This window comes from Ursus arctos, unplaced genomic scaffold, assembly GCF_023065955.2.
Source record: "Ursus arctos isolate Adak ecotype North America unplaced genomic scaffold, UrsArc2.0 scaffold_20, whole genome shotgun sequence".
In the NCBI taxonomy this organism is placed as follows: Eukaryota; Metazoa; Chordata; class Mammalia; order Carnivora; family Ursidae; genus Ursus; species Ursus arctos.
In genome coordinates, this window is record NW_026622875.1 from 23,754,821 (window position 1) to 24,308,433 (window position 553,613).

Genomic DNA, 553,613 nt, shown 5'->3' on the forward strand with positions numbered 1-553,613 from the left:
CGGACACTGCTAAACCCAGCCACTGGTGGTTCTCAGAGAGCAGCACTCCCTCCCTCAGCTCTGGGCCTTTATATACATACTTCCTACTGGAATGCCCTCCCACACCTTCCCTGGCTCTAACTCATCCCTCAAGACTTAGCCCCAGCATCACCTTCTCCAGAAAGACTTCCCCCAAACTCTCGAAGCCTTGACCTTCCCTGATCATAGTTCTTATCAGCCATATTTTCATTCGTCTGTTTACCCATCCAACTCCCCACTAAACTGCTCTCCCCCAAGGGCAAGAACAAAGCTTTCTTCTCTAGATCCCCAGGCCTAGCTAAGGGCCAGTTCAGAGAAGGTGCCTAGATAAGTTCCTCTGAATGCATGAATAAATGAATGACAAATTCTACCAACCACAGAGCAGCACCTAAGGGCAGTCTTTGGGGGGCAAACCTACATATGTGGCAGAAGCCTCCTTCTCCCAGATGGCTCCTATAGTTTAAAATTAGAAAACAAAACAAAACAAAAAACAAAAAAACTTTGCCCCAAAGCCCAGGAGCCAAAGAAAATCTGGTGAGATCTTAACAGAAATATCCTTCCCAGACCTGAAAAATGACGAACTATCAGGAAGCATTCAGTAAACACAGACTGCCATATATAATAGGCATTCTATATGGACAGATTTACTGAGACTCAACCTGGACACAAAAGGGTTGTGTGTGTGTGTGTGTGCGCACGCGTACGCATGCATCCTGCACATAAACAAGGGAAAACACACATATATCTGTGTGTACTACTGCATGTACATGTGTGAGCACACAAGTATGCAGAATGAACGTGCAACTGTGTGCCATGGGCACACCCAAGCCTACATGATTGTGTTTTCTATTCAAATACTATTCAAATTAAGGAAAGACCATCCCTTGACATATAAATAATGCCCTAGAAGCCTTTGCCCAGTCCCACAACCCCTGGGCACCCATTTCTCATTGAAAACTAGGGCCACGGCGCCTGGGAGGCTCAGCCAATGAAGCCCTGGACTCTTAATTTCCACTGAGGTCATAACCTCAGGGTCCTGGAATCCAGCCAACATAGGGCTCCATACTCAGCAGAGAGTCTGCTTGAGGTTTCTCTCCCTCTCTCTCTGCCCCTGGCACATGCCAGCTCTCTCTCGAATGGAATGGGATGGAAAGGAAAGGAAAGGAAAGGAAAGGAAAGGAGGAAGAAAGAAAGGGGGAGAGAGAGAAAGGGGAAGGAAGGAGAGAAGGAAGGAAGGAAGGAAGGAAGGAAGGAAGGAAGGAAGGAAGGAAAAGAGAAAGAAAGAAAGAAAGAAAGAAAGAAAGAAAGAAAGAAAGAAAGAAAGAAAGAAAGAAAGAAAGAAAGAAAACCAAAAAAAAACTAGGGCCAAGGCAGTCGTGGGGCTGTCCTTAATGAAGTGCCAGCCATTCTTACACAAGGTGTTCCCTCCATGTGGACTTCACCTTGTCTCCAGTGGTGCCCCTACCTAAAGAATGCCTTAGCTACACTTCCTTTGGGCCTTAAAAGCCCCCGTTAAAATGCCTCCGGAAGCGGCCACAACGAAGCTGCAGTCAGACCCCCGATCTCAGGACCGATGCTCTGTCCCCTTCCTGGGACAGGCATCTGAAGCAGGGCTTAGCAGTGGGAGGCAGTGAGAGCTGGCCGGTCTTAACGGTAGGAAAGTCAGAGGCCGCCTGGTCTCGCTGAAGGCATCAAGGAGGCAGGGTGATGACGAGGCGACCGCAGTGCAGAACCCCTAGCCCGTCCGGGCCGCCCCTTGTGCACGGTGTGCGCGTTGTGCGCTCCTGCGCCCTGTTGCCCAGGCGCCAGGCCTGGATGGTAAAGTGCTGCGTGCTGGGCTCGGGCTCCTGCGGCCTTCCTGCGCGCCGCGGGGAAAGATAACACCCGCCCCGCTCCGAACGCCGGCCGCCGCTTCCGGCGGGGGAAGTGGCGCGGTACAAAGCGAGGAAGCCCCCCACACTCGGACGAGCCCCGTTTCCGGCCCGATGGGACGCGCTGCGCTTGGTCAGCGACCTGCACCCCAGCGCGCCGTCAGGCCTGGCACACCCGGACGCTGTGCCTTACTTCCCACACTCAAGAGCCTATGGAGGCTGCTGACTGCCTTTGCCCTAGAGACTTCCAGGACCCTCTCCTATCCTGAATTCCCCTCCTCTTTATGCTGACTCCTCACTATCATCGAACACGTACATTTGGACCCGTGACACTTGTCCTAGATTCCTTCCCACTCCCAGTTTCTACCTCTTACAAAACTATAATTAAATCCTGGAGCAATTCATACTGAAGTGTCAATGACTTACAACATTTGAATATCTAATCTTTTCTCAGACTAATCTTCACCTGAAAGAAAGAAGCACTAAGTATGGTATTACAGACACTCATTTAACATTTTCTGCCAGACACACAGATACATCAGGCACTAAGTATTCAAAGATATTAAGAACATAACCACTGCCCTCAGGGAGTTTACAGTCTAGCAGAAGACGGAAAAAATCAATTAAAACATATATACATATAGGGTGCCTGGGCGACTCAGCTGGTTAAGCCTCCAACTCTTGATCTCAGCTCAGGTCTTGATCTCAGGGTCGTGAGTTCAAGCCCTGTGTTGGGCTCCACACTGAGCGTGGAGCCTACTTTAAAAAGAAAAAAAAAGAAAAATATATATATATCAGTAAATAAATTACAAAAGAGGGTAATAATTGCTGCGATCAAGGAAGCACAAAGTGCCATGGGAGCTCTAACCCCCAACGCCGCCCGCTGATGTAGGGGAACGAGCCAGGGAAGACCTCCAAGAGGTGATGACCCAACCTGAAGGGTGAACAGCAAGCAGCTGAGGAGATGCAGATAGGCAAGTCACCACTACCATGCCCTAGTAGGGCAGCCGGAGGGCCCACATGACTAAGGACACACCTCTAGTTTGGGGTGAGAGGAGGGGTGTACAGAGCACCGAGAACACGAAGCTGCTGAGATGATCAAACGGCCTGTTGGAGGTAGGGGTCATATCCAGCTCACCTTCGGAGCCGGCTTCTGGAGTCGACAATAAACATCCAAAAACGTGTTGAATTACACCCAGTGCTTGCCGATCTGTTGTGGGTCAAATGTGTGTTTCTTCTTCCCAATCAGACTGAAGAAAACCGTTCAAGGGTGGAAATAAGGTTGTTTCTTATACCTGCCAGAGCACTTGGCATTTCCCCGGGCAGATGACAGGTACGCGGCTGAAAGCATCCCTTGTTTAGAGCAGTACCATGCTGTCCTCTGGCCCTGCAGCTGCAGTGGCATCGCCAGGCAGCTCAGCCCTACTATGGCCTCTCCTGGGGGACCTGACCTTTACCCATCCGGCCTTCCCAGATTATCCAGCCAGAACTCCTGCCTTTTTTCATTTTCCATCCCATGGCGCCTGTGTCTTGGTTTGGGGGAGCTGTGTTCAGGCTGAGCGCTTGTCACCTGGAGCTCCCCATGGGCAGAAATCATGCATTACTCCTCTCAGCATCCCCACGCCCGAAAGAGCCACTGCATAGAAAAGGGTCCAACAAATGTGTGTGAAGAAACAAATGATGTGATTAGGGTGCATTCGTTCACTTCTTTTTTCTTTTCTTCCTTTCTGCTTTTGAATGGAAGACACTGCCTAACATCTTTCAGGACCCACAAAACCAGCCGTGTGCTAAATGATCACTTACAGTCCCACTGTCACTGTCATCAAATATAAGAAGACTCTATTATTCACCCTGCCTGTCCTTGAAGGACTCTACGTCAGGGAAGGCAAATGGTTGATAAGGAGAAGTTTCTCTTCATGGAATAGTCCAGCTAATCAATAAAGAAGAAACGACAGAATTAGGATATCACCATTCTGCTAATGAACTCTAATGAATAATGGCTCTAAACAGTGGTCATCAATGGCTGTTAAAATCCAAAAGAGAAAAAAAAAAAAAAACAGGCATTGGTGTCCCCTGATGGAACTACAGAACACTGTTAGTGAAGTGTTCTTGCCAAAATATCAAACTTGACCTAACAAAGCCTCTAGATCCACAATGCACTGGAAATAGAGGACAGGCGAGCATGCTAGAAGATGCCACAGGGATGAAATTAGCAAAATCCAGGCTGGGAGAAACTCTGGAGGACAAATGCCCCACTATTGTTAAGAGACATATTGCAAGGATGAAAAAGAGAGAGGGGAGATAGCTATAGATTAAAAGACACTAGAGATATATTAACCAAATGTAATGTATGGATCTTGTCTGGATCCTGACTCAAACAAACCAGGGGTAAAATCCTTTTGAGATTATTGAGAAGAATATTTGAATATATGAAGAATATTTGAATGTTAACTGTGAATTTGCTATACTAAAAAAATCCCTCTCAATTTTTAGGTATGGTGATGGTATAGTAGCTATGCTTTTAAGTGCTCATATTTTAGGAATATAAATTTATATATTTATGAGTGAAGTAATAGATGGGATCTCTGGGATTCGCTTCAAAAGAATCTCATCAAGGATGGGTGAAGAAGAGAGTAGAGACATAGAGGAAAGCAAATGAGGGTTCATTGTACTATCCTCTCTCCTATTTTTTAGGTTTGAAATCTACCATAATAACAAGTTAAACAAAGAGATCAAAGACATCATCATCATCATCATCACTGGGGCACCTGGCTGGCTCAGTCAGTAGAGCAGGCAACTTTTTTTTTTTTTAAGATTTTATTTACCTATTTGGCAGAGAGAGAGGGCACACAAGCAGGAGGTTGTGGTAGAGGGAGAGGAAGAAGCAGGCTCCCCACTGAGCAGGGCTCCATCCCAAGACCCTAGGATCATGACCTGAGCCAAAGGCAGAAGCTTAACCGACTGAGCCACCCAGGTACCCCAAGCATGTCACTCTTGATCTTGGGGTCGTGAGTTTGATGCCCATACCAGGGGTGGAGTTTACTTAATAAAAAATAAATATAATAATAATGATAATTGCTGAGATTTTTTAGTGCCTCCTCTGTCAGACCCTGTGTTACTTTTCACACCGAATCCTATTTAGTCTTCTCAGGAACCCTGTGACCTAGATACTATCATTACTGTTTTGCAGATGAGGAAACTGAAGCACAGGGAGGCTAAATAACAGGCCCAAAGTCACACAGCAAATAAATCACAGAGCCAGGATTTAAGTCTAGATCTTCTGAAATCCAAACCCAGATTCTCTCCAACTCTACCATCTCACTCATTGACACTGACTTCCCAGGGTACAGGCATCACTCTCTCTGATTTACAGATGAAGAAGCTGTTCAACAATAGCTAGTAACGTTTGAAGATGTCTGTGCCCTTTGATCCAGCGGTCCCATCTTTCAGTAACTGCAGCACATGAGCACTAGCAGACATAGAGAAGAATGTTCATAGAAGGACTACTGGTAACAGAGTAAAGAATAGTAAATAACCCAACCGTCCCTCAACGGGAACGTGGATAAATAAACGGTGGTGTGTGCACACAATGGAAGGGTGCATGGTGAAAATGAATGGAGCTTGTCTTTGTGTATCAACTAGGAACTTTTCACAAACATAAGGTTGAATGAAACAGCAAGCACGTGTCTTTCTACAACAGCAGGATACCATTTATATAAAGTTTGAAACACAGAACAATACTAAGTATTGCCTAGAAGTGAATACACATATAGTATAAGTATAAAAACAGTTACGGGATTATTAAGTACCAAGTTTACCTGGTGATCACCTCAGGAGAGGGTGGGGCAGAGAGGAATCAAGGAAAGGTACAGGAGGGTCCTCAACTATATATGTAAGATTTATTTCTTAAAAAGAAAGATGTGTATTAGTGAGGCTGTGGAGAAACAGGAATCCCATACACTTCTTATGGGAGTATACAGCAGTTCCATTAATAAGAAGGGTAATTGGTAATATCCCAAAGTTACGAATGCACACACCCTTTGACACCCTTTGACCTAACTCTTTACTTGTAGAATTTTTTTTACAGCTATATGCACATAGCTACAAAATTAGATGTATACAAAATTATACATTACAGTATTGTTTATAAAAGCAAAAGATTGGTGCCTGGCTGGCTCAGTCAGTTAAGCCTCTGACTCTTGGCTTTAGCTCAGGTCATGATCTCAGGGTCCTGGGATTGAGTCTGCATGGGGGCTCCATGCTCAGCAGGGAGTCTACTTCTTTGCCTCTCTCTCCCTCTCTCTCTGCCCCTCCGCCTCCCCCTGCTTGCACAAGCTCTCTCTCTAAAATAAATAAATAAATCTTAAAAAAAAAAAGGCAAAAGATTGGAAGAAACCTAATACTCTAAAGTCTAATGCTCTAAAAAAATGCATTGATGTGGAAAGATTTCTAAGGTATAGAACACTGTGCATTCCATGCCGCCATGTGCAAAAGGTGAAGGAGGGCAGGAGAGTGTATGCGCATGTGTTCGAATATGCATAAAATATGTCTGGAAAGATATACGTAAAACCAGAGTCACTGGCTACCTGTGAAATGGGTGACCTGGGGACAGGGGTGGAAGGGAGACTTTTCCCTGTAAGCCTTCTATATTTTTAAATTTTGGTATGTGTGACTATATTGCCTAATTAAAAATGATAAAATTGGGGGCACCTGGGTGGCTCAGTTGGTTAAGCATCTGCCCTCAGCTCAGGTCATGGTCTCAGGGTCCTGGGATGGAGCCCAATGTAGGGCTTCCTGCTCAGTGGAGAGTCTGCTTCTCCCTTTTCTTCTCCCTCTGCCCCTCCCCCCACTCATGTGCACGTGCTCTCTCTCTCAAATAAATAAAATCTTTTTTAAAAAATTAAAAATGATAAAATTCTAAAACTCAGCAAGTTTCCACAATTTTCCAGGCTGATATCCAGAAGAATTGGGGCAGAGGTCTGTGTTAACCACTCCACCATGGTGCCTCCCAGCCTGTGGGGGTTTTGCATCAATTATAGTACCAGGACCTCCCTTCCATCTGCACTACCTCTATGGCCTTAAGCAGACCTTGTATATTTCCGGACCTCAGTTCCCGTCACCTAAATGAGTGGGCCCCTTCCTGTTCAAACAGGCTACCAGTCCCCATTCCTCAGAAATGTTGCCTCCTAGCAAAAGGCTTGGTACCAAGAAGTACCTGGAACAGAGCACACCAGAACGCTGGACTGTTCCCACTCAAAGCACCAAAATCCTGACCACTGTTTCCCCAACAAAAGCCTGCTTGTACCACCACAGCAGCCTGTCAGCAATTACCCCCAATTACAAACCCAGAGCCCAGCAAGCCCTCAATTAGTCTAAAAAGGAGCCTGAGGGGGAGCCAGCTGCACAGTGTAGTGCCCATATCTCGCCTCCACCCACAGGGCCAGCACACTCCTCTTACTCAAGCCCAGGGGCTTGGATACTTGGGAACAACGTCCTTAGGACCACAAGAAGGCTGTTGGCTCTCCTTCAAGTGACCATTGCCTGCAGGGCCGGGTCAAATCCTCTCGCCAGAAGTGCAGTTCTCCAGACTTCATGCTTTCTCCCAACTCAGACCACACAATTCTGCCTCCCTACTTCACACTTTCCCAGGCAAGGTGCAACATCCCCAGGTTTTCATCTCCTTCTAGAAGATGAACATTCCTGGACAAACCCTGCAGATGGAGAGATACCCAGGCTAAAGCCCCTAAAGGTTCATGGTCATGGGCTTAGCTCAGCATTTGGGAGGAGGACCAAATGCCCATCTCTTCTCAGAAGGACGGCCTCTGAATTCTGCTCTGTACCATCCAGAAGCAGAACTGTCCCTGGGCCAATCTTCTGCAAATTCCCTAACCTAAGAGGCACACCATTAGGTTGCTGAGCCCAGGGCTTGGTGTTTTTCACTGAATTGGCCCACATGCCCTTGTTCACAGTGAGTGTGTGTGGCTATGAGAAAGACTGTGTGCATGTGTGTGTACATAGATCTCAGGCCTGGGTGTGACAATGTACATGGGGAAGACCAGAGGTTATAGGAAATGGATCTCACAAATAACAGCTAGATTTGGTCAGATGGAAGGAAGGACTTCCTGACCTTGCACCAGCAAATAGAGGCTCAGGGCTCAAGGGCTCAGAATGCAGGGCTCCAGAGTCAAGCTGCCATTTATTGACTGGAGGCCTTTGGCAAGTTACTTAACTTCCTGCACCTCAGTTTCTTCATCTGCAAAATGGGAATAGTACCAACACCTTGGATTTGTCATAAAAATGAAATGAGAGCATGCATGTAAATTTCCTGGCTCAAAATAAATGCTTAATAAAGGGTATCTATTTTATTCCTTTATAATGATGCTGATGATAATAGCTGGAGGTACACAGTGGTCTTTAGAGAATGTTATCTATAAAGAAAAGGCCCTGTTACAGTCTGTCTGTCTGTCTGCCTGTACAGTGCTGTGGTTTGTTCTACTTTGGAAAACCGTTGGGCAATATCTTCTAAAACTAAACATATGCCTATTCTCCTAGGTATTCACTCAAGAATAATAAAATGCCCTTCACAAAAAGACATGTACAAAAATATTGACAGCAGCTTTATTTCTGATACATCATACCTGGAAACAACACCAATGTCCATTAATGGGCGAGCAGATAAGCAAATTATGGAATATTATACAGCAATAAAGAGAAATTAATGTCTGATGTATGCAACAAGATGAATGGATATCAAAAATATGTTATGCAGAAGAAACCAGACGCAAAAGAGTACATGTTGCATGCCCCATTTACATACAGGCAAAGTTAATCTACGGTGATAGAAATCAGAATACGGTTATTCTTGGGAGTGGGTATTGAAGAGGAAAAAAGAAGGGGACCTTCTGAGGTGAAAAAATGTTAACATTCCCTATATTTTTTAAAAGATTTATTTATTTTAAAGAAAGAGAGAAAGAGTGCAGTGGGGAGGGGCAGAGCGAGATGGAGAGAGAGAATCTCAGGCAGACTCCCTGCTGAGTGTGAAGCCCAACTTCAGAGCTTGATCTCACCACCCTGAGATCGTGACCTGAGCGGAAACCAAGAGTCAGATGTTCAAGTGACTGAGGCACCCAGGTGCCCTAACAGTCCATATCTTGATCAGGGCAGTGGTTACATGGTGTACTGTATATAAAAACACATCAAGCTGTACACTTGAGATGCATATTGTTTACATATGCAAGTTATACAGCACACACACACATACACACACACACACACACACACACCATTTTGGCATGAGGGAAATCTTCAGAAGGCCAGGAGTACAAAACACAAAACCCCGCCCTTCTCTTCCCCTTCCTTTGGACTTCACCAAAGATAGGCATCTAAAACTGCCCTCCTGCACGGAGGCCCTTTACACGGTGTCCATTCATGGAGAGAAACTTGAGCGGGGAAGGAGGACCAAGAGGAAGGGCTCTTTCGGCCACCCCCTCATGGGCCCTCTTGGGGCTCCAGACAGCAGGCCTTACCTGATAAGCTGGCTGTTGCAGATGCAAAGACCACTCTATTTCTAGTAAAATTAGTGTCTCACACAGGCCCTCAGCATGAGGAAGGTGACCTGTGTCCTTGCCTAAGGTTCAGCATCATGGCTGTTCAGCCTTAATGAGAAGATCATCCCAAATGCCTGGGGACTCTCAGATCCTGAGCTGGCTCTCCATGGTCTGGCTACTCTTCCCTACCTGCAATCCCTTTCTTGGAAATTCCAGCTTTATGACAAGGAAAGGGGCATCTCTCAATTCTATCTGTGGAGTGGAGGCATTTTCCAATGCCATTAGAATGCATTAAGTCAATCCTGGTGGGAAGCACTGAGTGACAAGTGGAGGACAGAATCTCTACCCATCAAGACTTACAGTCTGGGTGTGGAGAAAGGCAACAAGGCAACTTTAAACAACAACACATCACACTTTCAAGCATGGGGGGGGCGGCACAGAAAATGGCTTTGGGTCATGGGAGTCATGGCCACAAGATACCAAAGCTGGTCAGCAGTTCCTGTCACCCTAGGATTGTCTTTCTGAGAGCATCCCAAAAGTCTTTGGAGAGGGAAGGTCCCACAATCCAGGAACCAGCCCCCCTGCCTTTTCTCCCTGAGTTAGGCTCAACCAGGAGAAATGCCTACAACTGCCCTGCAGTCTGCCTGGTAAAGGGTAGGACACACACTCCTTGGGGCAAAGAGGTGATAGTGAACTTGAGGGGCAACATCAGTGAGGCAAGGAGCCCAGAACTCTAGCCTACTACTCCCAGCCCAGCCCACCCACAGGGTGTGGGCGGTAGGATTCACTAAGATACCAACTGGAAACAGCTCTCATCTGAGTTTTTCCCCAGAATGGGTAGTAGCTTCTCCCCTCTTTCTCTCTCTCTCTCCTTCTCCACTTCCCTATTCTCTCACTCTTTCTCCCAAGCACATACTTGGGTAAGTGTCTCTGCTAATCCCAACCAGGCAGAAGAATAATGCCAGCTGGCCTGGGGCCTGGGGCTGTGTGGGCATGTGCAGAAGAACCAAGCCCCCACTCAGGCTGCAGCCTGTCAGAGTGGCAGGGAGTTCAGCTATGAAACAGAGAGGAAGCCTGTGTGAACGGCCTGTGTGTATTCAAGTGTCTCGGGATATGCACCTGAGTTTTGCAAAGAACTGAGCAGCAACCTGGCCAAGGAACATCCAGGTGGCAGCCCAATCACCCTAACCCTGGGCCAAAGATATCGAAGAATCAACAGGCTTCTGGGAGTCAGATCGCAGAGAAGAGGTCAGTCTGTGTCTTGAGATAGCTGAATGCCTGAGTGTGTAAAGAGGCTTAAAGTCCAGGCATCAGAGTGACCCATTTTCCACAAAAATGTGCAGTATCTGAACTAGTATGCCTAACAGGTGAGTGTGTGAGGGCAGTGCAGGGGATACAGGCTTGACTGGAGAGAAGTGGATGGAGGAATGGACCTGGAGTCCATGGGGGTGTAGGAGGAGCTGGGAGTAGTGCTGACAGTTGAGGTGTGCAGTTGTGTAGGGATGTGCTAAGGAACGCATCCAGGCTTCCCTTTTCCCGCCGCGCGCGCCGCAGAGGCAGTACCCACACGGAGAGGGCTGCAGCAGGCTCAGTTCCTCTGTTCTCGCGCAGTGCGGGAAGCCCGTGGGTGTTTCAGGGCCCCGCCAGGAAAGGGCACCTCGGCACCTGGTTCGAGCAGCCGGCGACGCGGGGCCAGGCGAGTCGTGCCCGGGAAGCGCTGCCTGCATCGGGGCCGCTGGGCAGCTCACCTGGCAGGACCCGGCCGCCGGGATCCCGAGAGACGCGGGCGCTTCCGCGGCTGCTGAAGGATTCCCGGCGGTAAGAAGAGAAGTGTCTCCCTCTACTCCTCCCTCAGGGCCGAGTGAATTGCTCGCGGCGGCTGTCGGGGCCTCGCGGGTGCGGGGCAGGCACAGGAGCGGGGCCGCGCCGGGGCCGCGGGACTCCGGCACCACGTCAGCCCGCGGCGCCCACGCGAGAGGACCGGCAGAAGGCACGGGCTGCTCCTGAGCTGCAACTGCAGGCCCCGGGAAACCCGGGCGGAGAGGCTAGGAGCTCCGCCCGGCCCTCGGAGGTGGGCACCGCCCGGAGGTCACCGAGCTGGGGCTCGGCGTGGCCGCAGTGCCACGGGGAAAGAGGATGCCCCCACACACACAAGCCTCGACGCGGTCTGCCTGCCGGACGGGATCCCCACCTCGCCAGGAAGCGGGGCCCTACCCAGCCCGCCCTAGAGGGTTGAGAAGTAAACCAAGGCGCGCCCCACCGCTTCCTGGAGAGATCAATACCTGAAAGTAGCAGGACTCCTCTTCTGTCCACTCAGAAAATCCTTTAGAGGAACTCCTTCCTTTACCCCCACTCCCTACACACGCGCGCGCGCGCGCGCGCACACACACACACACACACACACACACTCACACACTCTTTAAAGGCTGAAAAGGGAGCCGAGTTTGGAATTCAGGGAAGTGATGACACACAAAACAATGCTGTTACACCTGGCTGCTGCAGGCCAGCAGCGGAAATGCCTGTGAGGGTGAGAGAGACAGAGAGCCAGCCTGGGTGGTCAGAAAAAAAGAGGAGAGGAGAGAGCACACACACACACACACACACACACAGGTTGGGGCCAGACCCAGCTGTTTTTTTTTCCCCTTCCCGGGCGGAGGGGGAGGATGGGCGCTAGGGTCAATCTGCAGCAGCCCCAAACCTCACACACACCACTTCCACCCCTAGCCTGGGCATGGATGGGTGTGAGAAAGAAGAAAAACACCTGCACTCCTGCTCAGGAGACAGCCACAGAGGTTTTGAAGAGGTGCTGCTTACCCCGGTGTATATTGGGAGCAGAGGGAGAAAACAATCAAGCTACTTAGATATTTTCAATGGTGGGTAGAGGAGGGTATTTACTGAGGTGAGTTTAGGAGAGCCCTGTTCTCTCTTACTGTGATGGTCAGACCAGACTGCCCTGCTGACCTCTCTGGAATCATTTTCAAGATGCTGAATTCCAAAGAGCCCCATCACCCTGTTCTCCTTTCCTTTAATCTCAGAATGTAGATCAGAGAGCTGCGTGGGAAGCAGGCAACACTTGCAGGTGGCCGTGGGTGCTGGGCCCATAGGCCACTAAGGGCTCTTCAGGCTTCCTCAGGCAGCCTAGGAAGAAGTGGTAGTAATGAGCATTGGGGCGGCCACTCAAGCCATGCCAATCCAGACATAGGACACACCCCTGCATGGCACCCATGCAGTCCACCTTCCTCCCCCAAGTATCCTGGCCCCATTCAGTACCAAGCAGTTTGGGGCATGAGGATTCAAAACACCGGACAGACATCTCTCTCACACTTTACAGTTGCAGACCTTTTGTTAAGGCTAAGTTAACTGTTAAAAAGCACAGCTGCCTTTCCTGCCAGCATTAATTTCCCCTGAGACAATCTCCCGGCATGCAGGTGTGACTGGGCACCATTCAGACTTCTACTGAAGGTAGGCAAGCACTCACCCCTCAGCCCTGGAGAAAGATCGGAGCAAATGTCTTGTCAGGAGAGAGATTTGAACAAATGCCTCCCTCACAGCCTCTTGTTTTTCTTCCCAGTCTGTGACAGAATATTGACAAAGAAAGAGGGAAAGGGAAGAAGGAAGAAAGGAGAGAGGGGAGGAGAGTGGAGAGGGAGGATAAAGAAAGAAGATGCTCATCCCTGAACCACATTAACTGACAGGTGACACACATGTACCATTACATATCTGTAACTATATATGTTTTACCCCGTAAATAAAAATCTCACCTTGTACGTGTGCATACCTATGTTTTTGCACCAGCACGTGTGCACCTGGGCAGCTGGTATCTCACGTGTCTCAAGGACAGACCCTCCCCATGATTTCTACATGTGATACCGGTGCACATACAAATAAAGTTCCCCCAAAGCCCCACAGCAACATTCGCGCCCGTGTTGGAGCAGGACTGGAGTGGGTTCTATTTGTCGTTAAAGCACACATCCAAGTCGTAGGATTACAACGCGAATTCTGAGGAGGTGGTCTGGTCCCTAGGTCCAGGGGCAGCGCAAGGAAGGGCAGAGGGGCTTCAGGCCGAGCTCCTGGGCGCCTCTTCCCCTATCGTCTCCCCAGCCCCATCCGGCCCAGCCACTCTGGAAGCGCGACGGACAGGCTAGGCCAGGCCGAGGTTTCTTGGTTCAGTGACACGCGTTTCTGGGCTGATTTTCCCAAAGCCATCGCGCAGCTCTCTCCACCCCACCGCGGTCCGGCCCCCTCGCCGTCCCGCCCCTCCCCCAGCCCCAAGCCAGAAGTTTAGCCCCAAGACAGCAGCGAAGGGCAGAGCAGGGGAGTCGTTTTCTTTCACCTGAAAGCCGCGAGGAGGCTTGGCGCGCCTCTCCTCGCTAGGGCCCGAGCTCCCTGGGCACTGGCCGAGTGAGGACGGACCTCGCCGGGGCCCTCGGCATCTCCCGGCCCAGTCCGCAGAGCGAGCACCCGCGGATTGCAAGGGCTTTGAGAGAGCGTGAGCCCGGTCGTCCGCCGGGCCCCCTCAGCTCGCTGGGAGGGGCAGGCCGGTCCGGGCTGTGCGGGGCGTTTACAAAAAGTGACTTGGAGATGAACTCGCCCGTGCGCGACTGGCCGCCCCGCTATAGGGGCGAAGGCGCCTGACGCAAGCGGAACTCGGCGGAGCCCATACGAATCAGAACTGAGCGAGGCTCCTGGCGCACTAGGGACTCCAGAAGGCAGCTCCGCCAGAGACGCGGGTCGTGCCTCGGGAAACCGGAGGGTGGGGGGAGGGGAAGAGCGCGGAAAGAAAACCCACCGAGGCGGGGACTGGCCTGGGCGGGGTGGGGCGGCGGGGCCGGAGCCCCTCTCTGCTGGGCGGACTCCCCATGGCCAGAGGCTGAGCTCCACTCCCGCCGGCCGCTCCCTAGGGGAAGGGAAAGAGGAGAGGAGCGGAGCGAGAGGCCGCCAGCGAGCGAGCGCGGGCGGCATCGGCAGTCTCCAGAAGTTTGAGACTCGGCCGTGAGCAGACTTGTGCGCCCGGACTCTGCCGCCCCAGCGCCAAGGGAAAACAGCAGGGGCTGCCTGGCCGCGGCGCGCCGGCTTTGTCATGATGGCCAGCTACCCCGAGCCCGAGGACGCCGCAGGGGCCCTGCTGGCGCCGGAGACCGGCCGCGCAGCCAAGGAGCCCGAGGCGCCGCCGCCGCCGAGCCCCGGCAAGGGAGGAGGCGGCGGCGCCGGGACAGCCCCGGAGAAGCCCGACCCGGCGCAGAAGCCCCCGTACTCGTACGTGGCGCTCATCGCCATGGCGATCCGCGAGAGCGCGGAGAAAAGGCTCACTCTGTCCGGCATCTACCAATACATTATCGCCAAGTTCCCGTTCTACGAGAAGAACAAGAAGGGCTGGCAGAATAGCATCCGCCACAATCTCAGCCTCAACGAGTGCTTCATCAAGGTGCCGCGCGAGGGCGGCGGCGAGCGCAAGGGCAACTACTGGACGCTGGACCCGGCCTGCGAGGACATGTTCGAGAAGGGCAACTACCGGCGCCGCCGCCGCATGAAGCGGCCCTTCCGGCCGCCGCCCGCGCACTTCCAGCCGGGCAAGGGGCTCTTCGGGGCCGGAGGCGCCGCGGGCGGCTGCGGCGTAGCGGGAGCGGGGGCCGACGGCTATGGCTACCTGGCGCCCCCCAAGTACCTGCAGTCCGGCTTCCTCAACAACTCCTGGCCGCTACCGCAGCCGCCCTCACCCATGCCCTACGCCTCCTGCCAGATGGCGGCGGCTGCTGCGGCGGCGGCGGCGGCCGCTGCCGCCGCGGGCCCGGGCAGCCCAGGCGCGGCCGCGGTGGTCAAGGGGCTGGGTGGCCCGGGCGCCTCGTATGGGCCGTACTCACGCGTGCAGAGCATGGCGCTGCCTCCCGGTGTGGTGAACTCGTACAACGGCCTGGGAGGCCCGCCGGCCGCGCCCCCGCCGCCGCCGCACCCCCACTCACACCCGCACGCACACCATCTGCACGCGGCCGCCGCACCCCCGCCAGCCCCGCCGCACCACGGGGCCGCCGCACCGCCCCCGGGCCAGCTCAGCCCAGCCAGCCCGGCTACCGCCGCGCCCCCGGCGCCCGCGCCCACCAACGCACCGGGCCTGCAGTTCGCCTGCGCCCGGCAGCCCGAGCTCGCCATGATGCATTGCTCTTACTGGGACCACGACAGCAAGACCGGCGCGCTGCACTCGCGCCTCGATCTCTGAGAGCCCAGCGCACGCCGGCTTTGAGGATGCAGGGACGTGCGACGCCGGCCTTAGCCTCAGCCACCGCCGCCGGCCGGCCGGACCACGCGCCCTCTGGGGCCATCTTCTGAGCCAGCGTCCAAGGCCCTCTGCGCCTCCTCGCTCCCCTCAGCTCCTCTCGCCCCTCTTTTGTCTCCTCCGCTTCTCCTCTTGTTGCTCGCCTCCCTGCCCTCTCTGCCCTCTCGCTCCCCCAGCCTCCTGGCCGCCTCTCCGCGCGCCTTCTGCAGGCCTCGTCTCCTCCCGGTGTCCCAGCGTCCGGGCTGGACACCCCATGCCAAAATTCAGAGCGGAGAGGAAGTGCCGGGGCCGAGGTGCAGCCGGGCGTCGGCGGTGCAGACCTCTTGGCCTTCTCACACAGGTCGGTGCGCTCGCGCTCGGCTTTCCCCGCCCGGCAGCCGCTCAATCCGTGGCTGGAAGCGCCGGTCCGGGCGGGCAACGAGACCCGCGCCGCCCGAGAAAAGGACGAACGTGTGTTTGCTCCACGTAACCTCTTGAAGCGGTTCAGAAGCCGCTTGCCGGGGCCCACTGGATGGGGCGGGGGGTTGGGCCCGAGCGGGGAGCCCGGCTGCCTCGCTCGGCGGCCTGCGCTGGGGTTTACAGCACATCCCCGCTCCGAGACAGGCTGCGTGTCCTCCGCTCTCCGTCTCGGCGCTTCGGGCACCTCCAGGCCCGCGGAGGCTAGCTAATGTTTCTCCCAAAAGATCGGGAGGGCTGTTTTAAATAACATTTAAAAATATTTTTTAAGAAAAAAAAACTAACCGGGAAAACCGGTGAAGTATGGTGGCCTTGGAGTTTGCTAAAGTAAAACATGAAAATCTCTTCCAGGAGATTTGAAGCAGAATTCCTGCCGGGCCTTCAAAAAGCTATGTTCAGAGAGGTAGGAGAATATGCTCAGTAAAAGTTGGTTTCCTTTACGAATTGGGGGGTTTCCCCCTCTATCTGTCTAAAAACAAACAAATCAAAAACAAATTTCCCCGGATCTTCCAATGCAAGCCCAGAGTGCCCGGAGATCACTGACTGCCCGGTGGACACTGTGCAGAGACGGCTCGTTCTCTTTCTGATTTTTGTTTTTGCAAACGTCTTGCTTCTCCCACCTTGGGCAGGAGAAATGTGAAACCTGGCAGCAGTTGGACCAGGCGGGCTTGTGGCCCGGAGCCGGCTGGCCCAAAAACCCTAGACCTGGTTGTTCTGTAGTGTGTTGTTTGGAGGACCAAATTTTCTAGAAAGAACTAGAGCACTTTTGTTGTTTTGTTTGTTTGTTGTTATCGTCTTGTCAATTCCAAAATAAATTTTTTGTTCTTTCTTTTAACACGGACTTATATTATTTCTGCCTCGCCTAAGTTTGTTCAGCAGCTGGTTAAAAGAGGGAGATTTCCAGCCGAGTTTTATCCTTTTTCAGATAAATAAGGGTTGAGGGCAGCCCGAGTGGAGGGCATTTGTGGTTGTTGCTGCTGCTCTGTTTTCCGGGGGATTGTTTGTTTTCTGTGTCATCGCTGGTCTGTAGTGGCTGTCTAACGTCATCAAAGAGACTTTATCAGTCGTCGTTCGTTCACAAGGCATGAGTGTAGGTAGGATTTGTTCAATTTTTGCACCTATTCAAGTTTGTATTTTACCTCTTACACAGTCGTACTAGGTGTATGGACTGTGTGTTCATTATATTGAACTCATACGTTTCTATTTTTCCAGACAAATATAATAACCAGAAGAGTTTATTCTAAATAGATAAAAATCTTGTTTGGGGAAATGCTCTGTAGGCTGCAAACCTCTATACAAATGTAAGGAGCAACTTACATTGATTGCCTTATTATTTTTAATAATCAGAATTCATTTACCTTGAGATATGTGTAAGAGATTTAGGAATATCAGAGAGGAATGAACATACTGCGTGGCTGTAAAAATCTGTTTTGTTTTGTTTTGTTTTGTTTCCTTCTTTGACTCTTCCAATAACGAATTCAGACCAGTGCTTCCTCAGAGGCACACGGGCATTTGACCGTATGACAGCCCCGGGAGCTCAAGGGGTCTTAGGGGTGGTGGCCTTCAATGTGCTGATGAGATGACAGGTATCAGCCAGCTCTCCCCTCCACCGAGGTGCAGCTTGGGCTGGACCCCACTCCAGCCATGTGTCCCTCACTGCCCCCACTCTGGGCCTGGACAGCAGGGGCCACAGGTCCAGGCTGACCAGCGGTGAGAGGAACCATGGCTGCAGGCCTCCCACTACAGCCTATACTGGTGGTCATGCTATGGGATCATCATAGTGGGATCCCTGTTACGTGTAGTTGGGCCCAAGGGGAAGTGGCTCTGACTCAGGACACCTTTCCTCCCTTGGGCATCCCTAGGGAGACTGGAAGGTGGAAGATGAAGCTGCGGCTGTTCTGAGAAGCATCACCTTGCGACCTCCACTGGAGCCTGCGAATGCCAGGGAGCCAGAAGGAGCAGGCTGGAGAGGGAGGTTCAGCTGGGGTGGGAAGCCCAAGAGACTGGTCAGGCCTAGTATCTGGGTGCTTCTAATGAACCACTGCACCATTGTCTGGTTAAGAGGAGTTGCAAAAAAGAAAGTGGACTGCTGTGTGTATGTTTGTGCTTTCTGGGGTGTGAACATATATCCCATGGGCGGTTGTGTAGTCTATGCCTGCTGCAAATATGTGTGTACAGTGTAAGTCGTGTCCTGGCGACAGGATGGGAGGTGTGTATGTCTGTCATTCGCCTTCGGAGAGAGCATATATTTTGGGCATTGTAATAATGAAATGCCTAATACTGAAGGAGTGCTTACTGGTACCACAGTGTGTGTTGTGTTCATAAGTCATTGGTAATGTGTGCACTTATGTTCTTGGTATATAATCCTGGCTTGCTGAATGATAACAAACAATACATATACAGCCTTTGCTTCAGCTGGTTGAGGCTATCTGTTCCAGGGTTGGTCCTTGGCACCCCCTAACTGCTATCCCAAGCAGAGAAAGCAAAAGAAGAAAGTCTCCAGGGCAGAGGCTTCAGGGAAATAGGGGAAGTTGGCCTAGGCCAGCACTGGAGGACAGCCTCTGTCTGTCCCCAAGAGCTGAAAGGCAAGAGACACCCAAAGCTGAGTGGCAGTTTCATCAAGTATGGAGGATGAAATGAAAGAATCGGTGAGGGAGTCCTGCTCTACACAGGAATTGGAGGAGAGATCCCACACAGAGAAGGGAGACAGATTATACCCCACTTCCCAATGGATGCCCACAGGAAGACATCTGTCTCTAATTCCAACCCTAGGGGTTTCTCCATAACTCTATAGTTTGGTCATTTCCCCCAGTGCTAAAAGTTTGAGGCAATGGCTGAGTTTCTTCATCTCTCATTTCCTTTCTCTCCTCTCCTTCTTTGCCCTTTTGAGTTTCTATTAGAGAAGATGATTTAAGGAATTTCCTAAGTGAGGGCAAAAGTGTTTAAGAGAGTTCCTGATATATAGCAATTATACCTTAGCATAGTCTGTTCTAGATGGCTGGACCATGTGGGTGTACGTATTTACGTTTGTCACGGTATACTATAAATACAACTTAGAGATTGATGCAAATACCCTGCCAATTTCTGCATGTCCTGGATAATGAGTTGCTACATATGGTATTGAATGAGGAGTGTGTATGTGCTTGTATGCATGTAAACATCCTCACACTCATCACTGACAATATGAATCCCCCTCCTCACATTTACACACAAATTCTTGGTCATCCCTGCCCCCTAAGGCTGCCCAGACAAAATTCTTGGGTTGAAGGGGCTAAGGTGTCCTGTTGGGGGGGGGGGGGGTGCGGGAAAAATCCTTGCCAGTGCAGTACATGCACCAAGGAACTGCGGAATGGGGGGACCTAGGGTGTTTTCTGGGATAGCCTCGCTCTCTACTCCAGAGGGTGTCCTGGGCCTGCTTTCCCTTTGCATAAGAGTTCACTGCCCCCACATCCCCAGTTTGGGTGGGCATGAAGCTCAGGACATTTCACCTGAGGTTAGGTGCCCTCCAGCCCTTTGCCTGGCTCTCCCACTAGAGGAGGCTGGAGCTTCAGGTTTCTAAAAGCCCCCTAGCGGTGTGCAAAAATCAGGGGCAGACCAGGGCTGCTTGCAGTCAGTGGAGCAGGAGAGGATGGGCCAGGAAAGTGGGTCAGACCCAAGACAGCCTGCCCATGAATAAGCTCTTCCCTTAATGGAGGCTTGGTGCACCACAACCGCTGGGCCAGGGAGGGTGTCAGGGCCAGGAAGCTGCTTGGTCAGGCTCAGGAGCCCTGCAGTGCCCCACTCTGTGGATCTAAGCTGGTGGTGACCATGCCTTGTTGGTCCAGGTACCTCCATAGGCCTGGCTTTGTTTCTTGGAGTAGGTCTGTGGGACCTATAGGAAAGGATGGGACCAGAAAGCACATCTCTCCTGTGTGGTGGGGACCAGAGGCATGGAGCGGTTGGGCGTAACCTTCATGCCCCAGTTCTGCCTTAGGGACAACAAGAAATTAAGGATTCCTGAAACCAGGCAGTCTTATCTGCTTTCTACTTTCTTGAGACAGGGGGCCATTCTGTCACAAAAGAATGGACCCCAACTCTCTTAGCTTACATTTAAGGAACCAGAGGTCCTGAGAAGAGAAGGGGCCATCCAGGGGTCAGCTAGTTATCTGTGGGGCAAACAGCCTTGGAAGTTTTATAGAGAGATCTGAAAGCACTGAGCCCAACTGCCCATTGGGCTCTCAGAGTGGCACAGGCCCTGCAGGCCAATGTTTGATGTTCGGGGAGCTGGGCAAAGGGGCAGCCAGCCAGAGGAGAAGGAAGCACAGGACTGAGCTGCGTGCAGATTGTTCCCCCAGAACATTTTGCTGTGCCTGCTTTTTGCTACACAGGCTCCAGCTTGTTGACAAGCTCTGATAAGGTGGTTCTGAGACCGTGTCAGCCCAGGGAAGTGGCCTGTGCAGGATGGGGCAAGGCCCGCTCAGCCTGAAAGAACTAGTATAGAACCCAGCAACCTACTTTAGTAACTGTGTGACCTTGAGCAAAACACACATTCTGAATTTCAGTTTTCTCATCTATAAAATAGAAATAATTATACCTACCTCGCAGGGTTATTAAAGTAATTAAGGGTTCTAATGACAAAGTGCCCATTTTGTAGTAGATGGTCAATATGGTTTTCCGTCTGGTACCGAAAAAAGGAGGAAAGAAGAGAAGGAGGGTAGGAAAGGGAGGGAAAGAGGGGAAGAAGGGAGGGAGGGAAGGAGGAAAGGAGGAAAGGAGGGAGGCCTTGGGTTATAATCCCATAGGGTCTGACGTTCTAGCCCAGTGGCCACAGTCACCCCTGTGCCCCCAAGAGCCCAGACCATGGAACACTTTCCAAGTCGGAACGCAGGCGATTGCGTCTACCCTGCCTCAGCCCCCTGGCCCTTAGCAAGAGGGCATCCTGTTGTCGTGGCGGTGAATACCCAAGCCCTGGGGACACAGACAGCGGGCCTAGCCCAGGGCTCCACCAATCGCCCTCTCTCTTCTCCTAAGGCAATTTTCACCGTTAGTCCAGGTTTTCTCTGACAAAGGCCCGGCTGACCTGCGGAGTGACACCCAGCCTGGCGCTTGAGTCCAGGCGCAGCCGCCACTCTCAGGCTCCTGGGCCGGCGCCTCCCGCCCTCAGGCGCCTCCCTGTGGAACGCGGCGCTGTTTGAATGTTTTCCCCCCTTTTTTCAGAAAAGCAGTAGGTAGCGACAGGGCGGGAGGTGGCGGAGGTCAGCTTGTGGGAGAGGCCCCCCTCGGTCTTTGTGGCGAAACGGGAAACCTGAGGGGCAAACGCAGGAAGCGGGTTGGGCCGAGCTGCGGCGAGCAGAGGCGCCGCCGGCGGGTGGGGAGCGGGGGCCGTGTGGGGCCAGTGGCTCCGAAGACCGGGGCCTGGGCCGCCGGAGCCTCCCGTTTGCCGGCGTGGTGGCGGCGCTGCAAGCGCAGAGCAGCGGGAGCGGGGTGGTCGCTCCCCGGCAGCTCTCAACAAAATTCGGGAGAAATGACTGGGCCCGTGTGAGCCCCGGGTGCTCCCGCCCGCGGGGCGGGCCGAGGAAGCGCAGGAGACCCTGAACGTCCCCAGCGATGCCGAGCGCAGAGGGCAGAGGCCACCCGAGCCCCCGCCACGCCGGGAGGCCAACTCCGGTTCTCCGAGTTGGGAGCTCAGCCTGACTTTTGTTGGTAATAATGCTAACAAGCCGAATCAAACAAAACCTTTCCCGGGATTTTCCTCTATGTCCGAAGGAAAATTCCTTCTCTAGGCAGGCAAAGAAAAGGAAAGGGCAGGATCCCAGGAAACTTTCATCTCTGTGGACGAGGAGGAAAGGCGAATACGCTTTTTGCTTTTTCTTTGTTTCGGGGAGGGGGGGAAGGAAATTGGACACATATTTTTTAAAAATCTCCCCCCCGCCAACGCTAAAGGCTGTGAGTGTGAGCAGAGAGTCAGGAAACCGAGCCCCCGCCTGCAGTGACACCGGGCCTTTGTCTTCTTTCCTGAAGCCCCCACGACTGCTGACCGCGCCGAGATAAAGGCCGGGTCAGAGCCCTGCGGAATCCCGAGGGAGGGGGCCGCGGGGCCGTGCCACTGGCCGCTTGCAACAGGCCGGCCTTGCCGGACCCGGGCGACCAGGTCAGGGGTTGCTCCCCCAACCCCAGGCCCGGCCCCGGTACCGAGCCGAGTTGCCCGACTTTCCCCGAAAGCCTTCCGCCACTAAATTCCTTCTGCCACTGAGTTCCCACCAGCATGACGTTCTCCTGCTTCAAGGCTCTCAGAGGGTGAGCGGCCGTGGTTCCCCGCCGGACCTCGCCAGACGTGGTCCTCAGAAGTGGCACCGTGCGCCAGTGTTGCGGAGACTCGCGTTCGCGGCGGCTGGGCTCGGTTGGCCAACAGGATCCGAACCCGTGCGGTGTCTGTCGCCGCTGCGCCTCTGTGCCTTCTCGCGGCCCCAGAGACTCCCCCAGCGTTTGGCCTCAACTTTTCTGCGTGATGCTGTCCTGTCCGCCGGAAGGGTCTGCGGAGACGACGGGAGAGCGTTTGTGACCCTATCCTATCGCTTTCTGTGATTTAGAAACACCGGTCGCCGCGGAACTGAAGTCTCCGCGGCGTTGCCTTTGCATGGCTGCGGCCTTGGCTTCCCAGAGTACGCGTGTTTCGTTTTCTCCGCAGGCACACCCAGGTGATGCGAGGGCCGCGCGGCTTAAATCCTACGCAAGACGGAAGAACGAGCCCGGCGACCTGCGGGGGAGGAGGTGGAGCGACCTCCCGCAGCCACGCTGCGCGCCTCGCACGCACACCACCGCGGGCCCTGGCGCCCAGGTCGGCGCTGCGGCCGCTCATCTAACTCAACCAAGGGCGAATCTTCCTCAACGGAGGCCGAACCCTCGGTTCGCCTCTCTTCTTAATGCGTAGGGGGCCCAAGCCGTCTTTCCTGAGCTGAAGGAGGATCAGGGTACCTCTTTTGTCTTCCTTGGGGACGCAACCTAGGGAGGTAAAGAAAAAGCGACAGACCTGAGGAGTGAGGCCCTGCAGCCTCGGGTGTCTGGAGTGCCCTCCACCTCGTCCTTTTCTTGCCCCTTGCCCCCACCAGCCGGTTCGGGGATCTTGGTCCCTACTGAAACTGGAGCTGCCCACTGGCCGGCAGATGAGAGATAAAGGAGCTCGGCGGCGCCGAGTCGCTGACCGGATCCGGGCTTTCCCGCACCCTGGAGCGGCACGTTTCACCCATGGCAGTGACCCAGTTCGAGAGAAAAAGGGCAGCTGAGCAGCGCGCGCACTCTGACTCTAGGCACCTACAGCAGAGTTCTCACGCGGCATGTGCATGCACACGTCTGCACGAGGGTGTCCCGTATCTCTGTGCATGTACGGTAGATGCATACATGTGTGCATTTGCCATGCATCCAGGGAGACAGGCATACACATTTTCACACGAGTGATGTGCGTGTGCACACGGTTGGATACTGTTCTTGTATGTATCCTGTTCACACGCTGTGCAAACACTGACGAAGTTGGCTGTTCTTGAGTGGTAATCACGTCTCACGTTTACACAGGCCTATCCAATTTTCAATCACGATTTTCACAACTACCCTGGGAAATGCTCTCCTTTCGAATTATAGATGGAGAAACAAACCAAGAGAACGTAATGGATGCCCGTATGCACACAGCCCGTAAGAGACCAAGGCCAGGCAAAGACTGCCTGCTGTGGAGCGTAGATATGTTTGCCCAGTGCACTCCGAGGTCGGCCTGGTTAGCGCCAAGCAACCCCAGGCCCAACTGGCTTTGGCCCTTCGCCAGGCTTGCCGAGAGTCTCAACGCGCCCGGTGCTGGGCTTCATTTCGTTGGCCGATAATTGAGCTCTGCCGGAGCTCGGTGACCCCGGTGCCGAAGACGGGGGAATTCAGGGCTCTCTGGAGGGCGGAGATAGAGCGCCCAAGATTCCAGGCCGGCCACCAGCAACTTGGTCCTGCGTCTCCAATACAACCACTCAGGCAAACGGCGCTGTGACAGGATCTTTTCAACTGAGCAGCTAACCCAGGAGCCCTGTGTTGTGCCAGAGCCGGGGCACGGATGAAACTTGAATTCATTGAGTTTCTGCTCTCTCGAATCTCTCAAGACCCTACAAGACCCCGACCCACCATTTTACAGAAGTGTATAGTCGGGGTTGGAATCCCGTTATCTCTGTCGGGATCGCTAGACCACAGTTCCTCTGTCCCCAGCATTGAGCTCCAGATCCCTGCTGGATCCACGTCTCCGGCAGCCACCCAGCTCCTAGCCTCTGACTTCACTCCCCAAAGACATGAATATCCTAGCTCTCACTAGCATCGTTTAAAAGGTTCCTACATGCTTGGAATCTGTTGTGTGTATATATGTACACGTGTGTGTGTGTGTGTGTGTGTGTGTGTGTGCGCGCGCGCGCGCGCGTATTCCGTGTGTGTGTAGGGTTTTGCTTCTTGCTTCTCCTGGCGCATTTGGTTACCACCGACCCCAAGCCCTTGTCTCCGAAACTGAGATTGCCGGAGGGGTGTAATTGACCACAACTTGCCAGGTGCCCTTGGGCCTTGGCGCCCGACTCCTGCAGACTGAGGTCGCTCGTCTCCGGGCTCCAAGGCCGCCCTCACCCAGCAAAGCCTGGGCGCTGGAAGGGAGCCCGCTGCATGGCGAGGTCGCCAGTCTGCCGCATAGCCTCGAGGCTGCCCTCTGCTGGCACCAAGAGACATCATCGCCACCTCCCTCAGCGGCCCAGAACCTGAGCCCACGAGGGGTTCAGGGCAGGGCGATCCATTCTCGCTGGATCCTGGGAGTGGCTGCCCCACTTTCAACCACTGTCGAGATCCTCCGGTATTTCTCAATTTCTGGCCCCTGCCCGCGCCGGCACCAGAGACTCTGAGTCTCTGGGACTAGGGGGCGGCTTGGAGAGCCAAAGCTCTACGCTGGCAATCCAGCTGCTCTGCGGCTTCCGCCGGGATCCCCAGCCGACTGGCCCTCAGGGAGGAGCGGGACGGGGCGTGGGAAGCCGCAACCCACAGACGTCCGTCAGGCGTTTCCCTGCAGGCTACTGACCGGCTCTGGGGACCCCAGGGAGAGCCCCGGGCTGTGCTCAAGCCCCATTATTCCAGCACCATAGCACTGATTCGTATCCCGAGGGTTATAGCCTACGCCAAGAAAATCCTGCCCTCCCGCTCCGATTGACTTCCAACCCCGTTTAACAGTAGCCTTGGCGCTTGGATGCCTCCGTTGTAGTAGTGCACTTGTCTCCCCCACCAAACTAAGAGCGCTCAAGAACCGGCAGGGGCCAGTTTCCGACCTGGCCCACACAGAAAGACCTCTCTCAGGTTCTGCCAGTGCTGACGGAACTGGTTCCAAGTGCCCCCATCCTCGCTCTTGAAAAGAGCCTAAGCAGTGAGTCGAAAGACATTTCTATGGGATGAAATCCAAGCTGAGATACAAATCAAACAATAATCATACCTGTGTACTTCCAATGCTATATATTAGGACTTCTCGCGTTTTCACATTTTTCCTCCTTTACAAAGATAATTCAGATTGAGAAAATAAAACATTAAAATTCATAAAGAAAACAAAACTTACAGGAAATCCTATCCCTCCCTCATGAGGTTACCACAGTTAACATGTTGGTGACTTTCCTCTGTTATTTATATATTTTATACACTGCTACATCATTAAAGACATATTTTATATAGAATTTGCAACTTTGTATCCTGCATCTTTTAACCTTCCACCATGAGGGTTTCTCCATATCTTATTCTTTGAAATACGATTTTCTCTTTTAAGAGCTTATTTATTTAAATAATCTCTACACCCAACATAAGGCTCAAACTTACAACAACGAGATCAAGAGTCGCATGCTCTTCCAACTGAGCCAGCCAGGCGCCCCTGAAACATGATTTTCAACGAATGCTTAATAATCCATATGGATGAACAACAATTTTTTATATAACAGAACAGATCTCTTTGTTTTGGGTCCAGGAAAGTCTTAGTCTCACTCCCTGGGTCACTAAATAATCTAGTCATTGATCAATAAATCTTGAGTCCTTTGTTAGCCCAAAAAGGAGAGTCATTCCACCCGCAGGGCACAAAGGATCCACTCCAAAATTTGGGACTGCCTGGAGCTGGGAAAGAGCCTTCCAGTCCCTGCAGGAGACCAGTGGAGCTGGAGTGCTGGGAGAAATGTCTTGAAAGAAAGCAGGGACCAGCATTGTATCGGAAGAGCTGCCCTGGACTACTGCTTCTAGGACCGAAGCCCTATACCCACAGCTGGCACACAGGATGGTGTCTGTGACCTGGGCTTCTGTGTGCAGTATCTTGGGTTTGTTTTTAAAGATTTTATTTATTTGAGAGAGAGAGAGAGAGAGAGAGAGAGCAGGAGCAGGGGGAGGGGGAGAGGGAGAGGGAGAAGCAGACTCCCCACTGAGCACAGAGCCTGACTCAGAGCTCCATCCCGACCCTGAGATCACTACCTGAACTGATGTCAGATGCTAACCAAGGAAGCCACCCAGGCACCCCTGTGTGCAGTATCTTGTAATAGTTAGGAGACAAACATGCCTTCATTTGTATCCTGAATCTTCCCCTTAGAGCTGTGTGACCTCAGAAAAGCTGCTCAACCTCTCTGAATCTCATTCTTAGAATTGGAAAAATAACGCTACCATTGAACTTTTAAAGTGTTCAAAAAAATAATTACATCACTTAGCCTGGTGCCTGTACAAAGAAATCCTCAATACATGGTAGTTACTGCTCCTACTGCCTCTGCTGTTGCTTCTGGCATTAGCTTTGGTCTTGGAGATCACTGCAATTGCCCTCTCCCTCAACTCCTGACCCCATTGCTACTGTTAAACACAAACCCAAATCCTGGCACCAAGCCGGGTCCAGGTTCTCAGGGCTGAAGAAGTCATTTCCAGCACTCTGGTTGGGCTGCTCAGGACCTTCTGACAATCAGGCCTGGGCTTGGACTGTTTATACTAGAACCGTTAAAACAGGAAAATATGCAAACCCTTCATTCACAGGGATCCGGCTATTGTTGGGTCAGAAATGATATTTTTGTTTCTAAAATAAAAGGTACATTTGCTGCTTTACACACACACACTTTTTTTTTCTTTTTTTCTTTTCTTTTCTTTCTTTTTTTTTTTTTTTTTTTGGTTGTGTCTACAAAGCTGAGAGGGCAGAGCAAATGACCTGGCTCATTTGACCAGCTCAAGCAGTCAATCTGGAGGGGTCCCTTTGGCCTGATTGCTTGTGTATATGGGCTCCAACAAGCCTGAACGTCACTGAGTCCTATTTTGCATGTCCTCAGACTGGGCTCTTATCCATCTCCCAAACAAAATACCATCTCCCAAATTAGATAGGGATACCAGCTCCATCTAGAAATGAGACTAAAGAGGAATTTCATAAATTACATTAATTTACCTACTCTGATCCCAAGTAGACTCAACGGCATATCAAAATCTCATGGAGAAAGTTTTTAAGGTGTAGATTTCAGGATCCAATTCAAATGGGCCACTCTGCCTTTCTGGGGCTGGTGCCTGGCAATCTATGTATGTGTGTATCTGTAGGTCAGTTCTTCCAGGTGATTCTGATGAAGCCTATGGCACCACAGTAGGGAACCACTGCTGTTCCCAATTGAATTGAAAGCTGAGGTTTCTCCAAGCCAGCTCCAGAAAATACAGATTCCAAAGAATCTTCCATTGGGACCACATGGAGTCACAAAGAGCCTGGTTCAAACACCGGATGTGTGTGTGGGGGGGGGGGGAGTGAATGCATGTTTGTTTTTGTGTGCTTTTGTTGTGCTGTTGTCTGTATACACATCAGGCCTCCTGGTCACCAATAACATAAATCCACTAGAGCTGGCTCAAACCGAACAGTGGGGGTGTAGGGTTGTTATAAGGACCTGTAGGTGAGCCCTGGAGCCCTGAGTGGGGTGGCAGCCAGACTTCCTGAAGGGCTCGAACGGGGGGCTGAGGTGATGACAGGAACCCAGTTAGCTTCCCTCTGCAGACTAACTTTTCCTGATGCTCTGACCAGGCCTCTCCTCTGCTCTGTTCAGGGCAGGACTGCAGGTATAGCTATAATCCCTGAGTCCCGATTCATTTTCCTGTGAGAGAGAAACTGGCTGACTTGGGTCAGAACTTGTCCTGGAGGTCCACCCCTGGTCTTGTCAAATGGAGCTATTGGCAGGGTGGAGGGTCCTGTAATTACTTCTGATGGTCTCTTCCTGTGGGGAGAGAGCAGTCATGGCACTCATTGAAGGCTAAGCAGACACCCCCCCAAACTCTGATTTGTCTCAGTTTGGCCCCTCCAACAATGCAATAAGTAGCTAGCTGTGCTCCAAAAATCACCTGGGGAGTCAGAAAAAGTGCACTTGGATGCTACATCTGGGGTGTAGCCAGGGCATCAGGAGTTTTCAAAGCAACCCAGGTGAATCCAATATACAGCTAGGGTGGAGAATCACAGCAATAACCAAATAAGAAACCTACAGCCAATTTAGCCATTTCCTAAATACACAGCCTCAAAGTACAAGTAATTACGAGGAAAATTATTAAAACCTAATGGGATGCATATGGCTGATTTTCATCAAAATTGGAGATTGACATCCTAATCCAAATTTCAAATGCCATGATTTTAAAAAAAGAAAATGTTAAATGTGAATAAAGACTTTATTTATATTTGAGAGAGAGAGAGCAAACAACCGGGGGAGAGGCTGAAGCAGAGGGAGAAGCAGACTCTCCGCTGAGCAGGAAACCTGACTTGGGGCTCAATCCCAGGACCCTGAAATCATAACCTGAGCCGAAGGCAGACGCTTAACCCACTGAGGCACCCGGGTGTCCCTCACGTTTAACATTTTCTAAACCTCTTGGTGTAAATGTTTGGTTACGTTCCTAAAGAAACTTGCCTTTTCTAAAGATCCTGAGCCACTAGAACACAGATGCCTCCCCATGGCCTTGATTGACCCCAGTCCCCCGAAGACCTTCTGCCCCTTCTTTTCCAAGGTCTCTAGCTTGCTGGGTCAGTCTCAAAGCTCCCAACACTGAATCCCACTGACCTTGTCTGCTCATGCCCACAGGCCTGTGCTTGCTGATTCCCACGCAGAAGCCTGCAACACAGGAGACCAAAGTCTGTGCCTCCTTCGCCCAGCTGGCTAACAACGACCAAAACCTTTTCCTAGTCTATGGCAGGCTTGAGGAGTGTCTTCATTTTGTTTTGCTTTATTTCCCCTCCCTAGTAAATTCCCAAACAATTTATCAGCCAAACAGCAAATATTTCCCAGATAGCTATGATGTGCAAGGTACAGAGTAAAAAGAGAAGTATCATCCCAGAGACATCCTGTTACTGGCAGAAGTGCAACAGCGACCCCTCTAGGCCTGGCCTTGCATGAATCCTAAGAGCATATGAAAGGGATCCCTTTCTCAACTTCCTGTTCTTTGCAGCTGGACGCGGGGCTGAGACTCAAGCAAATGCGAGAGGATAAGGGATGACAGGAAGGAGAAGGGAACTGTCATGCCTGGTTGAGTGCAGGAATGGGGATGGGAGTCTGGGGATGCTGCCCTTCCCAAGCTTAAACGACCCTGGGAGCTGTTCCCTGGCCCCAGTACCAGGTGGACAGACAGCAAGACCAAATCACCTTCAGAAAACTGGGTAAGGCAGTCATAAAAGGCCGGTGGCTGATGCAGGATGTACAGTCTGGGCACACGTACCATGACCACTTTAAGCGTACAGAAAGGGCTTGGAGATGCCAAATATAGCCTAAGCTAGCAGTTTTCAAAATGCGGAAAATGGACCATCAGTATCACCTGGGATCTTGTTAGAAATGCAAACTCTCAGCCCCACCTCAGACATACTGAATCAGCAACTCTGGGGGTGGGGACAGCCCAAGGCCTCCAGGTGATTCTGATGCACATTCAAGTTTGAGAACTACTGGTCTACTCTAGGGAATGCAGGGAGGGGAGGCAGTTACTTATCCCAGACAGCCCCCTCCTGAAACATCCAATAAGTCTAACCTCTTCCAGGTTCTTAGATCTCGAAACAGTTTCCATGACCTCAGATGTCACCCCAGCAAGAATTACTGCCACTGTCCTCCCCCCAACCGCCCACTCCCTATAACACCCCCTCCTCCCCAACACACAGACTCTCCCTGCCAGAGAAGACTTCTGGCCCAAACACGGTGACACAGAGCCAGGGGCCTCTCTAGAGGCCAGGGGTCTGAACAGAAGCATCACACTGCATGGAGTCCTAAGGTGGCTACCAGTGTTCTTCAAAGGCCTTTGGCTCTTGCCTCCTTACCTACACAGGCTGCTGGGAAATTCCAGTCCCTGAGCTTTGGAGTGGGGCTTGCTTGGTTCACTGTTGGACAAAGGTGGTCAATCAAAAACAGGCTCCAAAGGAAAGTGAAGCTAAGCATATTCATCAGTTGGTGGGTCCTGCGAGCAGTTACTGGCTAGTTTACCCCTGTGGACCTCTCTGAGGCTCAGCCAGCTGAAGGTCAGAGCAGTGCAGCCAAGCTTGCTCCCGCCTACATGTGATTCTCAGTCTAGTCTCCCCGGACCAGCAGCACCAGCATTACCTGGAAATGGAAATTATGAGACCCCACCCCACCTTCAGAATCAGAAATTCTAGGGGTGGGGCTCAGCAATTTGTGCTTTAACAAGTCCTCCGGGAGATTCTGAGGCTCCCTCACCCAAGTTTGAGGATCACTGGCAGGGAGGTGATTCTGGCTCACTGAGGAGCCAGCCCAGCAGCTGGGTGCCTAACTGATTTACAGGATTAGGACGCCCGGGCGCGCGCCAGAGACCGGGGGGCTCCAACCTCCCCGCCCGCGGAGCCGGGCAGCCCCCCAGGATACGGTCCCCGCCGAGTGTCGCGGGGTCTGCAGGCCCGGGGCCGCCTGCAGTGGCCTGGCGGGGAGGAATGACGGCCATGAGACTCCACTCTGACTTATTTTGTTCCATTCCGGGAGGAATAATTTGTTTCGTATTGGAATCAAAGCGCCTCTCGCGGCGCTTCCGTTTTATCTCAGCCGCTCTGGGGCCGGTTGGGAGGAAGAGGCTCGGCCGGGCGCCGCGGCTGCTTCCCATTAGCGCGGGCATGGTCCCCATTACGCGGCGGAGCCTGTCCCCGCTAACGCGACGCAGCTGACCCGCCCCTGCGCCGCGACACCCAGAGACCCCCCTCCCCGCCCTGGTTACAGATGGCCCCAGAGAAAAGCGGCACTCGGTGGCCGGAGCCCGCCCGGGCCGTCCAAAGAGCTCACCTCTGCTGCTTGGCAGGCACGGTACCTGCCATTAGATCGTTGGTGGTGCTCCTTGGGGTCAGGCACTGCCCTTCTTCAAAGGGCACTTCCAGACCCCATCGCTTCAGTGGAAGTTAGTTCAGGGGGCGCTCGGCTGTAGGACCTCAGCCTACCAAACGCAGCACCTAAGGAGGAAAGCATCACAGGAATTCCCCAGAACCCTAGAAAATGTTTCCGTTTTACCTGTTTACATAGCGCCTGAGTCCAGGTCCCTCACAGCTGCTCAGGGGAACGTGCTACATCTGTCTTTCTCCTAGTTTGGCACCCATTTTACGAATAGTACCGAACATCAGTGAAGAGAATACTAAAACAGAAAAGCCACACCCAGTCTCCCTGCCTTACTATATCCTGCAGACAAGGGGATGCTGAAAGCAGACCACCACCCTGGCCAAATCAAGGAGCTGTGCCTTCCACATCCTAGCTTCCCCAGAGTGGTAAAGGTTCTGTGTGGGGGCCCTGCCATGGCTTGGAGAACCAGGAGACACCCCTACAACCACCAGGGTAAAGAATGTAACACAATAGGCCCTAATGTTCCTGTGAAACTTCACACTCACTTTCCTTGACTTCATTCATTTTTTTTCTTATTGCACAAACAATATTCCAGTAATCACGGCAACTTAAAAATACAATGGAAAGGGGCGCCTGGATGGCTCAGTCAGTTGAGTGGCAGGCTCTTGATTTCAGCTCAGGTCATGATCTCAGGATCGTGGGATCCAGCCACACATCAGCTCCGGGCTGGGTATGGAGCCTGCTTAAGATTCTCTCTCTCTCTCCCCGCTCTCTTTCACTCTTTCTTTCTCTCTCTCTCTCTCTCTCAAAAAAAAATTGCAATGGAAAACCAAGAATCATTCAAAGTTCGACCACTGACAAAGCAAGTATTTTCATTTGTCCCCATTACTACACAGTTTATAACTATTTAACAACTGCATCATATTCGGCCATGTGGATGTGGCCTAATTTATTTAATTCCCCCATTTAGAATGTTCCCAAGTTTTTCACTTTTTTTTTTAAAGATTTTTTATTTATTTATTTATTCGACAGAGATAGAGACAGCCAGCAAGAAGGGAACACAAGCAGGGGGAGTGGGAGAGGAAGAAGCAGGCTCATAGTGGAGGAGCCTGATGTGGGGCTCGATCCCATAACGCCGGGATCACGCCCTGAGCCGAAGGCAGACGCTTAACCGTTGTGCCACCCAGGCGCCCCTACCAAGTTTTTCACTTTTAAAAAAGAACACATTGAAGTGGGGATCTTCGATATTGACTGTTTCTTTCCTTTAAATTGTTTGTTGAGGAAAAATAAATATAAATTGTTGAGAAGTGTATATTATATTTTAATAACTTTATTTTTAAAGATTTTATTTATGTATTAGAAAGAGAGAGCACAAGCAGGGAGCGCGGCAGGCAGAGGGAAAAGCAGGTTCCCCATTGAGCAAGGAGCCGGATGCGGGACTTGATCCCAGGACCCTGGGGATCATGACCTGAGCAGAAGGCAGAGGCTTAATCGACTGAGCCACCCAGGTGTCCCAGCACTTCTGGATTATTTTAAATTGAATTTAAACAGTGAGGGCTTTATTAGCTCACAAAAGAAAAGACAGAGATTAGTGGCTTTAAGCTATGGATACAGTCACTCAGAGATTTGAGCATGAGACCTTCTACTTATTGGCTTTTAACTCTGTGGACCATAGCAGGTCCAAGCATCACATTCAGATTTTAAAATATCCAATGGGAAAAGGATCCATTTCTTCCAGGCTTTTTCTTAGGAGTCCGGACCACTTTCCCAGAATCCCTCAGCAGACCTCCCCACTCATCTCATGGGCCCCGGGCTGAGCTGCACACTTGTTCCTATTTGCTGGCAAAAAGATGAGACCACCACGGACGCCTGGGTGGCTCAGTTGGTTGAGCATCCGACTCTTGATCTCAGCTCAGGTGGTGATCTCAGGGTCATGAGATTGAGCCCTGCATCAGGCTCTGAGTCCAGTGTGGAGTCTGCTTGTCCCTTTCCCTCTGCTCCCCCACGCACACCCTCAACCTCCACTCTCACTCTCTCTTTTTCTGTAAAATAGAAAAATATACCATTTGCAATGACATGGATGGACCTAGAGTGTATTATGTTTTGCTAAGCAAAATAAGTCAGTCAGAGAAAGACAATTATCATATGATTTCACTCATATGTGGTATTTAAGAAACAAAACAGAGGGTCATAGAGGAAGGGAGGGAAAAACAAAATAAGACAAAATCAGAGAGGGAGACAAACCATAAGAGACTCTTAACTATAGGAAACAAACTGAGGGTTGCTGGAGGGGGAGGTAGGTATAGGGATGCGGTAACTGGGTGATGGGTATTAAGGAGGGCACGTGATGTAATGAGCACTGGGTGTTACATGCAACTGATGAATCACTGAATCTACCTCTGAAACTAATAATACACTATATATTAATTAATTGAATTTAAATAAAATAAAATTTGAAAAAATGAAATAAAATAAATAAAATCTTAATTAAAAAAAAAAAGATGAGAACACTGTGGCTGGCTCAGACAAAGTAGAATCTGGTCCAGAGTGGAGCCAGGGTCTCTGCAGTATTTGAGTGGCATCCCTGAACAAGATTAGGGTTCTCTGAAGAAGGAAGAGGAGGGAATGACTGAGGGAATGTGCCAAAGGGAAATGTACCAAATCAGTAATGTATATGAGCTAAAGTGAAAGCAGTTTGAAAATTTCCTCCCTGCCACCCACACACACTTGGAATATTATTACTCTTCTTTAAATCTGTCTATAGTCTTAAGTAAATCAGTTAAATGTAAATTGTCAAATGATACCATCTTAGACTGCAGTTTCTTTGGGAAAAGAAAAAGAAAAAGGGACTCAAAGCCTCAGTAATCAGACAACAAAAAGAAGTAAAAGGCATTCAAATTGGCAAAAAAGAAGGCAAACTCTCTCTCTTTGCAGATGACATGATACTTTATGTGGAAAACCCAAAAGACTCCACCCCCAAATTGCTAGAACTCATACAGCAATTCAGCAATGTGGCAAGATACAAAATCAATGCACAGAAATCAGTTGCATTTCTATACACTAATGATGTGTCTGAAGAAAGAGAAATTAAGGACTCGATCCCATTTACAATAGCACCCAAAAGATACCTGGGAATAAATCTAACCATAAAGATAAAGGATCTGTACTCTAGAAACTGCAAACACTTATGAAGGAAATTAAGGAAGACACGAAGAGATGGAAAAACATTCCATGCTCATGGATGGAAAGCAAAAACATTGTTAAAATGTCTATGCTGCCCAGAGCAATCTACACGTTCAATGCAATCCCTATCAAATACCATCGACATTTTTCACAGAGCTGGAACACACAACCCTAAAATTTGTATGGAACCAGAAAGGACCCCAAATCACCAGGGGAATGCTGAAAAAGAAAACCAAAGCTGGGGGCATCACAATGCCTGACTTCAAGCTCCATTACAAAGTTGTGATCATCAAGACAGCATGGAATTGGCACAAAAACAGACACATAGGTCAATGGAGCAGAATAGAAAACCCAGAAATGGACCCTCAACTCTATGGTCAACTAATCTTCAACAAAGCAGGAAAGAATATCCAATGGAAAAAAGACAGTCTCTTCAATAAATGGTGCTGGGAAAATTGGACAGCCACATGCAGAAGAATGAAACTGGACCACTCTCTTACACCATACACAAAGATAAACTCCAAATGGATGAAAGACCTCGATGTGAGACAGGAATCCATCAAAATTCTGGAGGAGAACACAGGAAGTAACCTCTTCGACCTTGGCCACAGCAACTTCCTCCAAGACACATCTCCAAAAACAAGGGAAACAAAAGCAAAAATGATCTATTGGGACTTCATCAGAATAAAAAGCTTCTGCGCAGAGCAAAGTAAACAGTCAACAAAACTAAAAGGCAAACTACGGAATGGAAGAAGACATAACAGATAAAGGGCTGGTGTCCAAGATCTATAAAGAACTTCTCAAACTCAGCACCCAAAAAACAAATAATCCAGTCAAGAAATGGGCAGAAGACATGAACAGACACTTCTCCAAAGAAGACATACAAATGGCCAACAGACACATGAAAAAATGCTCCACATCACCTGGCATCAGGGAAATACAAATCAAAACCACAATGAGATGTGGTTGGGATCTTTACACAGTTAGAATGGCCACAATTAACAAGACAGGAAACAACATATGTTGTCGAGGATTCAGAGAAAGGGGAACTCTCTTATACTGTTGGTGGGAATGCAAGCTGGTACAGCCACTCTGGAAAACAGTATGGAGATTCCACAAGAAGTTAAAAATAGAGCTACCCTAAGACCCAACAATTGCACTACTGGGTATTTACTCCACAGATACAGATGTAGTGAAAAGAAGGGGCACATGCACCCCAATGTTCATAGCAGCAATGTCCACAACAGCCAAACTGTGGAAGAAGCTGAGATGTCCTTCAACAGATGAATGGTTAAAGAAGATGTGGTTCATATATACAGTGGAATATTACTCAGCCATCAGAAAGGATGAATACCTACCATTTGCATCAACATGGAAGGAACTGGAGGGGATGATACTAAGTGAAATAAGTGAAGCAGAGAAAAACAATTATCAAAAGGTTTCACTCATATGTGGAACATAAGGAATAGTATGGAGGACCATAGGGGAAAGGAGGAAAAATTGAATGGGAAGAAATCAGAGAGGGAGACAAACCATGAGAGACTCTGGACCCCGGGAAACAAACTGAGGGTTTCAGAGGGGAGGGAGGTGGGGGGATGAGGTAACTGGGTGATGGGCATTAAGGAGGGCACATGATCTGATGAGCCCTGGGTGTTATACACAACTAATGAATCACTGAACACTACATCAAAAACTAATGATGTGGGATGCCTGGGTGGCTCAGTCGTTAAGCGTCTGCCTTCGGCTCAGGTCATGAGCCTAGGGTCCTGGGATCAAGACCTGCGTCGGGCTCCCTGCTCAGCAGGAAGCCTGCTTCTCCCTCTCCCACTCCCCCTTGCTTGTGTTCCCTCTCTCGCTCTGGCTCTCTCTGTCAAATAAATAAATAAATAATCTTAAAATTTTTTTTAAAAAACACCTAATGATGTACTTACATGTTGGCTAATTGAACTTAATAAAAAAGAAAGAAAAAGAAAAGAAAGAAAAAAGAAAAAGAGACCCATGTCCATGGACTTGAGACCAGACTGCTGTCAAGATCAGACCTTTCTCTGTGGTCTGGCCTTGTTTCTCTTGGACTTCCTGGTATCACCCAGTGCCTCCCTGCTTCCCACATGTCCTCCTGGTCTCTGTCTCTACTTTCTCAAATGCTCCCTCAAACCACTGGGTCCCCCCTCCATTTGGTGGCCTCCAAGACCCCTCCAACCCCCCAACTCCTCTGCAAATTAACAACCTCTCTTGAAATTCCTAATTCCAATCGCCAAGAGCAGTGAGTCTGTTTGGGGCTGCTTATCCTGTCAAGACAAGCCACCTGAGAGGTTGCTGGCCTGGCCAGCCTCTGGAGTGGCTGCCTTGAAGAAATGAGCTAGCTACCCCAGCTCCAATCAGCTCTGACCAAGGAAAGGGGCAGGGTCACTTGTCATGAAACCTGACTGCTGAAATCTGCCCCTTTGGGAAGTCCCAGTGGGGACGGGGCAGGGCACTTCCCATTAGAAGATCTGACATCTGGAATTCATTTTGCTTTTCTATAACCAAATGTGTACTCCAGGTAAGTCAACTCTTTATCTAATTCAAATCTGAGCACATAGTAGGTGCTCAAATAAATAAAAGCTAATTGGTCAACTCATCCTAACCAGTTGTTATAGACCAGTGTTTATTCAACTTTAACATGCATGCAAATCAACTGGATCTTGTTAAAATGGAGATTTAAAAAAAATTTTTTTTATTTAAAATTCAATTTAAGGGGTACCTGGGTGGCTCAGTCAGTTAAGCAGTTAAGCGTCTGCCTTTGGTTCAAGTCATGATCCCAGGGTCCTTGGGATGGAACCCCTTGTTGGGCTTCCTGCTTCTCCCTCTGCCTGTCACTCCCCTTGCTTGTGCACTCTCTCTCTCTTTCTCAAATCAATAAATAAAATCTTTTTTAAAAATAAAGTAAAATTCAACTTAATTAACATAGAGTGTATTCTTAGTTTCAGAGGCAGAGCTCAGTGATTCATTGGTTGCATGTAACACCCAGTGCTCATTACATCACATGCCCTCCTTAATGTCCATCCCCCAGTTACCCCGTCCCTCCCTCCCCTCCCCTCCAGCACCCTCAGTTTGTTTCCTAGAGTTAAGAGTCTCTTATGGTCTGTCTCCCTGTCTGATTAAAAGGGAGATTTTAATTCAGAAGATCGAGGATGGGGCCCGAGCTCTGCATTTCTAAAACACAGGCCACACATCTGCAGCTCTTCTGGAGCACACATCCAACAGCAAAGTTGTAGGTCACCCTCAGACTTTCTACCAAGCCAGGATGGATAAGGTTTTAAGATTCCATCAGCAGGCACCCTCCCCTCCTGCCAGGCTGCCTAAGACTTGCCCCCATCCACCAGACACTTTCCTCCTTCAGTTCCTTTGCTTGGACATTTCCTCTGCTTCAAAGGTCCTCCCCTAGTTCCACGCTCTCCAGATGACTGCAGCACTATTGGCATTTTGGACCAGATCATTCTTTGTTACAAAGGGCTGTCCTGTATGCCAGAAGATGTTTAGCAACATTCCTGGTGTTACAAAGAAAACCACAGGTCCAAAATGGCATCACCTGGACCAGGCCAAGTCACCAAACCCGGGGCTTACTACTTAACCTAACTGTAGTTTCAATCTCCCCTAGAAATCTAAGTCCCAGCCAGTCAGGAATTTTCTGAAAAGCACTAATGAGGTAATCTGTCACATAGGCCCTCTCCATCCCCCAAAGGACGATGAGGTAATCCACCTAATAAGACCCCCTGTTGGGACGCCTGGGTGGCTCAGTCGGTTAAGGTTAAACGTCTGCCTTCAGCTCAGGTCATGATCCCAGGGTCCTGGGATCGAGTCCCACATCGGGCTCCTTCCTCAGCAGGGAGCCTGTTTCTCCCTCTGCCTGCAGCTCTCCCTGCTTGTGCTCTCTCTGACAAATACATAAAATCTTTAATACAAAAACACCCCCTGTCTTTCCCTGTAAGGGAAGCTAACTTTGCTGTGACCAATCCTTTCTTTTCATTCACTAATAATTTCTTATGTCACCGTCCTTCCTATAAAAACGCTCCATTTTGCACAGCCCCCTAGAACTCCCCTCTGCTTGATAGACGAAATGCTGCCTAGTGCATGACTCACTTAATAAAGCCAATTAGATCTTCATACTCACTCGGTTGAATTTTTGTTCTTTAACAGTGGTCTGTACCCATTAGACGCCAGTAGCTCCTGTCCTCAGTTGTTATAAACAAAAATGTCTCCAGACACTGCCCAGTGTCCCCTGGGGGACAAAATCACCCCTACTTGAGAACCACTGCTCTAAGACTTTGAACCAGAATCTACATTTTAACAAGATCCTAGGTGATTCGCATGCATATCAAAATTTGAGAAGCCCTTCTCTTATGATACAGCTGCAATCCAAACACTCACCCTCTCCTCTGAACTCTCACAGCCTTTGCTACCTGTGCCTCTTACCTGACAGGTCATCACACCTCTCCTGTACTGGCATTTAGCTGTAGCTGGGAGCCCAGCTCAAGCCTCACGTGTTCTCAGTGCAGGGAGGCAGATGTGCCTGGTGTGAAACACGCCTGAAAGTTTGTTTCTACCTGCATCTCTTTCTCCTTCCTTCTTCAAAGGGAACCTTGATGTTCTTGAGAGAATGACCTCCCCTCACTCTTATTCCAGTAGCTGAGATGGGCCATCTCCAGTCTCCTGGGAGAGGACATCTATTTCACCCTGCCTTCCACACGGATTGCTTCAGTAGCAGGCAATGAATTAAGCCAGGGAGACCCAATTTCAGAACTTGTGTAGGGACTAAAGACAAAAGATCCCTCTTCACCAAGACTGATAGTTATAAGGAAGATAGAAGCCTGGAACTTTTGGGATCAGCCAAGTGGAAACAGTCAGCCTGAGTGAAGACAACACGAAAGGAAACAGGACAGGAGAGAGATTGAGTTCTGACCACATTCTTTGAGCTCTTGGTTCCAGCCATATTTGAAGACTTGCCATGAGTTTTCAGTAATATAAAATAATAAATTTCCTTAAAAAAAAACAACAACAAACAAAAAACCATGAGGAGCTTAAGCTGAGTTTCCCTCACTGCAAAAAGCACTGTGCTGACTAACACGTGGGGACTGAGGAGTTAGGTCATCAGGGTTATATGCTGGGGTCCTCTGCAGCCACGGGCTGAGACAGAAGTCCTCCTCAGGGGGGTTCTAAGAGCCCCTGGCCACAAGCAGGGCCGCATCCGTGCCCAGGTCACCAGATGCCACCCCGATTCAAGGGAGGTCACGGCGTGGCAGCAGGGAGACCACAACAGTATGGTCCCTCTGGATCCTTGAGGACTGCAGCTTTGCCAGCCAGGGTCATGCCCCCTGGACAGGGAAATAGCCTCACAGCCAGGACAGTGAGGAGCCACCACCCTCAAGTGACTTCACAGGCAGCAAAATTCCACAAGGGGGCGGGGCAGTCCCGAGTAGATCAAGGTGAGAGCCATATGAGCTCTCCGAACACTTCCCTGGCAACTCCGGCAGCAATGAGGGGACAGGGTAGTTTCGCAGCAAGTTGAGGTCTTGCATTCTGCAGATGGAGACTGAAGTCAAGGTTAGAGCTGGGTACACTTACCCATTGACAGGAAAGGCTCGGTGGACCTACGTGTCAGTAAGCTTTCCTGAGGATTCCCCGGGGAGGAGGCAAATGCTCAGAGGAAGTAGCCACAGGCTACCCTGGGGTTCCCAGCTTCACCAGCAGAAGGTGCAACAGCAGCGATGCCAGGCCAAGGGGACCACGCAGCCCGGGACAGCAAACAACTTGGCAGCAAGGTCTGGCCCCTGACATCAAGTGAGATGGATATTAGTCAGAATCAGGATTACTTGAAGAGGACCACAGCTGTGCTATTTCTTTCACATGCCTGTTTGCAGAACAGCATTAGGTCCTCTGTGTGTGGTCCCTGACCTCTCAGAGCACGCTGGAGGGGGAGAAAGGTCCGGTGTGCCTGAGCAGACGTGGAAGGGAATTCCAGCGGCAGAGACCTGTAGGGGCCTGGCTTTGCCATGTCCTGGAGCCTCCTAGCCCCTAGGGGCACAGGGACAGCTGGGGGTGAGGTCTGAGGCATCCTCTCAAGCCAGGATGTGAGAGCCACAATTCAGCCCTGTGGCGTCTCTCCTGAGCATAAATACAAGTGCCCCAACCTGCAACCACTTAGGAAGCAGAAACCAAACTCCAGCAGGTAAACAAACAAACTGGTGGGAAATCTGCTTTGCAAGTCAAAGCAACAGAGGAAACTCTAGACTCAGAGGCTCTGACACAGAAAGCTCCTTCCACATGGCCCAGCCCAAGTCCCTCAGGAAGCCAAAAACCAAAGAAGGCAGGGGCTTGCCCAAGGTCACACAGTAAGTTAGTGACCCAGTCAGGAGCCAAAGCCAGGCCTCCAGACCCCGGGTCTGTGCCATGTGCCACAGGACTCCCCTCCTGAGGGAAATCGCCATATTTCAGACGAAGAAAGAGACAAGGATTTCTGCACCGTGCATTTGTCACTGCATCTGGACTTCACACTCTGGAATGTTACAGCGGGAGCTCATTGCTATCACTTCCTTAAAATAATGCCCATTGCCCTGACCTATAAAGCCACAGCCTTATTAATCCAAAGCAGCTTGAGCCAAGAGTTAGATGAGAACAATAGCCATCATTTACTGAGTACCACTCAAAGTTCTCCAGAGCAGAAGGAGAGAGACTTTAAGGAATTGGCTCATGCAATTATGCGGGCTGGCCAGTCTGAAATCCTAAAGCCTGCAAGGCATGCCAGCGGGCTAGAAATTGCAGCAGGAGTCCGTGTTCCAGGCTCAAGTCCTAAGGCAGTCCAGAAGCAGAAGTCCATCCTCTTCAGAGGACCTCAGTCTTTTCATCCTCTTTAGAGGTTCTCTCACATTATTGGATGGTAATCTGCTTTACTCAAAGTCTACTGATTTTGATGTCAAGAACCTCTGAAAAATAGGGGTGCCTGGGTAGCGCAGTCCTTAACCATCTGCCTTCGGCTCAGGGCGTGATCCCGGCGTTCTGAGATCGAGCCCCACATCAGGCTCCTCCACTGGAAGCCTGCTTCTTCCTCTCCCGCTCCCTCTGCTTGTGTTCCCTCTCTCGGTGGCTGTCTCTCTCTGTCAAATAAATAAATAAAATCTTAAAAAAAAAAAAACCTCTGAAAAATAACCAGAGAACAACATCTAGACTGATGATTGACCAAACAATTGGGCATCGTAGCCTAGACCAGTGACACATAAAAATAACCACCGCAGGGGCACCTGTCTGGCTCAGTTGGTAGAGCATGCGACTTTTTTAAAAAACAAATTTATTTATTTACTTATTCATTTATTTTTAAGGTGGGTTTTTTTTTTTAAAGTAATCTCTATGCCCAACATGGGGCTCGAACTCATGACCCTGAGATCAAGAGTCGCATGCTCTTCCAACTGAGCCAGCCAGGCACCCCAGCATGTGACTCTTGATCTCAGAGTCATGAGTTGAAGCCCCCCATTAGGCATGGAGCCTACTCAAAATATAAAATAAATAAATAAAATAACCATCGCAAGCATTAACTCAGTGCCAGGCACTCAGATATTCCAAACAACAATCCTATAGACAGCCATCATCATCCCCACTTCACAAAAGATTAAACCAAGGGCTTAAACCACAGCAAGTGGGGGACCAGGCCTGCAACCCCAGTCTCCCTTCCTTGTCCACAGCTTCCTCCTACTACATCCCCTCGTCTCTCTCAGTTGCTAGAGCACCAAAAGATACTTCTAGGCTACAGGTTCTCAGTCACTGATGCACATCAGAATTGCTGGTAAAAGTGATTTAAAAAACGACCAAAAACCAACATTCAGACCCCACCTCACCTCTGTTGGTCAGAGGTCCACTGAGCATCAGTATTATAACCTCTCCCCCTCCTAATGTGCAGTGAGGCTGAGATCCCTGTTCTAGAAGGTGGGGCCGTGAAAGGCAGGACCTCTCTTTTGTGGAGTGTAGATTGCCCAACAGAAAACACACAACCTAAAGGAAATCAAGTGGCTATAAAATAGCCTGTGGGAAAACTAGCAAGTATTTTTCCTCTCTCAGCATGAAATTAGCCATTTCCCCTCTCATTTTAAAGTAGCTTACAATGAGTACTTCCTTAATTATTTAATTGGAAATACAAAAGGGTGAAAGTGAATGTAATTCATTCTGGCAATAAGCATTTCATAAGCACCTGCTGAGTACTGGGCACTGTGCTGGGCAGCCAAGCAGTCATATCTATGGAGGTTCCCATCTTTAGCCAGCTAGCCTTTGGGTGGGCAGTCAGAACCACAGAACAATGTGGGAAGTGCAATGACAGAGATCTGCCCCAAAAGTCCCAGAGTCCAGAGATGGTGACCAGCTACAGACCAGAGAGGTGAAACACTGAGCTCAATACTGTGAAGTCTCTGTTTTCAGAGACTTACATTCCAAATGGATGTCCCTCCTTGGTCACTAAGGGACAATAAAATTGTCTTTGAGGGGGCAAGAACCTTATAAGGACAAAAAAGGCAAAAAAAAATTAATCAAATTATGCAAAAAGAGAATTGAGAAACCTCAGGGGAAGCCCCTGGCCTCCCCTCCGGCTGCTCCCCTCCCCCCTCCACTGGTTCTAATGCTGCCTGCATCATGGTTCCGGCCCTGGTGCTGGGTGGGCCAATCCTGCCAACATCAGGAAGGGTGTGGATTTGACCCTTAACCAACGGTCCTGCCAGGATCAAGTAAAGAGAACTAGGAAACCTGCACTCCCAGGGAGCACAAGCCTATGTTCAAGTGAAGGGGAGGACTTCCAACAGAAACCATATTTCCACTTTTTCTTTTTTTACAATGACTGTGCATTCTTTTTTTTTTTTTTTTTTTTTTTAAGATTCTGTTTATTTATTTGAGAGAGAAAGTGCGCGCACATGAGCGGGGGCGGGGGGGGGGGGTGGGCAGAGGGAGAAGCCGACTCCTCGATGAGCAGGGAACCCCAGACGGGGATGGATCCCAGGAGCCCGGGATCCTGACGAGCCAAAGGCAGCCACTTAACCGACTCAGCCACCCAGGTGCCCCCTCTTTTTTGTTTTTAATGCATTCTTTTTATAATCACACATGCCCTTTCAAGACCAGAATAAAAGGAACAATACAGAAGGGGTGGCGGGGAAGACTACAGAGGAGGGAGGGCCACTACACCATCCACAAAGGGAAAAAAATTTGAGTTTCAACACCAAGAACTATCCTACTTTTGTCATTTCTCAGCTCTTCAAAACCTGATCCCACCGCATCGTGCACATTTCCAATGATCCAGGACCCCAACCACTAAGTGAAATGGACCGGGGATCCCGTGTTTAGGGGCAGGCCTAGAAGGAGACGCCCAGCACCAGGATCCCCTAGCCAAGTGACCTTAAAGTCACGTCTGGACCGCGGGCTGCAGCCGCCAGGTGGCACCCTAACCTCTGCTCCGGCTGCCGTCGGCCCGTCCCTCTCCAAAGGTCGCGGGGCAGGACGGGCACCCACTGGGCGCTCGACGGGGCGCGCCTGGTGCCCGTGGACCGTGGAGCTCGACCCCACACACAGAGACACCAACTGCTTTGACTCCCAAACCCTAGTACAGGGCCGAGGGACGTCGGGTCCCGAGGACATTGGCACGGCCCTCGCCACCGCCTTCTGACCTCGCTGCCCCTGGAGAAGGGCCGGAAGATGAGACCTGAGCTGGGCCGGGGTAAAGCAAGGCCGTCCAAAACTGAGGGGACCTCGCACTTGAAAAGACAACGTCTTGCGGATGACGCGGTGGGAGAAGACGCCAGAACCCCGACCTCCCTCCCCCCTTCCCCGCCAGCCTCGCCCTGCGCTCCGCCTTCCTTTTGCCCTCCTTCCTCTTCCCGCTCCGGGCAAAAGCAGAAGTGTCTGAAGGTCTGGAGGAAACGAGCCGGGAGCTCCCGGGGTTCCCCGCGCCGCAGCCTGTGGGGAGGTCTGCGCGCCGCCGAGCGACGGGCGCACTCACGCCGCAGGGACGCCCGGCCAACGAGGCCCGCCAGGGGGCGCTGCGGGGCGGGCTGGACGCCGGGGGCGTGGCCGGCAGACCCCGGGAGCGTCGCTACCGTCGCGCTTCCTTAGATAGGCGGCGAGAGACCTCATTGAGCTCAGGGTGGGGAGAACCTCCCCCGGCTGCTACCGCCAGCAGGATTCCTGTCGGGCACCGAGGGCAGGTCCTCTGTCTTGCTGGCTGCTGCACCTTCACTTCCTGGAACAGTGAATAGTAAGTGCCATATTCACCAAATACTGATTGAGCGCCTGCTAATGCCAGGAAATGGCCTTGGCACTCGGGATAAATGAGCGAACAAAACAGACAAAGCCCCTGCCCTTGTGAGGTTTATATTCTGCTGCGGAGGCAGCGAGGGGAGGCAGGGAAGACAGGCAATAAACAAGCTAGAAGTAGTGAAAAGCAGTATGTGGATGTCAGAAGGGGATAAATGCTACGGGGGAAACTGAGGTAGAGTAAGAGGAATAAGGAGTTGTCGAGTGAGGTGAGGATTCTTGCTTTCTGCAGTGTGGTCAGGGAAGGCTTCTCAGAAGGAGACACTTCAGCAGATACCTAAACGAAGGGGCAAGGGAGGCCAAGCAGCTAGCTGCGGTAAGAGCAGAAGAATAAACGCTTCACACTGTGTTAAATGAATGAGTTTTCAAGGCAGGACCCTGCCCTGGGCAGTGGTTGCTCTGATGCACCCAGGCACCCTCGCCCTACACTTGTCTGCCCCCTCCCTTCATCCAGCCAGCCAGCCAGCCAGCCAGCCCTTTACTCAGCAGTCCAGGGCACCCAGCTGGTTTATGCTGGACCTTCTGCTGTGTGTATCTCATTTTCATATCCCCTACACCCAGGTTATGGGAATGAAAAAGATACACTGCTCGGAGGAAAAAAGGGCCTTCACCTTCACTCCGGTGGGCCTGGAGAATGCCACAACCTTCCTGGAGAGTAATTCAACAGCAGCTCTCTTTTAAACGTACTTACCCTTTGAGCCAAATGCCTCAATCTGAAACCATTGACTGGAGCTAGATTGACTGGGTTTGTTTTAGTTTTGTTTTCTTTATTAACTCATGCCCAACGTGGGACTTGAACTCATAACCCCAAGAACAAGAGTATGCTCTTATCGACTGAGCCAGTCAGGTGCCCCTAGATTGACTGGGTTGTAACTCCAGTCCCATCCCTTATAAGGCCTAGGGCCCTGGAAATATTTTTTACCTGTATGCCTGAGCTTTCACATCTATAAAATTAAGCTAATAATAATGATATCCAACTTACAGGATTTTTGAGAAAATACATCACAAAGGTTTAGAGCAGGGCCTGGCTCATAGCAAGTGCTCAATAAGCATTAGCCATTATTATTGGCTTGGGCAAATATTTGACAAAAACATGAGCTGACCTGTTCACCAAAATGCTCTTTGCAAGATTATCTGCATAACTCTGTTTTGGAGCCACCTCAATAAAGATCCAACAATAGGGAGTTGACGAAGCAGATTGTGGGGCATCCATTCTATAAAATAAAAAGTAATTTTAGAAAGATCGTGCCAATGAGAGACATCTTGAGACCCATATGAGCAAGTCAGACCAAATGTCCAAAAGTGGTGAGCCCTTCGGAATGCTGGGATGAGTGACATGACTGGACTAGGGAGGAATGGCTCTAGGAGCCTCAGTTCTTCCCAGGAGAGCTAATTTGACCTGTTATCTGAATAGTCTAAGTCGATATCAATCAAAATCTTAGAATGCACCTATTTTTTGACCCAGCAATTCTACTTCTAAGAGCTTAAACTAAAGATATACTTAGACATTTGAACAAAGACTCATGAACAAGAAGGTTTGTGGCAGTCTTGTCAAAGATGGAAACAGCCTAAATGTCCATCAAAAGAGGACTAGTTCGGGGTGCCTGGGTGGTGCAGTCGTTAAGCGTCTGCCTTAGGCTCAGGGCGTGATCCCAGCGTTCTGGGATCCAGCCCCACATCAGGCTCCTCCGCTGGGAGCCTGCTTCTTCCTCTCCCACTCCCCCTGCTTGTGTTCCCTCTCTCGCTGGCTGTCTCTATCTCTGTCAAATAAATAAATAAAATCTTTAAAAAAAAAAAAAAGAGGACTGTGTTAAATAAATTATGATGCATTTATCCAGTGAAAGATTGTATAGCCATTGAAGTTAGTGAAGCAAATCTATATGTGCCAATGTGGAAAAATCTACAAGATGCATTAAACTAAAAACACAAATTAATTATACTTCAAGAAAAAATAAAATAAGATAGGGGTCCTGGGATCAAGTCCCACATGGGGCTCCCAGCTCAACAGGGAATCTACTTCTTCCTCTACCCTTCTCTCCCGCTCCTGATCTCTCTCACTCTCTCTCTCTCTCATTCTCACTCAAATAAATAAATAAAATCTTTATAAATAAACAAACAAATAGATAAATAAATAAATAAATAAAATAAGATTGGAAATACCAAAAAGGGGGCGCCTGGGTGGCTCAGTTGGTTGGGCATTCAACTCTTGATTTTGGCTCAGGTTATGATCTCAGGGTTGTGGGATCAAGCCCTGTGTAGGGCTCTGCACTCTGCATAGAGTCTGCTTGACCCTCTCCTCCTTCTCCAACCTCCCCCCCCCAACCTGTTGTCTCTCTAAAATAAATCAATAAAACCTTAAAAAAAAGAGATTGAGAAAAGAAATGCCAAAAAGGAGTGCCTGCCTGGCTCAATCAGCGAAGCATGAGACTCTTGATTTCAGGGTCATGAGTTCAAGCCCCAAGTTGGGTCTGGAGCCTACCAAAAAAAATCTTTTTTTAATTAAAAACGATGTTTTAAATGCCAAAAAAAGTAGATGTAAAAACACACATACACACAACATGACCACAATCAGATACCACTTTATACCCATTAAAATGACTAAAATATAATAAGCGCCTGGATAGCTCAGTCAGTTGACCGTCTCTCAAGTTCCGCTCAGGTCATGATCTTGGGGGCCATGGGGTAGAGCCCCAAAACGGGCTCTGCACTCAGCAGCGAATTTGCTTGGGATTCTCTCTCTCTGCCCCTCCCACTTGTGTGCACGGGTGCTCTCTCAAAAAAAAAGGAAGGAAGGAAATGACTAAAATTTAAAAGACTGACAACACCAGGGGCACCTGGCTGGCTGAGTCAGAGCATGTGACTCTTGATCTCGGGGTTGTGTTTGAACACCATGTTGGGTATAAAGATTACTTACAAATAAAATCTTTAGGGGTGCCTGGGTGGCTCAGTTAGTTAAATGTCTGGGTCTTGATCTCAGGGTTGTGAATTCAAGCCCAGTATGGAGCCTACTGAAAAAAAAAATCTTTAAAATAAAAAATAAAACAATAAAGTACTGACAACACTGAACATTGGTATAAATGTGGAGCAATTGAAATTCTCATACACTGCCAGGGGTTCTGTAAAATGGCACAACCATTTTGGGAAACAGCTTGGCAGGTTTTATTTTGTTTTGTTTTGTGTAAGTAGGCTCTACATGGGGACAAGCTCATGACCCTGAGATCAAGACCTGGGCTGAGATTAAGAGTTGGACGCTTAACTGCCTGAGCCACGCAGGCACCCCTGTTTTGGTTTTTAATAAAGTTAAACATACACTTAGGTGAAGCCCTAGCAAATCCATTCCTAGGTATTACCCAAGAGAACTAAAAATATAGGTCCTCATATATTGTACACAAATGCTGATAGCATATTTGTAACAGCTCAAAACTAGAGATAAATGTCCATCAGCAGATAAGTGAATAAGCAAATTGTGGTAGAACTATTTGACTATCCCCATTGGGTTCTGCTTCCAAGAACTCACCACTATGAGTTTACATCTCCCAATCAACAATAAGAAGGAATGAGCTACTAACATGCTACCACATGAATGAACCTCAAAAATCTCATTTTGAGTGAAAGAAACACAAGAAGTTCCATTGTTTGAAGTCTTAGGGTAGGCAAAACTAAGCTAAGGTGATAGAAAGCAGACCAGTGGAGTGGTTGGGGGGATGAATAAGTGAAAGGGGTTACCAGAGAACTTTCTGAGGTGATTGAAACATTCCATATCTTGATTGGAGTTTGGGTTATAAGGGTGTATGCATTATGAAAAGTCAGAAAACCCATAAGATTTGTGCATTTTATTGTGTGTAAAATACTCTTCAACTTAATAAAGGGAAGGAAGGAAGGAAGGAAGGAAGGAAGGAAGGAAGGAAGGAAGGAAGGAAGGAAGTCGGTCACCTGGGTGTCTCAGTTGGTTAACCGTCTGCCTTCGGCTCAGGTCATAATCTCAGGGTCCTGGGAATGAGCCCCACATCAGGTTCCCTGCTCTGCAGGGAGTCTGCCTCTTTCTCTCCCTCTGCCCCTCTCCCCTGCTCATGCTCTCTCTCTGTGTCTCAAATAAATTTTAAAAATCTTAAAAAAAAAAAAAAGGAAGAAAGAAAGAAAGAGGGGAAGGAAGGAAGAAAGAAAGGAAGGAAGGCAGGAAGGCAGGCAGGCTAGCCTGGTCCCTTATCGTAAGAGGCATGAAAAATTTGAGATGGGTGGGGCTGCTCTGAGGACCCCAGGAACAGATGCGCTCTCACAGTGGTGAGCTCCTGGAGGCAGAACCACACTGGACTCTGCTTTGCTCTCTCCAGCCTCAGTGCCCAGTACAAGATAGAACATGGCAAGTGTTTACTGAGCACTGCAGAAAAAGAGGAGACAAGGCTCTCAGTCCTGTGCAGCTCACAACAAGCAGAACAGACAGGATGTGATGGGGCAGACCCTTAGAGTGATACCAAGTCAGAGCCCAGGGGTGGGGAGCTCTGTTCAATACTCATGGATGTGCAGAACCCAGGGCTCCCATCATTTGTTCCCCACTAGTGCTCTGGGCTGGGATGCAGCACCTTGATTTGGTAGATCTGAAACAAACACAAGCTCTTGGAGGTGGCCTAGTAAGACACACTGATTTCATGGCTAGCTGAGCCCAAGGGCTTCCTGGCTTTGTCCCATCACACATACCCTTTGATGCTTCTTATCTGGTTCCTGTAAGTCTTGGCCCCTAGCCCATCCCAGGGCAGAGGATCATCTTAATACCAAACATCCAAAACCTCCTCCTTCAATATCCTGAAGTCCCTAGAGTTTCAGTGAAGAGAGGCGGACTGTTGCTGCCGAGTCCTTCCATTCCAGAGCAACCTGTTCCTGAGATAACTTACAGTCAACCTGACTTCGCCTACTATACCTGCCCCAGCAGAAGAAGAAATCACAACAAAGTTCCTATGTAATCTTGGGGCGGTGGGCGAAGGCATTTCTTTTTCCCAATTAAGTTTTTTTTAACACTTTTTTGTTTGTTTTAAGTAATCTCTATGCCCAGCGTGGGGCTCAAACTCACAACCCCAATGTCAAGAGCTGCACACTCTACTGACTGAACCAGACAGGCACCCCTATTTTATTCAGTTTTTAAATTTTAATTCCAGTATAGTTAACATAGAGTGTTATATTAATTTCAGATGTACAATATAGTGATTCAACAATTCTACACATTCCTCAGTGCTCATGATGTTAAGTGTGCTCTTTAATCCCATCATCTATTTCACCCAAACACCCCACCCACCAAAAACAGCGTTTCTAATTATGCCTGAATCTCGACGACATAAAATAAAAGACTGATAAGTTTAACTAAATACATTTTTTTAAAATTCTTGATTATAAAAACCACTGTAAGTAAATTCAGAAAACAAATAATGAACCAGAGAAACATTTTTCAAGTCATGTAACAGAAAATGAGCTTAACTTGTCTAATGTAAAAGAGCTCCTATAAATCAATAAAGACCAACCTCCAGATTAAAAAATGACAAAAGCTTTGAAAAGAAAGTTATAGGTAAATGACTTTTTCTTAAGTTTGTATTTATTTATTTATTTATTTATTTATTTATTTTTCAGTAATCTCTACATCCAACATTGTGCTAGAACTCCCAACCCCCAGATCAAGACTCTCATGCTCTTCCAACTGAGCCAGTCAGGCACCCATAGGTAAGTGGCTCTTTTTTTTTTTTTTAAGATTTTATTTATTTATTTGTGTGTGTGTGAGAGAGAGAGAGAGCACAAGAAGAGGGAGAGTTAGGCAGAGGGAGAAGCAGGCTCCCCCCTGAGCAGGGAACTCGATATGGGACTCAATCCCAGGACCCCAGGATCACGACCCCAGCCGAAGGCAGACGCTTAACTGGCTGAGCCACCCAGGCGTCCAGGTAAGTGACTCTTAAGCTTAAAGAAAATTCTTTGGGGCAACTGGGTGGCTCAGTCAGTTAAGCATCCAACTCTTAATTTTGGCTCAGGTCATGATCTCAGGGTTGGGCATGAGATGGAGCCTGACTTGGGGTCCATGCTGGACATGGAGACTGTTTAAGATTCTCTCTCTCAGGGCGCCTGGGTGGCAAAGTGGTTAAGCGTCTGCCTTCGGCTCAGGGCGTGATCCCGGCGTTACGGGATCGAGCCCCACATCAGGCTCCTCTGCTATGAGCCTGCTTCTTCCTCTCCCACTCCCCCTGCTTGTGTTCCCTCTCTCGCTGGCTGTCTCTATCTCTGTCAACTAAATAAATAAAATCTTTAAAAAAAAAAAAAAGAAAAAAGATTCTCTCTCTCCCTCTCCCTCTGCCCCTCCCCACCCTGTGTGTGTGTGCCGTGTGCTCTCTCTCTCCTCAAATAAATAAATAAATAAATAAATAAATAAATAAATTCTCAATCTCACAGTGAAAGAAATAAACCATATAAAATTGCTGATATTCAACAATTATTTTTACCTAAAAAACCCAGCAATTTCATATAGCTAATATTAACACAAATTGAAACAACATTGAGATACTACTTTTATCCTTTCATATTGGCAAAGATTAAAAAGGTTTGTTAACACCTTGTGTTGGCAGAACTCTGGAGGAACAGATATAGTGAGCAGAAGGCTAATTTGTTCAATCTCTATGGAAGGTGATTTGGGAGTTGTTTCTCAACAGGAAGGTACTGTGCTAAGTGAAATAATTCACACAGAAAGAGACAAAAACCATATGATTTCACTTATATATGTAATCTAAAAAACAAAACAAACAAACCAGAAAACAGACTCTTAAATACAGAGAACAAATTGGTGGTTGTCAGAAGGGAGGTGGGTGGGGGGATGGATGAAACAGATAAAGGCGATTAAGAGATAGAAACTTCTAGTTATAAAATAAGTAAGTTGTGGCAATGAAAAGTACAGCATAGGGAATATGTACCGAAAAAAAAAAATCAAATGACAGATGTAAATACTCTTTGACCCAGCTATTATCCTACAGATACACTCCCACTCCTAGAATGTACATAGGTATTCATGCAGCATTGTTTGTAATCTCAGACGATTAGAAAAAAACTGAATGCCCATCAATTTGTTGATAAGTTAAATAAATTATTACATTCGCAAACACACACACACACACAGGAACAACAAAGGATGAGTAAAAATAGAACGAGGAAATAGGCTATAAGATACACTGTTAGATTTTCAAAAACCATATACACCAGCTTCTAAACAATTGTATAGTACATTACCATGTGGCTAAACAAATATAAATGTGTGTTATGGCATCTGGAAAAACTGAAAACATTTGTTGTGCTTAGAACGGGGAACTTGGGTGGCTGGAAAATAGAGGTAGGAGGGAAACGTTTCATTGAATACTGTTTTGTGCCTTTTGAACTTTGAACATTGTGAATAATTACCCATTCAAAAGAAACAACAATGACAACAAAAAAACCAACCAGCTCTGGCAGGGCTCGGAGTATATCCTATGAAATACCCCATTCTAACCAAAGCATTGATATAACAAGAATTAGGTATATAAACTTAGCAGTAAGCAGTCCTCCTCCAAAGTCTGCCCTATTCTTCATAAATGTACTGCCTCAGGACATTGTATCTGGGCAAAGATCTGTGGGGCCCTTCAGTAGCAGGAGAACTAACGTCTTAGGCAGGTGCTGGTCCGAACTTCCTGAGCGCCTGAGGAATCAGTAAAGGCTCCCAGAGGGAGAAGCCAGGGACCTGGTGGCAGGAGCTTAAAGGCAATCTGAGGAGACAAAACTAATCCATGTGGGAGACAGAGTTAGGAGATAGGGCAGGAGAGCTGCAAAGTGAGACTGGAGTGTAGGCAGCCAACAGACCACCCGTAAGCTAAGCCAGAAAAGGTAACCTGGGTCTGGGAACCAAAGCATGGAAGCAGGAGTGGCCCATTTGCCGTCTCTCCCATGACCCAGTTTGTGCTTCCTGTGCCTGCAACTCTAAACTCTGCAAGGTAGGAGGTTCTGGTCCCCAAGGGGACATGACAAGTTCCCTTTGAACTACAAGCTACAGCTCTTCACCAGCTCCCTGCCAACGAAAGTAGTTGCCATACTGGAAAAGGCAATTGACCCTGATCAGCAGAAGGAGATAGAGCTGCTTTTACACAGTGGACACAGGGAACACATGTGGAACTACTGACACTTAGGATCAGATAACTCTTGGCAGTGGAGGACAGTAGTATATATTGTAGGATGTTCAGCAACATCACCAGCCTCTACCTACTGCTAGACACCAGTAACACTCCCACAGTTAGGACAATAAAAATGTCTCCAGGCATTGCCAGATGTCACCTAGGAAGCAAAATCATTGTCACTTCAGAACCACTAATGTAACTAATAACCACAAAAATTTTCTTCAAAAAGAGATGAAGTTGGGGTAACTGGATTGTGCAGTCAGTTAGGGATCTGACTCTTGGTTTCGGCTCAGGTCATGATTTCAGGGTCATGAGATCGAGCCTGTGTCAGGCTCCGTGCTCAGTGTGGAGTCTGCTTAAGACTCTTTCCCTCTCTCTCTGTGCCCCTCCCCCAACTCTCTTTCTCTCTCTCTCTCTCTAAAATAAATAAATAGAATCTTTTTTAAAAAAAGAGAGAGAGAGACAGCCAGTGAGAGAGGGAACACAAGCAGGGAGAGTGGGAGAGGAAGAAGCAGGCTCCCAGCAGAGCAGGGAGCCTGATGCAGGGCTCTATCCCAGGACTCTGGGATCACGCCCTGAGCCGAAGGCAGACGCTTAACGAATGAGCCACCCAGGCGCCCCATAAATGAATCGTTAAAAAAAAGAGAGATCAAGTTTAGAATGGAATCATATAAAAATCGTCAATTAAAACCAGAGAAGGCAGAAAAAAGAGAGAAGAAAAGAAATAAAGAACAAGAAAGACAAATAGGAAACAGTTACAAGCATGGTGAATATTAATCACTTTAAATGTTAATTGTCTCAAGAGAATCATAAGACAAGCCACAAAGTGAGAGAAAATATCTGGGAACTCTCTTTCTGCTCAATTTTGCTGTAGTCCTAAAACGTCTCTAAAAAACCAAGTATATTTTACAAATAGTTTTAAAATGTGAATTTTCTAAATACACAGATTAAAAAACAGATATTGTGACAACACAAAGAAATGGAAAGGCATCCCATGCTCATGGATTGGAAGAACAAATGTTCAAATCTTCATACTACTCAAAGCAATCTACACATCCAATGCAATCCCTATCAAAATACCAACAGCATTTTTTACAGTGCTAGAACAAACAATCCTAACATGGGGCATGAACTCACAACCCTGAGATCAAGAGTTACATGCTCCTCTGACTGAGCCAGCTGGGCACCCCAATAATCCTAAAATTTGTATGGAACAATAAAAGACCTTGCGGGCAACCCTCTCAGGTCCCCTCCCTCTTTGCGAGTTTTGTACTATCACTCAATAACTATGAGTGATTTGCTTTGCTGCCCACTGAAAAACAAAACAAAACAAAGAAACAAACAAAAATGAAAAAAAGAAACAAACAAAAAAAAAGACCTCAAATAGCCAAAGCCTCTGGAAAAAGAAATGCAAAGCTGGAGGCATCACAGTTGACCGACTTCAAGTTATATTTCAAAGCTGTAGTAATCAAAACAGGATAGTACTGGCACAAAAATAGACACAGATCAACAGAACAGAATAGAAAACCCATAAATAAACCCACAGTTATATAGTCAACTAATCTTCAACAAAGCAGGAAAGAATATGCAATGGGAAAAAGACAGTCTCTTCAATGAATGAATGGTGTTAGGAAAACTGGGAACATGTAAAACATGTAAAAGCAACATGTAAAGAATGAAACTGGACCACTTTCTTACACTATATACAAAAGTAAATTCAAAATGGATTAAAGACCTAAATGTGAGACAGAAGAACCATAAAAATCCTAGAAGAGAGCACAGGCAGTAATAACTTCTCTGACATTGGCCATAGCAAATTTTTTCTAGATAGATCCCCTGAGGCAAGGGAAACAAAAGCAAAAATAAACTATTGAGACTACCTCAAAATAAAAAGCTTCTACACAGCAAAGGAAACAACAAAACTAAAAGGCAACCTACAAAATGGGAGAAGATATTTGCAAATGACATACCTGATAAAGGGTTAGTATCCAAAATATATAAAGAACTGATAAAACTCAACACCCAAAGAACAAATAATCCAATTAAAAAATGGGCAGAAGACAGGAACAGTAATTTCTCCCAAGAAGACATCCAGATGGCCAATAGACACATGAAAAGATGCTTAACATCACTCATCATCAGGGAAATGCAAATCAAACCCACGATGAGATATCACCTCACACCTGTCAGAATAGCTAAAATCAACAACACAAGAAACAAGAGTTGGCAAGGATAGGGAGAATAGGAACCCTCGTGCACTGTTGGTGGGAATCCAAACTGGTACATCCACTTCCGGAAAATGGTATGGAGGTTCCTCAAAAAGTTTAAAATAGAACTACCCCATGATTCAGCAATAGCACTACTGGGTATTTACCCAAAATACAAAAACACTAATTCAAAGGGATACATGCACCCCCATGTTTATAGCAGCATGATTTACAATAGCCAAAATATGGCAGCAGCCCAAGTGTCCTCTGATAGATGAATAGATAAGAGGTGGTAGATTATAAAATGGAGTATTATTCAGCCATAAAAAAGAATGAAATCTTGCCATTTCCAACAACATGGAGATACAGAGTATAATGCTAAGCAAATAAGTCAGTCAGAGAAAGACAAAAACCATATGATTTCACTCACATGTGGATGGACTTTAAGAAAAAAACAAACGACACCTGGGTGGCTCAGTCAGTTGAGCGTCCGACTCTTTATTTCAGCTCAGGTCAGGATCTCAGGGTCATAGAATTGAGCCCCGTGTTGGGCCCTGTGCTTAGCAGGGAGCCTGCTTGAGGATTCTCTCTTTCCCTCTCCCTCTGGCCCTCCCCCTGCTCTCATGCTCTCTCTAGCTCTCTATCTCAAATAAATAAATACATCTTTAAAAAGTATATATGATAGTATTAAAGTCTAAGAGATATTGGACTTGGCTGGCCCTTATGTGGTTTCTAGTGCTTTGGCGGAGACAGAACTGAGTCCCAAGGAATATGAAAGCATTATCTCAGAAAGACAGTGTAGCTACTGTGCCAAGTTTGAGAGCCTAAGTTACACCCGGGCCATATACATAGCTGTGTGGCAGGGCTTGGGCTCTAGGTTTTGGGGAAGAATGGAGATGAAAACTGCTTTGAGACAACTGAGCGAAGGAGGAGCCAGCACAGAAGGGGAGGGTCTGGTGAGAGAAATGGGGAAGGTGAAGGAAAGGGATCTTCCTCTCCTTTCTCCTAGGACCTAAGGACAGGTGTATGACCCCAGCAAGGGGTCAAAGTAGGTAGTAGCTACTTGGATCCCATTAGAGAGAGGCCCAGACCACTCCAGCACTGGTGAACTGGCATTGCCAGGCAGTGGCACACTAGCCAGAAGACTAGAGACAAACTGTTCCAATTTCTCAGCAGCTTGTTTCCTGGCCTCTCATACTTCCTCATGATTAGTCTTCTCCTGGCTTTCCTAATCCAGGATGACTCTGTTAGTGTTGAGGGAGAAGCCAAGGACTCAAGTCCACAACACCTTGCAGCTATAACTTCTGGTTCTGTGCTCGTGCCAACAGCACCTGCCCCCAGCTCCTGCGGTAGGTGAGACTCTGCCAGTCTCCTAGCTGGGGCCTGCCACTATCACACAGGTGCCTTTCTGTCGTTCTCTCCACTCCCCCATCTGTTTCCAGGCACTGTGAGCCTTCTGCCTCATATCCCGGTTGTAGGCGTCAGTCATGACAGGGAAACAAACTCCAAAGCTTTTATCACCGGGCCTTCTGAGAGGGCTCAAACCAAAGAAACCAGGTATGTTGATATGATCATGGATCAGAAGGATATCTCCAACCTCAAACTTGGGGTTGAGCCCTCCAGCTGCATTAGTGACCACTAGGGTGTCCACACCCAGAAGGCAAAAAACCCTCCCTGGGAATGTCACCTTCGAGAGTGGGTCACCTTCATACATGTGGCACCTGCCTGCATCATCACACAGCCTCTGCCATTCAGGAACCCAGACACCAGTTGACCAGCATGACCTGGCCCTGGACTTGGGGGAAAGTTTGGTATCTCACTGTAGTCACACATCTGGGCCTGAGTTAATTTATTGGCCAGACCTCCTAACCCAGAACCACTGATCACTGCCACTTGAAGTTGGGGCTTGGTGTGGCACAGAAGCCATTTTGCAGTGTTCTGATAATCTTCGTGTGTAAATCCATTCTCCATGGTCCCGCTGTGGGACCTCTCAAGGAGCCTACCCTTCTGCACTAGGATCTGCACTCTGCTGAGCTGTCATGGCCGGGGATGGTGCACTCAGTCCTTCTCCCACCACTTTTAACATTGTCTAGGAGTCCTAGTGACCATAATGAGACAAGGAAAGGAAATAAAAGATATGCTGATTGGGGGCGCCTGGCTGGCTCAGTGGATAGAGCATGCAACTCCTGATCTCAGGGTGGTGAGTTCAAGTCCCACATTGGGTGTAGAGCTTACTTTAAAAAAAAAAATTATATATATATATATATATATATATATATATACACACACATACATACACACAGATTGGGAAGGACTTACAGGCAACATGATTACCTATGTAGAAAAATCCCAGGGACACCTGGGTGACTCAGTTGGTTAGGCATCTGTCTCTTGATTTTGGCTCAGGTCATAATCTTGGGGTTATGGGATAGAGCCCTGTGTAGGACTCTGCACTCAGTGGGGAGTCTGCTTGGGATTCTCTCCCCTTCCCTCCCCCCCCCATATGTCTCTCTCTCTCTCTTTCAAATAAATAAATAAATCTTTAGAAAAGTTGGGGGGCACCTGGGTGGCTCAGTCAGTTAATCGTCTGCCTTCGGCTCAGATCATGATCCCTGAGTCCTGGGATCGAGTCCCACATCAGGCTCTCTGCTCAGTGGGGAGCCTGCTTCTCCCTCTGCCTCTGCCCCTTCCTCTAGCTCTCTCTCTTTTTTTTCCTCTCTCTCTCAAATAAATAAATAAAATCTTTAAAAAAGAGAGAGAAAAAAAAGAAAAACCCCAAAACAACTTCCAGAGTTAATAAATAAATATAGCAAAGTAGCAGTTTATACTGATATAAATAAATGATTAAATAAATATATATATAAATGGGGAGAAATCTATGCAGAAGAACTGCAAATAATTTATGTTAAAGTCCTAAACCCTGGTACTTGTGACTGTGACCTTCTTTGGAAACAGTCTTCACAGATGGAATCAAGTTCAAATGAGATCACTAGGTTGGGCCCCAATCCAATATAATTGGTATTCTTATAAGAGGGACACAGGGGTGCCTGGGTGGCTCAGTCAGTTAAGCGTCTGCCTTCAGCTCAGGTCGTGATCTTAGGTCCTGGGATCGAGCCCCACGTCAGGCTGCTTCTTCCTGGGGCAAGCCTGCTTCTCCCTTTCCCTCTGCCTGCCACTCCCCCTGCTTGTGCTCTCTGTCAAATAAATAAATAAAATCTTAAAAAAAAAAAAAAGAGAGAGAGAGAGAGAATGGTACAAAAGGGACTAGTGCTCCTCAAAATTGTCAAGGTCATCAAAACCTAGAGAATCTGAGAAACTCTCATAGCCAAGCAGAGCCTTAAGAGGCATAACAACTCAAGGTAATATGGGGTCCCAAATCAGAAAAAGGACGTTAGGTAAAAATTAAAGTCTATTTAAAACGTCTAGGGGCGCCTGGGTGGCGCAGTCGTTAAGCGTCTGCCTTCGGCTCAGGGCGTGATCCCAGCGTTCTGGGATCAAGCCCCACATCAGGCTCATCCGCTAGGAGCCTGCTTCTTCCTCTCCCATTCCCCCTGCTTGTGTTCCCTCTCTCGCTGGCTGTCTCTCTCTGTCAAATAAATAAATAAAATCTTTAAAAAAAAAAAAACTTCTAAAAAGATGATAAAACATGAATGCTGCAAAAATGTCAATATTCTTCAAAAAATGCTATAAAAGTTAACAGAATTTTTTTAAAAAGGGATCAAGTTTATTGTGGGATTTGCTCTAAGAAAATTTGTCATTGGATCTTCATACCAACTCTATCGGTCACTATAATAGGTCAATTGTTTTCCATTGAAGTTTTGTGTTCTTTGTGGCAAGACTGTTCCAAGTGACTGCTTTACCTGGTGACGGTGGATGAAAGATGAGAGCCAGAAAGCCAGTCTGGCCAGGTGACCCCTTAGGAACATACAGAAAGACTAAAATCCTGGCTAACACATAGCAGTTGCCATGTAAGGGTTTTACTATTATTTCATTAACACATTACATTATGGAAAATGAGAGAAATTTAATAATTTGCCCAAATCATAGCAAGTAAGTGGTTTAGCTGAGATTTGAGCCCAAGCTCCAGACTCTGGATCTAGACACTCTATTTAGCATGCTGTGGGAAGCCAAATTGTAATCGAGAATTTCATGATACCTTATGAAATCAGAGGAAGAGGGAGCAGGAGGGATGTTTTATGCAAGTCATAATAAACTATCCCAACCCCACAACTCAGTACATTTTTAGAGAAAGCAGAGTAAAGGGATTAAAAATGTGGGCTCTGGAACCAGACTGCCAGATCCCAAATCCTAGCTCTGCTGCTGTCTTGCTGTGTGATCAAGGCAAGTTACTTACCTTCTATGGTAGGCAGAATAATGGTTTCTCTAATGATGCCCATGTCCCGATCCCCAAACCTGGGAATATGTTAGGTTACGTAGCAAAGGAGAATTAAGGTTGCAGATGGAATTAAGGCAACTAATGAGCTGACCTTAAGATAGGGAGATTGTTCTGGGTTACCTAAGTAGGAATGGAATCACAAGGGTCCTTAAAAGTGGATAAAGAAGCAGAGTCAGAGAAGGAGATGTGATAGTCGGTGCAAGATCAGAGTGGCAACAGGGCGTCTGGGTGGCTTAGTTGGTTAAGCATCTGCCTTTGGCTCAGGTCATGATCCCAGGGTCCTGGGATCGAGTACCCCATCGGGCTCCCTGCTCCCAGGGAGCTGGCTTCTCCTTCTGCCTCTGCCTCTCTCTCTCTCATGAATAAATAAATAAAATCCTCAAAAAAAGAAAAAAAAAGATCATAGTGTTAACATATGAGAAGAACTCAGCCCACCAATTCTGGCTTTAAAGCTGGAAGGGGACCATGAGTCAAGGAATGCAGGCAGCCTCTAAAAGCTGCAAGGAACAGATTTTTCCCAAAAGGCCTCCAAGGGAAAGCAGCCTTGCCTTCACCTTCATTTCAGTCCAGTGAGACTGAGATTAGGCATCTGGGTGGCTCAGTCGGTTAAGCGTCTGATTTCAGCTCAGGTCATGATCTGGGTCCTGGGATCCAGCCCCCTGTTGGCTTTCCTGCTGAGTAGGGAGTCAGCTTCTCCCTCTCCCTTTGCTGCTCCCCCTGCTCATGTGCTCTCTCTCTCAAATAAATAAATAAAATTCTTTAAAAAAAAAAATTCAGTCCAGTGAGACCCATTTCAAACCTCTGGCCTAAGATAAATTTATGTTGTTTTAAGTCACTGAGTTTGTGGTGTTTTATTATATAGCAGCAGTGGGAAATTAATACACCTTCTCTGTTTCAGTCTTCACTTATAAGGTTATCTCAGGTGCCTCTGTGGCTCAGTCAGTAGAACGCGCAGCTCTTGATCTCAGGATCGTAAGTTTGAGCTCCACTTGGGGATAAAGTTTACTTTTAAAAAGTATAAAAATAACAATAATAAAATAAAGTTATCTCATAAGGTTATTGTGATGATTAAAAAAGAAAATATACTGACTGGCTGGCTTAGTCAGTAGAGCATGCAACTCTTGAACTCAGAGTGGTGAGTTCAAGACCCAAGATGGGTGTAGAGCTTACTTTAAAAGAAAGAAAGAGGGCACCTGGGTGGTGCAGTCGGTTAAGAATCTGACTCTTGGTTTCTGCTCAGGTCGTGATCTCAGGATTGTGAGATCAAGCCCCATGTCAGGCTCTGTGCTCAGCCCAGAGTCTGCTTGTGATCCTCTCTCTCCCTCTCCCCCTGCCTCGCCCCCCGCACCCCCCACCCTGCAAGTGTGCACGCTTTCTCTCAAATAAATAAATAAATCTTTAGAAAAGAAAAAAAGAAAGAAACAAGAAAGGAAGAAAAGAAAGGAAGGGAGAAAGAAAGAAAGAAAGAAAGAAAGAAAGAAAGAAAGAAAGAAAGAAAGAAAGAAGAAATGAAGGAAGAAAATACAGGCTGAACCCTGAGAAGAGTGCTCAGCACCTAGTAAGTTGCTTAATAAATGCTAGAAAAATAGTAAAAGTAAACAATTGAGGGAAGAAACCACAACGGATGCTAAAAAGATTAGATGAAATGTTGTTCAGGAACAGGATGTTAGAATTGTGACCAAGGGTTACCTCATAGTTTACATACTAATTGCAAAAAGGGGAAGTGCCTTTACAATGGATAAATCTAACAACCACCATCTAAACTCAGTCTTCAAACATACCATGACCAGAGGTGGGACCACCTAACACTGATGTCCCTCCAGATAGGGTGCAATGTAAAGTACATCATCTGTGAAGTATTTCTTACCAAAAAAGTTAACCTGAAGCTAATCAAGCTAGAGAGCTGACTTTTAGTTGGCAGAAAATACAAAGAACAGAGGAAGAAGTTACATAACAGCAAGAAGAAACGTTGAGATCAATCCTGAACGTGGGGACACCACGGCTGTCCTTGTCTCTTCAAAAATTTGGTGTCATGAAATAAAAAAGGTGGTGAGGGAGTGGTTTTCTACTCCACATGGTCTTTCAGGAAGCCAGGCCTGCCCTCTCTGTGATGCTGCCATCCTTAACACATCTCCTATAGGGAAGGGAAAGGGGGCATACAGAATCTCACAGGGTGGCATCCAATAGGCCACCCCAGAGAGTGGTACACATCAGCTTCTACTTACATTTCTTTGACATAGCTTTACCTGGCCCCCACCTAACTGCAGGAGGCCTGGGAAATGTGGCCAGAAGCTTGGGAAAAAGAGAAAAGGGATTTGGGTCTCAGCATGTCCTCTGCCAGGGAATCCTGAGCCATGCACACCCTCAGTTCCGTGCCCTTTCTCCATCTGAGATGGACCAGCAACCCAATGTCCTCCTTTTTCTCCTCATCCCCCGTAGTCAGTCAGTCTGAACACCAACGTCTCCACCCTTACATATCTCTAAATAGCCGTCACCTCTGTGACTGCAACTGCCAGGGCTTAGTGCATCAGCTGCCCGTCTGGCCTCTCTTCTTGCAAGGCTCTTGTTCTCAGAGGATGTATATTCTTAAGTAAGGCTGAAAGTGAGCAAATAAATAGACAAGATCATTCTTTTCATTTATTTATTTGAGAGAAAGAAAGAGAGAGCACGTGCAAGTGCTCACACGAATGGAGTGGCAGGAGAGACAGAGGGAGAGAATCTTCCAGCAGACTCCCTGCTGAGTGCAGAGCCCCATCCCATGACCCATGAGATCATGACCTAAGCCAAAACCAAGAGTTGGACCCTTAACTGGCTGAGCCACCCAAGTGCCCCATTCAAGATAATTTAAGATAATGGTAGGTACTATGAAGGGACCAGAGGCTAAAATGATAAAGAATGGCTATTTGTGGTGGCTAATTTATATAGAGTGGTCAGTGAAAGTCACACTGAGGACATAGCTGTGGCAGATAGCATTACCCAGAATTATCCAGAAGAGCAATCTTTCCATTTCCGTATGAACCCTGACACCCCTCTTCAAGTGGTAGAGTCCACGATTCCTCCACTTGAACTTGGACAGGCCTTTTGACTTGCTGAACTAATAAAGTACAACAGAAGTGATGCTATGTGACTTCTGAGGTCATAAGAGACAATATAGTTCCTGCCTGAGTCTTTTGGGGCACTTTTCTAGAACCCAAGCTACAGAAACAACCAAGGCTCCCATGCTTCTACCCTGGCTTACCTCATGGACCACTGCCAGCACCAACATGCCAGCCAGGTGAGTGAGCCACCTTAGAAGCAGATCCCCATTCTTGGGTGATTTGCCCCAGCTGATGCTGCATGGAGCAAAAATGCATCTTTCCCATCAAGCCCTGCCCAAATTACAGCTATACAAACAAAATGAATAACTGCTGTTTTGAAGCCACTGAATTTTGGAAGGTTTCATTATGGAGCAACAGTACTGAGCTGAGGCCTAAATACTAAAGAGCCAGCCATGAGGAAATCTTCATGGAGCATTTTAAGCATTGCCAGCAACAAATCCTGTGGCGCTGAGACAGGAACAAGCTTGGCACACTGAAGGAACAGACAAGACCACACGGCTGAGGGAGAGAACGGGAGATGCGTGACTGGAGACAAAGGCTGGAGCCACAGTGTGCAGAGTCTCAGGCACCATGGTAAGAAGTTAGAAATGAATCAGGAGTGCCTGGGTGGCTCAGTCAGTTAAGCAACCAACTCTTGATTTCGGCTCAGGTCATGATCTCAGGGTCATGAGATGGAGCCCCGTGTAGGGCTCCGCTCAGTGGGGAGTCTGCTTAAGATTCTCTCTCTCTCTCACTTTGCCCTTCCCCCCACAGTGTGCTCGTTCTTGAAGAAGAAGAAGAAGAAGAAGAAGAAGAAGAAGAAGAAGAAGAAGAAGAAGAAGAAGGAGAAGAGGAAGAGGAGGAGGAGGGGGAAAGGGGATGAAGAAGTTAGAAATGAATCAAAAGTTCAAAAGTTCAGTGGGAGCTGCTTTTGGAGTGATGTGAAAGGGGATTTGGCTCGTCCTTGAAAGATGGCTAGGGCTGCTGTGAGGAGGGTAGTCTGTATCAGGACAAGAGTGAGCAGGGAGACCAGTTAGCAGACACTGCAATTGCCTAAGATGAAGACGATCGCCAGTAAGTGGTGGAGAGAAGATAGATTCTGGACATATTTTGTAGAGGTGACAGGCCTTGCTGATAGAAAGGATGAGGAATGAGGGATAGCGAGCAATAAAGGCAAACTTCTAGCTTTTTCTCTCAAGCAGCCAGGTGAATAACAGTGTTACTGGCTGGATGGGGAAGGCTGGAGGAAGAGCAAGGTAGGGGTGGGGGAAACTTCCCTTTCCCTCAGGATGTCTGATTTCAATGTGGTTATTGAGAGCAGCCCATGCTGGTTAAATACTTCTCACTAAACAGTTATGGACAGGCTAGTACAGAGCTTCTGGGTCTGATGGAAGTGGAAATCCTGATAACTGCTTGTCTTTTCTTAAGAATTCCTTTCTGTTTTTTTTTTTTGTCTGCCTATATGGCTTTAAGAACCTCCATGCAGATTGTGGTGGTTATAATTGCTGTGGCAAAGATCCCAGTTGGAAGCTGAAACACACCCAAAGGAGGAAATTGAACTCAACATGCAGGGGACCCAGCCAGGCACTTTCCCCAAACCATACTCCATTAGCCAGTCTGGAAAAGAGCCCCTGGTGACCGAAACGAGGGAACCAGGCTTTAGGTGTTCACTGAAAGAATGACTAAAAAGAGTCAGGGCAAATAACAATGAATGAGCTTCTGGAAGGACTCTCAAAGCAGGCAGAAGACCTAAGCTGTTGGAAGCAGCTGCTGGATTTCCTATGGGGAGAGGGAGAAGGAGAGGAATGGGTGGCACAGGAGGAAAAGGAGAGATCCTAGGCCAGGCCACACCTCCATGACTTCCTTACCTCTCCCTTCCAGCCCCAGTTCCAGGAGCTTTCCCAATCCACTCAATTCCCTCCCTCCACAGGATGCATCACCCCCAAAGCTCAGAAAGAAAACTTCTCTCTTCACGTGGTGTTCAGCAAAGGTCATTCATCTGCCTGGACTTCTTGAAGATCACCTCACAGGATCCAGGTTAGACTGGTCAGTGGAAGGAAGCAAGGTATCCAACCAGGCTCTATATGGGGAAAGAATGGGCAATCACAATGGCAGGGACAGGGAACTCAGTGCCCGGGAGCACCTTTGCTGATTCCCACTCAGAGTTCCAATTCCATTAACTCCTCTCTCCTGTATTTTTCATGTTTGTTTCAACTTTCCCCATTGTGTCCATGAGCCCACAGTACTTGCTGCCCAAATATTACTTCTTCCCACTCTATCTCCAAAATATGGCAAGGGGTCTCAAGTTTAACCACGAATCACCAGAGAGCCAATGATAACCCATACCCGGGCATTGCTCCATGTATTCATTCAATAATTATTTATTGAGCTCCTGCCACACGTGATTATTAAGGATGCTATTACAGTGATCCATGTGAAAGATACTGGAGACTTGGACCAGTATGGAGGTAATGAGAAATGGTTGGATTGTAGATATATTTTGAAAGAAAGAGCCAACAGGATTCCCTGGTGGACAGGACATGAGGTATGAAGGAAGAAGGGAAGGATGCATGGGGTGTTTGGTTGGCTCAGTCAGTGGAGCATGTGATTCTTGATCTCAGGGTGGTGAGTTTAAGCCCCATATTGGCCATAGAGTTTACTTAAATGAAAATCTTTTCAAAAAAAGAAGGATGCTTCCAACTTTTTGGCCTCTGCCTCTGAAAGGGTGGTATTGCCATTTTCCGCAATAAGAAAGACTGCAAGACAAGTAAATTGAAAGAACTAAATCAAGAGCTTGATTTGGGGACATATTAAGATTGAGATGCTTATCTAGACAGTCCAGTGGTAATATTCAGATAGCAGTCCAGAGTTCCTGAGAAAGGTCCAGGCTGTAGGTAAAAATTTTTGAAACCTTAGCCTGCCTTTCTCTGCTAGTAAGCAAAAAGAAACATATTGGAATGAGAGGGGGCCTACAGAATTTCAACCAATAAATATCAGGAAGTATAAGATTAACCAAGATAGGGGCACCTGAGTGACTCAGTTGTTTGAGCATCTGCCTTCAGCTCGGCCATGATCCCAGGGTCCTGGGATGGAGCCCTGCGTTGGGCTCTCTGCTCAGCAGGGAGCCTGCATCTCGCTCTCCCTCTGCCTGCCATTCCCCCTGCTTGTGCTTGCTCTCTCTCTCTGTTGAATAAATAAATAAAATCTTTAAAAAAAAAAAGATTAACCAAGATATCTAGAAATGTTGAGTATATCTAGAAATATCTAAAAATTGCCTGACAGAGTTGGAGAGTGACCTCTCTCAGAGACTAAATGAGATGATATATCTAAGTATACATTACAGCTTCCAAGTTCCTTTGCAGATGGGCACCATCATTGAAAACGTCTACAGTGGGCAACCCTCTGGGGTCCTCTCCCTCTTTAGGAGCTTCGTACTCTATCATTCAATAAACTTTATCGCTCAACTAAAAAAAAAGTCTACAGTAGTCTCCTACCCCATAGAGACTAATGTGGGAATAATCTTATCCCCCTAAAATGGAAATAGACCAATGGCCTTTCTAGATCCCTCCCTCACAAGGTTAATATCACTATTAAAAACCAAATACCCTTTCTTCCCTCAATAAACTTCCTTTTTCCTCCCTTTACCTTGTCCTACCCATTTCCTATTCGCAAAAATAAAAGCTGCCATGCAAATTAATGAAAACAAATGGAGAGCAGGGGGAAGGGAGAGGGGACAGAGCAAGACCATATCTAGCAATAACCAACCTTAAATTTCTTATTATGTGTATTTTTTTTAAGATTTATTTATTTATTTGAGAGAGAGAGAAAGAGAGAGAGAGAGCATGAGCAGGAGGGGCTGAAGGAGGGGGAGAGAGAATCTCAAGCAGTCTCCCTGCTCCACACAGAACCTGTGCAGGGTTCCATCCCATGACCCTGAGATCAGGACCTGAGCCGAAACCAAGAGTCAGATGCTTAACTGACTGCCCCAGCCAATCGTCCCTGTGCGTATTGCTTTTAGTTTTTAAAAAATTTGTTGTGGGGCACCTGGATGGCTCAGTCAGAAAAGCATTCAACTCTTAATCTTGGGGTTATGAATTCAAGCCCCACATTGGGTGTAGAAATTACTAAAGAAAATCTATAATTTTTTTTTTAATTTTTAATTTGCTCTTTTGTTTTTAGATGTTTGCTGTCAGTGTAATTATTGTTCTTTTGTTAGCTGTTTGTTTTTTCTCTTTGGATGTTTGGGTAGGTTTTTTTTTCTTCCCACTTTGGGTTGATTTTTTTGTTTTTGTTTTAATAGACTTCTCTTTTTAGAGTACTCTTAGATTCATAGCAGAATGGAGTGGAAAGTACAGAAAACTCCTATTTACCTCCTATGATATAATGATTTATAAGAAATATGTATTTGGTCATATATTTCTCAAATATATTTGGTCTTCCTCCAATACCCTGAAAATGCTTCGGAGCCATAAAAGTGAAATAGGTATCTTATTATTGAAGGTGACTTTTGGACCCCGCCGAAGGGTAAGGTCTGATTGCTAGATGGACAAACCTTGGGATTAAATGGTTGGGACTTTCAGTCCCATCCCTGACCTCCAGGGAGAGGAGATGGAGATTGAATCAGCCAATGGCCAATCACTTAGTCAATCATGATTATGTAATGAAACCTTCATAAAAACCCAAGAGGACAGCTTTTTGGTCTTTTTTTCCAGAAAGCTTTCACAATTGGAGAACCAGGTGCTTCCACATGCCACTGGGCCAGGCCCCACGCTTCACAAGGACAGAAGCTCCTTTTTTAGGGAACGTGCCCTATGTATCTCTTCATCTGACTATTAATTCATATCCTATATCATATCTTTTTCTTTATCATATCCTTTAACAAATTGGAAAACATAAGCAAGTATTTCCCTGAGTTCTGTGAGCCACTTTAGCAAATTAATCCAACCTAAGGAGGAAGTTGTTGGAATTTGTGGTCTGTAGACAGTAGGTTAGAAGTACAGGTAATAGCCTGGGGCTTGTGACTCGGGTCTGAAGTGGGAGGTGGGGGGAATCTTGTAGGACTGAACCCTTAACCCGTGGAATCTGATTCTATCTCTGGGTGATAGTGTCAGAGTTGAGTTAAATTTTTGGATACCCTGCTGGTATCCAAGTATTGCCTGGTGTTTTGTTGGGGGGAACCCCTCCACGTTGTGTCTGGGAACCCTAAAAGACCCCCTGACACCTAAACACAGACTCTAACAAACATCCCATACCAGAGTGGTACATTTATTACAATCAATGAACCTATATGAACATTATTATCACTCAGAGTTCATCAGATTCACTCTTGGTATTGTACGTTATATGGATTTGGACGAATATATAATGCTATTTATCCACCATTACAGGATCATACAGAATAGTTTCACTCTCTTAAAAACCCTGTGCTCCACCTATTCATCCTTTTCTCCCCAATAATCCCTGCCAATCACTGATCTTTTTACTATCTCCATAGTTTTGTGGAATTTTCTTGCATTTTTCCAGAATGTCATACACTAGTTGGAATCACACAGTATGTTGCCTTTTCAAGATTAGTTTCTTTCACCTAGTAACATGCATTTAAATTTCTTCCATATCTTTTCATGACTTGATAGCTCATTTCTTTTTAGCTCTGAATCGTTCATGTATTGATGTACAATGTTTGTTTACCCATTTCACCTACTGCCTTCAGTCATTGGTTGTTCATCTGGGTTGCTCTCTGGATATGTGGATACTTTTTTTCTTTTTTTAGAGAGAGAGAGAGAGAGAGCAGGGAGGGGGAGTGGCAGAGGGAGAGGGAGAGAGAGAATCCCAAGCAGGCTCCACACCTAGCACAGAGTACAATGCAGGGCTCCATCTCACAACCCTGAGACCACGATCTGAGCTGAAATCAAGAGTTGGATGCTGAAACAACTGAGCCACCCAGGTGCCCCTGGATACTTTTAATATAGTCTCCCTGTCTTTGATCTTCTGTAGTTTCCCTAAAAAGAGTGTAGGGTAAATTTATTTTTATTTTTTTATTTGTTTTTATTTCTGGGATTCATTCTGATTTCTGAATCAAAGGACTCATATTTTTCATCAATTCTGGGAAATTTCTCAGGCACTTTATCTTTGAATAATATCTCTTTTCCATCTTCTCCATTCTTTTCTTCTTGAAACCAGTTGTCTGTATGTTAGACCTTTTCATTGTATCATTCCTATTTCCTAACATCTCTTTGTTTCTCTGTATTATATTTGAATAATTTCTACAGATCTAACTTCTAGTTTATTAACTTCCTCTAATTTGTTTTTTGACCTGTTCGCATAGTGTTTTAAATATTTTACGTATTCTGGGGTACCTGGGTGGTTCAGTCAGTTAAGTGTCTGCCTTCAGCTCAGGTCGTGATCCCAGGGTCCTGGGATCAAGTCCCTCATTGAGTTCCCTGCTTCACAGGGAGCCTGCTTCTCACTCTGCATCTCCCACTCTCTCTATCTCTCTCTCTCTGTCTCTCATAAATAGATAAATAAAATTAAAAAAAAAAGTCTTGGGGCGCCTGGGTGGCTCAGACAGTTAGGCATCTGCTTTCAGTTTAGGTCATGATCCCAGGGTTTTGGGATCAAGTCCCGCATCGCCTCCCTGCTTGGTGGGGAGCCTGCTTCTCCCTCTCCCGCTGCCTGCTGCTTCCCCTGCTTGTACTCTCTCTCTCTCTGTGTCAAATAAGTGAATAAAATCTTAAAAAAAAAAAGTCTTGAAATATTTTACTTATTTTGAAGGATAGTTGAGATACAATGTTATAGTTTATATTTTTTAATTGTAAAAAACATGTAACATAAAATCTACCACCCTATCCATTTTTAAGTGTACATTTCAGGAGTGAAAAGTATATTTACACTGTTGTGCAACTGATCCAGAACTTTTTCATCTTACAAAACTGAAACTCTGTACCCATGAAACAGCAACTCCCCATTTTCCCTTCCCCCTGGTAACTAACCACCATCCAACTTTCTGTTTCTATGAATTTGACTCTTTTAGATACCTCATGCAAGTGGGATCATACAGGGCACTCACCTGGCTCAGTGAGAGGAGCATGCAACGTTTGATCTCAGGGTTGTGAGTTTGAGCCCCATGTTGGGTGTAGAGATAACTAAAAAAATAAACATTTTTTTACATGGGGGAGGGGATCAGTCAGTATTTGTCTTCTTGCAACTGTCTTATTTCACATATAGTGTTCTCAAAGTTCATCCATGTTGTAGCATGTAATATTTTTTTTATCCATTCATCCATCAATGGACATTTGGATCATGTCTACATTTTAGCTATTGTAAATAATGCTGCTATAAACATAAATGTGAAAATATATCTTTGAGACCCTGCTTTCAGTTTTGGGGGGTATCCCTAGAAGTGGGAACTGCCATACTGTTTTCCACAGCACCTGTAACATTTTACATTCCCACCAATAACACATAAAGCTTCCAACTTCCCCACTTCCTGATCAACCCTTGTTATTTTCTGCATTTAGGGTTGCATGAGGTTTGTTTGGGACAGAACAAAGCACAGTTGTCCTGGATCAACAAGCATAGACTCCTCAATTTTGAAGTTCCTCATTTTTGAGGGAAGTATCCAACCACCCCACTTGTGGTTCATTGTTCATTGGCCAGCCTAAGATACCAACTTCTGAATGGGGAGTTTCATGGATGTGTGAGAATAAGGTGGGACAGGGTTTCCCCACAACTTCTAGAGATCAGTCCCCAGAGAAACTTGAAAATAGAACTCTGGAGAAAAGTGGGGCAGGAAGGGACGCCTGAGTAGCTGAGGACCACAGCTATTTCCTCAGGGTGACCACAGACTAGCAGGTCCTTTGAACAGACTTCCCTTCTCCCTTTCCCTCCAAGGACAAGAATTTCTGTGCCCTAGTTAGAGAATAGAGGTCTGCTGTGCCCATCTAGAGGATGATCCTAAGCAGAAAATAGAGTCAGCCTTTAGAAAATGATGATTTTAATTTTTGGAGAGAATGCTGGGCTGGGCCTCTGGAGTTCAGAACCCTGGGTTTCACTTCTGGCACTTTGGCTCAGAGGCTTCGTGATATTAAACAAACTTCCTCCGGGAATTCCCTTTTATGGGGAATACAACTAACTCATCTCTGGTACAATGGCTGTCACAGTTCTCCGAACACCTGTTCTGGCTCAACTGTACTTTGGTGTTTTGTGTTGCTTTGTTTTGTTTTATCATGTTTTTAGGGCAGTGGAAAATCCACCTTTATGAGAAGTCTTTGCATTACTTTGTGGTTCTTTGCACTACATCAAGCCAGGCAAAAACATGACTGTGTGACTCCCACTCAGGGAAGTATGTAGAAATGAAATGACTCTTGCTACGGTAGTGAGACTACTGGATGGGAAGAAAGGTGTACAAGGCACCAGGGTTTCTTTTTTAAAGTTAGCTCAACATAAGGGGGCACCTGACTGGCTCTGTTGATAGAACATGCAACTCTCAGTCTTGGGGTTGTGAGTTCTAGCCCCCCCATTAAGTGTAGAGATTAAAAAAAAAAAACAACTTAGGACAACATGATTATATTTCCTATTCAGTGGGAGTATTTATTTTTTTATTTTTTCTTAAGACCTTTTTGGGGCGCCTGGGTGGCACAGTTGTTAAGTGTTCGCCTTCAGCTCAGGGCGTGATCCCAGCGTTCTGGGATCGAGCCCCACATCGGGCTCTTCCGCTATGAGCCTGCTTCTCCCTCTCCCACTCCCCCTGCTTGTGTTCCCTCTCTCGCTGGCTGTCTCTCTCTGTCGAATGAATAAATAAAATCTTTAAAAAAAAATTAAAAATTAAAAAAAGACCTTTTTAATATATCATTTTTTAAAAAGTTTTATTTAGGGGTGCATGGCTGGCTCAGTCTGTGGAGCTTACCACTCTTGATCTCGAGGTTGTGAGTTTGAGCCCCATGTTGGGTGAAGAGATTACTTTTTAAAAAGTCTTAAAAAAATAAAATAAAATCTGGGGTGCCTGAGTGGCTCAGTCGTTAAGCGTCTGCCTTCGGCTCAGGGCGTGATCCCGGCGTTCTGGGATCGAGCCCCACATCGGGCTCCTCCACTAGGAGCCTGCTTCTTCCTCTCCCACTCCCCCTGCTTGTGTTCCCTCTCTCACTGGCTGTCTCTCTCTGTCAAATAAATAAATAAAATCTTTAAAAAAATAAAATAAAATCTTATAAATAAGTAAATAAATAAATAAATAAATAAATCACTCACGTTTTCATTAGAGAGTAAAATATAAAAGGCCCTCCCACCTATTCTCCACCTACAATAGTTTTTTTCTTTTTTAAAAAAGATTTTATTTATTTATTTGAGAGTGAGATAACAAGCAAAGGGGAGAGAGAGAGGTGGGTTTTCTGCTGAGCAGGGAGCCCGACATGGGGCTCAATCCCAGGGTCCTGGAATCATGTTGTGAGCTGAAGACAGATACTTAACTGATTGAGCCACCCAGGTGCCCTTCCACCTACAATAATTTATTACCCATTATTGTAGGCCAGGTTCCACAGGAAATAGACTCTAAGACAAATTCGTGTGCAGGTGGTTTATTGAGAACTATGCTCAGAAACAACTGGAAGGGATGAGAGAAGCGATAATAGGCAATATCTTGGGGAACTCTGAAGCTAGTGTGGTCCTTCAGAACTATCCCAAACTGGGGCAAAGGGAACATATGTTTTTACTGCAAAATAACCAGTCATTGGATGCAACTTGGCATTGGGACTTAAACTTGGCAAAGCAGCTATAGGCAGCTGAGTGTAATGCTTCTAAAGGCACTCTCTGCTTCAGCTGTCAGCAGGCAACCTTCCTGGCAACTGTCTACAGTGCCTTGTCCTAAAAAGCATGTGGATAACACCCCACAGTACCCAGTACAGCCCTACACTCCTTTTCCCTTCTCCAGAAACAAAAACCATGACATGTCGGTATCCCTCCAGATCTATGTTTTTAAACTCATGTACATATGTATTTTCATACACAGGTGTATATGTATAGACCTTTTCTTTTTCTAATTCAAGTGATTCATAAGATATGCTTTATTCACTTGTGTTGGAGATCTTTCCATTCCAGTACAAATAACTCTCTTTTTTGGTTAACAATGGCATAATATTCCATATTGTGGATGTCAGTTTCATCAAATGCTTTCTTTTGACATCTACTGGAGTGATCATATAGTAATCCTCAAGCTTATCTAATTCTCAAGATGTTTGAAAAAAATGCATGTACACAGCAAAGAACATTTATTTATTTATTTATTTAATAAGTAAAGTTTATGCCCAACTTGGGGCTCAAACTCACAACCTCAAGATCAAGAGTTGCATACTCTACTGACTGACCCACTCAGGCATCCCACAGCAAAGGACATTTTAAAAAATGATCAGTAATAAGGAGAGTTGCCATATCAGTTAGCAAATCACAGTAAAAGGCAATAGTAATCGATACAATATGGTATCATTCCAGGAATACAAATAGATGAATGAAATGAATAGAAAATCCAATAACAGGCTTCATGTATATATAAAAATATATTTAGTTTATTATAAATGTGCAGTGCAAGGAATTGGCCAACTGAATTTAGAAATAAAGTTACACTCTACCTCATACCTTATACAAATAGAAATTCCAGACAGACTTAAAATTGTAATATAAGGGGCACCTGGGTAGCTCAGTTGGTTAAGCATCTGCCTTCTGTTCAGGTCATGATCCCAAGGTCCTGGGATCGAGTCCTGGGGCCGGGTTCTCTGCTCAGCAGGAAGCCTGCTTCTCCCTCTCTCTCTGCCTGTTGCTCCCCCTGCTTGTGCCCACTCTCTCTCTCTGTCAAATAAATAAATAAAACCTTTAAAAAATTTTAAAAATAAAGTCTTTGTCTCATTACTACATTTAAAAGAATTGTAATATAAAAAGGCCATAGAACTATTAGAGGAAAATATGAAAATATTACCATAAACTCAATTTATTAATGGAAACTTTTTGAAAGCATGAAATGAAACCCAGAAACCATGAAGGAAATATTTGAGTTTTTATTGCATAAAATTCAAAAACTTCTATGGAACTAAACACTCACATAAAACAAAAAACAGTATTATAAGACAAATGATAAATTAGGAAAATATATTTGAGATGTGTACAATCAGGGCACCTGGGTGGCTCAGTTAAACGTTGGACTCTTGATTCAGCTCAGGTCATGAGTCATGAGATGTAGCTTGGTCAGCTCTGAGCTGGGTATGGAGTCTGCCTGAGATCCTCTCCCCTCCCTCCCCCTACCCCTCCCCAACCTTGTTCAAACGTGATCTCGCTCTAAAAAAGAAAAAAAAAGAAGTGCATATAATCATCCAAACCACTAATAAGATATATAATAAAGAAGAGACAGTGACAAATCATAAGAAATAATAAAGATGTAATTTATAGAAGAGATTAAACATCCAATACAGATATAAAAAGTTACTCAACCTTACTAGTAATCACAAAAATGTGAATTAAAACAACAAAATACAGGGGCGCCTGCGTGGCTCAGTTGTTAAGCATCTGCCTTCGGCTCAGGGCGTGATCCCGGCGTTCTGGGATTGAGCCCCGCATCAGGCTCCTCGCTGGGAGCCTGCTTCTTCCTCTCCCACTCCCCCTGCTTGTGTTCCCTCTCTGGCTGGCTGTCTCTCTGTCTGTCAAATAAATAAATAAAATCTTTTTTAAAAAATAACAAAATACAGAGGTGGGAAGAGAGAATTATCAAGAATTTAAATATCAGGGGTGCCTGGCTGGCTCAATCAGAAGAGCATTTGACTCTTGATCTTGGGGTTATGAGTTCCAGCCCCACACTGGGTATAGAGATTACTTAAAAATAAACAAATAAACTTGAAAAAATAGATATGTATACAGGGAAATGCATCCAATAATCTTGAATGCAGTATAGTTTGTAATTGCAAAAGATTTGAAATGACCTAAATATCAATTGATGAGAACATTTAGCCAAATACAATACATTCATGGTATAAAATACAAAACAGGAATTTATTTTTTTAATTATTTTTAAATATTTTGTTTATTTGAGAGAGAGAGAGAGCACGAGTGGGGGCGGGAGAGGGAGGCAGAGGGAGAGGGAGGAGAGGGAGCCAGACGGGACTCCATCCCAGGACCCTGGGATCCTGACCTGAGCTGAAGGCAGACGCTTAACCAACTGAGCCACCCAGGCGCCCTATTTTTTTTATTTTTTTAAAGAATTATTTATTTGAGGGGGGAGGGGCAGAGGGAGAGGGAGGGACAGAGAGAATCTCAAGCAGACTCCCCGCTGAGCACCAAGCCCATTGCTCAATCTCACAACCCTGAGATCATGACCTGAGCCAAAGAAGTCACGACGCCTAACCAACTGAGCCACCCCTAAACAGCAGTTTAAAAGAATGAGATAGAGCTGACACTGAAAAGTCTCCTCAATACATGCACAGTATTGATGTAGTTTTGGAGTGTTGCTGAGATTCGGAACCCACACCAAGAAAGAATTCTTGAGACATCTTCAGTGGAAAAAAGTGGTTTTATTAAAGCATGGGGACAGGACCCGTGGGCAGAAAGAGGGGGGTCATGACGTGTGGCCGAATGTATACTTTCAAGTTGGGCGGGAGTTGGGGACAGCACAAGCCTCCAAGGTATTTTGGAAACAAGGTTTCCAGGACCTTGAGGGGCTAGCTATTGTTAGGGAAAGGTCATTTATTACTGTCTAGTAAAAACTCAATCATGAGACTCTTCGGATGTCTATCGGTGGGTCATATGCTTGGGGGATGATTGCCAGCATATATCTTGGGGGGTAGAGATAAAAGAAGTTTCCAAAGGAATTTTTATACATTAAAGTAGACTTACAGGATCCTGGGGGCCAGGCTAAGATTGCCTTTTGCCCTCAGCAAAGTGTTAACATTGAGGCAGCTGGGTTCCTGGAGGAATGTCACTCTGCCTGTTTTAAGGAATCATCAGTGAGCTATAGGTAGTGAGGAAATTTAATTTTTCTTTTGACTTTGTTTCCCACATCAGTATTAAGGAAAAAAAACCCGATCATCTGTTTAAATATACATATCCTTATTTAAACATATATACACATGCATGTAGACACATAAAATAAACTCTTATCAGTGGCTATAAACTTGGGAGGGCACTGGAAATGATCCTTGGGTAAAGTGGCACTTCCACTTCTCATATGAATTGTTCTGTGTGATTTGAAATTATTACAATGAGCCTACATTATTTTTGTGATTTAAAACACAATTTCAAAAAGGAAAAGGCAATACTGACTGATAGCATAGTACAACAGAATATAAAAAACCAGCTGTCATTCCATCATTTAAAAAAAAATCTTTTTGCATGGTGTACTGGGTGTTATATGCAAGTAATGAATCATGGAACATTACATCAAAAACTAAGGATATACTGTATGGTGACTAACATAACATAATAAAAAATTATTATTAAAAAAAAACTAAAAAAAATCTTTTTAAATTTTTTAAAGTAAACTCTACCCCCAAAGTGGGGCTCAAACTCATGATTCTGAGATCAAGAGTCCCATGCTCTATGGACTGGGCCAGCCAGGCACCCCTGTAATCCCATCATTAAGAGAAAATTTGTTGACATTTCTTTTTAAGATTTTATTTATTTTATTAAAGATCTTATTTATTTATTTGCCAGAGAGAGAGAGCACAAGCAGGGGGAGCGGCAGGCAGAGGGAGAGGGAGAAGCAGGCTCCCCGCTGAGCAGGGAGCCTGATGCGGAACTTGATTCCAGGACTCTGCGACCATGACCTGAGCCCACGGCAGACCCTTACCCGACTGAGCCACCCAGGCGTCCCTAAAATTTTATTTTTAAGTTATCTCTTCACCCAATGTGGGGCTCGAACTTGCAACCCCGAGATCAAGAGTCACATGCTCCACCGACAGAGCCAGCCAGGTGCCCCAAAACTGTCAACATTTTAATATAAATCTTTTTAGGTCCTTTTCTTTGTATAACTAATTTTTTAACCTAGTTGAGATACAGACTGAACAGTATTGAAATTCTATTTATCTTTCTTTCTTCACTTTAATTTTCCCTAGAAGTTATCGAGTGTGGAATTCTCCCTCTTCCATTAAAGTTACTATTTTCATTCAAGTTCTGCTTCTGGGTGAACAGTCAAAGCCACTTGCTCAGGAAGGACTCTCCCCTGCTGATCGCTAAGCCAGAAACTCCAGATCCTAGCCCCGAGGCCCAGGAATGGCTTAGCCACTACCACGGGTGCGATGAGCTTTAGGCTACTTCCGGGGGTCAGCTGGTAAGCTAAAGGTACACTGAGGTGTAGGGCTGAGGGCTGCGGGATCAGACTAGGATGCTGAGGAGCCCCTTCTTGGAAAGAACTGCTCAAACACAATAAAGGAAGTATAGCCAAGGTGAGGCTCCACACAGACTGAACTTTGCTCCCTCGGCTGGGTTGCAGGGCATGAGTTGGAAAGAGGGAATTTCTGTTAAGGTGCTTTCTGCAGTGGGAGACTTGACACTTGAGCCTAGTTCAATAGGGACAGTATTTACCTAGACATCAAGAGTAAATCCACACTTGCAGTTTACAGAGGACCCTTGAACAAGGCTCCTATTAGATTTAAACAACGACCAGCAGGAGCAGGCCAAGCATGGGTGTGGGTCTTGCCAGGAAACTGCTCAGGGCATCCTTCGGGCCCCAGCTGCACCTGCGAAGAACTTCAGGGAGAAGCAGCAGCATGTGGGTGAGCTGGGCCTGGCATTATGGGGGGTGGGAAGCAGACCACCAGTTGCATTAGCATTTGAATATAATCTACTTGTAACTGGGCACAGGATGGGATAAGAATCTATGGGTAAGTTTATAATCAGAGGAAATAAACATTTAATATCCGAGAGTCAAGGAGGAGGTAAAAGAACTGATTACAGAACGGAAAAGGAAAGTTACCAAGATTGTGAAGTGTTTTAAAATCTCTTTCCAGTAACCATTTTGCAATATATACATATCAGATAATTATGTTGTACACTTTATTTTTCTTAGGTTTATCTTTAAATGAATACAATATTATATATCAATTATATCCCCATAAAACTTGGAAAAATTGTAAATGCAATCCCTTTCCATAAAGTAAAATGATCCTCTGCTCTCCCAATCTAGACCCTAAAAGATTTTAGCAGTTCCTTTAGTAAACATACTTGCTGATTTGTAAATGAACACTAGTGCAGTAAGGTTGTCTTTGGCATGGCCAAGGTCTTCAGGATTCAGTTCTGTACCTACCACCTTCTTATTTCCCCATTTTTCTACCACAGGGAGTAGCTTCATAAATGTGGTCGATGGCAAAGCTGTTGAGTATCTGTTGTCACTTCTGATAATTCTCCCCCAAGGAGTGGGGAAAAGGCACAGATAATCCAAAAATAATCGACCCCATGAATATACACCTATAATTTTGGGGGGTAAGCTCTATGCCCAATGTAGGGCTCAAGAGTGGCACACTAGCCAGGTGCCCTCCACGAATATATTTGATTTTGAAGTATATTGTGATAATTTTATGATAAATTAGCCTTTTTTAAAAAAGATTTTATTCGTTCATTTGAGAGAGAGAAAGAGCATGAGCAGGGGGAGGTGTAGAGAGAGAAGCAGAAGCCCCCCTGAGCAGGGAGCCTGACTCAGAGCCGAATCCTGGATCCCGAGATTATGACCTGAGCCAAAGGCAGATGCTTAACCGACTGAGCTACCCAGGCATCCCTAATTTGGCCTTTATTAGTAGTCTCCCCGCATGAATTAATTAGTTAATGCAGGAATCTGTCTTCTCACTACAGAAGCTGTAAGTGTCCCTAGAAGATCCTTCCAGTAGAAGCTTCCTCTCACTGCCTGCATGGTGCGTGTGACATAAAGTCTGCCAATCAAATGCTCTCTTTTAGGGCTTTGACATTTTGATCAAACTGAGATGAGGGGTATGGCCTTTGATCTCAGTGGGCTAAGAAATGGGGTAGAGCTCTAAAGACCAAAGGGAACTTATTGTCCATATGGTAGATTCAAAATGGGATACTGTGATCCTGCGTTACATTATTCTTTTAACAAACATTTACTGAGCAAGCACTGTGTCCCAGGCACTGTATGAAATGCTTGCACATATTCATTTAACAGATGAGGACAAATTCAGAAACCTTCAAGAAATTTGCTCAGGGTCACGCAGTCAGACTAAAAGAGCTAGGCTTTGGGGAGCCTGCCTGGCTCAGTTGGAAGAACGAGCAACTCTTGATCTCAGGATTGTGAATTCAAGCCCCACGCTGGGTGTAGACATTACTTTAAAAATAAATAAATAAGCAAACAAACCTTAAAATAAAATAAAAATAAAAATAAAATAAAAGGCTTCAAGCCCCTTTGTCCAGACGCCAGTTCTGGCGCTTTATTGACTGCTCCCCAGTTGACTCCAAGTCTTGCCCACATCCAATTTTAGGGGTGAATTGAAAGAAAAGAAAACATTATTTTTAAACAGATGAAGTCGACTTAAAAAGTAAAACTAACTTTGTTTCAACAAAGTGAGCACGAAACTTATTTATAGTCCCTGAGAACAGATCACTGGTGAGGGCAGAGCCTGGAAGGGAAGATTTCTTAGGAGAATATGGATGAGGACAAACACATACCAACCCACACAGAACAGAATTCTCCCTAAATCAGAGGGCATGAAATTCAAATAGCCAACAGAAAGCTGATGGATGAGGTGTTTGGAATGGATAAAGTTAACAGTCCGACTCTTGGCTGCAGGTGAAAGAAACCCAACTCAACTAGCTTAGACAACCACAGAAAGAGCCTTAAGGGCAAGTGCAACTAACACTGGCTCTCTCTCTTCCTCTTCTTCTTTCTCTTGTCTGCACATCTCTCCACATGTCAACTCCACTCTCCCTCAGACAAGTTCCTACAAGTGAATTCAAGAATAGCTGTTGGCAGTTTCCAGACCGCTTCTCCCAACTACCCCACCCAAGAACTCCACTCCTTCTCTTACTGCCAATTCAAACATCCTGGTGCAGGACAGGGGGCTTAGAGAGGGGGGAGGGAGAGGCAGCCAGTGGCTTTGATTATCCAGAAGAAATGGGAAGATGTGAGCAGGGAATTAAATAATTTAATGTCCTCCACATGGAAGTCTAATTTTCATTGGTCTCTGTTCTTTCTCGTTACAATTGCATCATTGTTTCCACAAATTCAGGAACAATATGGATAAAACAGGAGGTTAATGAGCTTAACTGTATCTTTCATGTATATTAACAGCATCATTATTTTCCTTTATGGGTATATTCTATTGATTAGCTTTAATGCTTATTAGTTCTTGATGGACTGTGACACACGGAAATTTTGAGTATGCTGATCATGTCTGATAACCACCATAGATATTTTGGTACATTTTTTTCTTTTTACATGGACTCATCTTCTATTTCTGTTATGTTAACAAGAGTAATTCCAAAGACTTAAATATAACATTTCAGAATTGATTAAGCATTGTGTACCCTACTAGACAGATTCAAATCAACGTTTGCTTGCAAAAGAATTCACCAGAGCCCTAGATTTACGTTGTTTTTCTCACTTAGCATAGAAAAAAAAAAGGAGGGGAGCCTAAACTGGGGTAGAGGGCCTGGATTGACTCCCCGCCTTATCACACACCCTGTGACCTTGGGCAGGTCCTTTAGTCATTTAAGTTTCCGTGTCATTCTCTCTGAAGTGGATAATATTTCCTATTTAGCAGGGGTTTTAGGAGGAGTAGAGATAACAGATGCCTAGCAGAAGGTATGGGAGGCTTAATAAATGGTGCTTATTGATTTTGGTCAAACCCACATCCTGCAGATGCCCTGAGAAATCCTTATCCCAGGTTGGGAGGACTCAGCCATGCTCCATACACATTTGCCTGCCCAAGTTACACAGAAAACAATTCCCAGTTTATAGGGATCTTTCTTCTCTGAGTCCCAATTGCCCCACACAGCTCAAGCTCATGGTTCATTTGATCTTCCTATTACTCTACCATGGGCCGTATCTGACATGGTTAACTCAGACCATGAACTCCCACATTGTTCACATGTTTCACCATCAGTTGCCAAACTGACCTCATTTCCTGCCAAGCTAACTTCATTTCCGTTTTTGATAGGGTTACTAAACTGGATGGGTTCCGAGAATACTGCTGACACAGTATATCTGTATTCTGCAAAGGGGATGATAAGGTCCCGTGGTCTCTCTGTGGCCAGGATGGCCAAAAAAAGTAATAGACAGGGTAGATAGCAGAAGTTGTAACTGCTATGAAGCACATTCACTCATTCACAGAGCAAATAGTTATTGAGGGCCTGTGTGGGACACTGAATAAGGCTCTATGGACAGAAGAGAACAAAACAGACAAGACTTTCAGAGCTTACATTCTAGTGGTGGGGAAAGAGACAATGAACACACAGATCATAGGGAAATTTCTAAAGCTGATAAGTGTTACCAAGAGAATAGCATGACTTGGGGCAGAAGAGGGGTGCTCCTTTAGGTATAGTATTTAGTGATCTAAAGACTGAAGAGTAGGGGTACCTGGCTGGCTCAGTCAGTGGGGCATGCAACTTCTGACTTGGGGGTCATAAGTTCAAGCCCCATCTTTGATGTAGAGCTTACTTAAAAAAAAAGATGAAGAATGAAGAGCCAGCTGTCTGAACTTCTGGAGCTATTACACTCTAGGCAGAAGGAACAGCAAATGCAAACCCCTTTTAGAGAATGTGTTTTGTATATTTAAGGTATAGGAAAGAAAAGCAGGTCCTGGAAGCTCAAATGAAGTGAGAAAGGCATAGATGGGCAAGGAGTGGACCCTCTTGTGAAGAGCCCCCCAGATGATGTTCCCCACGGGAATTTCACATAACCCCAGCTATTGATCCTGTCAACCCTCCACTAGGCAGAAGCAGGACCTGGGGCAACCTGATTCCCTCCCTACCACCATTACCTTAGACTACAAAAAGTTCCATCTACCTACCTGTGTTCTGTGCACAAATAATTTCCTTTGTGTTCCATGATTTGGAAGGTTGGGAAACACCAAAGTAAGTTTTTGTAAATCATGTTAAACATTTTACATATTAACTCGTTGAGTTAATATGTAAACTATAGTTTCAAGGTACAACATTAGAACCATTTCCTAAATACACAGAAAGACATGCACTTCAAAATAAGGAGGAACATTAAAAATTAGCAGAACCATCCAATGATGGAATACGTTGGCTCAAAAAAATTGTCTGGTTGGAGGAAGAAAATATACATATTAGATAGGAAGACTCAATATTATAAAGATGTCAATCCACAATAAATTAATCTATATATTTAACATAACCAGGATTAAAATATGAATTTTTTTGAGGGCACCTGAGTGGCTCAGTTGGTTGAGTGTCCAACTCTTGATTTTGGCTCAGGTTCTGATCTCAGAGTTGTGAGATCAAGCCTCATATCTGGATCCCCACTCAACAGGGAGTCTACTTGGGATTCTCTCTCTCCTCTCCCTCTGTCCCTCCCCCCACCCACTCTCTCTTTCTCTCTCAGATAAATAAATCTTTAAAAAATAAATAAAATAAAGATAGTATTCTGGGAGTGGGGCTCCTGGTTGGTCCAGTCCGTAGAGCATGCGACTCTTGAATCTCAGGGTGGTGAGCAAAAAAAAAAGTATTCTAAATCAGTTGGGAAAAAATGGATTATTCAATAAAAGGTTTGGGAAAACTGAAGAGCAACCTTGAAAAAAATAAAATTGGATCACTGCCTTGTACTTTATAGCAAAATAAATTCTAGATGGAGGAAAGGCTGAAATGTGAAAAGTGAAAGAAAAAAAAGTACCAGAAGAAAACACCACAGAATTTTTGTATATATATAATCTTGCTGTGGACAAGCCTTCCTCAGAATGATAAAACAGACACTCAAATAAATAAAAGAAGAAGCTCTAGAAGAAAATACTAATAAACACCAGGTTTTTTACCCCAGCTTTATTAAACTATGATTGAAAATCGAAATTGTATATATACCATGTGATAGTTTGATATACATTGTGAAATGATTACCACAATCAAGCCAATTAACATATTCATCACATCATCTTATTACCCTTTTTTAGGTAGTGGTGAGGACCCTTGAGATCTACTCTCAGCAAATTTCAAGGATACAATATATTATTATGAACTCTAGTCACCATGGTATACATTAGGTCTCCAGAACTTACCTTATAGCTGAAAATTTGTACCCTTTGACCAACATCACCCCATTTTTCCCACTCTCAGCCTCTAGTAATTACCATTCTTTAAGAAAAAAAAAAAGATTTTAGGGGCACCTGGGTGGCTCAGTCATTTAAACTTCTGCCTTCAGCTCAGATCATGATCCCAGAGTCCTATGACCCAGCCCTGTGTCAGGCTCCCTGCTCCATGGGGAGCCTGCTTCTCCCTCTCCCTCTGCCTGCCACTCCCCCTGCTTGTGCTCTCTCTCTCTCTCTGTCAAATAAATAAATAAGATGTCTTAAAAAGTAAATAAATAAAAATTTTAAAAATTTTTAAAGATTTTATTTTATTTTAAAGATTTATTTATTTATTTTAGAGAGAGCGAGAGCACCAATGGGAGAGGCAGAGGCAGAGGGAGAATCTCAAGGAGACTACACTGAGTGCGGAGCCTGATGCAGGGGTTGATCTCAAAAGCCTGAGATCATGGGGCACCTGGGTGGCACAGTGGTTAAGCGTCTGCCTTCGGCTCAGGGCGTGATCCCAGCGTTCTGGGATCGAGCCCCACATCAGGCTCCTCCGCTATGAGCCTGCTTCTTCCTCTCCCACTCCCCCTGCTTGTGTTCCTGCTCACGCTGGCTGTCTCTATCTCTGTCAAATAAATAAATAAAATCTTTAAAAAAAAAAAAACAAAAAAACCCTGAGATCATGACCCCAGCTGAAACCAAGAATCCGACGCTTAACTTACTGTGCCACCCAGGCACCCCAAAGATTTTATTTTTTTTTTTAAGTAATCTCTACACCCATCCTGGAACTTGAACCCACAACCCTGAGATCAAGAGTAACATGCTCCACTGACTGAGCCAGGCAGGCACTCCTCACCATTCTTACCTCTGTTACTATGTGCTCTACTTTTACAGATTCCATATATAGGTAATATCATGTTGTATTTATCTTTTTGTGTTAAATTAAGCTAACTAAAAACATATACATTATAGAGGGGCGCCTGGGTGGTGCAGTCGTTAAGCGTCTGCCTTCGGCTCAGGGCGTGATCCCGGCGTTGTGGGATCGAGCCCCACATCAGGCTCCTCCGCTGGGAGCCTGCTTCTTCCTCTCCCACTCCCCCTGCTTGTGTTCCCTCTCTCGCTGGCTGTCTGTTAAATAAATAAAATCTTTAAAAAAAAATAATAAAAACATATACATTATAGAGACACCTGGGTGGTTTGGTTAGGTGTCCAACTCTTGATCTCTGCTCAGATCTTGATTTTATATATATATATTTAAAGTCTAAATATTGACAAGAAAAGCAACAAAAAGAAAAAAATGCATAGGTAAAGGATATAAACAGACTACACACAGAAAAATAAATACAAATGGCCCTCATATATATGAAAGGATGCACTACTTCATTCATAATAAAAAAAGTACAAATGAAAACAGCTGGGGTAACAATTTTTGATCTAGCAAATTGGCAGAATTTTTTTAAAAAGTCATTAATATCTGGGACACCCAGGTGGCTCAGTCGGTTAAGCATCCAATTCTTGATTTTGGCTCAGGTCATGAGCTCAGGGTCCTGGGATGGAGCCCCACATCAGACTCTTCTCTCAGTGCAGAGTCTGCTTGTCCCTCTCCCTCTGCTCCTGTTACCCACTACCCTTCTTGTGGGTGCACATGCACTCTCTCTCTCTCTCTCCTTAAAATAAATACATAAAACCCTTTTAATATAAATAAATAAACAAACATAAATAAATAAATGTCATTAATATCTTGGTAACTGCATGGGGAAAAATATGCTCATAATTGAAGAAAGGAATGCAAGTTAATACAGCCTTTACTGAGAATAACTGACAGTGTCTCTCAAAATCACAAATGCATCTGCCCTTTGATCCAAAAGTTCTGCTTTTAGGTATTTATCTTACAATTTGCCTACATACATGAAAAAAGGGGTATAGTCAAAGTTATTCATTGCAGCCTTGTTTGCAATAACAAAAGATTGGAAACACCAAAATATTCATAAATTGGTAGATTTAATAAATTATGACATATCTGTACAAAGAAATGCTATGCACCTGTTCAAAAGAATAAAACACCTCCAAGTAATGATATGGTATAATGTCTAAGATATGTTATTACAGGGAAAATATTGTATATTGTATGTTAACACTTACGTTTATTTTTTTTTTTAAGATTTTATTTATTTATTTGAGAGAGAAAGTGAGAGAGCAGCAGAGGGAGAGAGAGAAGCAGGCTCCCTGCCCGATGTGGGATTTGATCCCAGGACCCTGGGATCATGACCTGAGCTGAAGGCAGACGCTTAACCAGCTGAGCCACCCAGGCACCCCAACACTGATGTTTAAAAAAAGAATATTAAGGGGCACTTGGCTGTATTTGTCGGCAGAGCATATGACTTGATCTCAGAGTTGTGAGTTCAAGCCCCACATTGGGTATAGAGCTTACTTTAAAAAAAATATTTAACATGTGCATGTATCTCTGGAAGGCTATGCTTACCAATGGTTGCCTCTGGGGAGGAGAAGTGAGGGGCCGGAAGCAGAGGGACGGGGATAGAAGAAGAGAGACTTTCTCTTCATTGTATATTCTTTCTTTTTTCCTTCGGTGCCCACAGCTCTTGGTCAGGTTCTTGGTCACACCACTTTCCACTTCGAACAATGAAGAGCGAGAACAGAGGAAGAGTGGTAGGCAGCAAAGCAAAGTTTATTGAGCGACAGTAAAGTGATAGTACAAAGCTCCCGAAGAGGGAGGGGACCCAAGAGAGTTACCCTCTTCATTGTAATTCTTTTATACCATTTGATTTTTATATGGTACAGATGTTCTCTAATTTTTTTAGATGTTATCTAATTTAAAAAATAGATTACGATCGGATGTATGGGGTGAAAATACTTATCTATGTGTTAGTACACATATAGAAATATAGCCATCCTTACCGTTCTGTAACAGTCCTTACCAGAAGGTGGGAAGATGGGAGATTCCAGGTGAAGATCAGCTTCTTACTTTTATACTCTGCCATATTGTTTCAATGTGTTACATTAAGCACATATTACTTTTCCAATTTAAAGACACATTAATAATAATAATTAAAAAATAAAAATAAAATAAAACAAATTAATAGCCCGTTCTTCACCAGAGAAGTGTTGGTACAAAGCTGAAAAGACCATGTGCAGTGTACTTTGTAGGGAGAGTTCCACCTTGGTAGGGAATTTCAGACCGGATGGCAGCCTTCAGTAAAAAGCATTCGTAAGTTCTATGATCTATAACTCTGGCTGGACTTGCCTCATGACACCAGCTGGATAATAAACTTCTTAAGGACAGGGAGTCTGAATTTTGCTTTAAAAAAAAAAAATTCCCCTCAACCTTTAAAAGCACAAAGGTGCATACACTTGCCAAAAACAGAATGCAGGGACATCTGTTTTTTTCAGAGCTGACATGGTGCAGAATCAGTGCCCGGAGCTGTAGGTCACATACTGTTGTTCTAACCTTTCCTATCACAAAGAGAAATGTAATACCATTTTCCTGGGAAAGAAGGTTCAGTCAGCACATTTTGGTTTCGGAGTGGTAAAACAAGAGTTTATTTGTCCAAAGTTAATGGACCAGGCAGTGCCCTGCCAGGATCTCAATTTACACACCACCACCAACTGCAGGTCTGGAGCCTAGGACCTTTCCCTGGGCACCCACTTAGGTCTCAAATTAGTTATCACTGATCCCACTGGCAAAAACCTTGACCTTAATAAATGTGTAGCGAATGAATGAATGAATAATGAATAAATACACGCCCAAATGAATAGACAAGTTATTGGATAAACAGATGCATAAATTCATTAATGAATGAATGAATGAGACCCTTTCTCGTAGGGCAGACAGACATGCTATGGGTCAAGGACACTGATCCTGCCCTTACTGACTTAGAAAGTAGAAATAGGGGGGCGCCTGGGTGGCACAGCGGTTAAGTGTCTGCCTTCGGCTCAGGGCGTGATCCCGGCGTTATGGGATCGAGCCCCACATCAGGCTCCTCCGCTATGAGCCTGCTTCTTCCTCTCTCACTCCCCTTGCTTGTGTTCCCTCTCTCGCTGGCTGTCTCTATCTCTGTCAAATAAATAAATAAAATCTTAAAAAAAAAGAAAAAAAAGAAAAAAGAAAGTAGAAATAGGGGCGCCTGGGTGGCTCAGCTGGTTAAGCGTCCAACTCTTGATTCTGGCTTAGGTCAAGATATCAGGGTTGTGGCATAGAGCCCCCCCCACCATGGGGCTCTTCACTCAGCGTGGAGTCTGCTTGTACCTCTCCCTCTGCTCTTCCCCCTGCTTGCTCATTCTCTCTCTCTCTCTCAAATAAATAAATAAATAAATAAAATATTTTTTTAAAAAAGGAAAGTAGAAATAGACACAAAGAGGGGCGCCTGGGTTAGTTAAACAGTTCAGTTGGTTAAACATCTGCCTTTGGCTCAGGTCATGATCCCGGGGTCCTGGGATCGAGTCCCAGCCCAGCATCGGGCTCCCTGCTCCGAGGGGAGTCTGCCTCTCCCTCTCCCTCTGCCTGCCGCTCCCCCGTGCTTGTGCTCTCTCTCTCTCTCTCTCTCAAATTAATGCATAAAATCTTAAAAAAAGAAAAAGAAAGAAAGAAAGAAATAGACACAAGGGCCCAAGACTGATGTTCTTCTCACCAAAAGGGGCCCCGCCTCCTGGTCAGTGTCAAGAGTGCTCAACCAAGCAGAGCACATAGCACAGGGTCAGAACCACACATTCCCGGATGGGCCCCTGCCAAGGAACCTTTTATCCCTCTTCAGGGCCAAGATACAGCTGCTACTCAAAAAAATACCTACCTAAGTTCCCTAATTAAAAGTATTTGGTTTCCTCTGTGTTTAGCCCTTTATAATTCCAGGTTTATTTTATTCCTGATTTTTTTTCCACAACAGGAAACATATATCAAAGTGTGATCCTACCCGTGTCTGTGTGTGCATGTGCCACGTAATATCTCTTCCCCCCCACACACACCGTAGAGCAACAGAAAACAGCAATTACAGCTCAAAAGCTAAAGTGCAAAAGATTGAAGTAGGTCAAGATGAAAGGCTGCAGGGGTGCCTGGCTGGCTCAGTCAGTAGAGCTTGCAACTCTTGATCTGGGGTCTAGAGTTCAAGCCCCACATTGGGTGTAGAGCTTACTTTTTAAAAAGGTGGGGGGTGCCTGGGTGGTTCAGTCCTTTAAGCCTCTGACTCTTGATTTCAGATGAGGTCATGATCCCAGGATCCTGGGATCAAGTCCCACATTGGGCTCTCTGCCCAGCAGGGAGTCTGCTTCTCCCTTTCCATCTGTGCTCTTTCCCTCTCTCTCTCAAATAAATAAATAAATAAATAAAATCTTTAAAAAAAAACAAATAAAGGTTCCCTTTATTTGTTTAAGCCATTTTTTAAAAGTAATGTCTACCCCCACTGTGGGGCTCAGACTCATGACCCAGAGATCAAAAGTTGGATGTTCTACTCACTGAACCGGCCAGGTGCCCCCCCCCAAACATTTTTAAACAGACCCAAAATAGCAAAACCCCCCCCCACTTCTCTTGAGGATCTAATCTCCCTTCCCGACTTTCTCTCCATAGTGCATATTACCTATTCACGTTTGTCTGAATTTCTCCTGAAAAAAATCTAAGTAAACAGGTGTCCTTAGCATTCATGAATAATTCCTTATACATAGTGGTTACTCAATAAATATCTGTTTAATGACTTATTCTTTTTTAAAGAACAAGAAATGTATTTAAATGAGGTGCTTGACTGGAAGGGAGAACTATCTAGGTTTCATTTGTTTTAGAGTAACTTATTCCTGCTTAAAGACAAAGCTCCCGGTGGCTTGGTACCTCAGTCGGTTAGCGTCTGCCTTTGGCTCAGGCCATGATCCCGGTGTTCTGGGATGGAGCCCCACGTCTGGCTCCCTGCTCCGCGGGATCCTGCTTCTCCCTCTCCCTCTGCCTGCCGCTCCCCCTGCTTGGGCGCGGGCATGTGCGCTCGCACTCTCTGTTTCTCTGTCAAATAAATAAATAAATAAATAATCTTAAATTAAAAAAAAAAAAGTGCACTACGTGTAACAGCTATGCACAAAAAAGTTATAAAATTGTCCTTGCTGGAAGCAATCTCATCTCCTAAAGCTCTTTTCTTTTGGCTGCTATGATTCAGTGACCCCCTTACACTTGGCTTTCTATGATGTGTGCGTTTGCCTCACCTCTTTGACGATGTTTTAATCACTTTTGTATCTCCCTAGCTGCTCAATAAATATTTTAACAAATCAAAAAAAAAAAAACTGTCCTTGGTTTTACAATGATAAATTAAAAACATTAAAATTCTCCAACTGAAGAAGGAATGCAAGGATTTTATGTTGTCCTTTTTTTTTGTTAAACAATGAGAGCAAAATACCTTACTGGAATATAAAGATCAGAGCTGTATGAGCATGCCATTAATGGAGAAAGGGGATATATTCATAGAACTAGTATTTTCCCCATCCCATCTCCATTTGATGTCCATCAAAACATACCATTGGCCATTTAGTTTTTTAAAAATGTAATGTGCTTGTACATATCCACAATTACTTTATATACAATAAAGGAATGCAGAAAGGGGAAAATGAGAGAATGGAGAAAACTATACAGTATTAGTCCGGATGTGATGGAACCAAATTTTGGTTTTCTCATTGAGAATGTCTTCTTGGTCTGGAGGAACAGAGTTCCGGAGTAAAGTAGCAGGTCCCCCCCCCCCCTTTTTTTTAAAGATTTTATTTTTAAGTAATCTCTACACTCAACATAGGGTTGGGGCTCAAACTCACAACCCTGAGATGAAGAGTCACATGCTCCATTGACTGAGCCAGCCAGGCCCCTCAGGTTCCCTTTGTAGTACACACCCTCCCATCTGCTGCTGGAACACATCTATTGTGTCTTCATGACCCATTTCCAAATGTGCAGGTGTGTCTGCTTCATTGATTGGCTGCCCTTCAAATCAGAATCTGATCTTCCTCACTGACAAATGCCACCGCTCACAATAGGCTCTCGTGAGTTATACTAAGAGGTATATACCTCTTAATCTTACATTGCACCCAGAACCATCCTGCCCACGACCTTCAAATTAATATGATCATTGTTCTCGCCCTTGACTCCTTCCTTAGGCCTTGGGCTGGCCATGGAAAGTGCCGGAGTCTCCTCAGGGGCTGCTTCACAAAAGAGGTACCAGGTCTGCACAAAGGAGCACACGAGTAGCACCAGGAGCGGCAGAAGGAGGAGGTGGCAGTCATGGAGGAGGGAGAGCTTAATGATTTATTTATAACAGTGAAAATTAAAACGAACCACAAAAAAATAAAGTAATAATGATCAGGCACATTTTGGCATAGTCCTTTGATTGACTATTGTGTAGTTATTACAAACGTAATTATGATAATTTTATCAACTTGGAAAATAGATACACTGTTAAGGGGGAAAGCAAAATGCAAAATGTAGGTGTGGCCCCAAAGAACCACACCAGATGTATCCAGATTTCATAAAGTCCCCTCCACACAGACTCTGGGTTTGGCCATGTGACTTGCTTTGGACAATGGGACATTGGCAAATGATGAGTCAGATTGCGGCTTGAAAACCGTGTGCACAGAGGGGTCTTAACCTTTCTCTCTTGCTGCTTTTGGAACCCTACTGCCCAGGTAACATGTTGGAAATATATCACCCAAGCCCACAGCCAGCTGCCAACATACGAAGGAGGCCATATTATACCACCCAGCCCCAGCTGAACCACCAGAAGACTGCAGTGGCATAAATGGCCCTAGTTAACTCTAAGAAGAAATGCCCAGTTGATTCCTACCCAACTTGATGACTCACAGAATTGCAAGCAGGTAAAAGAGTTGTAGTATTAAGCACTAAGCTTTGGGTAGTTTGATATTATTTCTACTTTGTTAAAGGAAGCGTGTGTATATAGAAGGAAAGCAGCAATGCTGTTTACACAGAAAAGAGCTCACGGCAATCCTGTGACAAAAGAAACGCAGGTGAAGAAATCTGTTGATTCTATATAACTTTTTTTTTTTCTAAGATTTTATTTATTTATTTATTTGACAGAGACAGCCAGCGAGAGAGGGAACACAAGCAGGGGGAGTGGGAGAGGAAGAAGCAGGCTCCCAGCGGAGGAGCCTGATGCGGGGCTCGACCCCAAAACGCTGGGATCACGCCCTGAGCCGAAGGCAGCCGCTTAACGACTGAGCCACCCAGGCGCTCCATGATTCTACATAACTTGACCTGACTCCAGCTATCACCAGAGACCAACATATTCTAGAGAAAAAGTTATTTAAATAATAACCACAAAAATAAGCACACAAATGAGTACAGACAACATTTCGGAAATAGTGGTGCTGGTTGTACAACATTGTGGTTTTACTTAGTGTCATTGTATTTGTGTATTTTAAAATGGTTAAGGGGAGCCGGGCTGGCTCAGTCGGTAGACAACATGACTCTTGATCTCAGGGTTGTGAGTCCGAGCCCCAACCTTACGTGAACCTTAATGAAATATTAGGAAAAAAATAGTTAAGATGGCAAATTTCATGATGTCTATATCTTGCCACAAAGCAAGCACGAAACCATCTCATCGAAGTCACCTATCACAAACTTCCTCTCCCAAAAGGGGCTCCTTCTCTAACATGCTGTTGCAGGGGCTGCTCAGCCACCGGGAACTACTAACAGCTCATTCAGGGGCCAGTATGTGCTCTAGGTCATTTTCTGTTTCTATATAGACTTAGGCTGAGTGATGCAACCCGGTCCTGCCATCCTTTCAACTGCCACGAATGTCAGGATAGTGGTGGACCTTACCTTCCTCAAAGAAACCAGCCCATAGTTGGCCAGATCCCCACACAGCTCCTAGTTCTCTCCCACGAAGCATCAAGGTGCAGAAGCATTTCCAGCCACACCCATAACCAAGAATTCTTGTTTCAAAACGCCCTTCCCTGCCTCCTGTAGCAAGAGGTGACATTCACAACCATAATCTGGCACTTACCCCTTCACCTTCCACTCTAAGCCAACCCTGCTTTTAGACAACGCCATGAAATCAAACAAAGGGTGGCAAATCTGGTAGGAACTTCCGGGGAGAGGAAGGGAAGGTAGTTTAAAACACTTCACTCTCAGTCTCCATGCAAATGAGCCCTTCCAGCAGGTCCAGGACCTCCTTGGTGTCCTGTATGGGTGGGGATCCCACTTCAGAATGGTCACTAGCCCTCTCACACGAAGGTGTTTGCTGAGTGCCTTCCTACCGGCTCTTTAATCCTAAACTTGGATCTGCTGGGACTGACTCATCCCTCCCTCGCGGCACCAATACTCAGTATCAGGGCACAGCAGCTGCTGCAAAATCCCCGCCTGGCTTGGAGCTTGCTTTCTTCCTCCTTCCCATCTACTGTAGCCCAGGCCTCGCTGCCTACCTCAGGTTTCTGCAGTGCCTGGCCAATTCGGCACTGAGGTTTTATTTTTTTTGCTTCCCTGCACAAGCGAATATTTGGCTGCATACTAATTTCTCCACTCGTCAGCCTCATAGGCCTGTCTTTAGCCCCTTCTTTCTGGGAGGTACTTTCCCTCCGCTCCAGGGTCCTGGTAATTACCCCTTCTAACTCAGTTACATGACCTTATTTTTTCCCACTTCCTCTTTCCTTCCATTGTTATGCAGAGGGAGGGGAGGCTGCTGAGTGTGCAAGGAGAATTGGATTAGGTAGCTGAGTGTCTCAGCAGCTCGCTTCCTGCTTCTGCCTCTGCCCTGGAGGTCTCACTTAAACAGCCGCACAGCCGCTCCACGCTGTCTTCCCACCTCCAAAACCCCGTGTGTAAGAGAAATCAGTTAAGGGTGCATTAGCGGAGGTGACAAAGGGGAGGTTCTGGGAGATTGCAAAGGGTGATGGTATTGTAGGGGAGGAAGAAGTTTCCCGCGACCCTTACAGTGTCCTTGGCTTGGTCAGAAAATGAAACTGACAAAGACAGATGAACAGGAGAAAAGCATGTACGTTTTCAAAAAATTTTACATGTACATGGGAGCCTCCCAAGAGAATGAAGACCTGAGGAAGGGACCAGAGCAGGTAGCTTTTATACCTTTTAGGGAAATAACAATTTGTGAAGAATTGACAAGACAAGGGGGTTTGGGCTGGGGGTAGTAAATGGTGAAGAAGTAACTAAGAAGATAAAGGTTAGTTTAACAAGTCTTGTTTACACAGCCTTCTCGGCCCTAAGTTCTCTGTCCCTGGTAACAAGACTATCTTGCTTCCTCCTGGTGCAGGGAGAGTACCATTCACAGGGGAGTTTTAAGACCTGTTTAAAGGAAGAAGGTGGGGTAATGGAGGTCAGAGTGACCCTCCTGCTTCTGTGGCTTTTAACAATTCCTTCAGCTAGGGCACCTGGCCGGCTCAGTCCATAGAGCCTGTGACTCTTGATCTCCGGGTTATAGGTTTGAGCCCTACTCTGGGTGTAGAGATTACTTAAAAATAAAATCTTAAAAAAAAAAAAATTCCTTCAGCTTAAAATATTTAGTAAGTCAAGGTGGCCCGCGTGTCCTGGCCCCCATCAGCATCTTGTTACCATTTACTCAGGTGAACGGATGATTCTGACATTACAAAATAAACTCAAGAGATTATAGACAGGAAGAAAAGAAAAGTAATTTTGTTCAGAGAAATGAATGCTGAGAGAACTTACATAAAATCTCCATCCTGGAACTATTTTCTCAATGATTACTCTCCGTCTTTGGGAGGGACAGACGCCTCTTTGAAAACCTGATAAATTATGTAGAATCTTATCCCCAGGAGAATGCACATCAACACAGAAACCAAAGCTTAGGGGTTCACTGCCTCCTTGAATCCCGGAGGCACATGAACGCCTGGTGAAGTGATGTAAAGAATCCGGAGCAGCGATCAGGCCTTTCGTTCTTTGTAAATCCCATCGAGAGTTCAGAGTGGTTGGGAGAAAGCATTCATTTGTTCATTCATTCAACAAGTAACTCTTTGAGAAACTTCCAAGTGTCAGGCCCCACGCTGGGCCACATTGTGAGGCAGAAAGAGGTGAATCGGACACAGTGCCTGCTCCCGGGACGCTCACGTCTGGCGGGGGGAGACCCACAGAGAACAGACAATGAGTGTACAGTGATGGAGGAGGGACGGTGGGAGCCCCGAGGGGAGGGGCAGAACTATTTCCCACAGCCCCCCCTAACCACAGCAGTCAGTTCCTATACCTCTGACTACAAAGCAAAGTGGTTTTAAAAGCCCAAGTATTCCCCGAGGGGCTGGCAGAGCAGCTGGGGTCGGAGCTCTCACCCCGCCCCTACCCCCACCCCGGCCTCATCCAGCTTTCACACCTCCACTGGGATGGGGCTGGCTTCCGTGTCTCTTCCCGTAGGCTCCCAGGGTGCTGCTGTATCCCTCCCCCGCACCCGTCCCAACACACACATACCTCCCCATTAGGGGCTGCTCCCTACTCCCCTGGCCGGCTTTTAAATAAGTAACCAATACCCCTCGCACCTCCTCCTTTCTTTGCTTAAACCCTTATTCATTTTACTAGTTGAGCTGCCTGGAAACAAGGAGTAACGAAAATAGCTTACAGATTTTCGAGAAACCTGGGGAGTCCTGGTATGAGCTGGTCTTTATTCACAGGCCCTAAGGCTGGGCTGGACTGGGCTGGGCTGGACCTGGGCCTGGCCATGCTTCCTCTCACCTCTTCTCTGAATTCTCCCATCCTTGGAGGCCTCAGGGAGAAGTCTCCTGCTCCAGGTTTGGGTGTCCGCAATCCTGAGGCTCTGGGTTGGATCTGCTTATCCTAGCTGCTTCCCTATCACCCTCTGGCCAGCGGCCCCTGTGAAGCACTCCTTTGCAGGCTCTGGCTGGCCCTCTTCCCTTCCTGGGTTCAGCTCCTGATTCCCAAGGGAGAACGTCCCTCTCCTCTTAGGTCTTTGAAAAGTAATCCCCAGGGCTCTGGGCCCTCTTGTCCTGACTAGCTTTCATCATTCCCAGAGGTTTCTCTGGCTTGGATACATTGTCCTACTGTAATGTGCCTTTGCTTTGTACACCAGTCTATTCCAGTTTAGAAAATGAATGAGTTTATGATTTGTAAGATAATGCAAAACCTTTCATAAATTTGTTAAGGAAAGATAAATAATACAAGATGTGTGTGTCAAACATAGAAAGGGTGGAAGGACCAAATGATACCTGATATTTTTTTTTATTTTTATTTATTTATTTGAGAGACAGAGAGAGATAGAGAGAATGAGTGGGAGAGGGAGAAGCAGACTCCCCCAGGACCCTGGGTTCATGACCTGAGCTGAAGGCAGACGCTTAACTGACTGAGCCACCCAGGCACCCCAAATACCTAACATTTTTGAGGTACTAAGAGAATATGAGACACTGGAACTCTAAGTATTCATGATATCCTAAAGATACATGAGACACTAAATATTCACACATGAAGTCATCTTTTTAAAGATCTATTTATTTATTTTAGAGAGAGAGGGGTAGGGAGGGGCAGAGGGAGAGGGAGGAGAGAAGCAGACGCCCTGCTGAGGAAGGAGCCCGGAAGGAAGCGGGGCTCTATCTCATGACCCTGAGATCGTGACCTGAGCCAAAACCAGGAGTCGGACGCTTAACCCACGGAGACACCCATGTGGCCCTCATGCATGGAGGCTTAATGCAGAAGATGACAACCAGTCTGGCCCCATCCTCTGACCAAAATACGCGGGTAAAACCCGTAGTTGTTCACCTGGCTAACTGATAAGCTACATCCGTGGCCAGGTGTACTGGCCTGTGCATTTCTTTGGTGTCAGCGTGTGTCACTGATCCAGGGAAACTTCTGTCTGTGGGTGGCACGCCTTTGCTCGAACCTCCCCTCTGGTCCTTGTAACTGCACCATTAGTGGGGAAGGCTGATGTAGCCAAGAGACAGATCACGCAAACATTATGTGCCCCCAGGCTTCAGGTACCGTCGTGCTTCCACCCCATTCCGTCTTATCTTAAATGTGTCAACCTATCCCACCTTTCCCCTTGCTTCTCCTTCTTTGTGTTTTTCCTTGATTTAATAATATTTTGAGCATTTAACCTGGTCTGAGACCCTTTCTGTTCCATGCCCTCTGAGACAGTTGGCCTGATAGTGCTCTTGGAAGCTACCATTCCATCACTATATAACACCTCCTCTCATACCCCCTGTTTCTCCAAATCCTATTTTGCAGGCTATGATAATGGAGCTCAGCATGGGCTCCCATCTTGCATATATTTGTCCCCATCTTTTTTCCTTCCCCTCACCCACTGCCCTCTCAATAGCAGTCCTTCCCCTAATCCCCACAATGGCCTGGGTGTGGGGGGCTAGGGGCTAGGTTACCACAGTGAGCACAAGTCCTGTCTTACAAAGGCAAGGCTCAGGCCTCCCATGTCTAGAAGGAAGACAAAGCCCATTCTCTCAACTGCAGGTGAGATCTTTGCTACTCCTGTTGTTGTTTGTCTTTCCTGAACGTTAGGAGCTCCTCTGCTGTAAACTCCTTGAAGGCAGAGACTGTTCCTCATCTTCCCTGTCCCGGCTCTTACCACAAGGTCTAAGACATACACCTGCTCTGTGACTGCTGAACTCAATGAATATTAATTTATCCATTTTATTCATTCATTTTGACAGTTCAGTCCCTTACATCTGTCTAGTCCCTGACCCAATCCTAGCAGCTCCGCCAAAATTATTCTGAAGTCTGCTTCTCTTCATCTCTTTCGCCACCATGACACTCGGGTCTAAACTACTTTACCTAGGTTTTTTTCTAGCTAGGAATATATCAGAGCTTCCCTGCTTTCTCTATAAACTCCCCTAAACTTTCTCCACACAGCTGATATGGTGATCTTAGATAGAGAGATGAAAGAAAGGAAGAGGGAAAGAAGAAGGTAAGGAAGGAAAGAAATCAGCCAGCTTCATAACTCTGGAACCCTTGAGACCTGACATATTCTGGGCAAATTTCCCAATCACGGGAAAAGTGTGTCTGTGATCCCACAAATATATTTGTTCTTTTTTTTTTTTCTTCCCCTTAAGTAAGCTGTATGCCCAATGTGGGGCTTGAACTCAAGTGACTCCTGAGATCATGACTTGCCTGCTCTACCCACCGAGCCAGCCAGGCACCCCCCTTTCTATTCTTTAAAAAAAAAGAAAGAAAGAAAGAAATTAGGGGCATTAGGCTGGCTTGTGGATGGAGCATGAGACTCTTGATCTTGGGGCTGTGAGTTTGAGCCCCACGATGGGTGCAGAGATTACTTAAATAAATAAAACTTAAATAACAAAGTGAAGAGCTTTCAAAAAAATAAAAAATCTTAAAATAAATAAATAAAAGAAACTAATTGGCTTTCTACCCTTCCTTTCACAGTTATAGTTAGCTACAAATAACAGAGATCCATCCACCTTAGACCAGCAGTAGGGAAAAGTGGAGTTATTAGCTCAAATAGTTGTGAGGTGTTGCTGACCTGCCGGCTCTAGGCCTCTCTTAGACTGACAGTTTCAAATGGTGATCTTTCTTCTCTTGCTTCTGCTCTTAGCTATCTTTTTCTGCGTATTTCAGTTTCGTTTTCTAACCTGTTCTCTTTATATAATGGAAGAGAGCTCTAGCTTCATTTGATCTTATATTTATAGTCCCAGAGAAAAAGAGCCCCTTTCTATGTACTGATTATAATGATGACTTTAGTTGGTTCACTTGAAGTCACCTGTTGCTCCCTGAACCAATCATATTCATCACTGTGGCCAGGCCCCCCACTCATGCCAGGGGGTAGGGCAGAGCTCTCATAAGGAGTCTTGCCAGGCCCCTGTGGAATGGGCAGATTGGGGCTTCCAAAGGAAAAATGGGGACAGAAACAATAGAGTTCCAGGCGCTTTTTGTAGAGTAGAGGTGGGAAGAGATTTTTACATGTGCTGAACTCCTTGTCTCTGTTTATTGATGGTGGGTTGGTGGGTGCTTTTCCCCTTCCTCAATAGGCTGTAAGCTCTGCCAGGGCAAGGATCTCTACAGTTTTAGCTCTCAGTATCGGTTATCTTGCACTCCTAGCACATGGTAGATATTCACTTCCTCATTTGTTCAGGACAAAAAAAAAAAGGTGGTAGGTGCTAAAGACACAGGCAAAAAGATGCGTGTCCCTGCACTCAAGAAGCAGCGATTTATATGTATGCATTGGGCCAGTGTTTTTCAAATTGGACGACTCAGTGGGTGGTGAAATTAACTTGGTGGATTGCAGCTACAATTTTTAAAATGCAAAATAGAATAGAAAACAGAAATGGACCAACCAACGTCAGAGTGCATCACACATAATGGGGGTATTCCATCACATTTTTATTTCAGTACAAATATTATAAAGACAGAGACAGACAATATACTCAGTTGCAGTGTGAAAAGCATTTCTTACTGGGAGTTGGTTAAAAGTTTCAAAAAGCCTGCCTTTAGGCTGCCTGGACTGAAGTGCGATAAGATAGTATCCTTCCAGTTCAGAGCAACCCAGAGCTCCAGAGACTGAGTCCTGTCATCCCTGGGAAGTAACACCTGGGAAGCTCGTTCACAGACCCCGGGTGGAAGCGGAGACACAATTTCAGGATGCTGTTGCAGCGTGAACTCTGGATTTCTGTGCTTTGGTTGGCTTGAGTTACATCCTCAAGGCCATTTTATCATATGTACATTCAGATGTGTTTTCTCTCTCTGTCTTTTTCCCCCAAATAACAGATGACTTAACAGTTTTCAAAGTTGAATACAAAATTAGTTTCGTTTTTTTTTTCTGTTGTGTATGGTTGGATCATAAATTATATATTCCTAGAAAAAAAAATACTGAATTAACTAAATTATTGCTGGAAGAATAGAACTCAGGGAGGCTGGAGGACAGCAGTTTGTATGGTGTGGAAGGACCAGGGGCTATTGCCCTGAACAGAATCTCTACTTCAGCATTTGCTGGCTCTGGGGATTCAGAAGAAGGGACCTAGTCCACGTTTGCTGAAAACTGACTCATCAAGGCCGTGTGTCAACTGTGGAAGGTATAAAAATAAACACTGTATCTCTATTTTTAGAAAACCGCAGGCCCCCCTTCCATTTTGTACAACTCCTCAGAGTTCCCCTCCACCTACTTGATGCAATGCTGCCCAATGCATGACTTGTTTAAAAAAGCCAATTAGATCTTTAAAATGGACTCAGTTGGGGTTTTGTTACTTACCAATACCCTGTCCCCAAAGAGTTTACCATCTGGTAAAGTTATAAGTGCATAAATAAATAGCCAAAATATAATCCCTAGAGGTTAATGCACTTTATCAGTAATAAACTCATTTATGTTTTTCAATGTCATTTGATACTTCCAAAAATATGCTTTGAGGATATCTAGGTGGCCAGCTCTGCTGGGGGTGCAAAGACAAATCAGACATTGTCCTTACCATGAGGGAATTCAATCCAATAGAGTTTTCAGTCTCAAGATACACACAATATTTCATAGAAGTTAGGCTCATTTGTTAAAGAGCCAGGCATATCTGGGTTCCATTTTAAGTACATCACTTCCCAGCTATTGTTAAACCTTTCTGAGCCTTGCTTATATGCATCTGAAATAATATTATATGCCTCTGGAAAGTGCATTTGTCATAGACCCACTTCCTTGGCTGTTAGGAAAATTAAATGAACAAATTCAGATACTTAACCCGGTGCTAGTGCATAGTAGAGAGGCACTTGATAAATGTTTTCTATTCAACTTTATTATTTTTTTTATCAATTCAACTTTATAAAATAAAACACTCTTCAGTGTTTAAGACTTCATAGAGAAAATCAGATGCAGTTTTGAAAAACTAGGTATTGAAATTCATGACTCAGTGAATAAATACCTATAAATGCAGATGTGATGTAGATAATAGCTGTGGATATGAGGAATTCTTTATGTTTAAATTCTGTATTTTAGATTTTTTTCCCTTTACGTTATGCGATTCCTCTATGGAGTTTCTCAAACTTGGGTCTATATCAATAGGATAGGCTAGGTTTTGGGGTGCCAGGGTGGCTCAGTTGGTGAAGCATCTGCTTTCTGCTCAGGTCATGATCCCAGGGTTCTGGGATTGAGCCCCACATTGGGCTCCTTACTCAGTAGGGAACCTGCTTCTCCCTCTCCCTCTACCTGCTGCTCCCCCCACCCCGCCCTGCTTGTGCTCATTCTCTCTCTGTGTCAAATAAATAAATAAAATCTTTGAAGAAGAAAAAAGGATAGGCTGGGTTTGCTGCAATTACAAACAGCTCCTAAACCTCAGTGGTTTAACATGGCAAAGGTTTTGTTCTAGATCTTGCATGGTCTGCGTCAGCTCCTCTTGGCTCTCCAGGACAGCTGTCCTTCTTGTGTTGGCTCAGAGATCCTGCTCCTTTCCTGTGGTGCCTTCATATTAGCTAGGAGGAAAGAGAGAAAAACCTATTCTATCTCTTAAATGCTTCCACAGAGAGGCTAAGAGGTAACAGATGCCACTTTCGCTCACGTTTCATTGGCTAAAGCAAGTCTCAGGGCTCTGCTCAACTTCAGGAGTTTCACCTAACTTCAAAGGAGCAGGGAAATACAATCCTCTCAAGTGTTCTGGAGGGGAAGGGAACTGGAAATATTGTCGAGTGATGGTAATGTCTACCTAGGGCATCCCATGTTTTCTGGTCTTTTTTGGTTTTTAAATGGCCATGTTTCCTCCTGCCACAGGACCCTTGCCTTGGCTCTTTTCTATGTGGCACTTTTTGCTCCCACTCTTTGCCTGGTCTAATCTTCCTTTAGACTGAGGCAAGTTTTCCCTTCCTTAGGGAAACTTTTGCTTTCCCCTCCCATTATTATTTACTTTCATAGCACCAGGCACCCCCACCTTATGGCACTTAATTGTAATTTGCAGTTAATCATGTGATGACTTCATTAACGACTGTTTCTTCCTCTACAACATCTGCTGTAGGAATCATGTTGTTTTGTTCAGGCCCCTATCTCCACCACTTATCCCAGTGCCTGGGACAGTTGCTGAGTGAATGAAGACGTGAATATTCTCAAGGGTCTGTGAAACATTTTTTTACTCTCCAAAATGTATGTGTGTATTATTGGATTTGAAAAACACAGCCTTGTATGAAATTCTCTTGGCAGCTGTTAAGGAGATACTTGACAATACTTACTGATTTCATCCTGAAAGCTGAGTCTGGATGCAACATCTCTAAACCCTCTGAGTGTGTAAGTCTTGATCTCACAAGAGAAACAATATTTATCTGCCCTTTGACCAGTCTGGGGGATTGAGGACTAGGGAAGTCATCTCACATTTCCCTCTGGTCCCCACCCTTTCAAATTGAGCAATCCAGGTTTTTGTTTTCAAGACCCATCCTACACCGGCAAGTTTCCCCATTCATTTGCATAGGTATTTCAAGACTGCTCTAGACCTGTGAGCCCAGCCTGACTTCAGTATCAAAAGTTGGTGTAAGGGGTACCTGGGTGGCTCAGTCAGTTAAGCATCTACCTTCTGGTTAGGTCATGATCCCGGGGTCCTCTGCTTCTCCCTCTACCCCCCACCCCCCGCTTGCGTGCTCGTGCACGCTCTCTTTTGCTCACTCTCTTTCAAATAAATACAATCTTTAAAAAAAAAAGTTGGTGTAAAAAGGAGTTAAAGTAAACCAACTCTTCACTTTGGTGCTTCCTTAAGGCAAAATAATGTGATGGAGCCCACGTTTTAGCTTAAGTAATTCCCTTTGAAGTTAAGGCTTTGTTTTGCAAATATACGGCCTTTGAGCTGCCTGAGGAGTTGAAAATAAGCTGCCCAATAAAAATTCAGTAGTGGATGAATCAGGGTGAAACTACAAATAGGCCATTGGCATTGGAGTTTGAGACATTTCTGCCTCTGATGCCTTCCTAATGGGCTAGAAAATTCTTGATTCAATGTGTTCAAGGTAACAGATTATTTTTTAATGTTAATGTTAATTACATTATCTTCCTTACATATAAAAACAGGTTAAATTGGAGTCCTGGGTAGCTTATCCAAAGCAACAAACAGGGCAGCGCCTTTGTTGATAAATAGTTTTCATTCCAGAAGAAAGAGTCACACCCAAACCCCCTGGGAACTAGGGCTACAATCTTTGATCTAGCTGACTCTGCATACCAGCCCTAACTGGTTTTAAAAATGCCTGATTTATTGTTTTTCAGCATTCAATTTACATTTCTTCAGTGCTTGACTTCATTCAAGAGTTGCAAGTTAATAGGATTGGAGACCGATTGCATTTAAAACACAGTGTTATCAGCCTTCTCAGTTTGCAAGGCTAGTCCCTGAACCTACTTCCTGTCCTTCTAGTGCCCTCATTGCCACACCAACTCCCTCACTAGGCTCCACCCCTTCCTCTCTTGCTTTTTGCCTCTTCTTCAGTGATAGGCATTATCTCTACCTAAATTATACTCTTCTTACATATTTTCTTTATATATATGTATTAAATATATATTGATTGTATGTGTAAACTCTATAAATTATATATAATAAGTGATATGATATGTGAACATGATAAAAATTTCAAATAGCATAAAAGAGAATAACCATAAAAACTAATTCTTCCTTCCACCCTTGTTTCCCAGCCTCTAGTTATCTTCCTTCCAGGCAACCACTGTTAGTTTCTTTTCTTTTCTTTTTTTTTTTTTAAGATTGATTGATTGATTTATAGGGGTGGGCGAAGAAAGAGAGAGCACAAGCAGGGGAAGCGGCAGGCAGGGCAGGCAGAGGGAGAAGCAGGCTCCCCACTGAGCAAGAAGCCTGATGCAGGACTTGATCCCAGGACCCTGGGATCACGACCTGAGCCAAAACCAAGAGTCCGATGCTTAACCAACTGAGTAACCCAGGCACCTCTTATGCTGGTCTTTGAAGGCAGATGAGGAAAAGAAAGAGAGGCAGCATGCACATAGTTGTGAGCAGACAGGATGTTTGAGGCTTTGTTGGTTCTCTGTTATGTGAGCTCAGCATCCAGGCCTCCTTCAGAATTTAGGAATGATAACTAACTTGCTCTATGGCTTTGTGCAATTATTTTTACCTTTAAGGGTTTTGATTTCTCTCTGGATAAGATGAGTGGGCCATATAATGTGATTTCTAAGTCTCCAGGCTCCAAGCTCTAAAATTCTAAGAGAATAGGGGCGCCTGGGTGGCACAATCACTAAGCGTCTGCCTTCGGCTCAGGGCGTGATCCCGGCATTGTGGGATCGAGCTCCACATCAGGCTCCTCCGCTATGAGCCTGCTTCTTCCTCTCCCACTCCCCCTGCTTGTGTTCCCTCTCTCACTGGCTGTCTCTATCTCTGTCGAATAAATAAATAAAATCTTTAAAAAAAAATAAAATAAAATTCTAAGAGAATAAACTTTCAAATACTCTGCTGGTGGCAGTGTTAAAAGTATACCCTTTAAGGGGCACTTGGCTGGCTCAGTCGGTTAAGCATCTGCCTTCGGCTCAGGTCATGATCCCGGAGTCCTGGGATAGAGCCCCACATCAGGTTCCCTGCTCAGCGGGGAGTCAGCTTCTCCCTCTGCCCTTCACCCTGCTTGTGCTCTCTCTCTCTCTCTCTCTCTCGCTCTCGCTCTCTCGCTCTCATTCTCTCTCAGATGAATAAATAAAATCTTAAAAAAAAAAAGACTATATCCCTTAAGATGGTAATTGGTCAATATCCTCCAAAATTACAAATATCTATACCTATTGATCCAGTAATTCTACTTCTAGCAATTTCTTTTATAGTTACATTTGGATATGCACAAAGTGATATAAATTCAAGATTGTTCATTGTAGCATTGTTTGTATAGCAAAAGACTGGAAACAGTCTAAATATCCATTAATAAGTGACCAGATAAATAAATTATAATATATCCTCACTACAGAACATTATGTAGCCACGAAAAAGAATGCAGATACAATGAAATACTATTTAGCAACAAGAATGAGCAAAGTATTGTGACATGCAGTAGTGTATAAATATCAAAACAAGATAGGGGAAATATAGAGTAAAAGAAGCTAAACACAGAAAGAGTACACCTCTGGCACCTGGCTGGCTTAGCTGGTGGAGCGTGCAACTCAAGGAGCACACTAGGGGCACTTGGGTGGCTAGGTCAGTTGGGCACATGACTCTTGGTTTTGGCTGGGGTCGTGATTTTGGAGTCATGGAATTGTGCCCTGCATTGGGCTCCATGCTTAGCAGAGTCTGCTTGAGAGATTCTCTCCCTCCCTCTGCCTTCTTCTCTGCTCCTCCCCCTATGCGTGCTCATGTTCTCTCTCTCTCTCAAATAAATAAATTAAATCTTAAAAAAGAGCACACCAAATCTTTTCTAAAAAAAAGTTTTTATTTATTGGAGAGAGAGCGAGCGAGAGCAAGCGAGAGCGGGCATGAGCAGGGGCAGGGGCGAGGGAGAAGCAGGCTCCCCACTGAGAAGCCTGATGCAGGGCTCTATCCCAGGACTCTGGGATCATGACCTGAGCTGAAGGCAGACATTTGACTGACTGAGCCACCCCGGTGCCCCCAAATGAATCTATTTGAATAAAAGTTCAAAAACAATAATATCAACAAAAGTTCAAAACAGAAAAAAGAAATCTCCAGTGTTAGAAGCTGGGATACTGGTTGTCCTTGGGGATAGGGCTATGACAAGAAGGGGTTCAGAGAAGTGGATTTTGAGACGTTCCTTATGGGGCACCTGGCTGGCTCAGTTGGTAGAACATGTGACTTTTGATCTTGGGATTGTGAGTTTGAGCCGCACATTGTGTGTAGAGATACCTTAAAAAAAAAACAAAATAAAGGGGCTACTAGGGGGCTCAGTGGGTTAAGTATCTGACTGCAGCTCAGGTCATGCTCTCAGGGTCCTGGGATCAAACCCGGCATCAGGGAGTCTGCTTGTCCCTCTGCCCCTCCCCCTGCTCGTGTTCTTTCTAATAAACAAATAGAACCTTTTAAAAAATAAAAAATAAATAAAGATGTTCCTCATGTTCTCTTTATTGATTTGGGAACCAGTTACACAGGTGTGTTCAGTTTGTGAAAATTTAGGACACGTATAGTTTTTTGTGAGTATTCTAAACACCAACAAATGTTTAAAAGAACAGAAACTCTATATGCCCTGATATAAGACAATATATTATGTCAAAAAAACAAGCATGAGTCAAACACTTCCATTTATGTAAAAAAAAAGTAGGAAAATATATCTGTATTTGCTTATATATGCATACAATACCTCTGGAAGGGTGCTCAAGAAACTGACAACATCGTTGTTTTTTTTTTTTTAAAGATTTTATTTATTTGACAGAGATAGAAACAGCCAGTGAGAGAGTGAACACAAGCAGGGGGAGTGGGAGAGGAAGAAGCAGGCTCATAGCGGAGGAGCCTGATGTGGGGCTCAATCCCATAACGCCGGGATCACGCCCTGAGCCGAAGGCAGACGCGTAACCGCTGTGCCACCCAGGCGCCCCTGTTTTTTTTTTTTTTTTAAAGATTTTTATTATTTTTTATTTTTTTAAAGATTTTATTTATTTATTTGACAGACAGAGACAGCAAGAGAGAGAGCACAAGCAGGGGGAGTGGGAGAGGGAGAAGCAGGCATCGGGCCGAGCAGGGAGTCCGATATGGGGCTCAATCCCAGGACCCTGGGATCATGACCTGAGCCAAAGGCAGATGCTTAACTACTGAGCCACCCAGGCACCCCAACATCGGTTTTCTGAAGAGAGCTTTATAGCCGAGAGACTTATTGCCCATTCGGTTGTACATTTTGGATCTCAAATCTGTGAATATATTACTTATACAATGGGAAGAAAGCACTCAAATTCTAAAAAGAAAAATAAAAGAAATTCTGTGATCTTAGGAAATACTCAGAAGTACTTAGAAAGAAAGAAAATAGGGAAAAAACACCAAAAGATTATATATTGAAACTATAACACAGAAGTCAGTGATGGGAAAGTGGGGGACATGGGGAACATTTGAGTCTTCTAAAGTTGGACAGATAACACTTTCTCTTTACGTTCACAACTTTATTTTTTTTAAGTTTGTTTATCTTTTTTAGTAATCTCTATACCCAATATGAGGCTTGAATTCATGACCCCAAGATCAAGAGTCTTATGCTCTTCTGACTGAACCAGCCAGGCATCTTTACATTCACATCTTTAACTATGATTTAAGAACTAGTCACAAATTGTTTTTTCCTTTAAAACTGTTATTAGGGGTGCCTCGCTGGCTCGGTTGATAAAGTATGAGACTCTTGATCTTGGGGTCGTGAATTCATGCTCTATGTTGGCTGTAGAGCTTATTTAAAAAAATAAAAGTGGGGCATTTGTGTGGCTTAGCCAGTTAAGCATCTGACTCTTGGTTTTGGTTCAGGTCATAATGTCAACGTTGTGAGATCAAACCCTGCATAGGGCTATGCACTTAGTGGGGAGTCTGCTTGAGATTCTCTCTCTCCCTCTGCTCCCCACACTGCATTCTCTCTCTCTATATATATAATAGATAAATAAATCTTTTTTTTTTAAAGATTTTATTTGTTTATTTGAGAGAGAGAGCTTGGGCGGGGGAGGGACAGGGACAGAGGCAGAGGGAGAGGGACAATCCCGGGGGCTCAATCCCAGGACCCCGAGACCATGACCTGAGCTGAAGTCAGATGCTTAACCAACTGGAGTGACCCAGGTCTCCCATTAAATAAATCTTTAGAAAATAAATAAGACAAAACTATTTATTTGATTAAAAGAATAAGTTGATACATATACTGGTTATAATAAGTAAGATAATTAAAAGATCTATGTATATTAAAAAGAGATCGGGATGTCTGGGTGGCTTAGTCAGTTAACTATCTGCCTTCAGCTTGGATTCTGGGGTTCTGGGATTGAGTCCTGCATCAGGCTCCTCGCTCAGCAGGAAGCCTGCTTCTCCCCCTGCCTGCTGTTTCTCCTGCTCCTGCTCTCTCTCTCTCTGACAAATAAATAGATAAAATCTAAAAAAAAAAAAAAAAAAGTTTAACTCCTTCCCACCTAAGTCTTCCTCTTTCAGCCCTCTGAGGTAGCCAATATGATCAGCCTAATATAAATCCTTCCACCCCTTTCTTTATGCTCATATAAACATATATATAAATGGTCAGCAATATACTAAAAGGGTATAACACTCTTTATCACTCTACAATTTGCATATCCACTGTAGCAATATATCTGAACATCCCTCTGGGTCAATATAAATAGGTCTAACTCATCTTCATCATCACATAATACTCCATGGTATGGAGGTAGTACAACTGATTCCTGGATTCCATTACCCGTGGACAATCAGGTGGTTCCCAGCTTTTTGTGTTTGTTAAAACCACAAACAATAAAAGCATCTGTCCTAGTTTCCTGTGGCTACTTAACACATTACCACAAATGACAGAAATCTCTTTTCTGAGTTGCTGAGTCTAGAAAGCTGAAATCAAGGAGTTGTCAGGGTCGTTTCCTTCTAGATGCTCTGAGGGAGACTCTGTTCTATGCCCCTCTTCTAGTTTCTAGTAGCTGCCAGTGATCCTTGGCAGTCTGGCTTGTAGATGCATCACTCTCTTCTCTGCCTCATTCTTCACATCACATTTGTCTCTGTGTCGCAAATCTCCCTCTGCCTTTCTCTTACAAGGACATCTGTCACTGGATTTAGGGCCCATCCTAAGTCTAAGATGATCTCATTTCAAGATCCTTAACTTAATTACATATGCAAAGATCCATTTTCTAAATAAGACTATATTCACAGGTTTTGGGTGGACATATCTGTAGGAGGGCCAACATTCAACCCACTACAGCATTCTTGTGTATATCCTTACAACTGGTATTTTCTTTAGCTTTTCCATAGGGCAGAGTTTGTGTAATTTTTTGGTCAATGAGTAGGTATGCGTATTTTGAATGTTAATAAACATTCCCAGATTACTCCTAGAAAGTTTGTGGCTATTTATACTCCTACCAGAGATGTACCAGGGCTCCTTTCCCTGTGTATCACTGATTGCTCTTTTTAATCTTTTTTTTTTTTTTTTTAATTTTTATTTATTTATTCGACAGAGAGAGACAGCCAGCGAGAGAGGGAACACAAGCAGGGGGAGAGGGAGAGGAAGAAGCAGGCTCATAGCGGAAGAGCCTGATGTGGGACTCGATCCCGGAACGCCGGGATCACGCCCTGAGCTGAAGGCAGACGATTAACCGCTGTGCCACCCAGGCGTCCCTGATTGCTCTTTTTAATGTTTGCCAATCTTATGAGTGAAAAATGGATTATCGTTTTATTTTTCCATAACTATTAGTGAAATAAGCATCTTTTTAATAGACCACTTGGATTTTCTCTTCCATTAACTGCCTGCTTGTATACCTTGCCCATATTTTTATAACATGGATCCAGCTGGCTTTTAAAAAAATTTATTTATAGGGGCATCTGGCTGGCTCAGTTGGTAGAGCATGTTACTCTTAATCTCCAGGTTGTGAGTTCAAGCTCCACCCTGGGCAGTAGAGTTTACTTAAAAAAAAAAAAAAGTCCATTTATAGAAACTCTTTTATGGTAGAGATACAATGTGCTTGCCATATGTTCTGTTGTTCTTTTTTAAAACTTGTCATTGTGATGTCATGCAAAACTTTCAAAATATTTATGTAGACAAATGTTTTTATTTTTTCATTAATGATTCTTGGCTTCCTGTCTTGCTTAAAATTTCCCCCTCACGAAAGTCATATTACTATTCTTTAAAAATTTTCCTCTAAGTTTTTTTCGATTACTCAGCTCTTTCCCTGAGCCTATTATAAGAGCAGTGAGTTACAGTAATTCTACAATATAGCAGCTTTACAATAAGTTAAGAATTCAGCAAGTGAGATTCAAGTGTGCCACTAAGGAAGAGGGCCATAAAATTTCCTGGTTGAGGTCAAAAGATAACAGGAGATAAGGTGTACAAAAAGGGTTGAGTAAACTATAAGGCACTGCACACAAACGTTAGCTATTATTATCGCAAAAGTGAACACACAGAAAACTAACCTTGGGCTTGGAGGGCTGGACTTTTGCTTTTATGACCATTACCATTGCAGAAATTGATGGACCGGCTGTGAAGCAGAGTGACAGAGGAGAAGGGGGGAAAAGCAAAAGGCTGTGCCCAATGAGTCTGTTTCAAGTTCCAGAAACGGAGAGAAGGCCAACAAGAAAACCTAGGAACAGAGGGGTGTCTCGGGAGGGGGCTACGAAAGCAGGGGCAGGCTGCTGAAGGCGGCCTGTTGGAGAATCCCGATCCCACGGTCCTTGCGAAGCCACGAAGAGGAGCCGGACGCGCTTCAGGCAGCGCCGGGCCCGGTAGGCAGCCCGAGAAGACGAGGCGACGGTGCGGCCTCTTCCCTTGCCTGGCCCGGCCAGTCCCGCAGGTCTGGCGGGGGCCGCTGTGGCCCCGGGGATTGGTCGGAGTGGCGCACGGGGCGGGGCGAAGGCTGCCGGGAGGCCGCCCAGGGAGGTGCGCGCGCGCGCGGGCACGGCGGCGGCGCGCGCGTGCTCCGTCGGTCGGTGCGGCGGCGGCGGCTGTGGTGGAGCGGGCCATGGCTGTGGGTGGCGGGCCGGTGTAACGCCGCGCAGGGCAGGCGGGAGGTGACCGTGAGAGGCGGGGATGGGGGCGCCGCAGCTGGATGGTCGCGGTGGCCTGGGCTGCTGACCGCGTACCCGGAGCCAGGAGTCGGCGGCGGCGGAGCACCGGGCAGGTGAGAGCGGGACCCGGATGCGGCGCAGCTGAGTGGCGGCGCGGTCGCGGCGGCGGGTGAGCTGCCCCCGCGCGGGCGGGCGGCGCGCTCTTGCCCGCCACAGCCTGCGGCGCCGCCGAGTTGTGTACCCGCTGCGCGCTTCCTGCCGGCGCGGAGGACACCCGTCCGCCGGCCTGCGGGGGCGCCTCGCTCTACTGCGGCCCTCCCCGGGCTCTCTTAGGTGAGAGGCGCTTCCCGGCCTCTCTGCGGCCGGGACACGACCGGGGGCCCCGGGCCGCTGGCGCCTTTGGTGGCGTTCCTGAGGGGCCCTCTGTGGAGAGGCGGCGCCCTCGCCCTCTGTCTCTCCTCAACCTGTGTGGACACCCCCAGGGCTCTCAGACCCTCAGGTGCCTTTTTGCGTAGAAGTGCATTTTAGGGGCGGAGATCCTGGACTGTTGGGGTGCGGGCGTGTTTTCAAATCCCAGCGCTTGTCTTGGGCCTTGGGCCCGAGTATCCTGATTTGTTAATGGGAATAATAATACGTACTTCACAGGGTTGTTTTGAGGCTAGTACAGGATGATGTGCATGACCGATCAGCCAGCGCTCGGTAAGTGGTAGGCTATTAGGAGCAACCCTGGCGCAGCATCTTTTCTTGTTAGCTATTGCTGATTCCTGGCTGCGGGTGTACATTTGGGGGGCACATTTATTTCCGAACTGCTCTGGTGTTGGTAGCAGTAACCCTCCACTGGAGTTGCTTAATATTGGATCCTGTTCTCTTATAGGGACCAAAATAGAATCCTGTATTTCTCATGCAAGAATCTTGTAGTCTCTTTTTTGCTAAGGCTTGCTTTGGGATACCTGTCTCAGGCGCTGAGTGGGAATTGTAGTAAATAAGACCGAACGAATTTTAGGATTCGCCTCGGATGAAAGATGGTGGGACACATACACTGGAAGTGCTTTGCTGTTTAAATAATCTTAAGTGACACTTAACTGTCACTTGTTACATAGTATAAACACACGAGGAATCTGGAAACAGACTCCTTTTTCTGCATTGCTACATCCGAAGGGAGTGACAAGTGCTTTTGTAAACATCATTGTGGGCAGTGTTAGTGTCTGGTGAAGTCATCATAATTAAGTTAGATGAGTACTTATTTTGAAGCCCTGAATGGATGTTTGGAAATATGATTCCTAATAAAATCATCTTTAACGAGTCAGAATTCTCAGCAGTTCATTAATCATTTGGGGATTTTTATGCAACGCTGTTAAGATTTTTATGGTAAAAGCAGAACTGTTTAAGTCATGATAATATAGCTTAGGAGAGAGTGGTCAGGATAAAGATCTTAGCTTCAGAAGGCAAGTGTGAAAACAAGTAAAAATCTTAAACTTTAAAAACTAAGTAGGGGCACCTGGGTGGCTCGGTTGAGCGTCCCACTCTTGATTTCCTCTCAGGTCATGGTCTCAAGCCTGGGGTCAGGCCCCCCTTTCGGGCTCTGCGCTCAGCACGGATTTTGCTGGTTCCTCTCCCTCTGCTGCTCCTCGTCTCTCTCTCTCTCTCTCTCTCTCTCAAATAACAGCTTAAAAAAAAAACCCACTGAAATTGTATTCACTAAAGCAAAAATGACTGCAAAAAACTCCTTGTTTTACACATCCCGATTCATTCTTTGATGAGGGTCTTCACCTTCTGGGTGTTTTTTAGAACATAGAAAATTGAGTTGGCTTTTAATTTATAGCCATTTTGTACTTCTCGCGTATGTTTCCTAGTTTCTTTAAGAGACTCATCCATAAAGGCTTTTTTGTTTTCTTTTTAAAATATATTATTTGTTTATTTATTTGAGAGAGAGAGAGAGAGACACTGATTGCTCACAGAAGCACAGGCAGGGGGAGTGGGAGCAGGAGAGGGAGAAGCTGGCTCTCCCGCTGAGTAGGGAGCCCAGTGCAGGGCTCCATCCCAGGACTAGTCAGGATCATGACCTGAGCCAAAGACAGAGGCTTAACCTACTGAGCCTCCCAGGCGCCCCTCATAAAGGCTTTTGATCCAACTTGTTTTTGAATGTGAACAAAATACATAGGAAAAAATTAAAATTAAGCCTTGTAAGTGACGTTGTTCCTAAATTGTGATCTTTCCTTGTCTAACTTCAGACTGCTAGCTGCTGTGAAAAGGCTAGGGGTCAGAAGTCAGATCTTGCTTCGTTCTAGGCCTGGACCTAGAGTGTCACTCAGTCTTTCTTGGGCCTCAGTGTTTTTATTTATAGAGTGTGAGTGGATGTGTGTCACAAGGTTTGGGAGGGTAGTGGTGGACTAGAGAATCACATCCTAATGCGTGGGGGTATAGCTCAGGGATAGAGCATTTGACTATAAAACATCCTGCTGCTTTAATGCTTCAAAGCCATTAGCTCTACTTTTTTTTTTTTTTTTTGAAGTAATCTCTATGCCCTATGTGGGGTTTGAACTCATGAAGCTGAGATCAAGAGCTGCATGCTCTAGGGGTGCCTGGGTGGCTCAGCTGGTTAAGCATCTCCCTTCAGTCATGATCGCGGGGTCCTGGGATCGAGCCTCGCATGGGGCTCTCTGCTCAGCGGCAGTCGGCTTCTCTCCTGCCTCTGTGATATGTCTCGCTCTCACTCTCTCTCAAATAAATAAATAAAATCTTTTAAAAAAGTTGCATGCTCTACCAACTAAGCTAGCCCAGTGCCCCCATTCCCTCTACTTTTTTTTTCTTTAAAAAAACAAAAAAATTTTTTGATTGTAGTTGACACACAGTGTTACATTAGTTTCAGGTGTACAACATAATGATTGAACAAGTTTATATATTATGCTATGCTCACTACAAGTGTAGCTAACATCTGTCGCCATTCAGTTCTATTACAGTATCATTGACTATGTTCCTTGTGTTCCCTCTGCTTTTTTCTACTTGCACTCTCTTTGGGTGATCTCATGTCCACTGTCAATGCTGTTGACTGTCACATTTTTATCTTCAGTCTTGAACTTCAGATTTCTTTTACTGCTTGTATGGTATCTTCACTCCTGTCTGTAGGCATCTTAAATTGAACATGTTCAGAGTGGAGCTCTTGATTTCTCTACCTCAACCCATTCCTTCGTCAGAAGTCTCCATTTCATAAGAGCACCCTTCTGTCCCTAGTCTCCACTCTCAAGTGAAAAATACGATGGTCATCCTTAATTCATCCCCTTGCCTCACTGCTCCCCATCCCCACACACAGTCAGTTCTTCAGCAAACGCTGTCAATTTTACCTCCAAAATGCCTTTTTTTTTTTGAGAGATTGATAGAGAACATTAGAGTGTGTGAGCCTGGGGAGGGACAGAGAGAGAGAGAGAGAATCTTAAGCAGGCTCCATGATCAGCGGGAGCTCCATGTGGGCTCTATCTCAGGACCTTGAGATCCTGACCTGAAATCAAGTGTTGGACCCTTAACTGACTGAGCCACCCAGACGCCCCCAAAATACATTTCAAGTATATGTACTTCACTTTGTTTTTATTGCAACCACCCCAGTTCTTGTTGGACAGTAGCTTCCTAACTGGTGTCCTTGCCTCTGGTCTTGCTTTCCTATTTCAAACAGCTGTCAGAGTGATCTTTACTAACTTTCCTGCCTTAGTGGCTTTTCATTATACGAAGAAGTAAATCCACACTCTTTACATGTATTATCCACTGATTATCTTGCTTATTTTCTTATTTGTTTGTTTATAGTCTTTTTTCCTCCAGCATACTCTAAACTCTCTTGAGGGCGAGGTTCTTGTCTGTCTTCCCTATGGTTTTTTTTTTTTTTTTTTTAACGTAGGCTCCACGCCCAGCAGTGCTGAAACTCAGGAGCCTGATATCAAGACCTGAGCTGAGATCAGGAGTCTCAGTCCCTTAACCGACTGAGTCACCCAACCCCCCCCCCCCCCCCCCGTATTCTTGGTTACCAGATCAGTGTCTGGAACATTTAACTAATGTTGAATGAATGAATGCGTGAATGAAATAAGTCACAATCTTCTGATTCCAAGTACAGTTATGTACTGAACAAACTACCCTTTTTGGTCCCAGATTTGTGCAAATGAGGAAGTAATCAGAAGGCCTAGAGTTATTCTGTTAGGTATCCTTATTCTGTCAGTTTTGGTTTAGATGTGGTACCTCCTGAGAAGGCTAAGCATTTAGACATTAAGCTATTGATAGCAAATGTGAATTTTATTCATTGTGTCCTGATTCATTAATAATTTTGTAAATAAAGAACCAAATAAGCTTAACAGGCTTGTTTCGTTCTTTTGAAACATTAAATTTTGGCCTTGACTGGAGGGGATTGGCTCTAGAGTGTGGTAGTTTCATCCAGTATTACATACCAAATCCTATAGAGTAGCAATTTGGAATTTTTACAGAGAACAGGTGTTTTTATTTCAATTACAGTATTTTAAAAAAAATCTGAAGCCCCGCTCCTGCACGTGTGTGTGTTTGTATCCATCCTGTGAACCATTTGATTTGGAATTATTACATCTGGAGGATAGGTCCCTTATCATTTGATTTCTTTTTTTTTTCTTTTTTTTTAAGATTTATTTATTTATTTGAGACAGAGAGGGAGAGAGCGTGAGCATGCCTGGGGGCTGGAAGAGAGACAGAGGGCGAGAGAGAGGGAGAATCCCGAGCAGACTCCCTGCTCTGTGTGGAGCCCCACACAGGGCTTGATCCCACGGCCCTGAGATCGTGACCTGAGCCAAAATCAAGAGTCGGACGCTTAACTGACTGAGCCACCCAGGCACCCCTCTTTTTTTTTTTTTAAGATTTTATTTTAAGTACTTTCTGTTGGGGCATAAACTCACAACCCTGAGATCAGAAGTCGCATGCTCCTCCAACCGAGCCAGCCAGGTGCCCCTCATTTGATTTCTGTTAACTGCTCATTTGAGAACTTTGTCACGTTGTAGAAGGAGGGAAATAAACTTAGCATTTTTACCCCCATCTGAGACCTGAGTCTGTAGCCCTAAACACTTGGAGGTATGTGAACAAAGAAGGGTATGGAAAAGTTGGAGGTGTCCAATTCCATTTTCAGAGTAGAAATACTGGAAAAAAAAAATGTTCGAGGAGAAAATACTAGACTAGAAGAATGATACTGACTGAACATTTAGTAGAAGAGCAGAAGAAAAGGAATGTCATCGATTTTTAGGCTTGCGTGGGACAACTTCTCTTATCACTCCTCTTCTTACTTCCCTTCCCAAATTTTGTCACTTGGATTTTTTCCCTCCGCTGCCTCTCCATTCCGTGATTGGTATAGGCTGTTTTTCTAAGGAGTGCCTATGAGCCTTCAGTAGTCCAATGTCTGCTAGAATGCTTTGTGAGAGGAAACTGTCCTTTTCTTGAAGAGGCCTTTTTCCTTACTCCCTGGATTTTCTAGCCATTGGGTCCAGCTTTCCCTTTAGAGTGGCTCCAGACTGGTGTATTTCCTTTTTAAGTTGTTGTTCTACCATATATTCCATGGTAGCTTTTATGTTATCTCCAGATTAAATAGTTCTGAGTCACAAGCTTCTAGTTGAGAGAGGGAAAATGAAAGGGATTAGATGTGTGTTTGGGTGTGTATAGTGTGTTTGCTCCAGTTGCTCTGATAATGCAGATCGTGTATCTGATTTAGACCTTTCTTTTTCAATAGACTTATTTTTTTAGATGACTAAAGAGATTTTGATAAAAAGACATTTCTAAAAGGGGGTGCCATTGAATTTAAAAAATTTTGTATACAGTAAAACTCAAAAGTTTTAAATTAGTTTTTAAAAAATTCCAGTACAGTTAATGTACAGTGTTATATTAGTTTTGGGTGTACAATATAAAGTATTCAACAATTCTATACATTGCTCTGTGTTCATCTTGGTAAGTTAGTTTACTCTTTTTTTTTTTTTTTTTTTAGTTCGTTTACTCTTTAATCCCCTTCACCTATTTCACCCATCCCCAACCCCCTCCCCTCTGATAACCATCAGTTTGGTCTCCATAGTTAAAAATCTGTTTCTTGGTTTGTCAAAACTCAATTTCTTTCATGTATAGTCCTGAGTTTTAACACGTGCATAGATTTTTGTAATTACAACCACCGCTAACAGTATACAGAACAATTCCAACACCCCAGAGAATTCCCTTGTGTTACCCCTTTGTGGTCCCCTCCTTCCCCATTTTTAACACTTGGGGTTATTTGTTTTTTGTTTTATTTATTTATTTATTTATTTTAAAAAAGATTTTATTTATTCATTTGTCAGAGAGAGAGGGTGCACAAACAGGGAGAGCAGCAGATAGAGGGAGAAGCAGGCTCTCTGCTGAGCAAGGAGCCAATGCGGGACTCCATCCCAGGACGCTGGGATCATGACCTGAGTCAAAGGCAGACTCTTAACCGACTGAGCCACCCAGGCGTCCTGGGGTTATTTGTGTTTTAAAGAGAAAATTTTTCATGGCTAGAATATGTTAGAACTGGAATGAGTGGATAACTGATCACCCTAATTGTTGGTTTTCTTCTGGAAATATAAATTGGTTAATTCCAGTCTTCAACATGCAATAAAGTAATTATCTTTGTAGGTAGAGGAATGTTTATAAAGGCTTTAAATTAAAAAAAAATTATTGTATAACTGCTGGAACCTGTAAAGGGAGACTAATCCCATAATGTCAGGTTATAATAGAGACCATCTAACAAAGAATTTGGGGGCTGTGTCTGTGATAAAATCATAATGGGTGGCATCACATAGCCACTTCAGGGTTAGCTAAAGATTAATTTTGCCAAGGATTATGTTATAAACCCTCAGTTTTTCTCCCTAGTTCTCTCTAGCATTGTCACTTTCTGCTAACCTATCTATTTTTTCCCAGCACTTAAAAGTTGTTTTAGCTATTCAACTCTCCTAGGGATTGAGGGGAGGATATGCTATCTGTATAACTGAGGTATATTGCTAATGTAGCTTTCAGTCATCTTACTACATTAGTTCCAGCCTAAAGCAGTTAATAATCTAAAAACTCCATCATTTCTGTACAAAATTCACAAATTCTTACTCTTGAGTCCTGGCTCCAGGATCTGTTTTCCCCCCACCTCTTTACCAAGAATGTATACCTCCTTATTTCCTGCATATTGAAAGCAGCTCACTTGAGGTTATTATCAGTTGACCCTTTAACTGGTGTTTTTACTGCTGAAAGAAAGAATGTTAATCTGGATAGTCCCTTATACTGTGGTATTGCTAGAGCCAGGTGTGCAGCTCACAGTCCTCTAGTGCAAACTTGGGAAGAACTGCTGGACTTGTCCCTGACTCTAGGTTGTCCTCCCGAGGTGCTGTAGTCACTTGGGAGACCACCAGTCAAATGCTCATTTGCCTTCAAGGGAAATGGGATCCTGATTATCCGCGCCTTCAGGAGGAGGATTATGTGGATTAAAAGAAATCCATGAGTAATCCAGAAGCTTTATTTAAACTGCAGTTTAACCACATTCCTGACCATAGTTTTTCCTTGCATTTCTAATAATTTATAATATTTACTGATTTCATATCTATCTCCTTCTACCATTTAGAAGTATTGGCAGTTGAGAAGTAAGGAAAGCATAGAAGGGGTCAAAGGAGCTAGATAATGAACAGCCATTGCCCTACATAATTTGGTGTTGACTGGGTGGTTTAACCACAATGCTTACTAGACCCTGAAGACCTGAATTCCATGAATTCCTTACCTGCTGAGCCACTGGAAGAAATTTGAGGTGACTGTCAGCAAGAGGTCAAACTCCATTTTGAGATATTTGCACTTTCCTAGTTTAAATGATTGAGCTTTCATGATTTAAATAATAAGTATTTCAGATCACCAGAATTACAAGTTTAATGCAGTTTGAAGTTTTCCTTAATGTTTATTTAATAATTTAAGCTACCGACAATTTTCTTTTTTTTTTAAGATTATTTATTTATTTATTTGACAGAGAGACAGCCAGCGAGAGAGGGAACACAAGCAGGGGGAGTGGGAGAGGAAGAAGCAGGCTCCCAGGAGAGGAGCCTGACGTGGGGCTCGATCCCGGAATTCCGGGATCACGCCCTGAGCCGAAGGCAGATGCTTAGCGACTGCGCCACCCAGGCGCCCCTGTTGTGGAATAATTTTACCACATAAATGGGCAAAGTTAAAAAAACAAAAAAGATATGGTCATGGTATGTGTAGAATCCTACCATTACTAGTTTTTATTTATATATTTATTTATTTATTTATTTATTATTTTTATTTTTAAAGGATTTTTTATTTATTTGACAGAGAGAGAGATTGCGTGCATGTTGGAGCGCACAAGCAGGGGGAGTGGCGGGCAGAGGGAGCGGGAGAAGCAGAAGCAGGCTCCTTGTGGTTATAAATGCAGTATTTCTGAAAGGATACCCAACAAACTGCTATATGTTGGTTGCCTCTGGGGAGAGGAACCTGGGTTACTGAGGACATGAATGGTAGTGATACTTTATTGTATGTCCTTGTGGTTTTAAATTTCTTTTGTGCTTTCCCCCCCTTTTGTACTTTTTAAAAAATTCTAGTTGACACACAGCCTTACATGCTTTTGAATTTTGTATAACATAACATATTCATCACAAAGGGTGAATACATATATTTATAAAGTAGAGAAATTCAACTAGTGTGAAGATTAAAAAGATAACCTTCTATAAGGCATTATAAAATTAAACAAAATGGACACTAATCATAATGTTTAGTTTAAGTATTGTTAAGACTCTAAAATATTGTATTTATTCTGTTTTCTACATTGGAATTATATAGTGTTACACCTGTACTGCAGTTACTGCATAGGTGGGTAAATGGAGGCCAGTATTCACATGCATTTCATCATGGGTTGAAAACTACACCTCCACCACCTCCCCCCTACTGGAAGTTTTTACATTGTAGAAATAGCTCTGAGTTTAGCATCAAAAACAAAACAAAACAATGGGTTATCTTAGCTTTAACATTTACCAGTCACTATATGATTTTGAGCAAGGAATTGAACACTGGAAGTGAAGTAATATTAGTTGAGCACCTGCTTTAGGTACAACCCTGTGGTAGGCATATAAATAATGATAGCCAAAATTACAGACACACACAGTCTACATACTTTTCTGCACAGTGCTTCTTTGACAGTTTTATAAATTTGTAATTAAGGACCAATTTTGAAGAAGTGCTTGTAAAATTTGCAGGTGACACAACTGGGAATCATAGTTGAGATTACTTCTGTATGTTGAATAATGGGATCTAAGTTCTAAAAGTGTTCAAAAGGCCAGACTAAAACTATAAAATGAAATTTAACACTTATTTTTATTTTTTTATTTTTATTTTTTTAAAGATTTTATTTATTTATTTGACAGAGAGAGAGACACAGCCAGGGAGAGAGGAAACACAAGCAGGGGGAGTGGGAGAGAAAGAAGCAGGCTCTCAGCGGAGGAACCCGATGTGGGGCTTGATCCCAGACCGCCGGGATCACGCCCTGAGCCAAAGGCAGACACTTAACCACTGCACCACCCAGGCGCCCCTACCACTTACTTTTAAAAAAGATTCTTTTTTATTTGAGAGAGAGAGAGTGCACATGAGTGGGGGGAAGGGCAGAGGGAGAGGAAGAAATACACTCCCCACAGAGCAGGGAGCCAAATCTCAGGACCCTGAGATCATGACCCAAGCGAAAGGCAGATGCTTAACTGAGCCACCAAGGTGCCCCAACGGTCTTTTTTTTTTTTCTTTATTTGATTTATTTTTAAGTACTCTACACCCAGTGTCGGACTTGAGCTCACAACCCCGAAGTCAAGAGTAACATGCTCTACCAACTGAGCCAGCCAGGTGCCTTAAAAGTTAACACTCCTAACTTTTTTTTTTTTTTTTTTGAGAGAGAGGGGAGCGAGAGAGAAAGTGCGCACACATGTGTCCGCATTTTGAGTGGCGGGGGAGGGGCAGAGGGAGAGGAGGGGAGAGAATCTTAAGCAGGCTCTACACCCAGTGCAGAGCCCAGTGCAGGGCTTGATCTCATGATCCTGAGATCATGACCTGAGCTGAAACCAAGAGTCAGACAGATGCTCAACTGACTGTGCCACCCAGGTGCCCTCTCTGCCCATTTTTAAATTGGATTGTTTGTTTTTTGGTGTTGAGTTGTGGAAGGTCTTTATATGTTTTCTTTTTTAAAATTTTTACTAATTTTTTATTTTTTAAAGTAAGGTCTGTGCCCAATATGGGGCTTGAACTCATGACCTGAGATCAGGAATCACTGCTTCACGGACTGAGCCAGCCAGTGCCCAATGTTCTTTATATATATTGGAGATTAACCCCTTATCAGATACATAATTTGCAGGTGTCTTTCCCACTCATTATGTTGCTTTTTTGTTTAGTTGATGGTTTCATTTGCTGCGCAAAAACTTTTTAGTTTGATGTAGGTCCTAGTTGTTTATTTTGCTTTTGTCTCCCTTGCCTGGGGAGACAGATCAGAAAAACACTTCCAATGTCGATGTCCAAGAGATTACTGCTTATGTTTAGTTTTATGGTTTCAGGTCTCACATTTACATCTTTAATCCATTTTGAATTTGTTTTTGTGTATGATGTAAGAAAGTGGGTTGGTTTCATTTTTTGTATAGCTATCCAGTTTTTGAACAGGCTGTCTTTCCCCTAGTGTATATTTTTGTGTTCTTTGTTGTACATTAATTGACCATATAGGTGTGGGTTTATTTGTGGGCTTTCTGGTCTATTCCATTGATCTATAGGTATGTTTTTGTGCCAGTACCATGTTGTTTTGATTACTATAGCTTTGTAGTATAGTTTGATGTCTGGGATTTTGATACCTCCAGCTTTATTCTTTCTCAAGATTGCCTTGGCTATTTGGGTTCTCTTGTGGTTCTCTGCAAATACTAGGGTTATTGTTCATGTTCTGTGAGAAATACTATTGGTATTTTGATGGGATCACATTGACTCTGTAGATTCCTGTGGGTAGTATGGGTAGTATGGACATTTTAACAATATTCTTCTGGTCTGTGAGCAGGTGTATCTTTCCATTTATTTGTGTCATCTGATTTCTTTTTCAGTGTCTTATAGTTTTGAGAGTATAGGTCTTTTCATCTCTTTGATTAAGTTTATTCCTATTTTATTCTTTTTCATGTACTTGTAAATGGGATTGTTTTCTTAATTTTCCTTTCTGCTATTTTTAAAAAGGTTTTATTTGTCAGAAAGTGCACAAGCAGGGGGAGCGGCAGGCAGAGGGAGAAGCAGTCTCCTCACTGAGAAAGGAGCCCGATGTGATGCAGGACCACGACCCTGATCTGAAGGCAGATGCTTAACCGACTGAGCCACCCACTGAGCCACCCACGTGTCCCTCCTTTCTGCTCTTTTGTTGCTCGTGTATAGAAATGCAACAGATTTTCATATCTTGATTTTGTATCTTGCAACTTTACTGAATTTATCAGTTTTAATAGTTTTTTTGGTGGAGTCTTTATGGTTTTCTATATGTCCTATCTTGTCATCTGCAAATAGTGACAGTTTTCCTTCTTCCTTACCAGTTTGGATGCCTTTTATTTCTTTTTGTTGTCTGATTGCTGTGGCTAGAAGTTCCAGTACTATGTTGAATAAAAGTGGTGAGTTTTTCTCAATTTTGGGGGGAACAGCTTTGTTGATTTTATTTATATGCACACATATATATATATATATAGTTACATACCATACAATTCATCCATTGAAAATGAACAGTTCAGTGGTTTTTTGTATATTACTATACCAATTTAAAAAGAAATCAATTTTAGAAAATTTTTTATCCCTACAAAAAATTAACCTTTTAGCTATCATTGTTCAGTCCCATCCATGTCCCCAGCCCTAAACAATGACTGATCTACTTTATTTTCCTATTCTGGACATTTCATATAAATGGAACCATATAATACGAAGTCTTTTGTGATGGGCTTCTTTTACTTAGCATAATATTTTGAAGGTTCATGTATATTGTAGCAGGTATCATTACTTTCTTTTTGCTGAATAATTCTGTTTTCTTTTTAAAATCCATTACTAAATGTGTTTTGCTAAGTATTAGGGTTGTTAATTAGGAGATGGTCCGTGACCTAGGTTTTCCTTTTGTATATCATCCTTTTGTATATCATCTGGTTGTTAACATTTTGCTACATATTTATTGAACTGTAGAAGTATTGGCAGAGAGAGGGAAATGGTGTAAATTTTAAAGCGAGTTTAGCTGTTAGTATCAGTGGCAAGAATTTTAAAAGGAGTTTGAAATTATGGGATAAATTAAGGGAAATTTGGAAATTAGTCCTAGATTTTACTTTTTATGGTTTTTCTTAATCCCTATTGTATCTTACATTCATTTGAACTAATACGGTGTATTATTTCTACACTTGAACTTAAATTAAGGAGAAAGGTAATCAGATGTAGAATTGGAGTGTTGGAGAAGAGATGGTTTCATATTCAGAGCACTTCTATCCTGAAATCCAGCCCAGACTAGTCTCCCACAGTTTCACAGAACACCTTGAGTTGCCTTACTTTAATCTCGGGTATTTTGCCGTGTGTATGTTTTAAAGAGTGATTTCTCAGTTAATCTATGAGGTTTAAAAGAACATTAAACTTTCATGTATTGTCTTTTAGAAAGAGGTTGGTTCCTGAAGTGTTCTGTTTGTTTTTTGGCTCCAATCAACTTTTTTTTTTTTGATTGTTTAGATTGGATTTGGATTGTTTTCAGTTTTGGGCTGTTATGAATAAAGCAAGTATGAAGATTTATTTTTTGTGTGAACAGAAATTTTCCTTTCTCTGGTAAATGCCTAAGAGTGCAATTGCTGCATTGTCTGCTAATTACATGTTTAGTTTTATAAGAAACTGCCACAGTCCCTTTTATCATACAAGGAGTCACAGAGAAGCCTTATATAAACAGAAGCTAGCTGCAGTATGTAAACAAATCCTAACTGAGCTGCTGTTCTGGTTGAAGTAAGCTTGGGAGTTCCACCTGCTTGATCACTGCCTAGTGACTGTGCCAGCCTGTGTGCAGTCTTCACCCAGACTGGAACTGAGGGCCAAACAGGTGAAGTGACATTAATTTTTTTTTTTTTTTTTTTTTTTGGCGGGCAGCAAAGCAGAGTTTACTGAGTGATAGTAAAGTTTATTGAGGGATAGTACCAAGCTCCCGAGAGGGTTGCCTGACATTAAAAAATTTTTGGAAAAGGGATACCTGGCTGGCTTAGTTGGAAAGCATGCAACTCTTGATCTCAGAGTCATGAGTTCCAGCCCTACGTTGGGTGTAGAGATTACCTAAGTAAAAACTTAAAAAACAATATTTAGGAGTGATTTTAGGCTTATTACTGGCAAAGCTGTTACTGACACTCAGGTTTCTTGATTACTAGTTTTTTGTTGTTTTTATAAATTAGGCTAGTCTTTCATATGTATGTTTTAAATGGTCAAATAGTCCTCCAAGGTTTGTTACGAAAAATAATAGTAGTATGCTGTTCTACTCCTTTCTAATATAATTGTACCAGAGCATTTACCATTGGCATATACATTATTTTGTACTAAATTATGTTCCTTTTTTTCTCCTTTATAATATAGTTAGGACTCTATGTAACATGTACCTACATGTAATTATTTAAAATTAATGTTTTGTTTGTGTTGTCTATAAATTTTATTTCAGTGGGTAAAGGGGTTGTTACGAAATACTTCTTATTTTAAAAAAGGGACCATTGGGTCTGACATGACTGAGCACCTCTAGAATAGGTGGGATTTGGTGGTACAGTGCATGGGAAAACTCTTTGGTCTGAAGGTGGCTGGCATCTTGGAGAAACTGAAAGGAGGCTATATATAGTTTGAGAGGAGAGAGTGAGTGGGGCAGATGTGTAGAATGGGTTCCAATAGGGAGGGAGGGGCCATGTGGTTCCTTGTAGGAAGAAGCTTGGAGAGCTGTTTGACTAGAACTAAAGCTGAGGAGTTTCGAGGTATGAATTGCTTGACCAAGTGCAGTTTATAGCTGAAGTGGACTTAAAGATCATATAACTTAACCATTCCACTTTGTAAGTCAGAAAATGGAAGTTAAGGGAATTTTCCCAAGGTTAGACAAATAATGGTTGAGCTAGAGCTATAACTTGACCTTGCTAGTTCATTGATTCACTGGACTGCCAGGCAGAGGGATTACATTTTTTTAAAATTTTATTTTTAAGTAATCTCCGCATACAGCGTTGGACTTGAACTCACAACTCCAGGATCAAGAGTCCCATGTTCCACCAACTGAGCTAGCCAGGTGCCCCATGGGGATTACATTTTAGATAGTTGGAAGCATTTCAGGGTCCACCAAGAGAATTCTAGGATGGAGGTGGCTGGATGACTGTGTGCGGGCTGGAGGCAGTGGATATTGGGAAGCCACAGAGTCAGCCTCCCCACCCCCCTGATTTTATCCTTTGGTCAAACTGAATATGCTTTTACTTTTTACTTCCTATACATTCTGGCTTCAAATACTTTATAAGTAATGAGTTTTACCTATAAGTTGCCCCAGCATCAGGTTTGAATTGGGCCACCAGTTTACTAGAATCTTCATTTTATCTTCATGCTTTAACTTTTTAACCTGGTTATGTATTTTGGTTCAGAAGACTTATGGTTGCCTGCAAAGATAGGTTCATGCTCTGTCTGTAGCAGAGCTCATCTCCAGCAACATACTTTGATGACTGTACTTTTTTTTTTTTTTTTAAATTTTATTTGTTTATTTGACAGAGACAGCCAGCGAGAGAGGGAACACAAGCAGGGGGAGTGGGAGAGGAAGAAGCAGGCTCATAGCGGAGGAGCCTGATGTGGGGCTCTATCCCAGAACGCTGGGATCATGGCCTGAGCCAGAGGCAGACACTTAACGACTGTGCCACCCAGGTGCCCCCCGCCTTTTTAAGTAGGCTCCATGCCCAGCATGCAGCCCAGTGTGGGGCTTGAATTCAGGACCCTGAGATCAAGACCTGAGCTGAGATCAAGAGTTGGATGCCTAACCAGCCAAGCCACCCACATGCTCCTGATGACTGTACTTTTAAGTGAAACTGAAAATAAGGAAATAGGAGCTCTGTAGTTTAGATCTTGTTTGGAAGATTACTTTTAAAAGGAGTTTATGTGTACTTAATTCTCTAGTATTAGACATTGATTGGTCCTATGCTGGTGCATTATCTGCTTACTCAGGTAAGGTAATTAAACTCTCAAGAGTCCCTGGTACCATTTGGTGAATCACAATGAGGGCAGGTCCCATTGTTTCTAGTAAGTAAATAACAATCTCTAAGGAGACAACCACCTTCTGTTTTTTAACTATTTTATTTAAATATATATTTATTTTTAATAGCTGGTTCATGCATATCATTTAAAATTAAAAGTGGAGGGGCACCTGGGTGGCTCAGTTGATTAAGCGTCTGACTCTTGGTTTTGGCTCAGGTCATGATCTTAGGGTCCTGAGATTGCACCCTGAGTCAGGTTCCGAGCTCAATGAAGAGTCTGCTTAGGATTCTGTTCCTTTCCTTCTCCCTCCCCCTCTGCCCCTCCCCCCACTCGCATCAGGGGGTGCTCACTTTCCCTCTCTCAAATAATAAAATCTAAAAAAAATTAAAAATGGATACAGTGAAATATAAATCTACTTTTTTTTATTTTTTAAAAGATTTTATTTATTCATTTGACACAGAGAGAAGAAGCACACAAGTAGGGCGGATGGGCAGAGGGAGAGGGAGAAGCAGGCTCCCCACTGAATAGGGGGCCCAATGTGGGTCTCCATCCCAGGACTCTGGGATCATGACCTGAGTGGACGGCAGACGCTTAACTGACTGAGCTACCCAGGTGCCCCTAAATCTCCTACTTACTTCTGTCAGCTGCCCAATTCTCTCTCAGGACGTAATTATTCTTTTAAGTTTTTGGGGGGTGTTATTCCCTAGATAGCCAATGTATTTATTAATATATACACACCCCAAACCTCCACTCTCACAAAAGGTAGCATAGCATACTCATTGTTCTTTGTGTCTTCTTTGCCACTTATTTGATATTGTGTATCTGTAGATACAGAACTTTTATTCCTTTTCATGGCTTCTTAAGCATTCTGTTGTATCAGTGTAATATCGTTTTTCTCTATTTGTATATGAATGTACATTTAAATTCTATCTAATCTTTCAGTATAGTTTTGACTAGTTTTATTTTATTATTTAATTTTAATTTCTTCTTAAAGGGGGGTTGCAGACGTGGGGGGAGAGAGAGAAGGAGACTGTTAAGCAGGCTCGATGGCCAGTGCATGAGCCCAGCGTGGGCTCAGTCTCACGACCCCGGGATCACAACCTAAGCCTCAATCAAGTGTCAGACACCCTACTGACTGAACTACCAAGGTGCCCCTTTTGACTAGTTTTAAAGCGGCCAGGTTTGATATCAACCCGTGTAGAGTATGTGTGGAGACAAAGAGAAAAGGCTATGATCCTGATTGAGCCAAGGAAGGAAGATGAGCAGGAGAAAATCTAGGGAAAGATAGAAGAATGAAGGGAAGGAAAAAAGTTAAGGATAGAGAAAAAAAGGATAGGAATGAAATGCCCTGGGTCTTCCCCAGGCAATACTGAAACCCAGGCCCCAACATTTCTTTTTTTTTTTTTTTTTAAGATTTTATTTATTCGGCAGAGAGAGAGATAGCCAGCAAGATAGGGAACACAAGCAGGGGGAGTGGGAGAGGAAGAAGCAGGCTCCTAGCGGAAGAGCCTGATGTGGGGCTCTATCCCACAATGCCCGGATCACGCCCTGAGCCGAAGGCAGACGCTTAACCACTGTGCCACCCAGGCGCCCCAGGCCCCAACATTTCTGTTACCGTCTTAGAACTAGACTGAGTTATTAGCCATGTGATCTTAGGCAACAATTGGTGTTGAAACTTGGATGGGACAAAATCTAGGTTGTAGGCAGTAAGGGAGCTAGTAGGGAGAGACAAGTTCGAGGTGATGTTGGCTGTTAAGGAAGGAAAAGAAAAAGGGTAGGAGGAGGGAAGGGAGACAAGGTGTGTATGTTTTTGAAGTCAGAAAGATCTAATTGGTATGAGGGGATTGAAAATGCTAGCAAGTGAGATAAGTACAGGAATTAGACACCTCAGATGCTGGATTTAGTTTTTATTTTTTAGTTATTGATTTTTGAACAGGTAATAAATACACTTCTGTGATTTGAAAATTCAGAAGGAAACAGAGCATACAATGAAAAGTCTCTCTTCTATCTGTTGTCTAGCCCTGCAGTTTTCATTCCCTGAGGCAACCAGTGGTTGCAAATGCATTTTTCCTGAGTGCTTATGTATACAAATACATATCTGTGTATATATTCCCTTCCTTTTTTTTTTTTTTTTTGACAAAAATGAGAGCAGACTCCAAACTTTGTTCTGCACATTGCTGTTTGTTTGTTTGTTTGTTTTCCATTTAACGTGTCTTGGAGATCTTTCCAGATTTTTTATTGTGATCTTTCCAAATTTTTAAAGACTTTTTAAAAAAAGATTATTTACTTATTTTAGAGAGAGGGAGGGAGATAGAATGTCCATGTGCAGGGTGGGGGAGGGGCAGAGGGAGAGGAAAAAGAGAATCCCAAGCCAGCTCTGTGCTGAGCACAGAGCCTCATGCGGGCTTGATCTCATCACCCTGAGATCTTGACCTGAACTGAAACCAAGAGTTGGACGCTTAACCAGCTGAGCCACCCAGGTGCTCCAGGACTTTTATTTATTTTTTGTTTTGTTTTGTTTTGTTGTAGTTGCAAGCAGAGCATTCCCTTATGTGAATGTACCATAATGTACCTAACTAGTCCCCTATCGGTAGACTTTTAGGTTTTCAGTCTTGAGTCATTCAAGCATTCCTGTAATGAATAAATAAGATTTAGATTTTACTTTGAAACATTTGGTTCAGATTCTGTATGATCTAACATATGAATTATGACCACTGAAAGAAACAGGGCTAATTGACATACTATAATAAATGGCTCAAATTCAGAATAGTGGTTAACACATCTGTATGTAAGGATATAATTTATGTGTTTGAGGGCACTTCCACAGAGAGCTATAGGAGGTGTGGAATGATTACATAGAGTATAAAGCTTAAAAGTATAAAAATTTATTGTGAAAAGTAAGCCTCTATTCCCCTGCCTGGGGATCCCTGCAATGTCGTAGTTCCTTGTGTTTTGATGATCTTGTTTTTCAGTGTCCAGCATGTTCAACATCATCAGTGGCCAGTTGACTTGTTTTCCAGAAATCACCCATCTTCTCACTAGTTCCCTAATGTCAGTTTATTTTTCTCCTGGCCGTCCCAGCTCTTTACCTCCTCTTGGTCTCTCTTCAAGTCTAACTCACTCCAGAGTAATTTTGAATAAACGGGTGCCAGATTCTCTGGAGTTCAGAGCCTTCTCTTCAGTTCCAGCCTTAACTTCAGTTCCAGATAGGATGTCAGTTAGTCATTTCTAGGGCTCCTCTGTCTAGTGAGCATGTTTAGTTATCATGTGGCTGGATGAGTATAGTGGTGTTTCTCTGTAAGATTTCTTTTCAAGCCTGAAAACCACTGAAGATTTTATAAACAAAGCACTGATGTTTTTATAATTGTGTGTTAATCCATCTTTCTCTTAGTCAGTATAGAAACTGTTGCTCTGCTGATGTAATTAAGGAAATTCTGATTTTTTTTTTTGTAAGGGGAATGAAGACTCCTTATAAAATGGGAAGTGGATTTCCTAATGCTGATTTTTTTTTTATACTTAATGAGTTTGCTAAAGACTGTTCTAGGAAGGAAAAAGAATTCCTGAGGAATTGTGTGTCTTGCACTTAATGACCAGATTTTAGTTTATTTTGTAGAGCTGGTCTTTTTTTTTTTTTTTTTAAGATTGATTGATTGATTGATTGATTGATTTGACAGAGAGAGGGAGAGAGAGCACAAGCAGGCAGAACTGCAGGCAGAGGGAGAGGGAGAAGCACGCTCCCCATTGATCCCAGGATCTGGGATCATGACTTGAGCTGAAGGCAGACACTTAACCGACTGAGCCACCTAGGTGCCCCTGTAGAGCTGTTCTTAACAGTTGGTGAGATTATCAAATGAGAATTATGTTATATCCATTTAAAGGCCATAGAAGTCTCTTTGAATAGGTAATATAAAAAATAAAATTGAGAATATAGTGAAATTTTAGTGAACATAATGGATAATAGTTTCTCTTCCTGTGATAAGAAAACCAGAAAATAAGAAAAGCTTATTTTCTTTTTTTTTTTTAAAAGATTTTATTTATTCATTTGACAAAGAGAGAGAGACAGCCAGCGAGAGAGGGAATATAAGCAGGGGGAGTGGGAGAGGAAGAAGCAGGCTCCCAGCGGAGGAGCCTGATGCGGGGCTAGATCCCAGAACGCCGGGATCACGCCCTGAGCCCAAGGCAGACGCTTAACGACTGAGCCACCCAGGCGCCCCAAAAAGCTTATTTTCTAAACCATGATATTTTGGTTCTGTAAACAGTGTTCTAAGTTTATGCCAAAGTGAATGTCTTAGTATGGTTCTGTATTTACAAACTGTGTTGCTAATGTGGAAATATTTCGTGATTTTAAGTACTAAAAGTTTAAGAGTTCTGCTTTTATAAAATTTTATAATAGGGGCTAGGAAATTATTTTGATGACTGTTATTTTCTAAAATATTCACATGGCTTTTTCTCCATAAGAGGGCAAGTAATTTGTCAGGTTACTTCTGTTCCTATTTCCTTACCTAGAAAATATAGTAACAGTGTTAACCTGTTTGTTTTAAGTGATTTAACAGTAATTGAGTGCTTTTCCAATATGTGAAATACTAGTGAGCTGACTCTGGTCAAAATTCAGACCTTTGGAATGTCAGGTTTGTTTTGCCAAGAGTTTGGGACTTTCTTGGGCGTGCAGGCTACCAAGACTTCCTGAAAAGTGTGGGAGAGAACCTCTGCATTTCAGAGTTTCATTTTATGGTTTAGAGTACAGACCTGGAGAAGGAGGCCATCACTCTAGGGTGTGAAAGCTGCTCTCGTAGAGCCCTAGGCTCCTTTAGCTCTGCATGGAATTTACCCATCACTCCTGAGAATTGTTCCAAGAGCTTTTCTCTTCGTCTTGATTAGTGCGACATCCCATCCTGGCCCCGTCCTAGGTCCTACTGCAAAAGGATGTCTTTTTCCTTGGTGCAGGTACCTTGGATATCCAATTAATGGATGAACCTAGGCATAATGGTTGAGCATCAAGGTACTGGGCTAGGTTAAGTAAGACATACACATATGTGTCCTATCTTTAATAATGTTATGATGTTGTTTAGTTTCATTGGGAGGATGATGTTCATTCATAGAAATGTAAGGTGGCATTGATTTGAAAAACAATGCAAATAAAGACAGGAAAATATATTTTTTTCATATTCTAATTTTATTGACAAAATTTTGAGAAATTCATAAGCTGAGAATACCTGTTTCAGTGTTAGTCATCAGTCACTGGCACTCTCCCTGCCTAGACTCCAACACTCCTCGCCACCCATTTTTTTTTTAAACAGTGGTTAAATTGTCTTGTTGTAGAGGTGGATATTTTTATTTACTTAGAAGACTGGAGCAGTGGGTGTTTGTTTGTTTACAGTCTAAGATACTTTTTAGGATCTGCTTTCCTTAGTTCCCTCAGGGCTGAACTTTGAAAAGGTCTAATCTAGTGTGGTTATACCAGGTCTGAATATATCCTTTATTCTACCTCTGGAATTGTTATAAGTGTATTGTAAGTTTTTTCTTTTATGTATTTCTGTTAGCTAAAGAACTGGCCATGGGAAATCTACTTTATTCATATATACCTTTTTACATTAAGGCGTGTGGGTATTTTCCTGTATCATTTATTCATGGAGTGTTTATTGAGAGGATATATGGAATATGCTTTGTGAGGCACTGGAATATGCTTTGAAGGCTCATGGTTCATTTCTTAAAGGAACTTTAAGATAAAGACAAATGAACAGATAATTCTGATGCCATGTGGTAAGTGCAAATGATAGAGCCTATCTGTATTGTGGGAGCACAGAATGGAGCAGTGATTTTCAAACTATGAGGACCCTGGTGGTCCCTGAGCCACAACAGATCTGTAAGGTCAAAACTGTTTTCATAACTTGAGACATTATTTGCTGTTTTTGCTCTCATTCACTTACAATATATGAAAGAGTTTTCCAGAGGCAGTATAACTTGTGGTATTACAGTAGATTGAATACAGAAGCAGAGATGAGAATCTGGCTGTCGTTGTCATCTTTTTTTTTTTTTTTAAGATTTATTATTATTTTTGTAGATTTTATTTATTTGAGAGAGAGAACATGAGAGAGAAGTGGAGGGGAGGGGCAGGGGGAGAGGGAGAAGCAGACACCCCACTGAGTAGGGAGCATCCGTGGGGCTCAATCCCAGTACTCTGTGGTCATGACCTGAGCAGAAGGCAGATGCTTGGGGCGCCTGGGTGGCACAGCGGTTAAGTGTCTGCCTTCGGCTCAGGGCGTGATCCCGGCGTTATGGGATCGAGCCCCACATCAGGCTCTTCCGCTATGAGCCTGCTTCTTCCTCTCCCACTCCCCCTGCTTGTGTTCCCTCTCTCGCTGGCTGTCTCTATCTCTGTTGGATAAATAAATAAAATCTTTAAAAAAAAAAAAGGAAGTCAGATGCTTAACTGACTCTGCCACCCAGGTGCCCCTATTTGTTTATTTTAGAGAGAGAGAGAGAGCGCGAGCGAGCAGGAGTGGGGGGGGCAGGGGGAGAGGGAAAGAATCTCAAGCAGATGCCACACCGAGTACAGAGCCTGATGTGGGGCCCAATCTCACGACCATGAGGTCATGACCTGAGCCCAAACCCAGGTACCCCTAGCTGTCTTCTATAAAGTCAAACATTAAGGAGATTTGCAGAAATATAAACCAGTATTACTGTTCTCACTAAAAGTTTTATTTTGAAAAACATGGTTTTTAAAGCTAAAATATTTAAAAAATGTTTTTTAAAAGCTTTTATTTATTTACTTATTTAATTTTGAGAGAGAGAGAGGGCAAGAGCGAGCACGAGCAGGGGGAGAAGAGGCAGAGAGAGAGAATTTCAATCAGACTCCATGCTGGGCATAGAGCCCAACTTGGGACTCCATCTCACGACCCTGAGACCATGACCTGAGCTGAAATTAAAAGTTGGATGCTTAACTTACTGAGCCAGTCAGGCGCCCCTAAAAATAAAATGTTTTAAGTAAATGTTTAATAGGCTTATTAACTTTTACGTGGTAAATATTTTAAAATCCTCAGTTTTAACTTCAAATTCAGCAAATGTTGATATAACTTACATAGATAAGAGCTTGTGAGTCCTCAGTAATTTGTTTTTTAAGATTTTATTTTTTGGGGGTGCCTCGGCGCAGTCGGTTAACTGTCTGACACTTGATTTCAGCTCAGGTCATGATCTCAGGGTCGTGATATAGAGCCCTGCGTTGGGCTCCGCATTGGGCTCCACGGTTCGAGCCCCATGTTGGGTGTGGAGATTACTTAAAAATAAAATCTTAACAACCAGAAAACTATCTTTCCCTCTTTTCCAGTGGAGGAAACAAACATATAAATAATAAAAGAGAATTGCAAGTACTAATTACCAAGTATTATGACGGTGATGAAGTGGTAGAAAATGACCCAGATTATATCTTAACTGTGGTTGTACACATAAAACCTCTTAGAAGAGGTAACTTTTGGTTGAAACATGAATGTGAATGTGACAGATGACCTGGGACAGAACATTTGAAGCTGAAAGCACAGCAAGTATAAAAAAGCCTAAGAAAGGAGCAAAGTATGGGAGGAATGAAAAGCAAACCAGTGTGGCTAAAGAGTAAATGAGGAAGAGAGTGGAAGATGAGGGCAGAGGTAGACAGATATGAGATCGTGGAGGGTTTCCGTACGTCATAGGTGCAACTCAGGTAGGGTTACAATGGGATGCTTTTGGAAGATTTTAAGCAAAGAATTGGGAGTTAACCTGATTTATGCTCTACAAAGTACATTTTGGGTTCCTCGGGCACAGTTGAATTGTAGACGTTAGAGTAGAGGCAGAGAGACTGGTTAGGAGGGTGTTGCAGCAAAACAGCCAAGAAACACTGATGAGGACTTGGACTGGGCCTGTGTCAGGAACAGTGGGAGTGTTGAGTGAGTTTGGTATGTTTTGGAGGTAGAGCCAGTTTTTTTGTTTGTTTTTGGTTTTGTCTGAGATGGTGTTTGAGGGGGAGCAGAACAGGAGGGATGTCAATAGTTTACATTGTAGCATTGTAAAAATATGGGAAACAATATAAATACCCATCAACAGTGGTACATCCACACAATGGAGTACAGTGCAGATATAAGAAAAGAATGTGAAAGAGTTCTGTGAGCGGATACAAAGTAATTTCCAGGATATACTGTTAATGGAAAAAAGCAGAGTGCAAAAGAGTAACTATGTTACCTTTTATGTAAGAAAGGGAAATAAGAACATAGATAAGTATATGTACATTTGTGCAAAAATAAACACAAGAAAGGTAATCCAGAAACTAATGAGATTTGGGGCGCCTGGGTGGCTCAGTCGTTAAGCGTCTGCCTTAGGCTCAGGGCGTGATCCCGGCATTCTGGGATCGAGCCCCACATCGGGCTCCTCTGCTGGGAGCCTGCTTCTTCCTCTCCTACTCCCCCTGCTTGTGTTCCCTCTCTCGCTGGCTGTCTCTCTTCTCTGTCAAATAAATAAATAAAATCTTAAAAAAAAAAAAAAGAAACTAATGAGATTAGTTTCTTACAGGATTTGGTTGGGAACAGTGTGGAAAGGAAGGGGATGGGAATGAAAGTAGTAGGGGTAGAGAGAGGGGTGCTTTCGTGAATGTATCTTTTCGTGTAGGTCTGACTTTTGAACCATATTAATGTTTCACGTAATCAAAAATAAATACGTAAAATCTATCAGGATGGGAAGGAAAAAACCCAAATGAAATAAAAACACAAACAAATGAACCTAACTGGATTTCTAATTAATAACCACCACATTGAAAGGGAGAATAGGGGCGCCAGGGTGGCTAAATCAATTAAGCGTTTGCCTTCGGCTCATGTCATGATCCCAGGGTCCTGGGATTGAGCCCTGCCTTGGGCTCCTCGCTCAGTGGGGAGCCTGCTTCTGCCTCTTCCCCTGATTTTTTTTTTTTTTTTTTAAGATTTTATATATTTATTTGACACAGAGAGAGGCAGTGAGAGAGAACACAAGCAGGGGGAGTGGGAGAGGGAGAAGCAGGCTTCCCGCTGAGCAAGGAGCCCTCGATCCCAGAATGCTGGGATGATGACCTGAGCTGAAGGCAGACGCTTAACGACTGAGCCACCCAGGCACCCCACCTCTTCCCCTGATTGTGCTCCCTCTCTCACTATCTCTCTCTCTGTGTCAAATAAATAAATAAAATCTTAAAAAAAAAAGGGGGGGAGAATAAAAACAAAACCAATTAACTACTCAGCATTTTGACTCTAAACCCCAAGCTCAAAACAAAACAAAACAAAAATCTGTAAAACTCTGAACTGTTGTTAGTAGAATTGTTTTTTGTTTCAACTAGGAATTCTGTAACTTCTTTATGTATTTTAGGGTTAGGTGGTTTGCCAATATATTGAAGATAGAGATTTATCACTGTGGTAAAGAGAGTTGTAAATGTGGCTTGAACGACATTGTGGTTGGATTAGAATCTGAGATCAGTATGAATTACTGGTCTTTTTAGATAGACAGAGAAATAAATATAGATGTGTGTATGCATGGATCAGTATACAGGCATATGTTTCCTAGTTCTTTCTGTCTGCTGTTCCTTATCATTCTCTGACAAAACAGAAAACTCTGTTGAATTCCTGGATTTGGAGGTCAGGTTCACAGCTAATTAGGATGTATTTAACAGGCATCCCTTAAAATTTGCTTTTCTCCTTAGTTCTAGTTTTTATCAGTATTTAATAAAATTTGAAAACACATTCTGAATGATAAACACCTGCCATATAGTTCTTGGGTATATATGAATAGTTGATTATTCTAGTCTCTGCTTCCTTTTCCTCAGGCCACTTGGTACAGCCAAATGGAAAGCCTGTGTAAGTTAGTGTTTAAGACACTATGTGGAGAAATGCCTGATCCCTGTAACCCTGGCAACCTTCTTAGAAGATGCTGTATATTCTTATTTTTTGTTGTCATTTTAACTCATAATTTCTTAAAAACAAAAAATGAATAAAAGTCATGAAATTTAACACTCCATCAACTGTTTTTTGATTAGCTTTTAATAGACACACATATTTTTGAAATAGTTTTATGCAACATTCCTGAAGTGATTGAGATAATATTTTCAATTATTTCATGTTAATGTAAGATATTAATATATTTGAGTAAGGAAGAATGTTATTGGAGTTGCTGTTTCCTTCAGAGCAGGGACTGAATTTAGTAAAATGTCTTTGGGGTTAAGAGAACATTAAGTGGGATTTCAACCATGCTCGCAGTTTGCCTACTTGTGTGGTTTCTTTAATTTATTCAGTGAGCCCTTTTGATTACCTGCCATTTGTGAAGGCACTTTGCTAAGTACTTGGATTATAAATATGAATATGACTCTCTTCATGTCCTGAGGGATTCACAGTCCAATAGGGAAGATAAGCAAACTAATATTTGTAATGTAATGATTTAAAGCTAATAATATACTGACACAGGTCACAGCAGGATCCCATGGAAGTGAGCCTTGGGGAATTCGGAAGGACTCTAGAGAAAATGTCACCTGAATTGGTGCAGGTGCATAGGAGTTGGCCTGATGGACAGGGTGCTGGAATGAGCAACATCTTCATAGGTACCATAGTGTTTTGCATTTTAGGTAAATGAGTGGTGGATGGTATAATTCATTAAGGAGGATAATTCACGATAGGGGTTATCTCATTGTTTAAGGAGGAGATATTTTTGGTTGGCAAATTCTGGATGGCTTCATTTTGTAGGTTCGCTTATTTATTAGACCATGGCTTAGTTGTTGGGGTGAATTGCTGGTGAGTAGAAAAGACTAACCTCTGGACTCATAGGTGAGTGAGAACCCTTAGGTGAGGCTTTAGTTCTAAAGAGACTGGAGAAATGTGTGTGTGTGTTTGTGTGTGTATATATATAATACATACACATACACACATACATATGTATATATACATGCATATATACACACACACGTGTGTGTGTGTGTGTGTGTATAAACTAAGGGAGAAGAGGTGCTTTAAACCTAAGAGAAGCAAAATGGAATTATAGGAAAATGTCTTTAGAAGACTAGTTTTAGGGATCTTGGGCTGATGACTTAAGCCAGATGGAGTCATATTACAGACTTCTGTGAGATAGATTGACAATGCTGGGGGTCTCAGTTACAGAGATGGTAAACAAATAGTCCCAGCCATCATGTGTGTATGTTGATAGTATTTGGACCCTATTTTGGTTTATTAGTTTACTGATCTATTTAGTAGTAATTCCTGTGGGATTAAAAACTTTTTAAACGTGAAAAAGTTAGGGGCACCTGGGTGGCTCAGTTAAGTATCTGCCTTCGGCCCAGGTCATGATTTCAGGGTCCTGGGATCGAGCCCCACGTTGGGGTCCTTGCTCGGATGGGAGTCTGCTTCTCCCTCTGCCCCTACCCTTTCCCCCACTTGTTCTTTCTCTCTCTCTCTCAAATAAATAAAACAAAACAAACAAAAAGCATAAAAAAGTTAAACAATGTAAACCTTCCCACCCCTAGTCCTCAGTCATCCTGTTTCTGTTTACCCCATTCCTCTAGCACACTTACCCTACCCAGGAAACTTTTTATTAGTTTATGTATCCTTCTAGAGTTTCTTTATGTAAATAAAGACAATAAAAATACAGTTTATTTCTTTCTGTCTCTACTGTCCAAAACCCACCAAAGCCAGCATATTATACCTATTGTTCTACAAATTGGTCTTCCCACCCTTCCCTTTACGTATGGTTTCTTTTTTTTTTTTTTTTTAAAGATTTTATTTATTTATTTGACAGAGATAGAGACAGCCAGCGAGAGAGGGAGCACAAGCAGGGGGAGTGGGAGAGGAAGAAGCAGGCTCATAGCGGAGGAGCCTGATGTGGGGCTCGATCCCATAACGCCGGGATCACACCCTGAGCTGAAGGCAGATGCTTAACCGCTGTGCCACCCAGGCGCCCCTACGTATGGTTTCTTAACAATGGAAATCTTCACAGAAGATCTTTCCATAGAGTATGTATAATTTTTTTTTTTTATTTGTATGGTTTCCTTTTGGATACTTTATTTAACCAGTTCTCTGTTGGTAGACATTTGGGTTGTTTCCAGTTCTTAAAAAAAATTTTTTTTAAAGATTTTACTTATTTATTTGAGAGAGAGAAAGCACAAGCAAGGGGTGGGGGGGGATGGCAAGGTGCAGAGGGAGAGGGACAAGCAGGCTCCGCTCTGAGTGTGGAGCCCCACTCAGGGCTCCATACCACAAATCTGAGATCATGACGTGAACCAAAATCCAGTCGGTTGCTTAACGGACTGATTCACCCAGGCCCCCTGCGTTGTTTCCAGTTTTTTATTATTATAATAGTGTTGTAGTGAATTACCTTGTATATATCATTTTGCCCATAAACAAGTATAAAATTATGGGATAAATTCAGTTGTGATATTACTAATCAAAGGCCATATGTCTTTGTAATTTTGATAGGTATTGCCAAAATGCCCATATGTTTGGATCCAGACTCTCCCACTGATTATAAGGGCTAATGTGTATTTCTCCCCTGCAAGCTTTATTCAGATTTAATTGACGTACAACATTGTGTAAGTTTAAGGTGTACAATGTGATGATTTGACATACATATATATAGCAAAATATTTACCGCAGTTAAGGCTAGTTGCTACATCTTTCACATAATTCACATAATTACCATTTTGTTGTTGTTATGGTGGATAATAGAGAGCGAGAGAGGGAGAGCGAGGGAGTGAGCAGGAGAGAGTGAGTGAGAGGGAGTGAACAGAAGCAGGGGTGGAGGGAAAGGGAGATGTGGGACCTGATGTGGGGCTTGATCCTAGGACCCTGGGATCATGACCTGAGCTGAAGGCAGATACTTAACTGATTGAGCCACCCAGGAACTCTGATAATAGGCATTTCTTCACAGCCTTGCCAAGAAAGTACCTTGGCACAGTGCCTGGGTGGCGCAGTTGGTTGAGTGTTGGACTCTTGTTTTTGGCCGAGATGGTGATCTCAGTGTCCTCGGATTGAGCTCTTTGTCAGGCTCCATGCTCAGCGTGTGGTCTGCTTGAAATTCTTTACACCCCCCCCCCACTCGAGAGCTCTCATGCTCTCTCTCTCAAATAAATAAATCAATCTTTGGAAAACCTTGGCAAACAGGGATTTTTGCTAAACTGATATATGGAAAATGGTGTCTTGGTGTAGTTTTGTTTTATTTATCATTCTAGTAAAATATCTTTTGGTGAAATGTGTACATAGTTCTTTTGGATGTGTATCTATGGTGGAATTCCTGTGTCATAAGGTATGTGAATTTCCATTGCTCCACATTCTTAGCAAGCCTGAGTAGTCTTAGTTTCTTTAAATTGTACCATTTTGGTGGTACAGAGTGGTATCTTGTGGTTTTAATTTTTATTTTTATCCTCTAATGAGGATGTCCATTTTTTCCCTATGCTTGTTGTCTATATCAACCCAGAATATATAATAATTTCCATTTGTTAAACAAAAAGAAAGAAAAACAGCAAACACTTTTACACTGGCAGTCTTAATCTGGTTCTTTCCCGGGTACTAGGTATTAAAGAATATTTTTGACTCTTATAATTGCATTTTGTAAAAAAAAAAAATGTGGTAGAAATTACATTACTTTATTCTTTGATGTAGGGCTTGGACTTTGTGGTAGTATGTTAGTTCAGTAGGAAGAGGGTGAAGAGGAGAGAGATGAATACTTACACCATGAAGTGATTTTTTTTTTTTTAAGATTTTATTTATTTATTTCACAGAGAGAGACAGCCAGAGAGAGAGGGAACACAAGCAGGGGGAGTAGGAGAGGAAGAAGCAGGCTCATAGCAGAGGAGTCTGATGTGGGGCTCGATCCCAGAACGCCGGGATCACGCCCTGAGCCGAAGGCAGACGCTTACCGACTGAGCCACCCAGGCGCCCCCCATGAAGTGATTTTTTAATTTACCTGGTTTTGCTTGCTTATTTGTGGGTGGAGGTTGTGAGGTTGAAATCACTGTTATTTAAATAGAATAGTTTAGCCAGCTCTTAAATTATAATATAACTTGCATGATTGAGGCATAGTATTGTTTTTGTTTTTGTAGAAAGTACTTTTACTTGAACAAGGACTAGAGATAGACTCTGTGTAGGGGTTTTGGTTTGTTTACATGCCATTCTCAGTGCTTGGGTAAGCTTTTGAAATCTTCCCCCACATCATTTTAAAGTTTAATGGATGTTTATTGTTTGTCCAGAATTTTTTCCTTTCTTTTCACAATAAAGCTGTGGGAGTGGATCTTCACGTGTAAGGTTATTAATAACATTGTTTTTACCTAAAAGCTTTAGTAGGAATTTTAAGAGTAATTTTTTTTAAAGATTTTATTTATATAATTGAGAGGAGGGGGCATGAGCAGGGGGAAGGGCAGCAGGGAGAAACAGACTCCCCCCTAGACATCATTTTTTGGCAGTTTTAGGTTTACAGTAAAATTGAGTAGAAGTACGTAGAGTTCTCTTATATCCCTGCTCCCACATGCGTAGCCTCCCTGACTGTCAACATCCTGCACCAGCAAATTGTGGTTATTTTTGAGTTGACTGATTCCCTTACTTTTGGAAAAGTAAGCAGTTTGATATATTTTAACATCGTTTGGAGTCTGTTTTATAACATTCTTCTCATTTTAAAAAGAGTATTTTTGACCTTACTACAAAAACAAAGAAGCCAAGACTAGAATTAAATTTCTTGCTTCCTAACAGGATTTTATTTTGAAGATACAAAATGAAAAAGATTTTCAGCACTCTCCGTTAATTCCTACTAATTTTATGAAACTTGAAGATTTTTAAGTCTTTCTCCCTGCTTTTACAAAATCTTTAAATGTAAAAATGTTCTAACCAGATGCATGGAATTTTTAATTAAAATTCTGACTTCTGGGGGTGCCTGGGTGGTTCAGTCAGTTAAGTGTCTGCCTTCGGCTCAGGTCATGATCCCAGGGTTCTGTGATAGAGCCCTGCATGTGGCTCCCTGCTCAGTGGGGAGCCTGTTTCTCCCTCTCCCTTTGCCCTTCCCCCACTCGTGTTCTCTCTTTCTCTCAGTCTCTCTCTCAAATAAATAAAATCTTTAAAAAAAATTTTCTGACTTGGAGTATTACTGAGACGATATATAGTTCCAAACGTGGTGGGCACAAGCTCTGATTTGAGTGGGCTTGCCTGGAAGTGAATTAAATGATGTGATTAGAATACCGTTATCAATAAAGGACATAAAGTCCTTTAAGATTTTATTAGTGAAGAATGGGACATTATGACTGAGAAGAGAGGGCTATGAGCCCACTGATCATTGGAAAACACCCATGGTTTAGGACTTAAAGAAGGCAAAGCCATAAAACTTCGTGAAGACTATAGGATTTTCTCAATAAGACAGAAGGGTCCACGTAAAAAAAGATTGGTAATTTTGACCACATTAAAATTAATGGTCATTCAAAGACACCGTAGGGGTGCCTGGGTGGCTCAGTTGATTAAATGTCCGAATCTTGATCTCAGCTCAGGTCTTGATCTCAGGGTTGCGAGTTCAAGCCTCATGTTGGGTTCTACACTGGGCATGGAGCCTACTTAAAAAAAAAGTTAAAAAATTAAAGACACCATCAAGAAAATGAAATGATAAACTAAACTTGGAAAAACATTATTGCTATTTTGGAAAAAAATAATTATGTTATATACAATAGAGAATTAGTGTCCTGAACAGAGCTCCCTTCATGGATGTACAACCTGTGCAGTCATATAGGGCCCTATACTTATTTTAATGCTAAACTGCCACTGTCTTAAAATTCTTAATTTTTGAATAATGGCCCTGCTTTTTTTTTTTTTAAGATTTTTTTATTCATTTGAGAGAGAGACAGAGCATGAGTGGGGGGAGGGGCAGAGGGAGGGGGAAGGGACAAGCAGACTTCCCACCTAGCACAAAGCCTGAGCCTGATGTGGGGCTTGATCCCAGGACCCTGGGATCACAACCTGAGCCAAAATCAGAGGCTTAACCGACTGAGCCACTCAGGCACCCCGTGGCCCTGCTTTTTAATTTTGCACTGGGCCTCCAAATTCTTTTTGTTGTTGTTGTTGTTGTTTTTTTTTTAATGATTTTTTATTATATTATGTTAGTCACCATACAGTACATCCCCGGTTTCCGATGTAAGGCTCGATGATTCATTAGTTGTGTATAACAGCCAGTGCACCATGCAATACGTGCCCTCCTTACTACCCATCACCGGTCTATCCCATTCCCCCCCCCCCCCCCCCGAGGCCCTCAGTTTGTTTCTCATAGTCCATAGTCTCTCATGTTTCATTCCCCCTTCTGATTACCCCCCTTTCTTTATCCCTTTCTTCCCCTACCGATCTTCCTAGTTCTTATGTTCCATAGATGAGAGAAATCATATGATAGTTGTCTTTCTCTGCTTGACTTATTTCACTTAGCATTATCTCCTCCAGTCCTGTCCATGTTGTAGCAAATGTTGAGAACTCGTTCTTTCTGATAGCTGAGTAATATTCCATTGTATATATGGACCACAACTTCTTAATCCAGTCATCTGTTGAAGGGCATCTCGGCTCCTTCCACGATTTAGCTATTGTGGACATTGCTGCTATGAACATTGGGGTGCATATTGGGCCTCCAAATTCTGTAGCCAGTCCTGGTCCTGATATATAAAGCCTAATAAATAATGAGAAAAACACAACCCAATAAAAATGGCCAAAATTGTGAACAAAGGAATGCAGAAAGGAACATAGGTAATTAATAAACATGTGAAAAGGTCTTCAACCTCATTAAGTAATACAAACTGAAATCATGGTATATGTTCTGTATTGCCACAAATTAAGAAATCTGACTTTACCAGGTATTGGAGAGGAATGTGTCATCAGTTTACATACTGCTGGTGAGTTGCTAGAGTGATACAGTTGGAAGACAAGTTTGGCATTTTTAGTAAAGTTGGGAATTTGCATTTCCTAGAACCCACCAATTCCACTTCTAGGTTTAAAGCATACCTTAAAGTAATTCTTGTTCATGTGCACCTGGAGACTTGTATAATAATGTTGATAAAAGCAAAAATCTTTAAACCGTCCAAATGCCTGAAAACAGAAAGGATAAATACATTGTGGCATATTTACATAATGAAACACTATAGAGCAATTAAAAAGTAACATGGATAAAGCTTAGCGAAATATTTGAGTTACAAAATTCACATCCCTGAAGACTCCATCAGCATATAAATTTATCAAGCTGAAGTAGGGAGCCAGGGATACAAACCTAAACAAAACGTTATTTAGGGATGTATACATAAATGCAAAGTTCAGTTTTAAACAGTAATGGAATAATTATTCAGGATAAAGGTTGGGATGCGAGGAGCATGTAGGTAGATGTAATGTTATTGGTGTTCTGTGGGATGCTGATCTATAGTGTTCATCTTATGTTTGCATGCATCTTTCCATATATTGTGTGTGTTTCAAATATTATATTAAAGAAGAAAAGGGGGAAAATGAAATAAGCTATCCATAGTAGCTTATGATAGAGGAGTAGGTTGAGAAGTAGAAAGAAAATTAGCATATTACAGAAAAGAGAAGAGGTCATCTAAATGAGAGGATTTAGATCTTTGTATAGGATGTCTGCTTAGAAGCAGTCCCTTCTCACTCTAATGCTCTACAATTTTAATATTATAGTTCATATGTTTTTTATATTTTTCCCCATATTTAAAAATAAGCAGTCATGTCATACAAGTAATAAATTTATTTTATTTTTAATTTATCTCATTTAGGTGTTAATACCTTTTATCTTCACTCTTTTTTGTAGTGTATCTTCTAATTTGAAAGTCTTCCAGGAAAACTTCAGTTTAAAAAAATAAGTAATGCCATCATCTGATATCTTAAAGGACTGAAATGAGGGCTATCATTTTGAGGTAAGTATCTAATTTTGTATTTTTAATTTCTTATACTAATTTTCCAGAAGTTGAAAAATAGAAGGAAAATGTGAATATTGGTAATATCTTTCTTTTTTTTTTTTATTTTAAGATTTTATTTTTAGGTAATCTGTACCCGCAGTGTGGGGTTTGAACTCATGACTCTGAGATCAAGAGTTGAATGCTCTTTTGACTGAGCCAGTCAGGCACCCCTAGATTCTAAATCTTTTAGTTAATCTCTATGTTGGAGAGGTACAAATCCTAGGCCTTGTTTTAAAATAGTCTGATATTTAGGATTATATATACCCCATTTTTTTTTTAAATTAATGATTTTTTATTATATTATGTTAGTCACCATACAGTACATCCCCGGTTTCCGATGTAAAGCTCGATGATTCATTAGTTGCGTGTAACACCCAGTACACCATGCAATACGTGCCCTCCTTACTACCCATCACCGGTCTATCCCATTCCCCCACCCCCCTCCCCTCTGAGGCCCTCAGTTTGTTTCTCATAGTCAATAGTCTCTCATGTTTCATTCCCCCTTCTGATTACCCCCCTTTCTTTATCCCTTTCTTCCCCTACCGATCTTCCTAGTTCTTATGTTCCATAGATGAGAGAAATCATATGATAGTTGTCTTTCTCTGCTTGACTTATTTCACTTAGCATTATCTCCTTCAGTGCCATCCATGTTGCAGCAAATGTTGAGAATTCGTTCTTTCTGATAGCTGAGTAATATTCCATTGTATATATGGACCACAACTTCTTAATCCAGTCATCTGTTGAAGGGCATCTCGGCTCCTTCCACGATTTAGCTATTGTGGACATTGCTGCTATGAACATTGGGGTGCATATGGCCCTTCTCTTCACTACGTCTGTATCTTTGGGGTAAACACCCAGTAGTGCAATGGCTGGATCATAGGGTAGCTCAATTTTTAACTTTTTAAGGGACCTCCACACTGTTTTCCAGAGTGGCTCTACCAACTTGCATTCCCACCAACAATGTAGGAGGGATCCCCTTTCTCCACATCCTCTCCAACAATTGTTGTTTCTTGCCTTGTCTATTTTTGCCATTCTAACTGGCGTAAGGTGGTATCTCAATGTGGTTTTGATTTGAATTTCCCTGATGGCTAATGATTTTGAACATTTTTTCATGTGTCTGTTAGCCATTTGTATGTCTTCTTTGGAAAAGTGTCTGTTCATATCTTCTGCCCATTTTTTGATTTGTTTATTTGTTTCTCGTGTATTGAGTTTGAGAAGTTCTTTGTAGATCTTGGATACCAGTCCTTTATCTGTAGTGTCATTTGCAAATATATTCTCCCATTCCGTGGGCTTCCTCTTAGTTTTTTTGACTGTTTCCTTGGCTGTGCAGAAGCTTTTTATCTTGATGAAGTCCCATAAGTTCATTTTATCTTTTGTTTCTCTTGCCTTTGGGGATGTGTCATGAAAAAGGTTGCTTTGGCTGATGTCATAGAGGTTGCTGCCTATGTTCTCCTCTAGAATTTTGATGGATTCCTGTCTCACATCGAGGTCTTTCATCCATTTGGAGTTTATCTTTGTGTATGGTGTGAGCGAGTGGTCAAGTTTCATTCTTTTGCATGTAGCTGTCCAATTTTCCCAGCACCATTTATTGAAGAGACTGTCTTTTTTCCACCGGATGTTTTTTCCTGCTTTATCAAATATTAGTTGCCCAAAGAGCCGAGGGTCCATTTCTGGGTTCTCTATTCTGTTCCTTTGGTCTATGTGTCTGTTTTTGTGCCAGTACCATGCTGTCTTTGTGATCACAGCATTGTAGTACAGCTCGAAATCCGGCATTGTGATGCCCCCAGCGTTGTTTTTCCTTTTCAACAGTTCCTTGGAGATTCGGGGCCTTTTCTGTTTCCATACAAATTTAAGGACTGTTTGTTCCAGTTCTTTGAAAAATGTCCTCGGTATTTTGATCGGGATAGCATTGAAAGTGTAGATTGCTCTGGGTAGCATGGACATTTTAACTATGTTAATTCTTCCGATCCATGAGCATGGAATATCTTTCCATCTTTTTATGTCTTCCTCAATGTCTTTCAAGAGTGATTTATAGTTTCTAGAATATAGGTCCTTTACGTCTCTGGTTAAGTTAATTCCAAGGTAACGTATGGTTTTTGGTGCTATTGTAAATGGGATGGATTCCCTAATTTCTCTTTCTTCGGTCTCGTTATTCGTGTATAGAAATGCAACTGATTTCTGAGTATTGATTTTGTATCCCGCCACATTACTGAATTGCTCTATAACTTCTAATAGTTTGGGCGTGGATTCTTTTGGGTTTTCCATATAGAGTATCATGTCATCTGCGAAGAGAGACATTTTGACTTCTTCTCTGCCGATTTGGATACCTTTGATCCCTTTTTCTTGTCTGATTGCTGTTGCAAGGACTTCTAGTACTATGTTGAATAATAGTGGCGAGAGTGGGCATCCTTGTCGTGTTCCTGATCTTAAGGGAAAGGCTTCCAGCTTTTCCCCATTGAGAATAATATTTGCAGTAGGCTTTTCATAGATGGCTTTTATGAGGTTGAGAAATGTACCCTCTATTCCTACACTCTGAAGGGTTTTAATCAGGAAAGGATGCTGTATTTTGTCAAATGCTTTTTCTGCATCAATTGAGAGGATCATATGGTTCCTGAGTCTTTTCTTGTTGATACTATGTATCACGCTGATCGATTTGCGAATGTTGAACCACGCTTGCATCCCAGGTATGAATCCCACTTGGTCATGATGGATAATCCTTTTAATTATATACACCGTTGTTAACAGAGCTTCATGAAGGAGAGAGGAAGGGTCGGTATTGTTGAAAGCTATTTAGAGAGATTAATTGAAAACTGAAGCTTTTTGGAGCTTTTTTGGAGTTGTTAGTTAGGAGGTTATTGTTTACCCCTTTGAAGATAGTGTTTGTGGCTGAAAATAAGGTTGCAGTAGAATAAAGAGTAAGGAGGAGGTGATAAAGTGAGTATTTCACCTCTAATTTATTTATTAAATCAATAGGTAGAATGTACTTAGGATGCAGCAATCATTTTCCTAAGTACTGGAGTTCTAGTTAGCATGACCATGTATCCTGGTTTAAGCCTCTTGTAGATCAATTAATGCCACACTTTTTCCCCTAGCTTTGAGATATAATTGGCATATATCATTCTGTAGTCACCCAACTTTTTTGGGTGCTGTACTCTTTTATCCCCATGACTTTGTTTTTATTTTTTATTTTTTGAAGATTTTATTTATTTGTTTATTTATTTGTCAGAGAGAGAGCGATAGCGAGCGAGCGCGTGCGTGCGCACAAGCAGGAGGAACAGCCAGCAGGGGGAGCAGTAGGCAGTGGAAGAAGCAGGCTCCCCACTGAGCAGGGAGCCTGATGCGGGACTCGAGCCCAGGAAACCTGAGCTGAAGGCAGATTGTTAACCGACTGAGCCACCCAAGTGTCCCAGTTTTTGTCTTTTTAAAATTTTTATTGTTTTTTACTATTTTTGTTTTTTTAAAGTAATCTCTCTGCTCATCATGGGGCTTGAACTCAAAATCCCAAGGTCAAGAGTTGGCATGTACCCCCACTACCACCCTCCCCTCTGGTCACCCCCAGTTTGTTCTATATTTAGGGGTCTGTTTCTTTATTTGCTTGTTTTGTTTTTAGATTCCACATATTAGTGAAATCATAAGGTATTTGTCTTTGACTTCTGTCACTTAGCATAATACCCTGTAGGTCCATTCATGTTGTCATGAATGGCGAGATTTCACTTTTTTTTACGGCTGAGTAATACTGCATTTTATATATATATATAGATATAGATAGGTCTATCTATCTATATCTATATCTTTATCCATTCATTTATCAGTGGACACTTAGGCTGTTTTCGTGTCTTTGCTACTGTAAATAATGCTGCAGTAAACATAGGGGTGCATATATCTTTTTGATGTAGAGTTTTTGTTTTCTTTGATAAATATCCAGAAATGAAATTACCCAATTATATGGAATTTCTTTTTTTATTTTTATTTATTTTTATTTTTTATTTTTTTAAAGATTTTATTTATTTGAGAGAGAGTGGGCACAACAGGGGGAGGGGCTGAGTGAGAACGAGAAGCAGACTCCCTGCTGAGCAGGGAGCCCAATGCAGGACTCGATCACAGGACCCTGGGATCATCACCTGAGCTGAAGGCAGCTGCTTAACCGACTGAGCCACCCAGGCACCCCGGTATTTCTATTTTTAATTTTTTGAGGAACCTCCATGCTGTTTTCCGAAGTGGCTACACCAATTTCTATTCCTACCGACAGTGCACGAGGATTCTCTTTTCTCTACATCCTCACCAACATTTGTTATTTCTTCTTTTTGATACTAGCCATTCTGACTGGTGTGAAGTGATATTCTGGTTTTGATTTGTATTTCCCTGATGATCAGTGATGTTGAGCATCTTTTCATGTCTGTTGGCCGTTTGTATGTCTTCTTCTTTGGAAAAATGTCTTTCAATGCCTCTGCCCATTTTTAAAATCATTGTTTTCTTGGTGTTGACTTGTATAAATTCTTTATATATTTTGAGTATTAAATACTTATCACATATATAATTTGTAAATATCTTCTCCCATTCAGTAAGTTACCTTCTCATTTTGTTGATGATTTCTTTTGCTGTGCAGAAGCTTTTTATTTTGGCATACTGCCAACTATTTATTTTTGCTTTTGTTTCCCTTGCTTGGAAAGACAAATCCAGAAAAATACTGCCAAGGCTGATGTTTAAGAATTTATTACCTATGTTTTCTTCTGGGAGTTCTTGGTTTCACGTTTAGGTCTTTAATCCATTCTGAGTTTATTTTTGTGTACCGTGTGGGAAAGTGGTCCACTTTCATTTTTTTGTATGTATTCGTCCAGTTTCCCCATTTTTATTGAAGAGACTATCCTTTCCCCATTGCGTATTGCCTCCTTTGTTGTGGATTAACCACATAAGTGTGGGTTTATTGCTTGGGTTTTTATTCTGTTCCGTTGATCTGTGCATCTTAACTTTTGTGCCAGTACCATGCTGTTTCAATTACTATAGCTTTGTAGTGTAGTTTGAAATCTGGATTGTGATACTTGAGTTTTTGTTCTTTCTCAAAATTGCTTTGGCTATTTGGGGTATTTTGTAGTTCCATACAAATGTTAGGATTATTTGTTCTAGTTCTGTGAAGAATACTCTTGGTATTTTGATAGGGCTTACACTGAATCTGTAGATTGCTGTGGGTAGTACGGACATTTTAACAATGTTAATTCTTCCAGTCTGTAAACGTGGTATATCTTTTCATTTATTTGTGTTGTCTTCAATTTCTTTTTTTATTTTTAAAGCTTTTTTTTTTTTAACTTTTTTTTAAAGTTGAGCATGGAGCCAGTGCAGGGCTTGAATTCATGATCCTGAGATCAGGACCTGAGCTGAGATCAAGAGTTGGATGGTTAACTGACTGAGCCACCCACATGCTGTCTTCAGTTTCTTTCATCAGTGTCTTACAGTTTTCAGAGTACAGGTCTTTTACTTCCTTGGTTAAATTTATTCCGAGGTATTTTATTCCTTTATGCACTTGTAGATGGGATTATTTTCTTAATATCTCTTTCTTTTAGCTCATTATTGCATGTAGAAATGCAACACATTTCTGTATATTAGTTTTGTGCCCTCAACTTTACTCAGTTTTTTAGTTCTAATATTTTTTTTGGTGGAATCTTTAGAGTTGGTTTTTTTTTTTTTTTTAAATTTTCAATGTATTGTACCTTGTCATTTGCAAATAGTGACAGTTTTACTTTTTCCTATCAATTTGCATGCCTTTTATTTATTTTTTTTGTCTCATTGCTGTGGTTAGGACTTCCAGTACTGTGTTGAATGAAAGTGTTGAGAGTGAATATCCTTGTTTTACTCCTGATCTTAGAGGAAAAACTTTCAGCTTTTCACCATTGAGTATGATGTTAGCTTTGAGTTTGTCATATATGGTTTGTATTATGTTGAGATGTATTTCCTCTAAATTTGCTTTGTTGAGAGTTTTTACCATGAACAGATGTAGAATTTTGTCAAATGCTTTTTCTGTATCTATTGAAATGATCATATGATTTTTATCTTTCATTTTGTTAATGTGGTACATCACATTGATTGATTTGCAGATATTGAACCACTCTTGCATCTCTAGATGTCCAGCTCTTTTCTTTAAGATTTTATTTTTTTTAAGTAATCTCTACACCCAAAGTGGGGCTCAGACTCAAAACTCCCACTTCGAGAGTCACATGCTCCGCTGACTGAGCCAGCTAGGTGCCCCTGGATGTTAACCTATTTTTAATGCACTCTTTTGCTTTTAAGTCTACTGGTTTGGATGATAAATTACATGGTTCATCCAGTGATAAAGTACATGGATGATAACTTACATGGTCTATGTTATATAGTTAACAAGGACAGACATTACCTGCCTGGGCTTATTTTGCCAACTAACCTGGGCTTCTAGGCAAGTTAAGTGCTTAACAAATATTCGTGAAATGAATTGGCTAATTACAGCTGTGATCAGGGCTGCAGAAGTGAAATAATGACTCCTGATTGAGTTCATTTGACAGTGGAGATTTCAGAAATAGATTTGGCAGAGAATATGGAAGAAAGGAGTCACACAAATGAATCTGAGATTTTGAGTTCTGGTGGCTTGAAGTATGATGGTACCATGAATGGAAGAAGTAAGGAAACCATGAGGAATAACTGGTACTAATGGTCTAGTGGATGGGATTGTAGCATGATGAATTTTGTTAGGCACATTTTTTGAGTTAGAGGTAGAAGTTTTAGAATATCTCCTTAATTGTGGGAATATGAGATTGGAAATTAGAAAAAAATACGCTAGGATCTGGGTATAATAGATTTTGGAGTAATGCACATAGAGTGTCAGTTGTGAAAGTAGGTAACATTTCCAGGGCCCTAGCAGAAAGAAAAATGTTAAGTGCAGGACATTAGGAAATGCCTATAGTAAAGGAGTGGATGTTGTTAAAAAGAATCAGTAAGGGGAAAAATAAGAAGAAAAGTATTAAGGAGAGCAGAATCTTGTAGTGTTTTTCTTTGAAGTGTGGTAAGGAATTTCAGGGAGAGGCTCTTTAGAGGGATAAGATGCTGTAGAAAGATGAATGATTTTAATACCCTGGAAAGCACCACTAAATTTAACTATTAAGAAGTTATTGAGGGGCGCCTAGGTGGCTTAGCTGAATGTCCAACTCATGATTTCAGCTCATGTCTTGATCTCAGAGTTAATGAGATTGAGCCCCGCATCAGGCTCCATGTTAGGTGTGGAGCCTGCTTAAGATTCTCCCTCTCCCTCTCTCTGCCCCTCCCCCCTTTCTCTCTTTTAAAAAAAAAAAGTTATTGATAACCAAGAGAACAAATTAAGTAGACCAGGGTGAATTGTAAGAGGTTGAGTAAACGGTTTGGCATGAAGAATAAAGTAGAATGTTTTTCAAGAAGTTTGTGCAGTTGTGAGGACTTAGCCATGTAGGAGATAGTTTTGCATTAACACATAATATATTTTAGGTAAAGGGGAATGATCCACTAGAGTAGTTTAAATATTAGAGTGATTAATTGCCAGGAGGAGGTAGAAAGGATTGAGATCAAGGATATGGGTCAAGGGCTTAATTCTTACAGAAGAGCAGCAACATTTCTGCTTAGAAACCAGAGGAATGGAAGAAAGCAAATCAAAGAATTTTTAGGCAAAGAGGAAGAAAACTGTATAATTCCTTATCCTACTTTTTTAATAAGGTAGGGATTGAGGTTAGCTGCTAGGCATATAGTTAATTAGCAGGGGTGTTGGGATCCTGGGAGAAGAAAATACTTAGGGAAAACATTGTAATCACCAAATTCACCGAATATTTATTAAACATCTGCTTTGTGCCAGGTATTCTTATAGATAAGATCTGTTCTCATGGAGCCAGTTGCCTCTAAGAACCAGAAAAATACCAAAAATACCAAATGGTACCAAAATGTAATGTGATAATGAAAAGAATTTTATTTTTATTTTTTTAATTTTAATGTTTTTTTATTATGTTAGTCACATGAAGAGAATTTTAAAACTAGGCACTTGGTAGAGTGACTGGGTGAATACTTCATTCATTCATTCATTCAATTCATTTATTTTTAAAGATTTTATTTATTTGACAGGGAGAGAGAGAGAGAGAGAGCAAGAGCGCACAAACAGGGGGAGTGGCAGGCAGAGAGAGAGGGAGAAGCAGGCTTCCTGCCCAGCAGGGAGCCGGATGTGGGACCCTGGGGTCATGACCTGAGCGAGAGACAGACACCTAACTGACTGAGCCACCCAGGTGCCCCCTTAATTTTTTCTTAAGATTTTATTTATTTATTAGAGAGCATGAGTGGAGTGAGGGACAGTGGGAGAAGGAAAAGCAGACTCTCTACGGAGCAGGAAGTCAGACATGGGGCTTGATTCCAGGACCCCGAGACCATGACCTGAGCTGAAGGTAGATGCTTAACTGACTGAGCCATCCAGGCACCTCTGGGTGGTTACTTCTGAGGAGGTGACATTAAGATAAGGTGCGAAAGACAAAAATTCAGTCACTTGAAAATCAAACTAAGGTAAAAACTTCAAAGTAGAAATAAGCTTATTGTGTTGGAGAAGCAGAAAGAAGTTCCCTACTCTAGAACAGAATGGAAGAGGACCATAGTATCATGAGATGAAGTTGAAGAAGTAGGTAGGGCTGGGTTGTGTTGGTCCCTATGGCCATGGTAAGGGCTCTAGTCTCAAGAAAGTTTTTTAAGGAAGGTTTTAAGCAGAAAAGTGTCTTGATATATGTTTTAATGATTTCTCTGGCTACTTTATTGAAGATGGATTATAGGAGTAGAGGGGAAGCAGAAAGGTCAGATAAGTGGCTGTTGGCCAGAGATGATGGTGGAGAAACTTAATATGATCACCAGGATAGAATAGAAAGGATTGCTGAGCAATCAATAAAGGCCCAGTTTAAGATAAGCTAGCATGACCTGTCAGGCCGTGTGATTTTAGCTCGCACAGTCTTTTAGATGGAAATGAAAATTTGATATTGGTGGTCGAAATAATTATTGATAGGAAGCAGGCTTGGTAAAAGGGAATATATTAAGGGACTGGAGGCCATGATTGAGTCAATATGTATTTATTGAACATCTAATATATCAAGAACTGTGCTAGCTGGTAGCATTACAACAGTGAACAAAAACAGGTCCCTTTCTCATGGAATGAATATTCTCATGAGGATGTGGAAGATAATAAGTTAATATATACTGTGTTGAGTGGTGATGACTACTGTTAAGAAAAGTATATTAGGGAAATATATTAGAGAAAAGTAGATATTGATGGGGATATTGATGGGGTAGATTTACTACTTCATAAGGGGTGGTTAAGGAAGACCTCTCTGATTAGGTGACATTTTAGGTGATGTAAGGAAAGTTCAGGGAACAGGACAGGTAGATACTTAGATTAGGGGTGGGGGAGCGTTCCAGGCTAAAGTCACCTAATACAAAAGTTCTGAGACTGGACTGTGTTTGGTGTGTTCTGGGAGCAGTAAGAGGGCCAGTTTGGCCTGAATGGAGTCAGTAAGGGAGGAGGTAGTGGAAGCTGACATTGTGAAGATAGAGGAGGCTTGGTTGAGTTGAGTGGTAGACCAGTGTTCAGCCTTTGCATTTTCTTTTCTTTTCTTTTCTTTTCTTTTCTTTTCTTTTCTTTTTTTTTAAGATTTTATTTATTTATTTGACAGAGAGAGACAGCCAGTGAGAGAGGAACACAAGCGGGGCGAGTGGGCGAGGAAGAAGCAGGCTCCTAGCGGAGAAGCCTGATGTGGGGCTCGATCCAGAACGCCGGGATCACGCCCTGAGCGGAAGGCAGACACTTAACGACTGCACTACCCAGGCGCCCCTGCATTTTCTTTTGAGTGTTGATGGGGATGTAGATTAAAGGATGTGGGAGGAGTGAAAGGCAAAGCTATAGCTGAGAGGTGTAACTTGTGGCTAATGAACAGTGAGGCCAGGTGTTTGGAGTATCTGAAAGTGCTGGTAATAAAAGGGGTGTACAATAAAACAGATTTTTTAGTATAACAGGGAGGTAGGAAGAGAAAGGTAAGTTAGAGGCATGGACGGCTTTTAGTTCTTGAATAAGTTTATTTGGATTTAGTATTTTTTTTAATTGTAAAATATACATAACACAGTTGAACATTTTAACTGATTTTAGGTTTGCAATTCACTGGCATTAAATACATTCAAAAGTGTTGTGCAACCATCACTACTGTCCATCTCCAGAGCTTTTTCATCATTCCAAACTGAAACTGTATGCAGTAAACAGTAACTCCCCATTGCTCTCTCACCCCAGTCTACTTTTAACCATTACTACTTTCTGTCTCTATGAATTTGCCTCTTCTAGATATCTCATGTAAGTGGAATCAAACAATATTTATCCTTTTGTGACTGGTTTATTTCACATACCATAATGTCCTCAAGGTTTATCCATGCTGTAGCATGTGTCACTGTATCCTTTTTAAAGGCTAGATAATACTCCTTTGTATGTTCATACCACATTTTTAAAATCCCATTTATTGGTTGAAATTTTTTCTTTTTATCTTTTGGCTACTGGTAGTAATATTACTTGTACTTGGGTGTACTTAGGTTTACAGATACCTGTGTGAATCCCTGCTTTTAATGCTTTTTTATTTTTTAAGATTTATTTATCTTGGTATGAGCAGGGGGCAGGGGCAACGGAAGAGGGAGAGAGAGAAGTAGACGCCCTGCTGAACCCAGAGCCCAGTGTCCGCCTTGATCTCATGACCTTGAGATCATGACCCAAGCCGAAATCAGGAGCCAGATGCTTAACTGATTGAGTCACCCAGGTGCCCCCCTGCTTTTAATTCTTTTGGGTAGTGGAATTGTTGGATCGTATGGTAAGTCTGTGTTTAAATTTCTGAGGAACTGCCATATTCTTCCACAGTGGTTGCACCATTTTACCTTCCCACCACTAATATACAAGGGCTACAATTTGTAGTTTACCTTTGGTTTTGAGTAGTGGAATGTTTTAAGTATGTGTATTTTTTTAGAAGAGTGTATATCATAGATTGTTTTTAGTAGTTATAGAAGTAACACAAATCCTCATGCTCTGCTATAAGATCAGAACTGGTAAGGAAAGTTGTGTTCCTGTTAAATTTTAGTGAGAGAGCCTCACAGGAATTAAAATTCTGGAGGCTTAAAAAGAATATGTTGCCAGAAACTTATGGATACTGTGTCTTGTAACTTGGCTGTGATATCTAATATACAAGTACCTTCACTTGGCTCTGGAGAAAGCTTTGTGTTTTGATTAGTAGGCAGGAATAACTATAATTTCACGGGATAGAACAAGATGATTAAAGAGCTAGAATGATTTTTTTCCCCCAGAGAGTATACTTGTTAACTTCTGAGATTGGAAATTTTATAAGGATGTTGGGAAATTTTCTTCTTGCTGTTGACTAACACATTATCTGTGTAACAGGTCAGGAAAGATATTGTCTGTTTAGATGGATAACAGACCAATAAGAATTATTAAGGGAAAAGATGGGATTATAGCTCTTGCAGAGTTTTTGAAACTTTGCACCATGTTTGTAGTTGTTGTTAAGATTTGGAAATTTTGAAGTGGATTATAGTTATTGTCTTCAATATTGTTATAATTATGCTTTTCGTAGGTAAATGACATGTTTTAATTTCAAAAAGTTTACTTTATGGGGGGCCTGAGTGGCTTAGTCGGTTAAATGTCTGCCTTTGGCTCAGGTCATGATCCTAGGGTCCTGGGATCGATCCCCGTGTTGGGCTCTCTGCTTAGTAGGGAGCCTGCTGCTCCTTCTCCCTGCTGCCCTGCCTGCTTCTATTCTCTCTTTCTCTGTCAAATAAATAAATAAATAAATAAATAAAATCTTAAAAAAAAGAAAAAGCTTACTTTAGAAGCTTCTTATCATGTTACATGAGCACTGGGAATAAACTGAGTGGTTTAAACTTGCCTTCCCGTCTTTAACTAGTTCCTCTTCCTCCAGTTCTTGTCTTTGCCTTAGGGTTCTTTTTCTTTAATGTGTGTTGAATGTTTATGCAGTTAGAAAAAATGTTCATAAAGATCATATTGTTGAGTGCCTACTGTTTCTGGTCCTTTGATAACATGGTTTTTGCTTTTACTCAGAAAATAACTGTGGTCAGATTGTCCGTATAGTCTACCATAGACAGTGAGGATATTGTGAAAGAAATTCTGGCTATCCGCGTAGCATGACCTTTCAAAACTGTTTTCTTTGCTGCAAGCATCTCACTTAGCCTTTTTGACTGCCACATGACAGAGGAAGTAGTATGTAAAGGGCAACATAAATGGCTATCTTGTTGATGTCAATACAGTTTTCCAGTATAAGAGCATGCCTTTATGTTATATATGTTATTAAATATCATTGTTTTGTTTATGTGGATGATTAACAATTTCCATGCATAGTACAGAGTATATTTTAAGTATAATTATAAATATTATAATAGTTAAAACTGAAATAGAAAATAATTTATGTGGGGTGCCTGGCTTGCATGAGACTCTTTATATCTCGGGGTCATGAGGTTGAGCCCCATGTTGGGTGAAGAGATTACTTAAAAATAAATAAATGAAAACTTCAATAATTTATGTTACTTTGAAAAAGATCTTAATTTTTTATTCAAAGTTTTTAAAATTCAGTTATAAACATATTGATTGGAGATTATTATGTACAGACCATGACTACAAATCCACTATTATTTTTTAAGATTTTATTTATTTATTTGACAGAGAGTGGGGGAGAGAGAACAAGCAGGGGGAATGGCAAGCAGAAGGAGAGGGAGAAGCAGGCTCCTGCTAAGCAAGGAGCCCCATGCAGGGCTTGATCCCAGGACCCTGGGATCATGACCTGGGCTGAAGGTAGCCAATTAACTGACTGAGCCACCCAGGCGCCCCCAAATCCACTGTTTTTGTAGGCAGAGATTTTAAATTAACTTTGGAGGTATCTTTCTGCTGTTCCAGAGCAGCCAAGAGAGGCTTCTTTAAAACTGTGAAGGGTTTATAGAATTGTTGAATTACTATGTTGAATACCTGAAATTAATATAACATTGTATGTCGACTATATTTCAGTTAAAAAAAACCCAGTGCTATGAAAGGGCCTGGGGAATATGAATAATCACCAGCCTGTTTTTATTTTTATTAAAGATTTTATTTATTTATTTTAGGGGGGGCAAAAGGAGGGGGAGAGAGAATCTCAACCAGACTCCCTTACAGAGCCTGACATGAGGCTGGATCCCAGGACCCTGAGTTCATGACCTTAGCAGAAATCAAGAGTTGGACTCTGAACTGACTGAGCCACCTAGGTGCTCCTGCACCAACCTGATTTTAAACTTTAATCTTATTTCCAGTTAGTAGCTTAGCTCTATAATGTTTGTATTTATTTATTCATCATTCAGCAGATGGTTACTCATGTCTGGTATTAGGTGCTGTACTGAACCTGAAAGATAAAAGAGCCTGTCCCTGTTGGTCAGGAACTCACTAGATATTGGCAAGGGTAGCAGGAATAAAGTTTAGTAGAATCATAACGCCTTATGTCAGTTAGCTGCTAATGTCAGTTCCCTCCCAGAATCTAGAAGTAAAGACAAAGGTTATAAGGAGAAGCAGGAAGGGCATGAGGATGGTCAAGATTCTTAGGTTGGAGCACTGCTGGAGGAGAAGCAACTGCAGGTGACAGGAGAAATCTGGAACTTGGGTTTAGTAATCACCAACATGGAGGTCACAGAGCAAAATGGGGAGTGGGTTCCCATCAAATGGATTCTCCATGCCAGGTGCTGCCTAGAAACTTTACATATGTTATTGCTCTTAATCCATTAAAAAAAGTGTGAAATTTAGCATATATACAGAAGATCACATGAAAATGAAAATGTATAATTTAATGAACACAATGAAAAATAAAACCTGTGTGCATAATAGCCAGGCCAATCCTGTGTGTCTTATTCTGGCATATTTTTCTTCCTTTCCCCAAGCTACACTTAGACGAATAGTTTATTTCCTTACTTTTTTTCCTTTATTTTTTTGGGGGGGGTGGAAGGGGCAGAGGGAGAGGGAGAGAATCTTAAGGAGGCTCCACTCTGAGCGTGGCTCCCCACGTGGGCCTCAGTCTCATGAACCTGAGGTCATGTGACCTGAGCTGAAATCAAGAGTCGGACGCTTAACTGACTGACGCTTAACCCAGGCGCCCCAACCCTGTTTTTCTTTATAGCTTTACCATCTATGTGTATATCTCTGAAAAATATTTAACATTGTATTTATATTGTATATATTCTTTTTTTTCTTTTAACATTGTTTGTAAGATTCATTCATGGTGATGTGTATAGCTGTATTCTACTAATTTTCCATATTGTAAAATATTCAGTACAACTTACTGATTCATTCTGTTAATGTATGTTTAGGTTGTGTCTAGTTTTCAGATATTGTAAACAATTCCACATTGAGTATTCATGTATGTGTGACATCATTGGTTAAGAGTTTTTCAAGGATATGTACTTAAGTAATGGAATTTTTGTTGCCAGATCCTGAAAGAGGTTGAATCAATTTATTCTCCCACCAGCAGTGATCTATGAAATGATATTTCCTTGCGGTTTTAATTTATATTACCTTGATGCCTAATGAGGTTGAATGTTTTCCCCCCATATGTTTATGGATTTTTTGGGCTGCTGTGAAATTTGTGTTCTATTATTTTGCCCATTTGTCTGTTGGGTTCATGACTTTTACATATTTATTTTCTCACTAAAATTTGTAAGAATTGTTTATTTGATCAATTTTTAATTTTAATTCCAGTGTAATTAAAATACAGTGTTATAGTAGTTATAGGTGTACAATATAGTGGTTCAACAGTTCTATACATTATTAAGTACTCATTAAGATAAATGTACTATTAATCCCCTTTACCTATTTCACCCCTGCCCATCTCTTTGATCTATTTTTATTCATCTGTTCAATATTCTTCATTGAGTCTTTTCCAGTTTTTTTTATATCAAGGGCAACATCTTAATATGGCCTACCAGAATCTGAATGTAGCTAGCCTCTCCAGTATCATTCTGCCTCTGTTTCCTGCTTCTCCATGTTCCTAAGGGCTGTCTTTGAATTCCTCAAATGGTTGAGGTTTCTTAGGTCTTTGGATATGTTCTTTCTCACTTTACCTAGCTAATTGCCTCTCTTAAAGTCTGTGTTAAAATATCCCCTTTCCTTAGCATTCTTTCATATACATGCCTCAAATTCATATACTTTGTTTCTTTATATTTATTTATTAAAAATATAGTAATTCTAGTCAGGTGACTATTCTGGAGGAGAAAGAAGACTGTAAATATGTTCATTTCTACCAGGGGATTAAAAAATACATTGTGAAAAGTAATAAACAAGGATGAAGGCTGTTGAGTTTAAATAGGAGTGAATGATTTGCTGGTATAAACATGGTCTCATCAGTGTTGTTCCCCCACTCCTCTTCATAATTCTGTTTTCTGTTGGGTTGGAGTAGGGTGAGAGGAAAATACAGTTGCAGAGTAGGCAGAGCATTGGACTGAATGTGACTGAGGAAGGATATGTGGTTTTTAATCATGGCCCTGCAGCTACCTAAACTATGTGTTTGACTAAATTAGTGAAGTCCAATTTGCTCTAAGAGAATGAAAATGAATAATGGCTCAAACACAATAGATGTTTATTTGTTACTTATAGAATAATCTAAGGTAGATGGTTCTCTTTGGTGGGTGGCTCTCTTCCAGGTGGTTTCTTCCATCTCTTGACTCTTCATCCTTTATGAGCAGTGGAAGAGGAAAGAGAAGGTGTAGGCGGCACAACAATTTTCCTAAAATCCCTCACCTGAAGTGGCACAGGTCATTTCCACTCAATATTCCATTAGGGAGAACTTAGTACATGACCATTTCATATGGCACAGGCGGTTGGAATATCTAGTGCCCAGCCGCATTCCCATAATTATGGAAGGAGAAAAACAGTCCTGCCACAGTGGCCTTGGGAAGGTCATTTTATTTTTGGAGGTCTCAGTTCTTAAGGTATAAAATAAGGGATCTATGCTCCAAAAGTTTATAACACACACATTCTTCTTCCCTTAGAGTTCAACTTCAAAAGGCATAAGGAAAGTGTTTCCATTGTGTCTTCATTCACCTTGTTCCAATGAGATTTTTTTTTTAAGGTCTTATTTATTTATTTGTCAGAGAGCACACAAGCAGGGGGAGTGGCAGGCAGAGGGAGAAGTAGGCTCTCTGCTGAGCAGGGAGCCTGACGTGGGACTTGATCCCAGGACCCTGGGATCATGACCTGAGTCAAAGGCAGACGCTTAACTGAGCCACCCAGGCGTCCCTTCACTGCAATTTTGAAGGAATATGAGATGCTAAAAGCTGCTTTTGTTAGTGTTGGCTCTTTATTTTAATAGCCAGGCTACTCATAGCTCTGTAGGTTTATCCAGGTCCTAGGTACAAACTTCATAATGTTCTTATAGTGAAGGAAGCTTATAATGTGAGATGAAATAATTCTGGGGTTATGTGTTTGTGCTAAGTTGTAGACAAAATATTAGTTGGCTTTGAAATACTAAATTAAGGGGAACCTGGGTGGCTCAGTCAGTTAAGCATCTGACTTTGGCTTATCTCGTGATCTTGGGGTCCTGGGGTGGAGCCCCACGTCAGCTCCCCAGCCCCTGTTGGGCTCCCCGCTCAGCGGCAAGTCTGCTTATCCCTCTTCCACTCCCACTGTCCCACCCCTGCTCATGCTCTGTCTCTCTCAAAGAAATAAATAAAATTTAAAAAAAAAAAGAAAAATTAAGAACTTGTTTAAATATTCTGCATTTTCTTTGGAAAAATAAGAATTTAAAATAATTTATAAACATTTAAGGAAGTTGACTACAGCTTGTATTAATTTATAAATTTGGAGTCTAATTTCAGCAATTATTTAAGGAAGTTGTCTTGACAGTTTTTTTTTTTTTTTAAAGATTTTATTTATTTATTTGACAGAGAGACAGCCAGTGAGAGAGGGAACACAGCAGGGGAGTGGGAGAGGAAGAAGCAGGCTCATAGTGGAGGAGCCTGATATGGGGCTCGATCCCACAACGCCAGGATCACGCCCTGAGCCGAAGGCAGATGCTTAACTGCTGTGCCACCCAGGCGCCCCCTCTTGACAGTTTTTTTAACAGAAGTTTTGATATATCAAAGTTGGGTGATGGAATTTTCATATAAAGACATTTTTTAAAAACTCATTTAACATATACCTCATTTTCGGGGGAATTGATAGCAACATTAAGATTACCACAGGTAATTTAATTTTAGTTTTTAGTTCTCAGTTCTATTTTAATTTTAGTAGAATTTTGGTTTGGGTGGTTGTAATTTCAGAGATTAACTGGTTTGCTAATATTCTGAAGCTATTTGTGTATAAGAAGATATTTCTTATAAGAAATGCCTCTGTGAAAAATATATTTAGGAAGATGGTATGTGTGTGTGTATTTTTTTTAAAGAAACAAATGAATTAACTCTCTTTAAAGATTTTATTTATTTGAGAGAGTGAGCACCCCCACAGACGCAAGGGTGGGGGGAGGGGCAGAGAAAAGCAGACTCCCTGCTGATCAGGGAGCCTGAGGCAAGGCTGGATCCAGGACCCCGAGATCCTGACCTGAGCCCAAGGCAGATGCTTAATCAACTGAGCCACCCAGGTGTGCCTGTAATTTGATCTCTTAATAGATTATATTCTAATTATCTCTTGCTGTAACAAACTACCCCGAAACATGGTGTCAGACATCCATTTCGTTATGCCCTTCTTCTGTGGTCAGGAATTTGGACAAGGTACAGCAGGGTCATCTTGTCTCAGGTCCATGATATCTGGGCCTCAAGTAAAGAAACTCATAATCTGAGGGCTGGAGTCATGAAGGGCCTATTCACTGAGAAATCTGGCTGTTGGTGCTGGCAGTCAGTTGGGGTTGGTCAGACCACCTACACGTGGCTTTTAGAATGAGCATCTCACAAGCAAGTGTCTTTAAGAGATAGCAGGTGGAAACTACCAATTTCTTTTTCTTTTGTTTTTTTAAATTTTTAAAATTTAAATTCAGTTAACTAACATAATGTGTTAGAGGTAGAGGTCAGTGATTCATCAGTCTTTTTTTTGTTTTAAAGATTTATCTGTCTATTAGAGAGAGAGAGAACACAAGCAGGGAGGAGGGTCAGAGGGAGAGGGAGAAGCAGACCCCCTGCTGAGCAGGGAGCCTGATACAGGGCTCCATGGGGGGCTCAGTCCCAGGACCTGGAGATCATGACGTGAGCCAAAGGCAGAGACTGAACCGACTGAGCTACCTAGGTGCCACTCATCAGTCTTATATAATACGCAGGGGTCATTACATCATGTGCCCTCCTTAATGTCCATCACCCAGTTACCCCATCTCCCCTGCCCCCCAGCAACTCTCAGACCTGTTTCCTGTGATTAAGAGTCTCTTATGGTTTGTCTCCCTCCCTGATTTCATCTTTTATTTTTTTCCTCTCTTCCCCTATGATCCTCTGCCTTATTCTTAAATTCCAATGTGAGTGAGATCATGTGATAATTGTCTTTCTCTGATTGACTTATTTAGCTTAGCATAATACCCTACAGTTCCATCCATGTTGTTGCAAATGGCAAGATTTCATTTTTTTTGATGGCTGAGTAGTATTCCCTTGTGTGTGTGTGTGTGTGTGTGTGTGTGTGTGTGTGTGTGTGTGTGTATACACACACACACACACACACACACACACACACCACACACCATATCTTCTTTATCCATTCCTCTGTCGATGGACATCTGGGCTCTTTCCATAGTTTGGCCGTTGTGGACATTGCTGCTATAAACATTGGGGTACAGGTACCCCTTCACATCACCACATGTGTATCTTTGGGGTAAATACCCAGTAGTGCAGTTGCTGGGTCATAGGATAGCTCTGTTTTCAACTTTTTAAGTTTCAACTCCATACTGTTTTCTGGAGTGGGTGCACCAGCTTGCCTTCCCACCAACAGTGTAAGAGGGTTCCCCTTTCTCTGAATCCTCACCGACATCTGTCATTTCCTGACTTGTTAATTTTTACCATTCTGACTGGTGTGACGTGGTATCTCATTGTAGTTTTGATTTGTATTTCCCAGATGCCGAGTGATGTGGAGCATTTTTTCATGTGTCTGTTGGCCATTTGTATGTCTTCTTGGAGAAATGTCTGTTTGTGTCTTCTGCCCATTTCTTGACTGGATTATTTGTTCTTTGGGTGTTGAGTTTGATAAGTTCTTTATAGATTTTGGATACTGGCCCTTTATCTGATATGTCATTTGAAAATATCTTCTCCTATTCTGTCAGTTGTCTTTTGGTTTTCTTTGCTCTGTGCAAAAGCTTTTTATCTTGATGAAGTTCCAGTAGTTCATTTTTACCTTTGTTTCTTTGGAGACGTGTCTAGCAAGAAGTTGTTGCAGGTCACAGAGGTTGCTACCTGTGTTCTCCTCAAGGATTTTGATGGATTCCTGTCTCACATTTAGGTCTTGCATCCATTTTTGTGTTTGGTGTAAGTAAGTGGTCCAGTTTCATCTTCTGCGTGTGGCTGTCCAGTTTTCCCAACACTGTTTGTTGAAGAGACTGTCTTTTTTCCATTGGATATTCTTTTCTGCTTTGTCAAAGATTAGTTGACCATAGAGTTGAGGGTCCATTTCTGGGTTTTCTATTTTGTTCCATTGATCTATGTGTCTGTTTTTGTGCCGGTACCATCCTGTCTTGATGATTACAGCTTTGTAATAGAGCTTGAAATCCAGAATTGTGATGCCACCAGCTTTGGTTTTCTTTTTCAACTTTTCCCTGGTGATTCAGGGTCTTTTCTGGTTCCATACAAATTTTAGGATTATTTGTTCCAGCTCTGTGAAAAAAGGGGATGGTATTTTGATAGGGATTGCACTGAATGTATAGATTGCTCTAGGTAGCATAGACATTTTAACAGTATTTATTCTTCCAATCCGTGAGCATGGAACGTTTTTCCATTTCTTTGTGTCTTCCTCAGTTTCTTTCATGGGTGTTTTATAGTTTTCTGAGTACAGATCCTTTGCTGCTTTTATTAGGTTTATTCCTAGGTATCTTATGGTTTTTGGTGCAATTGCAAATGGGATCGACTCCTTAATTTGTCTTTCTTCTGTCTCATTGTTAGTGTATAGAAATGCAACTGATTTCTGTGCATTGATTTTATATCCTGCCACTTTACTGAATTCCTGTGTAAGTTCTAGCAGTTTTGGGGTGGAGTCTTTTGGGTTTTTCACATAGAGTATCATGTCATTTGCGAAGAGTGAGAATTTGACTTCTTTGCTGATTTGGGTCCCTTTTATTTCTTTTTGCTGTTGTCTGTTTGCTGAGGCTAGGACGATGTCGTCGTCGTCGTCGTCGTCTTCTTCTTCTTCTTCTTCTTCTTCTTTTTAAAGATTTCGTTTATTTATTTGACAGAGAGACCCTGGGATCATGACCCAAGCCAAAGGCAAAGGCTTAATGGAGTAAGCCACCCAGGCGCTCTGAGGCTAGGACTTCTACTATGTTGAATGTCAGGGGTGATAGCGGACATCCCTGCCATGTTGAAACGACTAATTTCTTAAACCTGGGTCTAGATGCTATTGCATTACCTCTGCTTTATTTAATTGGCCAAAGAGAGCTCAGATAATAGGAAAGAACATAGTCCTCAATTCTCAGTAGAAGGGAAAAAAAGAATAGTAGGAAGTTATAGGAGAAGAAGGAATAGAAGTAAAGGAATTTTGGGGCCTTTTAAAAAATCATTGCAGGTCACCAGGCAGACCTCTTTATCATGTAATTACAAGTGTTTTACAGCTAGGTTTTATTTATTTTATTTTATTTTATTTATTTTTTATTTAAAGATTTAATTTGTTATTTTTATTGATTTGAGAGCGAGTGAGCAAGAGTGAGCACAGGCAGTGGGAAGGGGCAGAGGTAGAGTGTGAAACAGACTCCCCACTGAGCAGTGAGTCCCACATAGGGCTTAATCCCAGGACCCTGAGACCATGACCTGAGGCAGAGGCAGCTGCTCAACTGACTAAGCCTCCCAGGCACCCCAGATTTTATTTATTTATTTATTTGGGAGAGTGAGCAAGTGTGAGAGAGAGTTGGTACACGAGCCTCGGGAGAAGCAGACTCCCCACTGAGCCGAAAGCCAGATGTGCGTGTGGATTCCAGGACCCCCGAGGTCATTGCCTGAGCCTAAGGCAGGCAGGCACCCAACCGACTGAGCCACCCAGGGGGCCCTGCAGCTAGTGTTTAAATATTCTATTAGATTGTTTTGTTTCTTAAAGCTTTCTTCATTGCTAACGTTTTAGCCAGTCCATTTTAAATTCCTTGAGAGTATTCCCTCAGTTTTCAGATGGTGTCATTTTTCAAGCTGAGAAATAAAGTCAAATGAACCTAATAGTAACTTTTCCTTTATTTATTTATTTTTTGAAAGTTTTCATTTATTTATTTGAGAGAGAGAGAGTGCACAAGCAGGAGGGAGGGGCAGAGGGAGAGGGAGAAGCAAGCTCCCCGATGAGCAGGGAGCCTGATGGGGACCTCGATCCCAGGACCACGGGATTATGACCTGAGCAGAAGGCAGATGCTTAACCTACTATGTTACCCAGGTACCCTGTAACTTTTCCTTTAATTAAATAAAAGATCAAGAGGAAAAGTGTAGGTTGGTTTTTAAGAGCTGAATTCAATCAGGGAACATATTTTTGTTTAGCTTTTGTATTAGTGATAGGAAATTAGTACTAATGACATTTTCCATTTTATTTTCTCTTTTAATTCATTTGTGACAGTAAGTGATGTGGGTGGTATAAATGAATAAAATGAAACACTCCACAACAAAGCAGTATTTTATTTCATTTTATTTATTTATTTGTTTTTTAAGATTTTATCTATTAGAGAGAGAGAGCACAAGCAGGGCAGAGGGCTACAGGGAGAGGTAGAAGCAGGCTTCCCGCTGAGCAGGGAGCCCTTCGTGGGGGTCTGTCCCAGGACGCTGGGCTCATGACCTGAGCTAAAGGCAGACGCTTAATGACTGAGCCACCCAGGTGCCCCCAAAGCAGTATTTTAAATGATGTATTAAGAAGAGAAGAGACAAATAATGCTGTTTTAACACCAACAAATAGGACAACCTTAAAGAAATGGATAAATTCCTAGAACTATACAATCAACTGAGATCGAATCATGAAGTAGAGAATCTGAACAGACAACTCTACTGGTGAGGAGAGTGAGTCAGTAACTAAAAACCTCCCAGCAAACAATATTCCAGGATGAGATGGCTTCACTGGTGAATTCTACCAAACATTTAAAGAAGAATTAATACCAATCCTTCTTAGTCTCTTCCAAAAAAGCGGAAGAGGGGGGAACTCTAACAAACTTATTTTATGAGACCAGCTTTACACTGACACCAAAACCAGGCAAGGGCCCACAAGAAAAGAAAATTATAGGCCAGTATTCCTGATGAACATAGATTCAAAAATCCTCAACAAAATATTAGCAAACTGGGGTGCCTGGGTGGCTCAGTTGGTTAAGTGTCTGCCTTCGGCTCCGGTCATGATCCCAGGATCCTGGGATGGAGATCTGCATCGGGCTCCCTGGGAGCCTGCTTCTCCCTCTGCCTCTCCCCCTGCTCATGCTTTCTCTCTGTCTCTCTCTCTCCCTCAAATTAAAAAAATAAATACTAGCAAACCGAATTCACCAGTACATTAAAAGAATTATACACTGTAAGTAGAGTTTATTCTAGGGATGGAAAGATGGTTCAATATCCGTAAATCAGTCCATGATACACATCACATGAACAAAATGAAGGTTTAGAAGCCATGTTATCTCAATAGATGTAGAAAAAGCATTTGACAAAATTTGACATCCGTTTATGATAAAAACTCTCAACAAAGTGTGTACGAAGAGAACGTATCTCAACATCATAAAGGCCATGTATGACAGGCCACAGCCAACATCATACATTAGTGGTGAAAATTTGAAAAGTATTTCCCTGAGATCAAGGAACAAGAAAAGGATGCCTGCTCTCAGCCCTTTTATCAACATAGTATTGAAAGTCCTAGCCAGAGCATTTAGGCAAGGAAAAGAAATAAAGGGCATCCAAATCAGAAAGAAAAGGAGCGCCTGGGTGGCTCAGATGGTTAAGCCTCTGCCTTTGGCTCAGGTCGTGATCCCACGTTCTGGGATTGAGCCCCTCATCGGGCTCCGCAGGGAGCCTGCTTCTCCCTCTACCTCTGCTGCTCCCACTCCTTGTGCCCTCTCACTCTCTCTGTCAAATAAATAAATAAAATCTTTAAAAAGAAAAGAAAATAACAGGCCTAATGCACCCATTAAAAAAAAGAAAGAAAATCGTCATTATTAGCCGATGAAGAAATGAAGATAAGATGTAGGAAATCCTAAAGACTCCATCAAAAAACTGTTAGAGCTAATAAACGAATTCAGTAAGGTTGGCATATACAAAAATCTGTTGCATTTCTATACTCTTTTGATGAACTATCAGAAAGAGAAATTAAGAAAACAGTCCCATTTACATAAAAATTATAGTAAAATATCTAGGAGTAAATGTAACCAAGGAGGTGAAAGAACTGCACACGTAAACTATAGAACATTGATGTAACAAGGAAGACACAGTAAATAGAAAGATAGTTTGTGCTCGTGGATTAGAAAAAAACAATATTGTAAAAATGTCCATACTACCCAAAGCAATTTACAGGTTTAGTGCAATTCCTATTATAATTACAGTGGCATTTTTAATTTTTACAGAAATAGAATAAACAATCTTAAAATTTGTATGGAACCACAAGAGATCCTGACTGGCTAAAACAGTTGTGAGAAAGAGCAAAGCTAGAGGTATCATACTTCCTGATTTCAAACTAGATTACAAAGCTGTAGAAATTAAAACAGTGTATTAATGTCATAAAACAGACACATAGATCAGTGGAGCAGAGTAGAGAACCCAGAAATAAAGCGATGTATGTATGTTCAATTAATTTATGACAAAGGAGCCAAGAAAATATAGTGGGGGCAAAGAGAGTCTCTTCAATAAAAGGTGCTGGGAAAACTGGACGGCTACATACAAAGGAATGAAACTGGATCCTTGTCTTATACCGTAGAAAAAATTAACTCAATACAGGTTAAAGATGTGAACTTAAGACCTGAATCCATAAATTCCTGGATGAAAACATAGATTGTAAGCTCCCCTACTTTGATTTTGGCAGGGATATTTTGGATTTGATGATGAGTTTTTGGATTTGACAACAAAAGCAAAGGCCAAAAAAAAAAAAAAAAAAAAGCAAAAATAAACAAATGGGACTAAATCAAACTAAAAAACTTCTATACAGCAGAGGAAACCGTCAATAAAATAAAAAGGTAACCTACCAAATGGGAGAAAATATTTGCAAATCATATACCTGTTGAGAGTTTAGTATTCAAAAGATATAATTAACCCATACAAGTTAATAGCGCCCCCCCGCCCCCCGCAAGTTGGCAGAGATCTGAATATCTCTGAGAAGACCTGCAGATGTCTAACAGGTATTTGAAAGTTGCTCAATATCACTAACCAACAGGGAAATTAAAAAAACCACAAGATAATCACCTCACCCTTTGAGAATGGCTAGTATCAAAAAGACAGGCAGTAACAAATATTAGTGAGAATGTAGAGAAAAGGGATCCCTTGTGTAGTGTTGGTAGAAATGTAAATTGGTGGAACCATAATGGAAAATAGTGTGGAGATTCCCCCCAAAATTAAAATTAGAACTGCCGTCTGATGTAGCAATCCCACTTCTGTGTATTTATCTGAAGGAAACAAAAACACTAACTGAAAAAGATGTCTGTACCCCTCAGTTCATTACAGCATTGTTTACAATAGCCAAGATGTGGAAGCAGCCTAAGTGTCCATCGATGGATGAATGGACAAAGAAGTTGTGATGTGTACACACACACACACACACACACACACTCACACTCTCACATACACAGGAATATTATTCAGCCATAAAAAGAAGGAAATGTTGCCATTTGTAACAACATGGATAGATCTTGAGGGCATTATGCTAAGTGAAATAATTCAGAGAAAGATGAATACTATATGATGTCACTTATATGTGGAATCTTAAAAAAAAAAAAAAAGCCCCAACCAAACTAATCGGATATATAGAACAAATTGGTGGTTGCCAAGGTCAGGGGTGGGGTGTGGGCAGAATGGGTGAAGGGGGTCAAAAGGTACACACTTCTAGTTATTTATAAATAAGTCATGGGAGTGTAATATACAGCATGGCGACTGTAGTCAATAATAGTGCATTGCATAATTGAAAGTTGCTAAGAGTAGATCTTAAAACTTCTCATGACAAGAGAAAAAGTAATGCTCTTTTATTTAAAATTTTTTTTTTAAAGATTAGGGCGCCTGGATAGCTCAGTTGGTTAAGCAGCTGCCTTCAGCTCAGGTAACGATCCCAGCATCCTGGAATCAAGCCCTACATCGGGGTTCCTGCTCAGCAGGGAGTCTGCTCCCCGCCCCCCGCTCTTGTGCTCTCTCTTGCTCTCTCACTGTCTTTTTCTCCCTCTCAAAATATTTTTAAAAAGATTTTATTTATTCGAGAGGGAGAGAGAGAAAGCCTGCATGCTCTCAAGCATGCACATGCAAGTGGGGCGGCGGGGGGCAGGGGCAGAGGGAGAGAATCTCAAGCCTCAAACCGGGCTCAATTCCACCACTCCGAGACCATAACCTGAGTGGAAATCTAGAGTGGATGCTCAACCGACTGAGCCAGCCAGGTGCCCCAAGTAATGGTGTTTTAAAAATAATGCTGTATTTGAGGTTTTTGAAACAAAATGTTATTTATTAGATTAACTATAGGTTATTGTTTAAATGAAATACAGGACAATAGCCAAAAGTGGTTTGAAGCATAAATAGATGAAGACTTCAGATTCCTTTTTAAAAAAGATTTTATTTATTTGAGAGAGCAAGAGAGAGAGAGCAAGTGAGCATACAAGCAGAGGGAAGAGGCAGAGGGAGAGAGAGAGGGAGAAGCTGACTCACCGCTGAACAGGGAGGCTAATGTGGGCATCGATCCCAGGACCCCAAGATCATGACTTGAGCTGAAGGCAGATGCTTAACTGTCTGAGCCACCCAGGTGCCCCAAGATTTCAATTTTTTGAGAAACTAGACTTAGTGACCTATAATGAATTATACTCCAAACCACGTAACTTCTAGTACTTGTTCTGTTGTGCACAAGTCATAGGCTGAGGCAGTGGAGGGGGGCGTTTCATGAAAGCAATACTGTGTTGCTGCCTCAGCTTTTCAGGTGAGGTCTCCTGATCCCTAGACACTACCTTCCAACCTCCTTTGTGAAGTTCAGGCAGCTACTTTATATTTCCCATTTCTGGTAGTCCATCCTTATCTCTTGTGATTGAGGCTCTGTGTGGGTTGAGGTAGAAAACATTATAGTGAGTAATATGAGCCTTTACTATCTCTCTCTCGTTTTATTACCTCCAAGAGTTTAAGAAGGTACACCATCTGAATGAAACAGAACAGACAAATCGCCCATTCATCTGTCTCAGCCAACTTAAATTCTGTTACAGGCTGGGTTGCAAATTGGCCCACTTTTTATTTTTGTAATTCCCTCTTCTCCCAGTCAAGTGTGTGATATGGTGTCTTAAAAAGTATAAGTAGCTAATAAATACTTATTAACTTGAATTCCAATTTTTTTTCCTGTCTTTTTCTCTTGATCAAGGCCTAGCACTGAGATGACGCTGTAGGCCTGCCTCTCCTGATTTACCATGTCCTCTAGATAGAATAGGCAGTGAAAGAAGAGTGTTGGCCCCAAAGAAAACATCTCTTCAATTTTTCCTGGCTTTAAAAATTTTTTCAAATTCTGTTTACTGTCAGTAGTGAAGAGGAAATGAGACAGAAGCATTTTGTCATTCATGGCTAGATAGCTTAGGAGAATAATTGGTCTCTGAAGAAAAGCATTTAAACAGACAAATACTTGCATAGACCAAAGTTAAATTAGTATCTAAAGTAGTAATCCTGAAATGGCTTGGGAGAAATGCCAGCTTTTTAGGATGCTGTTTGAATTTTATGTATTACAACTTATTTTCAAAATGACAGCAGACAGAACTAAAAGGTTTGGTGCCTGGAATAGTTCTTTTTCTACAGCTGTAAAGCTATTTAAAATTCTTCTCATGTTACTGTTTGCCATCCAGATGGCTTTCTGGCACTGAGTCAGTTCCTAGATGTGAGGGCTGTTGGTTAGTTACTCACCAGCATCATCATACACTTGTACAGTTTGGCTCATGACTCACCCTCACAGCACTTAACATGTGGATATCCTTTGCTAGATACAGTCATTTCTGATTGTTATGATGTCACTTGTTATAAATAGGTACCAGAATTGATTGGATAACATTTCTGGGATGAAGATGATTGACATCTCCCTCCCCCCCCAAAAAAGAAAAAGACACCCAGTAAGTCTTTTGGACCCCCATTGACACTATAGTGAGAAACAGAAGCTGTCTGGATGATGAAACTTTTGTCTAAAATGTGTGTCCACATGGTAGATGAAAAAGTATATCCAATAAATCAGAATTATTTACTTCACTCCTGCACTATTGGCTAAAATGATTAAAAAACAAAAAAGAACTTAACCTTAGAAGTCAGAGTTGTGATGAGAGGTTAGGGAAAGGAAGGGGTTTGTTACCTGAAAGGAACAGCCAAGGAGGCTCTGAATGCTTGCAGTGTTCCGTTTCTTGACCTGGACTGTGGTTTGCTTTATAGTAGGTGTTTGCTTTATAGTAATTCATTGCATACTTTCTTTTGTGTGTGTGTGCTTTTTTGTTTATTATTTTAAACAAGAAAAATGTTTAAAAATAGAAAGAAAATACTTACCCATCATGTACAAGAATTCCCTCAGCAGTATTTTCAAAGGCTAAAGAAAGTCATCATATTTTGAGCTAGATAATTGGTAGTAAGTCTTTGTCTTACTAGTTTTATCTATTTAGTAAAATAATCAGTGTTACCCTAAAACATGGTTATGTTCAATAGTGATTTAAATAGGCTTAACAATTAGTCCCCATGCCCAAAATACCATTCATTTGGAAGTGGAAGAGAGGGGACAGGGTGAGGGGAGAGCGTTGTGGGGGTGAGATATCTTTCTTGGAAATATATATCCAATTTGAGTAATTTATTATCTCTCTTGTTGATAAGCGTGATCGAATATTTAGAAGAAAGGAGGGCAGACTGAAATAAAACACTGGAAAAATAAATTAGCATTACTAATAAAAATTAATATTTGGGGTATCATGGTGGCTGAGTCGGTTGGGTGTCTACCTGCAGCTCAGGTCATGATCCTGGAGTCCTGGGATCCAGGATCCAAGCCCTGCGTTGGACTCCTTGCTCAGTAGGGAGTTTGTCTCTCCCTCTTCCCCTGCTCCTCCTCACTACTCATGCTTTCTCTCTCGCTTGCTATCTCTCTCTCTCAAATAAGTCTTAAAAATATATATATTTAAAACATTTATTTTATTTTCTAAAGATTTATTTATTTACTATTTTTTAAAGGTTTACTTATTTTGTAGAGAGAAAGAGTGTTGAGCGCACATGTGACTAGGGCGAGGGGTAGACGGAGAGAGAGAATCTCAGGCAGGCTCCCCACTGAGCCCCATGCAGGACTCTGTCATGACCCTGAGATCATAACCTGAACCAAAACCCAGAATCAGACACTCACCCAGCTGAGCCACCCAGGTGCCCCAAGACCATTTATTTTAAATGAGTATCTTTAACAGGTTAGCGATATATTTTTGAATAATGGGGTGATACGATTTTTATTGTTTTATAATCTTTGTAGGAAAGTATTAACATTTTTAGGCTTAGGAATCTGCTGAATTAAAACTTTTTCATCAACCCATTTTGTCTGAAGAAATAATACCAACAATGTCCCGTCTCCTCATTGGAATTCCATTGTTCTATCTAAATTTATGTTTAAACTTTTACCTGATAATAATGACTTTTAAAAAGTTGTTGGGAATGTGGGAGTTATTTAAAATTCTCTAGTGCCTTTTAAGTGAATATAGCTAATTTATGTAGCTTGTTTCTTTAAAAAAAAATTTTTTTTTTAAGTAGGCTCCATGCCCAATGTGGGGCCTAACTTACCACCCTGAGATCAAGAGTCACATGCACTACTGACTGAGTCAGCCAGGTGCCCCAGTGTAGCTTGTTTCAAACATAATTTGTTCAGTGATTATCAGTGGAAGGTGTAAGAAAAATGTAGGGTAAATGGTGTGAATTGTAGAGGACCCTGTAGTTTGATGTTCTCCATAAATTTTGGGATGCATTGCATTTTTTGAAAAACGTAATTTAATTTTATTCCAGTGTAGTTAACATACAGTGTCAGGTTTACAAATAGTGGTTCAACAGTTTCATACATCACCCAGTGCACATCTCAACAAGTGTACTCCGCTTAATCCCCATCACCTATTTCACCCACCCTCCCACCTACCTCCCCTCTGGTAACCATTTTGTTCTCTGTAGTTAAGAGTCTGTTTTGTGGTTTGTTTCTGTCTCTTTTATTTCCTTTGCTCATTTGTTTTGTTTCTCATATTCCATATATGAGTGAAATCATATGGCATTTGTCTTTCTCTGACTGACATACTTTGTTTAGTATTATGCTCTCTAGCTCCATCCATGTTATTGCAAATGGCAAGATTTCATTCTTTTCTATGGCTGAATAATATTCCGTTGTATATATATATATACCGTCTCTTCTTTATCCGTTCATCTATCAGTGAAAACTTGGATTGTTTCCATATCTTAGCTATTGTAAATAATGGTGCTATAAACATGGGGGTGCATGTATTCTTTTGACTTGGTGTTTTTGTTTTTTTTTTTTAAGATTTTATTTATTTATTTGACAGAGATAGAGACAGCCAGCGAGAGAGGGAACACAAGCAGGGGGAGTGGGAGAGGAAGAAACAGGCTCACAGCGGAGGAGCCTGATGTGGGGCTCGATCCCGTAATGCCAGGATCACACCCTGAGCCGAAGGCAGACGCTTTAACCGATGTGCCACCCAGGCGCCCCTGACTTGGTGGTTTTGTATTGTTTGGGTGAATACCCAGTAGTGTGATTACTGGATCATAGGGTAGTTCTATTTTTAATATTTTGAGGATCCTCTGTACTGTTTTCCTGAGTGCCTGGGCCAGTTTGCATTCCCACCAACAGTGCAGGAGGGTTCCTTTTTCTCCACATCCTCATCAACACTTGTTTTTTTTTTTTTTTTTAAGATTTTTATTTATATATTCGACAGAGATAGAGACAGTCAGCGAGAGAGGGAACACAAGCAGGGGGAGCGGGAGAGGAAGAAGCAGGCTCATAGCAGAGGAGCCTGATGTGGGGCTCGATCCCGTAACGCTGGGATCACGCCCTGAGCCGAAGGCAGACGCTTAACCGCTGTGCCACCCAGGCGCCCCTCATCAACACTTGTTATCTTGTGTTGTTGATTTTAGCCATTCTGACAGGTAAGGGGTGATATATCATTGTAGTTATGATTTGCATTTCCCTGATGATGAGTGATGTTGAGCATTTTTTCATGTGTCTGTTGGCCATCCGGATGTCTTCTTTGGAGAAATGTTCATGTCTTCTGTCTATTTTTTTAATTGGATTTTTATTTTTGGGGGGGGTTGTTGAGTTTATACAGCTAGAATATACTAACCCTTTATCAGATATGTCATTTGCAAATACCTACTCCCATTCTACAGGTTGCCTTTTAGTTTTGTTGATGTTTCCTTTGCTGTGTGTATTTTGATGTAGTCCCAATGGTTTATTTTTGCTTTTATTTCCCTTGCCCTCTCGAGATGTATCTAGAAAAATGTTGCTATGGCTGATGTCAGAGAAATTACTGCCTGTGCTCTCTTCCAGGATTTTTATGGTTTCAGGTCTCACATTTAGGTCCTTAATCCATTTTGAGAATTTATGTTTGTGTACGGTGTAAGTGGTCCAGTTTCATTCTTTTCCATGTAGCTGACCAGCTTTCCCAATACCATTTGTTGGAAAGACATTTTCCCATTGTCTACTTTTGCCTCCTTTGTAGAAGATTAATTGACTATGTAATTGTGGGTTAATTTCTGGATTGTCTATTCTATTCCATTGATCTATGTGTAATATTTTTCAAACCAGAATGTCTTTTGAATATGGATTCTGTTAGTACATAGGGTATGCTATGAGTGGAATTTTTTTTAAAGGAAAAAATAATGGCAGTAGTACAATTAAAATTGAAAAAATATAGTTTGTAATGATTTCTAATGTAACAAATGACAGATATGTTAGCATTCTGTGACGTCTATTTAGGGCATTCCATTAACTGATAAGCTCTAGTTAATTTAAACTTACTTTCCAGGAGTATTTGAAATTAGAATGTGTTTGGAACTCTTTTTTCTTTGAAAGCAAGATTTTATTATGAGGATTTAAGTGTTTGGAGATTTAAGTGTTTCAAATTTAAGTGTATAGAGATTTAAGTGTTTAAGTCTTTTGGAGATTTAAGTGTTCTGTTTTTTAAAACAGATTCGATTTTAAAACAATATTACACGATATGTTAACTAAGTGGAATTTAAAACCCTGAAATTAAGAAAATATTTATTTATATATTTTTAAAGAGTTTTATTAAAGATTTATTTATTTATTTTAGAGAGAGAGAGAATGTGCATGTGCATGAGCAGGATAGGGGCAGAGGGAAAGAATCTCAGACTCTCCATGGAGCCCAGAGCCTGACCCAGGGCTCGATCTCACAACCCTGAGATCATGACCTGAACTGAACTCAGGAGTCTGACATCCAACTGATTGAGGTACCCAGGTGCCCATAAAGATTTTATTTTTACATAATCTCTACACCCAGCATGGGGCTCAGACTCACAACCCTGAGATCAAGAGTTTCATGCTCTATGGACTGAGCCAGGCAGGTTTCCCTCAGTGCCCTGTTTTATTATAATAAGAATTATTCTCAAAGCAAATATTCTCTAAGCTACCGAAGTGTTCAGTTTACTTGGATAGTATACCTTAATGTATTAAAAGTAACAAAGTCTAAGATAAGCAAGCAACAGGTTAATGAAACCACGACTCATAATTCTAACATTTCACATGGTTATCATTTACTCTGCAGTAAAAAGACTACTAATGTTTAAGTGAAACATCTATAAATTACACTAGTGTGACCAAACACATACAGAAATTCAAATTTCAGTAAAATAAAGTTGATTTTATAAGTAATCAGAAAAATGCAGTTTAACTCACAAGAACTTTTTTGCCTTTAGATAATTGACTAAAATTAAAAAAACTTGTATTACAAGTCTATTAATTGTGATACTATGTATATCCATCAATGTAGTGAGAATGCAAATTGGTAAAGACGTTCTAGAAAATGTCTTTCTAGGTTTGACAGTAAATATAAAGAACCTTGATGAACTTTATACCATTGATTCTAAACCGTGTTGGGCTCAAATCTTTTTTTTTTTTTTTTTTTTTTTGGTGATTCTAAACCCTGTTGGACTCAAGTTTTTTTTTTGTTGTTGTTGTTGGTTTTTTTTTTTTTTTTTTTTTTTGTGAATGGGAGCCCAGTGCAGGGCTTGAACTCACAACGCTGAGATCAAGACTTGAGGTGAGATCAAGAGTTGGACGCTTAACCTACTGAGCCACCTAGGCGCCCCTCACATCCCTTTTTTATAGCATATTTTGTAATACTTGTACTATATTGAAATAAAATTTATAGTTAATCTACCTACATATTTTATAAGAAAAATATAATGCTTTAACTTGACTATAAAGGAAAGTCATTTGTGATAAAAGTTGGTATGCATTTCAATATGTAAATGCACAGGTACTGTAGTAACCCAAAGTCAGATGCTTATGTCTGTGCTTAAATGACTGTGAATGCATTGACTACAAGTAAATACTGACATAGTGATGTTGATTTGAGAACTTTAATTCCATAAGTAGTAATTATAGGTGGTGCTTTTGAGTCTGTATCGTGGCTTACAAAATTACAAACTAAATGAAAAATCCTTAACTCTGGTTGCATAGTTTTTCATTCATAAACGGAACAGAAAGTCATTAAGCACCTCTCCCTCGGGAGCCATCATGGATTTGCCAGGGGTTTTGGCCTTCATAAAGCAAAATTTTTACTATTATGCATACATGGTAGGAATTGCTCTGTCGTATTGTACGCCATTGATATTATGCAATGCCCAGTATTGTAATGTGATGGAGGAATCTTTCAGCAGCTCATTTTGCTTTCTCTCTGAGCATTGGCATTAACCTTATCATGGTTTTGGAACTTTTTTAGTAGTTGGGAAAATTGGTTTTCTATAAGGAATATAACGGAGTTTTGTTTCTCTACTTTTGGTTGCTTCATTGAACAGTTTTTGAGCCATTTATCCTAAAATTCATAATACAACATGATAGTAAAAAATATTTAACAAAAATAAATTGCTGTAACAGTGAAGTAAAAATATATTTGCTAAGTCTGGAAGCATCATGTCAACTGTTAGCCAGGAGAAATTAATTAGTACAGTTCTGCTAACCCAGAAATGTTTTGTGGGATTTCTGTACAAACTATAATTATAATTGGGAAATTATGTGAGCCAACCACCTGGTAGGTCTCTGGAGACCACCTTTTGAGGAACTCTGTTCTAATTCCTTTCACACCAGGCAGTCAGGGCTGATGGTTGTACTCTGTGAAAAGAAGTCATGGCTATTTCTCTCATTGGAAAGAAACAACTATTATTGTAAATTAATATTAGTCATCGATTATTGTGTGCTGTTTTAATTTTTTAATTTTTTAAAAAGATTTACTTATTTGAGAGAGAGGGAGGGAGCAAGCAAGCAGGGGGAGGGGCAGAGGGAGAGAATCTTTCAAGCAGGCTCCACACTGAGCACAGAGTCTGATGTGATCCATGATCTATGATATCGTGACCTGAGGTGAAACCAAGAGTCAGATGCTTAACCAGCTGAGCCACCCAGGCACCCCTCAGTGCTTTTTATATGTCAGGTGCCATGCAATGTGCTTTTGTGTATACACCATTTTATTTAATCTTACATCAACTCTGCAAAGTGGAAATTAATTATTCCTGTTTGTAAATAGGAAACTGAAGGTCAGAGAGGGTAAGTAAATTATCAAGGTTATACCATCCAAGTTGTACAACAAAGCATGTATGTGCAACTATATTATGAAAAGGACTTCTTAGTGTTTCAATAATAAAATCTGTGGATCTGGTTCAATATTGATGAGCCATATACTAGATTAAAGAGAATGATAAAATTCAAAGTTAAATACTTGATGACTGTTCTATACATTAGACCTTATAGTAACCTTTGAGAGTTAAGAAAAGTAACATTTACATAGTGGATAACTTTATCTGAGATGGTTTCTTTATTGAATTTGAATATATGTTGGAGCTTGTCTTTTAAGACCCAAAGACAGTAGTGATCTATTTTTTTTTGGGGGGGTACTTCAGTAACAATATATATTTTATTTAAATTTGTACTGTTTTAATTTGAGCTGTTTTCCTTTTCAGGATATATATGTGATGGGAACTAGGTGTCTGTGCATTAGAGTTTGCTTGTTGGGAAGGTTTTTCACGAGCAGGGGGAGTGACAGAAGGAGAGGGAGAAGCAGGCTCCCTGCTGAGCAGAGAGCCTGACATGGGGCTCGATCCCCATGCCCGGAGCCAAGGCAGACTGCCTAACTGCCTCAGCCACCCAGGGGCCCCAGCTTGTTGGAAAGTTTTTTGTTTTGTTTTGTTTTTTAACATTTTATTTACTTATTTATTTGACAGAGAGAGCACAAGTAGGCAGAGCCGCATTCAGAGAGAGAGGGAGAAGCAGGTTTCCTGCTGAGCAGGGAACCTGAGGCGGGGCTGGATTTGAGGACCCTGGAATCATGACCTGAGCCTAAGGCAGACACTTAACCATCTGAGCCACCCAGGCCCCCCTGTTGGGAAGTTTTAAAAGAGAGGAATTCCTTAAGCAAGACAGGAGTTTTATCTGTGCCTAGGTTAGCCACAGAAGTCATTTTGGTATATTAAGTATATGTGTGGTTTTAAAAAATTGCTCTGCTTTCATGGACATAGAAATAAATCTGACTTATAATAAATAAACTTGTTCTACAGAGACATACTAAGTATTTATAAATATATTCTGTTTATATTGAGGTTAAGTACTAAGATTATAAATCTGTAGTTTAATTAATTAATTAAAAGTAGGCTCCATGCACAGTGTGGGGCTTGAACTCATGACCCTGAGATCAAGAGTCACACACTCCTCTGACTGAACCAGCCAGGCACCCCAACTTTGGAGATAGCTTTTACGTAGACTTAAGATGATTCAGATAAAATAGCAATCTTTACAAAATCAAGTTCTACTCTGTTTAGATTTTCAGTGCTTAGTATTATAATGCATACTTTCCTGTAAACAAATCAGTTGAGGCTGATTTGTTGTTTTTGAACAATGTGGATGGCAGAACTGAGACCCATATGAATCAAAGATCCCATCATTTACATGGTGTCTGATTGAAACCTGAAGGTTTGAGATGGTAAAGGTAGTGATCTTCAAAACTGCGCAGCCCCTTTCAGTGCTAATGTTTTTTTGTTTGTTTTTAAAGATTTTATTTATTTGAGAGACAGAATGAGCAAGAGAGAGTAGGGGCAGAGGGAGATGAAGAGGAAGAAGCAGGCTCCCCTGTTGAGCAGGGAGCCCAACTCGGGGCTCAATCCCAGGACCCTGGGACCATGACCTGAGCCTAAGGCAGATGCTTAACTGAGCCACCCAGGAGCCCCAGTGCTAATTTTTTTTTTTAATGAACATTCACTTTTCTTCTAGCTATATCATATAATAAGAAAGAAATGAATACTGGGTAAATACTATTGCATTTAGTTTTTGTTTGAAGATTTTTAAAAAATTTTAAGTAATTTCCACACCCAGTGTGGGGTTCGAACTCACAACCCTGAGATCAAGAGTCCCATGCTCCACCAAGAGAGCTAGCCAGGCACCCCTATTGCATTTAATTTTTAAAAATTGTCTTTCAGTCTCTCTTAAAATTTTTTCCATAATTTTGCAGAATAGTTTTTGGTTAAACTTGTTCATCTGTAAGTTTATGTTGGTTTCTGCTTATCATTTGAATTAAAAAAGTAAAATCTAATGGCTCTGATGGCATATTGCTAGGGAGGCTGAGAACATTTAAATCCTTTCCTCTTTTTCTCCCAGTGAACAATTGACAGGATATAGGTTTGTAATCACAGTCTAAGGGTTTAGTTGAGCTAATTGTCATTGGGAAAGTTCCATGCCCTCTGATAGCTTCCTGAAAGAGTTGTTTTCATAGTTGTTTCATGCTTGTCCTCAGGCTTTGATCAATGCTTAGATGTTCAAACAGAAGAGTGATGCAAGACTGAAGATCCTATGGGGCTCAGCAGCCCTGGGAAGGACACTTCTTTTAAAGAGAAAAGGAGGGGTACCTGGGTGGTTCAGTTAGTTAAGCCTCTGACCCTTGGTTTCAGCTCAGGTCACGATCTCGGGGTCCTGAGATTGAGCCCTGCATTAGGCTCCCCACTGATCTGAAGATTCTCTCCTTCTCCCTCTGCCTTTGCTCCAGCTCGCAGGCATGAGCACGTGCTCACTCTCTCTCTGTAAAATAAGTAAGTAAATCTTTAAAAAAGAGAAAAGAAGGAAAACTAAAAAAATAAGAGAAAAAAAGATTTAAAAATATGCTAATTGCTTGGGAAAAATCTGCCTTTGGTCCTGGCTCTGTTGCTGTGTCATCCTAGATAATTTCTCTGGGCCTTACTTTTCTTATCTTTAAAATGAGAAGGGTTTGTAACTTTTTAAAAAAAAAAATTATTTATTTATTTGAGAGAGAGTGAGTGTGCAGGGGGAGGGGCAGAGGGAGAAGGAGAGAGAGAATCTAGAGCAGACTCCCTGCTGAGCGCATAGCCCAATGTTGTTACTGGGCTAGATTCTCTGACCCTGAGATCATGACCTGACCCGAATTCAAGAATTGGAGGCTCAACCGACTGAGCCACTTGGGGAACCCAGGGTTTGTAACTTTTTTTTTTTTTTTAAGATGTTATTTATTTAGAGAAGGAGGGAGGGAGAGAGAGAATGAGCGGGGGTGGAGGGGGGGAGCAAGAGGAGAGGAAGAAGCAGGCTCCCTACTGAGCTGAGCAGGGAGCCTGACTCGGGCTATCCCAGGACCCTGGGCTCACGACCTGAGCCAAAGGCAGATGCTTAACTGACTGAACCACCCAGGGACCCCAGATTTTATAACTCTTAAGGCATCTCCCAACTGGAAACTCTTGAGTTAATTCTTAGGCTGGACTCGTGTGTGGTGCGTCCTGTGAAATAAGGGTAACAAAGGGAAATAGGTATCGGATATATTTTATATTTGAATGTGTAGCAGTAATTTTTTTTCAAAATATCTCTACAAAAGATTTATCTGTTAGCATTTGGTTTGTTACCTCGTTTGTTTAGCAACCATGTCACGGCTTTAGTCTGACAAAGGACATGCTGTTTTAATAACGGCACAGCACATTTTGTAAGTATGCCCCCTCTCTCAGTACCTATGTACAGTATTGTGCATGATATTCTGAGAGCTACAAGTTATCCTGTGTTAGGGTTTAGTTTGACCACTGCATCTGTAAGTTTGTTTACTAAGAGTCATGAAAATTAAGAGCTAGTCATACTGGCCTTATATTCCTCTGATTGTTTAAGGGGCTAAAGTTTTCTTTACTTGAGCTTCTTTTACCCTTTAAGAATTAGCCAAAGACAACATAGCCAAATACAAGAAACACTGTTGTTTTGCCAGTAGAAATGTATGATAAATTATGTTCATTACTATTTTAAATGTAGAGTATAATTAGGTCTAGATAAAAGAATTTCTAGGTTGGGACGCCTGGGTGGCTCGGTTGGTCATAATCTCAGGGTCCTCATATTCAGCCCCGAGGCAGGCTCCTCGCTCAGCAGGGAGTCTGCTTGTCCCTCTCCCTCTTTTGCCCCTCCCCCTGCTCATGCTCCCTCTCTCTCTCAAAAAATAAAATCTTAAAAAAAAAGACCATTTCTAGGTCATTACTACTTTGAGAAATAATAGGAACTGTCCTAGAGCAGTGGTTCTGAAAGTGGACAGTGTGACCTCCCTCCTATAAGATGTTTTTGAAATTTTTAATGGGTGATTTTGTTGTATTTATTGATACAATGGTTTGGGGAGGTGCTGCTTACTAGTAGGTAGTGGATTACTGGACATCCTGCAGTGCATAAGACAGCCCTACAACAAAACAATGTCTCATGTACAACACAATTTTTGAATTTTCTTCCAGATATTCATGTAGGTAAAAACTGTTTTATTATCTGAGCTGAGATGTTAACTCTGTCTTACATAAAAATATAATACAAAGTATTTTTTACATGATTTCAAAATATTGATGTTGAAAGATAAAGACTTGGAAAATCTGTGACACCAATGAGTGGCATTTGTAATATTTGATCATCAGTACAACACATCTGGATTAGTCTGCTTTTGTAGTTGTCATATCCATGGTGATTCTATGTATAGAGGCAAACCTGACTGTTTCATTAAGCAGAGGTTTGGTCATGTCCAAGTATTTACATATTGAGAGAAACTTTATTATTTTCTTTTATTTCTCCTTTATTTACAGCTAGGTCACTATACAGATTTATTTTGAAGTTAGGTATATGTATGTAAGTTATATGAATAGTTTCATTTCAGATTTTTTAAGTGTTTGTATGATATTTGTTTAAAAAAGAGTATGGAATATGAGAGGATTGAAAACCATTTTTCTAGGTAGTATTTAGCTTAAAGTACTTGAAAATCTTGAGCGTTGGTGTAAATAAAAGTGCTTTTATTAAAGTGACACACAAGTACAACTTAGATGTTAGGCTGTAATTATATACATATGTCTACCTGAGTGGTTTTTTTGTTTTGTTTTGTTTTTGTTTGTGTGTGTGTGTGTGTGTGTGTGTGTGTGTGTGTGTGTGTTTGTTTGTTTTAAGTAGGCTCTGTGCCCAATGTGGGGCTTGAACTCACAACCTTGAAATCCAGAGTACCTTGCTCAGGGCACCTCTTTGGCTCAGCTATAGAGCATGCAGCGCTTGATCTTGGGGTCATGAGTTCAAGTTCCATGTTCGGTGTGGAGCCTATTTTAAGGAAAAAAGAAAAAGTTCATGCTCTTCTGACTGAGCCAGCCAGGTGCCCCTCTACCTGAGAGTTTATAAAGTATGACAACAGTCTAACTCAGCTATTAGTGAATTATTAATATGACAATATTACAGTAGAAATTAATGGACATGGTTGTAACCTTGCAGTATTCCCTTTTGATAATTTACTCCTGGTTGAGAAAAACATTTCTAAGTCACATAGTATTCTTAACAAGCATCTTTATTATCTTGCTGAATCATTGGAATCTTTTTGAATCAGTTGACATTTGAAAGTGAGGATTTTGCCCTTGAAATTGAAGGTCGAGGAATTAATTTTGGAGATTGGTGTGCTGTTCCTTTAGGAAGCAAAGAGCATGATTAACTGTAAAGCTAAGTGATTAAACTTTCCTTTTTGATACATTTTGAGATGGCATGAGAAAAGTACTTTGCAACTTATTTTGCCAGTTTTAAAAATTTAATTTATTTAAATGTTTCCAAATACTTCTGTTGTGAAATATAGCATAGATATAGCAAAATACAAAAACATAAATGTGGAGCTTAGTGAATTTTTCTGAAGTGAAATTCTGTATTCTTTTTCTCTATATTAAAAATAATGGTTATCCTTTGACATCATGGGAGTTCTCTAGTCTGTCTAAATTTAATAGATGACATTTTGTGGGAATAAGCTGTTCTATAGTTAAACATTAGTTGAAAATGCATCATTTTTGGAAGGAAATGCCTGTGATGTTACTGGGTTGCTATACAGTGGGAATGCAGTGCTTAGGTTATAGGTAAGATATATTTCATCCTCTTCACATGACAGGAATGTATGGATTGGAGACAGAGTGATATTAGGTTAAGCTTGATCCACTGCAAGTGATGAAGCAATCAGAATTCTGTATATTCGTTAATATTTTTCTGGTTTACTCTTTTATGGAAAGGTACATCTACTATAAAATATAGACTGAGATTTTGGAAAGCCATGTGCAAATAGACTTAAGTGATATCTGAATTAAATCATTTCAGTTTTTTAAATTAAATGAGTTCTAGGAAATATATATGTGTATGGCATTATATCTGTGTAATGGTAGATATTACCATGACTTGCTATAAAGATGAAGTGGGCTGTTTATGGACTTTTTTTTTTTTTTTAAGATTTTATTTATTTATTTGACAGAGATAGAGACAGCCAGCGAGAGAGGGAACACAAGCAGGGGGAGTGGGAGAGGAAGAAGCAGGCTCATAGCGGAGGAGCCTGATGTGGGGCTCGATCCCATAACGCCGGGATCATGCCCTGAGCCGAAGGCAGGCGCTTAACCGCTGTGCCACCCAGGTGCCCCTATGGAATTTTTTTTTTTAAGATTTTATTTATTTATTTGACAGAGATAGAGACAGCCAGTGAGAGAGGGAACACAAGCAGGGGGAGTGGGAGAGGAAGAAGCAGGCTCATAGGGGAGGAGCCTGATGTGGGGCTCTATCCCATAATGCCGGAATCATGCCCTGAGCCGAAGGCAGACGCTTAACCGCAGTGCCACCCAGGCGCCCCTGTTTCTGGAATTTCTTACACTAGGCACTGAGAAACTACATTGAAGGCCACATAGCTAAATTTTTCCTGTGAAGCATGATTTAAATCACATTTTTAATTATCCAGTATAATTGTTCTACTAAGTGACTTCCATAGAATTTGTTTCACTCATTCATTAATTCATTTAGCCATATGTAAATATTTACTGAGACCATAATATGTGTCAAAGCTGCAAATAAAGAGGTGGGAATAGTAGGAAGTTGGGAGCTGTTTGTACGAAGCGACTTCCAGTGTAGTGTGCTCCTGCTTCGACATAGGTATCCCCTGGTGCTTGTGTGCACAGCAGTATTAGGGAAGGGTTCCCAGAGTCTAGAAGAATAAGAGTTGATCAGGAGATATATATAGATGAGCACATCTTAGGGAGAGGGAATGATGGTTAAGGTAGGGGGCAGGAGAGAATACGGGATATGCTAGCAAGTATTAGTGGTTCAGGGTGGCAGGATTAAGGATAGAATGTGTGAGAGTGTTGAATAACAGATCTAGAAATGAAGGATGGTAGGGGCTCATCAGTTCATTCTTGTAATTCATTTTAGTTATAACTACTTGATCAAGAAATTCTTAAATCTACCATAATGCTTTTCTTCCAGTACCCCCAGAAATTCATAATTTTGTATCTGGGGAGTTAATGCCGTAGGGTGGTGTGAGGTGCAATCTCTTTGAAAAGATTGCTGTTCTGAGCTTCAGGCCTGAGGAAGCCTCAGCATTTCCAGCTATCTGGTAAGGGTGAGATCTTAGAGGTTTTGTTTTTATGGTTTCATGCTCCTTTATTGCTGTTGTTATTCATTAGTTGATTTGGTTTCAGTTGTGAAAGTCTTGCCAAAAATCTATGCTGAAGAAAGTAGGGGCATGTACAGGTTTATCATGATTGTAATTATGTGACAGGTGGCTGATGTTTCATAAACCCTTCTCTAAATGCAAACTTCTGTTTTTCCTCTGTCAGCTTTTGTTGCAAATTCCTGATTCATGTCATACATGCTGTGACTTGGTGTTCAGGAGCTGGGTTTCTCCCATCTTGGTGTGGTGGTAGATGGATATAGGCAAAGCATAGTCTTCATAATTTGGTGTAGCATGTTTCCTTGAACACCTGCTATTTGCAGGGTTGAAAAGCACCTCTACTAACGACAGTCTTCAAAGACTGTTCCGCAGTGATGTACCTAAAGCTATTCCAGGACCACTGACTATTAATGACATCTGTAGTAACTTTGTGTAGTTTATTCATGTTTATGAACGTATCAGTTTAGGGTACCTGGGTGGCTCAGTCAGTTGAACATCTCCCTTTGGCTTAGGTCATGATCCCAGGGTACCACAAGTCCACGTCAGGCTCCTTGCTCAGCGGGGAGCTTCCTTCTCCCTCTCCCTCTGCCTGCTACTCCGCCTGCTTGTGCTCTCTCTCTGTCAAATAAATAAATAAAATCTTTAAAAAAAAGTTACTAGAATGCTAGCACAGAGTAAGAACTCACCTTTGCTGTTTTAGATTTTCTTATTATCCTGTGAGCTTTTTTTTTTTGAATTGTAGAAGTAGGGATAATAATGTTTTGTCTTAGGGGCGCCTGGGTGGCACAGCGGTTAAGCGTCTGCCTTCGGCTCAGGGCGTGATCCTGGCGTTATGGAATCGAGCCCCACATCAGGCTCCTCTGCTATGAGCCTGCTGCTTCCTCTCCCACTCCCCCTGCTTGTGTTCCCTCTCTCGCTGGCTGTCTTTATCTCTGTTGAATAAATAAATAAAATCTTTAAAAAAAAATAATGTTTTGTCTTAAATACATTAAACAATTACTAAATGGCTACTATATGCTAATCACTTTTGGGGAAATGAAAGTTGTTGAAAATATATAACTCATAGTTCAGAGAACTTCGGGCTTTCGAATAAAAATAAAAAATAATAAGTGGCAGCAGATATTTATATTGGATTTACTAAGTTCCAGGCGTTCTTTCTTTAATTTTTGTAACTATGTGCTCCAAGGTAGTTACTGTTGATTTCATCATTTAGCAGATAAGGGAACTTAACGTGATTTGCCCAAAATCTTTCAGACAGTGAGGGATGGAACCAGCTCTCACAAGTAAGCTGTTGGATGCTGAGACCATAGTCTTTCATCAGTGCTCTGTCCTGCCTACAGAAACAACACTGGCACATGGGAAAGATTCAGGGCCTGTATAAGTGTCAGTGTAATGGGTCCAGATTTTAAGAGGTATAAGAGTTAGGAGAGAGGAATCAGTAAAGGCTGGAATGTTCAGGGAGTGCAGTTTCTCGCATCCTTGCCAACACCTGTTGTTTCTTGTGTTGTTAATTTTAGCCATTCTGACAGGTGTGAGGTGGTATCTCATGGTGGTTTTGATTTGTATTTCCCTGATGATGAGTGATGTTGAGCATCTTTTCATGTGTCTATTAGCCATCTGGATGTCTTATTTGGAAAAATGTCTATTCATGTCTTCTGCCCATTTCTTAACTGGGTTGTTTTCTGGGTGTTGAGTTTGCTAAGTTCTTTGTAGATTTTGGATACTAACCCTTTATCAATGGGTCATTTGCAAATACCTTCTCCCATTCTGTAGGCTGCCTTTTAGTTGTGTTGATTGTTTCCTTCACTGTGCAGAAGCTTTTTATTTTGACGAAGTCCTAATAGTTCATTTTTGCTTTTGTTTCCGTTGCCTGTGGTGATGTGTCTAATAAGAAGTTGCCACGGCCAGGGTCAGAGAGGTTGCTGCCTGTGTTCTCCTCTAGGATTTTGATGGTTTCCTGTCTCACACTAAAGTCTTTCATCCATTTTGAATTTATTTTTGTGTATGATGTAAGAAAGTGGACCAGTTTCGGGGTGCTTGAGTGGCTCAGTTGGTTAAATATCTGCCTTCAGCTCAGCTCATGATCTGAGGGTCCTGGGATTGAGCCCCGTGTCCGGCTGCCTTCCTAGCAGGATGTTTGCTTCTCCCTCTTCCTCTGCTATTTACCTCTGCTCTTTCTCTCTGCTCCTCTCCCGGCTAGAGCTCTCTCTCCAGCTTGCTTTTGATATTCATTAGCTTGATAGATGGCTCTCCATCTCCTCGCTTTCAATCTGCAGGTGTCTTTACGTCTAAAATGAGTCTCTTTTAGGTAGCATATAGATACATCTGTTTTTTTTAATCTATTAACATCCCATTTTTAAGTAATCTCTACACTGAATGAACTCAACCCCAGATCAAGTCACTTGTTCCATTAACTGTGCCAGGCAGGCGCCCTACCAACAGACCATTATTATATCTCACAAATGTAACAGTATTTCCATAAAATCATCTAACATTGAATTCTTATTTAAATTTTCCAGTTTGTTTTAAAGATAGGTTTTTATAGTTCATTTGGTGAAATAAGTGTTGGATTTGGCTGTCTCCACCCCCAACATGGAACTGAGACAGGGCTTGATCTTAGAACTGTGAGATCATGACCTGGTCCGAAATTGAGAGTTCTACACTTAACCAACTGAGCCACCCAGGTGCCCGTCCTATGTTTTTGTTAACAGCCTTTGCACCATTCTCTTTCCTTCTCTTCTTGTTGTTGATTAGCTTGTTTTGTTGTTGTTAATTACTTTTTTTTTTATTGATGATTCATTGGGTACTTGACTGATACTTCCTTGAAGTCTTTAATTCCTTTCTCTATTTTCCTATTTCTTGTAAAGTGATAAATAGATCAGATCTAGAGTCTTGATTAAATTCAGGTTCTTTTTGTTTGTTTTTTGTTTTTTTAATCAACTATATTCTATAGGTTGTGGCTAGTACTTCTGTTGCATTACCGGAGGAGACACATGTCTGGATTATTCACAGGATTTACATAGTGTCAACCTGATAATGTTCATTATAAAGTTCCTCATCATCCTTTCACTTTATTTTGTAATTTTTTTAGCATCCATTAATTATGCATTATCGCCTGGATCATTGCTTCATTGGAGGTTGCATAATGGTGGTTTTCTAATTTTATCATTCTTTTATGTTTATGAACTAAAATTTTCTGAAAATTAAGAAAAAAAAACCTACCCTCCTCAATCATTTAGTTAACCTGAAATATTTGGTATAAGCTGGTCAAAACATGTTTGATTTACTTCCCCATTCTTTATCAATTTTCAAAATAGTGTGTTGGTCTTAGCAATCTCCAGTGGTGATCAGTAAACGATTTGTTTCTTTTTATTATTATTAAGTCACTCATTTGATACGTTTCAGCCCGTAGATGTCATGAGTGTTTTTGATGCTCAGAAATGCTTCAGGTTGGCTCTTGTCTCTTTTGATGTGATACTTTCATTCTTTCAGTAAATGGGATTTGAATCTTAGTTTAATTGACTTCAGTGCCATGTTCTTCCCACTATCATTGTGCTTTCTTGAAGGAAGCTCTCAAGGAAGTCTTCAAGGCGCAGTTGAAGGGTGCATTTGTTGAAATAGGGGTTTGATTCCAGGAGTGTCAACATTTGTATGAACATAGCTCTAACAGCAGGTTAATAGCCTTTGTGGTACAAAGGTCTAGGCAGTGCAGTATTAGGACAAGTAAAGGAAATTAGGCCAGAACCATAGCACAAAGGGCCTTGCCAGCTGGGTTGAGGGATTTGGTGTTTTTAATTCTTAAGTGATGGGTCATGATGTTTTGTTTCTCACATGAGATTGATACTTTTTTATTTTTATTTTTATTTTTTTTTAAAGATTTTATTTATTTATTTGACAGAGATAGAGACAGCCAGCGAGAGAGGGAACACAAGCAGGGGGAGTGGGAGAGGAAGAAGCAGGCTCATAGCTGAGGAGCCTGATGTGGGGCTCGATCCCATAACGCCGGGATCACGCCCTGAGCCGAAGGCAGACGCTTAACCGCTGTGCCACCCAGGGGCCCCAAGATTGATACTTTTTTAAAAAAAAGATTATTTATTTTAGAGCGAGAGCACACAATGGGGGGTGGGGGTGTGTGGTAGAGTGAGAAAAGCTCAAGCATACTGGTCGCTGAGCATGGAGCCTGACACAGGGCTTGATCTGACGACCCCAAGATCATGATCTGAGCCGAAATCATGAGTCAGACAGATGCTCAACCGACTGAGCCACCCAGGTGCCCAGATAGAAAATTATATTTGAAAGAAGACCCTCTCGACTGCCATTTTCATTGGAATTTCCAGAGAAGAACTCAGCCAAAGAAGCCAGTATTATTTAAGTAAAATCTGGAATCACCTGTTGAGTGGTTGTTAACTGAATTTCTTAGAAACCTCTAATCTTTAAATCTTTCATTTTTCACATGTGATATACTTTTGTTGAATTTGAGTCAGTGCAGTGTACGTATATAATGCATGTAATGATAACTGAAAGTGTTTTTAAATGATTTATTTCTGGTGACTTCGTCTTTAATTAGCCACCTGTTACATTATTGGCTGTATTGAAATCCAAAGACTAATTGTGGATTGGTGGGCTTTATCATATTTTAGTATAAGATTTGGCTAATTTTCTGTTTCACTAAGTTTTATATAATAATTTCTAGGGCCCCATGGTTATGAATGTGCTTCAATTTCATAATGCCTCCTGCTATGGCAGACATCCTTGACATCTGGGCTGTGGATTCACAGTTAGCATCTGATGGCTCCATACCTGTGGATTTCCTTTTGCCCACTGGGATTTATATTCAGTTGGAGGTTCCTCGGGAAGCTACCATTTCCTATATTAAACAGGTATGTTAACAGGTGGAATTTTTATAAATGCAGCTTACTTACTGTATCACTTAGGGGAAGATGTTATTCTATTATAGAAAATGTTACTAATGTCAATCATATAGTCAGTTTGAGCGAAAATTAATCTTTAGGTCACTACGTTTTAAAGATTTTCATATATGTTTTATCTTTTGTAGATGTATAAAAGGTAATCTTTCCTCTCACTTTTAATCCATATGTAATACCTGAATTAAGAAAAATCAATTTTCATTCAGGTTGTTTAAAGGAATTTGACAATATCAAAGAAAATTTTGAGTTAAAGTCTTTTTATAAACTATCTTTGAACTTGTACTTTTAATGTATGTGATTTTTGGTCAGTTGTCTCTTCTCTCATTTTCCTTCCTCTTCTTTCCTCCATACCCCCACAACTTTTCATGCTGATTGTGAGGAAGAAAAAGTTTTCCCACAGTAGTGAATAGCATGCCCTCCTTTGGAAGCAAGTTTTTTTTTTTTTTTTTTAATTTAAATTCTAGTTAGTTAACATACACTGTGATATTAGTTTCAGGTGTACAATACAGTGATTCAACAGTTGCATACGATACCCTGTGCTCATCACTACAGGTGCACTCTGCATTCCTCAATCCCCATTACCTATCTCACCCAACCCCCAACCACCTCCCTTCTAGTAACCATCAGTTTGGAAGCAACTTCTTTTACATAACGAGGCTTGCTTGTTTTGTTGGATTATTTTTTCCTATGAATTGATGAGTGGTATTGATTTGTGAGTACTATGAAACGTAAATGAATTTATTTTTCTAAACTTTCTCTTAAGTGTTTTCCAAGTAGCTGAACCCAATATGAACATTAGGGGATATGATATTTTTAAGAAAAAGTATTTATGACAAACCTTTTTAAAGTTCTTGACTTTGGACAGCCACTTAACTCTTTTCCAAGCTTCTTCATCTGGGAGACACGAGAATTCTAAAACTGCATGATCCATGAAGTAGAAAAAAAAAGAAAAAATTATTTTAGGTATCCCAAGGTTCAGAGACTACTTATTTGTATAGTCACTGGTGACAAGTATGGATGTCTGTGGCTGCACCTGAAGCTGGATTAACCATTCATGCCCTCCATTCTTTTTTTTTTTTTTTTAAGATTTTATTTGTTTATTTGATAGAGAGACAGTGAGAGAGGGAACACAAGCATAGGAAGTGGAAGAGGGAGGGAGAAGCAGGCTCCCCACTGAGCAGGGAGCCCGATGAGGGGCTCGATCCCAGGGAGAAGCAGACTCCCCCAGGACCCTGGGATCATGACCTGAGCCGAAGGCGGACGCTTAACGACTGAGCCACCCAGGCGCCCCCCTCCATTCTTTAATTGTAAAACATACGTAATGTGAAGTTTACTGTAAGGATAATTTTTAAGTGCATAATTCTGTGGTATTTAATACCTTCACAGTATTGCCCAACCATCAGCCCTATATAGAAACACAAACTCTGTTCTCATTAAGTAATAAACTTTCTTCTCCAAGTCCCTGGTAACCCCTATTCTAGTTTCTGTTTCTAGGAATTTGTCTATTCCAGCTACCTTATAAAAGTAGAATTAAACAATAATTGTCCTTTTGTCTCTAACTTATTTTACCTACCATAGTATTTTCAAAGTATTTTCATCCATATTGTAATATGAATCCAAATTTCATTGCTTTTTAAGACTTAGTAATATTCCATTGTTTGGATATGCTGCATTTTGCTTATCTGTTCATCTCTTGGTGGGTATTTTGATTGTATCAGTCTTTTGGCTATTGTGAATAGTGCTACTATAAATAAACATTGATGTACAGGTATCTGTTTGAGTCCCTGCTTTCAATTTTTTTGGGTATATGTCTGAAAGTGGAATTTTTATATCATTTGGTAATTCTGTTTTAACTTTTTAAAGAACTGCCAAACTGTTTTCCACAGTGGCGTTATCATTTTTCATTCCCACCAGCGGTACTCAGGAGTTCTAGTTTCTCCACATCCTGGCCAACACTTGTTATTTTCTGTTTTTGTTGTTTGTTTTTTATAATAACTGTTTTTATGGTTGTGAAATGGTATCTTGTTGCAGTTTTTATTTGTATTTCCCTAATGATGTCAAGCATCTTTTCATGTTGTTAATAGCCATTTGTAGAATTTTCTGTTTAAGACCATTGTACATTTTTTAATTCAGTTGTTTGCTTTTGTTGTTAAGTCATAGGAGTTCTTCATATATCCTGGATATTAATCTCTTAACAAATAAATAATTTGCAAACATTCTTTGGGTTGCCTTTTCACTCACAGTAGTGTCCTTTGATGTATAAAATTTTAAAAATTTTGATGAAATCCAGTTTACCTATTTTTTCTTTTGCTGTGCAGCACTGCTTTCTCCTGTATGTAACTGAATCTGAGCATTAGCTATGATTTTTACTCCAGGTCTGTTATTCTCAGCTCTTGGTTTTTGTACTAGCTGCAGTTAAAATTTGTAATCCACCTTGCCATTTGTATGGTGACCTTTTATATGATCTCAATTAGGAAACTTGGGGGAAGATGATAAGAGATTGATTCTGCTTCTTCTGTCAGGGCAGTGTTAAGTAATGAAGATAACCCTGGTGAATAGAAAAAAATGCAGGAAAAATAATATAAATTTTGTAAGGGGGTGGTGGTACATACTTTGAATTTTCTATTTTTTTCTAATTAGAAGTATTTATGTTCCTAAGAATGGTAAATAGGGACATCTTCGTAGATACTTTTAAAAAAAAATTGAAGTAGAGTTGACATACAATATTATATTACTTTCAGGAGTACCAACTAGTGATTCAACAGTTACATACATTATGAAATGCTCACCATAATATGTGTAGTGACCGTCTGTCACCATACAAAGTTATTCCAGTATTATTGACTGTATTCTTCCTGCTGTACTTTTCATCCCCATGATTTATTTATTTTATAACTGGTATTTTGACCTCTTAATCCCCTTCACCTATTTCACCTTTTCCCCCACTCTCCTCCCCTCTGGCAACCAACAGTTTGTTCTTTGTATTTATTAATTTCTGGTTTTGCTTGTTTTGTTTTTTAGGTTCAACATATAAGTGAAATCATATGGTATTTGTCTTTCTCTGACTTATTTTACTTAGCATAAGACTAGGTATTTTTTTATTTGATGTACTTACAAATGACATTGTGTTTTCATTTCTCCATTAGTGTATAGAAACAACAGGTTTTTGTATATTTTGTATTCTGCAACTTTATGGAATTCATTTATTCTGATATTTTCTTGTGGAATCTTTAGGGTTTTTTATATACAGTATCATGTCTTCTGCAGATAGCGACAATTTTACTTCTTCCAATTTAATTTGGATTCTTTTTGTCTGATTGCTGTGACTGGGTCTTCTAGTACTGTATGTTGAATAAAGGTGGTGAGAGTGGACATTTTTGTCTTGTTCCTGATCTTAGAGCAAAAGCTTTCAGCTTTTCACCATTAAGTATGATGTTAGCCATGGATTTGTCATATATGGCTTTATTATGTTGAAGTATATTTTCTCTGTACCTACCTTTTTGAGAGTTTTTATCATGAACAAATTTGGAATTTGTCAAATGCTTTTTCTGCATTTACTGAGACAATTAGGTGGTTTTTATCTTTCATTTTGTAAATGGTGGCATATCATGTTGATTGACTTGTGCGTAATGAACCATCTTTGCAACCCTGGAATAATTCCCACATGATTGTGGTGAATGATCCTTTTCATGTCTTGTTGAATTTGCATTGCTAATATTTTGTTGAAGATTTTTGCACCTATATTCATTGAGGATACTGGTACGTAATTTTCTTTTTTTGTAGTGTCTTTGTCTGGTTTTGGTATCAGAGTAATGCTGTCCTTGTAGAATGGATTTGGAAGCATTCCTTCCTCTTCCTTTTTTTGGATGAGTTTGAAAGGATTGAGGGTGCCTGGTGGCTGAGTTGGTTAAGTTTCTGACTCTTGATTTGGCCTCAGGTCATGATCTCAGGGTTTTGAGGTCTGCCCCGTGCTCAATGCATAGTTTGCTTGAGATTCTCTCTCCCCCTCTTCCTGTGCTTCTTTCCTCACTTGCATGCTCGTGTGCGCATGCTCTATCAAATAAATAAATAAATAAATAAATAAATAAATAAATAAATAAATAAAATCTTTGAAAAAAAGAAAAGGATTGATATTCATTCTTTTTTTTTTTTTTTTTTTTTTTTTTCCTGGAGAGGGAGAGAGGGGCGGGGGCAGAGGGAGAGGGAGAGAGAGAATCTTAAGAGGCTCCATGCCCAGCAAGGAGTCTGTGGCAGGGCTTGATCTCACAACCCTGAGATCATGACCTGAGCCGAAATCAAGAGTAGGTTGCTTAACTGACTGAGCCACTCAGGCACCCCGATACTCATTCTTTTTTGAATATTTGGTGGAATTCACCAATGCAGCTATCTGGTTCTAGACTTATTTTATTTTTTTAAGATTTTATTTATTTATCAGAGAGAGAGAGTGAGAGAACATAAGCAGGGGGAGTGGGAGCTGGAAAGGGAGAAGTAGGCTCCCCTCTGGGCAGGGAGCCTGACGGGGGTGAGGGGGGCTCAATCCCCGGACTCTGGGATCATGACCTAAGCCAAAGGCAGACGCTTAACTGACTGAGTCACCCACATGCCTCTAGACTTTTTTTTGTTGTGAGTTTTTTTTAAATTACTGATTCAGTTTCATTACTGGTAATCAGTCTGTTCAGATTATCGCTTCTTTCTGATTCAGTCTTGGAAGATTATATGTTTCCAGGAATTTATCTGTTTCTTTTGGATTTCCAGTTTGTTGGCATATAATTTTTTATAGTAGTCTCTTAAAATCTTTTGTATTTCTGTGGTGTCAGTTGTAACATTTCTGATTTTGAATTCTCTCTCTCTTTCTTAATGAGTCTGGCAGATACTCAATAATTTTGTTTATTATGCAGGTGCATTTTTTGTGCATTATACTATTACTTAGAAAAAATGGGTTAATGCTATATGTATTCTCTTGTAAGTTGGTATTTAAAAAAAAAACCCCTTAATATATCTTGGACAACTTTCCATGTTAGTGTGTATTTTTATTTTCACAGATTTGTAATACTTTATAATTGATTTAGCCAATCCTTTATTGCTGAATATTTGCCTTGTCCTATGTTTTTGAGTTGTATGAAGAGTGCTGCAGTGAGTATCCTTGTAGATGTATCTTTGTACACTTGAACAAGAGTTTCTGTTCCAGAAAGTGTCTTATTTTTTTTCCTGCAGATGTTATGGAAACAAGTTCACAATTACCCAATGTTTAACCTCCTTATGGAAATCGACTCCTATATGTTTGCATGTGTGAATCAAACTGCTGTATATGAGGAGCTTGAAGATGAAACAAGAAGACTCTGTGATGTCAGACCCTTTCTTCCAGTTCTCAAATTAGTGACAAGAAGTTGTGACCCAGGGGAAAAATTAGACTCAAAAATTGGAGTCCTTATAGGAAAAGGTAACTTTAAAAACTTCTTGGTATGAATTCTTTACATATTTGTTGTTGTATGTATAAACATGTAGTAAGTATGATCAAAGGCATTGCTTTGTAGAGTGTGACTCAAGGACCAATACTTGTTTGTAAATTGATAACCAGTCTGAGTGTAAAAATTGAAAGTAGATTTTTACAAATTCCTGTAGCAATGTGATAACCCCTGGGACACTATGGTAATATGTTTTGTATACCTTTTTCTTTGCCAAAGTATTGTTTTTTTTGGCAGATTGGAAAGAAAAACATTGTCTCTTTGTCTCAGATAGTTTGAGAAACCCTTTTATAAGAGATACATCCTCCATTTCTTTTGAACTGCCTCTATATATACACACAACATATATACAACTCTCTATGCCAAGACTTTAAACTGACTGAAAAGTTTCTATAAATAACCCACATTATTGACAAATTTTACTCCTTAACTACAATTATCTTTAAGTAGAGATATTTTTGTAGGGACTCAAGATATACTATGTCCATGTTATTCTTTGCAAATTAATTCCAGGGAGAATTGTGAGTAACAAAGAAAATATGGTAGAGTATCTCTTGCTATAATAATGTTAGGTGTCACAGGGGCCAATGGTATATCAATATCCTGCTTTAGACAAGGTACTAGAATTCAATACTACAAGAGGTTAACTGCAGAGGAAACTTGAAGTTTGTTTATTTATTTTGAAGTAGCAGTTTTGTGGTGTTGTTTTCATTTTCATTTTATTTTATTTATTTTATTATTTAAGAGATTTGAAATTTAAATACAAAACCAAACAGTCCACTGGTTTTTCATTTGGATTGGCCTCCTGTATTGATTAATTCACTCTTATAAGATAATATAGTACCATCCCATTTAATATTATAAGTATCTTCAAGATAACCTAGTACCATCCCCTCTAAGAACCTTGTCCTGTAAGATTACATTCTTTGATCTTGACCTATAGTGATTTGGGCTAACTGATAATTACAAATGTAGGGCTACATTCTTCCCTCTGAGTACTTAGAACAGAACCTTGTTGATTTACTGAATGACAGCCTAGTACATATTTCTTTCTCTTTTTTTTTTATAAGTAGGCTCCATGCTGGGCCTACCAGTGCCAGCCTTGAACTCAGCAACCCTGTGATCAAGACCTCAGCTGAGATAAGAGCCAGATACCTAACTGACTGAGCCACCCAGGTGCCCAGACAGCCTAGTATTTAAGAAGGTTTGATTACTTCACAGGATAGCTAGTTTGCTTTAGGCAATAATTTTTTATCCCTTCAATAAGTTTGTAATTGTTTACCATACAAGATTTTCTTTCTTTTTTTTTTTTTGTTTTTTTATTTGTTTTTTATTATTTTTATTTTTAAGTAATCTCCACACCCTGCGTGTGGCTTGAACTCACAGCCCTGAGATCAAGAGTTGCATGCTCCACTGAATGAGCCATCCAGGAGCCCCCACAATTTTCTTACATATTAATGGCCTCATTGGAAAGCATTCCTTTCCATTTGCTAGAGCTCCAAAGATTTTTTTGATAAATTTTAAATTCTCCATTACAAAAAGTCTCTCCTTTGTTTGAATTGAAGAATATATGGAAAAGTAAAGAATAAATAATCATTTATAGTCTTATTGAAGACAAGAATGTCCACTGATAATATTGAGATATAGTTCTTTCCAAGTGACTTTGTGTGTGTGTGTGTGTGTGTGTGTGTGTATGAAATGTATAGTTTATATGTTTCCCAGCTGATGGAAGGAAGTAGACCAGAACCACACTAATTGTTAAGGTAAAATATTTGATAACCAAAAAGGTTAGCCCCACAGAGAGAGCTAACTTTTGTCAGGATATAGGTATCTTTTTCTTAGATTCTTAGAAACTTAGATCACTACACTATCTTCTAGTTGTGATCTTCAAAAAATTTGGGCTCACTGGCCACTGTTATCTCTACATGAGCTTGACAGATTCAGCAAATAAAAATATACTAGATGCAAATATTGCATGGGATATACTTAATGATAAAAATCATTCATTGTTTATCTAAACATCAAATAGAATTGGGCATGCTGTTTTTTTTGTTTTTTGGTGTTTTTTTTGGGCACACCTGACTCTACCTTGCTACAGTGCAGGGGTCATACATATAGGTGTATATATAAATTGAATCTTTCTTTCAATAAGCAGTGTGACCATATTTCATTCTGTATCATAAAGTTTATTATATAAAATTTTTAAATGCAGTTTGCCCTGTAATTTGAATGATCAAGATGCAAGCTGTGTTATATATTAAATTGAACAGTTTATGGGGCACCTGTGTGGCTCACTTGGTTAAGCATCTGCCTTCAGCTTAAGTCATGATCCCAGGGTCCTGGGATCAAGCCTCACGTTGGTCTCCGTGCTCAGTCAGGAGCCTGCTTTTCCCTCTCCCACTACAGCTCTCCATGCTTGTGCTTGCTCGCTCGCTCGCTCTCTATCAAATAAATAAAATCTTTAAAAAAATTAAATTGAACAGTTTATAAACTCTTAACTATAAATTGTACTTTAGATTTTCAGCATATCTAGAAACCTTGTGTTAATGGCAATATATACAGATTCAGGTGTTAACATTCATTTAGAAAGTTGATTAAGTCTGTTTTAATATTTTATTTTATTTTTTTTTAAGATTTTATTTTATTTATTTGACAGAGATAGAGACAGCCAGCGAGAGAGGGAACACAAGCAGGGGGAGTGGGAGAGGAAGAAGCAGGCTCATAGCAGAGGAGCCTGATGTGGGGCTCGATCCCATAACGCCAGGATCACGCCCTGAGCCAAAGGCAGACGCTCAACCGCTGTGCCACCCAGGCGCCCCTGTTTTAATATTTTAGAATGAATTTTCACTTTTAAGTACCTAACAAGTCAGTTTTTACATTTGCTAATTTGTATGTGATGACTACAACCAGGGCTTGGTGAGGTCATGCGTCCTGGTAAAACAATAAACAATTATTTCAGTTTAACTTGAGGAACAAGTTTGCTGCCTCCTCCTCCCCAAAGAAAACAATAGAACCTTTGCAGATATAACTGCCCTGGTGGGTCTAAAAATACCTTTTCCTGAATAATGTGTCTGATCATTTTATTTTTTATGTTTATTCGAAATAATTATTTGCAGAGCTTCTGTTTGCCTTCTGATTATGCTCTGTAGTGAAGGTCACCCCTTCAAATACTCATTAGTAAATCTTGATCAGAGGATTTTGTCAGCATCCTGAAAAAAAAAATTGAAAACTCCCTTATTTTTTCCCTGACCTATCAAAAATTATGGTATATTTTAAAGTGAAGGAAATATGGAGTCTGCAGGATTTTAACAATATCTTTAATGTGAAGAAATTATTCACTCAATACCTTTTTTTTTAATTAAAGATTTTATTTATTTATTTGATAGAGAGAGACACACACACACTAGCAAGGGAAGTGGCAGGCAGAGGGAGAGGGAGAAGCAGGCTCCCTGCTGGGAGCCAGATGTGGGCCTCAGTCCCAGGACCCCAGGATCATGACCTGAGCTAAAGGCAGATGGGTAACCAGCTGAGCCACCCAGGCGCCCCCACTCAATACTTTTTTTTTGTGAAAAAATTATATGTGGGGTGCCTGGGTGCTCAGTCAGTTAAACATCTTACTCTTGATCTCAGCTCAGGTCTTGATCTCAGGGTTGTGAGTTCTAGCCCCAAGCTGGGTTCCATGCTGGGTGGGATGCCTACTTGAAAAGAAAAAAAAAAAAAAATTATATTTGACTGTAAACGATATAATAATCTTATCTTAAAATTTAAGGTTTGCTATCAAATTTTCTTACCAGAAGACATTTAGAAATTAACTAGGTTTAAAATTAAATTACTTAACCTGATTGTTTTATTTATTTATTTTTTAAGTAATCTCTACATCGACTGTGGGGCTTGATCTCATAAGCTGGAGATTAAGATTCGCATGCTCTTCCAACCGAGCTAGCCGGGCATCCCCCTAATTTCTAATTTTTGGCAGAGTTTCTATTTTTAAGAAATCTTTGTAGTAGCTTTTAAATTCAAGTCTTATTTATTTATTTATTTATTTATTTATTATTTATTTATTTATTTTTAAGGCAGATTCTCAGAGATTGGGATTCAGTGAGTCTGGGATGAATTAAAGAAATCTGTACTTTTCAGTTGGTTCAAACAGTTACATGAGCAGAGGTCCTTATTTATAATATATTGAAAAAATTATCAAAGCAGCAGCAATTGCAGTTCAATAGTGTATATTGAATGTTTTTAATTGGGATTACAGCAGTGAATTTGGGTGTAATTATGGTCTTTGTCTGCTTGGAGCTCACAATCTGTGGGAAATGTGGATCAGTAAATAGACAATTACAGTATAGTATGTAATCTGCTGTAAGTCAAGGAGGTAAAATCAACTGAGTGAGAGAGGGTTGACTTACAGAAGACACACAACTAAACTGAGCCTTCAGTGCTGATGAGGATTGAGCAGGTAGAAGAAGTTGGAAGAAGGATAATGAAATGGGAATGGCATGTATGAATAATGGCCTATTCAAGGAATAGAAGTAATTGGTTATGGTTTGTATAAAGGGACAGCTAGGACAAGCAGGAAGATGAGAGAGGCAACCAGCTTCAGAGTATGTGGAGCCATCCAGGTCATATTAAAAATTAGAGACTGATTTCACTAAAAGCAGTTGGGAAGCTATGGAAGGGATTTAAGTGGTGGAGGAGTAACATGATCAGATTACATTTTATAAAGATTATTCAGGTTTTAAAATGGAGAATGGATCAGAGAGATTGAGACTGGGAATAGAGAAATTAGTGAAAAACTGATGTAATCCAGGGGTGGGATGGTGATGGCCAGGATTAAATTAATGGCTGCAGGAACTAGGAGAAGTAGACAGAGTTGAGAAACGTTTAGAAAGTAGATTAGACATGACTTTTTGTAGATAAAGGGAGATAGAGAGTTTGATTTTTGTTAGATGTATTAGGTACTCATTTTCCTTTCCTTACCTGTAATATCTGTGTCTGTGGGTAGAAGTAGTTTCAACAGTGCTGGGGAAGAAGCTCCAAAATTCCTCAGGTAGTCTGTATAAGTTACACTTCCTTCATAGCTGATTTAGAGTATGTATTTCCATTCCAGATCTAAAACTATCCAGCAAATCATAATGTACCCTCAAGATTTTAACTTAGCTTCATTATGCAACTTAAACATTTTTATTTTTCTATATTTAATGCCATAGTTGATTCTAATTATTTATTAAAGATTTTTATTTATTTGGGCGGAGGGGCAGAGCGAGGGGGAGAGTATTTTTTTCTTTTTTTTTTTAAGATTTTTTATTCATTTGTGAGACAGCGAGAGAGAGAGCACAAGCAGGGGGAGAAGCAGACTCCCTGCTGATCTGGGAGCTGACATGGGGCTTGATCCCAGGACCTGGAGATCACAACCCAAGCCAAAGGCAGATGCTTAACCATCTGAGCCATCGAGACACCCCAGGGAGAAAGAGTCTTAAGCAGACTCTGTGCTGAGTGTAGAGGCGGACGTGGGGCTTGATCTCACGACCCTGAGATTATGAACTCAGCCAAAACCAAGAATTGGATGCTTGACCGACTGAGCCCCCCAGAAGCCCCTAAACAGCAGTTTAAAAGAATGAGGTAGAGCTGACACTGAAAAGTCTCCTCAGTACATGCACAGTATTGATCTAGTTTTGGTGTGTTGGCTGGGATTCGGAGCCCATGGCCAAGAAAGAATTCTTGAGACATCTTTGGTGCAGAAAGGTGCTTTTATTAAAGCATGGGGACAGGACCTGTGGGCAGAAAGAGCAGCACTGGGGTCATGAGGTGTGGCCAGTTTGAATAATCTTTAAATTAAAATGTTTACCAGTCTCACAGTTAAAAGTTAATGTATGTATAAAAATTTCTGCATGTTCATTTATTGTCAATTTCAAGAATTATTTATTAGGATAATGATAAGTTTATGAAAAGGTTGTTATATTTAGTTGTCTTCATGGTAGAAGTGGTTCATAGTTAAGTACAACAAAGAATAATTTTATGAGGTTTTTGACTGATCTACTATAACCATTGTTAAAATCTCAGTGAATTGAAAGTTTAATCTATAAAATTTAAATTTACTGAGTTTCAAGTTAAGTAACAGCTTATATTTTAAGTTCATTACTTTAAAAGTATTCAGATTCTTAGGCTTTCTCAGATACATTAAATGTGATTTACTTGGTTTGTAAAAAAAACTGGATATTTTATATGTGGTTTTAAAGTGTGTACTATTTCAGTGATTATAAAACTGGTACCCAACTACATTTCCTGAAAGGTTTCAAGTTTGTCTTCTTTAGAAATCTTAATTATATGTTCATCTTCTGTATGTGAAATTTGTTATTTTTTCTGGATATTCTTTGGATCTTTCATAATATTTTCCTGCCCAGTTTTGTTTGCGTGATAAAAACCAAATATCCAGTATATCTGGTTGAGTATATTTTGTATTCTATTGTATTATTATTAGCTACTCAAAATGACACTTCAAAAAAATTTGTTTAGGTCTACATGAATTTGATGCACTGAAGGATCCCGAAGTGAATGAATTCCGAATAAAAATGCGCAAATTCAGTGAGGAAAAGATCCAGTCGCTTGTGGGATTGTCTTGGATGGATTGGCTAAAGCAGACGTATCCACCAGAACATGAACCATCAGTCCTTGAAAACTTAGAAGATAAACTTTATGGAGGAAAGCTCATTGTGGCTGTTCATTTTGAAAATTGTCAGGTAGTATTATGTTATTTTAAGAAATACATTGTAGTAAATCTTTGATTTTTACCTGAAGGCAACACCAATCCTGGAGAAGATAGCTGGTAAATGCTATTACAAAGAGCATTTTTAGATTTAAAGATGGAAATAAATTCAGGATTACGTATAATAATCAAAAGTGACACATCTTTTGCACATAAATGATTTTGTGATGCAATGATGTGTTAGTCTAGATCGGGTTGGAAAACTGCAGTTTTTGAATGGTATGTATGTATGTATGTATTTAAAAATCAGTTTTTTTTAACCTTATTTTAAAATTTTATTTAAAATCAGTTAACATATAGTTTATTATTAGTTTCTGGTTTTTATGTTTTAAAGGGATGTAAAAAATAACTCAAGGAATTTTTAAGAGTTGGAAGGAAAAAGGAAGAGAGATGAAAGAAGGGAAGAGGAAGGAAGGAAAGAAAGAAGGAAGAAAGAAAGGAAGGAATGTGATACAGACTCAAAGGTTGTCAGCAAAGCCTGGTTCTTTACTGAAAAAGATTGCCAACCCCAGTTTAGATAATATTTTTTAGTGTAGATATTTTATTTTCTCGTTTGATTTTTCTCTTGTCTATAAAATGAAAGGTTTCATCAAATAATCTCTTTTTCCCCATATTCTTATATGTGCATTCTGTAAATATGTAATTAAGTGGTGATAGGAAAATGAGCATTATATTGGAGTGTATTTACGGTTAATCCATATCTGAATAGTCACAACTATTTTACAAACCAGATTATGATACTGCCTTTGTATCTAGTGTGGTCATTTTATCATCTAGGATCTAGCTTTAGAATTAGGGTAGGAGTTCAAGGATATTTTGTGTTCTTCAATTACTGTGATAACAACAATGACATAAACCATTTCAGTAGCCATGCTGTATTGAACACTTTACCATGCCAAGAATTATGAAAGGTATTTCTTTATATATTCTCCACTTTTAGAACAACTATAAAATGTTATCATTCCCCATTTTACAGTGAAGAAAATGAAAGGGAGAGAAGTTTTTTTTCTTTCTTTTTCTCTTCTCTTCTCTTCTCTTCTTTCCTTTTTTCTTTGGTGCCATGCCTTATAGCTGGTCCATGGTAGAGACAGGATTTTATCCAGGTGTTTCAGTTTTATTCAGTTCTGTCTCCTTTCCAACAATATGTTTCTAAATATTTGTAAGAATAAATGCAAAAGAAGGAAAGGAGCCAGCCTTCTGGCATTTTACAAAGGAGGTTTATCTAGGTTAAAAACAAACAAACAAAACCAAAAAAAAATTGTTGCTCTCTCCTGAGATATGTTGAGACTAAAGTTCAGTTTAAATCAAGATTTGGTTATTATAAAGTCTCAAAATCAAATTTAAAATACTATTTAGGGAATTAGTAGTGTCGGAAGAGGTGGAATAGGAAATTTTACCACTGAAAGGTGCAATTTGCTCATCTAGGTCAGTCTGCATTTCGTTACATATGGGTCAGATCTCTACTGGATATACACATTTATTTTAATGTAATCATCATTGTAACAAAGTATATGTGAAAATAAATGTTTTGAAATTGAAAGAGAAATAGAGATATTGTGAAATCTTACTGGATTCCAAGCAGTCATAGAATTTTTTCCTAATTTATGTATTTACTAATAGTTTTTTTTAAAAAGTTACTTTAATCACCTAGTTATCAGCATGACAAGTGTACTCCTTAATCCCTGTCCCCTATTTCACCCATCCCCCTACCCACCTCCCCTCTGGTAACCATCATTTTATTCTCTATAGTTAAGATTTCCTTTCTTGGTTTGTCTCTCTCTCTCTCTCTCTTCAGGGTTCTTTAGGTCTAAAATGAGTCTCTTATAGACAGCATATGGATGGGTGTTATTTTTTTATCCACTCCGTCACCCTACGCCTTTTGATTAGAGTGTTTAGTCCATTTACAGTCAGTGTAATTATTGATATATATGTATTTATTGCCATATTCTTACCTGCTTTGTGGTTGTTAATGAAGATTTTCTCTGATCCTTTCTTGTCTTTCTTTCATGGTTTGCTGGTTTTCTTTAATGATACAGTTGGATTTCTTTCTCTTTATTCTATGCATATTTATTAGTGGTTTTTGATTTGTGTTACCATTAGGTTTGTATATAACCTCTTCTGCATATAGCAGTCTTTATTAAGTTGATGGTTGTTTAAGTTTGAACCCATCCTTTCCTACTCTCCTTCCCATGTTTTAGGTGTATGTTGTCATATTTTATATTCTTCTGTTTTGTGAGTTCCTTGACTGATATTTTACAAAAATATTCATTACTGTTTTTGTGTTTCCTGCTTTCATACTTTCACTTTTGTTCTTTCCCTTCCACTGAAAGAGTCCTCTGTTTAATATTTCTTGCATTGCTGGTTTAATGGTCACGAACTACTTTAGTTTTTCTTTGTCTGAGAAACTCTTTATCTCTCCTTTTATTCTGTGTGATAGCCTTCCTGGATAGAGTATTCTTGACTGCAGGTTTTTCCCATTCAGCACTTGGAATATATCATTCTATTCCTTTTGGCTTGCAAAGTTTCTGCTGAAAAATTAGCTCATAGCCTTATGAGGTTTCTTTCGTATGTAACTGTCTTCTTTTGTCTTTCTGCTCTTAATATTTTTTATTTATTTCTATATTTTGTCATTTTAATTACAGTATGTCTTTGTGTGGGTCTGCTTTTGTCGATTTTGTTGGGGGTTCTCTGTGCCTCCTTCATCTCGCTATGTTCCTTTCCCCAAATTAGGCAAGTTTTCAGCTATTATTTCTTCAAATAGATTCTCTGTCTTCTCTGTCTTCCCTTTTCTCAGTCTTCTTCTTCTGGAACTCCTATATTGCAAATGTTATTACTTTTGATGGAATTATTGTGTTCCCTAAGTCTGTTATTGTTTTGTATAAATACTTTTTTCTCTCTTGTTCATCTTGATTACTTTCTGTTACTCTGTCTTCTAGGTCATTAATTAGTTCCTCTGCTGCTTCCAGCCTGCTGTTCATTCCATCAAACATGTTTCTTATTCTGTTTATAGAGCCTTTTATCTCTGCTATGTTTTTCTTATTCTCTGTATTAATGGTTTCACTGATGTCCTCTCTTTTCTAAAGTCTGGTTAATATCCTTATGATCATTGCTTTAAATTCTCCAACAGGCATGTTACTTATATCTGTTTTGCTTATACCTCTGGCCTTGGCCTTGGCCTGTTCTTTCATTTAGGACAAATTCCTTTGTCTTCTCATTTTGTCTAAGTCTCTGTGCCTGTTTCTCCACATGTTAAGAAATCAGCTACATCTTCTGTTTTTGCAAGTAATGGCCTTATGCAAGAGGTCCTGTAGTGCTCTGCAGTGTAGTAGTCTCTGTTCCTCACAGCCTGGTGCTTCCAGTAGCATCTCTGTTGTGTGCTGAGTGCTCTCTGCTATTGTGTCCTGGCCATTTTATCCTTCAGGTCAATAATCTACAGAGGCTCTCTTTGCCTATTGTGGGCAGTGTTTGGTTCCTGACCTGAATGTGGTGCATTTTAACTAGACGTGCTCTGGTCTGCTTATGAAATGACATCTGTTGCTATCGCCACCAGAACTGAGGCCTCACAAAACTCCTGGGTGGGAGACATGGTGCTGTCAGGGGTTTGGGCTGGTCCTCTGGGTGAGGAGGCCTGCTGAGGTGGGACTGAGTCAAGCATGACTGGGAAGGATGGATCCACAAGAGTGGGGGGGGCAGGGCTTGGTTTAAGCAAGTTACATGTGAGTGCCAGTGCTGTGTTCATTTCCTCAGGTGGCTCTGTGTTTATGCTGAGGGATAGGGAAGGGAAATGGCACCTGACAGTTCCTTTTTTCCCCCCACAGGGTCTATCCATGAGGGCTCCCTCTCTGGAACTCCTTCCTGGAGTTGAGCAAATAGCTTCTCCACTGTGCACCGTAGGCACTCTAAAGATCTCTGTTTCCACAGTATATTTCTGTGGACTATTTGTTCCACCTTGTTTCTAAGAGTAACCCCTATGCCTCTGGGCTTTCCCTGAGCCAAGTCCACTGACTTTAGAATTGCAGACATTAAATCCCACTGGTTGCAAGAACTTGTGAAATTGGGCCCTCTTGCTTTTCTTGCTGGTTGCTATGTCGACTCCTCTTCCCCATGGGCTCCTGTGTGTGCTATTTTGTCTCTTTTTCGTCTGCGCTGTAGTGGCTCCCTCTGTACTGCACAGGCCATGATCTGTTTCTCTTCTAAGCCTCATCTCCACAATTCCTTCTTTTGTTTGGCTTCTTCTCTATCTTTAGTTGTGGAGTTTGTTCTACCAGTCTTCAGATTAATTTCTGGGGTATTTAATTTAAGAGGATTTGATAGTTATCTGTTGTATTCATGGGACTAGGTTATCCTCCTCTCTTCCTATTCTGCTGTCATGTTCCCCTCCAACAGTAATAGACTTTAATGCTGAAAGGAGTTTGAAGATCATCTAGTCAGATTCTTTATATAATATAATAAATCCTTTCACCATCCCTTATGTAGTTTAGTGTCTCTGACCAAATGTGTTCAGTACTCGGGGGAGCGCTCAACCTTCTGAAGTAGTATGTTTTCACTTTTGGCAAGCACGTATTTAAATTTTGATATAAAATATATTTAAAAATTCAAACTAGTCTTTTCTGACTTCTGCCCATATGATTGTCCTTTCTCATTTTGGGTAAGTATCCATTCAGTCTTCCTTTCATTATACATGTCAAATATCCAGATAGTTGAGATAGAGCTATCATAACTGTCCTTAGTTTACTTTTCTTTTAGCTGAACGTTTCCCTGGGGAGTAAATGAAAAGTTCCTAGTTTTGTATTGTATAGACTAGTAAAATTATTAAGTTATTAAAGAAATTGGAAAAGCCACTTAGAGTTTATCACTCTTTGTTTAGGCAACTAAGACCTTTTTTTTTTTTTTTTTTTAAAGATTTTATTTATTTATTCGACAGAGATAGAGACAGCCAGCGAGAGAGGGAACACAAGCAGGGGGAGTGGGAGAGGAAGAAGCAGGCTCATAGTGGAGGAGCCTGATGTGGGGCTCGATCCCATAATGCTGGGAAGGCAGACGCTTAACTGCTGTGCCACCCAGGCGCCCCCTAAGACCATTTTTAAAAATCCCCAATTTGGTGCCTGGCTGGGTCAGTTGGTAGAGCATGCAACTCTTGGTCTCAGGCTTGTGAGTTTGAGCCCTACAATGGGTGTAGAAATTACTTACAAATAAAATCTTTAAAAATAAATAAAAATAAAACCCCAAATTCATAATTTATTACCAGTACCATTTTATAAGTGAGTAAATATTTCACCAACAAAAAATAAGAATGATGGTATCAGAATAAAGGATGGTTAGCATACTGATCTCTCATACATGCATTTTTTTTGCCCTTCTGACTTCTATAAAATATTCATTTTGCCATTTCATCATTACTGCTAATGACCAACATTAGGCAGCAGTATGTAGGAACACTAAACATGAAATGAAATGTAACAAACTACACATATAGGTTAAAAAGTGGTTTAACAGGGTAGTTAGGGGGAAATATAGACAGTAGTTTCTATGAAAAACGTGAAATTTTAGAGGACCACATTGTCAGTATCATCCAGAATAGATCAGGGCTTTTAAGAAGCAAGATAAATACAATCGTGGAACTATCACGTTTCAGTTTTAAAGAACATTAGTCCCAGCAGCGAGACCACAGAGGCATTATTTTTAATTCCAAGAGTCATAATTTGTTAAGGATACCAATAAACCTGAGCATCACTTTCAAACCTGTGTTTTTTTAACCTCAGCCGGCATAAGTTATATGAAATAATTGTATCAATTAAGTGAGACGGGCACATGGCATTTGAAATAGTCTCCTGTGTGTTAGGGAACGGTGAGTTGTGGAGAAGGTAGAAGGAGGTAGAGACTGTACTTTTGGGGGAATTTCAGAGAATGTATCAGAAGCATGGGCAGAAATGTGAGAAACAGTGAAGCGCATACAGTTAAACTATGAAGAATAAGTATTTCTTCATCTGTATAGACATTACCTGAATAAGCACGGTTGTCATGATATAGATGTAATTACAAATGAACTGTATCCCTTCCTGCTAAACAGACGTTTCTGTCCCACCCATATTCCCAGTGTCTTTGTTGTCTCTCATGTAGCTGTTTGTAAGCATTGAGCAATACAATGCAAATTGACTTCTCAGGAAAATCACAAGTCTTTTAAAGGAGTAATATTTTGTGAAGTATTTAAAAGAGTTGTTGGAAAATTGCTTGATACAGGAAAAACTGGTTTGAGTTCTGACCAGGTCAGCCCAATTAACAGTTTATGTGAAGAGAATTAACATGGGTGATGAGACACACCAGTAGTTCTTTAGAAGACTTGAACGTAATCATCATGAGATTATGATTGGTCTTTAAAGGGAAGTTTCGAGTCCTTGGTGCTATATACAGTTCCATTATACAAATGTACAGTTGACTCTTGAACAATGTGAGGGTTACGAGTGCCAACCTCTCCGCATTCAACAATCCACATATAACTTTTGACCCCCACAAAACTTACCTACTAATAATGTCCCATTGACTGTAACTCTTACTGATAATATAAATAGTTGATTAACACGTATTTGTTTTATGTGTCGTATACTGTATTTTTATAATAAAGTAAGTAGGGGAAAGAAAATGTTATTAAAATCATAAGGAAGAGAAAATGCATTTACAGTATTATACTGTATGTATTAAAAAAATCCACGTAATTAAGTGGACCCACGTAGTTCAAACCTATGTTGCTCAAGTATCAACTGTATATCCATTGTCTCAGTTGCATCTCTCTTAGAACTGATGATGAGGAATGTCTTTTCACATATTTATGAAACATTCATATTTCTCTTGTGTTTGTTTTTTGTCTATTTTAAAATTGTGTCATGTGTGTCTTACTGACTTGTCTAAGTTCTTGGTATTTGTGGGTAGTGAATCTTTGTCATTCAAATGTGATGGGAATGTGTTCTCCCTAGGTGTGGCTTATCTTTTTTATTCTTTGTTTTGCTAGTTTTATTTTGCTTGCTTTTTATCCTCAAATTCTAGTCAGTGTTCACATTTTCTCAGTTGTCCTGTTACACACATGTATACACACAGAGCATATCAAGTTCAACATTGTTTTGTATGAAATAACATCAATTTATGTATTTCTATTAGATATATACCTAGAGACAGAATTGGTGAGTCATGGGTGTATGTGTGTAATTGGTTTTTAATAGATACTGCCAAACAGTTTTTTTCTTTCTTTTTTTAAGACTTAATTTATTTTGAGAGAGGGAGAGCACGCTTGTGCAAGCTGGAGGGGCAGAGGGGGAGGGAGAGAGAATCCCAAGCAGACCCAGCTGAGTGCCGGGGCTCGATGTGGGGCTCCGTCTCATGACCTTGAAATCCTGACCTGAGCTGAAACCAAGAGTTGGTTGCTTAACTGACTGTGACCCCCAGGTGTCCCCCAAACAGTTCTTCAAATTTACATTACTAGCAGAAATATTTTGAGAGTTTAGTTTCTTCACATCTTTGCTAACACTTGATATTGTCAAATTTCAAAAATCTTAAAATTTGCCATGTTCCTTTTCATCGAGTTTTAAATTTCACTTAATATGTTTTATTTCTTGGAGTTCTCTTTGATTCTTCTTTGGATATAGTTGCTCTTTATTCGTTTTCAAACTACCTTTAATTCTTGACACATATTAACTAAACTTGTTTTATTTTCTATTACTTGTAATAGTTTTTCAAGCCCAGTTCTGATTTCTGGTCTTTTCTATAGGTTCTTGCTATCCGATGTTGAGTGTGTCCTCTAGTTTTGTATTTCTAAAAAGTTTATTTATGAAATAGAGAGTAAATGGGAATCATAGAATAATTTTGTGATATATTAAGGAGCTTAAGGCCTTATTATTCAGACCTGTGCTGTTTAAATACAGTAGCCACTAGCCACATATGTACATTAATTTTAAATTTAAATTAATAAAATAAAATTGAAATTCAGTTCTTCACATTAGCCACATATCAAGTTTCTCAAGAACCACTTGTGGCTAAGAGACTGTTGTATTGGACAGCACAGAATAGACTATTTCCATTTTTTAAGAGTTTTATTGGGTAGCACTGCTTTAGACAGTTATGACCATTTGTATTATGTTAAAAAAGTATCATATATCTTTGTAATTCTCTTTTTAAAGGTAGATTACTTTCTAAGATAGACGAAGGTTTTGAGGTGGATAGTGCAAGGAAATTAAATAAGAAACTATATTGCTCTTCAGGAGAAAGACGAAGAATTGCGGAAGTAGAAGAGTGTTATTGGAGATGGAGAGGAGGTGACAGTTGGCAACCCAAGAATATGAGATCATTGGTATCTTATTGGGAAATGAGTTAGGGGAGGAAAGTGGAGTCATGTGACTTCTCAAATGACTCTCTGAATCCTCGTTCATATACTTTGATGCATATAGCACCAACTCATATAGAAAATTAGGAGAAAAAGGGTAAAAATACTAGGGAAAATAGATTGGAACACCCAGTAACCTTAGGTTTAAAAAGTTGGAATTTGATGGGGCACCTGGGTGGCGCAGTCGTTAAGCGTCTGCCTTCAGCTCAGGGTGTGATCCCAGCGTTCTGGGATCGAGCCCCACATCAGGCTTCTCCGCTGGGAGCCTGCTTCTTCTTCTCCCACTCCCCTGCTTGTGTTTCCTCTTTCACTGGCTGGCTCTCTCTCTGTCAAATAAATAAATAAAATCTTAAAAATAAATAAATAATTAAATAAAAATTTGGAATTTGAAGTACCTTGTGGAAGAAGGAGGTAACTTAACTTGGTGGAAATATAGCAGAAGCAATCTCCAGTCAATATGGAGAATTTTCTAACAATCACGGTTGTCCAGAGTAGCAGTTGGCTGCTTTAGGAGATAGTGAATTTTCTTAAATCCTTGGTGCGTGATCATATGGTGGGAAATTACTTTGCTAGATTATGAGAAGTTTCAGATGTTATTAAGTAGTCTTTAATATCTGTACATTTGGGGTTTATGATGAGCAGATTTGATAATAATTAAATCCTGACTATATCTTCATTTTTCATTAATGAAAGCTTCTTTGTTTCTTTTACGTGTTTATAAAATTTGACTGAATTGTTCATTTATAACTTAATTGGTATATAAATACTCTTCTTACTAGTGACAACATAAAATTCTTAGTATGAACTGAATTTGAACAACAACAGGTTTTTTGGTATCTTTTTAAAAGAAAGATGTTAAAAAATCTATTCACTGAGAAATGTATTTGATAAACTCTCTGATGGTAAACTTTAGTTAAATATACGCTTTAGTTAAATATGAGTCTTACCTGTGGGATCTGTAGCGCCTTGTTTAGTGTAAGATGACTTGCAGATTATCAGAAATCTTAACAAATTTGCTGTGGACATACTGTATTTAGAAAATAGGAAAATGTACTGGAATGTTAAATGTAAAAGATATATATGTAACATATATATATATATATATATGTACATACTATGTACGGCTATATACAATGTAGTAATAACTATAAGAGTAAAGAGTGAGTTTTTTCAGCACAAACATAAAACTACTCCTTTTTTCTACCCCCTTTTTAGGATGTGTTTAGTTTTCAAATATCTCCTAATATGAATCCTATCAAAATAAATGAACTGGCAATCCAGAAACGTTTGACTATTCATGGGAAAGAAGATGAAGTTAGTCCCTATGACTATGTGTTGCAAGTCAGTGGGAGAGTAGAATACGTGTTTGGTGATCACCCACTCATTCAGTTCCAGGTATGTGTATTAACTATCAATTTTCCAGAGGTGTGTGTGTGTATGTGTGTGTGTTTAACAATTTAAATTTCTGATGAAAATGTATTGTTATAGTCAAGTATTTAGAACCTACAGAATTAAGTAATAGATATTCATAATCCTACCCACCTGAGATGACCATTGTTAAAATTTTGGCCTGTTTTTGTTGTTTACTTGCAGTTATATATATTTTTGGCATAATGATTATATGTTTAATGTGTGTATCTGAATGTTTCCTTTCTACTTTTTTGGTTGTTTCAGTGTTATATCATCATTTCCTGCCGCATAATTCTTTTTTTTTTTTTTTTTAAGATTTTATTTATTTACTTGCAAGAGAGAGAGAGCACAAGCAGTGGGGGGGGGGGTGGCAGAGGGAGATGGAGAAGCGGACTCCACACTGAGCAGGGAGCCTGACACGGCACTGGATCCCAGGACCCTGGGATTGTGACCTGAGCCGAAGGCTGATGCTTAACCGACTGAGCCACCCAGGCATCCTGGCATAATGAATTCTTTTTTTTTTTATTATTATTATTATTATTATTATTATTATTTTTTAAAGATTTTATTTATTTATTTGACAGAGATAGAGACAGCCAGCGAGAGAGGGAACACAAGCAGGGGGAGTGGGAGAGGAAGAAGCAGGCTCATTAGTGGAAGAGCCTGATGTGGGGCTCGATCCCATAATGCCAGGATCACGCCCTGAGCCGAAGGCAGAGGCTTAACCGCTGTGCCACCCAGGCGCCCCCTGGCATAATGAATTCTTAATAAAATTTGCTATAGCTTCCTACTGTTTTATCATATAAACATAATAATTAGGTAGGAAATATTCTGGGGGAAGTAAGATACAAGATTTCTTGATTAATAGTCATTAAATTGTGTAAGAACTTATTTCTGATTATCAGTTAACAAGGTCTTACAAATTTTCATTGTGAATTAGAAAACATTTCAGTTTCAGTCTAACATTTGCATGTATAATTGCCCTTCCTTCTGTTTTTTGTTACTTCCATATATGGTTGGAATTTTGTAAGTATTAGGTCTGGCCATCCTCAAAAGCTTTCCTCCATCTTTGACATACCTATTTCCATGCAATCATGAGTTCCTTAAGCATAGTGCCTCAGATTGTTTTTGGAGTAAAGTGGAGTTTAAATAGGTAAGCGAGGGGTGCCTGGGTGGCTCAGTTGATTAAAAGGCTGTCTTTGGCTCAGGTCAAGATCCCGGGGTCCTGGGGTCCAGCCCTGCATCAGGCTCAGTGCTCAGCCTGCTTCTCCTTCTCCCCTGTTTGTGAGTGCTTGCGCTCTCTCTCTCTCTCTCTCTCTCTCTGTCGAATGAATGAATGAGTGAATGAATGAAGAAAGAAAGAAAGGGCAACACCCCTCCCCCACCATGAGGTGTGCTATTTATCAGGATCCTGGCTTTGCCTTCAAGAAACTTGAAGATATTTTTGTTGAAATTACATTTGGAGACTAAAAAACGGTCATTACATAAAAAATAAAGGCTAAATGCCAAGTTAGAGGTAAATAGTAACAGGATTTTAGAAAAATAATGTGATTACTCTTACTTGTGATTTTTATTGTTTTGTTTTAAGCAAGAGGGATAGAGGCATGCCAGATGTTAAGTGATGGCTGAGAATAAGGAGCTGTGTTTTTTGTTTTTTGTTTTAATATTTTATTTTTATTTGACACAGAGAGACACAGCGAGAAAGGGAACACAAGGCAGGGAGAGTGGGAGAGGGAGAAGCAGGCTTTCCGCTGAGCAGGGAGCCCGATGCGGGGCTCGATCCCAGGACTTTGGGATCATGACCTCAGCCGAAGGCAGACGCTTAACGACTGAGCCACCCAGGTGCCCCAAGGAGCTATGATTTTTTTAACCTTAGTTAGTGGAGGGCATATTGTTTTGCCAAAACTGGAATTTGTGGGGAGTTTTTTGTTTTGTTTTTTAGGATTTGTTATTATAAAGAAAAATAAAGGCTTGTGTACCTTTTTGTACAAGGTCATATGAGAGAGAAAGTATACCATGTAGGCAAAGGAATGTGAAGGAAGTGGAATGATACATATTTCATAGTGAAAATTTTTTGATTGAATATATTTATCATAATATGTAACTCCTACTTACCATTCTGGATTTTTTTTTTATTTCAAAAAAAAAAAGTATTTACTCATTCTGAATTGAATATAATATGCTGAATCTATATAGGAAATTTATTCTTCTGAGGAATATATTAAGTTAGTTTCTATTCAGTTTGTTAGGCATCCCCGGTAATGTGAATAACCACCCCTCTTCTTATATGCCTTTGGAGGGTCATCCTGGTCTCATGGAAATAAAGCAGAGTATCAAGCTAAGATGGCCAATTATGTTTTTGCAAGAGAGATAGTAATGGTTATCTGCTGGAGCCTTGTCCTGTAAAGGTACCAGGTCTGCCTTAGGGATCCATGGGAAAGTCTAAGATGACCACCTCAGGATGTGAAGAAATGGCCACATGTGTAATTACATGTCCACTTTTCCTGTGGTCAAAGCTTGCACTGTAGTATCACAATCTTTACCAATCAAGTCCCACCCTTAGAAAGGTGAGCCAGTTGGTCAAAATGTCAGGTATTAAGTGCGAAAAGAAGGCAAAACATCTAGACTGAGGTACATATTTCTTAAAGGCTTAGCAAAAAAAAAAAAAAAAAAAAAAAAAAAAAAAAAAAAAAAAAAAAAAGACAGATTTAAAGATGCCAGGTATGTAACTTAGCTCTTCCGACTTTTAGTTCTTTCATCTATTAAAGGGAGGAAAATCTCTCTTATAGGGTTGTTAGAAAAATTAGCTATAAATATAAAAAATAGCTAGTTCTTAGGTACTTAGGTGTTCAATTAATGGTAGCTATTTTATGTTGTGATTTTAATTTCTCATATTCTTGACATTAGTTGTTAGATACATTTTCATAGTACATTGGTAGTGTGGTGTTCATTTAATATTATTCTTCTGTTGATTTAAGTATTTGCTTGAAAATCTTTACCTTATTCTTGCTTGCCACTAGTATATCCGGAACTGTGTAATGAACAGGACCTTGCCCCATTTTATGCTTGTGGAATGTTGCAAGATCAAGAAGATGTATGAACAGGAAATGATTGCCATAGAGGCTGCCATAAATCGAAATTCATCAAACCTTCCTCTTCCTTTACCACCAAAGAAAATGCGAATTATTTCTGTAAGTTTCATGTGTGAACCTTTGGTAACCCCCAAAAGCATGTAATTTTTTAGGTTGTATGCTTAAGCCTCACATATTTTCTCTGCTCACTTCTCCTTCGATGAAAACCAGTGCACATTTGCCAAAGATCCATTACCATTTATTGTAATTATCTTTCTAGCTGTTATTCTTTTTCTTCAGCTCAAGCTACAGATAAATGTAAATATGCTATTTTTGGTTTTGGTGTTCTTTTGGTATCACAGAAAAATGACACCAAATTAGAAATTTCTCGAGAGTACAGCTGAAGATAGACTTCAGTGAGCAATTTGAGACATTCTAGTAGGAAAGTTAGATGTGCAGAAATAGTTGATTTTCTCATGTATTTCTTTTCTGTCAGCTTAGCTATGATAGCATTTTTGGTATAACTTGCCGCCTTCTTATTGAATACTTTTAGAATTAAATATATCAAAGATACCATTTTTTCCAGAATGTAATGTATTTATATAAAGCAAATCCTGTTTGTTTATTGACTCAAACAGTTAACATTTTTTAATAGTTATTCAGTTTTAACAAGTTGTGTGTTTAATCTCTCCTTGATAATTAAGATATTAACTGTATATTAATTTAAATGGTCAATTCTTAATTCATCCAAAGCTTTAATACTGTTTGTTTATGGTGTTTTATTTAGTGAAGCTCTTTTTTTTTTTCCTAAAGATTTTATTTATTTATTCGACAGAGAGAGAGACAGCCAGCGAGAGAGGGAACACAAGCAGGGGGAGTGGGAGAGGAAGAAGCAGGCTCATAGTGGAGGAGCCTGATGTGGGGCTCGATCCCATAACGCCGGGATCACGCCCTGAGCCGAAGGCAGACGCTTAACCGCTGTGCCACTCAGGCGCCCCTATTTAGTGAAGCTCTTGGCAGTATTGGAATGCTGCCTTGTTTTGCCATAAGAACTAAGTGCTAGTGGTTGTGATGCTTAATTTAGTATATGTGATTTTCAGTTTTTAGTTCAGAGGTCTATACTATTTTCATTATTTTGCCAGTGGACTTGAGAACAGATAAGGTTATCTCATAGCTAGCATAGAATATTTATGTCTTTAATTAAAATACTCTGTTTCATTCCTTTGCAGCATGTTTGGGAAAATAACAACCCTTTCCAAATTGTATTGGTTAAGGGAAATAAACTTAACACAGAAGAAAGTGTAAAAGTGAGTACTTGTTAAGATTTGAGTTTTTTTAATCTGCTTCATTGTTATTGTTATTTTTCAAAGATTTATTTATTTGCTTTAGAGAGAGAGAGAGAGAGAGAGAGCACTCAAGCAGGGGGAGGGACAGAGGGAGAGGCAGAGGGAGAGGAAGAGAAGCCAACCTGACACTGAGCCTGGAGCTGAATGTGGTCTGATCCCAGGACCTGGGACCATAACCTGGGTGGAAACCAAGAGTTGGCCACTCAACCAAGTCACCCAGGTGCCCCATCTGCTCCATTATTTGAATAACTCTCTGATATGCTTAATAAATGTCACATTGGAGATTAAATTTTCCCTATATTGGTCAATTACACAGGATAGAATATGGTGATTTAATGTAAGGCAATTAAGAATTTTTGTTTTAAAGTATTCTTTGAATAGTTGGAGATGTAGTAGATATAGTGACATTTTTCCTGTATGTATTATGTAAAAGAACTTGATTTAGATCAGAAATTCAGCAAATACAATTTAAGCCAAAACTACAGATCACAGGTTCCTATGCAAGCTTAACTCTCTTTTGTCAGCCTTGTTTAGAGCTGCACTCAGCCTCTTTTCTCAGCCCTTTCCTTTTCTTTTAAACTTGCTGAACACAGAGAAAATGCAATACCATTTCCTGGAAGAAAATAGATGACTACATTATGGACCACAAGTTGTTAACACGTGGAGATTTATTGCATAACCCCATACAATTAAGTAAAGATTTAATAAGGCATTTTGTCTCAAAGTGTAAAGCATGCATTTTCCCCTATTTTGCTTGGCAGGAAATTAAGTGAATAGTTTGTGATCCAAGAAAGAGATTCACTTAGTTTGAGATGTTTGCTGGCATGAGGATATATTCAGGAGCACCTTGCCAAAGATTACCAATGGCTTGCTTTTATAAATGGATTTTAAAGATTCTTTGGTTAGCTGTCATTAAAATGGGGCGCTTTTTTTTTGCTCTTATTTTCTCAGCTAGGATTTAATTTTTAATGAGTGTGCTTAGGGCCAATTAGCCTTTTTTTCCTGTTTTAGTGGTAATTCTATTTTTTCTTTAATTTAAACTTTCCTTATTAATTTTTGTCCAGTTGCAGAAGTATAACATGATTGTTGGGATAGATAAAATACTCCAAACACCATTAAGGAAAAAAGTTATTGATCTTTTTTCCCTTACAAATCGACTTGAGAAGCCTTCCTCTTAATCAGTTTTCTGAAATAGCTTATATAGGATTGGTATTATTTCTTCCTTAAATGTTTGGTAAGATTTACTCCAAGCCATCTGACCCTGAAGTTTTCTTTGTGGGACAGGTGGTTTGTTTTTTTTTTTTTTTTTTTGAAGAGTTTATTTGAGAGAGAGAGCATGAGCATGAGCAGGGGGAGAGGGAGAGGGAGAAGCCAACTCCACTGAGCAGGGAGCCTGATGTAGGATCCCAGGACCTGAGCCCAAGACAGACGCTTAACTGACGGAGCCACCAGGCACCCCATGTGGGAAGGTTTTTAATTAGAAATCTATTTTTTTTTAGATTTATTTATTTGAGAGAGAGAGAGAAAGGCTGAGTGAGCAAGTGTGGGGGGAAGGGGCAGAGGGGAGGGAGAGAGAATCTCAAGCAGACTCCCTGTTGAGCGCAGAGCCTGACGCATCGCTCCGTCCCACAACCCTGAGATCATGACTTGAGCCGAAATCAAGAGTTGGACACTTAACCAACTAGCCACCCATGCGCCTCTCACATATCTTTCTTTTATAGAATCTTTTCACTGGCTAGACTTAAGATACAATATTGACAGTACAATAGGAAAAGGCATTTTTAAAAAAGATTTATTTATTTATTTTGAGAGAGAGAGAGAATGCAGGCAGGAAGGGGCAGAGGGAGAGAGAGTCTTAAGCGGACTCTGTACTGAGTACAGAGCCCAGGACCCTGAGATCATGACCTGAACCGAAACCAAGAGTCAGAGGCTTAACCAACTGTGCCACCCAGGCACCCCAGGAAAAGTCATTCTATAAGAGACCAAAGTAATTCAGTCTAGGTATTATGCTCAACCATGTGATGGCTTATCTTTAATTAATGGTAATATTTGAACTTCCCAAAGAAATATATTGTCTATCTTTCAGGAAATTCTATATGCATATTTTTACCTCAAACAGGTTTTGGGTAAGGTTGAGGCAGCAGAGACTTTGTTGTGGCCATTTAAGGTCAGGTGAGCCTAGAATAGAATTAAAGTAGTTTTAGGAACATGACGTCCCTAAGGGGGGGATCATGTGTGAATAGATGACAACCCCCACTCCACGCCCCATACCTCTTTACTTGGAGATTTGTGGAGTGGCAGGTGCATATGAAGCAACCTGCATTTTTCTGGGAGAAAAATACTCTTTAAACCCTTTACTTCATCCTAACATGCATGCCATCCTCAATCTGCCCCACTGACATGACTTCACAGTTTAGTAACAATGATCTATCTATCTGTAGTTGGTGAGTATTGGATTCTGATTTTTTATTAGCTACATAATTTGATCTTTCTCATTACTTGCTTTCCTTATCTTATAAATAATAATGGACTGGTATTTCATTATTCTAATATCTTATAACTTCTAAATAGAATAGATTGACAGGAGGTATCCATCAAAGCATGTCATCTTCAGGTAACAGAAAACCTAACAAAAAAAGGAGCTTAAATAGGAGCTTTACGTTTTTTTAATAGTTTTATTGAATATGAGAAGGCTTACCTTACAGGAGAGTAAATGGTTAATGCAAGTTTGCAGCAGTTAATTACAGGTAAGAAATGTTTTTGCAGTGATGAAAGAATAATTTTACATTTGAGACTGGTCAGTCATGGTACTGGTTGACCCCAAAACATGTAGTATGGAGGAGAGGCAGGTAATTAGGTTTATCCAGAATATGGACTTCAGATGAGTGGGACAGAGGAGAGATACATTGGCAGAGAGTTTTGGTGAAGGCAGACAAAGGTGATAGAGAAAAGTGGGGTGAAGGCTTTAAAGAGGGCAAGGAGATTTTCCTGTAGGAGTGTCAGAGTGAGTTGGAAAGGGAGGTGGGTAGAGAATGAGAGGTAGCAGTTAGTGATTTGGAGATGCTGGGTGTGGCAAAGTCAAATTCTGGATGTATTTGGGTTTGTGTTCCTGAGGGGAAGGAGAGGAAGTGCTATGGAGTTTTTGAGGTCACAGAACTCAGAGGGCAAATGGATTGTTTGCTTGAGGCATGTGGGTCCTGCCTCAGCAGCACCTCCTAGTGTTTTTCCTCTCATTTGGAAAACAGTTACTGATATCCTCTTTGTAAGAAAATTGAAAAAACTGTACCTCCTTTACTTATGATTCTCAAGCTGTTGCCTGTAACTGAGATATCTCTTCAGTTCCAGAGTCCTGTTTTCATATGCCTAGGTACACATTTCTAAAGCCAACTTCATTTTGTGTCCCCCAACTCATTCTCTTAACTCCTTTAACTACTTTTCCTCTTATATTTGGTAAAGCAGCTGGAGTCGCTGCTTTCCCTTACCTACCATATTTAATCAATTGATCACGTACTGTTGATCCTACCTCATTGAAATCCTTTACTATCCATTCTCTCCTCTTTGTCTTCCTGACCATTTCATAGCCTCCCCCCACTGATCTCCTTGCCTCTGTTTTCACACCTTACCTTACACCCAAACTTTTCTCTTACCTGAAAACAAAATAGTCTTTCAATGGTTTAAATTCTATTCCCGTTTAGTGTCTTAATTGGCACTGCTTTTGCTGCTCACCTCTCCAGCCTAAGCACCAGCGTGGCCCCCATGTGCCTCTAGTTGTGCCACAGTGGTTTTGGTTCTGAAGGCATGCCAGGGGAGTTTGTCTTTGCCCAGGCAGTAGGCACTTCTTTCCTTTCTTGCTGTTGAACTCCTTTTAAGATAATGACTGTTGTGGTAGTAGTGGAACCTTTCCTAACCTCCTGATAATCTGAAATTACTGTTCACTGTGTCTTTATTAACTGGTGCTCAATCTTCCTGAGGTATGTTAGGAAGGAAAAGAAAACTTTGAAATCTGGATTTTGTGCTCTTCCCACTTCCCATATAATTTTTACTAACACTAAATGCCATTTATTGAGCATTTCATGATAGGGCCATTTCTTCATTGTTTAGGAGAAAATAATTATGGTTCTATAAGAAACTGTAATTACAGTTTTTTTTAATAGAATAAATTGTTATTCCTATTTTGTCTATTAAAAATACTAGTATAGTAAGTGTCTCATAGTTTAGATACTTTGAGTATAGCATAGAGGAAAATGCAAAGATTTCCTAAAAGTGCTGTTGTATAAATCCTTCTTTATAATTACTGTTATATTCTGTACAGAGTAAAAATGAATCCTCAGACTTTTTGCTTTATTTCGGGAACACAGGGAAATAGCATTAAAGTATAGAGACATGGGCTTAAAAGTTGCTTAAGGCTATGGCCTTAATACTCAACCTTAATACTTAATACTCAGTCTTGACATTGTCTGTTATTTATTTATTTATTTAATTTTTTGACACTGTTTAAAAACAGATGACCTTGAATTTTTTTTAATGATTTATTTATTTTAGAGAGCTCACACGTGTGCACATGCAAGTGGGGGGGAGGGGCAGACGGAGAGAGAGAGAATCTCAAGGAGACTCCACACTGAGCGTGGAGCCCAGTGTGGGGCTGGATCCCACGACCCTGAGATCATGACCTGAGCCGAAATCAAGACTGGGACACTCAACTCACTGAGCCACCCAGGTGCCCTGAATAGTTGTTTTTAAAATGATGTCCATTTTCACTCATATTTGCGTGAAATTTAATGAGTTTTGGATCGATTGTGAGCATTTGGTGTTATGCCTATATTTAGGATCCTACAGTTAGATCATCCAACTATTTTGTGTGGTACTTTGTAGAATAATAATTTTAAAGTGTTTTAAAAATAACATTATAAAATATAATCCAGGATCACTTAAGAGAATGATAAATCACCAATATCCTTGTTATCCTACTGTAACTACTTTTATTTGTATTCATTTCTTTGTACCATAAAATTTGAATATGCTTTTGGTGAGTATGTATTATTTTATTTTATTTTATTTTATTTTATTTTATTTTATTTTTCATTTAAGAGTACACCCCTGGCTGGCTCAGTTGGTAGAGCATGGGACTCTTGATCTCAAGGTTGTGAGTTCAAGCCCCACATTGGGCATAGAGCCTACTTAAAAAAAAAAAATCAATATATAAAAAAATTTTTTAAATAGTAAGATTACATCATAAATCACTTTCCCCTTGTATTACAGGATAGGCTTGATTATGGATTGAAAGTAAGAAACATGAGTGTCTAAGTGGATGCTGGCACCATTCTCATTATGGTTAGTTAGGTTCTAAAGAAGATTTTTGTTTGAGTTTGACGTAGGAGAGAAATGCATAAATTTTATAGCCTGCTGGGGAGGGGGATTTTCCAAGTTAAGCAAAGGAGCAAGGTCTAAGAACTTGGGAAATTGGAGCAAGATGGAGCTAGAGGTTTTGAGTAGAAGGAGTAATCCCTTTTCTGTGAAGTTGAAGGGAATTAGGTGTGTGTTCAGATAAAAATTCTTGGTGACCTGATAATTTACTCCAGGTGCTTTTTGTAATCCCTATTACTTTAATCTTTACTATGTAATAATAATCCGTCTGTATTTGGAATAAATAATTTTCTTCTCTGTAGCTTAAAAATTTTTTTTAAGGAAAAATTCCTTTAAACATACACAAAACATACACAAAAGTAGAGAGAATAGTGTAATCAACTTCCATGAACCCATCACCCAGCTTCAGTAGTTATTCTGATAGCTTTTTAGTAATTTCCTTAATCAGCTTTTTAATGATTTTAACATACCTAACCCTTTGATCTGTGTTTATTTTTATTTTTAAGATTTTATTTATTTTGAGAGAGAGAGTGTGTGTGAGCAGGAGGAGGGGCAGAGGTGGAAAAAGAGAGAGAATCTTAAGCAGACCGCATGCTGAGCACAGGTCATGGTCTGGGGTTGTGAGATTGGCTCCACTTCAGGCTCTGAGCCATCCAGGCACCCCAATCTATGTTTATTTTGTGGGAGTCAGATAAATGAATACTGTTTATTAAAGTAAGCCATTCTTTTCCTGTTACATTATGAAATGTGTAGTCTATTAACTTGTAGTTTTATTTATGCAGTTATAATTTTAATAGCTTTTAAACTCAAATAATTCTAATATAAATATTTATAATAATTTTAAAAATTGACGGTATTACTTAGAATTTTATATTTCTATTTAAATCTGTTTCTGTATCTTTAGATAGGATGGGTATTCTTGGTATTATCTTCCTTTTCAAAATGAGGATAGTAACTCTTCTAATAAGTCAATTTTTATTGACAAGCCTATTTTAAGTTAAAGACAAACCTAAATATTCACATATGTATTCATCTATTCAGTAAATAGTAAATTGAGTACTACTGTGTGCTAATATCACATTTGAATAAATCAATATAAAAACATTTGACCATAAAGTATTTCGTTAAGTCAGTCTGTGTTTTAGTAATGTTTTTAGTTCTACTTTCACCACTCACTTTTTAACTTATTAGTCAACCAATTTTATTGATGTATAGTTGACACATAATGTTACATTAATTTCAGGTGTATAACATAGTGATTGGACAACTCTATGCATTATGCTCTCCTCACCACAAGTGTAGCTATGATATGTCACCATACAACACTGTTACACTACCATCGATTATATTCCTTATATTGTACCTTTCATCCCTGTGACTTGTTCATTCCATAACTGGAAGCCTGTACCTCCTACTCCCCTTCACCCATTTGCCCATCCCTTTCTCCTATCCCCTCTAGCAACCATCAGTTTGTTCTCTGTATTTATGGGTCTTTTCCTGCTTTGTTTGTTCATTTGTTTTTAGATTTCACATATAAGGGAAATTATGTGGAATTTGTCTTTCTGACTTTTTCACTTAGCATAATACCCTCTAATGCTGCAAATAGTAAGATCTCATCTTTTCTATGACCGAGTAATATTCCGTTACACACACACACACACACACACACACACAGAGCACATCTTTATCCATTCATCTATGGATAGACACTTGGATTGCTTACATATCTTGTCTGTTATAAATAATGCTGCAATAAACATAGGGGTGTATACGTCTTTTCAAACTAATTTTTTTGTTTTCTTTGGGTAAATACTCAATAGTGAAACTATTGGATCGTATGGTATTCCTACTTTTAATTTTTCAAGGAAGCTTCATACTGTTTTCCATAATGGCTGCACTAATTTACATTCCCACCAACAGTGCACGAGGATTCCCTTTCTCCATGTCCTCATCAGCATTTGTTATTTTTTGTTTTGATTCTAGCCATTCTGAAAGGATAAGGTGGTATCTCATGGTGGTTTTGATTTGCATTTTCCCGATAATTAGTGATGTTGAGCATCTTTTCATGTGCTTGTTGGCCATCTGAGTGTCTTCTTTGGAAAAATGTCTGTTCAGGTCCTCTGCCCATTTTTTAATTGGATTGTTTGATTTTTGGGAAGTGTTGAGTTGTATAAGTTCTTTATATATTTTGGATATTAACCCCTTATTAGATACATCATTTGCAAATATCTTTTCCCATTCAGTAGACTGCCTTTTTGTTGGGTTGATGGTTTCCTTTATTGTGAGAAAGCTTTTTATTTGGTATAGTCCCAATAGCTTATTTTTGCTTTTGTTTCCCTTGCCAGAGGAAACTATCTAGGAAAATGCTGCTAAGGCCAGTGTCCAAGAAATTGCTGTCTGTGTGGAAGTAATATGAGTTCTATGGTTTCAGGTCTCATATTTAGGTCTTTAATCCATTTTGAGTTTATTTTTGTATGGGGCGTAAGAAGGTGATCCAGTTTCATTCTTTTCTATGTAGCTGTTCAGTTTTTCCAGCACCATTTATTGAAGAGACTGTCTTTTCCCCATTGTATGTTCTTGCCTCCTTTGTTGTAGATTAATTGACCAGGTAAGTGTGGGTTTATCTCCGGGCTCTCTATTCTCCATTGATCCATGTCTTTGTTTTTGTGCCAGTACGGTTTGATTACTTCAGCTTTGTAGTTATCTCTTGAAATCTAGGATTGTGATGCCTCTGCTTTGTTCTTTCTCAAGGTTGATTTGGCTATTTGGAGTCTTTTGTGATTCCATATAAACTTTAGGATTATTTGTTCTAGTTCTGTAGTACTCACTTTTAAATTTAGAGGTAATTGGGTTATGTCATTTAAAAAACTATATACATGACAGTAAAATTTTCTGGGATATTTCACATATGTCTTGCATCATTCTGGACCTGTGTCTTTAGGAAAAAATGAAAAAAAATGATGTGTAGGATAATTGTAAATATGGATAGAATATCTTTAAGAAGGTGGCTCTTATAATGACCAGTTTGTACATTATTTAGAAGTAGAAAGAGACTGGAGACAATTTATCCATCACTTCCTTTGCAGTTATATAGAAGAATAAGACAAGACCCCAAGTAGATGCAGTCAGTGGAGGTGAGCATATGATAGTAGTTTTTATACTTATGGTCTTGGCTTCTGTAGACCTGTTTATACCATTGATAAATATTGCATTTTTTAGTTGGTTTACTTATTAAGTGAAAAATAGGTTAAAAATAACAGTTCGGTGAATTATATACTGATTACTTAGAGCCTGATGGTTCTGTGGACAAAAAGTTTTTCCTAGAGTTGGTGTGCTGCTTCTCCCTGTATATGTTTGTTTTTCCAGACTGGAGGTGTTTCAGTGGTGCAGTATTCGTAATTCTGTGTTCATTTTTTTCTCCCTCATTACAGGTTCATGTCAGGGCTGGCCTTTTTCATGGTACTGAACTCCTCTGTAAAACCATCGTAAGCTCAGAGATATCAGGGAAAAATGATCACATTTGGAATGAACCGCTGGAATTTGATATAAATACTTGTGACCTGCCACGAATGGCTCGATTATGTTTTGCTGTTTATGCAGTTTTGGATAAAGTGAAAACGAAAAAGTCGACTAAAACTATTAATCCCTCTAAATATCAGACCATCCGGAAATCTGGGAAAGTGGTAATTATGTATTACTGAAAAATTTTTACAATGGAATAATTTTAAGACTCTTTGAAGTAATTGAGTAATGTGAAATTATGGCATGTAACTTTGGTCCCTGTGAAGTAATTTTAAAAAGATGATAAATCTTCATTTTTATGTCCTATTCATTTATTTCTCTTTGGCAAATTATTTTAGCAGATGTCATACCATAGGTGTTCCATTATAAATATAATACTTTAAAATATAGATTAAAAAAATGAAAAAATTTAAAAAATTACATTTCCACTGTACCTTAACTGAAATTCTATGTGCCACATATACTTGAACATTCAGAATTTTGTGAATTTTAGAAAGATCGTACAACATACTTTACTCAACACACCTGTGGGGCCTGGGGCACAAGTCTGTAATCAAACACATCACTATCTAGCAGTGAAATATATGAATATTCACATTAAATGAGACAAATGCAGAACATCAGTTAACTTCATGCCAGTTTTGGCCATGTTTTGCTGTCATATGAATTATGAATAAACTTTTAGTTTTCATTTTCTTAAATTTCGAAATTGTGGAAAAAGGATGAGTGTACCTGTTCTCATATTCTCATCTTCCATTTCATATTTTTAGTCCTGTCTTTTTCATTTTCCTTCAAGTTTATGAAAAGTTGTTTTGGAGGGATGGGGACATGAATTTTATATACTTTTTTAGAAAACTGGTTACTATATTTATGTACATGAATTTGTGTCCTTTATTCTTTAATGTAAAAATTAAGCAGGCTTTTCCTCTGCTTATTATCATACAGTTCTTAAAAAATAAATTTTAGGGTGTAAAAGTCACAGAAGAGGTACTTCCTTAGTATTTTTTCTTACACTGATCAAGAATTTTACACAAAGTATTTGACTATTTATAAGGTTTTTTGATACAGTGTGACCAAGTTAATTGGTCTGGGTGTCTGTGTAAATCCTATATAAATGGTCTAGTTGTCTGTGCTTCCTTCTAAGAAATAAAAATAAATTCTGCAATACCTACAGGCAGTGCCTTCTCCTACATTAAGGTTTACTGAGGCTTAAAGCTAATAAAACATATAACCTGACATATCACATGTATTTTCCTGGATCATTAAAAATTCCTCATCATTTGTAATGTTTATATAATTAATAATGTTTTTTGGATACATTATTTCATCATGAGATATTAATTGGCTTTCAGAGTTTTCTTGAACCATTGTAAAGATCTTGAATATTTTCCGTGTACATGTTGTTTTATTTTGGATAATTTTTTGGAAATCACCTGGAACTCTAGAAATTTCTAGATATAAATTTTTGAAACAAAAGGCATGTACATGTTTCCACGCTAAAGTTCTTTTTCGGCATATTTATGCAGTGGTATCTTTTTCAACAGCATTATCCTGTAGCATGGGTAAATACGATGGTTTTTGACTTTAAAGGACAGTTGAGATCTGGAGACATAATATTGCACAGCTGGTCTTCATTTCCTGGTAAGACTTACATCCTAATCCTTAAAGAGTAACTTCTGGCATGTGGACTAGTTAATGTTCTTTTATGACTCACTATTCTTTCAGTTTAGTAAAGAAACCATCTTTTCGTCTCTTTATTATTTATTCTAAAACAGATTCCCACAGATCGTTTTAATGTATTTAAATAGTGATTTGTGTCGTAATATATTTGTTACTTCGGTGAATATGTTCTTGCTTTAAAAGTTTTATTTTTATAGAGTTTGGAGAAATTCTCCTAAGGAACAATATCTTCTTCAAAACAACGTTTTTGCTCTTAGTTGTACTAAATTTCTACACTAATAGAAGAAACATTCACTAATACGGGAAGAATAGTAAAAACACACTGTTTAGTTGGCCTTAACGTGAAATTTGAGCTAAGAGGAGCACCTTCCATATGCTTATATTTCTGAAATATTATTCAGAGCATCCCAACAAGCTAGCTAGTTTTGTCTCCATTTTACAGATGAGAAAAGTGAACCTCAGAGATAAGTTAGTAAGTCTTACAAAATTGGTTCAAAAGTAGGATTTGTATGAGAACCCTTTGAATCTTTCCATTATTCCATACTGCTTTTCCCAAATGTTTGAAATTTTTAGTATAAACTTTGTATTTTAATAGTGGTTTTCTTTTCCCCCTGCCTTCATAGTTCGTTAATACAATTAGTTAATAAAATTGTGAACTTAATTGCATTTTAAAATTATGTTGTGACAAACATTTGAAAATATTCATTTATTAGTAGTTGACATCTGAGAAATTGGTTTTGGATAACCATTTATTCACAGACATATTTAAAACTCATGTTCTGATATTTTGTGTGTGTATATATTCTTCAGTTTCTGCCCTCTCCTCCATATATCTGCAATAGTTTTTACTAATCATGTTTTCCCCCAAATATAGGAGAGTAGTGTGCATTTATACATTTCTTACGAGAAACGATGAGCTTCATAGTTAGAGTAGAAATTATGCATTGCAGCAGTTACACTTTTTTGAAAATTTTAATTTAGACTCACACATGTTCTCCAGAATCACCAAGCAACTTGACTGGTATTTTAGCAAAATTGACAATTTTGGGCAATATTAACTTGGCATACCATGAGCCTGACTTCATCTCTAACAAAATGTAATATGAAAAATAGTAAGTGAACACATTTGCTGTGCATGTATCAGCTCTAGAATTGTCACTTTATCCCAGTAGGAGTGAAGCTGAAACAAAGGAACTACAGATAATCTATTGTCTAGAGTCCCTGGGCCATCATTAAATGGTATATAATCACATTACTGGTTGTTTTTGTATCTTTCCAGATTTCTCCATGCATACACTAGGAAATACAAATGAAGATTTCTATTTTTTCTTCCTATTCTTAAAATAGCATTCTGTGAAGTGTTCTCCTTTTTGCCCTTTTAACCTTATGTAATAAAGTGCTGCTGCTGTTCTTAAAGCAGACTTACCTTTTGATAATTTAAGTGGTGTTATAATGAATAATCTTGCTTATGTGCACGTCTGTGTCTAAGATAAATTCCTAGAGGTGGGTCTATTGAGTTAAAGAATAAATACATTTGTTATTGTATACCTGAAACTGATGTAACACTCTATGTTAACTAACTGGAATTAAAATACAAACTTAAAAAAAAATAAAAACTTGGAATTTTAAAATTAAAAGAAGAATAAATACATTTGTAATTTTGATAATCACAAATTGCTCTCCAGTAGAAGTTGTACCAATTTGTACTCTCTGTTTATAAAATATATTAGAGTGCCTTTTTATAATCACTTTAAAGCAAGGTTACCTCTCTATGTTTGGGGCCAATAAGAATATTAAAATGCTACATTTAGATTGCATGTGATAGGACAAAAGAGTATAATGCTACTAGATAACATAAGTGTAAGATTTTAGTTTGCTGAGAGATCTGCTTTAGAGGTGTGTAAGTGATGAGAATTGCTTCCTTCTGGGTGACAACAGAATCTGAAATTTGAGAGTATTAAACAACTCAAGCAAAGAATTGATCAATGAGCTGAAACTTGGAAATACTCTGTAAAGATTTTCTAGCCGGGCTCCTGGGTGGCTCAGATGGTTAGGCACCTGCCTTCATTTCAGCTCAGGTCACTATCTCCAGGTCCTGAGATCCCTCCTCCCCCAAATCAGTCTCCCTACTCAGCAGGGAGTCTGCCTCTCCACTGGCTTGTGCTCTCTCTTTCTCTCTCTCAAATGAATAAATAAATCTTAAAAAAATATATTTTCTAGACTTGGTAAATAATTCGAGTATGGATAGTATCTTGACATTAGTCTTCGACACAATGGATTTTTATTTCCTTAGGAGGGAACAACTGTGCTAAAAATCAGTATAACAAAGGAGATAATAGTTTGGAGAGGAGAGACTTTAGGTTGTACTGCTAATTCTGTTCTCTTGAGTTTACTGTCTCTTCAACGGTTTACTTATCTGTGAAATGAAAAAGTTTTATGAGAACATTGAAATCTAAGATTCCCATGTACAATTCTGTGGATGGACCATGGGGGAGCAGAGGGAGTGCCTTAAATAAGCAGTTTATTAGGTTAAAGGAGTACCACTTGAATGAAGTGTTGCAGAAACTACCAGAGAGCCCTTTAACTGTATCAGCAATTTATGGGATAATTGAGGAACATAAACAACATTAGATTTGTCTAAAACAATGCCATTGATGACTCTCAAAATACCAGTTTGGTTACTGTGATGACCACGGAAAGTAAGAAATCCATATGTGTGGTAAAGTAATAAAAATTCTGTGGGTCACCTTATTTTGATGGAGAGCAATTCCAATTAAGTTTTTTTTTTTTCAAGATTGAGAATACTTGTCAGATTTGAAGAAAGAGGTGAGGTAGGCATTTCTAGAAACTTTCTCATTCTAAAGATGTATGTAAACTCACATCAATTCTTGTGTCAGGTATTAACAGAAAATTAGAGGCTTACTGATACGGTTGTCTGCCAGATTCCTTAGGTGACATACTTTTAAAATAATTTTCTATTAAGGATTTATTTTAGTTTAGTTTTAAAAACATTTTTTAAGAATCAAAATTATTTGCATATTTTAGATGAACTTGAAGAAATGTTGAATCCAATGGGAACTGTTCAAACAAATCCATATACTGAAAATGCAACAGCTTTACATATCAAATTCCCAGAGAATAAAAAACAACCTTACTATTATCCTCCCTTCGATAAGGTAAGCTAATTATTTAAAGGACCACTATGCATGAAAATCACTGAATCATTAGTTCTTGGCTCTTCATGTTTATAGTTTAAGCTTTACATGTTTGTTTCTCTTTCAAAATGTCACATACATTGGCAGCTTGATTCAGTAGAAAGACCACTGAGCATGGAGCCAAATAAACTTGTATTTAATCTTGGCTTTATCACTGACCAGGTGAGACATAACATCTCTGGAGGTCAGGTTTTTCATTTTTAAATGAGGAAATCACAGTTGTTCTCTGAGGTTCTTTTCAATTTAAAATGGCTATAAATGCATTCGTGTAAGTCTGAGCATGTGAAATGTACATTGAAGCTTGCCGAGCATGTTAGTTTAGTGATTAAAGACGTAGTCACTGCTGTGTTAGGATTGTTACTCAAAGAACAGATGATTTATGTTGAATATTGCTATTAGTAAGACTTTCTAAGATACTGTTATTTGTGTAGAATCTATAGCAAGGACTTCCATTTCTAAACACATTTCCTTAGTATACAAACTGCTTTTCTTGGGTATCAGGAGGGTATCTGGTGGAGTTGAAAATGGGGCTGTGCTGGGGCGCCTGGGTGGCACAGCAGTTAAGTGTCTGCCTTGGGCTCAGGGCGTGATCCGGCATCATGGGATCGAGCCCCACATTGGGCTCTTCCGCTGGGAGCCTGCTTCTTCCTCTCCCACTCCCCCTGCTTGTGTTCGCTCTCTTGCTGGCTGTCTCTATCTCTGTTGAATAAATAAATAAAATCTTAAAAAAAAAAAAAAAAAGAAAATGGGGCTGTGCTAATTTATATTCTGCGAGCTAAACTGTCACACGTTGTATCTTCAGGTTTGGCATCTTTGTTTCAGGTGTGATTAATGGTGATTTTCATGAGAATATCTTGGAGCAAATTCTCAGTAACAAGTTTATATTATTTCCCTAATCTATGTAAGATATGTGAGAATAAGCTTCCTTTAAAAATTGATATTATATGAAATAATACTCAAATTAATCCACCTTTAAACTTCATTGTATTTTAAAATTCAGCACTACCAGACCTGTATAGAATAGATTTTTAAAGTAATACGTAGATTAAATTTGTTACCTAACGTTTCTTCTATACTCTCATTTTAATTGAATTTTATCCTCATAAGAAATAACTTTTCATTTCAAATTCTTCTGAAATAATTTTCTGATCTGTAATATACAGCCAAATTAAGATTTGTGGTTGGTACAGTAGAAAGCCCAAATATGTCAGGAACTGTATCCCTAAGTGTACACTGAGTAGGAAAAAGTACATTTTGACTTATCCATTGCATTCATGCCATGGCTTTATTCCTGAGAATAGCAATTTAACCAGAAGGCATAGCTACTTGTGATAATTTTATACTCCAAGCTATGACTGTTTTTGTGTTCACTTACAGTATGCGTTCAACAATCAGTTATAGTTTCTTTTGGATCAAACGAGGTGCTTTTTGAAGCACTTTTACAAATAGAATATCCTATGCAAATACAAGTAGTTTTCATCTTATATTTCAAGAGAAGTCCAGTTTCTTTAAAATGTTTTATTTCAACATTGCTAAAGTCACTAAACTTTCCTTTTGCCTTTGTAATCTCTTAGAGAGTCTGTCTTTGAAGATCAACTTGGGATAGAGGATTTGTCTTCAAATGTGTATAAATATATTTATACTTATTGGGGTTTTTAAAATTGTATAATTTATATGTGATCATTTAAAAGATCAAATAATACAGATAGAAAAAAATGAAAGTTCCCTGTATTTTTATTTAATTTAATGATTTTTGTTGTGAACGTTTGTGTACATTTTGCTTTTCAAGACAATTTTATGGTTATTGATAATTTTATTTTATTTTTTTTTTAAGATTTTATTTATTTATTCGACAGAGATAGAGACAGCCAGCGAGAGAGGGAACACAAGCAGGGGGAGTGGGAGAGGAAGAAGCAGGCTCATAGCAGAGGAGCCTGATGTGGGGCTTGATCCCATAACGCCGGGATCACGCCCTGAGCCGAAGGCAGACACTTAACCGCTGTGCCACCCAGGCGCCCCTGGTTATTGATAATTTTAATAACTGTGATCTCATTTTGTCATTATAACAACCGTATGAAATAGGATAGGAGTTATCAGTACAGTTTACATTTGAGGATACACTTAAATTATTCATTTAGAATTATATAAGTCAGTAACTGGATATAAATCTTCAGATTCTTCAACCACTGATTTTCCATTCTTTTCGAGAATCAGAGCCCCTTTTGAACTTAATGAATTCAAAAGATCTATCTCTTGATATTCTACTTTTGTTATGTTAATTTAGAAAAACAATGACAAATGATGCAAACTTACTTATTTAGTAACTCTTACATACTTTTGCATTTTCTTAATCAGAAAATATTTACCTGTATTTAAAATTCTTTCTCATACCAAAGAAAAATTCTTTCACATGCATATTCAAGCCTTCTCTTATTTTATCAACAGACAATGCTAGTGCACCCTAGGAGTCACAATCCCTTATAGTAATACCATTGACTCTCAGTTGTCAAGAGTTTGAAGATTGGGAATCACCACATACTACCATTTTGCATTTAAAATTCACGTTTACATTATAAAGCATAGAAATGCCAGACCCTGTGTTGTTTCTTATAGTCTAAGTACAACTGTAATATTTACAATTAAAATTTTATAAATACGAGTGCCAAAATTTAATTTACAGTTTTGTTTAACAGATAATCGAGAAGGCAGCTGAGATTGCAAGCAGTGACAGTGCTAATGTATCCGTAAGTATCAAGGTTTTAAAACAGCCCTGTCTTGTTATAACGTCGTGCTCATTTTTAGTTACCTTCATCTCATTTATGCTGATGACATACAGATGACCATACTCTTACGCAAGAATAGCCTGTGAGTGTATGTGAATATGTACATACTAATGTTTTGTTGAATGGTAGCTGTTTGTGGGTGGTCTGTGTTCAGTGGTAAACCCTTTTCTGATATAAGCACAGGTTCAGCAGCTAGACTTTTTTTTTTTTTTTAATTTATTTATTTTTTAAAGTAGGCTCCACACCCAACACGGGGCTTAAACTCACAAACCGTGAGATCAAGAGTTGCATTGCTACTGACTGAGCCAGACAGGTGCCCCCAGTAGCTAGTCCTTAAGAGATGCATGGCACCTTCTCATAGATAAATAATACTGTTCTTGTGAATATTATTCAGTTGAATGAAGAGGCTGTAATTGTCTTTATTTTTCACATGTAACAGCAGATATAATCAGGCCAGGATTTACAGTGCTGGGGAACCAGGTTTCTTCCGTCTTGGTGCTCTGTCATGTTAACATGTAGTTTCTATCTCATGGTTTAATACTAGTGCTTCAGCTTCTCATATTATTATGGTCCAGCCAGCAGGAACAGGAAAAGCAAGAGTAGAGGCCACACCTATTCTTTTTGAGGACCTAATAAATATGCCTCATTGCTGCTCACATCTTATTAGCCAGAAATTAGTCAGATAGCCATACTTTAACAAAAAGTGAGGCTGGGAAATGTAGTCTTTAGTTGGCCAGGCATGTGCTTTGCTAAAAGTAAGAGATTCTAGTTAATAAAGGAAGAGCAGAAAGAATACTGAGAGAAAAACAGCAGTCACTGCCATACACACTATGCCTATCATTTCTACCCAGGGACTACAAAATAGATTACTTTGTTTAGTTTACAATATATGTAATATTTCTACCACCTATACATTTTAGCTTTATTTTTTGACTCTTAAAATAGTTTAAGACTTTGCCGAGTCTAATCTGATATTCTCTTTTCGTGTTATCCGTTTACAGTTTTTATGTGTCTTCAGTATAGAGCCATTCTACATAAAATGGCAATAACATAGAGGCCAAGTGGCAAAATGGAGATAATGTATATTTTTGTCATTTATACAGATCAAAGCACTATTTTATGTTGGCTAGTTGGAGAAATGTCTGGCCCAGGGTGTCCTCTGCTTTGCCTTTGGAGTTCTCAAAAATATCCATAGTTCTACAGTGCAAGTCATCTACTATATAAATACTTTGAGCATTTCTCTTTAGTGAAATAAAAGAAGTTTATTACAAGTATACACTTACCAGTTTGTCCATCAACTATATTGGAGATACTGTGGGTTCTGTTCCAGACCCCTGCAATAAAGGGAATACCATGATAAAGTTAGTTGTGAATTTTTTGGTTTCCCAGTGCATATAAAATTAGGTTTACACTATACTGTAGTCTGTCACATGTGCAGTAGCACTATGCCTAGAAAACAATGTATATACCTTAATTTAAAAACACTTTTTCTTAAAAAAAAAAAAAATGCTAATTGTATCTGATCTTTCAGCAAGTTGTAATCTCTTTGCTGATAGAAGTTCTTGCCTTGAAATTAATGGCTATTGACTGATCAGGGTTGGGGTTGCTGAGGGTCGTTGGGGTAGCTGTGGCAGTTCTTAAAATGAGACAGCAATGAAGTTTGCTGCATTAATTGACTCTTCTTCCTTTTATGAATGATTTCTCTGCAGCATGCAATCTGTTTGCTAGCGTTTTACCCACAGAACTTCTTTCAAAATTAGAGTCAATCTTCTCAAACCCTGCTGCTGCTTTATCAACTAAGTTTATGTAATGTTCTACATCCTTTGTTGTCATTTCAATAGTCTTCACGGCATCTTCACCAGCGGTATATTCCATCTCAAGAAACCATTTTCTTTGCTCATCCATAAGAAGCAAGTCCTCGTCATTCAAGTTTTATTGTGAGATTGCAGCAATTCAGTCACATCTTCAGGCTTCACTTCTAATTCTAGTTCTCTTGCTGTTTTCACCGTATCTGCAGTTACTGAATTCTTTTTTTTTTTTTTTAAAGATTTTATTTATTTATTCGACAGAGACAGAGACAGCCAGCGAGAGAGGGAACACAAGCAGGGGGAGTGGGAGAGGAAGAAGCAGGCTCATAGTGAAGGAGCCTGATGTGGGGCTTGATCCCATAACGCCGGAATCACGCCCTGAGCCGAAGGCAGGCGCTTAACCGATGTGCCACCCAGGTGCCCCTGCAGTTACTGAATTCTTGAACCACTCAAAGTCATCTGTGAGGGTTGGAATCATCTCCTTCCAATCTCCTTGTTAATGTTGATATTTTGACCTCTTCCATGAATCATGAATGTTCTTAGTGGCATCTAGAATGATGAATCCTTTCCAGAAGGTTTTCAGTTTACTTTGCCAGACCCGTCAGAGGAATCACTCTCTATTGCACCTTTGATCTTATGAAATGTATTTCCTAAATAATGAGATTTGAAAGTCAAAATTACTCCTTGATCCATGGGCTGCAGAGTGGATGTTGCATTAGCAGGCACGAAAACAACATCAGTCTCATTGTACATCTCTATCAGAGCTCCTAGGTGATTAGGTACATTGTCAGCACTAATGTTTTGAAAATAATCTTTTTTTTATGACCAGTGTGTCTCAATAGTGAGTGTAAAATATTCAGTAAACCATGTTGTAAACAGATGTGCTGCCATCAGACTTTGTTGTTCCATATATAGAACAAAAGCAGAATAATAGATTTAGCATAATTCTTAAGTGTCCTAGGATTTTGGAATGGTCACTGAACACTGGCTTCACCTTGAAGTCACCAGCTGTATTAATCCCCCAAAAGAGAGTCAGTTTGTTCTTTGAAGCTTTGAAGCCAGGCATTGACTTCGGCTCTGTAGCTGTGAAAGGCATAGATAGCATTCTCTTCTAATATAAAGCTATTTCGTCCACATCAAAAAGCTGTTGTTTAGTGTAGCCACCTTCATTAATGATCTTAGCTAGATTTTCTGGGCAACCTCCTGCAGCTTCTGTAGCAACACTTGCTTCTTGCATTTTTATGTTATGGAGATAGCTTCTTTCCGTAAACCTCTTAAACCAACCTCTGTTAGCTTCAGACTGTTCTTCTGCAGCTTCCTCACGTCTCTCAGACTTCATGGAATTCAAGAGAGTTAGGGCCTTGTTTGCATTAGGATTTGGCTTAAGGGAATGGTGTGGCTGGTTTGATCTTTTATCTAGACTACAAACACTTTCTCCATATCAGCATTAAGTCTGTTTTGCTTTCCTGTCATTAATGTGTTCACTGGAGTCGCACTTTTAATTTCCTTCAAGAACTTTTCCTCTGCATTCACCACTTGGCTAATTTTTTGGCACAAGAGGCCTAGCTTTTGCCTGTCTTAGCTTTCGACGTGCCTTCTTACTAAGCTGTATCATTTCCAGCTTTTGATTAAAAGTGTGAGACATGCAACTCTTCCATTCACTCTAACACTTAGAAGCCATTGTAGGGTTATTAATTGGCTTAATATTAATATTGTTGTGTCTTAGAGAACGAGGAAGTCCTAGGAGAGGGAGAGAGATGGAACAGCAGATTGGTGGAACAGTCAGAATGGATACAACATTTATTGATTAAGTTTGCCATCTTCTGTGGTATGGTTCATGACACCCCAAAAGAATTAATGGTAGTAACAGCAAAGATCACTGACCACCAGTCACCATGACAAATATAATACTAATGAGAAAGTTTGAAATATTGAGAGAATTACTAAAATGAGACATAGAGACACTTAGTGAGCAAATGCTGTTGGAAGAATGGCGCTGATAGACTTGCTTGATGCAGGATTGCCACAAACCTTCAATTTGTAAAAAATACAGCACGGTATCTGTGAAGTAAAATAACCCTGTGCTAAAACAGATAATTACAGTTTTAGGTTTCAGAGATAATAGTTATATAAGGATATCTTCATTCTAGTTCCTATTTTTGTTACCCTTTATATGTTTAGTCTTTATAAAGATCCCCAAACATCAGAAGGGTAACCGGTAACTTAATTTTTACTATTTCTCTTATGCTTTACTGCTACCTTACCCAAGTCAGAAGGTTCCCTTCTTAACTAAGGATGCAGTATTCTGGCCCAAGTTTGATATGCCTTTTTTTAAAAAAAAAAATTGGGGGCATAGTACAATTAATAAATTGTGAAACTGAAAATTAAAATTATTCCTATAACTGCCATCTACTTTTTATCCTCAGAGATAACTGTGTCAGCAGTTTAGCTTATAGGTACTAATCCTAATGCAATGTATGTATTTACATACATATATTCTTTTTTAAAAAAATAAAAGAGATCTTTATAGTTTCTCCCTTTTTAGTTTAATGCGTTTTGTGGGTCTTGTCTCTTTCAGAGGTCCATTTCTCTCTTTATTTATTTTTAAAAGACTTACTTATTTGAGAGAGAGAGAGAGTGTGAACAGAGGGAGAGGCATTGGGAGAGGAAGAGAAATTCTCAAGAAGTCTCTCCCTTGAGTGCAGAGCCCCCACCCAGAGCTTGATCCCAGGACTCTGAGATCATGACCTGAGCCAAAATCAAGAGTCAGTCGCTTAACTGACTGAGCCATCCAGGCACTCCCCCACTTCTCTCTTTTTAAAGCTTTTTCAACATTCTGTGGCATTATTAGCAGCTATTAGTTATTAAACATACATATTCCTGTTGTTTTTGCTAATTTCCAGTTATTCTTTTTTTTTTTAGAAAGGTTTTATTTATTTATGTGACAGAGAGACAGCCAGCGAGAGAGGGAACACAAGCAGGGGGAGTGGGAGAGGAAGAAGCAGGCTCCCAGCAGAGGAGCCTGATGTGGGACTCCGTCCCAGCATGCTGGGATCACGCCCTGAGCCGAAGGCAGACGCTTAACGACTGCGCTACCCAGGCGCCCCTCCAGTTATTCTTTACGAATATTTTATAGATACTTCTTTAAACATGTATTTTGTGTTTTTTAAAAAATATCTATCTTATCTATCTATCTATGTATCTATCTATGTATCTATGTATCTATCTATCTATCTGTAGGCTCTATGCCCAGTGTGGGGCTTGAACTCACAACCCCGAGACCAAGAGTCTCATGCTCCACTGACTGAAACAGCCAGATGCCCCTACATACTTGTATTTTATAAGGTGGATTCTTAGAAGTGAAATTGTTAGATCAAAAGTATCCCTTTTTTAAAATAAGAATTCTGCCAAATTGCGTACCTTAGAATACCTTAAAATTTATAACCCTAGGCACACCGTGGAAGAGTTAGTACCATTTTGCATATCTGCCAACCCTTTTACTATTTTTTTTTAACACTTTTAGTATTTTAATCCGTTGGGGAAAAAAATGGTGTCACACTACTTGTATTTTTTAAAAGATTTTATTTGTTTGTCAGAGAGAGAGAACGCATACAAGCAGGGAGAGCGGCAGGCAGAGGGAGAAGCAGGCTCCCCATTGAGTAAAGAGCCCGATGCTGGACTCAAACTAATGCTGCTATGAACTTGAATATACAAATATCTTTTTAAGACCCTGCTTTCAATTCTTTTAGATATATACCGAGAAGTGGAATTGCTGAATCATACTGTAGTTCTCTTTTTAATTTTTTAAAGAACTGCTATACTGTTTTCCATGATAGCTGTACCATTTTACATTCCCACCAGCTACAAAAGCAATGTTTTTCACATCCTTGCCATCACTTTTGTGTTTTTTTGATAGTAGCCATCCTAATAGGTGTTGGTATTTTTCAAAATAGATGTTTGCCGAGGGTGTTGGGTCTGTGGAATAGGGAAAGTGTGATCCTTGTGAATTACATTTATAGAATTGGCAGCTTTTATCTTCTTATCTAGTGGTTCTCACCCTGAGGCTAATTTACCCTCTGTGGGCCATTTGGCATCGTCTAGAGGTTTTCTTCGTTTTCACAACTCAAGGGATGGGGGTGTTCTGGCACGTAGTGGGTAGAGTTAAGGGGTCTGCTAAATGTCTACAATGTACAGGACCATCCTCCTACAACAAAATAATAATAGTACTGAGGTTTAGAAACCCTGCTGTAATCTAAAACATCTCTGTTATAATTTTATCTTATTTTCTTACTGTGGAAACTCAGGCATTAAATTTTAATGGTTGGCTTTGGAGAGTGCAGATGTAATGACTCAAGCCATTAGTTACAAGTCCTAGAAATCTACCTAGGAAGTTTTCTTAGGAAAATGATTTGGAGCTTTTACAGCCCTCAGTTTTAGGGAAGGAAATACCAAACATTTAAAAAAATTCTTCAACTTAACTGAAAATTTGCAGGAAGTATACAAAGAACTCCCATATAGCCTTCCTTCAGCTTCCCCAGCTGTTAACATTTTGGCACATTTGTATTCGTTTGTTTTGTTTTTTAAAATATTTTATTTATTCATTTGACAGAGAGCCACGAGCAGGGCGAACAGCAGATAGAGGGAGAGGGAGAAGCAGACTCCCCGCTAATCAGGGAACCTGATATGGGGCTAGATCTCAGGACCCCTGATTATGCCTGAGCGGGGAGCAGATGGTTAACCGACTGAGCCGCCCAGGCACCCTAGGCAAGATATTGCAAGTGGTTGAAAAGTTTGATGTGAAACAGGATGGTTAGTCTTAAAATAGGCCCACAAAATACTTCTTGTTAACTTTAGACCAGAAAAACCTCGTAGACACTATACTAATCAAGTGATAAAAATTAACGTCAATAGTAATGGGACAAATTAACATTATTTGCCTCCTGATAAAATATAGTAAGAGGAACACGCCACCACTTCAGTGTAGTCATACTAAAAATACATAGCTGGAATCTGATTATGACAAAACATTAGGCAAATACATATTGAGTAACATTCTATAAAGTAATTGACCTGTATTCTTACAAAATGTCAGGGTCAGTGAAGGTAAGGAAAGACTGAGGAACTGCTTTAGAATGAAGAAAACTAGCGATAAATGACAACAAAATGCAACAATTAATCTGGGTTGGATCCTGGACCTATAACAAACATTATTTAGAAAACTGGAAAAATTGGGGCGCCTGGGTGGCACAGCGGTTAAGCGTCTGCTTTTGGCTCAGGGCGTGATCCCGGCGTTCTGGGATCGAGCCCCACATCAGGCTCCTCCGCTATGAGCCTGCTTCTTCCTCTCCCGCTCCCCCTGCTTGTGTTCCCTCTTTCACTGGTTGTCTCTATCTCTGTTAAATAAATAAATAAAATCTTTTAAAAAAAAAAAACTGGAAAAATTGAATGGAATGTGTGAATTAGACAATAGAACTGTATCAATATTATTTTCCTGATTTTTAGGAACAGATTCTGATTAAGTATGAGAATGTCCTTGTTGTTTAGGAAATATACACTGAAGAATTAAGGAGTAATTCTGGGGGTGTCAGTTTGTCCCACCAGCCCCAACTGCTCGGCTTGCCTCATCCCCAGTTATGTGTTAATCAAGTACAAGTCTGGCCAACACATAGTTAATTCTGTCCTCAGCAGGCATACTGGTAACATGCTGTGTAAGTTTAAATGTGACCAATGAGGGGCGCCTGGGTTGCTCAGTTGTTTAAGTGTCTGCCTTTGGTTCTGGTCGTGATCCCAGGGTCCTGGAGTCAAGTGCTATGTTGGTCTCTCTGCTCAGCAGGGAGCCTGCTTCTCCCTCTCCCTCTGCCTGCTGCTCCCCCTGCTTGTGCTTTCTCTCTCTGCCAAAGAAATAAATAAAATCTTAAAAAAAAAAAATATGACTGTGAGTTTTCCAGCCTTTCATCGCCCTCCCATGACACCAAATACCATATCCCCCATTTAGAAGGGGAAAATGACCACAGTCGTTTTTTGATGTGCTTATAGCAAAGTACACTTGCTTTGTTTTGTTTTAGTTCATAATCACTATTACACCATAATATGTGTGTGATTTTGAAAAATCTAAACATAAAGAAAAATAGAGAATATGAGTGTTAGTCTTCATTGCTTTCTACCATTATTTTAGTTCAAGCATTGGAACAGGTGTATAAATTCACCATTTACCCTGTGCAGTTTAAGTTTTCATTACTGATTATTTGGGGTTTTGCAAAAGAATGTAAGATTCTGTGTTTTCTTTGGGCTTCCTGCCACATTTCTGGTAGTTGTTTATTTTTACCTTGGCTTTATTCAGTGCTGTGCTATTCATAGCTTAGTAAACAGTCTTAGTACAATTATACAGCTAACCCCCTGCCCTCCCCTCTTAGTTTACTCCTAGGTCTTCAGGATATTTACTTACAGTAGGTCTGTAGAGTCAGATTTTGATTCACAAAATACAGTAGGTTTGCTAGCTTTTTGCACTGTTTAACTTAATAGTCTGTTTCTCTGACATGAACAATTTAGACTCTGTGTTTTTTGCAGTAACAGGTTTCATTTTAAGAAGTGTAAGTGTAGGAGTTTGATTTTCAAATTCTGATGACTTGTGATGGTAACTTTTCAGAGAAACCCAGTCAAGCCTGTAAAATAAAGCATACCCTTTTTAGGTTGAGGATCTGAATATAAAACCACTGTAATCATAAATGTCTTTTGCATGTGTGTGTATGTATGTTTAAAATAAGGTTTTATTTTTTAAAGACCAGTTTTAGGATGACAACAAAATTGGGAGGAAGGTGCAGAGATTTCCCGTATATCCCTATCCCTTCACATGCATATCCCTTTCCCATTATCAACATCACTCACCAGAGCAGTACATTTCGTTACCAAGAACAAACCTACATTGACACATCATAATCACCTAAAGTCCATAGTTTACCTTCGGTTTCATTCTTGGTGTTGTGTGTTTTGTGGGTTTGGACAAATGTATAATGATACCTGTTTATCATTATCATATCATACAGAGTGTTTTTACTGTCCTGCAAATCCTGTGCTCTGCCTATTCATTTCCCCACCCTACCCCTGGCAACCACTGATCTTTTTATTTTCTTCATAGTTTGACCTTTTCCAGATCTATAATTTAGAATCTTACAGTATGTAGTGTTTTCAAACTGGCTTCTTTCCCTTAGTAGTATGCATTTAAAATGGTTCCTCCATGTCTTTGTGGCATGAAAGCTCATTTCCTATTAGTGATAAATAATACTCCGTTGTCTGGATGTATTATAGTTATCCATTTACCCACTGAACGGTATCTTGGTTGTTTCTAAGTTTTGACAGTTTCGAATAAAACTGCTATAAACATCTGTGTGCAGGTTTTTTGTGGGCATAAGTTTTCATCTCCTTTTGGTAAATACCAAGGAGGGTGACTACTGGATTGTATGGTAAGAGTATGTTTAGTTTGTAAGAAACTGCCAGACTGCCTTCCTATGTGGTTGTAGTATTTTACATTCCCACAACCAGTGAATAAGGGTAGTTCTGCACCCTTGACAGCATTTGATGTTGTCATTGTTCTGGATTTTGGCCAGGTGTGTAGTCTTACCTCACTTTTGTTTTAATTTGCATTTCCCTGATGACATATGATTTTAAGCATCTTTTCATTTGCTCATTTGCTGTGTCTGTATCTTATTTGGTGAGGTGTCTTTTCAGGTCTTTGACTCATATTTTAGTTTGACGGGTTATTTTCTAATAGTTTTTAAAGTTCTTTGGGTATTTCGGATAACAATCCTTTATCAGAAAAGTCTTAGTGCAGATATTTTCTCCCAGTCTGTAGCTTGTCTTTTCATTCTTTCGACAGTGTCTTTCACAGAGCAGTTAATTTTAAATTTAGTGAAGTCTAGTTTATTAATTCTTTTATTGATGAATCATGCATTTGGTGTTACATGTAAAAAGTCATTGCCAAACCCCAGATCATCTAGGTTTTCTCTTATGTTATCTTCTAGGAGTTTTGTAGTTGGTTTTTTTTTCTTTTTTAAGATTTTATTTGTTTATTTGACAGAGAGAGACAGCGAGAGAGGGCACACAGCAGGGAGAGTAGTAGAGGGAGAAGCAGGCTACCCACCGAGCAGGGAGCCCGATGCAGGGCTCGATCCCAGAACCCTGGGATCATGACCTGACCTAAAGGCAGACGCTTAACAACTGAGCCACCCAGGCGCCCCGGGAGTTTTATAGTTTTATATTTCACATTTTTTTACTAAGTTGGGTAGTGTCAGTCCTTCACCTTTTTCTTCTTCAATATTGTGTTGGCTGTTCTGGGTCTTTTGCCTCTCTGTATAACTTTAGAATCAGTTTGTCCATATCTATAGAATTTTGATTGGGTTTGCATTGAATCTGTTGATGACATTAGAAGAGCTGACATTTTGGACAATATTGAATCTTCCAATTTGTGAACATGGAATATCTCTCTGTTTATTTAGTTATTTGATTTCTTTCATCAGAGATCTATAATTTTCATTGTATAGATTTTGTACATATTTTGTTTTATACCTAAGTTTTTATATTTTTGGGTGCTAATGTAAGTGATATTAGATTTTTAATTTCAAATACCACTTGTTTACTGCTGATATATGGGAAAGCAATTTACTTTTGTTTACTCAGCTTGTGTCCTACAATCTTGCTTTAATTATGCATTGGTTACAATAATATTTTTATTGATTCTTTCAGATTTTCTACATAAGCAATTTTGTCTGTGTAGATAATCATAATCCCCATTCTTTTATACATAAATATTATTTTGAATCTCCTTATTTTAGAAAATTAGTATGACTATTCTAATGCTTATGAAATTTCAGTTAAAAACATCAAGTACAAAATTACATAATAGAATATAATTTTTACAGAATCTTGTCAGATAATTCTGGAGAGTTTTTTTTTTTTTTTTAAAGATTTTATTTAAGAGAGAGAGTGCACAAGTGTGCACATGAGCAGTGTAGAGGAAGGAGAGAGAATCTCAAGCACACTCTGTGTGGAGCAGGGAGCCCAACACAAGGCTTGATCTCATGACCCTGAGATCATGACCTGAGCCGAAACCAGGAGTCCATCCTTCAACTGACTGAGCCACCCAGGTGTCCCTGTTTTGGTTTTGTTTTGTTTTTAATGTATTTTGGCCTAAATGGTAGAGTTCTCCTTTCAGCATGGGGAAATGAATCTCTTTTTTTAAATGTTACTACAATTCAGAGTCTAGATCCAAAAAATAGCTTGTGCCATCTTCATTATTTTAGCATATTCTTGTATGGATTGCGAAAGAAAATGGGATAATGGTATTTGTTTCATAAATAGTTTTATCCACGTTTCAGTTCTTAATCTAAATAGTTTTGATGCCTCTGAACCAACAAGACACTTACACTTTTATTTATTTTTTTACCCTTTGTATGTTTGGGGAAGCCCGGGTGGCTCAGTTGGTTAAGCGTCTGCCTTTGGCTCAGGTCATGATCCCAGGGACCTGGGATTGAGTCCAGCACAGGCTCCTTGCTCAGCCGGAGTCTCCTTCTCCCTCTGCCTGCCGCTACCCCTGCGTCTGCTCTTTCTCTCTCTCTGACAAATAAGTAAAATCTTAAAAGAAAATAAACTTCATATGTTTGGTTTATCTTTGTTGATATGTTTGTTTATAGAAATTGAAAATTAAAATGGAAGGATAGAAAGAAATTCCTTTTAAATAATAAAGGACTTTTCAATCCAAATTGCAATTCTGCCACCTAGTGTTTGCACATGGATTTTTAAAGAAACAGGAAGGGGAAACCCCGTTTTTAAAACTTTGAAAATAACTTTCTTTCATCTTTAGTTTACAAATTTAATATGTTGTCAACCTATAAAAAGGGCATCCATCTTTATTAATCTTTTTAAGGAATTAAATCTTTAGTATATTAAAGCTTATAAATTGTTTATAAATTTATTGTATATGAATTTGCTAAGTGCCAGTGATGTTCGTAGAATTAAGTTATGTAATGAATGAGTAATTTTACTTTCTTAGAGTCGAGGTGGAAAAAAGTTTCTTGCTGTACTGAAAGAAATCTTGGACAGGGATCCCTTGTCTCAGTTGTGTGAGAATGAAATGGATCTTATTTGGACTTTGCGACAAGATTGCAGAGAGAATTTCCCACAGTCACTGCCAAAATTACTGCTGTCAATCAAGTGGAATAAACTTGAGGATGTTGCTCAGGTAACAAAATATAATTTTTCTAATTCTTTTTGGGGGCATATATTACATTGTTGATTTCATGTAAATTGTCTTTTCTTATATAGGGATATCTTCGTAAGTTGGTTAATTTTCTTTCAGAGAAATTTTCAGTTTTTAAACTCTTACATATACCCCAAATGATAGACTAGAAAGTTTAAGATTTTAAAATCCCTGATTCTAGGTAGGTTTTCTATATCTTTCACTAAGAACAATTAAAACATTGCTTTTGGTGTAATCATCTGTAATTACTGCCTGCATGTGGTAGGTTCTGGATTATTTCTAACAGTTTCATCAGTGACCTCCAAAGTTTTAATCTTAAAATGACTTTAATCTTTGCGTTGACTGTTCTAAAATGAATATGTATTGTTTGAAAATTACCTCTATTTCTAGAAGCTAATATTTTAGAGCATAAACCTTTTAGATCAGTTTTTAGCATTCATTTTAGTTGGGCAGTGTTGATGAATGCCTTTAGGCAGAATAAAGAAAGAAAAAAAATTGTTCCAAAAAGCCACCAAATTTTAGCTCCTTGATTTAATTTTCAGAATCCTCTCAAAAAGCACTGGCTGGCATTGGGGTGCCTGGGTGGCTCAGTTGTTAAGCATGTGCCACGGCTCAAGTCATGATCCCAGGGTCCTGGGATCCGAGCCCCATGTCAGGCTCCCTGCCCAGCGGGAAGCCTGCTTCTCCCTGTCCCACTCCCCCTGCTTGTGCACTCCCTCTGCTTGTGCATTCCCCCTGCTTGTGTTCCCTCTCTCGCTGTCTCTCTCTCTCTCTCTCTCTAATAAATACAATCTTAAAAAAAAAAAGCACTGGCATTTATTAAATTCAGTTGGTTATCAATGCTCTACAGAAAGATCCTTGAAATGGTTTTTTAATCAGAACAAATACATTTGGTATATTAACCTAATTTGTTCACCTTGCTTGTTTGAATTCAGCTGATCTTTTTAAAAATTTTCTGGTCTTAGCAAATCTATAATGACTTTTTAAAAATTAAAAAAAATTTTAATTCCAGTATAGTTAACACTATGTATAGTGTTATATTTGTTTCAGGTATAAAATCTATAATGACTTATTTAAATTTTCAAGAAATGCTTTTAATCATATGCATTTTTAAAATTTTTTTGATTTTATTATTTTACTTCTCTAAGTTTAGAAAGTACTTGTTTTGAGTTTATTTCTAGTATTTAACAATTTTTTGAATCATGCTACATAATTACATTATAATGTGCCTCATTTAAACTGTGTATACAAGTAGACCATATGAACATTACTTACTCTGAAAAGGAACTATTTCTGTATAGATTTTAGTTGTTTTGACATAGTTATCTTCTAACCACTTATTTATTTAAATTCAAGGTTAGTTTTCTGTGAACCCCCGTAATGGTAGAATATCAGCATTTTTTAGTTGGCACGTTTGCCGGCTTCTAATGGAGAGTGTCCAGTTCTAACTGCTTATCCAAGAAATGCATCGTATTATTGTTTTGTATAGAATTAGAATAGAAGAAATTTCTTATTGTACTCTTGAAAGATATCTGAGAGAGAGGTTTCTTGTGTCAGCTGTCAGAAAACAGAATGAGGGGTGCCTGGGTGGCTCGGCTCAGTCGGTTAGCCACTGACTTGGTTTTGGCTCAGGTCATGATCTCATGGGTTTTGAGATTCACCAGGGCTTCAGCCTCCATGCTAAGTTGAGGAGTGGGCTTGAGGAGCCTCTCCCTCTGCCCCTCCCCCCACTAGCATGCATTCCCTGTGCTCTCTCAAATCTTAAAAAAAAAAAAAAAAAAGAGCCAATTTTTGCTTAATATTTCTTTCCTTTTTAAAAAAGATTTATTTATTTTAGAGAGAGAGAAAGTGCAAGTAGGGGAAGGGACAGACAGAGAGGGAGAAAGAGAATCCTAAGGGCAGAGCCTGATGCTGGGCTGGATCCCAGGACCCTGTGATCATGACCTGAGCCAAAATCAAGAGCCAGCGCTTAACTGACTGAGCCACCCCAGCACCCCTAATATTTGTTTATTTGAACCCTGGGGACAGAAATTTTTACATTTTGGAATTTAGCACACTTATCTCATTTCTAGGAGGTACCCTAAAGTGTTGTTTTCAGATACAACTTAACATCCTCCATTTTGATAGAAGAAAGCCAATCCTAATCCTCTTTTTTAGTAATCTAGAGAAAAAAAAAGTTGTTGGAATAAAAAGTAATGTGTTTTGCTTCCCCAGCTCTGTCCCATTGCCAGTTACAGTGAATGGGTACAAAAGAATGAATATAAACTGTATTTTTAATAAATTGACTACCTTAAGAAGTGAGAGCCAGAAGTCTGGTGTAAAGTTTGTATTCTGATTCTAGAGGCATAAACCATGGGTGAAAATTCTATAGAAGCCTTTCCCCTCCATCCCCCCACCCAAGGGAAGAAAAAAGAAGAGTAGCCCTCCGTTAATCCACAGGAAAATACTCTGTTGGCATAATGTGGAAGTGGTTTCAATAGTCTTTGCAGAAGGCACGTAGTTAATTAGCATTGCTTTCATTATTTATATGGCTGAGTCAGATTTCTCTTCCCTATTCGCTTCCATAGCTTCCCCCAAACTAAAGTAGTAAGTTTTGATATTTTATTTAGTTTTACATTTATTTAATTAATTCTTTAATAATTGTAAATAAACTTACCAAAGGTAACTTCTTTCCAATAGTAAGGCTGTTTTAAACTCACAGCATAGTTTAACCTTTAAACTATTGTTTCAGACCTTCAGGAAATGGTCCCCCTAATTCCTCTATCTGTAATGGGGATTTCTGGTCCATTAGGACCTTGGGCAAAGTGGGGAAGGAGTCCCATCAGTGATGAAAAGTGGTGTGAGGTGGGTGTTTCCTGTCTTTGAATCAGTATTTGTCAAACTTTTTTTCATTGTTACACTTGTTAGGAGCTCCCCTCCCCCCTTTTAAAGATTTTGTTTATTTATTTGAGAGAGAGAGAGAGCACTCTTGCGAGTGGCAGGGAGGGGCAGGAAGAGGAAGAAGCAGACTCTCCACTGAGCAGTGCGCCAGATATGATACGGGGTTGGCTTGCAGGACCCTGGGATCATGACCTGATCCACAGGCAAATGCTTAACCAACTGAGCCACCCAGTTGCCCCTGTTAGGAGCCTCTTTAGACATTTTTCCCCTAGTAGCCCCATCCCCATGATATTTTGATACCAGGGGTAAGTATGTATCTTTTTATGTACTATATGTATATATGTGCCATATACATAAAAAGAGCAAGTATAAAGCTTATTTTTTTATTTATGCAAGTTTAAGAATAATTAAATAAAAATACAAGATAAAAGTTAAGAAACTAACATTTTACTGTATTTTAATAACTTTTATGTAATTTATTATGTCAATTGTAATATCAGATTTCATAACTATGTTAGCCATTTATGTAAACATATAGTAGTAATAGCAATGTAATCAAATTTTTAGTTATTCAAAGGTGTTACTTTTTCTGCAAATGTAAAATAATAGAAAAATTAATTTCTTAAAAAGTATCTTTAGTGAGGTTAAATTTGCTTGATATGAGAAAAGACCTTTTAACTTAGCTTCTAGATGTTCATTCAAGTATTATTGACCTATTTTGGCACTTGACATAGTTAATGAGAGGGGTTGAATAATTGGTAGAATTAAAATAATAAAATATAAACTATTTTTATTTAGTTCTCAACACCCAGGTCTCACATAAAAGCTTAAATGACAAATGACAAGACAGCTAGACAGCAGATATTCTTAGGCCACTTCTTGGCAATATGACTGTGAGTTTGGCAGTCTGTTGAGAGAAGTCCTCCAGTTACTGCCGTCTGTTTGCCGTATTTTTGTAGCTCCATTCTTGCATATGTCTTGTGTATCTTCTTTGGATTCCAGGTGCTACTTATATGCTACTTATGTGATACCCAATATCACATAGATATTATGTGATAATACAGAATAAGATTCTGTCAGATAGGGTTGAACTTTGGAGGGCCACAAATCACAATTATCAAATTTTTTTCCTCTCTCTTCCATAACCACTTTTCTTCTCTTTAACCATCCCTGATAAGAATACATGCTATAAACATAATTAACCTTGAGGAGGAAGGGACTCTTGCCAGGAACAACCCTGAGGAGTCTCACAGTGCTCTGATGGGGGACAGTTAAGAGTTCTTTCTAGATTGGGCTCTCCGGAACTAGGGTTTCCAAAGATGTGGCCATGTCTACCCAAATCCACCCTCCACCTGCAAACGCAGCTCATCCCTGTGGAGGGATTCTTTTTTATTCTGTCTAGGTCATTTCTAAGTGGTATCTGTAAATAGGAGGCTGGCTCTTTTTACCTTGTGTATAGAAAATAAAGTATTTCTTTTTAGTCACTTATTATGATTTAAAGGGTTTAAACTTGTTATGGTCAATAAAAAAATTCTGTTAAGTGATAGATATTCTTAAAAATGTTAAGAATTAGAAGTAAGCTCCCTCAAAATAACTTTATGTTGAATTACTAATGAACTTTTTATATGTAAATTGCCTGTCATTAGCTTGAGCTTGTACTTAATATTTGTACTTTGAATTTTACCTTTAAGTAAAATTTCTCTCTCTTTCTTCCTTTGAAAAATTATTTAATGGCTAAAGATTGTAGAATCGTATTTTCAGTGTATCATTCTGTTCCCAGGTAAGTACTTCATAGCTTTTTAAACTTGTTTATTTATAGAATATTTCAACAAAGACAATCTTTATTAATCCATGTGAACAGGCATGGAGTTTTGAGTCCTCAATGATTGCAAGTATGCTTTTCCTTTCTTTTGACCCATCTCTGCTCCTGTGTGTCAAGGAAAAATAGATTATTTTTCTCCCCTATAATTTCTGAATCAGTTGTAATTTTTCGACAGCTTCAGGCACTACTTCAGATTTGGCCTAAACTGCCCCCCCGGGAGGCCTTAGAGCTTCTAGATTTCAACTATCCAGATCAGTACGTGCGAGAATATGCTGTGGGCTGCCTGCGACAGATGAGGTATTCTGCAGGTGGCTTTCTTGGGGGAAAGGAATAACTTGGGGGTAGGTAGAGAAGGTGATGTCTGCTTGAATGTCTCATAAGAAGGGAAAGAGCTAGGAATTATTTGGAGTTTAAAGCATTTTTCCTCTCTCCCTTCCATCTTTTCCCTTTCTTCCTCTCTCCTTCCTCTTTCATGTTTACTCTGTATTATAAAACAAAAACCAAAAATGCATTGGTTTCTACATTTCATTAGAATCACCCTTGGTTTCTACAATTCATTAGAATTCACAGGACTCCACATATACTCACACTTTATTATAGCAAAAGGAGACAGCATAGAATTGGCAGAAGAAAAAGATGCATGGAGCAAAGTCTGGAGGAAACCATGCAGGAGCCTCTAAGAGTTCTTTACTAGTGGAATCACAGTGAATATACTTAATTCCCCCAGCAATGAGTTGTGACAACATGTCTGAAACAATGTCTAGTAGGGAAGCTTCTTAGAGATGTGGCAGCCAGGATTTTTATTGGGGGCTAGTCATAGAAGTCCCCTTTGCCTAACGCAAAAGCAAAATTCTAGACTCCCAGAAGGAAAATAGATATTGAGCATAAACCATAGTGTTTGTAAGAACAATTTAGGCAACACAAAGCCACTCTCACCTGTTAGGTTGTGGGAAGCCTTCTGGAATCTATGTTTCCAAGTGCCAGCCAAAAGGGCCAGTGTTCTAAACAGGCTTTTTTTTTTTTTTTTTTTTAAAAAGGATAACATTCAGGCATGCTGCTATGTTAACTCTTTTCTGTCCACCACTCAGAATTAAGAAACATTAATATTTTGTCATTTTTAAAAAATACTTTTAAGCAAATAACATCACAGCTAAAGGTGAAGTCCTCATAGTTTCTTTATCTAGTCCTGATTACTTTTATTTCCCAAAGACAACCATTATCATGAATTTGGCATGTATCCTTCTATACCACATTTTTCTGTTTATACTACATTTTTATAACTATAAAAATTGAGAGTAACATTATACATTTAAAAACTCACTAATATGTCTTACCATACGTATTACTTTAAATCTTGCTTTGAAAATTCAGCATAGGTTTTGGAGGTCATTCTTTCCCGTCGCATATAAATATTGTTTATTCCTTTCACTACTGTGAAATATTCTGTTGTAGGGATATATCTTATTTATTCCATTTCCCTATTGAGGAACATTTTTGTTTTCTCCAGACTTCCCTGTTAAAACAATGCTGCAGTGAGCATGCTTGTACATTTCCCTTTGGCCAGTACATGTGTGAAAATCTATGAGCTTCATTTGAAGAAATGTCATTGAGACAGTCTCAGACAATGGGCATTTATTCATTTCTAGTCTTAAAAATGAAGATAATACTGTGTGGTTATTGAAAAAGAGAAGTTCTCAGAAAATTATGGATACTGTTACCCTTTTTCTTCTTTTTAAAAGTCATATATATTTCAAGTCATGTGATGTCCAAAAGATATTACACAAACTCTTCCATAGTTGTTATTTTAGGGGAGTGAAGTTCAAAAGTTCAAAGAAGCCTCCTTCTGTTTCAATACTTCCTTTCTGTCTTTTACACCATTTATAGGTTTTTATAAAGGGCAAAGATTTTACAATAAACTTATGATTTTTGACTAGTTTTAAAAAATGAGGTTTCCAGTTGCTTCTTAGTTTCCCTAAGTTTGCATTGGAGACCCGAGGGGAAGGGGCTGCCTGGCCCCCTCTGGGCTGAACCAAGTGTTCTTCTTAATCCCAGGAGGAGATTGCTGTGATCTCCATGTTCCATTTGGTAATTCTTTTGCATTTTCCTGTGATAAATTTTCTGCTTATGAGGTTGTTTTTGTTTTTGTTTTTGTTTTTTAATGTAGTGCCCTGGGTTTCAGTCCCAGATCTGCATTAGATTACTTTCTTAACCATTTGTTGCCCAAGACTACAGTTAGCAAGTAGAGGACTTAGGATTCATATCTTACCTGACCACTGGAGTTGCGTCTGATGAGAGTGTGTTTACATGTCAATGGTTTGGAGATGGACACAAAATAGAGAACGACTAACTTTAATTAATTCAGCTCATTTAATTACATTATGTTGTATTAATTCAGTGAATCATTTCCCACTTACACATACACTCATTTCCTTATCCTTTAAACTAAAGTTAATATTTTAGTGTTCACTGACTAAAAAGGAATTACTTAACCCTAATGATAGGAAAGGAAAATAAATTGCTAAATTACTGATGGAATTTTTATTTTAAAAAACTGGTTGACTGAGTATTTCACTTTTCCAGCATGATCAGAAATCAGTATTAAAGTACCTGATTTTATTGCAGCTTTGGGCTGATTGTAAGCACAATCATTAATCGTATCAGCCCAGGTAATTTAATTAAAATGCACCATGTATCTGTTCTTTGCTCCTTTCCTTTTCACTCCCCCTCCTGCCTGCAGGAAATTCTGAGCGGTTCTTGTGTTATTTTAACAGTGGAATAGTGAATGTAAGCATGCAACAAGCCTGACCCCAAAGAACCATTGTGTTTCAGTAAGTTAGTATTAGATAGTTTGATAGGAAGGGATCTTTTTGTGGCACTGGTTGTTGAGTGACTTATTCTGTCTTTTGTTTCTTTTAGTGATGAAGAACTCTCTCAATATCTTTTACAACTGGTGCAAGTTTTAAAATATGAGCCTTTTCTTGATTGTGCCCTCTCTAGATTCCTATTAGAAAGAGCACTGGCTAATCGGAGGATAGGGCAATTTCTATTTTGGCACCTTAGGTAAGTCTTCTATATTTTTCAGTTTGAGTCCACCTTGTGCTTTTGTAAATATAAATCAGCATAATACAGGACATTTAGTATACTCGTCATCTGTTTCTGAGCCTTCTATAACATTTACAGTCTTATTGGTGTCTTCTACTATTTCTTGATACTCCACTCTTAATTTTCAGGATTTGGCAAAGTAATCCAGATAAGTGTCCCACCAAGCCGCCTTGATTTTTAACTGAAACAAATAATTAATGTATTGCTATTTTCTAGTCATGTGTACTTATTGTGTACTTAAAATGTATTTGAGCTAAAACCAGACTTAACTGATTCCTTCCAAAAGGCTTTGGGTAATAATATCATCATTGCTACTAATAGGTAGAGGTTTTAAAGTTTTCCTGTAAGAACAGCAGCATTATTTCCAGCTTCTTTATTAGGTCATTTTCAGATATACATGAGTCTTATTTCACTGTTTATATAGGAGTAAAATCAAGAAGGATAACTAAAGGTTTTTTTGTCCTGGGAAAATAGTTGATTTCTCATTTCTGACTCTGTACTCAGACATTTTTGTCATTTTTCATTTGGACTTCAGAGTATTGAAACTAATGATTGTCAGAAAAATATGACTTTCCTCCATTTTTGCTAAAGTTCTTAAGGAAAATAAGCTCTATATTATTTTGATGTTAATTTGGGGGGTTACATTGCTGAATCTTGACTTCCTTATTATTCATAGAGGTGTTTCCTTTCTTATTTTTAACTTGTTGTCTTCTTGTGCAGTTCAATCTTCCTATTTTTAAGCCCCTCAGGGAATAACAAAACTTGGTGTTCCTTCCTTTTTTCAAACATGTACAGCATTCTTTAAGTGAGAAAAAATTGTATAGAAGCTAATTGAGGGATTAGTCAATTGTATGATGTGAGCAGATCTTTGTGTTTCACTGTGTTGTCATTTAATTGGCGATATTACCATTTCAACTACAAAAAGTAAGTAAGGTGATGTGAAAATGTTGGATTTTTTTGAATAAAAAGAATTACAAAATCACACGTTTTTGAACTGTGATGTTTAAAGAGTTGGGAAGTTGACCATCCCACTAATAATTGTGAATATGATGATGTGTTCTTCTGTTTTTTCATTGGCATCAGAAGTTTATTTCATAATAGAATATGAAGTCAGTATTTTTATTTGGTCATCTGAAGTGTTTTATAAGCAACCCGTCTTAATATTAATAACTTATTTGTAGGTCAGAAGTGCATATTCCTGCTGTCTCAGTACAGTTTGGTGTCATCCTTGAAGCATACTGCCGGGGAAGCGTAGGGCACATGAAAGTGCTTTCTAAGCAGGTATCAAGTTTTTTTTTTTTTTTTATCTTCATGTTCAATTTGCCACATGGTATTTGATAAATTGTATCATATGCTACTTCTTACATTATTTCATAGAGGTTTCAGTAACTAAACCTAATTAATACGTTTTTAAATTATAATTTCAGTCAAGAAATGAAGTGTCAACAAACTTAGCAGAACATTAATTGAGTGCCCCCCCAAAATTACGGATTCCTCATAGTATCTATATTAATAACATGCCTTACAGTTAAATAGGAAATGCCTATTTAGACATGCTTAACAGTGTGTTTGATGGTGATGCTGACAAAGATCATGAAATCTTTAGACCCTGTTTTTTCATATCCCTGAGTTGCTCTTTGCAGTTAGTATAGTATTTATGTCTCATATATTCTGCTATGTTTTAGTTTGAGATATTTTGACACCTAAGTCCATAGTCGTTATAGGATCTAGAATTCAGGATCCTCAAGTTGTTTTTTCAAACCATATATATATGGTTCAAACATATATATATATATATATAGATATATATATATATATCTATATATATGGGCCTGCAGTCCCTTAACTTCTTTCCAGGCCTTCATTTTCTAATCATTGCAGGTGATGAGATATTAGTGATATTGGTAGGTCAGTTATTAAATGCTTATGTGCCAGAAACCATACTAAGCATCTTTTTTTTTTTTTTTTTAAAGATTTTATTTATTTATTCGACAGAGATAGAGACAGCCAGCGAGAGAGGGAACACAAGCAGGGGGAGTGGGAGAGGAAGAAGCAGGCTCATAGCAGAAGAGCCTGATGTGGGGCTCGATCCCAGATCGCTGGGATCACGCCCTGAGCCGAAGGCAGACGCTTAACCGCTGTGCCACCCAGGCGCCCCCATACTAAGCATCTTAAGTATATTATTTTACTCTCTTAATAATGTGCCACAGTAGTTGCCAATACTGTTTGGATTTGACGAGGGGGAAAACAGAGGCTCCAAGAGATTAAGTAGCTTGCCTAAAAACCACAACTATTAAGTGATGGGAATAAGTTTTAAAGTTAAATCTGTCCAGCTATAAAACTAACTTTTTTTTTAAATCATATTGGGAGTTTTCACACTTTTAGCACCACAACTCTCTTTGTAAATCAAAACTTAAACATAGCTCCAAGATATAAAACAGACAACAATGTCATTTTATCTAGTATAAATGTGTTTTGAAGCTAAAATAAAATAAAGCCTTTAAACAGTACCATGAAACTGTTTCACTGAATACAGAATTTCAAAATCCAGGACTATTATTGACAGTTGTAGTCTGAGTATCCATTTATTTCTTTTGTTTTGGAGATAATCCTGGTTTATACAGCTAAGTAATTGCAAATAGTAATGGTTTTTTAATAGCTTGCTTGCAAGTGAGAAGCATAACTGTGGCCCAGGCTTGATTTGCTGGCAGGTCGTTGGTCCCCTGAAGGTTGTGATGAGAGCATTTCTGCCATCAAAATAAAACAGCCCTTTATTCTAGCTTCTTCATGCCAGGATCCTTCATTGACAGGTAGCAACAATATGCTCTTCTTTAGCAATGATTTTTCTTGAATTGAGTATCCTCTTAATAAAAGAAGGTTTTCTTAATGGTTTAATATACATGAACTCAGAACTTATTATGTGCCAGGGTTTGTGTTAGGTGCTGGTAATGTGAAGTGAATATAGTTATGTTATTGTTATCAAGAAGTTTATATTCCATAGAGAAGATGTACAAATCAGTGATTAAGTGTTATGTTAGAAGTGTTGTTATGGGAATATTATGGAAGCACAAAAGAGAGACATGTAACCAAACTTAAGACATTAGGGAAGAGTTCACAATGTAGGAGACACTTGTAGGTTTTGATGGTGTAGTTGGTGTCAGTTCCATGAAGAGTGAGTTAGTGTTTTACAGAGAAACAACCAATAAGGGGTGTGTATGTTTGTGTATGTGTATTGTTGGCCCTTGAACAACATGAATTTGAATAACACGAGTCCACTTATACCCTCGTTTTTCTGGTTTAGTACAGTACTGTAAATGAATTTTCTCTTCCTATGATTTTCCAGTCCAGTGGAATCATTGCCATGTCTCCCACTGGAGTCATTCTTCCCTCTGTAACTAAGACCTCTGTGCCCATAAAGCATAAGGTGCAGGAAAAGGAAGCAAAAATTTTCCTAGTGGGTAATCAGGGGTAATAGTGAGTGGTACCACTTCCATTTTTAAACCTTGATTTCTGGACTCTTGAGTCCTAGCTGTGGGAGAAACAGTGTCATATAGTGGATGCTGACTCAGAGCATATACGGCTTTCTGGAGAACTTTGCCCAAGTCCTGCAAGGTATTGCCACCTAGCTGGTACTGTAACTTAGTCTTCAAAAGGCCATTCCACTCTTCTGTCAAGCCAGCTCTTCAGGTTAGTGGGGAACATAGTAAGACTAGTGAATACCATGAGCGTGAGCCCACTGTATGCTTTGTTTGCTGTGAAATGAGTTTCTTGATCAGAAGCAATGCTGTATGGAATACAACAATGGTAGATAAGGTGTCCTGTGACTCCATAGATGGTAGTTTGGCAGAAACATTGCATGCAGGGAAGGTAAATCCGTATCAAGAGTTAAGTGTCTATTCCAGTAAGAACAAAATATTGCCCCTTCCTTAGTAGAAGCAATCTAGTGTAATCAATCTGTCACCAGATAGCTGGCTGACCATCCTGAGTAAATGGTGCTGTATCAGGCTTTTGGTGTTGGTCTCTGCTGCTGGCACAGCAGTCAGTCAGTGGTGGTCATAGCCAGGTAGGCTTTAGTGAGTGGAGGTCCATATTGCTGAGCACATGTATAACCTCCATCTCTGTCACCTTGGCCACTTTGTTCATTAACCCATTGGGTGATGACAAGGGTGATTCGGAAAAGAGGCTGACTGGTATCCACAAAATGGGTCATCCTATGCACTTGATTATAAAAATCCTCTTCCAAAGATATCCTATGGTGAACATCCAAGGAGACGCATACCCTTTTTTTTTTTTTTTTTTTTTGGCCTATTCAGAGAGGTTTATTACATATCTCTTCCCCAAATATCCTTGTCACTAATTTTCTAGTCATGTTCCTTCTAAGTTCCTGGCCATCAGCCAAGTTTTGGTCACAGCTCGTGAATTGTTATATAATTGTATGTATGGCCATTTCTCCTTCCAAGCAAAGCAAAGAGTGAATTGCATTTTCCAGAGTTCTGCCCACAGGGAGGATTTCACCTCAGCACAGTCCTTCAGAAATGTTTCAGAAAGGGGCTGTAATACCACAGTTGTCAACTTCCATATGGTGCCTACATACAGTGTAGAATCATCTGTAAAGCATGCTTGAGTCTTCTCTGCCTTTGTTAACTGATTGAAGGGAACTCTTTGTGAGGCCATAGGTGCAGGCTGGGAAAGAGAAGGTAGTGTAGCAAGAGGGGGAAACCATGGACATTTGAATCACTTCTTCGTGTAACTCATTGTGCCTTCAGGACCTACTCTGGCCTAGTCTCATATATACCACTTTCATTTGATGATGGAGTACTATTTTGCTCACCCATCTTTATGGCTTGGTGGGTCAGATAACACCCAGTTCAATGGGCAGCTCGGGTCACATGCTTGCTTGGTGGCCAGTGGTTAAGCATTCAGTACGAAATCCTAGTAGCAAGCTAAGAGCTGGTTCTCTAAAGGAGGGTGTTTATCTACAGATGGCCGGTGTTTTTTCCAAAATCCTGAGGACCCATGCTATGGGTTACCTATAGGGGCCTGCCAAAGGCTCCAAACAGCATCTCTGTCTGCCACTGACCGTTCAAGCACCATTAGATCTGTTGGATCATAGGACCAAGTAGCACAGCAGCAGGCACAGCAGTCTGAACTTAATGCAGAACCTTCTCTTGTTTGGGATCTCATTCAAAACTATCATCCTTTTAGGTCACTTAGTAAATAGACTGCAGTACATTACTCACATGAGGAATATGTTGCCTTTACAATGCAAAGAGGCCCACTAGCTGTTGTGCCTCATTTTTGGTTGTAGGAGGGGCCAGAGCAACAAATTTTTCTTTACCTTAGAAGGGGTATCTTGATACGCCCCATACAAATTGAGCCCTACAGTTTTCATTGAGATAATAGGCCCCAAATTTTCGTTGGAATATTTCCTACCTTCTCATTTGCTGTTTCTTACTCACGAGGTTGGATCAGTCTAATGTTATAAAGGTGTCAGAGTGGTATCTTGTTGAGGGTAGAGGCAATGAAGATCTCTGTAAATTAAATTATGACATAGAGCTGGAGAGTTGATATATACCCCTGAGAAAGGACAGTGAAAATGTATTTTTGGCTTTGCCAGCTTAAGCAAACTTCTTGTGATACTTTATTGACAGGTATGGAGGAAAAAGCATTTGTTAGCTCAGTAGTTGTATACCAAGTACCAGGGATGTGTTACTTTGTTCAACAATGAAACCATATTTGGTATACCACCTAATTAATGTTAGGATGATCCACTGTAATTCTCTTAAGATCTGTGTTTTCTCTGCATAGGCCAGATAGGCAAGATGAATAGGGTTGTGATGGGAATTACTACCCCTGCATCTTTTAAGTCCTTGATGATGGCACTAATCTGTGTAGTCACTGCAGGAACGGGTATTGCTTTTGGTTTATTGTTTTCTTAGGTAGAGGTTGTTGTAATAACTACTGCTTGACCTTCCCCCAAAAATAGCCCTCACTCCATAGGTCAGGAACCAATATGGGAATTCTGCCAACCGCTGAGTATATCCATTCCAATTATGCATTCCAGAATTGGAGAAATAACCAGAGGATGGGTTTGGGGTGTGGGACCCATTGGGCCCACTGTGAAACGTATCTGTGCTAATTGTTAACTTGACTTCCATAAGCACCTACTCTGGTGGACCTCAGTGACATTTTGGGTCTCCTAGAATTAGTGTTACTTCAAAGCCAGTGTCTAGAAGTTTGAAAAGGTCTGGTTATTTCCTTTCCCCCAATATGCAGTTACCGTGGTAAAAAACCATAGGCTCCTTTGAAGTCAGGGGAAAATCAGTTTCAGTCTTGGCACTGATGAAAGCATTGGGGGGAATTATCAACTTTACTGTGTCTTGGTCTGTGGGTGCATGTTAGAAAAATGAGGCCTGAAGGTTTTACTATAGGTGTTGATTATTGTCTGGGTGTAAACATCAGAATATTAGTTGTATGTGACTAGGAAGTTATTAGCAAGGTAGTTACATCCAGCTGATATAATCCGAATCTGTGTATTCAATCCACTTAGACGACTATCTTGTAGAATTAAAAAACCTCTCTCAGATTTTGCTTCTTGGTACATTGTTTTTTCCTCATGGCAGACTCCCCTACTTTGCTATATTTTCCAGTCTCCTGATCTCATTTGAAGGACATTTGTTTCCTCACTCTTAACCTGCTCATTCTTACACCTCTCTGGTGTCTACCCTATTTTATATAAGATCGTTGTGGTAATTCCCAGTTTCATTATACTTTCCTAACTCATTTGCATTGCCAGAGAAGCTCCCATAGCTTTTCATAGATGATTTACATTATATATGTGTAATATGTTACTATATTATGATTATATTATGGTTTTTCATTCATGTTAAAACATCTTTTATCTGGTTCTTTTGGAAAGCCCATTAATAGTGGTAGTAATAGCTAACATTTACTCACCCTTTATTATGAGCCATTTATTCTTCACAACTCTATGGAATGGATACTATTAGCCCCCTTAATTTTATAGTCCTCAAATAATATCTCATACCTGTCAGTGTCTCTTTTGTGTTCATGGCTGCTGCCCTCATCCAATCCATTATCTTCTCTCACCTGGATGTCTTCATTAACTTCTTAAATTGTGCCTTTTGTTTCCATTGTTGCACACACATCTCCTGTTCTGGCAGCAGATAAAGTGACCTTTTTAAAATGTAGATGTATTATGTCATTTCCATTTTTAAAATCCCTGAAGTAATATTCATTGCATTGAGATTAAAATCAATTTTTTTAAACCATCTAATTGGCTTTATTAATTGATTCATGAATTGGGCGGTGTCCTATCTAGCTAATCTAGTAGAGGGGACTTTGAGTTGCAAAATACAAGGCTTTTATAGGCAGAAAGAGGGCGGGGCAATTAGCAAAAGAAAAGAAATGATTGTTTTAGGCCAGTTACCTTCCCTTAGGGGGAGGGGCAGAGGGTCTTATTAGGTAGATTTCCTCATTTTTGGGGGAGGGTTGAGAGGGCCCCTGTGACAGGTTATCTTATTGGTACTGACTAGAAAATTCCTGATTGACTGTTAAGACTACACTTGGCTGGGGGGGGGGCAGAGCGGGGCGGGGGACGGGACATCTGGGTGGCTCAGTCACTTAAGCATCGACTCATGATCTCAGGGTCATGAGATGGAGCCCCACGTTGGGCTCTGAGCTCAGCGTGGAGGCTGCTTGGGATTCTCTCTCTCCCTCTGCCTCTGCTCCTCTTCCCACTCATGCTCTTTCTCTCTCTCTCTCTCGCAAAATAAATAAATAAAATCTTAAAAAAAAGAAAAGGGTTCACCTGGGTGGCACAGTCAGTTCACTGTCCGACTTTTGGTTTGGGCTCAGGTCATGGTCTCAGGGTTGTGAGATTGAGCCCTGATTAGGCTCTGTGCTTACCGTAGAATCTGCTTGAGTTTCTCTCTCCCTCTCCCTCTCCCCTCTCTTGCTATCTCTCAAATAAAAAACCTTTTTTAAAAAGGTGGGGGAAGGTTGAAGTTGTAGTTAGGTTAGGTATTAAGCCTCAGTCTGGTGATTTGACCTAGTATTTGGGGCCTTTCATTTTCTTTTAACATTTCCCTTTTGATCAGGCTCTCAGCTTAATGGACAGATGTGATCAAAATTTAAGGCATTAGTGCACTATCAGATACTGTTTCGAAGTTCTCAAAGTTTTTGTTGTTCCTTTTGTGTGGTATCCATTATCCATAGGTTAGGATGTTTTTGCTTAATCCCTCTGGTATTCATAGGTTATGGAAGTCAGCCATTCTCTTTGTTCCTTTTTTTGACGTTCCAGTCCTAAGGAGTTCATTTACTTAATGGTTAGTGGCTTAACATGCATTTAAAACTTGTGAGAGGACACAATGTACCAGAGAGATTGTTATGGTAACTATAAGCAGGATAATTCCCAGTGTTTGGAGTGCATTTTGGAGCCATGGTCCCCAAGACCCAAACCAGTCAAAGAAGGACCCTGTTGAAGGAGTCACCCTTTTAAGCCAAGCAGCTTGCTCTGTGATCTTACATAACTGAGTTTCAGCTTCCTGAGAAATGTTAATCCAGATACAGCAGGTTGTGTTGGCTACAGCAGAGATTCTTCCTTGCTCGGCTAAAAGATAATCGAGGGCTGTCCTACTATCAAGAAAGCTTTGGCTAAAGAGTCCAAGGATGGTTGTTGGGCCTCTTGCTTTAGCAGCAGATTCTGCAGTAATTTCAAGAATTGAGGAGAATTTCCTGATCACAGGCTCATTTACATTTATCTCTAACCACGGAAGTAGGGACCTGCCAAGAGGAGTGAATTCCTGAAACGTGAAAGCCTCCCGACAGGTCCTTTCTAACTCAACAACGTAACTTCAAGGGAGTCGCCCAGTGAGATGTCTTACTTTGCTTGTGAAAAGTTAGGGGCTCAGTTAGGTTTTTCTCCTAGCCAGAACTAAAAGGTTGTTTTAAAATCCAGAGGTTACCTCCCTTAAGCAGTGGCCTGGGGAGAAAGAGATGAGGGCATTATCTTCCCAGGCTAATGCCAGAGTAAAAGAAAGGAGAAAGGGTTTCATGTTTAGTTAAGGTTCAATGATCTATCGCCTTGGGCAGAAGCAGTCTGCCTTGACGTCAGCTACATGTCTTCCTCATCAATTTGACTTAGAGGTCGCCAGCATCTGTACAGGACCAGGTTGGAGATGGAACCTTCATTAGCTGTGAGATGTATAGCCAAGGCTTAATACCTTTTAGCTTTGCAGCAGTGTAGTGGTCAAGAGCAGTTGTTACGGTCCCTTCCAATGGGGTTCAACAGCTATCTTCGTCTGATGACATTTCCAGAATAACCAGTTACCAAGCTCTAGACTGTGACCAACAGGAACCTTTGAATTGAGATCCAAGAAGCCTTCTTTAACCTGTTGATGATAGGCTTGAGCATAAGATATTCAAGATTTACAGTAGCTCGGCTTAATAGCATGAGGTCAGCATAAGGCTGTATACTAATAGACATTGGTCTGCTGGTGACTGTCACATGTGGAGTAAGTTTGTTTCCTAAAGGGGTAACTACTAATAGTCAGCAAGACCAAAGACAGTACCTTAGGCCAGGAAAGTCCAGTAGTTTAGGCAAGTTTAGAAGTTTTAAGTTTGAGAATACCATTAGTTCTCTTAGCTTTGCCTGATTATTGAAGGTGATAGGGACAGTGTTAATTCTAAGAAGTTTGCCAGGTTTTCATTAAGCCTCATGTGATTTGTCCAGTGAAGTGGGGGCCTCCATCACTGGAGATTGTGGGAGGTATACCACAAGTGGGAAATACATTTTCTGACAGTTTCTTTGCCACTGTGAGGGCATCAGCGTTGGAGCTTGGGAATGCTTCAGCCCCTCTGGAAAACACACATACAATAACGACATATTGGTAATCCATACTAATTGGCAATTGAATGAAGTCATCTGCAGATATTCAAAAGGTCCAGAAGGCAGCGGTCTGAGATCTCTTGGGACAAAAATAGTTATTCTCAGATTATGGACCTGACAAGTCAGACATTGCTGGTAGACTGTGTTTGTAGTTTAATAAAAGTCCCCTTACCAATCTCTCTTCATAATTTGTGTCATCTTAAATGCATTATGCTGGGTGAAGGAATGCAAAAACTAAAAAATGGAGTTTGCCAGAGAGTCAGCAAGAACCAAGCAGCCATCTTGGGTTTCCCATAGCCTCAAACTGTTTAACTTACTGCTATTGCTTACCCATGTTAATTTCTCTAATTCAGGAGCAGACTGTTGCTATCTTACAAGTCCATCAGGATGGCAAAAGTCTGGCAGTGAGGGGCAGGTTTTGCAGAAGTAGGGAATGGATTTCTTCCACATGTACCACCATCTTTAGAGATTGTGTTGCTATTGCCTTCGCATGAAAGTCAGCTGGGACATTTTTCTGGTAACTCAGGTTTAATCCTTCTAGTGTGAGCCTCAGTTTTAATGACAGAAATTTCAGAAGGGAAGGCAATAACAGTAAGAAGATGGTTTGCCATTTTTGATTGGGGTCCCAGAGGATGCCATAAACATTTGAAGATAATCAGAATTACAAGTGATAATACTATACGAGGACATACCAGATTTCTAGGAATTTCATATAATTTTTAGAACGCAAATACTTTGTAAAGAAGGCTTACTATTACTTCTTGTTTGACAGTATTTCCTTCGTAATTTAACATATCAAATAAATCCAGTTAGTTTAACAGATCCCTTGAAATGTTCCAGGAGGTCTTTGGAAAAGTCCCAAAATTTATTCCACATCAAAAAGAACATTTATAATTTGATTTTGAGAAATTCGTAAAGGGGGGGTGGAGTTTATTTATTATTCAACAGAGATAGAGACAGCCAGCGAGAGAGGGAACACAAGCAGGGGGAGTGGGAGAGGAAGAAGCAGGCTCCCAGCGGAGGAGCCTGATGTGGGGCTCGATCCCAGAACGCCGGGATCACGCCCTGAGCCGAAGGCAGACGCTTAACCACTGTGCCACCCAGGCGCCCCCAAGGGGGAGTGGAGTTTTAAAGCCCTTGAGTAAATAGGATCACAGATCATTATGAAACTTAATTATCTATTAGCAAACTAGCAAAACTTAGCTCTTTTAATATTGAGAAGACTCAGTTTTCTTAAGTAATCAACAACCTGATAAAGACAGCAACCACAGGAAATTATTTTGATAAAACACAGTATCTTTGTTTTCTAGGCAGATCACTTAAAGGTAAAGAAACTTCCACAATCTGTTATCAAAAGTAGACAAAGTTAAAACAAACCAAAACAAAACACAAAAACAGAGAAAACCAAATTCTGACTTTACATGAGCTTACTTTTGATATTAAAACTTACTCATTGCAGTCTTAGTCCTGATCACACACAAAATTCCTTTCCAAAGATTTCTTTTTCACAAACTTCCTACAACTTTTTTGCCCCCTCAAAAGGGTATCTTCATTTCTGATACCTTCTTTTACCAAAAACACACATTTTGCTTTCTTAGCATATGGAGATGTTTCCCTTATTTCTGCTGGCTTTAATTGCATATATTAACTTAACCTTTAGAAACCTTAGTTCCTGGTAAAAACCTAGAAGGAGTTACGAACTGTTAATACCAGCATTCTTTAGATTTGCAAGTTGATGAGTACATTTCATAATTTCTAGAAGCATATACCTTTTTCAGTTTTCCAGTGCACTAACACATCCTAATATCTTTTAGTTTCTCTGTAATAAGAACCCAAAAGTAGATAAACTTATGTTCAGTAATTAATGTTTATTTTAACTTAGCAAAACTTCAAAGTTTCACATTACCAGAGATTTGGGAAGCTATTTTTAAGTACATATACAATAAAATATAATTGTTGCTAAAAAAACTTTATTAACTGTTATTCCATTTAATCTGCTTAATGATTTGTTCTCAACAATTATTTTACCCATGAAAACTTCATGAGACATTAGAATCAGCCATCATTCTAAGTTATTTTTCTGCTGACAAATTAGAACAGAAATACAAAGTTGTTTATCTACCTTATAGTCAGTGTTGATAAGCCTAAAGACGTGCCTGTTCCCACTCAACCAACAAACTTAAACTTGCTTTAATTTACCAAAAATTATTCCAGAGTATGTGAACTTGAAAAACTTTTGGGATAGTTTCTGTTACATTTCTGAGAATTTTGTGAAGTCTAAATTTATGTAAGTGCTTGTTTTTTTTAAGCCATATAAACAGAGCTCTTCTACAAGTTAATTTTGGCAGTCCCATCTGGAGGTAGAAGATACCACACATTTAAAACACATGTGTGAACACACATACCAACACAAATGGAAGCAAACAGAGACCTTATAGCTTTAAATTACTACCATGAATTAGGTATAATAATACAAAACTCACTGCCTATGAAAAATAGTTGGCTCTAAATTGTTTTTCTGATAGATGGAATAAGTTCAGATTAGGGGCCTAAACCTTTTTCTAATACTTGTGGAGAAGAGTTTTAAGAACTATATTTGTTCTTAACAAGTCAAGTTCTAAATGACCTTTTTTCCCCCTTTTGATAAGAATTACCTCCCTGAAGTGTACTTGTCAAAGAGATGGTCTAGATACAACTTATGGAGAGGACTCTGGTAGGACATGTATTATCACAAAGGCACAGGGGAAAAAAATGCAAGCTCTTCCTATAACTTTGTTCTTTTAAAACCAGAATTTATAATACTTACAAGCCTATTGAGATAAATAGGGGAGGTTTTGGGTTTGGTAAAAAGTATTGATGGATTTTGAGTTGTTTTTCAGCCACATCTCTGGTCCTGTAAAGACTAGATTTGTAAAACAAAGACAACTGTTTTCATTTCCTCAAAGACTTGGGTTGCTGCCTAAGTGATACCAAACGGCTAACACCTATGCACCTATGTTAGAGTGTTTTTCTTTCTCGCTGGGTAAGCATAGGGGAGAAGGCCTAAAAAAATTTCTATTGGGCTCTGAATAATATCTTCCAGTTTGGCCATATTTCTCATCATAAAGTTATTAAGTCCTTTCAGATACCTTGTCAGATTGCAACCGTGACAGTCAACTCTTTCTGGCAGTATTAAACAATCCCATGGACCTAAGAGGCATCTTCAAAGTATATGCAAAAGATGTTATCCTCACAAAATCTCGAGTTGGGCTCCAGAGGTAATCTGCTTATAGAAATTTTCAGAATCCTCTCCCTGGATTTAAGAAATTCTTTGACTGTCGCCCTTAGTGTTCTGCCTTTGAGCAAGATTCGTGAAACTTAAGAGAAGAAAGTGGCCCATAGCCTCAGGTGGTTTTATTTTATAAGCTAACTGTTTAATAGTCTCTTTAGAGTAGAAAGGCAGTTCATACCGATGGTTATTAGAATGGATACTCAAATAAAGGATAGAGGGGAGCAGTAAAATTATGTCAGTCTTAGGCCTCAGTCTGTTACAGTCTTTTGTTTTAAATACCCTTTTTCTTTAATTTTTCATTAGCCTTTTGCAGTGAATCTTCAATGAAACTATTTTGGAATTTTGAAACCTTTTAGAGACTGCTTCATACTAATAGGTGCATATCCATTCTGTTTAATTTGGGAACACTCGCTTTCAAGTGCATTTCTTTTTCTTTTCTTTTTTTTAAAAGATTTTATTTATTTATTTATTTGACAGAGAGCCAGCGAGAAAGGGAACACAGGCAGGGGGAGTGGGAGAGGAAGAAGCAGGCTCCCAGCAGAGGAGCCTGATGTGGGGCTCGATCCCAGGACTCTGGGATCACGCCCTGAGCCTAAGACAGACGCTTAATGACTGAGCCACCCAGGCGCCCCTCAAATGCATTTCTTAAATGTTTTATCTAATTAGAAATTTCCACATAATGGCCATTATATTTCTAGGTTTTCTTCTATAAGATTTTGCCATTTTACTAGCTATCTGAAATTTCTAGGACTATAGTGTGTTGTCTCTCTGGATCAGATGGGGACCCCCAAACATGGGGTGATGGTGGCTTAGAAGCTGGTGGCACAGGCGGTGAAAGGATTTACGCAAGGCAGAACAAAGGAGATAGAAGTTTATTGAATACACTGCAAGAGAGCGGTGGACAGGACAGCAAAGGAGAAGACTGTCTGCAGTGAGGCAGTGGGTGGGGGCTGTTTTTAAAGGGGGGAAGGTGAAGAGGTATGGGGACCTATGGAATTACCCCTTACCCCTTTTTTGGTAACACTGCCTGGTTGTAAATAGCCCATTGGTCAGTTAGGGCTTATGGATATTTCGAAGTGGGTCACCTGGTGGTCCCGTGTGTATTCAGCCAGGTGCCCACTGTGGGCCCTTTTGCCTTGTTCTACATTCCATTTCTCAAACCTGTTATCTAAAGTGGCCTCTACATGTAATTCTTAGACATAAAATAAGCAGTTGTGCTAGAAGTTGGTGTGCTCAACTCTTCAGTTTTAAAGGATCCTATTTGTTTTATCTAGACCTTTGGATTTCTTGGAGCCAAACTAATAACTAAGAGGGATGTGTGGTGAGGTTGGGAGTTGTGGGGTGTTTTACAGTGTACCTTGTTGCACAGAAATTTTCTTACTGTTGGCAGGTAACCTAGTGTCAGTCTAACCTGTTCCATGACCAACTTACCCTCTTACAGGAGTCTTCTTAGTGGCAGATGCTCTAATAGCCTTTGACTGCTTGACCCGTTTTTTGCAGCTTTTTGACCTCAGAGATCCCTCTTAGCAGTAGCCTTTATCTATACAAAACAAGACAGAAAAATATGCACCTTAATAGATAATCAGTGACCAAGAAATGTTACTGTGTCCTGGCCAGAAGCTCCTGTATGCACCACCAGTTCCCATGGAACCTCAGACTGGGGAAGGGATAAACCAGCAAATCCCAAGGAATTTGGAGTATGGACTAATTCCAAATAAAATGGAGAACCACAGCTGCCTCCAACAGTTCCCAATATGGAATCTGGGGAAGGATTCCAAACAAACAGAGAATTGAAGACTAAACTGTCAGCAGTTTCCAATGTGGAATCCAGGGACAGAACTAAGATTGGGGTTTTCCACCTGGAAAATTGTATTCTGAAAAGCTAGAGGCTTAGGTCTGGGCAGACCTGTCTGCCAGCTGAATTGGGCTTCAGGGTGAACTGCCAGCTAAGCTGAGTTCTGGGCAGAGCTATCTGCCAACTCAATCTGACCTGCCCTGTAACAGGAAGCCAATTAGATCAGGAGCTTGATAAAAGAGAGCAGAGCTCAGAGCTGAGAGGAAAATGGCGAGAAAGATAGTAAATTCAAAATGGTTCACGGTACTACCCTTCGTTTCTCATCCCCGAGTGCCACGGGAAGTTTGCTTCAGATCCTGAAGCTGCCACAGAAAATTCAATTGAGTGAATATTAATTGGCTTTATTAGTTGAATCATGAATACAGGAGTATCTCACCTAGCATATAGAGTGGATCTTCCCCAAACTTTTTACCAAAGCCTATAAGGCCCCACTTGATGAAGTCCTACTTCATTGACCTCACTCTTGATCAGACCACACCATACCACACCATACATTTCTTTGGTTCTCTGGGACCCTCAGCTTGACTTTCATAGCATCAAACATATGACATATGTATGATTATATTTTTACTCTTAATTGATGAGTAGCAAGGGGAAGACTCTACGTTTTACGTGGCAGTTTTTGTTATCACTGTAAACCTATGGAAAGACAGGGTGTTGAAACACTTTAAAGTATTTGACTTATGGCCATGTGGGTATTTAGGACACTATTCCAGGAAATGGATATCAACACAATTAGTGATGGGGCCTGAAAATTCCCAACTGTACAAACATAGAAGAAATTCAAATTTGAAATACTTCAAAAAGTTCCTGTTTGCACAGTCTGTTTCTCAACTGGTTCCCTTTTCACCAGTGTTTGTACAGCTCCTGAAACTGTTGAGAAATGGAGTGTCTGTGGCTAACTTGGCAAGCTTCAGCCATCTCGATTTTCATCAAACTACATAGAACCTTCCAGTTTCCTGTGAGCAAGCCCTCAGCCTGTCTATAAAAACTGCATGACTGAATTCATCTCCCTACAGAGTCTTAGTGGTTTCTTTTCATAGAAGCAAAGTTCGAAAATGAAAACATTGCTTAAAATAAATCTCCTGTTAATGGAGATTCAAACCAAGGTGTTCATAGTGTGTGTTGTGTACATGTTTTATATGCTTGTTATAGTCCATTTACATGTTAATATAAATGTGTTTATATTAACAAGCTGTTTCAGCTTTAATAACATAATAATAAAATAAAATCCTTCTTTATGGTTTATGGTTGGCCAAGGCTGTTTCTAATGGATTTTTGTGTAACATGACGTGGAAAGACTTAATTTATAAACAATGAAGTTGACTTTTAGACACAATGGTTTTGATTCAGTTGGCCGCTGTTGATTGACCTTGTACTAACTGCATAAGTTTTTTTTTTTTAATTTGCATAAGTTTTGATAGAGTTACTTCATAAAAACAAGTAATGTAGACTTGGGCAACAAATACTATTCTCTATGTTCATATTTATTTTATTATACAATAATTCATTTAACTATACTACTCATGGAAAGAGAATATAAGAGTATATTGAGAAGATGTCTCACCAGAGTGGTGACAAGAACTAGATGTTAAGGTTGAATGGCAGGAACCCCGGGATTACTTGTACACAGATTTTCCTCTTGTACTGTGAAGCTGGCCAAATGGAGTGGTTCATCAATCTGCAGAGTTCTGAGTACTTTGCCATACTTATCTTCTTAACCACAATCTATGTCCCTTTACTTTTCTCTGATTTTTAAGATTTCATTTAAGAAAAGGATTAAAGAACATTTGAAAAATGGTGCTTTAAGTAACAAGTGATTAAAATTAGTTTTTTACTCTGTTGTATCTAGCATGTTTGTCATAAACCAAGTACTGATTTTACTTTGGCTGATTGTCAAGTATTTGTGTTGGGGAGAGGAAAGGAGTGGCTATTAATATGATCACCTGATACTATAGTACTTTATATTATTTTTAACAATAAATTTTGTTGGTGGGGAAACTTATTTTTCAGGTTGAAGCCCTCAATAAGTTAAAAACTTTAAATAGTTTAATCAAACTGAATGCAGTGAAGCTAAACAGAGCCAAAGGGAAGGAGGCCATGCATACTTGTTTAAAGCAGAACGCTTACCGGGAAGCCCTATCGGACCTGCAGTCGCCTCTGAATCCGTGTGTTATCCTCTCAGAACTCTAGTAAGTGACCATCTTTGCTGTGCTCAGTGAATTTTCATGAAAATAGCAATGCAGAAAGGATTTCTGAGTGACTGCCTTGCAGGAGCAGTAGGGCTAGCTGTTAGCCTCCCTAAGCACAATGTATTTAAAGAAGGAAAATCTTAAATTTCTCAAAGGTTATTCTTGTGTGCATTAGGATGTATGCCTATTAGCTAAATTCACCTGTGGGGTTCATGACAGTTACTACAAGTTATTTTCCTTTCAATTGTATGTGACTAAATTTGTTTTCTAAGAGTTAAAAATCCTAAGTATGCAAAATGTTGGCAACCATCATAGATTGTTTACTAATTTATTTTCCTATTTGAAAGATTATTTCTCACTGTTTTATTCCCTTCAAAAGTACTAATGGAAAAGCAATGATATGTATTCCCATATGTCCGTATTCAAAATTGATCCCTCTTTAAGAAATCAAGAATGAACTCATAAAAATCCTAATTTTAATCCAATGATATGATCTGGTTTGTATTGACTATGTATAATAACATAAGGAAGAATAAAGAAAGAAAAGGAGGAATTTTAAATGTAGGTAGTGAGAGGGACGAATCTGGGTTTTCAGTCTAGCCCATCTGGCATCACTACATTCTAGCCAAAGCTGTCGTCCTAGTTACTTTTTTACAAAGAGGATATGTAATAGTTCTGACTTCTGCAGACTGAATGAAACAGGTGAGGGTTTTCCCCACGTCTAATATATTGTGGCAAAATTACAGTCTTGCTTTTTCTTTACGTGGAAGTGGGCTAATTTTCCCCTTGTTTGATTTCAGTGTTGAAAAGTGTAAATACATGGATTCCAAAATGAAGCCTTTGTGGCTCGTGTACAATAACAAAGTGTTTGGTGAGGATTCAGTTGGAGTGATTTTTAAAAATGGTGATGGTATGTACTGAGGTTATTACGGTACCGAATTCATTAGTATTTTTCATTTGTTGTCAGTTTGCTTTGTCTGAAAGGTGATGTATAAATGTGTAACAGATGCTAGCCAAGAGGTAGTTATCAATGGTCATAAGATTGAATTTGGCATGTCCTAAATCCCCCTTTTTTCCTCTTAAAAAAATAATGTTTACAGCTTACTTATATACATTGTTCTAATAAATCTTTCTTCCCCCTGCCCCCAAAAATACAAAGTCTAATTCTTTGGTAAAAAGCTTGTGAAATACAAGAGAGTATTTTCAATAATATATTCATATATTCTGTTTCCGTGATAGCAATTTCGATATTGTTGCCATAGTTTTGTATTTTAATTAAAATATCTTACTGACCCATATTTTCAAAAGGAAATGCCTCTGAGGTGATTACACCAACCAGAAGGCAGTTATGACAACCACCACTTGTTAGTTGTATGACTGTAGACAAGTCACATAAAATTCACTTAGCTTCAGGTTCTTCATGTCCATAAGAATTATGGTATTTGTGTGTTGTGTTTATTAAAAGGAATTCTAGGAACATAAGTAAATGTGCTTATATCTATTTTAAAATGAACTTAGGGTGTTTTGCTAGACATCTAACCCCACTTGACCATATGAATGTCATTATGTGTTAGTACTTTCACAGCCCTCTGTTAGCTCAAAATTATCCTTAGATATGATAATAAACAAAATCAACTGTTACAGTTCTGTAACCCATCATACAATTACTTAAATGATTTTTAAGAACTGTGCATTGTTAAACACAACCAGAAAAGAAAAAAATTAGCAGTGTGAATTTTATGGATGCTGTACATAGCATAACTGTGTTATATAGTATTACAGTATCCATACAATTAGTATAGTAGCTTATACGTGGTAAACAATGAAAAATACTGTTGTTGTTTTTTTTTCCTTAAGTAATCTCTACACCCAACATGGGGCTTGAACTCATGACCCTGAGATCAAGAGTTGCATGTTCTGGGGCGCCTGGGTGGCTCAGTTGGTGAAGCGTCTGCCTTCGGCTCAGGTCATGACCCCAGGGTCCTGGGATCGAGCCCCACATCGGGCTCCCTGCTCAGCAGAGATCCTGCTCCTCCCTCTGCCTCTGCCTGCTGCTCCCCATTTGTGCTCTGTCTCTCTCTTGCTATCTCTCTCTGTCAAATAAATAAAATCTTAAAAAAAAAAAAAAAAAAAGTCGCATGTTCTGACTGAGCCAACCAGGTGCCCCAATTAAAAAAATTGTTTAACTTAATTTAGTTAATAGTGTTTTGGGCACATGCTAACCAAAAAACCTAGTATATTTTGAAGATTTTATTTATTTATTAGAGAGCATGAGAGAAGGGTGAGGGAGAAGCAGACTCCCTGCTGAGCAGGGAGCTCAATGTGGGGCTCAGTCTGAGCCAAAGGCAGCCACTTAACTGACTGAGCCACCCAGGCACCCCTAAACCTAATATTTAACAAAATAAATATGGTCAACATTAAAATTTTGGGAAAATATTAGCACAGTATTTGTCATTGGTTTTAGTTAATTCTGGCTGAATTAGCCAATCTTGAATTAATGTTATGAGACAAAAATGGAAAGCATTTATAATAAAGCAGGATTCCCCCCCCCCCCCACTTAGATTTACGACAAGATATGTTGACACTCCAAATGCTGCGCTTGATGGATTTACTTTGGAAAGAAGCTGGTCTGGATCTTCGGTGAGATTTCTAGTGAATTTATTTTTGTCTCATGTTGTATTCCTTCCACAGCAAAATTTTTAAAACTTCTTTTTAATTCCTTCCCTCCTGCTATTATTATTAATTGTTCATGGTAATATTTATATAGCATTTTACAGTTTATGGTGAACTATCAAATACATTGCCTTACTGAAGCCTCATCAGATGTAAAACTTACATGTACAGAGATTCCAGAAAGAAAGAAGAGGTTTGAGCTTCCAGTAAAGCCTGGGCAGACAGCAAGAGTCACACTCCATCTAACCTATGGTTTTGAAGGTGCTCTCCTGGAGGATGCACTGGTTGGTGGTCATGAGAATGACAAAGCCAGAGAAAGGCCTGCCTGTCTTCTTAGCCTGGTAACATTGATTCCTCTACCTTCCTGAAAGGGAAGTGTTCAGGGTTGCTTTTAGGGTTTTCAGCTTGTCACCATTATTAGGGGTAGACAGCAGAACAGGTTTATGGCAACAGAAAAAAGAAAACGTATTTTAAAAGTTTAATCCTTATCAAATCTTCTGAGGTGAGGAGCAAATGAAGATAATTACAAACAAAATGTCGATTATATAACAATATAAGATTTGAATCTTATAACCTAAAAAATTAAAAATCAAGCCTCACACTGGGCATAATATTCATAATGAACAGGACAGAAGTCTATAATAATCCTAAATGTTTAAAAAGCTTATAGAAAGAAATTCGGAGAAAAGATGTGAAAAGGCTATTCATACAAGCTATAAAATAAATACACTAATAATTATGTGAACACAGTCAATTCCAGCATAGAAGTACAAATTACAAGAATAGTTGGATACCACTGATAAACTAGTCTGCGATACTGGTGAAGCAACAAAAACACAATATTTTCGTATACCTTTGTAAATTAATATAAGCCTCCCTGTATCAAGTTTTTTTATATCCTCTATCTGATATTTCCAGAACTTACTTTAAAATTAGAAATGTGGAGGGGTTCAGTTGGTTAAACGTTTGAGTCTTGATTTCAGCTCAGGTCTTAATCTCAAGATGGTGAGTTCAAGCCCTGCGTTGGGCTCCACGCTGGGCATGGAGCCTGTTAAAAAAAATTAAAAATGTAGACAAAAATTTATGCACAAAGATATTCATCCTTGCTTTATTTACAATAAAAAAAATTAGACCACTGTGGTTAAGTGTCCGACTCTTGATTTTGGCTCAGATCATGGTCTCAGGGACCTGGGATTGACCCCTGCGTCAAGCTCCCAGCTCTGCAGGGAGTCTGCTTGTCTGCTTCTCCCTCTGCCCCCCCCCCCCACCCGCCCTTCCCCTACTTCTCTCTCTCTTTAAATCTTTTAAAAACATAATGTACCCATATGACCAAGTATTTCAGGTGTTTTAAATTACTGTTCATAGAGAATTGCTTAACAGTTTGGAGAAAGTGCTTATCTTCAAATGTCAAAAAAAGTGAGGTGCAAAAGTGTTTTCATAGAATTATTTCACCTGTATTAAGAACTCACTGAAAAGTGACACACTAAAATGTTGACAGAAACTAAAATGGTAGGGGCGCCTGGGTGGTTCAGTCGTTAACCGTCTGCCTTCGGCTCAGGGCGTGATCCCAGAGTCCTGGGATCGAGCCCCACATCAGGCTCCTCCACTGGGAGCCTGCTTCTTCCTCTTCCACTCCCCCTGCCTGTGTTCCCTCTCTCGCTGGCTCTCTCTCTCTCTGTCAAATAAATAAATAAAATCTTAAAAAAAAAAAACTAAAATGGTAATAGATGTTATTTCTGGGTGATGTAATTAAAGGCAGTTTCACCCTCTACTTCATATACCTGTTTTCTTTCTTTCTAAACATTTTATTTTTAAGTAATTTCTACTCCCAGTGTGGGGCTTGAACTCACAACCCTGAGATGAATAGTGGCATCCTCTACTGACGGGGCTAGCCAGATGCACCTTGTGTACCTGTTTCTGTAGTTCTTAAATGGGCTTGTATTCTTTTTTTAATTGAGGATTAAAAAACAGTAAGCGTGTTTCATGATAGTAATACAGGTCCATACAGTTTTAAACTTTTTTTCTATGCTAGTTGATGATTTTCCTCTTTTACCTAATTCTTTATATTTTATTTTTCTAAATTGTGGACTATTTTACCCATGAAAGTACAGAAAATAACCTACAATTTTTATGTTTTTACATTGGGACTTAATAAATATATATAATTAGCAATTAAATGATAGTTATTAACATGTTTTCAACTTTTTAAAAAAGGAATTAAACATGCAGATAAAGTTAATCCATTCTCATCCTATTCTGCCTTCTCACATTTCAGAATTAACCACTATTTTAAAGCTGTAATATGTATATTTTTGTGCTTTAACTATACATTTGGTATTTATTATACGTTTTGAACTTTAAATAAATGCTGTTATATCACATGTAACTTTTTCTTTTTTTCCTCAACATTTTTTGGGATTTATTAAGATTAATATATGAAGTTCTAATTTGTTATTTTCACTTCTTTATTAATTCTTTGAATAAATATAAAAATTTATTCATTCTTCTGTTACTAGCTATTTACATTCATTGTTTTTTCCAACAATAACAAAAGCTTGAGTTTGAACCCTTCTAAACAGCTCACAGTTCACACATGTAACAGGTGTGTTTAGTTTATATAGCTGGAAGTGGAATTGCTCCATCATAAGGGATGTGTATGGTCAGCTTGACTACCATTGTCCAAATAGTTGTAGCAGTATTATGTTACCACCCAGAAATATCTCCTTGCCAATCAGACTTGTTGATTTTTTGCAAATCTAATGGATATAACATGGTAGATCGTAGTACTTTAATTTGCATTTCTTTTATAAATAGCTTGGTTCTTTGTGTTTTCAATGTTGAAAAGTACTGTGTTGTTCTCTCTGCTATAAGTTACCTAGGTTCCTTTAAGGTTTATACTTTTTGTTATGTTATTTAAAAAAAATTTTTTTTCTCTGTGCCATTATCTTTAAAGATATTCTTCTAGGGACGCCTGAGTGGCTCAGTCAGTTAAATGTCTGCCTTTCGCTCGGGTCATGATCCTGGAATCCCAGGATCGAGCCTCTCATCAGACTCCCTGCTCAGCGGGGAGCCTGCTTCTCCCCCTCACCCCACTTGTGCTCTGTCTCGTGCTCTCTCTCTCAAGTAAATAAATCTTTTTTAAAAAGATATTCTTCTATATTTTATTTTGCAAATTTTATTTATTTGCAAACTTAGTGTGCTTTTTCCTTTTCTCTCTCTGCAAAGGTTTGGTTCTGGTGTTGGTTTTTTGGAATCCAGGTCTTTTTTGACTACTGATTTTTCTTAATGGTTATTGGACTCAGCAGGTTTTTTTTTTTCCCTCTTGAGTCAGCCTGGAGGCTAAAAATTGTCCAGTTCATCAGTGTTTTCAAACTTATTATCATACATCTTTTGTAACATTCTCTTGTAATTTTAAAACCTCTTTTGTGTTTAATTTTTCTTTTTTGCATGTGTAAAATTATTTTATGTGCACTGTTTTTCTTTATTAGTCTAGAGGTTTGCTTCTTAGAATTTTAAAAGAAGGAGCTTCTAGTTTTGTTGATCATTTCTGTTTTATCATTGGTTACCTCTTTATGATTTCCTTTTAGTTGTGTTTATTCTGTACTGACTTTTTTTTTGACAAGCAAGTTGAATCAAGCATTTGACTCTTGATTTTTGGCTCAGGTCATGATCTCGGGTTGTGAGATTGAGTCCTGCATTGGGCACCACGCTGGGCATGGAGCCTGCTTAAGATTCTCTCTGTCCCTCTCACTGTTCACTCCCTGCCCCCACTCATGCTCTCTCTCTCAAAATTAAAAAACAAAAACAAAAAACCTCTGATAGCTTTATGGGGTTTCTGTTATATGTAACTGTCTTCTTTTGTCTTGCTGCTTTTTAAAAAAAATTTTTGTTTAAATTAGCCAACATATGTTAAGTACATCATTAGTTTCAGATGCAGTGTTTCAATAATTTATCAGTTGGGTATTGTCTTGCTGCTTTTACGTTTTTTTCTTTATCACTCTATTTTCTATTTTAATTATAATATGTCTTGGTGTGGGTCTGGTTTTTTTTTTTATTTTGTTGGGGGTTCTCTCTGACTCCTGGATCTGGATATGTTTCCTTCCCCAAATTAGGGTAGTTTTCAGCTATTACCTCTTCAAATACTCTGCCCCCTTTTCTCTCTCTTCTTCTGGGAATCCTATAATGTGAATGTTACTACATTTGATGGAGTCACTGAGTTCCCTAAGTCTATTATCATTTTGCATAATTCTTTTTCTTCTCTTTTATTCATCTTGATTACTTTCCATTAATCTTTCTTCTAGGTCATTAATTCATTCATCTGCTCTTCCAGTCTGCTGTTACTGCAGCAAGCATGTTTCTAATCTTGTTTATTGCACTCTTCATCTCTGTTTGGTTATTTTTTTTATCTGTGTGTTAAGGGTCTCACTGATGTCTTCCACTCTTTTTTTCAAGTCCAGTGGGTATCTTTGTGATCATTACTTTAAATTCTCTGTCAGGCATGTTACTTATATATGTTTTACTTAGATCTCTAATCGTGGCCTTGTCGTGTTCTTTAATTTGGCACAAATTCCTCTGTCTTCCCATTTTGTCCAAGTTGCTGTGCCTGCTTCTGTGTGTTAGGAAAGTCTGTTCTTGAGGGTAATGGCCTTATTAAGAAGAGGTCCTGGGGCGCCTGGGTAGCGCAGTCATTAAGCGTCTGCCTTCAGCTCAGGGCGTGATCCCAGCGTTACGGGATCGAGTCCCACATCGGGCTCCTCTGCTGGGAGCCTGCTTCTTCCTCTCCCACTCCCCTGCTGTGTTCCCTCTCTCGCTGGCTATCTCTCTGTCAAATAAATAAATAAAATCTTTAAAAAAAAAAAAAAAAGAAGAAGAGGTCCTATGGTGCCCTGCAGTGTAGTGTCTCCTGTTCTGCAGGGCCTGGCACTTCCAGGAGTGTTTCCAGTGTGTGCTATATGTGCTCTGCTGTTGTGTTCTGGCTCTTTTATCATCTGCAAAAGCTTTCTTTGCCTCTTGTGGGCACTGTTTGGTCCCTGGCCTGAATGTGATTTTAACTAGGGCTCTGGAACCGGTGCCCTGTATAACTCCTGGATGGGGAGATGTAATGCTAGAAGGGGTTTGGGGCAGTGTTCTGGGAGAGGGGGCCTGCTTTGCTGAGCCTAAGGCAAGAAGGACTGGGAAGGGCAGATCCACCAGAGCATGGGGAGGTGAGGCTTGGTGTAAGCAAGTTAAGTAGTGGATATTGGCTTTGCACTGGTTCTGGCAGGTAGCTCTACTTATGCTGAGGGGTAGGGGAGGGAAATGGCGCCTTCCAGTTTCTTTGTTTCTGGAGGGGTCTCTCCTTGAAGCCTGCTTTTCTGGGATGCTCCAAGATGAACAAATAACCTTCCCACTATGCACCCCAGGCACTCTTCAGATAGCTGTTTCCATGCTGTCTGTTTGCCCTGCCTTCTCTTCAGGAACAGGCCCAATGCTGACCTTTAGGACTCTAGGCTTTAAGCCCTGCTGGTTGTAAGAACTCAGAAAATTTGGGCTCTCTTGTTTTCCAAGCCAGTTGCTACAGGGATTGTTTTTCCCTGTGTGCTCCCCTGTGGCGTAGTCTGTCTCTCGCCATTCTCCATGACCATGGCTCCCTCCCCACCGCAGTGCCCACAGTACATTTCTCTCCCATGTGGTGTCTCTGCGCTTCCTGCCTTCTTCATTGTGGCGTCTTCTCTACCTTTAGTTGTAGAGTTGGTCCTGCCAGTCTTCAGGTCAATTCCTGGGGTACTTAGAATGATTTGATAGTTACGTAGTTGTATTCATGGAATGAGGTGAGCCTGGGGTCCTCCTGCTCTGCTGCCATCTTTCCACTGGCTCAACTCCTGGTCTAGTTTAAATTATTATAACTTCCAAATGCATTGGATTTTTTGTTGCTGTTGTTTCTGGTTTCTAATTTTATTTCTTTATTGTCAGAATTATGTGGTCAGTATAAATCAATATCATATTTCTTAAGAATTTCTTTATGCTTTAACAAAAATGTCCAGTTTTCGAAACATCCCATTTGTGAGTAAAAAGATTCCATATGCTGTAATTATTAACAGCAAGGTTGTAAGTCAGTCTATTTTATGAATTTTGTTAACTGTGTCCATATCTATACTCTCATCAAATTTTACTTATTTTTCACTTCACAGGTATGTTAAAACCTCCCATTGTAATTGGCATTTGTCAGTTTTTGCTTGCAGTTTTGTTAGTTTTCTCATTGTGGTTTTAATTTGTATTTCCCTAATAACTAATGATGTTGGCCAGCTTTTAATATGTTTATTGGTCATTTGTATATCCTCTTTGGAGACATAGCTATTGAAGTCTTTTGCTCATTTAAGTTCTTTTTTTTTTTTTTCCAGTAATCTTTACCCCCAACATGGGGCTCCAACTCATGACCCCTAGCTTCAGAGTCAGATGTTCTTCCTACTGAAGCAGCCAGACACCCCTCATTTGCTCATTTTTGAATTGGATTGGTTGCCTTTTAATTTTAGTGTTGTATGAATTCTTCGTGTATTTTAGATACTAGACCCCATTAAATAAATTATTTGCAAATGTTTTCTTGCATTCTGTGGGTTGTCTCTTGAGTTTTTTGATAGTGACCTTTGATGCACAAAGTTTTTAATTTTGATGAAATCCAATTTATCTATTCTTTTTTTTTATATGTATATATTTTTAGTGTCAGGTTTAAGAAGTCATTGCCTAATACAATGTCATGAAAGTTTATGCTTATGTTTTCTTCTGAAAGTTTTAGTTTTAACCCTTATATTAGAGATCATCAATCCATTTTTAGTCAGCACTTTTATATGGTATATTGTAGGAGTCCAGTTTCTTTCTTTTTTTTTTTTTTTTTAAAGATTTTATTTATTCATTTGACAGAGAGAGAGAGACAGCCATTGAAAGAGGAAACACAAGCAGGGGGAGTAGGAGAGGAAGAAGCAGGCTCCCAGCAGAGGAGCCCGATGCGGGGCTTGATCCCAGAACACCGGGATCACGCCCTGAGCTGAAGGCAGACGCTTAACGACTGAGCCACCCAGGCGCCCCCAGTTTCTTTTATTTGTATTTGGATATCCAGTTGTCTCAGCGCCATTGTTGAAAAGACTATTCTTTCTTCAGTGAATTGTCTTGATACTCTTGTCATATGTCAGTTGAATGTATATGTGAGGGTTTTTTTCTGAACTCTAAATTCTATTTCATTGATCTACATGTCTGTCTTTATGCACAGCCTTGATTACTGTGGCTTTGTATTAAGTTTTGAAATCCAGATGTGAGTCCTCCAACTTTTGTTCAGTCTCTGTTTTTATTTATCTGCAAAATCTTAATTCCTCCTTTGTTTTTGAAGAATAGTTTTTCTGGATATTGAATTCTCAGTTTTCAGTCTTTCAGCATGTTTTAATATGTCCTCACAACTGCTTTCTAGCCTCTAAGATCTCTGATAAGAAATCAGTTAATTTGGCAGGGTTTGGGGGGTGGTCTCTGTAAGGGATGAATCATATCTCTCTTGTTGTTTTCAAGATTCTCATTTTTTAATCTTGACAGATTATAACATATGCAGGCTTACTTGGATTTGACTTTGACTTCATTTGAATTTGAATTCAGTTGAGCCTCTTAGGTGTATAGATTTTGTTTTTCATTAATCTTCCTGGGAACCGCTAGAGTTTGAAGAATGACAGCTCCAGAAATGGGATCAAAGGAGCTCCAACCCCATATTGCCCCCTTTAATGGCTACTAGATTACTGTATTCACTGTGATTGTGGACTGTTCGTTGTCAGGTATACTGCAGAACTGGGAAGGTGGGAAATTGGACTATGTCATGGTAAAACAGCTGAGATTCAGCCATTTTCTTCAATAAACACTCCCTGATTGCTGCAACTCTTTCTTGTATTTCCATAGTACTCAAATAGTCGATTGACAGTTTGTTTTTTTTTACCAGTGTTCTTGTTGTTTTTACGGAAGACTAGATTTTCAGAGGTCCTTAACTCCCTGTTTTTGCAGACATCACCTAGTTATAGAATTTTAAAATCTAAATTTACAGCTGCTTTCCTTAGAAACCTTGAAGATGTTACTCCATGGTATTCTGACTTCTTTTACTTTGTACAAGTCTGTTGTCAGTCTAATAGTATTTTTCCCCCATTGCAGAAAACAAATTTCTCTTTGCCTTTGGTTTTTGCAGTTTTTACTACAGTTTGTTAGTATATGGATTTCTTTTTATCTTTCCTTCCCCATTCTCATGTGTCTTTTCAATCAGAAGTAATATTTTCTTTTAGTTCCTACAGAATGTATCCATATTTTTCAGTATTGCATTTCTTCCACTCTCTCAGTCTTCTGCAACTTTAATAGAGGTGTGTTGGACTTCCCTGTTCTGTCCTGCATGATTCTTAACCTGTTTTGCCTATTTCCCATCTTTCAGTGACATTCTTTGTAGTTCTTGTATTTTGTCTTCTAGTCACTAAATTTCTCTTCTACATTGTCCAATTTCATTTTCTTGTGTAGTTGATAAAATTTGGTTTTGAGTTCTTTTTGGTGTGGATTGTTTTCTCTGAGTGTCCTTTGCTCCCTAGAGTGTGAAAGTATCCTCCCAGAATGAGTTTGAGTTTAATTTGTGCTGTTCCCCAAGGTTTACAGTCAGTCAGTTTTTATTTTAACTCTGCCTTCATGCTCTCAGATTACGTAGGTAGTTTAAACTTGGATCTCATAAGAATGTAGGATGTCTTGAGATTTGCATTTTCATGAAACTTTTTTTGCCCCCATCCATTGCCCAAGGTAGATGGCAAACTTTCATGCTACATCTTCTGGTCAGTGAGCGGACATTTTCTAGTTCCCTTTTCATACACTTGACAGCCCTCTCAGATCCCCAGCCTTGTATAGGATCTCAGGTCCAGATTCTCTCTCTTACGGGCCGAACACTGTATCTCTTTTTTCAAGGACATTAAAACGTCAACCAAGTCAATAACTTTCTCAGCCAGTGCTATGAATAATCTATATTTCTGGGACCCAGAGTTCTCCTTTTCTTTCTTTATTAACCATAACTATTTATAAAACCTTTTTGACTTTGTCATTTTTTTATGTGTTTTAGTATCTATGGCAGGTTAGTCTACAAGTTTGCTGTAAATAGTTTTACTTATGATTGACTTTATCCCTGTAAGATTATAAGTGTTTTCTGATTAATTTTTGAAACTTGAATTGTTTTCTTCATTACTAAATATATTTTAGGATATTTTAAACTTAAAACACTTGCTATTTATTGACTGAGCTAGACATTGTATTAGGTTCTTCACATATGTAATGTCATGTAACTTAAAAAACTGTAGGAGATTGTGTTACTTCTTTTTAAGACAGATGAAAAAATTAAGGCTCAAGGGATTTTAAACAAATTGTCGAAGGTTACAAAAATATTAAGTGAAGGAGCCAGATTCAAATCCAGGTCTGTCAAGCTGTATACTTGATGTCATTTTTTCATTTTACCAGTCTAAGCAAGAAAGCAATCATGATAAGACATCTCTAGTACCCTTTGTTTATCAAAGTGTTGTAATGCCCGAAATAGTAACTTTCCATTGATTTGGGGTTTTTTCTTTAAAGAAGGAGTTTTCTAGTCTTAGATCCTTCCATGCTGTTGAGGTAGAAGGAGGAATTTGCTGTTGGTATTGTTACTTTTATGGGACTTATAGATATAATTGAAATAAGGAAGTGAGATTATCATTTAAAAAGGACCCTTTGAACACCATAAGTGACAGAGTTTTGCTTTTAAATTAGGAATTTTCTACAGCTGTATAAAAAGTAGAATTATTTTGGAATAGGTAGCAAGTTTTTTAGCCAAGCACATACACATAGGAAATACTGCATAGATAAGAGGAATGGGTGATTGTGAACTCTGCCTGAGGAACTTAAACCCAGAGGGATCTGGTTTACCACCCCCCCCCAGGAACCCCCTCTGTTTGTATATAAAGTTTTATTGGTATACAGCCACAGCCCATTTGTTTACATTCTGTCTGGCTACATTTATGCTGTAACTGCAGAATTGAGTAGTCTGCAATGCCTAAAATATTTACTATCTGTTCACCCTTCTTATAAAGTAAACCCCTGCAAAAATGATTTTACTTGATTTATCCCATAAAAACAGAGGAGACTTTTCAAGCTCAGGCTAGTAACTCATTGGTTCTTTCCAAGGTTAGCACATAAGCTACAAAGTGGTCTCCTTTGCTAAAAGCAGATTCAGACCACATGAAGAGTCATGTTCAGTTACGAAAGGCTGAGCTAAAAATTTTCTCTTTTAAAGTTCCAGTGCCTACAGGGAGCGTGGATGGCTCAGTTGGCTAATCGTCTGACTCTTGATTTTGGCTCAAGTTATGATCTCAGGGTTGTGAGATCAAGCCCAATGTCGGGCTCCGCCCTGGACATGGAGCCTCCTTAAGATTCTCTGTCTCCCTCTGCCCGCCATGTCCTGCTCTCTCTTTCTCTCTCTCAAAAAAATAAATAAATGAATAAAAAAATAAAAAATAAAGTAAATAAAAAGTAAAGTTCTGATGCCTACAAGCCAGGTCCAGGGACCAAGAGGGGATCCCTCAGGACCAGCCAAGAGGGTCCTTGGCTTCATACAGGGAAGAAATTTACCAGGAGCCAGCAGGAGGTGAAAGCAGAGTTTATTGAAGATAGAGGGAGAGCAGATACAGATGGACTGTCCCAAACACTTAGAGAGGAAAGGAGCATGAGTCCCATCTTTGTTTGGGATCTGGGGGTTTTTATTGAGGATGATGGTCTGGCCTGTGTCCTCTCAGGTATCCAGGAACCAGTTAGAATAAGGACAAGATCCACGTGTCCATCATAAGTCACTTATTCCTTGAAGCCAGGGTCTTGGCTTTGAGATGCCTGGCGCCAGTGGTTTAGATACTACCTATTATGCTCGAAGACTCCAAAGATACCATTAACTTTGTCCCTTACAAGGAGGACATTCATTAAGGCATATGTGGGGCAGAGGTTCAGGTCCTAACAAGAATAGAAGCAGAAAAAAAGCAAAAGGAACAAAACAGTTTTTCTTTCATGGGGTCCCTTTGGTTTGCCTCTCAGTTCCAATAGCCTAATTAAAAACCCCAATCCTTTTCTTTTCTCTTAGGTTTTTTATTTTACCCATTCTGTTCAAATGTAAAGCACATTTAGCTTCAAATGAAGTTCATTGTGACCTCAGGCAAAGGGAAGAAACCACATGTGGGAGTGCTAGAAATAAACCTAGTGTCTCTTATGGGAAGCAACAAGTGTCTTAACAAGAAAAAGGAACTTGTCTGTTCAGTGAGATCTCTGCTGACTTTTTGTACTCTGACCCCATGTTTTTAAAATATGTAGAACTTTAATTCTTTTGGGTTCATTTCTAAATGAATACCTTTTTCTCACCAAACTTTTTTTCACTGTTTCTATAAATATGTGTGTTCCAGTGTTCCTATTGTTTGTTTTTCTTTTGGCCAGCTGTTCAGGTTAAGCTCGGTCACGTAGCACACACTCTTCTAAATTCAGTCTTAAATCTTCAGGTACCTTCTATACTTGATTACTTTGACCAGAATATTTTATTACTTATAACAGTGCCCTGTTAGCATGAATGAAAGTGTGTATTTCTCATTTTCATTTTTCTCTCATGTCTCAAAAATATTCTTGGTATCTTTCATGTTAAATTAGAACATTTATAAGCCATCAGTGTGTTAGAACACTCTCACCTTATTCGGTCAACAAATAATAGGTATTCAGCCTTTCCTGTCGAGTCTCATAGGTCGTCTTTATGTAAATCTGTCTGACCTTTGGTAGATTTGACAGCCCTTTTCCACCCCCTGAATTTTGGACAGCTGTCTTCATTGTGACTTTACATCTGAATTACATTAATGGGATTTACTTCCCTTTTAAGAGTGCTAATTAACAGTTCTTTAATAACACTGTATCGATAATCTTGGAAGGATTAAGGAAGAAGATGGAAGCAATGCAAACGTTAGGTAAAGGAATTATATTTTCCTCCCTTAGAAGCAAGGGACCCCGGTACCACTCCGATTTGGGTCAATGTGTTAGAGTCAAGGACAGAGAAAATTTTCTACATACCCATTGAGAGTAGGGTTATGGGGCTGCCATCCCCTCCACTGTAGAATTTATATTTTAATTCTTGTTTAATGGAAAGGTAACAAATTGCTCCTTGGGTCAGAGAGTGTGAGAAAGGAAGGGAAATATTACCAGTTGTTGTTCAGCCTTTTAAGAAGTGTGGAAGTTGAGTGCAAATCGAGCCCATGTAAGATGGTCAGGGCTCCAGGAGTTTGTCCCCAGCTTGACTTCTGTCAAACTGTCTGTCTGACAAGGATGTTTTTTCCTTCCCATTGTGAGAGTTTCATCCTCGAGACATTGAATGCTTTTATCATTGCATGCTTTTGAAGAGGAAGTTGTTGGATTTTTGCCCAGTTTGGCTGCAAGTGAGGTGGGAGGAGAAGCAGGAAAGTGAGCCAAAGTGCAGTTTAACTATGCACTGTTTACCTCACATGTGTTGTGTCACGAGAAGGACAGGGGTGTTGGGAAAGCTTCCATGCTCCAAGCTACCTTTCTTATTGAAAGGTAACTTTTTAAAAGGAGGGAAAAAAACCCACAAACTACTCAGATGTAAAGCAGTCTATTGGTATATCAGGCTGCCAACATGTAGTTTGACAGTTTTCCCAGCCTTATTAGAACTAGGAAAGTGCCTAAAAGAGGCATAAAATAATTGAATTCTTGGTTGTATGGAAATTTAGGGATTATTTAATGAAATTTGACTCTTTTATTGGGTTGTTACAGTAATACATTCATAAATTTTCCCAGCATGCACGTACGTACACACACACACACGCCCTCTTTCATAAAGTCCTTCAAAGCTTTCTCAGTGCCTCTAAGAGAATGACAGAAGCCCTTACATGACCTGTAGGGCCCTGCATAGTCTTTCTAACACTGTTTCTTGTCCTCACCTTGCTTTTGTATTCTCCCTTATATTTTCCTCCAGCCCTGCTGTCCTTTCTCCACATAGAGATCTTTCTTAACTCTTGACATGTTCTCATGGCATTTCTCATTCATACAAAGATCACATGCACATTGTGATTTGTGCCTTGTCTGCTCAGTGAGAGCAAGGACTGCTTTTTTTTTTTTCCTCTCTGTATCACCAGCAGCAAACACAATGCATGGCACATAGCTGTACCCATATATTTATTGAGTCCTGGAATCCCATCCATTGCATTTTCTGTAGTCATCTTTCATTTGAACTTCCCAAGGTATCAACATTCTAGTTTGGAGTTGCTGTAAGGATAACACAGTTTTTACAAAACTGAAGAAATATTTACAACCAAAAGAAGAAAATATATATAGATCATATATATATATATATATATATATATATAAAGAAGTCATATAAGTCACTAAGGAAAATACTTTAAAACCCTAATAGGGGAAGTATGTGAATACGTAAGTCATAAAAGAAAATCTTAAAATGGCTAAAAGAGACATGAAAAATATTTATTTTTATTAGGGATCGTATAAATGAAATTCAGAGCAAAATGCTACCTATCAATTTAGCAAAAATTATTTTACACAAGAGCAGCCTAGAGATCTGTTATATACAGATCTAGAGACTGTTATATACAGTCTAGAGACTGTTGTGTTTAAAAGATAATTTTAGAGCCACACAGACCTAGTTTTAAGTCTTAGATCTTAAGCTTAGTTAAATGTATGACCTTTTGCAAATTACTTTGTTTCTTATTTGTAAAACTGGGAACTTACCTTACAGGGATTTTGTTATTAAAATTGTCAATTCATTCAGAAATATTTACTGAGTGTGTGCTTTGTGCCAGGCGCATTCTCAGGCACTGAGGATACAGCAGGGAACAAAACATCCCTGCCTGGTAGAACTCCCATTCTAATGGTGGAGAGAGAGAGACAATAAAGAAACAAATAAATAAAATGTACAAGATGTCTGGATAGTGTTGAGGTTATAGAGGAAAATGAAACAAGGAAGAGATAGCAAGTATTGTGTCACAGATAGTTCTGTAATTTTAAATAGGATGATCAGGAATTTGTCACTGAGACAGAAACATTTCAGTAAAGACTTCAAAGAAATAAGGGAGTAAATCATGTAGAGGTCTTGGGAAGGATGTTCTAGGCAGGAAAATGGAATGAGGTAATGTTGTGCCTGATACGTTTGAAGAAGGCAAGGAAGCCAGTGTAGTAGGAATAAAGTGAACAAGGGAAGGATACGAGGAAAGGTGAAGGGCCTTGTGAGCTAGGGCAGGCATACTGGCTTTCACGCTAAGGTGGAAAGCCATTGCAGAGATTTTGATTGGGGGGAGTGACATGCTATGCATACTTTTTAAATGGATTATAATGCTGTTGCATTTAAATGTGGAAGCAGGGAGGCTAATAAGGAAACTTGAATAATTGAGTAAGGGTTGATGGTGACTTGGTCTAGGGTAGGAGCTAGAGGAAGAGTGGAGGCAGAGAAGTCTTAAGTACACATTTTCAAGACAGGTAAATGCTGGTTGTGAGAGAAAGAGTCAGAGGTGACCTTAAGATTGTGGGCTTGAACAACTGCAAGGATGGAGTTGCCATTCATTAAGCAAGGTAATGTGTGAAGTGCTTAGCCTGCTGTGTGGCATCTATTAGGTGCTCCATAAAGGGTGGTTCCCTTCTCCAAAATTTCGAATAAAAATAAAAAACTGTTCTTTTCTGATATGCTTCTGTCCATCTACACAAACAGATAGAATATTTCACCAGAATAACTAGATAACAGATTATACATTTAGCTGGTACATTGAAGTTCTAGTAAACTATATTATCTGTTGGCCAAGAGATTTACCCCTCAACAGAAAATAGAACTTGTATTTTTCCATATGACAATAGGACAAAAATGGCGAGGGTATCAATAGTAATAAAACTTCTTAAAAATCAAAGAAGAAACTTACTCTGTTAAAGTTTCATTTTATGGATAACATATACATGTGACTATGCCCATTTTTTTTCTCCTTTCAGGATGCTGCCTTATGGCTGTTTAGCAACAGGAGACCGCTCTGGCCTCATTGAAGTTGTGAGCACCTCTGAAACAATTGCTGACATTCAGCTGAACAGTAGCAACGTGGCTGCTGCAGCAGCCTTCAACAAAGATGCCCTTCTGAACTGGCTTAAAGAATACAATTCTGGGTTAGTTTATCATTCTTCTAAACAAACAACCAGACAAATAACTGTTTTTTCAAGTAGAATCATCAGTGTCCTAGAGGAAATGTTAGTGTTACTTATTGCTTTATTTCAGGTTAGATCAGAATGACAAATAGGCCTTCCTAAAGTCTCACAGATGGTTAGCATTAAATTCTCCTTTATCTAGATCAAATTTCAGAGCCTTGTAGTAGTTACAGTCTAAGAATTTATGAATTTTTAAAATAATTTTTTGAATGTGTCAACTTCTGTAATTACATGAATGTATGAACTTAGTAAGTTTTCAGTAGATTTTTACAATAGAAGTAAATGAGTTTGTAGACTGTGATTGCTCCAAATTAAAAAAAAAACCACAGGGCTGGGAATTGTGTTATTAATGGTTACTATGTTGGGAAAGCCCTAATCATATACAATTGAGGAATTTCACAGTGAGGGGAAAACACTGTAAGTATATTTGGCTAATGACTTAAAAGTCAGATATATATTTTATCATTGTCAACACCGAAGGACTTGTATGTGAGAATTAGTTTTCATATTTCGATCTTAAGACCTTGTCTCTAAAGGGTCTGTATTACTAACTTCTAATTTAAGTCAGTGATTTTAAGTATTGGAACTTAACTCTTAAACATGGAATTCTAGTGTTAGGTCAAAACTGACCAAAAAATGTTCTAAAGCCCAGTATCAGCTAGCAAAGCTGATGGTCTCCTCTGTTATTATGCATATGAACTTACTCCCAACCCCAATGAAGCTCAGTCCCCAGGACACATCAGTTTGAATGGCTGAGGTCCAGTTATCTGATGTCTTTGAGTCTTCCTGTTGACTCCTTTCTGCCCTCTTCTGCAGTGTTCATCCTCCCTCTTTTGGCTGCTCCAGAATGTTCTGCTCATAGGGTTTTAGCAGCTCTGTGTTGCCTTTCTACTCACAATTAAAAAGGAAGCAGAAGTGTGAATTGGGTCTCATCCCATACTTTTGGAGACGGAAAACCTTTGTTGCTGCATTTATTTATTTATTTATTTATTTATTTATTTATTTATTTCTCTCTCTCTCTTTCAGGGATGACCTAGACCGAGCCATTGAGGAGTTTACCTTGTCCTGTGCCGGCTACTGTGTAGCTTCTTATGTCCTTGGGATTGGTGATAGACATAGTGACAACATCATGGTCAAAAAAACCGGCCAGGTGAGCTGCTCCCCAGAGTCTGCCAAGGGCCTCGGTGATGCTATTACTTACATACAGCCCAGTCTCTTGTGCAATTCAGGCAGATTCTTTAGTGATTCTCAGAGTTATGTCTTTGTGCTTTCCCTTTATTTCCCATCCCTCGTTTCACATACCATCTGCTTCATATATTCATTGGTTTGTTTGCTTAAAGTTAGGTGATAAGCACTTGTCTGTCTAATGTTTGAAAAGTTATTGTACTTATTTAAAACGACATATTCTTTCAATATAAGATTTGGGGAAAGGGGCACTTGGGTGGTACAGTCGGTTGAGCATCTGACTCTTGGTTTCATCTCAGGCCATGGTCTCAGAGTCATGGGATTGAGCCCCACTTCAGGCCCTGCACTCAGTGGGGAGTCTGCTTGGGACTGTCCTTCTCCTTCGTCCCTCCACGCCAGATTCACTCTCTCTGTCTCTCAAATGAATAAATAAATCTTAAAAAAAAAAAAAAAAAGATTTGGGGAAGAATTAATGAGAAGCTCCTGAAACACTAAGCCAAAAAAAGCTTTGTCAAGGAAAAAGATGGGCAAAAAGGAAATGTAGTCATAGTTTACTGTTGCCACATGGCTTAGCTTTGAAATGTATTTATATAGCCTGAAGAGTGTAAACACGGAGTGTTGATTTGACCAGAAATTATGATATACTGTGCCTCGTTGTATAGCATTACATCAGCACAAAGTACTAAGTCTTTACCTTCCATAATTTATTTGAAAACTAGGAGGTAAAAAATAAGTATAAACATACCATTTTTAAAAAATGGAGGAAAAACCCATGAAAGAGTGGGGAGAAGTTACCACTAAATAGTAGCACTAAGGGTGTTGAGAGGGCTGCTGGGGCAAGACTGTACTTTTTTTTTTGTTTCCGTATGTAGAAATATTGACCAAAATAGTTTGATACATAGAACTATTTGACTTTTTTTTTTTTTTTAAAGATTTTATTTATTTATTTGACAGAGATAGAGACAGCCAGCGAGAGAGGGAACACAAGCAGGGGGAGTGGGAGAGGAAGAAGCAGGATCCCAGCAGAGGAGCCTGATGTGGGGCTCGATCCCAGAACGCCGGGATCACGCCCTGAGCCAAAGGCAGACGCTTAACAACTGCGCCACCCAGGCGCCCCTCTTTTTCTTCTTTTTTACTTTGACTTTTTAAAGATTTGTCTTTCCCACTGGGTAAATGCAGTTTAATATCAGGTCTGGGTTATTATTAAGTGTAAAAGATCTATGAGTGTTAGAAACACTCTTCCCAAGTGACCCAATAGTCTTTGAAAAGAGAGAAGGGCTCATGAACATTTTGTAATGTATGTAATTATCAAATCACTATGTTGTACACCTGAAACTAATATATTATTGTGTATCAACTATATATGTCAATAAAAAGAGTGAGAAAGGGGCTCAGTTGAGGATCAGTGTAGTGTTGGGGGCCTAGGACTGCTGAGATCTTGCCTTTCTCTTTGGAACCAGAGAAACAAGAGAAGCTAAGTTCCATTTGTTTTCCAGCTCTTCCACATTGACTTTGGACATATTCTTGGAAATTTCAAGTCTAAATTTGGCATTAAAAGGGAACGGGTGCCTTTTATTCTTACCTATGATTTCATTCATGTGATTCAACAAGGAAAAACAGGAAACACAGAGAAGTTTGGCCGGTGAGTATTGCCCTCATGTCATGGATAAAACATACCTGACATTCTCTCATCTGACTAGCTGGACTAGCATTTCTTAACTGAGATATATTTAGATCAGGGAAATATTTAGTGTGCTAACTGGGGGCTTTTGGGGAATTTGCCTGTCAGATCCATGTTCTGGTTCAGAGTGGAGAAACGGAATCTAGAAATTTGAAGTAAGTTACTGTGTTTTATTCCAATAGTATACCGCTATTTATCTGTCCTAGAAAATTCTCTGAAACTATTAAGACATTTCATAATGAGATGCTGAGAGGGACAGGCATTTTGCTCTCATTCTAAGGGAGCCAGCGTTCAGAACTTTGTAATCTCTGATCTAGTCCTTACTACTTGTAGGTATCCAAGCACATTACTTGTCTTCTTGTCTTTGTTTCTTCATCATAAAATAGGGACAAAAGTAATTAAATTTTAGGGCTCTTCTGGAGCACCTGGGTGGCTCAGTCAGTTAAGCATCCGACTCTTGATTTTGGCTCAGGTCATGATCTTAGTTTTGTGGGATCGAGCCCCATGTCAGGATTCCATGCTCAGTGGGGAGTCTGCTCCTCTTCCTCTCCCTCTGTCCCTCCGCAAGCTCGCTCTCAGTCTCTCTCTCTTAAATAAATAAATTTTTTTTAAAGATTTTATTTATTTATTTGACAGAGATAGAGACAGCCAGCGAGAGAGCGAACACAAGCAGGGGGAGTGGGAGAGGGAGAAGCAGGCTCATAGCGGAGGAGCCTGATGTGGGGCTCGATCCCATAACGCTGGGATCATGCCCTGAGCCAAAGGCAGACGCTTAACCGCTGTGCCACCCAGGCGCCCCTAAATAAATAAATTTTAAAAATTTAGGGCTATTACGGTAATTAGAGTTAAGTTATATGATGTGACCAACTCATACTTATGTGCTTGCCAAATGATTGCTGTTATCATTTGTAGTTCTGCCTGAGTTTCTGCAGAATATACCTCTGGGTGTTCATTTTTCTTTTTGGCAAAATTAGGAAGATAGCATTGAATGGTCCTTTTGAAAACTATCTTTAAGAGGAGAGAGAGGGAAAGCAAGATGATATGGAATTGCAATGCAGAAGCACTGATACTGACTTGGGGGGGGATCAAAGAAACTAGTCTCTGGAGTTAGGCTACAAATCTAGAATCTACAAATATGTTCAGAAATCCTCATGGATTATAAATTACCACGTGTTTTAAACTAGTTTTTGGGTCTCAGAGAATTAAAAAGCACAGAGTAAGCCATTTATTAGAATTTCAATTTAGTGTGTGTGATTTTAGACAGCTAGATTTAGTCTATGTAAATTTTATTCTTGGGACAATTTTCAAAGAGTTTTAAAAAATCAGAAATGAACCTTCAGGAGAAAATTTCCAGCTCATACGGAGTCTAGATATGTCTCTCTTGTTTGCCTTCATGAAATTTGCTCTCCTCTCTAATACCATGTTCTTGTGATTTGTTGCATCAACTGCAGCTTCCGCCAGTGTTGTGAGGATGCATATCTGATTCTACGACGGCACGGGAATCTCTTCATCACTCTTTTTGCACTGATGTTGACTGCAGGGCTTCCTGAGCTCACATCAGTCAAGGATATACAGTATCTTAAGGTACAAACCCCTTTTCTTTGTATATTGGACTTTGTAGGCATGAAGCTCAACTATACCTATCTATTTCATTTAAATGTTCAAAGGGAATGAAATAAAGCCGTTTCCTGTTATTCTGTTCTTACCCAGGAATGGCAGTGACAAGCAGCTTGAGTAATTGTCTTGCAGTAATCCTAAATTTCATCTTCAAAAACCCTTTGGCAGAGATTATATTATATATATATATATTATATTATCACCCTACCTTTTGTCATTCTTCATCCTACAAAAGGCATTTAAATAAGAACATGAGGCACACAGCTTGATGGTGGCTGGGGAGGCATGGCTGAGATTTTGACATTTGCATGTCACTGTGGAGGATATATAAGATAAGATTTTTTTTTTCCCTTTCATTTTTAGGACTCTCTTGCCTTAGGGAAGAGTGAAGAAGAAGCACTCAAGCAATTTAAGCAAAAATTTGATGAGGCACTCAGGGAAAGCTGGACTACTAAAGTAAACTGGATGGCCCACACAGTTCGGAAAGACTACAGATCTTAATGATCAGCCTTTGCTCCTAATGTATTTGTTGGTTTTGTTTAGTTTTCAATTTGCACTTGCACTAAATTGAACACGACCCTGCCAGAGATGTTATAAAGGGAATGAAATCCTGGAACTCAGTTAAATTAAGACCAAGGCATCCCACAGAACCTAATCTGAACAATCCCCAATGACCACCCTCTGCTTTATTGAATGCTTCCAAGATTCATCATGAAAACTCCCAACATAATGGATAATCATTTCCTGCTGACTTTGCACGCCGAAGAATGCTACTAGAGATTGTTTTCTGTCTTCTTCTTCTCCTTCTTCTTCTTCTTCTTCTTTTTTTTTAAGTATTTGGTACTTTTCCAGAAAGGTGTAAATACTTCTTTTTGTATTGTGACCAAGTGTTATCACTCAGCCAACTTATCCACACATGGGGACTGGTAGTTGTTCTTAAAAGAAAGGTATCTTTCTTCCCTTTTTAAATTATATCAACTATAAATTATAACATAATTTGAAATTATGATTATTTTTCAAAAGAAATCTTTAAATCTGTGGAAAGATTAGCTCTTCTGTTGATATTTATCTGCCATGACAGCATCATTCCTACCAGACTTGGTGAAAATCTGCTCGTGAGGCAAATATAATATATATGCTGCATATATATTTATAAAATTTCTAGTGGGAGTTCTGTAAAAAAAAAAAAAAAGACATTTCTTTGGTTTTTTTTCCATCTGTGTTTTAAAGTTTTACAAAAAGAGCTTTTTCCTAAGTTTCCTAAGTTACTTTTTTAGTTAACTATATGAGATCCAGTTCTTCCAGTTGCTTCTGTAATGAGGCACATAGTAATTTCAGTTTTTACATGGTATCTATGAAAGAGTTCACTTCATAGAGCATAATACTTGAGCAAATGCATCCAAGACAGAAAACAAATGAAAAGAAACTATTTATGGAATCATCTCCAGACCTAAAATTCAGTATTTTAGTAAAATGCCAGCTGTTCTTACTGTATTTATTAAAACTTGTAATAATGTGATTTTTCAAGGATATTAGTTCAAATTGAAATGGTTTCATGCCACATGGAATTCTTTAATTTATTTGTTGAGGTACCATACATTTAGGGTGCTAGATGGCAAATAATGTTAATATGTGCAATAAGAACTACTGGTTTGAATGTGTAAATGGATGCTCTTTCTGAGTACTGGCAATATCCAGCAAAACTACTGCTTTTTCTCCAAAGACTTTTGGGAGCTCTCAATCCTCAGTGACATGAAAAAGAGAACCGAATATTTACCCTGTGACTGAGTTTTCTATAGGAATTTTATTAAAGATTGTTTAATTTTGTTGTTCTCCTTAATGTTCTCAGTCAAATAAATGGGTGAGCTGGTTTCAGCTGCTCTTGGGATGTGTGGGCTGCTTCTTTATGGCTAGCACAGGCCTTTAGCTCTTGGCACTGGAACTCTAAGAAATGGTCAAGTCAATAAACAAATCAATCTGAGAAGTAGGCTGAGGCTCATGGTCTCCTCTCTGACTTCTCTCTGCTTCCCGGCCCCAGCAGGCAGTGTGGGAGGCCTCTTGGATTTTGGTAGGAGCATGAGGCTCATCAAGTTTTCGTATCTTTGCAAGGTGCCCTGACGTTAGGGAGATTGCCCCTTCAGTGACTGAGTACCCAAGCCACGGCCAGACTATGGCCACTTTGTAATTCTCTTCCACGGGGCAGATGTTCAGAGCAAGTCATAGTTTCTTAGTTCTGTCAGCTAAGGATGGATATTGGCCTCTGAACTGACCATTCCCAGGGCTGGTTCAGACTTAAAATTCCAGGCATAGGACCGTGGAAGGATAGATTTGTTCAAGGATCCTTGTCTGGTGGCAGTCTATGTTTACATGCACTAGGTCTTGCTGGTCAGGGGTTTGGAGACTGGTGAACATTGCCAGCTAGAAGTGGACACCACTGTTTCTAGAGGAGTTTACTCAGCCCATAGGGAGCCTTGGTAAAATACATGCCAAATCAATGAATGTGAATGTGAAGAGTAAGAAAGGTAAATGAACCCTCCTGGACAGTGCTGGGCCTGAGCCCAGGATGGTTTGGACTCCTCTCCACCCTCTCTGCCATAAGCCCCTCAAAGATAACCAGGACACTGTGATACAGTAGCCCCTGTAGCTGCTGACCACTCCTAACGGATGCTCCCCACATACTTGCTGAATTGCATATTTCTGATTCTCAGGGGCTGTGGCAGAACCAGAGAAGAGGAGGTAGAAGGCAGAGGATAGCAGCCTAGAAGCCTGGGCTGCAGGATGAGCTTGTTGCATGGGGGCTGGTTATCTAGTACCTTGGCTGTTGAGTGCTCTGGTCAACAATAAATCTTAGCCCAAAACACTTGGCTCCTTGTCTTTTGGTCCTGTCCCAAGTTTATCCAATGTTTTGGAAACCCTGTGCATTTCCATACTTGAGGGCAGCCTCTGTGTCTGCCTGGGTCTGGGAAGACAAAGGATGGCTTTGTTGAACAAGTAATTCCTGAGTATTAACCTCAAAAGTCTATAGGCAGACCCTAGGCTGCAGAGACCAATATTTGCAATCCAGATCTTCCTCTCTTACCCTTGAGTAAAGTATTTTTTTCCCAGGGTCTGAGCTTCCTAGTTTGTAAAATGGGACTGATAATAACTGCCATACTCATTTCTGTGTGGTGGGAAGAGGCTAGGTTAAGACTTTGAATGAGACCATAGGCTGAGTCCCAATTCAGAGGCAAACTCCTTTCTTTCCCTGCTTCCCCCACTTGAAAGCCACTAAAGGGAGGAATCTCAGGGAAGGAAAGCACCTTCCAGAGCTCTGTCCGAGGAGGTCCCTGCAGTGTCTTCTCAGTTCTGCCTTGTCCAGCCCACAGCCCTGACTATTAGCACCAGACCAGTCAGGCACCCTGTAATGCAGAGGTCACTTGTCTGCAGAAGGTAAAAGGTCCATGGGGTGGAGAGTAGAGATGGACATGTGACCCTGACTGTTGAATGGGCAGCTTTTAAAAAGGAGGGGGCAAGTGCTAGGGTTTCTTGGAGCAGAGGGCCTCTGGGCTGAGTCTTCAAAGACAGATAGAAGCTAGGTGAAGGGGTGATAGGTAAGATTAAGCAGGAAGGTACAGCATGTTACAAAGGCTTGGAGGGGAGGAAAAACGGGATCCTTGGGCAAACAGGCTCAACAGTTATTTCTTTGCATCTGCCTCTTCCCCTTCCTACACTCCAGAACGCCGCACTTCTCAGGGATCCAGACAGGATCTAAACTTGTCATGCCATCCTGGAGCCTCCTCCTCTTTCACTGTGGCAGTTTTATCTCCCTTGTCTGATGATGGGAAAAATGTCTGACATCACCTGCTGGACTATTCCTGCTCTAAAATGTATAACTAATGGATTTTTTGGAACTTAGGGTTCCTTCCCACTTTTGGTAAAGCCCAGGTTCAACACTCAGAAAACTCTCCCCATTCAAATCCCCAACTTTTTTTTATTGTGAGAAATGGCACATAAAGTGTATAAAATAAGGCATATAAATAGGCTTAGCAAATATTCTAGAGCAGACATCCAGAAAACCATCCCATAGGTCAAGAAAGAACATTGCCAACACTTCAGAAGCCCTACCAGTTCCCCTTCCTGGTCAGGACTTCCTCCTCTCTGCCAACAAAATCACTGTCTGTTTGATGGCAATCATCTCCTTTCCTGACTTAACAGTTACGCTACCTACTTCTTGGGTCAGGCTTCTTTCGCTCAACGTTATGTCTTTCAGGTTCAGCCATGCGTTGGCATCATTCTTTATCATCACCACACAATATTCCATCTTAATGAATACCCTATAATCTATATATCCTTTCTACCGTTAGAACACATACATGTGGTTTCTAGTTTGAGGCTATTATAAATAAATAATGCTGCTATGATGAGTATAATTTATCTGCTGATTCACAGATGTATATATTTCTTTGGATGTATATACTTAAGATTAAAATTAATTGGTCATAGGATTATGCATACCTTTATTTTGACTAAGGAATGCTAAAATAAGTGGTTGTGCCAACTTACCTTCCTCCAATTCTTAATTCTTATCGCTCCATGTTCTCACCAGTACCCAGTTAGCCAACATTTTAAAAACTAGCCATTCTGATGTGGGGGGTGAAAAAATTTGCATTCTCTGAAGAGTAATGAGATTAAATTGCTTTTTTTCCTTTGTGAATTGCCTGCTTAAGTCCTTTGTCCGTTTATTTATTTGGATACCTGCTGTTCGTTTTTTTTATTGTTGTTCTGAAGACAGTGTTGTTTTTAATATTGCTTTTTGTTTTTTGTTACGTGAAATTATGTGTTTTGTGTACAAGCTTTGTGTCAGTCACATGTTGAAAATATGGTTTCCACTCAGTGTGTGACTTTCACATTCTCTTAATGTTTCTTGTCATAACACAAGATCTTAATTTTAATGTAAAATTTATCATTATTTTCCTTTATGGTTAATATCCCTTGTGTAGTATTTAAGGTATGTTTCTCTACCCTAAGGTCATGAAGATGCTCTCCTGGACTATTCTCTAAAAGCTCTTCAAAAGAAAAAAACAAACCTATTCCATTTAGATCTGTAATGTACCTGGAATTGCTTTTTATAAATAGTGTGAAGTGTTTTTTCCTAGGCACCAAGTTGTCATAGTATCTTTTATTGGGATCCTTTGACCACTGTTCTATAGATCCACCCTTGTCATAAGCCAGGTGTCCATATATTACAGGAGCCTGCTTCTGGACTCTAGAAGATATCCAGTAGATTTCACCTCCCTATTTTTATTTTTTAAGTTAATTTATCATATTCATACATAGCATTTAGCGTGTACTAGGCATTCATCTAAACTGTATATATTTAATCTGTATAACAACCTTACGTACAGGTGCAAGTGTCCTTCCCTACTTTACAGATGAGAAAACTGAGGCTTAGAAGGTTAAATAATTTGTCCATAGTCAGAAAGTAAGAGCCAGCATTCAAACTCAGGGAATCTGTCTTAAGTGTTAATGCTCTTTCCTCACAATTATCAAATGATGCCTCAATACACATTTCAGAATCTGCTTGTTGAGATCCACGAAAAGAAACCTGTGGAAATTCTGAATGAAATTGCATTATAGATTAGGTTGAAACAAATTCACATTTTAAGACTATTGACTCTTCCAATCTATGACAATGGAGTAAACTTCATTTAGATCCTCTTTAATTTATGTGCACAATGATTAGTTTTCTCTGTAGAGTCTTCTATAGCTTTTGTTAGATTTCTGGGTGATTTTAAGTTTCATTGTTGCTAATCTATAGCAGTGGTTTTCCAAATATGGTCCCCTAAGTAGGATTATTAGCATCTCCTGGGAACAGCTTAGAACTACAAATTCTTGAGGACCTCCCCTCCCCTCTGCAAGACCTACTGAATCTGAACCACTAGAGATGGAATCCAGCAACCTGTATTTTAATACAGCTTTAACACGTTTCAGAGCAATAAATAGATACACAGTTGATGTTTGCATTTAGCAGACATACTTAACATTCTATTAATCCTATTTATAGAACTTATTTTGATTTTGCACACATGATCTACAAATACAGTTTTATTTCTTCCTTTCCATTCCCTTCAACATTTTGTTTCTTTTTCTTGATCTTCTGCCCTATTTAGGAATTGCAATAAAATGTTGAATAGAAGCAATACTAAATCTTTTATTGATCTCAAAGGGAAACTTTTCAATATTAAGTATGGTATATGTTCTGGAATCTGGATCTTTTACCAGATTAAAGAAGCATGCTTCAACTCCCAAGGGATTTTTTTTTTCAATCATGAAAGGATTCTGAGTTTATCAAATTATTCTTCTGCATTTTACTAAGGTTTTTCCTCATTTGGTAAGTTGTATCAATTAATGTTCAAATTTTAAACCATGGTTTACATTCCTGGAATGAGCCCAACTTGATTGTGATGTATTTTTTAAAATATACTATAAGATATGATTTGCCAATATTTCATTTGGGATTTTTGCATCTATTTTTATCAGTGGGATTGGCCCATGAATTTCTTTTAAGATCTGTGTTAGGTTTTGTTACCAAGGTTTTGTGACCTTATGACACAGGTAAGATTGGCATTATTTCTTACTTAAAAATCTGATAAAGAGTTTTGACAGTGACCTGATATTTTCTTTGAGGTATGGATTTCATTAATAGGTAGAGGAATATTCAGATTTTTATCTTATTGTGTCCATTTTAAAGAGTTGTAATTTCTAGGAATGTGTCCATCTACATTTTAAGTTTTATTTCTATAAAGTAATTGATGTGTTAGGAGTTTATTAATGTTGCATTATTATATTGATGTCCTCTTTTCATTCTTGTTTGTGGTTAGTGCCTTCTCTATTTTCTTCATTAGTCTCGCTAGAGGTTTTTCCATTATATCAGTCTTTACAAAGAATTTGCTTTTTGGCTTTTTTGATTCTCTAATGTTATGTTTGTTTTCAACATTCCTTTCATCCCTATTATTTCCTTCCTTCTACTTTATTTGGTCTTACTTTCCCCTCTCCAATTTGTAAGATGGTTGCTTAGTCAATTGACTTTAGCTTTTATAATAACAATCTTTATCTGCATCCCCTAAGTTTTGAGATGAATCGTCTTTTCATCACCATTCAGTAAAAAGTATGTTCTAATCTCCATCTTTCTTTCTGTGCGAATTGCTGATTATTTACAAATATATTTCCAAATACATGTGAATTTTCTCATTACTATTTTATTGTTGATTTTTAGATTGATTGCATGGCATTCAGAAAACATCTGTATGATTTCAATTCTTTCAAATTTGTGCGGCTTGTTTTTATGACTCACAATATGGTCAAGTATTATAAATGTTCAGTGTACATGTGAAAAAAATCCATATACTGCAAAAGTGTTCTACATATGTTCATTAGATCAGTTCTGTTGAGTTGTTTATATATCTTTATTGGGTTTTTGCCTAGTATCTATGAGAGATAAGTTAAGATATCCCACTATGATTTTGGATTTGCCTATTCTGGTTATGTCGGTTTCAATAGTTTGAGGCAATATTATTAGGTGCTTACAAATTTAGAGTTGATTTATATCCCTGGTGAATTGAACCATTTAAGAAATTGTTTTAAAGTGTTCTCTGTGTTTCTGGCAATGCTTTTTGCTTTGATGTCTACTTTAATTGATATTAATATAGTTATGCCAGCTTTCATTTGGTTAGCGGCTGCATGGTACATTTTTTCTTTACACCTTTTATAGACCTTATAAATGTTTCTCTTGTAAATTGCAGGTAGTTTTTTCTTTTTAAATCCATTTAACACTTCTTATCTGTTAATTTAAGCATTCACATTTACATTTAATGTAATTGCCAATATATTTGGGGTTAAGTGAACCATTTTACTATGTAGTTTTATTTTTTTCTAGCTTTTCTTTTTTTGTGTTCCTTTTTCCATGATTTTCTTTCCAGCTTTAATGGAATTTTAAAATATTTTTTCTATTAATTTGGAAATCACAGTCTCTCACCATTCTTTTATTGATACACTAGGTTACAACTTGCATACTAGACTTAATCTTTGTCTAATGTTACTTGGTACTTTTATCATCTTCCCAGACAATGCAAGTAACTCTTCTTACTTCTCTCCCAATCTAGATGCTATTGTTGTTGGATTTTAATTATATATCATTGTTAAATCCCACAGGAAAGCATTGGTTTATACAGCCACTGTTCATTTAGCTATACAGATGGTCCCTGACTTAACAATGGTTTGACTTAAGATTTTTCAGCTTTACAACAGTGTGAAAGTAGTACTCATTCAGTAGAAACTGTACTTTGAATTTTTAATTTTGCACTTTTCCTGGGCTGGTGATCATGTAGTATGATACACTCTTGTGCTGCTGGGCAGTAGCAGCAAGCCATCACTCCATTTCAGGCATGCCATCATGGGGGTAAACAACTGAAAAACTTATAACCATTCTGTACCTATACAATGGTTTTTACTTTCAGTACAGTATTGAATAAATTACATGAGACATTCAACACTTTATTATAAAATACGCTTTGGGTTAGGTGATTTTGCTCACTGTAGGCTAATGTAAGTGTTCTGAGCATGTTGAAGATAGGCTAAGCTATGATGTTCAGTCAGTTTTTAATGCATTTTTGACTTAAGATATTCAAATTACAATGGGTTTATTGGGACATAACCCCATCATAAGTCAAGGGAGATCTGTACCTATGTTTTTACCATTATCATTGATTTTCATCCTTTTTCTTGCATTTTCAAGTTTTCATCTGGGATCATTTTTTTCTTAGGCCAAAGAAAACCCTTTCATATTTCTTTTAGTTTTTACTCTTGATTAATTTCATCAAACTTTTGTTTGCCAGATAATAAATGGTAGTTTTGCTGGGTATAAAAATTTAGGTTGGTAGTTAACTTATTTTAGCACTTTGAAGGGATTTTTCCACTGAAAAATCAATTTTTTCTACTGAAACAGTAACATTTTAGTGTGTATTTTTTCTACTAACTGCTTTTAAAGATTTTCTGTTTGTCTTTGGTTTTTAGCAGTTTTACTATGATATGCCTGGGTGTTTTGTTTTGTTTTGTTTCTGTTTTTTGTATTCTCCCTGTTTGGTGTCTGCAGAACTTCTTGAATCCATACCTTGCTACCTTTCATCATTTGGAAAATTATCTTCAAATCTGTCTCTGTGTAATTCTCTTTTTGGAACTCCATTTATACTTATTTGACCTTTAACCGTGTAGTCTATATTTATTACTTTCTCCTCTATAATCTCTTTGTATTTTTCTTCTAGATCTTTCCTTCTTACCTGTTTTCCAGTTTCGTATTTTTCTGATCTTGAGTTACAAATTTCATTGTGTATTTTTCAATTCTACAGTTTCTGTTTGGTTCTTTTTAAATTCTTTTTTTTTTTCTGTTCCCTTTGAAATTCTCAGAGTTGTCTTTATTATTTTGAACATTTTAAACATAGTTAAGTTCTACATTTAGTGAACTCTTAAACTGCAGACCCTGTGGGTCTGTTTCCATTGCTTCATTATTTTTGCTGACACCAATTTATGTTGTTGCGTCTCATTTGCTTGTGTATTTATTTATGCTGCATACTCACATTCACGGTAACTCTAATTTCAAAAACAAACCAGCTCTTTATTATTATTTCTTAAGTTATGCTCTTTGGAATCCCAGCCCAAAGTGTGGGAATTTTGTTAGAGTTCCCCAGCATTAGCATTCATGGACCCCAAGTTGTATCTCCCTAGCCCTGCTAAGCTATCAAAAGTGCTGTTTAGTTTCTTTACCTCTTATTGTGGAATCAGTAAACATTCCCAGGGTTAAGTGGTTCCAAATGCCTGGCTCACAATTTTGGGTTTCTGTCTTCTGCTACATCTTGGCATAGAAATTCATCACTGCCTTTTTAGCTCTCTGGTGCCTTCAAGAAGATATGTTCTCTATTTTGATTGTTTTTTTTAAGTTGTCATTAGCAAGAGAACTGTCAGCATTACCTTTTCCAACTTTACTCTTAACCCTACTAACTCTCCACCCACTTTAATGTGGCTTCTGCTTCAGTTCATTCAGACTGAGTGTTAATTTTGCCACCAGCATCCTGGATGTTGCCAACTCTAATGGACACTTTCCAGTTCTCATCCTCCTCACTTAAGCAGCAATGTGACATAGTTAACTATTCATGTTTTATAATACTTTCTACATCTTAGGATTTTCCTTCTATATCTTAGGATTTTCTACCATCTCAAAACGCTCCTCATTCTGTTTTACTAACACTTGAAAAAATATATAAAGACATACACATTATATAGGGTGTCTCTTTTCTTTCTTTCTTTTCTTTTCTTTTTTTTTTTTTTTTTTTTACAAAATTGCACTATGTTTATACCTGCTTTTCTGCAACTTGCTTTTCTTTTACTCAAAAGTAAGTTACGGAAATCTCTGCACTTCATTCTGAATGGATGGACTAGTTTCTGGTGTACTATAATTTATTCAGTCATTTCTCTGTAAATGGGCATTCACAATTTCCAGGGTTTTTTCCCCCACTATGAACAATGCTGCAATAAACATCCTTATGTATATATTCTTATATATTGTTACTGATGGCTTTGTTTTTATGGGATAGGTTCCCAAAAGAAGAGTGTGGTGTGTAGGGTATGTGTGTGTGTGTACACACGCTGTTTTAAAAATCTTTATTGTAAGTACACGTTAAAATCTTTATTGAAATTTAACATTCATATAGAACATATAGGCAGAAAGGTAAGTATCACATAGTTAAATAACTTTATTAATTTTCAGGAAGTAAATCCATCTTTGTAACTAGCACCCACATCAAGTAGAAAATTATTCACCTCAGAAATTCCTCTCATGGTCCTAGTTACTAACTCCCTCCTAAAGTGAGTATTATGTGGATTTCTAAAACTACATATTAATTTTTGCCTGTTTTTGAACTTTATGTAAATGGAATTTTTAAATTTAACGAATGTCAGATTTTTTTCCTAAGAAGTTAAAATACTTATTTTAACCCTCAAAGTGTAAAGGGGTGCCCTTCTACATCTCAGACAGCAATATGTCATTGTTCTTTTTTTTTTTTCTGTTTTCATTGTTAAAATAATTTTCCTAACTACGAATTAATCTGAGCATTTAAAAAATATATTTGCTGGCTATTTGATTTCATTTTCTATGGCCCATTCATATCCTTTCCATTTTATAGTTAGCCTGATTCTTTTTTTTTTTTTTTTAAGATTTTATTTATTTGACAGAGAAAGACACAGCTAGAGAGGGAACACAAGCAGGGGGAGTGGGGGAGGGAGAAGCAGGCTTCCCGCTGAGCAGGGAGCCTGATGCCGGTTCATCCCAGGACCCTGGGATCATGACCTGAGCCGAAGGCAGATGCTTAACGACTGAGCCACCCGGGCGCCCCAATTAGCCTGATTCTTACCAACTTCTAAGAGCTCTTTATATGTATCTTGACCCTTGTCTTTTACGTTACAAATTTTTTCCAAGTTTATTGTTTATTAGCTTTGTCTATGGTGTTTTTTACAACTTTTAAATTTCTACATAGTGGAACATTCTGTCTTTCGTTTTATAGTTTCAGGATTTTCTTACTTAATGAAGATCTTCCTTGCCCTTGGCCAGTCTCGGATACTGTAGCTCTTCAGGGTTTAATTTTAGGCCCCCTTCTTTTTTTTTGTCTACAAACTCCCTAGTTGATGTCATCCATTCCCATTGCTTTAAACCTCCCCCAAATACCGATGATGGCCATATGTATAGCTCCAGCCCAAACCTTTGAGCCACAGTAAGGTGAATCTGTCTACTGTCAGTGAGGGGTATGCTAAGTCCTGTATGTGGTCCCTGACCTCCAAGCTTGTTAGAGGAAGTAGATACTGTGAATTTAAAGGGGTAACTGGGAGACTTGTTGATCTCATGCACGTTTTGTACTGCTAGAAAGGAAAGGCTACAGCCAAAAGATTAGTTCTGGAATATAGTAGAACTACTACAAATCTATTAGAAAATGTCAATTCAGAAGAAAAACAGGCAAAAGAAAAGGTAATTCTTGGAAAAGAAAAGTGGCCAATAAGCATGTAGGACAATCAACTTCACTAGTCATCAGAGAAAATAAAATGAGATACCATTTTTTCAGGGCACCCGGCTGCCTCACTCAGAAGAGTATGCAACTCTTGATCTCGGGGTTGTGCGTTTGAGCCCCACACTGGGTGTAGAGATTACTTAAATAATAAATAAAAACTTAAAAATAATAAAGTAAAATGAGATATGATTTTTTAAAAAAAAAACCATTGGATTGGCAAAATTTTTACATCCTGACTACTTCAAGTGTTGAAAACATGAGGAAAAGAACTTCTACTGCTGGTCGAAATTTATAATGGTCCTTTGAGAGCAATTTGGCAAATATCTAATACTGATGATGCACCGACCCTTTGATTTGGCAATTCCACTTCTGAGTATCCTTAGGGCCGTGCTTCTCAATCTTTGATGTCCATATAAATCACCACAGGGCCTTGTTAAAGCAGAGATTCTGATTCCGTAGGCCTGGGGAAGGACCAGAGATTCTTAATTCCTAACAAGCTCCTAGGTGATGTCATTGCTGGTAGTCCAGGGACACGCTTTAAACAGCAAGGCCCAAGAGAAACTCTGATGCATACCCTCAAAGGACATAGACAAAGATTAGAGCACCGATGGTATTAACGAGCTTCTGAAAACCACTGAGGTGAATGGATGGCTAAAGTCGTATGGTTGAAAGCAAGAGTTAAAAGGAACTGGAGTTACACATGCCAACCTAGATAAATCTCAAAAACCATGTTGAGTGGGGAAAAAAAGCAAGTTGCGGGAAGGATATATAGAATATTTAACATTTTAAAGCTTTTTTTTTTTTTTTAAGATTTTATTTATTTATTCGACAGAGATAGAGACAGCCAGCGAGAGAGGGAACACAAGCAGGGGGAGTGGGAGAGGAAGAAGCAGGCTCATAGCGGAGGAGCCTGATGTGGGGCTCGATCCCATAACGCCGGGATCACGCCCTGAGCCGAAGGCAGACGCTTAACCGCTGTGCCACCCAGGCGCCCCAGAATATTTAACATTTTAAATAATACTGTGTATTGTTTGGAGATACACGCCTATATGGTAGAAGAGTGTAGACTTGCATGGGGATGATAAACACCCAAATCATGACAGTGATTACTCGGGCAAGGCAGGGGCCTGGGGATAGGGAGGGCGTATGGCACTTCAGTCTTGTAATGCTTTCATTATTAAACTGGGTGAATGGTATGCCCAGTTAAATAATAATCCAACTGTCTGTTATATTTCTATTTTTTTTTTTTTTTTTGCACACCTCAAGTATCTCATTCAACAACCAAAATAACAAAACAAATAGGCTCATTTTTTAAGGTGAGGAGCCTGAGCCTCAAGAGCTGACCCTGTGCCAAACTTCGAATCCAGGCTGCACTCCTCCTCCATCACCATGCTGCTTGGCGCTAACAAAATGAAACACGGGTGCACCAAGTCAGAAGCAAAACTACACCCCCAGGTTTGGTTTCCACAAAGACCGAATCAAACCATATCCTCAAGTGTGTGATGTGGGCTGTGATACACCCGAAGAGCACAGGTTTGACCTCTAATCACTAGAGTTCAAAACGAAGAGCCTACACACATTTGCTTTGCTTTTGGGCGTGGTCTAAAACTGGTTTTTTGTTTTTTTTTTTTGGTTCCAGATAAAATGTGGCCATTAAAAGAAGCCCATTATTCAAGAGAAAAGAAACCCAAACACCTGGAAACAACCCAAATGTGAGTTTACGAAGCCTCAGAAGAGTCCGTCTTAGTTCATCTCCTGGTTTTCCAGTAACAGTGAAGCAGAGCTGGGGTGGAGGAAGGAGAGCAGGGGGAATTTCTGGTCAAGGCAGTACGCTGACCCGCCAATTGGGAAGACTTGGAAAAAAATGTTAGAGGAAGCACGGCGTCACAGTCTCATTTTAATATGCTCGCTCTGCCACCCAGCACGTTGCCGGGCCCAGGCCTGTTTGAGCCACCTTCCATCTCTATTCTCCTGTTCTCCTCTCGGTTCCTCTTTCCTGGCGCTTGAACCTGGTTGTGCCTCTGTTCTGCCCCAAATCTCTTAGAAATATGTTAGTGGCAGGAAGATTAGTAGTAAAGGGCACGGGTTTCAGAGTCAGAAGAAACCTGGATTTGAATCCTGTCTGTGCCAGTAGCGAGGAGCTCAGTAAACTTGAGACAGCATATGCAGGCCGCGCTGTCCAATGGGATGTGGCAGGATGACAGAAATGTCTGTATCTGCACTGTCTAATGTGGTTGCCCCCAGCCCCAGGTGACTACTGAGCACCTGAAATGTGGCTAGCGTGATAGAGGAATTTTTGAACTGTATTTAATTAATTTAACTTAAATAGCCACATCAGTAATGGCTCCTGTATTGGACAGAGCAAGTCTAGGAAATGGAGACCCCTTCCTCTCAGAGGACCAGCTTGTGGTAACGGACATAAGACACCCTGAAAAAAGGCCCTACTCATAAGCTACAGCCTTCCCCGTAGACGGTCAGAGCAGAGTACCGAGTGCACAATCTCGGGCGCTCGCTGTGCTGACGAGGCCGGCTCTCCGGGTGAGTGTGCGGGGCCGGGCCTGCCTCACGCCGCTGCTACCACCCACACCAGGCGCCACTCGGAAGGTTCCAGCGCGGCCTGAGGATGTGCCTGAGGCAGGCTGCTGTCAAGAAGTTTGCTTCTTCCTTTGTTTGTTGTCCTCACTGCCGATGAAACAAAATGACTACATTTTCAGAAACCCGTTTTTAATTAAATTCTGATATGACACTATTTGGCATTTCTTAAGGTTTCCAGACAGAAAATGTTTCTCATTTTCTCCAGTTAAACTAATCATATCATTATGTACCAATACTTTAAATTAACACTCTACCTGCATAAGTTAAAAATATATGAAGACGGGCGCCTGGGTGGCTCATTTGGTTAAGTGTCCGACTCTTGATTTCGGGTCAGGTCATGATCTCGGGGTCATGAGATCAAGCCTCACATGAGGCTCCATGCTCAGCACGGACTCTGCTTGAGATTCTCTCTCTCCCTCTGCCCCTCCCCTGGTTCATGTGTGTTCTCTCTCTAAAAATAAAAAAAAAATTTTAAATGAAGATATCCATTTTTAGAAACACAAATCAAGCAGCACCAATTTTATTTTATAGTGTTTATTATAGTAAAAGTTCCTCTTGTAAAACATGAGTGATTTTGGTCCACATCTTATTTTCCATTTGGCTTTAAAACATTTTACATTATTTACAAAATAAATTGCAATGCTTATGATTGTACATAATTTTTTTTGACCTTTGGAATACTACAGTTTCAAGTAACTAAAAAATAAACACCTGCAGGCTAAGTGTACTGAAAAGTACATATTAAGCATATTTAATTACCACAGTAATTTAAAAGTCTTGATCTTTACTTCTTAAGATTAAAGTTCACTATCATGAAGTCATTCAAGAATCTCTGGAATTTCTCTATTATCCACAATGAGACTATGGATAATCCCTTCTTTCCGCTTCCCACTACTGACTGCCTTTATGTAACAGTCATGGTTTCCAACACTGAAGTGAGTTTCAGTCCCGTCGTCTACAAACTCACCCTAGGCCAACAAAAGAAGGAGGAATTAGTGTTCCAGAAACATTTATCTTTGCCTAGAGCACTAACACCATCTAAAAAGGGCGGCATAATAAGGTACCTATTAGCTAAAGGTTAAACTTAGGAAAATTCGTTAGAAGCCTGTATCACTAGATGCTTTCACATCTCTGCTGTGAACTGAATGTTTCTTATTTGTACCTGCTTACTACCTTGAACATTCTTAAGTTTCGGAGGGAAAAAACCCCTTATATCTCGTGGCTGTGTATCTATAACATGCGCTATGTAACAACACTGGCTATTTTTAAAAGTAAAAATGAGAAGCATGATAGCAAGCACTTGTTTCACACCGAGTCACTTACTCTATATCAAGCACAGTTTGCACACATAACTTCATTGCACCTTCGCCGTAACCCTGACACTGTTACTACCCTCACTGTACGGACGAGGGGATCAAGGCACGGAGTGGTGAAATAACTGCGGGAGGCCCCAGTCAGGAAGGGACAGAATTGTTCTTACCCACTCTGAGCACCCGATTCCTCAGAACATAAGGCGACTTAAGTAAAATACACAGATAACATAAAACCAAGCACTACGCAATCTCGCCCTGCTCTGTCCGCCACAGCAGCTACCAGCTGCGGGTGACAATCGAGCCCTTGAAATGTGCTGAGTCCGAAATGCCATGTGCTGTTTCAGTGCAAAATACACACGCGGTGTGGAAGACTTAGAATGAAACAGGGAATGTAAAACAACTCTACAACTTTTTTATACTGATGTTGAATTATATTTTGGATATACTGATTTAAATCAAAGATATTAAAATGAACTTCACCTTAAAACTTCTAAAATGTGGCTACTAGAAAAGTTACACATGACAAAAAAGAAAAGTTACACATGAAACTCCTACCTGTGGCTCATATTATATTTTTCTGAACAGGACTGATCTAGATCGGTCCTAAAAAGATAGGGGCCGCAGTACAGAGAAGAAAGAACAGGAGGCTTGGAGGATGAAAGTGGAGTACGCCGGAAAGCAAAGAAGCCACCATCAGACTTAAAACGTGGCTCTGAGCTTCCTGGCAGCCAGAGCAGACGGAGCGAGGCCCCACGGCTAACGGCCAGCCTAAGAAAGCACGGGACGCACCAGGGAGAGCTTTTTCTGAGCTGTGGGGAGAATGTGGCCAGGGGCTCTTTACTGGAGGTGTACTGACACCACCGGCACGACCTTGCGGGTGCACGATTTGCCAGATACATAATCTTGGTCATAATGCTTTTAGATGGAAAGAAGAAGGAGAAAATAAACTGTAGCTCACGGGCGGCAAGAGCAGGTGTGCCCATACTGGGGAAGGAGCTGCAGAAACGACTCTGCAAATTAGGTTGTAGTTATAATGAGGAGGCAACTGGGTTGTAAAGAGTTATTGTCCAAACACTTGGGGTTCCCTGCTAATTACTGAGGAACAGAGACATTGTGGATGAGCACTACTCTCCACTTCTTATTTACAGCCACATCCTCAATACCACACCACAACATTCTCTTGACATTTGCACTGGAGAATTCCGTGAGGGAGGGAGGGAACAGGATTCAAAACTGCCGATTCTTGGCATCTAGAGAATTCCAGGGTAGGAAGGAAAGGACAGGAAGGTCCAGTAGGGGCCTGATCCATGCTAAGGATAACTGAAGCTATTCCACAGGGGCCATAAAACACTGAAGAGCCCTCCAAACCTCTCGGCATAAAAGAAGAGTCTAACTGTAGATCTATCCCGGACAGTGAGAGGCTCAAGATCCGGCGACGGATCCTGAGCGCCCTGGTCAGATAACCCTTCAAGAATTCATGCCACGATTAAGAGAGACAGAAGCTCTATCTCCGGAACGTTTCATTTCTGGCAGAGCGCTTCCTCAGAAGCAGATGGCCACGAGACCCAGCAGGGAGGTCCCAGACAGGCTGCCGAATGAACTCACCCCAGACCTCCTGCCCTCTGAGCTCCGCTCACCTTCCTGTACCTCCAACAGACGAAGGAGACCAGGGCAGCACCCACCGTGGGCAACTAGCCAACACACGACTAGAGCAGAGTGGGTCTCGTCATGTCTAGCCCTGTGTTCCTGTCGGAAGTCAGCGTGAAAGGCGGGGACCAGGGATAGTACCCCCCGCTTGCCACCAGACCCCCCAGCCCCAGGGAATTTCCACCCAGGGACTGCAGCTCCTAGTCCCACACTCCATGCTTCCCACGATGGTCTCCTCTGCTTCCGCTTGCTCCCCACGCTACGCACACCACTATTCCATTCTCGCTGACATCGCTCCAGTGGTCATCCCGCGCACAGCCGTGACAATGCAAGCGGCTGACAGCAAAGGCCGGCCCTCTGGGGTTAGATGGGGATGTCATCATGCCTGGCCACAATGAGTGGGGTAGCCTCTTGGCACTGCTGGTCTACAAATTCCACTTGTCTTCTGGGGTTTGTGACAGGGCCTTTCCTATCTGCCTTCGTGTCATCTGACATTGTGTGCATGCTTCTTTTTCAAAAACGTCACTTTTAGAAAAGTACTATCTGTTTTGAGGGTATGGTGTCAAGCCTTCCCAATCAGAGTGTGACCCATGGGCTGGCACGCAGCATTGGCACCACCGGGGGCATGTTAGAATTCGCACTGTCACAAGACCCCAGGTGATTCCTGGGCATGCAGGTTCGAGGAGCTGCAGACCAAAGCCCAGCCTTAACTTGGACAAACACGGGAGGATGCCAGCCTCCGTGGGGCAGTTTGGGTGTGTGGATTCCTTTCAGGACAGAGCCTGGTCCAGGAGAGGAAATGCAGCGTGTGAGGCTGGGGCCAGCTCTCAGCACAGGGCGTTTCCAAGCCCTCCCTGCCCCAGGCACTGTCCCAGAAAGGTCTTCAGAATGTGGAGTCAGGAGAACTTCATCTCCTTCTCGTTCTTCACCGAGAGGACCTTGGTTAATTATCAATCTCCACCATTAGGAAACGCCGCAATGTTTCAGTGGCAACCCTTACCCACCAAGCTAGGAGTAATCAAAGGGTCAACTTACTGCTGTCTCCATTCTTTTACCATTGCACCATACATCCATAGTGTCTTTTTCTGTAAAAATAACAAACCAAAAAAAAATTATAATCTATGACTCAAAGATAAAGTTAATTCCTTATTATTTTAAGAAAATTTTGATATACTGGATTTCTAAAACTCCATTAACTTTTCACGGCTTTCCAATTCTAAATTTGAAGAAATTATGTTTACTCTTCGTTCACAGACAAAATAAAAATGAAACAAAACAATCTCTTAAGAGACGATCACGACCCCAGTACAAATGGATGAAGCCCTGTTGAACAAAATACACACTGCAACACAAACTTCAGTATTGAGGATGCACAGAAACGAGTGTGAGGAGGGGCCTCGCCACACAGACTGTCATCAGTGACCAGACGATCCCCGCTGCCTTTCACACGGAGCCAGTTGGATGACGGCACAAAGAGGCCACCAAGAAAGGCTGTGACAGGGTTCACGTAGGATGGACAGCATTCAGGCTTAGAAATTTAATCTTAAATTTCCTACTGGAGGGGCGCCTGCGTGGCACAGCGGTTAAGCGTCTGCCTTCGGCTCAGGGCGCGATCCCGGCGTTCTGGGATCGAGCCCCACATCAGGCTCCTCCACTATGAGCCTGCTTCTTCCTCTCCCATTCCCCCTGCTTGTGTTCCCTCTCTCGCTGGCTGTCTCTATCTCTGTCAAATAAATAAATAAAATCTTTAAAAAAAAAATTTCCTACTGGATAGCCCAATAATCTCTATTCATTTTTGCAATGCTTTCATTTTGGGGGAAAATTATTGGATAAGAAAAAACACAGGCACACCTAGTGGGCCGCGCTGACACTATGGAGAAAATGCTGCCATGAGCCACCAGGGCATTAGTCAGGGTGTCAGGGCTCACTTCGGGAGGCGTGTACGTGTGTGCACGTGTGCGCAAACACGTGTGCATTTTGGGGTAGGATCCCCAGACCCACTTGTGAATATTAGTGTCCTGGCAGGTGGCGGAAGAGAAGACTGCACTCATCACGCAGCCAGAAGATGAGCTGTGGGTGTTATAATGAAGCCTGAACCGGGACCTGTGTGCATGTGAGAGGCCCAGGGGTCAAAACCTTGCCTGCAGGTCAAGGCTGAGGTGCCAGTCAGGGGCTTGCTTCTAACAGGCCATCTACCTCAGGAACATAGTCTAATAGGGACTCTTTTCTCCCCACACCTTGAGGCGGCAGCCTCAGAGAGCGGAGAGAGGCCTCTGAGCTGGGCTAAAGGGAGAGAGAGCCGAGGGGCCCAGGAGATGTGGCCAGTGGTTGCCCTAGTGGCAGCCTGGGTGCGAGCATCAGCAGCCGCCACTGTAGGGAAACCTAGCTTGTCCCAGCCCCCGAGCAGAGCGTACAGTGCTCAAGGAAGCCACGACGGTGGTGAAGACTAGAATTCTATCTAGTATGCCTGCTGAACACGTGCAGTACTCGGATTTTCTGTAAAGCTACTATTTTTTTTTTAAGATTTTATTTATTTATTCGACAGAGATAGAGACAGCCAGCGAGAGAGGGAACACAAGCAGGGGGAGTGGGAGAGGAAGAAGCAGGCTCCCAGCAGAGGAGCCCGATGTGGGGCCCGATCCCATAACGCCGGGATCACGCCCTGAGCCGAAGGCAGACGCTCAGCCGCTGTGCCACCCAGGTGCCCCTCTGTAAAGCTATTATTAATGTGCCTCTGAAGAAACCTGCTAACCCAGAAGCTATAAAAGCAAAATGGAATAAATTTGACTACATAAAAGCGAAGAATATTTCTGCATCATTTAAAAAAACACATACACACATAAGCAAAGTCATACAATAAATGGCAAACTGGAAAAAAAATAAGCGAAGCTCACAGCACTGACAAAAGTCTAATCTTACCAACATAAAGACTCTGAGCAATCGAGGAGAAAAAGACCAACAACCCAACAGAAAGTGGGTCAAAGGACATGAAGATGCATTACCAGAAGAGAACAAAAGGGCCTCAAACATGAAAAGACGCTCGACCTCACTTAATTTTGAAAAAGGCAAATAAAAACAACACTGAAATACCATTTTTCGCGCAGCAGAATATTTTAAGAAATTTAAGATCTGACAACATGCTTAGCTGGAGAACCTGTGGGGAAATGGGTACTGGGAGCACAAAATGGTAAAAGCACCAGGAGGGGCAATGGTGTACAATCCACTCACATGACAAGCGCGGTTATGTTGGCCCCAGAAGTCCTATTTTCCCACTTCTGGGATGTTATGCTAAGGAGATATGTCAGTTATATTCCAAGAGGCGTATGAACAAAGCTATTCATCCAACCCTGCTTCCAACAGCAACAGATTAGAAATAGCCTAAGTGCTCAACTGTCAGGAGCGAGTTAAATGAGCTATTTTATTTACCATTGAGATTGACTCTGCAGCTATAAAAAAATTATGAGAAAGCTCTTTATGTACGGTTATAAGAGGATCCCCAGAATATATGAGTAAGTCAATAAATGTTTTTATGAAATGAGGTAGTATTAAATTTTTGTATTGGCTTGAATCTGAATAAAGAAACACTTCCAGTGTCTCTATTAGGATTCACTATTAAAAAGAGCTTATATTTATCAGGGGAACAGGGTAGATAGGAATAGGGGTGGAAGCAGATTTCTCCGTGTATCTTTTTTTTGTATCATTTTAATTTCTGAATCATATGAGTATAGCACCTGTTCAAGCATGTATGTCAACAAAAGAACCTACGTGATAAAGTTTAAATCATTATGGCTCAGACGTGGATGCGGTGAGTCATAGGCGGTCCTGGAGTGCGTGCACCTTGCAGCCTCTTCTCTCTGCCTGCCTGCAGCTTCTCTAGAAATAATGAATGAACATCTTTAACGTATGCCCAGATCATGCTCTTGAAATACCATTTTCCTCTAAGAGAAACCAGGGCTTCTTGGAGAAAAAGGGTGATTCCAGGTCTGAGTAAAAAATGTTCAAAGTTGGGGCGCCTGGGTGGCACAGTGGTTAAGCGTCTGCCTTCGGCTCAGGGCGTGATCCCGGCATTATGGGATCGAGCCCCACATCAGGCTCCTCTGCTATGAGCCTGCTTCTTCCTCTCCCACTCCCCCTGCTTGTGTTCCCTCTCTCGCTGGCTGTCTCTATCTCTGTCAAATAAATAAATAAAATCTTAAAAAAAAAAAAATGTTCAAAGTAAGCCTAGGACATCTTGTCATACCAGATAGCAAGGAAGCTTTCAAAGTCTACCAAGGATGTGTCAAAAGGACTCAGGAGCGAATCTAAAGAGCACACCATTGGCCAAAATTGGGACAATTTGAAGGTCAATAAGAATAATAACTTCAGTATGCTGCAACACACATCAAATTGTTTAAATCCATGAGTTAATGATTAAAAAAAAAACCCAACCTAAACAATTACCTTTAGAGGAAAATAAGGAGCCAATTCAGTATTTTGAATACTAGTAAAATGAAAACAAGTGTTATTCTGCATTTCTTATACAAATTTTACCTCTGTGCAACCAAATAGTGGATGACAGGAAGTCTGTCATTTTAGAAATATTCTAGAATATCACCATTTGGCAACTGCTAAGAAATCACTGGATGCAAACATTAGGTATTGATGGTTGCCAACATCAAAAAAATTGACAAACACCATGTGTTTCTTGATATAACAAAACTATAAAGTAGTCTTGCCAGGAAAAAACAATCAAACCTAAATTTGACCAATTCTTTAGTCAACGACCAATGTACAGGAAACATTAGAAACAGAGAAGAGGGAGCGCCTGGCTGGCTCAGTTGATAGACCATGCGACCCTTGATCTCAGGGATGTAAGTTCAAACCCCACTTTGGGTATAAAGATTACTTAAAAATAAAATCTTTAAAATTATATATATTAAAAAAGAAAAAGAAACATCACGGAAGTGCAATCAATAAAATCCAGACCACAGGAAACCCTTCAAAACAAACTGATCCAGTTTCTTCAATAAATAAGCTACACGGGAGTTTCTGGGTTTCCTCCACCCCCAACTATGTACATTTTATTCCTTGATAAACATTTTTCATTTTTTAAAAAGTTTATTTAAGTGATTTCTACACCCAGCATGGGGCTTGATCTCATGACCCTGAGATTAAGAGTCACTTGCTCCAACAACTGAGCCAGCCAGCACCCCAAACATTTTTTTTTAAAGATTTTATTAATTTATTTATTTGAGAGAGAGAGAGGAGAGTGAGCCGGAGACAGTGGGAGAGAGAATCTGAAGCAGACTCCGCACTGAGTGTGCAGAGCCCAATGTGGGGCTTGATCCCACGGTGGCGAGGTCATGACCTTAGCTGAAATCGAGAGTCAGAGGCTTAACCAACTGAGCCACCCAGGCACCCCAACATTTTCATTCTTAAAAAAAATTTTTTTAAAAAGGTCCATGCTAGCATTTGACTAGACAGTAGACTCCTTAAAGGCATGGTGGACAACATCTCTTCATCTACGTATCCTCAGTGCCTGGTACGCTAACTGGTATTTAGTAGCGTACCTAAATGAGTGAATCAATGAATTAATAGATAATCCAAATGGTCTTAATTTAATGATATGAGAAGCAGGAAATACTGGGAGTACCAGAAGACAGAAAAGAAAGTAACTGGTAAGTACCTGCCTCTTCAGTTTTATAGGCCCAGTGGAAACAACATAGACAGCAATCCGTAACAAAAGAAGTTAGCTTAAAGATCAATGGCTTATTAGTTTTTATTTTTTAATCTACTTTATCTGGACTTCGACAATTTTGATGTGCTGTGGTACTAAACCTCTTGCTACCTACAGAAAAATTCCTTTGTTACTGATCAATCTTAAATTTCCAACGGTCCCTAGACATCGTTTTAAAGAGAAATATCAATAGTAAAAAAATAACAAATGTCTACATCATTATTTCTTTTTTAAAACCTGTTTACAATCCTCAAATCCATCACTACAAAATCCGGCTCTCATATAAATCAGTCATTTGAATGAATATTTTGTTCACATAGGACACATCAGAAATACACCTACACACACACACACTCTCTACTCACAGCTCCCATAAAGGGTCTGGATGGTTAGGGGAACTAAGTAACAACCATCATAAAAAGCCAGTAACTTCTGCAGAAATGGCACTCACCCAACACAACTCTGAAGTCCTCACCATCCAAATGTAATACCCAAGTATTGGTGGTTTTTGACCTGCTCTCCATATACTTCTTGAGACTTTTCCCATTAATTTCCAGAGTATATTCATATGCAAATCCACTGACGGCATCTATATTAATGGTTGCTTTTGTCTTTGCAGCTCCAACGCTGAAGGTTTCTTTGCCCACTAGTTTGAACATCCATTCTTTTCTTATCTCTTCCTAAGCAATAAAATATAAAAGTCAAAAACACACAAATGGAAGAAAATGCAATATTTAGCTTTAGAAACGCTATAATTAAAGTGAGTAAATAGCAGTGCTATTTAGATGTAATTTTATTACTTCATGATTCAAATATTTTAGGAAATAAAAGCACTTGACGTTTAAATGTTATAGTCTATGGATTCTATAACGAGTATTAGTTTGCTCTGGCCAACAACATGATCCAGGCCCAAATATAAAGATAATCAATGTGAGAGAAAAGCCTTGAATTTACATATCAAGAATCTATGTTAACAAAATCAAGCTTCTATGTAGACCACATTCAAAAAAGTAACTTATTTTTTCCTACCTTCCCATCTACATATACCACTCGTTTGCCTGATGTGGTCCCATGTTCAAATTCAATCTTATGGACTCCGTCACTTAAAGCAACATCCCAAACGGCTACCAGATCTGTCATTTTTTCCAGGCTATAAGGAGGGCTAAGGGAATAAAATAAAGCAATGACAATAGGCCCAAAACAGTAAGAAAATAACCAATTAATATTTCCAAGATGAAAATATCAGATTTTTTAAACCCCAAGTTACAAGATATTAAAGCGACAGTACCTAAGAATTTCTACTCACAGCACATATAAATCCTCTCCCTCTTACGCGCTCTTCCTTTAAGATGAAACTACTATATATGGGTATATAGTCAGATAATTCCAAAGTCACCTTAATATTAATAGGATTAAGAACCTATCAGTTTATCCAGGAGAGTATTCTAAGCTGGGCTACAGAATAATGTTTGGAAAGGTCAGTAAAATGTCTCTACTTCTTCCCTACAATCCCATTTAAAAAGCACAGTATTTAATTCTGGTATTTATTTTTCAGATCCATTCACTCCAAAACAAGAACTCCCAAGACCTTTCATACTTAAACCAGTTAGGATTCATTTTAACAAAAAAGGTTCTAATTTATTATACTGAGGAGAAGTCATAGAAGAAATGTCCTATAATAAAAGAGATAAAAATGTATGGAAAATGGTAATTCTTGTCTTTACTATAGTAATCTTATTTAAAAAATCAAGGATTCTGTTTTGTCATAATGTTTTGTCTGGCACAACTTAAATACATACTTTTGATATTTATATAAAATACATAATATTTATCATATCTGTGCCCTGTGTGAATGCTATATATTATGTAATACCTACATAGAATATGCTTTGAGCCTGCTCTCTTAACTACATCTTATTCTTTATTCACTCTAATGTCCTTGTATACTCTAAATCAGAAATGGTAAGTGGATTTTATATCATCTTGAAGTGATTGCCGAGAACTTTTCGCTAACACAGATTTGGAGACCTTACACCCAGGCCCTATGGGAAAAGATGTGTCCCATTGTGTCCACCTCCACGCCAGGTGTTTACTACCCTTGCTCTAAATCACAGAAAAACAAAACCATGCATTCTGCAAGTTTACAAACTGTGTCCTTAACAAAGTAGCCTGGACAAATAACTCTTGAGTGATAAGAACAATCTTCAAAGTTTCAAAAGCTAGTTTCATTGCCATGCAGGACATTTACCTTTCATCATCTTCAAAGACAGGACTGTCATCTCCAGATGCCATGGTTGGCAAAACAGTCTTTAATCCAATAAGCAGGCAGGAAAGAAAAAAGCAGAATTGCAGCAAAGAAAGATTGAGAGCAACAAAGATAACATCTGCAAAGGGTTTTTTTTTCTAAGTTTGCAATCCATTTCTCAAATTGCATGCTGTTTCTGATGAGACAGCTTTTACATACAATAGAATTGCAATCTCCAGTTTTCAGGAAAAGAAATTGTCATGCAAATTGGCAGATCATATTTTTCCCTGTTATAAATTTATAATTTCCTAAAACTAGAGAATAGACTCTAGTTTATTTCAAATATGATACCATATCAGAGCTGCAAGAGACCTAGAGGTCCTCTGGGTCCCGTGCTTCTCAAATTGAGGTATAAGAAGCCCCAAGGGTATGAGGCAGTGGGTCAGGGAATACATAAAACTCCAGGATAAACAACACGCATCCTCACATCTTCAGGAAGCATCAATGTTACAGGGTGGTAACCAATTTAAAATGTAATCTTCATATTAAATTTTAGAAGGCTATGTATTACGGTGGGATATATAATTTAAAAAATATTTTAGGGGCACCAGACTGGCTCAGTTGGTAGAGCACGAGACTGTTGATCTTGGGGTCATGAGTTCAATCCCCCATTAAGAGCTTACTTAATTTAAAAAATAAATAATTAATTTAAAAAATTTTTAGATACCTTCAAAGAAATGACTAGTTTGCAGGAAGCAGCCAAGGATATGCTAGATTGCTTTCCAACAGCAAACTGAATTTACCCACTTACTCAGGCCCCCTTAATTTACTCGTGCCAATAATAAATCCACAAAAGTTATGTGGTTTGTTCAGGTCAGTAGTAGGGCCTGAGCCAGAACTAGAGCCCAGTACTCCCATGCAATTACCTCAGAATTAACTGGGGTGTAATACTAATTAAATTTTACTAAGATCAGAAGCACACATATATTCACACATGCATAGGAAACCCTCCACGTTTGGAGATTTGGGATTAACAGCTGTATCTCTCCCAAACCCACTGAAAAATAACCAACTATTTTTTGCTCCCCAGATCTACTCTGGCCTAGCCTTCTCCCTATAGATGCCCAAGGGTGCTCGCCCCTTGTTAAAAATGGGAGATTGCCAAACTTCTTTAGCTGGAAACAGCCAGAAGCCAAAAACTGTTTTTAAAAAGATGTTAAAGAAGAGATTAACACTGATAAAAGCATCCAGCAGGCCAGGAAAACATAAAAATTTTAGAATAAAAATTAAAGATTCAAACACTTTGTACCTAAAATAAATCCCTTTGTTTGGGGGCACCTTACAAATCTGTGCATTTTTCTCATCTTAAGAAGCCCTAGGATATCTCCTAGGAAAGTGGAGGGTATCCTTACAAAAGCAAAGAGAATACACAGCAATAGAGGAAGCCAAATAGCATAATATAAACTCGGATGAGCCATCCTTTGCAAATCAGAGAGGGCTTAGGGCTATCATTCACATTTTGCTTTATAACTTTAAGAGACCGTAGAAAGTTCAGTAACTCAGCATTCAAACTTGAAAGAACTGCTCAGTTTCCCATTATAAGGAACTTCAATATTATCACACTACGATAAGGCATGGTACCATCTTAATTATAATAACTTTTCATATAGAAGTATAAAAGACACACAACAAATTAGAAGGGAAGTGAGAAATCAAGACCACATTTATTTCTTGAAAATTTTCCCTAAACTATAGACATTCATTCTTACGTTTATTTATTTATGGAGTATCTATCTAAAGTGCTGAATAGTTTTGGAAATAGTGATGGCTGCACAAAATTGTGGATGTACTTAATCCCACTGAACTGTACTTTGAAGACGGTTAAAATGGCAAATTTTATGTCATATGTTTTTTACCACAACCTAAAAAAAATAACATTGTAATATACAGAGGCATTGAATTGTACACTTTAAATGGGTGAATTGTATGGTATGTGAATTACACCTCAACAAAGTTGTTTTTTAAAAAAAGGAAAGACCGAGGTGCCCTGCTGGTAGTGTTTCTTGGAATGTGACTATATCTATAACCAAAAGATGATCACAACTGTCCTTGTCCCCAATATCTACCTTACTCATTGGAAAAAGGAGAAATATCTGTCACACGTCTCTAAGTTACAAATTGGACTTAATAAGCACGTCATACTCTAAATTCTTTCACCATGCTAATAGTTTTCAGGCACTTACGTGCCGGGAACTGAGCTGGACACTAAGCTCAGAGAGGGGCCCTAGAGAGACCAAAAGATGATTATGACAGAGCCATGGGAGTGTCCTTGTAAAGGGAAGCAGTAAAGGACAGAACGGGCCCACAGAGAAAGGATCCGCCCCTACCGATTGGGTGCGAAGGCCACAGAAGACTCTGGTTTAAAACCCTAGGGAAAGGAATTAATGCACTGTCATTCTTAAACTCTTTACATATACTTAATTTTCAGGATCATGCGACCAAACTGAAAAATGATCATTACAAAGAAAATTCCCTCTATTTTAGCACAAAATTTTAAAAGTGTAAATGAAGGGGCGTCTGGGTGGCTCAGGGGTTAAGCATCCAACTCTTGATCTCAGCTCAGGCTTTGATCTCAGAGTGGTGAATCCAAGCCCTACTTTGGGCTCCATGCTGGGCATGGAACCTACTTAAAAAATAATAAAAGAAAATAAATTAAAATAAAATAAATTAAAAAATAAAAGTGTAAATGAAAAGAATGGAAAAACAAACTCCATTTATTTTCACTGATGAGGATGATGTCACTCACTTGAAATTTTTACATGTCTTTGAAGAAAGCTTTCTGAGTATCTAGGCATCAGCATAATCTTTTAAAATTTCTTCCCTAGAGGGTGCCTGGGTGGCTCAGTCCGGTGAACAGTCTGCCTTCCGCTCAGGTCATGATCCCAGGGTCCTGGGATCGAGTCCGTCCGTCAAGCTCCCTGCTCTGTGGGGAGTCGGCTTCTACCTCCTCCCCTCCTCCCACTCATTCTCTCTCTCTCTCTCTCAAATAAATAATTTTAAAACAAAATCTCTTCCCTAGCAATTTCAACGGTCATGTTTAGAGTAAGACTTAACCATTAGGACGTTTCCACTGTTCATCTAACCCAGCTTGAATTTTGCCTGAACTTGGGTTTAACCGCACTGGGGGCTGTAATGGTCTGTCCAAGCTAAACCTAAGTCCGTTTTAAAAACTACTAAGATATTCATAGTTCCCTTTTCAGCAAAAGCTCTAGGTAAGGCCAGCCACAATGTCACTCTTGAACAAACAGGTGTTAACACTGTACGTCCAGACCCATGTGAAGCACTGGGACCTCTTGCAAAGTTGGTCAGGAAGCTCCAGGAGCCAGGTGTCTCAGATGCTACCAGAGGTACAAGAACCGGTAACTTTTCCGAGGAGCATTTTTACAACGTAAACCACAAGCCTTACGAGAGATCCACTCTAAACAAATAATCGCGCTCAACACACCAGACGTAACAGTGCGCAACGAACTGCTTTCTGTATTAGCTACAAACTGAAAACCACGTTCAGCAGCAGGGAGGCAGTCCACCAAGTAAATCACAGTCCCGTCACTCAACCAACTGCACGTCCAGCCCGGGCCAGGCCCCGGGGATGCATGCTGCGGTCAACTTGGACACACGAACGCAGTCCAGTGCGGCCAATACGAAGGACGCAGAAAACCACGCAAAGCCACGGGTAGCTGCGCGTGTTGCATTCTTAGGTAAAGAAGCCAAGTTACAGCACCTTATGATCTAGGCTCTGCAAAATACAGTCTGCTCAGGCGTCCACGAGAAAACGGGCTGGAGGGATATTATCTTAAGGTCGCAGGGCCTGGCCAGGAGGGGCGACCCGCAGCCTGCCCCCGCCCCCCGGTGCCTGCCTCTGCCCTCGGTCCGGCGGACAGAAGATGCCCGGAACACCCCCGGCGCGGCCCGGCGCCTCACCGACCCCGTCTCACGGTCCGCGTGGACACCGCCCACCGCTCGCAGCGCCCGCCGCCGCCGCCGCCGCCCGGAGATGGCCGCCGCCGCCGCCGCGCTGCAGCGGGGACGCCCGGGCTGCGCGCAGGGGCTTCTGGGGCCCGGCCCGGGGCCGCCCCACCTGGGCCGCGGGGCTCACCTGGCCGCCGTGCACCGCGGGAGGCTCTGGGCCACGCAGAGCGCGTGTTCCGGCTTCGCCACGTAGGCCGCGTGGCCTTGCTCCCTTCGCGGAGGACCGGGCGCCTCCTCCTCGGAAGCCGAGAGCTCAGCCGCCGCCAGTTGCGAGCGCGCCGACTCTGTGGCGCTTCAAGTCCCCTGAGGTGCCCCCGGTGCAGGCCGCCACCCGCCCCCGGGCACCGCACACGCAGCCCCCGCCCGCGGCCTCTGCGGAGCGCTCTGCGCGGTCTGCAGACGCCCTCCCTCAACCCCAAGCCTCAAGTCCCGCACCGCGTCCCGCCGCCCCGCCAGCCGGGCTGGTGAGACCCGCTGGTAGCAGGCGCGGGGCCGCACGCTGGGGTAACCTGGTGGCAAAATCAGACCGTGGCTGCTCTGAAGCCACCGGACAGGTAAATGTGATTATGATTCGCCCTTTGAAATCTCGTTATGGGTTCTGGTTACTTCTGTAAAGACCCGAACTTCTTAAGGCCCCGTGTGGATTCTTAAATGATGCAAGTTTTTCTACCCACCCCCCCCCCCTCGGGGTTTCTGCAGATGCTCTTCCCTCTGCTGGGCACGCCTCCCTGCCTCCTCCCTTAGTTATCCTGCACTTTGTTGTTGAGCTTGCTCTTCAAATATCATTTTTTAAGGAAAACTATCCTGGCCCTGAAGACTTGCAGCGCTTGGAATTCTCCTTAGTCCTTGTCAGGGTGTGCAGTTATTTGTGTGATTTTTGTTTAATGTGCAACTTAATAGTGGACTGGGGTTCTTGAAGGCAGGGGCTATGGCTGCTTGCCTCTCACTCTAATAGCTCCCACATCTGCACGGTGCAGGCTCATGGTGGGCTCTGATAAATAGTTGTTTAAAGAATGAATGTAGAGCAGGCCTGGGTTAAGTTTCGGGTGGTTTCGATTTTCAGTGTCACCAGCAGAGAGGAAGAGGGTTGTTGGGTGGGCCATCTGAGGAGGGCAGTGAGTGGTCCCTGTGGAGAGTGTGCCCAGTGACAATATACAGACATTTGAAAGGGTGCTGGAGGGACTCTGAGGGCCCAGAAGATTTGGGGGCATGAGGGCATCCAGGCCCCGTTGTGCAACTTCTTCCCCCGGCTTGAGGTTAATGTAAAGGATTGTTTCGTCTTTGGGGTTGGGAGAGTGGATGCTGAGCAAGTGTGTGAGAGAAGGGGATTGAGAGAGAGAGGGCCAATCGATTAGGTTAATCAGTCTGCAGAGTAATAATGACTGAATTCTTTTTTTTTTTAAAGATTTTATTTATTTATTCGACAGAGAGAGAGACAGCCAGCGAGAGAGGGAACACAAGCAGGGGGAGTGGGAGAGGAAGAAGCAGGCTCATAGCGGAGGAGCCTGATGTGGGGCTCGATCCCATAACGCCGGGATCACGCCCTGAGCCGAAGGCAGACGATAACCGCTGTGCCACCCAGGCGCCCCATAATGACTGAATTCTTAAGCAAATTCTGTTACAAGGATTCTGCTTAGTGAGCTCTGATTTCTTGTTTGCCAGCTGTATTGAAAGCTCTTCGAAGACAGACTTTTCATATTTGTATTTTCTTCTAAACCAGTGTCTTGAGTAGAGAGTTTTCAATAAATAATTGTTGAAAGAATGAGATAGGGGGGAAAGGTAAAAGGCGCCAGAGTTGAAATTTCCAGCAATGGGACAAGGCTAGCTGAAGACCTGTCCCTAATTATTTTTTCCTAGTCCTTAGTTCTTCTAAGAAATAATCCTGAGTTGTTGGGCTAGGAGCAGGAAACCCCAGTTGGGGAGCAGCTTAGTGATACTGTTTAATGAAGGATCATATTTCCTTGTAAAACTTTAGGAATCTGGACATCCTTTACAAGACCAATAAGGTGTAATTTATTGGGTGCTTGCTATGTTCTTATAAATTGTTGCCTGTATTTTTCACAACAGCCCCGTACTTTTATTGCAGAGAGACCCAAAGCCCTTCCGAAGTTGCAGGGCCAGCATGTGGAGCCAGGCCTGTGGGATTCAAAAAGTTCATGTTAGCAGGGCCTGTTACTACAAAAGTGTTAATTGTGCTTGAAGAAAAATCTGGGCCATTTCATCGAGGCCTGGGAAGCGGCTCTGCCCACAGGCCGCAGAGTACGTGCATGAGGCCCTCAGATCTGCACCACGAATAGGCAGTGTAATCTGATTCCTCGGCTGGCTTCTTCCATGTCACTCTGTTCTCTTTGGGCATAATTTCTGGGATACCTGGGACGGAGGAACATACCAGTTTGGGCTACATTTTCCACCTGCTCGTTCCCGGGACCCAGGACACTGATGGATGGTAGCAATAGTCACTCGTTACTAGACAGAACTGTTGTGGAAAGAAAGTCTGAAGAAAATACTGCGAAAGGTAATGAACTTGAGTATAAAATGTATTCAGTCAAGCTGATCCTGCTTTTGACTTTACTTTTTTTTTCTTCCTCAAAGTAATCTCTATGCCCAACATGGGGCTCAAACTCACAACCATGAGATCAAGAGTTACATGTTCTCCTGGCGGAGCCAGCCAGGTGCCCCACGCTTTTGACTTCATTCTCATTCTCAGATGATTTCCTTGTTTCCCAGGAAGTACCTAGAAGCTGTTCTTACCTCTTAAACTGCCTCTCATCAATTTGCCCATTGACATCAGTGATTGATTGATCAATTGACTGCTTTTTTAAGATTTTATTTTTAAGTCATCTTTCACCCAACGTGGGGCTCAATCTTACAACCCTGAGGTCAAGAGTCACATGCTCTACTGACTGAACCAGTCAGGCCATCAGTGACATAGTTTAAGAGAGCAACTAAAAATGTTTTCGTTCACCATTCTCCATGCCTTCATTGGGCCTCCTTTTGAAAAGGGAATTGTTAATGTATTGACTGACTTTTCGAACTTACTTTTTAAACAGTGTGAGTGGAGATCAAAATAAAAAGGAAAAGTTACATAGTCTGATACCTACAAGACTTAAAATTTTCCACATGCCCTTCCAGTATTGGTCTAGCCTGAGTACCGGTGATACGTTTAAAGGAAGAGGCACCAGTGCTTTAGAAAGAAGCCCACGACCCAGAGTTCTGGCCTCAGAGGATTGTGTGTTGGAACCAGTACCAGTACCCACAGTCGCCTGCTGCTGCTTAGACATCTTTCCCTCAGCCCAAGGGCGCTGTGGCTCTACCTGCACAAACATGGAAAGTGGAGAAGCAGTGAAACAAGGTGATTTTGTAGAACTTCAAACAAGAGAAGCTTGACAGTTTCAGGAGAATGTAGGTTGAGTCATGTGGAGAGTGGGGTCTGTAGATACACCCTTAATTACAGCGAAGAGCCAAAGGAAGGCAGTGCAGACACATGTTCCAGTTGGTTAAGACTTGGAAAAAATTTGTATCATAAAATGAAACATAAATCATGTTTATTTAGAGAAATTTAAAAAGTGTAGAAATTAATACCCATATTCCTGCTACCTAGAACTGACTGACCATCATTAAATATTGGCTCATTGAAAAATTTCAGTGGAAGAAAACATTGCATATAAAAACCCTATTGCATTTGCAAGTCCAACACCATTACTTGCTTCTCTTCCCCCAAGGCCGATATGAACATGAATTTGGTGTTTCCTTCTGAGTCCATTTTCTCTAGTTATATACACGAATAGCTCATACCCGTTAGAATGGCTGTTATCAATAAGAAATAACAAGTGTTGGCAAGGATGTGGAGAAAAGGGAGCCCTTGTGCACTGTTGGTAGAAATGTAATTTGGTGCAGCTACTATGGTAAACAGTGTGGAGGTTCCTCAAAAATATTAAAAATAGGAGTGCTTGGGTGGCTCAGTCGGTTTCAGCTCAGATTATGATCTCAGGGCAGTGAGATCGAGCCCCATGTTGGGCTCTGCGCTGGGTGTGGAGCCTGTTTAAGATTCTCTCTTTCCCTCTACCCCTCCCTGCCCCTCTAAAAAAAAATTAAAAACTGAACTACTATATGATTCAGCAATTCCACTTCTGAGTATTTATCACACACACACACTATGACTCAGCCATAAAAAAGAAGGAAATTCTGCCATTTGTGACAACATGGATGGACCTCAAGGACACTGTGCTAAGTTGAAATAAGTCAGAGAATGACAAATAGGTCTTTTATAGGTGGAATCTAAAAACAAGACCAAAAACAAACTCACAGAGAACAGATTGGTGGTCACCAGAGGTTGGGTGGAGGGGGGAAGAAGTGAGTGGAGGGAATATAAATTTATTTAAAAAATAATAATGAAGAAAGATGTTTTGCACTATCCCACTTTGAATTATATACTGTCAGTTTATTATTACTAGTGTATTTAGCTTGTCTCTACTGTTTTACCTTTTGCTTTCTATTTGTCCCACCTTTGCTCTGCTTTTTGTTTTCCTTTCTCTCATTCTTAAAAGTAGCCTGAATTTTTGTTTTCATATTCCATTTTTTTCTGTCTACTGGTTTGAAAGCCATTGACTCTATTCCCGTTCTTAGAGTGGCTACCCTTAAAATTTTACATCGCACATTTAACAGAGCCTAAACATCCCACTCCTCCTTCTAGGCAATGCAAGGACCTTGGAATACTCTAACCCCGATGGCTGTTCCCTTCCACCTTGTAATCAAGTTTCATTTGAGTCTGTCCTTTTTCTCAGCCCACACATTGGCCTTCATGATCATTATACTGAACTGTACAATGTTTGCTTAGATTTATCTACATGTTTATAATTTTTTCTCAACAATCCTTGCATCTCAGACTTGTCTTCTTTGATCACTTTTCTTCTTTGTAAAGTACATACTTAGAACTTCTTTTAGTGTAGGTCTTTGGTGATTTTTTTAAAAAAGAGATTTATTTATTTTAGAGAAATAGAGTATGAGTGGGGGGAGTGGCAGAGGGAGAGGAAGGGAGAGAATCCTCAATTAGACTCTCTGCTGAGCGTGGAGCCCCACTGGGGCTGTATCCCAGGACCCAGAGATCATGACCTGAGCCAAAATCAAGAACCAGCTGCTTAACTGACTGCCACCCAGACGCCCTGGTCTATTGGTGATTTTTTAAAAACTTTGTTTTGAGATAATTATATCTGGGAGCAAGGGAGAGTCACTGACATGGAACCACTTTAACATGCTTCCGGGGTCCTATCCGATGCAAGAATCTAGGACTCAGTTCCCCCAACTTGCTCCTGGCTCTGCTGGTGCTCCTGATTGTGCTGAGGAGGCATTCGCCATTAGGTAACCTCCTCTCTAAACCCCGCCTCATAGCTTTGGGTTCAGCTCAAAAATTTTCTTCATCTCTTTTGAGATTTCACTTCCTGGAGAACTGGCAATGAAATAAAAATTATGGGCTTCTTTAGCAGAAAAAGAAAAAAGAAATTATGAATAAATGTACTTGGACATGATAAGGTCTTGCTTTTAAAAAGTTATTTGAGCTGTGCCTGGCTGGCTCAGTCGGTGGAGCGTTCAAGTCTTGATCTCAGGGCTGTGAGTATGAGCCTCATGTTGGGTGTACAGATTACTTAAAAATAAAATCTTAAATATTTATTTGTTTATTATTTATTTATTTATGCTACCACGAATGGCAACTGGAAATCTGTGTGAGAGTAAGACAGGATTGTTCTAGGGAGCTCTTTCTTTTTTTTTTTTGTTTTGTTTATAATGATTTTTTATTATATTATGTTAGTCACCATACAGTACATCCCCGGTTTCCAATGTAAGGCTCGATGATTCATTAGTTGCGTATAACACCCAGTGCACCATGCAATACGTGCCCTCCTTACTACCCATCACCAGTCTATCCCATTCCCCCACCCCCCTCCCCTCTGAGGCCCTCAGTTTGTTTCTCATAGTCCATAGTCTCTCATGTTTCATTAGGGAGCTCATTCTTCGGAGTTCCTATCATCGTCATCATTACATTTATTCAGTATTTATTGACAGTCTGTTCTGTGGCAAGCACTGAGGGGAGACTATAACAATGAGCAGCACTGACGGTTTTCCCCACTAATGAAGTTTACATTCTAGTGGAGGAGGCACTCACAAAAAATGAGCAACAGATTGTAGTAAGTTGCCTCCAAAATGGTTCCCAAGGATCCCCACTTCCTGGTATTTACATCCTTGTGTAGTCCTCTCTTACTTTTTACCGTAGTTGGTCTATATCATTAATAGCATATAGCGGAAGTGATGATATGTCACCTCCTGGATGAGGTTATAAAAAAAGACTTCTTCTTTCTTAGGTGCTCACACACTCTCTCGGATCACTCCCTCTGTGGGAGGCTGTATGTTGTGGAGGATACTCAGGTAGCCTGTGGATAGGACTGCTTGCTAAGGAACAAACTGAGCCCTGCCAATAACCACATGAGTGAGTTTGGAAGTGAATCCGTCAGCCCCAGTTGAACTTTGAAATGACTAACCGTGGCTAACAGGTTGACTGCAACCTCATGGAAGATTCTGTCCAGACCATCCAGCTGAGCCAGTCCTGTATTCCTGATCTACAGACATGTGAAGATATTAAATGTTTGTTTTAAGCTTCTAGTTTTAGGGATAATTTGTTATGCATTAGTAAATGACTAATACACAGACAGATGAAATAACTGCAAATTGGAATAAATGCATATACCAATCTTATGGTGGAGCAGATGCCCGTCAAGAGAAGTGGTATGGTCAAGTGCTTAATGAAATAGGCTTTGGAGCCTGAATGCGGGTTTCAGATCCTGGCTCTGCCACATACTGGCTGTGTAAACTTAGCAAGTCTTTTTTTTTTTTTTCCCCAGAATTTTTATTTATTTTTGGGAGAGAGAGAGAGTGAACACAGAGAGAAAGGGAGAAGCAGACTCCCTGCTGAGCAGAGAGCCGAGGTGGGGCTCGATCCCAGGACCCTGAGATCACGACCTGAACCAAAGGCAGATGCTTAACCAACTGAGCCACCCAGGAGCCCATTTTTTTTTAAATGTCTATTTTCTAATTTGATCATTGTAGAATGAAGGTAATAACAGTACTTATGTTAAGGTTGTTGTGAAGAGTCAAGAAGTTAAAAAGAAGTGTGTAGCCCAGAACTTGACACATTATACAGGTTTAATTAATATAACTATTGTTAATCTGCATTGATTCTTGAGCATTTGTTATTAATCTTTTTTAAAGATTTATTTATTTGAGAGAGAGAGAGAGAGCATGAGCAGGGGGGAGGAGCAGACTCCCCACCGAGCAGGGGAGCTCCATGTGGGGCTTGATCCCAGGACTCTGGGATCATGACCTGAGCTGAAGGCAGATGCTTAACCGACTGAGCCAAGTACCTCATGTTATTAATCTGTTTGACCTATTTGCTTGTGGTCTTTCATACTGGAAAATGGCTACTGGAGGTGAATGCGCCTAAGTCTGACTCAAATTCAGCAGTGCCACTCCACACTGTATTGAGCACCTACTATGTGCCAGGGACAGTGCTAGGTCCTGGAAAAAGTAGATACGATCCATGTCCCCAGAGTTCACATTCTCATAGGGGAGGCAGAAACAAATGTATTAGTGTAATTAAGGATTAATTAAGGATTCTAAATCTTGAAGAATCTTCAAGAATTCATCACCAAATGCCATTCAAATTTGGTATACTCCTTGTTATGGGGAGAAACTTAATAGTCTATGCCTAGGAGAAAATTTGAGAATCAGTTTAGAAGTTTAGATATGAAAAGATCTGTTTTAATGCTAATGAAGGCTATAATTTATACTGGGAAGACAAAGCACAGAGGAGAGCAGTAAGCTGAAATGAAGACAGGCTTTGGATCTCAGCTTAAATGTCACTTCCTGAGAGAGCCTCCTCCACATACCCCTGTTCTCTTCCTTCTCTTCATAGCACTTATCATAGTTAATGCGTATTTGTGGGTTTTTTTCATAAGTACCATGAGGGCAGGAATCTCACCTGGTTTACTCACCACTGTAAACACAGCATCTAGTTTGATGGTACATAACAGTCTCTTAATACATTTTTGTAAATGAATGTTAAAAGAGTGTTTAGAACCATTAGCATCCTGGTGGGTCATTGAAGACCCATAGAAAACTCAAGATCAGGGTGCCTGGCTGGCTCAGTCAGTAGAGCATGTAACTCTTGATCTTGGGGTTGTGAGTTCAAGCCCCATGTTTGGTGTAGAGATTACTTAAAAATAAAATTAGAAAAGAAAAGAAAACTCGGGATCAATGCAGCAGGATGCTGAGTCAAAGACTGAACTTGTGTGAGGTCTTTTTACTTCTCTAGCAAAGAGAGGTGCCAAAAAGGCCTTGATGGTCCATAAGAAGGGACCTTCTTTGGAGGACAGTACTGTAGAACTTCCTCCCCTCCACTTGATACACACAAAATCCAGGAGTGAGGAGGAGGAGGTTCCCTTGTTAGGAAATAGAGGGTAATCAGCCTTCTTGTGCTTTGAAGACTGTAAAGGATACCGGTAATCCTACATCTAACATCCATGGTCCTCCTGGCCCTTACAGGACTCCAGTTTTACTCAAGTAGCCATACCTCCCCCTTGCAACTTATGTGACTCAAGGAGCACCCACCCCATTGCCAATTCCAATTATGGTAACCCCTTTTCCCTTCTGGAATCCAAGCTTAAGTCCTCTTCACATTTGCTAGGCAGTTACTGATTGGGAGGTGGAGTATATGCCTGTGTGACCTAATTGGCCAAAAAAAAAAAAAAAAAAAACCAAAAAAAAAAAAACCAGAAGGAAGGATTTTAGATGGAAAAGAAAGTATATGGTCCTGATTGCTCCTGGTAGACATCTGGAAAATCACTTTAGTATGAATTTGAAACCTACCATGTTTACAGCAGAGCGGAGAGACTAAAAGATTGGGTCCTTGATAAGTTGTTGAACCATTGAGTTCACCAACCTTAAAGTCTGTTTTGCCTGTAGACTTTCTGTTGTGTGAGATAATAAGTTTACTTATTGCTTAAGAAGAGAGTTTGAGTCAGTTTTTCTATTATCTGCAGCCAAAATGATTCCAGCTGATGTGTGATATTTGACTTCCTGGCTCAGTGCAGCTACAGTCAGAAGAGTGGGCAAGTCACCCTATCGTCTTGGAAAAGGCAAGCAGTTGGACTCTGTGTTTTGAGGGTTGAAAATGAAAATCTGTCTATCAACTATTGCTAATGTGAATAACCAGGTAAGGAAAGGGTTTGAGGGCAGGGTTGAGAACATATTTGCATGGGGCAGACTCAGAGATCAAACTCACAGTAACCCCAGCTGCCTGGGAAGAAGGCCTAATATGGGCCTGGAAGTATTGTATCTGAAAAGCTGTGACCCTGAGACTTCTTGTGAGACACATCATGCCCTCTGTTGGAGATCGTTGTTGGCCCTTACAGGACCTGCACAACCACGGACCTGGAAAATACAGGTCGTCAAACAGCGACACCATGTGGCTATAAGATGCAGCGACAAGAGTGGGCCAATGAGACTTCAGGTCTTCCCTTCAGGTGTGTGGAAGTTGTATTTTCTGCTAGGAATTTTGGATCACTTAACTCCCCATGAGATTTTGAAAGTGGTGGGCAGGGACCCTGTTTGTAGGTTCTGAATTTATTAAGCTGAGAAATAAAATATTGAGGTGATTTTCTTTTGTGGGGAAAAAAAAGCAGTGATCATATTTGTACATGGTAGAGCTATTTTTACGGTTTTTATCTGTGTTATCAAGATGCATGAAAATTAGGCTTGAAGACACCCAAACAAAAACCTTTCCATTTTATTACTTCTTTTGAAAACTTGTCTATGGTTTCCCATCACACCCTGGATAAAGTCCCAGGTCCTTAGCACAGCTCCTAAGGCCTTCGTATTCTGCCTCTCCAGGGATGCAACATATTACTCAGTTTGGTCAGGAAGCCCTCAGTAAGTTCCATTGTATTTGTAAAGGCTTTGGGCGTTAGGTTTTAGGGGAGGACAGATATGAGCTGTACCAAAGGGGCCCAGGTTTAATGACAAAAAATAACAATAAGGTTTACTGAGCACTTGTGATCTAGGCATTATAATAATATGCTTTGAAGTTAATTTGCACATGAAGTTTTCTCTAAATATCTTTCCTCCCTGTATTGCTGGGGAACTCCTACCATTTAGAATCATTCAAGTATTCCTCTAAGTTTGCAGTTCGTGAGCTTGGCTGCACGTTGGAATCACCTGGGGAGGGGGAAGGGGGAGAGACACTACTGACAAACTATTAACACCTGGGTCCCACACTGGAGATTCTGATTTAAGTGGTCTGGGGCTTGAGCACGAAGTTTTCACAGCTCCCCAAGTGATTCTAATATGCAGCCAGGGTTGAGTCCCACAGGTCTAGGAAGACTAAAGTGGCCCATTTAGGTAATTCTTCTCTTTCCCTTCTGCGCCCTGCGCAAACTTCTCTGATTATGCCTATCACACTGTATCTTAATTTCAGAATGTATAGTCATCTCCCTAACTAGACTTTGAGCATCTCCAGTCAGCCACCTCTGCATTTCTGGAGCCTCATGTAGGGCCTGACCCTTCGTGGGGATTTGAAAATGCTGAACGGAAGGGTAGAATGTCAACAACAAACATACTGGGGTCCTCCAAATGCTAGGTGCTGCTGTGCTCAGCAAGGTCTGGAACCTAGAGAACAGGCTGACTACAGGACTAGAAGGGCTCAAAGTCACAGCTTGAGTATATTGTGTGGAGGGCAGTGTGCGGTGGCTACATTGCCGGGGCCTCATTTCCACCAACGGCCTCAAATAGATATCTCTGCGGTCTTCCCAGTAAATGAGTTTCCAGGTGGCTGCTAACAGCACCTGCTAGGCCAGAGCTTGTTGACGGTGCAATGGCAGTGCGCAGGCGCAGACCGCAAACGCGGCTCCTTCTCGTCGGCGTTACTATAAGTCCCGCCCCCAGCAGCGGAGCCAACCGGACGCGGGGCCGACCTAGGCCCCTCCGCCCCGCCCCCGCGGCGGCAGGAGAAAACAGCCTCCGCGTTCGGGGGCGGAGCCGAGGTGGGCGGTCTCGCCGCGCTCCAGCTCGCTAGGCCGGCCTCCCACGGCGCGGTAACGGTCGCAGAGGCGGAGCCAGAGGGGGCTGAGCGGGGCCGGGCGGGGCGCGCTGCTGGGGGGAGGCCGCGGCTGAGGAAGGTGAGTGGCCCTGGGGTTTCCCCTTCGGGAAGCATCCCCGGGACCGGCCTGACCTGGTCCGGGCGAATGGTCAGACCGACTTGTCGGGGCGCCCAGAGAGCGCGCCAGTTAAAACTCCCAGAGTAAGGGTTGCGGCCCCGGACCAACCAGGTTCGAGACCTGGCTCCCCGGCCTTTGCCATCTGCTCCTGTAGTCTCAGCGCCCGCGTGTCTTCTTCAGTGGCATGCGGCTGGTAATTCTGGGTAGGTGGGGGTTCAGAAGGTTCAGTGAGGCCGTGAGTGTAAGGCTTAGAACACCCGGCGCGGACTGGCTTGCGGCGAAGTTCCGGGCGATTCCTCCGTGTGCGAAGGTCGACAGAGCTGACCCTCTTCGCTTTTCAGCGGCAGGGTGTCTGAGAAGGTTGCTTGGCTGGAGAAGACCCGGAGCAAAAGGGGGGTGGATACGCGAGGGAGAAGGCGAGTAGCCCTTCCAACGGTTCCTCCGGCGCGTTCCGGATTCGGAGGCCTGCTGACGACTTTCTGCGGAGCCTAGACTGACTCTGTGAGGAACATCAGTGAGGTGGAAATGTCAGAAGGCTGAGATCTGGCGCTTAGAGACCACACGGAAAGGGTTTCTACTGCCACTTATTTTCTAAGCATCATAATATTAAGCATTGTGCAGGCATTACCTACTTTGGTTCCAATCCTCTGCATGAGTGTTTTAGTTTTTGTATTGCCAAGTAGACTCCTGCCTCCCCCGCCACGCCTTGAGGAAGAGGTGGCTGACTGGTGTTTTTGTTTTGTTTTATTACATTTAGTTTGCCACCGTATAGTACATCATTAGTTTTTGATGTAGTGTGACTGGGGTTTTTTTGTCTGTGGCTTCTGCCTCAAAGGGGGAGTGGCGTGTTCTGGCCCTTTGTGTATCCTCTCCTGGGGCAAAGTGATTGGGTGGAGATAACATCCAATCCTAACTCCTATTTCCTTACTTCTTAAGAAAATTGAGCAGCATGCTGGCATGTTTTTGGAGTAGAGCTTTTGTATTTCATTGGCAGGAGAGACTTTGAAAGCATTGCATGTTCCATTTATTGCAGTAATGTGAAATACGTGCTTTTGAGATAGCTAATTACAGATTTTGATGTGTCTCAGTTGAGAATCCTTACAGGCCATGGTTTGTTATTTCCAGCGTTTCCCCAAGAAAGTGCTGAAAAATAATTACATTTTATTGGATGATGCTTGTTAACTGGGCCTCAGACTTATGAAGAGTAAGTTACCAGAGCACTCTTGGAAACCTGGACAGTGCCAGAAGATACAACATGCTTTGCTTCTCTGCATTTGGCTTTTCATACCATGTACAAACCAACTTGTATCCTGCAACCCCTATTCCCAGAGTCTCACTTCAGGTGTGTTATGGCACTGATTAAAGCTATAGCATTTTCTTTGGCGTTGGAAAACATTTGGTCTCTACCTGTGACTTAAAGTTCCAGATCTGTGTCCTGCCCCAGCTTATAGTGGGGGAAAAGCCTGGTGCCTACTATCAGCGCACTAATTTCACAGCGTGGACCTCAATAAAGGAGGGCTTGATCACAGGTGGAATTGAGATAGTTTTTCTTCCTGCCTTTGCCTTTTGTGTTTAGTGGTATTAGTCTGAGAGTGCTTCATTTTAGTACCCTTGCAAATGAGAATATTCTATCTTTGTAGCCAGAAGTCAGAATTGATAATAGGTTATGATAGATTTAGACTGCCAGCTAAATGTTTCAACAAAGCAGGGAAAGAAGAGAAGGGTGAAGACACATGGTGATGAGTGTCGAGTCCATCAGCGGTTACTTCAGTTGTTCCCACTTTGGTTGAGTGGTTACCAGTACCATAGATGTCTGCTCTGGGAATAACACAAAACCATTCTTACTAGGAAGTTGAACATTTTAAGATTTTGGTTTCTTTATCTTTTTGAAATCTAGATGAAGATCCAGTTTCGGACGTGAGACTCACTGGGTGATCATTTCATTGAGATCAACTTGAATGACCAGGTGAAAAGTGCAAGAGGAATGTGCTATGACTGAGGTATGTCTAACGTGACAGGTAACTCTCTGAATGTTGAGAGACCATGGAAAAGACCTATTATTTGTTGAATACTGTAATAGATACATATATATCCTTTTGATCTCCTGATAATCCTAATAGGTAGATATTTTAAACTCAGGTGAGGAAACTGAAGCCCAGAGAAGTTAAGTAACTACCCTAATTCACATAGCTGGTCACCAACTCTAATCACCAACTCTGTCCTGCTCTGAGCCAGACACTGTTCTATTTTCTTTTTATATTAACTTCTAATTTCCATAACAACCCTTTGAGCTACGTACTTTTACTATCCTCATTTTATGGTAATGAGATCAAGGCACAGAGTCATTAGGATTTTCCTGGCTATTTGGCAGAATCCACAATTCAAATCCAGGCAGCCTGGCTACAGAGCTATACCAGCTTTCTTTTGATTAGTGTTTTTGTTACTTTTGTTTTTATTGTTATTTAGTAAAATCTTTTTATTGTAAAATGAATTTTTATTTTGAAGTCAAACAGAAAAGAACACATGTACCAAATGTGTAACTTAATAAATCATTAAAATAAGATGATACCACTCAGATCAGGGTGTAGAACTGTGCTCACCATGCCAGAGCCCCTCCGTGTCAATCACAATTACTTCTGTACTCCCGTTAGTAGCCATTCTTCTGACTTATGTAGTAATTGCTTTCTTGTGTTTGAGTTTTTTTCATAAATGTATATTTCTAGACACTATAGTGTAGCCTTGCTGATTGAAAAAATTTTTAAGAACTTTTTAAAAAGATTTTATTTATTTGAGAGAAAGAGAACGAGTGAGAAGAGGGGCAGAGAGGGAGGGAAAAGGAGAATTTCAAGCAGATGCCCTACTGAGAGTGGGGCCTTATACAGAGCTCCATCTCATGACTGACCTGAGCTGGAACCAAGAGTCAGGCCCTTAACCAGCTGAGCCACCCTGGTGCCCCTTAAAAACTCTTTTAAAATAACTTTGGGTTTTCAGGGCGCCTGGGTGGCGCAGTCAGTTGAGCATCTGACTCTTGGTTTCGGCTCAGGTCATGATCTTAGGGTCATGAGATTGAGCCCTGCATTCAGCTCCATATTCAGCCTGGAGTCTGCTTGAGACTCTCTCTCAAATATAAATAAATCTTTAAAAAAAAATCTGTAGGTTTTCTCTCTCTTCCTTTCTTTCCCTTATAATTTATCTGATGCAGAATCTGGGTTTGACCTATATATCCAACGGTCTGGATTTTGCTGATGATAAATTCATGTACAGTTCAATATGTTCTGCCCTGGGTAATTCCTGCACATTGGTAGCTGGATCCAGGACTGGATCAGACTCAGATTCAGTTTCTTTGGCAATTCTCTAAGTGGTGTTTGGCAAGACCATTGGAGGTGCCCATGTTTCTTTGTGATCTTAGCAACTTTTGATACTTTGTGCCTGTATCTGTTCATTTAAGGTTGCAAAATACTGGTATTTTAATTCTGTCCTGTTTTTTTTTTTCTTATTAGTTGGCATACTAGTCCCTTATCAATCATTTGGATACACAGCTGTCCAATTCCTTTAGGAAAGGCAGCATAAATGCTTGATTCTTTCCATTTATTTACCGATTTTCAAGATAATAAATTGGTTCCTTATCTCCTGAAGACTGTTCTTTTAAAAAACTCTAATGTCAGTATAAGGTCATGAACTTAAATGTATTTGCTGGGTTTTAGTTTATTGTAATCATTATCATTATTGAAGCTCATGTTGTCTCGTCTTTGCTCTGGGGGGAGCCTATTTAAGCCTGTTCTTTTGATTTGACCCTTACTAGTCTGATTGCTTGTTATTGGATAGTTTGAATGTTCTGTCCCAAATGTCAAATCATCCATTTCTTCAAGAAACTCTGGTTTTTTTCAGAGGGAAACTGCATTTCAAGGTCATAATCTGTATGCTAGGGATCCATAGTCATTGTTTGAGGCTTTTCAGTAGACAGAGCTAGAATACCTGCATTTGTCTATTTAAATAGAGACACACACACATTAAAGATTAAGTATCTCATGAGTTCATATAAATACTTCCAGTACAAATTGAGACTATAGAGCTTTTATTTAATTTCTCCATTGTATTTATAACCCCATTTTTCTTTTTCTTTCTTTTTTTTTTTAAAGATTTTTTTATTGTTTGGCAGAGAGAGCACAAGCAGGGGGAACGGGGGAAGTAGGAGCAGGCTCCCCACTGAGCAAGGAGTCCATTGCGGGGCTCGATCCCAGGACCATGGGATCATGACCTCAGTCGAAGGCAGATGTTTAACTGACTGAGCCACCCAGGTGCCCCTATAATCCCATTTTTCCATACTGAGGTTACTGGTTCTTGAGAACATAGGAGATGATAATCTCGAGAATTAATGATTACTCCTTTATCTCATATTACATACACGACAGTATCAGAGTTATATTATTGATATCATCACTAATATGATCACTGAAAACATTAAACTCTGTGTTTTTTGTTTACGTTCTTCCCATTCTTCCCTCTTTTTAAAAATAGTGGTACTATATCTGCATTGTCAGAGCCTGCAGTTATTACATATTCTGCTTTTCTTCTTTTAGCCTTCATTTATTCTTAGTTCTACAAGTATATTTAATGCTCTCCACTAGTGTTTATGTTGATGTTTTTTCTAAAGATTTTATTTATTATTTGAGAGAGAGAGCGCGTGCACACGCATGCGAGCAAGAACAGGGGGAGGGGCAGAGGGAGAAGGAAAAGCAAACTCTCCCGCTGAGCAGGGCACCTGAGATGGCTCTGGATCCCAGGACCCCGGGATCATGACCTGAGCCGGAGGCAGATGCTTAATGGACTGAACTGCCCAGGTGCCCCTGTGTTGATGTTAAAGACATCATTTTGATTACCTGACGCTCCTTTATTAGGTTCCTCAGGAAGGAATATTCCCTGAGTTCTTGTACGTGGATAAAAGTTTGTGTTCTTGTACTTGAAAGTCAGTTTTGCTGATATAAAATCTTTGGTTCACATTTCTTTTCCTTGAGTTTCTTAAATATATTACTCTTTTTCTTCTCGTATAAAACATTGGTATCAAAGCCAGATGATAATCTAATTTTTCTTCCCCTTTTAAGTCATTGTTCTTTTTTTCTAGATGACCAAAGAATTTTTTCTTTGAAGTCTAGTTATTTTATTAGGATGGGTCAGTGTTCTCAAGTATGTGACATGCTCTTTCCATATGTAATTTCAAATGTATATATTTTTTCATTTCAGGAAAGCTTTATTTTTTAAACAGCTTTATTGAGATATACGTGATATACAATAAGCTGCACATATTTAAAGTGTACTATTTGATAAGTTTTGACATACATATACACCTGTGAAACCATCACATAATCAAGATTGTGCATATACCCATCACCCCAAAAATTCCCTTGTTCCCCTTTGTGGTCCATCTTTCCAGCCTCTCATTCCCCTAGCCACCACTGATCTACTTAGATTAGGTTAGTTTTTGTTTTCTAGAATTCTATATAAATGGAGTCATACAGTATGTAAATCTTTGGCTTCTTTTACTCAGCGTAAGTGTTTTCTGATTCATATGTGTTTTTGCCTATATCAATAGTTTACTCTTTTTTTTTTTTTTTGAAGTTTTATTCCTGTTTATTGCTGAGACGTATTCCATTGTATGCATATACTAGTTTGTGTATCCATTCACCTTTGATGGATATTGAGTTGTTTCTAGTTCCTGGCTATTCAAATAAATCTTTTAAGAACTTTTATGTACAAGTTTATGTGTGGTCATATGCTTTCATTTCTCTTGGGTAAATACCTACGAATGGAATGGCTGGGTCTTAGGTGTATCGTTAACCTTTTAAAAACTGCCAAAGTGTTTTTCAAAGTGGTTGTCCTATTTCACATGACCATCAAGCAGTGTATGTGAGTTCCAGTTCCTTCATGTTCTCGTAAACAGTATAGTCTTAGCCATTTAAATCGGTGTATTGTGGTTTCACATTGTGGGTTTTGTTTTGTTTTGTTTTAATTCCAGGGTAGTTAACATACAGTGTTATCTTAGTTTCAGGTGTACAATACAGTGATTTAGCAGTTCTACATATTACTCAGTGCTTATTAAGATAAGTGAACTTTTAATCCCCTTCACTTATTTCACCTGGCCCCCCCACCTCCCATCTGTGAACCATCTGTTTGTTCTCTGTAGTTAAGAGTCTGTTTTTTTTGGTTTGTCTCTTTTTCCTTTGCTCTATTTTGTTTCTTAAATTCTACATGAGTGAAATCATATGGTATTTGTATTTCTGAGTGACTTATTTCACTTAGCATTATACCCACTACCCATGGGTACCCATTATACCACTATACCCATGTTGTTTTATAGCCGGATAATATTTAATTGGATATATATATTGCATCTTTTTTTTCCATTCATCTGTCAGTGAACACTTGGGCTGCTTCTGTAGTTTGGGTATTGTAATATGCTATTGGATATGTAATATGCTATGGATATGTAATATGCGATAAACATAACGGTGCATGTATTCCTTTGAATTAGTGTTTTCATATTTTTTGGTAAATACCCAGTAGCATGATTACTGGATCATAGGGTAGTTCTATTTTTAATTTTTTGTGGAACCTCCATACCGTCTCACACATTGGCTGTACCAGTTTGCATTCCCACCAGTAGCGCCCAGTACATCCTTGCCAGTACTTGTTTGAGGTTTTGATTTTAGCCATTCTGAGAGGTATGAGATAATATTTCATTGTGGTTTTGGTTTGCATTTTCCTGATGATGAGTGATATTGAGCATGTTTTCATGTGCCTGTTGGCCATCTGTATGTCATTGTTCGAGAAATGTCTGCTATGTCCTCTGCCCATTTTTAATTGGATTACTTTTTGGTATACGGTTGTATAAGTTCTTCATATGTTTTGGATACTAACCCTTTATCAGATAGGTCATTTGCAAATATCTTCTCCAATTCTGTAAGTTGCCTTTTAGTTTGGTTGGTTGTTTCCTTTGCTGTGCAGAAGCTTTTTATTTTGATGTAGTCCCAATAGTTTATATTTGCTTTTATTTCCCTTGCCTCAGGAGACCTATCTAGAAAGATATTGCTACCATCAATGTCAGAGAAATTACTGCCTGTGCTCTCTTCTAGGATTCTTATGGTTTCAGGTCTACATTTTGGTCTTTAAACATTTTGAGTTTATTTTTGTGTATGGTGTAAGAAAGTCCAGTTTCATTCTTTTACACGTAGCTGTCCAGTTTTCCCAACACCATTTATTGAAGAGACTGTCTTTCCCTTTGCATATTCTTGTATCCTTTCTTGAAGATTAAGCGACCATATAATTGTGGGCTTATTTCTGGGTTTTCTTCTTATTTTTATTTTTGTTTTTTTTAAAGTAATCTCTACACCCTAAATCAGGCTTGAACTCACGACCCCGAGATCAAGAGTCACATGCTCTCCCAACTGAGTCAGCTAGGTACCGCTGTTTCTGGGTTTTCTATTCTGTTCTGTTGATCTATGTGTCTGTTTTTGTGCCAGTACCATACTGTTTTGTTTACTACAGTTTCATAATATAATTTGAAATATAGAATTGTGATACCTCCAGTTTTATTCTTTTTCAAGATCGCTTTGGCTATTTAAGTTCTTTTGTGGTTCCTTACAAATTTCAAGATTGTTCCAGCTCTGTGAAAAATGCTGTTGGTGTTTTGATAGGGATTGTGTTAAATGTGTAGATTGCTTTAGGTAGCATAGACATTTTAACAATATTTGTTCTTCTAATCCATGAGCGTGGAATGTCTTTCCATTTCTCTGTTTTTTAAATTTCTTTCATCAGTGTTTTTACAGTTTTCAGAGTACAGGTCTTTTACCTCCTGGTTAAGTTTAGATATTTTATTATTTTTGGTGCAATTGTAAATGGGATTGTTTCTTCATAAAGATTTATTTATTTGAGAGAGAAAGAGAGCATGCGTGCGAGTGAGAGAGAGCACATGGTGGGGCAGAAGGAGAGGGAGAGAGAATCCCAAGTGGACTCCCAGACAAGCAGAGCTGGATGCACCCTGAGATCATGACTTGAGGTGAAATCAAGAGTTGGATCCTTAACCTACAGAGTCACCCAGGTGCCCTGGGATTATTTTCTTAATTTCTCTTTCTGCTGCTTCATTATTAGTGTATAGAAATACAACAGATTTCTCTATAGTGATTTTGTATCCTGTGACTACTGAATTCATTTATCAGTTCTAGTAGTTTTCTGGGGGAGTCTTTAGAGTTTTCTGTAGATAGTATCATGTCATCTGCAAATAGTAAAAGTTTTTTCCTTACCATTCTTCCTTACCATTTTGGATGCTTTTAATTTCTTTTTGTTGTCTGATTGCTGTGGCTAGGACTTTCAGTACTATGTTGAATAAAAGTGGTGAGAGTGGACATTCTTGTCTTCTTCCTGACCTTACAGGAAAAGCTCTCAGTTTTGCCCCCATTGAGTATGATGTTAGTTATGGATTTTTCATATATAGCCTTTATTATGTTGAGGTAGTTTTCCTCTAACCTACGTTGTTGGAGATTTTTGTCATGAATGGATGTTGTACTTTGTTAAGTGCTTTTATTCATCCATTGAAATGACATATGTTTTTTATCCTTTCTCTTGTTGATGCGATGTATCACACTGATTTGTGAATATTGAACCACACTTACATCCCAGGAATAAATCCCACTTGATTTTGCTGAATGATTTTTTTAATGTGTTGTTAGATTCTGTTTGCTAATATTGTGTTGAGGATTTTTGCATCTATGTTCATCGGAGGTATTGGCCTGTAGCTCTCTTTTTTTGTAGTGTCTTTATCTGGTTTTGGTATCAGGGTAATGCTGGCCTCATAGAATGAATTTGGAAGTTTACTTTCCTCTTCTATTTTTTGGAAAAGTTTGAGAAGAATAGGTATTAACTCTTCTTAAAATGTTCGGTAGAGTTCCCTATGAAGCTGTCTGGTTCTGGACTTCATTTTGTTGGGAGTTTTTTTGTTTGTTTGTTGGGAGTGTTTTTTTTCTAGCTCCTTTAGGTGTAAATGTAGGTTGTTTGAGATTTTTCTTGCTTCTTGAGATCGGCCTGTATTGCTATAAACTGTCTTAGAAGAGATGGTTTTGCTGCCTCCCAAAGATTTTGGACCATTGTGTTTTCATTTTTCATTTGTTTCCATGTAATTTTTATTTCTTCTCTGATTTCTTGGTTGACCCATTCATTGTTTAGTAGCATGTTATTTAACCTCCATGTATTTGTGCTCTTTCCAGACTTTTTCTTGTAGTTGATTTCTAGTTTTTTAGTGTTGTGGTCAGAGAAGATACATAATATGACTTTGATCTTTTTGAATTTGTTGAGACTTGTTTTGTGGCTTAATATGTGATCTGTTCTGCATCATGTTCCATGTGCACTTGAAAAGAATGTGTAATCAGCTGTTTGTGGATGGGATGTTCTTAACATATCTGTTAGATTCATCTAGTCCAGTGTGTCATTCAAAGGCACTGTTTCCTTATAGATTTTCTGTTTGAATGATCTGTCCACTGATATAAGTGGGGTGTTGAAGTCCCCTACTATTATTGTATTACTATCAATTACTTCCTTTATGTTTGTTATTAACTGTCTTATGTATTTGGGTGCTCCCATGTTAGATGCATTAATAGTTACAATTGTTATATCCTGTTATTGTATTGTCCCCTTTATTATAGTCCTTTGTGTCTTGTTACAGTTTTTGTTTTAAAGTCTATTTTGTCCAGGGGCGCCTGTGTGGCTCAGTCAGTTAAGTGTCTTCCTTCAGCTCAGGTCATGATCCCAGAGTCCCAGGATGGAGCCCTGCATTGGGCTTTCTGCTCGGCTGGTAGTCTGCTTCTCCCTCTGCCCCTTACTCCACTCATGCTCTTTCTCTCAAATAAATAAATAAAATCTTTAAAAAAATATGTTAAAATCTATTTTGTCCAGTACAAGTATAGTTACCCCAGCTTTCTTTTGACATCCATTTGAATGATAAGTGTTTCCCCATGCCCTCATTCTCAATCTGCAGGTGTCTTTACATCTGAAATGAGTCTTTTATAGGCGGCATACAGATAGGTACTGTTTTTTTTTTTTTTTAAATCCACTCTGTCACCATTTGTGTTTTGATTTGAGCATTTAGTCCATTTGCATTCAAAATATTTATTGGTAGGTATGTATTTATTGCCATTTTGTTACTTGTTTTGTGGTTGTTTTTGTAGTTTTTCTCTGATCTCTTGTTCTCTTTCACAGTTTGTTGACTTTCTTTAGTGATATACTTGGCTTTCTTTCTCTTTATCCTTTGCATATTTATTACTGGTTTCTGATTTGTGGTTACTGTTATGTTTGTATGTAACATCTTCTGCATCTAGCAGTCTGTGTTGGGTTTGTGGTCACTTAAGTTTGAACCCATTCTTTACTTTTGTCCTCTCCACATTTTAGGTATATGGTGTTATATTTTACATCCTTCTATTTTATGAATCCCTTGAGTGATTTTTACAGAAATACTTTTTACTGCTTTTGTATTGTTTACTTTTCATATTCTCATTTATGGTCCTTTCCACTCAGAGTCCCATTTAATATTTCTTGTAGGGCTGGTTTAATGGTCATGAATTCCTTTAGTTTTTTTGTTTGAGAAAGTCTTTATTTCTCATTCTTTTGTGAATGATAGCCTTGCTTGATAGAGTATTCTTGGCTGCAGATTTTTCCCTTCTAGCACTTTGACTCTATCATGCACTCTCTTCTGGCCTGCACAGCTTCTGCTGAAAAATTTGCTGATAGTCTTATATGTAAGTGTCTTCTTTTCTTTTGTTGCTTTAAAATTTTTTTTTATCACTACTCTTTGCCATTTTAATTACTATGTGTTTTGATGTGGACCTCCTTGGGTTGAATTTTTTTGGGCATCTCAGTGCCTTCTGGATTTAGATATCGTTTTCTTCCTCAGATTAGGGAAATTTTCAGCTATTGTTTTTTCAAATAAATTTCTGCCCCCTTTTCTCGGTCTTCTTTTGGGATTCCTATAATGCAAATGTTATTATGCTTGATGGACTCACTGAGTTCCCTGAGTGTATTCTCAATTTGCATATTTTGTTTTCCTCTATTTGCTCAGCTTGGTTAGTTCCCTTACTCGGTCTTCCAGGTCATTAATTTGTTCCTCTGCTTTCTCTAGCCTATTCCATCTAGTGTATTTCTAATTTGATTTGTTGCGTTCTTCATCTCTGATTGGTTGTTTTTTTCATCTTTTTGTTAAGGTCCTCACTAATGTCCTCCACTCTTTTCTCAAGTGCAGTGAGTATCTTCATTACTTTAAATTCTCTATCAGGCATATTACTTATATCCATTTCACTTGGGTCTTTTGTTCGTGTTTGGTCCTGTTCTTTCATTTGGGACATATTAGGAGTCAGCTGTGTCTCTTGCTTTTGATGGTAATAGTCTTTTGAAGAAGAGGCCCTGTAGTTCCCTGCAGTGCAGTGTCCTCTGTTCTCTAGGACCCAGTGCTTTAGGGAGTGTCTCCTGTGTGTGTTGATTTTGCTCTCCTGTTGGGTCCTGGTTGCTTTTTCCTTCAGTCCAGTTATCTACAGAGGTTCTCTTGGCTTGTTGTGGGAAGTGTTTGGTCCCCTGCCGAGTGGGGTGTTTTAACAAAGTGTATTGTAGTCTGTTTGTGAAATGAGTCCTGCCATTGCTGCTGCTGCTGCAGCTGAGGTCCTACAAAACCCATGGATTTGGAGATGTGGTGCTGGCGAGGTTTGTGCTGGTGTTCTTGGGAGGAGGCCTGTAAGACTGGGACTGAGGCAAGCATGACTGGGAAGGGTGGGTCCACTGAAGTGTGGTATGGGGAGATGGGGCTGGTGTAAGCAAGTGAATGTTGGCACCTGTAATGTTTTTGCTGAAAAATTAGCCGATAGCCTTATGGGGTTTCCCTTGTGTGTAACTATTTCTTTTCGGTGTTTTTAAAATTCTCTATCATTTTTTGCTATTTGACCTATTATGTGTTTGATGGTGGAACTCCTTGGGTTAACTTCATTAGGGCCTTTCTGCCCTTCCTGGAACAGGGTGTCTGTTTCCTTCCCCAAATTGGGGAAGTTTTCAGCTATTATTTCTTCAAGTAAGTTTTTTGCCCCCTTCTCTCTCTCTTCTCCTTCTGGAATCTCTATTATGTGAATGTTATTATGCTTGATTATGTTGCAGAATTCCCTTTCTCTGTTCTCATTTTTTATTATTCTTTTTTCTTTTTGCTCTTCAGTTTGGTTGCTTTGCATTACTCTGTCTTCCAGATTGCTAATCTGTTCTTCTGTGTCTTTTAATCTGCTACTGATTACCTCTAGTGTATTTTTCATTTCTGTTATTGAATTTTTCAGCTCTTACTGGTTATTTTATTTATATATGTATATATTTTATAAAATATTTATGAATATATTTTATATTTAGTGTTTCTGTTGACATTCTCACTGAGTTCATTCACTCTTTTTCTCAGGTCTAGTAATTATCTTAATGACTATTACCTTTGAAGTTTTTATCAGGCATATTGCTTATCTCTCTTTCATTTATCTTTTTTACCATGATTTTGTCTTGTTTTTTCATTTGGGAGATATTTCTCTGTTTCCTCATTTTGTCTCTCTATATTTGTTTCTAAGTATTAGGTAGGTCAACTCCTGGTCTTGAAAGTAGTGGCCTTGTGTAGAAGAGATCTTATGGTGCCAATAGTGCAGTCCTCCCTGGTCACCAGAACCAGGCACTCCAAGGGTGTCCCCTTTGTAGGCTTAGTGCACCCTTCTTCTGTTGCTGAGCTGCTGTTGTTGTGGGTGTGCTGGTGGCTGGGGCTGGCTTCCAGCCTGACTGACTGCAGTGACTTGATTTGCCTGATATGGGTGTACTGGGCAGTTTGCTCCCTGCAAGGTTGAGAAGGCCACCTGTTGCCCGTGTATTCGCTGGTAGGTGGGGTCATCACTCAGCCTAGCTAGCTGTCTACAATTAGTATCTGCCATACCTGCAGGCACAGTGAAGGGCAGGACTTGCTCTCTGCACAACCAGCTTAGAGGATCAGCTGCAAGAACTATGAGCATGCTGGTGGGGGGTTATTTCCTCTCCTCCCAAGGGCAGGAGTTACTTTGGAGTGGTACAGTGTTGGCAGAGTTGCCGTCCATGTGTGGCAGGGCAGGAGCTGTTTTGGAGGGATGGCTGCCAAGGTGGGCAGGTTGGGTGGGGTGGTCTGCAGGAGAATGTGGGGGCATGGCACTCAGTGATAGCGAGGTAGATGGAGAGTGTTAGAACTGGCTCCCAGAAGCATCTTGCTATCTAGGCTGCAGGAGGCAAGGAAAAACGGTGCCTGCCATTGCTTTTGTTGCCAGAGAAATATTTGGCCCCTCCAGTACATAGTCTCAGATTAGTCAATAAACCTTTTTCATGAATGCCCCCAGAAGCTGCTGTTTCTGTGCTGCGTCTCTGAGTTATTTAGAATGTTGGCTCTTTTAAGGGCAGGGATTAGGTTTCTTGTCACCCTCTGGCTCTCCTGGAGTTAAGCCTGCTGATTTTTAAAGTTCCTAGAGTTAAGCCCTGGTGGTCTTCAAATCCAGGTGTTTGGTTTTTTTGTTTTTTGTTTTTTTAAAGATTTTATTTGTTTGAGAAACAGCGAGCAGGAGGTGGGGAGGGGCTGAGGTAGAGGGACAAACAGACTTCATGCTGCGCACAGAACTGGATACAGGGCTCCATCCCAGGACCCTGGGATCATGACCTGAGCTGAAGGCAGACACTTAACAGACTGAGCCACCCACGTGCCCCTCTAAGTATTTTCTAATTTCCCTTGTGATTTCTTCTTTGATCCATTGTTTGGTTGAGTGTATTGTTTAATTATCACAAATTTTCGAGTTCTCCATTTTCCTTCTGTTATTGATTTCTAACTTTATCCTGTTGTGGTCTGAGAATGTACTTTGTGTGATCTATCTTTTAAAATCTGTTGTGACTTAATTTGTGGCCTAACATATGGTCTGTCCTGGAGAATGTCTCATGTACACTTGAGAAGGCTGTGTATTGTGTTTTTGTTGGGTAGAGTGTTCTTTATAAATCTGTTAGATCTGGTTTATTATGTTCAGTTCCTGTTTCATTACTTATCTTTTGTCTGGTTGTTCTTTTATTGAGAGTGGGGTATTAAAGTCTTCAACTATTATTACAGAATGATTTCTTCCTTCAATTCTGTAAATTTTTGCTGAATGTGCCTTGATGGTCTGTTATTAAGTGTATACATTTTTATAATTATTAATTCTTCTTGCTGTGTTGAACCTTTTATTAATATGTAATGTCCTTTGTAATATTTTTTGATTTGAAGTCTGTTTTGTCTGATGTTAATATAGCCACCCTTGCTCTCTTTTGGCTCTTATTTGCATGGAATATCTTTTACCATCCTTTGACTTTCAAACTCCGTGTCTTTGGATCTAAAGTGACTCTGTTTTAGATAGCATATAGTTGGATCATATTTTTATCCATTTGGCCAATCTGTCAAGAGTTTAATCCATTTACATTTAAGGTAATTGATGATAAGTAGGGACTTATTTCTATCATTTTGCTATTTTTTATATTGTCTTACAGCTTTTCTGTTCCTCATTTTCTGTATTACTGGCCTTTTTTTGTTTTGTTGTTACTGAGTGAAATGTTTAAATTCCTTTCTTATTTCTTTTTGTATATATTCTATCACTGTCTTTGTTATTATGAGGATTACATTTAACATCTTCAAATTATAACACTTTAATTGGAATTTATAACAGTTTATTTTTTATTTTATTTTTTATTTATTTATTTATTTATTTTTAAAGATTTTATTTATCTGACAGAGACAGCGAGAGAGGGAACACAAGCAGGGGGAGTGGGAGAGGAAGAAGCAAGCTCCCAGTGGAGCAGGGAGCCTGATGCGGGGCTCAATCCCAGGACCGTGGGATCACACCCTGAGCCGAGGGGAGACACTTAACGACTGAGCCACCCAGGCACCCCTATTTTATTTTTTTTTAAAGATTTTATTTATTTATTTGGAGAGAGAGACAGATAGTGACAGAAATAGTGAGAGAGAACACAAGAGGGGAGGAGAGGAAGGAGCAGGCTCCTGCTGAGAAGGGAGCCCGATGTGGGGCTCCGTTGAGTTGAAGGCAGACGCTTAACCGACTGAGCCACCCAGGCACCCCTATAACAGCTTAATTTAAATAACATGCAAAAACTCTGCTCCTTACAGTTCCATCCCCACCCCTTTCAGTTGTTGATGTCACATGATTACATGTTTATACATGTGTGCCCCAAAACACAAACTAATAATTCTTTTTCTTTAAAAATTTTTTTTTTCTTTTAAAAAAAAGTTTTTTTTTAATTTAAATTCAGTTTCGTTAACATATAGTGTATTATTAGTTTTAGGGGAGAATTTAATGGTTCATTAGTTACATTACATCAAGTTGTGCTCATTACATCAAGTGCCCTCCTTCATGGGCATCACCCAGTTACCCCATCCCCCTACCAACCTCACCTCCAGGAACCCTCAGTTTGTTTCCTGTAATTAAGAATCTCTTATGGTTTGCCTCCCTCTCTGTTTTTATCTTATTTTATTTTTCCCTTCCTTCCCCTATTTTTTAAAAAGATATTTATTTATTTTAGAGAGAATGTGTGTGAGAGTGGGGGGAGGGGCAGAGGGAGAGAATCGAGCAGCCTCCCCACTGAGTGGGGAGCTCCACATGGGGCTCGAACCCATGACCCATGAGATCATGACCTGAGCCAAAACCAAGAGTTGGATGCTCAACTGACTGAGCTATCCAGGTGTCCTTTTTGATTCCTTTTTAGGTTTTCATCTCTTTAGCAATATTTCCATTTTGTTAAAAAATTGTTTTCACACCTTCCTTCAGTTCTTTAAGATGATTGTTTTAAAGTTTTTATCTAGTTGATCTGGCCTCAAGTCTTTTTTTTTTTTTTTTTTTTCCTTTCCTCCCCATGGATAGTTTCTGTTGATTTTTTTTTTTTTTTCCTTTGAATGGGCCATACTTTCCTGATGCTTTGCATGTTTGTTACTTTTTTGTTGGAAACTGGATGTTTGAATCTAATAATCAGATTCTTCTCCTTCACCAGGGTTTGCTGAGTTTTCTTGTTTTTGATTGTTGCAGGCTGTCTCTGTGCCAAGGATCAACCTAAGGTGTAAACTTAAAGTCTCAGGTTTTTTTTCAGCCTGCACCTTTCCCTCATCATGTGCTGGGACTTTCTAATTTCCCAAGTGTGCATTTACTTTTAAATGTATGTGTAGTCTTTAATGTCTGTCTTCCAAAAGGGGCAAGACAGAACAATGAAGGGAAGAAGAATAGGACAATGGCCCTTTAAATTTCCTGAAAGTCACTTTAGCTTCTTGGCTTCTCTGAGGTTAGAAGCAGTAATCACTGATCAGATCACAGAACCCTGATATTTGGAGCCAAGTGTTCTTTTTGCTCACCCTACACAAATTGGGGGCAAGCTGCTCCTGGTAGCCTGTGTACAGCTGCCATGGGGGAGAAATGGGGGTGGGGAATGAGTATTTGTTACTGTGCTAGGAGCTAAAATTGTAATTAACCACAAATTGTCATTCTAGTTTTCCCTGGAATTTGCAAACCTCAGTAGACTCGACCAAGTTCTAAAATAGTTACTTGAGACAGAACCTGCCAGTGCAATTGTTGTCTAGGTGGAGAGACAAATTCCTGGTGCTCCTTACTCTGCAGTCTTCCCAGGATCCTCTCCTCCTGAACTTTTACAATGGGACAGAATTCAGGAATGCCTTTCTGATTTCTCAGACTTCCCTCTTCTGTTGCTTTTGTGTAGTGTTAAAAAATATGGCAGTTAGTTTTCTGAGATTTCCTGGGTCTGTTACCTAACCTACTTTGGTCTCAACTTTCCCTTCCTCTCTCTTGTCCCTGTCTTGCTCAATTTTGGTTCCATTCCCAGAAGTTTCGTCTAACTGTGGGCCCTGTCATGGAGTTCTTGCGTGTCAGTTTTGAGTGTTCATAGGACTCTAGCAGTTGCAGTCCTTCTCATGGCACAAGGGCAAAACCCCTTCCAGATTCGCTTGCTTTCATATTAGTGCAATAGTGAATATTAGTGAATACTAATGATTTGGAAATCCTCCTGTTTTTATGACTGTTAAATACTGCCTGTTACTTTTTAAAATTTTCTTACACAGATGCTGACACCTTGCAGTTTTTGCAGCCTTAGTGATTTGTCCCCCCCCCCCCATATTTTGATGTTTGTGGGGAATAATTTGTCACTATGTTTTGATACAAATACTGTTTTTTTTCTGTTACCTATTTGCTTTTGTTTTAATATAGGGATTCAGAGATTTAAAAAATTTGCTGTTACTATGCCATCAGTCCTTCTTTATTCTTTTACTTTTACCATTTTGTATGTTTATATTTTACATGGCTTTTTAATATTTTCATTGTCTTTTTCCTTCAAAAACATATAGTTTGACTTTTGTTTTTGATCCAGCTTAAAAGTCTTTCTCCTTTAACTGGAGCATTTATTTACATTTAATATAATTACTGATGTGAGTTAAAATCTATATTTCTTTTGTTCCATTTGTTCTGTTTGTTTCTCTCCTTTTAGATTTATTTTTATTCATCATCATGGTTCCTTTTTTTCTTTGTTACTTAGGAAATTATGCACTTGAGTTCTGTTCTTCGGTGGCTATTCCAGAAATTCTTAAGCATCTTTAATTTGCAAAATACTGATATTAAGAGATACCTTTATCTTCCTTCTGAATTATAAACAAAATTAGAACACTGTTACTTTATTTACTGTACTGCCAGCTAACACATTTTGTTATTGTGCATTTTAGCTATATTTTATTTTTATTTTTTATTTATTTATTTTTTAAAGATTTTCTTTATTAGAGAGAGAGAGAGGGCATGAGCAGGGAGGAGGGACAGAGGGAGAGAGAGAAGCAGATTCCCCACCAAGCAGGGAGTCTCATGTGGGCTCCATCCCAGGAGCCTGGGATCATGACCTGAGCTGAAGGCAGATGCTTAACCGACTGAGCCACCCATGTGCCCCTTAGCTATATTTTTAAATTTTCACAAGACCGTATTTTATGTAGTCAGTGTTTCTTTACAGTACTCATTTCTTTGCTCTTTATTCCTTTCTGCATTTTTGCCTTTTTATCAAGAATCTTTTGCATGAAGCATCTCCTTTAGAATTTTTTATAGATCTGTCAGATTTGTTTTGTTTGTTTGAAAATAGTCTTATGCCCTTATTATTAGTGGATATTTTCACTAGATTTAAAATTTTAGATTGGCAATTAATTTCTTTCAGCACATCGAATATATTAGTATACTATCAGTTTCCATTATTACTGCTAAGAATTTAGCTGGCATTCAGCTGTCTCTCCTTTGAAGATAATCCTTTTTTCTGTAATTGCTTTTAAGGTTTTCTGTCTTTGTTTCTCTGTACTTTAATATGATGTGCCTAGGTGTGATTTTTTTTTTTTTTCTCTATTTTGTTTGCAGTTTGCTGGGCTTCTAGAATTGGTGGATTTATGTCTTTTATTGGCTCTCAAAACTTCTTAGCCATTATATCTTCACATCCTCCTTCTCCATTTTTTTCTCTATTTCTTGGAGGCCAATTATGCATGTATCCTCTTCATTTGAAGTAGAATGTGTGCTGTGTTTTCCTGAATGTAGCATAGAGAACTAAAAAGATGGAGTCTGTTTTACCTTCCCTTCATTTGTTCATTTAATTTTCTTTTCTGCTTTCTATTAAGCCTGTGATTTGAGATCTTACTTTCAGCAATTGTAATTTTTTGTCCTAAATTTTTAGTTTATTCTTTTTCAAGTCTGTTTTGTTTACAGTTTACAGTTCTCTGCCAAAAGTTTCAAGCTTTGATTTTTATTTCTTTGAACATTGTTAACATAATTGTTTTATTGTCTCTGCTAATAATACAGTATCAGAAGTCCTTCTTTCTGGGGCGCCTGGGTGGCACAGTGGTTAAGCGTCTGCCTTCGGCTCAGGGCGTGATCCCAGTGTTCTGGGATCAAGCCCCACATCGAGCCCCACATCGGGCTCCTCTGCTATGAGCCTGCTTCTTCCTCTCCCACTCCCCCTGCTTGTGTTCCCTCTCTCGCTGGCTGTCTCTGTCAAATAAATAAATAAAATCTTAAAAAAAAGAAAGAAGTCCTTCTTTCTTGGTTGGTTTCTTTTGACTGTTGTTTCTGTCTCTTTATGTCTCTTATGTTTCCTGTATTCCTTGGTTATCTTTGACTGTTTGCTGGATGTTGTATTTGAAACATTTTTTGGTGGGGATAATTTAACGCCTTTTTCCAGAGAAGATATCATTTGCTTCTGCCAGGCACATGGAAGCACTTTTTTTTTTTTTTTTTTTTTTAAGATTTTACTTATTAGAGAGCAAGCATGAGCAGGGTGGGGGAGGGGCAGAGAGAGGGAGAAGCAGACTCCCCACTGAGCAGGGAGCCCAAAGTGGGGTTTGATCCAGGGACCCTGAGATCACGACCTGAGCCGAAGGCAGATGCTTAACCAACTGAGTCACCAGGTGCCCCATGAAAGCACTTTTAATTTGGGACTTTCTTGAGATATTGGAATGACTCAGAGGAGAGGAAACCAGGTTTCAGTTCATGGGACAGATAGTTTACTTCTAGTTAACCCTTATCCTGAGCATTGTAGTCCTTACAGGTAACAATTTTAAGTGGGGGGGAAAGGGGGTGTGGGATTTTCACAGCTCTATCTCTGGATTGCCAAATGCCTTTAGGGAAAAAGTGGGTTCTCATCTTCTCGATTTTTGGCCTGATAATTCCTCGTTATTGTGTTAGTTCTTTAATGCTTGTAAGAAAAAGAATTTAATGTCTTTTATTTTTTATTTTTTTTTTATTTTAAGTAACCTCTACCCCCAACATGGGGCTCAAACTCATGACCCTGAGATAAAGAGCTGCATGCTCTACCATATGAGCCAGCCAGGCACCCTGGATTTAATGTACTTTATTCAGCTTTCTTCGTTGCCTTTGGAGACAGAGCTGTCTACTCCACCGTTACCAAAAGTGGACTACTTTTCTCATGGAATTTAATCTTACCTAGACATATTTATGTAAAACAGATGTATGAGATAATTTTCTGAGTAATTTGTAGAAAACATCTAAGCTAATATATGATGGTATGATTAGGTAAGATCCATTTTATTTAGCATACTTTTTATATAACAACTGCCACTTATCTATAAGTTTCTATTGCCAGGTATCTCATTCTAAGTACTTTCCAAGTGTTGTCTGACTTAATTTAACCCATGAGGTGTAAGTATTACAGTGTTCTCTCTTTTACAGATGACAAAATCAATGCTCAAAGAAGTTAATGAGTTTGTCAATGTCATATAGTTTAATAAATAGTTAAGCTAGTAGTCACTTAGGCCATCTGACTCTGAATGCTAAACCTCTATACTTTACTCTTTATAGTGCTACAAGAACATATACCAAGAGGACCTGATCTGGTCATGGGATTAGGGGAGCTTTTCCTGAAGAAAGAAATCTGAGCCAGGATCTGAAGGTCAAGTATGAGTTAACTAAGTGAAGAATAGGGTAAGAATGCCAGGCCTTGAATCTGGAGAGATGACATTTTGACCATTTGAAAGAGGTCCAGTGTGGTAGTTAGGGAGATAGTCAGAATATGTGGCTCCACTCTTGGGGAGTATCTTACATTGATATCTACTGCCTTTATGTGGTGGTCTACATATGTCTGGTCTACAAAGAATGTATTCTTCCCACTTTAAAATTCTGGCCGACTCTTGATGGTGATACACTAGGATGAACATAGCACCACCTCTAAAGTATTCTTGCCAGAAAATACTGAACCTGAATCTGATAAAGCTTCTAGATGTAACCAGTTTACAAGAAATATAGGGAATGGAGAAATAGGTTAGAAGACAAGAGTACAGTAATCCAAAACTGAAATAGGGCGAGTTCTGCAAGACAGATGGCCTTTTTTTTTTTTTTTTTACAAAGAAAGGGGGGATGGGACTGCTATAGATTAAAAGAAACTTTAGAGTACCACATGTGGACATTGTTTGGATCCTGATTTGGAAAAAAAAATAAAAAGACATTTTTAAGACATTTTGGGGAAAATTGAACCTGGGCTAGGTATTAAGTGATAGTAAGAAATTATTATTTTTTTTGGTGTGATAATGGTATTGAAATTGTGTTTAAAAAGAATTTGTATTTGTTAGAGGTATATACTGAAATAAGTGTGTGGAAAAAAAATAAGAATGGAAGACTTTTGGCTTTCATTCATGGATTTATTATACTCTTTCTCTATTTTTGTGTATTTCTGAAAATTTCTCTAATGAAAAGTTAAAACTAGCTGAAAGATTTGTAAAAGCAGGAGGGATTAACGTTGTGGGTGATTGAGTTGTTGAAAAAGACCAAAACTTAAAAGGAAGAGAGTATGATATCAAGCATGAAAGTGGCAGAATCTGAGAATTTGTAACATGTTATTAGGTTTATCTGAAAGTAAAGTGGAAAGGCAACACCAGTAGACCAGACTTAAGGGTGACTGGTAAATTGTTTAGTTGGATTTCGCAATCTGAAGCAGCATTAAAGAGTAGAAGGATGCTTTGGAAGAAGTACTGACTTGGCAGCCAGAAAGCCTACTTTTCTTACTAATCCTGAGAAGATCATTTCACCTCTCTGGGTCTCAGATGGTTACAGTACCTGTTGTACTGGTACAACTCTCCCGTATGCTTCTCTGCCAGCTATGAACATGTAGAGATTTTGGATTAAACGATATCCAAAGTCCGCTTAAGATCTTAAATTTCATGATGCTAATGAATGTGTGTGATTGTGCCTCTTCAGAGGAGGAATTATACCTACATGTCAAACAATCCAAGAAATTTTTCCTATAGGCTGATAGAGTCTTGGATAACAAGAAGTGATGGTATGATAGACTGAATATAAACTTTTGTGTCTGCCAGTCACACAGAATCCTTTGTTGCTTGCTTCTGATCTACTTAGAAATAAAGACTACCTAAGAAAGTGGCACTGCATTTACCCTTGGATTTAGTCCAGTGAATTGTTAGATTGGCCTGTAACTTTGGGTCAGGTACAATTTTTTTAGTTTTTCAGGAAACAACTTCCAAAAGAGAATGGTTTATTTATTAGCAGCATGTGCTTTGTACATTATCTAGTTAAAACAAATAGTTCTGTGTGTGTGTGTGTGTGTGTGTGTGTAAAACTCATAATGTTTTGTTTCTAGAGGAGAACATTATAAGATAGGGTTTATTCTGATCATTCTTAAAATCAGCTTTCTAAGGAATCATACAAGTTTTGACACAAGAATGGCTTAAATTGCTTAAGAGTTAATTATCATATGGTTTCACTCATTTATGGAACATAAGAAGTAGGAAGATCGGTAGGAGAAGAAAGGGGGGGTAAACAGAAGGGGGAATGAACCATGAGAGACTATGGACTCTGAGAAACAAACTGAGGGCTTCAGAGGGGAGGGGGGTGGAGGAATGGGATAGGCTGGTGATGGGTATTAAGGAGGGCACGTATTGCATGGCGCACTGGGTGTTATACGCAAGTAATGAATCATGGAACTTTACATCAAAAACTAGGGATGTACTGTATGGTGACTAACATAATTAAAAAAAGAGTTATAGGTTCTTTTAAATATAATGTGCTTTAACACCTATTGCACTTTTTCTTTTTTCATTTAGGCAACGTGAATATTTTTTCTTGCCAATCTACTTCTTCTGATTTTACAAAAGATACTATATCTCCAGCAGCCCCTAAAGCCTAGGAGTCCAGTAAATCATCAAACACACTCATGACTGAAAAACAGGTAAACTTAAAATATTTGAAGCCAGTGTTTCTTGAAGTATGTGCCAAAGAATACTACATCTACATATGTGAAAAATCTTAAAGGGATTCTTTAGTAAAATAATTTTGGAAATGTTGCGTTAAAGATTAACGATTTCATTATTCTGAGACTTCACAATACTATTAATACATCAAGAGGCTTTAGCATACAGTATTTCCTATTTATTTAACATTAGTCTCATGAACATTTCATTAGTGTTGTATAGCACATCCTTTAGAAAATACCATTATTAGCTGTTTTCAGAATTTTCAAACAGTTACATTATTCTTTCTCTTACAAGAGGTATCAGAGAACAGTATATCATTTGATCATTCAAAGTGTGTGGCATTATTTACAGAGTACTTGATTTTTATGAGTCATAGTAGACATCCACTGAGATGCCCACACATTTGGCTCCTAAACCAGATATCTTCAGTAATTTTAATTCTGAGTCATGAATATTTGTGACCATAAGACCTCCAACATATATAAGGGAAAAGAGTGTAGGAAGGAGGAGAAGTGTGAAAAGGATAAAGAAGGTGAAGAAAGCAGTTAAAAGGAAAGATTTGGTGCTGTTAGTAATAGTGTTATCATAGTCCTAAGGGTAATTTGTTCTTTCTTTGTCTTGAGAGGTTCTTTAATGTTTAGGGGCATTTGGATATGGAGAGTAATACTTTTATATGTACTTTGTCTATTGCCTTAATTATTAATCTTAAAGCTGTTAAAATATTTAATACTATACCACTAATGAAAACTATTGTATGAATTTTATTTTTCAAGCACTTAAACATTGATTGAAAATTCACTCAAATTACCTTTTCAAATATACTTTAATAACTTAAAAAGTAAGTCACTTCACACAGTGATTTCAAATTGATCATTAAAAGACTTATAAACTATTATGGATTTAAATGTATAATTTAAAAAAATCATCTTTTTCTTATCTATATTGTATGTACAATATTGTATTTACATTTTTCTTCCCATTATTATGTTTTTATTTACTTCATCTAGAGAGTTAGGGTTACCTTCTCAGGTTTATGGTGTAAGTATGTATTTAGAATCAGGGATTCAGAACTTGGAAGTATCTTTCAGAGTGATTCTACTAGAATCATTTACCTAGATGGACAGACTCCTTTTTACACTTAGACCTTATCCATTATACAAGGGACTATCTGTGTTATTGGCCTTGACCATTCAGATGTTTTGATTTTTTTGTGCGTGTGACCCTACTCATTAAATGATACTTGTTTCTGAGTGACTTGCATTTAATTTACTGTTCAGTTAATATGACCTAATATGCAGCTGTTTTTTTTTTTTTTTAAACCTTGGTCAGACTTTTTTTTTTTTTTTAAGATTTTATTTATTTGAGAAAGAGAACGAGACTGCGCACATGCGCAGGAGTAGGGTCACAGGGAGAGAGAGAAGCAGACTCCACCATGAGGGCAGAGCCAGATGCGGGGCTTGAGCCATGATTCTGAGACCATGACCTGACCTGAAGTCAAATGCTAAACTGACTGAGCCACCCAGGCACCCCGCAACTGTTTCTTTTGAGTAGGGCCTGGTATGATTCAGTTAAACAAAAAAAACTAAGGTCTGTTTGGTTCATGAAATTACAAGGTGTTTTTGGTTGGTGTTTTTGTTTTAATTTATCCATTAAGACCATATGTATGAGTATGGAATTATATAATGTAATTATTTGTACTTATTTGCATTTTTTTTGGTCTGCTAATTTTGTTAGAAATTTGTTTTAATTTTAATCATTGTATGTGCATAAAAATTCATATTGAAAAACTTAGGAGAAAAAGTTCCATTATTCTGAAAACAAGGAAATTATTTCAAGAGTGTGTTTCTTCACTTTATATGTTAAAGTTGATCCTTTTCTCACTTCTTATAATTACAGCAGGAAGAAGCAGAATGGGAAAGCATAAATGTCCTGTTGATGATGCATGGCTTAAAACCTTTATCTCTAGTCAAAAGAACTGATCTTAAAGGTAGTCAGATCCTATTCTTGCTAGATCCTATTCTTTCTCATTGTGGTAAAAACTTTCTTTTTCCTTTAAAAACTTTTTACCTTAAAATTTTTTTGCCTTTATTTTTACTATCTGTATTATATCCCCAAAATGTAGATCTCATCGTTTTTGATAGACAGTCATCACAAAGGATGAGGCAGAATTTGAAAACATTGGTGGAAGAAACAACACGTCAACAGAACGTGATCCAGGAGCTCATAGAAACTAATCAGCAGCTTAAGTAAGAAAATAGAAAGAATTCTCTTTTGAATAGTTTATGTACAAGTGATATGCATTCTAAAAATAATTGCCTTGAAAAGAATCTTTGATTTTTAATCTTAATTTTAAAAAATTTTAAAAAATTTAAAAAAATTTTTCTATTTTGATTAAATATTAAGTTTAAAAAAATTTTTTAAGATTTTATTTTTTATTTATTTGAAGAGAGAGAGACAGCGAGAGAGGGAACACAAGCAGGGGGAGTGGGAGAGGAAGAAGCAGGCTCCTAGCGGAGGAGCCAGATGTGGGGCTCGATCCCATAACGCTGGGATCACGCCCTGAGCTGAAGGCAGACGCTTAACGACTGCGCCACCCAGGCGCCCCTAAAAAATATTTTTAATAGGTAAATCTTTTAGTAATAGCTTAGCTTAGGTATGTGATGGTGCCCTATATTTCTCCTATTGGTTTGTGTTATATGATGGAAATTTTAAGAATGCAAAGAAATTTTAGAAATTCATTATGTTGTTAGATGGGCATGTTTGTTGATGTGATTTGCTTTCATTACTAAGGGAAGCAATTGCATGTCTGTTATTAGAAATGAACTTCAGTTAGAACAAAGCCGAGCAGCCGATCATGAACAACGAGCTAATGACTTGGAACAAATTATGGAGAGTGTGAAGTCCAAAATTGGTGAATTGGAGGATGAATCCCTAAATAGGGTTTGCCAGCAACAGAATAAAATAAAAGATCTTCAAAAGGAGCAGAAAGCTTTACAGGTATTGATTATGTGTTTTCATAGATGATAGTACTAAAACAGCTCATTAAGGTCACAGGTGACTTCTTTGTTATTCAGTCATCTTTATCTTATTGATATCACTGTTGCCTTCTTAAAATTCTTTCTTTGGTTTCCAGAATATCCTCTCCTCTGGTTTTCCTCTAACTCCACTGCTCATTCTTTTATTCCTTTGCTGGTTCTTCTTGTCTTCCTATCCAATTAGTGCTGGGATTCCTCAGTATTTATTCCTTAGACTTTTCTCTTTCCTATATATTCTGACTCCCTTGGTGATATTCAGTCTAATGCATAACATAAATTCATTCATAATTTTAAATCTGTAGCCCACTCATCTTCCCTTAATTCCAGACTGATACCTTGTAGCCTACTTGATACCGCAACTGAATGTCTAATAGGCATCTTGAACTTTACATGTAAAATGGAGTTCCTGAATTTCTTCCCAAAACTTTTTCTTTTAGTCTTCACTCCGGTCCAAGTCACCTTCATTTCTGTCCTGCCTGTCTGTTGGTCTCCCTGTTTCCACCCTTGCCTTTTTCGGTATGCTTTCAACATAGTTGCTCAGAAACCTCAAATGGCTTTCCTTCCCTCTTTAGAGGAAAATCAAAAAGTCTTACTATGGCGTCTAGGGTCCTACATGATTTGGCTTCCTGTTACCTTCTAATTTCATCCAGTTTACTTCTTGCTTATTCTACTACAGTCACACTGACGTTTTTGTTTTTTTGTTTTTGTTTTCTTTAACGAGGGAGAGGGAGAGAGCGCACATGCCGGAGAGCATGAGCAGGTGGGGGAGGGGCCGAGGGAGAAGGAAAGAGAGAATCTTAAGCAGGCTCCAAGCTCAGCACGGAGCCCGAGGCAGGGCTTGATCTCACAACCTTGAGATTATGACCTGAGCTGAAATCAATAGTCAGACAGTTAACCAACTAAGTCACCCAGCCCCCCATGTTCTTGCTCTTTCTTGAACATTTTCCTCGAACATTCTCACCTCAGGGCCTTTGTACATTTTGTTCTTTCTTTTTCCTTTGCCCTGCATACTTTTTCCCAGTTAGCTGTATGACTTGTTCTCTCCTTTCTTGGGTGTCACCATCTCTCAGGGATTCCTTTCTTGAGTACTTTATTTACGGTTACCAGTTCCATCCCCCACACATCATACTGCCTTCCCCGATTTAAATTTTATCTATAGTTCTTACTGTCATCCAACATGCTAACATACTATATACTTTGTTTTGCTTATATATCTCACTGTGTTAGAATGTAAGCTCCATGAAGGCAAATATTTTTGTCTGATTTGTTTAGGCTAAGAGAGGCTGTTTTATTATTAATAGTCAATGCTCAAATATTTGAGTTGTTGAATTAAATTTAGATAACATTTTTATGGAATATCCTTCGTGATTATAAGTCGTTTGGTTACTTTTCTTTTTATATAAATAACAAATTGTAACACTGAATGCTTCATTTCCTAATCTTAAGAAACTTATTTTAAAACATGGGATTTTGTTATAATTAGAAGAAAAATCTTTTTAGTGATAATCAATGTTTAGTTGTCTGAGTTATTACAGATCCTTACAAATATTATATCTTTATGGACATCAGATCGTTAAAGTGGTTTTGTTGGCACAACGCTGTATTTACCTACGGCACACAGGGATTTAGGCTGCCTAAAAGGAACCAGTACGCATCAGGTTGGGTCTAGATGTCCGTTCAGTTTATGCTGGTAGCATTAGAAGGATCAGATGAGTTAATATAAAGTCCAGGGGGTCAGAATCACCCAGAGACCATAGGGAGTTCTGGTGTGAAGACAGAGGCAGTTTGGTGTTCTGTCCTTATTTAGGCTGCCAGCTTGGGGTACACAGTGCTAGAGCTGCTGGTGTTGATCGTAACTCCAGAGAAGATAGCCAAATCTGTTTTTATTACTTATCAGTCAACGAAATCCTCAACCATTAGGATATTTTGTTTTTAGGTTGGCTTTGTTAGGTAGTTTTCCTCATCAATGGAACATTATAAAATTATAAAGTCTCTCTAAAAGGAGGGCGATTTTGGAAATATTTCTATATGCATTTGATTTTTACCTTTCAGATACGGGGTATGTGGAAACCCAAGACCATTTAACACATCAACGTACTGATGTGAGAAAGCAGCCATCAGGAGCTGTAGAGGTGCTAATTTCTCTCAGCAATGGTTTTTTGTTTTGTTTTGTTTTGTTATTGTTGTTTTTTAAGCCCTATGCAGGGCTTGAACTCAGGACCCTGAGATCAAGACCTGGGCTGAGATCAAGAGTTGGGCGCTTAACAGACTGAGCCACCCAGGTGCCCCCTATTAGTGTTTTGTAATTTGGGGTACACTGGTCTTTCACATGCTTTATCAGATTTATCTCTAAGTATTCAATATTTTAATGGTATTGTAAATGATTGTAATTTCTATTTAATTTCTTTTTTTTTTAAGATTTTTTTTCAAATATTTATTCGAGAGAGAGAGGGAGAGTGAGAGAGCACAAGCAGGGGGAGTGGCAGAGGGAGAGGGAGAAGCAGGCTCCCCGCTGAGCATGGAGCCCAGTGTGGGGCTCTATCCCAGGACCCTGGGATCATGATCTGAGCCGAGGGCAGACATTAAACCAACTGAGCCACCCAGGCACCCTAAAGATTTTATTTATCTCTACACCCAGTGTGGGGCTCAAACTCACAACCCCTAGATCAAGAGTCACATGCTCTTCCAACTGAGCCAGCCAGATGCTCCAGTTTTGTGTTTAATTTCTTACTGTTCATTGCTAGTATATACAGAGAAATTGATTTTTCCCCCTTTTTTGTTGTTGTAAATTATACATAAACTTTACCATTTAAAAGTATACGCTTTGGTGGTATTACGTACATTCATGTTGTCGTGCATCTGTCCTCACCATCCATCTACAGAACTTTTTTCATCTTCCCAAACTGAAGCTCCATCCTCATTAAATAGTAACTCTTCATTCTTTGCTCCCTGCAACTCTTGGCAACCATCATTCTACTTTCTGTCTTGTTATTTGACTACTATAGATACCTCATATAAGTGGAATCATACAATATTTGTCCTTTTGTGACTGATTTATTTCATTTTAGCAAAATGTCAAAATTTATCCATGTTGTAACATGTGTTGGAATTTCCTTTCTTTTTAAAGCCAGATAACATTCTTTTGTGTATATATACCACATTTTGGTTATCCATTCATCCACCGATGACACTTGGATTGTTTTCACCTTTGGCTATTGTGAATCATACTGCTATGAACATGGGTATACAAATAGCTATTCAAGTCCCTGCTTTTAATTCTTTTGGGTATATAACCAGAAGTGGAATTTTTTGGTCATATGGTAATTTTATGGTTAATTTTTTGAGGAAATGCAGTATATTCTCAGGATTTGCTGCACAATTTTACATTTCTACTAGCAGTGCACTAAAGTTTCAGTTTCTCCACATCCTTACCCACACTTGTGATTTTTAATTTTGTTGTGTTTTCAATAGTAACCATCCTAACGGGTGTGAAGAGGTATCTCATTCTGGTTTCGATTTGTGTCTTCCTAATGGTCAGTGACATTGAGTGTTCTTTTCAGGTGGTTATTGGTCATTTTGTATGTTCTTTAGAGAAATGTCTATTCAAGTCCTTTCCTTGTTTTTTAATTAGATTTTGTTGTTGTACTTATTCTGGATACTGACTCCTTATCATATATATTATTTGAAAGTATTTTCTCATACTGTGGGTTGTCATTTAACTCTGTTGATAGTGTCCTTTGATGCACAAATGTTTTAAATTTGGATGAAGTCCAATTTATCTATTTTTTTTTCTCTTGCTTGTGCTTTTTGTGTCCTTTTCAAGAAATGATTGCCAAATCCAGTGTCATGAAGCTTTTTTCCTATGTTTTCTTCTAAGAGTTTTAAAGTTTTATTTCATATATTTAGATCTTTGATCTGTTTTAATTTTTTTGTATATGGTGTTAGATAAGGGTCCAACTTAATTCTTTTGCATGCAGAGATCTGGTTTTCCCAACATTATTTGTTGAACAAAGCCTATTCTTTTCCCATTGAATGATCTTGGTACCCTTGATGAAAATAATGTGATCATATATCCACAGGATTATTTTTGGGCTCTCTGTTCTACTCCATTAGTATATACATCTGTCTTTATGCCAGTATCATGCTGTTTTGATTACTGTAGTTTTGTAGTTAAGCCTTGAAGTCAGGAAGTGTGAGAGCTTTAACTTTGTTCCTTTTCAAGCTTGTTTTGGTTGTGCTTGAGAGTCCATATGAACTTTAGGACCGATTTTTCTGTTTCTGCAAAAAAAATGTCATTGGGATTTTGATATGGGTCGCATAGAATCTGTAGGTCACTTCAGGTAGTATTGACCTCTTAACAATATTAAGTCTTCCAGTCTGTGAACACAGAATGTCTTTCCATTCATTTGTGTCTTCTTTACTTTCCTTCAGCAGCCTTTTGTAGTTTTCAGAGTATAAATCTTTTGACTTCTTGGTTTATTTCTATTTTATTCTTTTTGATGCTATTGTAAATGAAATTGTTTTCATTTTTTTAAGATTTATTTATTTTGAGAGAGAGAATGAGGTAAGTAGTGACAGAGGGAGAGAGAGAATCTCAAGCAGACTCCCCACTGAGCGTGAAGCCCAACATGGGGTTCAATCCCAGAACCTTGAGATCATGACCTGAGCTGAAATCAAGAGTTAGACACCTAACTGACTGAGCCACTCAGGCGTCCCTGGAATTGTGTTTTTTTGTTTGTTTGTTTTAAAGATTTTATTTATTTATTTGACAGAGACAGCAAGAAAGGGAACACAAGCAAAGAGAGTATGAGAGGGAGAAACAGGCTTCCCGCCTAGCAGAGAGCCTGATGTGGGGCTCGATCCCAGGACCCTGGGATCATGAGCTGAGCTGAAGGCAGATGCTTAACGGCTGAGCCACCCAGGCGCCCCTGGAATTGTTTTTTTAATTTCACTTTTGGATTGTTCATTGTTAGTGCAATGCACTAAAATCAATGCAATTGATTTTTCTGTGTTGACTTCATATCCTGCTACTTTGCTGAGTTCATTTATTCTAACGGTGTGTGTGTGTGTGTGTGTGTGTGTGTGTGGACACTTTAGGTTTTCTGCACATAAGATCATATCATCTGCAAACATAATTTTACTTCTTTCCAAAATGGATGCCTTTTATTTCTCTTTCTTGGCTGATTACTCTGACTAGGACTCCAGTACTGTGTGGCAAATGCAGGCATCTTTACCTTGTTTCTGATCTTAGAGGAAAAGTTTTCAGTCTTTCACTGTTGAGTATGAGGTTCACTGTGGGTTTTTCATAAATGGTTTTATTACGTTTAGATTGTTTCTTTTTATTCCTAGTTTGTTGATTGTTTTTATCATGAAAGGTATTGAACTTTGTCAAATGCTTTTTCTGAATCAATTGAGATGATCGTATTTTTTTTTCTCCATTCTGTTGATGTGATGTGTTATATTGAATTTTCATATTTTTTTAAAGATTTTTTTTTATTCATTTGAGAGAGAGAGGGAGAGAGAGATTGAGCAGGGGGAGAGGGAGAGGGAGAAGCAGACTCCCTGCTGAGCTGGGAGCCCAATGTGGGGCTCGATCCCAGGACCTGGAGATAATGATCTGAGCCAAAGGCAAATGCTTAACCATCTAAGCCACCCAGGCACCCCTAATTTTTCATATGTTGAGTCATTCTTGCATTCCAGGAATAAATCTCACTTGGTCCTGGTGTACAGTCCTTTTAATATGCTGCTGAATTTGGTTTGCTAGTATTTTGTTGGGGGTTATTTGCATTAGTGTTTATAAGGGATATTGGTTTGTGGTTCTCTTGTGTTGTCTGGCTTGATATCGGGGTAATGTTGGCTTCACAGAATAACTTAGGAGAAATAGAGTTGATTCTTGTATATTGCTCTTACACTTGCAACCTTGCAAAACTGAATTATTCTGGTTTTATGGCTAATGGACAGATACAGGTGGAATAGGGAACCACATCACTTGGCTCTACAGCAAATACCTGTCTTCCAGGTTGGGGCTGAAGCAGATGATCACTGGTTACTGGGAGTTATGATATGAGAAGCTGGGTCCCCTTCTCCCTTGAGGTTATCTAAGTCTCAATAAACTTGACACTATGGGCAGGTGAACATGTGCTTAGACAAGGCATTCTCTTCTGAAAATGGTATGTCTTAGTTATAGGCAGATTAGATGGGGATGGGGTTTCTCACGGAACGTAATAAAAAGTGTATTAATAACGATAGTGCTATTGATAATGAGCTTTCAAGGAACATTGAAGGATTGAAGCTAGGGAATAAAGGAAAACCAGGCCAGTGATATTTCATTGAAGACAAGTGAGTGTCCAAGATTTATATTCCTTTGTATAAATCTTGGGGTATATATTATTTCTTAATAATAAATCCTGGTTAGGGAGTTATTCTGAGTTTACTGTCTTCCATATTGCATGATTGCCTAAGTTGATCAAACCATCTGAAATCCTGAATTATCACTGATCACTTAAGAATCTGAATTTTAAATCCTGTTTCTTTTTTTTTTTTATGTTACACTTCTTTTTTTTTATTATTATGGTCAATTAGCCAGCATATAGTACAGCATTGATTTTTGATGTAGTGTTCAACGATTCATTAGTTGCCTATAACACTCAGTGCTTATCACTACATGTGCCCTCCTTAATACCCATTATATGGTTACCCCATTCCCCAAACCCCCTCTCCTCTGAAACCCTCAATTTGTTTCTAAATCTTGTTTCTTTTTGACATCCTTAATATTGGTCCCTTCCTGATTATTATTTTCCTCTAAACCTATTTACATGAAATTATATCAGTTTTATTGAGTTCCTTATTAAAAACTTGAATGCATGTGATTAATTATAAACTATATTTTTCCTATTTTACTTGTTATATTTTTTGTGTTTATGACTTATTAATGTTCTTGGAGCTTGCACCCATTTAAAAACAGGTCTTGAAGTTCTTGAATGAAGCATCTCAATAGAAACTGTGAAGATGGCTTTGGTACAATATTGTTAGCACACCATGTCCTAGATGTACATACCATAATTATGTTTTTTGAAAAATTTCTTACAGGCAAAATGTCAGCATTATAAGAAAAAACGAATGGAACAACAAGAGACTATTGCTTCTTTGCAAAAGGATATCTATAGATTAACAAAGGAGGAGGAAGAGCGCATTGTCACTCAAAACAGAGTGTTTGCTTATCTCTGCAAAAGAGTTCCTCATACCATCTTGGATAGACAGTAATGTTCACTATCATTTTTTAAAACATTTTATCTTGGGAGTGGTTATATCTCTTATAAACTGGAGGAGTCTTCCTCCCCCTCTTCTCTGCCCCCCCCCCCCCCAAAGGAAGAAACTGGTCATTTGGCCTGGAGAAGTTCATACTAGATTTTGCTTTCTTATTGCGTCATTTAATTTATTCTTCTGTCTCCTCTGTTTCTCTAAACTGGAAGTTAGGGCTGAATTCAGATACAAATATTTTTGGCAAAATACTTCATAGGTTGTGACATATCAGGAGGCACATATTGTCTAGTTGACTTACTCTTAAGGATGCTAAGATTGTTCAGGGGGTTAAATAGTAATCTGATTCTTCCACTATAAAATTCCCCATCATTCCTTCATCTAATGGTTTTACTCAATTGATGATTTTGCAAGATGGTGATTTTTCAATTCTGTTGTTCCCGCACCTCCCCCCCCCCCCGGGAATTCTTCCATAAAAAAGAACCTTTCCTATTGACTAGGGGCTGTTTGGTTGCCCTATGTGGTTTATTACAGGGAAGGTAGAACTAATGCTCAATTCTTTCATTTTAATTCCCACTTTTTAAGGAGTTGGTGCACTTATGATTTCCAGTGATAAGTAATACGATTTTTTGTTTGTGGCTGTCCTCTCTTTTTTTCAAATGTTGTTATTAACTCCTGGATTTTAATGATCATATTATTCTGTCTTTGGCCAGTGGGAACTTCTTCATGCTGGTATTATACACTTTTGACCCAACCTCATTAATCTTTGTTAGATTTCTTACTTTTAGGCAGGAGGCACATTTTATACTTTTTTTTTTTTTTTTTTTTTTTTTTGCCCCAGAGCTCTTTTGGGGAATGAATTCAGATATTTGTTAAAGCTAACACTAAACATTTAGAATTGACTAAATTAAACTTAAGATAAATTAATTAGACATTTCTTTTAGTCAGGAATGGTTTTTAGAGACCACAGTTTGGTGTTGGGGTTGCTTGTCAAGCTTATAATGTCTATTATGTTGTCATTGATTTAGGACTTTTTAGAAGAGTACAAGGAATTATATATATTTCTGGGAAAAGACATCATTAATTGTTTTTCCAACTGAAGTTAACATTACAGGATTTTTATTTAAACTCCGATTCTACATTTGTAACTTCCTTTTATACCAGAAATCCTTATTCCTAAGAACAATATCATAAAACTATTTGCTTTATTATATAACATATAAAAATAGCTTCAAAATAATACCAGAATTACTGCTAACAGTAAGTCTACTTTATGAAATTTAAATTTCTTTGCAATCATCTTTGACATTAATAATATATTCTAGGATACAAATACGGTGTTCTGAAATATTTCTTTGTATGTGTCACCAAATTAATATACAGTTAGGTTTGTTTCACTTTGTTTTCGTTGTTTAGGGATTGCTTTTTTATTTTCCATTTACTTTTGAATATGTAAAACAATGATACAATTCCAAAGTCAAAACTAATTATTTATATTCAGAAAAGTTGTGTTTTCATTTCTGTTCCCTTGACCCTATTCCTTACCTTCCCTTATAGGTAATTTTAAGTGTTTAGTGTTATTTTTAGCAAATACAAGCAGTATGGATATTATATTCATATTTCCCCTTTTTGTATAATGTATAAATGTAGCACCATGTTTTTTTCACTTAATAGTATAAACTAATTACATTCTAACTAGTCTTAAGTATTTACTTAGTAGGACTGGGGATCTTTATTAACTAGGTGTTTCTATTTTACTATAAAAATAAATGAGGTCTCATGTAAATTAAAAACAAGTTAAGATTATAGATTTTGATAATTATTTAAGAAAGAATACACACACATATAATTTTGATCCTTTTGAAGGAAGAACAGGACAAAAATTTAAAAATTACAATTAAAATGCCATAAAAATAGAGATAGGTGTGATTAAATTTTAAAAAGAGAGAAGCAGAGAAAAATAAGGGTAAGGAAGAATAAAAAGAAGGAAAGAGACAATTGCAGTGGGAGAAATAGAAGAGTAAGAGAGAGGAAGGGGAATAAAAACAAATACAAAAACCAGTCAATTTGAGTGAGTTCGACAGTGAGTAAAGGAGAAGCATTGAGAGAACTTACCATGTACCATATGAAGTCAAGCTAATTCACGTGTGAATTTGTCTAATGACCTAGAGATTCTCTGTTCTATTTGATTTTTAATAAAGCTAATTTTCAGTTTGAGACACAGAACTTAAAAATTGTGAATTTACCTTATTAGAAATACATGAGTTGTAAACACTACAGCTATTGTTAAAAGTTACAAAGGCATTGGGAAAAACAATATAGAACATACATAGATAAGTAAAACCATGTTTCCTGACATTTACGGATCTGATAGTCTAACTGGGTAGATAGACACATACTGAGGTAAGTAAAATACAAGGCAGATAGTGGTATCTGCTAAAATGATGGGACAAATAGGATACTAAGTGGGGATGACAGAAAGAGATTTTTGTTTCCTTTGAGGAATATGGGGATGACCAGAAAGGCTTCACGAAGAGATAACACACAAGATTATTAGGAACTATAGAATTTTAATAGGCAGAGGTGAGGGAAAGGTATTTTAGTTGGAGAAGTATGGTGGCAGGAAAACTGACTATATTTGAGAATAGCAAGTAGCCTAAGTAGTCAAAGAGGTTTGGAGCATAGGGTACACAAGATGATGCTGGTAAGTGTTTTAGGAGACAATATCGAAAGAAAGTTGTGCTGGAACTTTGAAGGGCTTAAACTGCAGGCTGAAGAGTTTAGGTTCTGCTTACTATATAGCAGGAACCCCCCCCCCCGCATTTCTGATCAAAGAAATTAAACCCAGAGACAGAAAGACAAGTTAATAATCACTTGTAATAGCCAAGGTTGGAGATTGCAAAGGCCTGCAATTAGGGCCAAAAGAAAGGAGAGCTATTGGAAATATAGACAGGAATTGTTGAGACTAACTGGCTGTAGATATTGAAAGAAGGACAGGAGTCAAAGATAGCCAGATTTCAAGCTAGGTTTGGGGAAGAGGGACGGAAGATGATGAATTCATTCATGGACATGTGCTTAGGCACCTTTTGTCAGCCATGTAGAGACATCACGCCAGCAGTTAGAAGGGCCAAACTCCAGAGAACTTCCAAGTTTCAGATAAAGGAAGAAAGTAGGCAGAGAGGAGTTACGTTCGGATGTCAGGATAACTAATGAACAAAAATATTTCGGGAAGGAGAGGTGGTAAGTGTTACATGCTTCCTTTTTAGTGTTTGCCTTCTTGCTGTCTTGCTCAGAATTCCCAGTTTGACACACAATTAAGTCCTCCCTAAAAGTTTATTGAAGGTATCCGGTAACAATCTGAATGAATGAAGCTTGCTGTGAAGGAAAAGATCGAGATGAAATGGTAGTGTAAGGGGGGAGTAAGAGGTGACAGGGTTTGTGAAGGATATAAAGGAAATTAAAGCATTTTTACCAGATAATATGAAAGCTGGTATGTGTTGAGTTGGAGAAAGATTGAGAGAAAGAATGATCTAGAAAGTTGAAATATTAAAAGCACAATTGGTTGAATTAGCTCTGAAAAAAAGAATAAGTGTCCCAAGATGGGGAAATAGTATAAATTCTTACTTTAAGAAGAATAGCATGTGATAACATTGTGTTATTTTTTTCTTTGAGGGTTTTTTAAATTACAAAAGCAGTACAGTACATGTTTATAGAAGTTCAAACAATATGAAAGTATGTAAAGTAAAATATATCTGCTTACCCCCTCCTAATTTCCGTATTCCAGAGATAATCACTTTTAATAGTTTTGTTTGTGTCCTTCCTCCTGTTTAACAACAGGAGTGCCATTGGCGTTTTGGGTGGAATGGTTCATTGTGTCAGTTAACGAACTTCTAGCATCCTGCGCCCTCCCCAACTCTAATCAGTGTGACAGCCAAGACTATCCCCTAGGTTATGGTATTATCCCCCAGTTAAGAACTCACAGAGTTTTGGGGCGCCTGGGTGGCACAGCGGTTAAGCGTCTGCCTTCGGCTCAGGGTGTGATCCCAGCGTTCTGGGTTCGAGCCCCACATCAGGCTCCTCTGCTATGAGCCTGCTTCTTCCTCTCCCACTCCCCCTGCTTGTGTTCCCTCTCTCGCTGGCTGTCTCTATCTCTGTTAAATAAATAAATAAAATCTTTAAAAAAAAAAAAAAAAAAAAAAAAAAAAGAACTCACAGAGTTTTTATTCAATACAAATACAACTTCACATACAATTATTTCTTTTTAAAACAAAAACAGAGGGGCACCTGGGTGGCTCAGTTGGTTAAGCAACTGCCTTTGGCTTGGGTTGTGATCCCAGGGTCCTGGGATCAAGCCCCACATTGAGCCCCAGGGAGCCTGCTTCTCCCTCTCCACAGCTCCCCCTGCTTGTACTCTCTCTCTCTGTCAAATAAATAAAATCTTTAAAAAAAAAAAGATTTTATGCATTTATTTGACAGAGAAACAGCAGCGAGAGAGGGAACACAAGCAGGGGGTGTGCGAGAGAGAGAGGCAGGCTCCCAGCAGAGTAGGGAGCCTGACGCAGGGCTCGATCGCAGGACTCTGGGATCATGACCCGAGCCAAAGGCGGAGCCTAGTGACTGAGCCACCCAGGCGCCCTAAATGCATAAAATCTTAAAAAAAAGAAAAAATAGAGTAATACTCTACATTTGGCTATGCAACATTACTTTTTTTCCTTATCAATTTTTATTAGGACATACAAATTTACGTACATTATTTCTTCTGTGCTTCATTGTTTTCCAAAGAGTGGATGTGTCATTATTTAACTTTTCTCTTATTGAAGAACATTTAGAGTGTTTCTGGATTTTCACTCTTGTAAATAATGGTGCAGTGAACAACTTTGTTCATTTTGAGTTACAGGTTTGAGCAAATATTTCTATGAGAGCAGTTGCTAGAGGTAGAACTGATGGGACAAAGAAAATATTCATTTAATATGTTGAGATATAATGTTCGTGGTTAGTTTAAAATCTATACTTCAAAATTAAAATGTATGGCTTAGTATAATACTTCTGACAAAAATCACTTAAATTTTTTATAAACTTGCTAGATAACCTGTATCTTTATTGCTATAATTTGAAATTATGTAGAGAGAATAGTATAGTTAATGGTCCAATACCACATTTTGAAAATTCAGTTAATCTTCTGTTTTCTAGGTTGCTTTGCCTAATTGATTACTATGAATGTAAAATTAGAAAATTGCATAAACAAAGGTAAGACTTATCCTATTTACAATTTTGAAAGTTAATTATCCAGTCATGAATCACACCAAAAGTTTTTATGGTCTTTTGAAACTTTAAATATGCTTTGGAAATCTATCTAATATGTAACTATGAATTTCTTTTTATATAAAGATTTTGAAGACTGTGTTTTACTCTTTGTTAAAATGTATTGTTGCATTTATTTTAAAATGTATTTAATAATCAAAATATTTGTCACAGAAGAAATATTGTTTTAGTTTGTTGAAGCATTATGTTCTACTGCGGTCATCTAGCCACTGGACTTACAGAGTATATCCACAGAGTGCATAGTAGATTAGACTAGCTACCTACTGAAGTGCAGTGTAATTAGTGTGCAGATTTATAGGAGATAAAGACAAAATGTCATAGTGAAAAATCACACATATAGAGTAAAACACACTTGTCACCTCTGATTAAAAAAATAAGGGTAAAGATAAAGATAATGGTCTTTGACTAACCTAAAATAACTGAGGGATATCTAAGGCCAAATAATCCAGAGTACTTTAAGGTAATTAAAACAGCTGTTTTGTTTCATTGTTTATAGATGGAATAATTCTTTTAACAAATATTTATTTGAGCACCTATCTCGTGCCATGTTGTTTTAGGTACGTAGGACACCATAGTAAACAATGCAGATAAATTCTCCACTTTTGTCAGGTGTACATTCTTATCTTCTCTCCCCAAGAATAATGACTTTCCAGAAACAGCAGGACCAATGGCAGAGCTGTGGCAGTTGCTGATTCCTTCTAGCACCTTTGGGACTCTAAAAGAAGCCAACCAACCAACCAACCAACCAACAAAAAAAACAGAAGGCAGGGGAGAAAGAAGTAAAAAAGGAAGGAAGGGAAGACAAGAAGAGAACAACTAATGATAGAGGAATTCCTTGTTTGATTCTATTCAGAAAGTAGCATTATATCAAGTAACTTCAGACACCTCCTGATTTCCAAATAAAACTGTGTCTTTTAGATGATAATAGGCATGGTGTTAGATTCTACAGAGATGAGACAAAGTTTTGGATATGGCTCTTACCTTCTAAGATCTTACAATCTAGTAAGGGAAATAAAATGTAAACACATTAATAATTAAGAAAAATAATGAGATTAAAAAACACTAATACACATAATATTATTATAAGGTAATTATTAAAAATTGTATAGACAGTAATATAGGAGTTTAGAACAAGAACAAAACAGTTTTGCATGGAGTGACCAGAGATGCCTTTACAAAGCAGATGAGAGTTGTGCTTGAGCTTGAAGGATAAGTAAAATTTGGGAAAGTAGAAAGGCAAAAAAGTTAGTCATTTTAGACTGGTTGGATGCTGTGAGCAAAAGTGCATAGATATAAAAATGTAGACTTTTTTATGGCACTGTGATTAAACCAATTTGGCTGGAATTCAAGGGATTTGTTGGTATATTATACATGGACGTAGTAATCTATAGAGAGCAGTCTTTCACTTAGTGGACCAAGTAGGCTGTAAATGAACGAGAAGGCATCATTTGCCTTGGCAAGAAGGAAGGCACTTTTTCCTATAATTCAGAAAAACTGGGTGATGAGGTTATAGATATGTAGATTAGTCAGGGTTCTCAAGAGAAACAGAACCAATGGGATGTACATTTATATAAACAGAAAAAAATTAAAGGAATTGGTTCATGTGATTGTGAGGCAGGCCTGCAGGTTAGAGACCCAGGGAAGAGTTCTTGTGGGTCTCCATCTTTGTTCTTAAGGCCTTTAATTGCATGAGGCCTACTCACATTATGAAAGGTTCTCCTTCAAGTCTGTTGATTTAACTGTTAATCGTATCTAAAAAATACCTCATAGCAATATCTAGACTGGAGTTTGACCAAACAGCTGGGCATCGTAGCCTAGCCAACTTGACACTAAAATGGTTAGTCATAGACGTAAGAGTAAAGAGAAGGAAAATGAAGAATTTAATGGCTTGAGAGGTTGCAAACTTAAGCTTACACAATCAAGAAAATAACAAAAGTGAGTGAAGCAGTCTAGGTGAGGACTGTGGCAAATTGGACCGCTGTATACCATCTGTCTGAAGGGGGCCATTACTGTACACTCTAACCAGTTGATACCTTGTAAGAAGTGAGTTCAGTGTGGCTAGATTTGCTGGCTTTTTTGAGATTTATAAATGAAATAAGATTTTTAATATTCTCAATTAACTTAGTGATTTAAAAAATATTGTATGGTCCACAGAGAACAAACTGATGGTTGCCAGAAATAAGGGGAGTGGGTATTGGCCAGAATGGGTAAGGCGAAAGCGAGAGGAGGCTTCCAGTTATGGAATGAATAAGTCATGTGAATAATAGGAAAAGCGTAGGGAATATAGTCAATGACATTGTAATAGTGTATGGTGATAGAAGGTAGCTACACTTGTGAGCATAGAGAACATACAGAGACGTCAAATCACTATGTTGTACACCTGAAACAAGTGTAACATTGTATGTCAACTGTAGTCATAAAAAATTAAAAAAGAAAAAAAAATATTATATGGTCCAAACTCAGTATCGGTTGCAACCTTTGGGCTATGTCTTTAGTAAATTTGAATCTAGATTTAGGTGTTTGCAAACTTTTCTATAATGGGCCAGACAGTAAATATTGCAGGCATTTTAGGCTGTATTGTCTCACAACTCTTCAGCGCTGCTCTTTTAGCACAAAGCCAGCCACAGATGATATGTAAATGAATTGGCATGGCTGTGTTCTGTAAAACTCTTAATTACAAAAATCCACAGCCTATATGTAGCCCTCAGGCAGCAGCTTGCTGATTGCTGACTTGATATAGGATAGAGTTTGGGATTTTTAGTAAGAGTAGAGAAGATTTAACATAGCCATCATTTGAAATCCGTCATGTGGGATATAGTAAGAGAAGTTGCCTCCGAAGTTGTGCAAACTGGGGTTCTTTGACTAGAAATGATAACGGGATTGAGTCCATTTTGGGAAGGAGTGTTGAATTTGGTTGTCATTAATTTGTAGTAAAAATCCAGGGTTGAGGAAGGGAATTCCCTTTTCACTTAGCAGTCCTGTCATCACTGGCCTAGCTGAAGTGAGATAGTTTGGCTTATAAAAACCTTGCTCAGGCCAGATATTTGGATTGAACGTCTCTCACTAAGGAAGAAGTAGATAGGAAGAAAATAGGCACTATGTTATAAATAATCTTACAGATGAAAAAATTAAAGTCATTTATACTTTGCAGCGGTGAAGAATCTCCAAAGGAGAGGGTTTTTCAGGTTTCATTGACTTTATAGACTCCAACTGAGTCTCCTTTCTAAGAGTGAATACAAACTTGATAGTGAGATTGTAGCAACTTCAAGGTGGATTTTGAGACCTATAAATAGGTTATTATTATCATCTGAAAGAGCAGGAGTAGTGTAAAAGGAGGGTATAATTGATAAGTATTACATTACTGAAGAAAAGATGAAAGAGTTGAGAGATGAAAGAGCTGAAACAGGAGAGAAAATGAGGGATTTGGAGGCCTACATAGGGCACAGGAAACACAGGAGAAGGAGGTATGTGCCTGTAGAGCTAGGGGAGCAAGGCCAAGGGAGGAAGACAGATGGGACAGGGCCTCTTGCAGAGGCAAAAGCCCAAAGCCCCTGCTTAACACCTTTTTATTAAGGGCAGTGTTGTCTAAAGTTTTTTTCATTATGAAACACAAATATTGATGTTTGTATACCATACTGGGGTACACACAAAGCTGCGATCGAAAGCACCTGGTTTAGAACTCTGACCACCCTAAGCCCTACCCAGTTGTCCTGAGGCCTGAGAGGGATGAATATCTTGCCATATTTGTAACCCTTTTGCATAGCACACCTATGGTACACAATTTGGGAGCTCTAATTTAGGGCACAGGCTTGGGAAGACTTCCAGAGGGACTTGTGAAGGGAGTTTCTGAATACTATGGACTGGTATTGCTTTCTGTCTCCATACATGAGCAAACTCGGAACGGAAGCAGCAATCAAGGCAGTAGAAATGTGAATATAAGAGTTAACCAGCTGGAAGCCTTAGAAAACTGCAAATGTGCTATAATCTCTGAAAAAGAGGAAAAGTACATTTTAAAATGATAGGCTTTCAGCTACTATGTAACTTTACTTTTTTTTTTTTTTTTTTTTTTACCCAGTGTTACTACTTCAATATAGATTACATGAAATATATTGCTAGTTATTTCTGTTAGTATTTCCCTGACTTGGTGGATATGATTGAAGAGCCAAGGAAAGTAACACAGGAATAAAACCTATTAGGCTCACATTTTCTTCTGAGATGTCAGAGACACTTGAAAAATTACCCCAGGGAAAATGGTTCTATAGTGAATTAGTAGTTAAGTGAAGCTCCCTTGTTTAATTCCATCTTTCTCTTTAAATGGTCTTGGATAATGGAAGCAAGTGACTTTTGAAGTTCACTCCTGATTTCCTGGACATGAGTGCTTTAATGTCTTTTATTTACTTTTGACACCAGTCCCGGAGGTAGATGTGATAGATACTTCTCTGACAGAAGACAAATTCTGAGAGATTTACCTATTCAAATAGCATCAGGTTAATGGAGTCAGGACTTGAATTGGGACTATTAAATCTATTGCCTTGTCCACTCATACTGTGTTTTTTTCGTATAGGCTTTTGGTGACCTAAAAGTACTAGAAAGAAAAAACAATATGCTTTGTTACTTTATTCATTCAAAAAGTGTTTTTTTCACCCCCTTTATAACCCATACTCTCTAGGCAGTGAGATGCAATGGTGAACAAAACAAAGTTCTGGTCCACAGGGATCTTATGTTTTAGATAAAGGTGATAGTGAACAAATAGGTACTGTAATACTGGGTAGTAGTATTTCTAATACCATTCTTTCTGAGAACAAGTGGGAAATTTGGCTTAAGTATTGATTCATATTTAGGTTATCAAACATCTATTGGGTTGATTTTTGTTAGCTGTATTTTTTCCTTTGGAGATAGATTTTTCATAAGAAGTACATACTATGTACCTTTTCACAGGCAATATAAAGAAAATGAAAGTCAATCAGAAGAAGAAAAAGACTACAGAAGTTTGGATGCTTCACCAACTTATAAAGGCCTTCTAATGGTATGGGGACTACATGATTAATAATTACTTTTTTATAAAATAAAATAATCTAGGAAAGTTAACTATTTTTCTATGAAATGTGTTGAAGTCATTACAGAATCAACTCAAGGAATCGAAATCCAAGATTGATGCACTTTTAAGTGAAAAGCTGAATCTCCAAAGAGATTTGGAAACCAGGTGAGAGAAACTTAAGTAATTTTTATTTAACTTTTGGAAAGTAAATACATAGAATTTTGGGCCTTAAATGAATCTTTCCAGCTCCTTTACTGTAAAGCTAATCTTGGAAACCTCATACTTTTTTACACTCATTTTACCTAGCTGTATCTCATATGATGGAACAAGAACACACGTAGGTAGGCAAGGGAAGTGAGAATATAGAAGCCCACACTGAAAAAGATAAAACTGGGTAGGAGCGCAGAGTAGATTCAGATTTATATCAGCAGGTTTCCCATACCCAGGTTTCTTTAGAATGTCTTACTACCTTATCCATGTGTTGTGAGAGGAGAAGAAAACTAAAAAACGTCATACAACAAGGTATATTTATATATAGCATGCCACCACAAAAGGATGATGTTCTGCATGTTGCCAGGGAATAATAAGGAATAAACAGTGTTAAGATTCTTTTCATTTATCAAGTGTTTGTTGAATACCTCTTATAAGTTAGACACGGTCCTAAGCTCTGGTGTAATATAATGACCAAAATAAATAACTTGTTCTCATAAAGATTATATTTAAATGGAGAGGGAACTGATACCTAAAGTAGACTCCATTTATATACAGTTAAAAAAAAAAATTTACCATATAATGATATGTAAATTTATGGCTATGTAAATATGTAGTAAAAATTTTAAATTATGCATGGGAATAATGAACAGTTAATTTGGGATAGTGATTACCTAACAGGGACACACGTGGAGTTTTAACTATATGTATAATGTTTTAGTTAAAAAAAAATTTTTTTTTCTTTTAAATATTTTATTTATTTATTTGACAGAGAGAGCCAGCGAGAGAGGGAACACAAGCAGGGGGAGTGGGAGAGGAAGAAGCAGGCTCCTAGTGGAGAAGCCTGATGTGGGGCTTGATCCCATAACGCCGGGATCACGCCCTGAGCTGAAGGCAGACGCTTAACGACTGCGCCACCCAAACGCCCCTAGTTAAAAAAATTTTTGAAACAAATCTGTCAATATTTAACTTTGGTAAAGCTGAGTAGTGGGTATACCATTATTTGTTTTACTGTTCTCTCTTCTTGTCTGTACATTTGAAATATTTCACTATAAAAACAAGTAATGCATAACAAAATGGGTAAAAAGTTTTGAACAGGGAATACATGGAAGGAGAAATTCGGTGGCCAACAAACACCTCACTGGCAATCATGAAATATATTAAGATTTTCAATAAGCATATGTGTGACAAGTAACATAGTATACCTTATCTATTAAATATCTTTATAGTTTTACTCAATAAATTGAATGCATTCAATGTGATTTATTTTCTGCAGGCCCACACAGCATGAATTAAGACTTTATAAACAACAGGTGAAGAAACTGGAGAAAGCCCTTAAGAAAAACATCAAGTAATTATATTTTACCGAAGTTACAGATTCATTACGGTTTTGTATTTTATTATTTTTATTACCTGTAAGTTTACTTTGTGCTTACTTCATAGTGGCCTTAGCTTGAAATTACCAGACTGATGGGGGAAAATGACATAAAAGGATATTTGTAGTTCCATAGTTTAAAAACAGTTTTTGTTGTGTTGGATTTGGCTATATATTTATCTTAAGAACAAAAAAAGGCATTTACTTGATGTAATAAGGGCAAAGGTTTTAACTAGAAAATTGTCTTTGGAAGCCATAGTGGAATTGCAAGTGAATCATTGAAATTGGACATGACAAGCTCCCAATTTTTGTCGGTGCTAGTCATGACCTGAATAATACACAGCCTCGTCACACTTTAAAATACTAGAATGAATGCAGTGAGTCATTCACATCCATCACTTACTTGTACTTTTCTTGGCTTTGAAAAGCACAGTCTCAGAGGAGTTTGAAAAAGTTGGCCCTAATTAGTGGTAGTATTTTCTGAAGATTACGTAGGTGTACTCTTTCATTCAAGGGAATGGGACTTGAAGAAGTAGTGTGGGGAGCATTGGAAGGAAATATTTTGAAACTATATGAGTTAATATATGCATTAGATGTATTAAGTCAGTTGTATTAGCATAAGTTGATTCAATTTTCAGTGACAGCTATGTTTCTTCCTTCCCATGACAACACATGCCACAGTGAAAGGCAAATATTCTGGACATCCAAGGATTAATATACTGAGTTAAATTAAGATAGAATAGAAGGAAAACTAAAAAAGAGAAATGGAAGGTTCAGAAAGGCTGCATTCATTAGTTCACTTAATATTTTTCCCTTCCTACTATTCCTTAATATTTTAGGTACCTTTAGTACTTCCTACTATTTGCTTGGCATTCTGGGTACTGGAATTGCAGTGATAAGCCAAATAGAAAGGGTCCCTGCCCTCATGGAGATTACATGAGGATAGAAGGACAATGAAAAAACTAAATAAGACCATTTTGATGTAGTATAAGTACTAAATGTAAAATAGTATGAGAGTAGCTGTTGTGTGAGTTTGGACAAGAGATGGTGGTGACATGGTCGGTCACAGGGGGCAGTAGTGGCAGAGGTGAGAAGTGTTTGGAATATCGAGGTAGAGCTGGTAGGTCTTAGGGTGGATTGGATATAGGCAGCTCATGGGGAAAAAAATCAAGACTCCTCTAAGTTTTAGGCCTGAATAACTAGGTGGTTATTGGTGTCTAAATGAGGTAGGAAAACTGGTTGAGAAGTAACTGGGAAAAGGAGGATGTAGGGAGGTAAAAAGAGGAGAAGGTGTAGATAGATATTATATGTGAATGTATGAAAATCTTCATAAGGAAATGAAGGCTTAAAGAAATAGTCAAGCCTGAGCCTTCTTATACTACTTTTGTTGAAGAATGGAAAGTTGTAGAAAAACATGATAGTACAAAAGGGCATGAGCTAAGTATACTGGGGGACACTCAAATTCTTCCTTGGAGTCCCTCTGTCTCCAGAGATAAAAGCTCCTTTCCTTTGGCTATTGGCGAGCACCTATTATATGAGGTTCTTATGATCTGCTTCAGGAGAGGAGGAGGAGGTCAGAGAGCCTTTCCTGCACGTGCCATGTTTCAAATATTTTTGGCTTAAAACATTTCCTATGTCAGATGTCATATTTTGGAGTGGCATGTCCTGATCCTCTTCAAAGGAATTTTACTCACTTCAAGGCAAGTATATTAGACATATACATACGTGCACTTATGTATACATAGAGATAGGTAGTCAGTCTTCATTATTCACAGATTTCATATTTGTGAATTTGCCTACCTGCTAAAATTTATTTTTAACTCCCAAATCAGTAGTTGTGGCACTTTCATGATTATGAGAGGACATGCACTTTTCCAGCTGTTGAACAAGGTGACGCTCTGTCCTCTTGTTTCAGCTCTTATAACTGTAAACAGTCATCTTTTTTGTTGTCATAGTGCCACTTTTTTGTTTGTTTACATTTTTGCCCTTTTTGTTGGTGATTTCTCCAAGATGGCCATGAAGCGTAGTGTTGGAGTGCTGTCTGCTGTCCTTTCCTGGGTGGGAAGAAGGCTGTGATGTGGCTTACAGAGAAAATACGTGTGCTAGATAAACTTCATTTAGGCATGAGTTATAGTGCTGTTTTGAGTTCAATGTTAATGAATCAACAATATTAAATAAGGTGTTTTTAAACAGTGACACACATAAAACAAGCTTATATATTGATCAGTTGAGGGAAGTGTTACCAGATGCATGCAGGAAACTGACTCTGTATTAACCCTAGGAGCAATGGCTCAGTCTTTGCTAATTCAGTGTTTATGGTGACTTTACAGAACATAACTACCACAAATAACAAGAATTGACTGTGTACGTCTTTGTTGTTATTCATTTTGGACTATTGTCTTTAGATAGACTTTTCACGATTAGCCTTTAAAATTATGATTCAGAATTAAACCTTTCTGTATTTTTCTGTTGAATTTTGAAGAAATTAATTGTGCTTTAGAAATTTAAATTTGGAATTTAAAAAATTAATTTTTTTTAGGTTTGGAACTTTTGTAGAATCTAGATGTGGAAACAGGGAATTAGGAATGTTAGATAACTTGCCTACATCACACAGATGGTATCTGGAAGAACTTGGAAAGAAATTAGATCTGTACCCACTCATTCTGACTCAAAAGCTCAAACTCTTAAACCATCATACTAATTAGAACCAACAAAACACCCGGTGAAAAACATTTTTTTAAGGTAAACCTTTTCAAATTTTTATTTTCTGCAATGGCAGAGGTAGAATATTTTTTAAAGAACTATGTTCTTTTTAAAGACCATAAATGTTAGAGAACTAAAGAACTAAATGTTGGGCAAATAATTAAAAATAAAATAAAATATCCTGTCAGCCCAGTGAATCCTCTCCATAAATGTAGAAAAAAAGTTTTATTACTGAATAAACATCCAACCAGACTGTGATGTACATAATAGGCAGTCTGCTAAAGAGACTACAAAGCCAGAAAGAAATCTCATTCTTTTATATAGCCGGGCGTGTACAATCCATTGCATATATGTATGTGAATTGTCTTTATCCTGAGGAAAAATAAAGCTTCCTGCGTTTTTTATGATAAGCAGCAAGTTACAACCTAGAGCCAGGAGCCTAGGCTAAACTACCGTGGAGACAGGGAGATGTCTATGTTTCAAAAGTGTGGTTCAAAGGCTCCTAAGAAAGAAAGACATTCCTAGGATGTAAACTTGGGAAGAGGCTTATTTAAATCTTAAAAAGATTTCATACTAGGATTTACAACTGCAAGTTTTCCAAAGGAAATGCTACAGGAAAAGGAGGGGAAAGGCTCTCTTTCTCTCCCTTTTAGAACCTGAGAGAATTCAATTTTTTTTCTTTAGATTTGTTGCCTTTCAACTAACCACCTTCAATATCAATGAGTCTATTTGACATGGGAAAAAAATGGGCTTTTCTTGTTTGAGTTAATATTACAAACAGGTTGATTATAAAATTCAGTTGTTAGGAGGTGATCAAATATGTCTGCCAGTACAAGATAAAGGTACTACACTAATCCCATTTAATTTCAATGCTATTTACATTTTGGTAGGTGAAAAATGGAATTAGAATGCTGTCACTCTAGTGTGGAGCTGATGTATGGCAAGGCGGTTAGGACAGTGAACCAAACTGAAATGAACAATCAAGGCTTTATTCACTTACTACTATAGTATAAGCGGCCAAAAAGTATCCATTTTTAGTGTATCATTTTTCTCTGTGGAATGGCACCAGGTGAGGGTCAGTGAATGACATGCTGCCCTGATAGGAGGAAACATCTCACTGCCTAGGAGCCCTGCACAAAAGACTCCCACTGTTTCACGGGCCTAGTGGGGGCATGGGAGTGGAAAATACTGAGTCAGAGTGGAGAAAAGTAGGTAGTTAAGACTGCCCCCAACCCATAAGAAGAAGTGAAAAGTACCTCAGTCAGGGTCACCGCAATAAAGAGGCCTCAGGATGGAGGCACCTGAACTAGTAATGCTGGCCTGGGAGTTGCAAGGAAAGGGAGGAGTAAGAGGGGCTGAGTTCTTGACAGCAGTTCCCTCCAGAGATTGCAGTGCATAGGCTGTGCTCCAAGTCTGATGTGGGAGGGCAGCTTTCCCCCATGAGGCTTTCTAGGCAAAGCCTTTGTAATCGTCTGGTTTGGGCCTGAAAGATAACATGTAGGATTTTGGCCTAGAGCTGGACTTCTCTCTTAACAAACAGCTGCCTTCAAAGTTGTAGCATTAGAGTTGATAGATTGAAGGGAACCACCCTTCTTTTCATCCTAATCATATAAAAAGTCCCAGAAATATGGAGAAAAGGATTCAGGGAATGTACAACTCTGAGAGGCTCACATTGGTATATGTATATGTGTTTTGTATCTTTGTGGCAAAATAAGCAGGTTTTTGGGTTGTTTTTTTTTTTTTTTTTTTAGATTTTTTATTTATTTGAAGAGAGTGAGAGCACAAGCCTGAGGAGCAGCAGAGGGAGAGGGAGAAGTGGGCTCCCTGCTGAGCAGGGAACCCAATGGGGGGCTCAACCCCAGGACCCTGGGATCATGACCTGAGCTGAAGGCAGATGCTTAGCCAACTGAGCCACCCAGGCACCCCAGTAAACAGGGTTTTTTACAACAAAATTGGCATTCCACTTTTCAACTTGTTCCTCATCTCCAGAATGGAGTCATCATGAATCATGGAAAGGCTTCATCAGACACAGTTAAAAGCTATTTCTGCACATAGAAACATATCTTATGGAGATGTCTGTAGAAAACAGGAGACAGCATAGCATATTTTAAGCTGGAAGTGCAGTTTGCTGGGTTTCCCAGACTCCACAAAGAAACATAGTTGTTGCTGCTGGCTACATGGAATAAATATTCGTTAAGTATGTAAAGAATCCTTTAGCTACTCTTAGGGGATCTTTATGTCCTTTAGGCCCTGCTTACTGCTCTGGAGACAACAGAACAACCTTAGCATATTTCTGAGTACAGCCTGTACTGCTAAAACACACTTCTAAAACATCAATGAAATCATATGCAATTGGGAAATAAGGAACGATTAGTAGTATAAAATAGATATTACGTTGTTCACATGATTTTTCCTAGGTACAAGGAATTAGAATAGCAGTAGTATTATAGCTTTCAGCAGGGGAAAACCTTTGCTAGTTGCATAGGCAACTACCCTTTCAGCTCTATTTTAAGAAAATTTTAAATGAGAGGCTGCACCCAGGGCTCCCTCTTTGACCCTCAGCATTAGACAGACTCCAGTCTGGAGGCAAGTTGCACTACCTCCTTTGCGTGTTTTAACCTCAGCTTCTTTGGCCTGGAGTTGGATCCATTTCCATTTTCATAGCCTTGGCATCCTCAAGCCAACATTTCTGCTCTGTGGTCTGTGCAGAACCACAATATCCCCTGAGGCAGCCTATAGACATACTAGAGCTGTCTAACTTACTTCCTGAGGGACTGACCGGTGGTTGTTCTCTGTTACAGACTGCATCAATTTTACGTAGTCTGGTTTCTAACACTACTTTTCTCCTGAGCTCTGTTATTTTTACCTGTGTGGTTTTACAGAATACAAAGTTTTCGGGAATATTATGCTTTGGCTGATATTTATTGTGAGACCAGGCAAACCAAAGGTCAATGTCCCATGATTCCCTAGCTTTCACTAACCCTCATCTTCTGTAAACTTAGAAAAACAGTGAGATTAAATGTATACATGTTGGGGCGCCTGGGTGGCACAGCGGTTAAGTGCCTGCCTTTGGCTCAGGGCGTGATCCCAGCGTTATGGGATCGAGCCCCACATCAGGCTCCTCTGCTATGAGCCTGCTTCTTCCTCTCCCGCTCCCCCTGCCTGTGTTCCCTCTCTCACTGGCTGTCTCTATCTCTGTCAAATAAATAAATAAAATCTTTAAAAAAAATAAATAAAATAAATGTATACATGTTGTCAACCAAGAAGGAATTGATTGAAAATTAAACATATTTATTTGGGCAATTAGAATTGCAGTGTGGGAGACACAGATTCAGGTAGAAACCTGAATTGTGTTCTGAGGGAGACAAAGAGGAGGCAGAATTATAAAGGTGAAAGGTAATGAGTGCCATTCTCATTTAGGTCCTCTGTGTAAAACGGATTGGTCCTCTGTGTAAAACGGATTGAAACTAGGTTAACTGGGATGGGTTGAGTTAATTTAATATGCTTATGAGGTATTGAAACTTGCCAAAGTACGAATCTCTTTGGTTCCTTTTAAAGTACAGAATGTGAGCAATTTAGGTGTCATGGTGAGGAGGAAGTTCAGTCCAGACTGAGGGCCACAGCTGGCTGAAAAGATTTTAAAAGTTTCTTTCTTCCTGTGAAGATGTGCATAAAATCCTCCCTAATGGCCTCCTGACCTTGTTTTAAGAGACTCTTGGCTAAGCTTGCTTGCTGCATTTTTAAATCTTCTCTTACAATGTAAAGTGTTTAAAAGACTTCTTCATAGAGAATGTTACCAATAAATACAATTGCCGTCATCACCAGGTTCCTAATATAAGTTGATTATTGTCATTATTAAATGAGGGGATGTCTTTATTCATCTAGTTAATTGAATCACATATCATTTCCCTGAGTGACTGTAACTAGTACATACAATTATTGTATTTAGGTTACTATATTGACAGCTAAAATGTTATATATCCATAGTGTAATATTTATTAATCAGACTTGCAAACAGTTCATTGACAAGTTAACCTTTCACTCAGGTGAAAATGTTTAACATTTAAATTCAGATATATCAGTTTACTTATATTCCCATTAGGGAGCATATTGGTTTTTCTATGTCCTATTTGTATTCCAGATAATATGCTCCTGGCACTCCCTTCAGCAAAACTGTTAAGTATATGAATTTGGTAACTAGATTGGAAGTCAGGTGGAAAATGGATTGTAAGGGGTGCCTGGGTAGCTCAGTCGGTTAAGCAATTGCCTTTGGCTCAGGTCATGATCCCAGGATTCTGGGATCAAGCCCCACGTCAGGCTCCCCGTTCAGTGGGGACCCTGCTTCTCAGAACCTCTCCATCTGCAGCAGCTCCGTTTGCTTGTGCTCCCTCTCGCACGTGTGTGTGCTCGCACACAGTCTCTCTCTGTCAAATAAATAAAATCTTAAAAAAAAAAAAAGGAAAATGGATTGTGAGGTCTTTATATCTACTGGATGAAGGAGACTGACTTTTTACTAGAACTAATTCCACTTATTAATTTGTTTTTGTCATATACTCATCAGGGACCAGAGAAAAGCAGTTGCGTGAAGATCAAAGGTAATACCTATGACTGGAGTAGATAATTGTAGGGTAATAGTAAGAGATGAGGTAAGAAAGGACTCAGGAGGAATATTGGGTAACAACTGGTGGCATTGAGCTGTTCAAACGCTGACCTAGGGAGATAAGATTTAGTTCACAGAGCAGTGGGAAGCCATTGATTGTTTGGTTTTTTGAAGATTTATGTATTTGAGAGAGACAGACAGAGGACAAGCAGAGAGGGGAGGGGCAGAGGGAGAGAAGCAGTCTCCCTGCTGAGTGCAGAGCCCATGTGGGGCTCAATCTCAAGACTCTTAGACCGAGACCTGAGCCAAACTGACGCTTAACCAACTGAGCCACCCAGGTCCCCCACCATTGATTTGTTTTTTAGCAGGCAAATGACATGATGGAACATTGCTGCTTTTTTTTTTTTTTTTTTTTAAACAACGTGTGTGGAGCTGAACTCAGGGCTTGAATTCACAACCCCGAGATCAAGACCTGAGCTGAGATCAAGAGTCTGACGCTTAACTGACTGAGCTACCCAAGAGCCCTGGAATATTGCTGTTCTGTTTTAAGAAACAGCAGGTCAAGCTCATTAATGAGTCATAGAATGGGTTTAATGGGTCAGGGTTCTGCAGGAAACTGATAGGCATACTCAAATTTAATGTGTTAATTTGAAGTGGGTTTTAATAAGAGACTACTTTTTTCCAAAGGCATGGTGGGTGGGAGGAGAATGTTTAGTACAGCCTGACTTAAGAGAGATATTGGCAAAGGGAAAGGGTTTGCTACTAGGTGGATAATACTCATACATAGGTTTCTAGGCAAAGAAACGTCCTCAGATTTCTGGTAGCCACCTGGAACCGTGGTCTCTTGGGTTTCCATGCTCTCTTGACTAGCCCAGGCATCACTGTTGTTTGTTCTTTGGTAGAAATGTAGTATGAAAAAGGAAGGACCATATTATTTGCTGCTACAGTGCCCAAACAAATTGCCCTGACCATTGCTTCTTGCTCCCTTTACCTATAGCCTCCAATCTCAGAGTACCTTGGAAGTTACTTTCATTGTTTGCTGTAGTTCTTTCTTATTCTACTTTTTGCAAGTGTTGGGGAGTGGTTAGAACTTTCTTCTTCAGGGGCGCCTGGGTGGCTCAGTCGTTAAGCGTCTGCCTTCAGCTCAGGGCCTGATCCCAGTGTCCTGGCATCGAGCCCCACATCGGGCTCCTCCGCTGGGAGCCTGCTTCTTCCTCTCCCACTCCCTCTGCTTGTGTTCCCTCTCTCGCTGGCTGTCTCTCTCTCTGTCAAATAGATAAAATCTTAAAAAAAAAAAAAAAAGAACTTTCTTCAGTCTGATCCCTTTTGTTTTCAGAAATTTCTTCTAATTTGTGGTCTATTGAGGGGACATTCTTATTTTCCAGTGACAATATGACTTAAAAAATTGAATTGAAAAAATTTGTGTGTGTGTGCACATATATGTAAAGTGACATAAAGCTGTGGGAGGGTTAGGGGCACCTGGGTGCCTCAGTCAGTTGAGTGTCGGACTTGATTTCAGCTTGGGTCATGATCTTGGGGTCATAGGATCAAGTTCTGTGTCGGCTCTGCCCTCATCGGGGAAGTCTGCTTGAGATTCTCTCTACTTCCTCTCCTTCTGCCCATTCTCCCCCGCCCCAATAATAAATCTTTTAAAAAATTAAAGATTTTAGAGGGTAGCTAAATCGTTGACTCAGTTTATCTTAATCCAATGTCTAGGAAAGTATTTAATATTATCTTGATTTATTTTTTTCCCCTTTAGATTACGGGATCTTATCAGTCAAAAAAAGGCAGAGGACCTAGAGAAACCAGATGAACACAGCAAAGACAACCAGCAGCAGGCCCTTATTGACCAGAGATACTTTCAGGTATTGAACAGCTGGCGAAAAGACTGGTTATTTGTAGTGAACCTTGGTTTCTTTCTTTCTTTGTTTTTTTTTGTTTTTGTTTTTTTTACTTTTTATTTAAATTCCAGTTGGTTAACGTACAGTGTAATATTAGTTTCAGGTGTACAATATAGTGGTTCAACACTTCCAACATCCAGTGCTCATCACAATAAGTACACTCCTTCATCCCCACCACCTATTTCACCCATCCCCCCCCCCACCTCCCTTCTGGTAACCATCAGTTTGTTCTCTGTAGCTTTTTTCCCTTTTTTGTTTTGTTTTCTTTTTCTTTAATTTTTAAAACTTTTTACATTTTTAAGTAATCTCTGCTTGCAACCCTGAGATCAAGAGTCACATGCTCCATTGACTGAGCCAGCCAGGCGCCCCTGTTTTGTTTCTCAAATTCCACATATGACTGAAATCATGTGGTGTTTGTCTTTCTCTGACTTATTTCATTTAGCATAATACTTTCTAGCTCCATTCGTGTCCTTGCAAATGGCAAAATTTCATTCTTTTTTATGGTTAATATTCCATTGTGTGTTATATGTGTGTATGTGTATAGACACATATGTATATGTGTATATACATACACATATATGTATGTATACATGTATATACATATGTATACACACATACCACATCTTCTTTATCCATTCATCAATTGATGGACACATAGGCTATTTCCATAACTTTGTTATTGTAAATACTGCTATAAACATCAGGGTGCATGTATCCCTTTGAGTTAGTATTTTTGTGTTCTTTGGGTAAATACCTAGTAGTGCAATCGTTGGATTCTAGGGTAGTTCTATTTTTAACTTCTTGGGGGGAATCTCCATACTGTTTTCCAGAGTGGCTGTACCAGTTTGCATTCCCACCAACAGTGCAAGAAGGTTTCTTTTTCTCCACATCCTCGCCTACACCTTTTGTTTCTTATGTTGTTGATTTTAGCCATTCTGACAGGTGTGAGGTGATATCTCGTAGTTTTGATTTTTATTTGCCTGATGTTAAGTGATGTTGAGCATCTTTTCAGGTGTATTTTAGCCATCTGTATGCCTTCTTCGGAAAAATGTCTGTTGATGTCTTCGGGCCCCTGCCCCCCCCCCGCCCCCCCCGCCTTTTTTAAAAGAAAGGGCCACATGCAGGGCCTCGTTTGGATGTGGTCTAGAGTCTTGAAACTTGACTACCCTACATTCTCCTGCAAATGGACCTTGAGAGCTTGTTTGGAGGTTCTAGTAGGGGAATGCAGCTACTTGTATATCCTTGACTGAAAAACAGTTCTCCTCTACTGGGGAAGGTTGTCCTCTTTGACCCAACCTGCAGCTTCGGGGGGGTTTCACATGGAATGGTGAGGGAGGAAGGGGGATACTTGCCTAGCCAGCCAGATTAGCTGAATCAACCCTGGCGGTCAGTGGGGTGACAGATGTCACAGCCAGATTGCCCCCACATCCTGCCCATTTTTTAATTAGGTTGGTTTTTGGGTGTTGAGTTGTATAAGGTCTTTATATATTTTGGATATGTCCCTTTATCAGATATGTCATTTGCAAATATCTTCTCCCATTCTTTAGGTTGCCCTTCAGTGTTGTTGATTGTTTCCTTCGCTGTGCAGAAGCTTTTTATTTTGATGTAGTCCCAATAGTTTATTTTTGCTTTTGTTTCCCTTGCCTCAGGTGACGTGTCTAGGAAGAAGTTGCTACAGCTAATGTCAAAGAAGTTACTGCCTGTGCTCTCTTCTAGGATTTTTATGGTTTCAGGTCTCACATTTAGGTCTTTAATCCATTTTGAATTTATTTTTGTGTATGGTGTAAAAAAGTGGTCCAGTTTCATTCTTTTGCATGTTGCTGTTCAGTTTTCCCTGAAAAGAGACCTTTTTTCCCTATTGGATATTCTTTTCTTCTTCATTGAAGATTAATTGACTGTATAATTATGGGTTCATTTCTGAGTTTTCTATTCTGTTTTATTGATTTAGATGTCTGTTTTTGTGCCAGTACCATTCTGTTTTGATTACTGTAGCTTTGTAATCTTAACTTGAAGTCCAGAATTGTGATGCCTCCAGTTTTGTGTTTCTTTTTCAAGGTTGCTTTGGCTATTCAGAGTCTTTTGTGGTTCCATACAAATTTTAGGATTATTTGTTATAGCACTCCGAAAAATGCTTTTCATTGCATTGCATTGCATTGATAGGGATTGCATTAAATGCATAGATTGCTTTGGGTAGTATAGACATTTTAACAGTATTTGTTCTTCCAATCCATGAGTATAGAATGTCTTTCTATTTCTGTCATCTTCAGTTTCTTTCTTCAGTATTTTACAGTTCTTTGAACATTTCCAACATTTGAACTTTAACTGAAGTTATGAAACAACAGGAAATGCCCCCCTTTTAACACCTGATTTAGCTTAAATATGAGGAGATAGAGAAATGTGAGACGCTAGCTAAGGGTGTATTGATGATTTTTTTTCCCCCTGTGTGGATTATAATAGATATTCATAATCTACTTTGAAGTCCAAATCATTTGAAAATGTATTTTAGCTTTTCTTTGAAGTCTCTGGTTTTCATTAGAACTTACATGTTTAATTCTGTTGATAAAACTGCTGTATTTCCAAAACATTAAAAGTGTCAGTCCTATTAAAGAACCTCTTAATGCAAAAAATTAATTCTGAAAATGATCATACATTGACATTTTAATGCACTGCCTTAACCTAAAGCACTTTGATAAGACTATGATAAACATTTCAACTTAAAAACATTTTTTTTTAAGGTTCTAAATAGCATCAATTCAATTGTTCACAATCCAAGAGCTCCAGTAATAATTTATAAACAGAGCAAAGGAGGAGCCCAACATTTTAATAAAGATCTTGTTCAGGATTGTGGATTTGAGCATCTTATTCCTATAATAGAAATGTGGGCAGACCAACTGACTTCCCTAAAGGTAAGGGGTTGAATATTTTTTACATGCTTTGAAAATCTATTGGAGTCTCTGGGCTTTATTAATAGGACTAGGCTTCATTTTTTGTTTGTTTTAGCTGTAAAGCTTAGCTTATTTAAAACTTGGAACTTGCTATTTACCATATCAGTTTTAAGTACTACCTATCTGATGTCATTATATAAGCTTTACCCCCTCTAAAGTCCTACTAAAGACTTTTTTAGGCCTGTTGCCATGTTGAAAATCTGTAGTGGATCTGTTTTGCACTTCTGGGTCCTTCCCTGTTCTACCTTCATCTTCCTCATCCATGCTACAGATTTTCGTGGCCCTTACTCCCCTTAAGATGTAATGTTTTATCCTTCATTCCATTTTAATTGGGGTTTTTTTTCTTCCTCTTTATATTTTAGATCATTTTCCTTCTTTCAAAACTGTCCAGATCTGCCTATTCTGTAGAACAGTTAATAGTTCAGTAGCAGCCAGTACTACTTTTACCTATTCTATTTATCCATGGAAGATAAAAATTTCTTCACTTTCTAGTTATTATGCATTCTTTATCATGTATTTTCAGGTTTTTCAGTTTTTTTCTCGAGTAGTTCACTGAAAGGTGAATTGCTAAAGTCATTAATAGTTTCTGTTTCCTTTAATCTTTAGATTTTTCTTTCTTTTTTTTTCTTTTTTAGAGGGAGGGGAGGGGCAAAAGGAGAGGGAGAGTGAGAATCATAAGCAGGCTCCGTGGAGGCATGGAGCCTGACACAGGGCTAGATCCCACCACCCTGGGATCATGACCTGAGCTGAAATCAAGAGTCAGACACTTAACCGACTGAGCCACCCAGGCACCCCGATCTTTAGATTTTTCAGTAACTAAAATATATAGCACTACCACTGTTCATGAAGATGCGATTCAGTAACGGTATTTGCCAACAGAAGCCTTATTGCATGAAGTATAAATGATACAGAAGATACATGTAAGAATGTATAAGCTTTATGAGTTTCACCTTTTTTTAATTCTCTGATATATCCCAAGGAACCTCCTGATATAAATGAGTGCTTAATATTTGTCAAAAGAGTGAAGCAGAATAACAAATTCCAAGACAACAAAATGAAGATGATGACACTGAATTTAAAAAATTAATGAAAACGGGCGCCTGGGTGGCGCAGTCGTTAAAGCGTCTGCCTTCGGCTCAGGGCGTGATCCCGGCGTTCCGGGATCGAGTCCCACATCGGGCTCCTCTGCTGGGAGCCTGCTTCTTCCTCTCTCACTCGCCTGCTCTGTTCCCTGTCTTGCTGGCTGTCTCTCTGTCACATAAATAAATAAAATCTAAAAAAAAAAAAAAAAAAAAAATTTAAAAAATTAATGAAAACATACCTGTAACTGATGAAAGAATCTTCACATTCAGCCTAATTTCTCCTTCCCTTTTTATATAGGAATCAGATACAGCTATAAAATAGAAAACGTTTTAATTGAGTGATAGTGTTAGATTAATATACCTATCTTATAGACCTAAGTCTCCAGTTTATATCTTAACAGAGGGTAAATAATTAGTGGTTAATTATGTAAAACCAGTCACTGCTTGTCAGGGGGTTTTCCCAGTAGGAGGAAATAGTGCTAACACCACTTTAAAAAGATTTATTTATTTATTTTAGAATGAGCAAGTGAGCAAGTTGGGGGAGGGGCAGAGGAAGAGAATCCCCAAGCAGACTTCTTGCTGAGCAGGGAGCCCAATGTGGGGCTTGATCCCATGATCCATCAGATCATGACCTGAGCCAAAACCAAGAGCCAGACATCTAACTGACTGAGCCACCCAGGTGCCCCATTGTGCTAACCCCACTTCAATTCCTCTCAAGGAAGAGGGGCTAGAACATGCCCAGCCTTCCTAAGAGAAGGTAAAAGACTAGAAGAGAAAGGAGACAAAAGGAAGAATCAAATAAGTGGATAGTTACTGATGATTTACTATGTTTAAGGCACTGGGGAGGTAATCAGAAAAGGTGAACATGGGGCACCTGGGTGGCTCAGTCAGTTAAGCATCCAGCTCCTGGTTTGGCTCAGGTCATGATCTTGCAGTTGTAGGATCAAGCCCCTCATTGGGCTCTGCACTCAGCATGGAGTCTGCTTCACATTCTCTCTCCCTCTCTCTCTGCTTCTTCCCCTGCTCATGCTCTCTTTCTCTCAAATAAATTAAATCTTTTTAAAAAATGAACACAAGATTCAGACTAATTGGAGAGAAAACCGGGGCGCCTGGGTGGCACAGCCATTAAGCTTCTGCCTTCGGCTCAGGGCCTGATCCCGGCGTTATGGGATAGAGCCCCACATCAGGCTCCTCCGCTATGAGCCTGCTTCTTCCTCTCCCACTCCCCCTGCTTGTGTTCCCTCTCTCGCTGGCTGTCTCTATCTCTGTCGAATAAATAAATAAAATCTTTAAAAAAAAATTGGAGAGAAAACTTACTAAAAAAAAAGAAATAAAATTTAACCATTCAGGATATCATTCGAGGAAATGAATGCCATAAAAACAGCACATGAAAGGAGGCACGTGGGTGGCTCAGTTGGTTGGTTAAACATCTGCCTTCAGCTCAGGTCATGATCCCAGAATTTTGGGATTAAGCCCTGCATCAGGCTCCCTGCTCAGCGGGAAGCCTGCTTCTCCCTCTCCTTTGCTCCTCCCTCTGCTTGCGCTCTCTTGCTCTTTCTCAAATAAATAAATAAAATCTTAAAAGCAAAAAAACAGCCCGTGATGAAGTGCCAAGTGAATGAGGTAGATGACTTGCACTCCAGATTCTGAAGGAAGAAGAACCCCCAAGAAAAGCTTTACAGTGGTGGTGAGTTCTTGCTTCTGTATAGTTTTTCCAGTAGAAGGAGACAAGGAGAGAACACTTTGTAATCAGAATATTCTGAGGATCGCTGAGAGGAATTTAGTGGCTCTGCCACTGAAGTAACTCATGGATTTTAGGCAGTGCTTTAGATATTTATTACTGAAGAATCAGAATCCAAATTGAGAAACTACGTAAGTTTTTTGTGGCCTTATATGAAAGGTTTTCTATATTGTAGTAGCCTTTAAGGTTGGGACAACCATCTTCCTAGATTAGTTTTTTTTCTCAGGTTAGATTTGGCTTAAAAGAGTAGGATGTTGGAAAGGCATGAAGGAGCTGTCTGCTTTCTTCCTCTCTTCCCGCCCACCTTTCCGGGAAAGTTCAGCTAGATACTGTTGCTTTCCCAACCGTGTATGCTGTTGTGCCTCGTGGCTTTCTCATTCCCCAGTGCTCCAGAGGCCTGCTGTAGAGACAGGACATTGGTTGTACCTCTACATCCCCACACCTGAGCAATGTGGAGAACGTAAGAGACCCTCCTTTAGATTTTTCAGGGCTTGATGGACAACCATCGTGTCACTGCCAAGTAGACCACGACAGCTCTTTATCTTAACTAATACTTTATTCCCAAGCAAAATTTGTATTTGGTGTGCTTTTTACTGAAGACCATTTCTTTATAATTGCACCTTGTTGATGGAGCATTGGTTAATGAAGGTATTTATGCTGCAACTTTCTACGACTTCTTCAAATTCTAGTGGCACTTATTGTTTAAAACATTCACTTGATATTGATGTGTTGCCTTGAATTGCTGAAATAGTAATTGCCTTCTTAACAAATGAGAGGTTACAGATATCAGTATGTGAGGTCTGGGCATTCACTGGAGAGTGATAAATAAGTGGAAGACTAAAAGTGTTGGAAAAAGAATTGCCTTGAATTGCTGAAATAGTAATTGCCTTCTTAACAAATGAGAGGTTACAGATATCAGTATGTGAGGTCTGGGCATTCACTGGAGAATGATAAATAAGTGGAAGACTAAAAGTGTTGGAAAAAGAATTTCCTGTACTTCTTTCTGTATTTTAGGGTTGCACTGTCTAATATAGTAATCACTAGCCACGTGTAGCTTTTGGTCACCTAAAATGTGCTAGTCTCAAATGAGATGTGCTGTAAGTTTAAAATACCTACCAGATTTAAAAGACTTAGTATAGAAAAAAAAATATTGATTATGTATTAAAATGATAATATTTGGATATAGTGGGTTAAACCAAATATATTATTAAAGTTAATGTTACCTGTTTCCTTTTACTTTAAGTGTGGCTACTCAACAATTTAAAATTACTTTGACTTACAGTGGTACTTTAATAGTGATGTAATGGGACAGATGGTAGCTATACATGTGATGAACATAGCATAATGTATAAACTTGTCAAATCACTAAGTCATGTATCTGAAACTAACGTAACATTGTGTTTCAACTATCCTATTAAATAAGTAAATAAAGTTACTCTGACTTATATTACATTTCTTTTGGACAGCAGTGTTCTAAAGGGCCAAGCACTGTGCCATGCACATAGATGCGCAGTAAATGTTTATCTGTTGAACAGTTTTAAACTTCCAGTAGCTTTGCCCGTTGTGCACAGCTTAAAATAAATTAGGAGAACCTGTCTAGTCCAAGAGAATTAAGTAGGCTGTCATGACGATTAATAGAATTAATTTAATTTAGAATCTTTTAAATTAATTATTTTTTCAAATTAAAACCTGCCTAGAAATAAATGCTGTAATGGATGAATATTGAAAACATTATCCTAAGTGAAGGAAAGCCAGTCACAAAAGGCAACTTATTATATAATTCCACTTTATGTGAAATGCCCAGAATAGGCAAATCCGTAGAAACAGAAAGTAGGTTAGTAGTGACCCAGGTGCTGGGGATAGGAAAGAATGGGGAATGGCAGCAAATGGGTATGGGATTTCTTTTTGTGGTGATGAAAATATTCTGAAATTAGATAATGGTGATGGTTGTACGTCTCTGTAAACTGATTAAAATTACTGAATTGAACACTTATAGAGAATGAATTTTATGTGAATTATATGTCAATAAATCTGTTACAAAATTATTCAAGACCAAAATATAAAGGATAAGCTTATTTTTTATCCATCAATAGTTCAAAAATACTTAAATAACATATACTACTAACAAATAACATCATTACTTTAAATACCCAGATTTGAGATAGTCAATATATCATGTTTTTTGTAAGCCTTATATTTACCTGGAGAAAACACATTTAACAGACTTTTTCTAGACTGGCAATGGTATTTTTGAAAAAGTACTGATGATGGTTTATATATATTAAACCTGCCTGGATAATTATATTTTATTAGCATTGTTATGAAAACTTTTTTAAGGTCAATAATACCATGTTGTTTCTTTTGTTATAAAGGATTTGTATAAGTCCTTGAAGATACTATCTGCAGAACTGGTGCCTTGGCATAATTTAAAAAAGCAGGATGAAAATGAAGGTATCAGAATTGAAGATCTGTTGTTTATAGTAGATACCATGTTAGAAGAAGTTGAAAATAAGGAAAAGGTAATGCTTAATACTTATGTAAATGTTGACATTTTAATGTAATCTTATCTTAAAAACTGATAGTGATAAAGATATTGATATTTGTTCTACTAATATTCTTTTTCTCTTTTAAAGTTTTAAAGTCTTGGGATTATTTTAACATGTGACCTGTTTCTCCCTCTCTTTTGGACAGGACAGCAATATGCCAAACTTAAAAACTTTGCAAGCTATTGTTTCTCACTTCCAAAAGTTATTTGATGTGCCTTCTTTAAATGGAGTCTATCCTCGAATGAATGAAGTTTATACTAGGCTTGGAGAAATGAACAATGCTGTGAGAAACCTCCAAGAACTCTTAGAATTAGGTGATGACTCTGTCCTTTCTGGCCCCCGTTTAATTCCTAATAAATCAACAAGTAGGTTAAAAAATTGAAAAGTAAAAAAATTAAGGATAACTAAAGCATAAAATATTTGATTTAATAATGATGAAATTGTCTTTTAAAATATCGTTTTATTTCTCTTTCAGATAGTTCATCCTCATTGTGTATGTTGGTGAACACAGTTGGAAAATTGTGTAGGCTGGTTAATGAGGATGTGAATGAACAGGTTATGCAGGTATTGGGACCTGAAGACCTCCAAAGGTATTTATTTTAAAAAGTATCTTCCACAATGCTTGGATTGGTGAAATTAAAGACTTTCAGAACTTCACAAGTTATTTACCTTTCCTGTTTGGGATAGCATCTTTTAAATAATTTGACAATCTAAAATAATCTCACGAACCTTATTGATGGAGAGAATGCCAAGCATTTTCAAGATAAAAATAGATTATAGGGCCTGTAGGTTTACGTAGAGTGGCTCAGGACTCCAGCATTATTGCTATAAGCCTGTTTCCAGGGGAAATTATATATGGAGAAATTCACACCTTGTTTGCAACTTCATGTTAGTGTTCAGAATAGATAAACAAGTACCATTTTTAGTACACTACCATAGATCGCTTAGTAATTGCTAACAGTGTATTTATTATTTGATTAGAAGATGAATGTTGAGGTTTTTTTTAAAGCTAGTTCTCTCTAAAATAAAACCTGATTTTTTTTTTAAATATGGAAACATAGCCATACTTAAAGCAACTCTTCCACCCCCCCCCCCCAATTATATACTGCAGCATATGGGAAGAGGAACACGTACATATACCACCTACTCCGTATATTCTGAGAGTTTTCTAGGAAGCTCTGACACTTGAGTTTTCCAATACTTGATGCTTTTAAAAGAAACATATACCTCACTATTAGTCTTTTTCCTCTTCCCACATTTATACTGGTGATTGATACTTAATGTTTAATAGAATATGGGATATAAAAAGAACAATTTTTAGGGGCGCCTGGGTGGCACAGCAGTTAAGCGTCTGCCTTCGGCTCAGGGCGTGATCCCGGCGTTATGGGATCGAGCCCCACATCAGGCTCCTCCACTAGGAGCCTGCTTCTTCCTCTCCCACTCCCCCTGTTTGTGGTCCCTCTCTCGCTGGCTGTCTCTATCTCTGTCAAATAAATAAATAAAATCTTAAAAAAATAACAAAAAAACCCCCAAGTTTTAGAAAATGTTAAAAAGCGAGGTCTCTTAAAAATTCTCAAGCTAAATGGAAAGATTTCTACTTTAGGAAAGTTAAATTTGACTTTAGGAACACATGTTTACACTGATAATAAGAGATTTTTTTTTTTTTTTAGAAAAGTGGTATTAGATGAAAAAAGACCTTAAAAAGGAAGGATTGCAGTAAATGATTATTAAATTTATATTGAAATTAGGAAATTTCTTTCCATTTTGAAAATGTTTTATTTCAATCAGATGCAAGAACCTTAAGTTGGAAATTCAGTGTAAACTGTGCATTTTTTTTTAAAAGCATTATCAACAAACTGGAAGAACATGAGGAATTTTTCCCAGCATTTCAGGCATTTACTAATGATCTACTTGAAATCTTAGGTAAGATCTTTGTTGTTGGTGGTTAAATTTCGAGTCTTAAGATGTCAGTGGTTTTGAGGAATGAGTGTTCCTTAGTCGCCGTATTAGTGATTTTACGTAGAGTGTTTTGGTAGAAAGTGTCTAAAAACCACTAACAGTTCTGGAAATACACTCCTAACTTGTAATTAGAGTTGGTTGAGGTTGGTCTACAAAACAGAGAAGCACATATCCTTTAAAGAGCTAGGGGCTGCCTTTATTTTGAAACCGTAAAATGAGAAATGGTATTACTCTGGCTAGGCCCAGTTTAACCCTGACTCTGGTATGGACTAATTAGAAATTTTTGTAGAATTTATGATCTTGAAGGTGTTTAGTTAATTTTTTTTTCTTCCTTCTTTTTTTAAGATAGAACTTACCTACTGTGTTTTTTAAAATATACAAATTAAATTTCTTTCTCAGGTGATAAGAAGTAATGTAAAGTAAACATCTGTAGAAAGAAAGACAAATTTATAAATCTGTAGAAGGGAAAAGATGTATTCTTGGTCAGATTGAAGGTTTTGTTATTAGTATTATCTTTTAAAGGGGAAAAAAATGTAATTTGCTTAGGAATCATAGGCAAAATAGAGACCCAAGGCTCTTATTTTAAGTGTGATTATATATGGCTGTAAAAGTAATTTATCTTACTATTAAGAACACTCTAAGGTTTAAAGTATTTATTCACTGGTGAATTTTTTTTCTATATAATTTGAAAGACTTTTTTTTTTTTTTTTTTAAATAATGCCTCCTTGACATAGGAAATTAAATTAGAAGAGGAGGGGTGCCTGGCTGGCTCAGTGGAAAGAGCCTGCAACTCTTGATCTTGGGGTCGTGAGTTCAAGCCCCACGTTGGGCAGAGAGCTTACATAAAAAAAAAATAATAAAATTAGAAGAGGAAATGAGGTTTAGTAGAAGATAAGGGAATGAGTAAATTAAAATTTGTTATGAATAAATGAAAAGACTAGGAATATCTAGCCTGGTAAACATAAAGGAAGTTTTGTGGCCAGTTTTATGTAGACTGTGGAAGCAAGGGAGACAGTGACTGAATGTGATTTAGGCATGCTCATATGTTTGAAGAGATCATAGCAAGGGAAAATGTAATTTGAAAGCTAAACTTAAGATGAGACATGAAATTGTAGAAATATGTTGCCTCATATCTCGAAGACCCTCGTTTCATAGAATAATATGATCTTACTTGCTTTGGGGTAGCAGTTTAAACAGGGAGGTTCTCATCATTAATAAACATTTTAATAGGTGTGCGGGTAGCACTTATTTTAGAATCCTTCTATAGAAACTTCCTCTCAGGTATTATGACACTCAGCTTGGTTCATGGGGGATCATTCACTTCAAGAAGCCATGTCCCCTTGCAGATGAACTCTGTATTTATGTCACAGTTGAAATTCTGGAATTATATATGACACTTAACATTGGGAAAGTTAAATCTGTTTGGCAAACATAACTATTTTTATTATTACTAGATGTCATTTTAAGCATCAGCTACAGAGTGTTGTACTGAATACCAGATGTGGAGAAGGACTTTTTCTCATATAAGTGGTGTGATTAGCTGAGAATATTCTCATATTAGCCAATATCCTTCTCTGCAAGGTTCATTTATAAGGCAGATATCTCATTTAGTGAGAAAACAGGTGTGATTTCAGAATGGGGTTCAGGGAATAACTTGATCTTATTATGATGCAAGGTGTGAATCAAATTCTCTGTTGGAGATTTGCTTATATTTTTTTCTGATACCTTGACACTTTGTAAGTGGATCTAGATAAGTATTTTGACTGAAGTCAGGGGCTTAAGTAGCATCGGCTATCCATTTAGGTTAAAGGAAAAGCAACCAAAATTCAGCTAAACATGGAGGAAGTGAGCATGTTTTATATAAAGGAAAATGAGTTTATAAACAGTGGCCTAGCAGAATAAGGTGGAAAAAAGTGGTAAGAATCTAGAGAACTTGCCACTGGGGCTTGTAGGGCTGGAGCCTAGATAATGAGAGAAAAGGACCTTGCTTCTCCAGGGTCCAGGAGCTTTCAGACAGTGAATTTAACAGGCTGGTTGGAAGAAGACAGAAAGAAAAATCAAATTCACAGGGAACCTGGCAGAGAAGAACCTGAACTAGTTGATCCGGTAAGCCGGACCAGTTAAGTAAGCTCTACAACACATTGCATCTGAAATTTGTACTTTGCCTCACACTTTTTATTAGATAGATATGTTTCATCTAATATCTAATGAGAAATTTTTCCAGTAGAATTAAGGAGAGGACTATGTTCCATGAGAAGAAATCATTAAGCGCTCAGACGGGGACCCAGAAAAGAGGCAGTTTTTACCTAGGATTTCACCGTGTGGGCTCACCCATGTAATTACATAGATTTAAAGCAGCAATAACATATCACAAATGTGGCCAGTAGGATCTCTTAATAAGAGCACACTGCTAGTGAGATTAATATGAGAGTCAGAGGATACTTAGGTATATGGTAGCTTTACACGCAGATGCCCTGTGAAGCATCTGTGTCTGAATCAGTGACACTCTTATCATCACCATTACAGAAAAATTTCATGTGCATGAAAGTGCTAGTGTTGTTGCTTTTGCGTTTGAGGTTTGCTTTGCTTAAAGATTCTCATTTCATCTGAACCTATCACTAGATAAAGCTCCTCTTTCCTTATTCTTGTTTTTCTTACAGAAATTGATGACTTGGATGCCATTGTACCTGCAGTAAAGAAATTAAAAATACTTTCATACTGAAAACAAATCAAATCATTTTTTACTGTGTAAATTGCATTCTTAACATTCTGAGTATTTTGTAGGATTGATCTTGCTTTGAGACAAGGGTTATAAATGTATTCATATTTACTCTCAGAATTCATCCCCTTCTTAGTATTGGGTCCTTCCCATCTATATTTTTATTAACTTTGAGCTTCTTATATAGAAAACATTGTAAGCTAAAGTGGTAAGTTGACTTTAAGTCCTTTAAACATTTCTTAAGGAATTCTTCAGTGCTTGAAGTTTAAGACTTGTTTTAAACTATAGCATGTGAGTAAAACAGAAATTCTCAGAGGGGTTGCAAATAATAAAATGGTTGTATTTAAGTTGAGGGTTTAGTGACCTTTTTGATTCTGGGAACAAGGATTGCCGGTGGCTCTCTTGAATTCAGGCAATAAGAACTGATTGCTTTCTTGGCAAGGAAATGGCACATTCAATTAAGATATCCCTCATGGCGTTGCCTTTTCAAAGCAGGAGGAAGAAAAGGAAGAAGGAAAAAATGTTTTATCATTGTGTTAGGATAGAAAATGAATTATGACATAATATAGATGAGTAGATAGTAGTCTCATTTAAAAAAGTATCTTTCTGCAATCTTGATGTAATATACTTTTTATAAGGACATGAAATCTTAAATAAAGTTTTTGTGAAGAATTTCCAAATATAAGTGTCCTCAGTGACTTATTTATATTATGCACAAATAATCTTATTTTCTTACAAGGCTGAGCCTTGCTGTATTTTATTTTATATAAGAATACTTTTCTTGCTGCTTTCTGCTCATTCTCTGTTCTCAGTATTCAGTCTGAGTTTTTAAGGGACCAGTGTTACTGCACCCCCTCCCTCGCCATTCTTTTATAAGTAGCAGGCCTAGGCTCTTTCTAGATTTAAAATTCTTTGTTTTGTTAGGCTGCAGTACATTTCTAAACTGTAGCCCACAATTTGTGAAAGAATCTGTGTCTTTGAGGGTTAAGTAGACAAAGTAATTGGATATTCAATAATGTAAATACTCTGAGTTGATTAGATTACTCCAAGAAATTGCTGTGAGGCAGTTTGTAAATCTAACGGTATTTGAAAGGAAGAAATGTAATTTAAAATTTATGTTAATTTAAATTTTGTTAGCTAGTTTAAGAGCCTCTGGTTAGCTCTTAGTTTAAAACAGGTTTTCAAACTCTTCCTCAGAGGCCTCAGAGTTTTTTTGGAGGGTCACTGAGTGGGACAGTGCCACTAGGTGGAAGAACTGCAGACTCTCTCTGTCAGCTCTACTTATACCCAGTTTTAATTATTTAAAATATAAGTAAAGTACTGCAATTATCGTTTAGCTCCTTTTTAAAACATTTTAATATATAATTGACTAATAAGCTGTACATAAAGTATACAATTTGATAAGTTCTGATGCACACACATATATATACCCATGAAACCATCACCACAATCAAAATACTAAACATACCTCATCTCTCCAAAAGTTATCTCTTTGCCCTTGGTAATCCTACCCAGCCCCCTCCTATCCCCTAAGCAACAATTGATCTGCTCTAGGTCACTATAGACTTATTTGCATTTTATGAGATTTCATGTAAATAGAATCAAACAATTTATTTTAAAAAGTTTTTTCTTTTTTTGTCCTCTTTTACTCAGCATAATTATTTTGAGATTTTTGCATGTTGTTTCATTTATTAACAGTTCATTTCTTTTTATTGCTGTGTAGTATTCCGTTGTATGAATATACCACCGTTTGATTATCCATTCACTTATTGATGGAAATTTTAGGTATTTTGAGTTTTTTACTACTACAAATAAAACTGCTATAAACATCTTGTTCAGATCTTTGTATGGACGTATACCTGATATCCCGTGTCTTGAAAACTTTCATATATTTTGTCTGTTCTTTGTTTTGTTTCTGGTTTGTACAGGTGGAAGTAAATTTGGTATCTGTTACTCCATCCTGGTTAAAAGTGGAAGTTTAGAAGTATTAGGTCTGAAAATATATAGGGTTTCTTAGGTTGTCTTTTCATTATTTTTTCTAATTGATTGCGTCGTAGTCAGAGAACTTTTTTTTTTTGGTATTAAGTCTTTGGAATTTGTTGAAACTTTCTTTGTGATTTTCTATGTGGTGACATTTATACATATTCCACTTGTTGCTTTAAAAAAAGCTTCATCTCTATTTGATATATACTGCTATTAAATTGTTTAAATCTTCATTTCTATCAACTTTTTTGTCTTCTTGACTTGTTAGTTTATGGGAGATACTGAAATTTCTCTGGATTTGTCAAATTTGTTTTATGTATTTCAAGCCTATTTACATGTACTCATAAATTCATAGTTGATAATATTTTCTCAATAACTCTGTTGCTACTCATGCATTTCACCTTGAATGCTGGTTTGCCCTTTTAATAGTTGTTGGATATTTATTTTTCCTTTTTCATTTATTTACTACTCTTTTATTGTAAAATATAACACATGCTAAAAATGGTATAAACCATAAATGTCAAGTATAATGAATGATTATATGGTGAATACCCATGCAACAATAAAAAAATAGAACATCACCAGCACTCCAAAATACACCCCCCATGTCCCTTCTCCCAAGGGGTAACTATTAGCCTGACTTATGTTAGTCTCTTCCTTTTTTTTTTCTTTTTTATAAATAGCTTTGCCACTTTTATGTATGCCTAAACAGGTAAAACCTGTTTTTGAACTGTATAAAAATGGTGAATCATATTCTTTTTAATGTTTGTTCTTTGGTTCAATCGTATTTTTATACTATTGATCCATATTGTTGTCTGTTAGTCCAGGTTTTTGTTTTCATTGGTGTCTAGTATTCCTCTATGAATATTACACAGTCCGTTTGTTCTGGCAATTGATATTTGGGTTGTTTCTTGTTCTTGGCTATTGTGAACTGCTGCTATGTATATGCATCCTTGTATATACCTCCTTTTACACTTGTGTGCAAGTTTTCTAGAATCAATATCCAAGAAGTAAAATTGCTGGGCCCTAGGGGAAAACACTTACGTATACTGCTGCAGGGGCTGTGGACCATACCATTGGAGGTAATATCATTCCTATAGATAATGAGGTCAGTGGAGCCTTGGGAGTTGTACATTGTGGCAGTTTTGATAGGGAATGCTTACCTTCAACTTCAGAAGAAAATGCCAAACTATTTTCCAAAGTGATTGTACCAATTTATATTCCCACCATCAATGTATGAGAGTTCCCACTTTTCCACATCCTGACCAATTGTTGGTAAGTCAGATTTTTAATTTTTTGCCATTGTAGTGTATAGAGTTATTATTATGGTTGTAATGTTTATTTCTGTGATTATGAATGAAGTTAAGCATCTTTTCCTTTCTTGGCCATTTGTATTTCTTTTTTGAAGTGCTTAGATATGTCCTTTGTTCATTTTCATATTGATTTGTAAGAGTTATATATTTTGGAAATGAGCCATTTGACAGTTATATGTGTAGCAAATGTTTTTTGCAATTCTGTGTCCTCTTTCCATTTTCCTATACAGTCAACTGTTGAACAACGTGGGGGCTGGGGGTGCCACCCTGCCCCCCTGCAGTCAGAAATTTGTGTATAGCTTTTGATTCCTCAAAAATGTAACTACTAATAGCTTACTGTTGACCAGAAGGAAGCCTTACTGATCATGTAAGCAGTCAGTTAACATATATTTAGTATGTTGCGCATGTGTGTGTGTGTGTGTGTGTGTGTGTATAAATTTTTTAAGATTTTATTTATTTATTCGACAGAGATAGAGACAGCCAGCGAGAGAGGGAACACAAGCAGGGGGAGTGGGAGAGGAAGAAGCAGGCTCATAGTGAAGGAGCCTGATGTGGGACTCGATCCCATAACGCCGGGATCACGCCCTGAGCCGAAGGCAGACGCTTAACCGCTTTGCCACCCAGACACCCCTGTTGTATATATTCTATACTGTACTCTTACAAGAAAGTAAGCTAGAGGAAAAATGTTAAGAAAATCGTGAGGAAGAGAAAATACATTTATAGTACTGTACTGTATTTATGAAACAGTAATCCACATGTAAGTGGACCTATGCAATTCAAACCCATGTTGTTCAAGGGTCAACTGTAGTTTTTTTTTATGAACCGAAGAACCCAATTTTAGTATAGAGATGTATGGTCTTTACCTTTATAGTTTAGTGTTCGCTCTCTGTGTCTTATGAAATCTTTCCCTAGTCGCAGTAGTAAAGTTATTCTCCTGTGTTATCTTATAGCTGTATAGTTTTGCCTGATCACATTGAGTCTAATCACCTGGAGTTGTTTTTGTTTTGTGTTTTTGTTTTTTAATAATAATTTTTTATTACATTAGTCACCATACAGTATGTTTTGTTTTGTTTTTAATGGAACTATAGTTGGCATACAGTGTTATATTGGTTTCAGGTGTACAACATAGAGATACAACAACTCTATACATTATAATATGCTCACCACAAATGTAGCTGTCCTCTGTCACTGTACAGTGTTATAACAATACATTAATTATATTTTCCATGCTTTTATCCCTGTGACATATACAGAAGCCTGTACCTCCTACTCCCCTTCACCATTTTGCCCATCCCCCCCCCACCTTTGCACTCTGGCAACTACCTGCTCTCTATTTAATGGATCTTTTTCTGCTTTTTTTTTGTCTGTTCCTTTATTTTGTTTTTTAGATTTCACATATAGGTGAAATCATATGGTCTTCCTCTGCCTAAATTGTTTCACTTAGCATAATACTCTTTAGGTCCATCCATGTTGTCTCAAATGGCACAATCTTATCCATTTTTATGGCTGAGTGATATTACATTGTGTATATATACCATATATTCTTTACTCATTTATCAATGGACACTTGGGTTGCTTTTTTTAAAATTTTGCTTTTAATGATTTTAAATAATGCTGCAGTAAACATAGGGTACATACGTCTTTTCAAATTAGTCTTTCATTTTCTTTGGGTAAATAGTAGTGGATTTACTGGATTATATGGTATTTCTACTTTTAATTTTTTGAGGAACCTCAGTGGCTGTACCAACTTACATTCCCATCAGCAGTGGACAAAGGTTCCCTTTTGTCCACATCCTTGCCAAGCTTGTTACTTCTTTTCTTTTTCATACTAGCTGTTTGACAGGTAAAGGTAATATGTCCTTATGGTTTTGATTTGCACTTACCTGATGATTAATGACATTGAACTTTTTTTTTTTTTAAGTTATCTCTGCCCAACATGAGGCTCCAACTCATGACCCTGAGATCAAGAGTCACATGCTTTACTGAGCCATCCAGTTGCCCCTGATGTTGAGCAGCTTTTCATGTGTCTGTCAGCCCTCTGCCTGTCTTCTTCAGAAAAATGTCTATTCAGGTCCTCCGCCCAGTTTTAAATTGGAGTGTTTTTTGTTTGGTGTTAAGTTGTATAGGTTCTTTATGTATTTTGGACATGAACTCCTTTCCAGATATATCATTTGCAAATATGTTCTCCCATTCAGTAAGTTGCTTTTTTGCTTTGTCCATGGTTTCCTTTGCTGTGCAAAAGCTTTTAATTTTTTATTTTCATTTTTATTAAAATATTTACTTTTTTGAGAGAGAGAGTGCGAGCTTGCACTAGCAGGGGGAGGAGAAGAGGCAGAGAGAGAATCTCACGCAGACTCCATGCTGAGTGTAGAGCCCAACACAGGGCTAAATCTCATGACCCTGAAATCATGACCTGAGTTGAAATTAAGAGTCAGACGAAAAGCTTTATATTTTGATGCACTCCCAGTAGTTTAATTGTTTTTGTTTCCGGTGCCTGAGGAGACATGTCCAGGATAATGTTGCTAAGTCCAATAGCAAAAAGATTACTGCCTATATTTTCTTGCAGGACTTTTATGGTTTCAGGTCTCACATTTAGGTCTTCAGTCCATTTTGAGTTTATTTTTGTGTATGGTGTAAGAAAGTGGTCGTTTCATTCTTTTGCCTGTAGCTGTCCAGTTTTCCCAGCATCATTTGACATTCTAGGCTTTAGTAGTTGGTTTATTGTGATTGTAAATATATTTAGAGGTCTTTTGACCATCTTCTTTTGTTTTTTCCTAATTATCATTTTTTTCTGTGCTTTTTTTTTCCTTTATTTTTTGGGGGGTTGATTTTTCTCTATGACTTTTTCTTCTCCACTGTTGATTTAGAAGTTTTATAGTTCAGCTCTATTGATTTTTCTATTGTTACTCTATTTTATTGAGTATCTTAAAATTTTAAATATATACTTAGGGCCCAATCGGCAGACAAATCACGTTGCATAGGTAGCTAACAGGAAAATTTAAAACAAGAATAGCTAACTAGTAAAAGATAGTTAACTACCATAAAAGGGGATAAAAGAGGACTCTAAAAGGTACAGAACAGAAACTGCAGAAAGCAGATACTACCCTCAGGGCTACCCTCAGGGATAAAGGAGAGTGAAGAAAGAAATTGTGAAATTTGGAAGACTGCCTTCCAACTAGGCTGAGATTGAAAACTTTGAGGAGAGGTTTGGCGGCCATAGGAAGAAGCCTATTTGTGGCAAAAAACAAATGAAACAAAACAAAACAATCCAACTTGCTGGCTCTTGCTGAACCATGAAGGCCACGGTTATTGTGGCAGAGCCCAAGAACGTGAGCCAAGGGTAAACTGTGAGGGGTGCCTCAGTGACAGAGAACAGCCTTCACACAACCACCAGCTAGCTGCTATGGAAAACAGTAGAAACAGTAGAAATAAACAGTGCATCACTAGAAAAAAGAAAAGAAAAGCCCCTTTTTCTTGCTCCTCCACCTTGCAGTGTCTCTCCAATGCCCTCTATTAGGAAAGCCTAACATCAAGCCCCCTAGCAAGGAGACAAGTCTGGTGTCCCCCTGAATCACCAAAGTGCTGCAAAGATGGGTTAATTTGGAGCTGAGAGGTGATAAGCTAGTAACCCAAATTTATATTTTTAAAATACAAAACTATCTTTAATTTCCTAAATAAGATTACGACCTGAACACTAACCTTCCACTGAACCAGCCCTCTTGTCCCTTTTTAAAATGTTAATACCAGCATTTTAGTGCCACTGTGTTTTTGAACCCAGTTTTTACAAAAATTTTTGGTTGCTTGCCTGTTTATATTTTGTAAGCAGTCAAGACTTAGGTTAACATTTTGTGGATTTCTTTGCTCCCCATTGCTTCCCATGTGCCACTTCTGAATATTACACTTTCTTTCTTGCTGAAATACATCTCAAGGCCATTTTTCAGATTGATGTTATCATGTATTTCATATTTTTAAAATTCCAAATTTATAATTTTGCCCATGAACTTCTTTTAGTGGGGCTTAACTGCTGCAGTGGTCCCACATGGGCGTGGCAATCCTAACAGCCAGTTTTGTGGTTGCCTATGTCAGGGCTTCACGTGATTCTAGGTTCTAAACCAATTTTCACATTAGTTTCAAGGTTTGGGGTTTCTATACCAAGTCAATTGTGTGTAATCTCAGACCCTGAGTTCCTGTAAGACAGATTAGTTGACTGCTTCCACCCAGCCATTCATTGTCCTCATTGGCAGCCAAGGTGTTTTCTGATACAAAACTTTTCAGGTTTCTTGTCCCTAACATAAGCCTTGCCTTCTGTCTAGAGTATGCTAAAATTCTGGTTCCTGTCAACACTTAAACTCCCCTTCAACTGCTTTAAATTTCCTCTTCGGACCATCACCAGGAAATTTACCTTATTTCTTAATCAGCCATGTTTAAAATAAATGCCGTTCATGGTTTAAGTAGGTTTTCTCTGTATTTGGAAGGATAGGTTTTCACTTGTTGGCCATCTTAAACAGAAGTTGTTCTAGGGTTGCTAATACTCAGGATGTGATACATGATGCATTCCCTTAACCGTCTCTGATGCTTTGCCATTTTCAAGGCACATGTATTTAGAGAACATTCCAATGCCATTGTGAAGTGGACAGGCATTAGTTCCCTGATTTTGTTATGAGAATTTGGTACTCAAAATAGAAATCTTAGCAGAAACAAATTTTATTACACATCTACCATGTACTTAGCATAGTCTTGGATGATGGGGGTTGAAAATCAACTACAGTAACTTAGTTCAGCTGGATGGACAGTAAACAGAAACATAAATTTCAAACACAATATGAGTAGCTGCTTAGTGTGTGACCTTCATAGATCTCTAATAAGCCCTTTTAAAAATTAAATGTTACAAGGCAGGGAATTATTAAAATTAAAAATACACAGTATTGACAGTAAATGCTGTAGGAGTTGGGGGGAGAGACCATTTCAGTGTGGACTGGTGTAATAGAAGAGGTGGGTTTGAGACAAGGCTTTTGAAAGAGGATAGGGTTTGAGTAGACAGGATATGATATAGAGACTATTCTGGAATAGAGCATCTGCACATAAAGTAGCAAAACACTGGGGACTATATTGTTAGGTCTACAGGACAAATTAAGGAGTGGGTTTTATTCTTGTAGAAAACAGGAAATCATAGATAATTTTTAAGTGAGAGTAACACAACAAACTTTAAGATGTTACCCTTTAGAAAAGAGGCAGTGAAGGCAGTGGGGGGAGGGGAACAGGAAACTGATGGCAGGGACTGTTGCCTGAGTGAAGAGAAAAGGATGTGAACTCAACAGTAGCTCTAGAATAACATCAGGATAAGAATATTTGGTGTTATGAAGTTTGAAATGCAAAATAGGTACTTGTTTGTGCAATTTACACATTTTGCTTTTAAATGTTATTTAGGTGAACAAGCCATATCTTAGAAAAGTGGAATAGAATTGCCAAACCATCTGAGAGAGACAGAAGCTCCTTTTTCCTCTGGCACTAAAAATCTGGAGCAGTCTCTAGTGCTCCGCTGTGGGAGTGGAGATGTAGACCTGGGCCTGGGGTTTGGTTTGCTTTTTCCTATGGAAATGATGCTACATGCTGGAGTTTGGGGCCAGGCCATCCCACATTGGAGTATTTAGGTATATCATTATAACATTGTTGCCATCAGAAAGGTGCATTTTTAGTTCTACACTAGATACAGGAACAAATTTCCAGGCAGCGAAGTACCAGAGGTGGCAGAAGTAGCAGAAGGGCTTACGTGGTGGTGGCTTTTGGCACTTTTGGTGTGTATCACTTTCTATTTCCATAAAAGAAGCCTTGGTCAGTCACTTCCCAGGAATACTGGTAGCTGCTCCAGGAACAGACCTCCTTTACTCCTTATGTCTGAGACAGGACACTTTTGACATATACATTTGGGCAAATTCCAAGTTATATGGTATGTAATTACGTACAAAAAAAAATCGTCACTGAGGTTCTGATAATTTATTAGGTATGAATACCCCATTTCTTTCTGGATTTGAACAATTAAATCCAACCGAGAGAGCAGTACTTGCTTTTATATACGTTTACCTCTTCCTAATATTATCCAGTCATGTACTTAAATTTCACACAAAAATGTATGTATATATTTTCAAATGGCTGTTCTGATTTAAATTACAGAATATACATATGTACACATTTTAATACAAGGTGGTAAGGGTGCTCATCAGCTTCTGGGCTGTCCATCTGGAGTCAGCTCATACCTGTAAGACAGTTGGGTTTGGACTTGTGTTAGTATCCAGAGTGTATTGTGGTGGCAGCATCAGGACAAGCAGCCTCGTCTAGCCAGCCTAAGCCCCTGTGGGACTGGGAGAACCCATCTCTCTGTAAGTCAACCAGCCAGGATTAAGGCTAGAGCTTATAGAGGTCTGCTGGGTAATTAAGAACCGCAGGCAGAAAAGCCTTAAGTATAGATGATAATGTGTCTCCTTCCTTGATAAGCAAAGAAGCTGACATGTACTGAAAAAGGAAGAATTTTGGAGAAAGGTTATGTGCAGCTGTCGAGACAATGTCTTGAGTACTAAATCAGTGTGATAAAATTAAAGGGCTCACTTACCATCGTGAGAAGCCCTTAATCAGATCCTCTTTTGATAAGTCAATCAGTACCTAAACAAACACAAATAATCAGTTTCCTTCCAAAAACTGCATTAAATGGAAACGTATTGGGACAAATGGAATTGATCATAAAAGGGGCCTCCTTGGGTTTCAGTTTTGAGCAGGAGCTCTTTTTCTTTTAGCTCTCAACATGGAACCTCTCCAGAAGGGCAATATAGACACTGACCTCAGTGAACTGCTCTTTGGAGTTACAACTCAGAATTTATAAATGTTACTGAGAGAACAACTCGCCTTTACTCATGAACTGATTTGTAATTTTAAGCTGGACACAATAGTTGACTCAACTGTAAAAATGAGGATAATTTCACCTACATCATAGAAGCAGGATCTTAAAAAGATGATTATAAGAAGGTGTTTATTAAAATACAACTGCAGAGTATTGTACAAATATCATTCTTCTTGTCTGTGGCATCTTCCTGAAGATTATATTTTCTCTATTTCTACTTTAAGTAAAATCCCATCTCCACAAAAATCTTGATATGAGACCCAAGCTTCACACAGTGCTGTATTTATCAAAACAATACTTAATAGATGTCCAAATACTTGTGCAGTGATGAGTTTGGATAGATTCTCCAGTTTGTTAAAATAGTATTTATTATATTAATTTACACATCTATTTTACTTTCAACAATATTAAAACACACACACCCAAAAACCTCCCAGTGAGGCTCTAACCTCCTTGAAGCCAGTTCTGGTAACAGCCAGATGATCCCATCAGAATTTCTGCAAGGTGTTCCACCAATGAGCTCCAGAGTGCCGGGGGAACAGAGTACCAAGAGTCCCGCTTGTACTTACTTTTCCCAGCTCCTTCCTTCTGTGTGAGCCAAGCGGCCTACTGTTTTTCACGGCGACATCTAGCGACCTCTTCTTTACTTCTTCCATGGGAACAAAAAATTCAAATCTTTAAGATGCAAAAAGTCAGAAAGTGAGATTTACTTTTTTTTTAGACTTATATATTTTAATCATTCTTACTGAAAATCTGAAGTGTTTGATCCATTTTCCTACTTTTAAAACAGAAGCTATAGACTATTCAGGGGACCATCTAGAACAGTGTTGGCTCGTAGCAGATATTTAGTGCATCATTATTACAGGTAATCACTATCGTATGCTAATCACAAGCCCTGAAAGTATCAAGAGGCTGTTTGCCTCTGTGAAGTGCTTTGGACTACTGTGCTTTGGGGTTTCTTACTTTCTCTGAGCCTACCCTGGTTGCCTCTCTTTCAGCTGCCCCTTCTCATTCTCAACAGTGCTTGCGCATAGGACCACCTCAACCCCCTACCTCCATTGTTTTTTCTGACCAACTAAGGACTAGGATGCTGAATAGTCAGGTGTATTGGAGTTTCTTAGAAAATAGTGGCCCTTCCCTCTTCTGCCTGTGGAGTAAGGCAGAGGAATCTTAGTGTACAGGCTTTGTCATGTACTCACAAGAGGCAACTGGAATGCTTCTGGGTATTTTTTTGATTTTTGTTTTTGAGGTAAGGGAACACTAATTTCAGGTGTTTAACAATGATCTGATATTTGTATATATTGCAAAATGATCACAAGTCAACAGCCATTACTATAGTTATAATTTTTTTTCTTGTGACGAGAACAAGGTCCACTCCTAGCTACTTTCAAATATGTAATATAGTATATTATTAAATAGAGTCACCATGCTGTATATTATATCCCCATTACTTCATTTTATAAATGGAAATTTGTTCCATTTGATCCCCTTTCCCTATCTCCACCCCCCAAGCACACGCCAACCACCGATCTTTATATCCACGAGCTTGGCATCTTTTGTTTTTTTTGCTGTCTTTTATGGTTTTTTTTTTTCTTTTAGATTTCTACATATAAGTGAGATCATACAGTAAATCTTTTTCTGACTTATTTCACTTAACATAATACCCTAAAGGTCCATCCATGTTTTTGCAAATGGCAAGATTTATTTTTTATGGCCAAATAATATTCCATTATGTATATGCCACATTTTCTTTACCCATTCATCCATCAGTGGACATTTAGGTAGCTTCCATGTCTTGGCTATTGTAAATAATGTCGCAGTGAGCATGGGAGTATGTGTATGTTTTTGAATTAGTGTTTTCATTTTCTTTGGATAAATATCCAGAAGTGGAATTGCTGGTGGTTCTATTTTTAATTTTTTTATGAAACTCTATACTGTTTTCCATAGTGCCTGCACCGATTTACATTCCCACCAACAATGTACAAGGGTTCCCTTTCTCCACATCTTTTTTTTTTTTTTTAAGATTTTATTTATTTGACAGAGACACAGCAAGAGAGGGAACACAAGCAGAAGGAGAGGGAGAAGCAGTCTTCCTGCTGAGCAGGGAGCCCGACGTGGGGCTCGATCCCAGGACCCTGGGATCATGACCTGAGCCGAAGGTAGGCGCTTACGACTGAGCCACCCAGGCACCCCTCCTTTCTCCACATCTTTACCAACACTTGGTAATAGTCATTCTAACAGGTATGAGGTGATATCTCATTGTGGTTTTGATTTGCATTTCTCTGATGATTAGTGATATTGAGCACCTTTTCATGTGTCTGTTGGCCAGCTGTAGGTCTTCTTTGGAAAAAGGTTCAGGTTCTCTATCTTTAAATCAGACTATTTTTGGTTTTGAATTGTATAAGTTCTTTGGCTATTTTGAATATTAACCCCTTATCAGATAAATGGTTTGCAGATATTTTCTCCCATTCAGTAGGTTGCCTCTTCATTTTGTTGACAGTTTTCTTTGCTGTGCAGAAACTTTAGTTTGAGGTAGTTGCACTTATTTTGGCTTTTGTTGCCTTTGATTTTGGTGTCAAGTTCAAAAAATCCATGAAGTTCAATGTCAAGGAGCAATATTATTGCCTATATTTTCTTCTAGGAGTTTTATGGTTTCAGGTCTTGCATTCAAGTCTTTAATCCATATTGAGTTTATTTTTGTGTATGATGTAAGATTGTGGTCCAGTTTCATTAATTTAAACGTGGCTGTCCAGTTTTTCTAGCACCATTTATTGAAGAAACATTGTTTATCATATTAATTCATTATTGTCATAAATTAATTGACCATATATGTGTGGGTTTACTTCTAAGCTATTTTGTTCCATTGATCTTTGTGTCTGTTTTTATGCCAAAACCATATTGCTTTGATTACTATAGCTTTTTAACAGAGTTTGATATCAAGTAGTGTAATGTCTCCAGCTTTGTTCTCAAGATTGCTTTGGGTTTTTTTGTTGTTCCATACAAATTTTAGGATTTGTTCTATTTCTGTGAAAAATGCCATTGGAATTTTCAAAGAGATTGCGTTTAATCTGTAGATTGCTTTGGGTAGTATGGACATTTTTAACAACATTAAATCTTCCATTCTATGAGCAGTAACTATCTTTCCATTTATTTGTGTTGTCTTCAGTTTTCTTCATTAATGTCTTGTAGCTTTCAATGTACACATCTTTCATCTCCTTGGTTAAATTTATTCCTAGGTATTTTATTCTTTTTGATGCAATGGTAAATGGGATTGTTTTCTAATTTCTCTGATAATTGTTAATGTATGGAAATGCAACAGATTTTTGTATATTGATTTTTGTATTTACACTTTACTGAATTTGTTGATTAGTTCTAATGGTTTTTTGGTGGTATCTTTAGGGTTTTCTATAATGTCGTGTCATCTGTGAACAATGACACTTTTACTTCTTCCTTTTCAATCTGGATGCCTTTTCTTTTTCTTAATTGCTCTAGGACTTCCAAAACTAAAAAAGTGGCAAGAGTGGGCATCCTTGTCTTGTTTCTGATCTGAAAATCTTTCAGGTTTTCACCCTAGTATGATGTTAGTTGTGGGCTTGTCTCCTATGGCCCTTATTACGTTGACGTATGTTCCCTCTATACCCACTTTGTTGACATTTTTATCATAAATGGATGTTGAATTTTGTCAAATGTTTTATCTGCATCCGTTGAGATGAACATAGGATTTTTGTTAATTTGGCGTTTCACATTGATTTGCAGATGGATATTGAATCATCCTTGCATCCTGGGATCCCCACTTGATCATGATGTATGATCCTTTTAATATATTATTGAAGTCAGCTTTCTAATATTTTGTTGGGGATTTTTGCATCTATGTTCATAGATGATCTGTAATTTTTTCTTGTGTCCTTGTTTGGTTTCGGTATCAGGGTAATGCTGGCCTTGTAAAATGAGTTTGAAAGTGTTCCCTCTATTTCTCTTTTTTTTGAAGAGTTTGAAAAGGATTGGTATTCTTTGAGTGGTTGGTAGAATTCACCAGTGAAGCCATCTGGTCTTGGACTTTTGTTTGTTGGGGGATTGTTGATTACTGATTCAGTCTCCTTATTAGTAATTAGTCTGTTCAGATTTTCTATTCATTATTCAGTCTTGATTGTATGTTTCTAGAAGTTTACCCAGCTTGTCAAATTTGTTAGCATTTAATTGTTCATAGTGGTCTCATGATCCTTTGTACTTTTGTGCTATTAGTTATAATGTCTCCTCTTTCCTTTCTGATTTTGTGTTTTTTCTTGATGAGTCTAGCCTAAGGCTTGTCAATTTTCTCTTTTCAAAGAACCAACTTTTAGTCTCTATTTCTATAATTTATTTCTGCTCTGATCTTTATTTCCTTTCTTCTGCTAACTTTGGGCTTTCTTCATTTTTTTTTTTTTTATAGTTCCTTAAGGTATAAACCGAGGTTGTTTGAGATTTTCATTTTTTACTGATGTAGGCATTTATTACTGTGAACTTTCTTCTTAGAACTGCTTTTGCTGCATTCCACGAATTTGGCAAGCTGTATTTTCCATTTGTCTGAAGATATTTTTGATTTCTTCTTTGGCCTGTTGTTCTGTAGCATAGTGTTTAATCTTCACATACTTGTGAATTTTCTGGTTTATTTCTTATACTTGATTTCTAGTTTCATACCATTGTGGTCAGAGAAGATGCTTGATAGAATCTCAGTGTTCTTAAATTTATTAAGACCTGTTTTGTGACCTACATATGATCTATCTTGGAGACCGTCCCATGTGCACTTGAACATATATTCTGCTTTTGGATGAAATATTCTGTGTCTATCTGTTAAATCCCAGGGGTCTAACGTGTCATTTAAGGCCGATATTTCCCTGTTGACTGTCTGGATGATCCACCATTGATGCAAGTGGGGTTTTAAAGTCCCCTACTAGTATTGTGTTGTTGTTTCTTCCTTTGGGTCTGTTAATATTTGATTTATATATTTAGTTGTTCCTGTGTTGGGTGCATAAATATTCGTAAATGTTATATCATCTTATTGGATTGACCTACTGTTATGTAATGTCCATCTTTGTCTCGTATTACACTCTTTGTTTCCAAGTCTATTTTGTCTGATAGAAGTATAGCTACCCTAGTGTTTAGTTTCCATTTGCTTGGAATATCTTTTTCCATCCCTTTACTAACAGTTTGTGTATGAAATGAGTCTACATCTGAAGTGAGTCTCTTACAGACTGCACAGAGATGGGTCTTTTTTATCCTTTCAGCCACTCTGTCTTTGGAGAGTTTAATTTAACTATTGATTATATTAATAGTGTTCAATGCCATTCTGTTGTTTTCTGGCTGTTTTGTAGTCCCTCTCTATTCCTTTCCTCTTTTGCTCTCTTCCATTGTGGTTTTATGACTTTCTTTAGTGGTATGCTTAAGTTACTTTTTTTGTGTACTTACTATAGGTTATTGCTTTGTGGTTAGACTGAGACACAGAACAGTCTTCTTTAAGTTGATAAGTTTGAAAGCATTCTAAAGCTCTCACCCAGCCCCCCCCCCATATTTTATATCTTTTTATATCCCTGAACTAGTTACTGTGGTGATATTTTTAGTACTTTTGGTTTTTTAGCCTTCATATTGGCTTTATACATGATTAATCCACTACCTTTACTATATATTTACCTTTACCAGTGAGATTTATACCTTTATATGTGTTCCTATTACTAATTAGCACCCTTTCTTTTTAGCTTACAAAGTTCCTTTAACATTTCTTTTAAGACCAGTCCAGTGGTAATAACTTCTGTCTCTCCAATTCTTATTGACAACTTTGCCAGGTAGAGTATTCTTGGTTGGAAGTTTTTCTTTCAACACTTTGACTATATTGTGCCAATCCCTTCTGGCCTGCAGAGTTTCTGCTGAAAAATCTGATTGATCTTCTAAAGGAATTCCCTTATATGTAACAAGTTTTTCTCTTGCTGTTTTTAAGATTCTCCCCTTACCTTTAACTAACTTTTGACATTTTAATTATAATGTGCCTTAGTATGGGTCATGTACTCACAAGAGGTCTCTGGGCTCCTTACTTCTAGGTTTATTGTTAGGAGGGAGGTTGCCGGGTCTGCTCTCCAGATAACCTGGCCATATCTTACTGTTACAATTTTGAGAGAGAATTACTAACAGATCAGGTTTGTCACAAAAGCCAAATGTCAAACCTCTCCCACCAGTGTTCCCACATAGCAATTGTGAAATCCTTTTATAATTGTGTCAGAGCTCTCTTTGAGTGCCAAGTAAGTCTTTTACTTGTGTGGGTCTACAATGTAGAATGTTGCCTGGCATAAAGTGTTCAATAAATAATGAATAGATTCTCTCCCATACCCTTTCTTGATATCAGTGAACTCCAAATGAAGCTCTTGAAGGAAAGTATTAGTTCTTAGACAAGGCCCAAAGAGGATTCAATGTAACTTGAGTAATTATTAACCAAGATAAGAAGAAATCAAAATTATCAGGTATATTATCTTCCCAGGCTGGTTAGAAATGTTTTTTTTTGTTAGGATTCTGAAGCAGAAGGAAACAATAATAAGATTTTGACTTCTTGACTTCAGGTTGACCTCAAGGTACAGAATATTTCGCATAAGACTTGCCATATGAGAACCATAAAAAGCAAGAAATGTGATTAGAATCTATCAGTCTTGTACCCAAGGACATGGGTGGACAGGTCAGGGGGGACATCTGTTTCACTTGCCACCTATGCTTTGTTGCAGAACGGAAGACAGGCTACAGAGCTTGAAGCTTTAGAGGAAATTTGGGTTCAAGATTGTTTTAAAATAGCAGTTAAAAACAAACATTAGTCAAAGAAAACATATTTGACCATGTTAAATCCTTTTAAAGAGGCTTCACTTAAAAAAGTATGGAGCAGTTTATAATCAGGAACATTTTAGCCTCTATGAGCAAGAAAAGTTGGCAGCTGTTTTGCTAAACTGCCCTGGCAGTCCTTTTCTCCCACTAATGTAGAGAAATTTCATGAAGGCATAGATCATGTTATCCTGAGGCCCACAAACCTAGCCCTTCCCAGCACCTGGCAGGCTTGCCAGGCATACAACAGGCACTCAGCAAATACGTGAATGGATACGAAGACACTCTAGGCAGGGCAGTTTGTTTCACTTACGTCTCATCAAACAGGGGTTCCAGGGTCTTCCGTTTTACTGAGGTCTTCTTACGACTTGCCCACGTCCTTTCTGGTAGCAAGTAGACACGGACATAGGGATCAGCTCCACTGCTGGTACAGGGTGTCAGGTTTCTGATTTGGTTTCAACGATATTAAGAAAGTTTTGAAACACTTCAAGGACTCTTGGAGAAGGCTGTACTAGCCATTCAGCTTTAGATGGCTTTGAGGATAAAAATGCCCTATTGTCTAGATGACCAAAAAGCAAAAGTCTGCAGAATTTGGAGGATAAAACATGAGATGCAGGATTTTGAAAACGTGTTTTTTAAAGTCTGGAGCAGAGCAGGTACTTCCCCTCTAAAGGAAATTGGAGCTGCCCACTTGAGAAAAGGTACTGGCTCCAAGTCACCCCAGGCAGCTTTGGCAGTGTTGTATTTAAACAAAGCCCTTGGCTCTGGAGCCCGCCCATTGGCATCATTGGGGTCCTTGTCATTCATAGCATGCAGCCTTCACACCTCACTCCTTCCCAGCGTGTTACCTGTCTACCTCAGGGATGCCCACCCTACCATTACTTCAAGCACCTCCGCTCTTTTGTTCACCTGACGCTCCCAGAGGCCCTTTCCCTGGCCCCGGCACCCCGTTACCTGCAGCCGTTGATGAGCACACTGAGGCAGCGCCGCAGACACACATAACGCACCGTGAGCTGAATCTCACCCAGCCTCCACTGCCTGAGATTCCCGCCTCTGTAAAGAAATGGCTTGTCACTTCCCTTGCCAATATAGGTGTCAGCCTCTCCCCCAGCCCCTAAGACAGAAACATGTCCTGCTTTAGGAACCTAGAGCCGTGGGGTTAATAATTCTCAGTGAGGTTCCTTTCAGTCCGAAGTCAGTTCCATCCATTCACATGTATTGATCCTACGTCACAGTAGGAAGAACATGAACCCTGGAGTAGGATCTGCCTCTATACCATGATTTCCTGTGGGACCTTCGGTAAGTTATTTGACCTTTATGATATTTCATAATATATATCTTCTATCTCATAGGGTAATTGTGAAGAAGGACTTAAATAATATGCTAAGCTCATCGTTAACAATAAATGGCAGCCATTGATGATCTGTTTCCACATTCTAAGCTTTCCATATCATCCCAGTACACTTGAGAATTCAGGAAATGTTTCTGTGGTGAGGAACCTTGAGAACCGAAGCCTAGCACCTGTTTTACAGTGGGAATGCACTTGCTGTCTCTCCCCCGTGCCCTGTGTTTCTAGCATATACCCTGCTGCCTCTCATGAAGCCACTTTGTAAAAGACCAGAACGTGCAGAGAAAATTCGTATCTACTTTTCTATTCAGGAATGTATTTTTCACACAGGTCATTTTAGACAAGATTAAGCAGAGAGGTGCATACTCATTGTTGAGGCTGATATCTGTCAGGTCAAAGCAGGAGGAGGCCAGGGAGTTGAGCGAGGACATGCTGGGAGCCAGCCTCTTGGGTGGCCATGCGAGTGGGGAGGCAGGGCATTTCATTGGTCTGGGTGACTTGATGGGCCCTGGAGAGTGGGGGCCTGGGACAGTCAGGAAGATGGTGGCCGAACTCTTCTTCTTCCCCAAGGGCTCACAGAACCCTGTGGCACTGTTCTTGCCTTTAGGCTCTGGGCCTGTCTCATGGGGCATGGGCTCGGTGGCAACAATAGTGGCACTGGTGGTTGTCATGGTGCTCTTGGAGGTTGCTTTGGTATCAGAAGCAGGATCTGGGGGGGATGGCAGATTTGCAGGGCATTCTCCCTGGGACGGGACTTTGGGATCCTGGTTGGTGTCCACCTTCTTAATGAACAGAGGACCTTTCTTTAGGGCTTCAGGTCCTGTGTATGGGCTCCCCATCTCTCGTTCTTCCACACGCAGGAACTGCAAGCAGATGACAGGATTATGGGGTAGGCCCCCCACATCCACTCTCCTCAGGGAAATGGTTCCTTCCTGACTGCCCAGCCCAAGGGATATCTCCCCCCAGACCATATCTTCCTTAACCTTTCTGCCCCTGGGTCCCTATAACCACTCTTTCTTTTCCCCTTACTACTGCCTCAGTAGTGAGTCTTCATGAGGACTCCGTCCTGCTCCCACTCATACTGGCTGGTGGAGACCTGGCTTATTCTTAGAGCAGGTACTGTCCCTCGATGCAGAGGACTCCCAGAATCTACACATCCACCTTTATCTTCACTTATATCACACACGGCCTTCTGGAGAGGGCCCTTTCCGGCTGTCACCCTGTTCACACATGCCCCTGTGCTCCTGCAGCCAAAGTTTCAAACCTCAGCCATTGTGTTTCTCCTTCCCCCTCAATCATCAAGACCATTTCTAGGTTACCTGCATTTCTAGCACTATAGTGGTCAAAATATTCTGAAAAGCCTCATTAGGAATGATTAATAAAATGAAACAAAACATCCTTTTTAAATGCATAGCCAAATTTACAAGAAAGTAAGGAAAACCCCTAGGGTTACTGAAAAATAAAGGCTAAGCTTTCCTAGGGTCATTTATCAACATTGAAAAATCCAAGGAGTAAGGAGAAGAGGACTCAGGTCAATGTGAAGCTGGGAGTTGAAGTAGGAACCATGAAGGTGGGGTCTCTTTAGAGAAAAAAGTAGTCTAGGATAAACATTCCACCTTCCCCTCACCCCCCAGAAAAGACTGCTAAAAGAAATACGTCCATCTCTGCCTATACTCTGCTGGGGGAACTGAAGACTTTCCTGAGAATATGGCACCTTACAGGACTGTCTTATATGAATTTTGGTTCATATTTATATCTGTGGAATCTTGAAATCTAAAATTTAAAAATTAATGTAAGAATGGACCCTAGTTTGTAATGCCCCCAAGGTGCATGGTTATAGTAAAACAGAGCCTCCTTGGAAGCAAGCAACCTCAATCCAGGTCACAAAAGAACACTCGACGTATGTTTGCAACTCAAGTCACCAAACGTAGAAATGAGTCACCCTGAAAAAGCATCAACAGATACAACAAATAATCAAAATCTAACTCTCAAGATCTTCAGATACTAGAATTCACGGACACACAGTATAGCACAGGTATCTTCAGATGGTTAAAGGTGGGATAGAAACAATAAGATAAAATGAAAAAAGACACAGTGGCTTTGGGAAAGATAGAAATAAAAAAATAGCCTTCGAAATAAAAACCATGAATAGGTAAAGAATTAGTGGTCTACAAGACATATCTAAAGAAATCAGAATGTAGCACCAAGAGATAAAGAAATAGAAAATATGAAAGTGAGGTCAGGTGGAGACAGAGGAGATGGTGAGAAGGTCCAGTGTAGGAGTTCTAGACGGAAGGATTAACGGAATGGGAGAGGCAATATCTGAAGAGAGAATGGCTGATGATATCCAAAGTGGATGAAAAATAAGAGACGCTATTTACCCGAAGCACCAGCCTCATGGAGATGAGGCTGTCCAGGCCTGAGTGGTCCAGCTGGAAGCGCTGCTCCAGGGTGAGGTCTGCGTAGGGCAGAATCCGGCACAGCGGGAGCTCCAGCACTCCCAGAGCACACTCTTGGTCATCATCGAGCACCTGGGCAGTGCGCCAGTCACAAAACAGCCAGGCCCCACAGCCGCCACCACCTCTCTCTGGGCCCCATTCAAGTCCATGGTTACTTCAATAAGCATGTACTGTGCTTCTGTTGGCCTCTCGTCCTGTTCTGGAAACCTGGGACTAGGACCAGGCCTGGCCCCTGTTTGCAGTCGGGAGAGGCAGTTATGATCTATGTGAGGCAAGTGTCAAATGCCCAGGGCCACAGGGGCTTTAGGGACTGAGCGGCTAAGGGCCTTAAAAGATCTCAGTTCTGCCATTTGTTGTTTAAGATTTCATGACTAAGTCACTGTTTGAGCCTCTGTTTGCTCATGTGTAAAATAAAGAAGCTATCTCTTTTCCACAGATCTTCTGTGAAGACTAAATTATTTTTTGAAGAAGTACATCATCATTAAGGTCATGGGGAGATCCCAACACAGGCCACTGTGGGTAACAGCTGGAAAGCCTCAAGGGACTTGAGGGTTTGTCCTTCCACAGCCTCTTACCACTGCCTTTGGGCACCAGCCTCATGCAGATGTGGGGCCTCTGCATCCTCTCCCCCCTAAAGGGGCTGACTTGACTGCTGGGAGAACCTGCTCCAGGTATATTATCGAGCTCCCCACCCCTCCTGACTCAGACACTTCTTGGCTTTGTTCCAAGAGCCCAACTGCAGACAGACCTTCACATGCAGCTCCTCAGCTGCCACGCTGGACACAAAGAAGGAGAACACCTGGCTCCACACTGGGTCCTTGCAGTGGGGACAAGTCTGGGGACAGGAGAGAAAGATCATTGAAGGGTCAGGATGGGCAGAGCAAGGTATTGGCTTTCGGCTGGCCACCCACTGTCACCAGGAGCCCTCTCAGCCTCTGCCCAGGGATCAGACCCCACACACTACAGCTTAGGGGAGGCATTAGAGCAGGGCAGCTAGACTCAGCAAGGAGAGCTTTCCCAGGAAGTTTTGCAGGGGCTGAAAAGCATACCAGCAGCACTAGAGCTCACTTCCAGGGGAGGGGACCAACAGGATTTCTGCTGCTTTCTAGCAGGTGCCCTTGGGCAAGTCACTCCTCTCTGACCCTCAGATTCTTAAACCATAGAACTTTTTTGTGAGGTTGGTCTGAAGATAAAGTGCCTAGAACGTAACCTGGCACCTACTAAGCATTCAGTTTTCTAATTCCCTTCCCTTTTCTTCTCTCCTTGAAAAGGCATGGGGCCCCCATTTCCTTGTCCCATGGCTACATACTAAGCTGTCTTACCTTGCTCGTATGTGTCTTCTTGCCTACAGATAGCTTGACATAGGAAGAAGGGTCTCTGCTGACTTTATTCTGTGAGGCGCAAATCCACAACAATGAAAGTGGCACCATTGGCTTGAGACACCACCCCCACCCCATCCTGCCTCCCAACTCCCAGAGCATCAGTGGGACCTGGGGCCAGCCAACTTCTTCCCTTCGAGAGAAGGCTACCGTGGTGCTCCCAGGGCTCCTGGGCCGCCACAATTGTGCAAGCACCAGGATATGGCTAACCCCAGGAGAGGTTCCCCATTAATGACAGGCGGCCGGGAGCCGGGCCTGGTTCCACACAGGCTCTTGTTCCCTGGGGCTATGGAAATGGTCACATTCTGGCTTTTTAGCTTGTGACCCAGGTACTTAACCTTCTGGGTGCTACTTGTAAAATGGCAACAAAAACAGACACACTCATCCTGGGACTCAGGCACAATGAATGTGGGGATTGAGTTGTAAAGTCCAGTGCCTGGCACACAGCGGACTTAATGAATGGCACTGTTGTCATCAGTAGGCTATGGGTGCACAGATGATCACCCAGAAGACAGGGCTGTGGTTACTCATGGTTACTCTGGGGAAAAGGAGCCATGACTTGCTTTCCCGTACCTTAGTGAACCTGGAGAGTTTTTTGGCTCGATATTCACCATTCAGGTAGTCGAAAGGGTTTCTCTATAGCACACGGAGAATAGGATAAATGAATGACACATGGACATTTGCAAGTGACGGGCACAAGGCAGGGTGTGACACTGGTTATGTCACCACTCACCGGCAGGTTGCAGGCACTCTCCAAGAAGACCACGAGGATGGCAGTTGAAAGGCCACCTTGGTCCTACAAGCAGACACAGACCCTCACTAAGTGCTGCAGCATTGGGAGACACAGACTGGTTTTGAAGAAGTCTATTCATGGCAGAAGGAAGCCAGCCAGCCCTTGCACTCCAGACAAGCCCTAAGATCCCCCACAACCGAGCTTTTTGTTGAGACTGAGTCTACAGCTGCAGCAGGACAGATTCAAGTCAGACACAGGGGTGGACTTCCCCATGAACCGGGCTGACTGGCACTAAGAGCTTTGAAGGGTCCCATCTTCCCTGAGATGCTCAGAGACTGTCTGCTGAGAGATCAGGAGCTGCCCTGTGGAGATGAGGCTGAGGGACAAGTTCTGCAGGAGGTGGACCTGGCTGGGGGGTTCTGTGAGTGAGATCTGGGGGCTTCGTCTCGCCCACTTCCACACAGCTCACCCACGGACCAGCCCTGCCACGAGTCCCACCCCTGCCCCACCACACCCCCATACCCCCGCACCTTTCCTTTAGGGAGCACCGACACCCCACACTCACCTCAATCAGAGCTTCTGGGTTGGCCATCAGTGAAAGCCACTCCAGCCGCAGGTGCAGCCGCCCGCTGGTTGTGTCGTTCAGGACAAACCACTGCAGGAGGAGGGTGAGGAGGGAGAGGAGGGTGAGGAGGGAGAGGAAAGCTCGGGGAAGGAGGCAGTGAGGTGCTACTGACCCTCTTCAAGCAGTTCCGTCTGGGACCTGGTGGGGCCTTAATAAGGGCTTTAGGGAAAAGGTGACCCAGCCCAAATAGGGTGGGCTCTGGGCTTGAGGGACCAGGAGAGGTGGTCATACAAGTGCTTCTGTCCTTCTACGGACAGACGGAAACAAGGATATCCACAGGGAGGGGGTTACAGGCCCCAACGCTACCTCATCCACCACTCTGTTCGTCATGACATCCCCAAGGCAGATCTGCAGGCTGGAATACAGAGGGGGTCAGCTCAGCTCCAAGGAGGAAAGCAGCCGCGGATGTGAGTGCGGCCCTCGAGACAGGGGAGCTTATTCATCTCAAGGAACCGACGGTAGCGCACTTGCAGCTCAAACAGATGAAGGACTGTCTGGCCATCCCCGGAGGAGAAGGAGCAGACACTGGACACACTGGCTCTGGATTTCTCAATGATGGTGCTACTGGTGTCTTGAATGGCAGGATTCTTCATTGTGCAAAACTGCCCGTGCACTGCAGGAATTTAGCTTCCCTGTCCTGTGCCCTCTAAATGCCAGTGGCCCCCACAGTCATTGTAACAACCCCAGATGCTCCTCCAACGCTTCCCCAGATGGCCTCCCAGGGTAAGTATAGTTGGCATGTGTGTGCGAGGAGGCACCACCCACATTCTCAGCGTGCCGCCACCCACCCGACCCAAGCCCAAACGGAAGATCCCGATAGCCAGCGGGGAGATGGTCTCTGTAGCTGTTAGAAATGTGCTTGAGCTCAGAACACACTCGAAATCAGTTACAACATGAACTACAAGCCACACTTCCAATTTGCAACAATACAAAAACTGCAGCTTTTCCCATTAAGATGAAAAATAACATCTGGTGGTGAGCTGTCTCTTACGCGGTCAGATCATGCCCCTCCCACTTTGCTTTGTTTCAGCTTTTAAAATTACATGTTCATGGAAACAAGCTAAACAATACGGCAGTGTAAAATTTGGGTAAAACTGTCTTTTCTGCCTCCGAATCCCAACCCCCTGGGATGAGCCGTGTGAATAGCCTGCTGTGTGGCCTCCATGCCCTTCTCTGTGCTCACGCAAACGTGTTCTCGAGGGTCCTCCCTGGAGAAATGAACCAGACTGCACAGGCCACTGCCAACTGCTTTCTCCCCCCATACCGGCGTCTTCCAGGTCAATACACATAGATCCTACTACTCATCGTTTTTAAAAGCTGCAGAATATTCTGTAGTTCGGCAATGGCAAATTTATTCAAACGCTCAACCAATGTCCTCTGAGGCTGGACTATTCATGTTTCACCACCACAGTTCTGCTCACTGCAGAGCATTTCAGGTATGCTTTCACTTTACAGGAGATTCCTGGAAGTGGGGCTCATGGGCCAAGAGACATGTAAATTTGAAGTTTCTACAGCCAGCCCCAGCATAGCCATTTCAGTCCCCCCACAGCCCTGAGTTTGCATTCTGCCCCAGAGCAAGTGGCCAGGGCTCTTTGGAACAGGGGACCTGCCCATCTCTGCCAGCCTTGGCTCTACGACGGCTCCAAATGGGGACTCTGGGTACATCATCAGGAGTGCAGGAAGCAGAGCCCACGGTACACAAACCTTGGGCTCTTCCGTATCCCCAAGCCCTGAGCTGGGCACTCAGGAGACCTCTAGGAAGGAGGTTAGCGGCAGGAACACGGAACAACGAAGCCGGTTGCCTAACACAGTCACTGTGTCAGAGTAACCAAGCCAGGGTTGCAGGTCACTGAGTGGTGGAAGCAAGGGTGCTGTGTCCCAAGGCCCAGCCCAATGTCCCAGGCCCAGCTCAGCCCTCCTCCTCACCTGCCCAGGAAGTCGTCCCTGTCGGGATCCTCATCGTACAGGTCCACCTCCAGGTCCTGCCCAGGGACTTCATACACTATAAACTGGAAGGAAAGACAGGTGACTTGGTCTGCAGGCCACAACAGCTGATGAAGCAGACATCACATGACCCCAGGGGAGCTGGATTCCAGCTCTGCCACCTGCCAGTTCAGAGCCCTGGGCAGGTTCCTGCCTTCCAGTGCCTTCGGAGAACCCCACCTGTAAGAAGGGAGTGATGTCCTCTTGCAGGCTGGGGAGGCTTAGGGTGGGTGCTCAGGGGAAGGTGCTGCTGTGTGTTCTGCACGGGGCTCGCAGCTTCTGGAGCACTAAACAGGCTGTGGCTACTACCCTTCAAGTAGTCAATTTAAGGGAGAACTTTAAGCTCCCGGTGTCAGGCTCTGGCAGGGGAGGTTGGGAGGATTTGGGCAGAAGTGACTCTGAGGTTCTGTCTTTTACCCTGGTTTGAAAAATTCCAACTAAGCTGACTGGTGGGGAAGGGAGGTGGGGAATTCACTTACGAGCTGTCCCTCCAGCAGGATCCCAGCAGCCCTGGATGTGGGAAATAGGCCCACTTCTCTGCCCCAGTGTTGCCCCATGTGTAGGAGAGGCCCTCCCTTGTTTGGACCCAGCATGACCCAGCAGAGTCTGGAGGGCATCAAAAGTAGCCAGGAGACCCTCACCTCAAATACCTCATTCCAGGTGGGGTTCAGGTTCTTGTAGATGGTCCTACTCCGGAAATGCTGTAGGCCAATGCTCACCTTGGCGTAGGGGTCTGACTTGCCTCGGATCCCTAGGAAGCTGTCCTTCTGAGCCAGCTTCTCTGCCTCCAGCAAGTGGACTCTGATCACTCCCTGGAAAATGCCCCAGCCCAGGGCTCACAGCTGCTTCCTGGGCTGGACCAGCCCTCGAGGCCCCCAGCATCAGGGCCACACACCCCTCTCCTGAGCCCTGCTGCCAGTCCTGAAGGGCACCTTCTGTAGGAAGGCCAGGTGTCTGTCCCCAGAGGCCTCCCAAGTGGGGCCCAGGATAGAGGGGGCAGTGGGGCTGAGCACACAAGAAGGCCCCAAGTCCTGGGCTGACTGAATATTCCTCCCAATTTATCCCAGGGATTCTTTCCATCCCAAATGATGGCGTCATTGTCCTCCCTCATGTCCCTGAAGGGAGGATGGGAGTCTCCTGGAGTTTCATAGGGGCAGGGGTAACTACCCACAGTCCCCAACCCAAGCTGCAGAGGGGGACCAGGATCCAGGAAGGAATGCCACCTGCGCTCTGCCCCTCCCTAGATGGGTGGCTTTGGGCAAGCCAGTCAACCTTCCCAAGACTCAGTCTTCACCCAATAAAATGAGGATGCCATGTTCTCACTGGGCAGAGACAACAATCATCATCTGAGAATGCCGTCCTTCCACCAGCCTCGCTGTCCCGCAATCCTGAGCCCAGGGTCTGTGGCCCGAGCGGGTACTCACACAGGGCAGAGGAAAGAGCAGGTTGGTCACATCCAGCCCCTTCTTCACAGGCACAGTCACACGGTTGGGCAGCACCAGGTGGGCGGCAATGAGGTCCTCCAGCAGGCTGTCTGACACCTCACTGGGGACAGCGGGCACGGCCAGCTGTAGAGGGGTGGAACTGCCTTCCCCAGGTCACCTGCCCCTCCCGCATCCCCAGAACTGGAACCAGGACCAGAGTTTGGTGGGGTGGGCCCTGCCCAGGAGAGAACAGCTTGGGGGGATGTGGGGTATACATTTTGACAGCCCGTGACCACCCCCTTCCCAATCTTGCTTTGTTCTCTGAGGCATCGCAATGTGGTAGGTAAGAGCTATGGCCTGGGGCCTGTGTGTGAATCTTAGCTCCATCGCCCATGAGCTGTGTGACCTTGGGTAAGTTGCTAACTTCTCTGGACCTGTTTCCTCATCTCTAAACTGAGGATATTAATACTACCTCCTAGGGCTGTTAAAAGAAGTTAAAACTCGTAAAGTGCGGAGAACAGCGCCTGGTGCACAGTAAGTGCCAGCGATGTGTTTGCGCCCACAGTCCTACTCCCGGCCATCCCATCAAAATTTTGTTTACTCCTCACTCTGTCTCCCCAGTGGAGGAGCGGGGGTAGTGCCGAGAACAGGACTAGCACGCAGTAGGTACTCAGTAAACATCTGCTGAACAACGCACTGCACAACTGGATTCTCGGAATCCAGGGGGCCAAGGTCAGTGGGAACATCCCCAGGGAGGGAGCCGGTGGTCCTTCCTGCAGGCGGGGGGGGTGCCTGAGCCTGGTAAGCCCAGCGTGCCCTGGGCAGTCCAACTGTCCCTCCCTCGTGGGGACATGTGTCCACATGGGGTTGGAGCCCTCCTCTGCTACTCGGGGGGTGGGGGCTGGGTGTCAGTCCTGGTCAGTCCCAGGATTCTGGAATTTCCCAGACCGGCTTCTCTTCACTGGCTTCTGCTGTGACAGCGGCCCCCTGCGACCATGGTTGGGAGAGGCTTTGGGGGCTTCTCACCATACTCTTGGGTGGGGGAGGGGTGGAGTGCAGCTTCAAGGATGACACTGTGTGTGTCCATGCCCACGGTGCCACCGCACACACCTAAGTGTTCTCCCAGGACCACGACATAGAAGAACCAGGCTCCCCTTTCACGGAGGAGGAGCCCAGAAGGGTAAAGTGAATTGTCTGAAATCACGCCGTGCTGAGCGACAGAGCCGGGAGCCTGGTCTGGCCGGGTCTGTTCCAGAGCCCGTGCCCTCAGTGGCCCCACGGCCTCCCCTGGGACGGCCCATCTGGCCGGCGTGTGCCCCCGCGTTTGAGTGTGTGTGCGTGTTCTGGGTGCAGCGCCCGCCCACAGAGGCCAGGCGACACCGTGCACCTCCGCTCCCACTCCAAACCACCACCCCACCTCCCTCCGGAGCAGGGACAGCTTGGCGCAAGCCCCACTCCTCACGCAGAGAGCCGGGAAGGAGGGCACAGCTGTGGCCCGGCTCCAGCCAGCGGCCGCCCAGCGGCTGAGGGCCCCACTCCGGGGGTCCGCCTGGCAGCTCCCACGGCACGCTTACTTGATTCCGGGTGCATCCAACAGGTTGGTCAGGCCTGTCCAGTTGATCTGCAGATGCTGCAGGGGCAGAGGGAGGCTGTTGGACTGGAAGAAGCCAGAAGCCCAAGCACCTGGCACCCACCAGCATGGAGAACGCAGCCGGCTGCGGGAGGCACCTCCACAGGGGTCAGGCAGGCGAGGGCACCTCTCAGTCTTACTCGGGCCTCGACTTGGGACGCCCGGGGCTGTCGGGCCTGCCGCCTCCCCGCCAGGACCACAGAGGAGTGGAGCAGTGCACAGGCCACAGGCCAGCCTGGACTGGGAGGCCTGAGTTACACACTCCTCTCCACGTGCGACCCTCCATGCGACCTCAGCAAGCCGCTCTTGCGAGCTGTTTCCTGCTCTTGGGGAGAGCAGTCGAGCACCTCGGGCTGCCTCGGGTGACAGGACACGAGGAGTGTGGAGTACCCAGGCCTGCGCTGGTTTAGGCAGTACCATCCTTGGACTCAAACTAGCCCCTGGGGCCCAGCAGGCGAGCGCTTACAGGGAAACACAGGCCCGCGGCTCTCCCTGGGACTTACCGGCTTTTGAAGGAAGAACACGGTCACGGCTCCCACGAAGGGCTTGTCCACCAGGAGGGGCTCCAGGATAACCCGCAGCGTGCCCTGCAACTGGACGGGCACAGAGGACGCATCCAGGACCTCAGCCTCCCTCCTCCCAGCACCTGCTGCGCTCCGAGGCCACTGCTGTCTTGCTCATGCCCCTGCCGCCCCCAAATGTCAGGGCCACCTGCTGTTGCCACAGGGACCACACTCGGGGGACAGAAACCTACACATGGCTGCCACCCCCCCCCCCCCCCCCGCTGGCTACCAGGGGCTGTGGGCTAGCCGCCACTGCCGTCCACTGGTGCGCCGGCCTGAGGGGCCTGCCTCAGGCCAGCCCAGGCAGCAGGGCCCCAGCACCCGTACTCCTCCTCTACCACAGGATATTTCCCCCTCCTCTATCCACCTCGTTCCTAAGCCCGGATTCTGCATCACTCCGGAAACAGAACCTCGCCCTTCCCTGGGCAGCTCATGTCTCCCTGGGGGGGCCTTTAACAAACAGAGCCACGTGTGGGGCCACCAGGCCAAGCAGAAGGTTGGGAAAGCGCAGTCACCACTTTCTGGCCGTGTGACCTCGGGCCTGGAGTCCCTCGATGATTATCAGCCTGTGTGTAGGGTCCTCACCTTTCCTGCAGCCTGCTCCAGTGCCTCCCCCTGCCCAGCCTCCCACCCCAGGGGCAAGAAGTGGGGGCGATGCCACCAGGCTCCACGCACCTGAATGCCGTTCACGCCAGCCTGGATCTTCTGCAGCTCCACACTGATCTCACAGTCCCCAATGTAGCTGAAAGTGGGGAGGGAGAAGGAAGGCCGGGAGGAAGGGCAGATCCACCGCTCAGAGAGATCAGGACACTTGCCCAGGGCCACACAGCACAAGCTCAAGCAGCTAGCCACCAAGCCTGAGCCCTGCATCACCTGGCTATGGTCCCCCCAAAAACCTCAGCCTCTCTCAGCTCTGCACCAACACTGACCTAGGCCCAGCCCTGGCAGGCAGCCCCCAGGTCCCTGTACTCAAGTGCCCCATACACACCCTCTGCCCACAAGGCCAGTGACTCTGGGCGCCACTTTGCCCCACAACACCCCACAGCTCTGAAGGAGGGGCTCCGCCACTGCTGTGCACGAGCCCGGTCTCTCGCACCCTGGCTCCTGCTTAGCTCTCTTCCCCAAGGACACAGGAACCTGGGTCCAGCTGGCAGCTCTTACCAAGTGATGGGCACAGGAAGCCCAGAATGGGTGCCTTTGGGGGTAAAGATCCTAAGACCCTGTCAAAGGACTGAAGGAGAAGACTAAGGGAGAGAGAGAGGACAGCCTTCACATATCTGCAGGACGGGCAGAGGAGCTGGACGTCACAGAAATACTGGTCCCCCCAGAAGGGGGGGAACCTAGGGACCCCAGGGGCTGCCTGAGCTGGCTGAGAAGCTAAGTGGGTACCAGATGACCCTGGCGGATCTGGTGGCAGAGCCTTGGAGCCAGGAGTGCCCAATAGCCATCATCATCCCAACACGTCCCATATGTTCCCAGAGTTGACTCCTATCTACCCAATATGCTCTCAGTGCCAGCCTCTGGGCAAAGGACAGGAAATGAGACACTGGAGAGGAATGCAACATTCTGGAACTTTCAGAGTTGATCCTTGGTCCCTTTTTTTTTTAAAGATTTGAGAGAGTGAGCATGAGCAAGTGCAAGGTGGGGAAAGGCGGAAGGAGAGAATCTTCAAGCTGAGTCCCCACTGAGGATAGAGCCGGACCCCACCACCTAGGAGATCATAACCTGAGCCAAAACAGAGCCAGACATTCAACCAACTGAGCCACCCAGTCACCCCTGATCCTTGGCCCTTTAAAGCACAATTAAAACCTCACCACCTCCAGGAAGACTTCCTGGATTGAATGTCCCTTCTCTCAGAGTCAAGCCTGCTACAAATATCATTCAACAGAGGTACCTTTGCCTAACCCACTGAACTAGTCACTCATGTGTCTTTGCATCCTTGTTTTCCTGAGGTGCAGAGTCCAGTTCTTGCACGGATCTCTCTCAGCCTGCGCTCAGAGCCCCCTGGGCCTTACCAAAAGTCCCCACATCTTCTTGTCATACTTGCTCCTTCTTTCTACATCCTCTTTAAGGTAGCTGGTCCGAGCCTCCAGGTGACTAGCCCTGACCTCCAAGAAAACTCTGCTGCCTGGGCCTTGGTACCCAGAGCCTGCCTGGTGCCTAGACTTATGGGAGAAGCAAGGCCTGGGCTCAGGGGTCAAACAGCAGCGGCTTCCCTGGGACCATCCATTCTCCTGATACTCTTCCCTGCCCAAGCAGGGGCCCTGGGCTCCAGCCCAGGAGAGTGGGGTGTGCATGTGTGCTGTGAGGTGCTTTCCCACCCCAAACTGGGATGTAACTACGCTGCTCCATCTTCGACCTGGCTGTTCGCACAGTGTTCCCCGCACCCTGCACCTGGCCCGCACAGGCAAGAGGACTCACCAGATCTGCAGGTCCAGGACCACGCGTCTCCGGTTGTGCTGGTTCGTGTGTGCCTTGACCCCGCTGACCCGGGGGCACTGGAAGAGATGCCAGAAGGCTAGCTCAGCAGGGATCTCGCAGCAAGGGACAGCTGCTGGCCCCCTGCCCAGCTCTGGGCTTTTCCACAACTAACATGACCACTGCACTCCTGGGATGAGGCACGAACAGAGAAATTCACGCTGTGTCCCGTCTGTCCTCGGACCTACGATACCTCCCCCGCAGAATGTGCTCCCTTCCTTCTCTCTCTCTCCTACCACAGGTATTTACAGAGCACCTGCTCTGTGCCGGCACTGGACTGGGGACAAGGTAAGGAGCAGGACAGGCTGAGCCTGCGCTCGTGGTTAGAAGCCCCGCAGAGGAGACGGTGGGGGGGGGGGGCATGATGAGGTTCAGTCCCTGCTGTCACATGGGGATGGGGGACTTCAGGAGCACCTCTCTTGGGGTAGACCGAGATTAGCGAAGGCTTTTAGAGGTGGTGGCATTTAAATAGTTCTGGCATATGAATAGGAGTTGGCCCCCGAAGGGCAAGAGAAGAAGGCAGGGTCCCTAGCTCAGGGATCTGACCCTAGAAATTGAAGTGCCCCACACCAGCGCCATTCTCCCCCAGCTTCTGGGGTCGAGGGCTGAGCTCCTAAGTAATCTCCCCCCACCCCACTCCTCTCTTTGCCTCCTGTTAGGAGGCTAGTGGGCACTGGAGTGGGCTCTGGTTATTATTTATCAAGAATAAAAGAGAAGGATCATTTGATTTTGAGTTATATGCATGCTGAAGTAATTAGGGGTGAAGTTCACTGATGTCTGCAATCTAGTTTGAAATACATTTAAAAAGAAAAGATGAGAAGGAAAAATAGATGTGTGGCTATGTGCTAACGCAAATACAGCAAAAGGACAGCGGTTATGGAATCCAGAGGTCCGCTGCGTGATGCTCTCACATTTTCTGTATGTTTGAGATTTTTCACGATGAAATGTTGGAGAAATATATTCAATCAACCGTACTAGAGAAGATTTCATTAGCTTTCTATTCTCTCCTTAGGAATTGACATTTACAAATGCATTGTCACAAGGAAAGCTTATTAAAGAGTACAGAGGCAAAAATGTGGGAAAAAAGTATTACAGGGGACATCTTGAGCAGGTAATTAAAATCATCGCAGAGGTTTTCTAGAGTTTGTGATATGTGTGATACGTCAGCTTTTTTAAGTGTTTAATTTGCTGCAGTTTATTTTCCCATTCCCATATTTAATATTCATTTTCGACCTGATTTTACATTTTAAATTTTATGTTCTTTTTCTTTAAGAGGGTCCCCCACATCAGGGTGCATGGCACCTGGCTCCACGCTGGTCTCCAGGGCCTTGATGGTAAAGAGCCAGAAAAGCCAGCAGAAGCCTGGGAGGAGAGTGGGGTGCTGTAAGGGACCTCCCGCAGCCTGGAGTCAGGCCGGGCCTGCTTCTGCTGTGGCAAGGGATGGCTTCCTGGCGGCACCACATCCCCCAGGCATCGGGCTCTGCTCTGAGCACAGCAGTCTGCCGGCTTCGTAGCTCTTAGCCTGCTGAAGCCTTCAAATGCCAGCTCAGACATCACCCACTCCCGGCACCCTTCCCGGACAACCGCAGCCCCCGCACCCCTCCACACCTGAGCTCCCGCATTCCTCCACCGCCGTGAGTACACTGCCGTGTGGTGGCCCACCAGTTTGTGCGTCTGTCTCCATAACAGGACAGTGACCTTCCCAATGGCAGGGGCACAGTCACACCCACTTCTGTCTATGGTGCCCCGCACACAGCCATGCTCCGTACGTCTACACGAATGATGCAGGGACTGAACAAAAGAACTAAAAGATGCTGGGACAAACCAGTCCTGGCTGAGTTGGAGAGGCACAAACCAGAATCTCCAGGGGCCAGGCACGCTCGCTGCACTCCCCCCCCCCCCAGGCGGCTCGAGGGGCAGGCTGGCCGGCGCTCTGACACCTGCCTGTCCCTCAGCAGACCAGGTGCCAATGCATCTGGTTGGCCAAGGGATGGACATCACAGCACTTCTCTGCCTGTGGGATGCAGTTCTTTACAAGTACACCTTATGCCCAACGTGGGGCTCAAACTCACAACCCCCGAGATCGAGAGTCACACGCTCTATCGACTGAGCCAAACGACAAAAAGAAGACTCACGTCAATGGGGCACTGTGGGACAGCAGAAGTGACGCAAGAGGGTCGAGTAGGAAGATGTCAAGAATAGGGCCGTGGTGCGGGGCATGTCAAACGCAAACCTCCTCTATCCTGGATCACCTATTAAAGTCCCAGAACTAGCACAGGGCTCGTAACGCTCATTGACAGAACTGGTGGAGAACTGTCCCCTGCTCTGCGGCGCGGTCTCCCCCACGAAGGTGTGCTGCTCCTCGCTGATGCCTTAGCAAGCACAACTTGGACATCTTTGCATCTGGCTGGCTTCCACCGCATGGCACGTTTTCAAAACTGGGCTGAAGAAAAGTGGACTCGTTTCCCACCTTTCCTTTTTGTTCTCTCTGAGCCAGGCTTCCTCTGAACCTGCAGAGATGGCGGTGCTGGGATTCAGGGGTGCGGGGTCTCCACTGAGGCGGAGAGGCTGGCCCCCCAGCCAGGTCCCCTGAGATATCCTCAGTCAGGCGAGTGACGTGAGGCAGGGTCTGGGACAGAGAGAAGACTGCACAGCAGATACAGGCTGCCCCTCCTGAGACATCACCCACCTTCTGTCCAAAGTAGAGCTTGGTGAAGGTGAAGGTCCGCAGGCGGATGCTCTTCTCCCGGATCTTGGGCTCGAGTTTCTCCCGGAACTTGTTTTCCATGATCATGCCCAGGTAGGGCCAGGTCTGAGAGATGATCTGTGGCGAGAGGAGACTTGGGGGTCAGGTCTGTTTCCCCCACCCAAGACCCAGGGCTGCCCAGGACAGCCTGACCCAGGGCTGGGGGTCCCGTGGCCCTTACACTGCAGCACCCACAGGCCTGCGTGCCCACCCATCTACCCACCTCTCCGTCCATCTGTCCATCAAACATCGCATAACTACAGCAGTGGTTCTCGCACTTGTCCAGGCAGTGGGACCCCAAGATTTGGTGCTGCTTTGCAGAGCACCGTGAAATAGTCGCTAAACTTAGTATTATGAAACTTTTGGTTCTGTGCTAAAACAGAAGCCATCAGAGTCAACACTGTGGTGTAATCAAGAAGTAGCAGGTGCCAGAGGCTTAAGGCAAGGAAATCACAGGAGACAAAGTTAGATTGTTTCCTGTGGATTTAATTTTTTCTAGCAATCAGAAAAGGCTGCCTTTGGCTGCACCAGAATCACTGACGGCCCTGGTCTGGGAAGCAAGCCCCAGGGGCCTGGGGAGGGGGAGGACGCCAGAGTGGGGTACGCAGCAGCGGCCCCGTGTTCTGTCTCGGCCAAAGGCTGCTCCCGGGCGTGGGTCATAGTTTACAGATGCACCTTGCGTTCCGGACCCATCATCAGAGGAGCCCGAGGCAGTGAGGCTTCAGGGCTCTAGCCCCATCTCTCTCAGGGGCCCGCTAGGGGCTGGCTCTGTCTCCCTGACTCGCTGCTCTGTGGTCTGCCGTGTGCGTCTTGAGCACGAAGCTCTTCTGGACACACGTGGTGCCCCAGTGTGTGGTCTGTCCATGCAGTCGTTTCCCCACCCATGCCCTGACCTGAGGGCAGGAGCCTCATCCCACCAGTCACACGTCCCCAGCACCTTGTGTGGGACAGTGTGTGTCAGTGCAAGAAAGCAGGACGGAACACACGAGGGCACCCCTGAACTAGTGGACGCACAGGCAGGAAGAACCAGGTCAGTCCCAGGAGCCCTGGGCCCTGCATGAATCCACAGAACTCCGCTCACGCCTCGAAAAGGAACAGTCCACTTCCTCCAACTTCTACCTGCAGGCTGGGAACAGTTTTTATCCACATGGCAATGGCATTTCTGGTAACACGAGACCTTCGACCTTGGCTCAAAAACCATCGGAAGTCCTTTTTTATACCTAAACTTAAGTCATTCCTGCTATGGGCTGTTCTGACCGGAGCAGAGGCAAGGTCTGTATTAGAAAGTCCTGAATCAGGATACTGGAGGGGGTGGGAAGAAACTTGAGTCTCTATGTCTAGGAGACAGGTTTGGGCTGATCAGGCAGGGGCCAGACACTGTTTCCTCATCTGTAAGAAATGGCCAGACCTGGAGTCACAGAGCTGGGCCCTCCCTGAGGCTTCTGGCAGCAGGGCCCCCGGAGCTCCCCCCAGGATCTAACCGCAGTCATTCCGATGACGCCAGCGCTCCTGACCGCCCGGGCACTGCGCTGCTTTCATTACCTCATGAATCCTCACCACCTCACGAGGCAGAGCCCATAATTATTCCCACGGCACAGACGAGGGAGCCGCTGGGAGAGGTTAGGCAGCCTGGCCCACGGTTGCCGAGTCAGCGTGGGCAGATCTGGGCTGGCGACTGGGTGAAGGGCCGTGGCTGGGGTGGGATTCTGCCCTCCTCTCCCTCGGGAGCCCTGATCTTGGCCTCCTGCGGGGCTGCATTTTTCTCTATACTTCTATTTCTCACATTTCTGCTCTGGCCGTGCATTAATTTCACACTAAAAAAAGGTGTTTGTTTTTTAAAGAAAGTCATTGGCAATGAGAAGAACCCTGAGGGTGGGAAGGGGGAGTGGGCAAGGTCACTGCCAGCAGGCCTTTATCCACGGCCGCCTCGCCCCCATCCAGTGTGGGGTCACTCAGCCCAGGCCCACCAACAGGACGAGGCCCAGGAGGCCAGCCCCGCCAGGCCTACCTCCGCCTTACCTTGTTGGCCCACTCAACCCGCTCCACATCCGGGAAGTGGATCTAGGGAACAGAAGCAGCGAGGGTAAGTTAGACTCAGCACCTGCTCACCCCTGGACACCCAGCCGTGCGCCCCGTGGTTCCCGCTCCCACCCCACGCGCACCTCTGCTCTTCCTCCCCGCCCCCACTCAGCGCCTGCTGGGCACCAGCCAGGAGACTCAGCCCGCCCTGCCCCGTGGCACACTGTCCGGTGGGACAGGCGGCAAGCAACCAGACCGCACCAACGTGTGCCTGGAGGCTCGCATGCAGGCGGTTCTGGGCAGACTGCGCCCCCCCCCCCCCCCCACCGCAGCCCTCAGGCTGGAAGGGCGGGGCTGGAGCCCCCTCGTTTGCTTACGCAAATAAGCCCCGCCTTCGTGGTGGAAACGCCGAACCCCCACCCGGCTAGCCTAGGGTACCACCCCTTTGCTCCTTGCCACTTCCATCCTCCTTATTCTTTTAATGACACAAGTAATCATGGCCTCTGGAGAAAATTAGAAACTATGGGTGAGCAAAAGGAAAGACATTTTATCAGAGAATGCAGACAATCATCCTTAACAGGTGGACGCATTTCCTCCCAGCCTCTTGCAGAAACAATAGATGGAGTTTTCACAGAAACTGAGGTCAGTGTTTGGTAGTCCGTTTTCCACTTAGCAACCGGTAGGATTGTGTTGATTCCTAAGGTAACGATGCCAGTGTGAAAGGCTGAAAAGGGGATTATGCTGTTTTCATAGGCAACTGGGGAATGGGAGCGCCCCTCCCCAGCAGGCCAGATTCTGTAGTGGAACGGGGGAGCTTCCTTCAGGTCACAGCCCCCAGCCACGGTCTGCCTCGTGAGTCCTGCCACATCCCTGGGTTGGGGGGGGGGGTATCCCCAGGAGAAGTGACAATCCTGATTCGGAGGGTTCTTAACCCCTTCCCTGCCAGTCTCAGTCTCTGCCAGTGTCTGCTGAGCTTCTCATAGACCCCCAGCCCAGCCCCCAAGGTCTTCAGGGACAAAGGGGTAAGACTGTACTGGTGTCTGACACAAAACATGATCAGTAAAATATTAGCAATGGCCATCTGTGTCGCCAAGTCCTCAGAGCAAAAGGCCAACTTAGGATCAGATTCACGGTGGGCGTAGGACCTTCCGAGGTCAGGGAAGGACATGTGTCCACGCAGTTCACACACTTAGTGCACACCAGGCCTTGGGCTAGCTCTGGGGGTGTCCTGAAAGCCCCTATGTACACCCTAGCCTAGAACGCTATGCCCAGGAGTATAGAGTAATTTAATTCTTTTAGGAGCAGCTTTTTCTTTTTTTTTTTTTCTTTTTTAAAGATTTGGCAGGGAGAGAGGCAGAGGGAAAGGAAGAGAGAATCCCAAGCCTGCTGAGCACTGAACCCAATGCAGGGCTCAATCTCATGACCCTGACATCATGACCTGAGCCAAAATCAAGAGTCCATAGCTTAACTGACTGAGCCACCCAGGCGCCCCTTAGGAGCAGTTTTTAACAGCCTTGAGAAGTCAGAGAAGCCCCGTGCTTCAGGGACTCCTGAACATGAAGCCCTTCTCCCAGCTTCAGTTTCCCCAGTTCCGGAAAGTGATCTATACTAACTTGAAGAAGCATCTAATATTCCCAGGTGCTAAAGGAAAATCACTGCCTGGTTCCCGGAGGGGGAGCTGGCCCAGTCTGTAGGAACAGAAGGGAATGATGGGAAAGGAATCTTGGGGGAGGTGGGCAGGACCTACGGCCAGCCCTTCTGGTAGAGCTGGGGAGAGGAAGCCTAGTCACCATACATTCCCTGCTGCTGCCCTGGGTCAGGTCCCAGGCTGGTACCCAGGCAAATGGAGGGTGAGACCCTTTCGTTGCTCCTGATCACACCGCCCAGCACTAAAGCAACAACTCCTCCATGGGGGCCTGACACCAACATCCCCATTCCTCTTCGACTGTTCCATTCATCACCGTCTTTGACTTCACTTCTTCCAGGCAGCCTTTCCTGATCTCTCAAGTCAGACATAGGTGTCCCTATTAGGTGCCTGCTGGTTCTGCACGGCAGCATTTAATACACCGCATTCGAGCTGCTGGATCTTACTGCCTGCCTCCTTACTAGACTGCAAGCTGAGTGGGCTGACTCAGACTTGTTCCCTATTAGTGCCTGTCCCTGGCATATGAATATCTTAATAAATATTTGTGGAATGAATGAATGCATAAATGAATGCAAGCTTCTTGCCTTCAAACAGCTCCTAGGCTGGTAAAGGAAGCAGGCAATTAACAGACCATTCCAGTACAGGGTCAGTACCAAGGTGTGGGCGGTGGGACCCTCACAAGGGAGAAAGGTGGGTTACAGCTGGGCTTTCACTGGCACGTTTGCTCCTCTTCTGCCCAAGCCCGCTGGCCCGAGCCCTCCCTCACCTCCTTCCATCCTGACCACGGCACTCCCGTCCTGCCCCACGGCACACCTGATGTGTATACCCCCTTCCACCTCCTACCCTTGCCTCTCCAAGGGAGGAACCCAGGGAAGGTTCTGCACCTCTGGGAGCTGAGTTCTCATCTCCTGCACCCTGGAAAAGTGATCCAGCTTCGCAGGTCCAACCCCAGCCACACTTGGGAGCCAGTCAGACAAAGATTCCTGAGCTGCCTTTCACACCTACTGAATCAGAGTGTTTCCAGGTGGGGCCTTGCAATTTATTTTTAATAAGCTCCTGGCATGATTCTAGAGTTCCGGCAGGGTTGGTTGTGAGGTATCAATGACCAGCCCGCCCCTTGCATTAGAGTGGCCCACATTCACCCTTCACCGTGTGGACAGCAGTGAAGTGCCCAGGACCTGCACTGTCTTCACCCTCTCTTGGCCAGCCACACTTGCGTTTGAGGCTCCTTGCTAAGAGATTCCTCTAGAGAACAAGTCTGAATGCCCTGAGGAAAGCAGCAATTCAGGCCAAGAAAATAAGGAACCATCAAGTCACCCTGTTCTGCCTTATGCACCCTGCTGGCTCTCCTCTGCCGAAATCTCAGCCCCTGCCATGACTCCCCAGTGAGCCAAATCAAGAGCCAGGCCACCTTCCCTGTGACTGTCCCAGAGTAAGTCCTGGACCAGGGAATGACATCAGAGAGACAGACACTTAGGGAACGACTACTCAGCCCTAATGCTCCCTCAGTTTGATGGAGAGAAAGGAGTCATTTTTTTCCCATTATAATTGGCCTTTAGAAAAAAATCTTTCCCTACTCCAAATTCTCAGTTTTCCATGTTTTTATCTATTGGCTTTATATTTTAGCTTTGCACTTAGGTCTTTAATCTGTCTGAAATTTTTTATAGCCGGTAAGATAGGCATATACTTTCATTTCTCTAGACTCCCACTAGGGCAATTTTGTAATATCACGTACCCCCCCCACCAAAAGTCCATCTTTCCTCCTGACTTGTGAAGCAACTTTCCTCATATGTCAGCTTCTCATGTGTAGTCTGTTGTGTTCCTGGACTTGGCGTTGAACTCTACGGTCTGATTGCCTGTCTCCTGCCACTACCACACTGTTCTAATCACTGAGGCTTTGCAGCATGACCCGGGGCAGGTGATTCCTCTCTATTTGCTTTTCTTTTTCAAACCAATTAAGCTCATAGTGGGTATTTATGCTTCCATATGAATTTTAGAATCTTGTCCATCTTCTCCCCAAAAATCCTCCCGGGATTTCAATTGTTATATTTTTGAATTTATACATTTGTGGGAGAATGGATAGCTTTACAATACTAAGTTTTGCATCCATGAACAGAGTATTTCCCTTCATTAATTCACATTTGGTTGCTTCACATGTAAGATCATAAACCTTTTCCTATAAAAATCCCATACTTTTTTTTGTTAGATTACTTTGTGGGTTTTACAGTTATTAAAAATGGTATTTCATTTTCTGGGCAACTTTGTTGAAATTTGTTGTTGGTTCTAATTGTTCATTAATTCTCATAGGTTATTTATATATACTTATAATCTCCAATAACTTTTTTCTTATCCTTATCCTTCTTGTTTCTGCTAAGTTTGTCTGCATTGGCCAAGCCCTCTGGTACCACACCAGGCAGTGGTGGTGACAGCGAGCAGATCTTGTTCCTGACATCAAATGGAAGATTTTCTCATGAAGCATGATTTTCACTGTAGATTTTTAGAGGACAGCCTCTATCAGATTGAGGAAGTTCTTTTCAATAGCTGAATTTCCAAGGGCTTTCATTATAAGTGGGTACTGAACTATATTCAACACTTTTTCAAATCTATTGAGATAATGTTCTTTTTCCCTTTTGTCCATTAAGGTGGCCAACTTAACTGATTTCTTTAGAAAACAAGACCATTTCTAGTTCTTGGGATAAGCCCCATTTGAAGCAGTAAATTTAGCTAGCCTGATATCTCATTTAGGTTTTATACACTCAAGCTTCAAAGTGATACCTACAATTTTTGTTCTTGTACAATCCATATCTAGTTTTGGTATAAAGATTTTACAATAAGTTGTACCACTAGTGGGACAGCTTTTCCATATCCTATTTTCTGAAACAACCTGTAAATAATGGGAATTATCTGATCAGTGAGGTTTAATGTCTCTTACCTATAAAGCCATGTTAGCCTGAGGCTTTTTGGGGTGGGAAATTACCTTTTCTCTCTTCAGTGGTTTATGGTGTATTCAAGGTCTACTTATCTCTTATTGTGGTGATTTGGGCATTGATATTTTTCTAGAAATATATCTAGTTCATCTAGGTTTTCAAATATATTGATATGTATTTGTTTATAATATTTTATTTTTAATCTGCTTTATCTGTAGTTATTTCTCCCTTTTTCATTCCAGATTTTATTTTCATCTTTTTCCATTTATTAATAGATCGAGCTTGACAAAGATTTTGCCCATTGTACTAATCTATTCAGATAACTAGCTTTAGTTAATAATTTTCTTTCCCCTTTATATTAAAATTTTTGTTCATCTTCACCCTTATATGTATTATTTCTTCCCCTATTTCTTTGATCTAAATCTGTTGCTCTTTTACATTCTAGAGTTGAAGAATTTATTTTCAGTTTTTGGTTTATGAGAAATTCACATTTATAAATTCCCCTCTGATGTTTGGCATTGTATTTTCATCATTATTCAGCTCCCTGTCTTTTCATAATTTCCATTATGACTACCTTTTGAACAATGATTTTTTTAATAGTAATATTTTTAAGTATTTAGACATGTGAGATTTCTAAGGCTGTTGTTTCCTGATTCCATTTCTTCATGGTCTGCACAGTCTGTGGGATGGCAGTCCACTGGAATAGATTGATAATTCCTTTGTGGCCTAGCACATGATGAATTTCTGTGACTGTTCCATATATGATCAAGTTGTTAATCATGTCCTTTCCAAAAAAAAAAATCATGCCCTTTGAACATTCTTTATCCTTGTTTCCTCTACTTGTTTTACCACTTTCAGAGAGGAACGCGTAAGAATTTCCAAGCCCAGCTGTTGATTTATCTACTTCTCTGTGCCGTTCTGTCGGGTTGTTGGTTTACATTTCAAGTTTATTTTACGCAGTATATACATGTCCATGATTGTTATATTACCTTTCTAATTACGGTTCCTTTTATGATACAACATCCTAGGCTTTACGATATATCTGAGTTACATTTTATTTTGTCTGATATGAAAATTGCCATTCTCACTTACTTTTGCTTCATAGTTGTCCAGTTGTATCTTTTTCCACGCTATTTTGACACTTTTTCAGTTCATGTTATCTCGTGTCACTTAAAACTCACTTAACTCACTTAATCCCTTATCGGCCCCATTGTACAGATGAGGAAAGTAACGCCCAGAAACATTGTTCACAGTCGCCAGCTATGGAGCGCCAGAGCGGAGACACAGACCCAGGTCCGTCTCACCACCAAGTCCGTACTTCTCCACCCTGCCCCTTAAGAAAGCCTTACATACTACTGTGTTTTCCTCTTTTACAGAAAGTCTAATTTTGCAGAGGATTGCCTTCATGGGCCCTGAGTCTTCACTGGTAGACCCTGCCTTAGCGTTTACAAAGGACATTCTGCAGATACTTTCATTTCATCCTCCTAATACTCTATCAGGTGCACAGCAAAGCCACAATCACCCTCATTTTACAGATGAGGAGAGGCCCAGAGACCAGTTGGCACCTGCCCAGATCACCCGGGTGACCGCAACTCACATTTCACCTGCATATAATTTTAGCCCAGCCTTCAAACATTTTTCTGCCCGCTTCCTGCACCTAAAGTGTCAGCATGTGAAGTCCCTTAGTGCCAAAGTATTCCTTGTGCATTTAAAATTTCACCTCTGTCAGCCTCGGTTTTCTCATCCACAAGGTGGGTACAATGCTGCCAATTTCACAGAGCCCCTGAGATGAGTAAATGGGACAATGCATTTGAGGTGCTCGGTACGCTCCCTGCTCAGGGTAAATGCTCCAGAAGCGGTGACTGTTGTTGGCAGTTGCATAGACGCCGGGGTGCGGACACTCTGACATGCCTGTCCTCAGGTACATGCCAAGAACAACGTCATCTGGGCTACGCGTCCAGCTCTGTCTGACCCAAAGTCCCGCAAATTCTCTACGGGATCTCCAGGTGCCTTCGGCTAGGCGCTTTGGGAAGCCACAGAGAAAGGAGAAGAGAAAACGAGGAGAGGAGAACACAGTGAAGGTGGCTGAGGCTGAATAAGGACAGCAGGGGAGTGATGTCTTCCTAGCCTCTGATTGGCTGAGGCGTGCGCCCACAGACACGCTGGCCCAATGCCTGTGAGGCGCCCGCGTGAATGTCCAGTGTGGGGAGGACCCCACAGTGAGGCGTGGCAGAGGGACCCAATCAGAGCCTCTGCGCATGTCTTTCCTCACTAGGTAAACGAAGGGAAAGGCCCGCAAAGACTGGAGGCCCACTCTCAAGGCTGAGTCCTAAAGTCGCTGAACTTTTGTTCCAATACCTCACAAGGCTGAGGGTCCCTGAGACCAGCCAGCAGGGAGACACCCACACTTCCTGGCAATGCGAAGGGCCAGACCAAGCAGGGGGTCTCAGCCTTCTGTGTACAAGATCGCCCGCCACCTGGAGAGCTCCTTAAAACGTGGATTCGTGGTAAGGGCCCTCAGAGATTTTGATTCCGGAACCTGAAGACTTTGGGCGGAGGCCCAGAAACTTGTATCTTTAAAGAGCTCCCAGGTCGTTCTGATCGTGGTGGTGGAGGGTATGGGAGAGTGAATGCTCAGGGCTCCCTAGGCTGGAGGACCTGCTCAGGCCTGGAAGAAGGTGACTCCTCTGCCCTCGGGGGCTCCTGACTAGGGCTCCAAAGTCACAGTCTGTCTCCAGCTGTCACTCCTGGGAGAGCACTGCTTTGTCAACAAATTCTTACCAGCAGCTTATGGACCTCGATTCTTTTACAATGGGAGTATCTTTTGTGCCACAAAGAGCAAGGGGAGGCAGGAGCTAGCAGATGAAAAACACCATATCATGAGTCTGCCTGGCTTTGGGCGCTGCCCCTGCCCCTAAAATGTGAGCCACTCCCACCCCCTAGCTGCTTTCTATAGCCAGGCTGTAGGAGTCAGGAGTGCTCCCAGGGGCCCCCGACGAGCAGGGTCTTGTCCTGACCCCCTCTCTGCAGCCTCAGGTTTCTCCTGATTGAGGGAAGTGGGGCTGTGATGCCTCCACTGCCCAGGCCTACAATCAGGAGATGAGGAATCTACTCTCAACGGAGACCCACTCAGAGCTCTAGCACCATCCATTCCCCATGATGGTGCTAGAACACCACCCTGACTGATGTATTATAGGTATGAGCCCTTCCCCAAAGCAGGCCTGGAAAATCCCAAAGTTGCCCGGGTCCATGGTCAAGTCACCAGGACCCTGGATGCCTGCCCTTCCCCCTGCAGTGCCCCTCAGAGAAGCTTAAAAAGATGGGGGCCTCGGCCGTCCCCTGAGGCTTCCCTAATGCTAACTCATGTCTTCTGCTGTTAGCGTGCTTCGGCCAAAGCCTCCCAGGCAGAGTGGGCTCATATTTTCATGACAGCATTTTTAGGCAGTGGAGGTAATGAGAGCTCAGAGGAGAAAGACAGACTGTAAAGCAAAGTCAAGTCCAAATCAGAATTCCAGGCTCGCAGAGGCCACCACAACGTCGCCGCGCAATGCTTCATCTCTAGGTGGTCATGGGCTTTATTTCTTAAACCCTTCAGGAAAAATGATCCCACAGCAGTGAGGAAACGGAGCCAGAGTGGTGGCCACAGCCATTAGCGCCGGAGCCCAGGTGGGACCCACAGCTGGGCTGGGGGTCCCCCCTGGGCAGCAACTCCAGCCACCAGACCCTCTCAGGGGGACTGGACGGCTACTTAAAGGGCCTGCCTGTCGCCAGGCCAACCCGGCTCACTCCCTGCCACAGGGCCAGTAGCGCCTCCCATGGGAGCAACCTTGAACACACACACAGAGGTACAGGGAAGCTGTGTGTGTCTCTTTGTACCCCAAAGATCTGACACACGCAGCCTCAGAACTACACAGCCACAGCATCACGCATCCACCCAAGGACACGCCCTCATTGCTGGGAAAAGTCTCCCGGTTCTTCTCTGCTGGTGGGCGTTCTTACACCCCCACGGACCCAACCTGCTGCTGCCAACTCCCTCCCACGCTCAAAGGGGAGAGGAGCCCCCTCATTCTGGGTGTCCCACCGGGATGTCCTATAGAGGGAGGCCCCGTGGGGCTTCAGGCCGGCTCCAGTCTTTCGAGACAGGCCTGGGCCCCGTGGTGCCTCTTCGGTGGTTCCTCCTCTACTGGAAAACGTTCCTCATGTCATACATTTTCTTCCTGATGAAGCACAGCCTTTGACCCATTTTCTCTCTGTCCTTGAGAGGCAAACATTTAACCATAAAAACTGCTTCTAAATCTGCCCACCATTCTGCTTAAAATTACCCAGCCAAAAGTGCTTTAAAGGAAAATATTATTTTGCCAACTTGAAATTCCCTCTAATGCTGTTCTAAAATCCACAGGCTCTCGAACAAGGCACCCAGCCTGCAGACCGGCCCACGTCAACTGCACCCAGGAGGAGGAGGACACGGAGCAGATGAAACTGCAAAGGCAGTCCCTGGTGACAGAATACCGGGGCCAGGAGCCTGTCCCCCTTTCCTGAGGAATAAGGGCTTGGAGCGCAGAGGGGCTGCCCTGAGCCGTCCACGGGGGCGTTTTGTTCAAGGAGCCCTGAATGTAATGGTGAGTCACCAGAGAGGTCAGTCAGACGGTTAGGTTTGGGAACCCCCAAAGGTTAAAAAACGTATCTTTCTGCTTATCACACTAGTATAGGCATACCTCAGAGATCCCGCAGGTTCTAGACCATTGTGATGAAGTATTACAATAAAACGAGTCCAGTGAATTTCTCAGGTTCCCCTACAAAAGCTACGTTTACGCTATACTGTCGTCTGTTAAGTGTGCAATGGCATTATGTTAACAAATGTACATACCTTGATTTGTAAATACTTTCTGGCTAAAAAATGCTAACCATCCCCTGAGCTTTCAGAGAGTCATACTAATCACAGATGAACAAATATGGTAATGATGAAAAAGTGTGAAATACTACAAGGGTTACCCAAATGTGACACGGGGACATGAAGCGAGCGAATGTTGTTGGGAAAATGTGCTGACAGACTTGCTCAATGCAGGGTTGCCACGAACCTTCAATTTGTAAAAAACGCAATTACCTGCAAAGTATAATAAAATGACATGTGCCTTAAAAGACCAAAAAATATAATCCTCGATGCTGATGAGGCCACAGTGAAGTGGGAATGAAAATCTCTAAGGTGTTCCTAAGTTTTTTTTTTTTTTTTTAAGATTTTATTTATTTGAGAGGAGAACAAACATGAGCATGAGCACAAGCAGGGGGAGGGGCAGAGGGGGAAGCAGACTCCCTGCTGAGCAGGGAGCTGGATTTTTGGGATTCGATCCCAGGACCCCGAGGTCATGACCTGAGGCAAAGGCAGGCGCTTAACCGACTGAGCCACCCAGGCGCCCCAGGTGTTCCTAGGCTTCGACATGAGTTTAACATGTAGGAATCCATGGTAAGGAACTTGAGAAACTCAGACTGAGATTCCTACAGCGCTCACTGTAGCGCCCGTGGGACAGACTTTTCCTGAGAGCCTACTATGTCCTGGGCACCGAGCGAGGAACTGAGGACACAGACATGAGCAGGAAACACAGCTTTGCCCTAGAAGAGCATTCAGCCTGGAGGAAAAGTCAGACAGGAAAATCGGCAGGTGCAAGTCCAGAAAGGAAGTGGGGTGACACAGGCTCCAGGTGTTGTGGGGGCCCTAGGAGCAGGGTCTGTGAGTGGGGGGGCCTGAGCTTGGACTTGAAGGAAAGGTCAAGGATGCCAGGCTGGCAGGTCAGAGGGAGAAAATCCAGACAGATCTAGGCAACCCCGCCCGCCTCAGCTAGCCACATGAGGACAAGCTGGGAAGTAACAGAAAATCAATGCTAGCGAAATGGTTCAGCAGCACAGGATACATTCATAGTAAGGATATCATAATCCTTACACATGTTTTTTGGAGAATGTTGGTAATATAATGTTAAGAAGAGAAAAAATAGGAAAAGAAAGGGCACAAGTTTTCATACAAAAGAAGGACACACAAATTAAACGGTGTATTTCTGGGTGGAGCGACTGTAAACACTTGTTCTAATTCTTTTAGGTCATTTCCAAATATTCTACAATCAGAATACTTCCACTTTTATAACCAGAAAAACCAGATTTTAAACCAATTTACAACTGACAACTTAAAAAAGTAAACACAACAAGGGCAAAAGAATGGAGTGGGTGCCTCCGGGGTTTTGAAACATCCCGTGTCCCTGAGAAGTCCCCTGGCAATTTACTCTGAGCACCTGGAGGACTCCTGGCGCCCTTCGAGGGGGCTTCTTGGGAAGGAGGGGCCACCCCGCGCTCCAGCCCTGACTCCCCACGTGGCCTCAGGGAGTAAACTCTCAGACCCTTGGCTTGAAAGGCAGGGTAAAGAGAATGGGGCTTTCCCCTTTACTAGTTCCACTGGGCAGAAGACATTTTCACTCTTCACCATTTGCAGTAAAGGAGGAGAAAGAGAGAAAGCACTTTCCTCAAGCACCTGCGAGCACATCGGGGCTGTAAGCTCTAGGTTTCCCTAAATTAAAAACCCCTGGAACTCACCCAGAAGGAGTAACTCTGAATGGAGGGGTAGGAGGGTCAGGCAGGGGCAGGGAAGCCTAGGTCCCGGTCCCCTGCTCCTCTGTGTAGCTGGGTTGTGGCCTTCAGGGGACAGCTCACAGCCCCCAGCAGTCTCCCCAGAGTGACTGGGGACATTCCCACTGAAGTGCCAGCTCAACCTGCTGTCAAGACCGGGCTAGGAGGCCAGTGGAAGCTGGTGATCAGCTCTCCACACTTCCTGCCCGCTGGACAGGGACCACGACAGAAGAGCAGGACAACGGCTGCCGCCTGCCTTAGCCCTAAGCCTTATCCACCACATGGCCTCCCCATTGCTGAGGTCTTCAGGTCCTTGGCTTAGAGAAGAGGTTGCTGTGCACACTTCGGTTGCAGAAAAGTTCAGCCCCTTGCAACTAAAGCGATGGGCAGTCTCACGTGAGCTTGCCTGTCACAACTGCTGTCCCAGAATCTGCTCACCCCAGAATGCGATTACGAGCTCACGTGACCAAACCCGCCCAGAGTCCCCACCCCCTACCACAGCCAGCCACTCTGAAGTGTCGCTTCGTGGGCCCCTTCCAGCCTGGATTAGCCCCGCTCCCCAGGCTTTCTCAGAGCCTTGCACAGCCACCTCGTAGGACCCATCACACTGTGTCAGGAACGTCTGAGTGTCCATCGGGACCAGGGGTTCCTTGCGGGCGGGGACCACGTGTCAGTCGTATCATCGGCCAGCCTGCAGGACTGTGCCTCACACACTGCAAGCCCTCCAGAGATGTTTGCTGACTGAGTGTAGGAATGAATACGCGGATGCCTAAGATCTCTGCGTTGGGCCTGGAGGGGCGGACGCCCACATTCTGTTCCTCTTCTTGCCCAATCCTGGCCCAAGACATGATAAGTCCATGAAGCATCACTGAGACGTGGGGCAGAGACCCAAGGGGCATGACTAAAACACGCCGTGCCTCTTCCTTCCTGAGGGCAAGCCTGACTCCCGGCCATACGCATGACCTCACAGGGCTGCAGGGACCTCACAAGTAAGAAGTCCCCTCACTCCAAGCAGATGTTTAAGACAGGTCCCACAGCACGGGCTCTAAGAATTGAGCTAATTTGAGTGGCCAGCCCAGCTCAGAGCTGTCATTGCATTTACTTCCTCTAATTAACAAAAGTGTCAGTACAGGACAGACCGTGAGCGCCCAGGCCCTGGCGAACTGCAGCTCCACCCATGGAAGGAATGTCAGACTCAGCCCCAGGAAAGCAAAGCCCTCAACCCTGGTCCTCCGCCTGGCCTGAATGCTGGCAGGATGGCTTGGAGGGGACCATCCCGGGGACACTGCTGGGGACTTTGCGTGAACAGCTCGCTTCTCCCTGGTGCTTGCCTAGCTGATGTCCCCCAGGTGCACGCATTTAGCTGATGGGCAGGCAAGCAACGCCGCTGAACAGGGTCCTGCAGGCCCGCGGCGCTACAGAAGAGCCAGCTGGGGACGGATTCGTGACGGCAGACTCCAACAGCTAGGGGAACTCCACAGAGCATCTCCTAAAGCCTCGCCATTTTCAGAGGGGACTCAGGGACCCAGGGAACATAGGGGACCTTCTCAACACCCCCCACCATGAAGGAGCATCAGACTCCAAGTCCAAACCTGCCACCACATCTTGTCAGCACCCCCCCCCATCCCAGCAGATACACAGGGTTAATTGTCCCCAACAAAGCTGCCAAGTGATTGCTATCAGCGGGCAGGAGAGCAAGCCCGGCAAGAGTTGGGACCACAGACAGACGTGTTTTCTGGTGAGACACTTGGTGATGAGTGTCATTTTGGGGAAAGCGTTAGGAGTCCTGGGAGACCGAGCACCTAGAGACAGCCTCCCCCCGCCCCAGTGCCTCCTCTCCACAGGCAGCTCTGCAGACATGGTGCGCCGCCACCGCCTGCAGAACTGGCCTTCCGAGGCCTGTGGCCAGATGAGATGGCGGAGCTGGGGTTTCTCCAGCTATGCCGTCCCCAGCCCCCAGCCCTGGCAGGGTGGGCTAATGGAAGCAGCTTTCCATTCCTTGAAAAATAGATCTAAAAACTGTGTTCAAGATCTCTATAGAAATCTATCACAAACCATTCACACAGACACAACGTTCGCACATGAGCAGCTGCTCCTCGGTTCAGAGCACGAGCAGTGGAGGCAGCATGGCCCACTCTCTCCAAGTGGCCGGGCCACGTTCACACCACAAGAGAATCCAGGGCTTCTTTACGTGCGGCCCCTTTTAAAGCAGAGGAATCCTTTCTTCCAGCTAGCTCTTCCATGGAAGGGAACCAGAGGAGGGGCAGGGCTGTGTGAAGTTTGACCAGAAACAACCGCCTTTCACAGGTGGGGACACTGAGGCTTGGCAAGGGAAAGGACTCTCTAAGATCACCTGGGGTCAGCGGCTTGGAGCAACGTGTTGAGAAGGAGTCTTGGCTTCCTTGAGGGCTAGCCATGACCACCATGGCCTGGCAGGGGAGGCTCGCTCCAGCTCAGCCTGGCCTGGGCCTCCGCCCCCTCGCGGGGGCTTGGTACAAAGTAGAACAAGATGTCCTGTCCAAGCAGCCTGCGGGCTGGACTCCCCATGCCCCCCTCAGTGGGTGCTGCCGTGCAGGGGACGACGACTTGCAGAGCTGTGCCTGAGTGTGGTAGCCAAGACCCTCAACTCTTCTTCAACCCCTACCCCTCCCTGCCAACCATGGGATTACGATCTGCTATTTTGTAAAAATATTTCTTGAGACCAAAGGAGGTCATAAGTCACCGACCCCACTTCCGTGCAAGGAAATCAGTTCTCAAAACAGGGAAGAAGGCATGCGGAAAGGCCCATGTATAGGGATAAAGACAGCCATGCTCTAAAATCGTGGGCAAGGGTCACGCTGCCCGCACCACACCCAGAGCCATGGCTCCGTATGTGTCCCTCGGAAGACAGGGACAAGACTGGAGAATATTCAACCAATTACCTTCCAGGTTTTCTACATCAGCCCCAGGCTTGGCAACTTCCACAAGGCAGGGCGAAAAGCTCACACCTGCATCTAGTTACTCACTCTACACAGGTGTTCCCACTACCAACCTCTCCAGACCTGCTTCTTATTCTGGATGCCCAGCTCTCCAGATCAGAAAACACCCTGGAAGATTCCTGGATCCCTCCCGCACACTAATCTAGAGACCACCAAGCCCCCAGAGTCCCACTCTTGCACGTCTCTCGTCCCCCTCCTCCGACCCCACTACCACCATCTTGGCTTAAATAAATTTCTCATCTGGTCTCTCTTCTCCAGCTTCACTCCTCCCCCCATGCTGCTTTTTTACAGGTCTTTCCAAAGCCTTCCACAGGCTCCTTGTGGCTTTCAGAATCAGGCCCAACCTCCATCGAGCCTGCCTCAGTGTGGCCCCTGTCCATCAGCCCCGACATACTCCTGCCAAACTAAAACAAACCAAACCAAACCACACCACACCACCCCGTGCTCCCTCGTATACTGGCCACGCTGTGCCTCCACGCTGTGCCTCCACGCTGTGCTCGAAAGCCCGCCCCCCCAACTCAGAATGTCCTTTGCAGGACCACTGCCTCAATCCAAAAGGCAGTCCAGGCCTGGCCCACCAACCTGGCCAGCCACGCCAGCCAGGAGAATCTGGAGAACGCAAGCTGAGGCCAGGCCCCTGCCAGGACTCTGCCAAGGGAGAGGGAGGCTGTGGTCTGGGGACAATCTGATATGGAAATCAAGCAGATGTCCTTCACTCCACACTTTGGACCCTTGACTGGACCCGATCTCTGTCTTCCCTGAGACCTCCATGGCAATTACCTATATGCATCTACTTCTTGCCCCAGACTGCCCTCTTCATGGGAGAGACACCATCACATTCCTCTGTGTCTCCCTACGCCCAGCTGGGTCAGGCTTGGGGTATGGTTTATGAAGTGAGGTAGCTTCTTGTGTTGTCTTACCCATCAGGCTGAGCTCCCTCTTGGCTAGTTTCACGTTGCTTCTGGCATTTATGTGCATGGGAACAGGTGGTGGTGGTTGGGGCATGTCAATGCCCCTACAAGATCTGATTCTTGCCTCAATTTCAGAAACATTGCCTTTTGCACACAATTAAGTGTCTAGAGGTGTTCCCTAATCCAAGAAGGGGCAGAAAGGGAGGGCTGTCACTTGGTGAGGCCTCACAAGCCCACCTTAATAGACTGAAGCCACCATGAAGATTGAAGTCCCAACAGAGGTCTGACAGGCATCCAAGACTCCTTCAACAATGAGCAAGGAGTGTAGATAGGTCCAGGCCTGTTCTCTGGATCCAGATCTTTCTGGATCATGAGCCCCCAAAGAATAATCAGGATAACCAAATTTGGGAAACAGGCCCCAAATACTGTTCCCATGGCTGCTATCCTAGGAAAGTTGTCATTGTGCTTTTTTTTTTTTTTTTAATAGTGCAACCTTAGCAGAAGGTTTGGGCCCCCTCACCCTCAATATATGTGAACCAATTTACAAAACTGTACTGTCAATCCATACATTAAATATCAGTGTTATGAAGTGAGCCACATACCCCAAGCTTGTGTGTTGAAATCCTAACCACCACTACCCCAGAAGGTGACTGTTTTTAGAAATAGGGTCTTTAAATAGGTGATTATGTTAAAATGAGGCCATTATGATGGGCCCTAACCCAATCTGACTGATGACCTTATATGAGGGGGAAATTTGGGCACAGACAGGTACAGAAGGAAGACCATATGAAGACATAGTGGAGAGAGCCATCTGCAAACCAAAGAGAAGCCTCAGAAGAAGCAAACTACACTGACACCTCGACCTTGACGAATGTCTGCTGTCCGTGTGTCTGTGGGATTCTGTTAGCGCAACCACAGCAAACTAGTAGAGTAAGGCTTAATTTCTCTCTTGTTTTAAAGATAAACAGGCCTTTCTAATATGTTCTTTCCACACTTCATTTTCTTGGCTACTGTCACAGTGGGGCTGAATTTTAGAATAAAGGCCTCAGGCCAGAGGAAATGAGGGGTCTGGTGGCTTCTGCTCATCTCCCCCTGTGGGCCTGAGTGTATCTGAAGAGACAGAAAAGCACCCAGAAGTATAGTTATGCCACAGATCAAAGCTTGGACCCAACGCCCCTCTTGCCGGTCTTTCCCAAATTCACCCAGGTGAACTGCCTCTTGCCTCAGTCCCACCTGGAAGTTGTGAGGTGGGGCTCAGAACTTGTTTTTGTTAAGTGGGCCAGGTGATTCTCAGGACCAGAAGCATTTGAGAAACCATAGTCCAGGCCATTCCTCACCAGGAGATGCGCCTGTAGTTGTAGTGTGAGGATGTGAAAGGGTCTGGGCACGTCTGAGCATCCCTACCAGGCAGAGGGAGGGAGAGAAGCTGGTGATCCAGCTCCCACCCCATCCTTTCAATCCCATCTCTAGGCCGGCCCCCTCTGTCTGTCCGGACTTCTGCTGAGGCCACTAATCTGCAGTTTCTGTCATTGCTGCATTTGCGGATCAGTTTTGCACCCAGCATTCTTTCTTTGAATCAACAGGCGGGTGGAAAAAATGCCTTCTGCTTCCCTCCCAACTTTGCAAAGTCCCAGACGCCCTTGTTTTGTTTTTCTGGGTGTGGCCCGCCCGTGACTTTTCTCCCAGGCTCTGGGCCCTTAAGTGAAACCCAGGCACACACACCCCGCGCCGCCCCCGCCAACCTCGGACCGGCGGTGGGGCGGAGGGAAGCTGCGGCAGCTAGGGGTCTGTGCTTCGGCCTTGGTGGGGCATCAGGTGTGCGGATCGCGCAGCTGCCGTCCCACCGCTCCCCGGCCGACCGCAGGTTCTTTCCAAACCTCTAACAGCATCCGCCCCGCCTCCGACCTCCGCCCGGCTCGGCCCAGCTCACCCAGGCCGGCAGGTGCTGGTCCCGCAGCTCGCGGCTAATGAACTGGCGTTCGTTGTCTAGGAATTCGAAGGCGGCCGCCAGGCGCCCAAGCTTCCCGCGGCGGTTCCTGCGCCACCACATCCACAGCAGAGCGCCGAGCAGCAGCCAGGTTATGCTGAGCCCCAGGTAGCCGGCTAGGTAGACGGGAGCCAGGTAGAACAGCACTCGAGCCACGAAGGTGTAGAGCTCGGGCAGCAGCTGGCTGGACAGGCGCGTCTCGGGACTGGGTGCGCGCTGGCTTCTCTGGGCACCGGGGGCACCAGGAGCGCCGGGGGCGCAGGGCTCCTCCGCTTGCATCTCGTCGCCGCCGTGTTGCCCCTTCCCAGAGCTTCACCTGAACCCAGGTCCACGAGCCCCGACACCCAGGCACATCGGTCCGCCAAGTGTGAGAACCCTGCCACCGCGCCGCACCTGCCCTGCGGGACTCGCTCGTGCGGTCTGGGCGCTCAGCTCTACGAGCGCTTCGCTCTGGAGCGTCGCGCTCTTCTACCCGCCAGGCCTCTAGCTCCAGACGTCTCCGCCCCCAGGGACGGGCCCAGGGGAGGGGGCGGGGTCAGGCAGTGAGCGGGGCGGCTACGGGGGAGGAACCAGCGGGCGTGGGCGCCCTTCGACCCAACGTCGGGCGCAGGCGTCAGAGGAGGGCGCAGTTGCAACGCCCGGGCAGAGCCCTAGTTGGACTAGGTGCTGCCACAGGCGGTTTATGACTCACCGAGGTTTGTCATGGATAAACATCACATAAAACCTGTTTCCTACACCCAGTCTACAATTGGCAGCCTAATGTGGGCTGTTGGCTGGGCGTTCGAGGCCCTCCAAGGACCGGCTCTCCGGGCCTCCCCACCTTAGGGTGGGCCTGACTCTGAGCCTTTCAACTGGCTCCTAGAGCCCGGCATCCCTGCCCCTAGTCTGGCATCTCATAAAGCTTAGACCTGGCCCCCAACCCAACCTAGCCAAGCCCAGGGTCCCTTTTGTCCCCCACAACGCCCTCTGCCCTGCGTTCCCCACTCTCTGTCGGGTGTCAGTTTGGGTCTTGATCCCCTGCATCGTCAGACCTGGAGTTCCCCGGGTGGCCAGGCAGTCCTGCTAGTCTCTGGGGTGCCCAACACAGCAGGTGACAGACGGACACAAGAGAGACGAAGGGCAAGTCCTGGGGTGCTTGGGGGTCAGTTGTGAAGCCCATAGTTTCTATCTAATCCTTTTCTGAATTATCTGAGCAGGGGAGTGTCAGTCTCCACATTCAGACAGGAAATCATCTTGTGGGTGGGCATACATTTTAGGCGGCTGGCATGAGTGAGCACATCCATTACTGGAATGTGATTTTGGAGTTGACAAATGCACTGGAATGATTCTGAGCTTTCAGTAATTTCATTGAAAGGCTGAACCCAAAAGACAACAACCAGAAGATAACTATATTCTCTTTCTCTCTGTCCCTTCAGGTATTGCTCTCTCTTTGGCCTTATCCTCCTTCTCTACCAGATAAAATTACTGGCTGAAAGGGGTGTTTTCAATAACAGGCTTGTTCCTGGTGATCAGAATAGCTGGGCTCTCCTCTATCATTCTCAACCTTCCAGGACTCAGCAAAAATGGAAGCTTAAAGTCTCCCAACCTAACACTGTTACACTGTTTCCCAGTGTAGCCTGGGAAATCAATGTAGGAAATGCAGCTCACTTGAGAGGTTTTTTTGTTTGTTTGTTTTTGTTTTGAGAGTTCCTTTTTGAATGTACACAATCCTATTAAAGGCTCTGAGAAGTCCTGCAGATAGAAAGCTCTTAAATTTTATTTAAGATTTTTATTTAATTAACTCACTCTTACCCAAATTATTTGACCACAGAATTATTTTACCCAAAACACTTCTCTTATTGGTTGCCCCAAATCAGCTTATGTCAAAGAACTGAGAATGTATGATAGGGATACCGACAAGTACGCTGGAACCTGAGGCAGGAATCCTGCTGGCTGTCAGGGTGGATGCACCAGGAAGCTGACTGTTGAGCTCTGAATACCTGCTGCTCTTCCTAATGACCTGCCTCCTCTGCCTCTGGCTGAAGTGGAGAACACAGCACCTTTCCTACAGCTTCCAGGGTCACAGAACTTTCCAGAGACTGCTTGACCCTTATCCTGTCCCAGTTCCAAATGCCCTGGAGAGAGGACCCAATTGTATCCATTATCCCCTCCCCTCTTCACACACACCAGGTCCACACCACATCCTCCAAGTGGGTTAGTGTGCTTGCAGAGGGGGTGTGGAAGGTAGGGTGTTTGGAGGAGGATTACCAGATAATGGAAGGTTGCTGGTTTGTGAGCTGGATGGTCACCCACAAAGATGTCCAGCAAGAGGCTTGGGTCATCCCGTGGAACACTGCTACCCCCAGCTGCACTGCCTTCTCTGCTCCTTGAACACACCAAGCTCTATGGATGCTTCGAGGCTTTTGTACTTGCTGTTTCCTCTATCTAGAAGTTCCCCTCTTGAATTTTCCTCTAAGTATGTTAGGGTAGTGGGATTATGGTTGATTTTCTTGTCTAAACTTTAATGCCATTAAATCACTCTCATAAATATATAAGAACATTGAGAATGTGGCATCTAAAACTTCATATCCCACCTGAGGTTGAATCTGTGCCTAGAACATTGGAACCATTATTTCCCTTGACCTGGACACTCTACTTTGGTTACTATAGTTAGTAAAAGACATTTTATGTACCATTTGATCATCACAAAACCCGGGCAGAATGATGCCTTCCAAAGCCTTTGCCTAAACTCATTTGAGAGTTCATCATACAGTTTTTCAGAAAACACTAGATCATTTGTTCAATGTATTTATTAGCTACTCTTTTGGGTCAAATTGTGTCCCCCCCCCAAAAAAAACATGTTGAAGTCCTAATCCCTGGTGTCTGTGAATGTTATTTTATTTGGAAATCGGGTCTTGGTAGTTAAGATGAGATCATACTGGGTTAGGGTGAACTCTTCATCTAACGACTGGCCCTTATAAAAATGGAGATTTCGAAACAGAGACACAGAGGAAGAAGGTTGTGTGAAGACAGTAGTAGAAACCGGAGAGATGTAGCTACAAACCAGGGAGCAAGGATGAGACAAGGAAGAGTCTTCCCCAGAACCTTCAGAGAGACCTTGGTCCTGCCAACACCTTGACTTCGGATTGCTAGTTCCAGGACCGTGAAAAAAAGCGTCTGTTGCTTTAAGCCCTCCAGCGTGTGGTATGTTGCTATGGCAGCCCTTGGAAACGCATACAGCCGATGGCTGTGTGCCAGGCACTGTTCTAGGCACAGGAGGTTCAGGGTGAACAGGATAGACAGGATCCCTGCTCCTCGAGAGCTGACATTCTGGTGAAGGAAGACAGACAAAGAGCTGGAGAAGAGCAGGTAAGGAAAAGCACTATGAAGACAATGCAGTGAGGGGGTGAGGGTGGCCGGCGGAGGGTGGATGGCTGTTCTTGCCAAGGTGGTTTGGGAAGGGCTCTCTGAGAAGGAGACGTTTGTGTTGAGAACCAAATAAAAAAGGCTAAAGGTGTACCTAGGATTTCATCTTGTTAAAAAACGTTAACATCTCATAAAAACACCTGTCCTTTGGGACAGAAAGATAAGTAGCCTCTGCTGTGGAGATGTCATTAGTTTTCCTTTTGCATTTCCATGTGGGGCTAGTGTAATTTTCTTTGTGTCTGCCCACTCCGTTGGGCTGGGACTGCCTTGAGGGCAGTGGCTCTATCTGATGCCCCTTATGTCCTCTGCATCCAGCAGAGTTGGACATACAGGAGGCCGAGAGGGCACTGGGTGAGAGCATGGCCTTGTCCTCCATGTGCCCCAACTAGATTTCTAGTTGAAAGCTAGACTGGAGCACTTACTGGCTCTGGGAAAGGTCCCTAACTTCTCTGCGGTTCAGTTTCCTCATCTGGAAAATGGAAATCATCGTCATACTTAAATCATCCGGGGACGTGAGGAGTAAATAAGACACAGGGGAACAGAGCTGTGTACTCAGATGGGGAGGTTGTCGAGGAAGACTTTAGTTTGGTCTATATTGTTCACCTTTTTACAGCAAGGATGTATTTATGTACACCTGTATAAGTAAAATTTTTTTGCTGTGAGAAAATGCATATGACAGATTTCTGATCTTAGCCATTTCAAGTGCACGGTTCAGTGGTATTGAATAATGTCGTGCAGCCATCACCCCATCCATCTCCAGGGCTCTTCATCTCACAGAACGGAAACTCCTGCCTTCTCCCGCCTTCCCCTGGCAACCACCACTCTGTCTCTAAGATTTTGACTCGCCTAGGTGTCTCATTTAAGTTATATAAATCATGCAGAATTTGTCTTTCTGTGACTGACTTATTTCACTTAGCGTAACGTCCTCGAGGGTCACTCATATTGTACCATGGTGCAACACTCCCTTCCCTCTTAAGGCAGAATGCTACTCCATCGCGTGTATACGCCACATTTTGCTTCTCCATTCATTGGGCGCTTAGGTGGCTTCCATATGTAGCTACTGTGAATGATGCAGCCCTGATCCTGGGGATACAAATAGCTCTTGGAGGCTCTCTTTCCATTTTGGGGGGTAAATACCCAGAAGTAAAATCGCTGGAGCATATGGTAATTCTATGTTTCATTTTTTGAGGAACCACCATCCTGTTTTCCACAGGTTTTACCATTTCACATCCCCACTGACAGTGCCCAAGCCTTCCACTTTCTCCACCAACCCGTGCTGTTGTCTGTTGTTTCTTCCTTAGAGTACCATCCCAATGGACGTGCAGGTATCTCCTTGTGGTTTTGACTTGCATTTCTCTAGTGATTAATAATATTGAGTGCGTTTTCATATGCTTGGTCCTTTGCATATCATCACAGAAAAAACACAAACACTTCTGGGGATATAATGTACAACCATGGCGACCATAGTTTCGAATCCGGTATTCCGTATTTGAAAGCTGCTAAGGGAGTGGATCTTTAAAGTTTTCAACACACACACACACACGCACGCACACACCACACACAATTGTAACTATGTGAGATGATACACGTGTTAACCTTATTTTGGCGATCATATCACAATATATACATATATCAAATGATTACATTGTACACCTTGAGCTTACCCAATGTTATATGTTAATAAAGCTGGAAAAAATTTAAAAACACAAAACAATGATTTGCTGTTTGACCATATGCAAATGTCATTCCCACGCTGGACCTTAGCGTCCCCTTGTGCCAGTGTGAAGGGTTTAACCTGAGCACCTATGAGGTCTCGGGCGCCAGTTCTCTCCGTGGGTCTTGGTAATTTACTGGGTTACCAAGCTTAGCAGCCAGCAGTAGGTGCCTCTGTTTGTGAAGGAACACACACAAGAACAAAGACACGAATGTCTGTGAGCCAAGAACGGGATGGCCCTTAATCATGTCCTCCGATGAAAAGCAGCAGAGGGAGCTGCAAATCCGTAGCTCCCTAGCCTGGAATCTTTTCAAGCCAGGCCCGAAAACCACACAACAAATACTGAAATTTGACAATATTTATAGAGCACTGTTGGGGTGCTGGGGGTGGGAAAGCACACAGGCTATACCCAAGAAGTCAATTCTTTCATACTCTCATCACGAAAATGTGGTAGAGGGGTGAGCGTGTGTGTGTATGTGTGTGCACGTGTGTGTCTGGTGAAGGAAGTGTGGCAGCAGGAAGGTATCGGGGATGGGAGGGTGGAAGTTGTCCCTACGATGTCCTTCACGATTTGACCACTGCCTGCCACTCCGAGACCCCCACCCGACGGCTCCAGCCTGTGTCTGTGCTGCCGGTGCCACCTCGCTTCTCACACGCTCTCACGCCCTAAACAGGAAGAAGGTGGCCCTGTGGGTCTTCGCTGTTCTGGGTCAATGTGGAGTTCCTGGGCACACGCATTAGGGCAGAGAAGTGTGGCCATTGCTGCCATCTCAGAGGGTCAGGCTCTAATTGCTCCCCCCTCTGGTATGGGGGACACGGCCAAGGAGATGACCACTTTGTTAAAGGCCTCAGCCAGGTCTCCCTCAGACGCTCACCATGGGCAGGGTCTGTGGCCTCCTGCCTCACAGATGGGGTTCCAGAACTCCTCACCCAGGTCCTACAGGCCGAAGTCTGGGGATCCTGCCTCACTCCTTCCTTTAGTACTCCTCCCACCCTTCCCCTCTTCTCTACTTCGTTGGCTCCAACTTCCACTCCTGCCATTCTTGACACCCACAAACTAGTGCTTTGATGACCGAAAATAAATGAGACCAAAGGTGTCTTTTTTTTTTTTTTTTTTTTTTTACTGTGGTAAAACACACCAACATAAAATATACCGTTTTAAACCGTTTTAGGCATACGGTTCGGTAGCATTCAATACGTTCACATTGCTGTGCAACCACCACACCGTCTATCGCCAGAACTTTCCCATCATCTCCAACCGGAACTCTGCACCCACGGAACAGGAACTCCGCACTCCCCCAGCCCCTGGCAGCCACTATGTCGCCTTGGGCCTCTGTGAATGTGACCGCTCTAGGTACCTCCTGTAGGTGGAATATTTGTCCTTTCCTGACTGATTTCACTTCGCACACCGTCCTCAGGTTTCATCCATGCTGTCGCATGCGTCCGAATCTCCTCTCGTGGGTATATACGCCACGTTCTCCTTCTCCGTCCATCCACTGGCGGGCATCTGGATTGTTTCTACCTTTTGCTTATTGTGACCAGTGCTGCTACGAACACAGGTGTGCAAACATCTGTTCGAGGCCCTGCTTTCGATTCTTTGGGGTATGTTCCCAGAAGTGGAATTGCTGGGTCATGTGGGCGGTAATTCTAGGTTTCATTTTTTTGAGGAAATGTCACGTTGTTTCTCATTTGTTTGTTAAACTTACTTTATCCAAGTTTGTAAAACTTCAAAAGCAACTCATGTTTGCTTTAGCAAATAATGTAAAGATATATAAGGAAGTTTAAAATTAAAAAAAAAAAAAAGAAGTTTGAACTCATGTACCCCATGTGTGGTCAATGGTATCCATTCGCTTTATGTCCTTCCTCACCTCTCTCACTCTGTTCAGACAAAGACAAAAACCAGGGCTAGTTTTGGTTCTTCTTCTTTTTTTTCTTTTTCTTTTCTTTCTAAAATAAGGTAAGAGAAACTCAAAAGGTTTCCAGTATAACTCACAAAATCCCCATGAGGTACATATGAAATATTGAAGTTACTTTATAGTTGGTTATTGAAGTAGATAAAAATAATATTCATGTGCTCAGAACAGTGGTAAAAGTATGTGGGGGGAAGAAACAACCACTAGAATTGTTGGAACCACACAGGAAAAAAAATCAGAAAAAAAAATAGGAAAAAACAGAACTCGCCCAAAGAAGGTGAAAATAGTATGAGAAGATCTGTGCACCCCTATGTTTATTTGCACCATTATTTATAATAATCAAGATGTGGAAGCAACCGAAGTGTCCGTTGATAGATAAGTGGATAAAGATGATGTGAGACTTATATATATATACATATGTGTGTGTGTGTGTGTGTGTGTGTGTGTGTGTGTGTGTGTATAAAATCAAATATTACTCAGCCACAAAAAAAGAATGAAATCTTGCCATTTGCAACAACATGGATGGAGCTAGAGGGTATTACGCTAAGTGAAATAAATCACAGAAAGGCAAATACCATATAATTTCACTCATATGTGGAATCTAAAAAACAAAGAACAACAAAAACCAGACTTATAAACACAGAGGACAAACTAGTGATTGCCGGGGTGGGGGTAGGTGAAATAGGGGAAGGAGATTAAAAGGCACAAACTTCCAGTTATAAAATAAATAAGTAACAGGGATGAGAAATACAGCATAATATAGTCAATAATATTGTAATTACTTTGTATAATGACCTGTGTTAACACACTTATTATGGTGAGCACTTCATAAATGTCAAGTCACTATCTTGTGCACGAATTTATTATATGTCAACTATATTTCAATTACAAAAATAAAAATATAAAAAGTAAAACAGGAACCAAAAAACCCACAAAAACCCAAAACAGTCTTTCAGGTAGCTCATTGCTCATAGTATATTACTTTGCAGATGATAAATGAATTTTAAACCAGACCAACAGAGAACAAAGGTTTGTTTTTTTTGTGTAAAAGTAGAGATGAAATAGGGGCGCCTGGGTGGCTCAGTCAGTTGAGCATCTGACTCTTGATTTCAGCTGGGGTCATGATCTCAGGGTCCTGGGATTGAGCCCTACATTGGGCTCTGTGCTCAGCGGGGAGTCTGCTTGAAGATTCCCTCCCTCTGCCTCTGCCTCCCACCCCACCCCCGCCTCAAATAAATAAATAAACAAACAAATAAATAAATCGGGTTTTTTTAAGGTAAAGATGAAATCTGTCATTCAAATCATGAAATGAGATCTCACCCAACACATAGTCCAGAAAAATGCCGGGAAAAGTAATAATAGTTCTTACTTTTAGCAGAAGGAAGGCACAGTGACTACTGCAGTGAGACTTTCGTGATCCCTCCTTTGAGTTCAGCAGCATCCAGCCTATTGTATGGATGGCCTCTCCTCAACTCTGGGAAGAGAGTCTTTAAGATCTCCCCAACCCTTATCCCATTCACATGTGTCTCCCGTTTCTACTGCCAGTAACACCACCTGCCTGAAATAAATCCCTGATGAATGTCATCACTTACGGAGTAAGTAAATCTCTTTGATTATAAGAAAAGTTTTGTCTTTCCAAAAGCATATATACATATATATTGTAAGGAAAAACAGACAACGTGTTTTATTTTATTATTTACTTCTAGAGATTTTATGTATTCATTTGTGAGAGAGAAAGAGAGAGCACGCGCAAGCAGAGGGAGTGGCAGGCAGAGGGAGAAGCAGGCTCCCTACTGAGCAAGAAGCCCGATGTGGGACTCAATCCCAAGACCCTAGGATCATGATCTGAGCTGAAGGCAGCCACTTAACTGACTGAGCCATGCGGGCGTCCCAAGGTGTTTTAGTTTAGAATCTATAATCAGATCACCCTTACGTGTTGATAACTTTCTTTTAGGCCATAGTATCATGAAGGAAAACTGCAACTATTGGGAAGAGTACGTTACTGGGAATATTAGTTTTTTATACCTGTTGTGATAGATAATTGTTTAATATCTGTCAGCAATTAAAATTCTGACCATATACACTTATAATAATTAGATTTTTTTGTGTGGAAACACGATCCAAAAGTGTTATCATTTGATTTTGACTTTTGCCTAATATCCTTTCTGTTACCTTGTATTCTCTGAAAAAAAAAAAACGTTCTTCTAAATGTCCAAAAAGTGGTCTATGTCCTCCAATCCTGTGTTTAATTCTCCTCCCAGATTTTCCACATTTGTCTTTGGCTATTTCATTCATTTATTCAACAAGTATTCATGGAGGGCCTTTTACATGCCAGGCACTGTTTAGAACACTAGAGTTATCGCAGTGAATAAAACAGACAAAACTGCCTTGGGAAGTTTAAATTCTAGTTTTGCTTTTTTAGCTTAGGTGGCTAGCTAATACATATATTTTTTTCTAACATCTTCCACTCTACTCGTTAGGGACCTAATATAATTTTTCAGCGTCTTCTTCCCATGCCTAGAAGTAGACAAACTCTCTTGTCTGACCTCAAACATCAGTCCTAGCTATCAGCAGAGGACCTCAATCTAGAGTCTTCTCACACACTAGTGTTAGAAACTGTTTCACATTCGTTTGCTTTTCTTTGGTCGGAGATCATTTGTCAGTTCCAATCCTGTTACCAACTGAAGATTATTCCTCATTGATAGTGTCCAGGGAGACCCCTTGGTTGCAGGATTGTGTCCCACAGATCCTCGTGGTGCTGGCAGATGCAAGACTAACAGAAGTGCCCACCATGGAAGGTCTCTCAGGCAGTCCACGCGACACTGCAGCTCGACCCCACCTGTCGAGCTGATACAATCTGTCACAGCTGATACAATCACCACTGAGTAATGAATGCCAGTGCTGACCAAGGTACAAATCTGGCTCTTCAGGGACAAGGACCAAGTGAGACATGGACAATCCTCTCTGTCCTACTGTCCTTCTGGAAAACTAGCAGGCTGTCCAATTGCACATCTCCATGGTGACAGCAGTTCTACCTCCGGCCCTTCAGCTCCAAACTAACCATTCTATATTTTCCATCACATTGTTTTAATAATTCTAGGACTGTAATATTTTCTTACTTTTCTTAATCAGTTGCATTTTCAAAACAAATTATGAAGTTGTTTTCAAGGAATTTTCCAATTTGACCTAAAATTTAAAACGTGTTGGCATAGGAGTGTTTATAATATTATTTTTTTTTAAAAATGTCTGTAGGATCTGTAGTGATGTTCTTTTTAAATTCTTTCTTCCTTTCTTTCTTTCTTTCTTTTCTTTCTTTCTTTCTTTCTTTCTTTCTTTCTTTCTTTCTTTCTTTCCTTCCTTTCCTTTCCTTTCCTTTCCTTTCCTTTCCTTTCCTTTCCTTTCCTTCCTTTCCTTCCTTAAGTAGGCTCCACACTAGGTGTGGAGCCCAAAACAGGGCTTGAACTCACAACCCTGAGATCATGACCTGAGCTGAGATCAAGAGTCAGACACTTAACCAATTGAGACAGCCAGGCACCCCCTTAAATTCTTGTTATAGATACTTTGTATTTTCTCCTTTTGTCCCCTTAATCAGTCTTGGTAGGAGTTTATCAATTTTTAAAAAGATTTTATTTATTTATTTGAATGAGATAGACAGCATGAGCAGGAGGCAGAAGGGGCAAAGGGAGAGGGAGAAGCAAACTCTCCATGAGCAGGGAGCCTGATCCGGCCCCATCCCAGGACCCTGGGATCATGGCCCTAGCCAAAGGCAGACACTTAACCAACTGTCCCACCCAGGTGCCCCAGGGTTTATCAATTTTATTACTCTTTTCAAATAAGCCACTTTGACTTCGATTATTTTCTCTATTGTACGTCTACTTATATCCATGATTGTGCTTCTATATTTCCTTTCTTCTACTTTCTTTGAATTTATTTTGCTGCAATTTTTTTTTAAATCTTCTAGCTAGCTTCTTGAGATAGAAGTTAATTTTGGGGGGTGCTTGGGTGGCTCAGTTAGTTCAGCATCTGACTCCTGGTTTCAGCTCAGGTCGTGATCTTGGGGTCCTGAGCTTGAGTGAGCCCCCCACCCCATCAGGATTTGCACTCAGCAAGGTGTCTGCTTAAGATTCTCTCTCCCTCTCCCTCGGCCCCTCCCCCCATGCGCATGTGCTCTCTCAATAAATAAATAAAATCTTAAAAAAAGATGGTTACTTTCAACTTCTTTTCTTTTAAAACATATGCATTTAGAGCTATAAATGTCTAAGTACAGCTACAGCTGCATCCTACAAGTTTTTAAAATAGCAAATTCTTAGTATTTATTCAGGCCATACTGTGTGTAAAGCACTATATTAAAAGCCTTACAAGCATTTTCTATTTATAAGTTTATTTTTAGTAAATATAATTTACAAACAGTAAAACACACAAATCTTAAAGGTACAACTCAACCGACTTCTACCAATTATACATTTGTATAGTCCCCAGATCCCGATACGAAACATCTTTATCACTCCAGAAATTTCCCTCATGCTTCTCCTAGTTAAGATCCATGTCCAGAGTTGTCTGAGCTCTTTTATCAGTGATTCAAAGTGCTGTTCCTCAACTTCATATAAATTAAATCCAACAGTACACTTCTGGGTCTGGGTTTGTCGCTCAATTTAGTGTTTTTAATATTTATCTGTGCTGTTACATGTATGAGATTTTTTAAATTGCTATATAATATTCCATTGTATGGATACACTATAATTTGTTGATCCAGTCTCCTAAAGATGGAAATTTAAAATTTTTTCTAGGTTTTGGTTATTATGAATAAAGCTGATATGAAAATTCTTACATATATTGTTAGGTGGACCTATGTTCTCTTGGTCTTATGTGGAATTGCTTGCTTTGTCATAGGATATGTGAATTTTTAGTTTTAGTAGCTATTGCCAGTATTCCTCATATTTTAAATAACATTGCATAAATATTAATTTTACTATTTTTCTAATTTCCTGATTTATTTATAATTGGCAGTAAGGAAGTTTTTAAAAAAATTATTTATTTAAATTCAATTTAGTTAACACATACCGTATTTTTAGTTTTAGGGGTAGAATATAGTGATAGCTGCAAAGGGAGTTTTTAATGTTTCATCAAACACTTTTTTTTTTTTTTTTTTTTTGGAGAGAGAGGTTGGGGAAGGACAGAGGGAGAGGGAGAGAGAAAATCTCCACACCCAGTGTGGAGCCCTATGCAAGGGTCAATCTCACAATGCTGAGATCATGACCTGAGTGAAATCAAGAGTTGGATGCTTAACCAACTGAGCCACCCAGGCACCCCTTTGTCAAACACTTTCAAAGGTTTGGGAACATTCACTGATTAAGTTTCAGCTTGTCCCATTTAATGTGCAAAGTGAGGACTGACTGTATATAAGTCATAACAGTCACAGGAGCGACAGCCCATAAATTTCATTATGTTCTGTTGACCAAAAGCAAGTCACTGGTCTCCCCACACTCCGAGAGAGTGTGACTTAATACTAGAGGGCAGAGATCATGGCACCATCTTAGAATTTTGCCCACAACAACATCTTAATACGGAGTTTTCCAACCCATGAACGTGTTATATCCCTTCACATATTAAGGACTTCCATAGTTCATGATTTGGGGTGTTTTTGCTTTTTGTTTTTTTTGTTTGTTTGTTTGTTTTTGGATGCTTTTAGATTTTAGGACAGAGGACTTGAACAACTTTTGTAAAAGTTATTCCTAGATTTTAAACATTTTTTTTGAAAGATTTTATTTATTTGACAGACAGAGAGGCAGCAAGAGAGGGAACACAAGCAGGGGGAGTGGGGAGAGGGAGAAGCAGGCCTCCGGCCGAGCAGGGAGCCCAATGCCAGGCTTGATCCCAGAATGCTGGGATCATGACCTGAGCCAAAGGTAGATGCTTAACGACTGAGCCACCCAGGCACCCCGATTTTCAACATTTCTGATACTATGGAAAGTGGTGTTGATTTTATTTTCTAGGACTTTATGGCTAGCATATAGAAATAAAACTTGTTTTCCTTTTCCTTTCTTTTTCTTTCTTTCTTTTTTTTTTTTTTTTAAGGCTAGTCAAGTGAAGCAGTGGGAGTGGAGAAGGAACAAAGAAATCTGTAACTGGCTATGATCAATTAATTGGGAACACTACTGCACTCAGACCAGCCTACAATTGGTTTTTCTGTATTGATTTTGTATTCACTAAATTAACTTATTAGTTTACAGATTCTTTTGGAAGCTCCAAAAATATAATCATGTTACCTGCCAATAAGCACACTTTTTTCCTTCTTTGTTTTCAATTTTTATATTTTTTATTTCTTTTCACTGCCATTTTGGAATGGCTAAGACCTCCAGTACAATGTTGAACAAGAGTGAGAGCAAATCCTTGTCTTGTTCCTGATCTTAGAGGAAAGAATGTTCAATCTTTTATCATTATACATGATTTAGCTGTACATTTTTAAATATATCCTTTATCAGATTAAGGAACTTCCCCTTTGACATCAGTTTCCTGAATTTGATTAAATACTTTTTCTAGAATCTGTGGAGATGATCGTATAGTTTTCCCCCTTTATTCTGTTGATGCAGTGAATTATGGTGATTCATTTAGAATTGTATAATTCACCCCACATACCTTGAATAAAACCCATTTGGTCATTAAGTATTCCCTCCTTTTAATTTATTTGTGTATTTGATTTCCTAATATTTTGTTTAGAATTTTTGCATCTATGTTCATGAAAAATATGGTTCTGAAATGTTCTGTTCTTATAATTTTCTTTTCTTTTCTTTTCGATATCAGGATTATGCTGCCTCTTAAATAAGTTAGGAAGTTTTCTTTTTCCTCTGTGCTTTGAAAGAGTTTGTTTATGGTTGTTATTATATCTCCCCTTGATGTTTGGCAAAATTTACCAATGAAATCATATTCTTGCTGGGAAGTTTCTTGATTGTTGACATGATTTTGTTAATATCAATGACTGTTCAGACATTTATTCATTCTTATGTCAGGTTTATGTTCAATAGGTTATAATTTGCTGACTTGTTTAGTTAAAAATTATTCTACTTTCTGTTGTGACTTCCTCTTTGACCCATTCATTATTTGGAAGTTCCTGTTTAGTTTTTAAATAGCTGGGGGTTTTAGTTTGTTATTTTATTCTAATTAAATTCACTGTGGTTAGAAAATAGACTTTGTATGATTTCAACCTTCGGAAATGTTTTGAGTCTTGTTTTATGGCCCAGGATACAGTGTATTTTGGTTCTATGTGTGCTTGAAATTGAAAAACAATTGTTTGGTGTCATATTCTATAAATGTAATTTAGATCAAGAAAATTGAGGGGGGCCAACGTGGCTCAGTTGGTTAAGCTTCAAACTCTTGATTTCGGCTCAGATCATGATCTCAGGGTTGTGAGATCAAGCCGCACGTCCAGCTCTGCGCTCAGCATGGAATCTGCTTGAGATTCCCTCCCTCTGCCCCTCCCCTCACTCTCTCTCATATAAATAAATTAAGTCTTAAAAAGTGATTTATGGTATTGTGCATAACTTCCATATCTTCACTAATTTCTTGTCTAGCCATTCTATAAGTTACTGAGAGAAGGGTTAAAATCTCCAACTGTAGGGGATCCTGGGTGGCGCAGTCGTTAGGTGTCTGCCTTCAGCTCAGGGCGTGATCCCGGCGTTCTGGGATCGAGCCCCACATCAGGCTTCTCTGCTCGGAGCCTGCTTCTTCCTCTCCCACTCCCCCTGCTGTGTTCCCTCTCTCGCTGGCTGTCTCTCTGTCACATAAATAGATAAAATCTTTAAAAAAAAAATCTCCAACTGTAATTGTTTGTTTGTCTATTTCTTCTTTTCGTTCTGTCAAATATTGTTTCATATGTTTTGAAGCTCTAATATTCGGCACATACCCATTTATAATTTGTCTTCCTAATGAATTTACCATTTTATTATTATAAAATGTCCCTGTTTATATCAGACAGTTCTCCTTATCTTTAAGTCTATCTGTCTCATATAAATATAATCACTTCACCTTTCTTGTACTTACTGTTTGTATACCTCTCTCAATCCCTTTACTTTCAACTTATCTGTGTTCTTATATTTAAAGTGTGAGATTATATATATATACGTACATATATGTTTATACATAGAAGTATACATATACATATAAATAAATATATATTAAATGTAAATGGACCCAAACAAAAAACATGGGGTGATGGAGTGATTAAAAAAAAAGAAACAAGACCCATCTAAACGCTACCTACAGAGACGCACTTCAGAGCTAAAGTCACATACAGACTACAAGTTGAAGGGATGGAAAAAATTACCATACAAATGTAAGCAAAAAAAGAGTCAGGGTAGCAATACTTATATCAGGTAAAATACACTTTAAAACAAAAGACTGTAGCAAGAGGTAAAGAAGGGCACTGCATAGTGATAAAAGGATCTATCCAACAAAAATTGTATACAAATTGTAAATATCTAAGAACACAACATAGGAGCACCTAAATAAATAAGCAAACATTAACAGATATAAAGGGAGAAATTGAGAGTAATATAATAACACTAGGGGATTTTAACACCTCACTTACATCAATGGATGGATCATAAACAGACAGAAAATCAACAAGAAAACAGTGGCTTTTTAAAAAAAGATTCCTATTTATTTATTTATTTATTTACCAGAATGAGAGAGAGAGAGAGAAAGCACAAGCAGGGGGACCGGCTGGCAGAGGGAGGAGCAGGCTCCCTGCTGAGCAAGGAGTCTGATGCAGGATTCAATCCCAGCACCCTGGGATCATGACCTGAGCTGAAGGCAGATGCTTAACCAACTGAGCCACCCAGGCGCCCTGGAAATAGTGGCTTTGAATGATACATTAGATCAGATGGACTTAACAGACAAATACAGAACATTCCATTCAAAGATAACAGAATATATATTCTTTTCAAGTGCAAATGGAACATTCTCCAGAATAGATCACATGTTAGGACACAAATTCAGTCTTAATAAATCTAAGATTGAAATTATATCAAGCATACTTCCCAACCACAATGGTATAAAACTAGAAATCAATTACAAGAAATAAACTGGAAAGAACACAAATACACGGAGGCTAAACAACATGCTACTAGACAACGAATGGGTCAATCAAAAAGCCATAGAGAACATTAAAAAACACATGGAGGGGGTGCCTAGGTGGCTCAGTCAGTTAAGCATCTGCCTCTTGATTTTAGCTCAGGTCATGATCTCAGGGTCGTGAGATTGAGCCCCACGTCGGGCTCTGTGCTCAGCGGGGAGTCTGCTTTTCTCCCCCTCTCTCCCTCTCCCACTGCCCCTCCCCCAACTCATGCACACACACGCATTCTCTCTCTCTCTCCCCCCCCAAATAAATCTTAAAACACACACACACACACACACACACACACACACACACAGAGAGACAAATGAAAATGAAACACAATGGTCCAAAATCTTCTGGACATAGTAAAAGCAGTCCTATAAGGGAAATATATAGCAATACAGATCTACTTCAAAAAAACAAAACAAAACAAAATCTCAATCAACCTAACCTTACCCCTAAAGGAGCTAGAAAAAGAACAAACAAAACCCGAAACCAGCAGAAGGAAGGAAACAATAAAGATTAGAGCAGAAATAAATGAAATAGAGACTAAAAAAAACAGTAGAAGAGAGATCAATGAAACCAAGAGCTGGTTCTTTGAAAAAGATAAACAAAATTGATAGACTTTTAGTCAGAATCATCAAGAAAAAAGAAGAGAGGGGACTCAAATAAATAAAATCAGAAATGAAGAGGAGAAATAACAACCAACACCACAAAAATACAAAGGATTATAAGAGAATATTATGAAAAATTATATGCCAAAATTTGGACAACCTGGATAAATTCCTAGACACATATCTTTCAGGGTTGGAGCACTGAATCAGGAAGAAATAGAAAATTTGAACAGACCAATTACTAGCAATGAAACTGAATCAGTAATGAAAAATTCCCAAAAAACAAAAGTCAGTGCCAGATGGCTTCATAAGTGACTTCTACCAAACAGTTAAAGAAGAGTGAATACCTGCTTTTCTCAAACTATTCCCAAAAAAAGAAGAGGAAGGAAAGCTTCCAAATACATTCTACAAGGCCAGCATCACCCTCATACCAAAGCCAAACACAGACACTACAAAAAAAAAAAAAAAGAGAGAGAGAGAGAGAGAAAATTACAGGCCAATAGCTCTGATGAGCACAGATGCAAAAATCCTTAACAAAATGTTAACAAACCAAATTCAACAATGCATTAAAAAGATCATTCATCGCAATCAAATGGGATTTATTCCAGGATGCAAGGCTGGTTCAATATCTGCAAATCAATCAATAGGATACATTACATTAATAAGAGGAAGGTTAAAAACCGTATGATCATTTCAATAGATGCAGAAAAGCATTTGACAAAATACAACAGCTGTTCGTGATAAAAACTTTCAACAAAGAGGGTGCAGAAGGAACATACCTCAACATAATAAAGGCCATATCTGACAATCCCACAGCTAACTTCACACAATGATGAAAAACCTAGAACTTTCCTCTCAGAGGAAAAAAACAAGGATGTCCACCCTCACCACTTTTATTCAATATTGTAATGGAAGTTCTAGCTGCAGCAGTCAAATAAGGAAAAGAAATAAAAGGCATCCAAATTGGTAAGGGAGAAGTAAAGCTGTCACTATTTGTATATATGATACCATATATATATATATATAACCCTAAAGACCACCAAAAACTATTAGAACTGGTAAATAAATTCAGTAAAGTGACAGGATACAAAATTAACATGCAGAAATCTATCACATTTCTATACACTAATAATGAAGTAGCAGAAAGAGAAATTAGGAAAATCCCATTTACAATTGCACCAGGAAGAATAAAATACCTAGGAATAAACTTAACCAAGGTAGTGAAAGACCTGTATTCTGCAACCTATAAGGCACTGATGAAAGAAATTGAAGATGACACAAATTGAAAGACATTCCATGCTCATGGACTGGATAATTAATACTGTTCAAATGTGCATACTACCCAAAGCAGTCTACAGGTACAATTCCTATCAAAATACAACAGCATTTTTCACAGAACTAGAACAGATAATCCTAAAATTTGTTGGAACCACAAAGACCTAGAAGACCCAAACCAATCTGGAGAACGAAGAACAAAGCTGGAGGCATCACAATCTTAGATTTCAAACTAAACTACAAAGCGATAATAATCAAACAGTATGGTACTGGCACAAAAATAGACACATCAATCAATGGGACAGGTAAGAGAGCCCAGAAATAAACCATATCTACATGGTGAGTTAATACACGACAAAGGAGGCGAGAATATACAATGGGGAAAACACAGTCTCTTCAATAAACGGTGCTGGGAAAACTGGACAGCAACAAGCAAAAGAATGAAACTGGACCATTTCTTACACCACACACACAAATAAACTCAAAATGGATTAAAGACCTAAATGTGAGACCTGAAACCATAAAACTCTTAGAAGAAAACAGAGCGAGTAATCTCTTGGACATTGGCCATAGCAACATTTTTCTAGGTATGTTTCCTCAGGCAAGGGTAACAAAAGCAAAAATAAACTATTGGGACTACATCAAAATAAAAGCTTATGCACAGCAAAGGAAATCATCAACAAAACAAAAAGGCAACCTGCTGAATAGGAGAAGATATTTGCCAATAACATACCCAAATGTATAAAGAATTTATACTACTCAACACCGGGAAAAACAACAACCCCAAACAAAAACAAACAAACAAAACCCAAACAACCTGATTAAAAAGTAGGCAGAGGATCTGAAAAGATATTTCCCAAAGAAGAGATGCAGCTGGCCAACAGGTACATGAAAAGTGCTCAACATTCCTAATCATCAGGGCAATGCAAATCAGTGCCAAAATGAGATATTACCACTCACCTGTCAGAATGGCGAGTATCAAAAGGGCAAGAAACAACAAGGGTTGGTGAGGATCTGGAGAAAAAAGAACCCTCCTGCACTGATGGTGGGAATATAAATCGGTGCAATCACTGTGGAAACAATACGGAGTTTCCTCAAAAGAAGAAAAATAGGAATACCATACGACCCAGTAACTCCACTGCTGCGTATTTACCTAAAGGAAACAAAACCAGTGAACTCAAAAAGATAGATGCACCCCTCTGTTTATGGCAGCATGGTTTACAATAATCAAATATGGAAGCAGCCCAAGTGTCCACGGCCTGATGAATGGATAAAGAAGATGTGGTGCGTACATACAACTTAGTACCACTCAGCCACAATGAAGAGTGAGATCTTGCCGTTCGTGACAACATGGATGGACCGTGAGGGTGTTGTGCTAAGTGAAATAAGTCAGGCAGGGAAAGACAAATACCATATGGTTTCACTTATATGCGGAATCTAAAAAACAAATGAACAATCACAACGACAAAAACACAGATTCGTAAATACAGAGAACAAACTGGTGAGTGCCAGAGGGGAGGCGAATGAGGGGATGGGTGAAATATATAAAGGGGACTAGGAGGCACAAACTTCCGGTTATAAAACAAATAGTCCACAAAGATGAAAAGTGCAGCGTGCAAATGTAGCCAATAATACCGTAATAATGTTATACGGCGACTACACTCATCGTGATGAGCGCTGAGTAACGTACGGAATTGTTGAGTCAATATTGTACACCTGAAACTAGATTAACATTGCATGTTATTTATACTTCAATAAAATAAATAAATGTGTGATTTGCAAAAATAAATTAAATACCAATAAGATTGATAAGGATTTAAACTAACCAAGGATAAAAGAAAGAAGGAATAAAATATTAGTATCAGGAATGAAAGACAGTAAAAGGGTAATAAGAGAATAGAATTTCATGGACAACTTTATGCCAATAAGTTGAACAACCTTGATGAACAAATTCCTTCAAAGACAAACACTGCCAAAACTGACCTAAGAAGAAACGGAAAGTTTGGATAGCCCCGTCATAATTTCAAAAATTGAATTTGTAATTTAAAATTTCCCACAACGTAAACTCCAGGCCCAGAAGGCTTTACTAATGGAGTCTATGAAACATTTTAAAGAGAAAATACCAATCCTACATGAATCTTTTTTTAAAATAGGAAAGTATAGGGGTGCCTGGTGGGCTTAGTTGGTAGAGCACGCGACTCTTGATCTGGATGTCGTGAGTTCAAGCCCCACGTTGGGTGTGGAGCTTAATTAAAAAAGGGGAGGGGTAGTATAGAACACTTCCTAATTCATTTTACAAGGCCAGCATTACCTTAATATCAAAACCAAGCAGGGGGAGCAGCAGGCAGAGGGAGAGGGAGAAGCAGACTCCCCGCTGAGCAGAGAGCCCGACGTCGGTCTCGGTCCCAGCACCCTGGGATCACGACCTGAGCTGAAGGCAGACACTTAACTGACAGAGCCAACCAGGCGTCCCTACATAAAAATTTTTTTACAAGGAATTGGCTCCACGATGGTGGAGGTTGAGGAGTCCCACCATGTGGGTCTGCACGTTAGAGACCCAGCAGAGCTGGTGGCGTAGTTCAGTCTGAGTCCGAGGGCTTAAGAACCAGGGGAGCCAGTGGAGTGATTCTTAGTCCAAGGGCAGAAGAAAACCGCTACCTCTGCTCACGCAGTGTGCAGAGAGTGTGATCTCTCTGTCTCTGCCTTTTTGTTCTATTCAGCTTTCCCTGGATTGGAAGATGCCCACCCACGCTGGGGAGGGCAATCCTCTTTACTCAGTGCATGTATTCAAGCGCTAATCTCGTCTGGAAACGCTCTCATAGATACACCCAGAATAATGTTTAACCAAATATCTGGGCACCCCATGGTCCAGTCAGGTTGACAAATACAACTGACCGTCGCAGGGGCCTTCTAGGAGAGCAGAAATGAACAACAGAGAGGTCTTGCTAGTTTGGTGACTGTCACCTGCTGTTGGTGCCCCTGGAGCGTGTTGCACTTACAGGTACTGAGGGGGGCTCACTCCCCAAACTGTGGCTTCCTCTCCTGCAGAGCCTTTGACCCAGGCAATGCCTCCTCAAGTTGGCAGTGTGGATTTCTCCCCTCAACCCTCTGGCTGTCCTTTTGCGCACCATAGGCGCCCACCTCCCTCCACGGCGCCACCTCTAGCCCACAGGAAATAGGCACATGCCCTTGCTGACGCTGGAGGCTGGAAATGCAGGCCTTCCTTAAGCCGTCCTCACCCGTATCTGCTACCAGACTAAGGCAGCTTCAACCACAGTCGCTCATTTGAGTCCTTTTTTTTTTTTTTTAAGATTTTATTTATTTATTTGAGAGAGAGCACAGGTGCGTGCTCCCGTGCGTGTGTGCCTGTGTGAGCACAAGCAGGGGTGAGGGGCAGAGGCAGAAGGAGACGTAGGCTCCCCGCTGAGCAGGAAGCCCGATGCCAGCACGATCCCAGGACCCCGGGACTATGACCTGAGCAAAAGACAGATGCTTAACTGACTGAGCCACCCAGGCGCCCCTCATCTAGAGTTTTTATTGGTTCCTACACCCCTCAGGTTTCAGGAGACCCTCCTTTGACTTGACGTGCAAGGCCAGGTCGGCGTATGCTCATTGACAACATTTTCCAAACACCTCCTCACCCCTACTCTTCAACCCCTTAAGGAAACCTCCTGGCCAGAGGGCTCTAGTGGGTTGGAAGGGGCTGGGTGTCTCCCTCAAGAAAGGGAGATGTTTGACAACTTTGTTCTTTTTTTGGGCCTGTGGGCTTCTGCCCAAACTCAGATATCAGGAAGTGCTGCTTTTAATATCTCTTACACTGGAGTAAATCCTCTGGGTCATAGTGAATAGTGTAGTGTTCTTTTCATACACTGCAAATTAGTATATTTATAATGTTTGCATCTATTTTCATACGTGAAATTTCTTTTTTTTTTTCACCTGCTTTTTTTTCACCTGCTTTATCAGACTTTGATACTAAGATATTTCTAGTTTTATGAAATGACTTACAGACTTTTCTCTATAGTTTTGTATAGCTTGAATGACAAGGGAATTATTTATTTTGGGAAGTTAAATAGAACTTAGCTGTAAAATAATCTTGTCATGGTGATTTATAAAGTGATATATTTCTAACAACTTTTCCAAATTTTTCTATTGTTACTGAACTATTCAAGTTTCCTACTTCTTTCTGGGTTATATCTGGCGAGACAAACTTTGTCAGAAAAATATCAATTTTCTTTCTAGGCTTTCAAATTCATTGTGGTAAAGTAGCACATACTTTTTAAGATTTTATTTATGAAAGAGGGAGAGAGAGGGTGCAAGAGAGAGAGCACAGACAGAGAAGCAGACTTCCCACTGAGCAGGGAATCCAATGCAGGGCTCAATCCCAGGACTCTGGGATCATGACCTGAGCCAAGGGCAGACACTTAGCCAACTGAGCTACCCAGGTGCCCAGCACATTCTTGTGTTAGTTTCCTAGGGCTGCTGCAACAGATTACCATAACTGGGTGGTTTACAACAACAGAAATTTCTTCTCTTGTCGTTTTAGAGGCCAGAAGTCTGAAATCAAGGTGTTGACAAGATGAGTTTGTTCTGGAAGCTCTCAGGGAGAGTCTGTTCCACATCTCCCTCCCAGGTTTTGGTGGCTGTCAGCAATCCTTGGCGTTCCTTGACTTCTAGACACATCCCTCCACCCTCTTGCCTTCGTCTTCACAAGGCCTTTCCCTCTGTGTGTCCCTGATCTCATCTCCTTTCTCTTTCAAGGACACCAGACTCTGGATTTAGGGACCTCCTCTAAATTCAGGATAATCTCATCAAAAGATCTTTAACTTAATTATACCTGCAAAGACCCTAATCCAAAGAAAATCACGTTCACAAGTACTGGAGGTTAGGACTTGGGTATATATTTGGGGGGGGGTCACTATTCAATCTGCTATACTTCTATTTATAGAATCATGAGAATTGTGTTAAGAGTTTCAGAGAAACATAGAAGTTTACTTGTAATTAGAAAAAATATATTTATTTTCTGGAGTCTTCTAGCATCATTCGTAGAGCTTGTTTACATATGCCAACAGCGCCTTTTTCATGGAAAATAATTCTAGCTTTTCTCTCTCACTGCATGTATGTGGAGGGATTTGAATGGCAGTGCTGAGTTCTATGAAATTCCCCTCTTGGAGGTCACTGGGAGGGAAAGGAATGAATTTTTCATGCTTTCTGCCAAGAGGTTATCTGTCTCTTTGAGATTGTGAGCTTCCTGAAGAATGGGCCTGTACCTCTTGTTCCCCTGGGCACCACGCTGCTCCCATCCCAGGTCTAGCACTTCCCCAGGGCAGGGCTCTCCACGTCACAGGGGCCAGGGATGGGCAGGAGCGGGGCCTGTGTCCCCGTCCCCCTCCCACTAGAACAGGGCTACCTCCGTGTCTCCAAGAAACCTCCCCGGCCTCAGAGGAGAAAATAGTACAGCCGTTGGAAACAAGACAGATCACGAATCTGATAATCTGTGAAGTCGACTGTCACAAGTCAGGGTTCTATTTGCTAAGCAACTGTAATGAAAACATCACACACTTTCATCAAGATAAAAGTGAAAGCCACAACAGCTTTGAGCGCCGTCAAATGGGAAACATCTAACACAACCATGTCGGCGGCACACCGCACCACCCCAAATCACACCACCACCAAAACACTTCGGCCCCTCGGAAGTGATGAATTAGACCCACCTGAGCTCTGGAGAGAGACCTGGCGACGTTTGTGGAGAGAAATCCTGCGGCCACAGAAGAGGGCAGAGCGCAGGCCGGGGCGTCTCGAAGGTCCACCGCCGCAGAACCGCCTGGAGGGCTTGTTAGAGCCCAGGCTGCTGGCCCCACCCCACCGCTCTAGGTGCGGAGTCCCAGGGACGGGTCGCAGCTGTCCTGAGACCGCGCCTTGCGAACGCTGGCCCACCCGGCCTGCGGAGTCGGCCCCGTTAATACCTCCATCTGTGATTTGAGGCGGGAGGTCCTCATACAACTTTCTGTGAGATGCTGGTTGCCAAAGGCCAGAGGTCAGTGACCTGGCGTCTCCCAAGCGGGAGGCAGGTTGGTAGGGCTAGAAGTGTGTATGGAGCCCTGTGAGAACCAAGGCAGAAGAGCTTTTCAAAAACTCCTTTGGCCCCCCGCCCCCCATTTCCTTGTACCCACCTGGAAAGTTTGAAGCAGGTGGAGCAATTCCTAGAAGGTGTCTGAGGTCAGCCATGAGGGGTTTAGGTTCGGCTTTCCGCACGAAGGGTTCAGGAGCTAGCCTGGCCCCTGGGGGCAAGTTGAGGCCCAGAGCGGGTCATCAAACAGTTCCTGAGAAGGCCTCTTGGCCTGGCCCCCTGTGAGCCACGCGGCACGAAATACGAACGATGAGCTTGCTACACTCAAGACCAGAGCCTGGGTCCCCAGGGCGCACGTGAGTCTGGCTCAAGCCGTCCCGCGGGGCAGGAAGTCTCAGAGGGCAGGCCTGGGAGCCGGCGGCGGTCGGGGGCTCTGACGCTTGATAACTGGAGGCCTCCCTGCAGAGCGGTGCTGAGAGGAGGCTGGAAAGCGGCCCATCTGCTCTGCGATGGTGCCACCTGGTGGACGAGAGGGACACGGGCCCGGCTTCCCCGGCACTCTCGCGCCCGGGGAACCTCAAGCCGGGGTAACACCGCCGCCGCTGCTGCTGCTATGATAATGCTGGTAACGCTCGAAATAGCAGCTATGCATATTAGAACCTTCTATGTGCGTGCCAGACACTCTTCTAAGCCCCTTGAATGCATCAGCTCACGGACTCCTCAAAAACCCCTGAAGCGAGTTCTCAGACGAGCTCGGTTTTTCAGGCGAGGGAAGCTGTCGCGTGGAGGTGGGATAACTTGCCCCACGGTGAGGCAGCACCCTGCGATCCCAGGGTGCAGCTGGCATGGAGGACATGCTTGGAGTCGCGGCTTTGCCGCTCAGCCCCGTGGGACCTTGGAGGGTATTGGACATCTCTGCGGCTCGGTTTTTCACCCGACAGGAGTTCCCTGTCCGCCCCACGCGGACTGGGAGAGAAGCAGCGGTGAAAGCCCTCGCTCAGCACAGGCCTGGGCGGCTGCGAAGGCCAGGCGGCGCCCTGCACACAAATGCCTGGTCAATAGCGCCCCCAGGACTCAGAGAACCCGCCAGAAGTGGCATCTCCGCTCTTTGCCTAGTAAACAGAGGCATCTCTGTCAAAAATCCCATCTCCTTCCCCAATCTTCGATAGTGTGCTCCTCGGAGAAAATGGGTCACTTGGGAACTTCCTTGCAGAGGTGAATTATAAGAAGGGAGGCTAACACTGTTTGAGCCTCAGACAGAGGAAAGCTGGCCCTTGTTGGACCCAGGAATCAGCAGTGGCCAGAAAGACTGGTTGGGTGACCCCCAGGGCATAGAGCACCCCTCATACCCCTCGCTGCCACCCTTGCAGGACAGAGGGCCTGTCGTTCCTTGGCTCCTACGTGGCACACCAGCTGGGCTAGGGGCTGTGGGGACGTGGGCTGAGCAGACTCAGTGGCCTGTGGGAGAGCGTGGTTAGAGGAAACAGGAGTCTCACTGGCCCCAGAGAACAAAGTGAAGGGAGGGTTTGTGGAAAGACTGAGCCCATGTGGTGCTCTCTGTGGGCTGGGAAAGAATATGGCAGGCTGAGCCTGTCTTGGGTCTGCACCCTGCTTAGGAAACTTGTTGTGACACAGTCAGGGGTGAGATGGTGAGCAGGGAGCTTTGGAGCAGCCTCGCCCCCAGCCCATAGCTTTGTAAAGGGAATTCCCCCTGAACCCTGGGGTCAACACATTCCTGCCGGAGGCTTTTTGATGAGGACACGATGTGTTATTGAATAAACAGTGTTGGGACAGCTCGGGCTTAACACAAAACTAAAACCCATTTCACACCTAACTCCAGAAAAAATTTCCAATGAGTTAAAGTTTCAATTAATAATAGCTAACAGTGACAGAAGTACCACTCTGAGCCAGTTACTGTTTCCAGAGCTCTCCATGAATTAGCTCATTTAATCTTCACTACAAGGGGATGAGGTATGGACATTTCCATTTCATTATTTCATGGATAGGAAGTCATCTGAACGAAAAAGGTGTTAAGTATAAAGGTATTAGAAGAAAATAATATTTAGATGAGAAAGGATCCTGTTAGCATCACATCGAAGACAAAAACCATAAAAGAGAAAATGATAGCCTTTGAACGTATAAAACTTAAAATGTCTACAGCATAAAAATAAATCAAATTAAAAGAAATTACACACTAGAGAAAAATTTGCAATAAATATGACATATAAGTGGTCAATAAAGTTAATAGAAACTAACAAGTAAGAAAAATGAAAAATCCAAAAGAAAATTGAAGAGAGGGCATAAATGGGCAATTCATAAGGAATAAAAATTGACAAATCTTAAAAAGTCCAATCTTACTGGTAGTTAATGAAATGAAAATAAAAGGAATTGGATGCCATCTTCTTCACGTTTCCACTAAGCAAAGATTTTGACAAAGATGATAATTCCCCGGGCTGGCAAAAGGGCAGGAAATGTGTATTCTCATGCTGATTCACACATCTTCTCTTTAATGGCTGGGTTGTTCTCCATTTTGTGGGCATAGCATTATTTATTTGATCATTCCCCAATTATTGTTCACTTAGATCATTTCCAGTATTTCTGGCTTATAAATTCAAAGATCATCTTTGTTCATAACTCTTCCCATCTTTGATGATTTCTTTAGGAGCGGGTCCCAGGAGAGGACGTTTTAGGACGGAGGATTTTAAGCCTCTGGATGCAGGATGACAAATTGCATCTCATGAGGATCAAATCCGTTTTGACTGATAAGGGGAGCGGGGTCAGAGCAGAGCTCAGAGTAGCCCGGGACCAGGAAAGGAGAGGACAACAGGCAGAGTGAGTGGAGTGTGGAGGCTACCTTTCAGAAGAACATTGAGGCAGGGGGAGTGAGGCAGGCTGGGGAGAGGGGGGAGGGTAGGAGATGTGGCCAGAGGATCGGGGTGAGGGGCAGAGCCTTCCAGCCTGGCCGTCCAAGGGAAGGAGGGCGATGGGGTGAGGCTGAGCCTCCCTGCTGATGCCCAGCCCAGGGCTTGCCCCTCAAGAGAGGCAGAGGGGGCCATGCGGGGCAGCTTGGCCTAGACTGGGATCCTCGCACCCCACTTACTAGGGCTGTGTGCTTGGGCAAGTCACCCAGCTCCTCCAAGCCTTAAGTGAGGTGACCCATGCAAAGCAGAATGACAGGTACTTGCTAAGTGTTCAGTAAATGGTGGCTGAAGTTACTGGTAGGCACTCCAAAAGCATTTACTGATTGGATTCTGGGATCTTGGCTAACATTTAAATATACATTCTACACACCAGCTATTATTCTGAGGGTGCATATCTGATTCAAACCAAATAATAGCCCAATAGCCCCAAGAAGTACAATTATCATCATTGACCCAAACTGACGAATGAGGAAACTGAGGCACAAAGTGCTCGGGCAACTTGCCTAAGGTCTTCAGGCAGCAGCATAGCTGGGCTACACCTGGACAGCGTGCTCTAACCCCCACCTACATAGCCTCTGGTCAGCAATGCCAACCACAAATAGGGAACAGAAGTCTGGATTCATCTGGGGGTGGGGAGGAGCTGTGATAGTCCCAGAAAAGCCAGTTGTAGTGTCCTGCATCAAGGGCTCCCCCAGGCAGCCTTCAAGGAAGTGGGACCAACGTGGGGTCCCACGGGAACCCTAGCTGTGGGGTGCTCCCCTCGGCTGGGGGTCGGATGCCCCCAGACTTGAGGCCTCTGGGGTCCTACTCTACTACTGCCGGGCTGGGCTGGCCTGGCTCAGAGAGAGGCTGGAGAAAGGGGGAGGAGGGACAGGACTAGAGACTGTGTCTCTGGGAGAAGGTCCAGTGCAGAAGTTCTGGAAAATGACAGCGATCTGGGTTCAAAATGTTGCTGCTGAGTCACCCAGGGGAAGTTGATCTGTATTCCGCTTACTTGAAAGAAGGCGGGGATGTGGGAGACACACTGAAAGGTTTTCCTCCGACAAGTTAAATTTAAAAAGGGTGGCGTAGCTAGCTGAGAGCAGCTTGTCTTCAGTGTAGTGGGGGTGGTGGTAAACGGAGCGCCAGCCTTGCAGCCGATAGAGCCGGGTGCAAACCAGGCTCCATCACTCAGTGGTCCCCAGGCCTCGGTTTCTCTTGCTGGAAAACAAGCATCATATCACCTACTTCACAGAGGGCCTGTGAGGACTCATGAGATAATATGTATAAATAGCATAGTGTCTGGCCGACAGTCAGCGCTCGACCAAACATTCTCTGCTCACCAGCGTCTGCCGTGCACGTAGCCAGTGCCAAGCCCTCTGCTGAAGACACGATGTGCGTTAGCAAATTCAGGGCTCCCCAAGCATGCTACCAGACCGGCCACATCACACCCCTGGGAATCTGTGAGAAATGCAGATCCTCAGGCCGCGCCCCGGACCTGCTGAATCAGAAAATCCTGTATCTCGACCAGCCTCCCAGGTGCTTATGAGACCTGCTAACGCTCGAGAACCACTGCCTCATTTAGAGTTACTAGTACTGTTGTTATAGAACAAGCTGAAGAATTTGATTCCCACCAGTAGGGTGACCAATTGTTCTGGTGTTAGCACTGAAAGGCCCACGTGCTAGGAAACCCCTCAGTCCTGAGCAAACTGGAACCTTCAGTCACCCTAGTAACAGTCAGAAGGATATTATAGCCTCGGAAGGGATTATGGGATTGTGGCGAAAGAAAGCAAACCAGGCCCGGTGAGGGAATCTGAGGAGTGGCTGCTTAGCTGATTCGGGGCTAGTGTTGGTGGAGGGTCTACCGTGCAAGGGACAGGCCCTGACAGTGAAGGGGTCATCCTTGGGACCCCCAAGCCTCACCAGAACTCAGGAATAGTTGCTGAGGGCAAGCTTTCTTTGTGGAAACTGAGGCAGGGGCTGAACTTCAGAGCGGGGAGGCTGTGGGACGAGTCTGTCTGACTTAGGCTTAAGGCATGGACGCCCCTGCTGTTAGTTGTAATAATTATTCATTCATTTAATAAACATCAAGTGTTAACTTTGTACTAGCAGGCCTCCCCCGGGACCTGGGGATATAAAAATGGAAGGGATGTGAACTTGTAGATTGTGACCAGATGAATCAACAAGGCAAGCCAGGCTCTGAGAGGACCTGCCGTAATGGAAAGAAGAGTCCCTATGGTCAAGTGTTTGTTTACAAAGGGCTGGGAAACTGGGGTCTTTTAGTAACTTCAGACACTGCAAGTCCAGGCAGCTGTTTCTTTTATTAAGCAATGTTCACTAAAAAGGGACCAGAATAAAGTGGAACCAGCTAGTGGTCTCAGAGCTGGCTATGGAGCTGAACCCGCTGGGGCCCGAACCCAAGCCAACTGCACCAGATTCTCAGGTTTTTTCCCCCAAGCTCCGGACGTGATATTAATGCTAACACACAGCCCTTTGCAGACCCCTCGCCCAGGTGGTTATGAATTCAAGAAGCAGCATCGGATGTCAAGGGCCTTTGCTACGTGCCTCACATCCTTCCGCTGCCCCCCTTCGACCTCAGCAGCGGGCTGCAAGCTAGTCCCCGTGCTGTCAAGCATCCTGAATGTCCCCTCCCCACTTCATCAATTCTGGACCAGGGTGTTGGGGCCCAAGCAGCAGGTGGTGCAAACCACGGTGGGGGGAGGTGGGTGAATCATGTGTGGGTCACACACTTAGTCATGTGGGGGAACTGGGAGAAGGGTGGCCAGCCCCCTCCCTCAGGATATTGTGGGGGCGGGTTCAGGGATGTGTCAACCAAATGAAGAATTTTGTCAGAGCTTCTTCGAAAAGTAAATGGATCTTTGCTCCTTTCATTTCCTCTTCTCACTGTCAGTGGCTATGAAACTGTCAGAAGGGCCTGAAGTCAGAAAAAAGAGGCTCACGGTTCAGTTTTTTGTTGGGGAATGCACAGCAGTACGGTAAGAGTCTGATACAATATGCTAGTCTCTAGAAGAAGGCACGAACATGCAAAACATTACCTATGATTTCAGGGAAGGCGGGGCAGGGGCAGCCACCCCACTGTCACCCCAGGGCAGCAGGGTTCCTAATCCCTGCGCCGGGGTCCCTGGGTTCCAGACCTTGAGGGAGCCCCGTTAATCAGAGGGCGGTAGCAGAGGGGCAGGGCCTGGACAGCTCTGCCCAGATCGCGCACTGCCGGCTTGCAGACGAGCACAGAATAAGCTGCCATTTACCTGCATGCGGTGGGCATTTTTAGTTTTACTTACATGAATTAATACAGAGGTTTTCAAACTTGACGGAGCGTTACAATCTCCTGGAGGGCTTGTTAAAACACACATTGCCGGGACTCAGCTCAGAATTTCTGACACAGTAGGTCTGAGACGGGGCCAGACCATCTACATTCCTAGTAAGTTCCCAGGTGTTGCTGAAAGCTGCTGGTCTGGGGCCCGCACTCTGCCACTTATACGATTATTTTACTTCTGTCCATCAGCCCAGGCATGGCGCCGGGACTGACTAGGAAGCTGGGTTTGAGTCCGAGTTCACGGTTAACCGCATCATCGCGAGATCTACGTTCTGCTGAAAACATCCAGCCGCGCTCGGCTCCGTGTGAACGCAGCTTTCTTTATGTTTCCCCTTCCACATTACCGTGGTAATGAGCTATTTGGCACGCTGCTGGAGCCTTGCAAAGTTCCTGGGGGAACGGGAGTATCTCCAGCTTGCACAGAACAACCCACCTTCAGAGTGCCTGAGGAATCCAGAGCCTTCGGCGTTCTTAGCCGCGACTGTGAGCGCTCTTGTTCTTTGCATTGAACGTAGCTGCCCACACTTGAAGGCAGCTACGAGAGTGTTGGAGAAGCCCACTGCGGTCCCACTCACCTCTGTGTGAGAACTCCCTGGTGATTAAGGGCACCGTATGAGCACACTCGCCAGAGTCTCGCCGCTGCTGCAAGCCGGGGAGCAAACTGTCCCTGCCTCGTTGCGTGCCGAGGGGGCTCCCTGGCCGGACGTGCTTGAACGTCTTCCTGCGAGTGCAGGACTAGACTGCATTCCGAGGCCGGGCTGATGTTCTGAGGCGGTGATACTCACACGTGACTGCACTGCACACACGAATCACCTGAGGATCTGGCTAAACGGCGCATTCTGGCCGAGTAGGTCGGGCCAGCACCCAGAAGTCTGCACTTTCAACACGCTCCCAGGTGATGCGGATGCTGTCATCCGTGACACCTGGGAACTTTCATCCCCTGCCTCTCAGATGTGCGTGGAGGTGGAGGCGGAGTTTATTAGGCAGTGAAACTGTTAATCTTCACAAGTGATGGAACGAGTGGGCCCAATACGTACCTGACATTGTCATCTAGTCAGTGAACAACCTTCACATCTACTGGGTACGAAGCTTATGAGAGCCCCTTCTGGCTTCCCCAGGGGGAGGGACTCCTCAGATCATAATGGTTCATCATCCCCATTGGGCTGGGAACCCCTGTGACATGGAGACTTTTTGTTTAATTGAAGTACAGTTGACGCACAATGTTATATTAGTTTCAGGTGCACAACACAGGGATGCCATAGTTCTGTACATTACTCATGCTCCCCACACTACGTGTAGACAGTCACAGGGCTAGGTGGTTTTATTACCTGCAACAAAACTTTTTTTAAAAATTTAAGTACAGTGACACACAGTGTTACATTATTTCAGGTGTACAACTTAGTGATTGGGCAAGTTTAGACGTTATGCTGTATTCACACAGGTGTAGCCACCATTTGTCCCCTTACATCATTATTATAGTATCATTGATTGAATTCCTTATGCGGTGCCTATTATCCCATGACTTACTCATCCCCCAACTGGAAGACTGCATCTCCCTCCCCCTGCACCTATTTTTCCCAGGCCCCCTTCCTCACACCCTCTGGCAACAAAAGTTTGATCTCTGTATTTATAGGTCTGATTCTGCTTTTCATTTATTCATTTGCTGTTGTTTTTTAGATTCTACTTAGGAGTGGAATCATATGTAGTCTTTTTCTGTCTTAGTTCACTTAGCATAACAGCCCCTAACGCCATCCATGTTGTCTCAAATGGCACATTCTCATCCTTTTTATGGCTGCATAATATTCCTCTGTGTGTGTGTGTGTGTGTGTGTGTGTGTGATATTTTCCTTATCCATTCATCTATTGATGGACACTGGGGTTGCTTCCATATCTTGGCTATTGTAAATAATGCTATAATAAAATAGGGGTGCATACATCTTTTTGAATTAGTGCTTCATTTTCTTTGGATAAATACCCAATGGTGGAATTACTGGATCATATGGGAGGTGGAGGACCAAGCACCGAGCTCTGGGGTGCTCCACCAGAGGAGAAGGAACCAGCAAAAGAGATTAGGGAGTGACCATGAGGAAGGAGAAAACCAAAGAGATGGCAGTGTCCTAGAAGCTAATGGAAGAAAGGTGAACAAGGAAGAGGGAAAGAGAAACTGTGCCAGAGCTGCCAGCTCACATGTGAAAAGACTGAGAACCAGCCACTGAATTTAGCAAGATCGAAGCCATGGCTGACCTTGAGAAGAAGGGTGGTGGCAGTGGAACGACGGGTGAAAACCTGTTCAGAGCAGTGTAAGGAGAAAGGAATGAGAGCAATTCATGGACTGAGCGTAGATTAGCCTTTTAAGATGGCTTCCTGCAAAAGGCAGCAGAGAAGCAAGTAGTATCTGGCAGAGGCGGTGCATCAAAGGAAAGTTTGTTCTTGTTTGAAGATGGGAAAGATCCAAGAGAGAGAAGGACAGATGATGCAGGAGAGAGAAGGGTGAAGAGCCACAGGGAAGTCTGGATGTGTTCTCATACCCTTGAGGAGGGACTGGCTTCAGCCAGGAACATACATGGTCCACCGATAGCAGCCAAGAAGGCAGAGTGTGTGGGTGCAGATGCTAGGGGTGGGTGCAGACAGTGGAAGGAGGCTGTGGAAATTCTGTTCAGCTGGCTTCAACTTTCTCAGTGAAGGAGAGAGCATCAGCTCAGAGGGAGGGAGACCTGCCATAGGGAAGAGAAGTCCATGTGAAAATACAGAAGAGAGATTTGAGGATGCTGGCCTTGAAGACTGGAGGGAAATGGCCCCAAGCCATGTGATGCCAGCAGCTCCAGAAGCAGGAAGAAGCAAGGAGTGGGTTCTCCCCCAGAGCCTCCAGAAGAAGAGCAGCCCTGCCTACACCTTGACTCAGTCCACTGAGAACTGTGAGAGAATAAACTTCTCTGTTAAGCCACTAAGTTTGTGGTAATTTGTTACAAGAGCCACAGGAAGTTAATTAAGGACTAAAGGAGAACTGATGACCAGAAGACCATCTGCTCTGCTCACTACCATGGACCTAGCACCCAGCCCAACGCCTGATAAATACGTGCAGAATGAAGGAATGCGCAGGCAGCCCGGCCCGGCGGCCACGCCACCACTGCTCCTACGCTGGTCTGCTCCCAGCCCAGAGTGGTGAGGAGCCTCTGGGTCTACATGCTTTAGCTATGGCCCCCAAAGACATTCCAAGAGAGGGATATGGTCTGTTGGTCTCTAGTCCCTGGATAAAGGACCCAGAGAGACTCAACTTGGCCAAGTACCCACCAGGTTCAACTAACAGAGAAATGAAACCACGTTGCACAAAAGACTGTGATCTTGTGGATGGGGGCAGGGGGCTGTTTCTTTCCATGGAAAGCAATGTCAGACAGCCCAGTGTCCTCTACTAAGAGCTCCACTTCTGAGATCGCACCACAGATTAGCTTCAGTCCTCAGTCTATTTAGGAAGTGCACATTATTATCCCGTTCTCAGGCAGGGCAGCTGGAGACTGAAGCAGGGAACTTGCTCAAAGGCACGTAAAGGTCGGTGGCAGAACTCAAACCCAGGGCTGCCAGACATCAAGAGGCTGTCTCTCCAATCACCGCACTCACTTGCCCTCATCCTCTGACTCCAGGTAGGAAGGAGACACTCCTAGGCCACCAGGGGTCTCCTCCCTACTTTGGGTTTGCTCTGTAAGGTGTTCCGGGCCAGACACGGACAACGACGACATTCTCAGCAACATTTCAGGAATATCTGAATAAAGGAAATAGGCCAAGTGTTCTTCTTTTCTTTATTAATGAGTTGAGATACATAAAGACTGAATAAAAAGTTACACAAAAGGCTCAAGCATCACTGAGACCCTCAGGCATCACTCCCGTTTCACAACAATGGCCATCTCCTAATACTGGGTAGCAGAAGCTGTGCACTCACGGGCACTCCACAATTCAAGTATCTTTCATTCTCTGTAAACCCAACACAGAATTTCTAACCCAATGGGCTGCTAATGGAGGGAATCTGTCTGCAGCTCCAGATTTACCATCACACATCTGAGGGACCTTTGGGTCAGAGCTGCCGTGTGTTAGTGGGTCACGTCTCCTGGCAAAGTGAGATTGGCCACCCTAGGCTACCAGGCACTCTCCATAGCAAACAACCCAAGGTGGAGTCAAAGTCTCTAAGAAGAACCATCCAAGTGACCCCTGTGTGGCAAAGTATAAGAGAAGTCAGTGGCCAGAGCCCCAGGCTGGAGGGGTGGGCAAGATGGCTAAGATTAACTGTTGGGTAGAAAAGTAGCCCTCTAATCGGGGGTGTCCAAATTTTAGGAGAAAATTGGAGAGCACACAGTGGCAAAGGCATGGGGTGAGGGGATTTCAGGAAGGGTGTGCTCCAGGGGATGTAAAGGTAGCACTATTCAGGTGGTCTGGAAAACCAGTGGAAACACCAAAATGTCACCAAAGATGCAAGTCCCATTGGACTCCTCCGTCATGGAGTAGCATGGCCAACTGGTGTTCCAACTGACCCTGCCATGTGACCACGGAGAAGCTTTTGTACTGAGGATGCCCCAGGGTACGCTCCATTCTGACCTATCTGGAAGCCCCCACTGCTACAAGGGCCCACAGTGCCTTAAACATGAAGAACTGTCTTTGAAAGTGTTATTTATCTGTCTCAGCTCTGGGGAACACGAGGTCATGGAAGATGAAGCCTGACCCGACTTAGCAGCAGCAGGCCTTTCCTTAACCAGTGTGTCCCTTGAGCACTGTGGAGCTTAGCCACGGGCGGACTGCAAGACACATGCCCTGGAAGATGCGGCCGGGGTGGGCAGAAGCACTGCCCCATTGTGGGAGGAACCAGAAACAGATGGAACCCGTGTGTCTGGTTACCTTCATGGCTAAGGGCTTCGTTCTAGGTCAGCCGATCTGCTTCCAACAGGACTCGCCACTCAGTGCTGCCAAGGAGTTGCGGGCTCGGCAGGGGGCAGGGGGCAGGGGTGTGCTGGTGGTGGTCCGTGCCTAGTAGAAGCTTCCAGCAGTGGCCACTGCCCCGTGTGCATGGCTTCCCTTCCCACCCCACCACTCCTTCACTGCAAAGCATCTCCATCCATACGTCTTCCCGCCTGTCTTGCTGCCGCCGCCACCTCCTCTCTTTTGCACACCGGGCTGCCGCGGACTTGGCTCGGAGGAGCGGAAGGGTCGGAAAGAGCCTTGTCCTGTGTTTAAAATGCCCATTAACATTATAGGATCTTGGGACAACTCTGAAGTGCCTGATCTGGAATGTTCTTTGTTATCTTTCCTTTCAGGGTCAAGGGAAAAAAAGGCCACTGAGACAAATAAATAAATTTGATCTTCCAATTAATCAAAGTCCCAATGATTTCATTTGACACAGAATCACTCTTCAGCTGAGCCCCTGGTGCTGGTGATCTTGCTGAGTTAGGAATGCAGCATGCTTTCTAAACCAGAGAAGGTGCCAGGTGTCTCCATGTCCAGTGGGGTGCTCACTTTCTCAGGGTTTCTTTCTCCAAAGAGCAGCCAGGCCACCTGCTACGGATGCTCTAGTTTGCCTAATGACCTGATTTGTAAATGGAAAACGAGGTCACGAGCTGGGCTACCTCATCTTCTGACCTTCTGTCGGGGGCGGGGGGCACTGTGGTTGTTGCTGCCCCTCCTCCCTCCCTGGCTGGGAAAACCCAGTCTTTGGATCACGCCAACAGCACCTGAGAGGGAAGTGACATCGTCAGGAAGTTGGGGGAGTGTCCCCTTATAAAAACAGGCCTATGGGGGTCATATCATCACCCCAACCTTTCTTTCTCCTTTAATTATATGTTACAGTTAAGATCCAAGAAGCTAAGAAAAGTGTGTGCCGAAAGGCAAGCGAATCCTAAGTTTGCAAATGCTTAGCGGGGTTTGCTCGCTTACGGGGCTTTAAGAAGTGGTAGTCGGTGGGCTCAAAGGGAAAATGGCTTCAGGTCTTGGTGCTGTTTTAGTATTGGATCGTTTTTGGTTAAGATTCAGCATGAACTAGAGCTTTCTGGATGGCGTCCACGTTAGCTCACTGGGACGCGCTGAGACGTACATGCCCACGTCTGTTTGTATCCGAGAGCCGCGAGGCAGCACAGGTGGTGGGAAAGCAGGAAGAGACAGACCCGGGAGAGCCCTCAGAGCACAGAACTCAATTCGCACCGTCTGGAACGTGAACAGCCACTTTTGTAAAGCCAATCAGCTGACTTAACTTTTACATGTCCAGGACCATGAATACCCCTCCGAAAACGGACATGCTCACACCAGCCTCTCCGCTCAGCAAAATAAAATTCCGTTTCCTAACACCTGCACCCTCGGGCACAGTAAAACCTTCTGGGTGACCACATCTCTCTCCTGTCCAGTTTGGAGGCCGGGAGTGGGGTGTGCCCCCTGAGGCCTCCGGCCACCGTCCCCACTCACTTCCACGCTCTCGGTCCCTCCACTTGCATGTTGAGCTGAGTTTTGGCACTGCTGGGAAAACTCAGTTACAAACAACAATATTCCGGACGTGTTCTCAGAGAGGCCTGCTGAGAACCTGAAGCTCTGCCACTCAGTGGGCACAGACCCCTTTAATAAAATAATAATCACTAAAATAATTTAAAAATCTTCAAAAGCCCCCCAAGCTCAGACACTTTGGGCTGGGGGGTGGGGGGGTGGATCATGGCTTGTTCGGTACTCTGTCCGTGGACACACATTCCACACCACACCAAAACTGTGTACTTCAAAGAAACAACACAGCCAACGAGAGATGGGGAGGAACCTGGTGGAACCAACGTGAGGGGCTTGGATGTTGCTTCTGTTTAGCGTTGCTTCCCTGTCTCTTGTGAGACACGAGAAAGCCTGTGCCCTTCTGGCAAAGCCGGAGCCTCGCTCCTCCCTGCCCACCCTCCCTTTCTCCCTTCCTGTGCCAGGTCCTCGGGCCAAGGGTCGTGGTTAGAAATGGTTTTCAGTGCGGTTAGGCAGTGGAGGGTCCCGAGGGCCAGCCAGTTCACGGTCACCATGGCCAGGGCCGCAGGCCCGTCACAATATCACGCACTGCAGTTTGTGGGTGCCAGTGGCCCGGTCTCCCCGCCATTTGGTTTTCTTCTTCTTCTTCTGGCTCTTTTCTGGAATCTGTTGCCTTTTGAGACAGTGAAAAGCAGAAAAACAAAGTCAGAACAGGCTTTGCTTCTCCCTGCCCCTTTTCCTCCCAGGCCCCCGGATGTGCAGGCGACAGGCCTGTTCTGGACACTGGGGGAGAGCCTGGCCTGGACAGTGTCTCTGGGGCACAGAAAGTGGGAAGGCAGGGAGGGCAGGGCAAAGCCTGTTGCCCTGCCGGTGAGAATTCCTGACATGATCCCGTGGCTGCAATTATTTAAATTGTGAACTACATTATGCGTTATTCATTACTGGCCTCTATTTTTATGTTTCATATTTTAAATAAAATGACAGGTCAGTTGAGTCCAAAAGCTTTTCACATGTTTTCTGTTAACTAGTCCTATGTCTCAGACCTGCCTGGAACTACAGGTCCATACCCAAGATACCACCAGCTCCTGGCAGGGCCATGTATCCCAACTGGAGGCAAAATGCCCCCGAGAAGCTCTTTCCAAGAGTGCAGAGCTGCCAGCTAAAGCGTAAAGTGAGGGCTGCGCTATCACAGTGCACACTGGGGAATGATGAGGAAAGGGGTGTGTGTGTGTGTGTGTGTGTGTGTGTGTGTGTGTGTGTCCTGGGGGCGCCGAGAAGCAGCAGGGAGAAAGCACTCTGTCAGAGCCCTGCCTGTGAGTTCACAACTAACCGACAGCCGTAGAGCTCACCAGCACACAGTCTCACACTAGGTGCCTGATATTTGAGGACGGCAGGCTAGGCCGTTCCGCATGTTGCAGACTCTGGAAATGGGCAGATGGGTGACAGGGGAGCAGCCAGGAGGCTGTGGCAGCCCTCTCAGCACGAGGTGATTAGGGCCCAGCCTCGCTATAAAGAAACGCACGTGAGACCACTGACTAGGATTTCTGACCGCACCCGGAGCCTGGCAGGGTGTGCCCTCTGGAAAGCAGGCATGGGTGCAATGCCTCAGCAACTTGAGCTTAGCAGTCAGAATGGTGGTGGTTCAAGGGGAACTGTCACAGGGCGCTCTGACCTCCGGCCGGGGAAGAGGAAACGGACCTACTTCCTATGGTGTTGACAGGTGTGGTGTCGGGAGAACACCAAAGGCAGGTGGAGGGAGCTCGAGCTGCAGAGCCAAGGCGAGGCCGAGGAGGAGGCCGAGCTGGCACCCCAGGCAGGAAGGCACCTCCCTTTAGCTTATGCTTCGGGCTTCACCCACAGGTAGTAGGAGTGAGGGGGTGTGTGCAAAGGAAGGTGGGAAGGGCAGGGAAACGAAATGGATGGAGGGATAAGAAATCCCAAACAGGCCCAGAATTGCACAGCCCAGGCCTTGGAATGAGAAGCTGCATCCGTCCAGTCCTCCCGGAGCCCGTCTTGCTGCAGAGGGCCTGCTTCTGGGGAAGCGCACAGTGCTCACCTAATGACCCTAACCAGGTCATGGAAGGCTTTGTCGACGTTGAGAGGTGGGTCCTTGGCACTGGTTTCTATGTACGGAATCTGGAAGGCAAAGCCCAACTTGGTAAAAGCAGCATTGGGGTCCACAAAGCCCTGTTCCCTAAAACTGCAAAGTCTCAGAGGTCCCCAGGAACCACCTGCCTTCAGAGACCCCCACAGAACCCCCGCACCAACAACCTCAAGCCCCTTCCTGGTGTCTTGCTCCTTAAGGGTGAAAAATTTTATTGACAGCTTTTCTAATTCCCGCTTATTCTCTAGTCAGAGAGATCTTTAATAACCCCCTAAAAATAGGAAAAAAATGATCTTTTTATATACTTGAAGTCTAAAGACTGTTTCATTTATCAAACTAAAATAGGGTCTGATGCTATTCTTTTTTCTTCTTGAGGCCTATTTTTCCACCGTGAGGGGACTTCTGCCTCTTCCTGGGCCCTCCAGAGGGGACTCTGGCAAGAGAGGCTGAGGCGAGGCTGGGCCACGGGCAGGAGACGGCACCTTGGTGACCCCTAGCCGGTCTGTGCCTCCTCGAGGACCACCAAGCTTCCCGAGCTCAGCTCTTGTTTGGTCTGCATCCACGAGTCCAGGAGCTCGGCCATGTTTACACGTTTGGCTTCCGTTACACACGGAAGGCTTGTGTCTGCACGTTTGATAGTGAGGAATCATCACCGGCTGAAAGACAGTAGCACACTGGCAGATGTGGCCGAGGTGGCCCCACAGGACAGGTGTTGAGGGCCGTGTCCACCCCAAGTCTCAGGCTGGCACAGGGAGGAGAGCACAGGTTGCATGAGATCAGGACGCGGTCCTGAGCTCACCTCTTCTCCTGTATCAGGGACGCCACACAGGCGGGAAGGGCTTGTGCCCACTCCCCGTTGAGTGGAGAGAGTGTGGGCTTTGTGCAAAATACACAGGCTTCCCCAGGCCAGAGAGGGAGGCCGATTGTGGTCAGACTGAAGAACTACGGTATATTTCATAACTTTTTCCTGGTTATAAAATTAAGGCATTTCATTATAACACTTTCAAAAAAGACAAGCCCAGTGAATAAAATAAAAATGATCAGCAGTTCAAATGCATGGTGGCGGGTGTGTGACAGGGTGAGCTGTTATTTTAGAGGAGGATGTTGTAAACGACTGCCCCAAACACATCCTAAAGTATCTTCACACATTGCTGTGGCTTCAGGCAGAGGTCTCGTAGTTGGCCCGGACGCAAAGGGCAGAGCACACGAAGCATGGCTCAGACTTTTGAAATGGTCATCCAACCCATCATTGAGCCTCTGATAACACTGAAAGAAAACTGCCCTCCACTGTAGGGAGGCTGGCCTGAGATAACTCTGAGCCCTTTCGCCTGCCAGGTCACAACATCTCTGAGCTCACTTATCCCCCACCTTCACCCTTGGAGGTAAGCAAGTATCCCCACTGTGCAGCGGAGAGACTGTGAGCTCAGAGCACTGACGTCCTGGCCCAAAGCCACACCGCAGCCTGCAGAGAATCAAGGTTTGAAGCAGGTGCAGGTTCCACTTCCTGCCTGGCCACCCGTGGACAGCGAGGTGTGCCGAGGTCAGCTTCAGGGCCCCTGCCAGGCAGGGGGGGCGCTCCTGCTAGAGCCTAGAAGCCAGAGTCCTGTGATACCCTGTGAGGCCGGGGTGACGTGCTTCCTTTTGCACACCCAGGGAGTGGGGGGCAGGAAGGGGCCTGTACCTAGGACCCACCTGGAGCCCCTTCACATGCTGTGACCCTGCCGGCTCAGCAGGTGCATGGTTCCGGGGGCCTCAGACCGCCAGTGCCTGCCGTCCCACCCACCACTCAGAAGTACAAGAGTTGTAGTGTCCCCCAGGTCCTCGGGCGCCCTCCGCCTTCTTTCTGGGGGTCTTGCCTCTACCACTGAAGAAAGGCTGGGGTGCATTATCTGGGTACTTGGAATTCTAGGGTTTCAGTGGCAAGGAGCTTAAACTAAAGGGAACGCTGCACTAAATGGTAGCACTGTCTGACTCCACCACGGGGCTAGGAAATGCCACCTTCCGGCGCCGGGTGGGGCGCCCGCCTTGGCAGCTAAAGAGGAACTTGCCGTATGAGCTCTAAAATAGCATGCTGTCGATAGTAGCTCGCAGAGCCGCTTGGTCAAATGATGTGCAAAATACACAGGCTTCCCCAGGCCAGAGAGGGAGGCCGATTGTGGTCAGACTGAAGAACTACGGTATATTTCATAACTTTTTCCTGGTTATAAAATTAAGGCATTTCATTATAACACTTTCAAAAAAGACAAGCCCAGTGAATGAGGCAGCGGCATTTGCTGCCGGGCGGCCTCCGCTCTGCACCCCCCACCCCGCTGCTTGGGAGGCCCGAGGCACAGGGGTGTCTGTGAGTGCCCTCGGGAGCCTGAGAGCAGGAACCGGAGCCGGCTCCTCAGGCCTGTCTCTGTTCAGAACCCAGCAGTGAGTCTCCAGCTCTCCTCTGGAGACTGTGGGGCAGCACTGGCCCGGGGGGTCACTCCCTCCTCCTTGAGGCGTGTTCTTCGCTTGGCTCCCACAATGCCCCGCTTTGGCCCTCACGCGTCACCCACAGCTCAGGCCCTTTTGTGGCTTCCTCCTCACCTCCCCGCATCCCTAGGTGAAGTGTCCTGCCTCAGTCCTGGGACCCCCGTCCTATCTACACCCGCTCCCCCGGCGTTTATGGCTTCAAATGCCATCTACACGCTGCCGACGGCCGGTACTCACCCAGATGCTGTAGTGCCTGCTGCCCGGCACTTCCATCTGCTTATCTACTCAGCTCCTCAAACTGCAGGTCTGCCACCGGCTCCTGTCTCGCGCACACTTACTCCTACCGTCGCCTGCTCAGTTACCGACACTCTGGTCTTCTAAAAGTTGCTCAGGCCCAAACCACCATCACCCACCATACCTTCTTTCTCTCTCACCCCACATCCAATCTGTGCACATATCCTGTCGGCTTTCTTAGAAACACGTCCAGAATCCAACCACCTCCTTGCCAGCTTCACCAGCACCACCCTGGGCCGTGCTGACCTGCATCTGGCTTATTGTGGCAGCTGCTAACTGGTTTCCCTGCTCCCACGACTGGCCCCCATGGACCCTTCTCAACATGTCCACCAGAGAGAAGCTGTTCAGCCGTAAGCCAGACCTCGTCATCACTCTTCATAGCCCCCCAGTGGTTCCCCCTCTCCCCCTGAGTAAAAGCCATAACGCCTTAAAGCCTTCTCTGACCTGGCCTCTGGCTACCCACCCCTCCCACTCCTGCTCCAGCTGGCCTCCTTGCTGATCCCCAAACTCCTGCCTTTGGGCCTTTGCACGGATGATTCCCTCAGCTGGAACATTCTTTCCCCTGAGATCTGCAGGGCTTACTCCTCAGCTCCTGCAAGTCCTTGCTGAAATACACCCTCCCCGGCAAGGCTTTCCCTGACCACCCTATTTGGAAAAGCACCCTCCTCCACCTCACATTCCTGACCCCCTTCCCTGATTTACTTTTTTCCATAGCACATGTCACACTGTAATTTGCTTTATTATCTGTCTCTTGTCATTAGAAGCCAGCACCATAAAGCCAGGAGTTTTATTTCCCAGGGCCTAGGACAGTTAAATGAACGCAGAAGGCAGAGACAAGCAGAAGTAACTTGCAGTGAGTCCCCTTCCTCTACTCACAGACCTGGGCCCACCAGGCAGAGGGAAGGGGCAACCTTGCAGCAGACCTCCCAGCAGGCAGAGTGGACTTCTACATAACTGACCAATGAGGCCAGGGGCCTGGGCTGTGTCTGTGTGGGGGACGGGTGAAAAGAAGCCCCGTGACCCCACCCAGCACATTCAGAGGGCAAAGGGGCATCACAATGAACTGAAAAAAAGAAAACAAAGATGTCTGCTGATATTCACTGTGTGGCCTGGGCAAACCTCAGTCTGACCAACTGTAAGATGGGCATCATGATACCGCTGTGGGGGTGAGGAGTGAGTGCTCCCCGGCATAATGCCTAGCATAGAACAGGGCTGGGTGAACTGCAGCTGGTCCGATGATTCTGAGCATAATCAGGTGGCTGGCTCAAAGAATGGGACAGAAGCCAGCCCTCTACACATCCCAGCGATGAATCTGCTGTGTTGGGGGCCAGGAGGTGGCCTGAACGCCACAGCTCGCGGGCCACGGTGAGGGGACCTGGTCCCCACATCAGAGTGCCTCATGACTGATAAGAGGGTGCTTTCTCTCGGGTCTGCTGTTTTGTTTCACAATATAGCCCTCATCACATACGCTCTGCAGGCCTCTCTGCGGAATCGAACCCCCTACCCAGGAGGCCCGAGATCCCTCAGGAGTGACGGGCAAGGACTTCTACACATCCCTGACTGCCCAGCACACACACACACATACACACACGTGCACACACACGCATGCGCACACGCCACCTACATTGTGTTTGGTCGCCATTTCTTTTCCTTGCTCCCTGGTGATTTTCCTCAAATGCATCAGATCGACCTTGTTGGCCACGAGGATCATTGGAAACGACTCTCTGGGGAATAAAGGAATAGCAGCTCATGAAATTTCACTGCCTCCACCCCTGCTGAAGGCAACAAAGCCACACCTCAGGCATAATGCGGCCCACACTGCCTCCCCAGTGGGCCTGGGGCTGACTCATGAGTCCCTTCCCTCCATATCTCTAGGCAGGGGAAGGGGGCCCTGGGACTGCTGGCTGTCTTGGTTTGGAGGCTTAGGCTTACTGCAGGGAGAGCAAAGGGGTCTCCCCGGGAAATCCCTGGCTCAGCACCATCAGAGGGCTCCCAAGGGGCTGCTGGGAGGGGGCTGGCCTCCCAGACCACTCCCTCCCATCTCCCGGTCACCCCAATGCACCAGCCATGCAGAGCTCCTGCCGCCGTCAGCGGGAGCTCGGGAAGAGCCCCGGAGCCAGCGTCTGGTATACAGCTGGCACTCAGTAAATGGCAGCTGCAAACTTGCGATGGCTCCCAGGAGAGGAAGGGTGGGCTCACAAGGCACGTCTGCCTTAAAGATTCCCACCGACGCATGTGGCCACATCGCTGTCTAAAGGTGAAAGAAATGCCAGTCTTATAGCATCTTTAATAACATCATCGGGCATTTTCATTTAAAAAATTCATAATTTAACAGGTGAAAAATAATACTTTATTATTTCCCCTTGCACTTTGGTTAGCCAAAAGGTTGAATACTTTCCTACTTCGGAGTCATTTATGTTTTCTCTTTTGAAATTCCTATAGCCAGGGCCTAAACTTACGTTAACTTGGAGTTTTATGTGTATATGTGAGTGTGTGCAAGTGTGTATCCCTTTTACCTGGTAAAACTATTAACACTTTGCTGTTAGAACAGGTGTTAACTAGATTTTTCTGAATTTACTGAGATTTGTTCAAAGCTTGCTGCTTTCCTATTAGTTTGTCCTTTTACTCTCCTATGTTGCCTCTTTAAGAGCCAATTTATTGAAAAGACCAGTTAGGCTTAAAAGAAACTACAAATTATTTAATTACTCCATATAATGCTAAGGGGAAAATGAGCCTTTAATTAGGGGCTTGTAAATCTCACAGTCAAATGTGATGTAACCACCTACAAGGCATACTGGAGAGGAAATTCACTTTTTCTTCGAACGTGGTAACATTTGGTTAAGTTGGGGCCATGAGGGGGGACTGTTTAGGAGAGATGGGAGGGGCTGACTTAAGGCCCTGGAAGCAGTTTGGTCCTGTGGAAAGAACTGGGGTAGGAGTCGGGGGACCAATGCGTGAATTCAGCTCTGCCCCTCTGTGTTTCAGCTTTCTCCTGAGACTCTGAGGGACAGACAGGCAGAGGCCACTCTGAGCCAGGAGCTGGGAGGTTCTGGACCGGCTGCCCTTACCTGTCCTTGACGCGCAGGATGAGCTGGTGGAAGCGGTCCACGTGCTCGAAGCTGGCCTTGTCCGTGACCGAGTAGACGATGAGGAAGCCGTCCCCCGTGCGCATGTACTGCTCCCGCATGGCGCTGAACTCTTCCTGCCCGGCCGTGTCCAGAACTGGGGTGGGATGAGACCACTCAGGAGCTGTTAGCACCCACCATGAAGCTCCCATGGCCTGCAGACCCCCATGCCGCTGCTGCTCTCTCCAGGGTGGCTCCAGCCAAGCTGGCCCCATGAGAGGCTGCACGACCTTCCAGGGCTGAGGTGTAAGGGACCCAGCAGGGCCTCAGGCACCTCCAAGTGTGAGGCCCTAACAGGCTTATCTGTGGACCTGCCAATTCCAACCTACTTGCTCCCTGGGACTCAACTGTCCATCTACAGAAAAGCCTCAAAAAGTCAGTGATCAGCTCTGCTACAAAATCCCACTGGGGTCCCCACACCTGGGCTTGGATCCCTGTTGCAGTCCTTACAAACTGGTTCCTGGGGAAGTTACCGGGCCCTCTGAGCCCCCTTTCCCCTTTCCGCTTCTATAAGATGGAAACAATGCCTCTACCTTGCAGCCGCCTTGGGAGGAGAGCCCCAGGACATGCATTGGGGAAGCCCTGAAAACCATGCCTGGTCAGGCAGGGTCCTCAGTCCCTGCGTGGACAGACAAAAGGCAGGCCACGGGGAAGGAGAGGCCTCAGAGCCAGGATCACTTGGCCCTCGGATGGGGCTGCCACTGGGGTGGTGGGAAGGAGAGCAGGGGTAGGAAGCAAGAATGGCTGGAGAGAAGGAGGGGGGACCATTTCAGCAAAGGCCTCTTCCCAACCGACCCATCCCCCTCTCCCTCCCTCCAAGCCATGGACTCCTGAGGACACTCCCCTCAGCTTCCTTCCTGCTGGGATAAAATCCTACCCCCCAGGCTGTTTCAGAGTGGTCACAGCCACTGCTGGGGAATCTCCTTTGAGAGGCACAGGCCTGACCCCCTAGGCCCTGCTGAAGCCCTCAGCATCCTGCAAACCCCTGCTCCCCATGCAGCCTTCCCCATTTCCTAGCTCACTCTGCTCTCTGACAGACCCATCTTCTTCTCCCTGGAGGCAGTGGAGCAGATGGCTATAGATTTTGGAGCCGATTCTGGGCTGAGTCTGGTTCTTCATTCCTAGAGTATGATCCTGGGCAAGCTCACTTCTCCGTGCCCTTGTTTCCACGAATGGGGATCCTAAGGGTTGTTTTAAGTTAAAATACTAAGACCCTTGGAGCAGTGCCTGACATAAAGGAGCCCGATAGGAGGGTCTGGTGCGAGCTTGTTCTCCTCACCTGGGGTGCTCTCTCTACCTCTGGGCCATCCCCCAGCCTCCCCTCCTCTCCTGCTCCCCTTGCCTTGACCAGCTGACTCTGACTCACTGCATTCTGCTGCCTGAGCTTGCGGGAACTATCCCCAGCCCCGTACAGACCCTTCATGCCACACTGTTCTTCCTGCCCATTTACTAGGCCCCCAGTTGGACCATCAGCTCCAGAGGCAGGGGCCTGGTCTGCTCGGAACCTGGCACAAAGAGAACTCAAATAGTAGCTGAGTGAATAAATGAATGTGCAGTCTACCCAATTTTATTCATTCATTCATTCACTGAAGAAATACGTGAGAGTCTACTACGGGCCAGGCAGTGTTCTAGGCACTATAGATCCAGGGTGAATGAGGCAAAATCCTTGTTCTCCAGGGCCTCATAATCTAGTAGGGAGATTGGCAAACAAATGAATGGGTAATATAATTTCTGGTGGAGACAAGTACATACTGTGAAGAACAATATAGGCAGCTCAACATAACTGGCGGAAGTTGGCGTCAACGCTGGGTAAGGACTGAGCGCAACTAAGTAAATTCCACCGGCAAAACAGATGAAAATGTCACAGATTTGGCTGAAGGGATGGGAAGGTGAAGAGAACAGCAGAAGACATTCAGGTGATATGTAATTAATGTATTCACAGATTTTGAAGGTGTGTATTGCCTAAAACAAACACTAGAGATCTAGGATATGTGAAAATATGATCATTCAGAATTTAAGAAACCCAATTCAATAGGGAGCTAAAAATCAAAACGGACCCTCTGAAAAGGAAAAATTGTTATTTCACACATTGATTGCCTTAAAAATAATATTATCCATGCTTTCTAAAAGAATTCTTGGAGGAAATACTTCAACAGAGTGCAAAATAGATCCATGAAAGAAAAAGATGAGTGGTATTATAAACAATGATAAACAAAGAACACAGCCAAACATAAGAGTTAAGTTTAAATAAATGTCCTTACACAATTTGAAGAAAATGAATGGCAATTTAGAACTAAAATCTATGATATCCATATGTGAGGAAAGGGGCGGGGAAATGTAAGTTACTACTAAATTTCTTGCCTTGTTTGGGAAGGGGCTAAAGATAATAATTACATCCAGATGTTGATAGAAAAAATATAATTATACACACACAAACACATGAATGTATATAGAATAACTACTAGAAATACAACTCAGAAGTTCCTAGTCATCAGAGGGGGGAAAAAAACAGAACAAAGTAAATGGGACCAATTCAACAAAAGGGAAGAACAAACTACACAAAAATAAGAAGGCTAAAAAAGGAGACATGGAAGATGGCAGATGTAAACCTAACTATGACTAACAACAGTAAATGCAGATGGGTTAAATCCACCCATTAAAGCAGACACCCAATACAAAATCCATTTGTCTGCCACTACAAAGGACACATATAAAACAAAATGACACAGAAAGAATGAAAAGTGAAAGGATAAAAAAGGATATGCTAGCCACATGCATCCACAAAATAGGATTCAAGGCCAACGCACTGAACAGGACAAACCAGTGTATTTATAAAGGGAAGAAGTACAAGCATCAAGTGCCAAATCATGAATCATAAGCATATAAGAATGTTGCCTAATATACACACTTATAAAAACCTGATTTTTAAACATAGTAGGTATAGACAAATCCCATCATCATTATGCGAGAACTTGAACAGGTCTCTCTTAGAGAGAGACAGAACAATTAGCCCCCCGAAAAGTAATGATCTAAAAAACGCAATTTAAAAACTTAATCTGAGAGGGGTGCCTGGCTGGCTCAGTTGGTAGAGCATGTGACTCTTATCTCAGGGTTGTGAGTTTGAGCCCCATGTTGGATGTAGAGATTACTTGAGTAAACTTAAAAAAAGAAAAAAAAAAACTTAATCTGAGAGAACAAACTTTACACTCAAACAGTAAATAATCATTTTCAAACACACATGAAATCGTCACAAAAACTGGCCACGTATTAGGTCATAAATAAAAATTTCAACAAATTCCGGAAAGCAGATGTCAGATGGGCTATGTTTTGCTTATATGCAAAAAATCAGAAATTAACAGCAACATGAGTATAAAAGAAATTATCCACTTGAAAGTTTAAAAAGCTGTACTGCTCTATAATGCTCTAGTTAAAGAGAAAAGCAAAGCAGAAATTACAAACAATTTAGAACTTAACGACAATGAACAATAATAAAGCCTCTGGTTTGAGGCCAAGGTGGTACTCAGAGGAAAATTACAGCTTTAAATGCACTTCCAAAAACGAGAGAGACTGAAAATTAACTAGGCATTTAAATCAAGGGACTAGGAAAGGAAAAATAAGACCAAAGAAAGAAGAACTCGTCAATGAAAGTAGAAATTAAGAAAATGAGAGGAAAGAAAAAGTGGCAGATATCTAAAAATCAGAAGCTGACTCTTTGAAAGGACCAATCTAAAAAAAAAAAAAAAAAAAAGCCTTTAGTAATTCTTACCAGTGACGAAAGAGAAAAAAGAATAATTAGCCTTTGGAATGAGGAAAGGCCTCTGACTCTGGGTCTAGACATATATTTAATTCTGAGAGAAAACTATATGCAGTTTCATAGCAAAAAAAAATTTCAATTCTTCATGAAATGGACATTTGAAGAAAATATAAACAAAATTGGCTCAAGAAAATATATAAAACCTGAATAGGCCAATAATTATCCATGAAATTGAAAAGACAAATCTCTCCCATGAATGGCATGAACCTCTTTTTATTATCTACAAACTGCTCCAGAGCCTGGAAAATAAAGGACTTTCCAGCTCATTGTAACAGCCTAAGCATACTCCTATAATAACAAACTGGACAGGGGTGGCATATGGTTGTGGGGTAACAGCCAGGCCCACCCCACCTTTCGGAGACAGGAGCAGCCGGTGTGTGGGACCCAAACAGGTGCATTCGGTCATCCATCTGCCAGCCTTCTTCTGAGAACCTCCTCAGTGCCCACCACTCTGCTTGGTACTTGGTGTGGTTAAAGGATAAGCCACATCTCGCTATCAAGGTACTTAGAGGCCAGCTGGGCTGGCACTTAAAGAAAAACACCACCACAGGACAAAAAGTGATACATACTATGGGAAAGTCTAGGCCAGGCGGGAAGGTCCCTTCAGCTTGGAGGGATAATGCAAGGTTTTAGCCAAGAGGGGATATTTATCCTGCCCTTGAAAGAACAGCATTTGACATTAAAAAGTTTGGGTCTGGGGAAAGCCTTCCAGGCAGAGAAACAGCATGAGCAAGGGCCTGGAAGCTGGGAAGGAAAAGACTTGGGGGTAAGGGGGTCAGTGTGCTGGCATAAAAGGTCTGTGATGGGGAGCAGGCGGGAGAGAGGAGACTGGGAGACTAGAGCTGGGGCTCTTGGATCCTGAACTAAAATGTTTGGGCTTAGTGGCTGCTAGGGAGCTACTAAAGGTTCAGAGAGGGAAGAGACGTTGTCAGAGGAGGGTGAGTGTGGCAGCCAGAGAGGGAGGGGCCTGGAGGGGGGGGGAGGCTGGGAAGGGGTAGAGGAGGGGCCAGGGCAGAGGCAACCGGGGCGTGGGCGAAGGCAGGTGTGCCTGAGAGGCCGAGGAACCAGTGAATGGGGAGACACTGAGGCCAAGGGGACAGAGGAGAGTGGAGGACGCCGTGGAAATTCTAAACCTTGGAGCCCGAGCAGGACGGGTGCAACGTAGAAGCAGACGTGGTGGGGGCTGAACTGGGTCTCTTCTGGTTTGGGGTTCATCCCTCCCCTCCATACACATACACCTGGAAATGCCTGGGCACAAGCCCCTTGTCAGTGGCTCTGCCTCCCAGGGAGGCTGAAGGTAACAGGCGGCTACGCTTTTAAGAAATGATTCTGCCTGCATTTCCCATGCCTGATGTCATGAAGGTAGGAGGACTCCGGAGACAGAAAGTATTAGTCACCGTGGGAGAAGAGGTGTTGTGCCAGTGTATGTGTGAGTGTGTGTGAGAAAGAGAGAGCGAACACAGAAGAGAGACACAGAGAGGCAGAGGCAGCCAGAGGCAGCCAGACTGTGGAAGGAGGGAGAAGAGAGACAGATTTTGGAGATAGAGAGGGTCAGTGCTGTGCACCTGTCTGCCCGGCCGCAGTCTTCCCACTCAGAAGTTGATGGGGCCAGCAGTGCGGCTGAGGAGGGTTCAAATGGAAACCCCGAGGCTGCTCTTAGATCTTGCGGATTTCGGAAGCCCAGCCCCACAGGCTGGCGTGGCACCAGGCCCCCAGCAGGTGGGCAGCCAGCATGTGGGGGCACCAGCCTGGGTCCCGGTTGAGCCCTCCTCCTTCCCCCGCTCCCTCTTCCTCTTCCTTCGTTTCTTCCTCCTCTTCTTCTTCCTCCTCAGGGCTTCTAGAGGGAGGCACACCCTGGCATGGGCTCGGGGCTCGGACATTGGCGGCAGCCCAGGGTACAGTCTGAACTCTGGCTGAAAATAGTCCTGCCCACCACGTTCCTACTGGCAGCAGGCACCGTGCTGGGGTTTTATACACACACGCCCTCTGAATCCTCTTCATGGCCTAGAACAAATGCGGAAACTGAGGCCCAGGGAGTTACAGGGATCTGCTCAAGGCCACACACTGGGAAGGAGGCCACTCCAACTTCCCCAAGGCCCAGCTGTCCCTGCCCATTCAGTCTTTTATCTTCAACCAGAGGGTGTGGGTCTGGCCACCCACAACCAGCCGGGCTGTGTCTCAATTCCAAGCCTTTGCACAAGCCATGACCTCCAACTAGAATGCCCTCTCACCAGCCACCCCAGCCTCACCCCCGGCACGACTGCACTCCGCCTCCTCTCCTGAGAGCCCCAGCCTCTGACCTCTGTCTTTGAACCCTTCCTCTTGAGTGTGTCCTGGGTTCTGTGAGTTCTGTGGGTTTCTCTGAGTCAGTGCCTCTAGGCCTGGCTCAGCTCCCTACCATGGGCTGGAGCTCCTCATGGGGGATGGGAGGGGAGCCTGGCTTTCATTTCCCTGGGTCTCTCAAAAGCTTCAGCACCCAAGGGAGGTTCAAAATATTCTTGCAGAATGACTAGACAAATCATGTGCATACCATAAGATATGCCAGCCCCTGCCAGCTTTAGGGGAAATCGCGAAAAAGTGACTTTTTCACTTGGTAATGCACCCTTCATTGTGGGGTAAGGGTTCTAGAATATGAAACAATACAGATGACAATTTCTAGAGATAATATATCTCCAAGGACCATGCCTCATGTTTTCTACCTTCCTCTAATCCACAGACCCATGGTGGAGGTGGGAGTGAGCATGCCCATTTTACAGGGGCGTCAGGCGGGGAAGCCTATGCTCTTTCTAGGAGAAGACTTAAAAATAGGCCACCTAGTCGAGCATTGGTAGTGATGAGGGCGCTTGACTATTTTTCTTGTGTTCCCCTTTCTGGGTAAGAGTGTGTATGGAGAGGGCTCGGTGCCAGGCAGAAGGGCTAGACCCATTGACCACGCACTGTTTCCAGAAAAAGGGCTGTTTTCCTCTCCATAGCACTGGCAGGGTGTGGCAAGCCAGGCCACCTGGGACTCTCTAAGAGAGTGGGGGCTAAATCCTGCGGCAGAAGTGGCTGGCTCCCTGGTGATGGGGAAGCTTCCCTCTGGCAGTGGCCCCAGCCTCAGCTCAGACTTCAAGGTGGCGTCAGGGGAGAAGTGCTGGCCACTAGCCCCAGAGGATGCTTGTTCCCAAGGCCACCCTCCTGCAGCTGGGGGGATGGGGCGAGGAGGCCTCGGAATACACTTTCATGAGGTTCCTAGGTTCCCTGACTTGGTGAATATATCACATGTGTGGGTGCACATTCTTTCAGGGAGACAGTCCATGGCTTTGTGGAATTCTCCGAGGAGTTGGGAACACCCAATCTCAAACACGTGTCACTCTTGGGGAAGGGAGAGAAGAAAAGAGGAGAGAGGGCAGCAAGGGTTCTCAGCTGGGTCACCAGGAACATCCAGAGAGAGAGAGGGCAGCCTGGGAAGGGTCTGGCAATGGAGAGGAGCAAGGAGACAAAGCGCTGGCCTCCAAGCCCACTTCCTCCTCACAACCACTCAGGGCGTGGGGGGAGGTGACATTTTACAGGTGACCTGCTCAGGTTCACACTGCTAGAGAGCAGGAGAGGCAGACTGGAACCCCAGGCTGCCTGGGGCCAAGCCTTGCTCTGCTCCTGGCACTAGCCTGTCTTTGAGCAAGGTGCCAGCAGGGTCCCCGAGGCCTGTGAAGAGGCACAGGTCTAAATGGAGAGGGTGAAGACGGAACACCTGAGGTCTGCAGACTGAAGACACAAGCCTGGAGGCGATGCTTCTGACCCCAACCCCACCTGCTTACCCCAAACCCTCCACCTACTCCACACCTGCCCCTGGGTGGCCGCACATAGCTGGGAGGAGAGAGCTCATGGCTCTGCACCTGGCTCCCTTTAAAGTCCTAGCACCGACTTCTGGGACCCTTAGAACACCCAACAAATCTGAACACATCCCCGGCCAGTCCTCTCCCACTCCCGGGGCCACGGATTCCCACCGCCTCCTCTCCTCCAGCCTCCACTCCCAGCTCAGTGTGTGAAACAGAGATCACCAGCTAAATTCCACAAGCTTCCAAATCACCCCACCTCCCAGACAGCGGGAGCCTCACACACTGCTGGGGGAGGCAGGCGCGGCCACTGCAGAAAACCGTTTCGAGTTTCCTCAAAAAGAGAAACGTGGAGTTACCATTTGACCCAGCCGTTCCATGCCCAGGGGCATACCCAAGAGAAGTGAAAACACAGCCACACAAAAACTTGCACAAGAATGTCCAAAGCAGCATTATTCACTGCAGGCCCGATGTGGAAACAACCCAAACGTCCACTAGCAGACGAGTGGATAAAGCGAGAGCGGTGCATCCGTACCCCAGAATATCGCTCAGTATAAGAAGGAATGAAGTTCCGGTATAGGCTTCACGATGCACCTCGAAGCCAGTCCGCAGAGTGAAGAGGCCGGTCTCCAAGGCCGTTGACCATGCGCTACTGTTTATATACACGAAATGTCCAGAACCGGCGAATCCGTAGGGACAGAAAGTAGATCATGGTTTCAGGGGTTGGGGAAGGGGAGGGGAGAATGGGGAATGACTGCTTTAATGGGGTGAGCTTTCCAGAGGGAGGCGATGGAAATGTTGAGGAATCCGTGGTGATCCAAGCGATTGTTGGTTTGTGAATCAGTCAGCAGTTGTGCGTGCACAACTGTGTGTACGTACTGAAAAACGCCCGATTGTGCACTTCACACGTGAGTTACATCTCAATTAAAAACACTTGTATGAGGACCCCCCTCTTTTCTCTGCAACACACATTCCACCTGTCTTCTTGCTGTGGGGTATGACCTGGCCCTGCTTCTGTCCAAGATCATGCCCTCCAGCCGGGCACTGGGTCCTGTCTTCTGTTGCCCAGACAAGGTCACTGCACTACTGTGGCCCCTTCCCTCTCTTGCATCATCCATTTCTCTTTTGGTTCATTTCCACCAGTATGTAAGCATACTATAATTTCTCTCACCTAAAAAAATAAAATGAAGTAAAAAAAATTAACAATAGAAACCCTTCCCCTTGACATCCCATCTCCTTCCAGCTACGGTCCTTTCTCTGTTCCTCTTTACAGCCACACCCCTTGACTTGTCCATTCTCACTGCCTGCTCTTCCTGCCTTCCACTCTCTCTTGAGCCCACTATAATCAGACTTTCACTGCTGATCAGTCTATCAAGATTGGTCTTGTCAAGTCACCAACGACATCCGCGTCACTAAATCCAATGGACGCGGCTCGGTCCTCATCCCTCTGGGCCACCTGCTGACACTGGAAGTGGTTGATGGTTCCCTCATTGTTGGAGAGCCTTCTTCACGTGGCCTTGGGACATCACTGTCTCTCAGTTCCTCTCCTACTGCAGTGATTGGTCCTGCTCTGTCCTCTCATCTCCCTACCCTCTAAACGATGGTGGGTCCCCACACTCAGTCTCTGGACCCCTTCTCTAACCCGTGTTCGCTTTTTGGCCATCTCTCATCTCATGACTTTACACGTCCACTCCCAAATGTCCATCTCCAGCCTATACATCTCCCCTTACCCTTACTCCAGACTCCGACATCCGGCTGTCTATTTGACTTCTATTTGCATGTGAGAAAGGCATCTCAGATTTAACATGTCCAAAATTAAAGTCTTGATTCCCTCCCCAAACTTGCTTTTCACCAGTCTTCCTAATGTTGATAAACATAACTATTCTAACAGTTGTACAGGCCAAAGACTCTTCACTCTCTACCCCCACCTCATGCCATATACTCTATCCACAAATTCTTTTGTTTCTTCCTTCAAAACACATCGAGAAGCTAACTCCTTCTAGCTATCTCCTTCAGCAGTGCCCTAGTCTGCCTGGCTTCTTAACTGCTCTCCCTGATTCTACCCTAGTTCCTCTATGGTCTATTCTTCACTCCTTTTAAAATATCGGTCAGACTATGTCCCTCCTCTGCTCAAAACCCTCCAATGGCTTCTTATTTTTCTACAATGGCCTGTGAGATCAGCACCTCCCAGCTGTCTCTCTGACCTCTCCTATTAGTGCCCTCACTTGCCCTCTGCACCCTGGCCTCCTACCTATTCCCCAAACAGGCCAAGCACACCCCTGCCTCAGGGCCTTTGCACCTGATGTTCTGAGATTCTCTTCCTTTAGGTACAAGTACAGCTTCATCCTTCAAATCTTTGCTCCAACATCACCTTATCAGGTGCTTTGGACATTCTTGTGCAAGTTTTTGTGTGGGTATGTTTTCACTTCTCTTGACCAGCCTACGTAAGATAGTAACCCCTTCCTCACTGTCTGTTTGCTTTACCTTGCCTTATTCCCCTCATAGCATTTATCACCACCTGACACGTTACATATTTGTTTATGTTCCGTCCCTCCCATTCTAACATAAGCTTCATGAGAGCCGGGACTTGACTTTGTCAAATGCTGCATCCTCAGAGCCCAAAAGAGAGCAAGGCACATAGCAGGTACCCGGAAGTATTTGTTGAATGAATTAGTGAACTCATCCATGTACACAAAACGCAGGGGCCAATCCACACTTGCTGGAGAGGAGAGGTGGTGGCTCCAAGTCGGGGGCTCATGCCTCCCTCCTGGAGCTCCCCAGAAGCAGGCAGATGGGTTGGTGGCCTCTCATCTGCACCTGTCATAAGGCCTGTTCTTGAACGCACCATGCCACCACCATAACTAGTACTATAAATCATATCCGAGCAACCACAGTGACGGTAGGCATCTATGTGCCAAGCCCCTTATAAGGTACCTTATTCCTTCCCTCACCCAATAAATAGGTGCCAGCTCCAGGCTGGCATTGGAGATATGATGGTGGGCAAAGGACAAGTTTCTCCCTCAAGGAGCTTATAATTTGTATTGTTTCATTTTTTGCGACAACTCTGAGGGTACATCCCATTTGGGATACAAGTCCCACCAAAGAGGGCACACTGTTTTAGTCCAGAGGCTGTCTGTGCCCAAGGGCAAGAACTCACATGTAGGGCAGGGTGACAACAAGCTGGCAGTGGCTGCACTGGAGCCCGGGGCAGGTGGCATCACGCTACGCATGGGCAGACGGGTAAGATCTCAAACTTATTAACCTGGCTGGTGCACTCAGCCCAAACCGGTCCCAGGACTAAGAGCAATCGACATGAAGTTCTGAAGTCAGGGCAAAACCCAAAAGTAACGGCAGGAGTCTAGGACCGGTCAGCAATGTGGGAGGAACCCCACCTGGGGTTTGGGGTGCAAACCTCCGGACTGACTCTTGGCTGTGCTGTGACTTTGAAGGGGGAGGGGTTCGCGTTGCACACACACCGTCCTCACGCAGCCTTGCTGAGCTGACTCTAGGTCACTGGCTGATGGGGGCCCCTCAGCTCCCAGGCCGGCTGGTGGGGCTAAGCTGGCACAGAGCAGGAGAAAGATCCTTCGCTTCAGGGTCAGAGGAAGGGGGCTCTAATCAGCTGTGTGACCTTGGACATGCTATTACCCTCGCTGAATCTTGGTCTTCCCCTCCAGGGCCCTAACTGATCAGAGGGCTGCGGGACAGGCGCTGGAGCAGGAGGGGGAAGGGCCCTCAGGGACACAGGACAGCGGCAGTAGCAATTTTCCAATGGCATGGACATAGTTCACCATCTTATCAACTAGGAGCACAGTGCCGGTGCACACTGGCGGAGGCCCAGCTATGCTCACCTGGAAGCTGGAGACACTAATGTCGATGTCACAGAAGTATTACTAGGAGGCAATAAGACAATCCCTATAAAGCCCTGAGCACAGGCTCTGCCCTTCCAGAAAAGTCTGGTCAGGAGTAACTGCTCCCACTGCTATGAAGTGGAAGGAGCCACAGTGAGAGAGGGTTTGGGAGGTTGATCTGGCTTCAGTGTACCAGGAAGCACTCCCTAGGCAGCTCAGAGATCAGTGAGTTGCACATTACTGGAAGCATCCAAGCGGTGATGGCTGACGGAACCAGGATAAAGGGTCAGGCCGAGGCCCGCAGGGCTGGATTTCATAATCTGAGGCCCGTGGCCATGTTCCCTCATAAAGGAAACAAGGGAAACTCCCCCCACACCACTGCCAGCAGGAAAAGGGGAGGATGGCTGGAAAGGTGGAAGGATAGGCCAGCTCTGCCTGGACCCCATTCTTAGTTGGGGGGCCATGGGAAAGTGCTTACTCTGAAGCTGGCCCCCCAATTAAAGCCTCTAGACCAGAAAAGTACACTCAATAAATGTTCCTTTTGCTCTTGCTGCCCTTCCAATGTCCTTCTTCCCTCCCCCTCCCCAGAAAGAATGCGGATTCAAGTGTTCAGGGAAAAGCCAGGTCCAGGCTGCTCCGAGAAGACAACAGCACTTGTGTCTGAGGTTTGGGCAGAAGCCAGGGTGGAAACGTCCCAGCTTTTGAGGGTGCAGGAGAAGAGCTGGAGCTTTCACTCTTTGCAAAGACCTAGCTGTTGCTTGGGGAGCTAGGGGGACAGAGTGGCTGCAGAGCTGGGCCCAAGAGCCCCTAGTGGGAAGAGGTGTAAGGAGATTCAGGGCCCACTGCTGTTCTCTGTTGGTGGAAGGAAGATGCAAGCTTGGTTGGGCAGAGGGAGGACTGGGAACCATGGAGGAAAGAAGGCCCAGAAACACCTGCCCCTACTGTAAGTGGGCAGAGGACCTGGTCAACATCCCACCCTGCAGGACCAAGGCGTGGCTCAAAATAGCAGGCAGCAGGACAGGGTGGGGGATGTGCCCGGCGGAGCCAAGAGGCCCCAGGCCTGGCTCTGCCTCTAGCTAGGTCTGACCTCAGGCAAGTCCCTTCTCCACCTGCACCAGTTCCTTCAGCTGTAAAGTGAGGCGGGTGATAACATAGAGCTCAGGAGCCTTCCAGCCCTAGCCTAACAACAACAACAAAAAAACTGGTACACGAGAACTCCAAGACAAAACCATTGAAAACGTGGACTAGAATAGATCTTTGTCCACTCGTGTGCACAGCAGCATTAGTCACAAGAGCCGAAAAGTGGAAACAGCCCCTGTGTCCATTGCTGGATGTGGTATATACATACAGTGGAATAGTATTCAGTCTTAAAAAAGAATAAATGCTGACGCACGTTATAAGCTGGATGTACCTCGAAGACGCTGCGCGAAGTGAAGCCAGCCCGCGGCCGGAGAACGAGTCCCGTGTGCGCGTCTGTCAAGCACTTCGAGTCGTCAGCCTCAGAGAGACGGCCGCGGCGGCACGCTGGCTGCCCGGGGCTGGGGAGGCGAGCCGGGCTTACCGCTGAGTGCGTGCGTGTCACTCGGAGCGGAGTAAGTCCCGGAGGGACGGTGTTTGCGGAACAGCGTGCACGTCATTGACGCCACGCAGCTGTACGCTTCAAAATGGCGACCATGCTGAGTTCTGTGTGTTTTACCGCAATACAAAAACCCACGAGAATAAATACAAAACTTCAAGACTGCCTAAGGCTTGGTTCTTCCTGATCCTTGAAACCTGAGAGCTGGGGGGGGGGGGTGAGCCCTGGAGCTGGAGAGTGGGGAGGGGGGAGCTGAGGCAAGCCCACAGCAGAGAGGTGGGCACCAGACAGCGAGGCGGTATTTCCGGAAATGCACCTGCAACATGACAGGTGAGACGGGGGTCCCGAAGGCCCGGGGCGGGGAAGAACTCAGAGCAGACTTGCTCCAAAGCCTGGGGGTCCCAGACACCGGGGAGCCCGGCTGCTGGCCCTTGAAATCAGCTGCCTCCTGTGTTTCAGATTCTGGGAAAACCAGGGCAATGCGGTCCCTTGAAAGAGCAAGAAACAAGTTTGTAAGTAAGCGGGAAGCCTGTGAGAATCTTCGGTGTGGCCACCACAGAGAAGGGCTTTTGAGCAAGCCGAGGAAGAGCACCCGGCCCTCTGAGGGGCCTTGGGTGAGTTGTAAGAAGGGCAGGTGGTGGGGGAGGGCGTTCAGCCTGATAAGCCAGGCCGTACTCCCCTCTCCCTAGGATTTCAACGCCTATTCCCAGAGGCACAGGGATCAGTGTGTGAGGTGGGAGAGGATTTTCCCACCCAATCAGACTAACAGAGAATCCAGGACACAAAGGGGAGTTCAAGCCATTGCTAGCTATGTCAGTCTCTCTGTGCTTTATTTTTATGGAGATAACAACAGTAGCTAGCACAACTGCTGTAAGGATTAAAAGAGAACGTATACAAAGTGCTTAGCATAGGGTTTTCACAGAGTAATTGCTCAATAAATATCATTCCTGCCCTCATAATTATCCTCCTTTTCTTCCTCATCATGATCAAGCTGCCATGTTTTTGCTCTTTCTGAATGTGGAGGAAGAGCAACCCCAGAGTTCAGAGCGCTTGGAAGGCATCCCAGGCTTAGCCCATCCCCCAGGATGGTATGGCCTCCAGGGAAGCAGGATGTCCCGGCTCTGGATGCCCCGGGAAAGTCCTGTCTATTCCAGGACGGCAAGCCACCCAGAAGAGTCCAGCCCCAGAAGGTGTCAGAGTTACATTCACGCCTAAATACAACCAGCCTTTGATTAAAGTTCCCAAAATATGGGGCATCCTTTTAAATGCCAGACTAATTAATATTTAGCTGTAATGTCTTCAGCCTTCCTTTTCTTAATACAAGACCTAATTGAGTGAGGAAGTGTACTAATCTGGGAATCTAATATCTGTGCCTGAGGCAGGCACTGGGGGGGCAGTGCCCCAAATTAGGCTTGATTCAGGTGGCAGGTTTAGAGGTATAGCATCCAAGGGGAGCCCAGATGCTTCAGATCAAAAGCTTTGCAAGTTCATGCTTACAAAGTAATGCTTTGGCCAGTATTCCCTTTTCCCTGCTCTTGCAGCTGCTATAAATGTTATCACGGGGGCGCCTGGGCGGCTCAGTCGGTGAAGCGTCTGCCTTCTGCTCAGGTCATGATCTCAGGGTCCTGGGATTGAACCCTGCATCGGGCTCCCTGCTGCTTCCCATGCTTGTGCTCTCTTGCCCTCTCTCTCTCAAAATAACAAAACAAAAATAAAAAAATAAATGTTATCACAAAATCTTCCTAAAAATCACCCCTGAAAACTTTTTTCCCCCTCAGAAACTAATCTAATATCCAAACTTACTTTAAGAAAAAGTGAGAGAAGTCAATATGGCTGTATAGAGAAATAATATTTATTGAGCTCCAACTATGTACCAGGCATGGTGTTACTCTCTCCTACATGCATTGTGCAACGTTTTTCAGAATGTTTCCTGTGGAAATAGCCCAGAATGATGTGCAAAAAGTGGTCCTTTGGGAAACCCTAAGGACAATATATCCTATCAATGTATCTCCAATATTATGTTTATATATTGACGATTCTTTTAAGTCCCACAGTAAAGAAACTGGTTATAGTTCTTTAACTCAGTATATCCCAAAGTGTGTCATATATTTGAATGCATAATGTATGAGATGATTTTAGAAAGTGCATAAATATAAGTTTTTAATTTACTGGTTATATATATATTTATTATATAACACAGCTGGCACATCAAACTTGTGACGCACATATATTGTTCAGGACCCAGTTATTCATTCATTTCACACACATTTACTGAGGACCTACTATAAGCAGTATTCTAGACATTGAGAATAGAGCAGTAAATAAAATAAAGTCCCTACTCTCAAAAATTTATATTTTATTGGGGGAGCAACAAAAACTCAAACAAATAAATATATTGAACAAATATATGTTCAACAGTAAAAAGTAGAATAAAGAAAAAGAGTTGGTTCGGGGGACAGAATGATGGGGCTGGGCGGGGGGGTCTGGGTACTAGCAGAGATGGTTTGGTCACGGAAGACCTCTTTGATAAAGTTAACATTTGAGTGGAGACCTACGCGAAGTGAGAATATATTTCTGAAGGAAGCACATTCTAGGCAGAGAGAATACCAAATGCAAAGCCCCTGAGTTGGGAATGTGCTTGGTTCCTGGTGAACTACTCAAAGTTTCAGGGCTGCAGATGAACCCCTGAAGGATGGTGCTTTTAAAAATTAAGATATAATTAAAATACCATAATAGTCACCCTTTTAAAGTACACAATTCAGTATATATACAAAGTTGTCGCACTTTTTTTAAAGTGATGATTTGGTACTGGTTCTGACCGAGATGGAGTAACAAGGACCAGATTTATCTTCTCGCTTGAAACAACCAAAAATCAGACAAAATAACGGACATTCATAGAACACTCCACCCAACAATGGCAGAATACCCATTCTTTTTGTGTACACTTGGAACATTTAGCCAGAGAGACGAAATCCTGGGTCATAAAACAAGCCTCAGTGAGTTTTAAATAATTTAAATAATATACTGTACGTTCTCCAACACAATGAAATTAAAATAGAAACCCATGACAGAAGGATCTCTGGAAAATTACTAAATATACTTGAAAACTAAGCGTTTCTAAGTAACTTATGGGTCAAAGATGATCTCAAAAGGGGAATTAGAAAGTGTTTGGAACTGAACGGCAATGAAGACACTGTGTATTAGAGTAGCTGGGACACTGCTAAAGAAGTAGTTGAGGGAACTTATGGCACCAAACGAATATCTTGGAAAAGAAGAAATGTTCCAGTCAGTGACCTCAGCTTCCACTTTAAAAAGTTAGAGAAGAACAAATTAAATCCAAAGTAGGCAGACAAAAGGAAATAATGCTGGCAAGAGTGGAAATCAATGGAAACAAATGGGGAAAGGCGAAGGACTCAAGGGCTGGTTCTCTTGTGAAAATCAATGGTATTGCTCCAGCTCCAGCCTGCCTGATTAGGGAAAAGGAGAAGACACAGATGAACAATATCAGGCATGAGAGAGGCAACACCACTACGAACTCTACCTATATTAAGAAAATAATAAGACAATAACATGAACAACTTTATGTCAATAAATTTGGTAACTTCGATGAATTACACAACTTTTTGAAAGACATAAACTACCAAAGCTCCCTGAAGAAGAAACAGATAACCTGAATAGCCCTACATTTATTAAAGGAATTGAATTTGAAGTTAAAAATCTTCTGACAAAGAAAACTCCAGCCTCAGATGTCCCCATAGGTGAATTCTACTAAACACTGAAGGAAGAAATAATACCAATTTTGTTCAAACTCTTCCAGAAAACTGAAGAAGATAGCATACTTTTCAATTCATTCTATAAAGCCAGCATTACTCAGACATGACAGGAAAACTACAGACCAGTATAGCTCTCAAGAACACCGACACGAAAGTTCTAAACCAAATTTTAGCAAATCAAAGCCAACAATATGTAAAAGGATAACACATCGTGGCCAGGTCGGATTTATCCCAGGGATACGACGTTGGTTTACCGTTAAAAAAATTAACGTGATTTGCCATATTGACATACTAAAAAAGAAATACCATCTGAGTATCTTAGCAGACACAGAAGAAGCATTTGACAAAAGCTAACATCCACACCTCATAAAAATTCTCAGCAAACTAGAAATAGAAAGGAACGTCCCCAACCTGATAAAGGGAATGTATAAAAAACTGTCAGCTAACCTCATACTTTGTGCTGAAAGACTAAAAGCAAGCTTTCTCCTTAAGATCAGGAACAAGACAAGTATTAGTGAGTGAAATAAGGCAAGAAAAGGGAACAGAAGCCTTTCCAGACTGGAAAAGAAGAAATAAAACTATCTTTACTCACAGACATGACCATCTCTGCAGAAAATCCAAGGGAATCTACAAAGAAGCAGCTAGAACTAATAAGTGAGTTTAGTGATGTTGCAGGTTACAGTTAGTATACAAAATGCTTCTTTATTTCTATATATTAGCAACAAACAATTTAAAACAGATATGAAAAACCAGTATCATTTATAATACAGATTGTAGATATAAATCTGACAAAAGACGTTAAAGACCTATGCAAGCAAATCTGCAAAACAATTGAGAGAATTAAAGAAGACCTAAAAATATGGAGAAATACTGTGTTCATGGGTTGGAAGGCTCAACACTGTTAGGATGTCAGTTCTTCTCAAATCTATAGATCTACAGATTCAACACAATCTCAGTCAAAATCTAGAATTTTTGAATTTAACTGATTCTAAAATTCATATGGAGATGCAAAAGACCTAGATGGGCCAAAGCAACTTGGAAAAAGAACAAAATTGGGGATTTAACAGAACGTGATTTTAGGACTTCTAGTAAGGTTACAGTTATCAAGACAGTGTGGTATTGGTGCTAAGAGAGACAGATCAAACAAACAGAATATATGGGCAACTAATTTTCATTGAAGGTACCAAGGCAATTCAGTGGAGAGAGGACAACCTTTTCAACGAATAGTGTTGGAACAACTGCATCTCCATATACAAACAAAACAAAACAAAACGTTGTTCCATACCTCACACCATAAACAAAAATTAACTCAGGTGGATCATAGACCTAAATACAGAACCGAAAGCCATTAAACGGCTAGAAGAAAACACAGGAGAAAACCTTTGTGACCTTGGGTTAGGCAAATATTTTAGACACAACAAGAAAAGCACAATCCATGAAAGAACAAACCAATAAACTGGACTTCATCAAAATTACAAATTCTAGTCTTTGAAAGACGCGGTTAAGAGAATGAAAAACATGCCGCAGACTGGAAGAAAACACTTGCAACTCACATAGCTGACAGAGGACTTGTATCCCAGTGGTTTTCCAAGCTCCCCTCCTACAAGGACAGTCTATCCCTAGCGGCTCTTTGTTTAAGAGACTCAGACAGTATAAAGTCCTAACCAACAAGACTCTGGAGCAACGGTTCTCTACTTTAGCATCAGCTGGAGGGCTTGTTAAAACACAGACTGCTGGGCTCCACCCTCAGAATTTCTGAATCAGTAGAGCCCGAGGGTTTTCATTTCTGATAAGCTCCCTAGTAATGCGTAGGCTGCTGCCCTGGACACCACGATCTGCGAACTGCTAATCTAGGCCAATTTAGACTAAACTAGAAACAAAGTCAAACGCAAGATTTTCCCTCCAAAGTGAAAATAAACTATGCTCACTAAAAAATAATTTATCCCTCCCTTCTTTTTATTAGCCGGAGACATCTGTAAATGCTAATCAGCATTTCTGATCAGCAAGCAATAACAAACATGACATCACTGAGTTGGCATGATTCTAGCCTTGCCTCTTTGTTGAATACACATGTTGGTTTCCACAAAGCTGTTCAGAATTCACTCTGGAAAACATACACGTCCTTATACCAACCATGCCACAAGGATAACATGAAAGAAGCCATGAGGCCCCAGTGCAACTTCCCCTGACCCTCCCCCACCCCCGACTACCCCCACTCCCACCACCATCCCATGCAGGGCTGCCATCCGGGTCTCACCATCCAGGATGGCCCACTGATTGTCAATCTCTGTGTGTTTCAGGTAGGAGTCTTCGATGGTGGGGTCGTAGTCAGGCACAAAGATCTTCTGGAAAAACTGGATGGTGAGGGCGCTCTTGCCCACACCCCCATCTCCCACCACCACCAGCTTGTACGTGGGGAGGTTGTCACTGGGGACGGCACTGGTTGCCATGTTTCTGGTAGGTCAGACCTGGGGAGGCAAGACATGTGTAATGAGGTAGGGAGCTATTTCCTTTCTGACTTTATAGAGTAATAAATACTCCCAATTACATATTGATTCAATCATTTATTGAATATCAACTATGTGCCACACCTGGTACTGGGGACACAGTACTACTAGACACCATGAGGCCTTTAACAAGTACAGCCAAAAGCCATGTCAAAGAAGCATTTCCACCACTGAAGCCTGCCCTATTCCTATACAGGTAAACATGTGGGTGCACGTCTGAGCAGGGATGGCACCTTTTACATCAACTCTGGTCACGGAACTGCTGTGCCCAGAAGGATTTGAGGTTGCCTGAGCTAAGGGAAGTTTGGCCATAACAGCCTCGTGTGCGGAGTTCAAGATCTCCGTGCCCCACCCCCTCAGAATTTAGTGACCCTGGCTCCTTTCCCTCAGTCTCCTTGTCCCTTGTCATGCAGAAAGTTGTGCTGGACTCTCTTGGCATCTGGTCAACCCCTGTGTTAGCTGGGCAGGAGGAAGAGGGGGAGCAGGGCTAAGTTTTGTTTTAATGATGTTGAGTCCAGCTAAGGCAGTGATTCTCAACCAGGGGCAATTCTGCCGCCCAGGGACATTTGCAATATCTGGGGATAATTTGGGTTGTTAAAACCAAGCGGGTGTTACTGGCGTGCAGTCAGCAGAGGCCAAGGCTGTGGCTAGACATCCTACAATGCGCAGGGCAGCAGCCCCCCAATAAAGAATTATCCTCCATCCTAAGACGTCAATAGTGCTAATGAGCTAAGGTGACAAGCAGGGGCTGGAAACATGGGGCCAGGATTCTAAAGAATAATTGAGCCTTAACAGCTAAGGACTGCTTGTGAAGAGGTGACAGCAGAGAAGTGAAGAGTGATCTTTGGAAGCAACGTCATAAAGTGACAAGGAGGAGAGGGAGGCAGGGAGCATGGAAGGAGCACTCAGAAAAGGGTGGCTGCTAACTGCAGACCCCGCCAGGGTGCCAAGGAGAACAATGCCACCTCCTGCTAAGGGGGCACTCCTGGGGAGCACGAGCACTGACCTGGTGTCAAGGGGGTGCAAGCTTGATCCTGCCTCACGGTACTAGAAAAGAAAGACTCTGCACAAGCTGGGAGGCAGAAAGGCATGGTGTAGGTGTGACGGGGACACTTAAGGGTGCGGATTGGGTGTCCTGCGTGCCTTGCTGCTGCTTGGGAAGGCCACGCCAAGCCATACTTTCCTTACCTATCAGATGAAAGGGCTGGATTTTTTACGGTTATTTGCAGCTCTAAAAGAGTCCTCAATTCTAGTTATCAACAGTAAGGGTGTTAGACACAAATGTGGGTTATGTGGCCACACTGATTTGCATGGGGCTACGGGCGAGAGTCATTGCAAAACGCTCTGCATTACTGAAGCTAGATGTTGACATTTAGGATTTCCCTACAGTGTGAGGAAGTAGAGGCACTTTTATACACTGCGGGTGAGCGTGTAAATCCATCCCGACTGGACTGAGAATACATTCGCATAAATACTTGAAATTTAAAATGACATACCGTCTCTCGAAGCCATATGGCAGATGAGAGTTTATTCTAGGAAGTAATCAGGCAAATGTACAAAGATGTGAAGAACAGGGGGAAAATGGAAATCACTTAAATGTTGGGGTGGGGGAAAGTAAAGAAAACGTTAGCTACAAAATGCAATACTATGCAGCCATTAAAATGATGATGGTCCCTAACCTAGAGAAGTTCATATTATGCATGAAAAAAGCCCCAAACAGGCTGCAAAGCCACAGGTACATATGACTGCACTTCCATGAAGTCCCCCATCTATGAATCTATGCGTCTAGACGTTGTTCTAGGCACCGCCTATGAATCGATGCATCTAGACATGGTTCTAGGCATAGAGAAGACTGGCAGATTTGGGGGCATTTTTCTCAATACTTGCTACAACAAGCTAGTATTATGTATGTATATTGGAAAAGCTTAACAATATTAAAATATTCCCACCAATGGGAATAAAAGGCACAGCATAGGGACCAGTCAATGGTACTGCAACAGCACCACATGGTGACAGTGACATTTGTGGTGAGCAGAGCAGAATGTATAGAGTTGATGAACCACTATGTTGTACACCTGAAACTAATGTAATATTGTGTGTCAACTATCCTCAAATAAAAAAAAAATTCATGTTCCCGCCAAATAAAATGTTCCCGCTACCTGAAAATGTATGACCCTGTGTCCTTCAGCAGGGGATTTAAGCTCCTTTGGTGCAGGATATTGGGCCCAGGGACTGGCCGCAGCCCCGGCCTCTGGTGCCCTGTCTCCCTAAGCAGGGTAAAGGTGGGGACAAGTTGAAGCTTTGGCGAACTGAGCTCTCCCACATGACAAGAGATGGCAGTCCAAAGGGGCCACAGGGCAGTTGGAAGGAAACAGAAATGGGGAGAATAGGGCAAGGGCCAGCTCTCTCTCTCCTTCACCTCTCAGGTCAGGGGAGCAAGGTGTCAGCCCCTCCTTACCCGCCATCGTGGCCGAGGGTGGACGATGACACTGGGCCAGAGTGCGCATGTTTGCCTGTGAAAGAGGCCGTTTTTAAAGCTCCCTTCTATTCTCTGCTGGCAGTGATGTGAATAAAAAAATACTCAGTGGGTGGCAAGATATCAAGAAAGAAAATTATTTCTCTTGATTTTCTTCTTAAAATAAAACAAGGTAAGAAATCTCCATTAGGAAGTATGATAGAGGACATGAACTGAATCTCTGAGCTGGTACTCAGACCCCCACAGCAGAATCACCTGGGGACCTGCTCGCCAAGCAAGGCAGCTGGCAGGAAAGAGTCAGATAGAGTCCCGCACTCAGGGGTTGAGCTCCTGAGAGACCACAGGAAGCCAACTCGGGGTTCCCTCCCAGCTAAGACTCGGTGGAAGCAGGTTAGAATGCACAGTTAGCACAAAAATTGGACCGCATCCCTGGTGGTGAAAAACCCTTAGTGCTGCCCATCGCTGATGGGCCAAGTCCCGGCTCCTTCACTGGACATTCAAGGCCATCACTGGTCGCCAGTGCTGACATCTCCAGTGGTAGCTATGCTACATTCTCTCACACTGTCTCGCTCTGCCACCCAGCATTATGTTTGCCCAAGGTCCCCTGGGGTCACACTGAGGCCTCTACAGGCCCCAGGGCGCCCTGGGAGAGCACACACCTCTTCTCAGGTCAGGCCCCAGCCCAGGAATCACCTCCTGTGGGAGGCCCTCCTTGCACTCTGCACCCTGCAGTTCCTGGTGCAGAGGTCACCAGTACCCTTGAAATCATCTACAGTTAATGTGCACAGAAGGGCAGCGGTGGCATCTTGTCCCTGTCTGTATCACCAAAGCCTGGCAGAGCATCAGCAAGGAACAAAGGCTAGCTGAAGGCATTTCTGAATCACTGTCACACGACCTCCTAGCCACGGCACTGACCCTGACCGCAGAGAGGGCTAAGCGGCAACCTCCTAGCCTCCTTCTACCAAGTCAGACCAATCACCCAGAAAAGCCCTTCTGGAAGCAAATGCGGGCCCAATAAGGAAGGAAGGTAGGGCAGGGGCAAGAGAATGAGTCCAGAACTAGGCCCCCAATTCATAACGGCTCTTCTCCTGACAGACATGTTTTTCCAGGCTTTCAGCCTCCCCCCAAATAATCCCTGACTAAACAATGTCTTTGTAAGTGGGGAGGGCAGTCAAACTGCCAAGGGATATGCACCACACTCCTACAAAATAGGCTGGACTCAAGTAGTAAAGAGAAAGATTTTTTTCAGTCACCACAGCCTATGACGAAAGACACCACAGGATACAAGGTTGGTTGGTGGTTAAGGAGCAAACTGCTTACATTCACAAGAACACCCCCCCCTCCAGGCTATTCAGAGATCTTTCTAGATCTTTTTAGAAATCATTCTAGGATGTCAGGTCTTTACTTGTTGGGGGTCCTGGATGGCCCCTTTGAGGTGGGAGGGTAGTATAAGGTCTCTCTTTAAAGTTCCCCACCAGTTTTCGATGCTGGATTCTCCCCTACGGACCAGGTGAGTGACCCTGTTGGGCAAGTGAGAGTTCACAGCCTCAGTTTCCTATTTGTAAGATGGGATTGGTTAGAAAATTATACTTTGCAGGATTGCTCTAAGCATGAACTTAAAATGTATGAAATGTGCCCAGCTTAGAGAAGGTGCTGCAATGTTTGTTTCCGCACCTTGTTGACTCCGTTCCCTGGCGAGATTCCCTCCCTCTCCCTTCTTCCACTCAGAGGCTCCCCCGTCAGAAATCCCGCTGCCATCTCAGCTCCACGGCAGGCCTGTGTGGGAACGTCAGCCATCATTTAGAACGTCGTTTCCACGGGAAATGGCTCCGAGGTTCCAGGCGGCCCCCTCCACTCAGAAACCAACTTTTGGAACAGCAGCCGCTGGGCGGGCGTTGGCGGCGGAGCGCTGGTTCCCATGGCAACCACCGCTCCCCGCGCCCCTTCCAGTCCACCGGCAGCCCAAACCCTCACACATGCTGGAAACTTTTTCCTCAAAGGCAGCGTCGCTGCTTGGACAATTTTAATGACACAATTACAGAAACTCTGGGCATCTTTAACCAGAGAAGTAAGCTTTTTTTGGCGGCTGTCTTTTGCTCCCTTTCTCTCTCAGGTTTAGCACCACCTTGCAAGGTATGAAGTTGTCTCCTGAATGGCAGATTTGTCTCCCCCACGCAGCTCAGAAGCTCCGCCAGAACAAGAGCCACATCTCCTCATTCCCTGGCCTTTTACAGGGCCAGGCAGGGCCCAACACACGGGAGGCTTGGGGTCTATTCATCAGTGACTGCTGGATCCTGCCCCAGGGCAGGCTTCTACCCAGCCAGCCCTCCCTTGGGCCAAGAAGCAGGAGGTGATGCTCCTAGGAGGTAGGGGGCTGGGAGGACCGATGACCCCAGAATAACCTCTTCATCCAGCAATTTTCTGAGTATGCTGGGAGGGTCCCAAGACCTCCTGGGGCAGTCTTGTGCAAAGCCCCCCTTGGTTCTCGGCGGGGTAGCCTGGGTGGGGGGAGTGTCATTAATAGCCTGTGACTGCAGTCAGGCAGCTTGAGCTCCATTCGTCTCTGATATGGGCTCCCTGTGTGACCTGGAACAAATTTCTTAACTTCTAGGAGCCTGCTTCCCCATCCATAAAACAGGAGAACAGGATGCTCGAATGTGTAAGGTGCCAGTGAAAAAAACCTGAAAAGCCCCAGCAAGGGCATACTTGCACGGATAGGCAAAGTAGCTGGGCCCCTGGTCTCCCTCCAGCCAGGTAGACCCCAGCGATTTGGACCACTTGCCTGCCCCATTGACGGCCCTCAAAGCACCTGAGCCGCATAGGGCTGCTGGAGGACCCAACACCGTAACACATATAAATGCCTGGGATAACAGAGGGCTCCAGCCCGCAAAACAGCCGTGCCCCGTGACTATGATCCCTTACCAAATCTGTTGCATTCTCCCAGATTCCCAGTTTCTAGGGCTTCTACAGAGCTTGTTTCCCAAAAGAATAGCCCCAAACACTGCCCGTTTTTATAACTGGACACATTAAAAAGAAACAGCGTTGCCTGCAGACATTGTGAAGGGGTCCATAGGCTCCCTGGCCCCTCCATGCACCCTACCCCCCAGGCGGCACACTTCCAAAGCAGTGTCATGCGGTCCTGGCCAAAAGAACTGGGGCCCAGGAGACACTCTACAGCAATAACACTCCCCACCATTCAGTGCGCATCTGCAGTGGACTGGCTGGACACCAAAGGTCACGCCGGGAACCATCGCACCACACTGCCTTAACTTCTTTGGGTGATTAGCTTTACAGCATCACAGAGCTTTTCTTTGACAGTCACTGTGATTTTGCTAACCCGCTGGGCACTCTTCATCCTTGTTGGTTGCTTCCCTGGCCCTGACTATAGGACCACAGATTCTTGGAGCTGGGGCAGTGGCCAACCCAGAGCCTCCCCAAAAGACACTGCTGACTTTATTGAAAGTTTAGTTTTCACTGCTTTTTGCTTCTCTACTTCTCTACTAATTATTTTAAAGATTCCCACAGTTGCACTACAAGTTGTCTGGTAAATAAGGCTGGAAGAAAGGGACACATTCACTATTAATGGAGCTCTTGGGAGAGTGAATGGATTTTCAATCACATTGAGCTGAATCAGCCCCAGGAAGCTAATCTCATCTCCATGATGTCTGGGTGTGCCCAGCTCAGGGGGATGAGGACACATTGGGGGGAGTGACCCAACCCATGTGGAGGAAATGGCTCTGCATTCCAGGAGCTGCCCTTCCCTTCTGCACAATTCCCAGAAATGGGCAGCTTCCCCACGCTGCTGCCTTCCAGGCTGCGCAGAGATGGTGTGCGGTCCCGCCAGGGGTCTAGGCCGCTTGGTCTCCCTTAAGGCTTCACTCTCCACTCTCCCCTCCCCAAGACGTTGATCCAGCCCGTTGTCTCACATCTTGGTAATGCAAGCCCAGCTCTGTCACTGCACCACTTGACCCCTTCAGGAAGCCACCAATGCATTCAGCTCGGTCCATTATTAAGACTTCACCACCCACCCACCCACCCATGTGTGTTATTTTATGCGACAAAGGACCTTCCACACCACTGGGTTTTGGAGGGTGAGTTTGTGGCAGGGGTGCTTCTCCTCCCACTCCCAAGCCATGGCAAATGTCACAACCGACCACTGTCCTCTTCCCTGCTCGGTCTTAAGACCCTTTGTAACGCAGCACCTTGGCAGCCAGAAGCAGGTGACTGATGAAACTTGGTGCCACCGCAGATCTAACCCACTGCTCTCCTGGTTCCCTCTAAAACATCTCACTTACCGGCCATCCTGTTCTGTGGGAGGGTCTCAGGACCTTTAGGGGGAGCCTGCCTGGTTATCTCTGGAGAACTCTATGACCCAAGTCTTGTGTTACTACTTCAGCCCCTGCTTTTCTACCCCATCAAATCCAAACTCCTCTGCCGGGACCACACCTGGACTGCTGGCAGCAGGGCAGAAATGGTCAGATAGAGACCCAGAGATCCACGCAAAGGCCAATGCTGGAAGTAAGCCAGGTGAGGGATGCAGAGCCCTTGGCCTCACTCATGACCCCCAAATACCACGGGCTTCCTCATGTCACGACTGCTGACACTTGGGTTTTCCGCTAGCTTGAGAGTGCCTCCTGACAGGGCCTGGAGCTTAGCTACTTATGACCCAGCACGGTAAGTCCCAGAGTAGGTCTGTGGAATACTGCTGTAGGAGTTACAGGAGTGATCAGTGTTCAAAACGATGAACAATTCATTCATTCATGTAAGTGGTGTGTCTAATGGTGTTGGAATATTTTACCACATTAACTCAATTCTCCCAACAGCCCTCTGAGGTATGACTTTGATTATCCCCATTTCATGGTTGAAGAAACTGAGACACAACAAAGTAAAATAACATTTCTGAGGTCATCCAGCTAGAAAGTGGCGGCGCCGGGATCTGAAACCATGCAGCAACTCCGGAGCCCGTGGCCAGCCCATCGTACTGGGCATTTTCTCACAGCTGGCGAAATGGCGAGTGGGTGCAGAGTCAGGCCAGGCCAGTGACAGCAGATCTGGGAGTGCTGGAAGGAGGTCAGCAGTGAGCCAGCCACTGATGTCAGAGTCCCAGAGGCCTCCCCGGCCACATCCCTGCCCCTGTGGGGGAGGAATCCAGGGAACAGACATGTCCCCACCCCCATCCCAACTGGGACGAGATCTGCCAAACGGGGTATAGGCCTCGTGCTGCCACATGCTCCTGCCCTGAGGACCAGGGAGGAAGCCGGGGGATCAAGCAGCTCCCTAGCACAGTGGAAGCACCAGGAAGCTTTGAGACCCATGTGTCAGCACCTCTGTTTGGGCCCCTCTCCACTGCGCTGGTTGCAGCCCCAGCCCCAGCCTGTCTCCTTGTGCCTGCATACCGGCTGCTCCCTGCCCAGCTTGGGGTTGGCCCCTCACCAGGAACCCCTCATCAGGGAGCGTGAGCCACTGACTCAGCCTGCAACCTTAAGCAAGTTACTTATCTTGTACACCCCAGGTTTTCTCTTCTGTAAAAGTGGGGACAGTGGCAGCATTTGCCTCCTGGTGGTCATGACAGGCTGCACTGATTTGCTTGCCTGCGTGTGGCCCACAGTGAGTGCTCAGTAAACCTCAAGTTGTTACCCTCACCAGCATTCTTCAAAATCCATCCCAAGCCTTCCTCCTGCAGGAAGCCCTCCTGTCTCTCCAGAGTCCTGGCTGAGCTCATATCCTGTGAACTGGCTGGTCTCACAGGTAACAAACTCAACAGAAGTTAGCCCTCACCACTCCCTCCTCAGTATGTTCTCATGCCCTCTGTGTGGGGCCCTCAGCAGCCCCCCCCCCCTTCTGCCTTGGAGGGCAGCATTCACATCTTGGCCTATCCAATCCAATGGGCCCCGAACTCTTTCTGCTGCCCGCAGTGCAGTTAACCAGTGAGAAAAGCCAGGAGAGACTAGATAACCTGCATGGGACGAACTCCAGTAGCTCGGGGGAGAGGGAAGCAGATGAGGAAGGGGTACAGGGTCAGGCAGGAGCAGGAAGGTGATGCAGGTGGGCTGGCAGGGCCACAAAGGCTCCAGGCATGACCAAGCACGGTGGCATTTAGTCTTGCCATTTTACCAGCGGGGAGACAGAGTCAGAAATGTTAAGGCCTTTGCCCAGGGGAACAGCTTGGTAAAGGGGAAGCTCAGACTTGGCGAGTATAAACGAAAACTGCTCCACTCAGCCCCCAGCTAGCCCAGGGCACGGGAGGGTCTGAGGCTCTTGGAAACCGAGGGGTTAACGAGGGCGCCAGTGTCTCAGGGTCCACACAGCCCTTCAGAACAATGTGTCCCACTGGCATCCCCAGCTCTGGGGTGCTGCCACCTGGCCCTCTCAGCCTCAGAGGTCCCACTCAGCACCCCTGCCCCCACCATGTCCCCATGTCCTACTGCCACCAGGAGGGTGGGTGTGTACTCAATCCAGGGGTGCGGGCGGTGCAGCCACCTGGGTCACAGCTTCCTTCCTTGGCAGGTAGGGGCTGAGAGGAGGAAGTGGCTCTATGTTTAAATTCTTACTCTCAGCCCCGGGGGCCTATTAATATTTTCCTAGCACTGGGGCAGTCACCCCTGCAGCCAAGGAGAACTTCTCAGCCTTAGACAGGAGCCTGCATGTCCACCGGAAAAGTCACTCTGGCAGTCACCCCACCAGGGATGAGTAGCTTCTGGATACTTTGGGGGTCCCTAAAGTGAGGTCCCTCAGACCCCCAGACCCTGGTAGGCCGCTGTCTCATTCTCTCCCCATTCTGACACAGCTGCCTCTGCACAGCTCTGGGGCTGCTCAGGCTCAGCCCTTCACAACATGGATTCAGCTGCGCCTCAAGTAAACCCCCTGCAGACCCCCATCCCACCTTTCTGTCCCGGCGCTCTTTCCCTCTTCCTTCCCCTAGCAGCTCAAAAAACCCTTTACCTCCAATCCAAGGCCAAGGCCCTAGCAAGTCCACCGCTCTCGGCAGGCTCACTCAGTGCCTTGGCTCTGTCCTCTGCCCGGGCCCCTCCGCCGCCATTATCCTCCCATCACCCCTCAGCCAACTCCCATGGGCGCCTGAAGCTCTCGCCGCTGACGGTAGCATTCCAGGCCCTCCCTGAACGGCCTGCCCTCAGCACCCCTTGCCCCCTCGTGCAGCCTCTGGTCCTGCTGATCCCTAGTATGGCATCCTTGAGGACAGAGATGGTGTCTAAGTTGTCAGGGACTCCAGCCCCCGGCAGGGCACCCCGGAGTCTGCCAATGAATGTTCTCTGTCTTTTCACCTTTCCTCCACCTGTGAGAACATTCCCTCTCTAAGGAACGGCCTCCTGAGGTGATCCCTTCCTCCCCAGCCCTCTCCTACCTTCCAGCTCTCCTTCCACTCAGCCACCATGCTTGCGTCTGGGGAGTGCTGGCCAGGTGGCAGGTGGCAGCAGGGGGCTTAGCAGCCATTAGGCCATTTGACTCCTCACGGCCACCACACCAAGGTGGCACCGTTTAGCACCTGTCAGCGATGAACACTGAGGTCACAGAGGTTCTGTGGCTTGTCCGTCTGCGAGTCTGGCCACAAAGCTCCTAGCTCAGCTATATGGCCATTCTGCCTCTTCTCCCTTCAAATCTAGGAGTTGGGAGTTATTTTTCCGTCACATTTCCCCACTTGGGTGAGGCAGGCAGGGGTCTGAAGGCTGGCCCTCATCGTCTTTACCTCTCAAGAGCCCTGGCACAGCTTTCTGCACAGAGACACTCCAGGTATTGGCTGTCTGCATTTCCACAGTGCGGGGCTGGCACTGGGAGCCAGCGGAAGTTCTGGCTTGGCTGGAGGGCAGGGCAGAGGTAGTGTGGGCACTATACCCCGTGGGCCAGAAGGGTCCCGCAGTAGTGAGTGGTGGCCCTCATAAGGGAGATACCACGTGAGGAGTTCCACTAGACACACATGGGCACCAGCCCAGCAGGAGAAGCGGGTGACAATGAGGGGGTGCTTCCCTGCCACCCATGCTCCCAAAACAGCGAGTCTCCTGTACCTCCCAGGTCCCACCTCTGCCTGCTGGTCTGGGAATGCCACACCCTGTCCTTGGAGCCTCCTGGTGGCAGCAAGGCAAATCTTCTGGTACTATCTTTCCCCAAAGTGGGGGGTGGGATGGGAGGTGCAGCTCAGCAGAGTACAGCTTTACGGATTGTCCCCCAGGGCTGTTCCAGCCCAGAGCTGCCTGCCTCATAGAGCCATGGCCTCACACTAGCACACTAGGAAGGAAGCAGCTCAGGAGAGGGGTGGGGTGGTGACAGACGCAAAGGGAAGGCCTGGAGGCCAGGGGCAGGCATTGCTCTGTGTCAGCAGCCCCCGGCTATGAGATGGACGCTTCTAGCCAGGTCCAACTATGGCTAAACTCCAGTCCTCCAAGTCCTGGCTGTCCCACTACTTCAACTGCTTTCCCCTGCAGCAGCAGAAAGAGGCACTCGGGAAACAAATGAACATCCCAATCTCACATGTTTGCAGAGGCCAGGTGGATAAATGAGAGAAGGGGGCAGGTACGGGCAGTAGGGAGCAGTGGGGCTTGTGGCAAATAGGAGACCACTATTACCCTCCACCCACTGACTGCTGCAACATGAGCATATCTGCAACAGGGTTGCCCGAGAGTCTGCATCTTCAAAGAGTAGCCAGAAATCTGAATTTTTAAGTGAAGCTGAGTTTTTAATATTAGCTCCCCATCATATGAACCGAACAAACCACTCCCGGGGGCTCCAGCCCACAAGCGCACCCGCGGCCACCCCAGGCCCCCTCAAGCATGCATCCAGCACGCACACATCAAGTGATGCGTCTGCTCCAAGGCAGACACTCTTTGCACTGCCCTGGCCTGGCCTGGCTCTGGCCACAAACAGGTGTGAGATTAAAGGAGGTGAAAATGACAGTGAGGAGTAACAGCAGCAGGGGTTACTCAGCCTGGATCTCCAGGCTCGCTGTCTTTGGAGGGAGGGCACACGACCCACCCGAGGAGTGTTCGGACCCGGGGAGGTGAAGGGCAGAAAGTCACATTAAAAAATCAGCACTGCTTTCATTTGTTTCTATCATTTATATTCAAGATGTCAAACACCGTTAATGAAAAACGTAAAAATTTATATGTTTGACCAACAGGGAGAAAGAAACACAGCCCAGGCTCTTGCCTGAGGTGGGGAGAGGCAATCCAATCTCCACGTTAAAAGAGTAACCAGACTGTAGAGAGCTGGGCTGGAGCAAAATAAAAAGGAAACTTCCTGAAAACGAGGTGGGCATGACAATGAGCAGCTGGGGAGGTGTGGGATTTTCCTTGAAGCAGGATGGAGGAAGGAGGGTCCAGCAGCCTGACTCTGGAGGAGTGAACCAGGGCTGGAGGGGGGGGGTGACTTTCAGAGACCCTCCCAAACTCCAGATTTTAAGCCCACTCAGCTGGAAAGGCAGGAGGCAGCTTTCCACACCCCTCTCCTCAAATGCAAAACAGTCACTGCCGGTCTCCTATCCTCCTCGGCAGCCTGGCCAGGCCAGACAACCAGGCCCTGGACCGGGGCGGGAGTGATGGGCCAAGCTGGCAGACCCGCACAGGGCCTGTCCTCTGTCGGACTCCCCACTGGATCTCGGGTGCCCAGCACACGTGTGACACAAAGAAGGTGTTCAATAAATATCTGCTGATTAAGATCAGCTCTAATCCTCGTGTGGAGCCGACACGGTACGTCGTGAGCAAGGAAGGGATGGAGTAGCCGCGTGCCCAGTGCCGTCAGGAGACGTGTTTGGGAGACTGTCACAGTAATCTCACCCAGTCTGAGGTGTGGCGGGGGGTGCTCGGGGGAGTACAAGTGAAGTGCTGAGTATGTGGTCAGGACATAATAAACAGGCACTGTCCTGATGGGTTCCGGCCACAGGACTCAGCCCGGGTGGACCTCCAGCAGGTGGCTGCTACTACCGACAGTTTTGTACAGAGGGGTTTATAATTTTTCCAAGGTTACACAGCTAGGAAGTGACACACCCAGGATCCAAAACGATGTGTCGGACCCATTTCTAAGCTCCTAACATCTGCTCTGCCTCCGGCTCTCTGCCCCTGGGATGGCCCCTGTGAGATGGGCTATAGCGTGGGGCATAGCTCTGAAGCACCCCCCTTTCTCCAGAGCCCTGAAACAAGGCAGCACGGGTTGTGGATTCTGATCATTTCTCCATCAGCGGAAATAAAACGCGCTGCCCTGTTAAGTCCTGGCGTGGCCAAGTGGCAGGAGCAGTAGTACTTCAGTGCTGGGGGTGTGTGTGTGCAAACTCCTGCTTAGAGGAGCTCTTCAGTGGCCCTCTTTGGAGGCAAAAGCATAGGCCCACAGCCCAGCCCAGGACAGATTTCACGACTGCTCTGCCACCAAAGTAATGGAAATGTGGAGTTCTCAGAAACTCTGAGGAAATGTGTCCAGGAAAATGGGTCCCTGGCAAATGCGAGCAGACTAAGCTTAAAGAGAGACAGGCCAGGAGAAGTCCTCCAAGGGGTTAGCGGGCAAGAGGAGGAGGTCTACTACTCAATTTTAACTTCTGCCCTGTCCTGAGCAATAGATAAGCCTCTTTCTTATAAGCCCTTGGTGAAAGTGTGGTAGCTGTGGCTTAATAGGGCTTAGGGAATGAGGAAGCCAAGCCGACTGCACACAGGCATGGGGCAATGCGGGGGCAGCTGATCTGGGAGGCCAGATGGCCAGTGGACATGGTGCCCACTCTGAAATCCTCAGAAATACTACAGGTGGGGAGCATTTTCATCAATGCTTAGGTAATTTTTAAAGAAAATTAAATAATAGGGGCACCTGGGTGGCTCAGTTGGTTAAGTGTCTGACTCTTTATTTCAGCTCAGGTCTTGATCTCACAGTCATGAGTTTGAGCCCTGCACTGGGTGTAGAATCTAGTTAAAAAATAAATAAAATAAAACACCTTTGAGGCACCTGGGTGGTGCAGGCAGTTCAGTGTCCAACCTTTGGTTTCGGCTCAGGTGATGATCGCAGGGTTGTGAGACTGAGCCCCCCATCTGGCTCCATGCTCAGCACAGAGTCTGCTTGTGACTCTCTCACCCTGTCCCTCCCCGCTGCACTCTCTCTCAAATAAATAAATCTTTGAAAGAAAGAAAAGGAAGAAAAGGAAGAAAGAAAGAAGAGAGAAAGAGAGAAAGAAAGAAGAGAGAGAAAGAAGAAAGAGAGAGAAAGAGAAAAGAAAGAAAGAAAAGAAAAGAAAAGAAAAGAAAAGAAAAGAAAAGAAAAGACCCAGAGAACTTCTAAAAGGAGAAAATCCTTTGGGAAGAATGATGAAATACTGGGGAGAGCACCTCCCCATTTGCGCAGATGAGAGATGAGGGCCTGGCCCGGTATAACTGGGTCAGGAAGAACTGGGATGGGGTGGCTGGGAGGGTGGCTGGGACCTGTGCTTTACAGCTGCATTGTTCCCTGTTAGGGATCAGGCAAGGGAGGCTCACAGAGGTGGGGGACCGCCCAAGGTCACATGACAACAGGTGGTAGGGCAGAAATTGGAGTGGCGGTCCTCTGGCCCTGCAGTCCATGCTCTTTCCCACTCTCCTATGGGACTTCTGAGGAAGGAAAGGAGGACTTGAGACCCCCTCTGGGCCTTCTGGCTGCCAATTCTGCAGCCCCGATGGTGGCCCCAGAGCCCTGCCAGCGACCCTGCCTGGGGCCCTCTCCTTCCACACACAGAGGCTCTCCCAGCCCTCCGCCCTGTCCTCCCTATTCACTCACACCAACCCTAAATAGAAGAAAGTCCCTGTTAAATGCTTTATTAGAATGGTTATTTTGTTGGAGTGCCAAGTGACCTACTCCAGCTCCCCCTTTCCATCCCTCCAGCCGTCCCCAGTTTGAGTCCAGAAGTAAAACAAAGGCTTTGTTTCTTTATTTTGATTTCCTCTGTAAAATCTCAAACATGCAGGAAACACCCACCCAGTCCCAGATAAGTGGACTCGGGCCGCTGTCCACTGCGGGCGGGCAGGGTCGGGGGTCAGTGAGTAGGGGTGGGCGGGAAGGTTCTGATGCCAGCTGACCTTAGCTCCCTGGGAGGCCAGCAGGGCACCTGGGGCTGGGCCTGGCTTCCTGGAGAAGAAGGGCTGGGTGTGAGGAACACCAGACCTTCCCGGCTCCGCTGCCCACGGAATCTCAACCTGAGGAATGTGGGTGTGGAGGGATGGCTGAGAAGACAGATCTCATACAGTTATTTTTTAATATATGCCCCCAAGGCTTTGGGACAGTGGCTCCACCCTTTTCCATCATCCCTGGTTACAATAAAGCCGGCATTGAAAGAAGAACACGATAGAGGCTATTTTGGGCTGCTGAGCCAACTTGTGAGAGAATGGTCCTCACCAAGAAAGATGGGCTCACTTGGGTCTCCTCCTCGGGCCCTACATTTCCAGCAGAATTCAAATATAAAGGGGTGAATGTGTGGGTTATGTAAGAGGGGGAATTTTCAAGAAGGTATGTTGGAATTCGAAAAGATAAAAAAAAAACACCTAAATGAAATGAAAATTAATTTTGCTTTTGAAATGAATATATGCTGTTTTGGAGAGGCAAGACCCCCTGAGAATTGGTTTCTATGGGCCCGGTGGGCCTCCCCACCTCCACCACCCCTCCGGCAACCTCCACACAGCCCCACGTGCCCACATTCTCACTGTTTGGGTACTTGGTGTAGTAGGGGCCCCCTAACACATAGTATATACAGCTGATCCTTGTGAAACAGAACTTTTCTTTTGAAAGTGGGTCTCATTTAAAATAAAAAGGGAGTTCTTGGGGGGAGGAGGGACTTCAGGGGAAGCACTCTATTCTGTTTCATTGACCTATCTATTCCTGTGCCAGGCCTACACCACTTTATTCTGGTTTTATCGTATTTTAGTGTCTGGTAGGACTAGTCCCTTCTCCTTATTAAGGGTCTATAAGCAAGGGAGGAAAATGCTCAGATTTGACTTCGATATTTTTGTCCAACTTTAAGATGGATTTACCAAGGGCAAAATGAGAGACAGAGACTCAGAACAGTATTGCAGTAATCTAAGCGAGCCATGCTAAGGCTGGAGCCAGAGTAAAGATGGTTAGAAATAAGGGGAGGAATTCATTAAAAATAATCCAAATCATCAGTTTCGGAAAAGAGAAGTGAGCCTGTAAACATAAGGTGTATGTGTGTTTCTGTACAAATAGGAATTGGTCTGCTCAACTGTCTTCGCTGGTGCAGTCTCCTGACTGCTTTTACTGGAAGACAAACCCCTCCAAGCAGGTGCCTCTGAGGTCCCGGGGCTCCCGTGCTGGCGTCTGCAGCCTGTCAGACTCAGGGGGCCCCTCAGGGACGGTGAATATTTCAACTCATTCTCCCCACTTAATAAAGAGGACTTGGGGACCACCTTAGGTCCCCATGTTCTCTTAGGAAACTAGGTCAAATCTTCCTCCCCCATTGTGACTCCCTGCAAATGGAATCTGCCTGGGTGTGGAAGGCTTTCCTGGAAGTTTCGGAGTCTCTCCTGCATGGCTTTCAAAAGCACTGCTCTGCTAACCATTCTTTTTTTTTTTTTTTTTTAATTTATAATGATTTTTTATTTTATTATGTTAGTCACCATACAGTACATCCCCGGTTTCCGATGTAAGGCTCGATGATTCATTAGTTGCGTATAACACCCAGTGCACCATGCAATACGTGCCCTCCTTACTACCCATCACTGGTCTATCCCATTCCCCCACCCCCCTCCCCTCTGAAGCCCTCAGTTTGTTTCTCATAGTCCATAGTCTCTCATGTTTCATTCCCCCTTCTGATTACCCCCCCTTTTTTTATCCCTTTCTTCCCCTACCGATCTTCCTAGTTCTTATGTTCCATAGATGAGAGTAATCATATGATAGTTGTCTTTCTCTGCTTGACTTATTTCACTTAGCATTATCTCGTCCAGTGCCGTCCATGTTGTAGCAAATGTTGAGAACTCGTTCTTTCTGATAGCTGAGTAATATTCCATTGTATGCTAACCATTCTAACCCAGGCTTGAGCTTCGAGGGGTGAGGAAGGCTCAGGCCCCGGCCCAGGAGGCCGCTGGGGGTGGAAGGGAGGAGGCTGTGAACAGCTGCCCCTCCCTCATCACTGGGCCTGCAGAGGAGGGGCCGGGCCTGGGCACCTGCGCTTGCCTTCTGGGGCTGCCACGGGCCTTGGGAAGGGACCACACTGTGCTTTAAGGTAGTTCCACACTTTGGAACGGAAGACGGATTTTGCTAAGGTTTGTGTAAAATGAGCTGCTTAGCAAATCACTGTCATCTAATTATAAAATCATGTTTTTTCTCTCTTTCCTAAATATATATATGTCTACCATTTAGTGGCTTTCGCTTTGGGCAGGTGTGACTATATGTGCTCGACAGCCTGGCCGGAACCTGCAGTGGTCTAGGCAGGTGCTTTCGAGAGCAGATCAACTTTTTTGACGAGGGTTAAATCCAAAAGCGCCCGCTCCCCGCCCTCGCCAGTGGTTTCTCCCCAGCTATGGGCAACCTCGGAGGAGGCCCAGGCAGCCCCTGATGAATTAGTGGGGGATAGGAGGCTGAAAGAGCAATGCCGGAAACTCAGGAGCTGGGCTCCAAAGCCCGCCTCAGGCAAGGACAGGCCCAAACCAGCCAGGCCTAACGACCAGGGACACGGCCAAAGTCCTGACCTACTGTGTGATGGACTGAGTGTAGACCAAATCGTGGCATCTGTCCATTTTGGGTACGGGCATGTGGTGTTTGTTATACGAATTTTTTTGTCTTTCAAAATTAAAAAATAGACCAAGTGCCCAAATGATTTAGGGGCTCACAGTTGACTGTAAGACTAACGGGAGTCAGGGAAAACCACTGCCACCCAGGCGCTCTGCCTCTCTTCACCAGCCAGCTGCCTCATCACATCCTCCTGCCTAGGCCGCTCTGTCCCCCTCCTCATGAGAGTTTACTCCCCTGCGACACTGGTCATGCGTGCTCAGACCCCTGAGGGGCAGGCCCCAAGAGCACCAGGAAAGAAGAGATGTGTCATTTTTTGGTCATCCCGTTCTGGGAGCAGCACAGTGTAACAGAAGGAGCATGTGCTTAGGGACCAGACGGACCTTGGTCAGACTCCTGGGCTCTGCTTTTCTCAGGCTTTGACTGGACGTGGCCCATTCAACCTCTCTGTTCCCACATTCATAAAAGGAGATTGCTGTGAGGCCTAGATGTGGCTAATATAGTGTCTAGCCTAGGGCCAGCCCACAAGTCTTTGTTGAAGAGAGGGAGGGAAGGAGGAAGGGGGAAAGGAAGGGGGAGGGGAGGGAGTGGGGAGAGGGGGAAGGAGGAAGGGAGGACAGATGGAGACGGACTGCCTTTAAACCATGCCATTAGAGGAGCTGCTGAAGAAAGTGGAGCTGGTGCTGGAGAAAAGCATGAGTGTCAGAAGATCACGTGGGACAGATGGGAGGGGGGGGGCTTAAAGGGAGAAAGGAAAGAACTTTGCAAGGAGGAGAGAATGCCCAAATGGAAAAGTGGGTGGATTTGGGGGCAGCAATCTCCCTATCTCTAGAGGAGTCCACCTGAAGCCAAGAGAGTAAGGGAGGGACTGTAAGGGAGAGGCTCCCTTGAAAGTTTCCCAGCCTTTATTCAAGGGGTCACTTTCCCATTTGGGCCATATTTGTTTACTACTGAACTACTACTGACTTAATCTTTACCTTAAAATCCTCATACTCTGGGACACCTGGGTGGCTCAGTCAGTTAGGCATCTGCCTTCGGCTCAGGTCATGATCCCAGGGTGCTGGGATTGAGCCCCACACTGGGCTCCCTGCTCAGCAGAGAGTCTGCTTCTCTGTCTGCCGCTCCCCCTGCTTGTGCTCTCTCTGTCAAACAAATAAATAAAATCTTTTTAAAAAATCACCATACTTTTCATTTACTTTTATTTTTTTTAAGTTTATTTTTTAAGGAATCTCTATACCCAGCATGGGGCTTGAACTCAACCTTAAGATCAAGAGTCACATGCTCTTCCAACTGAGCCAGCCAGGTGCCCCCACCGTACTTTTTAACTTAAAATCTTTCTCTAGCCTTAATTTGAACAAAATATCCATTTTTAAAAAATGGGTTGGACGTGACGCCTGTATTTTTATAATACTTATAAACAAGTGTATTAAAAGGAAATGATGCTGTATGTGCCCCACCTGAAATTATCTCCCCGACCACTCTGAGAAATGTGCTGCGCGGGATTCGCATCTAGACTAAGCACGCTCCGGGGGCCCCTTCTGGATCTACGATTCTGTTATCTGAGGTTGCTTGAATATTGATGATGCTCTTAATCCTTATGGCCCTGTCTGGTCTCCCAAGCATGTTCTCATCTGTGTATTTCATCTAATCCCATGACAACCCTGAGGGCAGGCAGAGAAGTCACAGATGGCGCCTGGGTGCTTGTAGCATGGGATGTGCCCAAGGCCCTCTGGATAGCCACAGAGGACCAGAACCAGGGCGCAGAGCCCCCAGCTCTCCATCCCCTCCTCAAGCTACCACCACATTGCTGCAGAGCCAAATCCATCCCGGTGCTCTCCCAAATCTCATTAGCATCACAACCCAGATGTAAATCATGGGGTTTTACCCTTCTAGGTGGCCAGATGCCAAGCTCTGGAGATGAAAATATGCCCCTCTGAGACCCACAATGACATTTCAGCAACCAGCAATGACCTACATTGTCATTTAGCCTTCTGGCCATCAGCAGGCCCCACCTAGAAAAGCTACCAAAAATACTAAAGGTCAATGAGAGGGACATTAAAAAGTTAAATATACACTGGTACTTCATGAGCCCTCCAAGAGGGATGGCTGCAGAAAGCTGCCTTGGATGGTGCCAACCTGGCGCTCCGCGGTGGCGACCGGGGGGTGGGGTCTCTGGGAGCAGGCAAGACCGCCCTCACCACGTGCAGCAGAAACACCCCCCAGAAGACGAGATGAGCACCAAAGTGTGCACAGCAGGCGCCGAGGGGTGCAACAAGGCTGTCACCTCAGCCTCAACAATGTCAGCTCTGTAGTCTGAAGCAGGCACCAACAACCGGCCCGCTCCTTTTCACTCTTAACACGTGACTCTACCATCACGGCACCATAGCCTGGCTGCAAGGGCAGAGCCACAGAGTGGGTCCTGGGTAACCACTAGTGAAACAACATGGCTTAGACCAGGGGATCTAACCTGGAATCTAAGGCTTGTTTTCAGAGATCCATGAATCCCCTGAATTGTATGCCCAACTCTATACAACCAAGCGACTTTTCTCTGGGCTTCTCACTGGCACACTGAAGAGGCTGTGACCCAATAAGGTAAAAACCATTGCTCTGGTCACCAGACCCTCAGCCTTCTTGGCTGCCTTTCCCATGCAAGAGCTTGCTGCAAGTGGCACTAATACCCCGTCTCTGCGTAGACCAACTTCACATCTTTGGCATCTTTGGAAGATCTCAACTCTGCTGAATCTACTAATCCTTGGGTTTTGTTATTTGCAGCCAAAAGCAGCTCCCCGGATCCAGTACCATAAGGCCCAGTGGAAACACCCAAGACGATAAAGGCTGGCGAGCCCTCGGAGTCCACCAACAAAATTCCTCTCAGAGCCTGAATTTTCTGCACAGCCCCTAGACCACGGAGTCTCGCCACTTGCCCCAGGACACAAGGAGCTCACCCAGCTCCTTCCTTTTGCCCATCTCCGCACAAAGGTAACTGCATCTTACGCCCTGAGCCTGACAGGTACACAACCTCTGCAACTCAATGCACACTCTTGATGCTTGAGAATATTCCAGCTTTGTACAAGAACGTGTTCCCAGTTAGTTCCCGTAAGTGTGGTTCGTGCAAACCACACAATGCTCATGAGCAGGTGTGTTTCAATCACTTGCAGGGAGGAACGCCCCGCGTGGGGGCATGTCATTGGTAGAATGGATTACTCCAGGTGCGAGATATAAAGCGGAGGTCACGTTTCCCTGAGAACTCACTTGATCCCGCAGGCTGGTCGCCACGCAAATCTGACTGACGTGAGGCCCATTCACCCCAGAAGCCAGCTTCGTTCATCCGTTTGGTAGCCCTCTCTCATTCCAAGCCATCACTCAAACTCAGGAAGCAGCCCCTGAGATCTGTCACTGTATAAGCAGCTCAGATCAACTCAAAGTGTGAAATACCTACGGTTAGAGCTAGTAATAAAATAAAAGTTATACCCGCCACAAAAATGTCTTCTGTAGGTGAAAGCATGAGTAGCGGAAAATTCAAACTGCCTTTTGCGAGAGCAGAGCAGGCAAACCCTGGAAGACTGTCTCTCGCCTCACCGGGGTTCCGCAGGGAGCTCTGACCCTCTTCTCCGTAAAGAAATGTTGAGGCCAGGGGTCGGGGTGCGGGCAGCCTCTACTAGAGCACCTGGCTTCTTCAACGCCGCTCGCCTCCAAAAGAGGCTGGCAGACCCTGCAGCCTTGAGAACCCCAGAGCGTCAAAGCCCAGTGCCTCCTGACCTGGCCGAGAAACTACAAACTACACCATAAACCGCAGACAGAAACTCACTGGCTGCCGGGAGTGAGAACAGACCCAAGGTTGAAAACCACGGCCCGAAACATTTTCAGCCCCAGTCAGCAGGGACTTGCAATTTACAGGAAATTAGGAGATTCATAAAATGTTAGCCAGCTCAAGTTTCTTCCCTGGGAAGAGAAGCCGGAGAAACTCTTTAAGAACTGTCTCGGTGAAGTGCTTTGTTCCCTGCAAAGCCCCTGACACGTGTCAGTTATTAATACCAACAGCTCACCACCTCACACTTCAACCAACCCGTGCTTGTCAACAGAGCAAAAGCTCACTACAGGCTGCACCTGGAGCCCTCAAGCCGGGGTCTGCCAGACCCTCAGAAGAGGGGCCTGGACAGCTGCATGGTCTCTAGATAGGATCTTGGGCAAGTTACTTATGCTTTCTAGCCACAGCATCCCATCCACATGTATGGGATACAATAAAACCTCTGGGAGAGACTTGTTAAACGATGAGCGAGCACACTCTGGTCAAGCGCCTGGTCCGTGTGAGCCCTGCTGGCTGCCGCTATTACAGGGGGGCTTCAGATCTCCCTTATTACTCTTTTGAGGCTCGAATTCTGAGCCTTGTCAGTCATTCTCTCTGGTCAGGTCCAGGACAGAGTGTGTGTCTTGGAGATGCACGAACCATTTAGCTCACGGAGGTTTGGTACCGGCAGGGGCCCGTGGGGAGGAGGTGGGGGAATCCCAGAGCTCTGAGATCACGGCCCGATGAGGTGGCCCTTGTCCATCTCTCCAGACTCGGCTTTCTCCAACGCCAGCACAGACCTCCGTTGCAGCCACATAGTGTAACTCGGTGTCCAGTGCCCACGCTCCTGCTAGGCATCACCTCCTCTATGAGGCCTTCCCTGACCTTCCACGCTGTCTGTCCCACAACCCCTGCTCTTCCCTGATCCCGTTGCTGACCACACTGTGCCCTCACTCATTTTTTGTCCTTACCTTCCCCGCAGAGCAGGAACGGGCACTGTGCCCCACTCAGTGGGCGCCCCAGCCAGGTCCGATCAATGAATGAGCCGGGCCCCAGTTGTGAGCAGAGCCCCAAGCCCCGGGCCCGCAGTGAAGGGTTGTTTGCTCGGCAGGCTGCTTTTTATTATTGAGATAAATTTGACAACACCCGCGGCGGATCCCTGCCCGTGTTAACGCCATTTTAAAAGGGGAGAAAGAGTCCCCCCCCACCTCCGCCGCCGCTCCAGTCCCGCCGCCCACCTCCCCGCTTGTCCTCGCCGAGGCAGACAAGAAACCGAAGGGCGGTTCCATGAAAGGGGCTCTTTGGGCGGTGGACAGGCCCTCCCCGCCGGGGTCTCTATTGTGGCGGATTTCTCGATCGCACAACGTTCCGCCGGAGCCTGCGGTGGGGGCAAAAGGCCACTCCCCGCCAGTCCCGGGGCGCACTCCGCGCGTGCTGAGCGCTGCAGGGCCCGGGGGGGCGGCCACACCTCCCGCCCGGAACAAAGCGCCGGGTCGGGCCCCCTCCCCTTCCCTCCCCGGCGGCTGCGACCACTCACCGCGCGTTCCAGCCCCGGCTCGGCTCCGGCCCTCAGGCCGCCTCCTCCATACTGGCGCTGCCGAGGAGGCAGCGCCGCGCCCGGCCGGCCCCACTGCAGCCGGACTGGCCGCTCCGGCCCGTCCCCGCCCCGGCGCCTCCTTAAAGCGACCGCGCAGCCCGCGCGCGCCCCGAGGGCTTGGCGCGCCGCGCATTCCTTATATTGCAACAGCGCCTGCTAAAAATAGAGCGCCGCGGCGGGCGCCGGTGGGGGGGGGGGGCGGCGCCGCGACCCCGCCGCCCCCGCGCGCACTCGCGCCCCCAGGACGCGCGGCCGCCTCAGTCCCGGCCACCCGCGCCGATTCCCCCCGGCCGGCTCCGAGCGGGGCCCGAGCCGCCGCCTTGCCCCCGACCCCGCGCAGTTAAGCGGTCAGACCCTACCTCGGCGGCGCTGGCTTTAAAGTGGACGCGGAACGGGAAATCGCTCGGGCCTCTTTAAGAGCCTCTGTGCCCCAACCTTGGAGTCTCCGCTCTGGCCCGGCCAACTTCTGAGCCTACCGACGCCTCCCCGGCCCTTAGCGATCCCGGGCCGCCACCTCAACAGCGTTCACTTCGAATTCCGGGACGTGTTTCTTCCTAGATCCTGACCCAGCGTCTCTTCCCCCCCAGGCGTTCTTGATGCGCTGTTCCTGGGCCCAAAGTTCGTTCAGATGGATGCGACGGGCACAGGCGACACTCGTGCTCCATTTCATTGTTTCAGTTCTGCTAAGTCCTCTCCATCAACGACCTTCTTTCCTTATTTTAAAAAATGGAAATATAATCCATATACCATAAAACAGGACTTTAAAAGTGTACGATTACGTGGTTTTTAGTATATTCGCAAAGTTGCTGGACCGTCACGATTTTTAATTCCAGAACATTTTCATACCCTGCCCCCTTCATAATACCTTACCCATTTGCAGTCACTCCCCATTCCCTATTCCCCCCCCCCCCACCCCGTCGCTGGAAACCACTCATCTACTTTCGGTCTCTAAGGATTTGCCTATTCAGGACATTTCATATAAATGGAATCATGACACATGGGGTGTGTTTTGACCAGCTTGTTTCACTCAGCATTATGTTTTCAACGTTCATTCCGTGTTGCAGCATGAAGCACCACCTCATTCCTTTTTATGACCAAACAATATTCCAACGTATGTATATTCCGCATTCTGTGTCTCCATTTCAGATGATGGACGGTTAGGTTGATTGTACTTCGGGGCTGTTAGGAATACAGCTCCTGTGAGCATTCGTGTACAACTCTTTGTATGAACATGTTTTCCCTTCTCTCGGGATATACCTAGCCGAACTGGAGTAGAACTGAAGGAGAATTGTGGGTCATAGGCTTAGCTATGCTTAACATTTTGAGGAACCCCCCAGCTGTGTTCCAGAGCAGCTGCCCCGCATTCCCACCACCGATGTACCATGTACGACCGTACCAATGGCTCCACGCCCTCGCCAGCGCTGCCTTTTTGCTTAGAGCCACCCTAGTGGGAGTGAAGTGGTATCTCATTGTCATGTTGGTAATTGGTGTCATTTTTGAGGACTTTTTTGTGGGCGGACCTTGATGATGACTTGGAACCGTTTTACACATCGAGGGAACTCATCCCCTTGTCATTCTGAGAGCTAACCGTCTACCCCAAGCCCAGGGGGAGCTTACTACCGAGTCCTTCCTCCATGCTGGGGCTTCCAATCCAATGCACGTTTTGATTGGCCTCCCAGGTACCCATGCAGCCGTTTGGTGAGAGCTGTTGTGTCCCCCCACTTCCACTTGCTGCTCTGAAGTCCCTGTGGACCCCAAGAATCCCCATGGCAGGGGGAGTGCTTTAGGCGCTACCAAGTATCTCACGTTGGTGGGGAATAATAGAACTGGCTGAGGAAGGGGCTCGAGGGAGAGATCTCATTGTGACCAGCTGGGTCTTGCCCTGAACCTGCTTCTTCCTCTTCCTTCCATTTAGCACAGGCCCTGGGGAAGATTGGCAGAGGTCTGTGTGTCCTGGTTGTCTGTCAGCCCCTCCCGGGTTCCCTCTGTCAAGAAACATCCTCTGCCGGGCCCTGGTGGGCACAGGGCCCTGGCAGTGTTGCCCTCAGCTAGAGCTGAGACAGTGCCTACACAAGGTCAAAGGTTTGTCTTTATGCCACTTTCATACACAAATCTTTAAAATTCCGTCTCCTCAGAAAAGGAACTGAGACAACTAGTAATTACACACAGGTACCCGGGATTCTCTAATGCAGGCTGTGGCTGAGGGCTTACAACAGGGCACCTGTCCCATCCGGGCTGCCTCCTCTGCTCTTTGAACCCTGAAATAACGTATGGCTCAGTTGCTGGCAGACAGGGGCACTGAGCAAGAAAATGAGGCCTGAGTTTGACCATTCATTCATTCCGTAAACGCTGCCAGAGCACCTACCTGTGCCAGGTGCTGTGGCAGAGGCCTACCTCCGAGCAAACTCCAAGTGCCAGCTGAGGGTAAGTGGTGTGGACGAAGGGCACCCAACCCAGGGTGGGGAGGGTGTGGGTGCCCAGTGCAGGCAGGTCTTCTGTGAGAGGTGATGGTTGAGCCGGGGCGTGTGAGACAAATACCTAGCTCAGCTGGACTGAGAAGGGAGTCTTTGCCAAAACTCCCGCAGATCTGTGTGGCTGACCAGGTGTGTTTGCAGCACGGTAGAAGGCCAGACTCCTGGCCCAAACGACTCCTGGCCAAAAACCCAGACCGGGCTCAGGCCCAAGTTTCAGGGCCTGAGGACCAAGGCCAGCCACAGGGCCAGGAGCCAGCTCTTGCAATAGGGCAAAGACGAGAGTTGCTGCGCTGACCCGGGGTAGAGCTTTCCTGCTCAGAGACACAAGCAAATGTACCACGTCCGCTGCAGTGGCCTGGGCTGGCCTCTCTGCCCCCAGGCTTGCTGAGCGCCATGCCTCAGAGCAGACCCGAACTGAGTGCCTGGGGTTCAGCACGCAAGCCGAGGGGGTCTGGGGACTTCAAGAGTCGGAGCCAGCCTGGTCCTTGCGGTGCGATGTTCCTCCAGAACTCCCTGCCCCCTGTGGCCCCTGGGGGCAAAAGCAGCTCTGAGCTCCTGTGCCGGACATGGCCATCGTGATGAGTCTGCACATCTCCCAACCACCCGCGCAGGTCTTACCTGCCCTGTTTTTGACATAAAGACACAAGCCCAATCCCATCCAGCCAGTAGACTCAGAGTCAGGGTCTTCTGACCCCACAGCCCGTACTCTTTCCCCTATGTCTGGTGGCCTCGACAGGCAGGTCAATCGTGTTTGTGTTTGTGTTTGTGTTTGTGTTGGGAAAGCAGGGAGAAGGTGAGGAGGATACTAGTCTCCTCGGGCCTGTGGCTATACTTAGATCTTTTGCCGACCCTGAAGCATCAACCATGGGTTAGCAGCTGAGCCTCACCCCACCCCCATGCCTGTTCATCCCCTCAGCTGACCTTTTCTTCTGGGCCAGGTACAGGCTTTTGTTTGCTAGGCTGCCCATGATATGGCACCAAGAATGACACGGTCTTCTCTCGGGGTTCTCATGGCTCGTACCAATCCAAATTCAGTCATCTCTCATCTTCGGCTCTCCCTCTACCCGCTCCGTGCAACCCCAGCTGCCCCAGCCCCATGAGGAGATAGGCCTCACGGGATTTTCTTCTCTGATGTTTATGGTTCCTGCTGCCTGTGGTTTATCTCTCACATGGACTCCCTCTTGCTCCCTGGGGCCAGAAGAGCAGCTTTCAATCAATCCATTTCCCAGTCGTGGCCAAACTTCTCCAAAAAGGTGTCCTTACTCAATTAATACGTTTGTTTCTGATCATTTGTTTTTCTCCCCCTTAGGTCTTCCTCTATTTAAAGTCCAGTGGCTTTTAAACATTTTTGGGTGCAACCCATAGAAATGAATAGGTTTTACATTGAAAACCAAACACACACACAACTGAAACCAAAATTTAACGAAACAATACTTATCTTTATGTGATACACTCTGATCTATTCTATTCTGTCTCATTTAAAAATGCTATCAAGACCTATTAAACTGATTTCATGCCCCATTAATGGGTTGTGACTTACACAGTTTGAAGAACATTGAACCCAGATATTTTGACATTCAGAGCCTCAAGGCAGGGACATTACAGCAGAAATTTGTCAAGAAAGAATAGTCACCTCTAAGATTTTGAAATACATGCTACAGACCGAAGTTTGAAAAGAAAAGAGTTTTGAGTCTCAAAAGCCTAGATTTCTGGGGCACCTGAGTGACTCAGTCAGTTGAGCATCTGCCTTCGGCTCAGGTTGTGATCGAGCCCTGCATCTGGCTCCCTGCTCGGCGGGAAGCCTGCTTCTCCCGCTTGTGTTCTCTCTCACTACCTCTCTCTCTCTCAAATAAATAAATAAATAAATAAATAAAAACATTAAAAAAAAAGCCTAGATTTCCTCTTCTAGGCAGGATGTAATAGGCTGTGGCAGGCCAATGGTCCTACCGTAACAAGATGAGATGAGTCTCTCCAGCTGTCCCCTCAACATCTCCCCGGACATTTGCCAATTTGGGGCACTGGCTAACAACCAAGCTTTGCCCAAAAGAAAGCTCTCTAATGGAGGAAAGAGAAACCAGTAAAGCTATTTGTGGCTACATGGTACTAGAATGAACAATGGGAACATGGAGGCTTTAAAAACACAATCCATTTTCTCCACAGGATGTTTGCTGAGTTCCAGGTCTAAGGGCTTCTGAAAAGCAGAGGGAAATCTTCCACAGTCTTAACAGCACTTAGAAAACAAAGTCTCTCCAAGAAGAAAGGGCCTGCCTCAAACACAAGGCCAGCTCCTATCTCATAACGTTTGCCAGATTTTGAATCTGCAAGGGGGCAGAATCTAGACAGTTGGATTAGGAACCCCTGAAGGGCACAACTGAATCTCTACAGTCCTTCATGGCGGAGGGTACAGATACTTGCAAGGCTCTCAACCAAAACCCACGTGTGAGGAGTAAGGGTAAACAGAGATAAATTGTTTTGCAAAAACTGAAATCCAGCCTCGATTCAGCTTAATCCTTCACCGGACTGAGACAATCATCCTTCATGGCCATCTGCTTAACAGAGGAAAGAAGGAACATTCTGTGTGGCAAATTATATCATCTGGATTCTCTATGCCTCTTACATACAATGTCTGCATATAGTAAAAAATAATCAGGTGAAGGGGCAGGAAATGATAACTGATAAGCAAGAGAAAAAATAGACAATAGAAGCAGACACACAGATCATTCAGATGTTAGAGTTAGTAGATAGGACTCTAAAATAATTGATTCTAGAAGCACCAGAACTCTCATACATTGGTGGTGGAGATGTAAAATGGTATATCCATGTATCAGCCAGAGTTCACTCAGGATACAGAAACCACACAGTAATTTGGACAAGGAAATTTTAATGTAAGGAATTACTAAATATAAAAGGGGACTATGTACTAAGAGGAAAAGAGAATTCTAAGGAATAGAGTTATAGCAGATATAGGGAATAGCCTCTAGAGCTGAAGCAGAACACCCAAGGAAGGAAAAAACCTGTATGGGGTCCCTCATCACCCTCTACCCCCAGGCTGAGGTCCATACCTTGTTGGAGACAGTGTAGCCATGACTCAGTGGATGATGAAGAAGTCTGCTGAAGTTCCATGCAGAGGAATGCACTGGAAAGCATTCCTCTTGGGTACTGAGGGAAGCCATCCAGGGAAAGGTCCCACACTGTGGAATTTGCTGGAAAATTTCCCACAGGAATGATGCATTCAAAAGCTGACGTCCGTGGTGTTGAAGGAAGCTGTCAGTGGAGATGTGCTGTGTGTTTCTTCTGGCTGCCACCTGTGCAGGAACCTTGTGCTGCAGGAACCTTCCAAGTGAGCACATCAGAACCAGGAAGAGAAGCCACTTTCTCCTGAAGTGGCTGCCAGTACTCTCTCCTGACAAAGCTTAATAATGTGCCAGATGGCAGAAGAGAAATGGGTCCAGCTTCATTATCACAGAGCAGGTAATAAGGATGGATTTGGCACTGAACGGCAATACATTGATAACTGGCACAATCAGCCTAGAAAGTAGGACCTACTAAAACTAACCATACATCTACCTGCTGATTCAGCATTTCTACTACTAGGCACAGACTTAAGAGAAACGAGCAACTGTGTTCACCAGAAAACATATATAAGAATATATGGAGACAACCCAAATGTTTATTAACTGGGAGATGAATACATAAATTGTGGTCTATTCATACAACAGAACACTATACTGCAATAAATCAGAATGGTGTCCTAATATATAAGCAACATGAACGAATCTCATAGACATTATATTAAGTGAAAGGAGCCAGATGGAAAAAACAACATGCGTGAAGTCCAGTAAATAGTAAAACCAATTGATGGTGACAGAAGTCAGATTAGTGGTTATCTCTTGGGGGAGGGGAGTGATGCCTGAGAGGGAAAGAAGTTCCAGAAATATGATGTATCTTGATGTGGATGATGATTACATGGGTATATACAAATGTGAAAATTCATCAGACTATGCATTCATGATTAGCACACCTTATGCAATGTTGCATGTGTGTTATACTTCAGAAATTCAAAATATCCTCGCTTAGATTAATATGTTGAATAAAATAGAAGAGGTAGATAAAATAGATAATGTCACCGGATAAGTAGAATCTACAAATAATAAAAATAGAAATAAAATGCACACTCTAGAACTTATAAAGTCTACTAATAGAAGTCAAGAACTCATTGGCCGAGTTTAATAGCAGATTGAACATAGCTGGGGACAGGATTACTGAACTTGAAGACAAATTAAAAAATACACTGAAACGAAAGCACAGGAAAAAAGACTGAGAGATAAGCAGGCCATATACAATGTTGTCTAACATTCATATCACTAGAATCCCAGAAGGAGAGGAGAGAGAGAATGGGACAGAAGCAATCGTCAGGTAACAGCAAAACATTTTCCAGCTGGTGAAAAACATCAAGTTCATAGATTCAAGGAGCTTGGTGAGTCCCAAAGAGGGTAAGCACAGAGAAAACTGAATGTGGGCACATCACAGTTAACTGCTGAAAACCAGGTAAAACATCATTTTCCCAAAGACTTATTCATTTTAGAGAGAGACAGACAGAAACAGAGAGCACACACACGGGAGTGGCGGGGAGGGGCCGAGGGAGGGGGACAGAGGGAAGCTAAAGGAGACTCCTCACTGAGCGGGAAGCCTGGTGTGGGGCTCACTCTCACGACCCTGAGATCATGACCTGGGTTGAAACCAAGAGTAGGACGCTCAGCCAACTGAGCCACCCAGGAGCCCCTCAAACATAGATTTTTAAAGCATCAGCTATCTTCCCTCATTGAGAAAATCCTCTGATGAACATTTCCTGGAGCTGAGAAGAAGCAGAACTAGGGTGAGAGCCATTATTCCCTGCCACACGAACAACGTGGCGTGGCCTGGCCTCTCAACAGGAGACAATATTCCGCAACTAGGAGCCTGAGCCCAGCATCCTGAGCATGTCTTCTCGCTAATCACCCAACCCCAGCTGGCCAAACAATGGAGAAATGGCCATCCTTTGTAGCCACATGTGTTAGTGAGTCTTAGTATTTGAAATCTTGTAATACCAAGTTAGAAAACAAAAATTGCCTGGATATTGAACCTGAAAAGCAGGATTTACTCATTTCCATTTAGCCCCATTCTCCGAAATCCAGTTAAATTACCCCTGCTTAAAAATAAAACAGAAAAACTTTAAATCTTTGATGTTTAGAATTTGAAAACATTATTTTTAGACTAAATGCATACATCTTAGCAAAGTTTAGAGAACCCAGAAGGCCATTGAGCATTAAGCCCTCTGATGCCTGGGGCAGTCTTTCAGGAAGCTTCAGGAGACACCTGGAGGAGCAGAGTCTTAGTAATGAGATCTGTGTGGCCAACTGAGATCCAGATCTGCCTCAAAAGCTTCTTTTGTCTGCCCAAAAAAAGATGGGCAAGGAGTTCTGTTCTAATGAGAAGTTAGATGGTAAAGAAGTCCTACTCTCTAATCTCCCAGGAGAGCCTAAACGTTTAATCAAGGGGAAAAGCTCATTACCTCTTGGTAGGTATCAGGAATTATGAGGGTCTGAGATTTTATCCTACTTGCAAGCTAACAAGTGATCTTCCTATAGTTTTATGGACGCTGGCAGAAAACATGAAACTCCTAGGTCAGAGGTGAAGGATTTGTTATTATGCATAGCAAGAGTAGTCATCAGGGTATTCGCATTTTTGCACCGGATTCTCAACCTCGATTCCAAGAGGACAATGCAAAGAAGGCCAGGTACACCTGCATATGCAGTGGGTTGTGTTACAAAGAACTCTGAGCTTCAGGAAACCCAGCTTTCACAGTGGAGAGTGAGTATGCTTGCTGTAGAGGGAGACATGACTTCCATCTTTAAGGCTATAAGCAAACCTGCTCTTTGTTTTAGAAGGAGATGCTATCTCTATCTTTCAAGCCTGTCCACTGCGTAAACATTCCTGAAAAGAAAGTTGAGAATAAACGTAGTCAGTGCCTTTGCTTGCAAAACATGCGGAAACGTGAGGCAGCCTTGGAGGAATGCTGCTGACAGGAACCTGGGTTCGGACTCCTGTGTGTGGTGCAGACGTCTCCTTGCTATCTCCTTTAACCTCAGGATAAGCCTGAGTGGTGGGCGGCGCAGGGCTCATTAGTCCTGATCATGAGCGTACCTGAGGCTCTGTGGTAGGAGTCACTAGGAAGTAGCCGAAGTCCCCTGCCCTACAGAGACTCAGAATGCAGATCAGCACTTTGACGGGACCCCCAGTGACTGCTACAATGTGAAAAAAAATGCTAGCCTCTGACATGGGTTGGTAGACTCAGAGACAGGCTGCTTCCATGTGTGGCTTACTAGCTTGTTTTCAAAGTCAGTCTCATGATCAACAAAAAACTACTAGAACTAATAGGTAAAGTTAGCAAGAATACAAAGTCAATATACAAAACCCAGTGTCTTTCTTCCTTTCTTTCTTTCTTTCTTTCTTTCTTTCTTTCTTTCTTTCTTTCTTTTCTTTCTAGATCTTATTTTTAAGTAATCTCTACATCCAGCATGAGGCTGGAACTACACCCCCGAGATCAAGAGTCACATGCTCTGCCAACTGAGCCAGGCAGGCGCCCCACAAAATCCAGTGTATTTCTATGAACTGGCAGCACATAACTGGAAATGAAGTAAAAACATAAAAGCAATTTCATTAATAATAGCATTAACAAACATGAAATACAAATGACTTCCAACAATTATAAACATTGCTGAAATGAAAGAGTAAATAAATGGAGGGGTGCCTGGGTGGCTTGGTTGGTTGAGTGTCTGACCCTTGATTTCAGCTCAGGTCATGATCTCAGGGTCCTGGGATGGAGCCCTGCAAGGGGCTCCACAAAGTGCAGAGTCTTCTTGGGATTCTTTCCCTCTTCCTCTCCCTCCTCCAATACCCCTCCACCACTGAGCTCGCACACATGCATGCGCTCTCGCTAATAAATAAACAAACAAACAAATAAAATCTTCTAAAAAAAGAAGAGTAAATAAGTGGAAAGATACCATATTCATAACTGGAAGACTCAATATTATTAAGATGTCTATTCTCCTCAAGTTAATCTTTAGATTAATGCAATCCTAATCAAATTTCCAGCAGCTTTGTTTAAAAGATACTAACGGACATTCTAAGATTTGTAGGAAAATAGCCAAAGCAATTTTCAAAGAGAAAAACAAAGTTAGAGGAGGACTCAGATGACCTGACTTTAAGACTTACTATAACAAAACACTATAAACTGGGTGGCTTATCAACAACAGAAATTTATTTCTCGCAGTCCTGGAGGTTGGAAGGCAGAGATCGTGATGCCAGCACAGGCAGGTGAAGGCGAAGGTTCTCTCTCTGGTTGCAGACTGCTGATTTTTCCTTATGTCCTCGCAGGGCAGAAAGAGAGCTAGCTATCTCTCTGGCCTCTTTCTCTTCGTTTTCTTTTTACATTTGACGCTCTTCACCTCTTTCTCCAATCCTGCATTCCTAGTCTCTGGACCACCAATCTGTTCTTTGTATCTACAAGCTTGTTTTTTGTTTGGTTGGTTGTTTTGTTTTGTTTTGTTTTCAATTCCACAAATAAGAGGGATCATACAGTATTTGTCTTTGACTTATTTCATTTAGCATAATGTCCTTGAGGTCATCAGTGTTGTCACAAACGGCAAGATTTCATTCTTCTTAATGGTCGAATAATATCCCATTGTATTTATACACCACAGTCTTTACCCATTCATCCATCAGTGCACGTTTAAGTTGGTTTCCATAATCTTGGCTATTGTAAATAATGCTACAATGAACATGGGAGTGCAGATGTTTTTTCAAGTTTGTGTTTTTGTTTTCTTTAGATAAATACCCAGAAGCAGAACTGCTGGTTCATATGTTAGTTTTATTTTTAATTTGGGGGGGACCTCCATACTGTTTTCCACGGCGGCTCAAACAATTTCATTGCCACCAACAGTGCACCAGGGCCCCCTTTTCTCTACATCCTCACCAACACTTGTTATTTCTTGTCTTTTTGATAATAGCCATTTCTAACAGGTGTGAGGTGATATCTCATGGTGATTTTGATTTGCATTCCCCCGATGATTAATGATGTTGAGCATCTTTTCATGTACCTGTTAGCCATCTGTGTGTCTTCTTTGGAAAATAGCTATTTAGATCCCCTGTCCCTTTTTAAATCAGATTGCTTTTTGCTATTGAATTGTATGAGTTCTTTATATATTTTGGATATTAGCCTCTTAGCAGATACATGATTTGCAAATATTTTCTCCCATTCAGTAGGTTGCTTTTTCATCTCTCCCATTTGGATGGTTTCCTTGCTATGCAGAAGCTTTTTATCATGATGTCATCCCACTTATTTATTTTTGCTTTTGTTGCTTTTTTTTTTTTTTGCTTTTGTTGTCAAATTAAAAAAATAATTGCCAAGACCTATGTCAAGTTGCTTCCCGCCTATGTTTTTTTCTAGGGGGTTTATGACTTCAGTCTTACATTCTTTAATCCCTTTTGAGTTAATTTTTGTGTATGGTGTAAGAGAGCGGTCCGGTTTCATTCTTTTGCACGTGGCTGTCCAGTTTCCCCAACACCATTTGTTGAAGAGACTATTCTTTTTCCCACTCTATATTCTTGGCTCTTTTGTCATAAATTAATTGACCATATATGCATGAGTTTATTTCTGAGCTCTCTATTTTGTTCTGTTGATCTGTATGTCTGTGTTTATGGCAATACCACAGTTTTAATTTCTATAGCTTTGTAATATAGTGTGAAATCATGAAGCATGATGCCTTCAGCTTTGTTCTTTTTCAAGATTGCTTTGGCTATTCTGAATTTTTTGTCGTTCCATAGAAGTTTTAGGATGGCACATGGCAGAAAGAGAGGTAGCTAGCTCTCTGGCTTATTCTTACAAGGGCACTAATTCCATTCACAAGGGCTTTGCCCTCATGACCTAATTACCTCCCAAAGGCCTCACCCCCAAATACCATCTCATTAGGATTAGGGTTACAACATATGAATTTTGAGGGGACACAGACATCCAGTCCATAACACTATACAACAGTAGTCAAGAGAGTGAAGTACCAGCATAAGGACAGATAAATAAATCAGTGGGATAGACTAGGGAATCCAGAAAGAAACGCATGCTTATAACCAATTGATGTTTGACAAACATGCCAAAACAACACAATAGAGTGAAGCAAAGTCTTTTCAACAAATGCTACTTGCACAACCAGAAATCCATACGGGAAAAAAAAAAAAAGAAAGAAATTTGACCCCTACCTCATATCTCATACAAAAGGTAATTAGAAGCAAACTGTGGTATACCCATTCATGAAACACGCAGTAATAACCAGCAACAAAACATGCAACAACTTAGATCATTCTCCAGGGAATTATGCTGAGTGAAGAAAAGCCAATCCCAAAAGGTTACATGCTATATGATATGATCTATATGTCATTTTTAAAGTGACAACATTTTAGAAATGGAGGACAGAAGAGAGGTTGTCAGAAGTCAGGGGGAAAGATACAGGACAGAGGTATGTGTGGCTACTGGGCAACACAAAGGATCCCTGTGTTCGGGATCCTAGCTATGATGGTGGATATATGAACCTACACAGGTGATAAAATTATATACACACACACACACACACACACACACACACACACACACACGAGTACAACTAAAACTCAGGAAATCTAAGACAGGTGGATGTATCAACGTCAATATTCTGGTTGTGATATTAGACTATAGTTTTGCAAAATATTATCATTGGGGAAACTGGGCAAAACGTACAAAGGATTCCATGTTATTCTTACAACTGCATGAACCTACAATTATCTCAATAAAAATTTCAATTAAAAATGAATTGGAGATGAATCATAGGCCTAAATGTAAATTTTTAATAAGTCCTTTCACTATAGCTTTTTTATAGTTCTTAGCAGAAAATAAAGGGAATATCTTCATGACCTGGGGGTAGGAAATCCTTAGGAAAAGATTTCTTAAACAGGGCAAAGAACCCCCAATAAACAAAGAATAAAAACTGACAAATTAAATTTCATCAAATTAAAAACGTCTCTGCTCATTAAGGCCATCCTGGTCACATCAAGCTGGCAGATGGGGGCAGAGTGAGGGGGGTTGAGAGTTAGCACTCATCACGGTCACCCTGATGGAGGAAAACTAATCGAATGGCTCCATCTGGCTGCCAGGGCTGGGGGTAGCCACTGTGAACCTTGCCGGGGAAGCTGCCTCCCAGCGACGGACGGTCCTCCGCTGTGAAGAGAGGATGACACCTTAAGCAATAATGGCTTGACTATCAAGAACGTTTGGAAGATGTTATTTCTCTCCACAACATTCCCAAAACGTAGGTATTATACTCCTCATTTTAAAGACTAGAGAATGAGTCTGAGGAAGTTGAAGTAAGGACCCAAGCTCACACAGCTGGGAGGTGGTGGGTCCAAGGCCCCAACCCACGTCTGTGAGACTCTAATGCCCCCGGTTTGGTACTTCTAGCTGCCTTCCTCAGAGCCAGTCATAGTAGGGACACACTGGTATTTGTGGAAAAAAGAAACCGTAATATCTGGAAGCAGAGAGGTGTTGATATGTATACACTCTTATCAGCTAACACGAGAAACTGGAAACTATTTGGTTTTGTGATTTGCCCTTAAAGTGAGTAAGTTCATTCTTGTTTCACAGAGTCACAACACAATTCTAAGTGTTTAAATAAAGAAAATGCTCTTGGCATCCAATTTGGGTCACAGAAGGGTTTCCCTTGAGTAAACAATCCTCTTGTGGCAATAAACATAACTTGCAGGAGAAAGAACAATTTTTGTTTGTTTTTTCAGTCTTTCAGACACCAAAACACAGCAGTAACCCCTAAAGTTAGAAGTTTTTGCATACAACAAAAGCAAAACAAACAAACAAAGCACCTTCCTTAGGGCAGGACTTTAGGGCAACGCAATCCAATCACTGACAGATACCATAAAATATGTAAAAGATGGAACTTTCATTATATCAAGATGTAAAAAGCTGGGGTGATCCATTTGGGAAAAATTGAGGAGGCTCTATATTGTCCACACTGTACGTCTTTGAAAGTAAAAAGTGTTGCTATTAATAATTGCACAGGACAACAGGTATAAAGTCAGGGTGTAAAGACGTGTGGTTGCCCTAAATTTGTTC

The 553,613-nt window shown here is 42.3% G+C and overlaps 8 protein-coding genes and 2 pseudogenes across 45 annotated transcripts; 4 read left to right on the top strand and 6 right to left on the bottom strand.

The window, feature by feature from the left end:
- Nucleotides 1-10,666: 10,666 nt before the first annotated feature.
- On the bottom strand, nucleotides 10,667-13,869 carry FOXL2NB (FOXL2 neighbor). The gene is given in 4 exon segments (XM_026496565.1): nucleotides 10,667-10,714; nucleotides 11,000-11,184; nucleotides 11,307-11,450; nucleotides 13,770-13,869. Coding segments are annotated over 4 exon segments (477 nt in total).
- Nucleotides 13,870-14,365: 496 nt separating this feature from the next.
- Nucleotides 14,366-16,956, top strand: FOXL2 (forkhead box L2). The gene has a single exon (XM_026496593.2). It carries the CDS (start codon nucleotides 14,517-14,519, stop codon nucleotides 15,648-15,650), a length of 1,134 nt encoding a protein of 377 aa, XP_026352378.1. The 5' UTR covers nucleotides 14,366-14,516; the 3' UTR covers nucleotides 15,651-16,956.
- Nucleotides 16,957-56,352: 39,396 nt separating this feature from the next.
- On the bottom strand, nucleotides 56,353-57,311 carry LOC113253990 (purine nucleoside phosphorylase-like; annotated as a pseudogene).
- A 7,251-nt stretch (nucleotides 57,312-64,562) lies between these two features.
- LOC113253992 (small ubiquitin-related modifier 2-A-like) lies at nucleotides 64,563-90,176 on the bottom strand (annotated as a pseudogene).
- A 19,268-nt stretch (nucleotides 90,177-109,444) lies between these two features.
- On the top strand, nucleotides 109,445-302,231 carry PIK3CB (phosphatidylinositol-4,5-bisphosphate 3-kinase catalytic subunit beta). Of its 5 annotated transcripts, none has more exons than XM_026497132.4 (24): nucleotides 109,445-109,665; nucleotides 142,565-142,670; nucleotides 188,934-189,120; nucleotides 194,383-194,608; nucleotides 201,147-201,370; nucleotides 210,983-211,162; nucleotides 214,198-214,368; nucleotides 215,478-215,555; nucleotides 224,390-224,641; nucleotides 226,025-226,121; nucleotides 229,206-229,336; nucleotides 232,069-232,119; nucleotides 244,012-244,200; nucleotides 249,096-249,217; nucleotides 251,837-251,980; nucleotides 253,204-253,303; nucleotides 269,072-269,250; nucleotides 270,051-270,160; nucleotides 271,812-271,890; nucleotides 286,951-287,118; nucleotides 288,184-288,307; nucleotides 289,839-289,984; nucleotides 291,475-291,607; nucleotides 292,004-302,231. In XM_026497132.4, the coding sequence occupies exons 3-24, from the start codon at nucleotides 188,950-188,952 to the stop codon at nucleotides 292,139-292,141; spliced, it is 3,213 nt and encodes a 1,070-aa protein (XP_026352917.1). In that variant the 5' UTR covers nucleotides 109,445-109,665; nucleotides 142,565-142,670; nucleotides 188,934-188,949; the 3' UTR covers nucleotides 292,142-302,231. The 5 variants fall into 5 exon arrangements, with proteins under 5 accessions (XP_026352917.1, XP_044239382.1, XP_044239381.1 ...); XM_044383447.3 differs by having other exon boundaries at nucleotides 109,451-109,665; nucleotides 251,918-251,980; XM_044383446.3 differs by lacking the exon at nucleotides 109,445-109,665 and adding an exon at nucleotides 109,759-109,885.
- A 4,204-nt stretch (nucleotides 302,232-306,435) lies between these two features.
- FAIM (Fas apoptotic inhibitory molecule) lies at nucleotides 306,436-321,603 on the bottom strand. Of its 5 annotated transcripts, none has more exons than XM_057315976.1 (6): nucleotides 321,231-321,292; nucleotides 317,249-317,307; nucleotides 316,030-316,162; nucleotides 315,452-315,680; nucleotides 310,320-310,369; nucleotides 306,436-306,775 (listed from the first exon to the last, which is right to left on the bottom strand). In XM_057315976.1, the coding sequence occupies exons 2-6, from the start codon at nucleotides 317,290-317,292 to the stop codon at nucleotides 306,707-306,709; spliced, it is 525 nt and encodes a 174-aa protein (XP_057171959.1). In that variant the 5' UTR covers nucleotides 317,293-317,307; nucleotides 321,231-321,292; the 3' UTR covers nucleotides 306,436-306,706. The 5 variants fall into 5 exon arrangements, with proteins under 5 accessions (XP_057171959.1, XP_044239378.1, XP_026352913.1 ...); XM_044383443.3 differs by lacking the exon at nucleotides 306,436-306,775 and adding an exon at nucleotides 306,843-307,292 and having other exon boundaries at nucleotides 321,231-321,250; XM_026497128.3 differs by lacking the exons at nucleotides 306,436-306,775; nucleotides 317,249-317,307; nucleotides 321,231-321,292 and adding exons at nucleotides 306,843-307,292; nucleotides 321,402-321,603.
- LOC130544393 (proline-rich protein HaeIII subfamily 1-like) lies at nucleotides 321,153-325,098 on the top strand. The gene is made up of 2 exons (XM_057315975.1): nucleotides 321,153-321,828; nucleotides 323,361-325,098. The coding sequence occupies exons 1-2, from the start codon at nucleotides 321,190-321,192 to the stop codon at nucleotides 323,472-323,474; spliced, it is 753 nt and encodes a 250-aa protein (XP_057171958.1). The 5' UTR covers nucleotides 321,153-321,189; the 3' UTR covers nucleotides 323,475-325,098.
- Nucleotides 323,496-400,488, top strand: CEP70 (centrosomal protein 70). Of its 18 annotated transcripts, none has more exons than XM_048216018.2 (20): nucleotides 323,496-323,789; nucleotides 330,364-330,536; nucleotides 334,433-334,535; nucleotides 352,968-353,090; nucleotides 355,223-355,347; nucleotides 357,269-357,359; nucleotides 357,495-357,618; nucleotides 358,189-358,369; nucleotides 365,497-365,666; nucleotides 370,858-370,914; nucleotides 375,928-376,015; nucleotides 376,104-376,192; nucleotides 377,514-377,588; nucleotides 386,675-386,780; nucleotides 389,552-389,722; nucleotides 394,957-395,103; nucleotides 395,276-395,495; nucleotides 395,606-395,720; nucleotides 396,974-397,053; nucleotides 399,086-399,818. In XM_048216018.2, exons 5-20 carry the CDS (start codon nucleotides 355,333-355,335, stop codon nucleotides 399,211-399,213), a joined length of 1,857 nt encoding a protein of 618 aa, XP_048071975.1. In that variant the 5' UTR covers nucleotides 323,496-323,789; nucleotides 330,364-330,536; nucleotides 334,433-334,535; nucleotides 352,968-353,090; nucleotides 355,223-355,332; the 3' UTR covers nucleotides 399,214-399,818. The 18 variants fall into 18 exon arrangements, with proteins under 18 accessions (XP_048071975.1, XP_048071980.1, XP_044239369.1 ...); XM_048216023.2 differs by having other exon boundaries at nucleotides 395,276-395,444; XM_044383434.3 differs by lacking the exons at nucleotides 323,496-323,789; nucleotides 330,364-330,536 and adding an exon at nucleotides 332,408-332,496 and having other exon boundaries at nucleotides 399,750-400,488.
- Nucleotides 400,489-409,083: 8,595 nt separating this feature from the next.
- Nucleotides 409,084-453,781, bottom strand: ESYT3 (extended synaptotagmin 3). 5 transcript variants are annotated; one of them, XM_026497113.4, is made up of 23 exons: nucleotides 453,218-453,781; nucleotides 436,218-436,259; nucleotides 434,142-434,276; nucleotides 431,396-431,472; nucleotides 429,650-429,716; nucleotides 428,915-429,004; nucleotides 428,356-428,411; nucleotides 426,782-426,902; nucleotides 425,999-426,169; nucleotides 425,301-425,383; nucleotides 423,681-423,729; nucleotides 423,315-423,404; nucleotides 422,750-422,812; nucleotides 422,590-422,652; nucleotides 421,960-422,028; nucleotides 421,386-421,472; nucleotides 420,560-420,709; nucleotides 418,545-419,041; nucleotides 417,785-417,883; nucleotides 417,144-417,275; nucleotides 410,566-410,671; nucleotides 409,712-409,761; nucleotides 409,084-409,358 (listed from the first exon to the last, which is right to left on the bottom strand). In XM_026497113.4, exons 1-23 carry the CDS (start codon nucleotides 453,551-453,553, stop codon nucleotides 409,322-409,324), a joined length of 2,670 nt encoding a protein of 889 aa, XP_026352898.1. In that variant the 5' UTR covers nucleotides 453,554-453,781; the 3' UTR covers nucleotides 409,084-409,321. The 5 variants fall into 5 exon arrangements, 4 of the variants coding, with proteins under 4 accessions (XP_026352898.1, XP_057171960.1, XP_057171961.1 ...); XR_008960639.1 differs by having other exon boundaries at nucleotides 409,219-409,358; nucleotides 410,566-410,645; nucleotides 453,218-453,756; XM_057315977.1 differs by lacking the exons at nucleotides 409,084-409,358; nucleotides 409,712-409,761 and having other exon boundaries at nucleotides 410,520-410,645; nucleotides 453,218-453,756.
- Nucleotides 453,782-487,390: 33,609 nt separating this feature from the next.
- Nucleotides 487,391-540,742, bottom strand: MRAS (muscle RAS oncogene homolog). 9 transcript variants are annotated; one of them, XM_026497111.4, is made up of 7 exons: nucleotides 540,308-540,740; nucleotides 517,142-517,352; nucleotides 497,999-498,152; nucleotides 496,555-496,654; nucleotides 492,659-492,832; nucleotides 492,129-492,208; nucleotides 487,391-490,745 (listed from the first exon to the last, which is right to left on the bottom strand). In XM_026497111.4, the coding sequence occupies exons 2-7, from the start codon at nucleotides 517,332-517,334 to the stop codon at nucleotides 490,646-490,648; spliced, it is 801 nt and encodes a 266-aa protein (XP_026352896.1). In that variant the 5' UTR covers nucleotides 517,335-517,352; nucleotides 540,308-540,740; the 3' UTR covers nucleotides 487,391-490,645. The 9 variants fall into 9 exon arrangements, with proteins under 9 accessions (XP_026352896.1, XP_026352895.1, XP_044239365.1 ...); XM_026497110.4 differs by lacking the exon at nucleotides 540,308-540,740 and adding an exon at nucleotides 539,889-540,054; XM_044383430.3 differs by lacking the exon at nucleotides 540,308-540,740 and adding an exon at nucleotides 506,220-506,855 and having other exon boundaries at nucleotides 517,142-517,225.
- Between the last annotated feature and the right edge of the window lie 12,871 nt (nucleotides 540,743-553,613).

Bases quoted from the DNA above. Each gene is read 5' to 3' on its own strand.
- FOXL2 (XM_026496593.2), top strand. From the start codon at position 14,517: ATGATGGCCAGCTACCCCGAGCCCGAGGACGCCGCAGGGGCCCTGCTG.
- PIK3CB (XM_026497132.4), top strand. From the start codon at position 188,950: ATGTGCTTCAATTTCATAATGCCTCCTGCTATGGCAGACATCCTTGAC. The intron at 194,609-201,146 runs GTAACTTTAAAA...AAATTTGTTTAG, and splicing joins TGGAGTCCTTATAGGAAAAG to GTCTACATGAATTTGATGCA. The intron at 288,308-289,838 runs GTGAGCTGCTCC...TTTGTTTTCCAG, and splicing joins TGGTCAAAAAAACCGGCCAG to CTCTTCCACATTGACTTTGG.
- FAIM (XM_044383443.3), bottom strand. From the start codon at position 317,292: ATGGCATCTGGAGATGACAGTCCTGTCTTTGAAGATGATGAAAG. The intron at 310,370-315,451 runs GTGAGTGCCATT...TTATTTTTACAG, and splicing joins GGACTTCAGAGTTGTGTTGG to AAAAAGACACTATGGATGTA. The intron at 307,293-310,319 runs GTAAGTTGACCC...TTGTTGGCCTAG, and splicing joins GTAAAAGAATGGAGACAGCA to GGTGAGTTTGTAGACGACGG.
- LOC130544393 (XM_057315975.1), top strand. From the start codon at position 321,190: ATGCCCGGAACACCCCCGGCGCGGCCCGGCGCCTCACCGACCCCGTCT. The intron at 321,829-323,360 runs GTAAATGTGATT...CTTTTATTGCAG, and splicing joins GCTCTGAAGCCACCGGACAG to AGAGACCCAAAGCCCTTCCG.
- CEP70 (XM_048216018.2), top strand. The intron at 357,619-358,188 runs GTAAGAAAATAG...GTCTGTTATTAG, and splicing joins GAAACTAATCAGCAGCTTAA to AAATGAACTTCAGTTAGAAC. The intron at 358,370-365,496 runs GTATTGATTATG...AATTTCTTACAG, and splicing joins AGGAGCAGAAAGCTTTACAG to GCAAAATGTCAGCATTATAA.
- ESYT3 (XM_026497113.4), bottom strand. From the start codon at position 453,553: ATGCAAGCGGAGGAGCCCTGCGCCCCCGGCGCTCCTGGTGCCCCCGGT. The intron at 422,029-422,589 runs GTACGGGAAAGC...TGCGCCTCACAG, and splicing joins AACTCTCCAGGTTCACTAAG to AATAAAGTCAGCAGAGACCC. The intron at 417,884-418,544 runs GTATGCACCTCT...ATTTCTTTACAG, and splicing joins GATATCAGCCTCAACAATGA to AGGCGGGAATCTCAGGCAGT.
- MRAS (XM_026497111.4), bottom strand. From the start codon at position 517,334: ATGGCAACCAGTGCCGTCCCCAGTGACAACCTCCCCACGTACAAGCTG. The intron at 498,153-517,141 runs GTGAGACCCGGA...ATCCCACCCCAG, and splicing joins TCAGTGGGCCATCCTGGATG to TTCTGGACACGGCCGGGCAG. The intron at 496,655-497,998 runs GTAAGGGCAGCC...TTTATTCCCCAG, and splicing joins ATCCTGCGCGTCAAGGACAG to AGAGTCGTTTCCAATGATCC.